General features: G+C 38.5%; 2 protein-coding genes and 1 pseudogene across 17 annotated transcripts; 2 read left to right on the forward strand and 1 right to left on the reverse strand.

Annotated features, from left to right (window-relative positions):
- The first annotated feature begins 20,074 nt into the window (after window positions 1-20,074).
- On the forward strand, window positions 20,075-349,315 carry cacna1g (calcium channel, voltage-dependent, T type, alpha 1G subunit). Of its 14 annotated transcripts, none has more exons than XM_028475730.1 (40): window positions 20,075-20,772; window positions 21,210-21,608; window positions 124,159-124,270; window positions 144,495-144,628; window positions 166,670-166,767; window positions 191,483-191,642; window positions 196,584-196,878; window positions 197,554-197,646; window positions 197,771-198,659; window positions 200,271-200,671; window positions 220,472-220,623; window positions 224,377-224,562; window positions 225,784-225,898; window positions 228,472-228,627; window positions 232,693-232,758; window positions 241,377-241,470; window positions 247,364-247,542; window positions 248,529-248,867; window positions 249,164-249,343; window positions 251,083-251,183; window positions 262,524-262,647; window positions 271,905-271,973; window positions 276,653-276,837; window positions 290,166-290,292; window positions 292,879-293,004; window positions 293,078-293,167; window positions 293,303-293,495; window positions 295,034-295,084; window positions 308,737-308,888; window positions 311,151-311,260; window positions 314,496-314,629; window positions 317,727-317,797; window positions 323,993-324,071; window positions 324,395-324,516; window positions 326,218-326,640; window positions 330,767-330,919; window positions 335,353-335,475; window positions 338,098-338,296; window positions 340,696-340,865; window positions 347,634-349,315. In XM_028475730.1, the coding sequence occupies exons 2-40, from the start codon at window positions 21,217-21,219 to the stop codon at window positions 348,630-348,632; spliced, it is 7,842 nt and encodes a 2,613-aa protein (XP_028331531.1). In that variant the 5' UTR covers window positions 20,075-20,772; window positions 21,210-21,216; the 3' UTR covers window positions 348,633-349,315. The 14 variants fall into 14 exon arrangements, with proteins under 14 accessions (XP_028331531.1, XP_028331534.1, XP_028331532.1 ...); XM_028475733.1 differs by having other exon boundaries at window positions 330,815-330,919; XM_028475731.1 differs by having other exon boundaries at window positions 308,740-308,888.
- Window positions 349,316-403,225: 53,910 nt separating this feature from the next.
- Window positions 403,226-480,186, forward strand: uts2r (urotensin 2 receptor). Of its 3 annotated transcripts, XM_028476213.1 has the most exons (5): window positions 403,226-403,800; window positions 409,617-410,188; window positions 410,261-410,329; window positions 416,294-416,672; window positions 479,150-480,186. In XM_028476213.1, the coding sequence occupies exons 1-4, from the start codon at window positions 403,785-403,787 to the stop codon at window positions 416,669-416,671; spliced, it is 1,035 nt and encodes a 344-aa protein (XP_028332014.1). In that variant the 5' UTR covers window positions 403,226-403,784; the 3' UTR covers window position 416,672; window positions 479,150-480,186. The 3 variants fall into 3 exon arrangements, with proteins under 3 accessions (XP_028332014.1, XP_028332012.1, XP_028332013.1); XM_028476211.1 differs by having other exon boundaries at window positions 409,617-410,329; XM_028476212.1 differs by having other exon boundaries at window positions 403,242-403,337; window positions 409,617-410,329.
- Window positions 420,122-420,239, reverse strand: LOC114482057 (uncharacterized; annotated as a pseudogene).
- Window positions 480,187-576,716: the final 96,530 nt, after the last annotated feature.

Genomic DNA, 576,716 nt, shown 5'->3' on the forward strand with positions numbered 1-576,716 from the left:
TGTGGCCTTTGCACTCGGGGAACGCTCCTCATTGGTCGATGCACCGCGATATGCCCCAAAAGTTCAACAATCCAGCGTCGGCCGCATTGGAGGCGCTGGATTGTTGAACGCTTCTGCCTCACAATGAGCTTCATACACGAGGCTCGGGATGCGTAGCGGGACCTCCGACGCTCCCTAGAAGCGCGCCCGCCTTGTATTGTGAATGCACACCTGACGCTTTTGACGCGTTTGGTGTGAATGCGTTATTATGGAAACCAGTTCAATAAATGTGTTTTGACCAAACAAGTTGCACAAATATGAATCACGATTTCCTTTAGAAATCGAGTCATTGCAAACTTTTCACTCATGATGATTACGCATGTTTGTTTAGAATAAAAATCCAAACCCAAAACACTTGACCCTTTCCTCACTACTCAATTCCAACTTAAGTTAAAAAAAAAAAAAAAAAAAAAAAAACTGCATTCATATAAAAAATGATTCTAAAAAACATACAAAATAAATATGCACATGAGGAAAGCAAGATTTTACAGAAAAACAACAAAATACACAATAATACTCCAAAACTGTTTACAAAAACACACATATAGAAAAATGACAACACAAATGCACAAAAAGCCTATAAAATGTATAAAAGGAAAACAAAAATGCACTTTTGTTTTTAACTGTTTCACATACATAGTGCAATTACTTTTAATTGTGCATTTATCTTTAATCTTAATTTAATTACTGTACTTTTCGAAGTATTGTTTCTTGCGCTGCTGTGACATACAGATGTGCATTCCTGGTGATCAATAAAGTTTTATATTATTTTATCTCACATAGTGAGAGAGAGAAAAAAAAAAAAAAAAAAGACCAAAACCAAGTAACAACAAAACCACACTAAACTCTTTGTTCTTTTCAAATAAAAGTTTCATTGTTCATTCATTTTCTAAGGATTTAAAACAAACACACTCACACTAACACTCGTGCATATCCGCTGAGCTGAAACCAGTTTGTATATTTGGTGGCACCAGTACACTGCGCTTGGGTTTCTAGTGGTTTATGGAAATCGTCGTCCCACCTACGATAGCACATCTGTCCCTGTGGTCCCGCTCCTTCCCTCTGATGAGAGTCCAGATGACATTCCTCTATCGCAGCCTCATCACTGCCCTCTGATCAATGACACGCCCTCATTTACATAATGAAACATCAGAAATATGAACTGGAAAAAAAACCTGCTGGAATTCTGTTGTATAAAGGTGGGAAACTACATCGCTAATGCAAAGAGCACACTGAGGTCTATACCTATGACACGTGTGTCAAACTCAAGGTCCGGGGGCCCCCGGGGATCCCCAAGTACCCCTTTGTCCGACTACCACATTTTCATCAGAATACAGTGGAAAAACCCACTATAGAGCATCGTGATGGACTGAATGAGTGATGAAACAGTTTAAATAATCTCATTTTGTAAATAAGTGAATGAAACAGTATTTAGTGCCTATTTCTACAGTTTTTATCATTTCCTCTCACTCTCTCCTGATGTGGGACCAAGACTGACCCTTGTATTTTCAGTTCATGTTCTAATCAAAATTATTTCTATCGTTTTGTGTGTTTTTTTTTGTCATTTTGTGTTTGTTCTTTTCATTATTCAATATGATTTTCTCAGATTTTGTGCCTTTTTGTCATTTCTTTTTATGTAGTTTTGTATGTTTCACTGCTTTTTGTGTGTATTTTATAGTGATCTTGTGTATTTTTCTCTTATTTAGTGTGTGTTTTGTGTGTTAAGTTTTTTTTCTCTCTTTCTCTCTCTCCCCCGTAGTGCCATCGCGTACCCCTAGGGGTACGCACACCCCCATTTGAGAATCACTGATTTAGAGCGTCCATTTCAGATGATAATAAAAAACATTCATGAAAAACATGAATTATTGGGTAAATGACCAACAAATTCATTGACACTCCACAATATTGGCAGGGCTCACAGTTTTATCACCTGGCTGCATTTTATATCTCAATTTGTTCAAAATTTCTGCAATTTTCCTGACATTTTTTTTTAAACATAATTTTAAATTTAAGTAAAAATTGGTCAAATAAAAAAATCTATGAAATTTAAAAGAGAAGAAAGACCGTGCAGGGACTGATATGTCACGTATTGATGCCTTACATACTTTATATATAATTTATGCGTAGAAGTTAAAACTAGGGCACATTAATGTTGAAATTGCGCGTTTTTTTGCCTAAAATCTGCACCCCACTTGTGATGAAACTGCTTTTTATTTGATCCCTGGGTGAAAATGAGTTTGACACCACTGACTTATGACAACTCTCCATGTAAAGCCCCCAATTAAATCCACAGTAAAAAAAAAAAATAAAAAAAAATGCTCTTCTATAAATTATTGCTAAACGTACAAAATCTAGTGCTGATTCTGGAGTCTGACTGTTTGAATGCAGATAACCAATTCATTCAGGTGCCAATAATGCAGGTAATGAGTTGAGGATAGAAGAGCTTCTTAAAGAAAAAGCAACATAATTCATGCTTGTTTGTAGGTGCAAAATACTTGTTTTACACAGTAATTTACAAATGAATTCTTGAAAAATCATACAATGTTATTAATTAATTTTTTCCTCACATTCTGTCTCTCACATTTGAGGTACACTTGTGATGAAAATGACAGGCCTCTCATTTCTTTCAACTTGCACAATCAGTGACTGCCAAATACTTGTTTTTGCCACACCATAGTGTAAATAGTATGTGACTGTATATGTCCAATAAAGGTGTTTTGAACCTTTTTTTTTCTCCATACAAAACTGTTGGTGCAGCATTATCTAAATATTTCATGCAAAACCTCCTGATATATCACGTCTGTTTATACACTCATTATACGCTTTATATGTATGTATCTTTGCTCTCGTTTTATGGTATACCAACTTTACAGATACTAAAGGATATTACATGCTAACGTCAATGCTAACTGCTAATAAAATACAATGAAAATAAAACTATGTAATACAAAAAAATACAGTTTAATGTATAGTGAATATAGATATTTAATAGATTCTTTCACAATTATGGAAAAACTAAATTACATTGAAAAAGGCACACTGTGTAACTTTTGGCCACTAGGGGCGCTAGACCTGTAACATTCACGTCAAGCACCCCTAGTGGCCACAAGCGATGCAGCACTGTAGCAAAAATCAACAGACACTTGCCTCACTTGTCTTTTGATTGTGTATGCAGACAGTAGCTGACCTGTAACTACGGGATAAGGATTGGCTCTAAGGGCTGGGTCGGTTGGGTCTCCCCGCCGCTGGAGGCCCGGTACTCGGCCCTGGCGCCTTGGCCCCTCCTACTCTCTGGCCTCGGCGCCGTCGTCGGCACGCTTTGCCGCGGGTTGGCACGGCAATCGGGGTAGGGGTGGTTGGGGTTGTGGCGGACTGGCAACCCGGCGTGCACGGGGCGTTGTCCGGCGGAAGGCGGGTCGGCGGAGGGGGCAGGGTCTTGGCGGCGGCCGGGTCTTGGCAGCGTCTTTTTAGCTTCCGCAGAAGCAGTTTTAAACTTTTTGCTTGCCTCGGCCATGACCAAGAGTCGAACAGGCGGAAAAATAGCAAAAGCCTTTGCCCAATGAGTATATCAGAGCCTGTGGTCACATGACTGCCACAAAGTGATACGTTCTCCAGACATTCTCCAGGTCACATGACCTGGTCAAAGACGGTCCGTCTCTCCAAACTTACATAGTCGGTGTTTCAAGAGGGAAGCCTCGCTCAGAGCATTGATACTGTCAAGTGCTGTATATTGGGCTGAGGAATCGTTTAAAATAACTCATATGGGTCAACTCTATCAGTCACAAAGTCCACAGTGTGCCTTTAAAGATTTCAAAATAAAACTACTGCCAACAAAATCTTCTGTTATTTCCTAGAAATCTAAAATGTAACAAATCTAATGAAAACCTAACGAACAATCAATTGATACCAACATTTAAAAGCAATAATACTAATAATAATAATAATAATAACAATATATAAGTTAGTAAACAGATAAGTTGACTGAAAACAATCAAAAACACTGCTTTCAATGAAAACCAAGTAAAACACAGTAGTGAAACAGAAGATAAGAAAATTAAAACATGACTGTAAAAATTAGGATTTTTATATCATCCCATAGAAAAAGACAAGAACTAGTCAAAACTAACGAGATAAAATTGAGTCATACACAATAAATACATTTAGCTTTGAAATACATAAACTAAGAATTAAGTACAAAACTTATAAGGTTTTTAAGTGGGGAAAGGTATAAAATATGCCCTTAGAGAGTAGATTCCCAATTAATGTATATACAGTATGATTGCATTTGTTATTTGAATATCAGTTTTATTTGTGAGATTGTGCTGATTGACTTGTATTGTTTAGTAAATTATGATTTGGCCTGTTATTTCATTTGTCTGGTGTCTTAAAGCCATGTCATTTATTCAAGAGCCACTACTTTAAAGGAAATGCCTGAATGGATTAATATTTCCCATCGTCACCACTGGATGCAGAGCTGCATGGAAGGACTTGGCATTACTGGGTTGCTGGTGAACTATACTGGGAAATTCAATCGCTGAGGAATGTTAACACGTCAACATACAGCAAAGTTGTGGTGTGAGTTAAACTGTTGTTTCTTTTTCATTTTCCTAAATGGATCTCTCTCACACAAAGCATCCGACTCCTACGCATTTCCATCATTCAAAAAATTCCAAACGCCCACCAGCACCATCACGCAAATGGAAATATTGATCGCTGCTACGGTGGCTGTGTTTGTGTTTGGGAAGTGATAAATGGCTCGAGACAAACCAACATCGTAGCAAAGGCCAAACAGAAGCATTAAGACTGATTGGTCATTTTTAGATATTTGGGATCCATTTTGGGCAGCAATTTTTGGTAGGGTGCTTTAAAAATCTTTAACACCAAGCAATCTAACTAGATTTAATACATTTCAACATTAAAAAGTATAGAATTTGGCAAAAAAAAATAGTTTAATTCATCATCCAAAGTAACAATTATGGTACTCAACTACCACCTTGGTACATAGGAGCATATTGACATTTGTTGATTCCAATGGGCGCCGCTCGGAATGATAACGCGTATTTTAAACCGTATCTGTAATTCATATGTCAGGGCCAAAATAGTTAGTTATGTTTATTAACATATTTACTCATAGACCTTATTCTTTTATAGGCTTTAAGTTGAGACTTTTCATTTCTGCTGTCTCATGTTTTCTGCTCTCTTCTCGAGGTCAGCTTTCCAAAACACATCACACAGTCACATGTCACACATACACACCCCATACACATCCATTCACACACAAACACATAAACGCACACACCTCCACTCCCATGACAACCAGCAGATACCAGAACTGGTTGTTTTGACCCAAAGAAGAAACTGTCTCTTTTCTCCCTCCTCTATCACCTCCACCCTGTCCTCTTTATCTCCTGGGGGGAGGAGGGAGGGGAACTGAGGGGGAATATACGTGTTGAGTTAGAACTGTGTGTCACTCTGCCTTCGAACGTCCGGCCGGACGGTCACTAATTTTTGTTCCACTTTGTTCCATCTTTGTACTTTTTTTTTACTTAGTTTTATTATAAACCTTTTGAATAAAATCATCAATGCTTCGCCTGGACTCCATCACTCAACCAGAGCAATAAATCATGTCTCCAAATGAGGTCAACCGCAAATTTTGCCGTAACACATATAAAAGTTGTTCTCATCCACAATTTACGCCAGTGTGACCCCTAAAACACCACCTGAGTGAAATCCCTGCTGTTTTCACAGATTCAGTGTTGTTGAGGATTTTGATATTGCAACTTTTTACGCAAAGACAAAAATATGGCAAAAATTTCACCTTCTGCGTAGTGACGTCAAAAAATACGAAGAGAATGAAGACATTTTATCATTACATTTTTCTAATCCCACAATGCAATGTATGGATCTTTTCCAAAGTTCAAGTCACATGACCATTTTTCAACAAACGCACCGTTTACAATGATTCAAAAATAACAATTTCAACATTCAACATTTGTTTGTCAGTAAATTCTCCCAGTTTTTCAGAATAAATATGTTTGATTTATTAATCTATGAGGCCTAAGAAATGTCTTAGTGTGTGTTAGGTGTCATCCCAGCAGCTTTAACATTTCTAGGTATCAGAGAATAACACACAGTTAACGAAGGCTAGTCTCCATAGTGTGAGTCAGATACACCTGACATTTAACGCTGGTTAAAAGCTGGAATGTGCTACGTCTATAGCCTCGATTCCCAAAGTGAGGTATCGGTACCCCCAGGGGTACACAAATCAAAATAAAAAACAAGTTGACAACATTGGAAACTAGAATATAAGTAGAGCAGTAGTCAGGAGCCTCCATGCATTGCCACAAACTACACATCGGCGACTGTAAAACGAACCTCAAGTTACGAGAGAGAAACAGTCTCATCAAAAAAGCATAAATATGACAAGATCGCGGCATTGCTTTGCGTTAGCTAAATGTGCTTGATGCCATTTGCCGCCACAAACTTGTGTGAAAGTGCAATTTCAGCTTTGATAAACATGAAAAAACGAAACAAAAACAAGACTTTGCGTAGAGAACGATTTAAAGGGAAGATATGATGAAAAAAAATCACTTTATAATGGTTTTGCTACAGTGATATACATCCCTTTAGCCTCATTTAGAGGGCCAAAATTGAAAAAGTTCTGTTTCCTCCCTCCCTTGTTATGCCGCATTTTGGAAAAAGTCAGCTCCAAAGGTGCAAGTTGGATTTTGCCCGGCAGGTGACGTCATCTATTGGAAACTCCTCCTCCTGGCAATCCTCTCTCCTCCTACCTACCATAGACATAATACACGCCTCCTAGAATGTGAGCTCCTCCCTCTCCAACTATCTAACAGCTAAAACAAACACTGTTGTTTAATATAGAATACATATTATACTTTATTGCCATATATGTAAATGCAAACTGCACTACTGGACGCCCAAACTACACGACTATTTCTGCTGCCGATCTTGGAGCCACAGACCCATTGTTTACACACATCAGCTGTTAGCGCTCCGTGCTAAATGCTACACGAGCCTATGCAGTGAGACTCGACATCGCTTCTGAACTGAGGAGGAAACGATGGGGATGCTTACGAAATTGTGGCTCACGGCGCTAACAACGGACTCGGTTGTGGAATTGGACGGCTTCCAACTTTTACGCAACGATGGACGACGGAGAGCAAAAAGTTTGGGAACCACTGATCCATTTCAGCAAAATTGTCTCTATTCTCCGGGATCGTTAGCAAACTGTCCGACCTCTATCTGACCTCACAAAGTTTATCATCTCAGTTGTTGACAAAAACATGTTCACCTACTCGGACAAATTAACCTTTAATAATCCTGCTGCAGTGTGCACATGCACTAATTACACTGAAGAGTCTCAATGAACATATGAGACTTTGAACTCTGAATGGAAATGTCTTCATTACATTAAGGAAATTAGGAATGAACATTTATGAACATGTTGACCTGTAAAGTATTTCCAAGAACTGTCTGCAGTTTGTTTTCATTGCATTGACGGAATGATATTTTGATATTATACAATGTCTTAACAGTAGGGATGTAACGATTAATCGTAAGGCAGTTAAAAATCGATTCATAGGTATCACGGTTGATATCAATTTTCTGACAATTAAATCGCAGTACTTTTTTTAACCAGCAGAGGGCGCTATCCGGAAGTGTTGGCGGCGGGCGGAGTCTGCTAATACTTTCTTTCTGGCCGCCTTCTACTCTTAAATATGTTAATAAATGATTTATTACCCCTTTTGCACCGAAAGAATATCTGTAACATTACTTGAATATCTGTAAAAGTCACGTTTTTCTATTAGCTCTCTCTGCTAGCATAGCTTCTCTTCTTCACTGCAAGATATCTGCATGCCAACCAACCACTGGGTTACCAGCACCCTCTGCAGGTCCAAACAAATATGACGTAAATCAGTGCAGTGACGTTTTTTTTTTTTTTTTATAAAGTCCAATTGTTAAGGTACAAAATACATTTTCAGTTGCACTTTTAAAAGAAAAAGAACTATTATGCAGTTTTGCATTGTTTATTATAGAACCAGAATTTAAATTAATAGGCTTCATTTTCATTTTGTATTATTCCTTTATTTATTTCATTCAAGATTTATTTTTAGTTAAATTGCATTGTTTTGAATAGTTGATCAAGGAATTCTTTTGACAATGAAAAATAAAAGGAAAATATTACAGTATTTTCTAGTTTTTTTCCCAAAAAAAAAATTTGTCTACAGTCCCATTTTGTAAATGAAAAAATCGTATCGTGAACCCAGTATCGTGAATCGAATCATATCGGGAGTTGAGTGAATTGTTACATCCCTACTTAACAGGTATGAAATTAACTTCAACTTGCTACTGTGCACTTTTGTGTACTTACGTTGTATATTAGGGTGGTTCACAAAACACATTTTTTACCAAATAGTGCCAGATCGTTTTTTGCCTTGTTCACATTGACAACGTAAGCATCTGTACCAAAGCTGCACACTTTTACACAATGTTGATGTTTTTTTCTACTTTCAGGAATAGTGTTTGAACTGTTCTAATGTTCTTCCTCATTTACTATAAATACAGATATATGTAAAAGTTACGCATTCTTTGGTTGAGCAATAAAAAAATGACATTAAACTGGCTCAATATTTGGTTCAGATGTTCAAAATATCAATTGGAACAAGGCAAAATGCAATCTGGCAAAATTTGGAAAACTTTTTTATACCATTATATTGTACTCTATTGTACAGTATATTTGTAGGTGTTGGTCTTCACTCTTTACACGGTAATCGTAGGGTTTGTTGCTTGTCAGGTAAAATTGGCAGGTCACAGCTGTAGATCATCTCTGAGAGGTCAGAGGTTTGGCAGTATCAAACACGCCCACACATAATGTCATATCACCTTATTAGCTCAGTGTGAAAAACAAGAAAATCCATGGGGACAAACAAACTCAATGTCTGGAAGTTGTCGACAGAAAAAAGTTTGATCTTCTGGAAAGTTGCCAGAAGTTTGCTGCTCGGAAATGACCAACTTCGCCAAAGACTATCGAAGAATACGTTTACCGTCTGTGAGCATGTGAAAGAGGCCACGTTATCCAGTGCTTATTTTCTCCATTTGATGCTGATCGATGGCTTTGATTGTGTTTAGATTCTTGTTCCCACAGGCTCAGCCAGCCAAACCCACGTCAGCAGATTGTGACCATTGCTCAGTGGTTGACACTTGGAGTGCGATTTCTCTCACTTCCTTCCTTCCTGACGCCAACAGCAGTTGGTCGCACAAAGACAAGCTCGATGGAATCTTTCGATCAAAAAGTGACAATGAAAACCAATAGATATGATTCGAGCTGCTTGTGTCCAACGTTATTTTTTGTGGTGTAAATTAATATTTAGTTAGAATAGCATAGAGAGGCCACTAAGAATGGGTTTCTTTGTCGTCACGTAAACACATTTCTTTTAAAACTTTTAAAAGTCTCTTCGTAAGCTATCATTGACACACTTGTGGTGCCAATAAACTGAACTCTCATTCTATTTTCCACTTTTTTCCTTCTTTGAAAACGTTTTTGATTGACCATTACCGTTTTTCCATCTTTTGTTTCAGCTTCAGTAAATTCAGTCCCCCTGATAGTCTGTGTGGGATGTAAACAGGAAAGATGATGGTTTAAAAAAACAAAACAAAAAACTTCCTTTTTGAAGAAGAAGAAGAAGAAGAAGAAGAAGAAGAAGAAGAAGAAGAAGAAGAAGAAGAAGAAGAAGAAGAAGAAGAAGAAGAAGAAGAAGAAGAAGAAGAAGAAGAAGAAGAAGAAGAAGAAGAAGAACCACCACCAATATCAAGTTTACTTGCTACTGATAACACAGAATCAGCAACTTTAATGTCACATCTGGCCGACAATGGCTGCTCCACATTGTTTCGGCCCCAAGGACTGGAATTGTTCAGGAAAGTACTTTCAAGGTGGGTTTGTTTGTATAAATGTGCATTTCTTTTGTTTATTGGTATTACATAAAACACAATTGATGTTTTAAAGCTGCACTACCTGAATCTTGAACCATGACAGAGGGGCTTGGCTGAATTCGAAACGTAAATCAATATATGCAGTAACAGCAAGCGCAGGTATAGCGATCTTTCTTGGTGGGTATATATCGCAGCAGCCAATGAGGAGTCTCCGTCATGGGCTCTGCTCACCCCTCCTTTCTCTAAATCCCGTAATTGGAGCTTGAGGGTGTGACCGCCAAGACTTTGTCTTCCGAGGTTTCATTACCTAAAATACTTAATTATAAGGCACAGACAGCATGTAGACGTACGATTTTTTCAGAAATGATTACTTTTACGATATACTATATGATGCTAATAAGAATCTTTTTTTTAAATAAAGAAAATAATTTGAGTGCCCCAGCTTTAAACAGGTATCAGAGTATAGGTAACTGTTAGACCAGGCTCTGTTTCTGTGGTTGCTTTAATGCGAAGCGTTTGGTATTTTTCAAAGCTCTGTTTTCTATTACCTTCAATTGATTCTTGTGGTTTTCTAGTCTTGCATGCAGGAGCACTAGAGCTGTTTGAAAACAGTGAATATCACTGATCATTTTTGCAGTAAAATAGAGAAATATATTAGATAGTAGTCTATTGTGTTGAGTATAACTTGTTAAAACTGGTTAACTAAGCTTTGGTTAGTCTATTTGTCCTTTGTACCATTATAGTTAAGTTCTTACAAAACATATTACAGAAACACTGCAATATGTTATGCAGTAACACATCCATACCCCAAATTCACTTCTCTTCTCATCTCATGATGTTTTAGGCAGTCTTTTCACATTGGCACAGTGGGAAAGTCGTCCCATATGTGCCCTCAGCTATTAGAGGCTCAGGCTTCAGTGCAAACCTTCCCAACAGATCTTCCTCACTCCGGGGATGGCAGCGCGTCCTGGGTCGACTCCCTGTGAGACCCCCCAGAGGGAGGCAGAGCTCACTGGGAGCTGCAGAATGCTGAACGAGGGGAACAGATGAAAGAAACGCACAGATACTTTCTTCTGCCTCACAGTTTGGGCAAGCCCTACTTTTCAAACCCTTGTTTTGTAACAAATGTCTGTGACGAAAAGACAAAACCGGGCTTGATGATGCTTTGAAAGGGACAATATATTTGACATCATACTAATCTTTGGCTCTGGCTTTGGTTTCTGCTTCTTTTTACTTTATTTCTTCTTCCTCCATGTCACGAGAAGCATATAAATTATGAAGTGTTATAAATCTCTGCTGCACTGCTCTGTAACCAAGGCTACCAGCATGTAAATCAGTATCAGTAAAATCACATAAGATCTGGTGTTTTGGAGGTTTGCAATCAAGTATGGAGAAGCCTCCAAGATCCAGCTTTTGTGTAGTCTGGAGGTTTGTGTTTAACATTTTTCAATTAGTGCTGATTTGTGTTTTGAAATGACTGATATTGTTGTTGACCCTCTCCGGGGCTTCCACAACACACCCACACACACACAAGCACACACAGATGAACACAACACATGAGTCACACTAAAGGCATTGTGTTACTGTCGTGTTTGGATTGCATGTGGGTAAAATAAACCAACATAATTCGTTTTCTTCATACTTATTCTGTTTAAGAGAATCAGCACAGGCAGCCTGGAGGCCATCGTCCCCAACACTGACTTTATTTAAACCAAGTTTCGTCCTGTGTCAGTGTGTGGTTCACGAAGTGTGTTCAGGCTACGTCCAAGATGGAATACCGAACTCCTCACAAACGCTCAATACCCACAGTCGCTGGGTTTCCATTACAGATTTTCACAAAATAAAAGCAATACTTCTAAATGTCAACAAAGTATAATTGCGCTTTGAACGTGCTTCCATTGAAGGTTGTTTTGGGGAGGAGCATCGTAACTCCTGTAAAATCTCATCCCGTGAGACTTTGCTGCAGGAAGATGGACGAAATGTCCCGTCTCCACTTCTGTTTACAAGTACCGTATGTTTTCCCAGAGAAAAGTGGTCATGTGACCAAGTACGTCACATTCTGTGTTTTCATAGCACTTTTGCGACACATTTAAATATCGAAATTCCTCCTCATGAAAGCGAAAAGACCTTTTTGCGATATTTGAGTGTATTTTCGAAATTCAGGTGTTTCCATTACCAGTTTTTATTGCGCTATTTAGATTTTGCACTTTTCCAAGGGTAATGGAAACACAGGCAATGTTTTGAGCATTTTCTACTTGTCTTTGTCCCTACATGCACATAACAAAGGATATATAACCATAGTTTTTATAAAGCTCCATAAGACCTGCGTTTCTTTGCAGAGAAGCAACTTTCCTGATTTTTTTCTTTTGACTTGAATGCTTCACATTCTAACTGCCAAACACTGAGGTTAATCCGACACATTAATTACATCAGGTTTAAAGTTTTTACCAAAGATACCTTGAAGTGTGTTGACAGCTTCCTCTTCCCAGTGTTGCCAACTTAGCGACTATATTTTCAGATCCCTTTCTCGTAACTCTTTCTGGTGTTGTTGGGTACTTTTTGAGATTCCACCATTGCTCTTCTTAAACAGTATTTGGGTTTGAAGTAGTGATGTTGATTGATTCTTGTGTTTCAATTTGGCATATTTTGTTGTAAAAATGCAAGAGTGACTGACCTTTATGGGTTGGAACAGGGCTATCACAATCAAACTTTGGTATTGGTTGGGATGGAAACAATGACATTTTGGAGGTGGCTTTCATCACAAACCACCACTGTTGACCCTGCCCCTCTGATAAAAACTAGCACCTGTCGACTCTGTAATCTGTGGAAAGTAGGTTTGATTGAGATAATTGTGAATAGAGTGTGTGTACAATGAGTGTTGAATAGCTAGTAGGCTGCTGTTAGAGAGTGACTGGGCGTGTCTTCAATGCTCCCGGAGTTGCGCCCAAAATTAAGCCATTTTTTGAAATTTCCAACCTGGACGCACAAGTACCAAATTTTTGAATGGGCTTTAGTGCGATGTTCAGGATGACTGCAATGCTCAATGTAAACAAGTGACTTTAACCCCAGTTAGACTCCCTCTGGGTCTGAAACATAGTTATTGCCTGATTCAGCGCCATGTAGAAAAGAGCGCTCACTTTTAACAGCTTTTAACTCACAGACAAATTGCTTTTTTTTTACTCCGGAAGTGATTATCCATTGCAGGAGGATAATTACTGTGACATTAAAAAATTAAATAAAAATACAAGACACTATATTTTTGGTTCGAAGCATATTTAGAGTGTTTTCATTTATTTATTTTTTTCTCTGCCGCATCCAAGCTCTAATGACGATTCCTTAATTATTTAAATCAGGCAATTACGTCATCTTGCAATCTGATAAATCTTACTCCAGTGGAGGTACTGCTATTTCATTGAAATTGTAATAAGTACAAGTACAAGTAGACGTACATAAAATACTCAAGTACAAGTAAAAATAACTCAATCAAATAGCACTCAAAGTAAAAGCTACTAGTTACTTTTACCCCCCACACCATGTTTTATTTTGGTAATAAATATTGTCACTGTTCCCTTGCATACAGTAAACATCTCATGTATAAACTGATACAAGAAAAGATGAAATCTTACACAGTTGGAACTTAATTTATTTTCCACAAAGGCATCTCTATAAAATAAAAGGTTTGTCAAAATGTAAAATAGTTTTTTAAATAAAATAACCAATAAATTCAATTAAAAATAAAAATAAAAATTCTCAGGCTCTAAGTATAGATACATTTATGAACTCTAAAAATGATGTTTTACGTTTGATCTTAATAATGTGATGCATTTGATTGTTGTCTGGGCATTTCATTTTTTGTAGTTTCCCAATGTCCGTTGATAATTTTAAAACAAAAAAATATATAATTACACTCAGTAAAGGTTGGGTGTAGAAATGCAACAAATTGCTTCTTTTAAAAACGTACTTAAGTACAAGTAAAATGACTAATTTAGAAATATACTCAAAAAAAGTACAAGTACCCATAAAAGCAACTCAATTTTAGTAACATGAGTACTCACCACTGCTTTTCGGATAGCCATTGGCAACTTTTGTTACTGGAGAGTTGGCAACACCCAAAAGCCTGTTTCTGTGACTGCAGAGGTCTTGCCCCAAGTGGAGGAGTTAAGTAACTCTGGATCTTATTCAGGAGTGAGGGTGGGATGGAGGAGCTGGTTGAAGCTGGTCTCTGAGGGTCTTGCCCCCACAATGTGGATAAGCAGTGGACAACAGAATAGAGTTGGCAACACTGCCTGTCCCATCAGCAAAGGGTTATTTGGTAGAACAACGTTGAAACAACAATGTGGAATGATTTAAAGATCAATACAGCAATTACCTTTGTGCACAATTCTCAATGCTGCAGATGGCTCGGCAGAACTAATGAGAGCTCAATAAAGCAGATAGAGGCAATCAGATGATAGCCCCAGAGAGGTCAATCACTACAGGGTGATCAGATCAGTAACTTCAGTCAGGTAAACTATACATGCATTCATCTTTGATCTAAACTAGCTTAAAAGTCTGTGTTTTTCAAGTCCCTAACAAGTCTAGCAGTGGTTTATTTTATCTGTTTGTCACCTGATAATGATTGCAGTCATTATCACCTGGCTTTCTAGGCCAGGTAAGATTCATACTGTTCAGCACTGCGATGCATCTACCTAAACTTTGCTTGATATAGTCTAGGTACATTGCACCACTAAAAGGTGAAAACTTGGATTCATGTTGGAGAACCTTTAGCCAAACGTCACTGGGATCAATAATTCTGGTCACACCATGTCACAACTTCACCTGTACCCAAAAGTTGTTTTTTTCCATATTGAAAGGTAAATGTGTTGAAGAATACCACTGTATTGAACATTATTCAGATAAGTAGAATACTGACATTGCATGTCATCCATTGACTCTTTAAGTACTTCTGCAGCTTCCCGTAATTTATGGACACCATGAGTTTTGCCTGGATACTCTGCCTCGTTTGTGTTTTTATGAACACGCAAAGTCTAGAATGGATCAAACAGGAAAATTTTAGAGCTATTTTTTTGGCGAGACTCTGAGAATCTTCATCAAAGTCGAGAGTGATTCAGGTTCGCTGTGAACACAAACACTGTCAGCTTGGACTAAACACAGGAAGAGTTGAAGATGAGCGCTTGTCATTGTGGGTGGCAAGGAGAACCGCCTTTGGTGTGAAACAAAACCTCAAAACCACCCAAAACACTGCAATTTGTTGCTACTTCATCTGTTGAATATTGTGAAACAACTGACGGAGAAGGCAGAATTTTCTGCACTCTTATGCTGTGTTCACATCGGACTCGGAGCAAAATGTTTGCATGACCAGATTACAAACAAAGTATTTTCCTGTTGGTTGCATGGTTTGATTCGCGCGGCAAGAGTATTGGCCGCGGCATGCGATCTCCTGTTTTTACGTGATATTCGTCATTGAGTTAAAAATATTGAACTCCAGCAAATGTTTTGCATGAAGCGTAGGCACGAAAGCCAATCAGAGTCCTTGTTGTCAATGACGTCAGGCCATCAACTAAGAAACGGGTCTTTTCACCCATTTTAGAATGGAGGAAAAAATAATCGTGGCGGTGTGTGACCACCTGGATCTCTACGACACGGAAAGTTTTTTTTTACCGGGACCGGACCAGGAATGGTTTGGCGCAGCTCCTGAAGAAAACAGTGAAACTCACCGAGTTGGATGCATCACTGGTTAACCTGGTGAATCCAGGAACGGCGGCGTTGAGCGTTTTGACGGCTCTTCAGCTTCCACAGAAAGTAAAGAGCAGCGGTTTTACTGGGGTCCTCCATAGTTGATGGTGAATAGAAAATGAGTCTGGTTGGCGCTTTTTTCTATTCGCTTCAGACGCGCATATGAAGCGAATATGGGGAAAACGATTTTCGATCATGCGGAAGCATTCGCACAGTGCCTGCGTCACGAAAATTTGTGCCGCGTCTGGCTTTGACCAATAGATGACAGCCTCTTCTTCTCATTCCTGCTAATTTGCCAAGATAAGTCTTCCCCAAGTGACTAGGCTCATGCCCCTGCATTAGAGGCAGTTTGGAGTGGTTCATTAAGTCCAAAAACTTTACCTTGAACCCAATTCAATGAGTAGTAAAAACAGTATGAGGCAATAGTGTGTCAAACAGTATCCTCTAATGTTCCGTGGTATCCCTGTAGACGTCTCCCTGTGCTGTTAGTACAAATCACAGTCAAGGCATTGGTTTATGCAACCTTTTTAGCATCAGAACATCTCAGACAGCTTGCTCTGTCCTCTGTCATCTGATGGTATGTATCTGATAAATGATTTGTGTGACTATGCAAACAGAGATGCTGATCAGGAAGCCTGTGGAGAGGGAAATTCGTCTTCGAAGGAAATGCTCTGTTTGATAAATTGGGACGTAAGCTGGAAACGGTCAGCACTAACAAACCTCATTCATCAACACCTCAAATAAAAACTATACCGCCTCTGGAAAGACTCCCAATGCTTGAAATCCAGTGCTTCATTCTACATTATCAATAATAAATGCATCTTTGTATTGCTAATCATTAATGCATGCTCTATTTAAACTATTTGGTTTACTTTCAGCAGAATGTGGACTTTAAAGTGTTGTATTCTAAAACCAATCAGAGCAGAAGCTCGATCAATACAATTAATTTGCTCACACAAGTAATCACAACTAATAAGACAGCATTGACAGATACTGCAGGCAGAATCCTTCCAGGGTGTTTTTAGGTCATGAACATGAGATTGTCGGTCCAATGCTTGCACAGTGGGTTAAGGCCGGGGTTCTCAACCTTGGGGTCGTGAGACACTGGGAAGTGATCCCCAGACGCCTTCAAGAAACTACGAATATTTTTTGAAGAATTTCAGTCAATTTTTGCTCATTTTGACCCTTTTTCGACAACTACACCAAACTTGTCATATTTTAACCTTTTTCCATCACTTTTTCTTACTATATTTTTACTCTGTTGAATGCATTTTTGCTACATTATTCCCATTTCTGCAACTTTTTCCATCAAATTTCAATGCCTTTTCTGCACATTTTTTCCACTTTCAAGACATTTTCGAGACTTGTAAACCCTTTCCACCACTTCGCCCGCCTAATTTTGCATATGTTGACCAAATACTGTCACTTGTATCCTCTTTTCACCATATTTCATCCTAATTTTTGCCAATGTAACCACATTCACGATCTGCCATGCCCGTTATTTGCCGGTTTAAATTAATTCTCCTTACTGTACTTTTCTCTGCTATTTTTAAGCTAATATTGGAACTTTGAAGCCTTTTTTTTTTTTTTTACCACTTTTTCTGTCCGTTCTAATTTGCAACTTTTAACCAATTTCTGTGGTTTTTAAAATTTCATTTCACCATTTTTGGTCACTTTTAACCAATGTTATTTCTGATTTAAACAAGGATTTACACCGGTAATATGACTATATACTATGGCGCAAATAATAAACTTTCTGGATAACAGTGGATATTATTCAGATAAAAAAATAAATAAATGTGGTTATTAATAGAATTAATAGAACAATGGACCATCATTTTGCTGATTTTATGGATGAGCCCCAAAAATCTCTCCCCTTTATTCCCCCTTATAGATGGCCCTGTCTCCACATGACTGTTCTTCAATGTTCATGTCTATGTTCATCCACCTTCAGATACAGTGGGGGTCTCTGGTACTTTTCTTTTTGGGGTCACGGGCTGAAAAGGTTGAGAACCACTGGGTTAAGGTAAACAGCTTCAACTGGTGTCACGTAAATAAACTTGTACACAATATAGATTTAAGGAGCACTGTGCACCTGATGTGTGGTGTTACAATCACAAAATAAATACATAAATAAAAGGAAAAAAAAGTGGAAAACTACCTTGACTGATGCATCTATCAACCTACCCTCAGGCTGTGCTCTGTTCATATGTGAGAGCCGCCCTGGGGAAATAGCTTCCCCTAGTGGCCACTGGCATAAAACATGCATAAACAACCACCTTCAACTGGAAACCTCACCCCTCGTACTCACACATATTAAAAAAACCCAAACCAAAGTTCATTCACTTTTAATTTTTTTTTTTTTTTGAAAGTTTGGGTTACTAACTCATTAAATATTGTAAATAAAAATGGAAAATGTGTTGTCTTTAAGCTTCACATTGAGTTGCTTACCCATCCGTTCCATAGGGAATACTGCCCTGACCCTTCTCGTGCTCACTGTGGGATAGTCTCGGATTCAGCATGACAGTTATATAATCCTCTTCCCCTCAAAGTATTTTAAGTATTTTGAAAAAAACCACTAAAACAAGTTTTTCGTGGTCTTGAAAACATCTTCTTTACTGTAAGGCAGGGGTGTCAAACTCATTTTAGTTCAGGGGCCAAATATGGTGCAGTGTGATCTCAAGTGGGCCACAGATTTTTTTGCGGTAAAAGAAGTAATTTCAACATTATTGTGCCCTAGTTTGCACTTCTACACATTCATCAAACATACAAAATATGTAAGAAACCGACAATATCCAAGCAATAAGTGACATCAGTCCCAACAGGATCTTTACTTTAAATTTCCTATATTTTGTGACCAATTTCTATTTAATAAAGGGAAATATTATGTCATAATTTGAGTAAAATTAAAGGATTTTGTAAATATTTTGAGTTTTTCCAACTGTTTAACATAAAAATGATTGCAATCACATAATATAAGCATCAGGAAAAATGTGAGCCCCTGCAAATATTGCTGAGTTTCATTTATACAACAATTTTTGGATGCTCCAAAGGGCCAAATTTTGGCTCCTGAGCCTGTAGTTTGACACTGTAAGAGCTTGTTTTTGTCACCAGACTGTTAACTTAACTTAAGCACTTGTATATTAATTGTATATATGAAATAAAATTTGATTGATTGATTGAACTAGTGTAATAACTATGATGGTAAAGCTAATGGTTAATGCTAATGTTATTGCTAGGCTGATAATGATGCTAGTTAAATTATTAAACTATCAATAATACATTTAATATTAATAGAAAAAATTGTTACTTGTGGCCAGATCTACAGCAATACTTATTAAATGTGTGATATTTTATTCTCGTAAAAATATAATGTCAATGTTAAATGTTAATGTTAAATCTAAATGTTTAATATTAAATCTAAATCTAAATGTTAAATGTAAATCGAAATGCTAAATGTTGAATGTAAATGCTGAATCTAAATGTAAATTTTAAATCTTAAATCCAAATGCTGAATTTAAATGTCACGGGTGCAACTAAATATGTAGCTAATGTGCTAATTCACCGGAATTAGCTTTCATTTTGGTATTTCCAGTGAATTTGCATATTAGCTAAATATTTAGTATGACCCGTGTCATTTAGATTTAGATTTAACATTTAGATTTAGACTCCATATTTAACATTTGGATTTAGATTTCACATTGATATTATATTTTTACAAGAAAAGAAATATCACAAATTTCACAATAATTGCTGTAAATTTTGTCAATAGTAAAAATTCACACATGTTTTTCAAACGTGGTTTGTTGCTAAATGTTGCAAAAAGTTTCTTTTAGCACGTGCAACTTTACAGTTGGTGCCCCATTGAAAACTGGTCACCAACTACTTAGTCTTAAAGGTCTGAACCAATGTCTCTAATGACATTTTTGTGGCTTCAGCAGGTCTAACAGCAGCCCCCCACCCTGAGGATCCCCAGTTACTTTGCACCATGTGGGAACTTTTGGCCCCGCCCATAAAACGCCCCATAATAAAGATGTGCACCACTCGTACAGCGACGCTACTTCTACGCCATCACTCCCTCACTTCTGATTGGATGAGAGTTGATGTTAAAACTCCAGCTGTTCTATCCCACACCTCCCGCCCCACCTCCTCCTTCCAACATCTGGTTCAATTTTAACAGACGCGCTGTTCGACCAATAAAAGTGTTATATCTGAGTCAGACCGCGTGCTGTGATTGGCCCGGAGTGCGCGCTCGTTGGCGGGAGGGAGGGAGGGAGGGGGGGAGAAGGAGGAGAGGGAAAGGGTGAAATTTCATGGGATTCTTGTCATCCAGCTGTGTGTGCGAAACTGAGAGAGCTCACGGTGATGGACCGAACCCAGTGCGGATAGTCCGAGCAGGAAGCTGTGCGCGCCATGGAGAATTAAGAGAAGTGTTGGAAACATTTAGATAAACACACCCGAAGCTCTTTGATGCGCAACAGCACTCACATATATGGATCTTTAAAACACCCGATGTTGGATTTTCTGCAGAAGACGGAAACCACGTGGATGCATGTGAAAGATCTGGATTTTTTTTTTCTTCTTCTGATTTGAAACAGTGAAACCACCAGCAGCAGCAGCAGCAGGCAAAGGAAAGGAAAGGAAAGGCGTCGTTTTTCCCAACTCTTTTTTTTTTTGGGGAGGATTTGCGCCTCGGTTCTGAGGAGAAGGAGGGAATCACTCACTGAAGTGTGTGCGCGGAGTGTGGAAAAGAAAAACTGTCAGTGCTTTGCTTTGTAACCGTGGATGAGCTGAAGTGCCACCACAGAGAGGATTCTTCTTGGACACCGGAGACCGGAGCGCGCAACATCTGGAAACTATAGGCTCCAGACGCACCAAAGCCCAACATCCATCCCCGTCTTATATATTTATCTCCCCCCCCAGCTTTGGTTTCACTATCCACGGCCTTTTCTTTTACTTAAAGATTACAGGCTGCTGAGGACTTCGCAGGAACTGATCATGCGATGACTGAGCGCGCTTTGGGCGCATCGAGCGAGTCCATTACAGGTATGGAGATGCCTGTACATGCACTTAAAACAGAAAAAAATCTATGTATAGAAATGCTTTATTGATGGAATTATGAGGATGTTCATTCACATCAAAATATGCATCGTTTTTATTAAAAAAAAAAAAAAACTCGATATAACCAACCAAAATGCATTAGATAGAGACAGATTTTTTATTTATTTTATTTTTTTGACTTCCAGTGCGCATTATTTTCCACATGCCCACTTAGATGGAAGACTTTTTTCATACATTTACAATTAGTTATGAATGCAGTGTGATGCAGTTGGTCTTTTCTGTATGTCAGATTTGAAATGTAACATTTTAAAAGCCTAATTAAAATGTGTATGATTTATACTGAGTGTGCTCACAATGCAGCACTCTCCTGGTATATTTCGGGAGCCTGTTTCCAGCCTCTCACCCGTGTGTGGTCCCTGCAGGAGGTGAATGATGGCCGAGGATGGAGAAGATCTCTCCGGGGTCCCTGATTCTGATCCCAGGGACTCGGAGGGTCGCTCGTCTCTGCCTAGGACATTCATCCAACTCAACGACCTGTCCGGGCTCGGGACTGCAGGTGGAGGTGGAGGTGGAGAGGGAGGGGGATTAGGAGGAGGATGCGGGGGCGCACCGGAGCTCGTGGCTGCTGCGTCTGTAGCGGAACCCGCGGCTCCACCTCCTCCTCCTGCGGCGGGGCCCGACGGGGTGTTCACCGGCGGGGAAGACGGGTCTGTGAGCGGCGAGGAGGACCTGCCCTACCCCACCCTGGCCCCGGTGGTCTTCTTCTACCTGAAACAAACCACCCGACCCCGAAACTGGTGTCTTAAAATGGTCTGCAACCCATATCCTTTAAAAACAAAAAACAAAAAAAAAAAACTTTTACCAGTCTGCTCAACTGCGCATGCGTCCACCAGTGGCAGGTAAGAAAAACCCAAGTCTTAAGCACGTGACCTGCTGGTTCTTCCCGCCAATGTGGACAGGTAGCAACTAGCGTAACTAGCTACAGGCCATATTTGTCAAGTTTTGGATTTTAAATTATGGGAAATTTCCTGGCACCCGCTACAATCGTTGCACCACCACAACCAAGCTCCAGTATCCCTTAAATTTTAGGACAGGTGTATAATAAATGTAAAATACACACTTATCAACCACTTACGAAACACAATTAGGTGATTAGAATGTGGTAGGCCTACATTTGTTGACATTGAAAAGATGTGAAAATACTAATTATACAAAGACTTTTTTTATTCAATATACTTACAGTTCATATAAAAGTCAACACATTGCATATTTACTGTTAATTTCACATTGTTTGTCTTTAAGTTAGGCATTTACATTTTATTTTCATTACATATTTTATTTTATATATCTATAATATTTTTCATTTTTTCTCATGCTCACTCATGTGGTTCTCTGGTATTCACTAATGACTTATTATGCACATTTGTTGCAGACTTTACATCCTTTAACACTTTTTTTTTTGGAAAGAGTGTATATTTGTGGCTCTTGTGCTTGGCTAATTTTTCATGCTGACTTATGTCGTTCCTTCCCCCGTGGGAGACGCTAAAATCTCAGTTACAAATCTTACAGAATGCATAACTGTGTCCCATCCTGCTCCTCTTTACGAAGGTAAACTCTCTGAGCCTTTGTTTTTTTTTCACCGGAACGTCTTCTTCACATTCATCCATCTCTCTTCTTAGTTGTTTTCGGGTTTGTTCCCACTGTCGGCACTAATCTAGTCTAATTTAATTTAATCTAATCTAATATAATCTCTAATCTTGCGAGAGCTGCCACCCAGACCATTTCAAGTGGCAGTTCTCGTGAGGCTATCGACAGCTTTCAGTTTAGAAAGGGAGAGGAATGTTTTTATTTATTTATCTTTTAACTCTTATTACATTATAATATAGGATATTTACAGGAGAACACTAATACAGGAGGATGGCGGGAAAAAGGGGTAAAATTTGTTACTGTCCCGGACAAAAAGGGAGACTCAACAGATATGGTTTTAAATCTCTCTTGTTTCTGCCCAATTTACTCGAACCCACTTCGTTGTCTCCGTCTTTGATATGTGGATATAAAAATATGCAAGAATAAAGATTTTCTTTATTAGCCTTTAAAACAACTTCCTGATACAAACAAGGCCTACATCAGAAGTTTTCTTTTATTAGCCTCATCATATTTCCCCATTAGCTTTAGCCCACATTCACTTCCATCACTCTTAGAGATTCGTGGCCAAGACACATTTTTTTAACTAACTTGTTTGTTTCATTCTTTGTTACTATAATTTAACTAGAACTTAACCGCTATAACATTTGTTTGCTTCTTTGCTGCTTGGATCGAGACCAGTGTTTCTCAAATGGGGGTACGTGTACTCCTAGGAGTACGCAATGGCACGACAGTCGGTACTTGAGAGAGAGAAAGACAGATAGGGTGAGAGAGTGGATAACATTTGAAATCTGTTTTATTATATTTGTTTTTAGTTAAAAATGACAATCATAATAATGATGATGGAAATGATCTTGATTCAGAACATGAACTAAAAATATAAGGGTCAGTCTTGACCAGAAATGATCAAAACTACTGAAATAAATCTATTCAGGAGGCGCTAAATACTGTTTCATTCCACTTATTAACAAAATGAGATTATTTAAAATGTGTGTTATTACTTTAAACAGTATTCTGAGCAAAAATGTTGCAGTCGGTGGTACTTGGATTCCGAAATAAAAGAAAAGGGGTACTTGAGCCAAAAAAGTTTGACATTCACTGATGTAGACAATAAGCTGCAATATTGTAAAGAGCATAAACACAAAATTATTTTTTTATCAGAACTGGTGTTTTAAGTTTAACCAATTGTGAAATTATACGTACCAGTAAAACTCAGACAAGTATTTATTTTGTTTTGATTTAAGGTCTTGATCTCGTGTGGAATGGTTATGCTATAATTTCAATTTGCGAGAGGCTGGGATTAATTACGTCGCAGAAAAATCTCTTTGCATGCATGTAACAATGGACAAGTTTGCAGAACCATAATAGCCAGTAATCTGTACCTTTAATATGACTCTGGTTGGAGACCTATATCATAGGCTAGCAGCGGTGATCGCACTTTTCGTATTACTATCCTCAAGTATGTGTAGTTTACTGGCCCATTCATCCATTTTCTGACCCGCGAGGCAGGGAAACACCCTGGACAGGGCGCCAGTTCACCACCTAAAGTTCACTGGCCCCTCTAGAGAAACGTTTAGTTAGCGGTTGATATCAGATATTGGTCCGATATCAGCCAGAAAACGAATATCGGATTTTATCGGACTGCATCTAAAATCTCCGATATATATTATATTATATTACATTTATTCAATTGTAGAATACTGTAGATATTATGTTGAAGGTTAAAATGTATGTAACAATTGGCTAATAATAAATGGGTTAGTTTTTCTCATACCTACTGTTGCTGACTATTGTTCTCTGTTTGAGTAACAGCACTTGATCACGCCTTTTCTAACATTCCACACTAAAAAATAAGTAATAGGAGTATGTATGATTAGTGCTGATATCGTATCGGATCAATATCGGTATCGACCTCAAGGCTGCAATATCGGTATTGCATCGGAAGTGAAAAAGTTGTATTGGGACATCCCTAGTTCCGGTTCTGGTCCAACATTTCCCCCTGGTCAACCATTCATAATGGAAGTGTTTAGATTATTCTTTTCTCCTCCCTAATCATAATGTTTATGCTATTTTTAGGTTATTGATACACACCGTGAGTGCTGCTTATCGAGCCCATCCTATTGGGGCAAAAGGTGGCATAGGGCGGAGTCTATTCATGTCAAAGAGGCTTATTGAATCCTTCGTCTCCAGCGCGTTATTGATTGATTCCTACGAGCACTGGCCTGAACTGATGCAGCGGTTCTACAAGAAGGAAGCAGCAGGGTAAAGCCTCCCTGGGGACAACATTCTTTTCTCAAAGTCTTCTCTTTCATTTAGCGGTTAGCTAACGTGTGTGACAATATGTCAGCGGTAATGTCGTCAGTGCTTTCTTGGCTCCCAGTCTTTGTTTCTTTCCACTAGGTATCTGTCGTCCACAATATGTCTCTTCTGCCCTTTTCTGTTCCACCACATCCCCTCCACTACCCTTCATTTGTTTTCATTTTAACCAGTCCGTCCTCTTTTCTTTAAAAAATGTCGCTCGTCAAGTCTCTCGCACTTGTTACTCTTTTGGTGCTCCCTCGGTTGCAGCTCTCTGTTCTTCCTCTCCTTCCCTCTCCTTGTCTTTTCTGCCGAGCTTTCTCAGCAATCACGGCTAATCTCCATGTCTGTAAATGTCAAATCTTTTAAAGGTCTCACAAATGCTCACTTTGGGCCATGAGGGCACAACAGTTCCCCCCGTGACACCACGGGGATTGAAGCAAATCCTTAATCATTTCATCCACGTTTGAAAATCTCAAACATTTATTTTGCACAGGCTTTCACATTCAGGAGACAGTCGCAAATTAAATAGCAAAGTAAAAAAAAACAGCTTTGTAAACTATGAAAAAAACAAGTTTAAAATGTGCAATATTGCAAAATGAGTAAAAATGATCTTGGGTTACTTGGCAGTGGCCATCTTCATGTTGCTGGGGTTAAAAATGATTAAAATCTAGGAATTAAAAATAAAACCAATAAAAATGATTAATTGAGGAGAATGTCCATCCATCCCTATGATGGAGTGACATCTTGTGTTTTGCTTTAAACTGCAAATTAAAATGACTAATACAGTTGTTCGTGAATGCAAACTTTTGATTAATTTCTGCAAGATGTGTACTCATTTGTTTCATAAGCCATGTATGACTGAAAATTAGGGATGTAACGATTAATCGTAAGGCAGTTAAAAATGGATTCATAGGTATCACGGTTCATATTGATACTGTGAAAATAGAATCGCAGTACTTTTTTTAAACAGCAGAGGGCGCTATCTATTTAGCATGGCCGGCCCAGCCTATATGCAGTCTAAGCGGCTGCTTAGGGCCCCCAACCTGGCAACCCCACTTGCATGTTACTGGTACTGCTGTGCATTGCGCGCATCAAAACTGCAGAGCGCATTTCCAGTAATCTATCCAGCCATGCATTTGTTTGTAATTACAAACTGGCAACCTAGAGAGTGACGTTGGACCTGACCTTGTCACGATTGGTCAGCTCATTGTAAGCAAGTAGCGTGGAAGAAAATACCTGATACAAACAACAGCACTCGTCATCTTGAAGATAATTTATCCGTCCAGAAGTGTAGGCGGCGAGCTACCTACTACTCTTAAACATGTTCGTAAATGATTCCTTACCCCTTTAGCACCAAAGGAATATCTGTAATATTACGTGAATATCTGTAAAAGTCACGTTTTTCCATTAGCTCTGGCTGCTAGCATAGCATCTGTTCTTCACTGCTAGAATAGCGGCATGCCAACCGACCACTGGGTTACCAGCGCCCTCTGCTGGTCGAAACAAATATCTGATGTAAATACAGTACACTAACTGTTTTTTTAAAGTCCAATTGTTGAGGCACAAAATACATTTTCAGTTGCACTTTTAAAAAGAAAAGGAACTATTATGCATTTTTTGCACTGTTTACTGTAGAGCCAGAATTTAAATTAATAGGCCTCGTCTTCACTTGTATTATTCCTTTATTTATTTCATTCAGAATTTAATTTTAGTTAAATTGCATTGTTTTGAACAGTTTATCAAGGGATTCTTTTGACAATGAAAGATAAAGGAAAATAGTACAGTATTTTCAGTATTTTTCAGTCATCATTTATCTACAGTTCCATTTTGTAAAATAAATCATGAGAGAATCATATCGTGAACTCAGTATCGTGAATCGAATCGTATTGGGTGTTGAGTGAATCGTTACATCCCTAGTGAAAATGATTCCATGTCATAGTAGATCTATCTATAAAACAGTTTAAAAAGGTCAACCCATCAGAGGAGTGGAACTAAAGGAATGTGAATAAACGGCCTCCTGATCTGTTTATTGGGTTCACATCAAAAATCATGAAGAAAGGGAGTCATTTGATCATCACTTGATCAAGTCTTTCTTAACATTCCACACGACAATGTAAGTAATGTAAATATGAATGATTCGTGCCGATATCGTATGGACCCAATATCATTATCGATCAAAACACAAGGCAATATTGGTATCGTATCGGAAGTGAAAAGATTTTCTCAGTTTTGCTGTGATCTATTGTGTTATTTTGATGTGTTATAAGATTGTAGGTTTAGTCGAGTCATTGTAAAGCAGAGAGATACACAGAGTTTGTTGACTGCTTTGTAGGAGTGTGACGATATCTCGATATAACGATATATCGCGATATTTTTTGCACGATCGATTATCCATATGCTCGTGCTAAATTTAGATTTTTTTTTCAGAATTTTTTTTTTCATAAACCTTTTCTACTTTTTCACTAAAATGTGCAGGTACGTCTTCACAGAAATTTTGTCACCATTTGTTGAAGGAACCAATATATTGTTTACTGGAATATTGCACTATAATGGTGTCACTGGTAAGAAACACCCTATTTTATGTATACACAAAGCACTATTGGAGATACTTATTTGTTTATATTCATATGTTGACACATATTTACAGAAATGTTGCACTAAAATAGTGTCACTGTTCATAGGACAATTTTTCAATGTATTGTCTTTCAGAGATATAAACTAAAAATGGTATTTTTTCACTTAATCTTTTTTTTTTCTTGTTATGTCATAGATTATGTAGATTGATGTCTGACCAATATATCTGTAATTGCAGTATCGCCATATCGTGAGATGATTGTTACCGTGAGCTATGTATTGCGTATCGTATCGTGAGGTACCCAGAGGTTCCCACCCCTACTGCTTTGTGAGCACATTTTTAAAAAGAAGTGCTCTATTTTTCAGGGTTTTCTAATTTATTTTGTATTTATTTTTATTCAGTTGGAGAATATTGTTACGTTTAAGGTTAAAATGTATATAACCCATTGGTTGGATATAAAAGGGTCAGTTTTTGTTATACGTAGTGTTGTTGACTATTGTTGTTTTGATGTATTATAAGATTGAGCCGTTGTAAAGCAGAGAGATACACAATGTGCTCATTGACAACTCTTCTCTACTGCTTTTTTGTGCGTATTGCTAAAAGAGGTGCTCTAAAATAGATTTTGCAGTTTCCTTTTTGCCAAGTCAACTCTCCCAGTTCAAACCCGACAACATCCTAAAGAGAATTGATTGTTTTCCACCAAGATCTAATGTTTCTCCTGAATGGATCTAGATTACCCATCAGTCCTAGAACCTCTGTGTAATTTCCTATCCAGTGCGTAAGGTCGCTCTCCGTTTTATGCTTTGGCCTTTAAAGTGTATCTGTGCTAATTTCAGAAAAGGTCAGTGATTTTGTAATGCTGTGTAATCCTTGCACGATCGATCCGTGTCTGCCCCCACTGAGCGTGTGTTTGAGCGCGCTCTACACGCTGTGTGTATCCACAGCAGCAGCAGATGTATCTGTATCTTTATTTTTAACTCTTGCACTCTTGATCCGCGGTCCTCCTCTGCTGCTGCCGCCTCTCTGCGCAACAGTCTCTCTCTGGGAGAAATAATCCTGTGGTCGTCGCTCTACCTCCTGCTATAAATATATTCACACATGCAGCAACAGCAGCAGTAGCCAGTTCTCATACAGGAAAAGACTGATTCTACAGCCAAATTCACTCCAACAGGTACAAACTAAATAAGCTCCCGACCTGACGTGGCCCACGAGCCTTTTCCAACAGTCTGAAGTAATCCCGACTCCTGGAAGCCTCGTGGATATATTTAAGGTGTAATTGAGGACCCCTGGGGCAGGGGAGGCCTGTCGTCAGTGATGTTTGGCCCAGCACGCTGCCTGTGTGAAATCCAGTCTAATCATTCCTGTTGGAGTGTTTGAGATTGTGTAACAGTAACACACGCGCGTACACTTTCCTCCGCGACTGTTGTAGGTGTCTGCTCTGCTTAATGCAGTGCCAAGAAAAAAGGAGGAAGATGAGGAGGAGGAGGAGGAGGAAGGGTTTATTGAGAACTTGTCCAGCGCTTTTTGTCTTTTAGCTCACACTGATTTAAAGCAGTGGATTACATAGTCTGTGTGTGTTGGCGTGGTGCTACCTCGCTTCAGTCATCACATTGAGATCATTGGATAGTAGTTTAAAGCTGCAGTATGTAAGTGCCAAGTGGTTCCGAGTTTCCTTTCCTTTCCTTTCTTCCTGACCTCCCCTTCTCCTTCTTGTTGCTGCTGTGGGGTTGGGGGGTTTGTAAGAATGCAAGTTTTTTTTGTCATCATTTCGTCAGAAATCCCTAATCATCCTTGAGCATACAATAGTCCCTCACTATAACGCGGTTCACCTTTCGCGGCCTCTGTTTCGCGTATTTTTTTTACAGTGTAATTTTGCATGCATTTTTTTTTTTACAGCATATGACCGTGCATTGTGTTCTGCATCCTGATATGCTGCTGCGTTGACACCGGATGCGTCACGAAATGTCCGTACGTCCAGATTACATACAAAGTCAATGGATAGATGCGTCCCAGATGCAAAATCTTTCCTGTGCGGCGGTGCGGTCTGATCCGCACGTTAAGAGTGTTGGCCGTGCAGAACATATCATTAGAACATAACCCCCACAATAAACGAGGGACTACTGTATTGTAGTCCAGGAGCGTGACGCTGGACTTCAGCCAATCGGAGATCTTTCTACAAACGTGTGCTCCATGAGCTGTTTTGAGCATTTCTATTGGCTGCTCGAGTGAAGTCAGGCGAGTTCACGCACCGTCGGTAGTAAAAGTGTAAGGCTAAAGTCTCCATCGAGGCGTTAGGAACAACAGTTACACAACAAATCAAGTGGAAATCAGTGAGAGCTTGTGGCGGCAGTAGACGCTGTTCAGGGCAGTAACTACAGAGTGATACGTACATTCATGTTAGAGTCTCTAAAACACCAGTAAACTCTCCAATAACACAATACACTGTAAAGTCCATACATTTGTCACTAGCCTCTTTTGAGAAAAAGGCCCTAAGAGCGTTCACAAAAGATACCGGTATGGGAGGTTCAGTTTCAATTTAGGTTTCAAAAAGGAGTGAAGAGAGTATTATACATACTGCAGCTTTAACCGCTGGCACTCAGAGGAGCGGAGGGATCAGGAGAAATATGCTTCTGATCTGTTTTTTTCCTCCCTCTGCTTCGCTCGCTTCCTGAAAATTAGCAGCGCAGCCTTTCTCATTTGTTGCTCGTTGCGCTGATGCATCCATCAAGTAATACAAGTTGAAGAAATGCCTCTTTCCTCTTTTCCCCAGTGGTTTCTGCTTTCCTTTCCTTTCCTTCCTTCCTTCTTGTTGCTGCTGTGGGGTTTGGGGGGGGGCATGTGTGGCATCCTCCACAGCTGCCAAAGAAGAGGGAAAAATAAGGATTAAGTGAAATTACAAGCGAGGCCTGGTGTGAGAGCGCAGAGCGTTTTAGGAGGTACAAGCATCGGCTCCTCCCCTTCCTCTGCTCCTGGTTTTACAGAGGGAGAGGTTTTGATGCGGGGAGGCTGTAGTAAACAGTTGTAAAAGACATAAACAAAGACATTAGTGTTAGTTTGGCTTTTATTTGTGCCGAGCTCGATGTGATCGTGTTGAGGCGAGTTTGCCTTTCAACCCCTTTTTACTTTTATAGCTTGGCAGATATGTGAAAAATATGTTCACTTCTGGAAGAAAGCATGAACATTTGTACATGGGTTTTTTTTTGAGTATGTGGAATTCATTTTTAATGGGATCCACACTGGCAAACAAATGGTTCCAACTCATAATCGAGCTATCCAAGACGGTCGCCATCTATTTTCAATTTGTACATTTTGTCATAACTTTGGTTCTATTTGACACGTAAGCATGATCTCAGTGGCCAATTGTTTTCATAGTAAAAAAAAAAAAAAAAATCAATAATATATCTTAAAATACCATAAATTGTGCTTGGATATTATGGAATTCCTTGACCCGGATAACCTAGAATTCGCCTATGGTCCGTATTGCCAATTTGGTGGCCATCTGGATTTCTTGATTTTGAGTGTGAACCGTGGGTTTGCAAGCTTGGATCCTATTAAGAATGGATTCGGCATACTTTAATACCCCTGTGTACAAATTTTCATGCTTTCTTCCAGAAGTGAACATCTTAGCCTAATCTTGCTACACATCTGCAGGGCTATTAAATTGACGGAACCTTTATTTGGGTGGAAGTTATCGTTAATGTTTTATCTATAGCATCTTTTTGTAATAGAATGAAAGTCAAGTTCTTTTCTTGTGTGGCTTCACTTATGCAGCAAAAGATTAGACTCGATGAGGTATTCATCTACCTAACCATGCATAGTCATACTATGTGTGTGTGTGTGTGTGTGTGTGTGTGTGTTTGTGGTTCTTTACCCTGGGATTAAAGTGTTTTGCAGAGCATGTGACGTGACTTGCATGTATTTTGCATGTAAAGTGCTTACTATCAGCAGCATGTCTTTGTGTGTTGCGCGAGTCTGCGTGTATTAAGACAGAGCTGCACAATTGTATTAAAATTTAACTCATGAAATGACTTATGCTGAGCGATTAAAGATGCTTATTGTCTAAATGTATTATGTAGGATTCAGATGAGCCTGCTACTCTTTTGCAGTCATGCTACAATCGTCAGTCAGTCAGAATCAGATTTCATATGTCCTCTTTTCTGGGTCGCGGTGGTGTGTGTTTTTTGGAGTCATTTTGTGTCTTTTGGTTTATTTTTCTGTCGTTTTGTGTATTGTTTTTGTTAAATTTCTAGTCATTTTGTATATTTTAACATTGGAGTTTTAATTTTTGGAGTCATTTTGTGTATTTTGGTTCATTTTTGGGTCCTTTTGTGTATTTTGGTATTGGAGTTTTAATTTTTGGAGAATTTTGTGTTTTCTTTGTTAAATTTGGAGTCATGTTATATATCTTCTCATTGGGGTTTGTACGTATATTTAGTTTGTTCGTTTTTTCCTCCTCCTCCTCCATTTTTATAGTTTATTTGGAGATCTACATGGTCTAACATACAAGGTTTGTGACTTGGCTTAGTACACAGAAATGACGCACTTTTACAAAGGGAGTACATGTAATCTCCACACAGAAAGACTACTAGGGTGTAAACTCCTGTGAAAGAGCTGTTCTAATTGATGTCCAACACTTTCTCTTTAAAAACTAAGTGGTGCAGCAAAATCTTGCAAAAACCAAAGAATTCTCCCAAGAAAAACAGCCCGGTGGTTGGTATTCATGTGGGCGTGCACATGTTGGCGTGGTGTTTAGCTTTTATGCCTGAAAATCTGTTACATTTTGTATTTCATGTTTGTTGGTTGAGAATCCGTGCTGTTCGTAACTCCTGGCATCTGTACAAAGGAAACGAGTGAGCGTTGATCATATTCCTGTCCAAATATCAGCAGCAAGAATGTTTTTGACTTCCTTTATCTGTGTGAGGATGTGACACACAGACCTAACACATACTACACACACACACACACACACACACGTTTATGTTAACTGGGAGATCCGTTTACTGGCAGTGACCTACGGTACTCCCGCTGATTGAGCCGTTGCCACACTGAAAGTGGTAATTATCGATGATGAATAACATAATGTATGAAATGGTAGATAAAGAAAGGGTGAAAGAGAGACAGTGGGATGATGGAGAGCGAGGTCGTGCGCAGACTCCAGGAAGGTGTGAGTGGACGACTCAGCATGAGGCCTGTTCCTAATGAGGAGCTTTGTTAAAACTGTTAACACAAAGAAAACCTTTCTCTGCTTCTCATTTTCCTACTCTATGGCTGATTGTTGCAGTGTTTCAACATAATAAATTATGAAGGCTTATGGTTGCACACCTGGAGGTTAGGGTGGGTTTTCCCCTCCTCATAGAATACGTTTCCCTCTGAGGCATTTTAAACATTTCAGCTGAAAAACTGCTTCCACTCTGACTAATAGAGTCCACTTTAAAGAAATCCCACAGATAGCTACTGGTATATGAAGTGAGTGTGTTTAAGATGCTTCAGAATGCTTCTTCTGCTGTGTTCACCATTATGGTAGGGGACCGTTGTCAGCCTCAGCAATCCAAATAAACAAAACAATAAAGTGGGAGAACAACACATGGGTCATCCTTACAGATCTTATCTAGTCTGTTTTACTCAACTTAATCTGCACAAGTGAACTGTGAAGAGCGAAGTATGTTTCTATTTAAATACAATACATTTAAATTCAACACTATAATGGTGGATTTCCACTGGATGCTAAATCTTCACATCTGAGGTGGAGCAAAACAAAGGATTCACTAATGGTTTAGGGGTATTAAAACTAATTAGGTGTACAAACCCCAGGGAATCAGGACTGTGCGCACACAATCCATTTTGCGCGTTTTCCTCTGATGAATATGTAAAGTAGGCGGATCTAATAAGGGCGGCAAAAAAATGGGAGGAGGAAATGTAAATAAATTAATGCAGGGGATGCAGTGCAATTCATCAAATCCGGAGCAGTTTGCAGTGATTGTTTTAGCACAGGAAAATAGTACGACTGACAAGCAGGTGCAAACACACACGCAGAGATCCGCTGCAGTAAACATTTACACAAAACACAGCAGAGATTTAAAAAAAAAAGGCTCCAGTTTACTTTCCTTTAGGCAATAAATATCACAAGAAAATAAATTAATGAGAACCTTAAAAAAAATTTAAATGACTAAATGTTGTCCCTTGACTGTCTTTATTATGCCATTAGTCAATTGCATCTATACAGTTTAAGGTATATGTACGTATATAGTTGATAAATGAGGACCATTGAATTTATTGGAATCGTATCAGCTCTGCAGCCGTCACGCAGCAGATACGCAGCAGTTATGCATCAAGTGGAAATTGGGGGTAATAAGTGCTTGTGCAATAGGCTATGGCAGGTTTATTGTTTAGTATAAAAGATATTGAATATAGTATTATTATTTTATTGCTTAGGAATAACTACGCATAGCAGCTGGCTTCTGGCCGTGTTGCTACCACAATTAAAAGTTCTACTCAAATGATTATTGTCTAATGTTTCTTTTGTAGTGGAAAAAAAGTCTTTATATTATGATAGATAATGATAATAATAAAATAATAATTTATCTATATATATTTATTTATTAATTATATAACAGTCTGGCTTCATTAACGTGTTTGTAACTCTTCATTTATTTGATCGGGATACAGTTACAGTTACACAGTGAACATCACAGCTTCCCCAAAACTCAATATTAAATAAATATAGCACAATAATATTGTTAATAAAACTACAAGGCTCTAGCATTTAATTTTTTATTTAATGTCACACTTCAGGTTTCATAGAATCCTTCTTTATTGTGATAAGTTTTATAGTTATGGATATGGAATATAATACTTTTTATTTGTCATGCTATATCAGGTATACTACTGTAATGTGTCATGTATTGTCATATTTAAATGACAAGTATTGTATATTGTTGAAATCACCTCCTGTTGTTAGTGATGGTGTTTCTATTTTTAGTAGCATCATTTGTAGAACGGTCCTATGTCTGAATACTTGTTACATGTTCATATAGTGTGAAACAGCACAGTGAAAAGAGCAGAGAGATGATAAAATGCTTTCAAATCCTGTTCATTGCAAGCACTTTCACTTTTCTTTTAATTGTCCTTTGTGTATATTTTCCAATCCAGCCAACGGAACAAAATGCTGAAGCTGGATGGAAATTTTCAAGATTGTTCCAAGACCAAGTTACAGCATAGGAAAAAAAAAAAAAAAGCAGTTTCTTCCAAAATTCAGCGTGGACTCTTTTCTGTGGAGGCAGAAGTGGAGTCGATGAGATGAGTGGGAATGTATCTTGGCTAAAGATTTAGAATTATATTCAATTAGAAGTGGGTAGTTTCACCAGTATAAACACAAGCGTTGTTTAGCATTAGCACTTAAATTCAATGAGTTTCTTTCTAAATTAAGCGGATTATTTGTAAAGTTTTTTGCAAATTGTTTATCGTTTAATCGGCAATTCATAACTATTTGGGTTTGATGTTTGTGTATTTTAAAGATTTACAAACCATATTTCAAGTACCTATTTAACTGCATAGTTAAAAAAAATAGCTTAATGTGAAATACAAATAAATGTTCGATAAAAAGCAGTTGATTAAATAGTAGACGAGAACAACATACATTGCTTAAAAATGCCTTGGTTTAAAACTGTTTAAGAATACCTGGGTTTAAAGTATATTAAGTTAAAAGATTTGTTCCTTTGTTAAAACTTGACAAATAAATACTATACACACATGTTAAATACTGTTAAAATTTGGTTATTAAGTAAAATACCAATAATTTGATAGAATTGACTTGAAACGGTAAAATAAAGCACGATACTTAGAAAAAGTTAAAAGATTGATAGGCAAAATTTGATTTCAATGATTTAATGTGGTTGTCTAATTGTCCTTGTATTATTTTAACTACCTACAAATAACAATTTCAATAAAAAGAAGGAAGCACCATAATTGAAGGTCTGGATTTCTGAGTGAAGTCCAGTAAAAACATCCACTGTGTAGTAAAATGTGTGGATTTTTTTTAATTTTTTTTTAATACCCTTAACTGTACATTTTGTGACTGTTTAATAACACATCTTGTTGCACAATATATCATCCCACCTTTATTTTACTTTATCTGTTTTTACTGCCTTTAGTTACCTTGTTTGATTTCCCTTCGTGGATGAATAATAATACTATTCTAATATTAATACTATTCTTCACGAAATCTCTTTTTGCCTATTTTTTGGCCATTTTGCAACTTCCTTTGTACACTTTTCATCCCAGTAAGTAACTTTTGGCAATAAATACCACTTGTTTCCTTACATTTTGCCTCTTTTTGTTTCACATTCTCAGCCTTTTTCACTATTGTTTGCCACATTTGGCCCAGTTAAGTTACCTTTTGCCATTACATTCCACCAGTTTCCTCTTTTTTGCCCATTTTTTTGCATTCTTGACTGCGTTTTGCCCATTTTAGCCACTTTTCACTCTTTTCGTGCCCCGTTTTTGCCACTTTTGGACCACTTTTTGTCACTTTACTGACCATGTTTGCCTCCTCGCTCGTCAAGAAACCCCATAGTGAACAGGACCAGCCCACTTTGGATTGATGGCCCACCGGGACGGTGCCTGCTATGCCTTATGTCCCAGTGTGTGTAAGCTTTCTCCTCACATCAGTCTTTAAGCAGGATTTGTTTTTTTTTTAAAAAAAAAAGTCGAGCAGACCTTTAAACTTTTTTGAACTAAGGTTCCACATGGAATGCAAAATACAGTATCTTATTAATCCTGCTGCCCAAATAATTGTATAGTGAGACTTTTTCAGTAAAACTAAGGTCTGTATGAATAATCAAGAAGTGACTGGAAAATGTGCGTCTGAGGTGTCAAGCGTCTCCATTCAATGAATGATCAGAACTAGGAATATAAACAAGACACCATGAGTTCTGTGTGGACTGAGGCTGTGGTTTGGCCATTATTGGTGAAACCTACACACACACCAATTACCAACCTAACCAGGTTTCCCAGAGTAACCCGGTTATTCATGTGGTGAGCAGCAGGGTTTGTGGGCCAGAACATGGCAGCTGCCGTGAATGTGTGTGTGTGTGTGTTTGGCAGAGGATGGGCAGTAATGCTGATATGCACCCAGTAAGAATCCAACCACAGTGACTCAGGGGCAAAACCACAGCCCACTGTAGGCTGCCAGACAGCAGCAGCAGGACACACTCTCACTGTGTGTGAGAGCAGAGAAAATATACATTTCAGCTTGAATCTCTCTGTATATATGTGACACTTGATTATTTTGTGTGCAAAATTCTTTCAGAGTCAATTTATTCCATTCTTTTATCCTTATCTTGGCACAGCCGCTCTTTACTCATATTTACTCGCTTTAACCCCCGTCATCAAAAAACCTTTTCTCAACCCCCGACATTATGATCAACTTCCGACCCATTTCCAACCTCTCCTTCCTGTTAAAAGTTCTGGAATGTGTTGTTGCCTCACAAATCACATCCTATCTCAACATTAATCACCTATTTGAATAATTTCAATTTGGAAGCCGCACTAAACACAGCACTGAAACCGCTCTCCTCAAATTCACCAACGACCTCCTCCTCTCATCTGACTCCGGCCTACTCTCTATTCTCGTTCTTCTCGATCTCGCTGCTGCTTTTGACGCCATCAACTGCTCCATCCTACTTTCCTGCTTGCAATCCCTCCTCAGTCTCACTGGCTATGCACTCACCTGGTCGCAGTCTCATCTCACAGACAGAAAACCATTCATCTTCATCAACAACTGCTCCTCCTCCACTGCCCCACTGTCCCAAGGAGTCCCCCAGGGCTCTGTGCTTGGTCATCTCCTCTTAACCACTTAACCATCTTCCTCCTCCCCCTCGGTCCTATCATTCAATGTCATGGTTTCCAATTTCACTGCTATGCCGACGACTTACAATTATACATCTCCACCAAATTTATCATCCCTGAAACTCACTCCTCTCTATTAAACAGTCTCTCTGGTATGAAGAGCATGACGCCAAGAAAACTTTGTCATTCTCAACTCTGACAAATCTGACGTATTCCTCATTGGTTCGAACTCTCTCACCCACACAGCCTCAGACCTTCACCTCACCATTGATAACTCCACCCTGTGTCCCGCCTCTTACTGCCGTAACCTTTCACCTCATAAACATTTCTCGTCTCCGCCCCTCACTTTGCTTCCCTGCCGCCGAAACTCTCATTCATGCCTTTATCGCATCCTGACTCGACTACTGCAATGGCATTCTTATTGCTACAACCTCCACACTTCTAAATAAACTCCAGCACATGCAAAATGCAGCCGCCCACCTCCTCACCCACACCCCGTCCCGTGACCACATCACCCCTGTCCATTTTAGACTTCCAATATTTGGCATTTTTTATTCTTATTTTTATTTTTTAACAATTTAATACATGTTCTACCAGTGTAATATCAGTTTTTAATGAAGAAAAACACAAATAAAATCGATATTTTGAGATTTAGTAGGAAAAAAAACTGTGAAAGCTCACATGAATAACAGATTGTTTTTCAACAAATATATACAATTTGGAATGTATAAAACTATTTACAATAAAAAAAAAAAAAAAAAAAAATACACATGTTTTTTTATGTCATTTTATGGCAACTATTACACTTACAAGCCAAAGTGATTAAGTCGCGGGCTTTTTACGAAGGAGGGAACGTGATTACCGTAATGTTTGCCAGTAAAACGCAACATGTTAGCTTTCAGAAAAAGTTGGAATTTTTTTCAATAGAGTGAGTTTTAACAGCGTTACGATGATTTTAATATGTGCATATCAGGATGTGTTGCCATCAACGCGATACGTTTTAAAGGGTTAATATTGCTGTTATCTTCAAACTTTTTTTCCCTTTCTTTTATAACTTGGCTACATTTCTCTCATTCTCGTCCGAGTTAACACATTATTGCGAATCATGTGAAACAAAATTGTCCCCAGAAGCAACAGGAAGGAAACAGAGGACAGTGAAGCTGTCTAGTGACAGGAGACAGTGAAACCCATGGGAGAGAAAAAGCCCTGACACTAAATTACAGATGTGTTGTGTTCAAGAACTAGTTCCCAGACCTTTAAAACCCAGAGTCTCACCCACATGGCACCTTTATTTTTGCCTAATAGCCACGATGCCAACTGTTTCACATTGTCAGTTGGTTGAAAGCAAATTCCTATTAGCAAAATCAAATAATCAAACAATAGACAGCTTTTAATGCGGAATTATTCCAAACATAAACAAATCCATCATCTGCAGGTAATCAACAGAATAATGGTTTGGATATGATGGCTCTGTAATTGTTTAAAAGGGTATTTTTTTGTAAATAATCTGATTAAGCCATTAAAAACACATCACACTAGGCACTAGGTTGTTTCATTTTACTCAAAGTAAGAACTCTCAGTAACATACAGAGCTGAATATAATTCATTACCAAATGGCATTAAACATAATCTTTAAAGTTTTTAAAAATAATCCCATAAAATATATTTACTAAGAAACTGTAGTGCCAAAGACTAATTCTAATACGTCGGAGCATTTACGTCTCTTATTGACTTTGTTTGAGTTGTAGTTGAAATGTTTGTTCTGTTGGTGTCATGTGATTATTTTAATTGTATAGTCATTGTGTAATCTGTGTAGACCTCATGCTTATGCTAATGGAGATCCAAACAAGCAAATAAACAGTAGCACAATGAAAGGAAAATCACACTTCATGTGAAAATGCACTGATTTGTAGTCATTCAAACCAAAAGCATATTTTATTAATCACTGTGCAGTTTTATTTTGGCAGCCTTTTTAGTTTGTTTTTTTTTTATCTTAAACTGTAATTGTATGTTGGTTTCTGGTTTTAGTTTAGTTGGAGTTGACAAAACGTTAAATCCTTGGCAATACATCATTAAAAGATTTTCTGCTTGAACTATGGTTATTTTACTCGTTTATTTATCCTAAGGTGGCTACACTACATCATTGTATTCTATAAATGTTATAACTGCGGCTAATAATTACTGTAAAGCTACCAAAGCCTGAATCTTTCTTCCATCTGGAACAAAATTCTGAGACTCTCATCCTATTTTTATATCTGAGCCTACCCAAGACCAGGTTTTTAAAAGAAAATCTCTAAGTCAGTGGTCCCCCAGCATTCAGCCTGGTACAATTTGGAAATAAATTTTTTTAAAGCGCATATTCTTTCCTGTCTCCGACCTATTTTCATTTAAAAGGTTCTGCATATTTCTTTAAGACTCCTTCCAGGATAATCCCCAGTCCTTTCTCATTCAGCTTTTAAAAAGAAAGACTTACAGTGGCAACAAAAGAAGGGCATGAATACACTATTGTATAAGAATGGATCTTGGTTGGGCTTTGATTCAATTTCATTGAAATTTTAGTCTTACTATTTCTGTATTTGACCCTAGTCTCAGGTAATGAATAACTCTCATATATTTGTTATTTTTGAACCCTTTTCTCTTTCCCAACAGTGCAACATTACACTTCAACAAGAGCACTCAGAGAGCGCAAACCTCAGCAAAGCACCAAATACCCTTTGTCAGATATTGGCAGTTATTTGAATCACGGTACCATGATGATCATTCACTTTTTCAATGCTTGAATGACAGGTATATCCCCATTATTAACCATACAGTGATATGGATTGTCAAGGTTGAGGTGTGTGTTGGAAGACCAAGATGCCAAGAAAAATGCCACAGGAAGGTAGCAGGACACCATATGACAATGACTTTACCACCATTCATTGTCCAAACATTCAACTAAATAGTGATGGAGGCTTGATCTGGAACAAGAAACACCTGAGTGCAAAACATGAGGGAGCCAATCACTCACAATAAAAACACATCAATAAGAGGTGGAGACACAAGCAGGAACACCTTGTGGTGGGAGACACAAGCAGGAACACCTTGTGGTGGGAGACACAAGCAGGAACACCTTGTGGTGGGAGACACAACAGTTAACAAAACAAAACTGGAACCAAGAAAATTAACAAAGGGTTCATTCACACCGATGGATTCTAGAGTGTTTAAAACGCCCTAGGGCTCATTTGCTCGTGTAGTCCGCCTCGTTTTGACGGTGTGCACACGCAAATAAAGTGTAGAGCGGATCAATCAGGTGGATCCTAGAGCGATTGTTTCTGTTGGAGCGTTTCCAATCGAAGCCTAGAGCGGTTTTGAGCATGATGAACACACCCGTTCTTGCCGCAGATCAAACACGGAAGGTATATGCAATGACGTAGAGCGCACCGCATTGTGGGTGGTCAAGAAGAACCAGCGACGGTGCAAAACAGGGCGTTAAAACCACCAAAAGCACGGCAACTTGTTGCTGCTCCATTTTGAATATTGTGAAAGAACAAATCGAGAAGACAGAAGTATCTGGGCACTCTTAAGCGTTTGCTTTGACCCATTGATGAGAGCCTTTTCTTCAGGTTTCTCTTTTTCTACCGAGCAAAGTCTCTACTCAAGTAAAAGCGGTTCAATCATGTAACTGCACCAGAAGCTGTTTGGTGTGGATCAGAAGTTGCGCTCTGAACGCAAACTTGAGCCAAACCAAGGTGATAAAATGATCAGCTGTCCTTTGCCCATGTGGACTGAGTCCGGCATTAAATCAGTGTTAAAGCATCTTAAGGCTGCTTTCCGGAGTTTCTGAGAAATGTCTCGATGTCCCGCCCTAAACAGCTCCACTTCCTCCCACTGCCTCTCCCAATCTACCAGTATCCACGCCTACACTTTTCTGCACACGCATCGCGGAACATAACAAGGTCGCATTGATATAGGTCTATGGGTCAGGTAAGAGTCAAAATCATATTTACTTGTTTGCCGTTGTGACCCGCGGCCTTGTTTCCGTGCACAATTCCGCGTTCACTTTGATTGACAGTCTCTGAAACAGGAAGTCAAAGCCTATTGGCTGGGCACACTTGACGATAGTTTGTATAGAGGTCTATAGGACGAAGGAGGGACTTGAATACATTAATGTATATGAATGACCACCGGTAGTAGACCATAGTTAGGTATTTTTTTCGCATTTCAAAATAATTATACATAAACATAGATTTATCAGAAACTCCGGATATCAGCTTTAAGACTTACTAAAAAAAACACAACCCTGACATTGGCACCCCATTTTTTCCCTAAAAAAACACAATTAAATGCACAATCTGGATTCAATCTGGATGGAACTTGGTAGGGAGATTGAGAAAAACCAGACAGTGGATTTATAGATATTCCAAACTGGTCCAGAATCAGTATATTGATCTGGATCCCCTCCAAAATTAAATGAAATCTTCCGTAGTGTAAGGCCTATCTTTGATTAAAGTTTTGTCAAAAGCCGTTAAGTACCTTTCACGTAATCAATACTGGTGAATATAATACGTCCTTGGTCTTGGTAAAAATGACGTGCACGCTACACACTCAGTAGGGGGAGTTTTGATAACCTTCACCCTCTCTCTCAGACAGTTTCTTTCCCTTCCACTAGTTTGATAAGTTGGTGAGCTGGGTAGCGGCAGGTGCCATGTCTGAGAAACGTGCCCTTTTTAGGGTTTGTTACTAACTAAGGACTCAGGTGGCATTGACACACAACAGGCTTCACCACTGTCCTTATCGCTTTATCAACACATAAACACAAACACACACACACAGAGACAAACGTGGAGCCCCAGATCCGCCGACTGTCAAGTCAACCCTGTGGGAATTAAAAGCCTCGTCCGTACTTCACACATAGGAAGGCAGACACAGAAGTACATCTCTTGTCTCTTTATGTTTCACTATCTTCCTCCTCCTTCCTCTGCATCACTATCTGTCTCACTCAATCACTCTCTGTCAAGTCATCAGAACACTAATCAGGATTTTCCCGCTGCTGGACTAGAGTGTGTGGTGAGGGAGGATGAAAGGAAAGAGATGTCTTATGGTAGATAAGAAACGAGGGGTATAAATACCTCTGGGACAAAGAAGCTTACATAGAAATTATGAAATGTCCACTAGCCACGTTGATATATGTATCATATATGTCTAATATATGTCTGAAAGCTTTTAAACATGATTATGTACAGATTTATTCCCCATGAGCAATATCAACACTTTACAAAATGAATGAAAGCATATCACACATTTGCAAAATGCACTATAGCGTTTCACTTAATGAGAGCAAGGTCCCACTGCATTTTCATTACACAGGAAATCTGCACATTGTTACTCTGCATGATTTTAATCCATTTTAATGCCAGCAACATAAAAATAGCATCAAAACATCAGGATGTTTGACTGTAGCGTTTATCGTCTAACAACAGCTATTGTCAAATAATATTTACTCATTATAATTCAATGAATGAAAAGAGGTGGGAAGTTTTTGAGACACTGACTTAAATATTTTTTTATTAGTTATACATGTTTTTGGACAGACGTTTGGATTGCTTTATTAAAGCGTTTTGTTACTCGCGTCGTCCAATTTTTTACCAACCCGTTTAGATTCATCCTTTGGTGTTTACAGTGAACCCCAGTTTTATTGTGGGGGATATGTTCCAGTAAAATTCGACGATATAGCACCCTAATATAAAAAAGCATTATTTTTATATGTTAAGACTAAAAAACAAAACTTGAATGCCCTTTAAAGACATTAAAACATATTAAAACACAGTTTTAAAACACATTCTGAAAGTATTTGATGTAATATCTCTTTTTTAGTGGAATTTTTTATTCCATCAAATGTACAACTTTTCTGATTTTGTTCTAAAAATTGTGACTACAGTTAAAACCATGACCCGTGTACAGTACAGCCACACTGAGTAAACCAGGTTTATTCCAGCTAAGATGCTAACATACAGTTTATCTTTTTTTTATAGAACAATCAACATTTTTCAATGGCTGTTTCGTAAAAAATATACGTTCTTTGCTCAGTATCTCTTTGCTGCGTATAAACTCCTCTCTGAAAATTACTGTTTCATACAGTAGCTTCAAGGAGGCTCTGTTGCTTCAGGAAGTTTACACTCCAGCACTCCCAGACTAATGTGCTTTCCCCGGCTGCTCAACTTGTTTTTTCGCGTGGTGACCCCTGCTGTTGTGTGTTCAGCTCTAATGTTTATTTCATGCATCGCTCTGCTCTTCAGTGGATCCGTGTTCAGCAGAGACCCCCACAGATAATCTCTCCCCCAGGTCCTATCGCACTAATTTAGGTGTCTGTGCTTTGGTAGCTCTGGTAAATAAATAGCCTGATTTCAAACTCAATATTCATTGTTAGTACATTATTCAAAACTAACAAATAAAACTAAAAGGATTAGACTGAAACACCAGCTTTTGGCTTAAATATAAAAGAGTTATTTAGAATGTTGCATATTGCACACATTCACTGTGGTATCGTTGGCATGAACTTCTGCAATGGCACATCATTTATTTCTGTCCACAGTTGCATTATATCTTGCAACCCCAGATCATAGTCCCGCCCCCAGAGGTTTGCACGGTAGGCATGAAAGCTACCTCTTTCTTACGTTGATGCACCCATCACTGTGACTAGACTAGGTCTAGATACATGTTTTAGTCCAAATTCCTTGAGTTCCCTTTGCATTTAGCGTATGCTACTTTTACTTTCACTATTACACATTTAAACATAGCCCTGAGTGAGTTCAACTGTTTAATGTCTACTAGGGATGTCCCGATACAACTTTTTCATTTCCGATATGATACCGATATTGCAGCCTTGCGTATCGGCCGATACCAACATTGATCTGATACGATACCAGCATGAATCATACATACTTTTATTATTTTTTTATTTTTTAAATAAAAAAATAATAAAGACTTATTTTGTAGTGTGGAATGTTAGAAAAGGCTTGATCAAGTGATGTTACTCAGAGAACAATAGTCAGCAATATTAGGTATGAAAAACTGACCCATTTATTATTAACTAATTTGTTACATAAATTTTAACCTTCAACATAATATCTACAGTATTCTACAATTGAATAAAATTAATAAAAAATGAATGGCAAAAAAAAAAAAAAAATCAAAGGGGACAGCTTTTTTAGAAATCGTTTAAGATAAGATAACCAAATTTGGTGTGTAGCTTCAGGGTATCAATACCTTGATGGAATTCGAAAACGAGAAGTGCGCAATTATTTTTTTACGTAGTTATTGCCCTTGTTCCGTTTTTCTTTCCTCTGTTCCAGGCATCTTCAAAGGGGAAAGCTTTCCTTAGAAACTGTTTAAGATACAATAACCGAAATTGGGGTGTGACTTCAGACTGTCAATACTTTGATAGAGTTTGAAAACAAGAAGCGTGCAATAATTTTTTCCTGAGTTATTGTCCTTGTTTCGTTTTTCTTTCCTCTGTTCCAGGCATCTTCAAAGGGGACAGCTTTTCTTAGAAACTATTTAAGATACAATAACCAAAATTGGGGTGTGGCTTCAGGGTGTCAATACTTTGATGGAGTAAGAAAATGAGAAGCGTGCAATAATTTTTTCCTGAGTTGTTGTTTTTGTTTCGTTTTTCTTTACTCTGTTCCAGGTATATTTAAAGGGGACAGCTTTTCTTAGAAACCATTTAAGACAGTTAGTAATTTTATATTCTGATGTGATAATATTGTCTTATGTATACATCTGAGTTCTTAGATTTCAGACATTTAGGAAAAAGTTGTGAGTTACAGTATAATGACAACCAATCTGGCGGGGGATGTTGATGACTATTGTTTTTTTTTTTTTACTTTATTAGGGCAAAAGGTGTAGAGAGAACATTAGGGGGAAACATCCCAATGCTTAGACACTATGAGGACAAGAGTGAGCAGAGGGAGTGAGTGTGTGCCTACATGTGTGACAGAGCTATTTATTCGAACCAAACATTTCTAAGTTATGTCACAACAGGAGCCTCTCCCGACATCCCTGTGCATCTATGACAGATGTGTTTCTTGGGTCAGAAGCAAATATATTTTCTACGGTTTTTTTTTATGACAGTGATGTACATGAAGTTAATAGTTAGGGACTTGGACATATGGAATTTTGCTTTTCTTTAATTCCACAAGTATGAAAGTATATTTGTGTGCCAGAATGCGTGCGTGTTGTGCTGTCAACGTCAGACTGTAATTACTTGGCTTAACTTGAATGCCCTTTTCTTGCGATCTGTTTTGCCCTAACATGACGATCCATTCACACACACTGTCATGCTGGCTTCCCTCGGTGCATGGCCCAAATCACTGTGACATTTACAGTTTCACAGCCGTTAGAGCTCCGTGTCCCCGGGGTGACCGTGCGATGGTTGCTTGAGAATCAAACCGCAGCCTGTGAGTCTCTGCATCCCTTTAAAGCAACACGTCTGTGCTTGGAACTCAGGTAATAAAACGCTATCACGTCTCATGAGCTTCGCTAAATTTCAAGGCTGGTGAAACAGGTGTGATGTGTTAGTCCGACAAATAGAAAATGTTACAGTTCAGCACTTTAGCAGCTGATGAAGGAAGCTGTGGTTCACTAATGAGCCTTATATGTGCATAAGACATAATGATATGGATTTATTTGGTCACAGTAGCATGCTCTTGTATGCATAGAATCATTTTTTGATGTGATGTAGCTCTGTTATATACAAACCACATAGAGTAAAAGTAGTGTTTACTGTATCTGTACACTTAAATAAAACACCACATTCTATATGCTTCTACTTACGCCTGGACTTTACCAACTGTTACTCTGATTTGTTCAATCTCAGCTCAAAAATAGGAGAAACTTTTGCTATATGTAAAATATTGTTGTTTTTTGTCAAAGATGTAGAGTTCATCTTACTCAATAAAGCAGTGGTTCTCAAACTTGTTTGGCTCAAGTACCGCCTTTATCCTGATACATTTAGCAAACTATACAGTATATAGATGAAATGAATGCATTATAACACACTTTTTAATGAATCTAACTTTGTAAATAAGTGGAATGAAACTGTATTTAGTGGCTGCTGAATGCAGTTTATCCGGTCATCACCAAGACTGACCCTTTTCAGTGCATGTTTTAATCCAAATCATTTTAATCATTGTTATTATAATTTCAACCAAAAATGCACATTTCAAAATCCCCATATTTTTCAATTCAACTTTATTTATATAGCGCAAATATAGCACCTAACAAATAATAGAGTCCATAGTAAGAACCAAAGAACCCAACAAGATCCACACGAACAAGCACATGCTTTTATGTATTAATTTTCCACTCTCACTCTCTCTTAAGTACATCCTGTAGTGCCATTTCATACCCATAGAGGTACACGTATTTGAGAAAACACTGCGATAGAGTATCTTTGGCAGTGTTAGCGCTACAAAGAAGCCCCGTCCCCTCGTTGACTGCGAGCAAGAACGCTGCTGCCCGGGCTTCATAAAGCTGTTTACACAGTAGCATTCACTCCTTCTTGGTAAAGACTGACCAATTAATCTGTGTGGCTGATTATTGGGGCCGATTTTTTTAACTTATTATTTCAATCTGACTCTCAGACATGCACAAGAATTCCGATTTACCTGTTCTTTTTAACTTGTACATATGGCAATACACTCTATTGTACTGTATTGTTTTGTATTGTGTCCTATTCTATTTGATTCGATGCTATGCTATGCTATGCTATGCTATGCTATGCTATGCTATGCTATGCTATGCTATGCTATGCTATGCTATTTAGTTATCACTGATTAATCATTAGTCAATATTTTTATGTGAGCGATGTCTCCTGTGTATATCAATGTTCTTATTTCATGTATTGGCCGATCTATCATCGCGGGCCACCACCCACATAAGCGGACCATGTCGTGCAAGCTGCTGAAACCAATGTTGATGCATATGGCCTGTCCACTGAAAACAGTGGTTTGATACAAGCCTGAGGGTCTAGCTGTGTGGAGCGTTCATTAGTGAGAAAGGTCACCAGTTCAACCAAAACACCATAAACTGCCCATCGTGTTTCACTGCAAAAAATGGCCACAGTTTAAACTAAAGTGTTACCCAATAATTCACTATTCAGGACGTATTTTTCCCCAATACACTTTTTTTTTTGCTTTTCAATGACAGTTTTCTGGGTTAGTTAGTGTGATTTTAATGACAGGATTGCCCAAAACTTACCAAAAACAATAACAATGTAATGATAGAATAGAAAATGGTAAAAGACTCCAGATCTTAAAAGACTCCACTGATCGCATGTAGCCAGACCTGGAGTCATTTCCAGGTTACTCAGTTAGCCAGTCCATCACAGTTTTAAAGTCCAGCTTGAAAACAAATGATGCCTTGACGCAAACATCATCCCCCTCCTCTACTTTTCCATCGCTCACATTATAATCCGGAGTTCATAAAAGTGACAAATCTATTCTTGGAGAAAAACGTGTTTCCTCCTCCCGAGGGTTCACGTCACGCCACGAGCAGAATGAGAACGTAAAGAAAGTAAGCAGGTTCAGGTCTTTGTCTTGATTAATATTTTCTCCCAGTCGCCACTCTACCGCCTCCCCCTTGTTTAACAGTGTTTCCACTGTGGTGCACGCTCTGTAACATCTAATCTTTATTAACAGTCAGACTGACTCATGCAGCGTAGCTGATAATACACACGCGTACAAAGACGCCTGACTTCTGTCACTGTGGGACAGAGAGAAGTGTGCGTGTGTTTGGCAGAAAGTAATAGATTGTAAGTACTCAATTTACTGTAATTGAGTTGCTTTCATAGGTACTTACTTGTACTTTTTGGAGTATGTTTCTAAATCAGTATGTTTAGTTGTACTTAAAAGAAGTAAAGTAATTAATTACATTTCTACACCCAACCGATACCGAGTAAATTCATGTTTTTTGTCTTAAAATGATCAACGGACATTGTGAAACTACAAAAACAACACCAACAAATTCAATAATAAAAAATAAAAAAAATTCTCACACTCTAAGTTTAGCTACATTTATGCTTAATGTACCATGTGGGTATATCATAATAAGTAGAAACCCACAACCTGAACTGAAGAAAGTGTTTGGGCATCGATCAGAAATGGCATGACTAAGAACATATGAATTATGTTCAATGTGTCATTAAAAAGAAATAAAAAAAATAATCACAAAAAAATTGTATTTACTCAGTCACGGTTGGGTGTAGAAATGTAACAAATGACTTTACTTTTTTAAAAAAAAGAGTAATTAAGTACAAGTAAAATGACTGATTTAGAAATATACTCAAGAAAGTACAATTACCCATAAAAGCAACTCAAACACAGTAACGTGAGTAATCAATTGTTTTCGCTTTTGGTTTTAGAGTTCATAAATGTAGCTATATTTAGAGCCTGACAATTTGTTTATTTTGAATTGAAATTATTGGTGTTATTTTATTTGAAAAATAATTGTATATTTTAACAAACCTTTTATGCCTCTGTGGAAAATAAATGAATATCTTCCTTTTAAAGTTTATACATGAGATGTTTACTGTATGTAGGGGAACTATGGCAAGATTTATTACTAAAAATAAACGTGGGGGATTAAGGTAACTAGTAACTTACTATTTAAACAATAACTAAACGCCAAAGCACCTTGATCTGCTGAATACAAATGTATTTGGGTATGAAGTATTGCTTTTGATTGATCCTGGTCCAAATGTCAACATTTTGGTCAAAGTATTTCAATTTGGCATATTTAGTTGTAAAATGTCAGAGTGACTGCCCTCTATGGGTTGAAACCCAGGTATTACAGTTGATTCTTGCTATTTGCTGAGAACACGATCATGTGACATTTTGGGACCATCTTGCGTGACAGACAAGCACTGTTAGCCCCGCCCCTTTTATAAAAAAAAACTAGCACTTGTGGGCTCTACAATCTGTGGTGAGTAGGTTGGATTGAGAGAAGAGTGAATATGGAGGTGTATTGAGTAATGAGTAGCTAGTTAGCATAGCATAGATTGTTCATTGAGACTTTATAGCATAGACTGGGTGTGTCCCAAAGGTGCACTCTGCAACTCTCAGATCCCTCTCTCCCCGTCCCTCCCCGCTGCTCTCTTGCCCTGCCTCCAAACTTTCCAAAGTCCCTCCCTCAGACAACATCACAGTAATATAACATGCTCTGTTAAAAGCATGTTACTGCAGTGCTTCTCTCTCTCAATGTGCACACACCTCAGCCTCAGCAACAACACAGTGTCACTTACAGCAGCCCACACGGAGGCTGCTGCGAACACATGCACTACAGAGTTCTAGTGTAACAATTACAAATCAAACATAATGTAAATCAAGCAGCAGTAATTACCTTTCAAGCAGAAAAGTCATAAAGTCCATCTTCTACTCCTCCAGACCATACACTGTAAAAAAGACGGTGCTCTAGCCCGGGAAAGGGGCGGGGCCTGTGAGCAACAGCATCAAACACAATCCTGGCTCTGTTGCAGCACATGCTGGCAATCTGGCAATGTCAGCAGGAGCAGCAGGGGGGACTCAATGAGCCTGTTTTTTTTTTTTTTTTCTCACACAAACTACTTGTTTGATGTAAAGCTATCCTTACATAGTGACAGCTTTAGCAAATATTACAAAAAGTCACTTTTATAAGAGTTGCAGACTGCACCTTTAAGTGCTCCAGGAGCCCTGCCCATAATCAAGGCAATTTTCGAATTTCCCCCCTTGTGGCAGGTCAGGAATAAGCAGGCGTTTGGTTACTCTTTAATTGAACTACTTTTTACATACTTCATGTATGACTTAGTTCTACTTGTACTTGAGTACAATTTCAATCAAGTAACAGTACTTCTACTTGAGTATATCCGTACTTTTTACTCCTCTGCTCTTGTGTTTGCCACATGTAAACCTGTATGTATGTGTAACTCTGTCTTACTTTGTGTATTTACAACAACAGCTCAGTGGAGTGTGTATTTACTGTGACATACACACTAACGCTCCCAGGGAGGGAAGCCTCGTCTTTTGTGGCGTTTGGCGTCAATACTCTTGCTGTGTTCAGGATTTCCTACAATATGTGGCTTCTAAAGCAGTTCCAGATTCCTCCGTCTTTCTTCCTGCACTTCCTCCTCGAGGGGAAAAAGCAAGAGACGGCAAAATATGTTGAAAAGTCTGCTTCTAATTCAAAGTTGCTACCCCACGCTCGCCCTCCTCTGGGTCCTAACTCCCTCCTCTGTCGATGTTGGCCACCGACTGACACTTTAAGACCAACTGAAATTAAATTCATAAATAAAAGCGTGTGCCTGTGGCTCACAGGGGACCCCCGCTTGGTTCTCTGCCTTCGTTCTTCTTCTGTGCTCTGTATGTGTTGAACAAAGCTCATGCTGGGCTTGCTAAAATAAAGATACTTATTGTTCATTTATCTTTCTAAATGAGGATCGCACAGTTACTTACACATGATTCATTTCAATCCTTATGGTGTGCGTATGACATAAGAAGGCAACTTCTTCAGAAGCTTCCACTCCTGTTTTTGTTGTTGTTGGACATACTATAAAAATTTGCAGTCTTCACAATGAATAAATGAAACACCATATTTGACGAGAACACATCACAAAAAAAAAAAAAAGGGACAAAAAAAAAAAAAAAAAGGGAAGAAACGAGGTTGGATGTAAAATTATCTGTGTTCAAATTAGGGGACGGATCTGGATAAGCATAATGCTTTTTTCCGTCGCCCTTTCCGGCATGAAAAAGGACAAAAAAAGGACAAAAAAAAACCAAAAAAACAATGATGTGATTTTGCTCTGAATGTCAAATGAATTTCTGTGAATGCGACCATGTCGGAAATGAACTGAATAAATAAATAAATAAATAAATAAATAAATATTATCAAATACATGTGATAGTACCATAGTATAAGTATAAAGCTTCACAAAATATGTATTAAATGTAATTGTAAATTATTAAAAAAAAAAAGGAAAAAAGTTTTAAATGAGACTAAGGCTAAATTATGATACGGCTCAAAAAGAATAATCATTTACGATAAATAATAATGATGGCAAAGAACATTAGTATGGTACTATGAGTTGGATCATGTGTATTTCCCCACAATTGCTAGAGTACTATGTTAACCTTTCAGCATAGCTCCTGCCACTCAGCTTTTTTAATTACTTTGATTCTGCAGTTTTCTTTCTTTTTATTGTAATTGTAGCAATTTGGTTTATTGTTGAGCGCACCGTGGCATAGTGGCGGGCACGTCCCCTCGTCCCTCCAAGCATTCTGTTCATGTACCTCGAAAGGATTCTCCAGACACAGACCCAGATCGATGTGGAGAACTCGAGTTAGAGGGAGGGCTAAACATCAGTCTAGCTCTTGCCAGGTTACTCGACTAGTATAGCCAAGAAAATTAATATTTAATTTTTTATTTAATTTAATTAAATTTTTTGAGTCTCTACTCTGCTGGGCTTGTGTTAAAGTTTCGATTCAGCTAATCCAAATTGAGTGTTTTTCCCTTCATTTTACAGGATAGCTTTTCTCATGGGACTACATTTTCCAGAACCGATTGTTCAAAGACTCCCCTGAAGGAGAACTTGTGATACATACTGTAGCTGTGACAATCCACCAACCCAGATAAATGAATATGTAAAGGGAGAATGCGGAACTTGCCGAGTCAGCGACCTTGGCGGTATTACCAGTTTAATGCTGATGTATTTTCCTCATAGATGGGAGTAAAAGGAGGTGTTTGGTTCAGAAGTGTGCAAATCCCACAGCTGCTTATATTGACTTGTTGACTCAATGAGGAAACCAATGAAAGGTCTGGCTTCAAGTAGTGGATGTTGAATCACAATAAAGCCTTTTTCGATCTATTCATCTGTTTGAAAACCTCGTATAGCAAACACTTAATGTGCTGCCTGTGCTATGTACCTGTCCTTTAGATATATGGCCTTTGTTTCCAGCATTGTCCATAGATGGTTTTCATTGATCACACCCTTATTACTTTATATTTCAACCCTGCTCTGCTCTTTGCTCTAATTCTTACCTTTTCAGTCGATCTGATGGAATCAAGAGAGCCTGAACATCATCTGTTCCGCTATCGTTTTCTCACATCTCGGAGGTGAAAAGATTATCTGCTTGTGATGAATTTTGACACTTGGGAAAATGATTTAAGTGCGACAACAGATGGGGTGTTCTGAGAAGACTCGGAGCGAAAACGAAAGTAAAGTTAGTGTTGTCCGTCTAAAGGTCGTTTCCCATAGGTCCGTCAAGATCAGTGGAGCAGCTTATTGGTCATTTCTCTTTATAGCAAAGTTAAGGACTTTATCTTCTGACTTAAAACTAAAAGCTCCAACATGCCCCCAGGCTCTGAGCTCAGCTGGGATCATGTTCGGAGTTAGTGAGCATTAGCACGGCTAATGATACCAGCAGGCGTCCACAGATGTCTCTGTGCATTTGCATTATTGAGGAGCCCAATTTCTTGTAATGAAGATGTAATTGGACACTTTACATCATATCTGTTGCAAATAAAAAAGTCACGGGTACCTCTGACCATGTTTTCTAAGGCCCTAATATGATACTTTAAGCTCAGTTTTCAGAAATGTTCATCTGGCCCCAAAAAAGGTACAAGAACACCTGTGGTTCTCAAAAGATACTTTGATAACTCTCAATGATGGATGTGCATTGCCATGAATCTGACGATCTGATTCATAATTTGCATGTCACGATACAATATATCCTGATAAATCCCAATACTAAACAATATGATATATATCGCAATATCAATAATAACAAATGCCACTTTTACAAGTACAAAATCGCATTAAATTCTTAAAAAAAAAAAAAAAGTAACCACATACATGTATAAAAGTATGTTTTCTAAGTATAAAGTGCAATCAACACCCAGCTAAAATGCATTGAGGAGTGAGGTAGTTTAACAAGGTCTGATGTGGTTCACTGACACCTAGTGACTGGGCATTTACGTACTATGCATGTTAGCGCAATTATATGGTTTTTTGTTAAAAAAAATATCATTAAAAAAATCAATTAGGACATTTTTTGGATCTATACGGTAATCGTGCGGTGAAATATTGCAATATATCACTGTGTTGATTTTTTCTTACACCCTTACTCTCAATATCTTGAGGACACTTTTGTCTTTTTTTTACTGTGCTGCTGGTGACACCACGCGCCTCAAAAATATTACAACCATTAGCAACTATGTTATTTACAATTTTTGTTTTAAGAGTCGTTCTCTGGAAACAGCTTTTACAAAATAGATAGACAGGTTAAAGTAGAAAGGGTTATACTTAATTAGAATTACCATGTTGTTACAGTATAAGCTCTTCATTGGTCGGCCATCATCATCATATTTAAACTAAATATCACCATTTTTCATGTTGATGATAAATGAAAATACACACCCAAAATACTGCTTCTATTAAGTATTTTTAAGTATCATAACAGGAAATGACACAAATGGCCATGAACAGATTGTACTGCATAACGAGGTTCCAGGACATTTGCTAACATTTAAACATAAGTAACTTTTGTTGTGAGGGTGGCTGGGCTTTTCCTTAGAGATAGGGTGAGAAGCTCCGTCATCCGGGAGGGGCTCAGAGTTGAGCCGCTGCTCCTCTGCATTGAGAAGAGCCAGATGAGGTGGCTTGGGCACCTAATTAGGATGCCCCCTGGACGTCTCCTTAGTGAGGCGTTCAGGGCACGTCCCTCCAGAAGGAGACCTCGAGGATGACCCAGGACACGTTGGAGAGACTATGTCTCTTGGCTGACCTGGGAACGCCTCGGGATCCCCCCGGAGGAGCTGAAAAAAGTGGCCAGAGAGAGGGAAGTCTGGGCCTCCCTGCTAAGGATGCTGCTCCCGCGACCCGGCAACAGATAAGCGGACACGGATGGATGGATAACTTGCCTGTTTAGCGTCTTTTCAAACCCAACAGTGACTTTTCTTTTTAAAAATGTCAAATTCAGACCCCGGGGGTAGGGAAATGGGGGGATACATAAGAGCATTTGCTTCCGTCTTGGATTCTCTCCTGAGGATTATTGTCAAGGCTCCTTCAGTAGATGATGTGTGGCCTTGACCTTTTTAACAAATGAGGTCAATAAATATTGGCAGCAATGCTTTAATCATAAAAATGAACAAAATCAAATGTGAAGATCACAATAAAATAAACCACAATATTGTCCCATCTTGGTTAGGCTGATAAAGGAGTCAGGGTTACAATGTGCTGGATAAGCATGTAGAAGATTGATGGATGGATGGATGGATGGATGGATGGATGGTACCAAATTGGTGTTTTAGAATTACAGAAACCTTTTTATGAATGAAAAACTTACAGGACGTTTGCCAATTTTGAAAATAAATAGATTTAAAAAAAAGGCAGGTTATCAAGGAGAAACAATGTGGGAGATTTTTGCCCAACAATCAATGCAATGGGTTAAAAAAACAGCTAAAATTGTCAAATTTTTATGTATGGTCTTGGTATTCTGTTTAAACAGGGTTAATTTAACTATGTAAAACCAATAGGTGACAAAATAAGTAGTTACTAGCCTATAAATACGTGACCTAACCATTCTGATAACAAGTAACAAGTGCATGCCTTGAATTGTCTTCTCTTCTGCTGCACAAGTAACAAATTAAGACATGCCAACTTGTGTTCTAACATTTTTATCAGAACCAGCTTAGTTTTTTACCAATGTTGCCTCTGATCCGACAGCCAATTTATCTTCTTGTTCTCCTTAGATCTCCTCTGACAGGTAATAACCACTGCACATCCCAAAAACTCCCACAACTGTCAAACTCAGTTAAAACTGTCCGCTTGCTTCGAAACGCAGCGGATTTGGGGTCATCATGTTCCCCTGCTGCTTTTTACACCCCACCCACTAACCGGTAGTGTATGTTGTTCACTTTATACCTGAGAGTGATCATAATTCAAAGGTGAAAGTGTTTCAGAATCCCTGGACGCTCTGGTAATTCTTCGGTGGAAGTCCAAACTTAATGAGGTATTGTTTGGTTTTACTGCTCTTTTACTTAACTTGAATTAATGCCCATTATAATTATTAGCTCCCTTCTTAATCGATGCAAAGTCCAGATAGAATTCAGTGCTGCTTATTCCCCATATTATGAAGGATCCAAAATGTCTGTAATGTAGCTATGTCTATTTTGGGTGTGAGTTTGAAGCAGCCATGTGACTGGAACAGTGCATTTTCTGCGACATGGAACAGCTGTGGGAAAAGGCAAAGTGGCGAATGCTATTTCCTCCATGGCTGATGGAGTTCACAGTCGGAATCGTTCACACACAACCGTGACACGCCTTTATCGGTGCCTAAATTGCCAAACCTTCCTTATCCACACGATCACCTCCCCCGACATGTATTTATTTCCACCAAATGTGTCCAGCTGTGTGATTGAGATAACATGCAGTCTTGTAACACCGTGTGCTGATGTGTATTGCACTTCTGTGAATGGCGGAATGCAATTAAAGATAGAGGTACACCGACATATGTATCGGGTCGATATATGGACTTTTTTCAAGATCAACCATCGGCCAATTTTTTTTTTTTTTTATTATTTATTTTATTTCATTTTATTTTTTTATTTAACACTTTAAAGGAAAAAAAGAACATAAAAAACATCCATTTGGATGTATGAATATACAACAAAAAAGTTATAGTAATAATAGCATGTGCATGGGAGAGGTAGAAGCCAATAGGGTTACGAATAAGAAGCCGTTATAATAGGATAATATCCTTATCCTATTATATACTTGTGAACTTAATTACTGGATACTTTAAGTTAAGAAAGAAGCTTGAAATAGTTTAAACCGACTACTTGCACATTGTCCTGTACTTTTTTGTTTTACTTGGTTGTGTACGACTATATTTAAAGTTCAATAAATGTTAAGAGTTCTATTGGTGTATTGGTGTATACATACATTTATATCATATCAGCGTTTCATTTGTCTTTCTTAATCAATGTGCTTTTAAAAAAAGGTATATCGGCCTCAAATATCGGCTTCCAAAATTGGCTTTAGATATCGACTGTCGACTGTTTTTTTTTTTTTTTTCTTTAATCTGCATCGGCCTTTGAAAATCCCATATTGATCAACCTCTAATTAAAGACCCGATCCATAATGAGCTGACAGACTGATGGGCGCTCCTATAAATCTGGCCTTGTTCGGAATGATTCAATACGTCTTTACCCCCACAGAGATGTAAATGTAGGGGAGAAGGGTGGTAGAGTGTGATGTGACCACCAGGGGGGAAATGGATTCAGTGGAGGAAACAGGGTATAGGCTGCAAAGCCAGGCATTGCTGGGAGCTATGGCGAAGGTGAAAGGAAGATAAGTAGGGATGAAAGAAAGTGTTTGGTTTTCACAACACGCCGGCGTTTTCAAGGTGGGTTTGAAGCCAGATGCCCCCTCACTGCTTCAGATTTGGTTTTAAGCCACGCTGGTTTGAGACCTGAGGGGCGGAGCTGTGGTCTGCAGAGAGGATTGATCCTGCTAGCTTTAGTTATCTCTAACGCTAACCATACACAACAACAACAACAACTCTGGCATTGTTTTGAAACCTTGCACAAAAGTGTATGACCTTGAGTGGGATGTTACCTTTATACAACAGTTCTACAAACACATTTTATTAGTTAACAGTAATAAACGCCTAGATTATGATTTATTTGTTCATTTAAACATTTGACTCCGCCAACAAAAAATAGTTCCACAAGTGGAGAGCACTCACTGTACTGCGGCGTGATATGATCCGTAACAAGTCTCAGTGCTGTTGTTGCTCTATATCGGCACTTTTGGAATGTATGTTGTCCAAATTTATTACTTGGTTAGAACTAGGGGTGTCCCGATCCGATATCGGATTCAAATTTCCGGATTTTCCGTTTTTTTTTTCAACAATTCAATTATTTTATTCAATTGTAGAATACTGTAGATATTATGTTGAAGGTTAAAAATTCATGTATCCACTTGGTTAATAATAAATGGGTCAGTTTTTCTCATACCTACTGTAGCTGACTATTGTTCTCTGTTTGATCAAGCCATTTCTAGCATTGAACACTACAAAATAAGTAATTATATTTTTTTATTAAAGAAAAGAGAGAGAGAGAAAAAAAACAAAACACACACAAAAAAAAAAATATGTATGTATGATTCATGCTGATATCAGATCAATATCGGTATTGGCCGATGCGCAAGGCTGCAATATCGGTATCATATCGGAAATGAAAAAGTTGTATCGGGACATCGCCAGTCAGAACTTACTGTTGTATAATATGGCAAAAGAAATATTAGATACAGTTGAAAGATTAATTCTGATTTCATTGTCATTGTCCATCTTTTTTGTGGATTATGTGGAAAATAATCAAAAAGCAATTTAATAAAAAAAAAGAAAAAGCAATGAATTAATTTTGCGTTTTGTGTTGCAGCACTATCTCGTGAGTAAAAACGTGAACAAATGTCTCTTTAATGTATTTTATTGTTTCTTATTTAGTGTTGAATACTGTAGCTGTGAGTGGACGGTAAACTAGTGAAAGCCTGTGCATTTACTAGTAAACAGAGAACACTATAAGGTTTATAATATGAGATATCTTAGCCTTATTTTACTCCCTGAAAAAACTTGTAACCAAAACATCACATTTTTACATCTGTGCAAGCGTATACTGAGGTGGAACAAAAAAGTAGACTGGTTTTTACCCAGTAAAGTAAAGCTGACGGACTGATAGCAGTGAAATTTGATAGGCATCTACTTCAGCCAGTATTATGCTTCATAAAAAAAGAAAAGAAAAAGAAAAAGGCACGTTTGAAAGCAAACTTATTGGCCAAAACAGCATAACTGTAGTTGTTTTACCACGAAAATCATACATTATGTGGAAAGCAACCAATATACTGGTGCGACTTATATACAAATGTCCATCTTTCTGTCCACTCTTACCACATTCAGCTCTTTTTCCAACATTTGTGCCTCTTTTGTTTTTATTTTTCTTTATTAGTCATTCCTTTTTACTTCAGTTTCCCCTTTTATCTCCGTCAAGGAGATTATGTTATTGCCCGCAGTTATTCATTAATTCATTTATTTATTTGTTTGTTTGTTTGTCTAACTGTCTAGACAGACACTGACTGTCGAACTCAAAACCTAATGGACGGTTTATGAGGACATTTTCAGGAAGTATCTGAAATGAGAGGAACAAATGATTACATTTTGAAGGGAATCCGGATCAATAGAAGGATTCTGGCTCAGGGAAACTTTGTTGCTTGAAGCCAAAGAAATAGTTTTACCAGAATGAAATGAAGTCCTTACAGCCTTACTGTAGGAAAGAAGAATAGAGTATTGAATTGCTCTGATTTATAGAATATTAATTACACAATTGAGGACCGATCTTGTTTACTGTTTATACCAGTGTGGGGGGTTTGGCTACGGTCATCACAATAGACAACGTGCACTCCCCAAATCAATGCTAGCATCTTAGGTCTTTTCAAAAGTCAACATTTTTTGAGTAGCTGCTGTAATTAATGTTCCATAACATTGTGACTATTTTAGGCCATAAATTTCACTCATAAATATATACAGTAGCTACAAGTACATACACAAGTTTTGTTCTTGTAATCCATCCCTGAGGAGCAGTGGGCAGCCACAGTGTAGCGCCCAGGAAGCAGTTAAGGGTTAAGGGATTTGTTCAACATCCCATAGTATTGGCACATGTTGGAATGGAACCAGCAACCATCCGGTCACAAGTCCACTTCCTTATTCATATGGCCGCCATCACCCCGGATGTTTCATGTCAACAAATTAGCAAAAAAAAAGCACCAGCTAACATAAAATGCTAACTTGCTAACAATTATTTGCAAGTTAACTAGTACTTGCTATTAGCTAACTTGGGCCTTTGATCAGAATTGTTTCTGTTTTTTTTCTGGTTTTTTGCTTCATATCAAAGATCATGTCTAAGTTCTATGGCCAAACAAAACTAAAAGAAAGAAGCTAGGTCTAGACATCCAAGTTTGAAGGTTAGTGTCCTTGCATGCTAGCTTTAGCATCAGCTTGCATGCTAATACTTGCTATTAGCTAACTTGGGTTTTTGATTGGAATGTTTAATATTTTATTTCATTTTTTTTTTTAGCTCAAAGTTTATATCAAAGATCATGTCTAAGTTCTACGGACAAATCAAGCTAAAAGAAAGAAGCTAGGTCTAGACATCCATGTTTGAAAGATAGCGTCCATGCATGCTAGCTTTAGTATTAGCTTGCATGCTAAAACTAATACTTGTTATTTGCTAATTGGGTCTTTGATTGGAATTTTTTCATGTTTTATTTCTTTTTGTTTTGCTCAAAGTTCATATCAAAGATTAAATATCTAAGTTCTAGGGCCAAATCAAACTAAAGTTAAGGCATACACTGTGCGATTTTTGGCCCATTTTGAGCCGATTCTTGACTCGTGCGTCTATTTTTGGGATTGGGCCCAGTATCTGCTAAATCCTGTGTCATGCATCGTGTAGTATACATGGGGTCACGAGAAGCTCCTGATAGCATTCGTATGGTCGTAAGGAAATCAAACATGTTTGAAATTCAGTCGCTCCTCGTGAGGGTTTCACACTGTTGAAGCAGTGCCATGGGCCGGCTTATCTTAAACTTTTACACTGCTCATGCGCGAACACCATAGGACTGCTGTAAAATTGATGGACCGTACTGCCCACGTCTGTCCAGCTAGTTCCTGGTCCATCACAGAAGCTCTTTTTGCTCAAATTTGCGAGTGTCTGCACTTCCAGGTTCTTCTTCTTCTTTTTCTTTTTCTTTTTCTTTTTCTTTTTCTTCTTCTTCTTCTTCTACTTCTTCTTTGTACGTTGCATTTCCGGAAACAAGACCCCGACGTGTCGTGTATGAAAGTACAGTGTGAGCAGTCAGATCGTGTCAGAGTGTCGGTCCGTACAGTGTGAGAACATGATTCGTGAGCTGTGCACATTCGGGCTCTGCAATTGAGTTGCGCAGTTTGAGCTGGAATTGTGTACACTGATTGAAAAAATTGCACAGTGTATCCCAGCCTTAAAAGAAAGAAGCTAGGTCTATACGTCCATGTTTGTGTCCTTGCATGCTAGTTTTCAAGAAAGGCAGTGGCTATCTGTACGGTTGAAGTATCAACATACTGACATTCTATCCATACGCAGCATCCCTCATTGGCCAGTTTAGGGTTAGGACTAGACTAAACCTAACCGTAAACCTAATCCTAACCCTAAAAATTGTTTGCGATATAGGGTTATAACCTAACCCTAAGACGCTATGTACGTGTACTTCGGTAAACCAATAGCACAGGTGGTTGGCCGTACGGCAAGTGTACAGATAGACACTTTCTTCAAGAAACACCAACAGAAGAATGGTGCTGGTTTCAGTACGTTGGATGGATAGCTCCCACACAGTGCTACACATCACCTTTACAACAAGATCCCATTCAGCCATTTATAGCACGTGAAACGTTTTGACACATGTTTTGTTAACTGGAGCATTACAAAACATAACAGTAACCATATGGTTCCGGTTTAAAGCATGAGTGCAGGTTAAAGACAATCAGCAGTACACAATGAAGGTTGGGATGATGATGATGATGATGATGATGATGATGAAAATGCAGAGAGGAAAGAAAAGAACAGGCTCTCTCATGCCCTGAGGTATTTCTGCAGCACTCGTGCTCATTTAATCAATACAAACATTCAAACTGCACAGTGTCAGATTGACTGGATTCATGTTTTTTCATTGACTTTTTAATTAAATCTAACATTGGATGGTGTGGCTTATGTGTGCATCGAAGTAGTTCTCTAGCTGTGTCCTAAGGTAAGGTAAAACAGGGCAACCCCCACCCAAGGGCGAACTGGCGTACAGGGCCACTGGGTCAGGCCATGAGAAAGAGAAAAAGAAAGGGGAAATAATCATACCTGTCAAGTATCCCGTTTTGGCCGGGAAACTCCCGTATTTTAGCCCTCTCGGGACATCGTCCCGTATTATTATTTTACTGTAAATATCCCTTATTTTAAAGTAATAATAGAAAAATGTCCCGCCCTTAACAGCTTCACTTCCTCCCCCTGCCTCTGCCAATCTACCAGAAGCCACGCTTCTACTTTTCTGCACACGCATCGTGGAACATAATCAGGTCGCATTGATTTACATCTATGGGTCACGTAAGAGCCAAAATCATATTTACCTGTTTGCTGTTGTGACGCGCGGCCTTGTTTCCGTGCACAGTTCTACATTCACTTTGATTGACAGTCTCAAAAACAGGAAGTCAAAGCCTATTGGCTGGGCGCACTCAGCAATCATTTCCATTTGTATAGCGGTCTATAGCAGTGTTTCCCAACCAGGGGTACGCATACCCCTAGGGGTGCGTGAGCACATTGCAGGGGGTACGTGGAAAAATTAAGAATTTATTTTCAAGATAATAAAAAATATTCTCAGTCATTTCACAAGTCCGTTAATAAAATGGTACGTGTGCGCTATGACTTCTTTTTAAAGTGTAAATGCCTGTTTAAAGGGGACATATTCAATGAAGCTCCTTTTGTGGTAAATGTCATAACATTTATATATAACACAGGCAGGTTAATTATTTGTTTTGTATTTATTTGTTTATATTACTTATTATTTCTCTTTAATGACAATATGATCATAATATATTCGTATTAATAATGCAAATGTTTACTATAATATTATTTCTTATATTTATCATTTGTATTGCCTTAAAAGCAACATGATTTTATGTTTAATTTGAGTTGAATAAGAAGACAATGCCTAAATATTAATTGTTCAATCTAAGAAGATGAAATAAAATGACTTAAATATTCAGTTGTGTTATGTTCTACTTTTGGAGAATCATGAACACATATGAGTGAGGGGGTACTCATGGTATGACAAAAAGGCTAAAGGGGTACACAAGACAACAAAGGTTGGGAACCACTGGTCTATAGGACGAAGGAGGGACTTATATACATTAATGTATATGAATGACCACTGGCAGTAGACCATAGTAAAAAACTAGTTTGGTGTTTTTTCGCATTTCAAAAGAATCATACATAAACATAGATTTCTCAGAAACTTCGAATATCAGCTTTATGTCAAAATCTGTCAAATTCTGAAGGATGTTAAACGCGCTAAATCTGTGACTATACTAAACGCTATAATAATAAAATAGGATAACAATTAGAACCATTGTAACCAAAATACGCAAAATTACAATAAAATAGACAACATTCTACCCAAAACTAACAAGACAACTTCCAAAAGACTCATCACACACAAAACACAAAAAACTACTGCAGAAAAACAATTGATGAGATAAAAATGTACACAATAATCACAAAAACACACAAAAAAACCTTTATTCCCTCCTGTATTAATAATCAAATTGGTTATTACCGCAAATATCGACATTAATTTTGATAATGTGGCTTCCTCACTGTGATAAAAGTTGCCCATCTCTGCCCTAAGAAATTTGAGTCAGCATCACATCTGTCAAAGAGAAAAACATCAGAGACCACATGTGGGCTGGGAGTGTGAATAAATACATCTACTGTACATATTAATCCAGCGTTAGAAAGATTGAGTGTGTAGGTTTTCCAGCTGCTGTTTGTCAGAGATGAACCCCCTCTGTGTCTGTGTTATTATTTGCTCTGATTACTTCCACCTCCTACAACAACACAGGCGTGCACGTATGCTCATTTAGACACGCACGCAAAGCACTGCAGTGCAACAGAGGTGGCAGCATCTGTTCTGGCGTAAACCATGGTTTACGCGACACAGAAAAGGTAGAGATGGATGTGAGAAGTGTTAGATGGACGGATACACTGTGAGTTTAACAAATTCTGTCAGGGGAATATTTGTTTCCCTGAAGGGATTCAAATTTTTCTTGCTTTATTGTTGTTATTATATGGAGGTGTAGCACTGTCTGAGGCACGTCTGACATCATGGCAGCATTTGGCTTTGTAACCATTTGGTTTGTACATTTATGAATTAATCTATCTATTTATAAAGCAAGAAATCTATGTCTGTGTTTGTGTGGCTCAGGTATCTCTGTGGTTCAGGGACAGACAGAGCTGAGACTTTCAACATGGCTGCTGCTTGTTTCAAAGATGTGCGTCGTCAGATTTGTTTGGACTGCAATGATACCATTAATTAATTATTTCATAAAATTGTCCATCAGGAGCGGACATTTTTATGGAATTTTAGAATTGATGACATTATCACTGTGGATTGAGCCTTTGGTGGCTTTGGTCACGCAAAACAGTTGATCCCATTCATTTTCCCATCCACAGTGTGGAACTCCTGTTAATGTCAATATGAATGCATACCTCCGACGGGCACTGTACTAGTATAATAAACTACTAAAATGAGACCAACTCAGCCTGATGATTCCACTGATTTTCTCCTTTTGAGGCATGTCCCATTTAATCCTTTTCGCAATTACATTCAGATTGCTTTGGAAGAAATTTGTTTTTTGCTGATTGTTACTCAGTGGGAGTTTATTTTATGGCCCCTGGGCTGCAGGAGATTTTTGTCATCTCCTGATTGCTTCAAGTGGAAACACTTTTTGACCTTCATGGTTTCAGGAACTGAGGTACTTTTAGCATTTATTGCCAAAAGCTTAGCCTAATATACAAACCTTATGGAGCATAGCTGCTGTTGTTAAGCACAGCTTCGGAGCTTGTTTGAAGCTTTGTAAAAGCTGTTTACTTGGCGTGCGTATGTGTGTGTGTACTGTGTGTGTGTGTGTCCTTAGGATGAACAAACTGTCTCAGGCAATTCCTCCATTTACTACCTCTGAAAAACCCAACATGGCTCTGCTGTTCATCCAAACTGGTGCACATGTTTTGTTCATATTTTTCTCATGCACATCATTGTGTTATTGTACATATCTACATTACTCGTGGAATGACGAAGCTCGTCTTCAAGGTGTGTTCATGCGTTGCAAAGCAGCCCTCAGGGATTTACTGTATACACCACGTACAGGCCTTTATCTGACGTTCAACTATATGTGTTAGAGTACGACTCCCCTGACACAGTCATCCATCACACTCCCACAAAAAAGCATACACATTATGGAGGAGCGTAAAGATGTAAATTGAACACATGTGACTCAGACAGCAAAATTATTTCTATGACTGCAACATTCCTGACATCATAAATCTTTTTTTCTTACTCTGCAAGTCAAATTCTGATTCGTATTTTCTTTTTTCAGGAGTTGGAAAATCACTCTATTTTGACTCCAAAAACTCTGCCAAAGTGACTTCCCAACACATCACTGAAAGTTGTGGAGAAACAATGGGGCTAACGCGCAAAGTTCAGAATCATGCCAACATTTAATGTCTGACGAAGACACACTAGAAATCACAGTAAAAACACTTCTATGCATCCGTGCATGAGCTTAATCCCACAATGCAATGCAAAAAACCTTTTCCCACAATGTCAATAAACCAAGAGTTTACAGTGGAGATGAAAACAAACTCTTGAGTGGCAATTTCAACCTTTAACATCTTTTTTTTTTTTTTTTCTCGAGCAAATGATCCTGAGTCCTACACAAAGATTTATCTGTTAAAACATTATCGTTTCCAGCAGTTTAAAGGACCTGCACTGGGTGGGTCGTGGCCAGGTGGTCAAAAATAACTAAATAACTCATGTTGGACTTGTCTTTTATTTTGAAAAAAACTTTTCTTTTGACGGACATGCTGTGAAATGCATCTTGTACAGGAAAATATACAGATTTATGTTTTTGAAATAGATTATATATGTGTTTTCAATAGCTATTTTTGAAAAACTAAATCGCAATTTATTGACTGTGGCAAAATTGGGTCCCAGGGTGAGACCACTTGAGAACTCCTGTGTTCAATCACTCATCTCATTGAGAATCATCATGTGCATACAGTATGTAGAACATACAACTCGTCGATTTAAAATGTATTACCCATTTTACAGTTCATTGGATTCAAATTCATAATCAATTGCTTTGTTTTTCTACAGAAATTGTTCAATTCTTTTATGTTTTCCTTTTCAGATTAATATTGAAAGAGAAAATTAATCTATAGATGTTAAGGTTTCATTTATTCAGACAAGGTTTTTCAGGAAATTTGATCTCTATGCTTTGATGTATCCCGGCGAGTTCTCTCATAAGAAAAGAGCATCTCGTATCAAAGCATATCACCTCTGTGGAAGACTGGCAGTTGACAGTCGAAACGAAATCTTAACATATATTTCAAAAAAAGAAGACAATGAACAATTATGAAAATTAGTCAAATTCAAAAGAGGAAACCCATTTGAAACATGCGTTTGCATCACTATCAACTACTTGGGGTCAGTGGATCAGGGGAAGTCCCATCAAGGAGACGTATAGCAACAAGCATTTTTTATAGCACATTCATTTTTTTGAATTCTCCATCCCTGGTTTTATAGTTCATTGTTATTCCGAATCGAAAAAAAAAAAAGCCTAGTCCTACATCACTCCCAACAAGGTTATCATTGACACCTTGCATTTGTAAGATCTTGCACAGGGGTTATTGTGCTGAACGCAGCATAAAGAGCACTACGCAATAACCTGCAGACAACCTCAAACCATTTTCGATTCCAGGCCCGAGCGATTCGCATAGATGTGACTTTAATAGGTTCATCAGATTATGAGGCACACACTGCTGCTGGTGCAGAGGCATGGAATGCAGAGTAGAGGCTGGGGTTAGGAAAAAAAAAAAACGCTTGAAAGAAGCTGATTTGATCCTTTCTGCTTTTGTTGTTGCCCGCAGCCAAAGAAAGACCAAAATGACTTGTTTTTCTTGCGCCAGAGCCAAAGGCCGCTCCATGTCTCTGATTTTGAACAACAATCTTTTCCTCCAGACGTTCTCAAATTGGATCAAAAACCCGTGCCTCAAACTCGTGAATGATGCGCACGCGAGGAAAAACACTGGAAACGCAACACACGCTTTCATAATCAGAAAGTTTTTATCGGGGGATTAAAGGAATTTCCTCATAATCAGGCCATAATCAGATTATTAGTGCAGATACAACAGAGGAGATGAGAGGAAACATGATGGATCAAGAAGAGTGAGGCAGAAGTGAGACCTGTGGTGGGTAGACCATTGGCAAGAGAGAAGCTTTCTCAAGCAGCAAAGGAATGCAGACGTGAAACTAGTTTAATTGTTTTACAATACCAAAAGCAAATCTAAGGTTATTTTATTTTGGTACATTAGAGATGGGCTGGGCAATATGGACCAAAATTCATATCTTGATATTTTTTACCCCAACCCTGGTGGCAGGTCTGACTTTGAACATTATCTAGTTTCAGTCATTCTGTCATTAGTATTCATTCATATTTGTGTCCCCTTTTCACTCTGTTCTTTGACCAGCATTACATTTCTGTCTGACAAAGCTCCAGTAACCCCCCCTCCCCTCTTTTGCTTCACTTTACTCCTTCCAACCATCTGTATTTTTCTTTGCCATGCTACCTCTTTCAGCTCTTCATCCATTGCTCTTTTCTCACAGCACTTCTGATGAAATTCTCTCCTCGTCCACTTTGCTATCAGATCCCTCCTACATCACTTACTCCCCCCCCCCCCCGATATGCTTCAATTACAAATTTCTTCTGCTTTCATGCCTCTCACTTCATGGCTGTCTTCACTTCAGCTCCCGTATTCATTCTTTTTCTCTCATTATGCTAGCGTTATCTGGTGGTTTTTCGTCCTCCCCATCCTCCCCCTCAACTCTCAGCTGCCTGTATCTTTTATGGGAACTGGTGGGAGGCTGTGGTGGTCCGTGTTGAGTTATAGTTTGTTTTGATGTGCTGGTACAGATAGGGATAGAGGCTCAAGGACCGGGGCACTGGGAGAAGGAGAAGACAGGCGGTCAAAAACAAAAAAAAAAGCACTCCAACACTGAGATAAAGCCAGGAATAGATGCATTTTGCCAGGGGACAAAAGTGAGAGAAGCACAGTGAAGCATTGGATTGATGGTTCACTTTGTAACTGCTTGGTTTTACCTCCTGGTTGACCCCCCAGGACCAGAAATATATCAAATAAAGCTTGGCAGACCTCCATACATGCGTGAGGAAATAGAGCATTGCTAGAGGAAGAGTAGAGAGGCGGTGTCCTATGTTAGGTCCTGGTGTGGCGTGAGAACCATGTTAAAGCTACAGATGGCAGCCTGGAAGAAGTATCCAAAAAATAAAAGAATGAAGAAAAAAAATGGCAGATGAGTGAACAGGCTGAGCACACTTTGTTCCACATCTTCAAAGGGAAGATCTGTGGATACCATCCCTGGTTTCTTTGTTTTAGTGCCAGTGGTTCATTCAGCAGAGGTAGAGCATTGCTGGGGCTGGATGTTGAAATCAGATGATGGGTTAATCTGAAGAACAGACTCTTAGCATGTGATCACAATGAAAGCTCAAAGCTCACTGGCTTCTTCCAAGCCTCTGACACAGAATGTTTGATACTCTAGTACTGTAAGTGTTACAAGAAACCTATGTATAGGGCCCGATAATTTCCATGTTAACGTAATCACGGAATCGACCAGTGAAAACAGAGTGTTGAATGCGGAAATCGACAGAGTCAGGAGGAAACGCTGTCACCGTGAGTTTTTCTATTTGGTGAACTGTTTTTCAGGGGCCACTCAATAGGTGCCCCGCCCACCCCCTCCCATTCTGGCCGCTACAAACACTGTCTAAACCACCGGAAACACCGTCTAAACTGCCAAAAAAAAAAACTATGCAACTCATCACTAGCTAAGTTTTCATTACCCTTGGAAATGCACAAAATCTAAATAGCGCAATAAAAACTGGTAATGGAATCGCCTGAATTTCGGAAAAACACTCAAATGTCGCTCAAAAGTTTTGACGCTTTCATGAGGAGGAATTTCAGGCGTTTCGACATTGAAATGTTTCGCAAAAGCCCTATGGAAACACTTTTTCCGCAAATAGACGTCACAGAACGTGACTTAACTTTCAAAATAAGAGTTAAAAAACTATTATTTTCTGAAATAACGATTCATATTTCTAGAAAAACATGATGTGGAAAACATGGAATTTTGAACAAAATTCGTTTCATCAGCTCTTAAATATAATCCTAATTCCAAAGAGATCTTAGAGAGAGGTAAGGATTAGGAATGGGGTTGGTCTGTTCTCCCCAAGCTAGCATGACCTTGTTCAGGTAGCATTTACTCTATACTATCTTATCTTATTGTACTGTGTAGTATCATTCCATTTTGTACCATATCATGCAATATTTTTCATTGTATCGTAACTTTATGTTTTATATGTTCATGTAACCGAATAGCGAAGTGCTCACATGCATTGTTGACCCCTTTAGACTTCTTCCCAAATATTAAAATTACTTTCCCAAATTTTCTCTCAACTCCTTCTTCTAGCCTCCAATCAGATAATTAATACAAATGTTAATCAGTTGATTCATACAAGTGTTAATTAGGTGTATATAATAAAAGGTACTCCCATTGACTTTTACAGTTCTGGCTGGAGTGAAAGTAGCTTTGGCTCATGTGGAGCTAATCAAGATAAAAATGTCAAATGCACTTTGTCGTGTCAATTTATTATAGAGAGCTTTAACTTTTTCCTTCTTTAAAGGTTTGAAAGAATTATTTGATTTCTCTTTAAATGATCATTTTCCTTGACGCTGATACTTTGCTGTACAAATATCCCCTTCCCCACATTTCTTCTATTCCAATCCTTGGTTTTATCCATGACCCTTCTCCTCTTTTCTTACCCGTTGTTTTGCTCGTATTGCAGGGTTTTGCACCATCTTATGATCATATTCAAATTCCTGAGGGTCAATTGAACCGCTGCCACTGTTACTTTCATCGTGCGGTCCTCCCACCTCTTTTGCACTCTGTCTGGGTGTTTCTTGGCCCACTAAGACGTCTGTGCCACATCCACATTAATACTTAATCATGTTTTGCGTTCAATTGCCAGTTTTGACCTCAGCCCGTCAGCTGAGTCAACAGAAGCATTCAGTCGGGATTTGGGGGATGACGTTAAAAAGCCATCTCAAAACTTTCATCATCTTCCCAAAGGTTGCGGGTCAGCGTTTCTGGTCATCCCCCCTCCCTGAGAGACGTCTGAGAAGAGTCCGGCTTGGATGCCACTGCCCCGATGGGATAACCTCCGCCTACGCAAAAGCTAAAACAGACTATTCTAAAACAAGATCAAGACCGAGTAGCAGCTGAAAGGGCCGAAGCGAGTTGAATATGAACAAACAGGCGACTGATGACATAAATGGTATGAAACAGGCGGTACTTAAGAAACAATAAGTTGTAACATGAAACACAATATAAAATGTGTTTGACCAGAGGCTAACTAAAGTTTTGGAATGTGCCTAATGGATGGAAACGGAGAGCAAGAAGCATTACTGATATAAGTAGAAATACTGTTTCTTGATTGAATTTGTACTCAAGTACGAGTATGTCATGCATAAAATTCTCAAGTACAAGTAAAAAGTAGTTCAATTAAATAGTACTCATAAGTAAAAGATACTTGTTACTTTTATTCCCCACATTTATTGTTGGTAATAAATCTTGCCACAGTTCCTTTGCATACAGTAAACATCTCATGTATAAACTTAAAAGGAAGAGACAAAATCTGAATTTATTATCCACAAAGGCATCTGTATGAAATTAAAGGTTTGTCAAAATTTACAATTGTTTTTTTTAAATAAAATAACACCAATGAATTTGATTCAAAATAAAAAGAAATCTCTCAGTGTAGCTGCATTTATGAACTCTAAAATTAAGAAAATAACCGGCATTCAATGCTGTTTTTGGTGCGTTGCGTTACGTTTAATCTGGTTGGTCAGCTATGTTGTGATGCATTAATTCTTTTAAAAAGTACAAATAAAATTACTGATTGAGAAATATACTCAAAAAAGTACAAGTACTGAATTACAGTACTGTGAGGGCCGGATTCACTAAGATCTGAAATAAAGGGTGGTAATCCAGTTGCTTCCCTAAATCCTTTAGTGACGCAGTTTCCTCACCTGCTGCGCGGAATTCACTAAGATTGCAGCAATCATTAGTGCACGAGTAGAAATGGTGCAGACCGCCCCTATTTAAATGAGCATTTTGCTCGTTTAATGTGGAGACGTCAGTGCGCACAAGCACACAATGACATTTGAGGAAGGTAAATTTAAGGCAGATGGACTTCTCTGTCTGCTGCACAAACATTTAATATTGTAGTAATATTGTAATATTGTTTTTTTTACCAACTTAAAAACCTAATGATATTTTCCCTCCTAATTTAATGTGGCTGCTTCGTCAGGTCCTGTGACTTTGCTCTGATCTGTCCATGAAAATAGGCAGATTTGGACAGAAACCGTCCTGCCATTGATCTGAGTTATTACAGCGAGTCTGTCAATCAGTCTGCATTATTTGAAGATGAACTGCTGACCATCATCCAGCAGGTCTGAGCAGCGCTGTGTCACGCACACTCTCATATGTGAACATTGCGCCATCAGTGACCACCACTGATCTGTTGATTCTGGCCTGACATCAACACGACACGAGACTTTGACGGTCAAAACACGGAGAGAAAGACGCAGTGCGTCCGAAGCTACATCGATCCATGGTCATATCCATATACCCATGTTTTTTGTCAACTGCGTGTGTGTCTGCACCCGCTTCTCAGTTGTACTTTTTTCCATACTAAAACAATCTCCGCAAACAGTTCCAAATTTCATGAATCACATTGCGTCCCGTGCATTCATTTATTTGCATGTCGTCCTCCCATATTTTGGCTCCCCCTGGGAGAACCGCCGACCATGCATATTCATCAAAGGGCAACGCGGAATCCTGATTTTCTGAGCTCTGTACTTCTCATTAGCGCGTGTTTTAATACCGATAAACGCCTTTGAGTATTTGTAATCCATTACTTTCACCTCTGGCAAGAAGTCTAAAAGCAAAGTGTTGCAGAAACTTGAAATAGTCTTTTAAAGCAATGTTACGTTACTGCAAATTAGTTAAAAAAAAAACCAACAACAAAAAAATAGATAACTGAACTACCTTTGTTACAAAGTGTGTCGTGTCTGTACGTGTGCATGATGAGTGAAGTGGGGTTGAAGTCCAGTTCTAATCAGAGGACTCTTTTTTTCTGATGAGCCTCTTCAGCAGAGCCACATCTCCACAACAAACAATGGAGGCCTCGTCACAACAGCCGACACACACACGCGCACACACGCATAATACACTTCACCCAGCATCAACACCTCCTGCATTTCAGATTCTTGTCAGCTAACCACTAAAGAGAGGAATGTAGTAGAGCTCAGACCCACTTCAAATCAACTTGAGTGGCTTTTTAATGAGATACTGTGTGAAAGTTTTCTATTGTTACACCACAGCAGAGCAGGAGAAAGATTACAGCCCAATAGCCATTTGAGTAGCCAACTGCCATTATTTGGTCTTTCAGAATCAATCAGCAGTCAACACATTCAAAGATGTCATAATCTGTATTTATAGCATAAAATAACAGAGGCGAAGAAACAAAATCATAGAACATTTGCTACTCTGTGCTCAAATAAGGAGCTAGCAGAAACTAAACTTTAGAACAATCTTTCCACAAACTTTCCAGTTTGTGGAAAGATTGGGTTTGTCAATTAGTCAAAACTTAATTGCAATATGTGAACATGTGGTTTGTTCTTATGTGTTGTTCAATTCATAGTCATGCACAGAATGCCAATTTCCACTCCTTGCCTTTTACACCAACATTCCTAAATGGAGAATTGCAATAACAATCAACAGGGGACATAAAATGATTTAAAATGTATACATAAAAAAAAAAACAAAAAACATAAGCATAGCCACTAAATGATTTTTACAAAGAAATGTTGTAATTACTAATTGACCACTAGCATACTGCTACACAATCAATAAAGTAACGTGTCCAGAAACCCATGTTGATTTATAGTTTGTTGTATTTCTAAACAGATATTGATTTTGTGATGTTACAATAATATCAATCATCATGACATCGATATGTAATGTGGCCACCAATGGTAATTTAGCATTATTTTGGTCGGCCAATGGTGTTTCCCGCACTCTCATTATATATTGTGACACTATTCTCACTGAATATTGGTGACTTTATGACTTTAGTTTAAAAATATAAAAGCAGGGTTTAATGGGCTTACAAACAATTGGTTTTTCACTCTTACTTTAATGCCCATTTAGCACGTAAACTATTACAATACGCATTCAGTCCACTAAAGGCCAATAGTCTACTTTTTTTTGTCTTAAAGACTTGCTTTATGAGTATTCGAAGGGCCAACTATGTATTCAGTATAGTAATGAGATCGAACGAATGTGGTCAAATAAATTCATTAAAACGTGTTTTGTGTTTGATGTGCTGATGGATTGAATTTTCATCTTCCTAACTCTTTACTGCGCACACACACACACACACACACACACACACACACACACACACACACACACATATACACGCTCACACACAACTTAAAAAGATGGACTTGCATTATCAGCCCATAAACAGTCAAATCATTAGAGGAATGTTTGTGCCAGCACCAAGCACCCTGTGCTGTGTTGATGTTGCGATATCATGGGGTGTTTATGGTTGAAGATGACTCATTTAACACACACACACACACACACACATGCGCGTGCACACACACCACACACACACACACACACACACTGTAATTTAGTTTCAGATCATCACTCACCCTCTCTCGTCTCCCTCTTGTCCTCTGACAATGCTTACAGCTCACCAGGATTTATGTTCACCATTCAACTGGTTTAAACATTTTAATACAAATGATTTAATTAGGACGGGCATTTCTATGAAACCAAAAAAAGAGGCAATTTATTACGATTTGCCAAAGCCAGGATGAATATTTCAAAATAATAGCAAATCAATAAGTTAGAGGTGCTTAACCACATAATTTCCTTTTTTTTTTTTTTTAATTACCAGTACGTCATCCAAAAGTTGTTCTCATCAATGCTCGGATTGGTTTTTATTCACAAACAATGTCGAAGTTATAAATTGCCAAAGTTGGTTCTGTGGTGGCAAAATTGATTAATTATGTATACTCATATATTTGCTTTTTGATCTCATTCAACTTAATACCCCAATTTGTAACTTTCCACTCCTGTCTGATGTCTTTTCCTCTTCCTGCAAAGTCAGTGGACCCATGCTCCCATGATACAGCTTCTCTAAAGGAATGTCAGTTGGCCTCAGTTTAATCTCCAAGGCCAGAGCACGTCCAAACCCACCCCGACATCGGAGGTGTCACCTCCGGCAGACTGACCTTCCCCCCCTGGTCTCTTCTTTGTTGTCTGTGGAAGGGGGGAGGTGGGACAGTGGGGTATAAATGTGTGTGAAAGGAACTTTTGGCCCCTTCTTCGTGTCTCTCCTCTGGCCAGAGGAGACCACTTCTTTGTCTATCCCGCTTTGTACCTTTTTATTTAGTTTAGATTAAATCATTTTTTATTACTTCATCGTCTCTCCTGTCTGGTCTTCATCATTTATCACCACAGAGTGTGTTTTCAAGTCAAAGACGAGGTAACCGTAAATTTCACCGTAACAGTTCCTAAGTTAATTATCCCACCGAGTACCGACTTTTCTCTAACTTTAGAATGCAAGTACTCCATTTGTCTGAATAACACTTTTTGCTCAGAATTCCGTGCAAAACAACTATAGAACATAATGATGGAATAAATGACTGATAACACACATTTTGAATAATCTCATTTTATAAATAAGTAGAATGAAATAGTATTTTGTGTCTCCTGATTAGAATTATTTCTGTAGTTTTTTATCCTTTCCGGTCATCTACCTCCTGATGTGGAACAAAGACTGACCCTTGTATTTTCAGTTGATGTTCTACTCGAAATCATTTTTATCATCATTTTGTGTGTTTTTGTGTTACTTTGTGTGTTTTTGTGTCATTTTGTGTGTTTTTGTGTTACTTTGTGTGTTTTTGTGTCATTTTGTATGTTTTTGTGTTACTTTGTGTGTTTTTGTGTCATTTTGTGTGTTTTTGTGTTACTTTGTGTGTTTTTGTGTCATTTTGTGTTTTTGTGTCATTTTGTATGTTTTTGTGTTACTTTGTGTGTTTTTGTGTCATTTTGTATGTTTTTGTGTTACTTTGTGTGTTTTTGTGTCATTTTGTATGTTTTTGTGTTACTTTGTGTGTTTTGTGTCATTTTGTATGTTTCTGTGTTACTTTGTGTGTTTTTGTGTCATTTTGTGTGTTTTTGTTGTTGTCGTTTTTGTGTGTTGTTGGTATTATTTAAATTATTCTCTCTCAGTGTGTGTGTTTTTGGTGTCGTTTGGTAGTGTCTTATGTTTTGTATGTTTCTCTGTTATTTTTGTGTATTTTGTAGTAATCTTGCGTGTTTTTGACTCATTTAGTGTCTGTGTTGCTGTTTTGTGTGTTGCTGGCAATAGTGAGTATTTTACTCTTTTAATGTGTGTGCTTTTGGTGTCATTTTGTTGTTGTCTGTCTCTTCTTTTTATTACTCAGTATATTTTTCTCTTATTTTGTGTGTTTTTGTTGTCGTTTGGTGAGTTGCGGGTAATATTTAATATGATTATCATTTTTATTTAAAATAAACATTATAAAACACCATATTTTCGTTTGTTAAGTTTCCTCGCTATCACAAGTGCCGTTACGTACGCCTGGGGTACACGTACCCCCAATTGAGAAACGCTGGCATATTTCATTGTGGAAAAAAAATTACGGTGCCAATATATTTGGAAATCTTGTCCATCCATGTTCCTACCAGCTCAACCCTTTTTTAGGATGGCAGGCTCTGGTGGAGTCCATCTCCAGCTGTCATTGGGCGCTAGGTACAACCTGGACATGGCGCCAGTTCATCGCCATTTTAACTAACTGCATCATTATAAATCTGGATAGAAAGTTCTTGCAAATGTGGTACCATGATCATGATCCCTGATCCAGACAACTGCCAATATCTCTTGGCTCTTGATGTTTTTGGTGGAAGTTTTTGCGCTCTGAATGCTCTTGTTGTCTTTGATTTAGAACGTGTTTAAGCACAAACCATATAAAGTTAATCCAGCGTCTGTATTAAACACTGAATAAATCACTTGCTCCATGGCAACAACTTGCTTTTGGAGGCATCGGATGAAAAATGATAGACAACACGGTGGATATATGGAGGGAGTGTGGAACCGAGTCCTAAACAGTGCAGAAAGATTTGTTCCGCACACTTCTGCTACTCTTTACCATCACTCGTCTTCACTGTTTTGGCGTTGGCTTTTTATCCATCCTCACTCCTTTGTTTAACTTCCTTCAGTGGTCTATGATTTGTTTTGTCCCCTCGATGCTAACTGTTGCTATTCTCCAAGGCTTTACAGAGATGGATTGTGTGTATACACAAACCTTGAGTGTGGCATCAACACTGCCTGGCCAACTTTGTGTTTGTGCGTTACGTGGGGGTCCTCGACAGAAAAAAAGGCAAGGCGGCAGAAGACTGAAAGCTTGCCCCTCTTTATATTAACATGACTAATTCACTCAATACTTGTCAAGAGGATGAATTCAAGCACGTTCGGTATAAAAGTTCAGAGTTTTTACAAAACAACTTCTTACAAACTCATATCATACCGTAAAAGGCAATGAGGTTTTTAGTTGTTCATAGACATACTGTAAATAGGAAAAGTGAGGTAATTTTGCCTAAGCAGAATGACGTTGTAGAAGTTAAATGTCCCTTTTAACCTGGCCAATATCTCTAAAAATGATCAAGGTTACCTATTAAATGTAAAAAAAAAAACAATAAATTCTTGCCATTGTTTTTTATGTCTTCTGCTGTCCATCCCCCCAAAAGAATATAAATTTAATTTACAACACCAGCCTTTTTTGTTTCTGGTGACATTGTGGTGTAGTTGAAGTTGATTAACATGTTGACAGTAGCTGTGGCTGTGTCTCTCCGCTCTGGTAGCTGCTGTGCAAAAGACAAGACACAAAATTATGTAATATATGACCTCAGGGACCTGTGATTGGTTAGGACTCTGTGCTTTATTACTTGTTGTGAATGCAGGGCATATGTTTTTAATTTGAGCAGTTTCTTCTTCTTTTTTTTCTGTATGCAGACATCTAGCCACACACATTCAGAAACACACAATCAAAAACTGAAAATGCTGAATACTCTTAAGTATAATAATGTGACTACATTCACTGATCCCTGCCCCTTGCCATTCTGACCTCACGAGAATAGTTTTCCTGAAAGCTGCTCTTGCAGTTAATTGCCAGTCATGGACAGTGTGCCCCTATTGAGCTGCCTTGAAAATATATCCCGTGGTGGTCATGGGCTCATTACTTTAATAGGCCTGCACCGACAACCATACATCACCAGTAAGGAATCTGAGGCCTGATACAGTCATTAATGGCCGGCATGTCTTTGTTACATTAATACAGAACCAATATAATGAATCATATGCTGGGCCGGCTTTAGGTCAAATGAATAAATGAATAAAAATTAAGTTGTTTTTTTTTCCTTTTTTTTTTTCCTAAAGTATATACAAAGTGTGTAACATTATTATTCATTCTAGTTTCTGCAATACAACACACAATTAAAAAATACTGAAAGAAAAAAATATATATAATTATAATAATACATTTTAATATAATATATGCAATTTAGTGTCTCTCCAGCAGATGGCAGCCGCCTGGGTTGCCTGGTGGCAAGGCCGGCCCTGATCTTATGCTTCTTTAAATGAGATTTCAGAGGTTTGGGGCCCAGGCAAAAGAAAAAAATACAAGAGAGTCGATTTCTCATTTATTTGCGAGTCAGATATTACGACGGTTGGTCGTACAGAAAAATTGGCACGTACCAATATATAAATGGGGCCCATTACCTCGTACGTGTCACGGGGGCTTCAGGGGGACCCCATTCTTCAAATGACTACTCCAACGTTAGTTCTTGTTAGTTTGGAATGCAATTTGGTATGAATACTCTTATGAATGAATATGATGAGACGCTCGGAGCCCTTTTTTGAAATGGGGCCCGGGGGCCCACCTCCCATTTTTGTTAATTTCCAAATTTATGGAAACATAAACGATATATCGTTTCAAAGGTAATTCAATGTAGATTACGATTATGCCTTGCACAATTCAATTAGGGGCCCAAGGGCCAATCCCTTTTTTTAGGCAATTTCCATTAAAGTCGTTTTCTCATTTATTTGTGAGTCAAATATTGCAACAGTTAGTAGTACCGAATCATTGACACATACCAATATATGAATGGGGCCCATCACTCTGTAAGTGCCAGGGGGCCCCCGGGAGCCCCATTTTTCAAGTGACTACTCCTCCATTAATGCTCGTTGAATATTGAGCAGATGTCAAGAGCCTCTCGGAACATAGTTGTGTGATATATCGTTTCAAATAAATTTCAACGTAGATTTTGCTGCAGTGTGTGTTAATGTTACTAACCCATTCCGACTTGGGCTAGGGCAATATGGACCAAAACTCATATCTCAATATTTTTTCTCTATATGGCAATATATGATATAAATCATGCTAATTTTAGGTCAAAGGAAGTCTTACTAGATTGGTTAGAATACTCTCAGGAATCCATCTAACTGAGCTTTTAATGATATTCTGAGTAATAGTGAAAGCAACAAATCCTAAAACAGGTATTTTGATACAAAATAAGCAATAAAATGTGTAAATATTGTATTTTCTATATCGCCAAAATACAAAACTCAATATATCTTATTTTGAATCTCGATTTATCACACAGTTCTAGCTTATCCAGTTGTCTACAAATCTAAATAAGAACCCCGTAGCTAATCATGCATTCAGCAAATGGCATTTTCACATTATATAGAGATGCGTTGGCCTGGGCCACAATACTTCACTCTTTTGCTTTTCCCTTTGGAGAAAATACCTTTTAAGACATATTTTTTGTCACCTGCTGTCCTGGAATTCCAAATGGCAGAATGATGTTGCTCAAGTCGGTGCCAGAAACTTTGAAAGCGCCATGAGTGAGAGGCACACTTGCTTCCAGTGGCTCAGTTTTGAATGATAAAGCATATTTATTGGATTAATCGCCAACTTTGATACCAATTTCTGATCAAACATTCTCAGATTTGACAGAAAAAGCCAGTGATGAGGCACGAACTGGGGGAAAAAAAAAAAGAATTTCTTGAGTTTTTGCATGGATTATGTCATTCTTCAATGAGGGAAAAGGCTGTAATACAGTTGAGGTGAGCCTGGATATACAGACACACTGCCCACCCAAGCTGCAGAGAGATGGTTTTAAGGTAATGACAAAAACACAAGCATTCTCAGCATGTAATGCCAGGCCACAAACACTTCACACAAAACAAAATCCTCAACTTGTACGGCAGCTGGTGTGAGAAAAGGGAGCAAATGGCATACACACAAAACACGCACAGGCATACACAAAACACACACACACGCAGTATGCATCAGCTTGAGACAGTAACTTTCAATAAAAAAACCCTCTAAACCTTGAGCAACATTGTAACCCATAACATAATACAACATCATGTATGTAATATGTATATAAATTAAACCTCACATATCAAATGACTTGGTTTAGTTTGGGTGCAACCAGTAACGTTTCAATGCTCAGATCGATGGGGTGCACTTCATTTACAGCCCAGCGCAGCCCGGTGACAGATGCATTAAAGAAACAATCAAGAAACCATTTGTATTACCAAGAACCAGTACCAAGTCTAAAATAATGTAATTTAAACTGGATAACAAAACTAGGTCCTTAATAACACTTATTGTTTATCTCTGAGGCATTTTTTTTTTTAATTTTACACAAGCATTTTTGAACAGTGTTTGATTTGAAGCACTCATTTCCCCGTTTTATACTTTTGTGCCTTTAACTCAAGTTAAAGTTTAACCTAAACCTTGTATGAGTGCATATGCTAAATTCTTAGTAGTCGTTATTCGTAGCATTTCATCTATGGTCACAGTTGTTCTAATACCTGGCTGATTAGAGACCAGAATAGACATTTGGTCAGCAAAAACTAGTTGTAAATTACTTTGACAAACCATGAGATGATAAAAAAAAGCTGACGAGTAAGTAAGATGTTACCATATAATGGAATTCTGTCGCAATGAATTCCCCTTTGTATACAAATTGAGAACAGTCTACTCTCCACAAAAGATGCACATATTCATCAAAAAGGTTAAAGTTCTTTAGAAATGCTGAAGACCTGACCAGCACTGAATCAAGGGAATTCTTAGAGTGTTTTATTCTACGTCTGTAAACAACAAAGGCAGGTAACTGGGTCAACAATACCCACACATGCCTACACCTTCTCTTATGAATAATTCATATTTACATCTCATGCTTAGGAGGAAAGTTGCCGTTTACTCACAACTTGATTATCCACAGTCAGGCTGAATTATGGGAAGAGAAAACTGTAAATGTGCCCAATTATTAAGATCCCCATCCTCAATATCTTCTGTTAATGACGGATTTTCTGTCAAAAGTCGAGCCTCATTCTCTGCAAAAGGGGATGCAATTAAACCTGCATATAGATAACATTTTAAACTGCTCTGATTATGAATATTGTTCAATTAAAGATCATTCTTGACCATTTATTGTAATCTCCAAAATAAACATCTGCCATTGTTTTGTCACAACTTTGAGTACATGAAAACACCAAAAACGTGTTGGGAAGTCACTTTGGCAGAGTTCTTGTTTGCAAACTCAATAATTTACAGCAACAATGAAGTAAAAAATCACTTCTATGCATCCATCTACGGGACTTTACATCCCACAATGCAATGCGCAAAACTTTCCAAACCAATTTGAACAAACCAAGTGTTTATGGTGGAGATCAAAACAAACCTTTGAGAAGCAAATGATTGTTGGTATATGGATCTATGAAATGACTTACTACGTACTATGCACTTCAATCTTAATGAGCATACTACTATATACTACACGTATGGTTAGGAGGATTAGGATGATGACGGATGTTGACCATTCACACTGAAATATACTTCCAAGTTTCCCGAGATGCATTTAGAGCCTATAATGACCTGAAGCACACTGAGGCTAAATATCTCTGTTCATTCTCCACCTTTAAAAGTTCTAAAACATTTTGTAAGCCAGAAAGTGACCAAGTAGAATAACAACATGTGGTCATTTGATCCATAAAACCCACGGAAACACGTTTAATGATGACATTTCAGGGATTTTCGCAGACCCGCCGTTGTGCTACTAACCAAACTCCTGTTAACTTCAAAACAAGAGCCCTATTTACAAAAGTGTTAAAAACTAATGGCAGACAAGAAAAGATGCTTTTGTTTTGAAAAGGGAATATTTTTAATTTTGGCTTGAAGCCGGTCCCAGGACGATTTTACGTTCTGCTCGCAATTGGCAATACATCATGGGGCGGTTGAGTATGACTCGTGTGCCCACCGTGCATTCTTTAAAAATGTCCAGTATAGTATAAATCTGGGTATTTCTCAGGTACTCAATCTTTTTACATTATATAATGTGAACGGACTATATACTAATGTTGACGTCAGACTTGGTATGTAATTTCGAACACAGCCTTTGTCTTTATCTTGCAACTTTAACAAACTGTTTCCTAAATTTTCCAATGCTTAGAGTAGCTCCCTAAGATCTGAGAATGAGTTGACCATGGTCAGAATAAGGACATAAAACTTATTTTACAGTTTTTAAACAATTGCCAAAGTTGGCCTTTAGACTGAGAGAATACTAAATGCACTGTTTCATGCCTTGAAGATTAATGAAGTATTTCCTTTGTTGTTAGGCTGTTAGAAGTTCATTAGAGGAACTATTTATGTTTCAGTGCAATAGACCACAGAGGGAGAAGGGCAGAGAGTTGCTATCCCTACCTGCCCCATTACGCTAACTAAAGCTACAGTACATGCAAGCTTTAATCTTTACAAGCATCACACGGTTGTGTTTTTTTTTTTTTTTCTTTTCCTTATCTCTTTTTTGTTTACCCTTTAACTTTTTCCTTTGGTCTTCTTCTACAACAGTCTTATTCTCCAACTAAACGCCATGCAGTATTATAGAAACACGGCACCAGATTTGACGAGGACACCAGATAAAAAGTCGTTGTTATACTTGAGCAGATAGATAGATAGATACATAGATAGATAGATAGATAGATAGATAGATAGATAGATAGATAGATAGATAGTTACATAGATAGATAGTGGTTAAGGAGCCGTCAGTCACCATCTCCTTGGTCTTTGCCATGTTCCAGATCACGTAATTTCTACTAGAGTACTGAGAGCCAAAGATGAGGAGTCGTTGGCCAGATGCACACATGGTTTATTTTCAGATTTACGGAGGCAGCAATAAACAGGCATGTGACTCTGGTAAAGCCCAATGAAATTATTGTTTCTGTACAGATTCTTCTTCTTCTTCTTCTTCTTCTTCTTCTTCTTCTTCTTCTTCTTCTTCTTCTTCTTCTTCTTCTTCTTCTTCTTCTTCTTCTTCAAAATTTAACATGTTCTTCAATTTCAATTTTAAATTCAATTTCGGGACTCATTACCGCCTCACTGGCTTGAACTAGCATGATGGCATTCGGTAGGTACAGGTATATGCAGTGGACCGTGACAAGCAAAAATGTAATTTAGACCTATAACCTAATTTCAACAGGAAGTATGCAATTTTGAATTCAGCGGGCCAAATTTGGCAATTTTTCTAAATTTTTGGCCAAACCCCACTGTCTTTAAAAGCAAACTTCCCCGAGAGTGTTGATAATTGTCTTTGTAATGCATGGGAGGCAGAAAGAGAGATAGATTTAATTAGTTTTAGCTTTAGCGATACCGGACATTTGTCCACACCAACATTTGAAAAAGGGACAATTGCCCACTCCTAAATTATACTAAATTAATTACTAACCCTAATCAGATTTGACTTTCTACAACATTGTACAATATTTGTGCTAGGTATATAACCATTTTTTTAATTTTTAATTTTTGAGTCAACAAATATCAAAGGGGCAGATGAAATGTCCTACCACCCACTAGCGAAAGTAGCAATCTTGCCTCTTCTAAATGGTATATTTTATTGTTCTGATACTACTTTTCGCAGCCTTGAGTATTTTGCCGATACCGATGTCGAATCATACAACTATGTTACTTATTTTGTAGTGTGGAATGTTAGAAAAGGCTTGATCAAGTGATTGTCAGCAACAGTAGGTATGAGAAAAACTGACCTATTTATTATTAACCAATTGGTTACATACATTTTAACCTTCACTATAATATCTACAGTATTCTACAATTGAATAAATATAATATGATATGAATACCGGAGATTTTAGATGCAGTCTGATAAAATACAATATTTGTTTTCTGGCTGATATCGGACCAATATCCGATATCAATATCGGATCGGGACACTCTTAGTATATTTGTCCTCATAGTAAAAATGTAAATATAGGGTCCCACTTTATATCACTATGCCATAACTCATAATTTCTTCTCGGAGTTTGTATCCCTTCACATATTCACATGATTTCAACCCCTTTAAACATGAGATCACTCCAATAGTAGAGAAGCGTACAAAGCCTCTGCCTATATTCATTTTTTTGTTACGCGTGTGTGTATGTGATGTGTCAGTGTGTAGCGCAGGTGTGAAATTGGAACTGAGACCATTCGCTTGGTTACACCATCAAAGCATTTCTTCCCTTCAGGGCTAAAAGAGCGCTACGTCTTAGTCGATGCAAAAGTAAAAGGATTTATGGAAAAAAAAAAAAGCAGAAAACAACCTTGATCTTGATATGAAACTGATTCACACACATGGAGCGAGTCTGTGTGAATCAATGAGTCACGTCTACAGAGTGCTCACGAAACAAGTGTTGTAATGGCTGCCATGACATCGCTGATGAATTTCTTAATGGTTTAACTCTCCCTTTAGATTCACCTTCAGTGTTTCAGCATGAAACCTCTGAATTATTATTATTCATCTGGACTCTCTAGGTCGTTATGTGTCCTTTTACTCTCCGTTGACTTTGTGTCCAACTCGTGAGAAATCAATAGTCGATCTTTCTTGGAAAACGTGCCGGATGCTGGTAGCAGAACAGTGCTTTCTAGTCTGTGTTAGACCCTCCTGACCCCTCTCTGTTAACCATTTGAAAACGTACCCTTTGGATTGGGGTCATTGAAGCGGGATTTGTGTCAAACACAAGGTTATGCAGGCAGTCTATATGTTAGAATATAGGGGCAGAGTGATGGGTCACGTTGCATCTCAGCTATGGTTATGTATAATGGAGAGGGAACGTGTGGGCGGGGAGCCGTGACTCCTGCATGAAGGAAAGGTATAACCTCACACACTCTCATATGCTCGGCTGTAAAGCAAATCTCATTTGCACGCACACGTGTTGGCGTTTGCATGTAGAAAACATTATATGTGCCGGAGCATTGCCGTACATACGTGACATCTGCTTCCTGAACTTGTCATTCCTGGAGTTTTCCTGCTGTGGTTTTTATCTTCAGCTGGGTGGTACACGGATCCTCAGCGAGTCGATTCTGCATGGATCCAAAATGGAGAAGACAGTTTTTGAGATCGTGTCTGCTGGAAAACACTCAAGACGCCTTCTCTTTTTGCTTTTAATTGCTGCCTCCCCTACACACTCTCTCTGACAGTTTTACACCGGGTTTGACAGAAGCAGCAGGAAGAGGAAAGGAAGTGAGGTGTTAAGAGGGTGAGGAGGGAAAAAGAGAGAGAATGTGTAGGAATGAAATAGGTGAGGCTGTCAGCATTGTTTGTTTTTCTTTTGTTACCATGGAATTGCTGCTGGCGACAGTTTTCCCAACACACCTCTATAAGTGTCTTTGCCACATTTCCTTCCCTAAGAAGTAATTAGCTTTTTTTCCCTTTTGGTTTTAATTATTATTATAATAAAACTTATTCAAAACAGAGATTAACAGACTTGAGATTTACTATTTCAGTAGTAAAACTGTACGGGTCCAATTCTACTGAACAATTGTTCGAACCTGCTCTCTTGATATCCCGCAATGTCCAATTTTATTGACTCGAATAACTTTTTTTTCTTGAAGTGAGCCTCAGTTTGTCGATGTACCTTAGGAGGTAGGAGGTTGTTTCTAACACTTTTCTAAAAATGTCCCTTTGTCGCCTTGGTCTTCACAGAGGTAGGATCCAATAAAACGTTTCGCAAAAACATTGTGTCTTTAATATTTTGTCTTGAAAAGACCAGCAATCGATAGACGCAAAGTCTATAGAGAGATTAACAGCAATGCCAGGGCTATATCAGATATATTTTGGGTCTATACGCAATCTTTTTTTTTTTTTAATGACTTTACCCCACTAGAGTAAAAGCCAGTGGTACAATAATGGAAGCTTGTATGAGGTGTAGTAAACAGAAATTACTCTTCACATTTGAACCAAGGGGTTATTAATCAGTCATTAGACGTAATAACTTGACTGGTTAAAAATTCAATCCAAAGTTATCATTTACTATCTAACAAGTTTAGAAAAACCTTTAAATTTACAGGAATTGAAGGGACAAAATTACCTATGAATATCCATGATAACGACTGTGATTACGATATGTAGCAATATGTAAGTATGTGTTATGTCTCACTGCCAAAAGTGTATTCCCAATTTGGCCCTGAGACTAACAAACTTTTTAATGGTTCACTGAAGTTTATGTCACAGCAGGTTTAGTTTGAATACAAAGCATAGTTTATATAGCTTACAAAGTAATGCTCTGGTTTAAATTCGGTTCAGTTGGAGCCAGTGTGTAACACATTCTAATGCAGACATGGGCTACTGGCACCCCCGGGGGCCAAATGCAAACATATACACAATAGTAACAACAGAAAATGAAATAAAACGACAACAAACACCAAAATAGAAAAGAATAAAAAAAATACATAGAATATACAGAGATAAGTACACAAAATGAAAAACACACAAAATGACTTCAAAAACACATAATGCCAAAAACACAAAAACATGAAAAAACGACAACAAAAACAGACTAAATTGTTGTTTATTCCTCTGTCTATGCTGATATGAATATTGGCTTTCTAATCAGACAATCACATTTTTGCCCCGCCCCCGTGCCCCCCATGTGATAAAAGTTTCCCATTCCTCTTCTAGACTGTACTTCCTGGTTCGACATAGGGACACTATTTAACCGTATTTATTTTTATTGCTCAATAAGCAATGTTACTGTTTCCCGTGTTCACTCAATAATTTTCCCACTTGCACATTGGTATTGTTTTGTTTGTTTGATCCTAAATTATCATCATTATTTCTTAACAATCTTGTTGATTTAAGATTCTAGTTCTTCTACTAGCTATCCTAATAGCTTCCTCATGTGGCTTTTGTCCACATTTAGAGGTCAAATGGGTTTTTTTTTTTTTTGTTTTATTAAATATTGGTTTGCACTCTTGGTTGTACAGTATTTTCATACTGTATAACAGTCAATAGATTCCATGTAACAAATAGGAATTGAATATATTTACTGTAATTGGTTGATTCTTCAAAGCGTAACCACACATAAATCAAGAAGTGGTTTAGTGTGAATTAACCTGTAATGAGGCGTTGAAACACCAATGGACAATTCAACGTTTGAACGCACCATTACACCTAAAGCTCCTGAGTTAATGCCTTGCCTTCCACATATAAAACAACCAGTGTTATGTAATACTCTGAACAATCCAAATGTTTTTATCTGTTGGTAGTCTGAGACATAACTACGCTGTCACTTTCTTGGCTTTGTGCGGTGTGAAGCGAAATGACATTTGTCTCTATATTTACACAGCAGTGAGATATGAATGCTTATATTAATCTTCTCATTTGGCTCACGGAATGAGAGCGGCGTTTTTCTTCCCCTGTTTATCCTCCACTGTTCTTGGTAACACCCAAACGCAGTAAACTTTCCCTGGTGAACAACACGTGTTCTTCATTATTGTTTTCTCCTCTGGTAATATTGTAGATTTCAAAAGACGTTGTGATCGGCTTACGGAAACAAGACTTAGAGAGTTCTTTTGTCTTGTGAAAACATAACGAATACCATTATACTTGTGTTGTGCAGGGATTAAAAAACCTTCAAAAATATATATCATAGTTCAGTGTTTCTCAAATGTGGGTACTTGTACCCCTAGGGGTACGCAATGGCACTACAGGGGGTACTTGAGAGAGAAAAATTGGAAAATAAACAAAAGAAAGCATTACAAATATGGGGTTTTATAATGTTTATTTTTAGTTAAAAATGATAATGATGACTGTTACAAGGCAAAAGGGTTGTGTCATGGCAGAAGCTTAGGACAAAAACACAGGGAGCAATTCAGGTTAAAAAAAAACTTAGTCCATTTATTTGCTGTTCTTCCAACAACAGGGAAAAAAAGAGAATCTTCAAAAAAACATTATATATATATATATATATATATATATATATATATATATATATATATACTAAAACAAAGTGGTTGGTTAAAAACTGCTCAAATATAACCATTGTTCAGGTGTGCTGCAGGTGTTTGTGGCATTCTTCAGCAGACATTTTTTTTTTTTTTTTTTTGCTCCCCACCTTCATTTCCTGCTTAGTCTTGAGGCTCCGCCTCCTCAATCTCGGCTTCTCATGGTAAACCAAAACTGAACCCTTTATAATTACAATAAAACAATAATTTAACAAATTATATTAAACACAATGTTCTCTTACAAAACAAATGAAATACATGTTTGATTTCTACATGCACAAGATACATACTGTACATCCACTTCACCGCTTTTAATTGTGAGGGAGCTTTTGCTTCCTGACAATGATAATGGAAATGATTTGATTAGAACATGAACTGAAAATGTAAAAGTCAGTCTTGATCCTACACCAGGTAGGAGATGACCAGAAATGATAACAATAGAAACAAATCCATTCAAGAGGCACGGCATAATATTTTAATCCATTTATTTACAAAATGAGATTAAGTAAAGTGTGTTATTACTCATTTATGATTATCGTTGTGCTCTATAGTTGTTGTATTCTGAGCAAAATGTTGTATGGGAGAACTTGGATTCAGAAGTTAGAGAAAGTTTTAGAACCATTGTCATAGTTGGTATATTCCCCTTCGGTACTGGCTTGAACATACTGGGTGACAAGGGTCTACTGGTACCTGAGCTCATTCTTGGTTGAAAAGCACGGTACACCCTGGACACGACTCCAATCCGTCTTAGACCTAACACCTAAAGACAGATGCATTCACACTTATTGATTCCCATGTAGCGACTCTAATGAACATGGAGACTCTTAACACAGCAATAATTGACCTTCTCCTGTGAACCCACCTCTGCAAAAACTCTCTGATTAAACACCCTGCACAGAGTAAGTCAGTAATAGTGTTTATGAGTCGTTTACTTGCCAAATATATTTCTATGCATATTTCTGCTGAAAGTACAAGAAGTTCTAGGAAGGAATTTATTATTGTGGTTTGGTTTATTAATCATATACTTAAGCTTATTTAGAGCCTCAGTAACTAAAGACTTTTATTACACTCCGACTGCATTTTTTTTTCAAACAGAGCAGTGCTCTAAATCCTGCAGCCAGATGTTGGGTATTGATAGTTGTTTTCCTGTCAAGCAGTTTATGAACAAATGATGTCATTACAACACATTTGGAGATTGCCTTTGCCTTCCACTCGCGTTCTGCACCGAGTCTGTGACCAGTTGGTCAAAGATGGCATGGTGTTTAGTTTCCTTAGTATGGGTGATGAAGGTGCTTGTCCGCCATTGCATTGCTCACTGTTGCATTACGTGAAACAAGGGCAATGATGACATTTTTACAAGCTCACCTGGTAAATGGAACTACAAGGAGAAGTCTGCAGAAGATAAACAAGGGACTGGTAAAACCTAAAACAACAGCCCTGTTGTGGATAGACTGGTGCTTTTTCTGCAGTAGTCCGTGCCTGAGGAGCTCAATTATCTCCATCCCCTTGAGAGACATGAGACTATGTAAACAGCAGCTCAGGGAACCACGAACTACGTCTGAAGCCTTCTTCAAATCCTCACCTCCTTCTACCTCCAGCATATATGCTTGTTTAATAGGCTTTTTATGCCTTTGTTTCTTCCCAACTGACCTCATTGTGACTGAGCATGTTTGCTAATGTCCTGAAGCACAAGGACCAGTTTGATCAAAGTGGACATGGATAAATGCATCATTTAGTTCAACCAGATATCCAATGGAGTTGCCTAAAGTTAGCAGAGATAGACACTTTTTAATCAATACCAACAATACGACTGTTTTCAGTCTTTTTTCAGATTGATATTTCTTCAAACATTTCAAGGAGCATGTTCAAAGCACTTCTTTACATGCCTTTTGATGTTTCAATTCAATTCAACTTTATTTGTATAGTGCAAATTACAACAGTCATCTTAATGCGCTTATGAAAATATAAAATTCATTATAAGAAATAAAAAACCCAACAAGATCCACATGAACAAGCATTTCGCGACAGTGGGAATAAACAACTCACTTTTAACAGGAAGAAATCTGGTACAAGGAAGTGCCAAACCTTCGAGTTTGGCACTGGAAGGTTTCTTACCTACTTGCAAAGCATGTGTGCAGTTTGCTGTGATCAACTAGAGACTGTCATGATGTTTCTTGGTAAATAAAGAAAATCCTAACAAGATAACTCAGAGAGCGCAAACCTTCACCATCGGCCGAATATTCTCTTTGCCAGATATTTGCAGTTATCTGGATCAGTGATCCTGATCATGGTACTTTAAAAGCCGGTAATACATTTCCATCCCCATTAATAACAGTACAGTAGGTCCAAATCTATGGGCACCCCCATTTTTCAAAAAAATCATGATGCATTGTGCAATCTCGACTTGATCCAGATGATATGGTGGTTTAAAGATAGGTCAATTGCGAAACAAGATAAGAATTTTTAAAATTTTTTTGAGAGTTTTCAAACTGATCCAGAATCAGTATATTGATCCAGATCCCGTCCAAAAAGCAATTAAATCTTCCATACCCTAAGGTCTATCTTTGGTTAGAATCTGTTTAACACTTTAGACGTAAACCTGCTAACAGACAAACAAATAGGTAAATAAAGATCAGTGAAATTCTTACTTCCTTGGCAGATGTAATAAGAAGGGTTCCTAAGACTCTAAATTTTTAGATGTTATATCATCTCCACATAACGATGACATTGCAGGTTCAGAGTGTTCCAGTAGACCTCAAATTAAAAAAAAAAAAACCAGCTGACTTTAAGCAATTTAAATTGTCTTGAATACTTCTAAAAAGTTTACCTTGAGCCATGAAGTAATCTGGTGTTGATAAAATATTGAATTTCATGTGTTTTAAGCGAATAGCCATCTGGTTAGCGACAAATCAGATCAGCCCGTTTTGCGGAGTAAATGTATTCCTGAAGTTTTATGGTCTGCTTTTTTATGAATAAAAACTTGGAACTTTTTCCTGGGATGTATGATTGTCATACTTTCCATCTTTTTTTCACATCTATACTATTGGCTCTGACCATATGATGATTTTGTATACGTTTGCCAAGTTTGTGGGCGCAGCTTGTGCGATCGTATGCGAGCATGTCTATCAGTGTTTTCTTTCTTCCTGAAGTTTGATTGCCCATAATTGTGGCTTTTTTCGATGATCTCAGTGTTGCATGCATTTTGTGGGCTCGCACTGATGTTGAGTCTATGTGTGTACTTCTTCGCTGTGTGGGTGTTTGGAGGAGGCGTGTTGTGGTGTGGTATGGGCCTTCCTCCAAAGCCTCATGGCTGTTGAATTTTTATGGAGAGTCAAGCGCCGCACGACCCTTCAGTCCAAGCAACTCACATCACAAATGCTCACATACACACAACAGCTACTGAGCCTTCATTAGAAGAGTAACCAGTAGCCAAGAATTCAGTTTGATGCTTCTAAGAGCTTTTTCTCCACCGTTTGGGTCATAGTCTCTACCCTGTCCTAGTTTCCTTTTTTTTGGGGGGGGGCTTGTTTTCTTCCTTTATTACTCGATGATTACTTTTCTTCATTTTGCACTAATAAACGTTAAGAAAAAAACGTCTAATTTACTTTTTGTCATTTTTGAAAGTAGTACTCAAATGAAAAGTTGAAAATACACATCTGAATCTGTTGGTCGTGTAAGTGTGATTATTTTCTCTAAAAATTGAACAGTTTGTTGTACGTTGAATGCAAGCTCAACAGGCAAGGTTGCTAATTAGCATAAGTTGCTAATGGTTAGCATACTGTAGGTTCAAGTCGCGCAAGTAGCTTCTTGTCGTCTCTCTGTGATTGACCAGGAATGAATTGGTTACTTTGTTGGTTGAATCCAACCTTGCACAATAATTAGGTACAAAATACATAATAAAGCTAAAGCAGTCCTGTGTTTAAGCAGTTTTATTTTTATTTTCGGTTTTCCAACGTTGGCTGGCAGAAGTTTGAGAGCAACAAGGCCCAACAGTTTTTATTTCTTTTTTTTTTACCAACGCTTAGAGATTTGTTCAAGACTGGCCAAGTTTTTTTATTGTCTTAGGTGAGAAAACTGAGAGAAAAGTGTGTTTTTCAAACATTTGTCTTCATAATCTCAGACGTCGTTTTGTCGTTTCGTTATTTTACTTTCACTGTGCTCAGAAAGTCTCTTTCACAGCTCACATAATTCATTCTGAAAGATGCACTGCCACAGACCTGCGCTGCTACAGAGCAGTTCTCAGGTGTTTATTGATCCAGCACCAATTTAATCCTGAGAAATACAGCCATACAGAAGTCATATGTTGAGCAGTATATGATGTCCAAAGTGATATTTACCTGAGTTTAGTAAGAGGTGAAAATTGTACATTCCATTTTTCATGGATATGGACTGTGAAATGATCTTACTCTTACAGAGTTTTGTTTCTGCCATGCCATAAAAAAACAAATAAAAAGGGTACATTTTTATTATATTCTGTAAGTAAGTAGTAAGTAATGTTTATTTATATACAGTAGCACCTTTCACAGACAGAGGTCACAAAGTGCTTTACATATCCACTCATTCACACTCACATTCACACACCAATGGGACAGAGCTGCTATGCAAGGTGCTAGTCAACCACTGGGGTTCAGTGTCTTGCCCAAGGACACTTCGACACATAAACCGGACAACTCCCTCTATTACCTGAGCCACAGTCGCCCACATATTCTGTATTGTTCTGATACTATTTACAATGTACTTTTTCAAAATATATTATACCTGTGTCACTCTAACTCAGTTTAATTATATTAAAATCAAATATTTTGATAAAATTGCTATGTATTGTGAATCAGTCTGACTTTAGACACAACATTTTTATTAATTTAATATTTTCTTGAACATTTTGAGCTTGTTGAGTATTTTCCTTTATGTGCACGTTCACGCTCAATTTATGGTGATAAATACATTTTTGTGTGAGTATCACACCACTTCATTGACGTTAAACGTCTAGTAGACTTCATTAAGTTATGGATAATAGAGATAAAAATTCACCCCCAGCTTTATTGAGTGCACACAATAAACACACAAACAATAAACATAAAGTTAAATAACAACAGAACATCTGCAGTGTTGGGTTTAGCCTGGGTTTGATTTATGGGTGAGGAGCGCGTTTGTTTTTAGAGATTCACAAATAATTTTAGATCCTTCCTTTGGATTTTGCATTCTCTAAGGCAGATTCTTCCATTTGCCACGTGTTCTCCTAAGGCCAATAATGCTGCAGATGTCAATAACTTTTAGTTGTTTTCCCTAATTTACCGGTACTATCTCCCTCTTCATCACACACACTCATTAATAGTTGCACTGATGGTCCACAATATTTAGTAAACTGCATCAGTGTGAGGAAAAAGTAGGCAAAAAAAAGCTCCCAATAAGCTTGACTTGGCTAACTTTTTCCTCGAGAAATCTCCCCTTGCAACCCCCTAGCTGAGGGTGTGCATATGAGGTTTTGTGTGTGTGCCATAAGCTCGAGGGCCTGGCACAAAACCAGCCAATTAAAACCAATGCCACCAGAAAAGGACCAATAGGAACCGGGCGCCAATGCTCACCCCCACCGTTGATGTGCTAACGCAAACCAGATGCATTCGGCTAGACTTCGTCGGGGTGTATTTTTTGCAAAAACTTTTGTATGCTAAAGGTTTACTGTATGTGTTTGTTCAAAATCCTTTTTGCTGACACACACACTTTCTGCTTGTGTATGTAGTTAAATATTAACATTTCTGGAAGAAGAGTTGTAACAATTAAAATAATGAAACAAACAGGGTACAGCACAGTATTCTTGTTGTTGCTTTAGTATTTAGTTTGGTGGAGTGAGATTATGTATTTTTTATCAGGTTATTTAGTATTCAATCTTGAAAAAGTTTTTCACACTTCCAGTATTTCTTCAAACGTGAATTCTTTAAGAGTGGATGATTGCCGAAAATCGATATCGCAAGAGGTACAGTTTTAATGAAATGCAAATTACAGATAAGTCCTGGGAAATAAATATGTTCACCTTGTCGTGGACTGCATCTTACTACGTCTTTGCTTCAGTTTAAAGGAAAATGTCCAAAAGAGGCCTTTATTGGCGAGGTTTACGCTGTCAGTCATGAGTCATGGCGAAGTCAAAATAAGACCATATGGGACATTATTATTCTCAATGAGTGCAATGTGTTCTTTCGAACTAATGCTCGCTAAGCACAGTTCTGTTAAGGATTACTTTAGCTTAATCTATTTATCAATCACACACTTCAAATGCTCCTTGTTCAACTGATTCCATTGCATGGTAACATATTGTAATGGCTGTGACAAATTAAACTTTAAATTTATTTTAGTGACCAAAGATAAATATACGGTCTGTTGCTCCACTTAGCTTATAATAATAATAATAATAATTATAATAATAATAATAATAATTAAAAAAAAAAAATAAATAATAATAATAATAATAATAATAATAATAATAATAATAATAATAATAATAAAAGACACTTTACAGTTGTTAAAACAAGTACACACAAGTAAAAAAATGCAGAAACTACATACCAATCACAAGTTAAAAGCTTGTTTAAAAAGGTGAGTTTTGATGAGTGATTTGAAAATTGGAGGGTTGGTGCAGTGTTAAATGTGTGCAGGGAGTTTGTTCCAGAAGGAGGGGGTAGCTATGGAGAACCGGTCCCCCCAGCTTCAGTGCTTGGTTCTTGGAGGGGGAGATAGGAGGTTGGCTTTTGAAGAACGTAGGCTGCGTGCAGGGTTGATATGTTTAGGTGTGGGTGAGAAAGCGTTCAGCAGAGTTTTGAATGTATTGAAGTTTATTAAGGATTTTGGATGACGTGCCGAACAGAATGCTATTGCAATAGTCAAGTCTGGATGTGATGAATGCATGGAGGTTTCAGCAGCAGAAAATGAGAGTAGCGGACGGAGACGGGCTATGTTTTTGAGGTGAAAGAAGGCGGTTCTAGTGATCTGGATGACGTGGTGGTCAAAGGAGAGCTGGCTGTCAAAGATGACTCCAACATTTCAGATATGAGGGGAAGGAGAGAGAGTGGAGTTTTCTATTGCAAATGAGAAGCTGTGAAAGGAACTGGTAAGGGATTTGGGGCCGATGATTATGATGTCTAATTTGGCATAGTTGAGAGAGAGGAAGTTGGTGTTCATCCATTTCTTTATTTTATTGAAGCAGTTTGTCAGGGTAGAGCGGGTTTCAGTTGATGTCATCTGCATAGCAGTGGAAATGGAGACCATGCTGGAAAATAATGTTACCAAAGGGGAGGAAGTATATGATGAACAGGAGGGGACCAAGCACCAAACCCAGGGGGATGCCTTGAGACAAAGGAGCTAGGGAGGGGGAGCAGTTATTGATGTTGATCAATTGTTGTCTGTCAGTGAGGTATGATTTTAACCAGGAGAGAGCAGTGCCAGTTATGTTGACTGAGTGTTCTAAGCGGGATAGAAGAATACTGAGGCTGATTGTGTAAAAGGCTGCAGTGAGATTGAGGAAGACGGAGATGTTGAGGAGGGCAGAGTCTGAGGAAAGGAGGAGGTCATTGGTGAGTTTAAGTTGAGCTGTTTGTGTGCTGTGGTGAGAATGGAAGCCGGATTGGAATAGTTCATAAAAGTTATTGGAGGAGAGGTGTGATTTGATCTGACAGGAGACAACACGTTTCAGTATTTTTGACAGAAAAGGTAGGTTGGGGATGAGGTGGAAGTTGCACATGCTGTCTGTATTGAATCCAGGTTTCTCAAGGATGGGAGTGATGGCTGCCAGATTGAGAGTAGTGGGTACCGTACCAGAGCAGAGGGAGATCAAGGTTATGAGTGGTTATAGCCTGTGCAGTTGGAATTATTTGTAATTTTCTATCTTATGCAATCAAAGATGAGACTCACATACAGTAAGAGTTGTAGATTACATTTGATTTTCAATCAAAAATGTTAATGTTAGCTGAAGCTTTTTTGAGCTTAAACGTTTTCAATACAAAACAACTGGACGAAGAAACCAAGAATGCAAGAGGACACATGGGGATCAAATAGAATAAAACATTTATATAACATACGATCTGAAACACAAGCAAAGGCTATAGTTTAGTATTAGTGACCCAAAGTCTTTAGTCAAGCAGCCATTAGTATATCACTATCACTAGTATATCACTCCTGAAATAGCCAAAAATTGAGCTGATATGGCCAAGTATTTTGATACAGTACGTAGTGTATTACGAGACAGGAGACAATCTTTGTTGTATTTTTCTTTGTGTTGTTTGGAAAAGTTTGGAAAAGGTTCAGGGAAAACACGACTTAGCTTTTACACCTGTAATTTATACCAAGATGGTGTCGAGAGATGCTTTCACCACTTTAGAAATGATTGAAACACTCACCATTGTAACAAACACAGAGGGGTGAATAATATTTGCATCAAGATACAAACTGATTGAAATGCACTGGCTCCAAAACTTTTTTGCTCTAACCTGCTTGGTTGGCACATCCTTTGTTTGTTGATCTATTGTTTTAGGATCTTTAGATGATTTTAAGTGAGTTAAGACTGTGTAACCTCGAACTTCTGTCTGGCGGATGATGCAGAGGATGGTGGACAGGAAGAGACAGGTGTTGAAAACCAGAGGGGGATGAATGGAGGCTGAGGCAGAAAGTGACAGGAAGACAAACAGGCAAAGGCACTTCAGACCTCGTCATCCATCTGCAGCGGCTCTTGATAAATGTCGGACCAGACCTGACAACGAACTGGAAAACCGTATTTATTGTTATCGCACCGCTTTTTACATCTGCCTCTTTGGGCAATAATGTCCATTTGATGTGGTGCAAGCTGGTATAGCTCACTCTTCAGTACCCGTCTGCATCTTGACCTTTTCTACACGACAGCATTTTGGCTCTCACGGGAATAATGTTCTCCAATGTTTCACGCTACGGTAGATTACATATTGATTTCTGTGTGCTATAACTCCATCCGGGTCTATAGTGTAATATTGACTTGGTATGAGGATACCTCCTGGTCCCCAGTTGCATGTGCATTTGTTAGCAAATTCTACTCAGTGTAAATGAGCCTTTTTGGTCTGTGAGCAAAGTTGCTGTGGCTTTTTTTTTTTTTTTTTTTTTTTTTTATTGATGCTAGTCTACAATGAGCATCCATTCCTCAATCCATCCATTTTCTGACCTGCTTGCTCCTTTTCACAAAGGCAGGGTCTGCTGGTGCCTATTCCAGCTGTAATCTGGCGCTAGGCATGGGTACACCCTGGACGGGGCACCATTCCATCACAGATGAGCTATCATATAGAGTATAGTTCCTTTAATAATGAATGAAAGAAATATACGTTGCCTTTTGGTACTATGGTTATCAGCCCATTCAAACACCAACGGGACAGGGCTGTCACGCAAGGCGCTAGTTAAACCTTTGGTGGCAATTTAAGGTTCAGTTTCTTGCCCAAAGACATTTGGACACATAAGCTGGGTATCCATTACAGATTTTCACACAAAATTAAAGCGATGTAAAATGTCGACAAAGTATAATTGCGCATTAGTGTTTCCATTGAAGGTTGTTTTGAGTGGGTGCCTCGTAAATCCCGTGAAATCTCATTGCGCGAGATTTTGACACATTTCAACATCGGAACATCTGAAATTTTTTCATCATAACAATGTAAAAACTTTTTAGCAATATTTGAGTGTTTTCTCAAAATTCAGGCGTTTCCATTACCAGTTTTCATCACGCTATTTAGATTTTGCATCTTTACAAGGGTAATGGAATCCCAGTTATAGACAGATATAGCACTGGGAACAAATCCCCAACCTCTTGGTTCGAAGACGACCCCTTTCCCACCAGATCCATTAATTAGTAATTTTGTTTTTACCTATCCTAACTATTTTTTATGGTATAAATCACCTCAATCAAAATAATACAGGTCAGGTGTCCATCACCTATTCAGTAAGGGCTCTGTTCTCTCACGTGCGTAAGTTAAAAAAGCTGCGCAGCCGCGCTGTTTACGGCTACGTGGTATTCTCCCCCTGTTCTTAAGGAAGTCGCCGCACGCCTTCATCCCAGTTATGCACTGTGGGTGGAGTAGCCCTGAAATGTGGGTGTTCCCATTCAAACCTGGCTTTACGCGCATTATCCGGTGTGCGTAAGTCATTTTCCTCTTACGCGCTTCTAACCGTGGAATAAGTGCAGCGCCCCGATAAGGTGAAACATTATATTGCACTAGAAATATGGACTTAGTTACATTTGAAGCCACACGGACTCGTGCGTTGCGCAGCAGCAGCTGTGATCACTCAGCTGCTGCTGCGCTATTAATTAAAACTCTTGACAGACGCAGACTTCTGTCCACGTTGGTCACAACTATGATTCAACTATTTTCATACTGAATGGACCAGAAACTGTTCCCAGACATATTTTAATGAGGCTCAGCTCAGGTTGCTTTAAGCAATTTACTATATATTTAAAACTGCGTATTATGGAAATCAATAGTTCTGTTTCACTGCAAACATCCCTTAGTATTAAAGCAGGACGCTTTGCAGCCGAGTTATTTCCTCATATCTCCATCTAATGCTGATGAAGCGCTGATCGAGGAGAGAGATTTTAACTGTGACTCAGTCATACTGCAATAAACTGATCAAATCAACCTGTTACATTGTTTATCACCGAAGGCATTTCAAATTAAAAGTGAACTTTATCATTTTCACGGATTTCAATGACATTTACAAGCGTTGGGAAAACTCCATGTTCTGTGATTTCTAGACAGCCCAAAAAAATTACATCATCGCCTCCTTTCCTTCAGCCCGCCTTTATTCACACATACGCGCTTTTTGGCTCCTTAAGCGCGGTGGGTGTGTCAGCAGCCTGGACCGGAGAATACGCGTAGGAGAGAAGTGTGTAACTGCAAGTCCAGATGGGAGATTAGACCCCTAAATTAGTAAGTACTTTTCAAGATGGCTACAAGCAAGTTTTAAAGTCATTCCCAAAGCCTGAATAAAATCTTTTATTTTTTTACAATTTCCCTTTTGCCTAGGAAATATATTTCTAAATGTGGTGGGGCTCTGTGGAAACCAAACTCTTGTTGAGCCGATGCAACAGAAAATGTTCACATCTAAATACCTTTTCTCCCTACAGTAAAATGAGCAGTGATTGCCTCGGGGCCCACGCAGCTTTATACTGTACCTGCTGCCTCTACATCAGCACCAAAGAGCCGCTCACATACACTTCCTTTTGTCGTCGAAAAGGCACAAGACTGATTGCAGCGGCGTATAAATGGCACTGGGCGAACGCTGCAGGCTTTTTTTTTTAGTTTTGGTTTGCTGCTCTGTGGAAGCTCGTCTTGTGTGACGGGGAAGAGTTATTGATCAAAAATGGAAGGGTATGTTCATGCAATATGTATGCGTGCGCAGTAGTAGGAGATGATGTGTTGGGGCTCAAGCACAGGAAAGTAACCTAGGCACAAGGATTACATCCTGAAATAACTAAGCAGCTTTTTGGTATCATTGTGTCGAGGCAAAGTAATTAAGGAATTAAAGCTTTTCTTTCTTTTTCAAACCGAATGAGGAAAGGAATTAGTTTATAGATAAGGTTGCCTGTGGTCCCAAAAAGACAATATAAGTTGACTGACAGTCTAATGAGAAGTTTGGCTCCAATTCAAATGGGAATTGATTGTTTCTGCCAACAGGTTGAGAGATACTTAACTCTGACAAAACAAAGGTGTGCGTGTTGATGTTTGGTCTTTTTGCCTGCCAAGACACCATTTCGTTTTTTTTTTTTTTACTACTTTATGAGCAATTAAGTATTATGATGATGTTCGAGTTATAAGGGTTTTTGTTCTTGATTTATTCCAGGTAATTTAGTTTCGCTGCTTGCAGCATATTCCTTAGAATATGCTATGTGTTACTTCAGAAAAGTCAATAAATCCTGGCCCGTGTTACTCTAAATCCTTTAATGATTCTGCAACAGACATTTCTTCTCCCAAGGCCAAGACAGCTGGGATGACTCTTTAAGAGCATATGGAAGCCAAAAAGCATTTCTTCTATTAAATGTTCAGAAAACCAAACATGTACAGGACAAAAAAGATGGAATTCAAGGAAAATAAAACTAAAAAACTTCTACTTAAACTCAAGTTTTTTTTCTATTTCTAATTCGAAAAAGGTGTCTTTTATGCGACACAACTTTCTCATTGATTAACTAAAAGCCTTTCTTCTGTTTATTTTCTCATTTTAAAACCGAGAGCGTCTTCAAAATGAACAATGTGGCCTTCTGCTTTCATTTGTGATCTGATCACTCATTAGGAGCTCCATTAGAGGCCTGCGTTGTGATCCCACTGAATTAGCTGCAATCAAGTCTTCTTGCTAATGCTAATCTAAATCGATTTAATTATGTTAGCATAGGTGCTGCTGACACTCCAATTAAGAGCTGTGTGAATCACTGTACCTGCATACACTTAAAGAATATGTCATTTAGAAGACAATTGTTTTAATACAAAGGCTACATAGAAGTCGGATGCTTGTGTGTAGGTTTATTGCTTTTTTGAAACTGTAAAGGTCGTTTTTTTGATTTTTAGGTACTTCCAGTAGATTTATCCTTGCTTTTTTTTTATGTGCTCCTTTAACTCTCTTGGAATCGCCACAGCACACGGTACAGGGAGTACATTTAATAGTTTTTGTTTGTTTTTTTTTATCTAATGAAATGAGTTACAGTTATTGGTGACACACCATACATTTGTGTAGAGTGAACTCAATATTTTATATATTTATTAATTCAATTTATGCATCAAAATAATATAAATAAATGAGCTTATCAAAGAACATTTGGATATTCTGAAGGGCTACTAATTTGAAAACCACTTCTTAAATACTAAATGTTAATGGTTTCACTTTAATTAGAGGTTAAAATAATGAAGGACAAGTAGTAACTTAAAAAGGAAGGAAATGTGTAAGTTTCAACATTTAACACTTTTTTTGCACCTTTTTTGTTTCATGTTCATTACATTTCATAGAAAATCAACATGTTACTAATCGTAAAACATAGTAATTTATTTATGAAAGTCCACTTTAAAAAAACAAAGCAACAAAAAAAAAAAACAACCCATACACCAAACATACAACACTTAAAAACAGTGTTTTAGTGAAAATAAACATTTAAAGATGATTAATTTAATACAACAACTTGTCAAATGTGGTAGATCATTAGGGCTTGGTAAGCTAACATTAGGGCCAGGTATGCTAACATTAGGTCCAGGTAAGCTAATGTTTGGAGCAGGTAAGCTAACATTAGGGCCAGGTATGCTAACATTAGGGCCAGAAAAGCTAATGCTAGGGGCAGGTAAGCTAACATTAGGGCCAGGTATGCTAATGTTAGGGGCATTAAGCTAATGTTAGGGGCATGTAAGCTAACATTAGGGCCAGGTATGCTAACATTAGGACCAGGTAAGCTAATGTTCGGGGCAGGTAAGCTAACATTAGGGCCAGGTATGCTAATGTTAGGGGCAGGTAAGCTAACATTAGGGCCAGGTATGCTAACATTAGGTCCAGGTAAGCTAATGTTAGGGGCAGGTAAGCTAACATTAGGGCCAGGTATGCTATTAGGGCCAGGAAAGCTAATGTTAGGGGCAGGTAAGCTAACATTAGGGCCAGGTATGCTAATGTTAGGGGTAGGTAAGCTAATGTTAGAGACATGTAAGCTAACATTAGGGCCAGGTATGCTAATGTTAGGGGCAGGTAAGCTGACATTAGGGCCAGGTATGCTAACATTATGGCCAGGTAAGCTAATGTTAGGGGCAGGTAGGCTAACATTAGGGCCAGGTATGCTAATGTTAGGGGCATGTAAGCTAACATTAGGGCCAGGTAAGCTAATGTTAGGGGCAGGTAAGCTAACATTAGGGCCAGGTATGCTAATGTTAGGGGCAGGTAAGCTAATGTTAGGGGCATGTAAGCTAACATTAGGGCCAGGTAAGCTAATGTTAGGGGCAGGTAAGCTAACATTAGGGCCAGGCATAATAAATAAACAAATAAAAAATACAATAATCTCATTCTGATGTTTTTGTGTCAGGACCATGCTCACTCACCTGACTCCTAACCTTCTAAATAACAAGGTGCTATGTTTTTTTTGTACTGCTGTGCTGTAGGACAGTTGTGGTTGTTAGCCAACTCCTGGGATTTACACAAAGCCCATTGTAGCTAATTGTTCGTCTATGTGGCTAATTAGTATTTGTTAGCTTCCTGACTCACTCTGTGACCTATCCAGCAGCTGGTCTATATCTATAATGTGGAATTTAATCTAGCCAACTTTAAAGTTTGTCTAAATTACAGCACTAATGCCTTTTTTTTTCTATCAATATTGAAACTTTGTAATGCTTGCAATTATAGACTTTTAGTATCAGACCAAACCACCCTAATGAAACATCAATCATTTTTCTGCACAGCATAGGCTTGAAATGCATCAATGGTTAGATTAACATGAACAGAAAAGCCTTAAATAAACTTCTGATGTTGGTCACACACCATCACATGTTTTAGAACCTCATATTACTAAATAGATCAAACCAATGCAAATCAAACAGGTGGCAGACCATTTAATAATAGTAGCCAAACACAAAAAGGGATGCAATGGAAAACACCTGTATCAAAGGGGTTGCTTCCTTTCTTTTCTCTTTTATATGTTTATGTAGAAATCCACATTGAGCTAAACTTTGACCACTGGGGTGCCTAGTAGAATAAGGTACCAACTTGTTCTAACACCTGCTATGGTTATGTTAGACTACCTCATCAAAACTATAGTGTCATCATCAATGGTGGACTGTGTTGAAACTGGTTTTTCCTTGTAACTGGGCTGCGTGTAGTCCTGAGGCAAAAGTGGAACCCAAACAACTTGTGTAGATCTACCGCCAAGATCACAGATCTTACCCCACCACCAGTTTCAATAGTTCTCACAGCAGAGCTTTTGTGTTGTATCTTAATAAAAAAAGAAAAGAAGGTGTAAGAAATTGTGATTTGAATGCTGCAGATTAATAACCAGTGAGTGACTCTTTAAATCAGTGGTTGTCAAGCCAAGTACCCCCTTTGTCTAACTACAATATTTTGCTCAGAAAACTATTTTAAAAACAACCATAGAGCATAATGATGGAATGAATGAGTGACAACGCACATTTTAAAGAATCTCATTTTGTAAATAAGTGACCCCATTTTGATATCAACAATTTGTGGTGACCCCAAGTACATATCTTTCTAGAATTCATTTTTGATCATGTTTAAGCTCAGATTTTTTTTTTTTTTTTTTTTTTTTTTTTACTGCATTTTAGTTGAACTCGATTTTTATTTCACAAAGTTAAACTATATGAATGCAGTTGTTTAATATTTTGTGTTTTGATTTAAAAAAAAAAAAAAAAAAAGAATAATCAATTACTTTTTCAGAAATTTCAGGCAACCCCATATAAACATCAGGCAACCCAAGGTTGAAAAAAATTATTTAATGGCTACTTTTTTTTATCATTTCAGGTCATCTCACACCTGGGGTGGGACCAAGGCTGACACTTGGTTAATGCCATTGCGTATCCCTAGGCGTAGACCTCCATTTGAGAAACACTGCTTCAGATGATAACAGAAGCAAGACTATCTCTGACTAAATGCTTATTATTACTTGTTTTTTAACCAATTCATGGCTTGTATGTACATCTAGATTGTTCACCCAGACAGTGACTAAAACTACCCTCACCAAAAATATTTCCCTAAACAGAATTGTAAAACATCTATGCAATTGCTATTTATATATATATATATATGTCTCAAATGCCTCTGCTTGAAATTCAGTGTACCAGCTTCCCTGGGATTCCACAGAGTAACAGAGAAGCACATCTCTGCAGAGCTCTATTTTTCTATTCATTTCACTCTCAGTTGTGTTTTCCTCTCCTTCTTATGTCGGCCTCTTTGTTTCGCTTTGAAAGGCACATTGTTTGTGCCTCATGCACCTGTGAAGGCATCGGCCCCTTTGCTCCAACAGATTTCTCTCCATGGGCACTGAATTGTTTCCCCCCTTCGCCTTCCTTTATTGATGGCTCCAATATTTAGGCTGAGGTACCGGACTTATAACGCCACTCGCTTTGTTCTTCTTCTTCTTCTTCTTCTTCTTCTTCTTCTTCTTGTTTTTGTGTACACAAGATACTGTACATTCGCTACTCTGTTATTTGTGAATGGATCGGGCTGACATTTGGTAGGTATAATCTAAGAATGTGTACACATCAACGCTCGGAGCCTGATTTTTTATTTGGGGCCCAGGGGGTCCCAAGAGGCCTAAAAAAAACGAAGAAAAAAAAAAAGAAACTCTGATTTATTTGCAAGTCAAATATTACAACGGTTGGTGGTACCGAATCATTGGCACATACCAATATATGTGTCACGGGGGCGCATTTTTCAAATGACTACTCCTCCGTTAGTTCTCATTAGATTGGAATGTAGTTTGAGCCTTTTTTTTTAAATGGGGCCCGGGGACCCACCTCCCATTTCCGGTAATTTTCAAATTGATGGGAACATAGTTGTGTGATATATCATTTCAAAGGTAATTCGACGTAGATTATGATTATGCCTCGCGCAATTCCATTCGGTGCACGGGGGCCTACCTCCTTTTCCGGTAATTTCTACATTTATCGGAACATAGTCGTGTTTCAAAGGCAATTCAGCGTAGATTATGATTTTACGTCGCACAATTTGATTTGTTATACTCAGTGAAAATGAGTCATTTGACACAATTCTCGTGATCGTGGTACGTGCTATTTGGCGTGGAGACATTCCGCGGGCCCGGCCGTAGTTAATCCCAACTTGTTGTATTTCCTTCAGCTCCTTTCATAAGTGTAGAAATCAAATTTAGCTATATCTAGATTATGTATTATTCTATTTAAATGTTAAGCTCTGAGTCTATCTATCTATCTATCTATCTATCTATCTATCTATCTATCTATCTATCTATCTATCTATCTATCTATCTATCTATCTATCTATCTATCTATCGACCTCATTGATTTAAATGAAAGAAAAAAAAACACTGACCACTCAGTTCTATGAATGTTAAATGACATCTCGTGTGAATGGGCTCAACCGTTGAGTGATAAATTGAAAGAATTGATTCAAACTGTTTTTGAAATTCAAAATCCAGATCTACTGATAACAGACTTGGTCAAAATACAGTTCTGGCTGAAAACTGGAACCACCTTCTTAGACTTGAGCCCAGCTGATATTATCTTCCAATACACTGTTCCAAACCAAGCGTATCTGCAATGTGCAGCTCATTTGGTGTTTTGTCTTATTGTTAAATACTCACAAATACAGGTTTTCTCAAAGACACTCTTGTGGTTGTTGTACTTAGACAGAAACCTGACAAAAATTCAATTTCTTTCTTTTTTTTCTGTTAATGTTGTCTTTGATTTGCTTATACTCCTTAAGGATCACGAGCTCCAAATTTATTGCAAGTGCAAAAAAAAGGCCCCAGTGACCATTGTTTTGGATTTGTTTTCTCCAAAAAGCTGCTTTACATTTTAGCACTTGATCCTTTGCATCTGGCTTGGCTTCGTTTTGTCCATTTCTCAGCAATGCTGGTGTGTTTTAAGTGTCCCTTCTCTTTTGTTTCCTATCATTTGGATTTCCGTTAAATGGTTCTTTCCTTTGCCCTGTCCCTATTCGTCTCCGTACTCCGAGTTTTTCCTCTGGCACTTGCCAATGTTTGTCAGTGTTTGTCCCATTGAGTTTGTATTCAAATTTTTGGTATCTTAGCTGCCTGAAAAATATGCCAAATATTGAAGTGCCTGGATACGTAGATGATTTTTTGGTGGTTTTTTTATTTATTTATTTTATTTTATTTTAAATCGTTCGGAAGTAGAATCACGGCACTCACGACCAAATCTGCCATGATGCTAGAGCTTAAAGTACCCTGATGAATGTCCTCTGACCAAAAGCTTGACAAATTAATTTTTTTTACTTGCATTGATCCAAGTGTGCAGATCTTTTTTTCACACAATCATTTTAAATTGTTAAAACATGGGCACACGTAGTTCCTTACCAACAACAACATAATCTAGGCCTGGTGCGGCTTTTAATAAATCCAATCCTATTAACTAAATTAGGAAGGAAAAGAGCCAATCAAATCACTGAGTGCTTCCTTAAAGTCAAGCACTTGGCTGAATATCCAACTTCGACACATTGCTTGCTGTTGTACATTTGCGTCAGTCTGTGTGATGCTGTAATCACAGCCATATGTGTACACATTCCTGGACTACACATAACATTAACACAGTAACAGACTCACAATGCCCCAAAGACAAATATGTCTGCCTTCTACCAATTGCCATAGAAAAGGGATCCCATGGCTGATATTAAGGGGATGGCTTTGCTGGATTACAAATACTTTACTTGTTGCCATGGGAAAAACCAAAACAATTCAAAAGGCCTGCATTTCTGGTCCCAGAGATTTCTCGTTATTGTGTGAACAGTCTTAGTTGGGTTGCTTATGGGTAGAAATAGGGAAGTTCTAGGGTTTATGTACTGTATTAACACAGGCAACAATCTTTCGTTTGCTCTAAAAATTCCCAGAATGCTGTGATTGTGGGCTGAAGTATGTCTGATCATACCCTTTAATCAGACTAAGTCTGGGGTCGAGGTTATTTCGGGCTTCCGTCCTGCAACTTTTTTTTGCTTTTAACTTCATAAGTTATTACCAGCACAGTGGGTGTCACAAGGAGCTTATGAGCTTGAAGATTTAAGTTTGCTGCTGTTGCAGACCTTCTTAGAAAACTCCTTTTTTCTCTCCCACCCCTTCTTTCTTTCCCTTTCTAATGTTGGATGGAGGCCAACAACAATGCAGCCCTGGGATTATTATTATTTATTTTTTTTTAATGCTACAAAGTTTTAAGTCATCCTTAGGACCCGAAATACATTCTTTGACATTGGCTAGACTTTGCAGTCACTGGTGTATATGGTTCCCTTATGTCGCTCTTGCTCTGCTTTATTCCTGCCTCGTTCTGCTTTCCACAGAAACAGTTTTATACAATTTTTGCTTTGTATAATAGGCTGAGCACTGCCAAGGGATTGGCTTGTCTCAACTAGGGCACCAGAGAAGACAAAAAAAAAGTCGAGTCATGGAAGTAATATAAGAAGTCGGAATTTTTACCCTGTGAGGAAAGTCGTGTGGCTGTGAATGGCAATAGCTGTAATAATATCAGAATATACCTTAATGATCCCATGGGTGAATTATTCTGGCACAGAGGCTCAAAAGAAGTCATTACAATGTGAAAAGGAGAAACACTAACATAGGAAACATACATTATTAAAGTAAAAGTCTGTTGATTCGATAAGGATTAAATAGCCTCAATCCCCAAATATTCTTCAATTTACATCTTCAAATCCATTTCAAAATTCAAATCAAATGAGTTGTTATAAGCCTCTTATAAACTATTTAAATACAACGTTTATGTAGCACAACAACAGTCATCTTATGCTAAATTATATTTAGAATTTAACGATACACTAATAAACTTACTTTAGCTAGCATTAGCAACGACCAACAGAAAAGAGTGGTTTTCCATGAGAGAAAATATAGTGTCAGCTGTTCAGATGTGTGTTGTGAGGTCCTTTAAATCAGTGTTTCTCAAATGGGGGTACGCAATGACACTACAGGGGGTACTTGAAAGAGAGAGAGAGAGTGGAAAATGAACATTATAATAACAATAAAATATCAACAAGACACAAAAACAACAACAAAAACACAAAATAAGAGAAAAATATACTGAATAACAAACAAACATGAAATGAAAATACATAGAGTTAGTCTTGCTCTCACATCGGGACGAAAATGACCGAAATTGATAAAAACTATAGACATTAATCTATTCAGGAAACACTAAATACTGTTTCGTTCCACTTATGTACAAAAGAGATTTTTTTAAAATGTTGTGTTCTCACTCATTAATTCGATCACTATGCTCTAAAGTTGTTTTTTCACAGAATTGCGAGCAAAATGTTGTAGTTGGACAAATGGGGTACTTGCATTTAAAAGTGAGAGAAAGGGGGTACTTTAGCCAAAAAAATGTTTGAGAACCACCGCTCTAAATAGATCAAAAACATGGATGGACGAGTGAACTTGGTGTCTGGCTTGATGGTGCAACAATATTAAATGCTCCAGGGACGGTTCGAGGCAACACGACCACACAATATTGCTTTGAAGAACGAGTTTACATGCAACTCCCAAAGTAAACTGACCTACCACGAAAAAATCTACCACTTGCCGTTGTGTCCAGTGTATGCAGATAATCATTGATTGAACAGCCTACCAGCATCCGCCCTATCGCCATGACGCTGACAGCAATGCCGAAAAGAAAAAGTTTGCTGTGACACTTTTATCTCTTCCTCAGTTTAAATATGAGATTGGAAGACAGCCAGAACACGCTGCTCTGTGCCTCTAATGAGAAAAAGGCACAGATAGGAAAATTAGAGCAAGACATCAAATACTTAGCTGGTATGAGAGATGCTTCAAGCTTGTCATGAAAACATAATTAAGTATCAGACACGAACTTGGTTGCAGAAAAAGTTGAGTAAATCTTTATAGTACTTGATTTGTAGGGCAGAGGCTTACTCAAAGCTAACGACTCCAACCAGACAATGATCAGTCTCATTCACTTCCCCTGAAATTCCTAAATTCTCAATTCTGGTTTGACTTCTCAAGAAAAGGCAGTACAGTCAAATAGCAACCCGCACCAGCACTTAGCCATCTCAAAAGCTTATCACACCCTTTGTCTGAACTGTTGATACAGAACCAGAATTATCCTTTCATCTAACATCAACCACATATTTAAAGGCAAACTCAAGGCTCAGTATAACTTTTTATTAGCTGCCTCTTTTGGCATTTCCTCATTGAACAGGCTTTTTTTCCCCATTGTTAGCACTGATTGCTAATTAGCTTTTCCGAGTCCAGATATTTGAACCAGATGTCTACTCGTGAATAAGCAGTGTATATATGAAAGTAATGTTTGCACTCGTTTGTATAGCGTGTGTGAGTTCGTGCAGACGATGGTAGCGTGCCTCGTCATACTTCCCTTCTGGTAGCCCATGTTCCGTTCCCTGGCCAGATTAGCTGCATTGATAGAGCTGACCTCATGGAAATCTTGCTGATTCTGGCGCCACACCACAGTTTTCTCAAACAATAATGCCCCTCTTTGATATATTTTCAGCATAAATGTTATTTTTTTTACAATTTTCTTAAATCATTTCTCCATTTCCTTGCTTAGTTGACCTTTTACTTCCCTACTGCTTTTTTCAGAAAGTACCCTTTATGTTTTAGACTCTATTTGTTTTCTGTAACATTAAAATGAACTTCCTCTTAATGTGGTGAATTTGTTTTTCTTGTATTTTAGCCTTTGAATTCAAAAAGGGCTTTAAGTAGCTTAGCCATAGTTTCTCGCAAAGATGATGGACAGAGATTAATAAAGTGGTTTGACCAACCAATGCATCTTGTCAAAGTAATGATCATTGCACCGCTTTTATATCATTGGTTGGCCATTGACTTGACTACTATATGACAAAGTCAATGACTTTCTGCCAGTGGACTATAAAACAATGCTGCTTTTGAAGGTAAAATAGGATAGTATGACACTAAAACTGTCAGTTAGATTTTTGAAAGTCTGTCAAACTGCATTTTTTCACATAATATGAACAAGATTGAAGTTGATTTTATTTTTCAATAGTGCTTTTCATGTACTGTCAAAGTAATTATGGTCAGCTGGCAGCCTCTTTAAGTGTCAACAGGAAGGTAAACACTACCTTGGATAGCTGTAGTTGCTGAAATGCTTTAGGGATTTCTTTCCCATTACATAAGTGGGATGTCAGTGGTTCCCTACGCTTTCTGAAAGCTGCTGAGTCCACAGACTTCGAAGCATGTACACAGGCTTAAACTGAGTAAATAATGTACATCGTAAAACAGCACTGCAAAAATTAGCATATTTGAAGCAGAAGCATGAGCATCTTCGTCGTTAGGGAAGCATCATGGCATTGCCTCAACGTTAAAAAGAAAGCAATATTTTGACCACACACAAAATAAAAGCTTTGTGCTTCTTTTGGTCTTTACTTCTTTTCCTTCTCTCCTCCTATGATAGTCATTTGTGCCTAATCTATGACCCTAACTATTTCCGTCCATGGTATTGTTAAAATAAGTACTTCACACTTTTAAACCCCCGCCTTGAAAGTTTGAGTCCAAAAGCTGATGCCACATATTCCTAGTCCTTCATCACTTTGGCTGCAGATAACTCAGCAATTGAGATGTGATTCCATGATACTTAATAAAAGCCTGTGTTGCTAAGCAACTCTCAGACTTTAGTGGAGAAATACCGGGGTGTTTCCTTGCTGAGGATATGAGTGTATGTGTGTGTGTGTGTGTGTGTGTGTGTGTGTGTACGTGTGTGTTGGGAAGCTGCTGGTGTGTCTATCTTATCAGGGAATCCTCCAACGTTCCAACCTGCTGCCCTCCTTGCATAAACTTTATATTAGAAATGCATGAGTTAGCAGTTCTATGGGCGGATGGCATGTACATCCACGTTGCTATATTTAAGGAAAACTAGAAACATTTATTTGTTAGGGAGAAGTTATTAAGATTGTGAAATCAGTATTTCGTTTTTCTGCTTGTACATAAATAATAGATCTACTCCTAGACAGAATTTCATTCTGCAAACTCTCTAAAGAAGAGTTTATTATGTGAGAACAATGGTGGGTTTCTGCAATGCACTCATATTTCTGAGCAGGGGGGCTTAAAGCAGAGTTGTGTGGACTGTTGAATCAGCAGCATATTGTGCTAGGGAGGAAAGCATCAAGAAAATAAATATGTTCAGCCTTAGAATCGTCCAACCCATGTGGGTGTAGTTTGAGTGTGACACTTTTTTCTTCTTCATAATTTCCCTGTCATTTCTTGTTTCTCTCCCTATACGTTTCCTACCACATAATCTCTTTTGCCCTCCTTTCCATCCTTCGCTTTACCCTCATTACTCCCTCTTATCCACCCCTGTTTGGCTCATCTCTGCTTTGGCTTTCTGCCCCATCCTCTCATATGGTTGGCACTGATATAGTCAGTGCAACAATATCATGCTATTTCCCTCGACCTCCTAACTCCCCAGCTCCTGACTCAGAATGTTGGTAGGCCATGTCAGCAACTAGTTGGAGTATACAGCTTGAACCCAGCAGGATTTACTCCTTTGATAGTCAGGATGCTTTTCCCAACATTGATGGGCATTGGTGTTCTGCTTTAGAAGCATTTACAAGCTCAGGCCTTTTTGTGTCAGGGTCAAAAACACATTGTAACTATTCTTGATGTGTAACTTTTTGGCCTATTATTGATTTATTATTGTATTTTACATAGAAATACTGAGTAAATATAACGCGTAAACCTTGTGTTTTTGTCATAGACTAGAGCTGGACATTCTGATTTAACCAGTATGAATGGGGCATACTAGTGTTTATGCTATAATGAACATTTATGCTATATGAATAATGAATGTTTGGAGCTTAAAGCTGCTATCCAGGGTTTCTGAGAAACGTCTGGATGTCCCGCCCTAAACAGCCTCACTTCCTGCCCCTGCCAATCTTCCAGAATCCACGCCTCTGCTTTTCTGCATGCGTCTCGCGAAACATAACAAGGTCGCATCGCGTCGCATTGATATAGGTCTATGGGTCAGGTAAGAGCCAAAATCATATTTACCTGTTTGCTGTTGTGACGCGTGGCCTTGTTTCCGTGCACAGTTCCACATTCACTTTAATTGACAGTCTCGAAAACAGGAAGTCGAAGTCTATTGGCTTGGCGCACTCGGCAATCGTTTCCATTTGAATAGGAGTCTATAGGACAAAAGAAGGACTTATATACATTAATGTATATGAATGACCGCTGGCACTAGACCATAGTAAAAGACTAGTTAGCCATTTTTATGAATATCAAAAGAATCATACATAAACATAGATTTTTGAGAAACTCCAGATATCAGCTTTAAAGAGTAACTAAACCCCAAAAACACTTTTTCTGCTGAATACAAATGTATATGGGTATGAAGTAGTGCTGTTGATTGATCCTGGTCCAACGCTCAACATTTTAGTCAAAGTATTTCAATTAGGTATATTTAGTTGTAAAACGTCACAGTGACTGCCCTCTATGGGTTGAAACTTGGCTATTACAATTGATTTTGGCTATTGGCTGAGAACAAGATCATGTGAAGTTTTGGGACCATCAGGCACTTTAGGCCCCGCCCCTTTTATAAAAACTAGCACCTTTGGGCTCTACAATCTGTGGTGAGTAGGTTGGATTGAGAGAAGAGTGAATAGAAATGTATATTGAGTAATGAGTATAGCAGAGATTATACAATGGAGATTTTATAGTATAGACTGGGCGTGTCTTAACTGCTCAAGGAGCCCCGCCCATAATCAAAGCATGTTTTTAATTTCCCTCCTAGTGGAAGGTGAGGAGAAAGCAAGGGTTTAGTTACTCTTTAACCTCTTTGCGAATACTGATTGCGTGTTTCACGAAGGTTTGTAAGATTATTAGATGTTTTTGACACATTAAGAAATCAATGCACAGGAACTTTTTTTAACCTACTTTTCAGTTATTTTATTGGAACAAACCATGAAGAATGGACAAGTAACCATGTCTTCATAAGAAATGACAGCTCAGATTTCAGCTGGACAGACACTTGTTGTATACATCAGTTAAGGACTGCAACGTTTCAAGTTATGGCTAATGTTTCCAACTCTAGTCTTTGAAGGCTGCTATTCATCAAATGTCCTAATGCTGCTGCTCTGCAAAGAGGTCTACCTTTTAGAATCAGGTGTAGTAGAATGATAAATAAAAAGATAGAGCTGAAATTTCTGCAGAGGTAATCGGGGCTAGGATTGAATTTTATTTTACAGTGAATAACAAAGAAAAATAGATATTGACTGCAAAATTTTGTAAAGTTTGTTTTTCACTAGACCAGGTCTCCATTGGGTATTAATGTTGGAAGTAAATGTGGGGTGATATGTTGGGTGTATAGATATTTAACATAGAATACCACAATTGCTTTTATAGGTTTTATTTTTCACAGTTTTCTCACAGAAAAACAGCTTGGGTTTGATGATGCAGACTGAAAAGTGAAAAAGGAAGTGAACAAATGGGCTAAAAAAAAAAAAGGTTTTGAAGAGTTTGCGAAATCCTGCAATGGACTGGCGCCCTGTCCAGGGTGTACCCCCGCCCAGAGCCCAATGAGAGCTGGAGATTGGCACCGGCAGGCCCCTGCAACCCTGAAAAAACAGGAACGAGTGGGTCTGAAAATGGATGGATGGATGGAGTTTGCGAAAAAGGGATTGATAGGAGATGAGGTTTAGAGGTGAAACTTCAGAGGCATCTTCTTTCTTTTCTGTTTAGTCCTTCTTCTTAAATTATCTTTTATTTCTTTTGGTTCATGAAGTTTTCTTACAGTTGAGTTCAGAATTGTGTTTTCTTGACCACAGTTTACTTTTTCTTTGAATACCCTTTCTTTACTGGCATCCCTACTTTTCCCTCTTTCCACCTATTTCAGATTTATTCTAAAGAAGCGAGTTTACCTAGTTTTACAGAAACACTGTTTGTTGTCTATGCCAGCAAATTAAAGTCTAGAATAATTGTCATTGACACAATCTAAACAAAGTCTTTGAGTCAATATTGCCTTGGCGTTCACCATAAGTAATACTGTTTCGGCTCTGTCCTGTACTTCTAGTCCAAATTATCAACCATAACTTGCTTGAATGCCACTGCCCTGGATGTGTTTCCTGCAGGAAACTCAGATTTAATTTCTATCCACACAACTCGATTTTCGTCTTGTTTGAACTTTATAGAAGAGTAAGATTTAATCAAGAGGATATTCTTTCGCACACACTGTTGGAATCCTTTGTGCTTTGATTTCATTGTCTTTCATGGCGATAATTGAAACTTGTAAAGCCAGAATTTCACCAAGTTGCATCATGCTGACGGCCTCGGTTATCTACTGTTCAAAGTGTGCAATATTTGTAGTTTTAACTTGGACAAAGGCAGATTTTGAGGGTAATTGTAATGAGTTATTGCTCCAAAACTACCTACTATTCTTTTTTGGGTAAAGTTAAACTGAGTACCCTCACTATAGAGCAACTTTCTTAAAGACGTCACTACAAACAAATACCCGACACATGGTGAGATCAGTGGCATACCATGGTAGAAGAACTAGTACAGAGTTACAGTTACTTCTGGTTTTCTGTTCAAGGATTGATGTCTCCTGATTCTCATTTGGCAACTGGCTTAAATTAGGGATAATCAAAATCTAGCACTTGTTCAGTTCTGGAATCCACTTTATTGTTGGAGAGAACCTTCCTTAGATTGAGTTATTGCAGTAGACGGAGGGGAAAATGGAACCATTGCCAATGATTGTGTCCTCTTGACCATGCGACGAGTTTAAACAGGGTATTGAGGTGCTTATTTGTCAGTGTCCATCCCTACCCTGACCTTTGGCCATAGCTATAGTCTGGAGACTGGCAATTAGGATAAACTGGTAGTAGAACAAGATGAGGGTCAAGTTTCGGGTTAAATTGCTCTCTGCTTTTATGGTTCTTCATGATTCAGCAAAAAATTAGCTCCTGTGACCTATTGGACAACAGCCCCGTAAGCCAAATCAGAAGAATACATGTTTTATCTCATCCCTTGAATGTAGATATTCTGCTCAGCTTCTTACTTACTGAAATTATATTCAAGTACAAGTACAAGCAAGTCATACATAAAATACTCAAGTACAAGTATAAAGTAGCTCAATTAAATAGTACTCAAAGTATAAGTAAAATTACTGATTTAGAAATATACTCAAAAAAGTACACATAAAAGCAACTCAATTACAGTAATGTGAGTACTTGCAATCCGTTACTTTCATCGCTGTTAAATAGGTGGTGGCATCTTATTTTCAGTGTTTAGGGAATGATTTATGTTCTTTGTGTAAACTCATTGTCATGTTGGGTTTTCAGTGGTGGATTTATTAGAAAAGTGCTGAGTAAATGTCTCTAATCATTGATGTTGTTTTTTTTCGAATATAATATCTGTTTTGTTTTTACTGGGTGATAGGGGAATGCATATTTCTAAAATGTAATAGTGGTACAAGTCTTGGAAGACTAATGGTAAAACCACCCCAAGAAAATCACAACCCTGCAGTAAAGCCAATGAGTAATACCTTTTCAAAGAGATTTGTCAATATTTATTGTTCCTCGACTGTGTGTGCCATCACATAGTGCCATGGTTTCATTTCCCAGCTGTCAAGAAATTAATGAGGTGCATCGAACTCAAGGAGATAACATAAAACTTTCTTATTCAATCTTTTTTTCCCCCATTTAAACCTGTCTTGGTTATTCTTGCTACTTTAGAACCTAACAGTTACAACTGTAGGTGTTTACCCATTGGTCTTTGTTTTTGTGTCCTCATGTCAGATAATTAGCGGTGTGAATCAGCAATGCACTGCATGGGAAGACACATTATACAAGAAGAAAAGTACTGTAAATGTGCGTTTTTACTTAGGGACGAGGGAAGAAAGACTGACAGGAACCCATGTGAGAGCAGAGCGCGGTACTTTTTTAGGTGTTGATGAGTTTGAGAAGTGTTGCTGTGTGTTGACACGTGTGCGGTGCCGAGCATTGAGGCTTCTGGTTTCAAAGCTTTGACAGAGCATATCCCTGTGTATCTGCCTCTAATTGAATCCATCCCTCGGGGCGTCAGTGCTTGTTTTATGTGCTGACACCATGGAGAAGTGTGCACGTAGGTGTATGTGTGTGTGTGTCTGTCTGTCTGTGTGTGTGTGTGTGTTGGCACTGAAGGCAAATACTCAGTGCTTATAGTTTAATTATAGCCCACCAGCTGGTGAAGCAGAGGAAAGGAATGAGGGCAAAGAAAAGGTTATTGATTAGATTAAAGAAATAACTCGTGTTTTCACTCCACTTTCCCTTTTATGTCATTATTCTCCTATTTTCAAACTATTCATTTTCTTCCCGTGCAAACGCATGTTACCCATTCATCTTGAGGATTTTTTTCCCCCTTCTGTCATCAGTGAGAAAACAATGCAAATTTATATTGTATGTCTACTGGTGGGTAAATTACACACACAATAAAAGTCAATTGTAAGTGTGCATTATTAGAATTAGCATTATTTACCATTGCAGCACCCCGCGACCCTGTTAAATGGGAATAAGCGGGTATGAAAATGGATGGATGGATTACCATTGCAGCAAGCACTAGGAAAAGCATTCAACCATGGCCAAGAATAAATTAATTTAGTGTGTTTCAATTGTTAAGTTGGCTAAAACTCAAAAGCCATAACCTGACTAATATTGGCAGTCTTATGCTGCGTTCACACCGGACGCAGCAGGAATTTTTGAGACGCAGGCACAGCGCAAAAGCTTCCGCAGGATCGAAAAACAATTACCCCATATTCGCTTCATATGCGCAAATATAAAAAAGGTGCCAACCAGACTCCCTTTCTTTTCACCATTAACTATGGAGGACCCCAGTAAAAATCAATGCTCTTTACCTTCGGTGGAAGCTGAAGAGCCATCAAAATGTTCGATGCTGGCATTCTTGGATTCAACAGGTTAACTAGCAACACATTGACTCGGTGAGTTTCACTGTTTTCTGCACTAGTCCTTTCTGGTCCGGTCCTGGTAAAAAAAAAAAACTTGCCGTGTCGTAGAGCTCCGCCACGATTATTTTCTCCTCCATGCTGAAATGGGTGAAAAGACCGGTGCCCGTGTTGACGGCCTCACGTCATTGACAACAAGGACTCTGATTGGTTTTCGCGTCTGCGCGTCACATGAAACATATTTTCAACTCAAGCGAATGACGAATGTCACGGAAAAATGGGAGCGCGCATGCCGCGGCCAATGCTCTTGCCACGCGGATGAAACCGCGCCGCCCAACAGTAGAATAATTCACCTCTTACCGAGTCTATCCCATTGACTTTGTATCTCATCTAACCACGCAAACATTTCGCGAACATTGATCTCAACATCTACAATTCCATTCTGTTTTACTTGAGTCAATCCAGTTACACAGTCAAGTCTACGCCAGAGATCAATCATTAGAGCCTAACACTAACCACTATTATGGTTTATTTACCTTACTTTTGTGAGTTTGGAAAGATTCCAACAATGCATACAATCAGATTACGATTATCTAAAATTAATATGTAGTTTCAAACTCAAGTTGGTCTACTGCAAAAGTAATTGTTTTCTAACCAAATGCTACTAGGCAAAAAATGTATTTTGGTGTGTTGTGCGCTAATCACCCAACAGGAGCCTCATTTATAAACGCTGCGTACGTAAAAAAAGAAATCGTACGCCACTTATAAGCAATGTTTGGTACTTGCCGAAATAATGTGTGCACCTCCACGGCAGCTCTGACCCTGCCGTATGCACAAAATCAAGAGAAACAGGGAGCTCCGCCCCCAACAGGAGAAAGTTTAAATTAAAGACAGCTCTGTGAAATAGATACATTTGTGTAAAATAATCAAACATTGCACATTTCACAGTACATCATGCATGAAGGATATATCTTGTTTATAAGTCGATAAAAAAAAGATGTGTACGCACTTCCTGGTTTTTAGCGTACGCCAGCTGAAGTGTGCTCACCTAGACACACTTTTACAAATGAGGCCCCCGTTCTCTCACTTCACCCCCCCCCCCCCCCAATCAGTTACTGGAGCTCTAGGAAGAATTGAAAACTGCTGATGAAATATACTTAAGAAAAGACAGAAGCTACGAGAAGAAAAATGCTGACAGGGTGAAAGTAGAAGAATTCAACAGGAAACGTGTAGGTTCTGCTACATGAAGTCATTAGTGATGCCTTCAAAAACAGACGACGACTAAACCCACTGCACATTCTGCAAAATAAACATATTTATGGAATTTAAAAGAGCGAGCTGAGACCAAGATGTACTGGCAGCTACTGTATGTGTTGGGGTGAACCTTTATACGAGCATTAGGCACACAGAAAACCCCTATGTTTAGACTTCCATTCAAAGACGTTTCTTGCCTTTTTTTTTAGGCTTTCCCTCTTTCTCTAAACTTAAGCCTTGCTTGGAGCAGAGAGAATGTAGTGCACGGTAATTAGCTTTATGCTTAGCTATTCTATAGTTAAATATGTATTTACAAGCATTACTCTGAGTTACTCAACCTTTTTGAAACACCAGTTAATGTGGCCAGTTAACTTTAAAAAGTACCATCCCATAAAAATGTAATTTTTGTTTATGGGGAATAAAAAAGCAGAATGTGAGTGAAATAATGCATTCAGTTATACGTGTTTAATGTTTCTCCATTTATACACAAGTAAATAGAAAATACTGTAATTTATTTACAGAATCCCTCCCATAAAACGTACTGTATATGTAAAGTGAAGTTTTTAACAGTTGTTTCAACATTTTATTAAATATCCTCTATATAAGGAGATTTTAGCAAATATAAGAAAAAACAGCTTCAAGGTTATGACAAAAAAATTTAATAAATAAATAAATGATGCGCTAACATAAAGTGCAATACTTCGATTTAGCTGCAGGTGCCACTTCAGGTTTGTTGTTGCCAGTAATGGTGGTGCCTCAAAATGTTCGTATCCTCTTGCCTTTATTTATATCAAATATAAACTTTGTCCACACAGCTGTTTTCTTTCTGGTCCAGCGGCTGACATCTTTGCCGTACAGTAAATATTCTGTCTCAATTCATAGTCTTCCATGTGATCGGTGCTAGACCAGTCAACCTTTGTTTTTATTTGTTAAAGGGGCAGTATTATTTGTTTCCTCCCTCCCTTGTTATTAAACATTTTGTAAAAATTCAGCTCCAAACAGGAGAGTTGGATTTTTCCCCAATATTACATCATAAGAGGGAAACTCCTCCTCCTGACAATCCTGGCTCCTCCTACCCTACATAAGTAAGTAAGTAGTTTATTTATAAAGCGCTTTTTGCAGATAAAATCACAAAGTGCTGTACAGAGTTGTGGTAAGAGTACAAGTGCAACACAATAGAATAATAAAACAAGAGTGCATAAATATCATAAGAACAGCAACATTAAAGGACGAATAAAAATTAAAATCCAGTTAACTAAAAGCTTTACTGTAAAGTGTAGTCTTGTAATGTGAGCTCCTCACTCTCAAACTACCTCACAGGTAAACCAAACATAGTGAAGGCAGGTTGCTATTACAGTTAATATCTTTACGTTCAGTTTAAAGATAATCCAAAGAGCAGCGTGGGTGCTCACAGTCAGTTTAATTTTTAGCAGCTGTTAAATCACCTCGTATCGCGTTTATGGGATGCAGTGGTTGGACAAAACAATGGAATATCAACTTAAATTGATTATTCATGTGGTCAGACGAGGTGAGGATGACAAGAAAGTGACAAAGCAGCTCATGGAAGTGTTTGAAACAGCTGACAGTTGAGAGTTTACTTCCCTGCGGTGTAGAGTGAGCGCTCACTAGCAGTTTCATTTTTAGCAGCCGTTACGGTTACGTCGCCTCGTATCACCCTTTATGGGATGATCTGACGTGTTTGTGACACAATGTCACACAGCGGTAGGACAAAACAATGGACTATCACCTTAAATGCACTATTTCAGGGGTCCAAGGAGGTGAGAAGGAGAAGACTCAAATACTATGTATTTGGGGTTCTTAGAACAATAGGAGATGGGTGAAAAATAGCACAATACTGGACCTTTAACAAAAGTTTCTATACATTTTTGACAGTTTTTGTTCACTTGCTTTTAAAAAAGAAAAAAAAAAATCAGTCATTGTCTAGTTTTCGTCACGTCAAAAAATGTTCCTCTGAATACTATGACGTCACCCGGTACACCCGCACAACTAACGTTTAAAGAGACAATACCATCAACATTTTTTATAAATAAAACCTTATTTGTTTCTAGTTAGAGGCATGCAACTATCTAAATAGAAAACAGTCAATTCACTTTTTCTAGATGGCACTTCTGGCCTTGACATTGATATATAAAGCTGCGTTTCCTCCGAAGACACAAGATTATAATCATTGGTAGAAAATAAGGTTTTTATTTTTCACTTGAAGTCCGCCGTTTCACCTAATTAATTATTATCCCGATTATTTCCCCAGATAGCTTCTAGCATTGTACGCTTTTAAATCTGTCACTGGGTATATAATGTTTCAACTGAACCCAGTTTTGAAAGCTTCAAAAATAATTGGCCCGTCTTCTCTAAAGTTGACAGATGATGGCAACCACCACAGCTTCTTCATGCTGTAACCCTAAGGTGCAGCGAGAGAAGCTTCATTAGATTTACCCCAACATGCTGACTTTGCAGAGAACTTTGGTTGACATGCCGCGTATTGGGTCATTCTGCACATGAGGCCATAATCCCACTGCTTTGTTCTGTTTTAGAAGTTCGTTTGTTTGTTCTGAAAGTATTCTTGCTGACCTGTTCAAAGTCTTCTAATTTCCTTAATGAGGAGACCGTTGGTTTCATTATGGTTCAGAAATGTTGACTCAACAGGTTTTAGTATTTTTTTTTTTTATTGCAACGTGTTTAGCTTTGTTCGATTTGAAAAAAGAAAGGCTAATTATCCAGAATTTTTGGATTTACATTTGAAAACTTCAGTTCTTGAAGAAAATGTCTTAAAAATGTGTTTGTAGTCGATAATTTATGCTTTTTCCTCTTCTCATTATTCACTATTTACGTTCACACAGTGCTAAATCTGTTGCTTTGACCCTGTGAGGACACCCAAAGTTCACTAAAGCTTTCTCTCTTAAAGTTCAGAAAAAACAACTTGCAAGTGAAGCTCTTTTGGGAGTCGAGACTTAATTAAGACCAAGATTGAGACAAGACGAGACTGAAGCCATAAAAAAACTATTTAAAAAAAATATATATATATATATACATGACAAGGTTGAACAGTTAAAGTACATTCCCTTTTTAGTTTTAGTTTCTTTTAAATGCATTTGACAGACAAAAAAGGTGTCTACATCTCATTTAAAACAGAAAAATGTAAAATCTCATCTCTTAACAAATTGGTTTAACTAAATTATTGGGGAAAAAACTATGTTTTAAAAATGATTTTTTTGGGGAAAAATGTTTTAAAAAGCTGCTGATGTGTGCATAATTGTTTTAAATATCTGAAAACAAGATTTTTTACTCGTCAGGTGAATGTACAGTAAGTGTTTATAGGTATTTCTGAACTGGAAATAGGATGGATGATTCTCAACCCAAGGGATTTCCACCTAGCCTCCCACTTTTCACCCCTGCTTGTGCGCAGTGGTGTGTTTCACTCAGTCACACCATTGGGTAGGTTGCAGTCATCATTAAAGCTGCAGTATGTAAGTTTTTTTTGGTGTCATTTAGTCAAAAATCCATAATCACCTTTAAGAATATTGTAATTCAAAGTGTTCTGAGTGGACTCTGGACCTCTTCTCCTTCTCTTGGCTTTATATTTAGGAACGGGATGCTAGATTTCAGCTAATCAGAGATCTTTCTACAGAGTGCTCCATGAGCTGTTTTAGCCATTACTATTGACTGCTCGACTAACGTCAATTTGTGTTCACGTACCTTCGATAGTAAAATTACAATGGCTGACATCCCAGCAGAAGTCCCGATTGCAGCGTAAAGCACAACGGTTACACGGCAAAGCAAGCAGAAAAAGGAAGACCGATGTAGAGAAGCAACATTTTAAAAGCATAAACATACTCGGAAGGGAACGGACTCATAGAGGTCCCTCGAACTCAGTTTGTGGGGGTGGTATGTGGGGCAGACTGAGCGTGGACTGAAAGCGAACCGCGCACAGTCTGCCCTACATACCGAGTCAGAGGGAGAATGATAACCAATGGATAAGTTGCTTGTAAAACTAAGAGAAGCATATCCAAGGTAGAGAGAACATGTACAGTTGATTTGCAGTCTGGACGTGGAGTAGACTGTCAGCTCCTCTAGTTAGTGTCCTCACAGCAGCAAGTGATACATGCTTTCATGTCTCTAAAACATCAGAAAACTCTCCAATAACACGAGATAATGTCCCTACATTTGTCACTAGTCTGACCTGAGAAAAAAAAGTCACAAAGAGCTACACAGTTGTGCGCATTCATAAGGATAGCTGTAAGGGGCGATAGGTTTCGAAACAGGGAGAGGACAGGGGAGCTTGGTTGACTCACAATTCTACATACTGCAGCTTTAATACATGAATTGAAGATATTGATCATTTTTCTCCTTATTATCACATTAATAAAGTTAAAGAATAGCAAAATCTGTGCAACTCTTGACCAGTCTTGACAGAAAATCCAGAGCCTGGGAGAGAAAAGACCAAGTGAAATGCTTTTGAGTCCGAGACAAGACCGAGAACTTTAAAATGTAGTCTCGAGACCGGTACTTCAACACTATAATTAAGGTATTTGATATGGCTGAATGAAGTGAGAGCAGTCTGGAACTCTCATTCAGGGAGAACGCAAATTCTGACCAAACCTTCAATTATTAACAAATGCCATTCTGCATGAGCCATGCACCAAAATAAGGTTCCAGGTCTCACAGGTTTGTGATTAGTCAGGTATAGAGAAATTGCAGTGACAATCTTTTTTTTTTCTTCACCCTAGTTGAGGCTGATGGTGCCAACACATTGACAAACCATGCAGATCATTATTTTTAATCAGCCCCCGCCTCCTCTGTTCAGCATTCATCAACACCACCGATGAGATCCAAAACCAGTTTTTGCTTAAAACTTTAGGGCCCTCCATTCTGAGACTTTCGCACCCCATTCCTGTTTAATGATCCCACTTTCTGTACTGACTGATCTTTTTTAATTGCGTCCCATTGGACTTGCATCACTTTTTGTGCATCGTCCTATGAGCAGTCTAATCATTACACAGCTGATGATCACTTCAGGTCACTGACTTTTTATTCCCTCCTAGGGATTTAAAAATGTCCAATCTAATATTTATCACTAAGTACTGAATGATTCTACTGAGACCAGATGAGAATGTTACGTGGAAAATGTATCTAGCTGTAAAAGTCACTTTGGACATTTTGGTTTTCATACTAATGGTATAGACTTTTGATTAAGTAACAAGTCAATGCTCGCAAGATATTTCACAGTTAGTTAACAATGTCAGTCTCAGTGTCAAAACTAATTTTGGTTTTTCTGTGTGAATTATCGCCCAGTTTACAACTTTGTTGCATGCAATGGGAAAAAACTTTGTTCGGGGCACTACATTCTGTTGACCGTTTTGCTTCTTGTATTTTACCCTTGTCATCTATTTTGAAATGTAGAGTTTTTGGAGATGAAACTATCTGACTTTTTTACCATTTGTTGTTTTTAAGCAAAGAAAGATTTAAATTGTTTTCTTTTGACCATTTTTTGTTGGATATCAGGCTGAAATCTAATAATTGTGTGCTGCTGGTATATTTCAAAGTGTTTGGGGTTTACAATTGCTGCATGAATATCAGTTGGCTCTCGCTTTAACAAACACAACAAAGATATTGAGTTTTTACTTGTTTACTGGTAGGGAAAAACTTGTTTTTGTTCATTTTTCTTTTACAGGAAGGCAAGTAAGTAACTAAATTTTATTTATAAAGTGCTTTTCACAGGTAAAAACCACAAAGTGCTGTACAAACATTTCAGTTACATCCCGTCCAAAGAAACATAAATCACATATACAGTAACATGGGAGGACAAGAACGGAAGAAACTGTGGGTCGCCATGGGCATGGGAGGCGCCCCGTATTTAGATGAAAAATGGGAAAACAACAGGAGGAGAGGTGATTGGAAAAAGCAGGCTTTGAATTGAAAGTATAAAGCTATGAAAAAAACCTCTCAGCGTACGCGCACCAAAAGCTGAACACAGTCAAAACAGTCACAGTCACAAAACATAGCATGTGGGCAGGTGTGGGTGGGTGGTGGGTCCGGGGGCGGGGTGTAAGGAACGAGGGCTAGGTGAAGAAAGGGAGAGGATGTCCATGCGGTGAAGGCATAGACAAAATAAAACCTTTGCTCTCTTCTCTGAAACAGTCAGATGTTATGTGGCCTTGATAGGCCTGGTTCAGAAGACAAGAGTCCAGATGGCAAATGGGGAGGTGAGGGGGGGAGGGGGAGGGACGGAGCGTCAAATCTGTAAACATCCATGGTGGGATTGAGACACAATATTGGGCGGCGTGTGGTGGTGAGACCGATTTGTTTTCGTTTCAGGCTAGCACTCTTTCAGTAGCCTTGTAGTCTCCGGTCTCAGTGATAAATCTTCTCCATCCTCTCCAAGATCGATATGATTCCATGCAAACGTTCCATTGTAGCCTCTTGCTCACTTTTGAGTTTGTTCTGAGAGTTCAGTGCTCTGCCTCATCCTTCAGAGGTGACTGGCAGCCTTCCCAAAACATACATACTTTACGATAGATCAGAAAACTGCCAGCTCCAATCAACAGCATCCCTGCTACCATGATTCCAATCATGTACTGTATATATCCTCCACGTCCTCCACTGAGAGTAAAGACAGGCACATGACCTTCCATTTGTTCCAGGAATCCATTGTGTATCTGGCTGCAAACGTTCCGTTCTTACACGCAGGCTCACCTCGGCCTGGTCTTCTCATTGAGAAAATCTGATCAATAGCATTAAGGGACCAGCTGACCAATTCCATAATTTCTGTTTTTGGATGAACGCACAGAGAATCTCCTAGATCCACAAGACAGCAGACAAAACAAGCAGCTGGGGTAGAAAAGGAGGAGAGTGGGAGCAGAGAAAAAATGCGACCGCCTTTGAAGAGAAGTAGAAGAGAATGTGACGCAACCTTTTATGAATTCCAATTAGCCAATCTTATCAACAAAAGCCTTTGCAACTGAGACGTTTCTCCTTTTGTCCGAATAGCTGCTCTTTTGTTTGAAAGCTTGAACATTTGATGGATGCTTTTATCAACTTATCAAAACTACAAAACGGTTAGTGAATTGAATTTGCGTAAAATCTGACATAGCATGATGCAATATGACTTCATTTTCTGAAAGAGACATGGCTATGTAACACGTACTAAACCCTTACCAACATATTCTGGGACGATATCACACATTTCCATGATATCGGAAATGGTCTAATGTCTAGCAAGAGTAGCAAAAGTGCGGGACTTCAATTCTCGTGCGATTGTTTCGTCTCATGGGTAAAATTATGAAAGTAATGACAATAGTCAACTCTGTTTACCATATTAATGAATTACTGTATCTTAGGCATGATTTCAGGAGGTTTAATTGCCTGTAATGACATCAGATTAGGGAAAGTCTGTGACATGGAAATACTGTATAGCCTACAAGCCCTACATCCTTCACCCTTTACTCTTTATCTTAATCTCCCTATCTAACATGAATTGTTACAAATATTTTCAAGACTTCACTTTAATAGCTACAGATGACCACACTTTTGTTCTTCGTTAGTTTTCCTATGTTTCTAACCAATTTTATAACAGGATTGAACTGACTGAGATCAACTTGAACATGTTAAGTTAATTACTTTTGCTATTTCTGTTGACTGTCATATGTATGTAGAGTGTGACTGTGTATTCCTTAACTCTGTTCCTCTCACGTGGTTCGAGCGAGCGTCGATGCTGGTGATTCTGCTAAACTGTGTGACACTGGGAATGTTTCATCCCTGCGAAGACATGAAATGTGACTCAGAAAGATGCAGGATCCTTCAGGTAAGGCTGTTAATTTGTTTCTTTACTGCTGGGTTCCTGTTTTATCTGTTGATAAATTGATAAATCAGGGCAAAGTACTTGTACGTTTGCAAATGTTATATTTTATATATATATTTTTTGTCCCATGTACCCTGTATCAGGGCCGTCTCCAGTCATTTTGGTGCCCTAGGTAAGGTATTTTGGAGCCGCAAATAATTTTTTTTGTTATTGAATTTTCTTATTATTTATTTATTTTTTTTTGTCTGCACATGCTGTCAAAGGTCAACACCACAGGAAGTGCAATCATTATGAGACAGCAATGCATATTTTGTTATTGCAATAAAATACATTGATTTATTTTATTGCTTGATTGTGACCATCACCAGCCCTCCCTAAGGAAGGGTAAGAAATCTTTTATTATAGGGAGGATATAAAAAGGGAGAGCAGTGTTACACCTAAGTGGAGGGGGAGGGGGAAGGGGAGGGGATTTTCTTATTAATAAATAGATATGAAATGCAAACTTTGTCGGTAATGAAAACTGTTCAAATAGCTTTTAACTTTTTAAATAGAAATTAGCATAAACATTAATTTTACTATTATCGGTTGGACAGAGGAATAAAGAAGTATAAAGAAATATTCAGTTAGACACAAAAAAACGGAAGAAAAACTAAATAAATAGTAACAATAAAAATGCAAAGACAAAAAAAATGTAATAATTCAAATATAGACTAGACAAAAGAATTGGTTATTTTCTTCAACAAATTCTTTCACAAATAGAATACTGAATTCTGTTTGTTTCACAATCAGGGCCGGCTTTAGGTCATTCGACCCTCATGAATAAATAAAAATAGATAAAGTTGCTTTTTTTGTTTTTTTTAAGTCTATACACAGTGTGTACACATTATTATTTATTTTAAATATGAAGAAAAAAAACAATGCAATTATGCGACACAACAAACCATTGAAAAAAATACAATCTATTTTCAAATGTAGAATGATGCACTATAATACAACATAACACCTACAGGTATAGTGCCAATAACAAAAATGGTGCAAAATCCAAAAAGCAATGCAAAACTGGAATCAAAAGTTAAAAAAAATAAAATATAAAAGTTTCAGTACAAGGACATTTCTACTTTCCTGTTTGGTTTTACTAGTCAGTAACATACATCTTAAAACCAAAGAACACAATGTCCAAACAACACAATAGAATTATTAGCAAGAATTAAAATAAAATAAATATAAATATGGTCAGAAGATTAGCAGGTATAGTTATTTATTATACCTTTTTAAATTATTATTAAAAAAATTAAAAAAAACAAAAATAATTGGGGGGTGGGGCAATTTGGCGCCCCTCCACCAGATAACACACTATGCAGCCGCCTGTGTTGCCTGTCGGGAAGGCCGGTCCTGTCCATAATAACACTATTACTGATAAGCCTCATAACTGACACACAAGGGCGACCGTGGTTCAGGTGGTAGAGGGTCGTCTTCTGATTGAGAGGTTGGGGGTTCGATCCCAGTACCTGACTATGTGTCGAAGTGTCCTTGGGCAAGACACTGAACCCTAAGCTGCTCCCAGTGGTCAACTAGCGCCTTGCATGGCAGTCCTGTCCCACTGGTGTGTGAATGTGAGAGCGATTGGGTGAATGAGCTGATATGTACAGCGCTTTGAGACTGCTTCAGTGTGGTGATAAAGTGCTATATAAAATCAAGTCCATTTACCATTTACAAGCTATCTTTGGTAATAGAGAAAAACTCAGGAAACGCTTGGGTTCAACTTTTTAATTTGACGTGTTTCAGCCCACATGATGTTGTTCATCACACGGCTTCATGTCCTGTAATGATGCAGAGGAGTTAGTGAATGTTTTATACACCAGTAGCACTTGTTTTATTGCGATGAAAACAGACTGAAATTAGCTAACACATGAAAAAAAGGTTCTGCTTGACACCATCCGCCTTTAATTCTGGCTGTTAAGAGCACACATTAAGTTGGATGGAAAAGCTTTATTTTAAGCTTGTTGTTGAGTTGTGCGTAGGATTATTTAACCAGGTTGCCATGAACACTTTATCATTAAAGAAAGACAGTGTGGAGGAATAGAACGGGAAAGAGAAGATAGAACAAAGTGAGAAAGTAGAGTCGATGAGGACGAGGGTGAAGATAGATAGTTAGAGAAAAAAGATGAGTTGTTAATAATAAAAAGAGGCGCGACGTTGCTAGTTGAATGCAAATCAAAGTATTCAGTGAGATGAAAACACGGAGCAGGACGAGTGGAGCTTTGGAGTTTGCTGTTGCCGTGGCAGCACGATCCCACCGAGTCTCTCCATCAGCTCAGATCCAAGATATGAGATGTAATTTAATTCAGCGGGTCCTCTCTCAGGAGTGCATACCGATGTAGAGCATGGAGGTTAAAGGCATTCTTAATAAAGGCATTCTTAATAACCTCTGCATCGCGTGCACAGATTGTTAAGGCACATGAACTACACGGCACGTACGCTCCAGTCCGTCTTTGATCTGTCTCCAACACGCAGACTTCCTGTTTTTTTCCTTCTCGCATGCATTTCATTTCTCATACTTGAACATATTTGGCATGTTTCTGTTTCATGTTTCTATGATCCTAACCTAAGGCAGGGTTTAAGTCACGCATGCTTTTCACATCACCTTTAGTTCCATATTTCATTCAAACATTACAATTCGAAATGTCTTTTTTTTTCCACAGTTTGTCTAACTGTCACAATAATGACTTCATGTAATTATTCATGCAAGGCAACATGATTTCCTCACTTTTTTTGTGCTGCTTGGCAAGAATTTGTGTGGAGCTGCTGGGAATTAATTGTGTATCGATGTATGTCAATGGGTCTTATCACCTTAACCATAACCTGATTTTTTTTTTAAAAACATATAACTACACACAATAACTTTCAATAAAAATATACGACTAAATAAATTAATCGATTTTTTTGTTATTTTATAGTCCTTAAAGGTGCAGTCCACGACTCTCAGATCCCTCTCTCCCCCGGCCTCTAAACTTCCCAAAGTCCCTCCCTCAGAGGAGCTAACAAGCTAACGTGAGTTCAACAGCAACATCACAGTAATATAACATGCTCTGTTAAAAGCATATTACCGCAGCGCTTCTCTCTCTATGTGCACACACCTCAGCAGCAGCAACAACACAGTGTCACTTACAGCAGCCCAAACGGAGGCTGCTGCGCACACATTAACAACACATGCACTACAGAGTTCTAGTGTAACAGTTAATAATCAAGCATCATATAAATCAAGCAGCAGTAATTACCTTTCAAGCAGAAAAGTCACCAATTCCATTTTCTACTCCTCCAGACCAGACACTGTAAAAAAGACGGCACTCCAGCCCGGGAAAGGGCCGGGTTCTGTCAGCAACAGCTGTCAGACAGTCCATCAAACACAATCCTGGCTCTGATTGGTTCTTTTTGCTCAGTCGCGGTGCATTCTGGCAATCTGCCAAAGGCTGCAGGAGCAGCAGGGGGGCGGGGCTCAATGAGCCTGTTTTTTCACACAAACTACTAGTTTGATGTAAAGCTGTCCTTACATAGTGACAGCTTTAGCAAATATGACAAAAAAGTCACTTTTATAAGAGCTGCAGACTGCACCTTTAATGAAATAATTCACACACACACGTCCCTGGCCCAAACATGGATGTGAGTATTAGTAACTTCCACTACAAAATGAACCATCAACAACTCTATAGAAGAAGAAGATTTACACCTTACACACCTTTCTGTCCACTTATTTTCTTTATTTCCTGTTTCCCTGATATTAGATTAACAAAGTCTAAAGAAACAAGAATAGTGGTGATCTCGGATGTAACTGAAGAAATGCTACTTTGATCATTTTCTGCTGCCCTTGTTTCTTGAAATGCTTTTCCCTAAATATGAAACCAATTCTAAATGCTGCAAAACTCTCTTAGCATTATTATTACGTTTGTGCTTCACACCAGCACATGTCAAGTACTCAACTCTAATATCGGAGCTGTAATGCTAACAGTCGCACTAGCATCAGGACTAATGAGAAAGCTTAACCCAGCTTTTTTGCTACTTTGCTCACAGATGCTGAGGGTGAATGAACTCTCATTTTTTGACAAAGCTAATGTCTGCTGTAATGATCACAAACTGCTGTGTAGCTGGTGGGAGCAAAGACTTATGACCCCCCGTTCATGATGTCAGTTGTTGAAAAGATCCTCTTATTTATAGTGTGTTTAATGAAGCTAGAAGGTCGAGTCGGATCCACTGGTTATCAGCTTTAGACGCGTAGGATCAATAATCAAATCAACGTCTTCGTGAGCAAGAATGCTGCTCTTCTGTGAATGACCTGGCTGCTGTCTGGTCTGCAGGTTACTCAATAAATCACCCATCCTTCTTCTCCTGCTGTCCAACATCATCATCATCGGACGTTGGTGTTGATCTGAGTCGACAAGACATCAGTCCTTCCCCAAGGAAGCATACAGAGACTGACAATCATATTCACTCACCACATAACTTCAAACTTCGGCTGGTGCATCCAAGGCTACTAGAATGAAACGTTTGTAGTGAGAAGAACAAACACCAAGAGAAAAGCAATCATCAAAATGTATACTTTAGTTTTTATTGCATGGATTTCTGCTGTGAAAGTACACTGATTGAGTTTTTTAGTTTTTCCTTTTAGACCAAATATTTAAATGTCACTGTTCCAACACTTAGGTATTGATTCTACTGACACAGAGACACTCTCATCAGAGTTGGAAATATTTAGAGTTAGAAATGAAGAGATGTCCACAAAAGGCTGAAAAAAAAAACAGTAGAAGGCTAAAACTCGCAGAAAGTTGCCGCCGCTGCGCGACACCTAGAGGGGTTGGGGGCAAAGAAAAAATAGTAGCCTTTGCGAATAGAAAATTGCATTTTATTGCAAATGAAATTAATCGTTCAGCCCTAATGGAAACACGTTCAAAGCGCAATCATTCCCGAGTGGTGACGTCTGGAGGAATGCTAACAACGTCTGGCAGGGAACAAGGCCGACACGAACAACAATAGAGAGGAGGAGGAATAAAAAAAATAAAATAAAAAAAAGACAACATTGACTACAGATGAGAATAAATCCTACACAAAAAAGGACTGTTCAGAACAACCTAAGAATGTTTGACCAGAGAGACATGTAAACCCATGTAAATTTTCGGTGTACAAAACAGGGGACGGGACCTAGATAAGCAAACCATGTCTGAAATAAACTAAATAAATAAATAAATACATAAATAAATAAACTACTTTGTCAATATTTAGAAATATCGCTTTTATTTTGCGAAACTTTGTAATGGAAGCCCATTATGTGATAGCATTTGTGGGTCTGTTTCATGCTAATCGAAAACAAATCACCTGACCGTTCATTTACCGCTCGGCTTTCGAATCCGGCTCGTGCATGTGGTATAACGATCGAAATGAAAAGAATTCAATCTTCATCCCAGTCTGCCTTCTCTTGTCTCTCCCCAAACTCAGCTCAACTACACCCCACAGTCTCTCTATACTTTTTAAAAAAAACAGAACAATTTGTGCCTGTTGTTGGTGGATAACAAATGTTTAATGAATAAAAGCTTTTAGGGAATATGTGACACGTTACTAGTTCAGTTCAGTTTCAGTTCAGTGTATTTGTTTGCTTCAGTCTAACAAAATATTCAAACATGAATCACAATTATGTATGTATGTATGTATGTATGTAACAAGACTGAAACAGGCAGAAGCAAAAACGCTTATATGCCCAACATAAATAACATTCAAGTAAGTTACATACAAAACATTAAAAAAAAATGCAAGCATTTTACAATTACATTTGAGGTGCCTTTTTTTAAATAATGCAAAATCTATAAATACATATATATACACATGTACCTTCTTTTATATACAACATTTAACAAATGCCAAAAAAACTCAAACATAAATTCACTGCTTCACATAATTCTCGAAGCTGGGTGGTCCCTGCTTGGGCGGCGCCCTGCGAGGCCATTTTCTGCGGCTCTGTCGCCTTGGGGCTGTGCAGGTGCGCCTTTGGGGGGGCGGGATGTTGGTGGGGAGCCTTGGGGTTGTGGGTTGGGGTCAGTGGCGGGATGCGCTGGGTGCTCGTCTCCTTGGGGCTTTCTCGGATGTGTATGCGGGGGGCGGTGGCTGCTTCTCAGCCTGGGATCTCGGGGGCGTCTGAGGGGCTGCTCGGCCGTGGGGGGAATGGCCTGGTGCTCCTTGGCCCCCACTCTTTCTGCTGGCCTGGCTGCATCTGCAGGCCCGGGGCGGGGCCTGGGTTTGCAGTAGCGGTTTTTGCACATACACTGGTCTACGATGCACTGGCACGCCTTGGGATGTGGGATAAAACTCGTACTGGGCTTAACCTTAGACACGTTGATCCCAAATACCTGCTCTATGTATTCCCACTCACTCTTTCCCTCTGTCCACAGCCACCACCATTATAGCTAAGCTTCACACTTGTCACCAGACTGGCTTGATTACGCAACATAATAAGCACAATATGTTCTACTACAACTTCACACCTCACTCTCACTTTAAAATAATAAATTCTTCCCCACCCTTTCTATTTCCTGCCTTGAGTCTCTCCTCCCAGCAACTGATTCAGTTATTTTAGAAATAAAAGTACTTGATTGTGTGCCCCAGCTGCTGTAAAATAACCCCCAGGACTTTTCCTTACAATATTATCTGCTTTCACCTATGACGAGTGAATCTCAGCTAAACTGGCCTGCTCCAATGTCCTCAAGATACAAGGTGGACACCACTGTCGTACAAGCTTTAGCCTCAGTCTGACTGTCAGAGTGGATTTGCTTATGATGGAATCACCTGACCTGAGGGATAATGGCATTCAGAATTGTGACAAGCTAAAATTTGCATACATAGTGGCTAAAATTCATTTCCAAGGCTGTGCATAGGCCAAATGTTTTTAAATCACATTGAAAGGATGATATTCACTGTATACATTTGTTTTCCTACTCTGCCTCTTTTAGTTTAGCGAAGGTAAAAACATTCAGCTCTGCTAGGAGGCGAGGAATTCCTCTAGAAATAGTGAATGCTTTGTTGTTTGAGTTTTGATCAGCATTATGTTTGTCGGTTTTATGCACAAGTCCCCTATTTTGGGAACCTGTTTCATGCCACTATAAAGGCTCACATGAAAAAAAGTAGTTTTCAGTTTCAAAGCAGTGGAAATCCCTCTCCATGTGCATTGATGTGATGGGTCTTTCCTGCCACTGTGTTGGCAGCAACAAGAGAGAAACATAAATCCTATGTTTACCTCAAGCTTTAGCCATGAAACGCATCCAAGCTGAGGAGACAATAGTGAAAGTATCCAATCAAAGTTTCACTGTCGTGAGGTCGATTCTTTAAATATTGATCTGCGGTATTTCCAAATACAGCTCTATTGTGCCAGCTTTGTACTTTATCCTCTATCCTTCTTTCCCATAATTCCTCTACCTTTTCTGCCACAACTTCAACTTTAAAGGTCCGGTATTTTTTTTCACCCAGAACCCCCAAAACATAGTATTTGAAGTTTATTTTCCCAAACTCGCCTGTTTTCTAGAGTTTTTATCCCTCTGAAAAGTCACTTTCATGACGCTTTTAAAAACAGGCTGTGTTGGGACCTTCATGCATATGTCTGTAGATGCAGACTTCATGCCTCGCTCTAGGAGAGAGTGACCCATAGTGATTTTCTTTAGCTATCCACACACTCTTATTATTGTTTTCAGCCAAAAAACTGCACATTACAGTAAAACACATGGCTATTTAAGCGGCTATTGTGATTGTGAGTCCAACAAATGCTGCTTCAGTGTGTGTGTGTGTGTATGTGTATAGTCCATTTAAGGTGATAATCATTTGTTATTTTCCGACTGCTACGTCGCATTGGGTCCCAACCACGTCAGATCATGTCAAAGCACGGCTACTAAAAGTAGAACTGCTCCCTGGGCTCTACACCGTTCCTGCCCATTGCTCCTCAGGGAGGGGCTAAATGCAGAGAACACATTTTGTGTATGTAGCTTTACATACATGACAATAACGTATAATGTATATCCTATATTACACCGCAGTGTTCGTTTTATCTCTGAGGTAGTTTGAGAGGGAGGAGCTCTCATTCTTATGTAGAGTAGGAGGAGCCAGGATTGTCAAACACCCATTTGGAGCTGACTTTTTACAAAATGCGGAATAACAAGGGAGGGAGGAAACATAATTTTTTCAACTTTGGCCTTCTGAATAAGGCTATAGGGATGTATATCACTGTAGCAAAACCATTATAAAGTGAGTTTTCATAATACTGCCCCTTTAAGAAAATTTGCACATTTTTAGTCCTTCCATTAATCTGCCTAACTAAGGCTTACGACTGTATATTTGTGTCCTATTTTTGTTTCTGCTGCAATTCCTAATGCAATGCTCACCATTTCCCTAATACTAGGATCTAGTCACGTCTTCTATACCTGCTATATATAAGGCAGTGTAACCCCCCCCCCAAACGCTTGTCTATTGCAGAGCTTCAGAGACAAGTTGGGGGTCACCAGCAGGACTTGAACCCACATCCCAGCATTAAGAGGCAGCAATGCTCACCAGTGCACCACAGTGTGACCCCAGTTGAAAGATGAACTCCACTAATGAAGCGCAGTTTATATTCTTGGAAAATTCTCAATTGATCAGTAATAAATATACATAATATATACATATATATAACAAATAATAACACATTATTTTATTAATAATAATGAAAATAATGGCTTGGATTTATGTAAGATTTTTTCAAGTTGACTCAAAGCACGTTTCAGAAACCATTATTCATTCACATCAGTTATACAGGTGGTGGTAAGCTACATTTTAGCCACAGCTGCCCTGCGTGGCAGCCATTTTGCGCACTGCGGCCCCTCTGACCACCACCAACATTCATACACAATTCATACCCATCCATACAAGGCAATGTGGGTAAAGTGCCTTGCCCAAGGACACAATGATAATGACTTGACTAGTCAGTAAAAGCACACTACAGTTGTTTTTCCACCTTTTGAGTCAAGTTGTCCTCCAATTATGAATGAATGTGTGTACAGTATGTATATCATGTAGTATCACAAGACTCTTTATAGTTTTCTCCATTTATAACACCTCTAACATTCCTTCATATACCATTTCTTGCAAACAAATGCTTATGCTCCTAAAATTACAATATATGCACTTTATGAATTAAAAATGTTTTAATAAATGTTGCCATTTGGAAAATATTTGCCAACGCAGCATTTGTTACTGCACTTTTTGTGTTATAGTTGGTGATGTGATTTTCATCTACAGTCCTACGACGTATAGATTTGATGGATATAATGTGTGAGGGTTTGTCAGGGAATGGCTGACAAGTCTTTGTAGTAATCTGAGCTTTTTCCTGTGTAAACAAGGTCAGTTTTAATCCCGCCACAGTCAAGCATATATAGAGAATGCATGGACAGGACATCTCCATGCTGAATATTACGTTCTGGTATTACATAACCTCCAACTTGGTATAGGCAGGGATTAAGGTCAATACAGTGAGGTCATGCATGCAGGGTGAGCCTGGGGACATTTATCAAGGTGCTGGTTTGCTGCTGTCATGTAGCGTTCACTTAGCTACACTATGATCCTCCAATTATTCACTCATTCAGTTTCCCATGTAAAGTAAAACATCCACGTGTTTATGGCTAGGCACAAATGTGAGTGACTTTTTACCTGTACTTGAGTATATATATATGTATGACTTACTTGTATTTGTACAAGACTACAATTTCAATCAAGTAGAACTTCTACTTGAGAAGACTATATTAGTACCCTTTACACCTCTGATCATAAGGCTATCTGTGGAGCCACTTTAAATCTGATGACTGCTTCTTTGACACTTGTGGATTTGTGAGGAAGCCACACTAAGTCATTAGTGCCGTAAGAGCACTCAGTGATAGTGATCAAGTGCACTTACACTGTATAAGACCCTGTTTTGAAGGTGATGAGGTGTGATGCTGGTGTTACCTTGACATTAAGGCCCCGTCTCCATACCCACACTGCACCCTACGCTCCTCTACGAAGTGTGCACTTCTTAGAAGTGCACATAAAAGAGGGTGCAGGTTACAAGTGTGCAAAAGTTGCAGAATTGGGCCAATGTCAACTTGCGGAGCCGCGTCATATCTGCGACATGCAAAATGGCATGAACTGCTATTTTCACAATATTGCTGCTGAAAATGCTACTAACCCTAACCTTGATTGTATTTACACACATATAAGAAAAGTTAAATTATTTCAATACTTACACTTAAAAGCACATTTTTTGGCACAGGATCTGCAGACGCTGCCATTTTTCCGCCTTTGAAAAATATTAATGTCTACTATGCTTAGGCGAAGTCCGCTTGGATGCAGGCTTCGGCGAAGTGTGGATCAGGGGGCGTAAAGGGGACGGGCCGAAAGACCACTCTGGAGAATTAGGACACCCTACGCATCATCCTGAATGCGCAAATGAGGGGCGCGAGGGTGGAAGTGTGAGTTTTGGGACAGGGCCTAACATAGCACGAAACTCAGCTAGCTGTTAGCTGCCCAGTGGGTACTACATGTGGGGCACCACTGGTGGACGGGATGGTTCACACTGAGAATACAGGAGAAAAGGAGGAGTGCTGTTTGTACTTCTTCCGTGCAGGAGATACCGTAGATGCATATCATCTAGCTGCACTCGTGGGTCCGGTGGGAACTCATTATGAGGAGGCGCATGAAAAATGACACCTTCAGAGAAAGAACCATTACACACACGTACCAAAGTGACACACACAGCAAGACACGGTGGTGGATATAATCATGGTAATGGGGAGCTATATGATGTCCCCATGAGACATGCTGAGGCAGTGGAAGGAGAGACAAGATGAGGACCACAATGAGAAAGATGAAAGTTGCCAAATGATGGAAGAAGTAGAATTGCATAACTTTCCACTGAGTGTGTCTTTTAAACTGCTGGAGACAGAGTCAATGTCCGAAGATATGCTAATATCGTTGAAAAAGAACACGTCAATATCTTAAATCTGGGCTGTAGACTGTTGTAATTTGATGTTTTTAAAAAAAAACAGAGAGGAATATTATTTGAAGAATATCATGATGATTACATAATATAGTTATTTCTCAAACTTTTCTGGCTCAAGTACCTCCTTTCTCCTCTTCTGAATCCATGTACCCCTTTGTCCGACGACAACATTTTGCTTAGAAAACTATTAAAAAACAACTATAGAGCATAATGATGGAATTAATGAGTGATAACACACATTTTAAAGAATCTAATTTTGTAAATAAGTGGAAAGAAACACTATTTAGGGCTGTGGTTCCCAACGTTTTTTAGATCGTGACACCATTTTGATACATAGAATTCCTGACGACCCAAAAGACATTTTTGTCTGGAATAAGTTTTTGATCATCATCATTTATATATATAAGTTTTGTTTTTAACTGCATTTTTGTAAAATTACAGTATATTTCACAAAGCAAAAGTATAGAAATACAGTTGTTTAAGATTGTGTTGTTTTAAAATTATTTTTTTTTCAGGAATAACTACAAATTTTAAAAAATCTGTTTTAATTTTTCAGAAATTTCAGGCGACCCCATTTAAATTCCAGGCAAACCCACATGGGGTCCCGACCCCAAGGTTGAAAAACACTGATTTAGTAGCTCCTGAATAGATTTATTTCTATAGTTTTTTTCATTTTCGGTCATCTCACGCCTGGGGTGGGACCAAAACTCACACTTTATTTGTTAATTTTCCACACACTCTCTCTCAAGTATTCTCTGTAGTGCCATCTACCTCCAGTTCAGAAACACTGGTTTAATGAGTTGTCAGTCTGTTTTTGGTTCTGTTTTATATACTTGTATGAATTTTTTACCTTTCCAAACATCTCGTCTCATATTGTGAACTTTCTATATCGTCCCATCCCTATTCAGCACAGATCACGGCTGTCCTTTCCCTCTGAGGCACTCTGTGTCTGCATGTTTGGTCCCTCACAAGGCCACTGAAGTGTATAACAGAAATCCCACGAGGCATCACAGGCGTTTAGTAAACACACTGCCGACAGGGAACCAAAGGGACTTTCACCTGTGTAGACACCATTGACGGTGGTTGTGGGCTGGAGCATCAAATTTAATCTTTGTTCTGATTCTGATTGTCCTGATTCTGTGACATGTCGATGATATGTGGCATGAATTCCAGGAAATCAATAACCCCATTACGGAGCCTGTGTCACCATGTGTTTCTCCACCATTACTATCCACTGGTAGGGCCCCAGGCCAGTCTGTCCTGTTGTCTAGGATTTATTCCTAGTTAGACAGCATGTACCTAGTTTTTATTATGCCCTGCTACAAAGTGTTGAAGGGGGATATAGGTTTGAGCTCCATCTGTACATCCGTGCGTCCGTGCGTCCGTCCGTTCATTCGAGTTAAAATGGACAGCTTTTCTCAGCAACTGTTTGAGATACAATAACCAAATTCGGGTGTGTGGCTTCAGGGTATCAATGCCTTGATGGAGTTCGAAAAAAGACAATTATTTTTCCTGGAGTTATTGCCCTTGTTTCATTTTCTTTTTGACTGGGGATGTTGATAACTATGTCTTCTTGTTAATTCTTGATTCCTTTACCTTTCAATAAAAGCAAAAATGGAATTCATTTATTTTTACCTGTTAAGGGAGGTTCTGCATGTTTTCTGGCTAGCAGGGTTTGTTGGTTATGTACCTTGGTTGGTTGTTTGGTTGGTTGGTTGGTTGGTTGGTTGGTTGGTTATGTACCTTGGTTGCTTGGTTATGTGCCTTGGTTGGTTGGTTGGTTGGTTAGTTATGTACCTTGGTTGCTTGGTTATGTACCTTGGTTGGTTGCTTGGTTGGTTATGTACCTTGGTTGGTTGGTTGGTTGGTTGGTTGGTTGGTTGGTTATGTACCTTGGTTGCTTGGTTATGTGCCTTGGTTGGTTGGTTGGTTGGTTGCTTGGTTATGTACCTTGGTTGCTTGGTTGGTTGGTTGGTTGGTTGGTTGTTTATGTACCTTGGTTGGTTGGTTGGTTGGTTGGTTGGCTATGCCCAGGGTTTAATTAAGAGTGCTTTCACTCTGAAGAATGCTAAAGCATATAAAACTCTTTAGGATTTGTTCTGAAATGGATCAAACAAGCAAATTCGAGAGCGATTGTTTGGGCCGGACTCGGTGCACTTCCAACTGAAGTCAAGATCAAATCAGGTGCACTTTGACCACAAAAGCTCTCTGCTCGGACCAAAACAGGAAGTGTCAAAGATCGCATAGAGCAGCACGGTACCCACGGGCACGAGGTATCCCGCATGGGCCGTGAGCTCCATCTAAAATCTGATTTACTTTCCAGCATTCAAACAGAATATGACATAATTGTTAAATTTTACAAATGGTACATGTTTTATGATTAGTTACGTTTTTTGTTAGTAGCTAGTAAAATAGGAAGTAGATCATTTTATATGAATGTAATGAAAATGCAAAAACAGAGAAATAAAGTGTTTCATGTTGAAACTTAAACATGTCCTACCTTTTAAAGTTACTGCTAGCCTTCCTTATCATCTTACACTTTAATTAAAGTGAAACTGTGAAGTTTTAGTATTTAAGAAGTACTTTTCTCACTGGTAGCCCTTTGGACTATACAGTACCTATGAAGTAGCTCACAGTTTCAGAAATGGTAGTGTCCTGTGATGTAGAGCGCAAGGCATTGTGGGTGGGCAGGATACCAGCTATGGCACAAAACAAAACCTTGAAACCATCAAAAGTTTGGCAACTTCTTGCTGCTCCATTGTTGAATGTTGTGAAAGAACTGACAGTATTTGTTGTGTGCTTTGACCAATAGATGAGAACCTCTTCTTCTCATTTCTGTTTGACTGCCAGGAGAAGTCTTTGCTCAAAAAATGGTGCCCCCAAGCAACTTACTCATAGAACTACATCAGAGGTTGTTTGGAGCAGATCAAAAAAGTTGGTTGTTTAATTATCAACTCTTCTCTACACAAGTCAGCCCAAGTCGGGAACTATACCAATATGAAAGCTTCCTATGTATAGATCTAGGGGTGGGGATGTCGTCAACATATTCGCTGACACATGAATGCTGGAGGGTTTTTTTGTGTCCAAAAGGAGCTTCTATGTAGAAATGTTGATATGCTTTGAGATTTGGGTTATAATTGACATATTTAGGCAAAAAAAAGACCAGAGAACTGGCTAAGAGCTAAGTCCTATATCACTTGAGGACACTGAAGTCTTTAACTTGGTCCTTGAACCCTCCCTAAACAGTTATTGATGCGCAGGCTGCCAACTGGTACTATTGCTTATTCTCTTGTCAGAATTAGCATGTTTTGAAGCGATGTTAGGAGATTGTAAGCCACGCGTGCCAAAGTAGCATCAACAGGAATGTCGGGGCTTGCCTTTTCCCACGGAAACATTGAACGTCACACAACCAGTGCATTTATTCAGCCATCCATCTCACTGCCAAGTCTTTACTTAAAGGATACTGTAGTTGCCTCGTACACACCGGATACACACAGATTTGTTCCAAGAAATCGTATCTCATTGAAGTTAGTTATTCTTCGACTACTGTGCAATGCAATTTTTGCCAAATGTTGAAGGTTGAATTTTTTGGAAAGACATTTCTTTCCAATACATTTTCCAGCAGAGTGGATTGTATCTGGCTATAGATCAATAATCTGTGGATACTTTGGACCACAAGGGCTTGTGCCACTTCCATTAAATCAATCATAGCAAGTCTGTGAATTTGCATTCCAGTTCATTTTGACACTGATCCAAAAAAAGGCTTGTTGTCTCTACTTGATGAATTATAATCTAATAATTTTGGGGTTACATGCATCAACTGTCTTTTTAAGTGCAAGTACGTGTACGTTTATTTGTGTGTTTGTCAGACTGTTCTCCCTCATCCTGTGAGACTCGCCCGTTTTATGGTCGTTTTATGGTCTTTCCCCTTATACAAAGTAGATGAGTAATTACGCCCCAGCAGAGACAGAACAGTGGACCTTTTCACAAAATAAAACAAACGGTAAACAAGCATCGAGAGGAAAATATTGCCTTCCTTTCAGGCTCAGCATGGCCATAAAGATCTCTCAGTAATTGTATCGTAGTTCATAACATCTGTCAATACTGTTATTTTTTTGCTGCTATTTAAAAGCATGGCACAATGGGAAAATTATTTTCAAAAGATCAAGCAACAGTAACAAAGTATTAATTTTATTAGCGGCTTCTTCATATCCTAATGACATTCCCTAATGCATCGAGCAAAGTTTGTCTCATTTAATAGTTTAAAAAAGATATACCCTGAATCTACAATTTGCCTATTTATAGTCTTAATATTGTTGAAAATAAGACTTTATTGTCTCAATAGGACTACCTGCACAGATAACGGTTTTAAATCAAGCAATAAAAAAATAGTTTCTTAATAGCACGCATAAATAATTGTTGATTTCATTAGAAGCACTCAAGCATATATATATATATATATATATATATATATATATATATATATATATATATTTTAGTTAAAGATTGAATCCTAATAACTCGCTCATTTGTTATACCACGATTCAGTCTTCATTTTTAATTATAGTAGTACTACAGTGCTTTAAATGATGGAAAGCCTATATATGGATATAATTCAGAATCAGAAGCAGATATACCTTTTTTTTTTACCTCAGGGGAATTTTCTTTTTTTTTTTTTTTTTTTTTTTTACAGATACTCCAAAAATATTTCAAATTAAAATCAGAAAAACTCAAACTTATAAAAGAAGACATACATAATTAGATAAAACACTGTTAATTAAATAGGGATTAAATACAAGTGCAAACTACCAGGAAAATATACATGTAATACAAATGTGCAACTATACAAATATAATACAGACTAATACATATTAATTCTCAGATAAATCTACTAACTACACTGTAAAATCAAAAAGCTTGCCAGCGTGATTAGGAGTTAAAGGTTTTTTTTTGTTGATTGAATCTTTTTAAGAGCCAATATTTCACAGAATTACACACGTGAAATTTAAGATTATTGCCCAGAGTTTAACGTTTGAGTTTTTAAAATTCATTCAGTTTCTGTTCTCAGCATTAAATAAACCCAATGGCTCTCCCAATGACCAGTTTGATTTACATTATGATCAAACATGGAAGCTACAGCTGTTATCAACTGCTTTTTTTACGTCAATTTATCCACACAACTATGCAGACAATACGCACATTTACATAACTGTATCCAACTCAATGGAATTCAACCCAAACAAAATATATCCCTGAAAACTGTAGATGAGTGAAGTATTGTTGTTATTGGGCATGAACCCTGAGTATCTTATCTCATAGCTCTCAGAAATACTGCTACTGTTAAATGAGCCCTTTTAACTTGTCTTCTTACATAAACTGTTCTGACCAGAGAGACTATATACTGTAAGATGAGAATCGTAGCTTGTAAACACTCTCATATTTATTATATATTTCCCAGAGAACTGCATTTTCTTTCTTCTTCTTAACTTTATAGCTACAAGCTAGCTTTTCTCCAAGCTAACAGGGTTTGATTTATTTATACAGCTCTGTGTTCATGTTTGGATGACTCATATATCAGTGGGTGTCCTTGATCTCCTTCCATTTTTTTTTCATTTGTTTTTTTTTTAATTGTGCCTTTGAACTGTATTTCTTTCTTAATCATTTTTTATTATTATCATTTTAAGATTTGAGGTTAGCTTACTATATTTCTCCAACTTTTGTTCTACTTCTTGCCCTTTTTCTTTTTTTCTTGGCGTGACTTAAGAGGAGTATTAAAAAGAGGAAAAGATATTAGAAATACTGTCTATCATTGTTCTGTAAATTATGGATTATTTGTATTTTCATTGTCAGGACAGTAAGATGGATAAACCACTACTATGCTAAGGCCATTTAGCTTTTTTGTTGCCAAATTTTCCTCATGTGTATTAACCATTGGAAGGTTTGACATTCAAATGGAGTATAAAAAATGAATGGGGAAATTTTGGAAAATAATGTAATTGCGATTTTTTTTTTCCTCAATATTGTGATTGCGATTTAAACGTGATTATTTTTTCAAGAGCCTCTTGTCATGTATTTTTCAATGAACACCAGCAATGAATAAATCTGTTTCGTAAATATACAATTTCAGATTTATTGCTACTTTAAATCAATATAAAATATACATTTCAAAGCACAGATTACCACAATAAAGCAAACAAATGTGTATCTCTTCAACATATCTAACTAACTTCACGTTTCATGAAACATGTAAACATGTGGACTGCACTTCTTAAACACTCTCTGAACTTAACAGGACAGTACAAGACAGGACAATAATTATTATTATTATTAATTTTTTTAAATTAAAAATAATTTCGAAAATTGAGTTTTATGTTATCGCGATGATATCGCAAATGCAATTAATCGTTCAGCCTTAGGAAATAGTAAATAACACCACTGTCAAGGGTATTCTCAAACCCTTGGTCACTCTTTGAGTGACCAAAATAAGGTGCTATAAAAATTCATTATTATTATTATTATTATTATTATTATTATTATTATTATTATTATTATTATTATTATTATTATTATTATTATTATTATTATTTTGGGCAGTGTGTTTACACCATGGGTCACCAACCTTTCTGAAACTGTGAGCTAAGCTACTTCATAGGTACTCTATAGACCAGGGGTCACCAACGCGGTGCCCGCGGGCACCAGGTCGCCCGTAAGGACCAGATGAGTCGCCCGCTGGCCTGTTCTAAAAATAGCTCAAATAGCAGCACTTACCAGTGAGCTTTTATATATATAGATTTATTTATTTAGCTATTCTTGTTTAAATCACACTTACATGTAACTTAGAAATGACAATACATATATATAAACACTTAAAATGTAAAGTGTTTTTTGTGTTTAATACATACTTGCCAACCCTCCCGATTTTCTCCTGATTTCTGCCCGACATTGTCCGGGCGGACCATCCTTCACTGAGCGTCGTTTCCAGCCGGACAATAATAACGATTACACCGCATAAGAAGAGGAAGAAGACTCTTCTTCCTCTTCTTATGCGGTGTAATTATATTATTGTAATAATAATATTGTTGTAATAATAATAACGATTACACCGCATAAGAAGAGGTGTAATCGTTATTATTGTCCGGCCGGAAACGAAGCTCAGTGAAGGATGGTCGGCCCGGACAATGTCAGTGAGGAAATCGGGAGAAAATCAAATCCAACCATGTGTAGGGAAGTGTTTCTGTTATGGTTGTAGCCGTTGTTGTATAGGCTATGTTTAATTTTCCTTTTGTTGATTATTTTTATTTCAAGCATACATTGCATAGATTGATAGATAATTTAAATCGGGGCTTTTCGCCTTTAATTGGCCATGTAATGTTAGTACATTAATGGAATTCGTCCTCTGCATTTAACCCATCCCTGAGGAGCAGTGGGCAGCCATTTTTGCGGCGCCTGGGGAGCAGTTTGGGGTTAAGGGACTTGCTCAACATCCCACAGTGATGGCCCAGGTGAGGCTTGAATCGGCAACCCTCCGATTACAAGCCCAGCGTTATGCAATGTATGCCTTTTTTGTTTAATTTTATGTTATTTATTTTATTAATTCTACTACTACCACCATTTACCATTTGCACGGGTACTGTGGAATTTGTTCTTTACTTTATATGTGTTTTTCAAATAAAAGAACACTGTGAAATTGAATTATTTCATTTTCTCTTTAAAAAGCAAACTACCCCCCCCCCCCCCCTCCCGCTCTTTTGAAAATCTCCCTAATTATTATTTAAGTGTGTATCAAACTGGTAGCCCTTCGCATTAATCAGTACCCAAGAAGTAGCTCTTGGTTTCAAAAAGGTTGGCGACCCCTGCTATAGACCCTTTGATTGTTTGTAAACATTGTGACGTATTTTGTTGGGCGGGGCTTAGCCTGGAGGCAAACCACCATAGATATATATATATATATATATAAACACTAGATGACATACCCACGCTGTTAGACAATGGGGAGCAACGTGGCGGCCATCTTACCTCAGACATCTGGCCTCTCTCATTACGTCGATGTCAATGATGCATGTATTATTTAAATAACCATAACTTGCTCAACTCTCAACCAATTTTCAAATGGCAAGCGACAATTTCAACATGTACAACAATCCTGTCATACCTACGTAGAAAGGTTTTTGTAATAAGGCGGTCGTTTGTGAATCCGTTAATATTTCATCGAGTTAAGGGTATTTTTGTTTAAGTTGATCGCTCACCTTCCAACAGTGACCGTAGAGCGCGTCAGAACGTCAGTTGTCTGAGGTAAGATGGCCGCCGTTGAGCTACGCTGGCGAATCCCGCTTGCGTCATCTAGTGTTAATACAGTATATAGTTATAGTTATACAGTATATATCTATGCTTCAGCCAGCGGCGTTTCCTGTTTTTGCCTCGACATGAAACACTTTATTTCATTGTTTCATTTTCATTAAATTTCATAGAAAATCCACCATATGTTTTTGAAAATCTCATATTATATAATAACATACCACTGACCACACATGTGTTACAATGTTTCAGTGAAAGTAAACATTCAAATATGGTAATTTAATGCTAAATCTTTATCAGCAGTATTTAACTTTATTAACGACTAACTACTGTACATCTTTCATCTGTATTTATCTTTGTGAGTTTAAATCCTTGGAAAGTAAATCATATTTTAGATCTTTAGAGCTCCTGAGGGCACCTCACATGATCCATGCGGGCTACCTGGGGCCCGCGGGCACCGTGTTGGTGACCCCTGGTCTACACTATAGATACACTAAGTTATGTGTGTGAAAATCAATTTACAAATACAATTTCATATTGGAAAATGTTTTTTTTTTTTAGTGTTTTCTATGTTCTTCATTGAACATCTCTGATGTATTACACATGTTTAAACATGTATAAATGGATTGTGTTGAGTGCTGAAAAGTTATTGACCCATTATTATTGCTCTTTTTGTATATATTGTATATTGTTTGACAAACCTTTGTTCGTTCATTCTTTCTCAATAGGTAATTATAGCATTATAACAATAATTACACAATGTATATGGATCTGCCAACAACAACAAAAAGTCTCACTGGGGGTTTTTTACTCTGAGGGAATAGATGTTTGCTCTTTTCCAGATTAGACCTCCCCAAAGAACTTATTGTCTTCATCTTATCGCTCTCGTTGCAGGACTTTGATGACTTCATATTTGCATTCTTCGCTATTGAAATGGTGATCAAGATGATCGCTCTAGGGATTTTTGGAAAGAGGTGCTACCTCGGAGACACGTGGAACCGCTTGGATTTCTTCATCGTACTGGCCGGGTGAGTGAGCACAAGTTATACTCTACCTTTAAAGGATTGTAAACACACGATAATATGTTTGGTTGTAACAACAAACATGTACTTTATCACAGTGGTTCTCAGACTTTTTTGGTGCAATACCCACTTTCTCTTATTGCTGAATCCAAGAACCCCCTTTGTCTGTTTACAACTTTTTGCTTAGAAAACTATTTTAAAAACGACTATAGAGCATAAGGATGGAATGGACGAGTGATAACACATAAATTAAATTATCTCATTTTGTAAATAAGTGGAAAGAAACAGTATTTAGTTCAATGGTTCCCGACCCCAAGGTTGAAAAACACTGATTTAGTGGCTCCTGAATAGATTTATTTCTATAGTTTTTATCCTTTCCGGGGTAGGACCAAGACTGTTCCACTCTCTCTCTCTCTAGTACCCGTTGTAGTGCCATCGCCTACCCCTAGGGGTACGCATACCCCCATTTGAGAAACACTGCTCTATAATACACATCATGTTGCTGGTATAAATACATTTCGATGGAAGCTGTAGAAGTTAACAGTGTACATGCGCACAGCAGGGCACACTCACTGTGATTTGATTAAACACGGTAGAGATCATAGCCTGCTGATTCTGGTCTGGCATTTTCATCATACTAAGTCTCCCACTGCTTTTTAATGTCATCCTACTGCGTCTGCTGTCCATCATCAAGAACAGGGGTAGGGGTTTAATCGTCTTTAAGAAAAAAGAGACACAATAAAAGTATTCCACCCGTTGTAGTGAAATGAGATGAAAGAGAATATTATTTTTAGGGAAAAGTCTGTTTCTGATCAGGCAAAACTAGTCTTAATTCATGTATTGTATCTATGCTAGGCTAAACACTTACAATCTCACACCATATCAAAGGTGGACTGGGACCAAAATTCAGCTCTGGCATTTTCTGTCCAGACCAACCCATTATCTACATTATCAGCGACACCATGATAAAGCTGTTATTAAGTCAGTAATGCTCAACATGTGGCTTTTTAATGTCTTAATTTTAATTATTATTCCCCCAGAAAACCTTAAAAGGGTTTACTTATTTCTCTTGGCCAATTTTCAACGTCCTTTGTGCCATTTTTGCCCCTTTTTAAAAAGTTTGGACACTTTTTTCAGACTTTAGCTACCTTTTGCCAGAAAATATTCCTTTTTTTTTCCAATTTTTTGTCAGTTTTTGCAAGTTATTTTTGACACATTTATCCAATTTTTGTCATTTCTTGAATTCTTTTGGCCACTTTTCATCCAAATAAGCTAACGTTTGCCCAATAAACACCACTTGCTTCCATTTTTTCCTACATTTTGCCTCTTTTTGTTCCACATTTTCACTCTTTTTCACTATTGTCTGCCACATTTTGCCCATTTAAGATATCCTTGACGTTTGCCATTAATCAGAATTCCTTTATTAATGCCAGGGGGAAATTGCCTAAAATTACATAACACCTGGTTCCTCTTTTTTGCTCATTTTTTGGCCACTCTTGGCTGCTTTTGGCCCATTTTGGTCACTTTTCACTCTTTTCTTGCCACATTTGTACCATTTTTGACCACCTGTTAACATGTCTGCCGCCACTCACTCAAAAAAAAAAAAGACTGGCCCACTTTGAGTTCACGACCCACTGGGACAATGCCCGATATGCCAGATGGCCAGTCTAAGACTTGCATTCCCACTGTGACTCACCTTTCTAGCCTATATACACAACAAAATCCACCAAAATAAGCGACGGAACTCACCAGCAAACATTTTAACTTTGTTTTAAGCAGAACTTACACAGATGCCACAGATGTCCAGGCCTTCTATTTGTGCAGCCAATAATGAACAAACCTGAGCAAACGTGAACACACAAAGCTGAACAAACATTTATAGGGAAGAGAAAGTCCACTCCTATCCATCACACTCAATTGGCCGTGCACACACACACACACACACACACACACACACACACACACACACACACACACACACGCACTGAAGTAGTTTGCAAAAATGTAAGCTGTACTTATGAGCACCTTAATATGACCTTTCTTTGTTTCTCTCTCATTTATTAGGTTTATAAAATGGGTTTGACATTCCTTTTCATTGAATAGCAAGTAAAACAAAAGCATGTGATGTGATGTGATGTAATGTAATGTAATGCGAGGGAATAACAGAACTCAACCTTGTCTTAAATGTTAGCTTTAAATTAGAGCACGTAGATTCTGATCTCACGGTATACATTTTGGGTGGTGCTATTTTTGAACAAATTAAAACACCCCCTCTGAAAGGAGAAGGAAATGGTAACCAAGGTAACAAGGGGTTGTGTTTCATTTGATGTACCCTGGCAAACAGTTGTTGAGCCTGCGGAGGAAAACGCTGATGAAGCGTTTGTTTCTGAGATGATCGTTACAACAAAGCTGCGTTTTGTCTGAAAGCTGTTCTCCTCAACTTGTCTTAGTCAGGAGGGAAAGATGGACGGAGAGGTGGACGAAAAGGGCTAGAATTTGGTACATAGGTTGGAGAAGAAGTCCTATACTAAAATAATATCCATTGGATTTTAGCTTTCATATCACTTTTGGTGTCCAAATGTGTCATGTGACTGTAGCTCAGTGGTAGAGTGGGTCGTCCAGTAACCGAGGGGTTGAGGGTTCCAATCCCGCGCTATCCAAGTCATTGTATGAATGGGTATGAATTGTGCATGAATGTTGGTGGTGGTCAGAGGGGCCGTAGGCAAAACATGGCAGCCATGCTTCTGTCAATAGGGCAGCTGTGGCTATAATGTAGCTTACTGTCACCGATATGACTGATGTCAGTGACTGGTGTGAATGAATAATGATTTCTGTACGCGCTTTGAGTCTCCTCGAAAAAAAGTTCTATCTAAGCCATTATTAATGTCAATTTGTTGATGGTGCACTCTGTTAAGTTTGATGAACTTTTGTTTTCTTTAATATATCCTATTTTGGTATTTCATTATTTTATTTTTATTTTATTTATTCAGTTTATTTCCGACATGGTTACATTCACTTTTTTTTTTTTTTTTTTTTTTTTTACATTTTTTGTACATGCCGAAAAAGGAGACGAGAGAAGCAGTTTGCTTATCCGGGTCCCGTCCCCTGTTTTACCATCGCAGATTTACATGGGTTTACATGTCTCTCTGGTCAAAACATTCTTGATTTCTTCTTTTTTGTGTATTCTCATCTGTTGGCCTTGTTCCCTGCCAGACGTTGTTAGCATTCCTCCAGTTCAAGAATAGTTCCTCTTTCGAAGGTGTTTGGAAGATTCTTCCCTTTTCATCCACAATGTCACCTTGTTTTGTCTCTACATCAAGGGTAATCCAGCTGTTGTTAGTTCTATTGGCAGTGTTGTATTTTCCACTGTCTGATGATGGGATCAGATCCAACTTGTATAAACACATCACTACATCCCAGTTCACAAGCAAAGTAGTATTTTAATGTAATATATCTTAGTTCATAAGCGTGTTTCTAACTGCTGTTGTTAGTTTTATTGGCAGTGTTGTATTTTCCACTGTTAGATTTAACTTGTATAAACACATTATTATATCTTAGTTCAAGGCAGTAATTTCATTGTATATAAAAAAAAAATCGTGTTTCTAACTGCACATATGACAATAAACACTTTGAATTTAAATTTAATGTAATCCTTACTCACCCCACCACCTAGCAATTAAAATGAATAAATGACAGACCTTTTTTACTCTTGGTTTCCACATTTAATTCGGTCTCCGTAAAATAATCACAGTCTGAGTTTTGTTTCCAGTGTTTATATAGATCTGGGTCCATATCCATGATTACCATCAGTAATGTTGTTGTTTAGGTGGATCCTTCGTATTTTCCCAAGTTGTCCATCGTCTTGATAAGAACTGGTTTTCCGTCCTCTTCTTCCAGGATGTAAATCCTGCAGTTTTTTGACCACGTCTTCCAGATAGGTTTTGTAGACCCTCGCGTATCATCTCCTTGACCTCTTCCAAACCCGAATTGGGTTCTGAAGGGCCTCCCTGCGGTTTTTTCACCATTTTCCTTCAGTCTTGGGCCCAGTTTTTCAGGCTGTTCAGGCTGTTCAGCTGTAGCCAGCTGTAGCCAAGGTCGTGTTATCGGAGCAAAGAAAAACACGTCTGCTCTCACCAAAGACCAGAGATTATATTTTGCCGGTTCTTATGGGTGTAGTTTATTTGGTGTCAAGGATTTGTTTGTTTCGACACACTCTAGGGCAGATTCACTAAAGGTTTAGCTATTAAAATGCGCCCTCAATCCATTTTGCGCATTTCCCTCTGATGAATATGTATAGTAGGCGGAGCTCACAAGGGGAGCAAAAAAAATGGGAGGAGGACATAAATTAATGCAGTGGGCACAATGTGCAATTCATCAAATCTGGAACTGTTTGTGGTGATTGTTTTAGCACCGGAAAATGGTACGACTGACAAGCAGGTGCAAACGCACACGCAGAGATCCGCTGCAGTAAATGTTGACACAAAACACAGCGGAGATGGAGAAAAAGGCTCCAGTTAACTTTTCTAGTATAAGAAAATAATTTCAATAAAACAATGGTCAATATTAACCAGCCATTGAATGAGAAAATAAAGTGTGTGTAAAGTGTGTGTGGGGGAGAGAAAAAGCGACGGTGCGTGTCTCATGCGCATTAATCATTGCTGCAATCTTAGTGAATTCCACGCAGCAGATTAGGAAACACCAAAGGATTTAGGGACGCAGCTGGTTTACCACCCTTTATTTCAGATCTTAGTGAGTTCGGCCCTCTGTTAGAGAAGAGTGTGTAGACTCCTTACCCCTGTCTGCATTCAGGTGTTTCTCATTTCCTGATTACCCTCCTGCACTTCTTAAAGAGTGTTTTTCTGCTTTACTGTATTTTATCCAGTTCCTTTGGAAAATCATTTATTTTGATGTGGTGTTTACCTTTGAGACTACTTTTTTAGATTTTGGAGTTTTGTTTGATCACTGTTTTTGTATTTTTAGTTTTCAATATAACAATTATTTCAACAAAATACATGATTTTCCCTAGTGTGCAGAGTGAAAATTTCACAGCCTTTTGTTTTCATTATAAAATTAAATGCATACATTTATAGTCAAGTGTACATTATTGTAATTTGTAAATTAGCTGTGTAAAGTGTAACCGTATATCCAAAATCTTGTTATAATTTTTAGCAGTAACAATAGAAAAAAAAAAAGAATAGTAGGTTTTTATTTCCAAATGATCAGTACTTAACAAAATGGTTACCAATTTAAAAACATCATCAAGATAAGCTAAATTACACAAACTTTTCATCTGAAAACTCAGGTAGAGATTAAATAACCTCATTTATTTATGCATTCATTTATTGACCTGCGCAATGGAGCCCCAATCAATATCCAAAGGAGTCTAAATAGCTAAAGCACTTAGCGGGGCAGACACTCTATCCTATCTACAAAACATCAATGGCTCACAACATCAATGCAGCTGTGTGGTTTCTCCCAGTGAGAGGCAGAGAGAGAACCAAAGAGAAAGATCTCACTGCTCCCCAGAACAAGATACAAAGTGTTCTAATTCTGTGCCGGTGAATCAAAGCTGGATCAATACTGGGTCGAGCTTTAAAATGTAAGAAGAATCCGGAGTAGAAGACAAAAGGAAGAGTGGGGGGCAATTAATTGACTGGAGGGCATGAACTGGGAGGAAACCATTGTCAGACATGTTGGTTTTGCCCTACTGATGATGGTGTTGTTGCAGTAATAATCCAAACACAAGCAGGCTATTCATCAGATGATCTATTAGAAAATTAATTACGCCACTCAATTACCAACGTGTTTCTTTATTCTATCTTAAGAATCAAACTAAGGAAATGTTTTGAGTTTAAATAGAGACTTACTGGCAGGGTTGGGGTCAGTTATAATTGCGTAATTGGTAATGAATTACAATTATGATATAATTATAACTGTAATCATAATTGAAAACATACAGTAAGTTGCGGTCGTAACCGTAATTGAATTGTAATTTAGTATAGATAATTGACTTTGTAATTGTAATGATCATTTTATAAAAAAAACTGTCAATTACAATTTAATTGAATTCAAAACTGGGGAACCATTTTTACATTTCTATGGCTTATACATAAAGTTAACTGTTATTAATAAACGTTTTATATTAAGTTTTCCCACTACCTGTCATTAAAAAAAAAAATAAAGAAAAAATAAATCTTGGAACTTTAGTAATTGAGAACGTAATTGAACATGAATAATTGAAGACGTAATTGTAATTGCAAAATGTACGTGACCCCAACCCAGCTTACTGGTTATAGCCCCTAAATGAACTTGTGGCCCAGTCCTTACAGCAATTAGTCTCATGGTTGATCAATAAATTAGAAACAGCCATTTTAAATGCAAGTTAAGGCCTTTTGAATAGAATCAAATATTTAGTGCACCCTTTTAGATTTTAGACTGGTAACCGAGACTGAGAATATAAGAGCAGGGAGAAAGACCAGAGCCATCGTCCTTAATGCCGTCTGCCATCTTCACTCTATAATTTATTAATGACACTTTGGCTCATCTCCACCACGGAGACAGAATGCAAGAAAAAAGAAGAATGAGTAATTTAGGTGACTGAAGACAACCTAAAGTAGATGAATGCAAAATGATGGAGGCAGATAGAGGGCATGTCGAGGTAGACGCTATTAAAGATCTGAATGAAAGACAAATGGGTGAACGACAAAATGGGATATTTCTAATTAAAATGTGTCCTGATTTCAAATGTCTCCAAACACGTGGACAATGTGCTGTGAGTTAAACCTACATTTAATGGCTTTCTTAAATGTGCGTGTTACATATTATTTTATGGACTTGGACTTGGACTTGATTTTATATAGCACTTTATCACCACACTGAAGCAGTCTCAAAGCGCTTTACACATCAGCTCATTCACCCATTCACTCTCACATTCACACACCAGTGGGACAGGACTGCCATGCAAGGCGCTAGTCGACCACTGGGAGCAACTTAGGGTTCAGTGTCTTGCCCAAGGACACTTCGACACATAGTCAGGTACTGGGATCGAACCCCCAACCTCTCGATCAGAAGACGACCCACTACCACCTGAGCCACGGTGGCTCAGGTGGCATTCTTTTATAAACAAAAGAATGCTAGAATACTAACTTAGTGCTATAAAGGTGCTTGAATTCAGCCAGTCAGATGTTTGCATGCTCGAACTGTTATCATAATTTTTGCTCGAAAGTCCAGCGTTTAAGTGACTTTCTGGGATTACTTGACTACTAGATGCATGCTAACGACAAGTTATTGCGTTGGAAAGTCATGGTCTGAGTCTTACCTGAGAGAATTCAATGCACACATTCTTCTTAAAAAGGAAATTGATCAGTGTGGTTTCATTCCAGGTAGGTTATTGGCAGATAACTATAGATTTTATTGACTATGCTCAAAAACAAGATGCTGATCGACTGCTATTAACTCTAGATGCGGAGAAAGCTTTTGTTTTAGTGAGTTGGCCTTTTATGTTTAAAATAATTGACGACTTTGGAATGGAATAGAAATTTATCTCATGGTTGCAGGCAATCTATAGTCATCCATATGCAAAGGTTAAAATAAATGGTACACTGTCAAGAAGATCGAATATACAAAGAGGAACTAGACAGGGAGACCCTCTTTCCCCTCTATTATTCACTATATATACCAAAGTGTTTTCAGAGGCAATAAGACAGAATGAAAATAATATTAAAGGACTACAGGTAGGAAAGGAAATGCATAATCTTGCACTTTATGCAGATGACATAATTGTCTATCTTATTCACCAGAAGACTCTGTAAATGAATGAATGGAAATCATTGATGAATATATTGCGGTCTCAGGGTTTAAATTGAATGAAAATAAGTGTGAATCATTAGTAATAGAAAAAAACAAACTAGTCAAGATCTTAAAGATAAATATAAGCTTAGGTGGGATGTGCAGAAAATAAAATATTTGGGTATTAACATGAGTAAGAACTTCAAAGAGCTGTTTAATAGTAAGTATGGTGTGTTAGAAAACGAAAGGCACTTGATGTTTATGCATTATGCATGCATTTAATGAAATATATTTGACCCCAAACACCAATTGATAAGGGTATCCCAAAGGACAAACTGGGACTGCACCAGTGTCCTTCAAAGTTTATGGAGTTACAGGATCAGACAGAAATGCAAACTGCTGACAGAGCACTAAAATGGACTGAATAGATCAAAGTTCTGTGACAACATGAGTTTGAAAAGCATTGATCAGTGGTGGTTTTAGAAGCAGAGGTCGGGCAGGCTCAGATGACTGAAGGACTCCTTTTTTTTTTTACTCTTCAGTGTGGCTATTGTTGCTCTGCGGGTCACGCTAACCTTGTTCTCTACACCTCTGTTGTTCTCTTACCCTGATAGAAATCAGAGTGTAGGGACAACACACTATGTTTCAAACTATGTAAAACATACTGTAGAACAATTGTTCAATATGAAAATCACGTTAATGAAATGGCTCACTAACCAGCCCATATCTGAGAGGGAAAATCATACAGATTCATATAAAAAGAGACATGAAATTAGATCAAATCTGTATTTTAATGTAAACTAGTGAGAGATGTGAGGCTGAGGAGATGAAATCACTTATGTCGGAGAGAAAATCACTATGTAGGGAAGAGGACAGCCAGTGTGGATGTTGATAGATACAGTGAGGGAGGGAGGACAGGAGACAGACAGGATGGGAGGACGATAAAGGGAAAATGCACACAAAGAATCAAAAGACATTAAAATAGACAATGGTTGTAAATAGCTTTTATGGTGGTTTGAATTCGTAAAAACAAACTGTCCACTAGCAGATGTCTACACGTGTATAAAGTCCAGACTTTGTTTTATTGTCTAAGCAGCACAGATGATCATCTTAGTCTCCATTAACTGGTGTGTGTCTGTAGCTAATCATTGGAAACGAGAAACAAGATGATCCTTAGCAGCATGCATGTTCTCCACGGGACATGAGCAGTTGGTTTTGGACCTTAAATGTAAAAGTGATGTTTCGGAAAAAGGGAATGTGACTTAAAGTCAGAGTAAAGCAGAAATAAATGCGTGTGATGAGTTTGTCACGTCACAGAAATATGTCTCATTGACCACTGAGCCAAATTTGAAAGATCATGGAAAAAGTATTCACTTCTCTCTGCTCTGAGATGCTGGGGGCGTGTCAGTTAGAGGCTCTGGAACCACGCCCACGCGTGGGAAGGGCACCGCCTCCTTACTGTGTCTAAGTGAGAGAGCAGTGTGAAAGCGGCTCCAGCGTCATTAGTGCTTCCAAAAGTGCTTGGATCGGGCCAAACGAGGTGTCAGCGGAAAGGTCTGCTCTACCCGAGTCTAAACATGTGCATCCCTCCCAGGTAGAGTCAAAACACTGCCCGAAAAACAAAATTGCGGCGTATAAACGTGCTAATGGAAAATGTGGCACCAGTGGACGTGTTTTATTCCCCTGAGTCCGGATATGTGATCTGTTTTTGGCTAGGGGCCGAATTGCGCCCACTGGAGGCCACAGAAGTTTGGTGTGCTTCAGCAGCAGGGTCGAGTTTATGCTAATGATGGCTCCGTTACGTAACGCGGCTATGTTAAGTCCCAAATAATTTTGGGATGTAAGTAAATTTCGCGATATAAAAAAAAAAATGTTGGTTTAAAATTCAAAGATTCCCAAAATAATACCAAGTAAAAAAGTTTTAAAAGAGCGCAGTAGCTTCTACTTCCCGTAGCAGCTCAGAGACCACATTGTTTACACCATGGAGAACACCACGGATGCTCCGGAGACTCATAAATCAGATGTGTGTAGTGAGTGATGCACCGGGTGATACGGCGAACGAGCAAAGTCCGTGGTCAGCGCGCGCTTGTCTGGATACAAGCCAACGTGTCTATCAGGGTTGGGGTCAATTACATTTTTCAGTTACAATTACGTTTTCAATTCCCAATGTTCAATTGCAACTACAATTATGATAACAAAATTGCAATTACTAAAGTTTATTTACAACTAAGCACAATTACTGAGCCTGAAATAAATAAGCACATAAAACTTAACCTTCCTCTTGAGTTAGCTTTCTGTTAGCATCTCTTATAATAACGGGTCCTAACTGAATACACTAAAAACAAATATCTATCATCTAATTTCTTTCCTATCTATTGGTTACCATATTAGGCTTCCTAATCAATGAAAATATAGGTTTAATAATATTTTTAGTGTGGGTATCTGAGTCTTTTTTGTGTCAGTATACCCCTTGATTTAAATTCATGTTTTAAAACGTAAATGTGGTAAAGCTTGATATGAAATACATTTTAATAATTGTTAACTACATATGTGTAGAACTGTACGTAGAACCGTGAAGAAGAAATAAATAATAACACTGCTTAATTTGAGCAACTTTAATCTCTCTTAAAGTTTAAGTTACAAGAGGGTGCTGAACATACTCAGTATTTTGGATTTATTTGCATCTTGAAATTTTCAGTATCTGTAACTTAAAGGGTACCTGTAATGGAAATGTATATAACAAAAAAATGTTATATACATTGTGAATTTGTTTTCTTTTTTTATTTGTGAAGCAAACACTGCCACACACTGTCGCCAACTGTTAGAGTCAAATTGTTTTTCATAAACAAAGATTTCTTACACATTTGTTTCTCTTCACTGGGATTTTTTTGGTCATTTTTAGTATCGTATTGTGAGTATTTTGTATCGTGAGCCCGATATCGAATCCCATGTCTTATAATGAGTTAACTATTAGCAAAAGGAAGGGTTCCTTTGTGGACTGCTTGTTTATTTTGTTTTTCAGATGGCTAGTGTATAAAATATAGTCAACTCAGTCAGTATTGTTTCTTTTGTTTTGGGTTGAAAGTTTAACTAAATGTAAAAGCGACAGAAAACGTTGTTTTTGTACTCATCACAAGGCTCAGACTCTTTATCACTCAATGGTCTTTCATCAGAATTTACACTTTAAACATTTGGTTTCCACAATAAACTATTTTCACATGAAAACATAACAAGTTCTGCAAACCCTAACCTTCAATGACTCGTGACCTACTAACCTCAGTTTTATAATTAAACCTAATTATCATTACGACTGAAATAATGCACTACACAATCTATCTATCAAAGCAAGAAAGGTCTGTATGCGTGTGTGTGTGTGTGCGTTTGTAGAGCGAATATCTCACCGACGCGGTGTCTTTTCGACCTGAAACTTTGTCAACGGCTTCCACATACCCCAAGTGTGTGCATCCGTTATTTTGGAGTAATTTGGTGTTGCAAAACGTTCATAACTTTCATTTTCATTTTAAGATTACGGGTCCTTGAGCGCGGTACTTCCAGGTTTCGCTTCACCGGTTCATGACGTCACTGTGTCGCAGTTTGTTTGGGTTTAAAAATCAAGGTCAATACGTTAAAACGTCAAAAGTCTTTTATTTTCTCGATGAAAGCTGCTTGGAAGTGGGTATCTGGTAAACCAAGCTCTGCTGCTCTCAGAAATACAGTGGGTACGGAAAGTATTCAGACCCCTTTACATTTTTCACTCTTTGTTTCATTGCAGCCATTTGCTAAAATCAAAAAAAGTTCATTTTAAAAAAACAGAAATGTAGAAATTTTAGCAAATTTATTAAAGAAGAAAAACTGAAATATCACATGGTCTCTTTTTTTTTTTTTTTACCACATATTAACCTTTTTTTGATTATAGCAAATGGCTGCAATGAAACAGCACTTTCCGTACCCATTGTAAATCATGCTTGTATTTCAGTGATAACAAAGATAAAAGCCCTGTAGCTTTAAATATTTTATATTTAACTGTGAATGCTAGTTTCTACTATTGTCTTACCAGTTAAATGTTTCCCCCTCCATTGTGTTATTATTAAAAGAAAAGTTATTTATCCATTGGATTACTTTAGACATTCCTGGTCCTAAAACCTTCTGATCTCCATCCTAAGTTTAAGGACAGGGAGAAATAACTGTTTGGAAACGGGAGGTAGTCATTGAACTGTGACAACCATGAGGGAAACGTTGTTTAACATTTAGGCTGGATAAGCAGCAGCTGAGTGGGTTGATGGCCTGAAGTGTCACTGATGATGAACGGATATTCAGTCGGATTCTGGATTACGACCCATCTGTGCTCTCACTGTAGCTTTTCCTTTCTTCATTTTTACCTCATATTACCCTTGAAATGTAGCATTATGGATGTTTGATGGATGGATGGGGAATGCAGTATAAGCATGCACACACACACACACACACACACGTCCCATCATCCCTAATCCCTCCACAGTGAGGGATATGTAGTGTGACGGCTCATATGGAGGTGAAGAGCAGGCTACAAAATTCAATCAAAGAACTACAATAACAGAAGCGTGGCTACATTAAAATATACACATCATTTATTCACATACCACAGACAAACACTAATTACTTAAAGTGCAGGTAATTCAGTAGATAATGTAGTCATGACTCTATTATGACTATTATGACCTTCACTCTCTTGTTGTCATTGCTTTGCGTAAGAATGACCAATAACTAAGTAAATAAATATCAATATTCAGGTCAGCATTTGGAAAATAAATGGTCAATCTGAGCATTAATACAGGGTTTTTGTGGTTTTAATTATTTTTCTTTGATTTTTATATATGCTTATTCTTGTTTTGCGTGTGTGTGTGTTTTTTAAGTTATTTTGTGTATTTGTATTGTCATTTTGTGTATTTGTATTGTCATTTTGTGTATTTTCATTGCAGTTGTGTGTGTTATTTGGGTAATTTTGTGTGTTTCTGTTGCCATTTTGTGTGTTTTCAGCATTTGTATTGTCATTTTGTGTATTTTTCTGTCATTCATGTTATTTGTGTGTTGTTATGTGTATTTTCATTGCAGTTGTGTGTGTGTTATTAGGGTAATGTTGTGTGTTTCTGTTGTCATTTTGTGTATTGTCATTGTAGTGTGTGTGTGTGTTATTGGGGTAATTTTGAGCATTTCCATTGTCATTTTGTGTGTTTTCAGCATTTTTAATCATGTTGGATCTTCATGTGTATTTGTATTGTCATTTTGTGTATTTTCATTGCAGTGTGTGTGTGTTATTGGGGTAATTTTGTGTGTTTTCAGCATTTTTCATCATGTTGAGTCTTTATGTGTATTTGCATTGTCATTTTGTGTATTTTCATTGCAGTGTGTGTGTGTTATTTGGGTAATTTTGTGTGTTTCTGTTGCCATTTTGTGTGTTTTCAGCATTTTCCATCATGTTGAGTCTTTATGTGTATTTGCATTGTCATTTTGTGTATTTTCATTGCAGTGTGTGTGTGTTATTTGGGTAATTTTGTGTGTTTCTGTTGCCATTTTGTGTGTTTTCAGCATTTTCCGTCATGTTGAGTCTCAATGTGTATTTTTATTGCCATTTTGTGTATTTTCTCTGTCATTCTGGATGTTTTCTGCATTTATTCTGTATTTGTCAACTGAAGCACAGGCATCTCATTGTGCTTACTCATACAGTATGTAAAGCTATATCTGTAAAGTATATGTTTTCATTTATAATGCATCAGAACTGATGATGAATGATTTGAAGCTCTTTTATTTCCTTTTGAGTTAGATCCATTTGTAGCTTTTCCATTAGAAATGGCATAAAGCATCAGTGTGAGGAAACTGTATAATGTTGCTTTGGTATCATTGAATCAGGATGAAAAAGCCGTTTCATCCTGGTATCATTCTTCTATTCAACCTTTTATTCCTCTGATATGAGAGTGGTGTCTGAGGGACTAATGGAGGTTAGCTGAGGACAGCATGGTTTCAGCGTTTACAATAGTTCAACATTCCTCAGCTGTCGTGCATACTTTACTTTCCCTACTGTAGATCTGTGTGTACGCTCAGTGTAGCTTTAGTGGAAACGTCCCATTGGCCTCTACAGTAAGAGCTGGCAAGAAACCAAATCCCACTTACCAGAGGTGAAAGTAATGGATTACAAGTTACAAGTATTCCAGTATATTTCTAAATCTGTAATTTTACTTGTATTTAAGTACGTTTTAAAAGAAGTAAAGTAATTAGTTATTTTAAGGGGGCTTTAATCCAGTTTGCACTTCTATGTCGAAATAAATGATAAGATATGTTTGGCACTGATCATATCAATGCAATAAGTGACATATCAGTCTCTGCAGGAGCTTCACTTTATTTTTTGTGTGCAACCTTTATGTAATTTGGGGAAATCTTTTGGAATAATTTGAAGGAAATTGCAGTATTTTTTATTTTTTTTACAAATTGAGATGAAAAAAAAAACTACAACTGAATTAGTTGGTAATTTACACAAAGATTCATGGTTTCTCTGACTTTTTTACATTCTGCTGCCGAATTGGATACTCTTAAAGGGCCAGATTTGGCCCCCGGGTCACGAGTTTGACACATGTGCGTTTAATAAGTTATAATTATTATTATTTTTTGTTTTAAAATGATCAACGGACATTGTGAAACTACCAAAAATGAAATGACCAGACAACAATCAAATGCATCACATCACTAGATTACACGAAAACATCAGTTTTAGAGTTCATAAATGAAGTTCAACTTAGAGCCCGAGAATATATATATATATTTTTATTTATTTTAATTGGTGTTGTTATGTTTAAAAAATAATTGTATATTTTGACAAAGATTTTATACCATACAGGGAACCGTGGCTAGAGGTGTAAAGAGTATTGATATATCCTACTCATGTACAAGTACAGATGCTTTTTTGAATTTATACTCAAGTACAAGTTACTAGTTACTTTCACGCCCACGTTTATTGTTGGTAATAAATCGTTGCCACGGTTCCCTTGCATACAGTAAACATCTCATGTATAAACTTAAAAAAAAAAGAGACCAAATCGTGCACAGTTGGAACTTAATTTATTTTCCACAAAGGCATCTGTATAAAATAAAGGATTTGTCAAAATCTACAATTATGTTTTAAATAAAATAAAACCAATAATGGGTTACATTGTGCGTCTATAATCTTCTGGCCTTGTTGATTGTTGTCCATTTTCAAACAAAAATAATAATTTACTCAGTAACGGTTGTAGAAATGTAACTAATTATTTTACTTCTTTTAAAATGTACTTAAGAACAATTCAAATCACTGATTCATAAATACACTCAAAAAAGTACAAGTACCCATAAAAGCAACTTAATTACAGTAATGTCAGTGCTTGTAATCCGTTACTTTCACCTCTGATTTATTACCAAAAATTATTTTGCGGGTGAAAGTACAATAGACTCATTTCAGAAACCATGTTGTTTACGTATATACAAAAATTGAAAAAATGTCAATGAATCGCAAATAGTTGATAGTATGTAGAAAGCTGAGGACGCGGCCGCTTATTTAAGGAAACTCATTTTAAGTACAGGTGAACGATTGTGGGACCCATGCAGCATTCCCTAAAACGAGTGGTCATCCGATGTACGTTCCTGGCCCTATGTTCAATGGCCAGACATTTACACATATCTGATAGAAAAACCCAGTGTATATACATGAGAGAAAACCCAAAAGCATTAGGTCTCTAGATGCTTAGAACTACTAATTTCTGTGTATTTCTGATCACTTTCAACAGATGAGTCTCTATGTCTACATTACGTCTCCTCCTCACTGTCCCTCTTCTGCATATCAGTCTTTACAGCTTTTTATGGTCACTTTTTACTGGATCCAGACTGAGATCGCGCTCCGTCCGCCCCCCGTGCGCCATCGCCTCAGCAGCGATTACAGCTTCTGAACAAACGTAACGTGGTTATTTGGCCACTTTGTGCTGCGTATTTCTATCATAAACCGTCTGATTTTGACTTTATCCGGAATGTTTCACGCAACCATAAGTCTAGACACGCAACGCGATCTGGCATTGTGTTGTTTTTATATGAAAACAAAAGTGTTTCAATCGCATGCACCTACTTTAGTATGCAGACGTCACACGAAATGGGTCTATTTAATTGAGCTACTTTTTTTTTTTTTTTTTTTTTATCTTGTCTGCACATGCTGTCAAAGGTCAACACCACAGGAAGTGCAATCATTATGAGACAGCAATGCATATTTTGTTATTGCAATAAAATACATTGATTTATTTAATAAAGGGGAGGGGAAAGGGAGCAGGGAGGAGAGACTCAAGACAGGAAATAGAAAAGGTGGGGAAGAATATAGAAGAATAGCCGCTACCGCTACTGCAAGCCCAGGAACTGCCCTGGGCCCGCAGATGCAGCCAGGCCAGCAGAAAGAGCGGAGGCCAGGGAGCCCCAGGCAACCCCCCCGCGGCCGAGCAACCCCCCAGATGCCCCCAAGATCCCAGGCCGAGAGGCAGCCACCGCCCCCCACACACACATCCGAGGAAGCCCCAAGCAGCCGAGCACCCAGCGCATCCCCCCACCGACCCCAACCCCCAAACCCAAGGCCCCCTGCCAGCATCATAATTGAGCTACTTTTTACTTGTACTTGACTATTTTATGTACGACTTACTTGCACTTGTAAGTAAGTCGTACAATTTCAATCAAGTAACAGTATTTGTATTCGAGTAGGAAATATCAGTCCTCTGTTTCATCACGTGTGTCCTTTAGAGGATACGTGTAGTGTTGAACACTATAGTGCGTTTGCCAGCATGTAAAACTGTCCTGATAAATCTGCATTTGTTTGGGAATTCTCCACACGCAAACGCTCCTCCAAGGTCGGGCCTTCCCTCCCCTCCTGCTTTTCATTTCATTCCCTCCCCCCTTTGTCCTTCTCAGCCTCCCCGCCACCCCCCGTCCCAAGTATCGCCATCACATACGTTGGCACGGTCTCTGACGAAGCGCATGACTTCCTGCCGTTTCCATGGGTTTGTTTGACTCGCTCCATTTCTCCTCAGCTGTTGCTTCATTCCAGATGAGGAGAGATGGGTCAGTGAATGCACCAAAAACTCATCTGGCTCCCATCAGAGGCAACAAGTGTCTTTTTTTTGTTTTTGTTTTTTTTTGCATGGATGGTTTTTCAGCAGACATCATTTATCATTCGCTTTTATGTTTGTTTATGTAACTCAGTCTGGCAAAAAAAAAAAAAAAAGATGCTCTAATGTTTGTGTTCTAATGCTCTGGAGATGCGTAGTTTGTCTGTGCTGCTCCGAATTTTCCCATTGATGTTTGATTCAGTCCATTTTCTGCATTGCTCAACATTTTCTTCCGATGAAAGCATTATTTGATCTTTTGACTCGTGCTATGTCAAATTCATAGTAGCAGTTACAGGGCGGCCTACCGTTAGAGCAGGCTGTTCCTCCAAAGCACGACTCCCCCTCCTCTTATTTCCATCGCTGGCTCATACTCAAACTACCCTCTGTCAAAGCATACTGTACATAGGCACGCAACATCATCAGCTACATATATGACATACACAACGCACAACGTCAAGTTGGATACTGTCCCCTGCCCAATTTAGAAACATTTCAAATCGTGACGCGCAATATTATCTGCACGTTATCGGTATTAGCTGATATAGTAGGGCTGGGCGGTATGACCAAAAATGTATATCACAGTGTTTTTCAAATTTCTAACGGTTTCATGGTATATGACGGTATTTTTTTGTTTTTCATACATAATCAGGTGTTCACAGCATTTTCTACTGGTTGAGAGATGAATTACTGCAGTAGATTGACTTAGGATGGTCTATTTTACTGTCATGATGAGTGACTATTGTAGAATAATTCCACACTAGTAGTCATGCAAGTTTGCAACAGCAGCCCAATGGCTCTTTGTCACGCTAGCTTAGCTTTAGCATTAGCTTGATGTCTAGCTTTAAATGCTGCATACTCAGTGGTGTGGTGGTTTCTTATGGTGAATAAGGTATAGCGCTTTGTTTGCAGCTCCACCAGGACTTTTTTATGCATTATAGGAATTACAAATTGCAATGGTTTGCTCTTTTTTTTTTGTGTATTATTGCCGACATGCTACCGGTACAGCGGTATATTAGAAATTAATATAATGGTATTCGGTATGAACCGGTATGCCGCCCAGTCCTACAATATAGTTATGTATCATACATCGGCCATTTTGCCAATCATTTTGATCATACTGTATATGTTGGCATCTCGCCGCCCGTGGAGAGGCATGGCTAAGCGTTGCCATCTTGTGTGTGGGGATCAGACTGTAGGAGTGTTTGTAAATCAATCTTAAAGTACAATTATTCACTGAATTTACTGATTGCATAACAGATCGATTTTTTTGCCATATTAATTTATTAATTTCGTCATATAGACTTAATATACATATATATATATACTGTATATAGAGTTAACTTGTTCACACCGAACATGACTTCAGCGACTATGGCGACTAGATTCCATTTAAAATCAATGTAAATGACGCGACTTAAAACGACCTCCCTTCAAGCAACGCGATTCTCGCCATTCCAGCGACTCGGTTGGGTGTCCTGGATTGCTGGAAGTCGCTCAAAGTCGAAAATGTTAAACTTTTCATTCGACTTAGAGTGACGCTGTGTCGTGTCATCCAATCCACGTCCATCCAAGATTTGGTCGTCACTGTCTGTAGAGCCGGAGGCTTCACTGAGAGGGCTGTACAATGTCAAATGAAAGTGGCATACTCCTTGAATAAGCCTAACTCATCCTTTAGTAACTCCGTCAGTAGAGCATTTAAACCGTAAGTAAAAGTCTGTGATAAGTGTTGTTGACGTATGAACGGAGACGAAGTGATCAGCCCTCTCAGTGATGCCTCCCACTCTGCAAACACGTACTATTCCTGGGTCGTCACGATGAAACGATCAAAAAGCGCGACTATGTTCAAGCGACTCATCGAGGGCAATTTAAGCGACTATAGACTATATAGAATGAAATTTTGTCACACGGCTCAAGAATAATATAGGAGCAATAAAAAACAGTGCCATTGCGCCCATTTGAGAAACACTGTTAATTGTAAAGGAAGTGGCTAGATTCAAGAATTTTAATAGTTTGAGGAACACAACGATTACCACCAAGAGGACATCCGTAATATAAGGATGGGGATTATTTGCCTGCTCCCACGTTCAAAGGGAGACCTTCACATAATTGGTGGCTTGTTCTCATGAAATTTTTCAGGATAATTAACATTTAGATAATAATGCAGCTTGGAACCAATCACGCCTTCTTCTTTTACCCAGACTGAAGTCCAAATGGCTCCTAATGACATCAATAAGTTTTGAGGAGTGTTGTATGATTGAGTGCTTTTCTCACTCTGAGTGACTGGAGTGGAAGGCAGCTCGCACTGTGCTTTGACAAATGTCAACAAGCAGGACACATTTAAAGAGATTTTCGTTCCAAGTCTTTAAAAATCCAACTTTTGTTGTCTCGCTCGTGTTTTTATTTTTCTCTGTCTGTTTCAACATACGTTCAAAGCAACTTAAATATAGCTCCTCAAGAGTGACAGAAACCATCAGACTGAGTTACAGAGAGTGAAGATGACTTTGTTTCTTTTGATCATGAAAAAAATAAATAAATAAAAAATCTCAGTATTCATTATTTTTCTTGTTTTGATGTATTGGGTGGGATTAAAAAAAAAACCTCTGGTAACACTTTTCTTGAAGTTTTATACACTAGGCTGTCATTAGCATGAATAAGGTGTCATCAAGGCTGTCAATAAGTGTCGTTCGCTAAATTATGACACCTTTGAAGCTATGTTGGCATTTTTTGGGTTAGGTGGAGGGATCTAGTGGGGTTAGGGTTAGTTATTATAGTTCAGAGGTATAAATGTGATATATCCTACTCCAGTAGAAGTACTATTACTAGATACAAATTGTACTCAAGTACAAGTAAGTCATACATAAAATACTCAAGTACAAGTAACAAGTAGCTAAAATAAATTGTACTCAAAGTCAAAGTTACTAGTTACTTTCACCCCCCAGGTTTATTTTTTGATAATAAATCGTTGCCATGGTTCCCTTGCATACATCTCATGTATAAACGTATAAAGGGACCAAATCTCTTTATTTTCCACAAAGGCATTTGTAGTAGGGCTGAACGATTTTGGAAAATAATCTAAGAGCGATTTTTTTCGTCAATATTGCGATTGCAATTTAATATGTAATTATGTTTACAAAGGCCTCTTGTCATGTATTTTTCAGTGAACACAAGCAATAAATTAATCTTTTTCATAATAAACAATTTCAGATTTATTTAAACTTTAAATAAATATAACATATTGGACTTCACTTCTTAAACACTCTCTGAACTTAACAGGACAGTACAAGACAAGAAAATAAAATAAAAAATTAAATGAAATTTAATGAAATTAAATGAAATTAAATGAAATTAAAAAAATTGTAGCCTTTGCGATTACAAATCTGAGTTTTATGATATTGCGATCAGTAGAAAATAAAATGTTTGTCAAAATGTACAATTATATTTTAAATGAAATAACACCAATGAGTTCAATTTAAAATAAACAAAATTCTCAGGCTCTAAGTATAGCAACATTTATGAACTCTAGAAATTAGAAGATAATGAGCATTAGGGGTGGGAACCTCTGGGTACCTCCCGATACGATACACGATACAAAGCTCAATGATTATCTCACGATATTACAATACTGCGATAATCGATATATTGGTCAGAAATCAATCTACAATAATCTATGACATAACAAGAACAAAAAAGATTAAGTGAAAAAATACATATTTATTTGAAAAAGTGTCCTATGAACAGTGACACTATTTTAGTGCAACATTTCTGTAAATAAGTGTCAACATATCAATGTAAACAAATAAGTATCTCCAATAATGCTTTCTGTAAACAAAAATCAGGGTCTTTCTTATACCAGTGACACCATTATAGTGCAATATTCCAGTAAACAATATATTAGTTCCTTCAACAAACAGTGACAAAATTTCTGTGAAGACGTACCTGCACATTTTAGTGAAAAAGCAGAAAACGTTTTGAAAATATAATTAAATCAATCTTAAATAAAAATTAAAAAAAAACATATACACATAATTTTTTAAATCGATACTTAGCGTGAGCATATCGATAATCGATCGTGCGAAAAAATATTGTGATATATTGCCGTATTGAGATATTGTCACATTCCTAACCAGCATTCATTGTTGTTTTGGCGTTACGTTTAAATCTGGTTATGATGTGATGCATTTGATTGTTGTTTTTTTTTTTTTTGTTGTTTCATAATAATGATTTACTCAGTAACTGTTAGGTGTAGAAATGTAACACATTACGTCTTTCAAAGAAAGAGTACAAGTACCCATAAAATCAACTCAATTACAGTAACATGAGTACTTGTTATCCATTACTTTCACCTCTGGTAGTTAGTATAGTTAATATAAACTGTCAATCATTTTTACTATGGGAGTTTCTGTCTCCTGAGGTTACACACACACACACGCACACACACGCACACAAACACGCATACTGACTGACTTAGAACCGGCACGAGGAGGGAATTCCTTCATTTGCACGCTCAGGCACCCACACACGTGCTCAGCATATGTCAGTCGCACACTTTGAACACGTAACGGTAATCATTCGATAAAGAATGAAAGGTTTCCTACTAACCACAGTCTGAAAGAGCCTTTAAAGAGCTGAAGGTTACTAGACACACACTGATCCTGGTCCTGTCTGTGTGCATGTGCCACATACGTCTGATTCAGCATCTCTTCACCCGTTTCCAGGCTGCTTATGGTGCATGTTTGTCAGATGTACAAACATTGCATGCATGCTAAGTAGAAGCCCAACCAGCCGTATAAGCAGTGTGTGTGTGTGTGTGTGTGTGTGTGGTGCTTTTTGAACTCTCTCCGCTTCTTATTGTGCACTCCATTGAACAAAGGAATGTTTGCCAGGACACATGCAATGCAGTCTTTTCTCATGGCAAGAAAATAACCTATGCTCCACAACACCAGATTAATTACTATTTGTTCAGTTAGCATGTATTACACGGGGTGTATAATTAGCCTTCACAGTTTCTGTTTGTATTCCCAGATGAGTGAGCGGCTTCTATAGAAGCTGTAGGGCTAATGCGTGTGTGCGTATGCATTATTTACACACGTGTCTGTGTGTGTCTCTGTCTATCCAGGATGTTGGAGTACTCACTAAACCTGCAGAGCGTCAGCTTTTCAGCGGTGCGGACGGTTCGCGTGCTGAGACCTCTGAGGGCCATCAACCGAGTGCCAAGTGAGTGCGGCCCCAGCGGCCTTTTGCTCCTCAGCTTTCCAACCGCTGAGCGGATCCTTCGGGACCGTCCGACCTCTGAGGCTGTGATGATTTACGTCTCATCTCAAGATAACAAGAAACTTTGATCAAATAACTAAAGACTGCTCCATGCTTTATTTAGTTTGATGTTTGCACATAGAAAGTAGATATATATCATAGATAACATAGGTAACACAACTCATTATGCAAACACAAAACTTCTCTGTGTGCTACTTGTCATTTGTCATTTTCCGACTGAAGCGCAGTTATATTTTCATTTTAATGGTTATTTTATTTATTCGTTTTATCTTTATTCATTCCGTACTCAGTGACATTGAGTTTAATATTTTTTTTTTACAAGAAAGACCTGGGAACAACTAACATTTACAAATAGTAGACAACAAAAATAACAAACAGAAAATTAGACCAACATGCTACATTTGATGATCCATATTGAACAAACAACAAACCATAGTTTTTTTTTTATAGGTTTCTATTAAAAATCACTAACTACTGTGGCCTAAATGTGGGTTCAGACCACATGAGTCAGACTTTGCTCCCTGGATGAATGAAACAGCTTAGAGTGATTGTCATTGGTTCATCATTAGTGCATGAAAACATGAGCTATAGCTTTGGACAAAGCAAATGTCTATGTTTTTGGTTAAACTCAACACATGTTTTCCTGCCTGTATGGGTTTAGATATTTTCATTTCATATAGTTATTTATTTGAATTAGGACATTACATATTAATCAATGTGTCAATATACTGTAAATATGACGGTGGTAGCAGAATAGCTAAATTTCATGTGAAGGTTGGGTAACTGGCACAGTTTCTGATGTTTTCTGGAAGTTGATTCTAATTTTGTGCTTCTGATAGACACCATTTGGAGTTTTCATTCAGAATAACAGTTAATTCCTCTTTAAACTGACCTTGTAAACACTTATTTCCGAATGCAAATGTAATCCCGAATCAAACTTAAATCAAAATTAGGTGGCTGGTTTATTCCGATTTTAATTCTGAATTAAATAAGCACATAATTCCGCTTTGAATTAATTCGGGTCGTTCTGCGCATGCTCGGCCAGTCGCGATGACGTGCTGGTGACGACGTCATAATCCAAGATGGCAGCCCGGACTAGAGCCTAGACTATTTATTTAATAAGATCCTTAAAAGACATGGATATGATGAAAAGAGTGGGTGGACAGAAGCATCAACATGCGAACATTCACACAGACACACAGACTTATTACACACAAACGGACATCGACAAACGAAATAGGCTTTATTGGACGGGTTATACTAAAACCAGGAGACGGAGTAAATGGGTCCCTGTACTGTATGCACAGGCTGTAATATCACCAAGCAAATAATTATTCCTGGTTATTGTTTTGCGGAGTTTTACTGGGCTTTGCCAATGATTAGTTCTTATCTCCTTCTCCTGCTCAGCGGACCAAAGTGAAACTGTGTGTTATTGTCGAGCTGCTGCTTCAAAACCACAATCAAAATAAAGTGAAAATAGTTCTTATTATGTGGTCTTCTGGTCTTCTGTGTTGGAGCCAACAATAAAAGGTTTGTTTTGTGTTTTTTCCAATAGAAATGAATAAGTCACGTTTGCCCCCTGTCCAATCTGAGCTTTCCCAACCTCCAGGCCTAAAGCGGAATTGAATAAAGCCGATAAACCTGTTTTCCATGTAAACCTCAATTCGGAATGACTATTTTTATGTATAAACATGAAGCAGAATACTTTAATTACAAATAATTTAATCATTAAAAAATGTAACCATGGCCATTCTTCTCTAGTTAAAGCTGTGGTCCGTATTTCAGTGTTTTTTTTTTTACATATAAAATTGATTAAAGGTGGAGGGGCAAGCCCATTTAGAACTTTGAAAATTAAGCATGGATCCAGGAACACCTATGTTGTATTTCGTTAGAATATTTCAATAATGATACTGTAGAGGCTTCTTGTTAACCTTGCCTGCAAGATGGGTTCTCCTGGTGTTCACAAACACCAGAATCCATCTTGTGCTGCTCCAGCCCTTACCCTTCGTAAGCGAACCGAAGCGGTTCGGACTAATCATGAGGCAGTGTTGCGGTTAAGGGCGTGATATCCGGGTGTGATTAAGGCACAAGCGCCAAGGCCAAACTGGCGCATGCGCAGTTGCAAGGAGAGGAACTAGCTAGGCTACCGCTATTAGCATAGCTTTGAATCAAAATAGAAAGATGTCAATACAGGAGAATGGTTAACGTGCCCGTAACTCGCATACTCATGTTGCAAAAACGGCAAAAGTCACTCAACAACACATAGAAACTTGTTGTAACAGCATCTCTGCGGCACATTCCGATGACATTATCATTTGTTACCGTGTGATTGGCTATAACAAATTATGGGGGACAGGCACTTCGCCCAATCAGCTACAAGCATTCTGTTCATGTCTGTCCCGCCCTGGTTCCGAAAGGATTTGCTAGACACAGATTCAGATTGATGTGGAGAACTCGAGTTAGAGGGAGGGGCTACACATCAATCTGGTTCTTGCCAGGTTAACATTCATATCAGCATTTAGAATAATGACCTGAGCATTAATATAAGAAAGAATAAATGTTTTTTTTGGTTTTATTTGAGCCATTTTTTGTGGTTTTTGTTGTTTTGTGTGTTTTTATTATTGTGTTTTTGGAGCCAATTTGTGTGTTTCGGTTGTCAATCATCTTTGTCGTTTTGTGTGTTTTTCGAGTCATTTTTTGTATTTTTCTAGTCATTTTGTGTATTTTTTTGCCCATGTTTGACCTAGTTTAGTGTTTACCAAATAAAAATAATAGTAATGCATTTGATTTCCGGGGTGTGATGAAGGCAGAAGCGCTGAAGCAAAACTGGCACGTGCGCAGTTGGGAGAGGAACTAGCTGGGCTACCGCTATTAGCATAGCTCCGAATGTAAACAGAAAGATGATGATGCAGGAGGATGAACATGTGAAAGCTGCTATGAACTCAGTTTTAGAAGAATCCAGCATTTCCTTTAGAAAGAGCAACAACGAGAGGCACTCTCATTTTAGGACGGTAAAGACGCATGTTTTCACCTGCGGAGCCTTGTTGTTGTTGTAGCCATAGCTACTCAACAGCGTCTCTGCCTTTGATTGGCTAAAACAAATCATGGGTGACAGGCGCTTCACCCAATCAGCTTCAAGCATTGTGTTCATGTTCCTCCCTGGTTCTGAAAGGAGTTGCCAGACACAGACCCAGATCGATGTGGAGAACTCTAGTTAGAGGGAGGGGCTACACATCCATCTGGTTCTTGCCAGGTTAGCTTCTTGTCAAGAGTTTTCAAAGTTTTCTTAAACAGAGACTTAAAAGACTTCAAAGTTTCTCTCAGTTGTCTGGGACCATGTTATGTCTTCCATTAGGTTATGTTATTACAGTTCATAAGTAATGCAATATGGAACTATTCCCTTAGCTCCACGTGTAGAGTGACATTACATTTAAACAGCTAGTTTAAATGTAATGTCACTCTACACGTGGAGTACCATGCTGTACAAGTACCTGCATCACATACAGGCAGTGAATACAGCAAACATACATCAAATATGACAGCTGATCAGCTGTTCCCTATAAGCTTTTACATCACATATCCGATTCTAAGCATTTATTGTATATTTAAACTATCAGCGGGTTTACAGCTGCTATTTTATCAAAAGGATGGGTATATTTCCAGTGTTGGGAACGTTACTTTAAAAACGTGTATGTGTGTATGTGTGTGTGTGTGTGTGTGTGTGTGTAGCGGGTGCTGGCACGTCGCCTTAGCCAATCATAATCGCTCACCTTGTTTCGAACCCGCCTCCTCACAACAGTTGAGTCAGAAGCCGGGGATGCTTTCGGATAACATTTTATTCAATCAATACATGTAACGCACCGCATTGAACGTTTAGTAACGATAATGGCTTTGTAACGGCGTAAAAAGTAATTAGTTAGATTACCCCGTTACTGAAAAACAAACACCGTTATTATAAACGCCGTTATTCCAAACACTGTGTATTTCTGTCTGTCCAATCCAAGCCTTCTATATTTGCTGATGTAGTCCAGCTCAGGAAAGCTAGTTAAATGTGTCTTGACTCATGAAATAAAGCACCAGCTAATATCTTCTCCCATATGATTAATTGAACTTTGCATGAGGAATTACAAGCAGTATAACTTCATTCTCTTATACTGGTCTGACACTTGATATAATTATCCATTGTGCAGATGGATTAAGTTGCTCCTCTGTGGCAGAATGTAGGTCACAGATGAGTCTTTTGTTGCTTACTTTGCTACCTGGGCTGTGCTGTGTGTCTTTGTTTTGGCTTCCCTCAGCTTTTGGACTCAGACAAAATTAAGTGTAATTTTCCAACTGAGCGATTTTTATGAAACTCGCTCGTAGCTATTCAAACTATTACGATGCAAGCACACAAATCCATCATCCTCCCATAGCCAGAATTAATTTCCACTCTACTTCTTCAAAGGAGCATCAATTTTTAGGCAAATTACAGCAACTGAATAGCCTTGATCCGACATTGAAACGATGGTTTTTCAGTGTTATCTGAATTTCTATCCCAAATCTGTCATCGCCCTTTTAAAGTCAGCAATTCAAGTGAGATATGCATGTTTCTGTCAGCGTGTGAACAAGTTTATCAGCGCATAAAAGAGACATCAGCGCTCTTTCTAACCCTCCGCTGACAACTCCGCCCAAGTTCCCTCCAATAATTGCGACGCCTTGTCGATCAGCCGCTGCCTCTCATTACAGCAGCAGCAACTCGGAGAGGAGGGAATTTGTGCACTGTGATTGGCTCATTAGGCAACCAACCATCGCTCATCACGAGATGTTGATTTAATATCCCTCAATGTCAATCAATCTATTGAATTGTGGATCAATGGGCTTCACATATACTGCATGTGCTTATGTGATTGGCAAATCTTTAAAAACGATAAAAAGGTTTAGAGAATAATGCACACAGAAGTAATTTAATGAAATAATTAAAAAAGATGAATAAATAAGAGAGTCAGAAATAAAAGCAAAACAAGTTTTAAAATATAAAACAATAAAATTAGCATAAAAAACATGTAATAACATACATTAACATGTATTTTTAAACATATTTAAAACCATTAATATATATATATATATATATATATATATATATATATATATATATATTTTTTTTTTTTTTTTTTTGGGCCCCAATAGTTTACACATTGTTTTGAGGGTTTTACTGTAGATTTTATAGGAAAATTCACGGTGTATTTCAGGATCATACTACTTAAAGAACACATTACCAAGTTAAGTTTTAAAAGTATTACACTCCAATTGCCCTGAAACAGACTCCACTTCATACATCTGCCATGTGTGAGCGCACAGTGATCAAAGCCTGTCTGGCATAGGAAGCGATTTAAAAGCTGAGTCAAGCTGTGTCAGCATAAATACTAATGGTCCGAAGCATTCTGAGCTCAGGTGTAGAGCAGCTGAATCCTTTAACAGTGGACGGTGGTCCAGCTGGTACTACGGCATCATCTATTATCGTGCAGGAAGAATTATAGCCATGTGATGCATGATTTGAGTGAAGAAAAAATACATTTCAGATGGCAAACAGTCCTAATAATGTGAAATGACAGGGTAAGAAAGCTGAGCTAAAGTGAAGTAACACTGATACAGCTCAGCTCACACATTTCATGTACCGCAGTCAGAAACGATGCTTTGGTAGAAACTTGTGTTGTCATCAAGAGCTGTTTCTCAATCTGTGTACTTGTGCGGACTTGTGTGCTCGTAGACTCGTGAAACGTCATCACGCGCGGCCCAAGCCCTGTTCCGATTCAAAGTCCACTTCTCAGCAAGTCCCCGGATGAGAACTTGCTCCGCCCCTTTACTTAGCATGCATCAGAGGAGACTTGTGCGTACTCCTCCAGCTTTATTTCCCAGCATGCACTTCGAACAAGTGTAAGTTACAAAAAATACATTGACCTGCATATCGAACATCATAATAATAATAATAATAATAATAATAATAATAATAATAATAATAATAATAATAATAATGCATTAGATTAGGAGTTTAATTTCATACCTGAAGTGGTGCAGATTCTGTTTTGTCCTAAAGAAAATATTTTCAGGACAGAATTGTGTTTTTCTGTAAAAATGTAATACCTAAAACATGTAATTTTTGAGAATTAAAATACCTTATTCAAAAAGGAGAATTACTTTTATTTATTTTTTTTATTATCATTATTATAATCAATATTATTAATAAAGTATTTCCAAAATCTATCTGGAATTATTTATTTATTAGTTTTTTTAGCTTATTTTTATGATTATTTTTTTTTTACAATTATTATGAATTTCATACCAAAAAAATGTAATTATTGAATAAGAATTCAAACACCTAATTTCAATTGTTGTTTTCATAAAATGTGTTCAGAATTTTTGAATTCATCACCAAATGTTTTATTGGTTTACAAAATAATTAATATTTAAAACAATGACATTTACTCAAGGATACATATTGTTTTCTTTGATGTTTACAGTGGAGCGCACATACTATACACACTGTTGCACACAACGATGTCAGGAAGCTTGCTTTGTCCCAAAACAACGAGTATATGAAGTCTGCGCTTGCGCACTCCGCAAATTGGTTCTCCAAGTCTGCTCCCACGAGTCCGTACCCAGGAGCTCACAAGTATGCATACTTCGAATTGAGAAACGGCCAAGCTCTCCAGAAGCATGATGACGAGCCATTCATTTGATTCAGGTGTGCTTGAGCGGGGACACATCTAAAAGTCTCAGGAATCTGGCCCTCGAGGACTGTAGTTGAATACCCCTGCACAATAGCATGATGAGGCTGCATTTCAATGATATTGAACCTTTTTTTTCCACCATCAGTGGTATCTAAAATGTGGATCCAAATAAGAGAAAGTAACAGAAATCACTGCAGTGTCGGTGTTTGACCTAAAGGGGGCGCACAGTAAGATCAGAAGTCCTAAGTCGAGACCATTCAAGTCCATGGCTACATCCGAATAGTCCCTCCTATCTCCTTTCCTATCCATTTTTCTATAACTCCGTGGATGATGTCACAGGGTTAAGTAAAGGCGTTAAGAGAGGAGTAAGGAAAAGGCCATCACGTTTATTTTGACAATCAGACGCAATTATACTTGGTGACGTAATAATTTGACGGCTGCGAAGGTTAGTGACATCTGCCGTGGTGAAAAAAACTACACATTTCCAAAAATGCGCGACTAAAAGCACATTTATAACACTTTCCACTGCTATAATGTTAAAAATCAAAGAGTTTCAATGTAAATCAAAGGAAAATAGGCTACGAGGAACAAAAGTGAAACTAAAAGAAAGTCACAATGAGAATGGTTGCTCACACTCACCTTCCACTCACAAATATGAATTATGTTGAATAAAATATAATGTGGCTAAAAATGTCTCTGATCCCTTTTTCTGGAACCACAGTGTCTGCTTTATGTCAGTTATAATCTGATAATATGTCTTACATATAACATATGGGTTTTAGATTATTTATTTAAAGTTGTTCAAGACGTATTATTGCATTGCTAACTTACATGAGCTCCGTTACTTGCTACAGCGCTCGGGTGTGCCTTTAAATGTTGTTGCCGCTAGGAATTGTGGGTCAGCGTTATCTTGTCTCCTTTGGTAAAGGATGCATCAGTGTTTCCTACGATAAAGGAGGTAAAAAAGGAAGCATTGAGAGTTTTAGTCTCTGACAAGTCACTTTCTGTCGTGTCTATAGGCGGGACACTGACTTCCCCCTCCCCACACGGTGACGTATGGCCAGAGGACGGCCCGCCCTCCTCCCACCCACTCCGTAGCCGAGCTCATGCTGCTTTATAAACACGAGACAGAGTGTCGGGGCGGGGCGTTCACTGGTACATACAGTACATGGACTGTAGAAAACACATACATAGCACTGCGTGAAGGACGCTGAAATGCTCACCTTCGTGGGCGTGTCTGTTTACATGTCAGTCACGTCAGAGAGCTTCCTGGAGGCGCGGCTTCTCCAGCTCAGTGCCGCGTCAAATTCGTCATCAAAGTGGGAACGCGTCATCAAATTGGAGCGAAGTGTTTGGGCTCAACCTGCAGTAAGAAAGGAGCAAATCACCCTCTAACTAATGATTGAGGGAATCAATGAAAAAAAACACTTTTATCATGTTTAAAGCACAGAAAAGTAGATTTAGCTTCACATGGGCCTTTTAACTAAACAAACAATAATCAAACTGGGAAATAGAACAAGGTATAATTTTTCCAAATCAAGTGTTATTGATGGTATAATATATAAATCCAAAGAATATCAGTCTTGGAATAATTTTCTTGGCTGTCAGTTTGTTTAAAGGTGGACCTGTCAGTTGAAGTACCGCCTGACCTATTGATCATTAGACATCAAATTTGTGATTCGAGTTGAGACCAAGTCACATAACTCGCATCCACACCTCTGGTAAGAGTAGCAGGTACAACACAATTTATTTTACAACACAAGTGTTGCGGAGATAGGGGTAAACACAACATATTTGTTGTGAATACGTTTTTGTTGTTAATTTTCCATTGAAGTAAAAATCCTGTGGTAAGTTTAATTTTCATGCTATGTGAGCTACAAAGATCCCCTGATTGTCATTGCAAACATGCACTTTGTCACTGCTGTGGTATAAAGTTTATCAGCCCTCAGGGATGCACTGGTGGCCTACGGCAACAAGCAGTCGCTGCCGTGCCTGTCAATCCCAACTTAAACTTATTCCCTGAAAGCATTATTTACTTTGACTCTGAAATTTGTCAGAGTTTGCAAAGAAAGCAAACAAACGTTTGTTCTGCATTATTTCCCATGTGAACCCTTTTTCAGACTTTATACAAAGTTATCAACACTAAACAACTCTCACCTATTTAAACTTGTTGTGGAATGCTTGGCTAGAATAGAGTGGATAGTAATATAGAAGCAGGTGCCTGATGGCTTTATCCAGAATAGTGTACGTCAACCAGGTCTGCAGAAGATAAACATTCATCACTCATTTATGTTGCCGTTATTTGCCTGTAAATAATGCAATGGTGAGATTTTTTAACAATGTGCATGCCTGAAAACATTCATTGAATAGAAAAATATTCAAACTGCATTGTATTAACACCCTTTTATTTTACTTTGTCTTTGGCAGTATTTACAGTATTAGGCTGCGTTGTATTGATCAGGCTTGAACAAACCCATTTAGTGCCAGTTTGTGCGAGTCATCTGTTCTAAATTCAAGAAAATAAGATAGTGAAATACTCAAAGGTTGCATGCAAGAAAGCATTTGCATAATCAGTGTCGATCTTCTTTATTATTGTGAAACAGCTTTCTATTAGTATGCAGTTTGCTGCCAAGATGCATTATTATAGCAAAGGAATAATAATCTACCAAACACACGTTCTCACTTTTTGTGCTAAATTTAGTTGCCATGTTTACTTAAATGAATTACGTTTCTGTAATTTGCATATATAAGAATAATGGAGAAAATAATGTGATTTTGAATGTTTGTCACTTGGAGAGGTTAAAGCTGCAGTATTTAAGTTTATTTTGACATCAATAGGTAAAAAATACATACTAACCTTTGATTATATTGCAATTCAACGTGTTCTCTGTGTTTGAGCTTTAGAAATCCAGGTGTGTGACGTTACTTTTCTTCCAATCAGAGATCTTTTAACAAACAGAGTGCTCAATGAGCTGTTTCAGGGGCGTTACTATCGGCTGCCCTACTAAAGTCCATGCGCGTTCTGTTGTAGTAAAAGTCCCCATCGTGGCGTTACGGTTACACGGCTAAGCAGGTGGAAAAAGATAGACCGACATGGTGAAGAAACAATCTAAAGCACTTGCTGTTGATAACTTTGGGGGATGTGATAGAGACCTTGAGCTGAAAGAGACCTCCCAATCTACCCTTGATACAAACAGCCACTTGTTTACTTTTATCCTTTTAATGCAATACTTTGAACCATTTGATTAGTCAGAAATGATCAAAGTCTTAGCTGAGCATGTCGATAGATAAAGTAAGACGGCAAATATAAAGGATGCATGAATAGTTTGTAAATATCAATAAACCAAGGAGACAATGAACCTTTAAAACTTTGCAGGGAACCCTGGTCGACGTCCAAAGGCGTTAAAAACACTGTCGCACATTTGGAATATAATTACACTTTTATGACTCTATCAGATGATCAATCAGTGTGGATAAATATTTATTTGGAAATCTTTGCATCAGTGTAAAAGGTGAGGTAAATGTAACACAACATAATATAAATCATGGTTACCATTGGTGAACTGATAACCAGTGGTATCCATCAGTAGGTGGCAGTACATGGACACACATTCATTCTGATGTGCATCATTAACCTTTGTTAGCATGTTAGTTATCTGCATCCTCACATCTTTTAAAGTGCCTCACACACTTACACAATCGTCTCTCTCCATGCATCGTCGAAAATGTAATTTTGTGCTCGTGCATCAATATCACGCTTCGTTTCATGAGTCGCGATACGCTTTATCAGGTTCAGTGTTGGAGCAGTGTGCACTCCACTCATTGTCTTACATTTCCTCCCAGATACGACGTCAATGCACAAGCATCACAACAGCATCATAGGGGCTGATTTTCTCTGGCACACTTGTTCCCAACTATAGGCATTGTGTTTGTCTTCCCGTGTCAGTGTATTTAAATCGAATCAAGAATGCCAACGTTTCCATTATTCTCTAAGCTGCCGGCGGTTGAGGATAGTGTTAGTGTATTTTGTAAGGTAAATCCATTAAACAGGTTACACTGTAATAATGAAGTTCAACTAAACTATATTTTTTGTAGCACCAAATACAACAAGTCATCTCAAAGCACAAGTTGCATATTATATAATTGTGTTTTAACAAAAGTGGGGCGATATTTCGTTAAACAAGTTATTGTGATACTAAAACGCCGGAAAACGTATCGTCGAGCGTACGAGTGGTGTCGCGAGGTGGGGTGTATCAGTATCAGATTTAAAAAATCCACACGTTCTACTAGACACCAGATGCTTATGGTTTGTTTTCAATTGTTTTTTGCTATTAAGGTGATATACCCGGACAAAATATATCACTAAGTACGGACTTAAAGTCAAAATTATTTTTCCTACTGAAATTATTTTGTCTTTTTTTCTCTTACCAAAAATATTGCATCATTATCGTGTCTATTGTATCGCATCGTGCAACGCCCCGACACATAGACTGAGTTTGAGATTCTTGCCAGGGAGGGCAGAAGAAAAAAATAGAATATATATATAGACAGATAGAAAAATGATTAATAACATAATTGATAATTTGACTACAAAATTTAGCTTTCTGCTTCATTTTTATGAACTGCTGGGTGCAGTGTTGTTTCACTATTTACATTGAGAAGAAGAATTGTGCAACAGAAGAAGACGATGATCACATGACTCAAGTGCCAAAAAACGAACTTGTAGTTTTAAACGAACAACAAATGAATTTGCACAGCCACTGTGTTCATTGGCACTGAAAATAGTTGTATATTATGTACATTATATTAAGAATTGTTTTCTTTTTCCATTGAATTTGGGAAAACTCTAATGAAAACTTTTGACCACCATGGGGGGGCAATGCCCCCCTGCCCCCCGCAAACTCTGCCTATTGCCCGACCTAGTTTTCATAACGGTAATTTTACAAAAAAATAAAGATTCCACATGAGAAAGCATCACAGACAATGAAGAGGAAACCTCCAGCAGAACCAGACTCAGAGGTGACAGTTATTGGCCAGACTGGTTGGGGTTAACGCCAAGATACCTTGACAGAAAGACATGTTACATGGATCGGTATGAAGTCATATTCAATCTATTTTGGTCTGCCAGATATTGAAAATATGGAACGGTAACCTAAAGTGGAAAAAGAGAGAAAGAGAACCTGGACAGTGAGATTGTGGAGAAATAACTTAAAGTGAGGGAGTCAGTGAAAAGGAGAAGAAGTGGGCAGTCAACACAACTCGCCAATATTATGAGTTGAGATGAAGATTCAAATGTCACAAGATAATCTTGTGCAGTTTATTTTTTTATTTTTTTCCCAGCTCAGAGAACATGATCTCCTATTTGTCAAGCTTTAGAATGAGAAACACACCCGTAGCAGCTGCTGGAGTGCAAGTCATATTTTGTTGCTTAAAAAGAGAAGAGATGCCATTTTCCCTCAGGTTATTTTCACATCAAAGAGGTCGAGGTTCCCTTTGTTTTACAGTTCCCTGTGGTTGTCTTTGGGGCCTTAACTTTGATCAGTGTGCAGGTAAACGGGAGACAGGTATAGGAACACCTTACCACGCAGTCCAGAGATGAATGAAAACTGTCTGCTTTTAATTTGACAATTGATAAATGGAGAAGTAGTCAAGGTTTTTTGTAAAATAAGATTTTTTTAGGTTGAGAAACTCTCTTGTAGTCAGGCAACTTATACTCTCATTTGAACGATTATTGATTAGGAATAGGACGATGTATCAAGTGACACGTTCTCACCACATTACCACAGATTTTGTGTGGGTGGCGTTAAGCATTTTTCCCTTCACATTCTGACATGCTGAATTTCTCTAACCTTCTTTTTTCACTTTAGGAACTAAAGTCTTATCTTTTTTATTGTTTATTTAATGTTTTTATATTCAGTTTGAAACTTGCGACGCTCTTACAGACTTCAAAGTGAAGCTAATTTTAATGTAATAAATTATGAATGACTAAAAGCATTTATTAATAAATGAAATAACGGATTAATCGTTTTTAATTAAACTTTTGTTTTTATTCAAACTATCACGTATTGATCACATGGGACATGATCAGTACACTGTGACTTCAGTGTATTGTACCAACCGTTAATTGAGCCTTTAGACCAGGCTCAATTTCATTATAGTTCAGCGACCAAATACAACACGTACCAAAAAAAAATCATTTCAAAATTTCATTCATTTATTTATTTTTTAAAGGAAAAACTTCATCATTATTGCTCACCGTTACAAAAATGAGTTCCTCCAGCAGGTGAATTAAAAACGTCTTTGATTCTGTGGCGTATTTTCAAAAAAATATTTTGTTGAGTTATTTGCAAGGTATTCTAGGGTATTTGTGCGATGACTTGGGGATTTAAAAAGGCTACAATTATGCAATGTAAGACGTGATATTAACGTGCGAGTGTTCTCACTAGTCAAATATTAAAATATCTGGAAGACCTGCGAGGGTCGAGCTGGTATAGTCACTAGTAGCAGGCAGTGTATCAGAGTGAAACAGGAAAATAAATGGTAAAATGGTTGTAAACATAACATATTATAGATTATTCATCTTTTTAATGCCCTGATCTTATTAATGTAATTTAGTTGTTATGCTTTAGCTTCAATGGAAACCCAAGCAATATCTTCTGCACTGTCTATGTGTGAGTCACAGTTTGTGTTGCATCTGGATATGAAAAAGAAATTGATGAAAGACAAAAAAAAATGCGATGACTCATATACAGAGAGAGTTTTGGTTCTGAAATCATTAATGACTCTGCACAACCAGGTCTTAGTGGTTTGTGAGGCTGTGGACAGTAAGGAATGAGTGGGCACAAAAGTATTGTTAGAATCAAGTAACTTTGACTCTTCCAGGCTAAGGGCTCGTATTGGTTTATGTACAGAATGTGAGACTTGGGCTGCGTCTGAATAGTCCCTCCTATCTCTTTTACTATCCACTGTTCCCCTGGAACTGTTTAAGTGGTGGCCGTGATAAAGAGCGTCCGAGTTCTCTTTAAACTGAAAAAAAGCGGCTCAATGCTTCCTTTTTTTACCTCCTTTAGCCTGGGAAACACTGATGCATCCTTTACCAAAGGAGACAAGATAATGCTGACCCACAATTCGTTGCGGCGACAACATTTAAAGGGAAACGCACACCCCAGTGTTCACGGAAACTCACGACAAGTAATGGAGATCATGTAAGTTACCAATGCAAAAATATGCCTTGAACAATTTTAAATAAAGATTCTAAAACCCATATTTTATGATAAGTAAGACATATTATCAGATTGTAACTGACATAAAACAGACACTCAAGTGGTTCAAGAAAAAGTGATCAGAGACATTTTTATCCACATTATGTTTTATTCAACATAATTCATATTTCTGAGTGGAAGGTGAGCAACCTTTCTCAATGTGACATTCTTTTAGTTTCACTTTTGTTCCTCGTCGGCTGAGTACTACGTCACCTAGAGCAGGGGTTCTCAACTGGTCTCACCCTGGGACCCACATTTTTCAACGGTTATTACATCGCGACCCACTATTTTTTTTTCTTTTTTTTTGTTTAAGAATTCAGCTAACCAAATTTAGTTTTTCAAAAATTGCCATTGACAACACACATATACAATCTTTTTTAAAAACATAAATCTACATATTTTCCTGGTCAACATGTATTTCACAGCATGCCAGTCAAAAGAAAAGTTTATTCCAAAATAAAAGACAAGCAAAACATTAGAGAAATTTAGTATTTATTCATTTTTGACCAGCTGTCACCGACCCGCCCAGTACTGGTCCGCGACCCACTTTTGGGTCCCGACCCACCAGTTGAGAATTGCTGACCTAGAGGAAGTGTGTCTGATTGTCAAAACAAATGATCGCCTTTCCCTAACACCTTTCCTAACACCTTTCCTTAACCCCGTGACGTCATCTACGGGATTATGGAAAAGTGCATAGGAAAGGACCTAGGAGCTGGGACTATTTGGACGCAGCCCCGGTGTTTTTAGAACATTTTTGAATAGAAATATTTTTAGATTACAATTTTAGAATAGATACATAAATCAAATAGGATCTTTGTTAAACTGTACTTGTATTTTAAATAGCATTTTATTTTATTTATATGAAAATATTTGGAATTTATGCATGTACATTATACATGTACATGACTTCATACTGCATGTACTATACCTGGATTTACAGTGTTCCATATAAAACCCTGTTTCTACTCTCTCGTAGAGAAAACACTGTAAATCCAGGTCCTGTACTGGGTTCTTCAGCTATGCTCCTCTCTAGTCCTGATCTGCATTATGAACCCACAGCTCTTTCACTTTCTCCTCCAGCCTCAGAATATCCTTCTAGGTAGCTGTTAGCCCATTAGCTGTTTGCCTGCTAGCATAGCTTTGCAGCTGGTTCGTTTGTCTCAAAAAGTACAGACATCCTGTACGTTGAAACTGCATATGACTGAAGACCAGTTTTTTTTTATTACACTTGTTGAAACCAGGATGTTGCACAGATCAATGTCCTCCCACACACAAAATAGAGGAAATAGTGGATTGCATGCATTGTGTTCATTAGAACTAAGAACGACACATCGATGCTTCAGTTAAAAAAAAAAAAAAAAAAAAAAAAAATATATATATATATATATATATATATATATATATATGTTCCAATTCTGGGTTGTTGCAGCATTTCTTACATGCTGCGTGTTACCGCACACACGCAGAATAGCAAGCGACGCAGGTGTACCAGGAAAGCCCATTAGTTCACTGTACATAGATTACAAAGCTAGTCGGACCAGAGTTGCTCCTGGACAGCAGAGCAGAAAAAACAGACCTAATCTTCCTGCTAACAGATGGCTCTCCTATCACACAGCAACACGCCTGCCAGCCGTGCTAGAACGGTGGGGCCACCCACGGCGAGGTTGGAGAGGGCATGCAGGCGGAGGAGGAGATGATTGTTATTGAATATGAAATGTCGATTGCTTGGAATGGGCATGCTATTCAGGTCGAGAAGAGGCTCAGAGGATAGACTCTCTTATCCGAGAGACATAAAAAAATGATCTTTCTAAGATATCCGCGAGTCTCCGTCAGTCAAAAACGACTTTTTCTTGTACGGTTATTGCGGAACTTCCTGATGAATCAAATAATAACTAGATCCACCTAAAATATATTTAGAAAGTTACACAATGATTGCTTGTCACAGTCCCATTAGACACAGAGATTGCACAGGGCTCAGTTTTGTTTGCCTGCATGGTCTCCGTGAGTGCTAATCACAGTTTCAGGTTCATTGTGGTTTATTACGTGTTTGCCTCTGTCATCGACTGGTCTTCTGCCAGCATGTTTCTCACACTGAACCCTTAGTCAGCTCGAATTGGTTCCAGCAAATCTTAACTCCTCCAAACATCAGTGATCAGCAACATCAAGTGAGGAGTACACCCTCATGTATGCCCTCAAATGAGTTTTTGAATATGTCAGTTGTGCTAGTTTATCTTCATCATCAGTAGTTGCAGTTCGACCCGTATCATCAGGAGTTTGGCGATTAGGTGATGAAGCACAAGGTTTCACCGTTTTACTCTGGTACAAGAATTGGTTTCTATCAGGGTCATTGAAGTCTACGCACAGGTTTATTATGGTTGGCATGATGGAGCAAGAATGGTCATGGTTGGATCCTTTCCACGCGACGTTCTTTCCGTCGTTCTTCTTGATTCTCGTCTGCAGTCTCAGAACATGATTGGACCACATTAATTGTTCAAAACCTGGAATTTCTGTGAAGATTGGTCTTTGTTTAAAATGAGATGGACTGAGTTTGAGTAGGGCGTTGATAACCAAATGTGTATGTTTTTGTGTTATACTAAATGGTATTACAGTTTTACCAGTTATGTGAATATACTGGTTTTAAAATACTGGGTTATGGATAGGGCTGTGAAAAAAAAATTTTTCAATTAAAAAATCATTTTTTTATTTTAATTTATGTATTTATTTATTTATTTTTTGATACTTAATATTTTTGTGTATTTGTGCAATATTTCAGTGGTGGTTACGATGCTGTCAATGGTTATTTGATGCACTTGATTTTGTGATGGCAGTGTGTAATGCCTGCAATATTTACTCTATGTATGCACAGGCATTTTATTTTCATATAATCTGTTGAGATTATGTGAAAATAAAACACAATAGGAGAAATGATTTTTTTGTGCATTGTCAGTAACTCAGGGTGATTTATCCTTAATGTTCTCACTTGCAGTTGTTACAATGCCGTCATTATGTTGTCATGGTTACTTTGAGACTTCTACGCAGTAGTTTCAGTGAGAAGAAACTTGTTGCACTTTATTTTATGATGGCAGTGTGTAACACTGCATCTTTTTTTTTATTTTCAGTGAAAATGTGCAAAAACACGAATAATAAAAAATAAATAGGTTGTTTTGAAGACTCAATTTGTCCTCTGAATGATCAATATCTTCTGATGAACATATACAGCAACTTGATTTTTCATCTCTACGATTAATTTTGATATTATCTGGGTAGAATATTGCGATATATTGTGATAATATATCGTGACCCACGTATCGCAATATGTATCGTATTGCAACAAATATGTATCGTATTGCAACATCCTTGCCAATACTCATCCCTAGTTATGTTCACCTTAATATCTCTAATAATCCACATTCAAATCACTTCAACTGTATTTATATAGCGCAAATTACAATAAAGTCACCTCAAAGTGCGTAACACAAAAATAGAGTCCATAGTAAGAAAGAAAGAACCCAACAAGATCATATGATAGTTTGGCCAGTTGACGGTTGGATGGGTTGTGTGGTTCTCTACCTAACCAGTGTTTTATTTTTGCCTGAGTTATTTTCGTGATTTATTACTGAATCCTTTTTTGCTTCAGTCATTTGATACTAGCATTCATGTATCTACTTTTGTTTCAAACCTGTGGTTATGGTTTGGATATTGTTTGGTTTGTTTTACTTGAAGAAAAGAAAAGCACACACAAGTTATTTCAAATACTGCCTGAAAATGATCTAATAAAAACATATGATACCTTGATAATCCGAAAACTAGTTAAAAATCACTTCTTTACCAGTTTTCCTTTGCAACGTATCCTAACATTCCATATGTACTCAACAATAAACGTGTCATACGAGTCAAGCACTATTTACATATTCTTATGGGTGGTTTTTTTGTGTAGAATTTGGTAGTACTATACAAAAGAAGTGTAACGTTTAAGGTGGCTGACTGCGGTGCTGGGGCTAATCACAGACTCGGCTACTGTTTGCCAGCGTCCTCACATCCTGTCACATCACATTAAGGTTTAATACCTTTGAAGAGCCTCTGCTCGGAATCTGCTGTGACCAAAAGACTAAGGACCATTTGTTTGTTGGATATAGCAAATAAATCTTGGTTTGAAATTACAATACCAGTCAAAACAATGGCATGGTGTGTCCAAACCTTTGACTGGTAGTGTATATAACGTTTTGCTGGTGTTATCGACTTGAGTTTTCTGCTGCATTTGGAAACAAAGTTTTTTTCTATCATGTCAATGTCATTCAAAAGTTGTTTTTCCTCCCTGGAAAGGATAGTTGCTGAAAACACACAAAATCCCTCCACATGCCCCTCATCATCGTTCATCTTCCAGTCTTTCAGTAGCACTTTTTCTTCGTCTCCTGTCTGCCTCTCTCAGCTGTCTTTGCCTCATTTGTTCTCCAGATCTAAACATGCCAGCACACTCCACCTAACTTATCCTTCCATCTGCCAACAGAAAACATCTCTGTCTGTCTCACTTTGTTCCCACACGACGAGAGAAAATCTGTTCCTTATGCAGTTTGGTTTGGTTTTCCGCGATCAGAAGGCAAAGTATACATAGAAATGAGATCTCTGTGCATCATTTCAAGTAACTTCCCTTGCAGTATTACACATGATAATACATGATTACATGATACAGCGCCGTTATTAACTCATAATGTAGAAACCATCATAAGGTAATTAGAATCTGTGATAGCAGGGATTGGATTTGTCTTGAAAAGGTCACAGTTGTAGACGTGTGTGTGAGCGTTTAGTTTGTAGTGGTCTGAATCCATCCAAAGTCATTCATTAATTGAAAAGTGACAAGCAGTCGTGACTGGAGAAGGCTAATAAATGCATGGAAGGTGCAAAAGCTGATTTGTTTGGTCCAGTCCGACATTTTCTTTTTTTCTTATTTTCTACTTGTCTGAACATGCTGTCAAAGGTCAACACCACAGGAAGTGCAATCATTATGAGACAGCAATGCATATTTTGTTATCGCAATAAAATACATTGATTTATTTTATTGCTTAATTGTGACCATCACCAGCCCTCCCTAAGGAAGGGTAAGGAATATTTTATTATAGGGAGGATATAAAAAGGGAGAGCAGTGTTACACCTAAGTGGAGGGGGAGGGGTAGGGGAGGGGAAAGGGAGCAGGGAGGAGAGACTCAAGGCAGGAAATAGAAAAGGTGGGGAAGAATAGACTGTTTTGCAGTGAGGGTGAGATGTGAGGTTGAGATCTGACATTTTCAAATCCGAAGCGGTAAAGAAGCCACACATCTGCAGTGGAATTAGACACCCTGGAGGATTCTGGACAGCTGTTTTTGTGACGAACTTAATTCGGAATTAGTTATTCCCAAATGTATTTATTCGGAATTAAAGTGTTCTACTTCATGTTTAAAAAAAATTAGGTTTACATGGAAAAAAGGTTTATTCAGTTTTATTCAATTCCGCTTTAGGTTTGGGGGTTGGGAAAGCTCAAATTGGACAGGGGATGAACTTAACGTATAGCGATGGGAATCAAAAACCGGTTCTTTCTGAGAACCGGTTCCCAGTAATCCAATTCCTAGGAATCGTTTGTTTGCTTGCCTGTCAATTCTGCTTATCTAATAATAATAAGTAATACTAATTGCACTACTTGCACTACCAACCTAAGATGACAAATGCAGGTATGGGAAAAGATGGTGCATTTCAAAATTTATGTTGAATCTGGTAGCTTAGTTGAGACAACACATTAAAGTCCTCTCCAATTAGCTTAAAATTTGTATCTGTGTCATTGCATTTCAATTGGGAGAGATAGGAATGGCGTGACAGTAACTATCTTGATTTAAACGCCGGATATTGATTTTAGATGCACCACAGCGCCCTCTCTGGGCGGCAATATCATTCACGGTGAAGTGGTTGAAGTGGTAGAGAAGTACAAATGTCTTGGTTCTTGGATTGACAACAAGTTGCGGTTTGACGCAAATACAGGCTCCATTTTTAAACGCGGTCAGCAGAGAATCTATCTTTTAAGGAAACTGAACTCTTCTAATTTAAATGAAAGGATCCTCTGCAATGTTTACTGCTGTTTCATAAAGAGTCTCTTAACTTTTTTATTTGTTTGCTGGTTCAACGGTTTTTATGTGAAAGATACTTAAAGAAACTTAGTTTCTACGGGAGGAGCAGGCGCTAAAGAAGGCTAAAAGTATCTTAGGTCAGCCTCTCCACGTCGGGCCCTATAAAATCCGCGTTAACGGAATCACGGAATCTACCAATGAAAACAGTTAAAAGCGGAAATTGACAGAATCGACATGAAACGGCGTCACCGTGGGGCAAGGAACGTTTTTTTTTATGGGGAAATGTTTCTAGGCAGAGCTCATTAGGTGCACTGCCCTCCCCCTTCCTGTCCTGGCTGCATTTAACTCCACCCAAACCACCAAAACACTGTCTAAAAACAACGTAAATCATCACTGACTCCTAAATACAGAGCCGCCAGTGCCCGTTTAACTTTGCTGTGCCTGTAAAGCTCCGCCTGTTTTTCATGTAGTGCAGCGGTGCTCTGTGAGAATGCGATCTGCTTTAATCATCTTCCCCTGCTCAGTGTTTGAACTATTATGCCTAGCTAACTCAGAATAACTCAGTCCGTGTTGTCCTTTAGTTCTTTTTGTTTCAGCCTTTTGTCCGTGCCTCGTAGGTACACATTCACAGTCAGCAAGCTACCTCAAGTACAGCCGTTTCAGTGGGAACTTTTGGTTTACAAAATAAAAGTCAGTTGGAGCAACGTTATTAGAATGTTACATTCTAACAACATCTCATCAGAGCTACAGAAGATAGGATAATTTAAATTAGGTTAATTTAAACTAAGTTGATCAAAAGTTAATCAATAAACCTGCTCAGATTCAGTAAATCATTGATCCCTGAGAGGAAATTGGGTGACATTAATGCTGTTCTCATACATCTTTATATGACATATAAATAAATAAAAAAGAAGCAGTCAGAATAATCCATGTCACTACAACTTATATCTACCTTTTAATTGTATCTTACTTTATTTTTGACATACATTTTTGTTCAATTATGAGTTTTTTATTTATTAGTGTTTATTTTGTTTTCTGACAACTAATAAAAACTAATATTTTCTATAAAAAACGATAAATATTTCTTTTAAAAAAAAAATTAATTTAAAAAATTAAAGTGGATAAAACGGAATTTGGAAAAAAAATTAATGGACTTTGGGAAAAAAAAACATTAGAGTTTTCACTCATGCCTTCTGGATATCGTTTTATGTACCTTTTCAGAAAACAAATCATTTCTCCAACTCTTTCGCCCCCTCTGTCACTGAACTGTGGAAAGGAAATGTGTTTATTAAGTAACATAGACCATTTGCTTTATTTCTATTGTTATGGACTACTGTTATCTTGAGCCTCTTCTCTTGTCTGAACTGTTGGGAGTGACACAAAATGACTGTTTGTGATGTGTTTGTTTGTGTAAATGTTCTGAGGTTTACTACAAATTAACTGCCCTTTGGGATCAATAAAGTTTTGTGAATCTGAATAAGCAAGGGAAGAATATTTGACTCAAAGTCTAATAAAGGATGAATGGATGATGATCAAATTGTTCCAAAATCTGAGTGATATCAGTGAAAGAACAGCTTTGGTAAACATGAGGAGTGTGTAGGTGGCAGGAAGTGTGTGTGTGTGTGTTCGTGTATGTGTGTGTTATCAAAAACTGGAGGGTACAGAGTGATGAGTCAGTTATGGATTGTGGAAAAGGCCAAATCACTAAATCTCTGAGCGTGTACAGTATTTGACTGAGGACTCGTGTGTTGTTCTCTCATCATCTCTTCAATCAGGTCCTAAAGGATAACTGGTAATCAGGTTCATTTAAAGCACTGGGATATTTTAAAGATGAGTTTATAACCATTGCACTGTATACCGATGTTGGCGATGACTAACAGTAATAACATTTTAGATTGAAAAACAGAAATCATCCATTACTATATGGTATGATTGTAGGTTTTTCTAGAGAAAGATGAACAAGTCAACATTTAAAGAGTAACTCCAACCCCACTTTTTTCTGCTGAATACATATGTGTTTGGGTGTTAGGTAGCGCTGTTGATTGATCATAGTCCCACTCTTCACATTTTAGTAAAAGTATTTTAATTTTGCTTATTTAGCTGTAAAATGTCCATCATACTGGCCACTAAGGGGTGAACGCCGGCTATTACAACTGAATTTTGCTATTGGCTGAAAGGGATTCTTCCAGAGGAGGTAAAGGGTTTCCTCCAATCACAGCCCTCAATGAGCATCGATTGACAGGCAATGAGGAAGTGTCACTGTGTGCCTTGTACGGTGATGTTTTTGACTCGGTACTTGTATAAAGAGCAGATTGTGCGCTAATCAGAGAGTTCACCAAGCTATGTGTGTATTTATAGACACATCATGCTATGAGTGTATTCCCGCCTGTTTTGTGTGTGCGCGGACTCGTGAGTCCGTCTTATCTCTATGTGTGCAAGAGCAGGGTTGTTTGTCCCTGAGTGGTGTCTGTAAGGTTGTGTGTGAGGTTCACGTCATGATTGTGTGTGCCTGTGGTAGTAGTGACATATTTCAGCTCATGAACTCGCTATGTGTGTGCGCACAGGCACATCATTGTGTGTAGTACTGTCTGTCTCTGCGAACAGCGGTATGGGCTGACAGAGTGGGTGTGTCTTACTGCTACAGCAGTAATAAAGAAATAATGAAGGCATTTTTTGAATTTCCCTCCTAGTGGCAAGTCAGCAGAATGCAGGGGTTTAGTTACTCTTGGTTAGGAGTAATCTCTGAACGTTTAAAGTATCCACTAACCTTTTAAAACCCTCGTTGTCAACAACATAAAACAGACGTAACTGCGCAACATCTGTCACATGATATTGCTTGAGCTGTTCTGAGGGAGTTTGGTTGTAAATGCTTCCTTTAGAGTTTTTTTGACCAAACTGGGTTGTTTTTTTGACACAGTGGCTTCTCATGTTGTTCGTATTTCCAGAAGAATAGCACATGGTATACTTGTAATGTTTACATGTTGTCCACTTTTTCTCCTTTATGGTTTGTTGATGCGGTGAAACCACAATGTTTCCGCACCGCTGACTTGTAGCCGCTGCATCATGCACATTTTCTACAAACTCCTCCGTTTCTACCTCGCTCTGCTGGCTGACACCATCCGCCATGTTTCCTTCCCATTGGCTCAACCGGATGTAACCTATGAAAAAGCCCCAAAGCATTATGCTACTTGTAGTTTACTCTGAAACGGTCCGCTACAGCTAACCCAAAAAATCATTATTTTATACCGTGACAAAACCACGATGATATCGAGGCACTTGTAATACCGCGGTATTGCAATATTGTCAAAACCGTCAAATCCTACAAATGGGCGACGTGTGATTGTGGCTCAAGCAATGCATTTTTCTCTGCAAACTGTACTGAACTTAAGGTTATTAGTGAGTGGAAGTTATGCCACAGTTGATAACACTAATTTTACAGGTTCTGAATCCATTAAAACACCCGTTTTAATTTAAGTTAGTTACATAGTTAAAAAAGAAAAGAAATAAAAAGAATACTTAAATAATACATCCAAGATCTTAATGAATTAAACATTACAGTTGAAAATCTTTATTCATTATACTGAAGAAAAAAACTATTACAATGCTCGATGGAAATCAACATTTTTATCCCAAGGACTACGTAGGTGGTTTTGCTTTTATAATGTATGATCAGCCTATGAGGGCACACGTGGTGATTCATGCCACCAAGTCCAAGCATATGCCTGCAGACATTGTATATATTGATGACCTTATTAGTTGGTTTGCAACAAGGGGTTCATTGTAACGTGTGTTTTTTTCATGATTTACTTTGCAGTATTATTGACACACAAAAGTGTTCATTCTCCTCACTCGACACCAGTGGTTTCCACACTTTTCACAGTCACGTACCCCTTCAGACCTTTAACCTGAAGCCATGTAACCCCTGCACACTCAAATTCATGATCATGTGTACAGCATAGCCACGCATGCTGATGAATAGTTGACTTAACTGGTGTACTGTAGTTTTGTATGAAGTAAAGATTGACAATGACTTGAGATATTTGCTAAATGTTTTCAGGTTTTAGTGTCAATATTAAGTTTTTTTTGCAACAAGCAGTGGCTGAAATAACAGGTCATTTCTTATTTCTTTTATATAATTTTAAAAGAAGATGTAACAATTAAAATGAATAAATAAAATTACAGCAAAGCATAACAACAGGTTACATGTATTTTGTTTTGTTTTTTATTTTGCAGAAATGCTGTACTTGAATTAAGTTAACAGTAGCATAACCAACTTAGCATCTGCATTACCCCCTGTGACAATTTGCTTACCCCTGGGGGTATGCGTACCCCACTTTGGGGTGTTAGAATGTATAATGCACGTGTCAAACTCAAGACCCGGGGGCCCTTTAGACCATCCAATTGGGCCCACAGGAGTAAGTAAAAAGAGACCGAAAAAACATAAATTATTGTGTAAATTACCAAATAACTCAGTTGCATGTATGCATATCATCTCCAAAACAATTACTTCCTCCAGTGCTAAAAGAGGTTTGATGCTTGAACACGATGCCGGTGGTTTTATGGCTTTGACCTTGTCCTCCTGTCCTCCTCACAGGCATGCGTATCCTGGTGACACTGCTGTTAGACACGCTGCCCATGCTGGGTAATGTACTGCTGCTCTGCTTCTTCGTCTTCTTCATATTCGGAATCGTGGGCGTCCAGCTGTGGGCCGGGCTGCTCAGAAATCGCTGCTTCGTCGAGGATAACTTCTCCTTGTAAGTATCACACTCAATTCACACAATAAACGAGCTGATGTTTTTACTGCTACAATACAAGCTTCCCTTTCATGGTAATACATTAAATGAATCTTCTAATACATAAACAAGGGAAAAAAGCATATTTCATTAAAAGTGTTGCGACTATGTGAAAAAGATACACCCTGAAACAAAATACAATAATGAAACAATTCAAATTAGGCTTAAAAAGCAGGAAAGACTTTAATTCAGAGCAGATGAAAACAATCTGTCAATTGGATTTGGCGTGGAGGAGAATCGGCGAGGAGGTGGTAGTAGCAGGTAAAAGTTCTCTCTGTAGATTTCATCTTTGAAAGTCGGCACTGAGCATTAGCCGCTAATCACACCGGCTTTTTTCACTGGTGGTTTATGTAAGGAGAAAAAGGAGCGCAGCTCCTCGCTTCAGCAGGCAGTGAAACTCATCGAGTTGGATGTGTCGCTGGTGGGCTGTGCTTCGCTTCAGACATGCGTATGAAGCGAATGGGAACATTTTTTGATCCTGCGGACCCTGCGGTACGTTTCGTGCGACAGATGCGTCCGGTATCGCAGAAGACGCATTTGGTGTGAACGCAGCATCATAATGGCATTTGTTGTGGACTTTGATGGAATCACGTCTTTCGCCTCAACCGACGTAAACAAGCACGGCAAAATGGAAAAGCCATGACCATATCCAACTTTTTGAGCCCAACCTTTTTGAGGTCTTTGTTGGTTTGACAACAGCTCACAAATAACAACTGTATCTTCCTCATGTCTAACCTTCACATTCTCAACATAAAATCAGAACCATCCATTTATTCACCTCCTATACCGGCTCATTCATGCATTCTGAGCTGATGTCCATCTTACATCAGTGACCGTGGCTCTGGTGGTTGAGGGGTCGTCTTCTGTGAAAGAGGTTTGGGGATTCTATTTCAAAGCTATAACTATCCAAAGTGCCTTTGGGCAAGACACTGAACCAAAAGCTTCTGTCACATTGATGTGTGAAAGTCAGTCGCAATGTGTGAATGTAGTGGATATTGTGAAGTGCTTTGGGACTACTTTAGTGGTGGGTTTACAGGGCCAACATGGACAGAAAAGAAATGCATGCACTTATTCATTATTATAAGCAATTTCAGAAACTTTAATTGGCATTATTTCATGTTTTTGGATTGTGGGAGAACCCAAAGAGAACCTATGAAGAAAACACAGATGGTTCCCTGCTATGGAATTGAACCCAGGCCTTCTTGCTGTCTAAGTTTGCTTGAACCATCTCATTATCTTTACCTGCATCTGTTAGCAGGATTATACATAAAAAGTAGTTAACAAATGCTTCATGCCATGGAATCTTCTATCAAATTTTTTATGGAGGTATGGATCAATAGTGATCTTTCTCATCATTGGTGAAATTTCAAAAAATAACATTGGTTCGTAATTGACCGAGAAATTCATTGATAGATCAAGATATATTAAAAAAAATATTGAGTAAGTTATGTTGAGTTGGTTCCGAAATTACCCATTGAATTTCATCCCAATCATATATGGATTGCACATTTCATCCCAATTATTAAAAAGATAAAATGGGGGTGTCTATAAATTTGTACCTATTGTTTCATTATTAAAGGGGATAGACATTTCTTACAAGTCTTTAAAGTGTGGATGCCATGGTAAATTGATCAGGTCACGGATCCAGATAACTGCCAATATCTGGTAAAGAGGATATTTGGCACTGGGTTTGCGCTCTCTGACGGCTCTCGTTGCTTTTAATTCTGCCTTGTAATCATCGAGTAGGTTCTTAAAATGTACAACTTGCAATGTTGTTAGATATTTCTCAATATCAGAAGGCACGTTTTCATTTGATTGAGGGAAACAAGAATGGGGTAAATATTTGCTGAGTTAACTGGTAATCACTATACCAGTACAATAACAACACATTTTCAGTTTGTAACAACATCTGCAAGTCAAAAACTAGCCACAAAATAACACGACAATAGTCAAATCATAACCCAAACTCATATGACCACTTGAAGCAATCAAACTTGATAATTTTAACAGTCCAAAAGCTACAGACGACCTATGAGGAGATGCGTTTTAGCTATTTTAGAACATCCGCCAGTCTTTTTTTGATGAACTTGAGTCGAAGTCCAATAAAATGCAAGCTAACCAACAGTAGCTGTAGTATGACAACACAAAGCATGTGTTTCTGACCTGGTACACAACCGTTTTTGCTGAGAAAAGTTTGGCTCTGAAGTTGTATCAAGATCAAGAAGCAAAATGTCCAAAACTGGGGCAAGAACAAGTTGATGTCAGTGGAGTGTGTGAAAGTCTTTAGTCCTCCTGTTTTAAAAGACTGACACCTAATTAAGGGACATCCTCTTAGTATTGGAAAAGGAGAGGAAACACAATAGTTTAGTGGAGCGTTGGACAATAGTGAGGTTATTGTAGCAGAAAGTAGCGTCTTGGCTCAAGCAGGATCATGCAAGACCATCAGTGCCATCATTCCGTCTCTCACGTGCCAAATGTTCCCTCTTGAGATCTCAGGATGCTAAGGACCGACTGGCTTCTCAGTTCATCACCCAGAAAATGCTGTTGATTATGTGTTTGCTCTTGGCTGCTAAAAACACCATCCCGTCTCGGTGGGGCTGAAACATTAAAGCGATCGCAAGCTGCAAAGTCTGCTGGGATCTCTAGCCGTTTACCCACTTATGTTTCCTCTTGATAATTGGGTTAGGATCACAGACTGTACCGCTGCATGACCCATGTGTACAATGTTTAGTTGAATTAAACTGTTTTTGGTGAAATTGTTTTTCCTGGAAGGGTGTAAACAGATTCATTATAAAAAAAATAAAAATAACCTTATGAATGTAGAAGAAACAAAAATAAAATGTAAAATACAAAGTAAATTCAAGGTATCGTCAACTACATCTTGAGTTTTGACTAGGGTGAAATGAAGTTAGAGATACGCTTTCATACACTCAGCGAAATTGTCATTGAAAGTCGTAAATAAAAGCATAAAAAAGAAAAATGACATGAATTAAAGGAAAATTACATTAATAAATGAAAAAAGCGGCACAAATAGAGGAAAGCAGAGGAACAATGTTGTTGCAGGTATTTGCAAATTTCATTTTGACTATAGGCGGAATTAAATTGCAGACTGTACACATGTACACACTTATAATTCTGATTGCTTGTATGAAGAAGGTCGCAATAAAGTTCTTTTTGTACTGTTCTGTAAAATTAAAGTTACCAAAACTACCAGAGTGACAAGATGTTTCATACATAAGACGGAAAAGAGACAGATCATAATTTACATTAATATAGACTCATTTCATCGGTTTTGTTCACTGCATAGTTCATCTGGTCACTTGCAAAAGTAGCCAAATTCCATTTTTTTCCCCTCGTTCTGCGGGAACTATCTGAGTTTGTTAAAACAAATCAACAAGACAATTTGAAAAATCAATTTGTTGGTTGGTCTTTAAGTCCCTTATTTTCAACACTGTAAATATCTACATTAAATCCAACAAAAAATGAATGTAGTCAGTTTAACGGTACCTTTGGGTTTTACAGAAATTCAAATTTGTAATAATTAGGTCTTCACAATAGAAATCTATCTGTCAAACCAATAGAAACGCGCAAAGTCATGGTTTTACTCTAAAGGTCCCATGGTGACATTGGTGCATGACAAGAATGACTGAAAACCCCCATGGTTCCATCTTCTTCAGACTTCAATACAACACACAATGACAGGATTTATTATTGTTCCATCACGGCTCTGACAAATGACACCAGTGAGGTTGCAAACTTGGGAGCAGGAAGTCAGAAAAAAATCCAAGAAGTGAACCTTGAACCTCCCCCAACTCACAGAAATCAATGAGGTCAGTGGTTATTGAGTTTCATCATGATGATAAATGGCGAAGGGACATGCTGTGCTGGAATAATGAGAAAGACCCTCCACGAACTACAGTATACGGAACATGGGCACCCATGACTTATTCATGTTCCCAGTTGTCATACTGACTTCATTGCTCCCTATAGGATTTATGACCCCTCACAGCTGTAATTCAACTTCATGCATAATGACTTCTGTGAACAGACATATTTTTATCACACTAGTTCATTTTTCCACACTCCCTGTGATTCTTGGAAGGTCTGAACCTTGAGACTGAAAAGAAGCAGTCGAAAACCGCAATCAAACCTGCTTCAGAGTGTGATGTCATTTCTCTTCAACTCATTACACTGACACATATTTGAAGACCACTTTATCAAATATCTTGAGCATACTTGACAGCAATCGGCAAGAGCCAAATTCTAGACGCTATACTGAAGTATTCCAGTAGTTCTTTCATAACCAAAAAACTGCATCAAGGATTGTATAATTAGAAGGGAGAGAAAGTGCAGAACTGTTTTTATCTGGTTTTATTCATGAAATTGAAAGCACAAATGTTAACCCAAAATATCATTGTGGAACTTAAACAGGAATTCTTTAGCAGTTAAAAATGATACCAATTAGCTTAAAACTGGATTTTTGCAATATGGATATGGTTTTGAATACAAAATGATCAAAATATATACTACTAACAGCTAATTTCCTAAGTTTGCATCATCAGTACATGTATTTGGAGTATATTTGACATTTATAAATTACATTTAAAGGCTCATTAATTGGTTGAATATAATTTTTCTCACTGGGTCTATTCAAATTCAGAATAAATATTTTTTTTTTTTTTAATTTTTTGTGGTTTGTATATATTGTCTGTCTTATAATATGGACTACAATTCTATCTATATAACATGGACCAATGCCTTGTTATGGTAGAAAATCAGTGAATAGTCCCCCTTTTTTGAAGGTGAAGGGTTCACATTTGCAGGCCATTTCTTTATTAGTGTTCTGTAGTCTAAAATCTTCCAAACCATTAATTTCTGCCATATTTTCTACTTTCTCCCAAGTCCCTTGTCTGTGGAGCTGGGAAAATACTACCACACTGAAAACGATGACGAGAACCCCTTTATCTGCTCCCAACCACGGGAAAATGGCATGAGAGATTGTGGCTCGATTCCAAAAGTGTACGAGGAAGGTGGACTGCAGTGCAACCTGGACATGTACTCCTACAATAGCACCGACAACACCACCTGTGTTAACTGGAACCAGTACTACACCAACTGTTCTGCTGGTCTGATCAATCCTTTCAAGGGTGCCATCAACTTTGACAACATATGCTACGCCTGGATTGCCATCTTTCAGGCAAGACTTTGTAATGTGTTCAGAACCATAACAGAAATTGATATATTTAGCATGATTGTTCCAGTGGTTTGGTGTGCTTTAGGGAGCTTTTCACCTCCTACACCATATGTCTACTATCTACATTATCATAATAGTCATCAAGCTTTCAGCTGAGGGTGGTATCTTTGCAGAAGAAGGATGGAGTGATTTCCAACCTTTTTTCGGAGCGTGACCCTATTATTCTTCATTTATTACATGTTATTTATTCTTTAAGGGCTTAACGGTTAACTCGGGGGTTGTAATTTAATCTTGTGCATGTTCATGCACATTATGACAAATCAAAACCCTTGACTGCTTGAATTTTGATATCAAGGATCTCTGAAAACCCCAAAGACAGAAAGAATTCTTGAATTACTGCTTGATCATGTTTACTACAGAGTAGTAGGACAAGTTGTACCTGCTCAGATTTATATTTAAGAAAGTGAAGGTATTTTTTCCCATTGGGGTCACAACCCCAAGGTTAAAAAAAACAATGCTGTATTCCTTGTATTGACAACTAGCTTAGATTTTAAATATTTGGAACACATTTGTATACTTTGTTTAGCTTTAATTTTTTACAGAAGAATGTCAAGAATATGTGCATTTGTATTGTTAGGTTTTGTGCTTTACTGTGTGTATGTGTGTGTTGTGTTTTAGGTTATCACTCTGGAGGGCTGGGTGGACATCATGTACTTCGTGATGGATGCTCACTCCTTCTACAACTTCATCTACTTCATCCTACTCATTATAGTAAGTGCATATCTGTGCCATCGTTACCTAATGTAGGATGTTGTTTGTACAAGTGGGTCAAACGGCAGAACTGGGTGTGCCGTCATCTGTGAATGACAGTGATACATTTGCTTTTTGTGTTTAGATTGGCTCCTTTTTCATGATCAATCTGTGCCTGGTGGTCATTGCCACTCAGTTCTCAGAGACAAAGCAGAGGGAGAGCCAACTAATGAAGGAACAGCGGGTGCGCTTCATGTCCAATGCCAGCACTCTGGCGTCCCTCTCCGAACCAGGATCTTGCTACGACGAGCTGCTTAAGTACCTGGTCCACGTCATTCGGAAGGGTGTGAGGCAAGTGGCTCATGTTTGTAGGTTCTTGGCTCGACAAGCTGGGCTCAACATTGCTGCTTCACCACCGGCAACAGAGCCCCAACGTAGCCAAAGTCAAAGAAGGAGGAGGAAGTCCTCCAGGCAAGGGTCTGTATCTGTTCACCACATGCTCCACCATCACTATCATCATCACCAACACTATCATCTAGGAAATGGTAGTGTGAGAGGAGCAGGAAGCATCAGGGCCTTTGAGTGTCGGGATGTCGAGGCAGGAGCTCATAACAACAACGGCGGGGTCCTTGTGGCAAACACAGAAGGTGGACATTCTACATTGGCACTTCAGCTTTCTGGGACAGCTGCAATTTCTGATATTAACCTCGATCTTCTGTCCAAACCTGATGCTACTACGGTTGATTCAGCTTCAGCTCACAGTGTTTTCAGAACAGAAATCCTTGATTGCACTGCTTCACCATCCAACGCCGCCACATTCTCAATGGCTCCATCTGCTAAGTCAAGGATCATGAAAAGAAACTCAGTACCTTTTGCTGCTCCGGGACCTAAGAATTACCCAACTCTACAGGCCCGAGCATTTGTAGAGTCCAGACGAGGGAGCGTTGCAACAAGCACCTTCATGCACCTCAACATTCCTCCCACAGCCTTCGACAGACGGCCATCCAACCTGGTGGATGCACACAAACCAACAGGTAAGACACACTGCAAAACAGCAAAGCAGACAGAGGAACCATATTGTACAAATAATGACAATATCTATCTTCAGTTATGAAGAAGCTTACTTTTGTAATGTTTTGATGTAATGACGAAACCATTCATTAAACGTAACAATCTCCAGAGAGATAGATTATACATTAGAGGTGAAAAGTAGGGATGTAACGATTAATCGTAAGGCAGTTAAAAATCGATTCATAGCTATAACGATTCACATCGATGCTGTGAAAATTGAATCGGAGTGCTTTTTTTAACCAGCAGAGGGCGCTACCCAGAAGTGTTGGCGGCGAGCGAAATCTGCTAATACTTTCTTTCTGGCCATCTTCTACTCTTAAACATATTCATAAATAATTCCTTACCCCTTTAGCACCGAAAGAATATCTGTAATATTACGTGAATATCTGTAAAAGTCACGTTTTTCTATTAGCTCTGTCTGCTAGCATAGCATCTCTTCTTCACTGCAAAATATCTGTATGCCAACCGACCACTGGGTTACCATCGCCCTCTGCTGGTTCAAACAAATATCTGACCTAAATACAGTAAAATGACACAAAATGGCACAAAATACATTTTCAATTGCACTTTTAAAAAGAAAAAAAAAATTATTATGCAGTTTTGTATTGTTTACTATAGAACCAGAATTTAAATAAGCGTCTTCTTCATTTGTATTATTCCTTTATTTATTTCATTCAAGATTTATTTTTAGTTAAATTGCATTGTTTTGAATAGTTTATCAAGGAATTTTTTTGACCATGAAAAATAGTATAGTATTTTCCCAAAAAAAATAAAGGAATATTTTTCAGTCATTTATATACAGTCCCATTTTGTAAAATAAATCGTGAGAGAATCGTATCGTGAACCCAGTATCGTGAATCGAATCGTATTGGGAGTTGAGTGAATCGTTACATCCCTAGTGAAAAGAGAGCTCATTACCTTGAAAGTTGTTAATTCCTTAAAGAGTAACTAAACCCATGCTTTCTCCTGGCCTGCCACTTGGAGTGAAATTTAAAAAACGCCTTGATTATGGGCGGGGTTAAGACACGCCTAGTCTGTACTATAAAATCTCCAATGAACAATCTATGCTATGTTAACTAACTACTCATTACACAATATACCTCTCTATTCACCTTTCTCTCAATCCAACCTACGCACCACAGATTGTAGAGCCCACAGGTGACTAGTCTTTATAAAAGGGGCGGAGCAAACAGAGTTTTTTTGTGATGCAAGATGGTCCCAAAACATCACATGATCTTGTTCTCAGCCAATAGCAAAAATCAATTGTAATAAGAAAATATTCCAAATTAAAATTATTTGACTAAAATGTTGAGAGTTGGACCAGGATCAATCAACAGCACTACTTTATACCTAAATACATTTGTATTCAGCAGGGTTTGGTTACCCTTTAATGTCTGAGATCACAGCCAACTTTGCTTGCTTTCGGCCAAGTTGGTATAGGCATTTAAAAAAGTGGGAAACAAGTTGGGTGAAAGTGAATTTCAGTAACAATCTGATTCCTTCGGCAGAGCAGTCATGGACTGTATATTTCATATATGTAGATTTCTCATTTGAATCTTCTTGTTTGGCTACAGCCCAGCTTTCACGCCAACTGTCGGCCCGCAACCTCAGCACCACCAGCAATGCTGTGGATCCAGCGGCCATTACCCTGGAACCTGAAAGCTGCCCTTATTGTGCTAAGGCCTTGGCTGGTGAAGCAGAGGGTGGGACAGAACGTGCAGAGACACCTGGAGACTCGGACAGCGAAGGGATGTACGAGTTTACCCAGGACCTCCACCACAGGGACAGGAGGGACAGCCGTCAGCCCAGGAAAAATCATCGAAGACTGGGCAAAACTGCTGCCAAAGTGGTTCACTTTTGGAGGCTGGTGTGCGACACTTTCAGGAAGATTGTCGACAGCAAGTACTTTGGCCGAGGGATTATGATCGCCATTCTGATCAACACTATGAGCATGGGAATCGAGTACCACGAGCAGGTCAGTGCTTGTCTACCTAATAGTGGCTAACCCTCACCACTGACATTAACCTTACACCTCCACACTTTTCTTTTAGGATAGTCTTTCATACACTCATACCGCCTAGCACCACGTCTGTTTTGGAAGGAACTGAATTCCTGATATTTGTTCCTCATATTAAATGTGCCAGATAAAGCACAATGGGACAAAGGAAGAGGGAGTGAACATGTATAAAATAGGTTATATACATACAGGATATAACGTCTTTTAACAGATTTTATTATCCATTAATTAATTGAAGATCCTTCTCACGTTTTCACACTTGATAACATATTATTGATTTGTTTTTAAAGCTTGCATATCTAGCTTTTTCAAATTGCATCAATATATCAAAATCTACTGGGATAAGATGTTTCCATCATCATAAGTAGGAGACTATTGTAGAGTAACACTTAGCTTCTGCAGCTTTTAATCCTAACTTTAGCACTGCAAATTCTTTTTTGCCCATTTTCAAACACTATTTAGGTTTTAAATTATGTACCAAAATAGGTAGGTGATCTGTTCAAGTAAGGAGAAGAGGACATCAAAGCAGGAAGTTTGTGTCCAGCTTTAATGGGTACCTGTACTGAACTTTGATTGCATGTTCTATCTAAAGATAGTGGATAATACTCGATGTCCAGTCAGATAATGTTCATTTTACTGATCCCGGGAATGCATTGTCAGTGCAATGTAGCTTCCTTCAATATCTAGTAGTGACACACCGCTGTTTTGTCTGATTAACAGTGTTTGATCTAGAAGTATGCACCATGCTCTGTAAGTACTTAAGTCTTGACTGAAAATGAGAACTTGCTCGTCAGGTCACTGGCACTGTGTGATAAAAGCCACTTTGGATCTGCCATTAAGCCAATCTCTAGTGGTATATTTCTCCTTGGAATCCTTAGAATGTGATGAATGACTATTTTCACAATATCCCTCTCTTGTTCAAACAGAACAGTTTCCATTTCATCACAGTTGCTGCCAATGTATTACTTCAGAAACAGCTTGGAACATTGGGCTTGCTTTTTTGGGGGCTTGACTGCTGTCCCTGGGGCATGGTGGGGTGGCTCACTCTTTTTGCCTTTTCTGGATGGTTTGCTGCCAGAGCTTATTTGGCATGGAATCTCCTTTGAGCTGGGGCCTGGTGTCTAGTCCTGGGTTTTGTCAATGGTAGTTGCCTGCTGGCTTTCCTAACCAGATGTCTCTGTGGCACATCGGGGGGGACTGTGCGGCCCCTGAGGGGTGGTGTTCAGGCTTCCCCTGAGTGGTCACCTGCCTGGCCAGTCTTTTTGGTCCGGTTCCCATGCAATGGTATCTAAATGCGGCTCTTACATGCACATCTGTTGTAGATGCTCAAACATGCCTGGGGCTTTAAGACAGTTCTTGACATCTTGATGTGTGCTTTCAACAAATAGCTCAAATAGCAGCAATTGCTCACACTTGTAAGCACTCCCTCTGTTCACTTTTATGTGTGTAGTGTAATTTCCCGCAACCCCTTCACACCCTTATGCTCTCTACACGTCGTCTCACTCCTCTGCACAATAATACCAAAAAATTATACCAAAATGGCCTTGCTCTCATCCTCCTTTTAACTGTCCTCCCCAAACCCTTAGCCCTTTTATTTCCTCCCTCACTCAGGTGCAACACTGCCCTCCTATTTACATCTTTCCCTTGAATAAAGTTGAACTTTCCCTTGCTTGGGGAGGGTTTGTGATGGTCAAATTGATATAATTTTATTCATTTACTATTTTGTTTTTTTGCAAGAAAAAAAAGGTATAGAAAAGACCGCAGTTCATGTAGTGTTACTGACTTGCTGAGTCATGCTGCTTAAATGCCCTCTTGAACAAACACCCATATTTCATTGCCATGTTCCCAACAGCCTTCTAAAGAATTTCCTTGTGCAGCATTCTAGAAAATCACACGTAATTGCCATACGTGTGATTTGATGTAGACTACCGTGGCGTATATAAAGTTAGTGTTAACTTTGTGTGCACAAGTGTGGAATAAGTAGTTTACGACCCAAACCTGACATTTGAGCCATATCTGTCTTTAATTCTATACATGACTCTTTCATTTTTTTTCCACTTCAACTTTGAAACCTTGTCTTTCCTTCCTGTTGAGCAACTCCTCCATCTTTCTGGGGTACTCTTCCCAAGTTCTGTAAACCCTCCTTTAGTCCTTCAGTTTTTATCCACCAGACTACTAAAAAACCTGCAGAGGCATCAGTGATTCCAGGCTCATTGATATCTAATAAAACACAAGCACATAGCATCTGATATTTCTCTAACGCTGGCCATATGGTTTGGAGGTTTGGATTTCATTTCTGTATTTTCTCCAGCAAATCTTCCAGAATTTTCCAAACAGCATGTCCCCACATGGCTACCACTTGGGAAGTACAGTACTCTGCTGGCTATGAAGTTACACTGACTGTGTTACAGTGGATGGACTTAATCAAATGGGATCATTCAATTTTCATAATTTAGTTTTGTTTTTGCAGTTGAATAGTTTAATTGGAAGCTTTTAAAAGTTTAAAAAAAATAGTGGCCAAAATCTAGTAACTTTGAAAGCTGTTAAAACGTTAAACACAATCTTTAATGTTCTCAAAACTTTCTAGAAAAAGAACAATCAGACTCTGCAATAAGATTGGAAATCTTGCCCACACTGGTCTACATTTAGGAAATCTCGTAATTTCTCATTGCAGTAAATCTCCGTTCTAAACCCATTGATCAACCTATATTTCCTGATAACCACATCTAATTTGCCGTTGCTAATGTTAACTTTGCTCATAATTTGACTTCAGCCATTCCCAAAATGAATGCTGTCTGATGTTTAACACATTTGTGAGGCCTAATCAACATCTCTGCTGAAATAATAATTACACCTAATGTGGTGTTTAATCTTAATTGATGGTGGTGCATAAAGAGAGTGTGTCTACCAGAACAATGAGCAGCTGTTTGTTATGCATTAGTAAATCTAGGCATGCTGTTAAAACACAAAGCTATTTATTACCAAACGGATCCATTTCATAACCCAACAAAACATGAAAAAAGTTGGTGGGTCACAAAATATGCGAAAGAATGGTTAAAATGAATGATGTCAGACTAGCTAAAATGCGGGAAGGGGCGGCACACTGTTGTGGGGTGAGTCTTTATACCTCTTTATGCATTGTTATGTATTATTTATTGAGAATGCAGTGTCAAGTTTATTAAAAATGTATGCAAATTGTAAGCGTTTAATAAATAACAATACACTATAGCAACAGGTGCCTTCAAACAAGGTCAGGGCCTCTTTAACAGGTTAAAAGAAGTGATGGTGTCATTTAAAGGTGCAATATGTGAGATTTAAAGCAATTTCTGCTGCCACCAGGTGGCATATTACTGAGTAAAACCGACACTTCCACCATATCCGGTCCTGACCACTAAATGTACAGGTGACAATGTTCTCTGCTACACCCCGCAAATGTTTTCCGCAGGCCTATGCGGGCCGATGTATATTGTCAGCTTTACATGTGTGATGCGTTCATGAGTGAAGATGTTTAAGCAGTTGTTTGCTAGTTGTACACCTCACGTGTAGCGCACCGTTTATCTGTTTGATGGATGTTTGTTACCAGAGATGGCCTAGTTCAGGGATGACTCTGCTGTAAATAGGCTTATACTCACCCAACTAGTGGATAATAGGTACTACAGGTTGGTCGGGCCGGCAATATTTATTAATGTATATATAACTATGTAGTCTAAAAAAAAAATCACATATGGCACGACAGCTAAGGACATGTTTCTTAACACTCATATTTTATAATTTATTTTAGGTATTTAAGACATATTTAAAAGTTGAAAATTTTACATACCGCACCTTTAAAGAAAATACATTTAAATTAAATAAAGTGTACGAAACATTTATATAGATAAGTTGAGTATCAAATGATTGGGTTTCTCTCACATATTCTACATTGTACTAAAGGAATTAGCGATACAGTAATTAATACTTTAGCTCAAAGGGTTCAGTTTACTCAATATGTTAGTTTTCAAATTAAGATGATGCAATTTGTGTCAAATCTTCCTTTTCTACCCAATTATATTAAGAAACTACCAAAACTTTAAAAAAAAAAAAGGAGTAAACTACTTTTTGCAACATCCGAAGTGCATCTTTCCTAGTATTTTTAGTTAAAAAATGATCATCATAAAAATGATGATAAAAATGATCTTGATTAGAACATTAACTGAAAATACAGGGGTCAATCTTGGTCCTACACCGGGCAGGAGATGACCAGAAGAATTAAAAAAAAAAAATGTTAGGAAAAATTATATTCAGGAGGCACTAAATTCTGTTTCATTTCGCTATTTATAAAATGACATTATTTAAAATGTGTGTTCTCACTCATTCCAGGGGGTACATGGATTCAGAAATAAGAGAAAGGGTGAACTTGAGCCATAAAAGTTTGAGAACCACTGCTTTAGCATATTAATATTAAATAAATTAGGGTTACACTTAAAGCAACACTGTGTAACTTTTAGCCAATAGGGGCGCTAGATCTGTAACTTTCACGTCAAGCACCCGTAGTGGCCACAAGCGCCGCAGCACTGTCGCAAAAATGAACAAACAGTCAGTCGGGCCAGCCTTTGTGCCTTTTGATTGTGTATGCAGACAGAAGTTGACCTGTTGGTTGAAGAGAGCTCATTGATTCACTATTAAAGAAAAGTAAAGTTAGTTTAATGTAAGTAGGAATCTGTCGCTTGCGCGAAATGCCTGAAGGTGCGTTCACACCGAACACGACTGAAGTCACTGAAGTGATTACATTCAAATCAATGTAAATGACTTGACCTCAAGTTATCCCCCCTCAAGCGACGTGACTTGCGTGATTTGAGTGACGAGATCAAACGCGACCTTGCTGCTCAAAGTTAAAAAACGTGAACTTTTTAAACGACTTCAAGCGACAACTCTCCCGTCCTTCACTGTCTGTAGAGCTGAGGCAGCAGCCCCTCCCTTCCGCTGCAGTGAGACGGCTACAGCAGAGGGCTGTACTACACTTCCTCAATTTATTGGGTCAAAATTAAAGCGAGTCACTTCTTGAATAGGTCTACATTCTGAGTGAACTCATCCTTTAGTAACTCCATAAGTTGATCATTTAAACCGTAAAAGCGGAGCAGTCTATGATAAGTGCTGTAAACGTACCATAAGAAGGAAAAGAAGTGATCAGACCTCTCTCTCTCTCCTCTGTCACCACTTCTACACACACACACACACACACACACACACACACACACACACACACACACACACACACACACACACACACACACACACACACACACACACACACACACACACACACAGTTCCCTGGTCATCGCGTCAGTGGAACGATAAAGTGACCAAAAAGCACCACTTAGCGAAAAATAGTAGCAAAAACCTTAGCTCCATGAGTATATCAGAGCCTGTGGTCACGTGACTGCCGTAAAGTGAAACATTATACAGGCATTTTCCAGGTCACATGACCTGGCCAACAACGGCCCGTCTTCTCCAAACTTACATAGTCGGTATTTCACGAGGGAAGCACCTCTCGGAGCATTGATACTGTCAAACTCTGTATATTGGCCTGAGGAATCGTTTAAAATAACTCGTATGCATCACAAAGTCTGTGGTGTGGCTTTATCTAAAAATCCCTAACCCATTATACGCATTGTTTTATCAGACATTGTGGGAAATGTGAGTAGTTGTGATGTAAAAAAAATATACTGGTAATATCTATTCCAAAACACTGAGTGCAAATTGTTATCTCCATTTTATTAAGTGGTTTCTATAGTTTTTTTCTGCATGCACTCACTCACACACACACGCTAGAGTGCTTGTGCATTAGTGTGCAGGAGCACATTTCTTACTTTAGGAAACATAAATGTCATTTCATTTCATTACTGTACAAATGAAATTATGGTGTGTATAAATGTTTTATTTGTTAATTATACAGCATGTACTCTGTACTTTGATTAAAAGGTGGCTGTAATTCATTTTTTTGTCTGCGACACTTGCACATTGAATTCTGCTCTGCGAGTAATTAGTATTGATTCCCGCGTTCAATACACGTTCCTTAGTTTCTGTTCAATTTAACTTTTTTTCATATAGCACCAAATGCAATAAGTCCCCCCTAGGCACTAATTACGAATAATAAAGTTATGTTTTAATGAGAAAACCTAACATTTCCGCATCAGCAACGATGGAGTGGAAAAACTCACTTAAACAGGACGAAACCTGCAGCAAAAACCGGACTCAGAGGTGGCAGTCGTCTGCTAAACTGGTTAAACTAAAGTTAGTGGCCAGGAAGATTAGAACAGGACATGATAGAGAGAAGTATCACAAGCTGGGAACCACAGATTAGGAACCATCAGCTCCAGGAAAGGATAGAGAGCTTTAAAGTAGACATATGCTAAATGCACTTTTTTAGCCCTTAAATGCATTTTGTTGTATATTTAGAGTGTTTAGAAGTACAGAAAAGTTCAAATTAGTCTCTTCAGGTGCTCCGTTGATATCTTTATATTCTGTTTTGGTCATATTTTTCAATTGTTTAAATTTTTTGATTCTCTATTACATTTTTTGAACAATAACGTCACAGTATTTGCAGCGGAACTGCCAAATTAGGACATCGACTCCAGGCCCAAGACTTCGAGCAATCCGCCATTTTTATTTTTCGCTTTTAATTTGTAGTTCAAGCCAAAGTTACGAGAGGATAAGTCAAAATGTTCGGTTGTTGGATGTAGTAACCCACACGCTTCATTACACCGTCTCCCAGCATCAGAACCTTTTCAAAGTGCCTGGTTGCGTTTTATTTTTCACGGAAATGTACCCACATCTGTGGGTAAGGTCATTTTTGTGCGCGCTAAGCACTTCAAGGATGACTGCTTCAGCAACCTCCGCCAGTATAAAGAAGGATTTGCCGAAAGACTTTGTCTGATTGAGGGTTCAATTCCTTCTATCTTTGGAGACGACGAACAGAGCACTTCGGTAAGCTGTAAATAACGCTAAAAAGTGTGATGATAAGACGTCCCTGTCATTGTTTTGTTAGCATTAGCAGTTGCACCGTCTTCATATGTTAGCGCTGTGTGCTCGCTTTAGATCCTTGATGATATGGCCTACGTGATTTAATTTAAGTCTAAAGTTTTCATTAGTCATTTCATTTTGCCGTTTTTGTCTCTGAAAAGACTGTATTGAAATGCATTTCGTGACGTTAGCTTGCCGCTAGCGTTAGCTCACTTGTTAACATCCATATGAAGACGTTCTGCAGATTCATCATCATCATTTTCATCTCGCTCCGCCGGGTCCGACTCTGGCTCGAACATGTAAAGCTGGAAGGACAAGTCTTCTGTTGTTGACATTTTGTAAATAACGTGTGAATGAAAAGTTTCTGCGCCGCTAGACAATCGTATCTCTTCTATCAAACTACAAAAATGGCCGAACAGGGTGGAGTTGAACCGAGTGTCACCTCTGCATCCTGGAGAGGGGGCGGGGTATGAAGTGTCTCATTTGCATTTAAAGAGACCGCACCAAAACGAGTTGCTCTCAGAAGCACATCAGAAAAGGGGCCTGTGGAGCTATAATAATGAGGAATTCAGACCCAAGCATTGCAGTTCCGCTTTATATAGACCACAATTGTATGATTTATATGTAAAAAGGAAGGATTTAAAGGCAGTTTTATACATAATTATGACACCTTTGGAGCTATGTTGGCATTTTTTGGGTCAGGTGGAGGAACCTAGTGGGGTTCAGGGTTGGGGTCAATTACAACTCAATTACGATTATGGTGATTATGGTCATTTTTTCCAATTATAATAAAAATTCTGATTATTATTATCATTATTTTTTTAATTGTATTGCCTTTATTGATGATATGGACATAATTACATTAATTAATAATAATAATAATAATAATAATAATAATAATAATAATAATAATAATAATAATAATAATAATAATAATAATAATAATAATAGGCTTGGATTAATATACCCTAGTACTTTTTTCGAGGAGACTCAAAGCGCGTTACAGAAACCATTATTCATTCACACCAGTCACTCACACAGTCATACCGGTGGTGGTAAGCTACAATGTAGCCACAACTGCCCTGGGGCATACTGACAGAAGCGTGGCTGCCATTTTGCAACTACGGCCCCTCTGACCAGCACCAACACTCATGCACAATTCAAATCCATTCAAACAATGGCAATGTGGGTAAAGTGCAAGGACACCACAATGACTCCGATCGGGATTCGAACCCCCAACCCTTTGGTTGCTTTTAAAAAGGTTAAAAGTAACAGAAATAATTAAAAAGTTAAGAGGACGTGCGCTGCACAAAACATTACAAAAAGAAAAGCAAAAATATTTCATTTTATCCCTGAAAGCCAATTACAATTATGTTCTCAATTACTCAATTACAATTCATCACAATTACTGAGCCTGATTTAATTAAACAACCTAACAAAACGTAACCTTCCTCTTGTGTTAGCTTTATGTTAGCATCTCTTATGATAACGTGTCAGTTTTGATCCATGTCTTAAATCAGCTGTAAAATACACAGAAAAATATTTCATCTCTTGTTTTTGTTGTTATAGGCTTCCTTTTCCATGAACATATTGGTTTTAATATTTTTGGTGGCTAGAAAAAAAAACGTCAAACGTTCCAATGAGAACTGAAATGAATGGGAAAAAGTTGATTTGACACACATTTGAATGATTGTTGGCTGCGTATGTGTGAGCCATACAACGGAACAGATTTCCACAGGTTTGCGTAATTGTAATTGACAATTTTTATATCATTTCCATACCAATTACAATTGCAAAGTCAATTATCTGAACTCAATTACAAGTCAATTACGATTACAACAGCAATGTAATTCTTTATTTACAATTACTATGATAATTACTCCATAATAATAGTAATTGACTATCAAACTACGTGATTACAATGATAATTGACCCCAACTCTGGTGGGGTCCGGTAGGGGGTTAGGGTAACGAATGTCAGCCTTATGTATAAAACGTCAAGTAAAGTGTTTTTTTGTTTTTCAAAGCCCTTGATTATGACAGCCATTATTGACACTAGTGTACATTCGTACACACGCACACACACACACACACACACACACACACACACACACACACTTGTTGCTACCCAGTCATTGTGTTTTGGACTGCAGAGCGTCATGTCTGTGATATTTAACAGACCCCCAAAGTCTGCTTCCTATCTCTTAAACGCGCACTCACAATAGCAGACACACAAACACTTGAGACCATGTCCAACCTCTCTGTGAGGGCAGTGAACTGAGCACACTGACTGATTGTGGGGCAGAGATGGAGGGATAAAAAGATGATTAAATAGAGTGTCGGATAGGCATAAGACAAGGGTAAGGTCTTGGAGGCGTTGAGAGGTGGGCTTTTGGAGGAGGTGGAGGTGGAGGTGGATGGATTGGGCAAGTTAGAAGAGTGTCTCTGTTTTATCTCCTGGTGCAGTTTAAGAGTGTTACCATTTATGGTGCAGCTGATGGAATAGTTGCGTGTCTGCCAACTATGTGACGCAGCTCATCGTCTATTTACACTGGAAGGTCAACCTCTCTCTGTTCCTCCTGCTTTGTGCAGGAAGGTTCATTTTGTCAATGTACGGCCAAAAAAAAAAAAAAGTGTCGCTCACTTTTCCCTTCATCATCTTTCTTTGGCGTTTCCTGTCAGTGTGACGTAAGTTTGAGGAGGAGTTAAAAGTCAAGTTTGAAGCTGGTGGGGACGATTTTTAAGTGTTTTGGTTTTCCTCAGATAAAGTGTAGATCTCATGAAATGATCTCAAAAAAAGAAATAAAGCTTGAAAATTGCCGATTCACTGTATTCACATTGTTGGAAAAGTTTCGCGCTTTGCATTGTGGGATGTAGAGTCTCGTAGACGGATGCATAGAAGTCTTCGGTGATACTTTATTTGATGTTTTATACATAAGGCTGATATTATGCTGTCATTGTGTGCCATTAGCATGAATAAGGTGTCATGAAGGCTGTCATTAAGTGTCATTCGCTAAATTATGACACCACAAAATTATTATTATTATTATTATTATTTTCTTCTCCTTTTGTCTGCACATGCTGTCAAAGGTCAACACCACAAGAAGTGCAATATTTTTAAGACAGCAATGCATGTTTTGATACTGCAGTTAAATAAATTAATTTATTTTATTGCAAAATGGTGACCATCACCAGCCCCCCCCCTAAGGAAAGGTAAGAAATACTTTATTAAAGGGAGGATGTAAAAAGAGAGGGCAGTGTTACATCTAGGTGAGGGGGTGGGTGGGGGGGTGGGGGGTGGATAGGTAGGAGAGACTCAAGGTAGGACACCGCAAAATTACGATAAACATGCTTTCAGACGTACACACAGACCTAATAAAACCTATTATTAATTAATACCTATTTGAATCACAGACTGTCGGCTAAAAAACACATTTGCATGTGATGAGAAATGAAAGATTGGGGAAATATCAGCGGTACAGTGATGTCACTCCTCTCCACTGTGGTTCTGTTTAGGGGGTCCCTCCCTCCCCCCCTCCCTCTGTGTATGTCCGACGTGCTATAATGATTGATAGCTGAACTTCAGAGTTTATACTTTTCCTTTGTTTTCAGTGAAAAGTTCTGAAGAAACACACAATGTGATACAGTTGTCATTAAGGTCACTTAGTAAGTTAATATCTATTTCCTCAAGTGTTTTACTTTTACTTTGAAAGATGCCCCCCCCACCACCCTCACCCTAAAAATAGACCTCAGAGCTGCTGCATGAAGTTCTGAAGGCTCAGAAATGCTTGTACATGTTGGCTTTTTCACACTTTTAATGTGTATGATCGGTTTTTCTCACTTTAATATGTGTGAAAAGGGAAGGAATATTCACTGGGAGGAGGAGAAAAGACCTTTTTTTTGGGGGGGGGGGTCAAGAGCTGTAAGCTGTAGCAAAATGTAGTTCCATTTGCAAAGAGTGTATATTTAAAGTCTAAATGATTTGATTCAAAAGTGAAGCTTTGCTTTGAAATCCAAGTGGAATTGAGTAATGGCTGATTGTTTGGACATGCACGTTAGAGATGGCCGTCAGCCATTGGTCCTTCTTTTTCCAGCTCTGACAGCTTACACTCTTCTTGGAAGGCTTTCTAGTTTCTGTTAGATGTTGAAGTGTCTCTGTGGGAATGTGTGTTTATGTTAATAGTAGGCCTATACTATATAATATAAGATATTAATTGGGGTAATGTTTCCTTCTTTTTAAAGACTTTTGATGCAAAAGAAAACACATGTAACTCGAGCTTAAAGAGTAAATTATTGGACGATGCTTTCGTTTCACAAGTAAATAATTTGTCTCTTACTGCACAAGCACATTAGATATTCTCAAAGAAAGATACAAGATCATTCTTGGCTTTATATTTCCACACCAAAGAATGCATGGCCGTTCAATGTACAGTCTACATCAGAGTTAAGCAACTTCTATCACAGCAGGGGCCACAAAAAATTGTTAGTTTGAACATGCTTTTCTGTCATTCTGTGCATTTTGTGTATTTCTGTTGTTGTTTTGCTTGTTTGTTAGTACTGTGCTTTTGCAGAGTCATTTTTTTTTGTGTTTTTCTTGTCTTTTTGTGCACTTTTTTTGTCATTTTCTGTAATTTTGTATTTTTTTTAGTAATTTTTTAGTGCATTTATGTTGTTATTTTGTGTTATTTGGAGTAATTTTGTGTATTACTGTTGTCTTTTTGTGTGTTTTTCTGCAATGTTGTAATTTGTCGTATGTTTTAATGCATTTTTGCATTAGTTTTGTCATTTTTATGTAATTTTGTACTTTTGGCGCCGCATAAAATTCGACCGAGGGCCACATGTGGCCCCTGGGCCGACAGTTGCCGATGTCTGTTCTGCACTGTTACCCATTAATCTGTACGTTTTGACAGAAAACAGCCAGTTGGATGTTTGTATCAGAGTCTATATTGTGTTTCTGTCATATACGCAACAGTTCTTATCAAGCTGCTTAATGGCAGTATTAGGTTCCATGTTTCCATTACAGTCTGAAAAATAAAATATATTGTGTTCTTTAGATATGTGATGGATTTTGGTACTGTCTGTGGAAGTGTTTCTTTTAAAGTTTTAAAGTCATTTTCAGTGTTATGGCTCCAAACGTCCACTAAATCTCACTTTACATTCGTGTAAAAACATCACTTGGTTCTTTTCCCTGGATTCACATTTGCCAATAGGGTTTTGCAACGTCAACACAAGCACAAAAACATTCAATCTTTGGAAAACATCAGCACAGCATTCAGAAAAGGGTTTTGCTAAATTGTACACATGTCGATGAGACAGGTTAATCCTGGTTTATAGGAGATGGGCTTTTCTAGACCCTAAAACCATTAAATCAAGAAGAAAAAGGAACCAATGAGGTGATCAAATGATGGATCCAGTTATTTCCTGGTTCACTGAGATGTCAAATAACATTCTGCTTGTATTTAGCCATTTCTCTGCTCTGGCTGTTGCTCTGCATCAGCTATTTCATTCCTTTTCTCTTGTTCTTTTAAGCTCCTTTTTTGCCTCAAGGAGCAGTTTGTTTATTCCATCTGGGTGTTGAATGACTTGGCTGTCGGGCTTACTGAAACTTTTGTTTGCCTGATATAAAAAAAAAAGGGATATATAATGTAAAAAGAGAGGGCAAGGGGTTAAAGAAGAAGGATTGAAGCTGACAATAACGGCAGATGTGCAGACACAGGCGAAATGCCAAGACGCCTGTGATGTAGCTCATCCTTGGAAGACAACAGTCTGCAATCATAACCCGAACAGGGAGCCGTCTGGCAAGAAGGAAAAGGAAAACATTTTATTTTTCTGCCTGGGGAGCGAATGGTGAATGAAAGCAGGCTAATGATTATACATCCATTGTTTATTGTTGCTCTCCTTGCTAAACCAGGAGAAGTTGTCTGTCTGGAGCAGAGTGGAATGAACTCAATCGCAAACAAGAAACTCAAACAAGTTGCTGGAAGCGTTTCAATGTCAAGTTTTCAACCCAATTATTGATTACTAGTTGCCTATTCTGCTCTGGTTCCGAGTCGTAGGAGATGGCAGCGTGACACAAAGTCTCGCGACCACAGCAGACACATTTAAAACAAGCCATCAAATTCAAGGCCAAAGACGGCATCAAACGGAAACAAAGTATTCAACGAGCCTGACATGCAAAGATTCAGATGAATCCCCAAGCCAAACCAAGAACTATCGACTCAGGAGGCTTTCCGTTGCCTGACTGTGGTGGCGGCAAATCTGAGAAGGATACGATACCTTGCCAGGATACTTGAAGCGGTACGGGACTTTAGAAAAGTTATACAACGCAAATGCAGGACTTTCTAAGATCAATGTGAGGCTGAATGAGGCCGATGCTAGACGTTCTGCTAATGAGGGAAAGTTACACGACATCGTAATATTATCAACAATGTTAAAAACACAGGAGCTCCTCTAGACCAGTGTTTCTCAAATGGGGGTACGCAATGGCACTACAGGGGGTACTTGAGAGAGAGAGAGTGTCAGTCTTTGTCCCATCCCAGGTGGGAGATGACCGGAAATGAAAAAAACTATAGCACACAAAGGCGAACATTAGTGATTTTCTCTAAATGTAGCATTCAAGAGCAAGGCTTGGGGTGTGGTCGTCCTCCCTGGGCGGGCTGCTCCTGGTGCTGCATCCGTTCCGGGTCCTTCTGGCCTGGGGTCGGGCCCCTGCTGGCTCTGGGCTCGCCGGCGGGTGCCCACTGGCTGCCTGTTCGGCGCGGTTCTGGTCGTCTGCTGGGTGTGGGCTTCGGCTCCTCCGCTGGGGCCTCGGGCGGGGAGTTCTCGGGGCCCTCCCCTCGGGGGGTTGGGCGCGGGGGTGGGGTGGGGGGGTGGGGGGGTGGATGGGGTGGGGGGTCTGGGGGTTGGGGGTGGGATCGGTGGCGTGGTGCGCTGGGTCCTTGGCTCCTTGGGGCTTTCTCGGGTGTGTATGGGGGGGCGATGGCTGCCTCTCGGCTTGGGATCTTGGGGGCGTTCGGGGGACTGCTTGGCCGTGGGGTGGTCGCCGGGGGCCCTTAGGCTGCCTGCTCTTGCTGCTGGCCTGACTGCTTCTTCGGGCCCGGGGGTGGCTCTTGGGTTTTGCAGTGGCGGTACTTGGAAATACATTTGTCATGGATGCACTGGCCTTGGGCTGTGGGATAACACTCATACTGGGCTCAACCTTATACACGTTGTTCCCAAATACCTGTTTTATGGAATTTCCACTCACCTCTTCCTCTGTTCACAGCCACCACCATTATTCCTAAACCACACACTGGTCACCAAACTGGCTTGACAACACAACAATAAACACAATATACACAACCACAATTTCACATCGCATCACTTAAAACTATTCCTCACCCATTCCATATCCTATCTAGTATCCCTCTTCCCTGCTAACTTCCCCACCCCCCTCCAACCCCTCACCTTGGTGTAACACTGCCCTCTCTTTTTTACATCCTCCCTTTAATAAAGTATTTCTTACCCTTCCCTAGGGAGGGCTGGTGACGGTCACAATTATGCAATGAAATAAATAAATTTATTTAATTGCAATAATAAAATATGCATTGCTGTCAAAAGATTGCACTTCTTGTAGTGTTAACCCTCGAAAGCATGTGCAGACAAGGAAAAAAAAAAAAAAAAAAAAAAAAAAAAAAAAAAATAAATGTAGCATTCAAAAGAGATGCATTCGATTAAACATCACTGACACTCTGGAACACACCATCCTATTTAGATTAGATCACATCAGATTAGGTGACAATACATTAGCTTTAATGAGATTAAGCTATTCCTCATCTAACATTCTTTACCTCCTAATGCTGCCTCATTACCCACACACAGCCATAAATGGACGCAATTAGACAATAGATACCCCAGTACACACTCATCCATGTGGTCAAATCCATCTTCCTCATTGATGTACCTATTACCAGACCTCCCTTCTCAAAGGCTACTGTATGTATTAGTGTGTTTGCATGCATTGTTTGAGGTTTTTAAGGGGAAAAGGTAAACATGTTTTTAAATTTAAAACTTTTAACATATATGACCATAACTCTGCTCATATCTGAGAAATTTCACCAGTTTCTGAAAGCTAAGGAGTTTCTCTTTACAGTACGGTAATCTTACTCACACACGTGACGGAATCATTAAAGATACTGCTTTGTTTTGACAAAATCGTCAGACATACAGTAGAGAGAAGAGAAAGGTTGAAAGAGACCAAATACCTTTGGATTTAATTTAAAAATGTCCGTGGGAAAAACATCCATGGAGGCTTAGAGATAAATTATCCTATATGAAGTTATCACAGTTATTTATTGAAGTGTATATTTAATATTTATTTCTTGTTCTGTAAGCCTTGAGGTTTTTTGTTATAGTTTTATTTTCTAGGATGAGATGTTTCTCGTTGTTTCCAATGATTGAGAGACTTAAAGGAGATTTATATGAGGTTTTTCAAGGAGAAATTATTATATTGCCTAATAAAGGTGATTGACTTCAGTCACATTTGTTATAAAGAGAGAAATGAATGTTTAAACCTTATGGACAATAACAACTTATTTATCTACTGTATTGTATTTTGCTATTATATAGTAAATTCAATTAAACGTTGAGTACTTTGGGTATGAAGTGGTTGGCCCAAGTGTATTCTTCAAAGCACATGCAACAAAGTATATTAATGTTTAGAGGTGTCCCGATCCGATATCGGTCCAATATCGGATTCAAATTTCAGATTTTTTTTTTATTTTTTTATTCAATTGTAGAATACTGTAGATATTATGTTGAAGGTTAAAACGTATGTAACCAATTGCTTAATAATAAATGGGTCAGTTTTTCTCATACCCACTGTTGTTGACTATTGTTCATCACTTGATCAAGCCTTTTCTAACATTCCACACTACATAATAAGTAATTAGTATTTTTTTTTATTAAAGAAAAAAAAAAACACTAATAAAGGTATGTATGATTCATGCTGATATCGGATCAATATCGGTATCGGCCGATATGCAAGGCTGAAATAAAAGTTGTATCGGGACGTTTCTATTAATGTTATAGTGATATTATTGATGTTCAATGATTGTTTAATATTTTAAATAAAAAAATAAAAAAAAAAGAGAGAGAGGGAGAAGTCTAAAAGCCCTGTGTGGTCCCTTATTAGAGAAAAAAGAAAAAGCCATGTGGTGCAACATGCTGATATTGTGCAGCTGGTTTTTAATATAAAAAAAAATGCCTGTGCGGCATTTTTATTGGAACACTTTTTGGAAAAAAAAAACAAATAAATAAATGTCATTTTGTCTCTGATAATATAAGTTTAGAATGTATTTGTACAGGTGTGTTTCCAGCAGTGAGTGAGGAGATTCCCCCCCACTCTCACCCTCTGCGCTCTTTTTAATTCCACGATCACTGTTTGTGCGTGTGATGGATTAGCAGCCACGTTGCTCTTTAGCATACAAATGGGGAAACTGTAGAAAGCAACGGCATCAAACCAACGTGTTCATCCGACTGCGAACCCACAGAGACAAAGGAGACACTTAGAAGTGAGATCAAACGGGGAAAGCCCATTTCTCACGAGGAAATAATTGCTCCGTGGCTAAAACCCCATATTTCTACACTGTAACTATAGAAACATAGCATTTAAATACAGTATTTATGTATTGAACTTAATTAATGACACAAACAGAAACAAAATAAAGCTGATGTTGTTATACCACTGTGTGCCTTGTGATCTTTACACAACGTGTACTGTATGTGTTTATTGCTGGAAGATCCATTTAATAATCCAACATTGGGTCAAATTGAAGATGTATTTCATTATTTGAATGGTGCTTCCATAGATACTGCCCCACATACAGATTCACACAGCGAGCCATGCGTAGAGAACTGCAGGTCCATAGGGGCCCCGTGTTCCTGTCTGCCCAGAGGCTCTGAGCATCTTAATCCCAGCCTGTCTGATGGGAGCGCTTCAGGCACTGAGTTATGGTGCAATATTCTGCTTTGGTGTTGTAGTGTAGTAGTCTTATTTTCACCTTTATCTCCAGTACTGAATTCAAGTCTTGTGGGAATAATGACTTAATAGCGGTTAAGAACTTACACGAATGAACTTTCTCATCCTGTGTTGCTAATCCACATGGACCTTGTTAGGGATTTTTTAAGAAGTTTGGAAAAGTGTCATTTTTTTCTTTTTTTACACTTAGATTTGATAAGATAGCAAGTGTTCATTAATGTGATTCTTTAGCGTTTTTTTTTTTTTTTTGTTTTTCAGACCTTTGTATAGTGTTTATTGTTCCAGAATCCAAATTTATGAAAAGATTATGGTTTTAAATAATCCCAACAGCACCAGGCTGTCTGTTTACAATTGACATGTTCTCCTCGAGCATGTGTGGATTAAATCCTGCCAAAATCTATAAACTTTTATGGTAGTTTAACTGCACCAGTGGCCGATTCAGGCTGTATCCTGCATTCTGTTCAACAGGACGGGTATTAAAAATACTGTTGCTGCATCAGCGCAAAGCTACGGAAGCTTATTGAATTCACTGAAGAAAAGGAAGTTTAGTGTTTTCTGAAATGATGAGATATAAATATGTAAATTAAAAAAAAATTGGCCCTGTTTTTCTGTTTTGTAACAGGAAATATGTTTTGGTTTTTCTGAATTGATGAGATACATTTTTAAAGGAAATTGAGAAAAACCAAAAAGTATTTCCTATAAAAACAGAAAAACAGGGCACATTTTTTTTTTAATTTTACATTTCTTTAAAGTTCAATTACAATTATTTTCTCAATAAATAAAGTTCAATTACAATTATTCACAATTACTGAGCCTTTAATAAATAACCCCATTAAACTCTTGTGTTAGCTTTCGGTTTGCATCACTTGTGATAATGGGTCAATTTTGACCCATGTCTTCAATCAGCTGTAAAATACACAAAAGAAATATTGTACAGTCTCCTCCAAAAGTATTGGAACGGCAAGGTCAATTCTTTGTTTTTGTTGTACACTGAAGACCTTTGGGTTTCAGGTCAAAACATGAATATGAGACAAAAGTTCAGAATTCCAGCTTTTATTTCATGATATTTACATCGAGATGTGTTAAACAACTCAGGACAGAGCACCTTTTGTTTGAACCCACTCACTTTTCAAGTCGAGACTTCTGGTAACTCTTTTCGTCTCGTCCAGGCCAGATTTTATAAACTCATGAGGATGTCTGGGTTTCCCAGGGACCCTGAACGCATCTAGGGGAACATGTTCATTTAAAGGCAGTGGCTATTCGTATCGTAGCCGTATCAATATACCAACATTCTATCCATACGTAGTGCCCCTCATTAACCAGTTTAGGTGACGTGATCGATCACTTGATTAAGATGCCACGTACTTTTACTACTGTTTGCTATTAATACGTAGATTCCTAAACTACGTTACGGACTAACTAATCCTAACCCTAACCATAACCCTAACCCTAAACTTCGTTACGGACTCACTAACACTAACCGTAACCCTAACCCTAAACTACGTTTTGGACTCACTAACCCTAACCGTACTCGATCTGACCACCAGAGGGAACCAAAGTACAACTCGATCTGACCACCAGAGGGAACCAAAGTACAACTCGATCTGACCACCAGAGGGAACCAAAGTACAACTCGATCTGACCACCAGAGGGAACCAAAGTACACTCGATCTGACCACCAGAGGGAACCAAAGTACTTTAATAACCCTAACCTAAACTACGTTTTGGACTCACTAACCCTAACCGTAACCCTAACCCTAAACTTCGTTACGGACTCACTAACCCTAACCGTAACCCTAACCCTAAACTATGTTATGGACTAACTAACCCTAACCGTAACCCTAACCCTAAACTTCGTTACGGACTCACTAACCCTAACCGTAACCCTAACCCTAAACTATGTTATGGACTCACTAACCCTAACCGTAACCCTAACCCTAAACTTCGTTACGGACTCACTAACCCTAACCCTAACCTTTTGAAGTGGATTTATTTTTTCTTGCCACCATAAATCTGTACGTGTATCGCTTGCCATTTTTTCTTCTGATTTGAATGTATGGAATGGTCACATGACTTCCGGTAACGTCATAGGCCACGTACGAATAGCACCGGGGGTTGTCTGTACGGATAGCCAAATGACTGTAACTCTGCTAATATTTGCTCTATCTGAGACATTTCAGCAGTTTTTGAAAGCTAAGGAGTCACTCCTTAGAGCCAGGTATGGTATTTTAACTCACACGTGACGGAATTATTCAAGATGCCGCTTTGTTTTGACGAAATGGTCAAACACGCAGCATAGAGAACAGAAAGACTACAGTCCAAGATTGATAGAAAGAGACCAAATAGTGGTGGATTTAATGCAAAAAGACCGTCCTGAATGATGAAACCTCCATGAAGGGTCAGAGAGGGATTTGAAAACAAAGGAGCCACTGGGAGAGACTTGGAATGTAGAAAGTAACTGGTAAAATAATAAATAAAATAAAAAATTCTGGATGAATTAATGTTGTTCTGCTTTTCTGTAGCTAATCTTTATGTGTGTTCATAATTTTTTAGGCTTTTTAAATGTTATGGAGAATAACAACTTATTTATCTGCTGCATCGTATTTTGCCGCTACAAGGTAGATTCAAGAAATTGCAGTATTATTTTTGAGTATGCCAAGGTCGGCCCAAGTGTCCTCTTTTTTGGAAATCAATTTATGGTGATCCTATTCTACAACCTTCTTTCTGTGTGTCTGCAGCCTGAGGAGCTGACCAATGCCCTGGAAATCAGTAATATTGTGTTCACCAGCCTCTTCTCTCTGGAGATGCTGCTGAAGGTTTTGGTCTACGGGCCCTTCGGCTACATCAAGAACCCCTACAACATCTTTGATGGAATAATTGTGGTCATCAGGTAAGCACGTTTGTTTTTTTTCAGTTCAAATCAACACATAATGCATATTATGAAAATATAAGCCATTGTTGTAAAAGAGCGTCCCCCTATTGCCTTCTTCTTCTTCTTCTTCTTCTTCTTCTTCTTCTTCTTCTTCTTCTTCTTCTTCTTCTTCTTCTTCTTCTTCTTCTTCTTCTTCTTCTTCTTCTTCTTCTTCTTCTTCTTCTTCTTCTTCTTCTTCTTCACTTCTACAACCTATAGCAGTGATACTGTAGGCAACTGTTATCACAGCGGGGGCCACAGATTTGCCTGCAAGATGGATTTTCCTGGTGTTCACAAACACCAGAATCCATCTTGTGCTGTTCCCGCCTTTGCCTTTTGAAACTGAACCAAAATGGTTTGAACCAATCATGAGACAGTGTTGTGGTTTAAGGCGGGATATCCTAGTGTGACGAAAGCAGAAGCGCCAAAGCCAAACTGGCGCATGCGCAGTTGCGGGGAGATAAACTAGCTAGGCTACCGCTATTAGCAAAGCTCTGAATCAAAATAGAAAGATGTCAATGCAGGAGGATGTTAACGTGTCCTTAGCTCAAATACTCGTGTTGCAAAAACGGCAAAAGTCACTCAACGATATAATGACCGCAGCATTACTATCCCAAAAGAAACTTCTTGTTGTTGTAGCAGTGTCTCTACGGCGCATGCCAAAAACATTATCATTTGTTACCATGTGATTGGCTAAAACAAATCATGGTGGACAGGCACTTCGCCCAATCAGCTTCAAGCATTCTGTTCATGTCCCTCCCTGGTTCTGATAGGATTTGCCAGACACCTCCCCAGATCGATGTGGGTACTCGAGTTAGAGGGAGTGTATTTTTCTAGTCATTTTAGGTATTTTGTTGCCCATGTTTGACCTAGTTTAGTGTTTACCAAATAATAATAATAATAGTAATGCATTTGATTTTATATAGTGCTTTATCATAGACACTCAAAGCGCTTTACAGAATTAAGGCATTATTCTTTCACGCCACACTTAGTGGTGATAAGCTACTATTGTAGCCGCAGCTGCCATACTAGGCAATGTGGGTGAAGTGTCTTGCCCAAGCACACAATGACAGATACCACTGGAGTGACTGTCCCCCACTGTGGCACCTGGAATATTCAGTGGTCTCCCTTCCAACTACTAACCAGGCCCAGATCTGCTTAGCCTCCGAGAACTAATGAGATTTGGCAATGACAGGTTGTTATGGTCAATTTATGGTACTAGAACCTCTCTGTGTCCAAGAGCCCACATGCATTAAAGATCCCCAACTTTGGGGAGTCTGTAAAATGTGTTTTTTATTCTAAATGGGACATCCTTAAAAACTCAACTTGGCTGTTGGTGATTAAAAAGTTGTTAATCCTAGTTTTTTATGTTTAGGTGAACTTTCTAAATGTATTCCTGTACTCAGGGTGGTGGGTTTTTTTTTTAGTGCCAATTGGGCCCAAGACGGGTAAACACCAGACAAGATGCCAGTCTGTCACAGAGCCAACAAATATTCACAAAAAAACAAATATTCTGACATTCACCCCAATGCAAAATGTCTACAACTCCAAAATATTTGACGTGCATGTTTTTGAATAGTGGGAGGAAGACAGTGTACCAGTAGAGAACATGCACAGGCACAGGGAAAAAACATGCACATTCACACAGAGAAGAAGGGCTAACTACTCGCGACTATGCACTTTATCACTTTAAAATCTACCAACAGAATAAGTTTTCAATCTAGTTATTATTTCAAGTCAGACAAAGCCGCAATTTGGGATTTTAAAACATATTTTAACTTTCCAGATGAGCTATTTCAATTCAATTTGCTATTCCACATGTAACATATTTAATACAAATTGCCATCTGCAAATACTGTGGAGTTCCATTGCATTTGACTGAACATCAACTGAATTATTTGGTCATTTACACAATGAATAATGTTTTCTCAGTCATTTTGAATTCTTCCTACAGGCCACATTTATTTACTTATTATTTTATTTTAGAGGGACAGAACAGAGAGTATTGTTACATTTAAAAAATAGCAACCAATGTCATGTCCATTGGCCATCTTGCCAAATACTCATTTGCAGACCTGATCTCCAACATAAAACAGACAAAGACAAACAGTGATACATAGTTACACATAAAACATGCTAAAATATTAATAATTGACAAACTTTTTAAATTAATTTAGTGTTCGTAGGCTTGGTTTATCTTTAACCAGCGCTACACTTTGCTGTTGAACAAGTTAAGAATTGAACGTTCTGAGCGGCCGGATTTGGCCCCCGGCCTTGAGTTTGACACGTGCCCTATTATAGAGATATTTGAAAGTTCAATAATATTCATCCAGTAATGCTGTCAACTAGGGGTGTTGGAAAAAATCAATTTGGCGATATATTGCGATATTACATTGCGCGATTCTCGGATCGATTCAAAAGGCATCTATATCTATTTTATTTCTTCTTTCTTTTCTTTTTTTTTTTTTTACTTTTATTTAAAAGCGCGCTGTGTAACTTTTGTCCACTAGGGGCACTAGACTGCTAACTTTCATGCAAGCGCCATTAGTGGCCACAAGCGCCGCAGCACTGTCGCAAAAATCAATGAACAGTCAGTCAGGCCAGCCTCCCTTGTCTTTTGATTGTATACGCAGACAGTAGTTGGCCTGTAACTTCGAGATAAGGATTGGCTCTAAGGGCTGGGGTGCGAAGCGGGGCGGGACTGGGCTGGGAGCCAATCCTTATCTCGAAGTTACGGATCTGACTTGCCGACTTCCCTTACTAAATAATCCACGTTTAACTGAACTATCGCGGCGATTAGTGCACCATTAACCCAACACAAAACTACCGTATTGTTCTTTTGGCTGTACACAGAGGCTAAACTCGTTTCAGCTGCACACACCAGTGGCGCCGCGTCGGGAAATGCCCGTATGTTGTGACGTCACGTGGGAACTATATATACTAGCTTGTGGTCAAGTGACTGCTGTAAAGTGAAACGTTCTCCAGGCATTCCCTAGGTCACATGACCTGGCCAAAGACGGTCCGTTTCCTTCTCCTCCAAACTTACATAGACGGTATTTCAAGAGGGGCTTCCCGCTGCTGTCCATCAATGTCTAATAGCCTGAGGAATCGTTTAAAATAACTCATATGGGTCAACTGTTTAGGCCAAAAAGTCCACAGTGTGGCTTAAACCAGAAAAGTCTTCTCCACTGCAGGAGACATTGTAACTACACAAAGAAGTACGCTGAAACCTGGACATGTTGACCAGCTTGTGTTTTTTCAATAAAATCTAAAAGGAAAGTAATAATGTTCTGCATTTATTTGTTGTTCTAGGCATATACAGTATCTCAGTTAAGTTGCACGAAATAAATGTTGCACTAAAGTCAAAATTGGTTTAAAAGTCACAGGCAGATTGTATGTTATTTTTTATTTTAAGTTGTTGGCACATGGCATGTTAGCGCCAATGTTTTGAGTGTAAAATATGCCAATAAAATATATTTCATACGTAATGTTCTCATGAAGGTGTACACATTTACAGATTAGTTGTTTCTTAAGTCATATGCAAAAAAAAGAAATCGCAATAATCGCCTTATACTTTAATATCGGGATGTGTAGTATTGTGACCTATGTATCGGGATATGAATCATATTGCCAGATGCCAGGCAATACACACCCCTACTGTCAACCAATGAATCCAGTTTTGCTTGAGTTGTAATCTTCGATTTTGTGTGTGTGCATGTGTTTTCGGAACAGTGTGTGGGAGATTGTGGGTCAGCAGGGCGGGGGCCTGTCGGTGCTGAGGACTTTCCGGCTGATGCGGGTGCTGAAGCTGGTCCGCTTCATGCCGGCGTTACAGAGGCAGTTGGTGGTTCTCATGAAAACTATGGACAACGTTGCCACCTTCTGCATGCTGCTCATGCTCTTCATCTTCATCTTCAGGTAAAACTGGCAGAAAACACCTCCTATATCTAGTACTTGAATCACTTCATTAAAGTTCCAAAAAGTTTGGAAGTGGATGTGACCTTTTTTTGCTCGTCAAAATGGGCACGTTCCATCGCTTCTGATGGAGTTGTTTGTTTCGACGCGCGCTTGTCACAAGTCACTCCAAGGTTTGATTGATCGTGCTGTTTATTGTCTATTGTTCCTGCTCTAATAGTCCATTGTCAGCCAACTCTAAATCAAACTGAAATAGCCTGCTCTCCAATGCAGCATAAAAGTGTTCCAAAATAAAAAATAAAAAATATCCATATCCAGCACGGTCTGAAACGCCTAACACGAAGGTTTTCAACAGATGGGTCAAGGCTAAAAAGTGGGTCGTTGACTTGATTTTATTGAGTGCTTGAACGTATAATATTTATTTATAAAAAAATAAATGCAAATATTATTATTTTCTTCAGGGAAGAATATTTTATACGGTTTAAAGTTTATAATAAAAAGCCAGCTAAAAAAAAAAATCAGCTTGCAAAAAAAAAATCAAAAAACATTATGTAATAGGGCTGGGCGATATGGACCAAATCTCATATCTCAATATTTCTTTTCTCAAAATGGCAATATAAGACATTAATATCCACGTTTTTAACTTAATAGTCTTACCAGAAAGACAATTCCCGGGTTAAATGTAATGATTTAAAATGCCACACAGGCATTTATTAACAAACAGCTGATCAATATGTTCCACTTTTGGCTTTTTCTCCTTTAAGGGACAGCACGTGTGAGTGAGTTCTGTGGTGTGGCTTGTTTAGGTGAAAGTCTGCATTAGGATTCACTCAGAAATCCATCTAACTGAGCTTTTCATGCTGTTCTGAGAAGTATCGAAAGCAGCGACTCCTAAAATCTGTATTATATTACAAAATAATCTATTAAATATATATCACAGAAATATGGACACTGTTTGACTGTGCTCTATGAATAATATTAAATACCTGTATGATGTGATTTGTACTCTGTGATTGTTTCAATCAAAACAAGTAAAAAAAAATAAAAAAAATAAGATATATCTCATTATAGGCGATATTGTCATTTTCTATAACGTCACAATAGAAAACTTGATATATCTTGAATCTCGATATATTGCCCAGCCCTAGTATGTAATGATTTTCACTGATATAGATAATAAATTGGCTTTTCCTATATACTTCTCTTTCCTCTATCCTATTATAGTATCCTGGGGATGCATCTGTTTGGTTGTAAGTTTGGGTCAGAGAGGGATGGAGACACTCTGCCTGACAGGAAGAACTTTGACTCTCTACTGTGGGCCATAGTAACCGTCTTTCAGGTAAGCCACACAACATCTCTACCTCTTACCTATAAATCTTAACATCTTAATGCTTCATTGATTGCTGACTGAGTTGGACGACCATCAGTTATAGGTTTCTTTGTCTAGCTATTGGAACATTTAGCCCAGCTGTGATTAAAGTAATGTAGATGTCTTTAAATAATGATTTTCAAATCTTTAATAACTGTTTGTTCCCATATCAAAAACAGCTTGGCAGGAATATGTGTACCGTTACACTCCTCTTAAGTAAAGACTGTCAGCTCATTTTAAAGTTTGTCTACTCAAAAAAAAAGAGGGGTGGATTTACTAAAGCTTTATGGGTATTAAAATGTGTGCAAGGGAATCAGGAGTGTGCCGTCACAGCACTTCCCAATGCGCCCTCAATCCATTTATCGCGTTTCCCCCTAATAAATATGCATAGTAGGCGGATCTCCCAGGGGCAGCAAAAATATGGGAGGAGGAAATGCAAATACTTTTATGCAGGGGGAGCAATGTGATTCAGGAAATCTGGAATTGTTTGCGACGATAGTTTTAGTAGCAGAAAATTGTATGACTGAAAAGCAGGTGCAAACACAAACGCAGAGATCATTGCTACAGTAAATGTGGACAGATAACACAGCGGAGATTAAAAAAAGGCTCCAGTCGTGTGTGTCTGTGTGTGTGTGAGAAAGAGACAGAGAGAGAAAAAAAAAGCTCCCCGCACATATGCACCCATTTGTCACTCACAGTCGCATCAACGTACATTTCTCCACTGCGAGATGAAATAAAGAATATCTATCTATATGCTGTAATTCATCATTTTTTTAAATTTGTTTCCTCTACTAACGCCTCCAATTCTGCTGCTTCACATTTTCATTTTTGCTTTCGCGCACTCGTGTTCACCCTCCATGTTCAACACAACACATACAAAACGCTCATTTAAATAAGGGCGGTCTGCACCAGCTCTGCATGTGCACTAATCATTGCTGCAATGTTAGTGAATTCTGCGCAGCAGGTGAGGAAACTGTGTTACTAAAGGATTTAGGGAAGCAACTGGTTTACCACCCTTTATTTTTTATTTCAGATCTTAGTGAATCCGCCCCAGAGAGTTATTGCACATTTACCAATTCAAATTTGTTTTCTCCCTTATTTTTGGTAATGTTTGGTGCAAAAGTCTTGATCCTCACATCACCAAATGCACAAAGACAGGTTGTCATTAAGAAAATCCGCAAAAACACAAAAATATTTTATTTGGATTCAACCAACTAGAATGAAGAGACGTACTGAAGAAATACTGTTCTTTGCACTGCTTTGCACATTTTAATCACAGGTTTTTGAAACAGGTTTTGTGGTAAAACGCATTCCAATTCATCAAAACAAAAGCATGAAAAAGCCATTGTAAATACATTTACGTTTGCATGACAACAGTGTTTTCTGTCCATGTATTTTAAGATGTGCAGCTTCTTTACCTGTAGCACCACAGATTAGTTTTTTCTTATCCATCCAAAAGTTCCTCCATGATAAATCTTCTTCTTCGGGCGGACGGTAGTGGTTGTTAGTTTCTTATTTAATAGCGTTAGATGACTAAAGGGCATAAATAAGATCCATTAAAGGGCTTCTAATTTTAAAAGCGGCTGCCAGTTCGAAACACTAAACCATCAGCTGGAGGGAGATGAACGACATAAATTTACTGTACATACCGCTGCAACGCAATAGGCCAAATTGCAATTTGCATTGAAAGTACAACTACTAATTATACATGCAAAGCAATGTACAAAAACTGTTATTTAGGGGCCGTCATTCCACAGATTCAAAGAGTGCTAGGAAATAATACGAGTGCAACACTGAATTTAGTAACCTTAATATCACCCCATTGTTGCGCAGTGGTCAGGGCCTCTGCCTTTACTCCCAATGTGGTTCATTTTAAACTCTTTATTTATTGCCCTATACAAGTCAATGGGCTTATGCAGTGTGAGGGGTGACGTCCTGTTGCCTGTGCCTTTTTAGTGTAAAGTCCCCTAACCTATCACGATGTGTGTTTCTATTACTATTTCTATGACGCAAAATAAAAGCAATATTTATAAACGTCGACAAAGTATAATTGCGCTTTGAACTCGTTTCCATTGGAAGCTTGTTTAGACAGGAGCTTCATAACTTCTGTGAAATTTCATCCCACGAAACTTCGCTGCAGGAAGACGGACGCTCCAAACCTCCTAATGACACTCCATATTCCTTTGTTGTTTGCTGTATATCATGGTGTCATGGAAGTGATAATTTCTAAGTATAATATGAAGAAATATCTCTGTCTCCTCTGCTGTCCACACGTACCACGCCATGTTTTCTCAGAGAGAAGTGGTCGTGTGGCCAGGTACGTCACGTTATGTGACGTGTAATTGTGGAAAAAAGTGTTTCCATTGCGCTTTTGCGATATGTTACAATATTGACACCTCATGGGAGCATAAAAACTTTTGTGTTTTTCGAAATTCAAGTGTTTCCATTACCAGTTTTTATTCTGCTATTTAGATTTTGCGCATTTCCAAGGGTAATTGAAACACAGCTACTGACTAAGAACATTCTCTTCTTCTCCTCCTCAGATATTAACCCAAGAGGACTGGAACAAGGTGTTATATAACGGCATGGCCTCCACTTCTCCGGTAGCTGCTCTTTACTTCATCGCACTCATGACATTTGGCAACTATGTCCTCTTCAACTTGTTGGTGGCCATCTTGGTTGAGGGATTCCAAACAGAGGTACCATGTTGGGAAAAGAGAAAATAATTGTCAAGATAGACTTAATTTATCATAATTTGAGCTCTTTCTTACATTTTATTCAGTGTTTAATCAGGTGAATGTATTCAGGACAGGCTCTCGTTTGATAGATTAATACAAATGTGAAGGCTTGACCTTTACCTGTTCTTGTGCTCTTTGCAGTGGATTTCATCAGGGTATGACTTTCCATTCAAAACAATTCATTCTTCTTTTTTTTCTTCTAAATATTCATCTTCTGTTGAATTCTCCACTCAATCCCTCAACCTCAGCAATCATCCTCCTTGTTGTTTCTGTTTATCTGCCAAGACTGAAAAGTACATCAAGGGAAAACTATGCACACAAGGCTAGACTGTGCATTAGCCTAATCCACTGTTTTTTTTTTTAATTCTAAACTCTGTTATTGACTACTTCCTCCTCTTAGAGACCTTTTTTAGGATAAAAATTGGAATAATTGCTGATTTGATGCTGTAAAGAATTATCTACTAGGTGAAAGACTTTACTCCACCACATTGTGACTGAGAAAGACGAGCATAAGGTTAGAGGAGATGAACCAAGTAAATCACAAAGACATTCAGTCTTTCTCCATTTGTTTGCTCGACTCCTCCACTTTTGTTTTTTTGGGGTTTTGACAGCGCCAAGGCTTTGATCATTGGGAGGACAGAGAATAAATGAGAATTAGTGAAGAGAAAATATGACAGGCTCATAAATGATGTATTAATAGGAATGGCTCTCTCCTGCTATTTCAGTTATCCCTTGCCCAAATATTAAGCACTCGAGTAGTTTGAATGGACTAGCATGCAGATTTAGAAGCATATTTCTACACATCTGGATATTCCTGAGATTGTTTTCCGTGGAAACATTGATTCGCTGAACTCTTCTATGTTGAGTATTCAGGCGGGAATGCCATGGAAGAGATATTCATTCTTACGAGAAACCAACATCTTCATTGGTTTCCGATCTTTGAGCCCCAGGCCATCCCATGCTTTGAGAAAAAGCCCACACCAGACCAAACATTTTACAAAATACCACCATGACACTTGTGTGCCTCGACACAGTTGTGGAAAATCACTGAAGTACAGCATTCAGACCAGGGCTCTCAAATTAAATTAGTCGAGGGCCACAGACCAGCCTTTTTCCAATGTCACTGTGTAACAACACGTCTACATTTGAAGGATAGCCATCATCCAGCTCTACAGAAAGAAAAAAACTATCCATTTGTGAAAAATATATTTTTTATAACATTCAGTCACTCAAGCTAACATTGTTGTTAGTCAAAGAGAAAAAAATGACCTGTATTATAACCAGAGTCGGCGCCAGCCAGTAATAAATGTTCTGTGCGCTTTTTTACAATTCTCACCTTTGTGAACGACCACGATCTTCGGTACTCTATAAAATCTCTTTTCCTTTCCTCGATTAGAACGATTGGAGCAGCCGTAAACTACACATAGCATGGGTATTTTGATGATTTCAGAGGGTAGATTCTCAACCTACTTCACTTCCTGCCCTCCATCTGAATTTAGCGCTCTATATCTATATCGCTATATGGCTCTCGCGATGCAGCAATGTGAGTGACGTCAACAGAGCAGGCACCGTCCGCGCTGTCAGTGTGCGTAGTCAGTTGGAGATAGCCAATCAGATCTCTTGACTTTGAGTAATAATAAGCTCCCCATGTAGCGTGGGAAGAGTGGGGTGGGGGGCACAGTAGGTCAGCAGGGGGGGCACGGCCCACGAATGCCCCCCCATGATACCGACACTGATTATAACTACTGGTGGGACAACACATTGTGCGAAAAGTTATTGCGATATTAAAACTTCACAAGATATCATTGATGGTACAAGTGTTATTGGTTCACGACTACTAGCATATGTTTTTTTTTTCTTTTTTAAATAGGGGAAAATTGTCTCATTTATTGTATTTTATATTCACTTGAGTTGTAAAAGTTATACCTGTAAGTATGTCCAAGGTTTTCCAAAAAAAATTGCCCTGTATCATTATCGTGAGCCCAGTACAGTATATTGTATTGTCTTGTGAACTTTGGATATCGCCCCACCCCTAATTATAACCATCCTTCCTGAAAAGGGGTTTGACCACAGTTTTTATGGGTAAAACCACTTAACATCATTCCCACTTAACAAACCCCAAATTACCAACATCAGAGCCATACACGGACTAAATGCCCTACAAACAAAAGCAATGTAAAAGGTATTAGTTTTAGTCTATTTTTGTGCATTTTTTGTATTAGTATTTTATTTCAAATATAAATATATCATTATGAAAAAAAAACAAAACACTAGACTCTTTTGCTCCAAATTCTAAATGTATTTTCAGTTCGACAAACTCTTCCCTCCATCAGGGTTGCTAGGTAACAAGGACTTTGAAAGTTGTGTCAGCCTACCCTGGATACATGCTCGCTGTATTATTCCAAATAACTTCATATCACTCCTTCTGGGAAATATTGATCTTGTTTGTTTTTTTGTTATTTTCTTCATTCAATATTTTGTCTTATGCATTGCTTTTCACACACACATTTTTATTTTTTTTATTGAATATTTCTTCCTGTTGCATTTGTTTGTCAAGTTGCGTCTATGTGACAGAATCCAATATCTGCTGCAGAGAGCTCAACCAGACCAATGCGTCTCTTTCTAGGGACCTTAAACAACAAAGAAGACAGAAGTTGGCACTTCTTTTCATTGCACCTTTGACCATTGACAATACACACACATTTGACACTTACTGTATACTTAACAATATTTATGAGTAATACTTTACCTGGAGTTTTATACATAAAGGCTGACATTACGCTGTCATTACTATGACATGACACCTGTCAATAGCATCAATAAGGTGTCTTGAAGGCTGTCAATAAATGTCGTTTGTTACCCTCACCTTTTGTTATCCTAACCCCTAACCCTAAACCTAAAAGAGGGAAAACTCAACAACTATGCAAACTCAGACTTTTTCAGTCCTCTGCTTCACAAAATAAACACAGAGCTCCATAACAAGAGCCTACGTGAAACTACAGGCTGAGCAGAATCCACTGATATACGTACCAAAACAACGCCACAAACTCAGAAAATACACCGCAATGATGACAAATGGTGTCTTGTTTCCAAACTTGTGGAAAACTTTGGCACAGTTGTGGTAAAGTGGGCTTCCTCCTGAACGTTTTTGTACAAAACATGTGTATCTTTGGCCTAACGTTTATTATTATCACCAAACTTGCTGCAGTTGATGTCCATACATTAATTCAATTATTTCTGATTTTACAGCCTTTGCTAACGAGAATTGGCTTTATATTTGATCTCTAGGTTTTTTGGGGCAGACAACAGATTTTTTTAATTTAAAACATAATTTTTTGTCACTCAGCATCATACATTTCCAAAATTTCACGTTATCTGTAACCACTAAGGGTGCTACTATAATCTGAACAAATGTAGAAGCTTAGAAATACCATGTTATGGGTATGTGATTGTCAGAGAACAGTGGCTGGGGCTTAAGCATGACACCTTATTCATGCTGATGACAGATAGTGTCAGCAGAATGTCAGCCTTGTGTATAAAACTTCAGGTAAAGTGCTACCAATGTATAAGTTAAATGCAGAGTGATGCACCCATGTCCTGAACAATGCACAGCTCCACTGCACTGTCATGAATTATAAATGCCAAACTCATTTTTTACATCTGCTTTCTGGGGGGAAAAAAAAAAAAAAAAAAAAAAAACTTCCAACGGGAGGGTAAAACATGGCTGTGCTGCACTTCTACTTCTATACTGCCCTGACAACTGTATGCCTTCTGCACATGTGCAGCATGTGACTGCACACTGTGGTCCAGGACAGTTGCTTTGAACATGTTTGTGTTGCATGGGGATGGGGTGGGGGGGGATGGACCTTTAAAAAGTCGTATGTTTCAACAGGCTGAATCTCCTTTAACTCTCTCCTTTCTTGCTCCTGCCTACTGTCGTCGGTTCCACCTTTCTCCTCCCGTGCCTCCTTTTTCCACCTGCGCATCCCTCCCCTGTCCGGCTGCACTCATCACTTCCTCTAATAGGAAGTAACCAAGCGGGAGGACTTGCATGCCCATCTGAGCCTAATTCAGCTGCCTGTAGAGTCAGGGGTATGTACAGCATTGCAGCTCTGCCTATCCTTCCTCTGTTTAAAACACCTCTGCCCCCCCCATCCTTCATCCCACCTCTACCCAGTCATAGATCTCTCAACAGCCACCATTGAAACTTCAACAGCACACATGTTGACGCTGTTTTTTTCATGCTAAAAGAATATGCTTAAAATTTTCTACACACTTTGAATCCATTTATTTCTCCCATATTGGTACAAATTAACTTGTTTTATTATTTAATCCTGTGGCAATGAGTCATGCAGGATGCAAAGCACAGTGATATCAGGCTTTTTGTTGCTGCCAATCCAATCCATTAGAGTGGAGCAAATCCAAACCCCGAATGTGTCTGGAATGAGTTATGAGTACATGTAAAACATCAACATCGGCAAAGGAAAACAGTGGGCTTAGAAGTGGGATCAGAGAGAAAAAGTACTTTTAGCAAAGATCTGGAAGGCAAGCAGTGGTATAAATCCATCTTTTCTCCAAATGATACCCAATGTCATTTGTTTGTTTTTTGAGCAACTTCTGAGCTTACTTCTAAGATTTAGGACAGAGTAACTTGATACATACTAGTAATCGTAAAGAATAATCTGCTCCGTTTGTTAAAATAGACACTATTTCACTTTCTATTACCTTATAAAAACATTTTGTTTTCTTTTGAAAACATAAATATATCTTTTGAGGCTTATGTCAAATAATTTGCACTTAATTCCTTAAGTTTACCATCTCAAAACGCGGTTTTTACCACATAATACAGTTTCTGGTAGTGACTACACAACTTTGCATTAGATCTGCCGTCACACACATCTTTGATTGAACTTTTCCTCTCTGGCACGCAGAGCAAAGCACCAGCATATTCTTTATGTAACGTAAATAATAGAGGCTAACTGCAGGCTGTAGCTCCTCTGATGCACAACAAAAATTGCAACAATAGCAGTAGTAATAAATGTAAACTTTCTTAAAGAAAATGTGGAGAAAAGTTTTCCAAAAACAAATAGAAAATCAAGTTAAAGTAAGCAATACATCACGTCTGGGTTATTGTTAAGTGTTATTTTTACCTTTTGAATCAATGTGTGTGTGTTTTTTTTTTATTGAATTTAGATGATGTTTTAAACATTAATAGTAGAGTTAGCCTTTAATCAGTCACAATTCATGCTCTTATGCTTCAAGAATCAGAAAAATTTATATATATATATATTAAAGATATCAAAAACTGAATAAATTCCAATCTCAACTAATTTCCATAAGATCTTAAGAATACTCTAATAAAGTAAAACATATTTTTTTTATAGCGACTTATCATCTTCAGAGCTAAAAACAATTAGATTTTAGAATTTAGGTTAAAACAGATAAATACTTTGGAAAAGCTTAAAATGCACTCTTGTCATTCGGTCGACAGCCCACAAACCAGGGTCATAACAAATATAGGTTATTATTATGTTTTTAATGTCATTCAAAAGTTTAGTTTTCCCAATTTAAATGCTGAAAGTACAAACCAAGCTCTTACATTGTTAAAAAAAAAACAAAAAAAAAAAATGGTGAAAAAGTGAGTTAAAGAACTTCTATCTGGCTGAAATATGATATTTAGCCTTGACTGAAAGTCCTGCATTATGCCTCTATAAAAAAGTCAAGCTATGTGTATTTTTTATTTTTATTTTTTTTTTATCTTTGAAGCTGGGACTCTATACCAGATTTAATGTGGTCTCCTCAAATCCATCCACTGATGCTGCTGAAAGATAAACAAAAAAAAAAAAAAAAAAAAAACATCATAGGATGTAGGGTATTTAAAAAAAAAAAAAAACCTTTGAAACGTAAATAATTTTGTCACACGGGATGTTACAGAACTGTGCTCAGCCCTTTAATTCTGCCTGAGATAAAACTGTCCCCCTTGGAGTCAGCCTTGGCCCTCAGTGGAGTCTCTGTGTGTGTGTAAAAATGTAAATAATAGGTCAGCATAAAAAGCCATCGAGGAAAAACACCAATTAGTTTGAATGGGATTATAAAATCTCTGCAAAATGATCACGACAGATTCATCGAGGCAAAAACGTTAAACAATTTAACGATTATGTCTACTTTAACTGTCCATGAGTTGAACTCACACACAGTGTGGAACTACAAAGGTAGTAAAAATGTTCACTTTCAGTTCAATTAAATACAGCAGGCTTTAGGGAGCTCCAAAACAACAGTGTGCTGATTATCAACATTATTAAGCCTCTAATTCTACTGTAATATCTTCATTAGTTTGGTATTTTGAAGAGCATCTTTAAAGCCTAGAACTACTTATGCTTATGGACATTAGCAAAACAAGTTTAGCATAATCATTAACCATTTTGCTTCACAAACAATCCTGTATAAAAACAGATAAATTACCGATCGTCACTTAGCTTGGAAATTATTCACCAATACTGTGCAAGAAAATTTAGTATGTACGTTTGCTAGCCCCAGCATTGCCATTGATTTGTATATATATATATATATATATATATTATTTTTTTTTTATTATGACTATTTTCCTGCCAATAAAGAATAGTTAATAAACACACATTGGCCCTCATTTATCAACCTTGCGTGAAAACGGGTGCAAATTTAAGTGTATAAGTGGTTGTACGACAGGACCAACGTGTGATTTATGAAACATTCGAAACTGACCAATCCCAGCATAAAAATGATTAGGTGTTGATAAATGCGGCGGCTGAATTTTATGTTATGCCCTTAAATTGTCTTGGTTCGGAAGCCCCACCCACTGAGACCAACTAAACGCTGGCGAGAAAAGAAAGGAAATCCTCACATCTGAGGTGGAGCAAAACAAAGATGTGCTTTTTGACAGTGTAAAAACTGGACTTAAATGTATATAGTTTTGCAACATTCCTGTGTTTGAAGCGTTTTGCTGCGTATTTGTCCCTGTCGGACAAAGAGGCGCTCGTCGTTGAAGTCTGCCCCCCTGTGCGTGCTGCGTACAACTTAACAGCAGAGATCCTGGAGAGGCACATGGAAAAATAACATTTATACCAGCCTTAAAATGAATAAATGTTGTTTTTGTCTGTGTTTATTATGCCTTTATCCAATTTCACCAATACTTTATTATTTTACTGATTAAGTTTAAGATATATTTTTTACATTTTTAAAGCATGAATGATTTACAGCAGTATTCCCTCGGGCCAATACAGAGCAGAATCAGTGCTGCACTCCTGTGTGTGCACCATTGAACTGCTCCTCCTCAGACGTTAGCAGAGTTCCCCTGTGGGGTTATACGGCATTCCGTGTAAGGAAAACCAAAAAAGTGGTATCAGTAATAAAGTAATAAAAGTGGGCTTTTTGGAACTTCATTTTATTTAGTTTAATTAGTTTTAATAATCTGTTCTGAATGTGTCTGCTTATGCCTAAATGACAGTTGAGGTTAGTTTAATACTTTATTTTCAGTCTCAGTCAGATTTGGCTGTTCCGCACTGGAAATCCACACACTCGATTAGCGTACACGAGCTCAGACCTGACGTGAGATCTGATCGTAGCGTACGCTCACGTCACAATGGATGAATGCCTAAGTTTGCGTGAATTTGGTGGAATGCATGTCGTACTCTCAGATCTGAACGTACAATCGGTTCTATGATAAATGAGGGCCATTAGCTCTACACACAAACTGAAATAAATCCCTATTAAGTAGGGCTGGGCGGTATGATGAAAAATTTAGTTTTTTTTGTTTTCATGCATATTCAGGTGTTCACAGCATTTTCTACTGGTTGAGAATCAGAATGGTTTATTTTGTCAAGCACAGTTTAAAAAAAAAAAAAAAAAACAGCACATGGAATTTCACTTGGTAGTCGGTGCGCGGAACAATAAAACATAAACACAAGCTAGCAGCAATAATAATAATAATAATAATAATAATAATAATAATAATAATAGTGATAAATATAATGATAAGGGATCAATAAAGGATAGAGGATAAAGATTATAGTATGTAGAATAATTCCACACTAGTAGTAATACAAGTTTGCAACAGCAGCCCAATGGCTCTTTGCCACGCTAGCTTAGCTTTAGCATTAGCTTGATTTCTAGCTTTAAATGCTGCATACTCAGTTGTGTGGTGGCTTCTTATGGTGAATAAGGTAGCGTTTTCTTTGCAGCTCCACCGGGACTTATTTACGCATTATAGGAATTATAAATTGCGATCCTTTGCTCTCTTTTTTTGTGTATTACTGCCGACATGCTAAGCTAACCATACCTCAGTGTCCGTGAGTGTTGTTTTCCTGTAGCAGAGGCGTGCGCACGTAGGCACATGCTCACATGCAGCTTCAGAGCTTTTAATTGTGTCTTTCTTAACCATTTACACGCATGATTTACGCCACAACTAACACCAGAGCGCTACTGTTTACCTTCCTGTTTAGAAGTGCAACGTTGAAAAGGATCCACTCTGAAACGCGGCGTAGCGTTCCGAAAGTTGCGTAATCAAATACACCGGTACGGCGGTATATTAAAAATTCACATCATAACGAAAATACAGTATATACTGGTATTCGGTATGAACTGGTATACTGCCCGGTCCTACTATTAAGCCAGAATGTTGCTACACTAGGGTGTTCTTTGGTTTTAGAATTGCCATTATGACACTTGGTGCTAGCTTAGAGGCGAGGGCAAGAAAATGTAATTGTGGCCTCATGAGTCTCTGTCGCTGACACACACACACACACACACACACTCACGCACACACACACACACTCAATTATGTTATTTCCTCTTATCAACACCCTTCCTCCGTCCCCCATTTGCACCCTATTTCGAGCGCTGTAATTGAGATCTCCCCTGTGTGCTGCTCGTGTCTATTACCGTCTGGCTATCAGCGGTAGGCCTCGTCTGGCCAATCTCCTGCTCCTGGCCACCGTCTCCAAATTGGGGTGGCGGCGTGTAAACAAGCTATCCAAACAACTATTTCAAAACCGGGGATTTCCCTCGATGCCAGCGTTTCCCTCTTGTTTAGAAAGTATTAAATGTTAATACTCTTTATCGAATCAATTCTTTATGAGATAGCACTAGACCACTAAACCAACTGTTTGTTCCACACATTTTTTTGGGAATATGGAGTACAACCAAATAGAAAATAAAAACATCCTTATGTTAGGTTTTTAAAAAATTGAAATAATGTTATGTAGTGTGATGTAAGGTATAGTAGCAGAGGTGTAAAAGAGTACCGAAATATCCGACTCAAGTAGAAGTACTGTTACTTGATTGAAATTGTACACAAGTAAGTCATACATAAAACACTCGAGTACAAGTAAAAATTGCTCAAATAAATAGTACTCAAAGTAAAAGTTACTAGTTACTTTCACCCCCAATGTTTATTTTTGGTAATAAATTGTTGCCATGGTTCCCTTGCATACAATAAACACCTCATGTATACATTTAAAAAGGAAGAGACCAAATCTTGCACAATAGTAACTTCATATATTTTCCACAAAGGCATCTGTATAAAATAAAGGTTTTGTCAAAATAAAACAACACCAATTAATTTAATTCAAAATAAAAAGATTTACATCTATGAACTCTAAAACTGATGTTTTACGTTTAATCTGATTGGTCGGCTATGATGTGATGCATTTTATCGTTGACTGGTCATTACATTTTTGTAGTTTCACAATATCCTTTGATCATTTTAAAAGAAAAAATATATAATAATTTACCCATTAACGGTTGGTGAAATGTAACTAATCACTTTACTTCTTTTAACATTAACATAGGTACAAGTACAATTACTGATTCAGAAATATACTCAAAAAAGTACAAGTACCCATAAAAATGTGAATAATCCATTACTTTCACCTCTGCATAGTAGCCTATACCTTAGAAAGTGGTCATACACAGTAATTGTAAATAATGTTGCTATGAACAGTCAGAACAAAACTACACAAAGACAAAACAGATTAAGATAAGCACACAGGATAATAATCCCTCTGTGGCTGCTTGATGATGCTTCTCTAGCTTTGGCTGGAATCACTTCATTAGCTATCTGATGGTGAGTGGCCAGACTCCCAATATCAGGGGATTTGGAATGGATAGAGGGTAGGCTAGGTTGATCTTTTGAGGTAGTTCCAATTTAGTTAAAGAAACAGGGCTAAAGTACAAAATATACCTTACATCAGCGGTTCCCAAACAGGGGTACGCATACCCCGAGGGGTACATGTTCACGTTGCAGGGGGTACTCGGAAACAATTTAACAATTAATTAGGAAATGTTCCAAGCTCTTTTTTAGGCTATTTTTGTACAAATTCACCACAAACTAACAGTACTATTCCCCAATAAATTATTATATAGTCTTGTATTTTATTGAAACAGGATTATTTGATGCCGTAGAGGCCATTTTATCACATTTCTGACAATAGGAGAGAACAATTAGCTGCATTTTACATAGGAGACCATATTAACTCAGTATTAAAGTAATCACAAAATTTGCAATATAAATTACGCTTATTGTTTAGAATTTGTAGATTAAGCTTTAGGGAACCAATGTTCGAGACAAAAAAAAAAAAAATGGAAACCACTGCCTTACATTCACATCTGATCTCTTTGATCCCTTTGTATGTATTTTTTTCTTTAATGTTATAAGTGCTATCGTCCCCATAAACTCTAATCTGCTTTCCATTATTACTACAACATTTGCAACATGCATCTGGAGGCTGCTTGGAGTGAAATTACTCCTTTGTCAGTTCAATGACTTTGATGTCAATGTCAATGATGAAAGCAGTTGTTGATGATCGGGTAGAAAAAGGAAAAGGTTCATTATTTCTTCAGACTTTCCATATTTAAAAAATAAAATATCACACCCTCATAAATATGCGGAGACAGAAAACTGATGGGTGATAACAGAAAAAGCCCCGGAGTAGCTCTTGAGTTGATTGGTGTGCTTAGTTCATTAGCAACCACTTTCCTTTGATCATTTCTCCACGCTCGACTAGGTCGGGGGTAATCCATCAGGGGCTCAAAAGCAGTGGTGTTAACTTTTCGGCCCACTGTTAGCCCACTTTGCTATCAGTGATGTATGATTCACTGTAACTGGTATTCTACTAATCCAACCTCCACCTACTGTATAGCACTGTTGCACACATTAATGGTGTCTGCAGGCCGGGGCTCAATGCACAAAAAAACAAGCAGCAGCTAAGTGCATTAGCGAAAAGAAAAAAAAAAAAAAACTGATCAGTGGAGTGATTAGGAGCCTGTGAAATGTCTGTGAAGTGTTTTGAGGACAAGTGGAAAATGTGAAATAGTGTCACATTTTGACACGGCTGTCTGGAGAGTTGATGGAAAGCAAAACAAAAGCATGAAGCATTGTACTTTCCTGACATCCTTTCAAAGCAGATAAGTCATTTACACACTACCAAATGAAATCAAAATGCCTTAATTTACTCTTTGTGTGCGAGTTTGAACATTTTGAAAGTGGAAAAAAAGCACTCAAGCTTAATCTATATACCCTTGGTTCTTTATTTTTTTTGGTTATTCCATTTGAAAACCAAATCACAATAACAAATGGTATGGTTATTTTGTTTGACTGACTTAAAAGTGAAATATTATACCAAATTTCATCAATTTTACACAGCTGTCAACGGTCCAACAACACTGTATTTGATATACATTGCCCCAAACCCCCAATCCGTGGTACTACATTTCAGTTGTCTAAAAGTTGCTCAAATGAGCTCTGCTGAGAACAGGCTGTTTCTTTACCTGCATAAAAAATGCGTGTTATGAAAATCACACACACGATACGGTATGTGATTAAAGGAACCAGAGGTGGTGTAATGAATCTTCTGGTGCTCCTCATTTCTTGTGATCATCTTTCATCTGTGTTGACGGCTGCCGTTAGTGGCTAGCGGTATTATAACGTGCAAAATGAATATTTTTACAACCCTCAAAAAAGCTGTAATTGTTTTTGCAAAAGTGTTTAATCGTAGAAGTTCGAACATCTATTGTTCCTCACACCAGCCTCAGAGTCGATAGCTAGTCGCCAGTTTATTTTGATACTATTTGGACCATCCGGTTTGCTCTGATAGATTGAGACGTGCTTACGCTGTCGCTTTAATTTACCTTTAAATATCCAAATATCTCACAAAAATATTCTAATTTGAAAACAAAAAAAATGCTGTATTTCTGTTTTGGTTTTAGGTCAGTAAAACAAAATAACCACACGTTTATTTGTTGTTTTGTTTAGTTTTAAAACGGAATAACCAAAAAACAAAGGGTACATGGACTAAGCTTTTCTGCAATTAAAAATATGAATTAATTGAATATGTAGCATATGCTTAGCATGAGAATCTTAGATCAAGAATGGCTTCTTTTGTTTCTCTTTGCATGGCAACACATTACATTTGTTTTTTTTTTTTTTTTCTCTCTCTCTTTTTCTGTTAGATTCAGGAAACACAACCTTACCTTAGTTACTTCCAAAGGGATGGGTTGCCTCTAGTTACAGATTCATGCTCACATCGGAAACAAATCAATCCTGAGTGTAGCTGAAGCTAAGAATGGATCTGTGTTTAGAGGCAACTCCAGCTGACGTGCTTTGTTTTAAGGTCAATTATGGAATGAGATATTATCCTGGTACTAATGCAACTTTTTGGTTATTTGTGCATGTTAAGGGTGACGCTTCTAAATCAGGCTCTGAGGTTGATTCCGTTGCACGGAGTATGGAGGATGTTAACGGCAGCAAGAAGGACTTGTCGGTATCTGCAGGTAAGAAACGTCCATCTAGAAATGTCATGCAATCACCAAGGAACAGGGCCAGTTCATCTCATGCATGTGAGAGAGGCAAGGAACATACTGTATACACATGGAGTAAAACCATTTAACTCTGTGAAACCTGAATCATTGAATAAATGACAGAAAATTACAATGTTTTGAAACTGGAGCCTTTATTGGTCCATATGAAAAATGAAAAAAAAAAATCAAATATCAATATCGGTCTTGATATAAATATAGTTTTTTTTTACCAACAAAAACATAATAAATATTTGTATTTCCTGAAGAAAATGCAAGTGAGGATGCAGGTGCTGGCTCGCATCACTGCGAGTAGCCTAGCATTAGCCTAGCATTATCCTAGCATTAGCCTAGCATTAGCCTAGCATTATCCTAGCATTAACCTAGCACTAAGATTAGCATTAACATTAGCATTAACATTCACTAGCATAAACATTAAATAGCATTAGCATTAGCATAGCATTCAAATTTTAAGGAGCAGCCTGGCAAATCTCCAAAAGAGCCTGCAGATTTGTGGGATTACGTCCATTTAAGGCTTGACATTTCAAAAACCAATTAACCCGTCATTGTTGGGGGTGTCATTTTAACGCGAAACGTGTCCGTCTGTAACACATCCGTTGCGGAAACCCGGTGGCTGGGAAGTGGCCACAACGGGAGTGTTTCCGACGGACCGGTATTACAGACGAACACGTTTCTGGCGGATGTTTTTAACCCACCAGAACACAGAAGAACAAGAAGAAGACATCGAAACGCATATCAAACTAAGTGAAAGTTGATTAGGATACTCTTATATTTTTCTTATCAGGCTATCATATCATAATACCCGTCCGACTGTAATACCGGTCCGTCGGAAACACTTCCGTTGTGGCCGGTTTGCATTCGTGTTGTGACCTGTTTGCATTTGTGTTCGTTTCTGTAAATGCATTCACCTGACACTTCCCAGCCACCGTAGGAAAGGCCTCTGCTGAACTAATTACTGCCGTATGGTGGAATATCCTTGCATTGCATGTATATAATCATATGCAGTAGTCCCTCGCTATATAGCGGTTCACCTTTCGCGGCCTCGGTGTTTCGCGGATTTTTTTTACAGTGCAATTTTGGATGCATTTTTTACAGCGTATGAACACGCATTGTGTTCTGCGTCCTGATTGGCTAATGCTGCATTCACCCACCAGCGACACATCCAACTCGGTGAGTTTCACTGCCTCCTGAAGCGAGGAGCTGCGCTCCTTTTTCTCCTCTCATGAACATAAACCGCCAGTGAAGAAAGCCGGTGTGATTAGCGGCCAATGCTATCCTAGCTCAGTGCTACAGCGAAAACTTTTACCTGCTACTACCACCTTCTCACTGATTCTCCTCCACTCCAAATTCTTCTTCGTCCGGGAAAAGTTATAAAGGGCGTGTCATACAGCACCAGGTGGTCACACACAGCTACTACTCCATGATTGAATGGGTGAACAGACCGGTGTTCGTGTTGACGTGACATCATCGTCAACAAAGACCCTGAATTCGTTCAGCATTCAGGGTAAGCTGACTACTTTGCGGATTTCGCCTATTGCGGGTTGTTTTTAGAACATAACCCCAGTGATAAATAAGGGACTACTGTACATTGGGTTTTCAAAAAGAAAAAAAAAAAAACATCGCACTGATCATGTGGAGAGATCCAAAACTCAAATATCAAATATGCGTTATAAGGTTTTAAGACTATGGCATGCACAGGCCACTCATCAAAACAATGACATAGCATTCCACGGTTGAAAATCATATTGATGCAATATTTGTGTTTTTTCTTTGTTGTTAATTAATAATTAAGTATCTCATGACATGAATCGCTATGATGAATTTAAGGGAGCTTCAACGCTTTCTTAAAGTTTTACTGCTTCAGCGGATCCTGCCTCAGTAACACAGTCAGGCTACTTCTAAGCTAATTTGCATCCTAAATGATGATTTGGTATTTACTAAGAGAGGATCTCTGCTGATTGCAGACGGTAGATTACATACAGCCGGCGCAAAGAGATGGAAAAGCTTGTGCCTTTTTTCAGCAGATTTGATTTGAAGAGGCAAGGCATTTGTTTGAAGACGGCCATGCTCCCTCTTGTTTATAACCTGCCTCACAAAGGACTCTTCTTCTGCTTGTTCATTCTAACATGTGCTGAATGCTAAAACTCCTGCTTGGTTGGGATTTTCACCAGCAACCATGTGTCTGATTTAAAGAGAATGATCCAAAAAATTGAAAATATACAGGAGATGGGGTGAAATGCCTTGACAGGGGTCAAGGAGAAGGAGAATGACTAGTTAGAGAAGATGGAAAGTCATTAGTAACACACTTGATAACTGGTTTCGATGATTTGCAGACGCCACCTCTGATCGACATGTTGTATTTTACTATGGTTGAGCATCAGATAATGAAGACTCCACGGGGTAGCATTTGTATCAGCTATAAAGAGAAAAACTGAAGCTGAACTTCACACAATAGGGCCAAAAATGGACAATCAAGGATAAAGAAATGTTACAATTCCTCCGATTCACTCCCAGAGCCATGAATCCATTGATCCATCTAGCCTTGTATCAAAGCATCAGTGGATGAGCACAAGCAGTTATCTCCCAAGCCAGTTCCACCAGCTGCTCTGGGAGCATCCCAATGTGTTACCAGGCCAGCTGAGAAACATATCCCCACCAGTGTGTCCCAGGTTGGCCCCTGAGTGTCCTCCTAGCTGGACATGTCCAGTACGCCTCCAGAAAAAGGTGTCCTGGAGGGATCCTTGACATTTTTGGAACCACCTCTACTGGCTCTCCAAATGTTCAAGCTTTTAACGACATCTTTAAGACTGATCCAGCCACCCAGCAGTGACACTTTTCAGCTGCTTGTGCGTGCAATGTTATTATTTCAGTGATTACCCAAAGCGAATGACCAGATATGGATATATATATATATATATATATTTTGGTAACACTTTACTTAAAGTTGTATACATAAGGCTGACATTACGCTGTCATCATCATTAGCATGAATAAGGTGCCATGAAGGCTGTCATTAAGTGTTGTTCGCTAAATTATGACACCTTTGGAGCTATGTTGGCATTTTTTGGGTTTGGTGGAGGGATCTAGAGGGGTTATTGTTAAGGTTAAGGTTAGGAAAGACCCACGGTTTGTGTCCTGCTCCTGGTGCAGACGGCTCCTTGTGATATCTCCTTACCTAGATCTTCTTTAGCCAGCCATGTGCTATTGTCCTTATTTTAACTTGTGTGTCTGTGTGTGGTGGATGGGTTTGTACTGGGTAAGTGTATTTTTAACTATGTAAAAGCACTTTGAGCTGCATTTTCTATGTATGAAAAGCACTTTTTTTTTTTAAATAAAGATTGATTGATTGAAAGACACAATGACAACCTTGATGACACCTTATTCATGCTAATGACAGATGCCATGTCATAATAATGACGGTGTAATGTCAGCCTTATGTATAAAAGTTCAAGTAAAGAGATACTAATATTGTTATTTACGTGTCATGTACAAAAAGTGCCAACACCCACATGGGTTTATAAGACACCAGTGATACAATTGCAGTGTTTTTCAGATAAAAAACAAAGCGAAATTCTTACAGAAACAAAGTTACATGATCTATTCACAGCTCAATAGTGAAGGTTCCTTTTCTAAAACAGAACTCAAGTTTTTCGTAATCATGAAACCGTAAGTGAGGATTGGGACATAGATGGACAGGTAAACTTGAGTTTTGTTTTTATCACAACAAAGCGGTTAAGTATTTGCATTAATGCAGAAGTCGCCCAATCCGCCTGGTCGATCTCCCGCTCTTTCCTTCCTTGGTAGTTACACAGCACTTATTTTCTAAAAGGCGTTTGTAGTTTGTGTAACGCCTCAAAATGCCGTTTGGAATCCGCGTATCATTCGTTCATTCATTTTTCATTATGTAACAAAAACATGAAAAATGAAAAAAAAAACCCTCATTATTTGATATTTGTTTCCAAAACCAAAATGAAAAAACAGAAAACGCCTTGTTTTTCAAATTCAAGCTCTTTTGCTTCAATACAGCAAACGGAAAACAAACACCTTCATTCGTTTTCTCCATTACCGATTTGCCAAAGTACGTGACCCCGAAGTGAAGCGCTACACATTCCGTGATATCGTTAGCTCTGCAACACTTAGGAGTCTCTAAATCCTCCGAAATGAGGAGGTTCTGTGCCCAACACCAGCTAAAGCGAAAAGGACACGTTTCGGATGCACAGTTGGAATCTTGTCATGCCGAACTTCCATTACATAGCCGTAAGCGTTGGATGAGAGTGCACTTCCGGGTCACGTACTTTGGCAAATCGTAATGGAGAAAGCGAATAAAGCTGTTCGTTTTCCGTACCAAAGCAAAAGAGCTTGAATTTGAAAAACAAGGCGTTTTCCGTTTTTTTCATTTTGGTTTTGGAAACAAATTTTTTTTTTTCGTTTTTCATGTTTTTGTTACATAATGAAAAACGAATGAACGAATGATACACGGATTCCAAAGGGAATATATTCCCACTTGTGTTTCAACTGTGGTCTCCACTTCTCCTACCCTCCTCTTATTCCTTGGTTAAAGCCCATATTCAGTAAGCGTGTGTCTTGCCGTCTCCTCGTGCAACATCAAACCAGTACAGAAAGCTCATCCATAATAACTAGCATGCCAGTTTCCATCCCCTCTAATTATCACTTGTGTAGAACAACTAGTGTATGGGCTACAACTCCCATATGCACTGTATCATGTCCCCTACAGCTTCTTTCAGATGTACAGCATAAAACTGCTTACTTAGCTGGAACAGTCAGTATACTGTACATTTTCTGAGCCCTGGGTTAAGATGGAAAGATGGGAGGATTAGCATTATTAAAGTTGCATAGACAGCCATATGTCATGTATTTGTGTTTCTGCCAAACCTAATATTCTCTACTACGCATCCCTTAAGATTATTGCCTCACTGAAATATTTATGTGTGGGACATCCATTTTTAACATTACATTATACAGAGCGTACAGTACTAATACCCATCCTTACTCTTATTATTTCATCATCTATCAGGTGTTTTTTAAATCAATTCCCAATTTTCTATTTGTCTTGTACATCATCTTTTAAACTTGACCGTTTTCCAATCCTCAATGGCACTGGTGAGACTTTTGACTGTAAATATGTTTTGGTCAATACACTTTCACAGAAAAACACAGTTGATTTGAATTAAAATTTTAGGCTTTACCTTAGCTGAAATATAAAAGATGTTGGTTAAGCCTGAAGAACATATCTCAAAAAGTTAAGATTTAAGTTCTGATGCTGCACAAAATTTTTTTGTTGTTTTGTTTTTTGTTTTTTTTGTGAAGTGAAGTTAAATGTTTAAGTTACTTTAATATCTTTTTTTTTTTTTTTTTTAATAAAAATAAATAAATAATGAAAATATTTATAAATAAATAATAAAATATGATTCAATAAAAATAGAAATGTAATTAAATTAAATACAAAAATACAACAACAAAATAAAAATAAATAAATAAAAAGTACATTTATTATCTAATGACTACTTAATGTTTTGCATTAAGTATTTTGCATGTCTTATCAATCAATCAATCAATCTTTATTTTTATAGTGCAGATTAAAACAGAGGTCATCTCATAGCGCTATCAAAATATAAAAATTCACAATAATAAGGAAAAACCAAACAAAATCCACATGAACAAGCATTTAACGACAGTGGGGAGAAAAAACTTCTTTGGAAGTTCACGCCATGCAGTAGATAAATCACTATACACTTTTATTGGACCATAACTTAGTAGCTGCAGTAGGCACTAGCGAATTACGTCTATTGCAGAAACATCTTACCTAATCTCTCTGTTTTGCCTGTAGTGCCTGTAAATGGTCACGTGGACTTGAAGACCAGCCTTACTCCCCCACTGATCACCCACACCGCTGCCACTCCAATGCCTGTGCCAAAGCTACCCGTGGGAGGTGAGCCCATCCTGGGCCTGGAATCTCGAAGAAGCAGCAATGTCTCCATAGACCCAGCCTACTATGACAAGTCTCCGGTTAGTGTTTGTTACCGTTCCCATCCCAGTTACAGTGTTCTGCTTCGTGTTTACATGGAAATGGTAATTCCCAATAGAGGTTTACATGGAAAACCGGTTTGTTCGGCTTTAGTTAATTCCGCTTTAGGTCTGGGGGTTGGGAAGGTTCTGATTGGACATGGGGAGAACGTGACGTATCATGTCTATCAGGAAAAACAAACAACAAACCTTTTATTGTGAGCTATAACACAGAACACCACACACGAGAACTGTTTTCACTTTAATTTTGATTGTAGTTTTGAAGCAGCAGCTCGACAATAACACACAGTTTCAGTTTGGACCACGGAGCGGAAGAGAGATAGGAACTAATCACCAGTAAAAAGCCCAGTAAAACTCTGGAAAACAGTCACCAGGAATAAATAGTTGCTCCCTGGTAAATATAGTAGCTCTAACAACAGGTAAAATGATAACTTAGTGATATTACAGCCTGTGAATGCAGTACGTGGACGCATTTACTTGTTTATCCCTCCGTCATCCACTCTTTTCATGATATCCATGTCTTTTAAGGTTCTTATTAAATAGTCTCGGCTAGAGTCCAGGCCGCCGCCACCTTGGATTATGTCGTCACCGGTGCGCCATCGCCGCAAGTCGCACAAGCGCAGAATGACAAGAATGAATTGAAAGCGGAATTCGGCAAGTGAAGTGTTTACAAAAAAGAATGATCTAATTCGGAATTAAAAACGGAATAAACCAGCCACCTATTTCGGAATTAACTTGAATTCAAAATTAAATTAGCATTAGGAATTATGTGTTTACAAGGTCAGGTTAAAGAGGAATTAACGTTTATTCCACTTTAAAGAGGAATTAAAGCTCCCATGTAATCGTGGCCAATGCCACTATGTATTTACAATGTTTGTGAGTAAAACAGCAGACTTTCCTTTATCTTGTTTTTTTGTATTGCCCTTGCTTTGAAGTTGTGTGTCATGCTTGCCACTCTTGAACACCAGACCAGTGCCCGGAGTTGTTCCTCCTATGCCCCGTGGAGTTCTGGTAGCGGCTGGACCAGCCGTAGATCGAGCAGGAACAGCTTGGGTCGGGTTCCGTCCCACAAACGCCCAAGGCACCAGTCTGGGGAGCGGCGGTCGCTCCTGTCTGGAGAAGGCGGGACTAGCTCAGATGATGGGGAGGTTGGTGGAGAAGAGGGAAATGGTCCGATAGAGGACGACGATGCTTCCCTGGCAAGAACTGACGGAATCTCACAATCACAAAGTGGGACTCGACACAGGAGGATGGAATCTGTTGAAACTCGGAGCTCAATGGATTTGCCTCCTGATGCACTACTGCAGGTAAAAATACTCTGCTTATTTCTTCATGAGCATACAGTATATAACAATGTGTATAGTGTAGAACAGTGGTTCTCAAACTTTTTTGACTTAAGTACCCCCTTTCTCTTATTTCTGAATCTAAGTACCCCCTTTGTCTGACTTTTTCAAAACAACTATAGAGCATAATGATGGAATGAACGAGTGATAACACACATTTTAAAGAGCTTTTTTTTGTAAATAAGTGAAAGAAACAGTTGGGAATCCCAATTTTTTGGGATCGTAATTTTTTTTACATTGTTGACTTATCCCTTCCGTAGGTGCCCTACTTGTACCGCTCAGCTAGCATGCACAGCTCCAGGCCGCCGTCACTCAGCCAGCTACGTTCCCCCGAGCACAGTGACTGCAACGGAAAGGGATCTCCATCAGCACTGGGCCCGACACACGTCTCACTGGAGGACAACACTGAAGATGAAAACGCAGAAGAGGAAGTGCTCTTGGTCAGTGTTGGTCAACTTCAATCAGTTTTTCTCACTCATGCTTTTAAAACATGTTTTAGATATATAATTAATACTTTTTTATTTATATACTTTTATAATAACATCCAAATAATGGTACTAGATGCTTCATAAAACATTTATAAACCATTAACAATAACAATGAATCGTTGCCACAGTTTCCTTGTATACAGTAAACATCTCATGTATAACCTTAAAAAGGAAGAGACCAAATTTTGCCCGAATGGAACTTAACTTATTTTGCACAAAGGCATCTGTATAAAAAAAAGGTTTGTCAAAATGTACAATTAATATTTAAGTAAAGTAACACCAATGAATTCAATTCCACATTTAAAAAAAATAAAATAAAATCACGCTCTATGTATAGATATTTTTATGAACTCTAAAACTAAGAAAATTACCTCCATTCAATGCTGTTTTGGCGCATTACACTATGTTTAATCTGATTGGTCGGCTATGATGTGATGCATTTGATTGTTGTCTGGTTATTTCATCTGTCTGTTGATAATTTAAAAACAAAAAAATGACTTACTTATTAACAGTTAGGTGTAGAAATGTAATGAATTACTTATTTTAAAACCTACTTAACGCATTCACTGCCAGCCATTTTCACAGCAGCCAACCCCATATTGCCAGGCGTTTTAAAAGATTTTTACTGATTTTTCAAGACTCACAGAATATTTTGCACTATATGAAGAATCTGAAATTCAGATTCTGAAAGATTAGACTTTCTTCTTTCATCAGAAAAAATAATTGTGTTTCTAGCTTGTTTCGTTCTTCCGTAATCAGCAGTAAAAATAGAGGCAAGTTTCACACAAATCGCCAGTTTGACAAAAAGCTGAGAAAAATGGCTTTTTCTGAAAAAATCTATTAGTGACTTTGAAGCAATTTTTTTTTTTTGCTTTAGGGACACCTCAACATTGGTTTCCTTCTATAGAACTACAAAAACAACACTGAGACTGGGCTTTTGATGACAACATTATTAATATTCTGCTATCTGGGTCAGAGTTGAATGGATTTCTTACTGTATTTTGGATGTTCCTCCAAGTCTCTCCCCCGTCATTCTCCACACACGCAACTTCCTCCTCCTCCCGGACATGCCGAGTGTCACCGCTTGCCCCTTTTTCTTATCTTTTTCTCTCACCATTGCGACACTCTCAATAGTTCACTTAGGTTCCACACATGCTCTGGTTGAGAGTGAGCTGCTGTGAGCTGCTTAGAACTTCAGCATCAACTCTCGTAGTGCCATTTTCTGCCTCGTAAACTCCTTTCCTCTCCCTCTGAGCTCTGCACATCACGGGTCATCTCTTATTTAATGGTGCACTGCTGCCACCTACATGTCACCAGTTGGTCGCTACATCATGGTACAAGCTTGATAGTGACGGGAGACCTTAGTCACACTGTCTCCTAGCAACCCCAGCCGAAAAACACAATTGACGTCTTTAGACGTCTTTGGCAGTCAATGAGTTAAGTACAAGTAAAATTACTGGTTTAGAAATATACTAAAAAAAGATACAAGCACCCAAAAAAGCAACTCAAATAAAGAAACGTGAGTATTGGTATTCTGTTACTTTCACATCTGGTATTCTATTTAATAGATGCACCCCATGTTAAAAGAGCAAACAGCATGCATCCTTTGGAGTTAATGATAGAAACCAAAAACATAGGCGTGTGTGTGTGTGTGTGTTTGATGACTTTAATCTTCGTTTTACTGTTTTCAGGGTCGGTTTGCCAGACTTTTCCACTGGCTGGAGAAGAAACAGCCTGAATGGTGTCGACAGAGAGACACATGGTCACTCTACCTCTTCCCTGCAGACTCCAGGTAAGATTCAATACTAACCTGACCAGCTTTCTGCTCTCACCCTTTATCGCTCAATATTTTGTTTGGTAGCTCTGAGATATAACCTGCTGCACTTTAACAAAAATGGTTGCACGGGGTTTTCTGCCATGTAGGTAAAAGATAATTCTTGACAAGCAGCGGAACTTTACTTTTGCTGACTGTAATGGCAAAGTGGTTTTTTTTTTTCACTTTAGAGTAGCATCTCGACTGTATCAAATCTTTTCTACCTCACGTTCACTCGAAGTGAACACAGGGTTCCTGCGGATCCTTAAAAGTCATTAAATTCATGAATCTGAAAATCGAGCCTTAATCATTGTTTCAAAAATATCTTACATTTGAACACATACTGTCAGTATGATTTTATGATTGTAATTAGGCTCACATTTCAAATTAAATTGTAATATATAATTTACTGCAACATTGTGCAATCACGACAGTGGAACCGACTACGAAACAACTTGTAGCACTTTTCAACAACATGGGGAAATGTAAATTAAAAAAATATGGCCTGGAAGATTTTTCTTAATGGTTTTTATTTTTTGTATTTTTGTTGTTGTTTTATAGATTTATGGCTAATTTTGTAGTCATCTTGTGTGTTTTTGGACCGATATTGATTGTTTCAGTCTGGTTCTTTTTGTTTATTTTAGGGGCCGCCAGTTGCATATCTGCACTAGACACTGGAAAAAATGTAATATATATACACACATATATATTTAAACCAAGTAAAAAGTCTTCCACGCTTTTGCAACTCGATGCTGATTGGTCGATGGCATTGACAATATTACCCGTTCGCTTTCTCTCCTTCAACATGCCAAAAAAAGATTATTGATTATTTTTGATTATTCACAACAACTTTATGTTAACCAGGGGAGTAGCACCACATTTTGGGCCTTGGGTACAAACCATCTTGTTGGGACCTTACTGTAAGTTATGTAAACTATATTAGTATAGTATACCTTTCTTTTTTCTTCACATTAACCCAGAAGTTCCCAAAATACAATTTTTACCTCTGTTTTTTTTTTTTTTTTACAATTACTAGGCATTATAGGTGACCCCATTTTAATTCCAGGTGACCCCAGATGGGATTCTGACCCTTTTTGCTACAATTTATTTATTTTTCTTTGTGGGGGGAGGGGGAATAACTAACACACACACAAAGCAAACATGTACAAAGGTTAATAAATGGTAAAGTTAGAATAATTAGAATTATAGGGGACACTCTGGTCACCTACTTAAGACTTGGTGGCAGCAAAAATGAGTCTTCAGTAGGGATGTAACGATTAATCGTAAGGCAGTTAAAAATCGATTCATAGGTATCACGGTTGATATTGATTTTCTGAAAATGGAATCGCAGTACTTTTTTTAACCAGAAGTGTAGGCGGCGGGCGGATTCTGCTGCTACTTTCTTTCTGGCCGCCTTCTACTCTTAAATATGTTAATAAATGATTCATTACCCCTTTAGCACCGAAAGAATATCTGTAATATTACCTGAATATCTGTAAAAGTCACGTTTTTCTATTAGCTCTGTCTGCTAGCATATCTTCTCTTCTTCACTGCAAGATATCTGCATGCCAACCGACCACTGTGTTACCAGCGCCCTCTGCTGGTCCAAACAAATATGACGTAAATCAGTGCAAATACGTTTTTTTTTTGTTTTTTTTTAAAGTCCAATTGTTAAGGCACAAAATACATTTTCAGTTGCACTTTTAAAAGAAAAAGAACTATTATGCAGTTTTGCATTGTTTATTATAGAACCAGAATTTAAATTAATAGGCTTCATTTTCATTTGTATTATTCCTTTATTTATTTCATTCAAGATTTATTTTTAGTTAAATTGCATTGTTTTGAATAGTTTATCAAGGAAATCTTTTGACAATGAAAAATAAAAGGAAAATAGTACAGTATTTTCTAGTTTTTTTTCCCAAAAAAAAAAATTGTCTATAGTCCCATTTTGTAAAGTAGATCGTGAGAGAATCGTATCGTGAACTCAGTATCGTGAATCGAATCGTATCGGGAGTTGAGTGAATCGTTACATCCCTAGTCTTAATTAATAATTTCATTTCCAATTAAGATTTGCTAAGCAAAACGAGTGTTCCATTTAAATGCACAAGAGTACACGTAGTTCATTTCAAACAAAATAATATATTGCCTAAAAAAAGCTCACCTCTGAAGAATTGAGTAAGCAACAGATTGCCCTCATTTCACCTTCTCTCCCTCTTTTTTCTTTCTTTCTTTCTTTGCGTTTTTGACCTGGTTTTCCTTTCTTGAGGAAAAACATGATGCTGCTGTGTATCTGTCTATCTCCTCTCCTTGTTACATCCACAGCAGCAGCAGAAGCACATGTGGGTCGTACCGTTTGCACTGTTTTAAAGGGGGGTGGTAATAAGTCCTGACGCAGCATGAATAATTGTTTTTAGTGCAAAACTGTGCTTAGCAACTAGCTTATTTTAACACACGGCCCTTTTCATTCCAATATAAATAATCTAAAAATGTTTAAAATGCATTTTCATACATATATATATAAAACAGACTTCTGTGGATCCTCCCGACCCTGCCTTGGGCCCCCCCAGTCCAACGCCCCTGATGTTAACTTAAAATGTTGCAATTATACTGTTCATCCAAAAGGAAGATAAAATAAACATCATTTACGTGACCTTTCTTCATTACAAATAAAACATATGCAAATTGTTTCATCTTTGGTTCAATTACTGTCCCGGTGTCACGGACTGAGTTTACCTCATACTGAGATCAATTATGAGCATATATGCACATGCACGCACATGCAACCCTGACCCTAACCTAATCCAATAAACTAATAAAACACGTGTCCGTTCACTTTGAAAAAAAAAATAAACAAAACTGAATTATCATTTTTTCAGCGAAAATTCATTTAACACAGTAGTGCGCATACACGCGCATATATGCTCATAATCGAGGTAAACTCAGTCCGTGACACCGGTTTTGAGTTTAAAAAATCTGGTTACCCTACCCTAATAATTAATGTGGCCTTTTTTCCCCCTCTAATTATGTTTACTGTAAAGTTAGTCTTAAATTTAATTCCAAATTGCAATAAAAAGTCTTAACGTGTTTTGCTGACGCTGCAGAAACCCTGGAACAGTGCAAGGAGGAAGGATGAGAACTCCTCCCGCTGAGTGCTGCATGTTATCTCAGCCACGTGACTAACCCCCCCACCCCCCCCCCAAAAAAAAAAAACCTCATCTGGGCCTGTCTCTGCTGTGGGTAAAAGATACTGATGCAGCGTCCAAGCGCCTGGACATGCTGAGTGAACAGAAGCCTATTGTCAGTCTTAAACAGTGTTTTTTTTTTTTATTCTTTGACGGTAAATCCTTTACATATGAGGAACTCTGGTACAGTAGTTACAGTACAGCTGATGGGTCGGGGCTTGAGAAATATAGCCTATTCACCTCAAACTTGTTCAACGTCGTGTCCAAGAGGCTTTTCTCATCCTTCTTCAATAAGTGGCCTTCACAATTACTAATGTATTCAGATATGCCATCACCTAATAGGAAACTTTTGTGAGAATTTAGGAGTCGAATGTCAGTGTCTGTCATCGCAAAGGAAAAAAAAAAAAAAAACAGATGTAAAAGTAATTTGCAAGCACATGGTTATGCAGTTGAGATGTTATATGATGGTTTTAAACACTACAATTTATACATTTGGAGTGGATATATTTTTTTTCCATTAATCTAATGTTCTATATAAATATATGGGGTTTTATTGTTTATTTTTAGTTAAAAAGAATCATCATACTAAATATTATACCAGCAACTCACAAAATATGAGAAAAATATACTTTATAATAAAAAGAACAGACAATTACCAACAACATACATGCACCAGGAGAGAAAAATACTTATTATTACCAGCAACACACAAAACGACAACAAAGACACACTAAATGAGAGAAAAACAGAAAAGATGACTACAAAATACACAAAAATAACAGAGAAACAAACAAAATGACATAAGAAACCAAAGACACACACACTGAGATAGAATCATTTAAATCATAAATTATTATTTAAATTCTACGAGAAAAACGGGAACTAAAGCACACTAAATAAAAGAAAAATATACTGAATAATAAAAATAACAGACAAACAACAACAAAATACACAAAAACCATACAAAATGAAGATAGAAATTAACTTGATTCGAACATGAACTGGAAATACAAAAAGTCAGTCTTGGTCCCACATAAGGAGGGGGAGATGACCATGGCATAGACCAGGGGTCTGTAACCTGCGGCTCTGGAGCCTCATGTGGCTCTTTGACTCTTTTGCAATGGCACTCTATAGTTATTAAAACATATTAAACTAATGAATTGTTATTTCTAACAGAGGGTATTAATAATAAATGACATTGACACCATATAAAATCACAATTTAACCATTTGTCAAACTAAAAACAAATCGTATTATGCATTAACTCAGCCACCTCCTGACTTCATCTCTTAAAACCTCTACAGTTTTAAAACCCTGGCAAGATAACTAAACCTACAATTATTATTATTTTTTTTTTTTGCGACGGAAGGACTTTAATCTAGGTGAGATGAGGCAAAATGGCTCCTTTGAGAGTAAAGGTTGCAGACCCCTGACTTAAACGATAAAAACTATAGAAATAAATCTATTCAGGAGGCAATAAATACTGTTTCATTCCAATCCATGTATCAGTCGTTCATTCGTTTTTCATTATGTAACAAAAACAAGAAAAACAAAAAAAAAACTCATTATTTGATATTTGTTTCCAAAACCAAAATGAAAAAACGGAAAACGCCAAAATACGTGACCCAACGCTAACGGCTATGCTAACGGCAGTTCGGCATGACAAGATCGCTGCTTCCAACTGTGCATCCGAAACGTGTCCTTTTCGCTTTAGCTGGTGTTGGGCACAGAACCTCCTCACGGACATTTCAGAGGATTTAGAGACTCCTAAGTGTTGCAGAGCTAAAGATATCACGGAATGTGTAACGCTTCACTTCCGGGTCACGTAGTTTGGCAAATCGGTAATGGAGAAAACTAATAAAGGTGTTTGTTTTCTGTTTGACAACAATTATCAAATAAAAGGGTTTTTTTTAATCGTTTTTCATGTTTTTGTTACATAATGAAAAACAAATGGACGAATGATACACGGATTCATTCCACTCATTTACAAATTGAGATTCTTTAAAATGTGTGTTATCACTCATTCATTCCATTATTATGATCTATAGAACGGGGGATAAACAGTCAGAGAAAGGGAGTTCTAGAGCCAAAACTGTTTGAGAACCACTGTTCTATATTATGATCATCATGACTAATAACCACTTCCTAATTGCCTCCATTGTAAAGTTTCTGCTCGCTAAGGGACTATGATGAATATACTGCTAATGCGTTACAAACTTTAGCTAGCAGTGGTTAGTGTCCATCACTGTGCAAAAGTAGGAAAAAGCCTTTGGATTAAATTCCTTATTTCCAAAGCGTTCCCCAATTAAAAATGTCAACAATCTGAAGAGGCTTGGCATGAAAACGTCCTTTTCAGCTCTGAAACTGAATAATGTGAGAGTCTGTGACAGACGTTCATCCTGTCCGTGGTGTAATCTGCCTTTACTAATGTCAGCTGGGATTGGCTCCAGAAGTCCTCTTTGACCCTGTTCAAGGGAGAAGAACGACTGTACCTTGCATTAGTTTATTAGTTTCAGTTGTAATCAAGGGAAAAGACCATTTATTTTATTGTATTGATTCGACAGTTGTTCATTCAAAGGGCAAGGTGCCTTTGAATGAACCTCGTCAACAGAAAATGTGTGTTGATGAGAATCAGAATTGTTGTCTGTACTTTCTATGGGGTATTGTGAATTATTTACTCAGCAATATACATGTAATGTCAAGTTTTAGAAGCTCTAATATAAGCATGGTAAACCTGTGAGACTCACAGGTGAATGTTTCGGTAATTTATAAAATGATTTTTTTACTTTCTCCTGCGGGCTGAATTGGATGCTCTAAAGCAGGGGTTCTCAAACTTTTCAACCTGCAACCCCCAAAATAAAGGTTCCAGACACCGGGGACCCCCACTGTAACTGAAGGTGGTTGAACACATACACGAACATTGAAGAACAGTCATGTAAAGACAGGGTCAGCTATAAGGGGAAATAAAGGGGAAATGGGAGTAATGTAGCAAAAATGCATTAAAAGAAGCAAAAATATGGCAAGATAAAGTGATGAAAATAAGTTAAAATATGGCAAGTTTGGAGTAGTTGCAGAAAAAAGGGTGAAAATATGCAAAAATGGGCTCAAATTGTTCAGAGAATAATCTTAGTTTCTGGCGACCCCCTCCCAGTGTCTCGCTCTCGCGACCCTAAATGGGGTGCTGACCCAAAGGTTGAGAACCTCTGCTCTGAAGATCCAGGCCTTGCGTTTGAGATGTGTGCTTTTCCGAGTTTAAAATTCCAATCTCCGAGTTCTGTGGCCAAAATTCAAAATATCTCAAACGAGGCTGAAGAGTGCGTTGAAATAAACAACGTAATATGGGATCATTTGTGTATATTTTTATGTTTTAAACAAAATACAAAAAAAGTGAAGAAGTGTGAATCCTTTCTGGTGGCACTATGTTTCAGAATTGAATCCTCTGGCTACATTTTGATCTTATTAAGCGCTTGTACACATCGGCGTTATGTTTTTAAATGTGGCCAAGTTTTTTGTATAAAATGAGGGATGAAAAACAAAAATCTAAAGATTATGTTGTTGGTACATAAAGTGCTGTTGTTTTCTTTCAATATTTTGACCAAAAAACTAACAATTATCGTTTAAGATACTATAACCAAATTTGGTGTGTGGCTTCAGGGTATCAACACCTTGATGGAGTTCGAAAATGAGAAGCACGTAATTATTTTTTCCAGAGTTATTGCCCTTTTTCCATTTTTTGGACTCTGTTCGAGTTATCTTCAAGGGGGACAGCTTTTCTCAGAAACGGTTTAAGATAGGATAACCAAATTTGATGTGTGGCTTCAGGGTATCAATATGATGGAGTTCGAAAATGAGAGTGCACAGTTGTTTTTTTTTTTGTTGGAGTTATTGCTCTTTTTCCATTTTTTGGACTCTGTTCGAGTCGGTATCTTCAAAGGGGACAGCTTTTCATAGAAACTGTTGAAGATAGTTAGTAATTTTATATTCTGATGTGATAATATTTTCTTATGTATACGTCTATGTTCTTAGATTTAGAACGTTTAGGAAAAGGTTGTGAGTTATAATGACAACCAATCTGGTGGGGTATGTTGATGACCATGTGTTCTTGTTTTCTTTACAAATATATAAAAACTGCCCTGGGATGTTTTCGACATTAATTATTTTTTTTTTTTTTTTTTTTTTGAACATTAAAAAAAAAGATCTGGTAAATTAAGGAGTCATCCTCTGTAGGTTTAAGCTTCTTTAAAGCCTTCTGCTCTTAGAAGTTATATCCCAGCGCGCCTGCAAACTTCTGAAACGTTTTCAGTCAACGCGCCATGCCGTGCTGCTGCTGCCAACGTTTTTGGAATAATAAAAGATTCCTGTCAAGTGCAAAATGAGCATAAAAAGGAATTTTTTCAATGACATAAATGACAAGACGACTGACAAAGTTGAAAGAAGAAAGAAATGCCAGGAAACAGGTCGAAAGCACTTTGCATATCGTTTGAATATGAGTTTAAAAAGCATGCTGAGGCAGCTACACGTTACCCCTTTAATCTGACATGTTGTTTTTATTACATTGACTTTTTTTCCCTGAACACGTTAGGAATGCCTTTGCAACAACATGATCACTATATTCTAATCATGCTGAATGATTGGATCAAATCTGTAGTATAATAGATTTCTTTTTCAGCTCAAAGCTCTAAACATGATTAGATGAATAAACTACTAGTATGGAACGACTAATTCCATCTTTTCCAACCTATGAGTTTAAAAATGTTCAGGTCAGGCTAACTACTGCACTATAAAAATGCACACACAAATACTACTGTATTTATTTCAATTTTTTTTAAATAATATCTTATTAAAAGTCTCAAGGGAGACTTCAATTTCTTGATATTTTGGGAAACAGCAGTGTTTGGTTATAGGAACTATTAACTGGAACCTAAAAATGTTGAAACTAAGGGATTTACATATAGGACAAGACCTCTTTTCCCCCCTTTTGCAGCTATAACTCTTTTCTTCTTAAAAGGCTTTATATAACATGTTGGAGTGTTTCTGTGGGAATGTGTGCAGTTTTTGTTTTGTAAAGCATTTATGAGGTCAGGCACCAATGTTGGACCAGAAGGCTTGGAAGGTCCGTAATCTCATGTCTTTATGCTCCTGGTTGTGGCAAAGTTATGTTGAGATGTTGAAAAAAAAAAAAAAATGGGACTTTCCTAAACTGTTCCCACTAAGTAGGAAGAATAGCAAAATGTCTTTGTATGCTGAAGCATAAATCCTGAAAAGCAGCTGTGGCCAAATAGTTTTGTTCATATCATGTCAAATCTGTGCTACATGTACAGATGGAACCCATGGTGTATTAAAAAGGCTCAGGGGTACATACAAGTATCCCAAAGAGCAAAACGTATGTTTAAAATGTTCATTGTCAAACTCATTTTACTTCAGGGGCCACAAATGGACCCACCCATCCTCTTCCGCTTTATCCGGGGCCGGGTCGCGGAGGCAGCAGTCTCAGCAGAGACGCCCAGACCTCCCGATCCACGCACAGCTCCTCCAGCTGTTCTGGGGGAACCCCGAGGCGACACCAGGCCAGCTCAGAGACACATGGACCAGTTTTGGAAAACATTAATTTGCTTTGGGTGGCACGTTCATGTAAAAATGATATATAAATGATAAAGTATGTCATTATATCAGTCCCTGCAGGATCTTCACTTACATTACCCTGATTTTGGGAATCTGGGGAACTTATGTGGAATAATTTGAAGAAAATTTGCCAGATTTTGGAAAAAAAAAAAAAAAAATTGAGCTCTGCTAATGGGTTTTATTTGCATTTTTGAATTTGGAGGCGCTGAGATATCTACAACTGAATTAGTTGGTAATTTACAAATATACATTTTTTTTTTTTTACGTTCTTGAGAGGGAATTTGATGGTCTAAAGGTCTGGCTTTGGCCCCCGGGCCTTCAGTTCCTATGTACAGTGCGTTGGGTCTTTAATCATCAAACATTAACATTTATTAAAAATAATTAATTATAGTAAAAGAAAGGGTTTTGAATGCAGCCTACGGAAAACTGACAAGAATAGCATAGTTTCTATTAGAGATCCACCGATATGGGATTTTCAAAGGCCGATGTAGATACCAATTTATTTTATTTTTTTATTAATTTCAGCCGATGGCTGATATCTAAAGCCGATACACTTTTTATTAAAGCACATTTATTATAAAAGACAATTGAAACACTCATATGATATAAATGTATATATTAGAAATTAAATGAAATACACCAATAGAACTCCTAACATTTATTGAACTTTAAATATACCCATACACAACCTAGTAAAACAATAATTTTTATCCCATTGAGGATATAATAGGTTCATGATATTTAATCAGGCACTATTATATTATAACCATATCCTATTATATCAGCTTTTTATTTGTAAGCCTATTGGCTTCTACATCTCCCATGCACATGCTATTATTATTCTAACTTTTTTTGTTGTTGTTGTATATTCATACATCAGAATGGATGTTTTTATATTTTAGTTTTTTTTTACTTTAATGGATATTCGAAAATGTTAAAAGAATAAATAAATAAAAATAATAATAATAATAATAATCGGTCAATAGCTGATAATGAAAAATGTCCAAATACCCAAATAACCTCTAGTTTTTATTGTCCATTACTGCCATGAGTCCTTAAAAGTGTCACTTTTTGACCTCCTAAGTGTGAATCATCCCACTTTACTTTCCACATCCAGGATTATCCTCTGAGTCAGTCCTGAGAGATAAACTATTGTCTATCTATCCAGGTTTACAACTAAATGAACAAACAAACCCATCCCACTGGACTCCCGGTACGCCACGGATCGTCACCAGCTGATGGCAACATTTAGTGACGTTCAAAAAACTAAACACTGACAGTATTTGAGTCACATTGTGGTGTGAAAACCTCCTAAAAGTTCATTCAATGTCTCCAAAGAGGAAATGTTCAAAACACCTGTCAAAATCTTTTCTCACAGACGTGTGCGTCGGGATGTCAGAGAGTTCTTTAAGCCCTGTTCGTGTGTGTTCACTTCCAGTCACTAGCCCTTCAGATCTCAGAGGGGGGGAGAACTGGTGCCAGCGTGTCCTCCAGTTCACCCACTGTGTATAAAGTTATGGTTGGAAGCATCCGTGTGGAATCAATGCACTGTGATGTCTTCATTACCCAGTAAAGCAACGAAATCCACACGTGAACCTGAGCACGGTGTCGCCTGCTGTGGCCTCACACCAACAACAGCCATCATCAAACTGATGTGAACAGTTTAACATTGTTTTTCCTCTTCTTTGTCCTCAAAAAACACTTTACAAGCCCTGAAATAATATTAAGGCATTATTAAGTCAAGTAAATTTTATTGATAGAGCATATTTAAAAACAACATACCAGTTAACACATTATTAAGCAGTTAATTATTGCTTAGTAATTCAAGTATTACTAAGCATTAATATATGTTATATATTATAATTAGCTATCCTTATATAACATAATTAACAGTTTAATATTGTTATAATAATCATTATAATGTATTAACATACCAGTTATAGCAGTTAATTAATGCTTAGTAATTCAAACATTACTAAGCATTAATAAGTATTACATTTAATGCAATTACCATACCTATTATTATATAACATTAATTAACAGTTTAATAATGTTATAATAATCATTCTAATGTATTTACTAACATACCAGTTGACGCATTATTAAGCAGTTAATTAACGCTTAGTGATTCAAACATTACTAAGCATGAATAAATGTTATATAATGTAATTAGCTATCCTTATATAACATTAATTAACAGTTTAATAATGTTATAATAATCATTATAATATATTAACTAACATTAACTAACATACCAGTTCATGCATTATTAAGCAGTTCATTAACGCTTAGTCATTCAAATATTACTAAGCAATAATGAAAGTTATATTTAATGTAATTACCTATCCTTATATAACATTAATGTTATTGTTGAAGGCAATTGCAGATCCAACTGTAACGTTTTAGCACTAATGAATGAATGAGACGTTAAGTTTAGTCTCAGTCTGAACCGTGCATTTAAGACTTCATGTCATGTCATGTCTAACAGGAATGTGTATCTCTCATTCCTCTCCAGGTTTCGGATCATTTGCAATAAGATCATCACCCACAAGATGTTTGATCACATCGTGCTGGTCATCATCTTCCTGAACTGCATCACTATTGCAATGGAGAGGCCTCGCATCGATCCCAGCAGTGCGGTGAGTTTTAACAAAGCACACCGTGGAACCAGATGGAAATCAGTGGACCCTGTGTAGCCACTGGGTATAAAACAGTAGTATAGTCATGGAGTAGTTACCCATTTGGCCTGATTAAACATTGATAAAACCATTGACGTGCCGTGAGCACTAGGGTTGGGTAGGCAGGGCGTTGCAAATCGAGAGCACCAATGTGGACACCAATGACACTTTCATATGTTTCTGCTGGCAAGTGTTCTATCTAACAAAATCAACATCGTACAACACCATTAAAGCTGCTTTCTGGAGTTTCTGAGAAACCTCTCCATGTCCCGCCCTAAACAGCCTCACTTCCTCCCACTCCCACTGCCTCTCCCAATCTTCCAGAAGCCACGCCTCTACTTTTCTGCACGCGCATCGCGGAACATAACAAGGTTGCATTGGGTCACAATGATATAGGTTTATGGGTCAGGTCAAAATCATATTTACCTGTTTGCTGTTGTGACACGCGGCCTTGTTTCTGTGCACAGTTCCACATTCACTTTGATTGACAGTCTCAGAAACAGGAAGTCGAAGCCTATTGGCTGGGAACACTCGACGATTGTTTCCATTTGTATAGGGGTCTATAGGACGAAGGAGGGACTTATATACATTAATGTATATAAATGACCACCGGCAGTAGACCATAGTAAAAGACTAGTTAGGTATTTTTTCACATTTCAAAAGAATCATACATGAACATAGATATCTCAGAAATTCCGGATATTAGCTTTAAAGAAACTTAAAAAATTATTCAATAGCAGCCGCCATACTCTCCTAATAAGATATATCTCGTGACACGGCAGCGCATCCGTTGTTTGTGTTGGAAACACAGAAACATGGAGAAAACAACAACAACTCAGAACAGCCTCAGTGAGGTGCATCCACAAAGCCAATCCTTCCTTTCGTACCATTCACTGTGGAAAATACCAACAATTTTCTGATCTTACCTTTGCTGAAAGTCTGGTAACTCAGGTGTTGGTCTCCCATCTTTTAAAAGCTGTCGTTTTTTCCTCAAAAAAGTTGCTCTATCGTCTATGTCATCCTTCCTGTGGTGTTATCCCGCAGCAGCCACGCTGTATCAATTCACTAATGCACTGTGAACGTACGAATAGCATTTAGCATAGCACAGTTACGTCTAAAGGCAGCTGCCTTTTTACGTAAATGGTTTTCATCTTGGGGAACTGACTGTACATATAACACATATTAACACAAACTATGGGAACAGAGGCAGAGCAGCAATGTCGTTTTGGGAGGGGGGTGGGGCCTCCTCCAGCCTTACAGCGGAGTGAGACTGTGCAGTGTCTCTGCCGTACCAGGAAATAGCGATGTTGAGTCATTTGGGCTATGAAACGCACAAAATGCGAAATGGAAATTGAAGAAAATTAATTATAATTGTATTATAATTAAAACAAATAATCCAAATATCAATTGGAGATATGGATATGCTGCAGAAGTGTGTCTTTGTGGCTAAAGAAAAAAAAGGATATGCTATAGTGGGTGGTCTAAGCATCCTATTTTACACAACCTTTATCCATTTATTTTCATCTGATTTGCATATAAACCCATAACATGTAGGCATAGCATGTTGGGAAGAAAACCTAAAGTACTCCCAGGAAGAAAGAAAAAAAGAAACCAAAATGTTCTTTGAGATAAACCTGATCATAGAGTTCTTCCTTTTGGCAATGCTCAGCTGGAAAATGTTGGATCCTGCAATGTTTGGATGATATTGTTACAAATACTATCAATTTACACAAATACTGTGGGAATGTAGCGAAATTTCATGAAATTTAAAAACAATGGCGGTATAAAATATAAGTAATTAATTTTTTTAAAGTTGCGGTAGCAGGTAGGCTGCAGTGTTTACAAGATGGACGACAACATGCATCCTCCATCGACTCAACAAGTCGGTTGTTTGTAGTGATGCACTAAAAAAAAAACAACCAGGCTGAAACTGCAAACAAACAAACAAGCGCGCACTTGTCCGGATACGGGTTAATGTCTCCACTGAGCGGCTATATTTCAACACATCTGAGCACTAAAGCCCCTCCTAAGCAGAGGATGAGACGGATCATGGAGTGAAAACAGGGAAAAGTTTACTCTCATCTGCTACATAACAGTTAGAGCCCACACCATTGACACGATGATTGGGAAATGAAAAGCTTTGTGTTCCAAACACGAGCAATGTTTGAATCTCACACGGGCCAAAACATTGGTGCAGAACAAATGCTTTTGTTTTAGCCCTTTTAGCCATTGTCCAACAGCTGTAACTAGCTGCTCCGGTAACCCGCATTCTGATCGCTGGTGAACTTAAGTTTCGCGTCAGACATCGGTCAATCACTTTAAAGATGAAGTTTGTTTTTGTTTCCGGTCCCAGGCGTGGCAACCACAATAACAAAAAGATTAAATCTGTAAAATAAAGGCAGAGTCTCAGAGGAAGAAACACACGAGCAGTCATATCCTTCTCCACGTTGTGTCTCTTATTTCCTTTAGAACACATTTACAGTTGAACTTCTTTTCAAACACATTTACAATTTACATTTTGTCGATAAATCCAGCTCAAATATATTCAAAACATGTATATACATTCATTAGCTTAGTTTACTCAGTAAGACAACATTATTAAATAATGAAGCAACACATTCTCTCATTTTGACTTTTAAAGTCAAAGTGTTTTTCATCAACAAAGATCTGTTACACATTCGTTACACTTCATTTGGAATTTTTTGTATCATGAGCCCTATATTGTATTTCATATCGTGTCGTGAGTTGACTGTTTTGTTAAACCCCTAAACTACTGTATTAAATATAGTGCTGGGCGATCAATATTTATATTTATTTATTTATTCATATTTATTATCAATATTTGCTCTATAAATGGTGATATACGGTATAAATCTTGATATTTTTAACTCAATAAAGTCTTACCAGAAAGACAATTTGGGGTTAAATTTGCTGATTAAAAACACCACGCAGGCACATTTATGAACAAAAAGCTGTACGATATGTGTCACTTTGGGCTTTTCCTCCTCTCAGGGACAGCACGTGTGAGTGAGTTCAGTAGTGTGGCTTGTTTGGGGCAAGGTCTGGGTTAGGATGCGCTCAGTAATCCATTTAACTGTGATATTCATGATGTTCTGAAAAGTAGTGAAGGCGGGGACTCCTTAATTAAGTATTGAAATCCAAAATAAGCTATAAATTGCAATTGTATTGTAATTTTCTGTATCACCAAAATTGTAAAGTCAATATATCTTGAATTTTGATATATTGCCCATGCTTAATTATGTATGGAATAAGGATGAAAAAAGCATCAAAGAGCCTGAATTAAATACTTTTAAAGGAGTTAAATTGTGTGAAAACGTTGGTCAGTTGAGTGTTCTTTGTATCGGCTTCTGCTCGAGTCTCTGTCAACCCAAAAGAATGTGAAGTGAAGCACATAAAAGGGGATTAGGTGCTGCACAGAGTTATGGTGAATAACTCTATAAAGTGAATGACTTGTTTAGTTTGGCTCTCTACAGAGGAGTGAAGGGACTGGAGAAGCACACCTATTTGACAGTGTGCCAGTGGTTTTGGTGATGTGTGCTGCCCCCCGCCCCCACCCACCCCCATCCCCTGTATCTGCTGCACTGCATCATCCGAGACATCCCCTCCTCAGCTTAATGCGGCATCCCTTTGAATAGTGAAGGGCTGGCAGGACACCTCGCAGCAACAACAACAGCACACACATCTGTCTCTGTATCCGTTACCGCTTCAGGCTGCACAGCTACGCTACACAAACACAATAATTACCACTGTTTAAGGTTTGCTTTGACTTTTTCCTGATCTCAGAGAGAGAGAGAGAGAGAGAGAGAGCTCTTCTAACGGATGCAGTTTGGTCTCGTTTGAACCCTCGCTGCTTGTTTTGTGACCTAAAAACAGGGAAGAAATGGCACGGTCATTTGTGATTCCAGTGTTTGTTTTACCTGCTTGTTTAATTGGGAATTTCCCATAAAATACCTACACACGAATTCACACACTTACACTTGAGGACATTTTGTATTTATTCAGTCATTCATTCTCAGACACACTTATTCCTGTTCAGTTCGCGGGGGTCTGCCAGTGCCAATCTCCGGCTTTCATTGGGCGCTGGGCGGGGGTACACCCTGGACAGGGCGCCAGTCCATCGCAGTATTTTGCATTTAACGCATTCAATTTCCTTTTGTATGTTTATGTCCAGAAAGAAAAAATACGGTCATCCCCCTTGACCCCCAAAAATAAAAGTGAGGGCTATGTATAATGATATTATTTATTATATATTTTTGAGACTATTGGACTGTATTTTGTTTTTTTTTTTCCGTTAGGTGTACCAAAAACGTGCATTTGTCCATCTAGTAGGATTTACGGAAAGATAGAATATGAAGGACGGAAGTCGGCTCCTGATTAGGAGCTGATTAGCAACAGGTGAGTGGTTCTATAGACCCCTTAATGGCCCCCGTCACGAGTGACGTAGCTGGTGGCAAAAACAGGAAACGCCGCTGGCTAAAGCATAGATATATACTGTATAACACTAGATGACGCAAGCGGGATTCGCCAGCGTAGCTCAACGGCGGCCATCTTACCTCAGACAACTGACGTTCTGACATTCTGACGTGCTCTACGGTCACTGTTGGAAGGTGAGTGAAATACCCGTAACTCGATGAAATATTAACGGATTTACAAACCTTATTATACGTAGGTATGACATAGGATGCTTGTACATGTTGAAATTGCCTCTTGCTGTAGGAAATTGGTTGAAAATTGAGCAAGTTATGGTTAATTAAATAGTACATGCACCATTGACATCGATGTAATGAGAGAGGACAGTTGTCTGAGGTAAGATGGCCGCCACGTTGCTATCGTGGTTTACCTCCAGGCTAAGCCCCGCCCAACAAAATACGTTGCAATGTTTACAAACAATCAAAGGGTCTATACATGTCTTTACAATGAGAGGGGAGGGGCTACAGACAATTATTTAACAATTTATTTATTTATTAGCTTTATTTTGTAGCTTTCTCCTAAATGATTTCATATAATTTAGACTTTTTTTATTAGAAATTCATGATTTTTTTTTTTCATTAGATCATTTACTAATATTTATTGTCATATAATGATTTATTTAACTAGTTTATTAAAAGATAAATGATGATTATGTTAAATTGAAACTTTAAATATTTATGAACATTTTAGTGTTTCGAACAAAGCAAAAACTAGCGCAGGCTTGATGTGTATGTGTCCGATTAAAATATATAGCTATGTTTTGAAGGAATCATATTTAATTTGGGTAATGCACTGATGAAGCATTAAGAGTTCAGTACCTCCAATCAGGATATGAACAACTGCTCTAGGTGTTTCAGAAAAGGCTCGATCGATTGGTATAAAATGGAGAACAAAAGTCAGCAACAGTAGGTATGAGAAAAACTGACCCATTTACAGTATTATCAACCAATGGGCTACGTACATTTCAACCCTAAACAAAGAATATTCTACAATTGAATGAAATAACCTCAATAAATCCAATCAAATAATGTTTATTGTATGAACGATTTTAGATGCAGGCCGACATAATCCGATACACATTTTGTTTTTCTGCAAGTATTGATGTAGGTGTTTCAGTGCTTTATTAGGTGACAGAAACTTATGGTTATTTGTCGAAAAAAGGATAAAAATGGCCTTTTTTTATTTCAAAATACTACCAAAAATTACAACATTACATTCACTTTGGACAAATGTATCTGGAAAAAAACATTTAAGTGTTTTACATACACTTTTATATGGAGGTGGACACCCTCTAACAACCCCCAGTCTTCTATCAAGACTTTGGAGTGTTTCTGTGGGAATTAGTTTCATAGAGCATTCATGAGGTCAGGCACTGATTTTGGACGATAAGGCCAGACCGACGATCACCACTCCAGCTCATCACAAACTTGCCCACTGGCATTAAGGTCAGGACTCTGTGTATTCTAGTCTACACTAATGAAAGCATATCCATTAATGGACCCATGACCAGCTTTAGTAAGAAATGACTCTCCAACAAATGGAAAAGGAAGCAGTATACACAAATACTGTATGACTTGTTAAACTGCATTAGTAGAAGTAGTCCCAGGGTAAAACATAATCACACTTGAGTGCGGAATGTTAAGCTGAAGAATATAGCTTATGGTCCTGGAAATGATTTCAGACGTTTTCCAATTGGCTCGTAGTTCAAAGCTGTTTTGGTTCAGTGCAGGAGGTTGCCTGGATACGGCCTATCTGGAAGTGCAGTGGAAATGGTGGACGGTCATTATTCCACCTATTATGATTTATTGTCTCTAATTGGGCCAGACGACATTAAATCATCGTTCTAAAGCCTGGGGTTGAATTATACCAACATAAACAGTCGGAAATACATTCAAATTGAGTGTTTGCCCTTGATAAGAAAGTGCCACTAAAGACAAGACTCGGTAAAACATTACATACAAAAATATAGAGTTTATTGCGCTTTATGTCAGGAATAATTTGATAATAACAAGTATTATGCTGGAGGACTGGTTAAGGTCAGAACAGTGTTACATAAAACCACATGGGCTCATCAGGCTGCTCTGTTTGAGGTTTCCGGGTTGGTGGTCAGGGAAAGCGATGCTAAGTGATCAACTGGGAGGAAAAATGTTGTTTTTATTACATTAACAGCATAACTGAGGATGAAGCTGAGGCAGCGGGGAAAGTAATTTAACAGGAAGGTGTTTTTTCCTGATATAAAAATAGATAGAAGGAAATTAGGTATTACACACAAATGGAGAATTGGCATTAAATCATGTAGTGACAAGTGGGAACCACATGCACTGAAGTAAAATTTATTTAAACATGCTTTTCACACATTCAACTGCAATGTTAGAGATAGAAGCAGCAACATATGGTCGAGGGCAGCGGTGTCGCTCCTGTTAGTTTAAAGTAAAAGATGAAAACTATAAAATTACATAAATGTACTTTTTTTGATGCACTAAAATGTCCAATGTTGTATGTTCTGAGCAGTTAGAAATTCATCAGTGTGCTCCTATACTGGACAAAATGGACTGAAAGGCTAAATATATTCTCTGCTTTGTCGCTCTTTGGCCTCTGTCAAGGTATTTCATTTCCACTAATTACATTATTGTTAGAATGCGTTCTCAACGACGGATCCTAGAGTGGTTAAAACTCTCTCGGATTTGTTTGCTCGGATAGTCCGCCTCGTTTGGGCGGTGTGAACATGCAAACGAAGTCTAGAGCGGATCAAACAGGAGAATTCTATTTTTTTTATATATATATATATATATATATATATATATATATATATATTTTTTTTTTTTCTACTTTGTCTGCACATGCTGTCAAAGGTCAACACTATGAGAAGTACAATCTTTTTAAGACAGCAATTCATGTTTCGTTATTGCTAATACAGTTTTTATTTTATTTTATTGCATAATTGTGACCATCACCAGCCCTCCCTAAGGAAGGGTAAGAATCACTTTATTAAAGGGATAAAAATATGGATTTGTTTATTTATTTTTATTGTTTAACTAATTTTGAATGACTCCTAAAGTAAATATAACTCAGGCCAAATATGAAGCTTCAATTCAGTGTGTGCATTTAAAGGTGTGAATCCTTCAGTTCTGCAGAGGTACTCGTGACCAGGGGTGAACTGGCCATCTGGCATACCGGGCATTGTTTTGGTGGGCCATCGACCCAAAGTGGGCTGGTTCGGTCCGGTGTTTTTTTTTTTTTTTTGTTGAGTGGAGGCAGACATGTTAAAAGGTGGCCATAACTGGTCCAAAAGTGTCAAAAACCTGGCAAGAAAAGAGTGAAAAGTGACTAAAATGGGCCAAAAGCAGTCAAGAGTGGCCAAGAAATTGACAAATAAAGAGGAACCAGGTGGTATGTAAGGGTAATTTAAATGGGCAACATGTGGCACACAATAGTGAGAAAGGACAAAATACGGCAAACAATAATGAAAAAGGGCAAAATGAACACAAAGAATCAAAATGTAGGGAAAAAGGAAACAAGTGGTATTTATTGGGCAAAAGGTAGCTTATTGGGATGAAAAGTGGCCAAAAAAATTCAAGAAGTGTCAAAAAGAACTTGCAAAAATGGACAAAAAAGAGGTAGAAAAATGATATTTATTGGCAAACGGCAGCTAAAGTCTGAAAAAACCTTTGAAAAGGGGCAAAAAAGGGACAAAGAAAGTTGCAAAATGGCCAAAGGAAATAGTTCCCCCTTTTTAAGATTTTCTGGGAGAATAATAATTCAAATTAAGACAAAAAGAGCCACATGTTGACCAAATAGTAGCTTCTATGTGGTGTGATTACGTAGTGAACTGGTCTGGACACAAGTTGCCAGGACTGAATTTTGGTCCCAGTCCACCCCTGGTCTCAACATTTAGGTTTTCAGAGCAGGGCAACAAACAAGCAGGACTGACACTCTTTGGGAACAGGAATGTACTAAATAGTATTGATTTTGTTCACTTTGAGGTTGGAACAGTTTTCATTGGGCCTGGAATGTATAAACCGCTGCAGGACGGCCATGTCTGTTTAGGTTTTGCGCGTCTGTCTAATTTAGTGTTTTGTATTTATTTTTGTATTTATTTTTTGTGAGCATGTCGCAGGCCGTGGGAAAAGCAACCACCTACACTCACACACATTCACTCAAACGTCCAGCGGCAGGACAGGGTCACGTCTCCTCAGGCGGAGGAGGAGGAGATTAAATAAGCAGTCAGTGGAGCATTTTTTGTCTTCTTAACTTGATAATTTTCTCTTATTGGTACTTGTTTAGCTCTTATCCCTAACTACAGTATGTGAGGCACATGTAGCTGCACGCTCACTTTGAATAAGTTCAGTCGCGTCAAATCATTCATGTTTCTCTTTCTATCAGATGTACTTGTTATTGTTTTGCAGCCTTTATGACAAAAAATGTATTTCAAGCCAAAACTACAAATTAGAAGCAGTGTTTGAATATTTCATGCGGTGCTAATAAAGAGCAAACCTCATTATTTCCCCCCCAGTTGACAATGGTAAAAGCAATAGGGCTGTTTGTACAAAATGTACCAGTAGCTTCTGGTGGAAACACAATCCTTATACATTATTCAGACCTGCACCAAATCGATTTAGGTGCCAACAACAAACTGTGAAGGAAATTAACTTTCATTATTAAAGTGGGAGTTTTGGATCATCGGAACTTCCTCAAGCCTGCGGTTTATGTCTTTGTTCGTTTTGCAGGAGAGGATCTTCCTGACGTTGTCCAATTACATCTTCACTGCGATCTTTGTGGCAGAAATGACTGTAAAGGTAAGATATTCTGCATTTCTACTAATGCATTGGATAGCAACTGTTATCTGAATGACTTATTATTCATGTTTTAAGGCTGTAAAAGCCCTCACCACACACTTTATACACTTTTCTCAGACAGGAGCTAACATTTCTCTCTTGTTTAAACACTCTCAAAGTTCTCTCTGTCGCATTGAGCTAGGATAGCATTAGCCGCTAATCACACCGGCTTTTTTCACTGGTGGTTTATGTTTATGAGAGGAGAAAAAGGAGCGCAGCTCCTCGCTTCAGCAGGCAGTGAAACTCACCGAGTTGGATGTGTCGCTGGTGGGTGAACGCAGCATTAGCCAATCCGGACGCAGAACACAATGCGTCTGGATTGGCTAATGCTGTAAAAAAAATGCATCTAAAATTGCACTGTAAAAAAATTCTGCGAAACACCGAGACCGCGAAAGGTGAACCACGATATGGCGAGGGACTACTGTATATATGTAAGTTTGAATACTTTGACTAACATGTCAAGAGTTGGACAAGAATCAAACAACAACAACACTATTTCACACCAAATACATTTGTTTTCAGGTTTTGGGGTTTAGTTATTCTTTGAATAAAAATAAATAGATAACGACTTCATGTTTTCCATTGCTGTTACTGGTTTTTTATAAGTACTACAGAATATTTACAATATTATGCTGAAGCTTGCCATACTTTGTGAAAAAGACGTCCTTTGTAATCACTTATGGCAGTTTGTCACCAGTGTGTGACCCCACAGTCCACCATTATTCTTTCAATAAACTCTTGTTGCACACAAAAAAAAAACCCATTTGCAGCCCTGTTTGGCACACTGTTCATCTACTCTGTGTGCGAGTGCTTAAAGCACTGAGAGCAGACCAAGAACACTGTGTTTTATGCCGCCCACCTGATGATCTCAGGTGATGAAAATATTGCGTTATTGCCTTTGGTGTTGCAAAACAACTTTTTAATAATATCTCACCTGGAAAATGACTCTTTCAGTTACATTTGGATAGAGAAGGTATAATTCCTCTGAAAAAGGATTGTTATAAGTGAAAAGAGTAAAAGGTTAACATAGAGATGTGTTTAAAAGTGGACATAGTGTTGTGTTTGCTAAATTCCTGCACTTAAGTAATGCCGGGTGGTGCGAGAGATGATTCAAACATGTTGTTAAGAAGCTTAAAACTTGGGAGGCATAAAGAAACCAACTCAGACTGTTACCATGTAGCATTAGGAAAAAATAGTCCAATAAAAAAGAAACAAGGCTCCTTTGTATTCTCCGTGTGTTTTCATGCCTCAGTTAATGTTTTTAAAGGCAGCGTTTGAACGCTTAGCCTACTCGGCGGTCCCACAACAAGTTCCCCCTGACTTCTGTTCTTACTTGGTTGACATTAGCTTCTAACATTTGACAGGTCTTTTATTTTAACGGGCTCCACAAAAACTCTTGCTTGCCTTGAATCCAGACCTCTTGTGTCTCAACTTTAAAATAAAACAAGATGTGACACATCTCTGTTTGTGCACGAAAATAAAAAGAAAAGAAAAAAGGAAGAAAGAAAAAAAAAAAAAAAACAAGCTTAAGAGGCTCAAACCCAAACCAGACTCCAAAAACCGCTCAGCTCCAGAGCTGCCAAGGAAATAAAGTCTACCTGATACCGGCTAAAGCATAAGCTGCGCAAGAATACCATAAAAACAGAGCATTAGAATGAGGAGAGGGCGAGGGGATCAGAATGAGAGACGAGCGCTCTCTCTCTCTCTCTCTCTCTCTCTCTCTCTCTCTGAAGGCTGCTTCATGATTCTTAGAGGATTGTCTCGTCAGTATTCAAATGACCGGAGTTTGAATGAAGGCCTGAGCAGACGAGCGGAGACAGAGGGGAGGAAAGTTCATGAGTGTCAGTCATTCAAACCCTTTATCTCTAATTTTAGTATATACACACACAACCACACACACACACACACACACACACATGCACATAACCAAGAGAAGCACTTTCCAAGGATAGTTTAAAAGTGTTGCACTCGATCAGTGGTTCTCAAACTTTTTTTGGCCTTTGTGCGACTCGAACATTTTGCTCAGAATTCTGTGAAAAAAAAAAAACAACTGTAGAGGATAATGATGTAATGAAGGAGTGATAACACACATTTTATAATTACCACCGCCAAACGCGAAGCGCAGAGCGGAAGGTTGTGTTTTATGTCTGTTTGTCTGTTAGCAAAATAACTTGAAAGGTTCTGAACGAATTTGGATGAAATTTTCAGGAAATGATGATCATTGGACTTGGAGCAGGTGATTACGTTTTGGTGATGTTCTGGATTACCAAAAGTGAGAAAATACCAAAAAAATAGGAAAATAGAAGCTGTGCCTGAGCCTGTACCTTTAAGCACGGTGCCTTATGGGTAATGTAGTAGTGGTAGGGAGGTGTGCATTGTGTGTATGCCACGCCCGGTGGCATACACACTGCTCTAGTTCAGTGTATTTTTCTCTTATTTTGTGTGTGTTTGTATTATTTAGATGATTCTCTCTGTGTGTGTGTTTTGGTGTCATTTGTTTGTTTCTCTGTTATTTGTGTGTAGTTTGTAGTGATCTTGTGTATTTTTCTTACTTATTGTGTCTGTTTTTTTTTTTTTTTTTCTCTCAGTGCATCGTGTGTTTTTGGTGTCATTTTGTGTGGTTTGTTAATGTTTGTTCTTTTCATTATTCAGTTTATTTTTCTCATATTTTGTGTGAGTTGCAGGTAATATTTAGTATGATTATCATTTTTAACTAAAAATAAACATTATCAAATGCATATTTTTAATGCATTAATTGGTTCATTTTCTTACACGTTCCCCCATTTGAGAAACAATGCACTAGTTAATGCAAATCGTCAAGCATAATCCTAAAATCTAAAATCGATTCGTATCGAATCGATCTGTAAAAAAAGGATATTGTTTTTTTAATGGAATCGTAACCTGTGTATCTCGATGCATATCACATTGTTTATCACAGGAAGATGTGCAATCCTAGCTGCTATAGAAGTCTTTTTTATCTGAAGTCGACTACTCTCAGGATGGAACGACATTTCAGCCAGAATAACAAAAAAGCCTTTCTGATCAGGATTGCGGATTCTCCCTTTAAAGTTAAGCTTTAACCAAGAACAAATTCCAGGGATACATGAACAACTTCATCTGAGGGTGAGGATCTGGATAAGAATATAACGGCTGCTCCTTCACAATAAAAGCAGCCAGTTAAGGTGGTTCGGGCCTTCGGTATAAGAATGCCTCCAATGCCTCCTGTTGCGGAACGCTCCTGACTGACAGAGTGGTTACGCAGCAGTGACGAAGGCAAGGCAATGCAAATGTATTTGTATAGCGCATTTCATACACAAGGCAACTCAACTTGCTTTACAATATCAAAAAGTGCAACAGAAAACATTTAACAGCTTAAAATATCTAAGAACATTAAAGTCGGCAAAAAACAAACAAAAAAGAAATCATTTAAAATAATCAACAACATGACATGAAAAAAAAACTTTGATTTTAAAATGTTTTCCATTCCACTTCTTTGCAGCATAGCAACTAAACACAGCATCACCATGTTTACTGTGAGCTCTGGGCGCCACTATCTGACCTGTGTCCATAGATCTGAGAGACCTGCTGGGGTCATACCTAACTAACATCTCACGAACCTGACAAACCGTATACGCTGGCGGTGGAAATTGACGTATTGACTTTAGTGGAAACGTATCAGCTCCATTGCTGTATGCAGCAGTTACGCATCCAGTGGAAATTGGGAGTAAGACCTTGTAATTAAATTTCAGCCTCACTTACCAACTACTGCTGCTGGGCCTGCAATAACACAGTGTGAAGTTGGTTGGGCAAACTAAGTGATTAAATCTGAATTTATTTATTCTTAAATCAAGCTGTCAGCCTCATTATTAGACGCTAAACAAGCTGCAATAGTAAACAGAATGGTAAAAGCCACATTTAACTTTAACCGACTGAGACTTTCTGTGCATCGAAACTTGAGAAAAGTATTCCTACTTCTCCTACACGAACGATGCACTATTGATCTGTGTATAGCATTCAAAGTGAATCTGTCATAACGTCCATTAAAAAAAATGAAAAAATAAATAAAGAAATGTGCAGCCTGTCTTTGTTCACAATATGATCCATAAACAGTGCTTAGACAGAAGGTAGAATTAATTAGAAACTCATTTGCATCTTCCCTCCATCCATCTCTGCCTTATACGATAAGCCTTCATTGCAGGGGAGCATCAGAAGCTGTCTCTGCTGGGTTCAATAAGTTTGTGCAAAAAATAAATAAATAAATAAAACAGTCAGCCCTTCTTGGTCTTGTTGTGAAATGCAAATTGTTTTACTTGCTGCATAAATGATGAGAGGAACATATAGAATAAGAAATGAGGCTTGGAAAGCTGGCTGCTTTTATGAGCTCTGCTGCCAAGTGAACAATCACTAGAGTAAGTCAATAAGCTGCCTATAAGGTACGTTATGCACCCACTCATAATAAATACGCAAAGGACTTGACGACAACTAATGAAAATAAAGATGGAAACACTGATGTACATATAATGTCATGCCATTTATACTAATAAGGAATCTTTCATTCACATATTGAGCAGAAATCTGTGCCGTGGCAGAATATACTACCACATGACAGCACAATAACCCTTCTCTTCTCCTGTGTACAGATTGTGGCTCTGGGCTGGTGTTTTGGGGAGAACTCCTACCTACGGAGCAGCTGGAACATTCTGGATGGGATGCTGGTGATGATTTCAGTTATTGACATCCTAGTTTCGCTCATCTCCAACTCAGGAACAAAAATCCTGGGCATGCTCAGAGTGCTGAGGCTGCTGCGGACGCTGAGGCCGCTACGGTGAGTTCCAACCCTGGAGAACACAAGCCATAGTCAGACAGCCACCACTGAAGAAGCTGACAGTGTAGGACCGGGTGAACCAAGAATTATATCCCAACATTGCCAAGAGAACTTCTGCAAAGTTCAGTTGACAAAAGATTTTAAAGAGCTATCTAAGGGTGCGTTCACACCGACGGAACCAAGAGCGGATAAAATACTGCAGGATTTGTTTGCTTTGATAGTCCCCATGGTTTGGGTGGTGTGAACATGCAAATGAAGTCCAGAGCAGATCAAACAAATTCTCGAGCGATTGTTTCTGCCGGTCTCGTATCGATTCCAATTGAAGCCTAGAGCGGCGTGAACTAAAAACAGTAAGTAGTGTTGTGGTGGTCAAGACCGGTCTTGGTCTCGGATAGTGTGGTCTTGAACACAACACTAACAGGAAGCATCAGAGATGAACAGGCGAACAGGCAAAACAGGGCATTAAAACCAACTGTTTTTCTGCCTAGAGAAGTCTCTACTCCAGTAATAGCCCCCCCAATCGGTTAGCTCATGTAAATGCACCAGAGGCTGTTTGGAGCGGATCAAAATTGGCGCTCTGAACACAAATGGAGCCAAAACAAGGTTCTGTCCTCCGCCCATTCGTACCTTGTGCCCCCAATCTCTCTGGCAAGAAATTTGAGCTAAAATATTTCCAGGATTTTTACGATAGTTTTTTTTCCGAAATATTGACAAAGTTGTACCAACTGAAAACAACACATATGAATGCACACTGATGGCTCTTTCAACTATAAAACTGGCCTTTGATGTGAATGTGACATCGTGGACCAATGACAAAGCACACATGGACATGAATTGGAGAGATTCACATAGAAAGTCTCAATACAGAAACTGGCAACTTGGCATTAAAACAACAAAGTGTCTATAGTTCCGGACCCGGATCTCAGACAAACTTAACTATAGTTTCGGCACTTCCTTTGCGCATGTGCAGTTCCATCACTGCCGGACCTTTTCAACATAAGCGTAATGTGCCTGTGTTACCATTGTGTTAGGATGGCCGAGTGGTCTAAGGCGCTAGACTCAAGGATTTTTCCTTCCACTGGTGTTGATTCAAATCCCACTTCTGACGTTTTTTTTTTTTTTTTTCATTTTAACATATTTAACACGGCAAATTCCACCTTTAAAAATACATATACGGAAAAAAAAAAGAAACATTTTAGGGTATTTCCTGGGTTAGGGATAGAGTTAGGGTTAGGGCTAAAACAACACTGACGGAACTATAGCTAGAAGAACACGGGTTCGGCAGTAACAGGGACGAGTTCGGCAGTGACTGAACTACCGGCATACTTCCTGTGCGCATGCGTCAATAGCAACAGCCTTAAAACAATGATCTACCCAAAGACTCATCTTGCTAACTATGAAGTCAAATGTTACGCTTGTTGAGTTTTTTTCTGGTCGGCTCAGTGACCTCAGAATTCCAGCGTCCAATACGTGCCACCTTGTGCTGCCTTCGGGGCAGGTCTGTGTATTCACGTTAGCATGCAGTGATGTTTATTTTAGCATTAATTTGTACACGACTTGCTGTGGGCCACCACATAATTGCACAGTCAAGTTCACTTGACTGGAAATAAGGTGGAAACCAACAATGTGAGGGCAGTTTTTGCTCTCACATCTTAAACCGTATCTGTGTGTGTGTGTGTGTGTGTGTGTGTGAGTGTGTGTGAGAGAGAGGAGCTTCTGGGTGGCGTACAGATGCAGATGTATATCTTCTATAGTGTCACTATGTATGTGTGTTCATGTGAAATCATTTGCATTTGTGTGATTTCGCAGTTGTCTTGGCTCAGAGCCACATGCTGGAGAAGGGGAGCCCCCCGTGCTCTGCCCTGTTGTGAATATTCATCATGGTTTTCTGAGACGGAGCGCGGGAAATGAAATATTCATCTTCCTCCTGCCAAATTTACCCACTAAACACTGGCTGTCCGCCTTTGTGCATATGAAACTTTTACCTTTGTCATAAAAGTAAAAGTCTTCTGCCAACATTGTTTTTGTGCTCACTATTTTCAAGGACTCCTTTTAAGTTGAAAGCAGAATATATTTTGAATTGTTGTCAAAATTAAGGTCCGTTATGTTTTTCTGATTGTCGATGCTAATTGTTGCAAAAACTCTGTATGTGCGACGGCCCTGTATAGGGTTGGCCCAATGTCCTCCCGACCAGGATCTCCAGTCCCTTTTGTTTGGTTGAGCTATTTTTGATTCTGTTGCTACTTTTTTGAGAACTTTGCTTTAAGAAATCATTTTATGTTATTTGGGTGTGGCATTTTTTATGTTTTGGCCCTTCAAGTCTTTTGATAAAACATCCTAGAGGGGGCTGTAACAACCGGGGAAGTGACGTAGAGAGAAAGTCATTGACAATTGGATGTCGCGACACAGCGTCACTCAAAGTTGCTTGAAAAGTTGAAGATATTCATCTTTGAGTGACTTCCAGCTACACAGATCGCGCGATTGAGTTGTTGAAATTGCGTCATTGAGTGACGTTGCTTGAAGGGAGGTCGCTTGACGTTGCGTCTAGATGCTAGTCGCTGAAAACACCTTAATACATCAGGTCCATTGCATCCAATACAATTTTTGCACTGAATAGCATTGGTTTTTCAGTAAAACAAGATCAATTGGCTATACGCACAGTGAGACGTGACGTATTTCCGCTTGAAAATAAGACTGATGAAGTATTTCCTGTTACCGCTTTCGGACAGTCAAAACAATGGAGAAGTGAGCCGTCACACTTTTGAAACGTGTTTTTCACAGTTTTGTTTTATTGTGCCTGTTTGCGTGGTTGTGTTTCTACACAATAACATCCAAAAGGAGGAAGTTTACCTTTCAAACGAGAGAAAATAGCACATCAAGATACCACTGTTGCGTCCCTAGGTGTACAGCTTCAACTAGACGTAGTTCTGCTTTGAGTTTTTTTACGTTCCCACAAAAGGATGAGCTGCAAAAAAAAAGTGGATCATCAACATCCGGAGAGATGAACCCTAACCTCTAACCCTGACATGAAGGAGCGATCAAATGCACAAGGGCCATCAGCAACAAGTTTGTCTTGGAGCGGTTTACTGCTTCAGATGAGAACATTAGGTTTTATACAAGGTAAGAAATGCTATCAAAACATAGCTGTAGCTATTAAAGTAGCATTAGCGCCTAGCTAAACATAAAACAATTGGAGCAACTCTGAATAAACGGGAAAAACTGTTTGTTAGTGAAAGGCCAATAGAAAATGCAAATGTATAAGATGTCCGCTGCTATTTACTACTGTTGTTGAGTTGCATGAGATTAATATGAAAACTATAGCCATTTGCCATAATACAGTAGGGTTAGGAACCAGAAGTTCTTTCACGGTCTTCACTCAAACGTGGAAGTGAAGCGTGCATATAGCCCATAACCTGTCGGGAGCGTCAGTTGTGAAACTTTGTGACTGTATGATTTTGGAGAAACAGGTAACGCCTCGAACATATTAATTAAGTATGGATTGTTCATTGCAGTTGATTGTGAAAACGACACGTCTATTTAATTTAAATGCAATAAATTACCCTATGGCGCCACAGACCCCATTTTCATATAAAGATAATACTTATTTAATCCTAATGGATATTGACACATAAGTAATGTTGCATTTAAGAGATGAAGTCTGTAGAGTGGAGGAAACACTGTGATGCCTCAATAATTAGAATCAGGGAATCAGAGCGCTGAATAGTGAAATGTTAATGTGGCATTAAAGTATGAATATCATTATCAACGTGAAGATTCCCAATTAGAGCCGGTTAAAGTGGTACGTGTTAAACTTTCTTAGAGTAATTGACCCTATTTACTCGGATCTTAAAACTTCAGATCTTTCTTTCATTGGTTGAATTTCACAAAGAGCAGCAACGCTGAGGCTTGTTTTCATGTCAAATATCAGAGGTTTTAAAGCCAGATTTTAGTTCACTGTTACAGACTTCGACTAAAATATAACGCTTTTTTTTTTTTTTTAAGCTTCAATTGCACTGATTAACTTGGTATGGGATGATGTTGATGCTTGTCTCGCCATTTATGCAACAAAAATAATTCTGATTGGATACCTTCCAAAAAAACATATATAGTTAGATTTTTACTCGTCAACAAAAAATATCAATATATTTTCATACATAGTTTTGGTTCACATGTATTGTCGGCAAAATTAACTGTTTGGTATTAATCTTGGATTACAAACAGATTAAGAACATTTTTGTGACAAATCCTAAATAGCCACAAAACAAAGTTAAAACAAAATTGATCACAGTTCATCATGGTTTTCCTCTCAGGTTGGAGTTTGATTCCTCCTGCGGTTGTTTCTCCCAGCGTTGATTTTGAGCTGGAGGTTTGTCTGTGACCTGTTGCGTAGCAACAAGCTTATTGTAGAGCTGGGCGATATATCGAGTTTTTAATAAATATCGATATATTTATTTGGGACATATGGATAGGACTATATTGTAATATCGATATAATTCACGTAACAAAGTTTCTTCCGTAGAGCCGCCAGTATGCCTTTTTTCTACTATTACTGTCTATCTTAACCCCGCCCCTCCTCTCTCCCGCTCTGTCCTTGAGTGACGCTCAACACACACGCGCTGACGAAACACCCCTCCCCCCCCCCCATCACCTCTGCAGCAACAACATTGAGACAGAGTCCGCTAACGAAGAGTTGGTTAGTAAAAAATAAATAAATAATGGTTAAATCATGTGGAAATGGCTTCAGACTGTCACTGTGAGCGTCTGAATGAGTGTGTGTGTGTGTGCGCGCTGTAGAGATCCAGAGGTCTCCGCCGCGGGTCGATAACGTAATAAACAGGACTCAAAACAACTCATGAGCGTTACACTGCACATTTACTGTACGCAGCTCTAACACTGCTTATACGTCATTTCAGATGGGAAAAAGTAACAAAAATCCGTCCATGCGCTTCATACAATTCAGGAAGAAATCAGGTCTGACTCAACTCTGACCTTACGTTACAATGGCTCCCTTAAAGGGACAGTCCTCAGAAGGCCATCATTACAGTGCACGTGTGTGTGTCTGCGTGTGCGTGTTAGTAGAGGCAACTGTTTATATTTTCTGGATCTGATATATTCACAATTGTCAGTAATAATAAATAAATAATTATAATTATAATAATAATTTTTAAAAATGTGCATAATTGTGCATAATTTGTTTCATAAATGATGATATTGTTCTCTACACCTCTGTTATTAAAGGTCTCTGTGTGACATTTGGCATGTGGCTTTAACTGACCTTATATTAAAGGTTTGCCCCTGATTATAGCATAGCGTACCTGTTAGTTTCTTTTTTCAGAGATAAAACATTAATACACGTTGAGTATTATTATTATTATTTTTATTATTATAGTATTGCCATTCTGGTTCGATTGTCTGCATCAAAGCATCATCTCAAGGCAAGGGCAAAGTATTGAGATATATATCGCACATCGTAATATACCTTGAAAATATTTTGCTCGAGATATTTTAAAAAAAAAAAAAAATGGCTACATCACCCATCCCTAGCTTATTGTGACTTTTACCAAATAGTGTGGAATCTGATGCAGTTTGTTCCTCATTACAGATACTAATGTGAGCACTATGTTACACAAGAAAAGAGGAGGGTGTGCAGGGTGCAGGCGGTGGTGTTTTTGTGTCAGGATGATGCATCAGCATTGTGTTGCACACACCTGCACACACACACACACACACTCTGTAGTCATTCATCAAGGCTGCACAGAGAGCTACAGGCTGGCCTCAGGGAACGTCCACAAGTTCCCACCTGTGCCATTAAATGTCATTTCATGTCACACAACCAACACCTACACCTCGTCCACTTTTCAGCTGTATCTATATATAATGTAGAAAGCCGACGCGATGTGTGCATTCATTACAGCTGCTCCACTTCCTGTGCCCCAGTGAACGTGGACGGGATGCTAAGTCAGCAATACTGGATAACAGTGGATTATTGGTCTGGCTAAAGAGGGAGACTTTTCCAACGTGTTATTACATCATTTTAGAGCAGTGGTTCTCAAACTTTTCACAGTCCCGTACCCTTTCAGACATTTAACCTGAAGCCATGTACCCCCTACTCCTGCACTTAAAAAACATAATAATGTAATGTCATATACGATGTAGCAGTGAATTTTACCTATCCTGTTGAGCACTAATATTTGTTAATAATAACTAGAATATTTGCATTTCCTGTCACATTAGCTTATCATTGGCATTAGCTAGCATTAGCATTAACCTATCAATAATAATCTAGCAATAGCATTAACCTAGCATCAATACTGACATTAGCATAGCAATATCATTATTCTAGCATTAGCCTGGACATTAATATTGACCTAGTATTAGCTTTAACCTAGCATTATCATTAGCCTAGCAATAGCATTAACCTAGCATTAACATTAACCAAGCATTAATCAGGAATAGCAATAACTTAGCAATAGTATTAACATTGCAATAGCATTAGCCTAGCATTAACATTAACCTAGCAATAGCAATATCCTAGCATCAACAGTGACATAGCAATAGCATTAGCCTAGCATTAACATTGACCTGGCATTAGCTTTAACCTGGCATTAGCCTAGCAATAGCAATAACCTAGCATTAACATTCACTTAGTATTGGCTTTAACCTAGCATTAACCTAGCAATAACATTAGCATGAACCTAGCATTATCATTAACTGCTCTATTTATATTTTCTAGTTTCCAATGTTGCCTGTGTTTTTAATTTTCATTCATGTATCCACTATGATCATTTGCGTACCCCTGGGGTACCCGTACCCCACTTTGGGAACCTATGTTTTAGATTAAGCTGCAAAACCAAGCTTTTTTATTTTTGTTTTTGAGTTTGTCCAAAACGTTTTCTGATCATTCAGCTTTGGAAAGTTTTTTTTTTTTTTTTTCCATCACAGACTTGTTTTATGAAATAATTGGAAGTTTTTTAGGGGTGTTTTCACTGTTGCCGATGCGAATCAAGGACGATATTAATTCATTTAGAATGATTCGATCTGAATCAATTCAGTCACTTGAAATCAATTCATTTTTTTTTTTTTTTTTATAAAACCCAAAATGTGATAATTGGTCTATAATGTAAAAAGATGCTGAGCCCAAAACGTAAAAACCTTTTGGGTTTGTTATTACTTGACCGGGGCTGGCAACACATTGTTTCCCTAATATTTTAATCATTCTATTACTGGTACATCATAGAATGAATCAATGATTAATGGATTAAAAGGCTTATTGCTGATGTGCACAGTAGTATGCTGATGCCCAAATACAGTATGGGATTTTTTTATGTTTTGGGCTTTGCATTTTTTTACATTATTGAGTAACATTTTTTTAAATAGCAAATTGGGTCTTGTTACATTTCAGGTCGTTCAATTCAATTCAATTCAACTTTGTTGTAAATTGCACTATACAAATAAAGTCCTCTCAATGCGCTTATCAAAAATATAAAACTCATAATAAGAAAGAAAAAACCCAACAATATGTTGTTGTTACATAACGGACTAACAAGTTTACACTTTAAGATGCTTTCTTTTCTCTTCTTCATTTTTATTAGTTTTTCTCAATCAGTCGTGTCTTTTTTCCCCTGTCAAGTTAAATATAGTACAACACAGTTTTTTGTTTTTCTTAGTTAAGAAGCACAGACATTAGTATAAAAATGTGGGAAGCAAAAGTAAAATACACATGTAAGTACAGTACAGATTAGGGATGTAACGATTCACTCAACTCCCGATACGATTCGATTCACGATACTGAGTTCACGATACAATTCTCTCATGATTTTTTTCATTTACAAAATGGGACTGTAGACAAATTTTTTTTTTTTGGGAAAAAAAAAACTTGATAAACTATTCAAAACAATGCAATTTAACTAAAAATAAATCTTGAATTTAATAAATAAAGGAATAATACAAATGAAAATGAAGCCTATTAATTTAAATTCTGGTTCTATAATAAACAATGCAAAACTGCATAGTATTTCTTTTTCTTTTAAAAGTGCAAATGAAAATGTATTTTGTGCCTTAACAATTGGACTAAAAAAAAAAAAAAAAAAAACGTCATTACACTGATTTACGTCATATTTGTTTGGACCAGCAGAGGGCGGTGGTACCCCAGTGGTCGGTTGGCATGCAGATATCTTGCAGTGAAGAAGAGATGCTACGCTAGCAGACAGAGCTAATAGAAAAACGTGACTTTTACAGATATTCAAGTAATATTACAGATATTCTTTCGGTGCTAAAGGGGTAATAAATCATTTATTAACATATTTAAGAGTAGAAGGCGGCCAGAAAGAAAGTATTAGCAGACTCCGCCCACCGCCAACACTTCCGGATAGTTAAAAAAAGTACTGCGATTCAATTGTCAGAAAATCGATATCAACCGTGATACCTATGAATCGATTTTTAACTGCCTTACAATTAATCGTTACATCCCTATATAGATACTTGAAAACCCCAATAGTTTGGCTTGCAAACAAAAGCAGAAGCGAAGAGAAGAAGAAGAAGAGAGAAGAAGAAGAAGAAGAAGAAGAAGAAGAAGAAGAAGAAAGAAGAGAGAAGAAGAAGAAGAAGAAGAAGAAGAAGAAGAAGAGAAGAAGAAGAAGAAGAAGAAGAGAAGAAAGAAAAACTGCAGAACAAGTTGAAGCAAAAGCCTAAAGTTTTTACAACAAAAGTTGTGAAAAATCTTTGTTTTTCCATCCATCCTCTCCTCAGCAACACTCCTCCCTCCCTTACGTCCCCCTTGCGATCATTTATCTCCTCTAATTATAATGTTTCACTGCGGGAACACTCCTGCCCTACTTGTTGTTCCTCTCCCAGAGTGAAGAACATGACTTTGATTCATCCGTGCAGGTGTGGCGCGTCACCGTGCACTCCTTTTGTAAAGCACACAAAATAAGGACACGCTGTGAGATGGTGTGTGGAATGATGCAGGTAGATTAGGAACGAGCACAAAGCACCGACGCTCTCCCTCCCTGTGGCGCCTTCTGCGCAACCCCTGCATATATTTCTCTTTTGTTTTATGTGAATGGTCATTCCATGAGAGGAACTTTGTCTTTAAATAGTCAGAGGCTCGACTCCAGACTTCATACCTCAGCACAAAAATGTCAGCGAAAACATGACTCATCACCAACTAATTCAGCGGTAGATATCGTAGTACCTCCAAATACACAAATTCAATGGAACTGCACATTTTTTTCCCCCGTGCTCATTGTTTTCTCGCGCTTACGTCACATGATGGCAGTCATTTTTAACTTTTTCCAAAATCCTACAATTTTCCTCAAATTATTACCCCAAATTTCCAAAAATGCATTTTAAAATTGATCACAAAATCAAAGAAGTTTAAAACCCTGCAATGACTGAAATCTATGACTTATTGCTAGGATATTGTCGGTGCCTTACATACTTTTATAGGTGGAAGTGCGAACTAGGACACATGAATGCTATAATTCCTCATTTTACTGCCTATAATCTGTGGCCCATTTGAGATTAAACTGGTCTGTATTTGGCAGTTATGGGCTGAGATTTGTGCCACCAGGAACTCAATTTGAATAGTTGGTATTTGAATTTGAAAGTAACAACTTGAAATTGAATTTACTGTTTTGAAACTGAATTAGTAACTTGAAATTGTATTTTTTCCTGTCGAAAAAAGTTCGTTTTAATACATTCCAAAAATTCAATAAAATTCAGATTCACTGCACGTAGTTCAATTTCACTACACAGAGATACACTTACGGTCCGCGAGGTTGAGCAATCAATCACTGATTCATGGAACTGTTGTTTACGTCTACAAACGCCAACGCGTTTCTTCTTCGTTGGTGTTCGGCTGCTTCTTCTTCCGTTTAGCGGACTATCGAAAGTAGTTTTAAGAAGAGTTTGATGCTGTAAATGGTATCGGCGTGTTAATAGTTAGTACTTGCCAATAACGATGCCAGCTCGTATCGGTATCCACACAACATTAATTATTAGTATCGGTGCTATTGACCGCGTATCTACTCGGTATCGAATCGATATCAAATCTAACTGTATCGCCCACCTCTACTACATACTCCTTTTTGCACTGTGTAAACAGGTCAGCAATAGTTGTCAAACCATATAGCTATTACTGTATTAGAGTATGACTTTGATGTTTATGATATTCTGATTGATTTTGTTAGTTATTGACTGAACAGGGATGAGTCCCAGTATTGCCCGATACGCAGCTTGTGTCTCCATCCCAATGTTTCTGCAAAGAATATAAAGCTGTTAACACTGATAAGGTCATGGATAGACAGAGTACAGCGATGCAGAGAATACAGATTATTTTCATGTCCAAGACGAAAGAAGCTCATTGGAAACGAATTTTGGACGCAGTGACATTTCACATTCCAAAATAAGAAGTCTGATATATATATATACATATATAGTAAGTGATTTTGCCATAGTTTTACAACAAAGTTTTGATCGAAACGTTTGTTTTGGTCAAATGATCAGCAGAAGCGTTGACGTCAATTACTATTATGTCTTCAATTATCCATGTTCAATTACAACTGAAATACGATTACAGTACCCAGCATGTTTTCCAAATTCAATTAAAATTTGAATGATTATTTTCCCCCTGAAAGTCATTTACAATTACGTTTTCAATTACTAAAGTTAGATTACAATTAATCACAATTATTAAGCCTTTAATAAATAACCCTGTAAAATGTAATCTTCCACTCTTATGATAACGGGTCATTTTTGACCAATGTTTCAAATCAGCTGTAAAATACACTAAAAATATTATCTATTATCTAATTTATTTCTCATTCCTTGGTTACATTGTTAGGCATCCTAATTAATGAAAATATTGGTATTAAAATTTTTGGTATGGGCATCTGAGCCTTTTTTCAGTCAGTATATTTACATTTTTTTATTTGTAAAATTAGTATAGCAATTACAGGTTGTGGGAAAAGTTTATATGACACACATTTTAATAATTGTTAACTACGTATGTGTGTATAGAACTGTAACATAGTTCAATAGTTTTTTTTGTTTTATTTAATTGTAATTGACAGTTTTTTATAGAATTACAATTACAAAGTCGATTATCTGAACTCTATTACAGTTCAATAATTGATTATCAATTACACAATTACAATTATAATTGATCCCAACCCTAATCAGCAGTTTGTTTTAAAAGGACCTATGTGTTTTAACTGGCCCTACACATTGATCAGCTCTTGTTTCTTTATTGGATCTTCTTTGAAAATAGCGTTATTGTTTCCAAATAGACTCACAAACGTCTGATATATTATGAATGGTTTACTCTAAAGCAGTGGTTCCCAAACAGGGGTACAGGAGCACATTGCAGGGGGTACTAGGAAAGATTTAACAATGAATTTAAAAGTAATCAGGATATGTTCCCAGTTAGTTTTTAGGCAAATTCAACACAAGCTAAGGCAAGGCAAATGTATTTGTGTAGTGCATTTCATACACAAGGCAACTCAATGTGCTTTACATGATGAAAAAGTGCAACAGAAAACATTTAACAGCATGAAAATCAATAAGAAACATTAAAATCGGCAACAAAACACATTTCAACTCATCAGTAAAAACATTTAAAATCATCAACAAACACATTACATCAACAACATGACCAAAAATCTCTCTCTCAATCATACGCAGTAGAGAAAAAAGTGCCTTTAACTTGGATTTAAAAATGTTCACATTAGGTGCTGACTTCAGCTCTGCTGGCAGTTTGTTCCACTTCTTTGCAGCATAACAACTAAACACAGCATCATCATGTTTACTGTGAGCTCTGGGCTCCACTATCTGACCTGTGTCCATAGATCTGAGAGACCTGCTGGGTTCATACCTGACTAACATCTCACTGATGTATTCTGGACCAAACCCATTCACAGATTTATACACCAGCAGCAGAACTTTAAAGTCTATTCTGAGGCTGACTGGGAGCCAGTGTAAAGACTTTAAAACTGGACTAATGTGCTCTGACCTCTTTGTTCTGGTTGGTGTCATTGCTATGGCTTCGATAAACTATACACGTATTGTCATTTGTGTACCTTTTCTTAAAACACACAGAAGTCAGGGGAACCGATGTTAGTCTCTAAAAAAAAAAAAAAAAAAAAACACACAGATGATCTTATAGATCAGTACTATTGCTCAATAAAATACTAAATTTTGCTGTAATATATAGAAACAGGATTATTATATGCTGTAGATGCCATTTTATCACACTTGCAACAACAGGAGATTATAATTAGCTACATTTTACACAGGAGACCGCATTTACTTACTATTGAAATAATGACATACAAGTTGCATCAGTATTTAAAAAAAAATAAATAAAATAAATTACATTAAATTTTACTTTTATTGTTTTAAATTTAAATTTGTAAGCCTTAGGGAACTAATGTTCCAGACATAGTTAGGGGTCAATGAAAAAGCGTATGAAACTAGAAAATTTGAGTTAGAGTGAGACAGAATTATAATAGTAAAAATAAAAATAAAGATAAAGATGCAAAGGGGGTACACGGGACAAAAAAGATTGGGAACCACTGATCTAAAGCTTTTTAATTATTGGACATAAACTCACAGATGCAGTTCCTGAACCACACTGCCCCCTATAGACTAGAAACTGTATTCTAGCCCAACCTTATTCTGATAAAGAGGACAAAAAAAATCCCAGAAAGAACTGTTAGGTTGTTGCCACTGGCGCTGGACTTTCCGATCAGGCTTATTGATCGGCTCAGCCCTGGTCTGCCCTGGATCTCTATTATCTCAATTCTTCACTTAATGTGCTATCGATTCTTCCCGCACTCAGCTGTCTACTCAAAGGGAAAACATAGGGAACACAAAAGACCGACGCAAACAGATAGCTCCTGCACCTGCCTCGTATTTTATTAAAAATCCATGTGCATTAGAAGCTCCCATTGCAGGTGTGCAACTTGAACATCTTTAGTTTTCTGTAGTATAGGTGAAGTATTTCACACAGCTGCAGCATTGCACCGGATGCCATGCTGCTACTAATTAAACACCCTCATCAGTCCAACGGTTTAATTAGAAGCACAGTTTTTTTTTTCGACTGCAGAAGTGAAAATAGCTGAAAGAGGTGTGAATAAGAGACTTTCTCAAGAATAGCATCGCGTAGAGGAAGCTAGATTGTTGCAAATTCAATGTTTTTGATGTCAAAAGTTCCAACATTAGCTTGAAGAAAAAGGCATAATCTGTACTATCTGTATCTTTGTCTACTCAAACACACACACACAGTGAAACAGTATAAAGTGATATTCTACTGTCTGTTTTTACTCCAGGGTGATCAGCAGAGCCCCGGGGTTGAAGCTGGTGGTTGAGACCCTCATGTCATCACTGAAGCCCATCGGCAACATCGTGGTCATCTGCTGTGCCTTCTTCATTATCTTCGGCATCTTGGGGGTACAGGTAAGGTCAAAGAGTCTTATGCTGCGTTCACATCGGAGGCTGCACGAATTTTCGAGATGCGGGCACCGCGCAAATGCTTCCGCAGGATCGAAAAACATTTCACCCATATTCGCTTCATATGCGCGTCTGAAGCGAATTTTAAAAAGGCGCCAACCAGACTCCCTTTAATTTTCACCATCAACTATGGAGGGCCCCAGTAAAATCGATGCTCTTTACCTTCTGTGGAAGCTGAAGTGCCATCGTTCCTGGATTCACCAGGTTAATCATTCCAACTCGGTGAGTTTCACTGTTTTCTTCAGGAGCTGCGCCAAATCCTTCCTGGTCCGGTCCCGGTAAAAAAAAAAACTGGCCGTGTCGTAGAGTTCCGGGTGGTCACACACCGCCACGATTATTTTCTCCTCCATGCTAAAATGGGTGAAAAGACCTGTTTCCCCCGTCAACGTTGAAATGGTTTGCGCAAAATACAACAGTCATCTCAATACGCTTAACAAAATATAAAGTCCATAGTAAGAAAGAAAGAACCCAACAATATCCACATGAACAAGCATTTAGCAACAATGGGAAGAAAAAACCTCAGGGTTTTTTTTTAAACAGGAAGAAATCTCCAGCAGATTCAGGTTCAGAGGTGGCAGCTATCCGCTTCGACTGGTTCAATATTTTCAACTCAAGCGAATGAAAAACGGGAGCGCGCATGCCACGGTCAACGCTTTTGCTGCGCGGATCAATCCGCACCACCCAACAGGAGAAGAATTTGCCTCTTCTTTCTACCGCCTCTATCCCATTGACTTTGTATGTAATCTGAACGACAGGAAGGAAAGATCTTCAGACTGATAACTTTTTTGGCTGAAGTATCCAATTTCTCTTATTTCTGAATCAAAGTACCCACCTGACTAAAAAAATTTGCTTAGAAAACTATTTAAAAACATCTATAGAGCATAAAGAATCTCATTTTGTAGTTTCATTTCATTTTGATCATGACCTCATATCAAGAATTTCTGGCAACCTCAAATAAATTTTTTTTGGTAGAATTAGTTTTTGATTATGTTTTTACTGCATTTTATTTGAACTAGAGATAAAACTAGAAGAACTTAAACTAGAGATAAAGGAAGTATAGAAATACAGTTTAATATTGTGTGTTGTTTAAATAATAATAAAAAAAAATAAAAAAAAAAACACACACAAATGGGGTCCCAACCCCAAGGTTGAAAAACACTGATTTAGTGGCTCATGAATACATTAATTTCTATATTTTTCATCACTTCTGGTCAGTTCACGCCTAGGGTAGGACCAAAACTGACACTTTATTTGTTAATTTTCCACTCACTCTGTCCCAAGTAAACCCCTGTAGTGTCATTGTGTACCCCCATTTGAAAACCACTGCCATAAAGTGTACATAAGCACACAATACACTCTAAAGTCTGTTTTTCCATTGGTCATGTATCTGGGGACACTTGTGCTTATTTGTCATGTAGTTATGTAGTTATGGCCAACAGCCAAAGGACCAATCAATGCCAATGAGCTTTCTGTGCCCTTGATGCCAATCCAACTCATGTTTATCTGCCATCATCATGCTGATGTCCATAAAGCATCTGCCTGACAGCAGCTTTGTCACAAAGACACCTTCACTGTTAATAATGCATTTGTTTTTATGGTAACGTATTACTGTAGATAAATGCTACATGTATCTATCCATCTATCTAATCTAAACATTTTTCAAAATAAAGTAAGCTAAAAACTTACATTCCAAAGCACTTTAGTGTCAAAGGCGTATTTTTGGTTTTTCGTTGTCGTTTGTTTTGGCCTTCTTTATGCATTCTCCAGTTATATTGAACACATTTTAGACATCAGCTGGCAGCAGCTGCACAACTTTTATCATTTAAAGAAGCTTATAGATCAAGCACTCAAGATGCTTCATCCTACACTATGCTTGAGGCATTATATTCACATATGTTTTATTCAGAGTTTCACATTACTTGTCTCATCCTCACTCTGTTTCTGTCTCATCTGTTAAATCGCTTGGAGGAAGTCGACGCTGCTGTTGTCCCTGATGGGTGTTTTTTGTCTTATCCCTTTTGATATCAGCGTCACGACCTGATTTCCTATTCAACTTCCAGTAACTTTTAAAAGCTTTATTTTAGTTCAGGATCTTTGTACATGAACCCTTCGCCCTTCTTTAACAACAATGAATAGGGTATCTATTTATCTATCCATCTATGCGAGAGTCCACTTTTAAGATTGCAACATGGTTAAAGGTTAAAGTTCATACTCATTCTAAAATGACTGGAAACTTTACCAGTAAAGCTTTACTGGTTTATTCAGAATTCATCCTAAAATTAAATGCTTTGTTAAAATCAAAGGGGATATGATAAAAGAAAACAAATAAACAAGCAGATCGTTACGGCCAATGAAAACCTTTGTTAATAGAGCTAAATCCAAATTAAGTTGATGTCATTTTAAGGTTAAGGATGTCTCGCTAGCAAAATAATTCAAATTTCAACCCTGAAAGCAAAACATGCAGTACAATTTAGTGTAATGGATTCTTTTGAGGTTCCGGATGAACTTCGGACGTGTGTTTTGTCTTCACAGCTTTTCAAAGGAAAGTTCTTCGTGTGTCAAGGAGAAGATGTGAGAAATATCACCAACAAGTCAGACTGTATGCAGGCCAGCAATAAGTGGGTCAGGCACAAGTACAACTTTGACAACCTGGGACAAGTAAGGTTTCTTAATAGCTGAGGTTTTTGATGGATGTCTTAAGGCTTAATCTATTTCCTATCTTTCCTTTAAGGCCTTGATGTCGCTCTTTGTGCTAGCATCAAAAGATGGCTGGGTAGACATTATGTATGATGGACTCGATGCTGTAGGAGTTGACCAACAGGTGAATGAAGTCAATACAAGCCACTACCTAGAGTAATAATTAATGCTCTACCTTTATTAGAGATTGTACTTACACAGGCTCTCTGGATTTTATGTAGTTGTTACATTAATCTGACCCATATGTCTTTAATTCTAGCCCATCATGAACTACAACCCATGGATGCTACTCTACTTCATCTCCTTCCTCCTGATTGTTGCCTTCTTCGTGCTCAACATGTTTGTGGGTGTAGTGGTGGAGAACTTCCACAAGTGCCGGCGCCACCAGGAGGCAGAGGAGGCCAAACGCAGGGAGGAGAAGAGATTAAAACGCATGGAGAAAAAGAGAAGGAGTAAGGAGAAGGAGCTGGCTGGTCGGTAGTCTTTCCACAACTTTCTGAGTCCTGCTTGAGTTGAGCTTGAGTAGTTTTCAGTTCTTTTGGCTTTTTTGCCTTTTTGATTTGGTCTGGCAAAATAGATGGTAAAGAGCTTGAATGTAGTGCTCTGCGGTAGAACCCCTCTTTTCCCTTAGAAAACTATTTTCTTTGACTAGTAAGCCTCTGGTCTGGTTTTTCAGCATCTGGTGGTCACCTGGTTTAACTCTACAAATTCTGTCAAAGATGTGGAAGCTCCTCTTGACATCAGCATTAACTTATTCAAGTAAGGTGTTAGGAAAAGCTCTCACATCCTGAAGGTTTGTAGAGTTAGAACAATTGACCCCCGCTCTCCCCCCCTTATGTTGCTTGGTCTACCGTAGATGCCGTGCCTGGGGTCCCTTGGAGCATGTCCAATGAGTGCGGAGATGTTGGGGCTTGCATGGTAATAGGCACACAGAGCTAGAGGGAGGGGGTATTGCTGATCCGGTAATCGTGATAAATACAAAATTGAAGGCTCCCCCTCCCTTCCTCTCTTCTGCATGTGGTTTACTACAGCCGAGGGGGCGGGGATAGACCAAAACCCTGGAAGGATGGAGAATATCTACCCTCAACCCTGAGTCCTATGGATGGGTCATTAAGTCTTGTCCCACCTTTCCCCTTCGGCTGTTTAGAAGTTGGCGACAAACTGCTTGGTTTTGTTTTTTATTCTTTCCACTGCCTCCTCAATATCCTCAAAAACAGTCTTCTGGAGAACTTGGTGCCAATACCAAAGAGGTTTTGACCCTCTCATTGGAAACCCCCTGCCCCCCTCTTTTTGTAATCTTTTGAACAAGGAGCAGTGGACAATATTGATAGAATAGAAATTCTTTGATTTTCTTCTGTATGACAACTAAATGATGTTTTTCTGTGGAGTTCAGAAATGCAGATGGGGATAAATATTTTCCTTTTCACAGGAGATGTCACCGTCTTCTCCTTGAACCGCTCATGCAGAGTTCACCCTGCATACTAAAGTCCAATTTCTTTTTCACATTCCAATTTATTTCCTTGTTTTTTGCATTTTTTTCTTTTTTGGTTCCGATTTTTGACCTGGTTTGCTTTTTTGGCCACGGGAAACCTTTTTTCACAACTTGTGTAGGCTGTTTGATGATGGATGGGTTTTTTGGTAGGAAAAGGACAACTGATGGTGCAAGGTCGCTTGTAAATATACAAACTACTGCTTTATACGTAATAATAAATAGGTTTTCAATTAAACCACGGTTTTATGATGAAAAAAAAACTACTGGATAGTTACATACTAAATAAGTGCAAGTGCTAAATAAAAGAACTGGACTCAGAATCACTGGAAAGACAAATATAGGAACACAAAACCAGCTTATTCTTTCATCGCTTCCTTCTAGCCTTACTCCATCCCTCTTTCCCTCTTATTTTCTCTTCAACTCTCTTTTATCTCAGCTACTCTTCCCTTTCTTGCTTTCTTCTGCTTCTTGCTGACTAACACAGTCTCGTTCCTCTAGATTTAATGGTTCCAGGGGTGAGTTGGGCCTTCTCAGACGGCACATTGAAAGGTACAGAGTTTCCAGCATGTTCCTTATGTCCCTAAAAAAAAAAAAGAATTCACCGCCACTACCACCGACCACAACCACCGACTATGGTGGTTAGGGTTCTCTAAGTTCAGTGATCATGGGAGGTAGGGCCCCATCCAGCGTGCCCCGCCCCTCTGCCTCTCTCCCATCAGCCTTCAGTCCGCTGGACATGCTGTTGCCTGTTTTCTCTGTCATGGCTTTGTCTTTCACGGCTCCTTCACTTTGTTCGCGCTCCATCCACTGTCCACTGCACTGCCGCACCAACACCTCAGGGAAGGAAGACTTGGCAAGTATACAGAGAAGATGGGGTGAGACAAATGGTGCTCATGTGTTGCTCTGATGATGTCTTGTGGTCGACGCCAAGTACTTGGAAGTCCAATGCTAATACTCAACCACCAAATTTTGGATGACAATCCTTTTTTTTGTTGGCTTTTGTGAAAGTTGCACATCATATTTCCTATCAGGTAATTCTGAGTGCAATCATTTAATATTTCAATTTACTCATCAACCCATGCATTATGTTCCACAGCCCGGTTTGTGACCTCTTGTAGAAATCCAGTAAAAAGCATTCACAACAGAACTAATTTATCACACTGTGTGCATTAAAGGGAAAGTGAAAAACACCAAAAAAAAGCCCTTGATTAAACCCATTGGGTTGTTTTTTTTTTTTTGTTCATACATTAAGGACGTATAAATTCCACTCATATGAAACTATCCATAATTTATTTTTTTCATGTACTTTATATAAATTGTACTGTACAATTTTGGCTGTATTGCAGTGCCATTGAATGCATTATTAGGCAGCATTCCCCCACATTGTTGACAATGTCTTTTGTTTATTATTCACGTATGAACATGTATATTATAATTCACTGAGCGGATATGCTCGCTCAAGTGGCAATGAGATTCAAAGAGATTCAAAGTGTTTATTCTCATGTGCACAGTAGGGAAACATGTTTCCCTGTACAATGAAATTCTTCCTTTGCTGTCCACACTGAATAAGTATTATGATAATTTAAAAAGTAATTAAAATATTATATATATATATATATGTAGTAAATCTATAGAAAAATCTATCTATAAAGTATGTGTGGCGTCTTTACTGGCGCCCCTGGCCTTTAGTGGTGCAGACGTCAGACCAAGGTCTGTCCGACCCCCATGGCCCCATTTGCCCACCAATAGAGATGCGGTAGTGGAAGCCTGCTCAGTCATAAACACATCTCTTCTGGTAGGTTAGCCTCTTCTTCTTCTTTTCTGCAATCTGCAGCTCTTCCACCTCCTCCACTAGTCTTAGTTTATTGTTTTGCTGCAACTTGACAGCAGAAACCTCCATATCTAGGAAACTGAGGGACATTATATTGTCGTCAACATCCTCTGCAGTAGGGAACTTTTTGTTTGTTTGTTTAAGGCTGGGATACACTGTGCGATTTTGTTGCACTCAGCTCCAGCTCAAACTGTGCGACTCAGACGCAGAGCCCGAATGTGCCCAGCTCACGATGCATGTTCTCACACTGTACGGACACGATCTGACTCCTCACACTCTGCGTTCATACACGACACGTCGGGGTCTTGTTTCCGGAAATGCAACGTACAAATTAGAAGAAGAAGAACACTGAAGCGTCACCGCTCGCAAATCTCAGCAAAAAGCTGTAAAAAAGAAAAGATGGCAACGTGATGGACCAGGAACTGTCTGGACAGACGTGGGCAGTACAGTCTGTCAATATTACAACGGTCCTACGGTGTTCGCGCATGCGCAGTGTTAGCGTTTACGGCAAGCCGGTCTGTGGCACTGCTTCAAATGTGCGATACCCTCACGAGGAGCGACTGGAATTCAAACGTGTTTGAAATCCTTACGACCTACGATTGCTGATCGGGAGCTGCTCGTGAGGTGGTAATCGCTTCTCGTGACGCCATGTATACTACACGATGCACGACACACGAGCTAGCAGAATAGTCGCACAAAATGGGCCAAAAATCGCACAGTGTATGCCAGCCTTTACAGTGCGAATCAGCTGTTAGCCAATCAGTACTTCGCCCCACTATCTTTGCTTAGCAGCTGGTTTGGGTTTCAGATTAAGCCATGCAAATTTAAGTATGGCCAGTATAGTGAATCTGTATATGAGTCTTTAAATCACTCAAGACCAGCTGCTCTTTGCACTTGTAGTAGTGTGCATGTTAGTGGCCATTCTCAGATGCTTTGACACAAAACTAACAATTGCTACCTCCTTCTGCTACTTGTAGCAAAATATTGTGAACTTCATAGAAAACAACCAATATGCCGGTGCAACGTATAGTCTTGATGATATGGTACTCAATATTTCCCAAAAGCCACTTCCGTTTTTGCTTTCTGGTCGCCCGATGCAAAACTAAAAAAGCAGACTAATTCCTCTACTGTCCATGACATTGAATAAGCTATTTTATATAATGGAATTTCTATAGTTTGCCTATATGTGAACAATAACTGTAGTTTAAATTTATTGAACTTTTTCTTAACCTATGTTAGGTGATGTAAAAAGTTATTGGTTGGTGGCATAAAGAATCCCCTACAAAATAAAAAAACATTTTTGTTGATATCAGTGACGGATACAGTGATGGACTTTGAAAAAGTATTTAGTTACAAATTACTCGTCACTTTTCAAAAAGTAACTAGTTACATTATTTAGTTACTGCTTCAAGAAAGTAACTAAGTTAGATTACTTTTGGATTACTTCCTTGTGTTACGCAAAAAAAAATCAAATTTGTATTTTTTATGTTTTATTAAATCCATTTAAATAATGGTCAACTACAAAGAAGTTCTTCAAAACTGTCTCAAATAAGTAAATTATTCAATCAACCAGAACAATTAAATTAAGGCAATGTAGACCTTAAGACTACTGTTACAAATGCAACAGTTACATCTTAAGCCACCTTGGTGTAGTTTTTCAAAGTAATGGTTGTACCTGGTTGTGATGCCCTGTGTGTAAAAAGAGTACAACAGCATAAAAACTAGTGTATTAATTTATTTATTCTTTAAATTAAAGTGAGTACACATTAGAGCTGAAACTAATACTAGAATTATTCGAGGAGGTGGATTACATTTTTTTTTTTGTGCAGACACGCATTCAGCAGAAGTCTGCGTCCTCCTCGGCAGTGCTGCAAGTAACGAACCAAGTATTTAATTAGAAAATGTAATTTAATTAAACGACTACGTTACTCAAGATTGTAATATCGTTATAGTAACGCATTACACATAACTCTGGTTAATATCCACTCAAAGATCTGCAACTCATATCTATACTACAGTATGTTAGCCCACTTTATCAGAGGCTCTCTATTGAGATGCATGGTCCTTAAAGCTGCAGTTTGTACTTTTTTTTTGGCATCATTTGGTCAAAAATCCATAATAATCTTTGAGCATATTGTAATCCAAAGTGTTCCGAGTAGACAGTGTTTCTCTTCTTCTTCTCCTGGCCTTATACATTAAGTTTATTAATTTCAGGAGTGTGACGCTGGACTTCAGCCAATTAGAGATCTTTCTACAAACACGTATGGTCCATGGGCTGTTTTGGGCATTACTATTGGCTGCTCGACTGAAGTCAGGCGCGTTCACGACCAAGTGCAATGACGTACGTCCCAGCAGAAGACTCTATCACAACATTAGGCACAACTGTTACATAGCAAATCAAGCAAAAAAAGGCAGACCAAGGTCGAGAAACGAACCGCTTTGCGTCTTCGGGGATTCCCGTGACTGCGCAGGGTCTGCCGCAACTACTGGTGTAAGAGGGAAAAGGGAGAACAGAAGAAATAAATTGCGTATAAACCTAAGAGAAGCTTATTCAAGGTGAATTCATTTTACAGTCTTGACGCGGAGTGATGGTTGTCACTCTGCTCTGACCGGCAGGCAGCTGAGCTCACAGCCGCTGTTCAGGACAGTAACTACAGAGGTACTTACATTCATGTTAGAGTCTCTAAAACACCAGAAAAATCTCCAATAACACAAGATAAAGTCCATACCATTGTCACGAGTCTCTATTGAGAAAAAAGTCACCAAGAGCGTTCACAAAGACACCAGTAGGGGAGTTTCGGTTTGGTTTCAACATGGAGCAGAGAGAGGATTCTACATACTGCAGCTTTAATAAGCACCCATTCACATACATTTAATCTTGTACATTTTGACTTATTGTGTGACAATAACCAGTTGGTCTTTTGTAGATCTCCATCATTCGGTGTGTTCTAGGGTCAACTGCCTGTCGTACTCAGATGTGCATGAGTGAGTTGGTATTAATAAGTCATGGCCTCCAATAGAGTTCAGACTTTGTCCACTCTATTTCAACACCAAACAGTTAACAAAGGTTAGAGAACAGAGCGTTGTTATCTAGTGAGACTGTGGCAGGTTACATAGCAGTCGGTGCTTGCTGGACGTAAAGGTCATTGTTGTTGTTTCGGTCAAATCTTTTGGTACAACAATAGTATCCACTGAAGGTACTTAAGATCAATGGAACTGCGTGTTTGTTTGCTTGCATCAATTTTGGGTTTACACGGATTTTATCGGGTAAAAACAAGCTTGTTCCTGTAAAGCATACTTTGCTGGTTTTTAGTTGTATTCTTGGGTGCACATGCGCTTATGTCGGTGTGCCAGGGAACAGATGGCTGCAGAGAAGGTTGTGAAAAATTCAGAAGCTGAGCTATCTCGTTCTTAAACCTCCATCTCCTCTCAGCGTGGTTGATTATATGAACATTACTATGTTCAGAGTTGTTTTACAATATATTGACAGTAATGAGCAGAGGTGAAAGTAACTAATTACAAGTAATTGAGTTGCTTTTTTGGGTACTTGGTCATTTTACTTGTACTTGAACATGTTTTAAAAGAAGAAATTCATTAGATTCTACACCCAACCGTTACGGAGTAAAATATTGTTATTTTTTATTTTAAAATCTTCAACAAACTACAAAAAAATGAAATGAAGTCAAATTCATCACATCATAGCCGACCAATCAGATTAAATATAATGCACAGCGCCAAAACAGCATTGAATGCTGGGTATTTTCTCAGTTTTAGAGTTCATAGAGTATAATGTAGCTATACTTAGAGTCTGAGTATTTTTCTTATTTTAAATTAAATTCATTGATGTCAAGACAACGCTAGCTTAGCTTTAGCTTTCATGACAGCTTATAGCAGGGTTGTGGTCAATTATAATTGTAATTGCGTGATTGATAATGAATTACAATTATGGTGTAATTGTAATTTTAAAAAATCTGTTGCTGTTGTAATAGTAATTCAAATTTGACTGACTTTAGATAATTGACTTTGTAATTGTAATTGCCATAAAAATTCTATATATATTGTCGATTATAATTTCACACAAAATTATTGGGGAATCCTGTTACAGTTCTATGTACAATTCTACATAGTTAACAATAATTAAAATAGGTTTCACATCAAGCTTTTCCACAATTTACTATTTTAAAAATTATAAATCGGGGGAAACGGATACAAAAAAGGCTCAGAGGCCCACACCAAAAAATATTAAAACCTATATTTTCATTGCTTATGAAGCCTAACAAGGCAACCAATAAATAGGAAAGAAATTAGATAGATATTTGTTTTTAGTGTATTTTACAGCTGAATTAGGAGCCATTATCATAAGAAATGGTTAACTTGTATTAGTTTATTTATTTCACGCTGAGTAATTGTGATTAATTGTAATTGGACTTTAGTAATTGAGAACGTGATTGTAATTGACTTTCTGAGGATGAAAAAATTATTGTAATTAGGAAAAGATGCTGGTCACTGTATTGTAAGTAAGTAAGTAAGTAAACTTTATTTATTGAACGCTTTTCACAGGTGCTGTATAAACATTTATGTATCATCCCATCCAAAGGAAACATAGAAAGACAGTCACAAATAACCTGGGAGACAAGAACGGAAGAACTGTGGGTAACCATGGGCATTGGAGGCGACCCGAATTTAGATGAAAAATGGAAAAAACATAAGGAGAGGTGAGGGGAAAAGGCAGGTTTTGAACTGATATCCCCATTGGAGAGTAAAGTACAAAACTAGGAAAAAAAATGGTTTTCTATTACTTTTAAACCCTTTAGAAATGTATAGTTTTCCACTAGTTTGACCATGTGAAGTCTACCATTTGTACATTTACGGTCCAGATGATAATACTAAATAGTCATTAGGCTACATCTCTAAGTTAGATTAATTCAATAAAATGGTTGATGACCTTCAAATATTTGTTTGCCAGATAACAAGCTCTCGCTCTGTATATAATTGGGGCAGTAACATATGATGACAGAATGAATGGTGGATGTAGTCATAAATTCCCATCACCTTGAGATAAATCAATTCATTCCATACATTGCTATGTTAATCTTTCTTGTCAACATCAAGACAAATGATCCAAAGATCATTCATTCACATCTAGCTACACACAATTAATATAATCCAAACGTAATGAATATGTCCAAAACACCATGATTTCCCAAAAAGGCAGCTGTAGATCTATTTTGTTAGAATAAACTGCAGGGATCCCAATGAAAGGATAACAATCTTTATAGTGTAATGATGAAGAATATGGATAAAATGGAAATAAAGATTCATACTTTAATTTCATTTAATTTTCCCCCTATGGAAAGGAGTAAAACATCTCTGAGAGGGAGCTAGGAAGTCATAAATGATGACTTTCATTGAAATGAAGTCTCAGAGATGCAGCCGATGGTGTAAAAGTTTGATGTCACATCATGAGTGTTGTTAGAAGTGGTGAATCTTTTAACGGCTTTGGGGTTTGATGGTTTGTAGCAACTGGACGTGACATCAGTGTGGCTGCCTGAGGAACGGCCACTGAGCATCCCATAAGGGTTCCTGATGGGACATTTCCACAAGTGCATTCATAATAAATTGTATATTAAAAAACTCATAAAAGTAAACTAGTAAAAACTTTGAAGATTAAATACTGTATATTCTTATTTATCACCAAACTTGCTGGAGTTGATGTCCATACATTAGTTCAATTATTTCAGCTTTGTTAGCCTTCCCTATTGAGAATTGGCTTTATATTTCATGTAAATCTCCAGGGTTTTTTTTTTGGGCGAACTACAGATTACTGTATTTAACACATGATTTATTGTCACTCAATTTGCAAAATGTCATATCATCTTTAACTACTCTGGGTCTTACTTCAATCTGAACAAAAATTAGCCATGTAGGTCACGTAGAAGCTGAGAAAAACTTTATTTGTTATGGATGTGTGATTTTTGGGGAAAAGTGGTTGGGGCTTAAGAGGTTTAATGCCTCTGCACTAACTCAAAAAACAATCACACCATGTTTGCTTTTCTAAACAATTAAGGCAAAAAATATTTTAGAACCATTAGCATTTCATCAGATCCATTACTGTGGTGCTGTACATGATCGACTGAATGCGGGTATGTGGTGCAATGATGACAAGAGAAGCTGATGTTGGTGAACACACTGGCCAACACAAACTCGATAAAATAAATACCACATCTCAGTAACTTACACTGGTGATGATTTATCTCGGAGCGCTTGAAATGCTGAACTTAAATCCATGATTTCTGAGAAGGCACAACGCTCTCAATGAATGTTTGACGCTGGAAACTCTCTCAATGAATATTTAATCCACTAGAATGTCAAGAAGAAAGCAGGGAGGTGCAGGGTGGCAAAGGCCCTCAGATTCTAGCTCTACTCAGCTGCACATAAAGACATGGGCTCTGAAATGCTCCTTATTTAAGCTAAGGTTGGACCCTAGAAATGTTTCTCTTATTATAGGTGTTTGAATGTGTCCTCTACCCAAAAACAAGTCTGTGGGCTTCCTCATTAATGTCACACAGTGGATTTTCGAGCGTGTGCTGATATTACAGTTCATCACGTTTCTGTCAGTTTGGTCATTTCATTCTTTTATTAAAGTTTCAGGGGTAAATAACTAAGTTGGCATTTGGATTCATTACACAGTATCTCAAAGAGCACAATTCTAACTATGAGTTTAAAATTGGCATAATTGTCATTTTCCCAAAGTTTTTCTATAATACAATGAAAATACCTAGAGAAATACCAGAGAGAAAAAAAAAAAACTGAAAATATGCTGTAAATCGCCAATTTATAGGTTTTCACACTTGATATTTTGTGCTACATCCAGCTGGTCAAATGTTTATTTCCAGTCATCCTTAAAGCTGATATCCGGAGTTTCTGAGAAATCTGTTCATGTATGATTATTTTGAAATGCAAATAAATACCAAACTAGTCTCGACCGTCACGACAGGAAACAGTTGAATATGATTTTGAATCTTACCTGAACTTGTTATGTGCCGCGAAGCGCGTGCAGAAAAGTAGATGCGTGGCTGCTGGTAGATTGGGAGAGGCAGTGGGAGGAAGTGAGGCTGTTTAGGGCGGGACATCCAGACGTCCTCTCAGAAACCCCGGATAGCAGCTTCAAGTGAACAACTATATTTGTGGAATCTTTTTTTGAGAAATTATGAAATGCTAAATCTAGCTCTATCCACTATAGACTTGGTCAGGCCTTGAGCTCTGGCTTTCTTTTAGGATATGTTGAGCTACCTTCTTCTGTAGCGTTCCTTTATTTTGTAGTTGGTCAGTTTGCATGTGTTAAATTTTATATACAGCATGAGAGTAACATTTTAACTTTTTTTCCCCATTGTTAATACAAAAGAAACATCCTGCCTATGCCTGTTAGCCAGTTATCTGGTCCTACTATCCACTATGTACTCTTTGTTACAAGAAACTCACCCACAATGCAACTACAGGGTTATTAAAATGACCATTTATGGGCATTAGTGAATAATAGCAAAGTTTTTCAGGCTCCTATTTTGACTTAGTAAAAAACATCGGTTTTACGGTTAAACATGTCTTTGTGCTTTTAAAAAAGCTTTTCATTGGTCTGCACCTTGCTGTCACTGTTTGTCGCTCTTAATTCGCCCTTCACTCACGCTGTTTGATCACATGCCTCCGCCCATTAAGTCCCTCATTTCAATTGGTCCATCCCGATCAAGTATGACTCAGAAAGGTGTGTCAGTCTACCATGTGAACCAGCATATTGTGTGTGTCGTGCTGGGATGTTGAGAACTTGTCATTGTGAATGATGTTTTCTTGCTTCTTTTGACCCTTTTTTTTCCCTTTGGACTCCTCAACCTGCTCTGCTGTTCTACACTTTGATTAAAACGTCATCTAATCTTGTTGTTATACTTTCCCGCATGTACAATATTAAAGGAACACAGCAGAGCACTCGGGAAATCCAGTTAAATATTTATGTTTGGTTGACTGTAACTGTTTCTGTTGGTGTATTATATGTTTTTTTACCGTTTAAACTCAGTGTTTCCCTGATTTAGGAATAACTCATTTCTTGACTAATGACTAATAACTTTGTCATCAAGGGTTGACAAATTTGCAGGCAAACACTGAGTCTTAAGGTTTTACTACAAAACCATTCACCATGGAGGAAAGGTACATAAAAGCAGCTGCTGCTCTTACTCGAGTAACCAAAGAATTCAAATATTGTCAAATGTCAAATATTGCTTAATTTTTCCAATTTGCATGCATGAGAAATAGGGTTGGCGAGATCTCATGATTAAAAAACATCACAAGATGTCTCGTGGTGGGGTTAGGGTTAGGGTTAGGGTACCAATAGCCCTGGGGGTTGTCCGTACGGCAACCGTACAAATAGACACTTTCTTAAATATATGCATTTTATTTGAATAAACATGATGTTATTAATATATTTTTTTTTTTGAAAAATGTTCCTATCATATTTATTTTTTGAAACCAATAGATGTGTATCGTATTGTGAGTATATCATGCCACCCCTAATCAAAAGTAGCTGTAGCTGCTTGTATGTCCCTCCTTCTGCTGTTCCTTTCACAACCATTCTTCTGGTTACAATCCCTAAATCTGTATTCCACTCGTTCATCATCTCCCCTCAAGGTTTTACTCAAACTAATACCACTAAACTACCACTAAATCTTTGACAGAACTACCACCGCTCAGTCACTTCCAGATGAGGTACTTCCTTTCCAAGGAATAACTGTTTCCATCATTAGAAGTCTCATTTTTTAGCCTACTTAAAAATACCCAAAATGACATCCACTTTATAACCAACTCACTGCATTTTTTGGTCAGCTGTTGGTTTTCTTTCTGTTCTGACCACATTTAGTACAACGCCAATTAGACCTCACCCACGCAGTCACAGTATTTACCTATAGTACTGTGCTGTGGTTTTCATCAATTGCTACTAAAAAGGCCAGTAAATTGTCTGCCTTGGAAATGTAAGCATTATGTTTTTGAGTGTGGCCATGTCTAAAAGCAACTCCCAGGCCAGATCCTAATCTTTGACCACAAGCAATGTTGCATTGGTCCTTTTTCAAGGGATGGGTGTGAGAGAGTGCCAAAGCAAGAATGATCAAAGGTACTTGGGGTTGTTTTGGACAGGGGAAATCTTACATCATCAGGTTCTTTGACAGACTCCCGGGCAGATTTTTAGCTGGTGGTTTTAGATCTTTCTGGAATTGATCAATTATTAATTGGAGCTAAAAGACCCTTATTACTAGGCTCTGGCTGATCTAAGAGCCAAATCTAAGTTTTATATCTGTTGTTGCAAATTGGTGCAAAGATTAAGTTAATGGCTATCTGACAATTCCTAAGACATACAGGAGTACAGATACCATTAAACATGATGTGACAATTGAAATGTTATTCTTTGTTTGAAAACCACTGTAAAGGGTCTGTAAAAAACTTTTGTTGGAAGATCTAATTCATCTTAAAATGACTGCCCAGGAGAATCTGGTAACCGAGTCAAAAAATGGGTGTCAAACTTGAGAATGATGTGGATCTCACACCATTATCATGTTTGACAAAACTTTTTGGCTCAGAATGCCTGGTGGCATTCACTGTTATCCTTTACAAAACCGTCTGAAACCCCATAAAGGAAGCCTTACCTGCCATTTCAGTGAAGGACAAGCAAGAAAACAAGACTTCTCAAGCTAGAAGTAGGAGCCACAGTGTTTTAAACTGATTATTCTATTTCCCTAAATTTAGAAAAAACCTTCAATGCTTGGCCAAAACAGCAGAGGCTGGTCTGTTCTTCATTAAATTAGCTTTGTTCTCCTCTCCTGGGTGAAAGAAAAGAGCAGGAACGTGAGAGTATCCTGATCTTTTACCTTTTCTTACCTCTCTCCTTCACTGTCTGCTCCTCTAGAGACTTGTTGGCTCAAAGCTAAAAGGTTTCCGTCTCTCTTTTTCTCACCACTTCTCCCTAATTCCCTTGCCTTTTGTTTAGTCTTGCCCTCTATGCCCCATCCATAATACCAAGGGCAAGAATTTTCAGATTACTTTTCCTAGGAGTGTGAAGAACTGAGCTGACATTACCTGATTGTTCTGGTTTTTGCTGTGAAGGAATGTTTATCAGATATTGAACACAGCAGCAGCATCTTTTGGAGAGCAAAAAAAATAAAAAAAAATAAAACTGCTATGCTACGAATCTCTTTAGCTTTACAATTTACATTTTCTTAGACTAATCTTAGCCATTACATCTCAAGAAGGTTATGACCAATCAACGAGATTGTCAGTAGATGAATGTGAATGTAGCCAAGACAAAACTCTGCCATTAATATTATATTCTCCGGGATATTTACACATCATCAATCAAAGATATCATATCGTCCCCGTAAAAGGAAAATCATTTAATACCACTTGGCACAATACTGCATCTAATAAAAGATGAAGTACTGATAGAACAAAATCACCAAAAGGCCTCTCAGTGGATAATGAAACGACAGCTGTTCAATCTTCATTCTGATTTATGGGATCAACTTTCTGTATCATACTGGTAGCAGTTCATATGTTGTCAATCAATTACAGTGTAATTTTAGGGTTAGCTCTGTTAGCTCAACTCAGAGAGAGTTAAAGAGTAACTAAACCCCTGCTTTCTCCTGACCAAGGGAAATTAAAAAAAGGCCTTGATTATGGGCGGGGCTCCTGGAGCAGTTAAGACATGCCCAGTCTATACTATAAAACTCCAATGAACAATCTATGCTATGCTAACTAGCCACTCAGTACACCTCTCTATTCACTTTTCTCTCAATCCAACCTACTCACCACAGATTGTAGAGCCTACAGGTGCTTGTTTGTGACACAATATGGTCCCAAAACATCACATGATCTTGTTCTCAGCTAACAGCAAAAATTAATTGTAATAGCCAGGTTTCAACCAATATAGTAACTGACACTTTACAATAAAATGTGCCAAATTGAATTACTTTTACTAAAATGTTGACAGTTGGGTCAGGATCAATGACAGCGCGGCTTCATACCCAAATATATTTGTATTTAGCAGAAAAAAGTAGTTACTCTTTAAGCTACATGAAGCCCATTATTGATTTATTTACTGTACATCATGGGATCTGCACATGTAATCAGGTATCAGCTCCAGGAATAAAAAAAAGCAGAATCAAGTTTCAAGTTCAATCGTTTGAATTATTCCCCCTTGTTAAAAACGGTAAATAACGGAAATGTTGAATTGACTTCAAGGCTCAAAGAACAGTTCTTTCTGTGACTGCCAAAATTCTAAAGCATATTGTGAGTAGTTTTGCCAGATGTCAGCATGAAATACTCCACTTGAGTTGCTTTCAGTTTTTCAACTGTATTAATAATCTTCTCTGACCACATCTTCAATAACTTATTGCATGCTTAGGTTGAATAAAATCTCCAAAGATGCATAAATATTCAGCTGAACACAAACTTGTGTGGATTTAGATGTTTATCAGTTACAGATGAGATTCTACCTACACAGCTATTATTGCTTATTCGGTGATGAGTATACAAATATCAGAAGGAATCCCAAAGCAAACACTGTGAACACGTACACACCCATGGGATCCAACAAGCACACCTGTGCCAATTAGTGACGCCTACAGCACCCAAAGGACTTTTACCTATTGCATATACATGGATCCTCTCCCCTTATCTAACCAGAAAATCTCAATGCTCTCCTTCACTGATAAGGTGATTGATGATACAAGCTTCCGTTCTCATTCTTATCTTTGCTCGTATCCATCCATTGAATGTGCAGCAGGATGATGGATGAGTAAGTAAAACTTTGCACCGCTGTTGCGTTCCTCTCTTGAGAGGAAAGAGAAGAGATAAGGAGAGGCCTGGTGATCAGAACCACAGAGAGAGAGAGAGAAACAACCAAGTTCCCAGACTGAAATATCTTCGACAAGCATTGCATCTCTCACCATGCCGACTCAGAGGAGAGTCGATTTAAATATGTGTTGATCAGTGCAGAGTGTAGTCCCGACTGCGCACCACATCAGTGCTCCAGTCTCTCTCTCGCTCTCTGTTTGCGACTTGACCAGCCTTCTTCTTTTCTTAATCTCTTCACATCTTTCCATCTCTTTGCCCCTGAACCAACTTCAACATTTCATGTTTCACTAACCACATTTATTTTCAGGCTCCTGTGGTTCCAGGTTTCAACACTGCAGGTCTACTGTACCGTGTCGCGGTGTATTACGTCCTATCTCACTTTTTGTACACCTCCTCTTCCTCCAATCAACCCCCCCCCCCCCACCCCCCCCACCCCCACTCCCACCCCCAACCCCCCCCCTTGTACCCCCACTTCCAACAGAAGCTCAGAACAAGCCTTACTACTCGGATTACTCCCCCACACGTCTGCTCATCCACAAGATGTGCACCAGCCACTACCTGGACTTGTTCATCACCATCGTAATAGGGCTCAACGTCATTACCATGTCCATGGAGCACTACCAGCAACCCAAGGTCAGATGTAGGGGTTTTTTGAGCTAAATGTCTCTTCATGGGCGTGATTATGAATCTGCAATGACTCTAACGGTTTTTTTTTTTTTCATCTGAATAATTCATGTCCTTCTATTGTCTGACTCTAAAGGTTTCTTTATTCTATTAATTTTTCCGAGACTTAAAAATAAAAAAATGGTCATTGAAAGCTTTAATGTCGAATTTATTTTGTAGGCTTTTAGCTTCAGCTGAGTTCTAGAGACTGTGTTAGGTTTAGAAACTGTGCCAGCATTTATAAAATACAAATATATGAACAGTGGATCGGTGATAAGAGCATTACTGAATAGGGCTTAATGACAGTCGATATGTGACCACAAATGGCTGACTCACTGCATAAAGAGCTGACCTATGCTTCCGCTATAACCCAGTTGCTGAAACGGAAGACATTATTAGACTATAGCACCAAAAGCATCTTACAATACAAGATTTTATTCACTCAAAGTTTGAAGACTTGCAATCTGAGAACCTGACTAATTTCTCACAAAGTTAAAGTGTTGCTAGAGGAAGTTGGAGCGATTTCCCTCGAGTCCATCACCTTAGAAAAACAAAAGCTGTGTTGAGATGGATCGTGAATAAATAAAACAATTATCAATCAAATTAAAGTTTGGAAGACAGTCGCACTCTGAGTGGTTCTGTAGGACTGAGCAGAAACAAAAATCCTAGAAAGTCCACTGCACCCCCTTTTCAATCAACAACATTGTTGATTTGGTCAGGATTGCTCTGGACTTGTGCTGGGTCCATTAAATTTATCTGCTGACATCGCACACAGAAACAGATTCCATCCTGATCTTCTCTGTGTGCTTTGGCCTTAAGAACCAACAATAACCTATACGATAAATCAAGAATTGGCCAAAGAAAAAATCCAATCCTGAAAGCAGTAGTTCAGAGTGTTGCCTGCTATGGACACAACAATGAGTAGGATTATTGAGTCATCAAAAAAATAATTGCTCTAATAGAAGACAGATCTGTAGAATAGAATGTAAAACACATGGTTTCAGAAACTCAGAATCCGGTCATTCAGATCTAACAGCCCAGAATGCATATTTTTAAACCTAGACTAGTGTTTTGCATTGCTGGCACCTTGAGTAGCTTTAAGTGGTTTGAAATTGGCATTAGATAATTTCATTATAGTTCTCGACAAGTTTCCCCTATTTTATTTTTTTGGAACGTTTGATTAAACTTGGACTAAGTAAACTATGGTGACATCTGCTGCTGAAGTCTTCATTGAAAATCCACTGTGGGTCCAAACTAGACGTGCTTCACAGCCCTGCTACTGTAAATCATAGTAATAAGAAAAATGCCTTTTACACTTCATGGCGTAACTAAGGGTGTTTTAACATATAGTCTCGTGAACTTGGTGCGGTTAAGGCAGTGAATCTGCAACATTGTTGCATTTTAACTTGGTCCAGTCCGCTTTCACACATTCTATGTGCCAAGCGCACCAAACTTTCTGAACAATGTCACACAGGCAAAAAGTCGGTCGCCTATTGGACAGAATACTTCAGCCTCCATAGACCTCTGTCAGAAAAATGCATGTTTAGCTGGGGGTTTGAGCCAAATGTCTCCCGGCAGAATATTTGGCAGTCTATTTGTTTATCGGAGATTTTATTTTCGCAATCACTTTCTACAAAGTGTACCACCATTTTATTTTTCAAATGGGATGATTTAATGAGGTCAAGGGCTACAAATACGAAGTAAAACGGTTAGTTCGATGAATCGTCTCTTGTGAAAATGTTAGGAAATCCCTGTTGTCTTGCTCGAGTATATTTACTAAAGGTCAGTTTTTACGCAGAGATGGGCTCTGCGAGTCCTCCCTTCAGGCAAATACAGACACTTTGATTCCAATGGCCTTTGGGTTTAGAACGTGAGAGTGAGAACATGGAGGGGTGAGTGGGGATCTTCATGAAAGGGTTAAGAGGAAGCGGTTGTAGCGGAGGCATGAAATCAGTTTACTTGGACAATAAAAATACCTTCCGAATGAAGCTGCTAAGTTTACTTTTGCCAAGATGGATGAATTTGCCTCTTAAAATATGAGAAAATAGCTACAAGGTGAGATCGTTTCATTGGGTTTTAAATGCAAGCTCAGCACTTTTCAATAAATGACTGCGGATTAAGGCTACAGCTCATTTTGGAAGATTAAGTGAAAACATGATGTTGGGTTTACAGACTTATTAAAGAGGAATTATTTTTGCTGCAAATGTCTACATTCTCTCATTTCTCTCCCAGGAGTTGGACGAAGCACTAAAGATCTGCAACTATATCTTCACCCTCATCTTTGTTCTGGAGTCGGTCTTCAAGCTGGTAGCTTTTGGATTCCGACGCTTCTTCAAGGACAAGTTAGTATATAGTACACTTAAAGATTGTTTCACCCCCCCCCAACATGATTCAAGAATCTGACAAACTCTTATTCACCACTTAAGGGATGCAATATTCTAATATAGTCATGGTTCATCATGTAAATCCCCAACTCCTGAGTCATGTGGAAAATTTGAGTGGGAGATTTGCTCAGAGTGTGAATGAAGTTTCTGGAAGGTGTTCTAGTGAACAGCCCTCAGTGAGGTCGGTATGAATACATACAGCCTCATTAAGCACTCATAAACCATGACTACCTCAAATGATTTCATAGCTTTTAAATCCCAGGCTTCCTTGTGAAAACCGCACAGAAAAGAACATTTGAACTACACGAGCACACAGTCCGCCCCTCAAAAGTCATTATTGAGACGTCATCACGTTTGGACAAAAGCTGACCACCGACATTTGCCAGGGAAGATTATTACCATCTGCATATGATGGAAAAAAGCAGCATGCTTGACAAGTCAACGTTTGTTGTCCAATTTTAAGATGAGAGCAATATGCACATTTACTACAGGCAGTAGAAATAAATAATAAAGGTATCCTTTATTAATCGCCTTAGTGAAGTGTGTCTCTGCGTTTTCTCCACTTTGGAGGAGCAGCTTTGGCTTAGGGAGCCATAGTGGCCATGTTTAATTACTGCTGGATTTAAACTGGGACTTCCAGGCCTCTTATTTGAGCACGAGGCCACATAGACAGAAATAAAACACACACATATCCATAACAACATATTGTGTCCAACTGTTGACGTTTTAGTCAAACTATTTCAATTTTGAACATTTATTGTAAAAATAAGAGTGACTGCCTTCTGTGGGTTGAAACCCGTTGGATTATGAGAATTGTGAATAGAGAGTTAAAGTGAGTAATGAGTTGCTACTTGCTTGTTCTTTGGAGATTTTATAGTTTGGACTAGGCGTGTCTTAGTCATAATCATAGTCTTAACCAAGGCATGTTTTAATTTCCAGCCTAGACACACATCAGCTAAAACCTCCAAGTTTAGTTACTCTTTAAAGAGTAGTTACTCTTTGAGCTGCCACCAGGAGGGAAATTCAAAAAATGCCTTGATTATGGGCGGGGCTCCTGGAGCAGTTAAGACACGCCCAGTCTATACTATAAAGTCTCTAATAAACAATCTATGCTATGCTCGTGTTTATAAAAGGGGCGGGGCTAACAGTGCTTGTTTGTGACACAAGATGGTCCCAAAGTTTCACATGATCTTGTTCTCAGCCAATAGCAAAAATCACTTGTAATAGCTGGGTTTCAACCCATAGAGGGCAGTCACTCTGACATTTTACAACTACATATACCAAATAGAAAAATTTTGACTAAAATGTTGAGAGTTGCACCAGGATCAATCAACAACACTATTTCATACCCAAATACATTTGTGTTCAGCAGGTTTAGTTGCTCTTTAAGTGGAAAAGACCCAGAAAAGACCCAGAAGACTCAGATTAAGGCATATTATTCAAGTGTCAAACTCAAGGTCTGGGGGCTGAACCTAGCACTTTTAAAAATAAAAAAATTTACAGAAAAACAATGATCATTGTGTAAAATACCAAATAATTCAGTTGTTGTTAATGTCTCAGTCACTCCAAAGTCACAAATTCAACTAAACTCCACAACATTTGCACAGGCTCACTATTTTCCCATGCCTATATCACATGACTCCAGTCATTTTCATTGCAAAAAAAGAACTTTGCCAACCAGCAAACGTGTTAAAACACTCAAACGATGCATCTGGTTTGTCAAATGTAATTGTAATGTCTATATCAAATACACAAAAATAATAAATAGATAATAAAAGAAATAATTATTTTATACATTTACAAGAACAACAATAATTGAACCATTAAAAGTTCTCATTATAGTTTGAATGGTGTGGTGAGTACGCTCAGGATTTCCACAGATATAAAATAGAGGCGTTTACTCGAATCACAAATTTGATGAATTTAGACTCGACTTGACAAAATCACAAAAGACTTCCAGCTCAACTAATTAGACCTGAATACAAATGGCAATGCTTTATGTAATTTTTAAAGCATTACGTCAGATTATATTACTATTATTTGACAAATATGTAGGGGAGAGTGGGGTAAGTAGAGCCACCCATTGTTGCTTGGAAACTGTGAAGGTAAGAACCACATGGGTAAAGTGGTTAGACGTGTATCTCCAAAAGAGTAATTTTCACTCTTGAAAATTAATTTAGTCGATCATAACTTTCATGAGAATTGTGTTTAGACCAAAATAGATCATTTTAAATTTGTTCCATACATCAGTTGTGGTATCTATGAGCTACAACATGAGGTAATAAACCGAGCATAAAAGTGCACCATTTTAGGACTAATGAAGTCAAAATGGTAGCTCTGGGGTAAGTCGAGCCATTTGGCTTGGGATAAGTAGGAGTATGGATATGGCTCAATTTACCCCGCACCTATAGTCAACTTCCCCCATACACAGGGTAAGTTGTGCCACAAGACCAATTTTTTTGGACATGCTATATTTTCCAAACAGTAATGTTTACACTCATCATGTTTGTTTGAAGGCATGCACAAATATATGAAATATATGCTGATATATTAATTAGTGACAAAACTATCATTGCCTTGATGTAGTGATCCTAAATATCCCAACTCTCCTCTACTCTGTTCAAGTACTTGCTCTGTAAAATGCCACTAACTGTAGCACATTATGTACTCATGACTTGTTAAACGTGTAAATTAAAGTTGAGGACTTTTGACTTTACTTGGTCTTGAATAGCCATGACTCGAGACTTGTTCCCACCTCTGGTAAAAAGCTAAAAGTTGTTTCAGTCATACAGTAATGTACTACATTGGTGTTCAATATACCAAAACCTGAATGTTTTGTGTTTTTTCCTTTAAGTTTTACTTTGTGTTTCACAAAAATATGTTTTGTGACTTATTTGCACTTAAACATTGGGAAGTGGGGGCAGAATAGTTGTTCAAATTAAGCTTTAGTAAGTTAATAAACAGCCTATCTCATCTCATCCAACCCTTGTTGGATGAGATGAGATAAAAGCCATTAAAGGCATATTAACTAGGAAACAAGAGGAGCCAAAGTAGTGACACATTCTTAATGTAGTAATGTTTTTGATGTTCTATCTCTAGCTCTGGTTCTTTAATATCAAACCAAGTTTAACTCACTCCTAGTTGTTGTCATAGATTGATGATCTTCTGTGTGTGTGTGTGTGTGTGTGTTTAGATGGAACCAGCTGGATCTGGCCATTGTGCTTCTGTCCATCATGGGCATCACCTTGGAAGAGATTGAGGTCAACGCTTCATTGCCCATCAACCCTACCATCATCCGCATCATGAGGGTGCTGAGGATTGCACGAGGTAGGACACCCACCACCCCCCTCTCCTTGCTCTTTCCTAAACCCACCACGGAGACAAGCTGCCACCTGTTTCACGGTACTGTGCTTTCAACACGTTCTAGTATAACAGCCACAACCCTGGGACTTCCCTCTTTGTCATTTTTGGCAAGACGGCTCTCAGCAGGGTTTGGGTACTTTGTGAGGTGACCAGATGGCACTAGGAAGAAATAAAGAGAGGAAGGGAAGAATGAAGGATTGAAAGACAAAAGGGTTGTGGGGGGAGAGCTGTTCCACCTCTAAACAGTGAGTAAACTCAGCTTGTAAAAACCTGCGACAATGTGTAGAGGAAATTCAATATAAGGGTGACCTCAAGGTGAAGGCATGAACGAGGAATCCCACTTGATCCAAAAATAAATGGAAAATACAGACAGAGGAGAAGGTTGTAAATGTTTGAAAAATAGGGATCGATTTCAGGCAAGCAAGATGGTAAAGCTCGAATGTATAAGTACTCACTATACTGTAATTGAGTAGCTTTTATGGGTACTTGTTCTAAATCAGTCATTTTACCTGTACTTAAGTAAGTTTTAAAATAAGTAAAGTAATTCATTGCATTTCTACACCCAACCGTTATTGAGTAAATTATTATTTTTTTTGTTTTTAAATGATCGACGGACATTGTGAAACTACAAAAAATGAAATGACCAGACAACCATAGATGGAGTTGGAGATTCTTGCCAAGGGGGGCAGCAAAAAAAATAAGTAATTAATTAAATAATAATAATAATTAAAACAAATATATATAGAACGTCTCCAATTTCACTTCACAAATAAATCCAAAATGCAGCTTGAAATATTCAGCAATCTCCATCCATCCATCTTCATACCTGCTTATTCCCGTTTAACAGGGTCGCGGGGGTCTGCCGGTGCCAATATCCGGCTCTCATAGGGCGCTGGGCGGGGGTACACCCTGGACAGGGCGCCAGTCCATCAGCATCTCTTGTAACTTAAAGAATGAGAGTAAAGTTGCTCAAATTAAGCAGTGTATACACTTATATATAAAACATGGAGGGATAGACTTGCTGTCAGTTGTAAATCACTATGTTAAACAAGAGGTAAAATAGAATAAAAGGATCCATATGGATTAAAAGCATTTAAAAGTCCAACAACGTAGATTATGGCATTTAAAGTCTCTAACAACGTAACTCCACCTTCGCTGATTATCTATGTGCTCCCGTGGCCGGTGGATGGTGATTTTGTCGCGGGGGGGGAGAGGAGGTCAAGTAGATCATCACAACAAACGCTCAATCCACCGCTTTATATCCAGACAAGTGCTCGCTGAGCGCGAGGTTTGCTCATTCTCTGTTTTCTCAGTGAATCACTGCAAACAACAGACTTATGAGTCTACCGAGTGCCCGCGGTGTCCGCCATGTTGTAAACAATATTCGGAGCTGCTACGGGAAGCAGGAGGGTCAAATGTCATCGGCTGCTGCTGGTCCTTTAAAACTTTTTAGTTGATTTTATTTTGTAAAACTTTGAAATTTACCACACCATTTTTATCATTTCCTAGTCGCTGTGTTTTTGGCACTTAAAATATTTGAATGTTATGTAAATTATTTTAAGAATTGTATTTTTTCAAATGAATTTTGGAAAACTTAAATGAAAACTTTTGATCACTGGGGGGGCAATGCCCCCCATGCCCCCCTTTTAATTTGAGTACTATTTAATTGAGCTACTTTTTACTTGTACTTGAGTATTTTATGTGTGACTTACTTGAACTTATATTTCAGTACAATGTCAATGAAGCAACAGGACTTCTACTCGAGTAGGATATATCAGTACTCTTTACACCTCTGGTAGTTGTACAAGGTAGGAAAACACTTTTCTCACCAAAACAAACCAAATGAAACAGTACGTTGTGTTGACTACAAGGGCTTCTGTATTGGCTCGATAAGTAATGAGGACCAGGTGTGATTCAGGTGAGTGGCGTGAGATGGAGGGGGAGTGGCTAAAATAACATTAAAAGTGCATGAAAATATGTGGAAAAAGCGATGTTTATTTTGAGGAACCTTGTGCAATGAAGTTATTATTGTTATTATGTAGATTTTCTGTTAGCTAAAGCAGGCTACGTCAACCTGTCTTTTCAATAGCTAAATTCAACTTTCATTTCACAAAACATCTAAGGAAGTTAAAAATCACGCAAAAGTATTTACGGTGTGTGGACTGATACTTAGTCATCATTATGTCAACTTAAAAGTACTTAGCGATACCAACCGAGTAGACTGATAAATCCATTAAATACTGTATTTTAAGGTCCTATATGAACGATATTGCTTATTTACTGTTTATTGAAGAGGAAACGTGAGTTCTCCAGTGACATTGAAATGGCTGAAAGTTTAAACACAAAGTTTACACAAATTTTGTTTTTGTTTGTTTAAAAAAAAAATGTAAAACAAGAAAACACTGCGTTTGTTTCAAGAATTCTTGTGTGCTCTGTTTCCTGATATTTAATGATAACTGATTTTCACCTTGTGCAGTCTTTAATGACCCATTACCTTCTTATCTTCTCCTAGAATTAGACAACAGCGCTCTACACTACACACTCGCTGTCAGATAGATTTAGAAACAGGCTCACGTGGCTGTGATAATGGAGTTTGGCTCACAGTGCTTTCCAGTCATCATGTTTAACCCAGGTTCATTGTTTCCTATTAGGTTCAACAGCCAAATTCATAGAACTTGTAAATTTTTTGTTTTATAATGCCCAGCAACTTTTGAACTGTTGTTACTTCACACTGTGTTCATGTTGTGCTGCTAGTGGACTTGCTCAATTGAGGTATTATAATAAGGACATGCATATACTTCTTGTATTTACCATTGTTTTCTTTTTTTTTTTTTTGCAATATTCTGTCTTTAAAGAAAATTGATATGCCTCCATTTTGGTCACACATTCTAGCAAACCTTAAACCATGGGCTGATAGTAGAAAACGGAGCTAGAAAAATATAATGTGCCTACTACTTTCCACCTGCCCTGCCAGTGCTTGTTTCTGTCTTCTTACGTAAGGCTAAAAATATTTACGACCTGTTGTGTTCATGTCCTTTTCTCTACACTTCTGTCTCCACAGTGCTGAAGCTGTTAAAGATGGCAGTGGGAATGAGAGCTTTGTTGGACACTGTTATGCAAGCCCTGCCCCAGGTAGGCAATTACTTCTGCTGTACTTCTCAAATAATGGTACTCGATGGCACTCGCTGTGCTGCTATGAGAGCTAGCATCCACGAAGGTAGCAACACTGAAGGTGCCGATAGCAAAAAAAATTATCAGTCGTTATCAGTTTGGATTTTTTTTTAGATTGAAGTTTCCTCTACAATAGGATGGTTTTATTAAAAAAATCAAGAACAACACAGAAATCCAACAACTGTCCCATTTTGTTCCTTTATACCAGTGGTGCTCAAACTTTTTAGGCCCAAGTACCCCCTTTTTCTTATTTATGAATCCAAGTACCCCCCTTTGTCCGACGACAACATTTTGCTCAGAATTTTGTGAAAAGCAACGATACAACATGATGATGGAATGAATAAACGATAACACACTTTTTAAAGAATCTCTGGAATAAAACAGTATTTAGTGCCTCCTTTCAAGATTTATTTCTAGAATTTTTTAGAATTTCCTGTCATCTTCTCTCAAATCTGACTGTTGTATTTTCAGTTCTGATTAAGATCATTTTCATTATCAATATAATATCATTTTTAAAGGGGCAGTATTATGAAAAAAAAAAATCACTTTATAATGGTTTTGCTAGAGTGATGTACATTCGTTTAATCTGCTTCTGTTTGTGTGATATTTGGATATTTAAGGGAAACTCGGACGACAGCTTGAATTTTAAATCTCACCACACAGAACGACCGACAGACAGACTTTTATTCTGCTGCGTTTGATAAAAAATGATCGTGTATCATGTTTTCCACCTCGCACTGATGGCAGAGGTGTCATTTGTGTGTCAATGACGTTTCGTTAAAGAGTTATTGATGATGGAAGTCTGAATCTGTGAATATCTGCTAACTTTACCAAACAGTGTTACGGTCCAAATAGTATCGAGATAATCTGGTGACTTTTGCTCACAGTCTGGACAGAAAAAGAAGCAACGCATAAGTCAAATTACTGGTGAATTGAAACGTTATTAATACATAAATAAATCAAAACCAAAGAATGGATGTTACGTAAAACATGCACATGTGGTGTACTAAATCTACTGGTGCATCTCATGATCAACTTCCGTGTGTTGACGGCTGCAAAATATTTTTTTACTACCCTAAAAAAAAGCTGTAATTTTTTTGCAAAAGTGTCAAAAGGTAGAAGTTCTAACATCTATTGTTCCTAACACCAGCCTCAAAGTTAATAGCCAGTCACTAGTTTATCTGGATACTATTTGGACCGTAACACCGCGAAACAAAACTACAGCTTGAGCAGCTTTATACGAGCTAAAACATCCACACACTGAATGAAAACATGAGCAGGACCAGAAAACTGTTGAAATAAATCCTAAACAGTCCTATCGTGTGAGGAGACCTGGTCCAGGACCTGGGGAGGGAAACCAGGTGCAGTGGACTTCAGTTCTCGCTTTAATTTCTCCATAAATATCACACAAACAGAACAAGTAAAAAAAATAAATAAAAAAAAATGCTGTCTGTTTTTTCTGGATTTCTGTTTTGGCTTTAAATCAGAAAAACAAAATAACCACACTGTTTATTTGTTTTTTGATTCCTAATGCTATATAAACACGGCCACAAAAACAAAGTTAGCTCGCTAACATACCTTATGAAGTGGTCGCTACAGCATCAGCAGACTCTGCTCCTCCCTACCACAGACATAGGTTTAAAATCCACTTTTTACGGCTTTGTTCTGTGAGCTTTTTACATTTCTCACCTTTGTGAACGACAACCTTCGGTACTCTATAAAATCTCTTTTCCTTTTCTTGGTTAGAACGATTGGAGCAGCCGTATACACAAAATATGGGCATTTTGATGATTTCAGACGACAGATTCTCAAGTCTCCTGCTCTCCATCTGAATTTAGCGCTCTAGCTTTGTCGCGGTGCAGCAATGCGAGTGACGTCATATGAATCAACAGAGCAGGCCATAGACATATACACATTACAACAGCTCTAGGGTACGTTCAATAGCACAATTGTTCAACAATTACACCACAGTACATTATATCTATGGAGCAGACCCCTGTCTGCTGTCAGTGAATGGACACATTCAGCTGATAGCCAATCAGATATCTTTGATTAATAAAAAAAAGCTCCCCTGTAGTGGCCGGGAAGAGTGTGTATGCGTGTGTGGGGGCACGAATGCCCCCCCCATGACGCCAACACTGAGACTGACACTGCAGAGTTCTGTGCTTGCTCTCAACCTCACTCTTCTCATTAAAGTTGTAGCGAGTTCAATTTAATTAAATTAATTTCAACTTTATTTGTATAGCACAAATTACAATCAAGTTGTCTCAATGCGCTTATCAAAATCTAAAATTCATAATAAGAATTAAAAAACCCAACAAGATCCACATGAACAAGCATTTAGAGACAGTGGGAAGAAAAAAAACTCTTTTTTAACAAGAAGAAATCTCCAGCAGAGTTGTATTTCACAGTTTCAGGGTGATTAATATGTTGTATTACTGCCATATGTTCAATCAACATATGTTTGGTAGATTTCTGAAAATGCCATTACGCTAATTAATTAAAAAAAAAAATGAATAAGCTTTCACAAATTATTATTGTTCTTTTTTTATTATATACTGTATTATTCATCAATAGGCTATATTGTATCTGACATTACATGATTATGCTTTTTAAATGTGCAGGAGTAGGGAGTACAGGGCTTCAGGTTAAACGTCTGAAGGGAGATTCCCAATCCCACATTGCAATGCGTGGAGGTTCACCAAAATTAGAGTCATGTGACCATTTGTCAGCAAACCCATTGTTTGTGATGTAGTCACAAACAATTTTAACCTTCGTTGTTTGTGAGTAATTCTCTAGTTTTTTTGAAAGAAATGCGTTAAATTTTGAGGCCTTCACTTTGTTTTTACCTGTGTATGAAAAATGTTAATTATTGTCCCGAGTGGCTTTAAGAAAATACTACAGTGATGTATCATTGTTGCATCTGTCCTATTTATTTCAAGCTCAGTTACTCGTAGATGAACAAAGTGAGGTTTTTACCTTTAAAAATCACGTTAAACAATTAGTTACTGTTACGTTGACATTAGTGCATCAATTGCTGCCCAAGGAGTAACAAACGCTGGTATTGGACTGACTTACAGTAAAATAAAATTATAGTTGAACGTGATCATGAGGTTGGCGAAGAAGTGCAACAACAACAAGATGCACAGCCGCAGCACGTAATCCTCTGCAGACATTAGAGCTTGACGTGCTCATCTGATGCTGGCCCTAAAATTACATCCCAGGAGGATTTCTTTTTTAAGACAAACCAGCCTCTTTCAGTGGGTCGTCTTTCCTCAGGAGATTTGTGTTCGAAATTCAGAGAGCCATATTTGCATGATCAGAGCCCTTCAGAGACCCACGAGTTTAGCTTCAGGGTTTGAACATTTGAAAAGTGTCGGTGGGTTTGTGAGCGATGAGATTTGCACATTAAAGTTACAGTACGTTTGTCCCGCTTTGTTTCAGTGCTATAGATCAGTGTTTCTCAAGTGGGGAGTACGTGATGGCACTTCAGGGGGTACTTGAGAAAGAGAGAGAGAGAGGAAAATGTACAAATGAAAACATCAGAAATATGGGGTTTTATAATGTTCTAGTTAAAAAAAACAACAAAAAAAAACATACTAAATATTACCAGCAACTCACAAAACGACAGACAAACAACTAAATACATAAAACGACACCAAAAACACATGCACTGAGAGAAAAATGCTATTACCAGCAACACACAAAATGACAAAAAAGACACTAAATGAGTGAAAAACACTCAAGATCACTATAAAATACACACAATAAAACAGAGAAACATACAAAATGACATAAGAAACAACAACAAAAACACACAAAGTAAGAGACAATTATGCTGAGTAATAAAAAGAACAGACAAACAACAACGAAATAAACAAAAAACACAAAACGCATGATAGAAATGATATTGATTAGAACATGGACTGAAAATACAAAAGTCAATCTTGAAGATGACTGGAATTCATAAAAAATATAGAAATAAATCTATTGAGGAACTAAATATTGTTCTAGTCAGACAAAGGGGGTACTTCAATTCAAAAGTTAGAGAAAGGGGGTACTTGAGCAAAAACAATTTGAGAACCACTGCTATAGATTGCCAGTTCTGGAATTTAACTGCCTGGCCTCGCCGCCGTTGTCGGCCCCCTTTGTCGAGGGTCTCCGCTGCGGTTGGCGCGGATGGGGGACGACCAGGCATTCTCCAGGTCACATGACCTGGCCAAAGATGGTCCGTCTCTCCAATCTTACATAGTCGGTATTTCAAGAGAGAAGCCCCGCTCGGGTCAACTCTTAAGGTCACAAAGTCTGTGGTGTGCCTTTAAGATACATTATTTTATACCTATTGAAAATCATGAAGTCCATCACTCTGTTTTCTTTCAAGCACATTTTTGATTTATCATAAACTGAACCTACAGTGCATCAAATAGTTTGACACTAAGTGGTAATGTAAATGTATACTTTAAAAATTCCTGCTAGATAGATTTTTATTTTGGAGATGATAATGAATTTTATCTTAGAAAACTGAATTTTTTACTAAATTATTTTTGAATTTTGCAATCATGCTAACAATTGGTGTCAATGCAAAATGCAATGCATTTTTAAACATCAGTTTTTCACTTATGCTGTCTAGATTTGATGACTTTTTTGCCTTAATAACTGAATTTTCCACAGCCGTTTCAAATATGCCTTTAAATACTAAGTGAAGCTACAGGTGACATTTCCATGTGCTAAAAAGCAGCAACTACTGCAATCAAGCGTTTGCAATAACTTGCAATGAGTCTTTTACAACGCTGTCAAAAAAATTACTTTTTCACACCACTGTATATACCATAGAGTTGTGTCTTGCTAATCAACTCAACGAGATAGAGCCAGAAATTATCTTTGCTGATGCGATCTTTTTTCATCTTCATCCACTCTTCTTGTTGCTCAGAATTGCCTAAAATTGCCTGGCCCCAATCATTGCTGTGCATCAGCTATAATTTAGCTTGACTTTATGGTGTCTCTCTTTTTCATAGTAAGAGTGAACATGTGCACTTCTTGCATGTTTGTTGGGACTCTTTAGAACTTGGGGCGCCGATTGTTGAAAGCTGTGCATGTTAAAATACACAGCAACTTTCCCAATATTTAGAGTGAAACTAAATATTTAGCTAATATGCAAATTCACCAGAAGTACCAAAATAAAATGTCATCGATGCAAACGAGCGCTCACCGTGGTCTATTCAGACGGAATGAATGCACTCCACATTTAGATTTAGCATTTAATATTTACTCTTAACATTTAGATTTAAATTTAACATTTTGATCCAGCATTTAGATTTAATAGTTAACCTTTTGATTAAAATGTAACATTTAGATTTAACATTTAGATTGAATACAGTATTTCGCCATTACATTGAGCATTTAGATTTAGATATAATATTTAACATTTAGATTTAACATTTAGATAGTACATTTAGCATATAGATATATTTAGATATTGCATTTAGAATTAACATTTACATTTAGATATAATATTCAACATTTAGATCTAACATTTAGATTTAAGATTTAACATTTAGATTTAAAAGTACATTTAGATTTAACATTTAGATTTAAACGTAGATTTAGATTTAACATTTAGATTCAAACGTAGATTTAGATTTAACATTTAGATCTAAAAGTTAGATTTATATTTAAAAGTTAGATTTATATTTAAAAGTTAGATTTATATTTAAAAGTTAGATTTAGATTTAAAAGTTAGATTTAGATTTAATATTTAGATTGAACATTTACATATTTTTACAAAAAAGTAAATATCACAAATTTCTCAAACATTGCTGTAAATCTGGTCAGACTCAGGAGTAACATAAAAAAATAACATACATTTTTTTTAATGTGGTTTGTTGCTAAATGTTGCGAAAAGTTGCTGTTTATTTTAGCATGCACAACTTTACAATCGGCACCTTATACTAAGGACTTCATTATTAAACATCTTTCCAAATAGTATTATTTAGAGGTTGTATAATTAGCCAATGATCAGTCCTTCCAGCTTTTACTTTTTTTAAGTTTCTGCACCTTCCTTTGGGTGATCTGTTTGTTGTGCCTGCCAATCCTTTTTTATGCCTGGGATTTCTCCCCTCTGACTAATGCCTTGCTCCTCCTGTTGTCTCTCTGTAGGTGGGCAATCTGGGCCTCCTCTTCATGCTTCTCTTCTTTATCTTCGCGGCCCTGGGAGTAGAGCTTTTTGGCGACTTAAGTAAGGACACCCACTCCACACATACAGCAATGCAGCACTGATTCTCATTTGTAGTCTCACACCATGCATGGTTATGCCCCTGTGTGGGTTTAATCTCTCTCTCTTGTTAATTACTCTCCTGAATCTCTTGTTCCAATGGCGTATTGATTTCTGAAATTGTGTTCTTGAGCTTTTTAATTAATAAAATAGAATTTCACTAATGATTGTTTCATTGCTGAGCCAGAGCAAGGGCAATGAATGTTGCCATCTTTTTCTACGCTGCCGTCTCTCCTTGGCGATTCTCTCCACCATCATCATCCTCACCTTCTTCCTCTTCCTCACAGTTTGTGATGAGCTCCACCCATGTGAGGGTTTGGGTCGCTATGCTACATTTAAAAACTTCGGGATGGCGTTTCTTCTACTCTTCAGAGTTTCCACCGGAGACAACTGGAACGGCATCATGAAGGTGAGAATGACACAAACACGGACACAAAAGACAGGGAGCTTGACAAATTGAAAGGGTTTGCACTCGTAATGCACTCTTTATGGAGTGAAGCAAAGTACGAGTCAGGACATTGGAAAAGATGGAGAATATGACTTGATCTCTTCCCTGTAAAAAACAAGTGGATGCGTCATAAAAGAAGCAGTAGGCTTGAATCCATATTAGGCAATGCTTGGTTCAGGGGATTTGAAGTCTTCTGAACACAGTTAACTTCTACAACTGGTGTCATTTTTCACTTGTTATGGGTATTTTAAACATTTTCTTTAACATTATCAACAAAATGAGGTATTCGTATTGGTAGAAGTTTCTTTTTTGGAAGACTGTGGGTTCAAGTACTTAGGAAACATGTGTGCAATGTTAAATGGCGTGATCGTTTTGTGATCGCCTGGAGATTTGTTCATGATGATGATGGTAGTTGATTTAAAGAGGAAAAGATGTTTCAACCAACCAGAAATTTACATTGCTTTGACTTTGTTCCGCCCCACAACTAGCTGTTGAAAGAGTAATTGGAACACTTATCACAGAGTATTATATATAATTAAATTATACAAGCACTATCAGGATATCAAATTAAATAATTCATCTTCTGTCAGGGTGGCCTATAACAGCTCATATTAGTCACAAGATCAGGGAACACCCGTCAGTTCATTACGGAGCCAACACAGCTATATAGAAAAAAACATTCCCTTCCTTCAGACACTTTGGCCAATAGAAAACCACAGAGGGTTAGTACAGAGAGAACACGTAAACTCCACACAGAAATGTCTAAAATAATCACCCAGGAGGAACTTTACACGCTCCAGTACGGTTTACACCCTCCAGTACAGTAAGTGGCGATATGCACCAATTCAAAGTGGTTGCAACATGCCAATAACCAAGAAAGAAAAAGAAGAAGAACCACCCAGGAGTTAAACCCAGGGATTTCTTGCGGTGAGACAGGACTGCTAACTACTGTACAGCTGTGCAGTGACATCCTCTACATTGGAGCCAAATTGGCCTTCAAAAAAACTGAAGCAGTGGTTAGAATTGTGTGGAGGAAGATGGTTTTTGAGCCTTTTGCGACGACATAGTGATGTCTGGACCGAAAGACGTTCTTTTGGTTGTCAGGATCCATGCGAAATACCAATATATCAATTTTGGCCGATACAGAAAATTGTGGTATGAAGAAAGATGAGTTTCCGGACTTGGCATACCCTGCTGTTTGCAGTTATCTAATTCATAAACAGTCCTACTATACTAAAGTAGCAACTGAAAGCACAATCTTGGAGTCTTATAATCAGCTATTCCAAGGATAGGTAACATACCTGGCAATTTGGAAAGCTTTTTTTCGCAGATGTGCGCATGTTTACCTGGCTCCCAATTTTCAATCCATACACGGTGAAACTGAAATTTTTCTTCTTCTCCTAACAATTTGTACAGCCAAACGACAAACATGATAGTACCTTTATGCTCACGAGAGAAAACAAAACTTGCCTTTTTCTACTGGAGCTTGTAGAAGTCTTGCCATCCAATATGGCGGATAAGCAGAGTTGCATAACGTGTGACGTCAGCTGAAGTCCTCTGTATAGAATTTACTAACTTAAGTCCTGAAAAGTGAAATAGTAAATGGGCTTGATTCATCACGTTCATATTAAATGTTCTGTTTTTGTGGGTTTTGTCTCCAAGGACACACTGAGGGATTGTGCCCATGAAACCACCACCTGCTACAACACTGTGGTATCGCCCATCTACTTCGTCTCCTTCGTGCTGACTGCTCAGTTCGTTCTGGTGAACGTTGTCATTGCGGTCCTCATGAAGCACCTTGAAGAAAGCAACAAAGAGGCTAAAGAGGAGGCAGAGCTGGAGGCGGAGCTAGAACTGGAGCGCCAGTTGGCCGGCGGGGACATGGCAACGCGTTCACCCCAGATAAACTCTCTGGGACTAGGCATGGACCGGTCCAGTTCAGGTGGTTCCCCTTGGAGGTCTGCCATTGGAGGAGATGTGGAGCAGGAATGTGACGGTCCTATGGACTGTCCCACTGCTGATTTAAGCAGAAACTCTGGAAACATCACAGCAGAACCTCCTTTGTGCTCTGAGCCTCAGCTTGAGGTAGGAATTTTTCTGCTTTTATATAGTGATTATCTGGTAACACTTTACTTGAAGTTTTATACATAAGGCTGACATTACCTTTACATGACACCTGTCATCAGCATGAATAAGGTGCCATGAAGGCTGTCATTAAGTGTGGTTCGTTACCCTAACCTTAAACCTACCCTACCTTACCCTAACCTTTAAGCCTAACTTTAACCTTTAACCCTAACCCTAAGTTACCCTAACCTTAACCCAACCATACCTTACCCTAACCCCTAACCCTAACTTTAACCCTAACCCTGAGTTACCCTAACCCCAACCCTTCATTACCTTAACCCCTAACCCTAATCATCTGCACCTTTAATTACGCAGGTTCCTACACCTTACCCATTCTTCTTAAACCCCAACCCATTTACCCTAGACGTTTGATCGGGCCCAAAAAATCCAGCCCGACCCATTAACTTAAATTGTAGGCCCGAGCCCGAAGCAAACCCGACATAAATTATTATTTTATTGAACACATTGCTGCCTGTAGATTAGTAGCGCGGTGCCTCGCATGACGAGGCTTTAATGGAGGTCATAGTAAGACCCCAAAAATAAACAAACAAACGCACAAAGAACCGTCTCACACCGTCATACACTCACACTACCGTGGGAACAGAATTGTTCACTCTCTTTCTCGCTTACGCCCGCCCTTTCCCCAGCCTGCCAGCCAATCAACACTCAGAACACATGTAAACAAAGACGCACATTGGCAGAGAAAGCTGTACGTAACCATGATGCCTTCTGAACCATGGGAAATCTCAGCATCAGTTAACCACTGAATACACACAAGTGGAACATAACCAGAACATAGAACCCAGTCCGTTACAGTATGCAGACCAGACCGGGCGGCCCGTACGTGGAGCGCAGACCTGACTGAGGCACGCAATGAACAACTAAACGCAACACAACGCCGTCAAGAATCTGTCCCATTACTAGCAGAAATCACTTTAAAAATGATACCACAGCAATATAGAAGTGTTTTTGTGTTTATTAAAAATAATATCAATGTATAAGAGATTTTTAAAAATAATCTAAACTCTAATTTACCTTAACCTCCCTTCCCCCACACTTAACAGATTCTTCTTTACCCTCACCTTAACCTCCCCTAAACCCCAGGTTAGGTTAATCAGGTTTTTATTCTCACAGGAAGCTACAGACCTTCTCCTCTTTTATTGAGTCCCTCACCTTTTTATTGGAGGGTTTTTTTTATTTATTTATTTTGTTCCTTTATTTCCTGGTTTAATGTTATTTCTTATTTTTTGATTTTACTATTTTAAATCTGTTGTTATTGGGAGGGGGACGGGGTTCCTGTAGCCCATGCCTTTAAACATGTCTATCTCTACCTAACCCCACTAGATCCCTCCACCTCCAACATAGCTTGAAAGGTGTCATAATTTAGCAAACACTTAATTACAGCTTAATGACACCGTATTCATGCTAAATGCAATATCAGCCTAATGTATAAAACTTCGATTAAAGTGTTTTTTTTTTCAGTTTTGGTTTAATTTTGTGCAAATGAGGAAACACAATGAGTTATACATACAGTGGGTACAGAAAGTATTCAGACCCCTTTCAAAAAATTTTCTTTTTGCTTCATTGCAAAGATGGGGTGCTGAGTGTACGTTAATGAGAAATAAAATTAACTTTTTTGTTTTTATAAAATGGCTGCAATAAAACAAAGAATGAAAAATCTAAAGGGGTTTGAATACTTTCCGTCTCCACTGTACCTCCCATTACCGCCATCATTGTCAGAGAGATTATAGAGCTCAGGACTGATTCTTATAATCACCCCTAAAGGTTTACATCCTCATTACTGCGCACGGATTCAACACTTGCTACTGCACAGGTCACATTTTTCATTTCCCAGGATTCAGCCTGACATGACAGATGCTTTGTGAGACTGCTCCAATGACCCCTGCATCTCTAGAGGCCGTGGCATTATTTAACGACTGGGAGGAATCTGGATACATTGATTTGCAGCTTTTCCTTGTCCTCACGCTACCACTGTAATAACTAGTCCATGTATAAATAAACCATGGCAGATATTTCTATATTAGGCTGTAGTCAAATACACACTTTGGAAGTAGATGACAGGAAGATTCTATTTGTGTGTAAACTGTTTATTGTAGGTTTCCGGGTCTTGATACTAGTATGTGGTTGTGTGTGTGTGTCTGGTCCCTGAAGAGCACATGCCAGTCATAGTAAGGTCACAGTGCCATGGGAAAGTGGGACCGTGAGCTCTTGCGGTCGACTTCCGCATCTTTAATTGCAGACAGTGGGGAACGTTCAGTAGACAGTAAACAGAGATCTTACTGTCTTTATATTATCCATCCTTCAGAATAATAGTGAAGTTCACCTCCCACTCTGCAGAAGAGCAGCTCACTTATAGTGCTGTAGCGCCCCTCAGTGGGCAGACGTAGTAGCACAATGTGGGCTGACAGTGAAGAAGTTCAATAGAATAGAACTTTATTGATCCCCCAGAGGGAAATTCACACATTGCAGCAACACAATAGAAGAGCACACAGTACAGAGTTGGGTTCAATTATAATTGTAATTGCATAATTGATAATTAATTACAATTATGGCGTAATTATAATTGTGATTTCAATAATATGTTGCTATCGTAATTGAATTGTAAATGAGTTTAGATAATTGACTCTAATTGTAGTTGCCACAATTACAAATTGTGAAATTTAATTTAACGCTCGTTGCGGCAAATTTGCGGTTGACGTCATTTGGAGACATGATTGGAGCCCTGGTTTAATGATGGAGTCCAGTCAAAGCATGATGATTTTATAAAAAAGGGTTTATTATAAACTAAATAAAAAAAAAAAAAGAGTATAAAAAAAAAAAAAGGTGTCCCACCCTGTATAGGAAGGAAAGGCGACCAACGCAGGATGGTCAAAAAGCTCAGAGGCCAGAGGAAAAGGCAAGACTGCCTCAATATCACACCTTACACACACATATCTACCCAATTCAACTGTTCTATCCACACCTCGATAGATAAGAAGGAGAAGGCAGGGAGGGGGTCAGGTCGCCCTTGGAAATGGCGCCACCCGGTATCAGAGCGATAGCCAGGTGCGCAGATGAGCGTAGGAATGTGTGCGTGCGTGTGTATGTGTGTGTGTGCGCGCGTCTGGTCTTCAGATAGAGCTATGTTTTGGGATTGTGAGCCACTGACCTCCAAGAGCATGAGACAGCAGAAATGAAAAGTTACAACTTAAAGCATTAAGTTGAATAAGGTCTATGAGCAAATATGAGTAAACATAATTAACCAATTTTGCCATCACACGCTAAACTGGGAAACCATGTTACAGTTCTATGTTCAGTTCTACACATGTAGTTAACAGTTATTAAAATATAAGTTTGCACATCAAGGTTGAACATTTGACAGTTTTAGAAATGTTGAAATCGAGAGTATTTACGGATATGAAAAAGGCTCAGGCGCCCACAGCAAATATATTTTCATTGATTAAGAAACCTAACAAGGTAACCAATAGAGACGAAAGAAATTAGTATTTTACAGCTAACAGAAAGCTAATACAAGAGAAATGTTCACTTTTAATAGTTTATTTCAGGCTCAGCAATTTGAATTGAACTTTAGTAAATGAGGACGTAATTGTATTTCACTTGATGATAAAAAAAAAAAAAAAAAAAATTGTTAATTTAATTGTAATTGGAAAACATGCTGGTTACTGTAATTATAATTGAGCACGGGAAATTTTAATTGTAACTGAAAAATGTAATGTTGACCTCAACCCTGACACAGTAAGAACAAAATAAGCACCAAAATAGGATAATAGTGCAAATATACGACTGTGGGACAGACATAAATTAGAAGAAAATAATAAAAAAAACAAACAAAGGCATAAAAAACCCCACAAGAAAATCTGAGTGGATTTATTTAGTCTCTTATGTTTGTTTATCTGTTTCTTTCTACTTGACAAACTGTAGTTTTCTTCTTTTCCTCCTTGTGATTTTTGTTGTTGTTCTTTATTCTGTGTGCACACCATTCTTCTTCTTTCATTCTCAACCTTTCTTTCCTTTTCTCTGCTTCCTATTTTTCCTTTCTCCCCCCACCCTTCTTTCATTTATCAAGTTTGTCCAGCGGAGAGCGCTGTTTGACTCGGTTTCCCTGGTCATCCAGGGTTCAATGGAAGGCGAGATGAGTTTGATGGACAACCTGTCCGGCTCTATCTGCCACTACTACGCCCTGCCCCCCAAGCCCCACCATCACATCAGCGACAAAAAGGTCAATACCAACCGCAAACATCAACGGGTGGCTTATGTTTTTGCATTTTCATGCTTCCTATTAGGTAGTTTTTCCTACATGTACACATACAATTAGCAAACATCATTAGCTGCAGTTACTGTATTGCATTATTGTTCGATTATCTATGTATTAAAGCAAGGAGTCTCTGTCTGTGCGTCTGTGCCTCATATCTCTGGTGTTTAGGGACAGACAGAGCTCATATTTGCTACATAGCTGCAGCTTGGTTCAAAGCTGTGCAACGTCGCATTTGTTTGTACTGTAATGCTTCAGTTATTGAATAATTTCATAAAATGGTCTACCGCGAGCGAAGCACAGCCACTAAAGTCACGTGTGCGCCCACGGCCAATCACTGTACAGCTCTGCTCCGGTGCATGCCAGAGCCAATCACAGTGTCGAGCTAGAATCACGTGTGTGGCCAGAGCCAATCACAGAAGAGTTTGAGTATCTACGTGAGCACGCACCAGACGTGCGCGCACACAGCCAAGCAGACACGGACCACTGAAATACTGTAGATGCTCCCATTGCATTGTTTTATCATCTCATTTACACCTAAGAGTTGTTTGCTTTACGTGACAGGTTTATTTAACTCGCATCTGTGCACAAATGTGAAAACCTATGTGCGAACGGCAACGATTGGAGCGAAGCGGCTAAGCACCGACTTCTTCCCGAGTCTACTGGCTCAGACAGCGTGTGCTGTTACTGTCTGTGTGTGTTTGTATGTGTGTGCATGCATGCTTTGTTTATTCATCCCTAGCATGTTAAAAGAGAGAGTCCTACATTGGAGCGACGCATTCTCGTTTACTTTCCCTTTCACAGCGGACACTTCTGTCCATTTCAGAAGATTTACCTAAACTGCTGCATTGGCACAAACTTTATTTATCAATTCATCATGTGCATGTTCCATAGAATTAAACCAGGGAAATTGCACACGCTATTTTACTTTGCACCAGCAAATATACCCCTTTACAACACTAAAGAGTATGTACACCTCTTTGTACATCCAACCTTCAAACACACTCATTTGGCCATAATTGACAACTCTACTTAAGCTCCCGCTATTTGAATACATGCTTCTGTCAGGCACTGTACTAGTTTTCTAAACAAGGAATAATTTGTTTTTTAATGTTGAAATAAATAGGCGGTTCAGGTTATTGCAGTTTAAGTTTGGTGTTTTCATGGTTCTCATTTGTTACCTCATATTGACCAGAACGTGTTACACTGTTAAACTCAAACATTGTGCAGAAGGATGACCTTTTTTAAATACCCTGCTGTCCTCCGGGCCAATCCCATTCCAACAAGTTAATTTTGTCTTTTTTTATGAAACAATATGTTATGGTTTCATTTATTCAGACAACTTTTTTTTCAAGAAATTTCATTTCCTGACATGTTTTCAACTGTCAACTATCACCTCTGACGAAGACAGAGTTGCCAGTTGAAACATGTCAGAAGATCAAATTTTCGTGACCCCATTTTGATATCACAATTGTTCAGTAACCCCAGAGACTTTTTTGAGTTTTTGATCATGTTTATAAAAGTGTTACATATACAGAGTAGCTAGGATTAGTGCACAAAGTGAAAAGTGCGCCACCTTAGATATTGCATTTTATTTGATTCATATTTGAGAAAATTTAGGTAAAGGATACAGTTATTTGATATTTGTTGTGTGATGCATATTTGAAAAATAATATATTAAAAAAAATTTAAAACATTTAATTTGAATCAGTTTTTACCCAAGTTTTTTTTTTTTTTTTTTTTTTACAAATTACTATACATTTTAGGCAACCCCACATGGGGTCCTGACCCAAAGGTTGAAATACACTGCCATAACATATCATTCCTATTCAAGTCTTGGCATTACATCTCACCTCAGATATTTCCTTCATTTCACAGCCTCATTGCTCAGCATAGTGAAGTGTATTAATACCTTGTCGATCATGATCTCAGTCTCCATCATTTGAAATCTTCCTGGCGAAGCACGATTCCCTTCAGTTGAACGGAGTCACTGATGAAGTTAGGAGTGGTAGTCAAATCACTCATTAAACCACAGACAATACTGGACTCCTAACTTGTCGAGGTTTGCACAAGTTTATAAATGGAGATGGATGTGTTGCTTCGTGAGCTTTTCACACCTTTTTCCACTGTTAAAAATATTTCCAAACGCAGGCAATTGTGATATCTTAAAGTCCCCAAAAATGCTCTTGAAGTGAATGTTTGAGAAAGCAAGAAGTATGAAAAACTCAAACCAAACAAAATCAAACCTCTAATAGATACACTTTTCTCTGTCTATTAACAAATATCATCTACGTTACATGTTTGGTAAACACATAGGCCCTCATATATCAACCTTGTGTGAGAACAGGTGCACGTTTGGTTTCGTATCTGACCAATGCCAGAGTACAAATGATCAGGTGTTGATAAATGCGGCGGCTGAATTCGATCGTCATTAACATGTTACGCCCTCAAATAATCTAGGTTTGGAGGCTCCGCCCACTGAGGTCAAACAGGCAATGGCAAGGAAATAAACTTTACCAAGATGAAAATCAGCATCCTCACATCTGAAATGAAGAAAACCAAAGATGTGCTTTTCGGTAGTGTGAAAACTAGAATTTATGGTCTCTGGGTCAGTATAGGCTACACAATCATGGGGAAGACTGCTGACTTGACAGAAGACAGTCATTGACACCCTCCATCAGGAGGTCATTGCTAAAGAAGCTTGTTGTTCAGAGTGCTGTATCTAAGCATATTCATAGAAAGTTGAATGGAAGGAAAAAGTGTGGTAGGAAAAGATGCCCCAGCAAAAGGAGGCTTGTCAAGCAAAATACATTCAAGAATTTGGGGGATCTTCACAAGGAGTGGACTGAGGCTGGAGTCAGCGCATCAAGAGCTACTACGTACAGACAAATCCTAGACATGGGGATACAAATGTCGCATTCCTTGTGTCAAGCCACTCCTGAACAAGAGACAACGTCAGAAGCATCTTACCTGGGCTGTGGAGAAAAAGAACTGGACTGTTGCTCAGTGGTCAGAAGTCCTTTTTTCAGGTGAAAGTAAATGTTGCATATCATTTGGAAATCAAGGTCACAGAGTCTGGAAGAAACGTGGAGAGGCTCAGAAGCCACGTTTCTTGAAGTCCAGTATGTGGACATGGCTGCCATGTCATCTGCTGGTGTTGATCCACTGTGTTTTCTGAAGTCCACAGTCAACGCAGCCATCTACCAGGAAATTTTAGAGCACTTTCTTCTGCTGACAAGCTTTATAGAGATGCTGATTTCATTTTCCAGCAGGACTTGGCACCTGCTCACACTGCTAAAGGTACTAAAAGCTGGTTCAATGACCATGGTGTTACTGTGCTTGAATGGCCAGCAAACTGGCCTGACCTGAACCCCATAGAGAATCTATGGGCTATTGTCAAGAGGAAGGTGAAAGACACCAGACCCAACAATGCAGATGACCTGAAAGCTGTTATCAAAGCAACCTGGGCTTCCATTACGCCTGAGCAGCGCCACAGGTTGATCACCTCCATGCCAGTGCATAGAAATGAACATACTTTTCAGAAGCCTTACATTTGTTTAAAATATCCTTTTTTTTATTGATCTTATGTAATATTCTAATTTTCCGCGACACTGAATTTTGGGTTTTCATTCTCTCTAAGCCATAATCATTGAAAATTTCAAGAAATAAAGGCTTGAAACATTTCACTCTATGTGTCATGAGCCTATATCGTATATGACCAAAAATATTAAACTTTGTCATGATATTCACTGAACGGTGTTTCCGTATTGGAGCAGAATCGAGTTGAGGGTGGAAATAAATTCTCAATTACTAACTTAACCAATGCCTAATGATGGTTTAAATGAAATTTTACTCACCCACAGCTTAAAAGCTTAAATCCCTGCTATTAGATCAAGACAATTCTTTTACATTTTGGTGAATTTGGTTGAACACACAACACACACTCTGATCTCAATGTACGAACAGTTGATAAATGAGGGCCATTATGAACTTTCAATCACACAAGTATACCGTTGAAGTGAATTTGGAGATTCAATTGAAAGCATTAGCACAATTGAGTATAAGAAACAGTTTTATTAGTTAAATTTTGCACTGCTTCATGTCGCTGTATGCTGGTTAAATTGTTGTGCTTCTCTCTTTGTGTGTTCGGAATACAATTATTGTTATGGGGAACATTAAACATAACGCAGATCAAATCGAAGATTGCTCTTTGCGCATGAGCAAGCTTGATTTCCAATGCCTTTTTCTTTATGTTGCATAGCTTTGCTGCACACTTTCAGTCCATTCATGTGTTTGTTGCTGTCGGTAGCTGCAGTGCTTTATATCTCTGGCTCTGTGTGCTGCACACACTGCGTCATTGTACCTGCTTTGCTCACCAGTGGTTGTCTCTTCCTGCCTAGATCCCTCTAGCGGAGATGGAGGTTCTGTCTCTGGCCTCTGAGAAATCCTGGTCCCTAGCTCTGACAGACGACTCCGCCCCTGACGATTTTAACTCCTTCTTTCTAAGCAGTCTGGAATGCAATGTACTGATGGCCGCTATCTTTCTTTGTTCATCGTCCTCCCGTCCTTTTTCTGCAGTAGTGTCTACTGTCTTTTTCCAGGGTACTTTCAGAGTTACCCGTCACCTGCTATATCTATCACTTTTTTGTTGGCCTTAATTTTGGATCAAATTTACTGTTGATCAATTAAAAAAGCTGTATTATTCCAAACTAAAAAGCACTTGGGGGAATGCAGATCTCCTCCAAGTCATAGCAGTCTTATATATTGGAAATTCACCTAAATGTCACAAAGATATTGAGGAAAATCCATTTATTCATACCAGTGGTTTTCTTTCAGATCCTGATGAAACTCGATGGTGTGATCGTGGAACATGAACATCAGTCAATTTAACTGATATATAAATTTTTAAAAATAATGACTTTACCAAGGTTTAATGGATTTATATTTGACATTTGTGTTCAGCCCTTTATAAATCTATAAAATAATTAAAAAAAAAAAAAAAAAAACATATACACAAAAGCAGCTTATACCTATCCTTCATTATTCCATTATTTTCTGTAAATTTCATCAAAATCCATCCATCAGTTTTTGAGTTACTGTGGATTGACAAATAAAAAACCGCTGGCAGAAACATAACCTCTTTGGCGGAGGTGATCGTAGCTATTGACCTGAGTTTTTGAAAACCTTTTCATCACTATTCTTAAAGACACATTCAAGCTAATAGCAGTTTTCACAAGACATTACACCACAGTGCCACTGGTTGTCAAAACACAATTTATATTTTCTTAAATTTAGTCCTAGTCGACCTAGTTTAAACTCGCCATCTATAAATACTGCAGTCAAATTTCAACTTTATGTTATGATATTAGGGATGTCCCGATACCCCTCTTTATAGAACGAGCACCCACTACAAATACAGTTGCTATGATTTTCTAGAAAATAAAAGTTTTGGAATATATAGGCAATCATTTTATTAAAACATATTGTACAATACTTGTACAGTGTGTATATTTTGGTAAAAATTAATGCCAATTTTGACTTCTTTATTTAGCTTCCTTTACAACCCGCATGTAGATGTAACAAACGTGTCCATTACCACTGATACTAGCTGCCCCAATGGAAGTTGGTGGCCAACTAAAATGGCCGCCACTTAAACTTATCTCCATTTGTTCTAAGAACCCAAAAAACATAGTATTCGAGGTTTATTTTCTCAAACTCGCCTGTTTTCCAGAGTTTTAGCCTCTGAAAAGTCACTTTCTGAGCAACTCTACACAAACAAGCTGATTTGCGGCCTACTTATGCATATTCATGAGTGGGCGTGTCAATAGACGGGACACTGACTTCCTCCTCCCCGCACGGTGACGTAGGGCCAGAGGACGGCCCGCCCTCCTCTCACCCACTCCATAGCTGGACTCATGCTGCTTTATAAACACGAGACAGAGTGTGGGGGCGGGGCAATCACTGTTACATACATAGATTGTAGAAAATACATATATAGCACTGCGGGAAGGACGCTGAAATGCTCGTCTTCGTGGGCGTGTCCGTTTACATGTCAATCAGGGCAGAGAGCTTCCAGGAGACGCGTCAAATTTGTCATCAAAGTGGGAACGCGTCTTTAAATTGGAGCGAGGTGTTTGAGCTCACCCTGCAGTAGGAAAGGAGCAAATCACCCTCTAACTATCGATTGAAGGAATCAATGAAAAAAACTCTTTGGGCATGTGTATGAAGCACTAATAGCACTTTTATCATGTTTAAAGCACAGAAAAGTTGATTTAGCTTAACATGGGCCCATTAACCACTAGCTAGGGTTTCATTCCACGTTCCAGCATCAGAAGAAATCGTTTGAATCTCTGAACGAGTACACAGCGCGTCATCAGCAAATCCATAAATTAAAGTAATAAATACTAATATGGTACTTCAAAATGTGTCTACCATATCCGTTTTTTAGATCTCAGAAGTGTCTTCAAACTGCCCCTGCTTTGACCTGTTTATAGAACCTGTCATTATTCTTAAAATCAACAAAGTAATAAGATACAATGTTGCTAAATTACCAAAAACACAACTACAACAAAAAAGCAAGAGGATGAAGATGCACAGGTGTACAGGTAGAATTGAAAGACCCTGGTAAATCTAACCATGTGCCCACCAAGTTTCTCATTCCACCTTTCCAGCCTGGTGTGTGTTCCTTTCCAGTCCAGTAGAGTAGAGCGCCTCCTCGCCTGCCAGTTTGGGTTTCTTCTTCTTTATTTACAACGCCCTTATCTTGCTTCTCTTCCTCTCAGATTTCTGTCTTTTTTTTCCTTTGTGCTTTCCATGTGAGTCCTCGTCTCTTTCACAGTCGACTCCTATCAAATGTTTTCCTTGAGTTTTTGTACTGTCCTACAGTATGTCTCCCAATGTAGTGACTCCCTGACCTAGCTGACACCCAATCACAGAGCAGGGTGTCGGGGGTTTTTAAAGGGGAAAAATAAATTCATTAAAAATGTCTCTGTGATCTGTGGCAGCTTTGTGCAAGTCAACTCTAATGTGTCAAGATCCCGTTTGTTCTCCGTGTTTGTTGATTACTGCTACCTTTTGTTTGGGTTGTGTGGTTCATAGAGAGCAAACTGGGTGTGTTAGACTGAATCACTGTTCTCTATGTATAGCCGGAGCAAGCCGATGCTGGGGAGCTTCCGGAGGACAACCTTCTGAGCGTCAGAAAGCCAACAGTTGGGCGTACACACTCCCTGCCCAACGACAGCTACATGTTCCTACCCGTGCAGCCGTTCAGCCCTACATGTCCACAGATTCTAACACAGTCTACGGCACCTCAGCACATATTGGGCACCAACGGGAACCATTCAGGTAATCACACACTACATACAGTATTCCAGACTCATTTGATACTTACCACTGCAGAAAGGAAATAACCAACAAAAGGACAAGTTTGATCCTTTTAAATACTTTAAAATCCTCATAATTCCCAAACTCAAAACCAAATGTTAATAAGGAGCATGTACAATTAGAATCAGGGGCCACGGTATGTGTCAAATCAAAGTGGAGTGGCTTTGACCAATGAGAGAACATCACCTCTCAAAAGTAGGGTTGGGCATCGAGCATCATTTGGACCCGGGACTATCTTTTTGATTCTCTCAAAATCGTTAACATTTTTAAATAAATTAATAATTATTAAATAAATAATTCCATTGCTGCTCTAATGAGCAACAATTAATCTTGGTTGCCTGTATTTAATGCACATGGAGCGCTTCTTCTCTCCTTAATGGCGTCTACGAAACAGCAGAGTGAGAACTGTTGCCTCCTGTGGCCACAGATTTTTTTTATTATCTTGGTAAATAAAAGTGGTATACATAGAACTTTTTTTTTTTTTAACTTTTACTGATTTTTAGAGCAACCCAAAGCAGCACAAGTTGTCATTTTGACTGAAAAAGCTGCTAAATGATCCTGAATGTTTCACTCCCACAGAACACAATGAGCTAACAGGGGCTAACCACGTTATCAATCATGTGATTTCAAGATGGCAGTGCACAGGTAGAACGGTAAAGTAGTCCTATTTTTAAAAATTAATAAAACAAATATGGTGCAAAATAATACGTTTCGTTTGGCATAGATCTTCTATTAAGGACATTTCAAAGGTTTTAGGCCACATTTGTAAAAACAGTGGAAGATCCCTTTAAAAGAATTGGAATCGTTATGAATCAGAATCGGAATTGTTCAAATTCAAACGATGCCCAACCCTACTCAAAAGCCACCCAACTTTGATTTGACTCAAATTACCAAAGCTAAATCATGAAAACACTAGTTATCTGCTTTTGTAATGGAGCTTTTCACTTATTGGTCACATATGTACGGTATTCAAGCTTGCTTTTTTTTTTTTTTTTTAACTATTTGGCTAATACTGCTCACTAAATCTTGACTTTTGATACATATTTTGATTTCCCAAAAAAAAAAAGGACACTTGGGGTGACCTCGGCATATTCAAAAAGTACTTACTCATTGTTTTCTTAAATCTACCTTTAAAGGAAAACTATAATATAGGAGATGAATAACTTGTGTCACGGCAAATTTGCAGTTGACCTCATTTGGAGACATGATTTATTGCTCTGGTTGAGTGATGGAGTCCAGGCGAGGCATTGATGATTTTATAAAAAAGGTTTCTTATAAAACTAAATAAAAAAAGAGTACAAAGATGGACAAAATTAGTGACCGCCCGGGCGGACGTCCGATGATCGAGTGGCCCACAGTTCTAACTCATCACATATATTCCCCCTCAGTCCCCCTCCCTCCTCCCCCGAGGAGATAAAGAGGACAGGGTGGAGGTGATAGAAGAGGGTGAAAAGAGACAGTTTCTTCTTTGGGTCAAAACAACCAGTTCTCTGGTATCTCCTGATTGTCGTGAGTGTTGGAGGTGTGTGCGTGTATGGTGTTTGTGTGTATGAATGGATGTGTATTGGGTGTGTATGTGTGACTATGTGAGTGTGTGTAGGCATGTGACTGTGTGATGCCTCCGTGTCTGAGGGATAAGATGTGTTTTGGGAAGCTGACCTCGAGAAGAGAGCAGAAAACATGAGACAGCAGAAATGAAAAGTCTCAACTTAAAGCCTTAAAAAGAATAAGGTCTATGAGTAAATATGTTAATAAACATAACTAACAATTTTGCCCCGACACTTGTTATTGTCCATAAAAAAAATAATGTACACACAAAGACCAACTAAAGAAAAGCTGAACAACATTTATGCCTCCAGAAATCAAACTTTTTGTCAAAACAAATCAGCATCTTTATTGATTTAGTCACATGTGCGTAAAGTTACTGTAATTACATGATACTGGCTATCAGGAGCAACTCCTTGGCTTTCAGAAACTGCTGGAATTTCTCAGATAGAGCAAATATTAGCTGACTTTTAAAATACCGTGTTCCCAAACCCGGACATTTTCACGAGTTTTTAAAATCCGGCCAGACTTATGGTCACCCTAGCCTACGTTGTGTTTTAAGCTAACTTTTGAGATGTTAGCTTAATGCTAGCTGAGCTGTTAGCCATTCAACAGTTTGCAATTCCTTTCTTTGGCTGAACAGAAAATGAATAGCTTGATGTTTTAAACCAAATAAAGCAACTTAATGTTTCACGTGTCATTGTTTTCAGTGCATTTCCCACATTGTTGTGTTGTGTGTGTGTGTGTGTGTGTGTGTGTGTGTGTGTGTGTGTGTGTGTGTGTGTGTGTGTGTGTGTGCTTGTGTGTGTGCGTAGGCTCCATCAGCTCACTGCGTTCCCAGCCTGGGGAGTTTTCCCAACAGCTTCCTGTTCCCTCCGACCTGTTCAGACCCATCAGCCCCCCCAGCCACTCCGACTCTGAGAGCATACCGCGGATACACGCTCCCAGACGCGCGCACACGTTCAGCCGCACACTACGCAGACAGGTGACTAGATCTACACTTTCACCCTGAAACCCTCTTCTTTCACATGTGATGATATATGTGTGTTTTTTAATGTCAGTTGGTGTACGTATTTGTCGTTAAAAGACTGAAGGGGATGAGTTTTACTAATGAAATCTCTTTAAAAAAAAAAAAAAAAACTATTCAAGCAATAAAACAAGGTTTGTATTGTCATTTCCACATGAGAATATGTAAAAACGACATTTTGTTTTTGCACCAGGGCCAGCAGAATACTATAATACATAGATAAATAAATAAAAAGAAAATTTTACATGTATAATACAAAACTGGGATATACACATGTAGCAGCAGCAGAGCTTTTGGAATTAATCACGAACACGAATAGAAATGTGGAGATTAAAAATAAAATTAATTCCCTTCGTATAGTACCTGGAATAGTTTTGGCCTTAGTTTTCATCAACAAATGCAACACAAATACAACATTAATGAACCTGATTTTCATTTTCATCGACTTAAACCTCACTATATTCCTAAACTACGAAATTCTGTTAGAAATAAATAATTTTTCAGAGGTAGGAGTTTAGAACGCTTTAAGGTTAATATCTAAAAGCATGAAGTCAGCAAAACTTGTTGATTCTATATTTCATTTGACTCTAATAATGTATTGACTATAAAAGGATGCGATTTTCAACGTCTGAAATGAACATAAACTTTAAACAAATATTGTTCAAAAAAGATTAAACCACTGATTCTATTTTCATGACAGGATAAAAAGTGATTATGATTCAAAGTGTGTTGTCTATATTAGTGCTGGTGTTGGTATGGGAATCAGTGTACTGTTCGTTTTTTGGTTGTTCCTTTTTAAAACCAAATCAAAATAACAAATAAACGGTGTGGTTATTTTGTTTTACTGACTTAAAACATACATACAGAAACATCAAAAACCAGATATGCAGCGTTTTTCTAGTATTTTATAATTAAAATAATTATGTTGAAATCTTTGTGAGATATTTACGAGGAAATTAGAGCGAGACCTGGTGTCCCTCCACAGGTCTTCACACACACACAGTAGGATTGTTTAAGTCATTTCAGCAGTTTTCTGCGCCTGCTCCTGTTTTCATTTGGTCGGTGGATGTTTTTGGCTCGTAAAAAGCTGCTCACATTTTAAGGTTTGCTCTGTGGTGTTATGGCCCAAATAGTATCCAAATAAACAGGTGACTGACTATTGAGTGTGATGAATAATAGATGTTAGAAGTTCTATGATTCGACACTTTTGCAAAAACAATATCACAGATATTTCACAGCCACTAACGGCAGCCGTCAACACACAGAAGTTGATCACAGGAAACGAGGAGCACCAGTAGATTCATTACACCACCTCTGGTTCCTTTAATTACATATGTGCATGCTTTTCATAAGTTTTTTTTTTCTTTTTTTTAATCTATGTATCAATAATGTCTCAGTTGACCAGTTCATCAGTAATGTGACTTATGCGTTGCTCTTTTTTTTTAGTTTTATTAATTTAAAAACCAGAAACAGGAAAACGGAAAAACCAAAAACCAAACAAGCATTTTCTGTTTTAAAATTAAATCGGGTTCTTTGTGTGATATTTGGATATTTACGGGTAAACTAGGATGAGAGTGTCATGTTTTAACCTCACACAGAGGAGACACACAGACGGACTTTTACTCTGCTGCGTTTCATAAAAAGTTATCTTATATCATGTTGTCCAACTCATGCCGATGGTAAAGAGGTTTAGTTTGTGTGTCGATGACATTTTGTTAAAGAGTTATTGATGCTGGAAGTCTGAATCTGTGAATGTCTGCCAACTTTACTAAACAGTGTTACGGTCCAAATAGTATCCAGATAATCTAGTGACTGGACGGACTTTTGCTCACATTACTGGTTAGGGATGTAACGATTAATCGTAAGGCAGTTAAAAATCGATTCATAGGTATCACGGTTGATATCGATTTTCTGAAAATTTAATCGCAGTACTTTTTTTATCCACAAGTGTAGGCGGCGGGCGGAGTCTGCTAATACTTTCTTTCTGGCTGCCTTCTACTCTTAAATATGTTAATAAATGAGTCATTACCCCTTTAGCACCGAAAGAAAATCTGTAATATTACTTGAATATCTGTAAAAGTCACGTTTTTCTATTAGCTCTGTCCGCTAGCATAGCTTCTCTTCTTCACTGCAAGATATCTGCATTCCAACCGACCACTGGGTTACCGCCCTCTGCTGGTCCAAACAAATATGACGTAAATCAGTGCAATGACGGTTTTTTTTTTTTTTTTTTTAAGTCCAATTGTTAAGGCACAAAATACATTTTCAGTTGCACTTTTAAAAGAAAAAGAACTATTATTCAGTTTTGCATTGTTTATTATAGAACCAGAATTTAAATTAATAGGCTTCATTTTCATTTGTATTATTCCTTTATTTATTTCATTCAAGATTTATTTTTAGTTAAATTGCATTGTTTTGAATTGTTTATCAAGGAATTCTTTTGACAATGAAAATAAAAGGAAAATAGTACAGTATTTTCTAGTTTTTTTTCCCAAAAAAAAAAATTGTCTACAGTCCCATTTTGTAAAATAAATCGTGAGAGAATCGTATCGTGAACCCAGTATCGTGAATCGAATCGTATCGGGAGTTGAGTGAATCGTTACATCCCTATTACTGGTAAATTGAAATGTTATTAATACATAAATAAATCAAAACAAAAAAAGGGATGTTACGTATAAAACATGCACACGTGTGGAACCAGAGGTGGTGCAATGAATCTACTGGTGTTCATCGTTTCCTGTGATCAACTTCCGTGTGTGTTGATGACTGCTGTTAGCGGTATTTAAAACGTGCAAAATAAACATTTTACTGCCCTCAAAAGAGCTGTAATTGTATTTGCAAAATTGTCAAATCGTAGAACTTCTAGCATCTATTGTTCCTCACAGTTGATAGTCACCAATTTATTTGGACCTTAACACCGTGAAACAAAACAAACGTAAGCTGGTTTTTATGAGCTAAAACATCCACAGAATGAATAAAAACATGAGCAGAAAACTGCTGAAATAAATCCTAAATAGTCATATTGTGTGTGGAGACCTGGTCCATGACCTGGGGAGGGAAACCAGGTGCAGTGGACGTCAGTTCTCGCTCTAATTTCCCTGTCACACAAACAGAACAAGTGTAAAAACAAACACAAAAAAACACTGCTTATCTGTTTTTTCTGTGTTTCTGTTTTGGTTTCAAATCAGTAAAACTAAATAATTACACTGTATTTGTTATTTTGATGTGGTTTTAAAACAGAATAACCAAAGAACGAAGGCTACACGGATTCTGCTCTTCCCGTCACATGTCCTGAAACCCTGTTTGTTTCTTTCTTCTCCCTTTTCTCTTTCCCTTTCTTTCTGCAACACTGATCCGGTGACTCATGTTCCTACCTTGTGTCTCTCCGTCTTTAATCACAGCTCAGTTGGGCCCAAAACCCTCCCAACCCTGAGCTCCTGCGCAAACACAGATACTCATGTTTCTGAAGCAGGAGCAACAACCTTCGTTTCAGAAACTTCCACACATCCACCAACCTTCTTTATTTTCTCCCTCATTTGTGGAAAGTCACGTGTCTAAAGCTAACCATCAGCCACAGAGCATCTAGAACTCACTGGACTTTTCAAATTCTCCGACTCATTGCAAAGTTTACAACTCAGGGGATTGCTATGACGCAACAAATGCTGCCCATATGCTTTCAAAGCTATTTTCTACAGTCTTGTTATTAAAAAAGCACCCGACTTTGATATTACTTTGATTAGTGCTTAAAGAGTTGTCAGTTTATTTCTATTATTCTAATTGTACCTCAGCAGGTTTTGCTTCAAACTCCAAATGTAGGGAAGAAACATGCTCCTACGGGATAATTACTTCCTGTGTTCTTCTAGTCATGTGAACGTTGTGAGAGGTTGTCTGACTGTGGCTGCTGATTGGCCCATTCTGCTCGGGATAGTTTCACCACAAGGGGGCCCTGTGGTCCCACCATTCAGGCTAATGCAGGAAAAACCTAACTCCCCCCTCCCCCACCTCCCCCCATCCTCTCAACTAGACCCCTGCATGGTTTGTTTCCTCATCTCCAAGGACACAAGTATTTGGATTGATTCGACACAAACGCCATCAGATGCTAAAGTGGGTTTCTGTGCCATTTTCTGAGAGATGAGAAAAAGTCATGAATACATTGTAGCAGTCACTGTTCCCACTAACCTTCCTCTCCTACAGAAGCTACGGCACATGCAACATTTGCCCTGGTGACCTCACACCTTGTAAACTGTTCTGTGGAGAAAGAGAGCATGAAGGCATGGAAAACACCCAGCATAACAGTTTACAGGCCTGTGTGTGGTGGGGGGAGGGGGGGGGGGGGGGGGGGGGGGTGTGACTGACTCAGAGTTCAGTGTCAGCCAGAAGTTCTTCAATACAGCTAAAGGTTTATTTCAAGGTTGGGGGTCAATTATATTTTTCAATTACAGTCAATGTTCAATTACAACTCAATTATGATGACTCAGACCAGCATTTTCCAATTCCAATTACATTTACAAAGATTATTTTCCCCCTTCATAGAATGTGTTAGCATTCTGTTAGCATCTCTTGTGATAGTGAGTCTCAGCTGTAAAATACACAAACATTTGTTTTTTTTTTGTGTTTCTGTCATCTAATTTGTGTCTCATTTCTTGGTTACCTAATCAATGAAAAATATTGGTATGAATTAGGGGTGTTGGCTTATAATGATTAGTAAAAAAAAAAAAAAGAAAAAATAAAGAAGAAATTGGGACTTTGCCATTTGGTATTTTGTCATGAATTCTCATGAGATATGCACATGAAGGGGTTAGAGTCATAAAAACAAGAAACTTTGGACAAACTTCACTTCATTCTGCTTTTGTAACTCTTTTCATGAGGTTAATGACCTCATCTTTAACACATCTCTATTCAAATGTGTCTAAATGATCCACCAAATACATGAAACTGTACTGAAACATAAGCTGAACGACAGGCTACTGAGAATACAGATCTACATCCCAATGCACCATCAAGAGAAATATTTTCCTTTTTGATGTAGAATTGCAACCAACTGTAGAACTATTCGACCAATCTGATCAAAGCAAGCAGTGGACCAAATCCGTAGTTTTTTTTTTTTTTTTTTTTTTAAATCAACATAGTCTGAAGTCTCAATAGAAACATATCCCTCTTGTTGATCTCCCACAAACTTCTTTTTTAATCATTTTAAGTGGATCTTTTCCATCAGAGGCAACGTTGCTGACGTCGACATCAGTACTTTAGCTTTTATCATCAGATCTACTTGTGTTAAGCTTCAAACATCCTGGCCCTGAGGAACACACTCACTTTGAATCTGTACCTCAGAGAACTTCCATTAAAGTTTAACCTGTCAATCCTTTAAAGGGGAATATTTGACCATTGGCAAGGGATTTGTTGAAAAGAATAACTTTATGAACCCCCAAAGCTCATATTTACAGTACTTTATACTACTCGCTACCTTGACACAATGAAAATAGGTCATTCTTTAACCAAACTGCTACTGACAAACAATCAGGAGTTTACTTTATACTAGGGTTGAACAATTTTGGAAAATAATTTAATTGCAATTATTTTTTTTCAAGTGCCTCTTGTCATGTATTTTTCAGTGAATACGAGGAATAAATAAATCTCTTTCATATAGTAAACAATTTCAGAATAATTGTAAAATTGAAATTTTAAAGCACAGATTACGACAATAAAGCAAACAAATGTGTGGCTTTACCTCTTCAATATATCTCACTAACTTCACGTGTCATGAAACATGTAAACTGCACTTCTTAAACACTCTGAACTTAACAGGTCAGTGCAAGACAGGGCGAAGAAAAAAAATAAATTAAAAAATCGAGTTTTATGATATTGCGATATTATTGCAAATGCAATTAATCGTTCAGCCTGCTCTATACCAGTGTTTCTGAAATGGGGGTATGTGTACCCCTTGGGGTAGGCGACGGCACTACCTCTTCATAGAGAGGAAAATTAACAAATGATGGCAATAAAATTTTTTAAAAGTTTGTTTTTAGTTGAAATGATAATCACAAAGCGACAAAAAGACACTGAAAATACACAGAAATAACAGAGAAACATACAAAACAATATAAGAAAATTATAGAAATGATCTTAATTAGAACATGAACTGAAAATACAAAGGTCAGTCTTGGTGCCACAACTGGAGGGAGATGACTGTAAATAATTAAAAAAAAACTATTCAGGAGGCACTAGATACCATTTCATTCCACTTATTTAACAAAATGAGATCCTTTAAAATGTGCGTTTTCACTCATTCATTCCATCATTATGCTGAGAAAAATGTAGTCGGACAAAGGGGGTACTGAGCCAAACAAGTTTGAGAAACACTGCTCTATACATTTATATTCAGCATCATGTTTTAATTCCTCATTAGAAAATGACAATAAAACATTTGAATCACATTTGGCTCTAGCTTATAACAGGACGCTATAGTCAGACAATAGTGACGAGTCAAAAAGGGAGGCCATTGGATTTTTGATAATGTCTAAATTTAAACAAAAATCAAGCCTACCTATTCTCAACCTTCACTGTAAGAACATGCTGGCTGGATAGTGAACTTTGACCCAAGCTGCTGATTCTCATCACCATCACCTTTCACTAACTGCTACTCTCATCTTCTCTGATCCCCAACCTTGGTCCTCTCCTCCCTCCCTGACATCACTCATTCACTCCATCTCCTCACTCCTCTTCCAGGTCGCCGTGTCCACTGATTCTCAGGAGGCCCTTTGTTCAGATGGAGCCGAGAGCACTGATGGATTTGTGAATGTGGCCTCCTTTGGCCTCCCTCATTCCCCCACCTCCTCCCCCCACCCCTCCAGCTTTGAATACCATCATCATCACTGTCATCAGCAACCTGCACTCTGCCTGGTCTCAGCTATGCCAGGCTCCTCCCCTAATCCGCCGTCGCGCCCTAGCAGCGTGCATATCCAGTATCACAACCAACACTGCCTCGCCTCCCACTCTTCCTCCCCTTCATCCAACGAACCCCCTCTCCTCCTACCAGTCAGTCCTTCCCAAGAGGAGGCGGCTTCAGAGGACCAGGAGGTGTCCATCATCACTCATGCTGGGTTGGCCGGCAGTAAGGACATTGTAGTAGAGGACGACAGCAGCAACAGCAGTGGTAACGGAGGTTACGGTAGCTTCATGGGCCAGGAAAGGCCGAGCCCATGCTTGAGGCAGCTGAAGAGGTTCCATAGCGCAGACACACAACACCGCACCACCCTGTTGTTGCCCCGTCCCCGACCCCACTCCTGGCTAGATGACCCTCGTTGTCACTCGGTGGAGATTTGCTCGTCGGCTGATTCCAGCCCCCAGCGCAGCACTGCCTCCACCGGGTTTGTGTCACGAGCTGACAGCTTGCAGATCCCCAGTCAGACCCACCCCCAGTCCTCACTCCCCTCGCCTCATCGCAAGAAGAAGATGAGCCCTCCCTGCATATCTGTGGAACCCCCCGAAGGACTGGAGCCCCATTCCGGTGTGTATCTGGGCATGGGCGGACTTGTTGGTCTGGGGTTGTCCGGGTTGGGGATGCCCCCTCCTCTGCCCAGCAGGGACACCTGGCTGCGGAGGAGAGCGCCGTCCAGTGACTCCAAGGACTCCTTTGACATGGGAGTTGGAGAAGCTATGGGACAGGATGGAGGCCCACCAAGCCCCAACCCTAAACTGTTGACTCTTCCAAGTTTTGAGCACTGAACACTGATCTTACACTCCAACACACATGCACACACACACACACGCACACAGACACACACACAGAGAGCTGGAAGAACACTCAAACACACGATGCACTCTGTATCGGTGATGGTTGTAGTCCAAGTAAAAATGCTGTAGTGAGTAATAATGGTGAAACTACAACAAACCGTAAAAACAGCCTTGGTTTCAAAGGGATTGCAGTACTGTAGTAGTGTGACCATACCTTGTATTTGTATTGTAACTGCCAAAACAGCCAGAGAAAGAGAGATGAAGCAAAGGAAGGTTAAATTATCCTCTATGAGCACCTGCACACATCTATCTGCAGCTGGAACATCAGCTCTTGGGATCTGCTGCCCCCCTGTGGTCAACATCTGCACAGAGCAGGCGAGACATTTAAGGTACAAAGCAATATGAACGTTTTAGAGACACTATTTTCTTAAATTATTGGGCCGTAGTGGTTGTACAGGTTGTTGTTTTAAAATTCATTTCATTACTTTAACGTCTCTTGTTATTTTTTTTTTTTTTTTTTTTTTTTTTTTCACGTCAAAAATTAGTTGTTTTTTTTAAGATACGTTGAGCTGTTCTGATTTACAGGAAAAAAGGTGAACCATTTTCAAAGTGCTGAAAACCATGTATTTTTAGGAATATTATACAAATATATACATCAGAAAACAAGTGATTAAACTGAGCTTTGGTTTTTAAGCACATACACAAGCCTGTGTTGGTTTGAATACAAAAAGTGCTTCACTGTGTGACTGTTTCGTGTTATTGTCCTCTGTTTTTCTCTTTGCAGTATGCGTAGAGAGACAATTACTTCATTTAAATTTCCAAACTGTCTTCAGTAGACTATATTCTAAAATAGCTTTTTACATGAAAAACTAAAATCAATAATGAAACATTTAGATCTTAGGTAAGGACGTTGTAGTACAGAGATGGGCATCTTCTATCACAGCGGTGCCACAAAAATGTGATTGATCTGAGGGCCACATGATCAACATTTATGTCAGCATTTAGAAGAATGACCAATCTGGGCATTAATACTAGCTCGAAAACACATTGTGTGTTTAAAAATTCATTGTATAGATTTTTTTGTCATTATGGTGCATTTTTGTTGTCTTTGTTTGTTTTTGTGATATTTTTCCGTTCCTGTTATTTTGTGTTTTTGTCATCTTGTGTAATTTCGTTTGTCTTTCTGTATATGTTGTTATTTTTGTATTCATTCTATGTGTTTAAAGTGGTTGTTAGTGTGTTTTTGTTGTCATTTTGTGCATTTTATGAATACTTTCTTCTTTTTTTTTTTATCTTTTTGGGTTTTTGTTACTTTTTGTAATTTTCTTGACATTTTGTGAATTCTGCTATTGCTTTCTGGGTTTCCGGAGTTGTGTGTATTATGTTGTTCTTAATATGACTTCCAACTTCATAAATTACAATTTTGTTTTTGGGCCGCACACAATTAGACTGAGAACCGCATGTGGCCCCTGGGCCACCAGTTTCCTTTGTCTCTTGTAGTAACTAGTGAATTAGCAACTTAATGGTCAGTGATCTACAAATTAAGTCTGAAGACACATATTCTTATGGACCATTTTTCAACAAACCCTTTTACTTGTTTCTTAAAGAACATGAAAACTGTTTTCTATTGTTATTTCACCCACAATGAGCCAATTAAATACTAACGGATTTAATTCAAACATTGCTCTGAGAAGAACACATACTATCGCTCGACCAGAAAATGTTCCAGCAAACATAAACAAAGACGCCTGAGGTAAGACACTCACTAACAATTGCAAATAAACGGTTGGAGACGAGCCAATACATCTGCCGTCCACAGTGTAATGATAATTTACCAGTTCAGTGACTTCAATTATTCAGCACATAACTTTATTTCCCTGTCAATTACAAGGAGAAAATGGGAGTTACCTTATTAAGACTGTTTTCAGAAGTCTTCATCAAGTCCAAGAAAAGGACGGTTCCACAATCAGAAACCCAGTGTAACATACAGTATGTATGTATTAGCAGCGTTATACATCTATGGCATTGTCAACGCACTCACGCAGATATTCAAGCATGTGATAAATCTAAAGTTCAGGAACAACACAGGGTTATTTCTTTGAAAATGAACAGGAAGTCTGACTTGCTGTGACCCATTCAGTAAACAGCCTGTTCAATGGGGTTCACTTGGTGCAGGTATTGGAGACGAGCGACCTTGATTCTTTCACAATCAATTTAGATGTGTGACTCTTGCTGGGCGAGCCATCACCATGACAAAACCTTTTCATTATCACCATTAGCACACGCTACAATGTTCCAGAACTGACTGAACAGCAGCAGTTCTGATACAAATGTCGATGTTTCTATACTGGACAATGAGCAGGTGAAGTTACTTAGAGTTCATGTACTAGTGATGTTTACCAACACCTTAAATGTACTTTTCTGAACAATCGGGGTAGAAGAATTAGGAAGCAGCCATTTTGAGCCAAATATAACCTATCCGCTTCATATACGCGTTTGAAGCGAAGCTCCGCCCACCAGAGACACATCCACCTCAGTGAGTTTCACTGCCTGCTGAAACGAGGAGCTGTGCTCCTTTTTCTCCTCTCATAAACATAAACCACCAGTGAAAAAAGCCGGTGTGATGAGCGGCTAATGCTATCCTAGCTTAAATAAATAAATATAGCATAAATAATGTCACTATTCATTCGTCCCAACTTGTGAAACACAATCATTAATCACTAATGTAACTATTGAGATTATTACACCTAAATATACTAAATGACTAAATCATCAGCTTGATCTGGTTTAATTATAGGAAATCAGAGAGTTTTTTTTAATCAATCATAACTTTATGTAACTATCAAATATGAAATAAACAACATTCATCAGCAGTAAATCCACTATTGGAGTTATTTGTGCTTTTAATTTTTTTTTTTATTATTATTTTAAATAACTTCATTTCAAGTGAGGAATTAAATGAATTGCATACAATAACACTAATAGAGTGATCCACATGCACTAATCCATAAGATATCAGCTCATGAGCAGCTACTGTAGCCTTTTTAATGTGTCTAGTGTTGATGTATTCACATTTCTTTGTGTTTGTAAGGAACCTGTTTACACTAAGTTGTGATTTTTTTTTAATTTATTTTATTTATAGTTTGTATTTATCGTGATTTTTATCGTTATCGTGATAAATATCAGAAATTATCGGCATGAATTTTTTTGTCAATATCGCCTATCCCTTCTACTCCATGGTTAAATGGGTGAACAGACCCGTGTCCGTGTTGACGGCCTGACATTCTCAACAAAGGCTCTGATTGGCTTTCGTCATGCACGAGTTCCGTTTTTTCATCACATTTGCAAGAGATGAAAGTATTGGAGCGCGCGAGTTCAGAAATAACTAACAACCTCTTTCAAACAATCTGAGGGAACAACTTCAGCGCGCTGCCTTTACAGTCCAGAACAATGACTTTGTTTCGGTCCGATGACAATAGATCCAATTCTCCCTTCTGATTGGTCAATCCCCTTCCCACACACGGGACAGTGTTGAGGGCAATTCTTCAGGTACGTCATTGTGTAATAAACATTCATTATCTAATATTAGACATTATTTAACATTCATGTGATTTTTATGATCATACTGAATTTTCAAAAAAGAAATTCTGATAGATTTATTTTCTAAATTAAAAAAAAAAACTCAACGTCAAAGACCCCTATTGGCTCTCGGGCCCTGGGCACATGCCCATTTTACCCATGTGGTAATCCGTCTATGGCTGCAAGTCCATCAAAAGCGTTCACGTTAACTTGTTAACTATGAGAAGGCTGTTCACTTTCAATCACTCAGTCTTTGTCTGTTCATCTCTTTAGCATAAACATATATACACACACACACACACACACACACCTCTTGGGAACATTTACTTTTGCACTTGGATCTAAAAATTAAGTTTTGTTTTTTTCTTTAACCCGTGTCATCAAAGGTCAACTCTGCTCAACGTGCAAACTTACAGAGGCGTACTTTATTTTGACAAATTACGGTTTCCTTGTTCATTTTATTTTCTTAATTGAGGCCATCACCAGCCCTTCCTAGGAAAAGGTAAACCAGAGTTCATGAGTGGGAGGGATTTTAAAAGTGACGGCAGTTTTAAGGCTCAAACGCACTCCTCAGAGCTTACATATTCAAGCAAACTAAAATCCTACATTTCCCACAATTCCTTAGCGCTTTTACACCCGAGATAACGGGGGAAACACAAGGGAAAAGGAGTCAGGGAGAACCTCAAAAAGAAGAGTGGAAGCGAAGCCGTTTTGCTGATGTTATGTAGAGCGCATGTGTCAAAGTCAAGGCCCAGGGGCCAAATCCGGCCCTTTAGAGCATCCGATTCGGCCTGCTGGAGAAAGTGAAAATGACAGAGAAAACATTAGTTATTGTGAAATTACCAAATTGTTCAGTTGTAAATTGTTGTTAAAAGAACTTTTTCTCAGATGTTTCCACAAAATCTCCCCAAATTAAAAATAAATTGGTCAAATCAAAGGACATTTAAGTATCTGTCACTTATTGCGTAGATATTGTTGATACCGTCCATTCTTCATGTCTAATCTATAACTGGAAGTGCAAATTTAGGCACATTAATGTGGAAATTGTTTGTTTTCCCGCCTAGACTCTGTGGCCCACTTGTGATCAAAGTGGTCCGTATTAAAATGAGTTTTACAGTCTTGGTGTAGAGGAGTGGAGTCTCCTGTGTCAGTATAGTGACGTATGGAGAGAATACTAGAGGGAAAACATTATGAAAGCTATAATTTAACACAAACATATCCGTCCACATGACATGTGCGTTTAAGATCCGCTATTGGAAGCCATCGCATCGCCCCAGACTAAGCAGGCAGCCAGTGACAACTTTTTAAAGCAGAAGTTGGTTGTAATTAATTTTCTTACTTGCACTAAAAGACCACATTATGGTCATTTGTACATTCAGTAAAAGATTAAAATTAGAGGACAACGTGTGCGAATGTTGGGTCGATCGATGAGGTTTTCACTTTGAGTTTCTCTCCTGTATGCACTGCTGTGGTAGCTGGCCACACGCACTCACACACGGCGGAGAGAAAGAGCTCCATGTGGCCTATTTTTCAGCCATAGAATTTCAAGACAGGGAGTTGTATGATTTGTAAAAAGCCAGATAAATACATAGAAGCGTAAAGAAAACCATGTGAAAGAAAAGACGGCGCTATAGAAAATAGGAAAGTAATCCACTAATCCTCTCCTCTCATGATTTTGTTCTTTTTGCAAAAAGAAATCTGGAGCCGACAATGTGCGGAGGGAAAAAAAAAAAAAAAAAAAAGTATTATTACTTTTCTATGGTTTCTGAAGTTAATGTTATAATGAATAAAATCTAAAGATAAAGGAAAAGTTTACCTAGATTTGAACTAAGTAATAATCCAAAGGGGAAAAAAAAAAAAAAAAAAAAATCACCAAAATAATGAAAATTCATGACAATGTATCCATATTTTGTAATATGATGATGCATCTCTTAATTATTAAAAACTATTGGTATCAATGACAGTATCACACACCACTGATGTCTGTCGCAGGTGAACGATAGCATTGTGTCTGTATTTATACACTGAACCCTGCCTGTAATGTAAAGCACCTTCTGCTTTGGAGCAAAGTTGGTTTTCTTATCCTTTACCGTAGTGTCAAACTCAAGACCCGGGGGCAAAATCCGTCCCACAGGAGCGTTGAATTCGGCCCGCAGGAGAAAGTAAAAATGACAGAAAACATCTCAGTTTTCCCGGTGCTTATATTGCATGATTGCAGTCATTTTTAATATGAAAGTGTTGGGGAAAAGAAAAAAAAAAAAATCTTTCAAAATCCTTTAATTTTCCTCAAATTATGACATTTCCCTTAATCAAATAGAAATTGGTCACAAAATCTAGAAAATTTAAAGTGAAGATCCTGTTGGGACGGATATCTGTCACTTATTGCTTGGATGTTGTCATTTTCTTACATATTTTGTGTTTTATGTATACATAGAAGTGCAAACTAGGGCACAATAATGTTGAAATTACCCAGGTTTCCTGCATAAAATCTGTAGCTGCTCCGTATTTGGCCCCTGAACTAAAATGTATGACACCCTTGTTGTAGTGCATTGTGCGCCATGTTATCCTATTGAACTGCGTGGCAAAATCTCTAAAAAAAAAAGCCTTGTCAGATTTTTAGGGACATGCTTAACAGTGTGGGGAGCAAAGTGCTGGTCTGAAAAACCAGGCGCAGAGATCAAAATGTAGCGTAAAGCTGCACTTTAGGCAGGGTTGGGGTCAATTATGACTGTAATTGCGTAACTGATAATTAATTACAATTATGGTTTAATTATAATTGAAAAAAATCTATTGCCATTGTAATCATAATTGAATTGTAATTGAATTTGTAATTGGTATGGAATATATATATATATATATATATATATATATACTGTATATATAAAACTACAGTCTAATTAAACACAAAACTGGGGAACCATGTTACAGTTCTATGTCCTACACATACATAGTCAGCAATCAATAAAATACGTTTCATATCAAGTTTTCCCACTACCTGTCAGCTCTCTTGAGTAACATTTTATAATAATAAAATATATATATAGTGTATATTAATATATATGGGTATACTGAGAAGAAAAAGGCTCAGACGCCCACAACAAAAACATTAGTACCAATATTTTCATTGATTAGGAAGCGAGTCAAGGTAACCAAGAGAACAAAAAAATTACATGAGAATATTTGAGTGTATTTTACAGCTGATTTAAGACATGGGTCAAACTGACCCGTAAAGCAAACACAAGAGGAAGGTAACATTTCATGGGATTTATTTGTTTCTGGCTTGGTAATTTGGAACATTGGTAATTGAGAACGTAATTGTAATTGACTTTCAGGGGGAAATAATAGTCATTTCAATAGTAATTGTATTTAAGAGTTGTAATTGAACATAGATAATTGAAGACGTAATTGTGAAAATATAATTGATCCCAACCCTGACTTTAGGCACCAAAAAGGGGGCTTGTGAGTTGATGTCATGGACATTTCTTGGTGCTTGTCCAGTTTCCTACTGTATCACTGCTGTGTGTGTTTGATTGAATGCGGTTTCTGAATATCAAGTGGGAGACATTGTGTCGGCCATGTTTTGGACTTTTTACCCTTTAAATCTGTCCACAGCTTGGCACGCTGAGTCAGCAAATGACACCAAGGGTGACTATAGAGGGTGGATGGATGAAGTCCGAGACTTGGTTCATCTTTTTATTACTCTGTAAGACGATGTGAATGATTGATTGTCCGTGGGGATCTCACTCCTCACTGTTGGATTTGTTTTAAATCATTCTGAGATGTTTTTAAATCTCTTCCAAGGCTTAAAGGTATTCACTAACCTTTCATCTAGAGGCTTTAGAGCTCTCTGCGACCTGGTTTCTAGACAACACATGCAGCTGGATGTGTGGTGTGGAAATGTCAAGATTAAAGAAAGACTGATGCCATCTGTCTGCTCTGCATTCAGATGTTGCAGATGTGTATTAGACTGTCTTAGTTTTTGATATAAGACGATGGCAGATTACGTGTGGTAAGATAAAACTTTTTATTAACAACAAAGCAGCAAGAAAAGCAGAAACAAGTTTCCATCCAGTCACCAGAGCAGTCTCACTTTATTGTGCAACAATATATTTTAAGTTCTATAGAATCATCTGTAGAAGAGAGAAACAAAGTTAAACACTTCATCACACAAACTTTAATCCAGCTTTTGCCCTACCTTTGGTCAACAATGAATCACTAGCCTCAAAACAACCACTCGACTGGGAACACAGAGTTATCATTTGTCATGTTAGAGCTATTTTTGATACCTCCATTTATACTGTAGTTAGGAACAGACCTGAAAGTAAAGCTTTGTAACTTGTTTTAGTGCAGAGAAAAAAATTCAAAAATACCAGAGTTTTTTAAAAGCATATAAAGACCAAACTTTGACTCTAAAAACATTTTTAGGGTAAACGTTTTTTATTTTTGTAAAATGGTATTTTTTTTTTTTTTTTTAAAGGTGGGAGCTACAGTATCTGTATGGTGGCCGTATCAATACACCAACATTCTATCCATATGCAGCGCCCCTATTTGGCCAGTTTAGGTTACGTGACTAAGTCAAAACCTAACCCTAAAAATTGTTGCGTTATTGGGTTATAACATAAACCTAACCCTAAACCTAAAAATTGTTGTGATATAGAAGTGCAATGTTGAAAAGGGTTGTGTAAAGTTCTGTAATCAAATACACCAGTACGACAGTATATTAAAAAATCAAATAACGAAAATATTTATACCGGTATTCGGCATGAAGCGGTATACCGCCCAGCCGGACTGGACAGGATGAGTACCATCACTGTACAGGCACAGATGCCTAACAAAGCACTTAATTGGCTAAATAAATAAGTTCATTGACATTTCCTACAGCACATTAAACAACCTGTGACTGCACGACAGTGGTTGATAAACACTGCTTTAATGCATGAAATGGGGTCAAGCCACAAGCACAAGCTCAAAGAGTAAGAAGTCAACATTTCTTCCATTTATTAGAGGCTTTAAAAAAGCTGTTCACACCATTCTAAACCCTAGGTTTTTCATTGGTTAGACCCTTTTCTGACCCGCCACCCTGAAAAACAGGAACAAGTGGGTCAGAAAACGAATGGATGGATGGACTTTTTTCTGTTCCACAATACATGATAAACTATCTAGACATTCCTTGTCCTGTAACATAGATTAAAAGTCTCTCCAACATAAGCAGACTACCCTTGATTGTGTATGTGGGCTGCACTTCCATTGGTTTTTCCATCGAGAGCTGCATATTACTTATGTTAACAAGACGCTGACATAACCTTGGCTGCTTGAGGGAAAAATTCAAGCAGAATGAGAAATCTTGTTTTCTTTCACAGTGAAGTGACATTATAGATTATACAGGTTTAAAACCTTGCTTTACACAAACTCTTCAAATGCACTCCTTATAAATTAATCGTAAAAACGAATGGAAAATACAAACATTTATTGTATTCTATTAATTTAGAAATATTTGCAGTAATAAAATTTTATATATTATTATTAAATAGTTAAACAGCACATTTTTCAGTTCCAGAATAATTTAGTGTTTGGTGCCGTAGATCCACTGGAATCTTAAAGGTGTGACACACACTTTAAAAATTTTAAATATTTATATTGCATTTTACAAAAGATTTGATCACTAAATGTACTTTTATTTGCAAGCAGTTAATTCAGATTTTTAGTGTGATTTTCTTTGGTTCAAGAAATGGTTTTATTTAAATGACTTAAAGTAGAACGTAGTAACTTGCGCTTAGCGCCCCCCCTAAAGGTCCCTTTTGGTTATGTCACCGTCTGCCCCACCCCACAGCTACAAGCGCACCTTTGCTCTCCCAAGACAGTAGCAACCGATCACTGAAAAATCCTAATACAACAGTGACACTAAGGGTGCTTTCACACATAGTCCCATGTGACCATGTGAACAGTGTGAGGAAGACAGACAAGTAAAATAAATGAATGATGTGGGGGTAATACAGAAGGGAGTGTGGAAATGTGTGTGATGTGTTTGTTTGCTGACAAAGCAGCTCTGAAAATGGATAGATGGATGGATATTTGTGTGTGTGCTGCCTGAGGGAGCGCTGATAATAATCTATAATAATATAGCATTAGTTTGTATTGGGCTGCTGTTAAGCAGTACATCTTGCCACTGGGTCCGAGGCAGGGAAATCTGCAAGCGTGGTTTTCTGGCCAGAGACAGCAGGGGGATATGAAAGACCCCCAATCACCCCATGAACACATGCATTACCCTCACAGGGCTACGAGAAGGGTTTATTAAGGTGAAAAGTTACTTAGTTCTGCTTTAATGCACTGCTGCTGATCCAGTCATGTAACAAGCACGTTACCTATAATGGGATTTTATGGAGAAAAACTGAGAGATAAAGATGACGAAATTTTATTTTAAATAAACGAATGGTGTGAACAAAAGGTTTAATCTTTCAAAGAGGAGAGGAGGGGTACCTTTGTGCACCTCATTCAGCTGGATCAAACGTCCTCATTATTCAGGGACGTAAGTCAGTCAGATAAACTTGTCTGACTGAAGAAGTAGAAAGAAGGCAATGTTCCTCACTAAGAGCTCATTCAGCGATCTCCTAAAGACACTGTCAATCATACAGAAGACTAAATGACTAGGTAAAGGAAGAAAATGTCTTTAAAAATGTACTTTTAGGCCCAAATACCCACAAACCATTGAAAACATGTTTGCCAACAACTTTAGGGTTCTGACATGTCAGAGTGGTCAGTGTAATGCATGTTGGTTTAAATCTATAAAATATTTTAGGCTATTCATAATATGCAGGACGCGTTTATCAAAATATTTTTGTCCTCAGATGTTTTCCATTGTGTAATTCTTGACAAAGTCAAATTTCGTGTTCAGACTATTCTACAGTCTGTACAGTCTATGTGTCTACAGCAGGCATAGGCAACGGACGGCCCCCGGGGCCACGGCCCCCGGGGCCACGGCCCTCAATCAAATTTTTTGCGGCCCCCAAAGCCAATCCATAAAAATTGTAATTTAAGAAGGTGGAAGGAATATGAAGTTCAACACAACACACAAAATAACTCCCAAAACACAAAACACGTTTTTAAAAAGTACAGATAAAATGACAAAGGCAGACAACAACCACTTAAACACAATGACAACAAAATCACACAAAACACCACATTACAGAGTAGCTCCAAAGCCTTACAAACTGTTAATAATACTACACAAAATGACAAGAAAATGAGGAAAACAACAAAAATACAAGTGGCACCAAAAAAATGAGGAAATCGACGACAAAAATGTAGAAAATTACAGAAAATTACACAAAACTAAAACAAGAGCACAAAAAAAATAAAAACAATGACCCATAAAACAAGTGAGAAAACATCAAAGGCAAAACCATTTTTCCCTCTGTGATTATAATGAATAACTAACCCAAAAAATAATAACAAGGCTGAGGTCTGGCACATGACACTATTAATGTTAAGTAAAGCTCTCGTCAACTGTCAGTGGTCCTACTGTAACTAATCATCAAATAGAATTATCTGACATAGCTGTAGCTGTAAAGATAATGTTTGCAAATGTCAATGAATTAATGAGATGAGATGTCCTTTTATTCATTCTACAAGGTGACATTTTTAGAGTTTCAGCAGCAGATAAACAGGAATATATATACACATACACGTGGGCCTGTACACAGTATGGATAGAAAGAGGGAAACATGAAAAGGAAAGTAAATTGCACAATAAAAACAATAAACACAATGTATACATATACAAATATACGAGAACTAATAAAGCAATGAAAAACAGAATGTATACATTTACATTTATCCTTCACAAAGCATCAACTCCTACATGCTATTATAATCGTCGACCCAATGACAGATCAATGACAGATCTAACACACACAGGCTCTTTGCAATCTGTCCTGATAATAGGATGGTTCTTTAAACATGATGATTATAATTATACATGTGCTAATGGTGTGTACGACTTTGTAAAGCGGCTGTGGGTTCAAAGATCTGGGTTTGCTAAAAAGCTCCAGTCTTTCACATCACATTTGTGTGTGTGTGTGTGTGTGTGTACGCAGGTTTTCTTTTTCCTTTACAGCCATGTATGTTTGTTAAGTGTTAATCAGTGGCTCTAATCTAGTCGTACATATGATTGCCTCTCTAAATGTCAGCCTTTATCAGGAGATACTCTGCATTTGTTTGCATGGAGGTGGATAATTGCTCTTTAATCGTGACTTTTAGGGACACTTGCAGGGTTTTGTAAGCACATCAGGCAAAAAAGGTTTTTTTTTTTTTTTTTTTTTTTTTTTTTTTTTTTTTTTTTTTTTAATTTATTAACATTTCATTCAAAGCTATTCAATGATTGCACCTCACTTTAATGAAATTCGATCCCACTGAAGTGAAAAAAAAGCCTAATCTCATTTCTTCCTATACAGCTTTCCTGACTGATAGTTATCATTGATAAACTGTTCTGTGCTTTCTACCCACGCACACAATTTAGACATTTGATGCAGTTTACAAAGAAGTACCTTTCAATGAGCTTGCTCTAAAGCAGTGGTTCCTAAACTCCTCTGTGCTCCCCTTTGAAGAATGAAATATTCTAGGCAAAAACCTAACCAAAAAAAAAAAAAAAAAGGGTAAAAAAATGTTTTTAAAAAATGATAAAATAATAATTCTGACTTTTTTTTCATCTCATAAAAAAAAACATTTTAGAACAGTAATAATAATGCTTTTTATCAAAGTGCAAAATGTTTTTTTTTTTCTATTTTTCATGCTCAAGGTTAAGGCCATTCTAGTGGGAACATTTGGAGAAAAGCAATACAAAATAATAATTAAAGAGGACAATTTAGAAAAGATGACGTCACATCCACCCAACAATAGCTATTGTATTTTTTAATTTTACTTATTTTGGTCATTGTATTATACTATTGACTATGACTTCAAAGTACATAATACGCATGTGATTATTAGGAAAAACAAGACAAGTCGAAAAGTAGCTTAAGTATTTTAAGGCTTCAAACTCACCTTTAGTTTGTATTGAAGAATATGGTACAGTATTTAGCAATACAAACGTACTATTTTCAAATAAACCTGGCTGCAAATGAGTTCATGGTTAATCTTGCCATGAATATGGATAATCTGCCAAGCTTGTATTTGGTAGTCCTTCAAATGGTCTCAAGGACGATCCAAAATACCAAATGTTTGAGCCAATGCAACAGAAAGCACAGTAGAGCAGCATAATAAAGGACAAAACAACAACAGGGAATCACGTCCTGCAAAGCCATAAAAATAGTCAGAGAAGAAGTGTACAAACAGAATTTTATATTCTGTCAACATTATAATGGAAACCAGTTTGCTCTTTTGAGCCAGTGTTTTACCAACAGTAGTAACCAATAGTGGATTGAAAGATAAGAAAAATATCATAAATTTTTATTGCAGACTCTTAGTCCACAATTGAAAAGAAAAGCACCACAATTCACAACAAACAGCTGTACCAATGTCTCCACAGTCCAGACTGGCACCGTATGACACCGAGTTTAACCTCAGTCAGGCTCATCTTTCTATAAAAGCAAGGAAGTTCTGCATATGCGTGTGTGTGTGTTTGTGGAGCGAATTTCTGCTCGACGCGTTGTCTATTGAACCTTAACAGCTTCCACGTCGCCCGAGTGTGTGCATCTGTTATTTTGAACTTATTTGGTGTTGCAAAACATTTATTTAAATTTTTATTTCACCCGGATGACACATTCATGTTTACCCAGAAGTGAAACCTATTCAGCTTTTAACCTCAGTGTGTGGGGGCTCGAGCGCACCAATCTGTTCACTTACAGACCTTTAATAATCAGAAGAAGATCACATTGCCCCATGGTGTGCATCCCTTATTTTGGACTTATTTGGTGTTGCAAAACGTTCATCTTAGTACTTCCGGGTCAGTTTTTTTTCTCTCTCAAGTCTCACGCATTGGGCGTGAGACACGCGCATTTTAACAACCTGTGGCGGAGTATGTGCATGCGTGCAGCTGATGCGTGTGTGTGAGAGAACCCACGGAGATGGAGAGAGTCCCACACGGCAACTAACAGGTAGCCACACACACACACACACACACACACACACACACACACACACACACACACACACACACACACACACACACACACACACACACACACACACACACACACACACACACACACACACACACACACACACACACACACACACACACACACACACACACACACACACACACACACACACACACACACACAGTATTTATAATAAAAATATACTAAATGAGTAAAATAAAACAACAAAACTAAACAATATTCATACAAAAATACACCAAACGACAAAACAAATAAACGAAAATGACTCAAAATACACAAAACTAAATATTTATAGAAAAAATGTCAACAGAAATGCACAAAACTACACCAAAAAGATACAAAAATACACAGAATAACTCCAGATTTACACTACAATGGCAACAAAAAATAACTATACAAAAAATGCACAAAAACACAACACAAAGATACAAATGACTCCAAAAAACATACATTACAGAAAAATCCAAACAAAAAAAATACATAAAAATGAGTAAAAACAAACATTTATCATGCACATGTCCTGTAGAATTAAACCAGGGAAATTGCACACACTATTTTACTTTGCACCCATAAATACACACCTTTATTGTGCTACAGAGTAGAGTATGTACACCTCTTTGTACATCCAACCTTCAAACACATACTCATTTGGCCATAATTAACAACACTATTTAAACTAATAAATACACACTTCCGACAGGCACTGTACTAGTGATGATGTTCCTACTCTCAACAAGGCAACAAATGAATCTGTGGATCAAAAAAATGCAAGGTTGACTGAAATGTTTTGATCCCTGTGGACACATACCGATGACTTGCACTTTCCCACGTTGGTCTTTTCAGTAAAACTCTTAAACAGTCACTAATATGTTACTATAAAGCAGGGATGGACAACTGCTACCACAGCAGGGCCACGCAAATGTGATTGTCTGATTTGAGGGCCACATTATCAACATTCATGTCAGTATTAAGAATAACAACGAATCCGAGCATTAACACAGGAGGGTTTGTTGTCGGTGTTTGTTGCCTTTTTGTGTTGTTTTTGGAGTCATTCTGTTTATGTATCTGTCATTTTGGGAATTTCTGCTAGCATTTGTGTATTTTATGAGTTATTATATGGTTTTGTCATATTTTTGTGTTATATTTGCATTTGTTTATTGTTTCTGTGCCTTTTTTTGTTTTTTCAGTATTTTTCATTTTGTGTAATTATTGTTTTGTGAATTTAAGCGGTTGTTTTGTGTGTATGTCTTTTTGTGTGTATTATGAGTCTTTTGTGCATTTTTTGGACTCTTTTTTGCATTTTCGTTGTTGTGACTTTGTATATTTGTTGACATTCTGTGGATTTTGCTGTTTTGTGTGTTTTTGGAGTTAGTTTGCGTATTATGTTGACATACATTTAAATTTCTTTATTTACAATTTTTGATTGATTTGTATGCTATAAAGTCCTTATTCGATTTTGAAACTGGGTCATAGGCAGTAGTGGCACCTTCATACAGGAACATCCAGGTTCTATTGAGTTAGTGACAAAGACTTTCAAGAAGCCGGCTAGTGTTTGAAGAGTTGCTGGTTAAATCCTAGGACTAATGGGTGTGATAGGGAAGGGCATTACTTGCTATCGTGAGTGTTTTAAGCGAGGCTGGGATTAAGCAGATAATAAAGTTTATGTATGTGCTTGTATATGAAATATACAATAATTATCTAGTAATTGCAATATGCAAGTGTTTATTCAGGATGATATTTGATTCAACTTTGATATTGTCAAGTCCTCCTTAATTTTGTGCTGTTCCTGACTTGATGGAACCTCTCTTTACTGGATGTTTGCCCCGGATTTCACTCAAGAACCAGACGTTCATTTACTTCTTTCTTTTTTATTTTGAAGTAATGGCTTTAGGTTTGCACATCAGTTTAGCCTCAGCTTTAACTTCAGCCTTAGGTGAAAAACCTCGAAAGAAAAATACACAGTGCAATAATAAGACAACCATTCATTCAAAGAAATAAACTTTAGCTTTCCAACTTTAACTCTTTTCACATAATTCATGCAGTTATCCAATTTTTAAACAAGTAGCACTTTCTAGACAGGGTTTCAACCTTCAATATAAGTCCATTATATTTAATCATTTTAACTTCCACACTTTTAAATATTTAACCTGTACCATAAACTTAGTGTTTATTTTATTTATTTCACAAAGAAACAAATCATCTCTTTATAATCATTATTCTTTTTTACCACCTATTTAGCAAACCCAGATTGTTGAAAGAAAGTTAACTTAATAACTCATGTCTCTTTTTCAACAGCTTTAATATTTCTACTGAATATAAATCATTTTAAACTACTTGTTTAATAAACTATTTTTAACCATTTAATCTTATCTTATTTATACTTATATGTATATAGTTTTACCAACGCAGTTAACTTTGCACCAGACATAAATTTAATAACCCCTTAAACTAAACAAGTATCAAACTCAAACATTTTTTCACTGCCTGTTAAACAAACACTTTTATAGAAATGAACAATAAATGGATTCAACTCAATTTTCCATTTTAGCAGTGTTTACGTCTTAAGTCTATAAATTGTCCGATAAACAGAAGTTATCTCTGTTTATATCTTTTGCATCTCACAGTAAGTTCAGTCCCAGGTGAGGGGACAGAACACTTTCCCACTGGAGCGAAGCACTGCTACTGTCTCAGCATCACCCACAGTCACTGGTTTGTGCCATTATCACCCTCAGGTGTGCTCACTCACAGGTGGGAAGGACTTCTACCTGGCCCCTCCCCTGCCTAGCAGGAGGGTGAGAGGCAGCTCACATGCAGTTTAGCAGAACAGATATAGTTAAAGAGTGTTTTAAAAGGAATATTTCTGTGCCATTGTAGAAAATGTTAACCGTGTCATCTTCTGAACCAACAAAGCACAGACAAGACAGAGGCTTGTAATGCATATTTCCAGAGGAGTGAGATTCCTGGTGCACCAGAAAAACAAACAAAACAGTTCTCCTGAAATAATGTGCTATGAGATCCAGAGCAACCACTCCTCAAGATTGATTGAAGCAGAGTTGGTGCAGCTTTGGCTGCAGGCTGTTCACATTCTGCCCACCACCAGATGCCTGCAAACAAAATCATTTCTGTACTTGAAGATTTTTTTCTAAAAGTTCAAACTAAGAATGTGTGCATTGTCCTCAAGTGTTGCTTTTTTGCAAGCTGCATTTTAATGGGCGGTCCCACTTGCCACTTTTAATAAAGTGAGGCTGTCACTGGTGACACATACGGGAAGTGACACATTTTTGATGTTACACATTAAAACAAACAGATTCATTTCAGTCAAAATAAGTTGCTCCAAGACCACAAACCCACAGGGTGAGGGATAAAAGAGCCAAATGTGTCTCCAGAACCTTTTTTCTAGATGGAACCTTGCAAGAATGATCAGAATAATGCTTTAGGAATGATTCAAATTAGCAGATTTTTTAGGCATCATTTGATCAAAAATCCATAGTCATAATAATCATTGTACATATTGTAATCAAAGTGTTTTGAGTGGACAGTGAATCTATTGTCCTTCTCTTGGCTCTGTAAAATGACATTTACAAATCCTGGAGCGTGAAGCTCCTAGAATCTGGATGTCAGCCAATCAGATCTTTCTACAAAGTGTTCCAAGAGCTGTTTTTGGCATTACTATTGGCCACTCGACTGAAGTCAAGTGCGTTCAGGTACCCTCGGTAGTAAAAGTGTAATGATGGACTTACCAGCAAAACACTCCATAAAAGCAATAAACAGTTAAACAGCAAACCAAGAGGAAAAAGGCAGACCGAGGTGGAGAAGCAACAGTTTAAAGTCAAACATACTGTAACTTACGAGTATCTTACAAATCACCAGATTGGTCAGGTCGAACTTTATTTGGCTTGCAGGGTTAAACACAACTGCATACAGGACTACTGTTATGGCAGTAACCCATGCCAACTTGTTGTCCTATCGGTAGCAGTGACTAGACTGGCCTCTTAAAGGTGCAGTCCGCGACTTTGAGATCCATCTCTCCCTCCCTGCTGCTCTCTTGCCCTGCCTCCAAACTTTCCAAAGTCCCTCCCTCAGAGGAGCCAACAAGCTGTTAGTCCAACAGCAACATCACAGTAATATAACATGCTCTGTTAAAAGCATATTACTGCAGCGCTTCTCTCTCTCTCTCTCAATGTGCACACAGTACGCCAACCTAGCAGCAGCAACAGTGTCACTTACAGCAGCTCAAACGGAGGCTGCTGCGCACATACAAACACATGCACTACAGAGTTCAAGTGTAACAATTACAAATCAAACATAATTTAAATCAAGCAGCAGTAATTACCATTCAAGCAGAAAAGTCACCAATTCCATCTTTTACATCTAACACAAGATAAAGTTCATACATTTGTCAAAAGTCGCTAAGAGCATTCACAAAAAAACAATTATATTGGATATTGAGTTTCAGTTTCAAAACGGAGCAGAGAGAGGATTCTGAAAACTGCAGCATTAACATATAAAGATGTGAGGGTTTAGCTTGCTAGTCGGCACAACTTTCACTTTAGCGACAGACAGGTAAAGAGGATAACAGAGTTTGGAATCCTGGTTGAATTTGTTACCACTGGAGCTACGTTTTTGCGAGAGCTAGAGAAACATTTGCTGCACAGAGTTACTCATACATTCCATTCTTATTGCCCCAACAAAATACGATCAGTATATATAGATTTATTATTGAATATCTTTTTAATTGGTATTCGCGATTAAAAATTTTAATCATTTGACACCAGTTATTTCTTTTTCTTTTTAGCACAGGTTTCCCCCTCCTGTTGGACACTCAAGCCTAAAAAAATGACCCAACACCATGTTTAACAGCAAAGAAAACACCCCAATTAATTTTTTTTCAAACTTGAAATTTTATGACTTTTCCTTAAGTGACCCCAACATTAGAACATTCACCTTAGTTCATATTTCCATGAAAGTGTTACATCAAAGGGTACAAAGACTGTCTTATTTATTCTTATTTATCATATTAGTGGATCTCCTTCCAAATACCATCATCTGTCCTTTTTTGTAATTTCTCTGTATATTGCACCACAAAGGTTGTTGCACCTTGTGTATAATGACAATAAAAAGATTATATTCTACCCTGTTCTATTACAGATGTTTTATTTATTTTAATATTACAGGTAATTTTTTTTACTGTGGTGTAATAAAAGGACAAAAGACGCGCACACACCAAATTTTTAGTGATGACCATAAGTAGGGTTTTGTTGGTTTTGTTGAGTTATAAACAACTGAATTGATCTGATCTATATCTTACGTTTTCATTGATCACTAAGTAGTAAAGATGGGACAATATAACATGCAACAAGATATCGCAATATTAAATCGTCGCAATATTAAATCGTCGCAATATTAAATCGTCACAAGATATATCGTCGATGGTACAAGGGGTACGATTGGACATTAGTACTCGGAGAAAAAATATATATATATAGATAGATAAATGAATATACTATTGATTTTAAATACGGGGGGATATATAAATCAGCTGTGATCCAAACCTAATTAAGTTTCAAAAAGGTAGTTAATCCTAATTTAAAACAACAAAACACTCCAGAATTTCTTTTCCCATTTCAAATACTTTAAGCCAACCAACTCAGCATGCTTAACTATTTAAATAAGTCCATAAGCTTTCTGAATCCTGCTTCTCTCTTCATCAACTCTGTGTTGCCAGGTAGAACATGTCAATGCAACTATAAACTGCTTACTTTTGAAAACTCTACACCCGACCTGGCAACGCAGCTTCTGCAGACGTCGACTTTCCTCTCTCCAGTCTTCGTAACTGTATGTACTTGTACGGTGCTTGGCATTAACAGGAGTTCCACAGTGTGGATGTGAAAATGAATAAGATATATATCACTGCATTAGCTTAGCATCGAACACTGATGAAGTCACTGTTGATGACATCATCAGTGTTCCACAGTGTGGATTGTTTCAAATCGGTTTTGAAATGACCAAATGAATGTATTATAGATAGATGTAGTTTACCTTTTATTCTTGTTTGTATATAGTATTTTTAATATATAGGCCAATTGTTTCATTATTTACAATTCAAGAAATCAGACTTATTAATAAATAAAATTAGGCTGTAAAATAGGCTGTAATACATGCAATTACTCACAGTTCAGAGAATTATTTTCCAGAAACCTTTGTCTCATTCACTTCTGAGCAGGTTTAGTGAAATCACAGTATACATAAGGTTGTCAAAGTACCAAAGTTATGAGCCAAAGAAGGAGTTTACACTAAGTAAGGCTCTTAAGACTAAAGTACCCATTTGCCTGACTTGAGTGAATGTACCCAAGGGGTTTTAGAGATGGGATCTGTATGACCCTTTGACTTATGCAAGAAAAGTTGAAGAAATCTTGGCCTTCTGGGACAAGACCTCAGGGTTAGACCTGTTGGATGGATCATGTTATGTAATCTGGCTCACTTGAAAGAGGTTGGGATCCCCCAGGGATTAACTTAGTCTGCAAAGAATAGTTGTGGTTTCTGTATTTCTGCCATACGTACAACTGTATGGCCAAAGCAAGGCAGGATTAATGAATTATTTATAAAATAGAAATTGTGACTGCAATCAAAGTCATGACTTTGATCAGAATACCAATGTCTTTTGATCCATTCTCGGCATCTGAAATACTACTAAAAGCATTGCTAATAATTTCAAAAGCGTTATTGATACACCTATTTTTATTTGAATAAAGGGAAATGCTAATGAAGAGTGGTGGGTAATTGGCTATCATTCAAAAGGTTGGCCTGGTTTTTATAAATGAACATCAATCAATGCTGACAGATTTATTAAGTGCTCTAATGAACATGTCATTCAAGTATGAAGATGAATAAAATTAACTAATTGATGGTTTCCTCCCTTACAAGGATAAAGTCATTGAGCCAAAGGTAGCTTTTAATGCCATCTTGCCATTAAAATTGTAAATGAAATGTCAATTGAAAACTTTGAAGTGAAAGTATTATGAAGTTGGCCAAAGCATCTGGAGAGAGTACATATAGAAAGAAACATGAGGGATTTTTAGACACAAACACACCCTGGAGGTCCTGTTTACACAAACTTAATAAGGTAAAACATAAAAAATTAAGAAAATAATTACTGAATAAAAACCAAGTTATTCACTGGTTTCTTCTTTTTTTTAAGTCTTGTCTGCATAATTTATTTATTATTTATTGCATAATTGTAACCGTCACCAGCCCTCCACAAGGAAGGGTAAAACACTTTATTAAAAGGAGAACATAAAAACAGAGGGCAGTGTTAAACTTTTGAGTCCAGGTAGGACAATGGAAGGGGTGGGGAAGAGTCCACTGTTGTGCATACTGGGCTCATTATCTGATTTCTAAAACTTAAAAAAATACCCGAGATAAACATGATATAACGAACATATTAAAAACATAAATCTTACAGTTTTAAAATGAACCATGTTCAGAGGTGTAACGAGTACTGATATATTCTACTCAAGTAGGCGGGGCCAGCATTCGGCTTATCCTGGATCTACGGAACTTTGAACAGATTTCTCAGGAAATATCAGTTCAGGATGCTCACCCAGGCCTCCCTTTTATGCCTGGTGTGTCAGGGAGATTGGTTCATGTCTGTCGACCTGAAGGATGCGTATTTCCACATTCAGATATATCCCCCTCACAGAAAGTACCTGAGATGTCCTTTCCGGGGGATATATTATGAATATCATGTGCTCCTCTTCGGCCTCTCTTTAAGCCTGAAGGTGTTCATGTGATAGCCCCACTGAGGAAGTTGGGCCTCTGCTTGGTCACCTATTTGGACGATTGGCTGCGTTTGGCACAATCTGAATTGGAGGCCACAGCGCATTTTGTTACGTCACCAATCTCACCTAGGATTCGTGATGAACGCGGAAAAGAGTGTGTTGTCCCCTACACTGGAAACTGTCTTTCTGTGCTCGGTGCCTCTGACTGCGCACCTGTTGGCGCAGCGGGTGGAGACGTTCAGGGCATGCCTCGCGCTGTTTCGACCGGGCAAATCTGTTTAGTTCAGATTATGTCTCATTGATTACTTGGATTGATGGCTTTGGCCATGCACGTCATCCGCCTCGGCCGCCTCCACACTGTGGTTGGCCTCTCATGGGCTCAGCCCTGTGCACCATGGCAAACGGAGGGTTCTGGTTATGCCGGAGTGCAGTGCAGCTCTATGCCGCTGGCGGGCCTCAGATTTCCTGACGCACGGTGTCTACATGGGGACCGTTACGTCCTGGAAGATGATCTCCACAATCTCCAGCCTGATGGGCTGGAGTGTTCAAAAGCAGGTCGGTGAGAGGCTACTGGGATGCAGACTTCTGACGTTGTCACTTACATTATTTCGAAATGTCAGAGGTGTTCCTCTCGCTGATCAACTTCCACCCGTCTCTCAGGGGACATCATGTCTTGGTGAGGATGGACAGTACGGTGCTGGCACGTAGTTTGACCCTGAGGAGTTGCGATTATCACCTCTCTTTGAGAGCCATGCACGTTCCGGGGGTCCTGAACGTAGGCGCAGACCTGGGTCCAGGGGCATGCCGGTGGACGGGGAATGGAGGTTACACTCACTAGTGGTGCAACAGTTGTGGGCATATTATGGACAGGCCGACGTGAATCTGTTTGCCGCGGAGAAAAACATGCAGTGCGCATTGTTTTTCTCCCTGCATGGCACAGATGCTGCCCTCGGCATAAACGCACTGGCGCACATCTGGTTGCGCACACTGCTTTACGCGTTTTACCCACCATTCTCTGCACAGGGTGAGGGAGCAAGGTCATGCACTGATCCTGGTGGCCCCTCACTGGTCAGCCATGCACTGGCTGGCAGAGCTTTACCAGCTGCTGTGTACTCCTCCTTGGCAGCTCCCGCTGCGGAGGTAGTGAACTTCTACAGCTCCATCATCCAGTCCATCCTCTGCTCCTCCATCACCATTTGGTACGCTGCAGCTACGGCCAAGGACAAGGCCAGACTGCAGCGTATCATCCACTCTGCAGAGAAGGTCATCGGCTGCAATCTGCCCTCCCTCCAGGACCTGTACGCCTCCAGGATTTTGAGGCGTGCAGGAAAGATTGTGGCCGACCCCTCCCACCCCGGTCATAAACTGTTTCAATCTCTCCCTTCTGGTAGGAGGTTTCGGTCCATTAGGACCAGAACCTCCAGACACAAAAACAGCTTCTTTCCCTCTGCCACCATCCACATGAACACACCCCAAGTCACCCACTGAACCCCCCCCCCCGATCACCACCTCCACCAGCTTGATATCTGCTGCACTGTATATATATATTTATATTTATCCTATTTATCCTTTATTCTCTATCTATCCTTTATTTATCCCTCATCCTTTATATTTATCATTATTATTATTATTATTGTTGCTGGGTTGTTCTTTGTTGTTTTGTTTTTATTTCTTTTTGTTGTTTGTTTTGTGCACCAACCACCAAGTCAAATTCCTTGTACTGTCCTTAAAACTGTACATGGCCAATAAAACATTTCTGATTCTGATCCTGAACCTATAGTTTCTTACCCTTCTTTAGGGAGGTTTGGTGATGGTCACAATTATGCAATAAAATAATTTAATTTATTCAATTGCAATAACAAAACATGCATTGCCGTCTATAAAAGATTGCACTTCTTGTAGTGTTGACCTTTGACAGCATATGCAAAATAAAAATGATAAAATTAAAAAAAAACACCACCAATGAATACATTAAAAATTTTAAAAAAAAAATTCAGACTGAGTATAGTTACATTTATTAACTCAAACTGAGAAAATATCAGAGTAGTCAATGTCACTCAACGTTTAATGTGGTTGGATGGCTATGATGTGATGCATTTGATTGACGTCTGGTCATTTCAATTTTTGTAGTTTCACAATGTCCGGTGATCATTTTAAAAACAAAAACAAAACACAATTTACTCAGTCATGACTGGGTGTAGAAACGTAACAAATGACTTTACTTGTTTTAATACATACTTATGTACAAGCAAAATTACTGATTTAGTAATATACTCAAAAAAGTACACATAAATGCAACTCAATTACAGCACTTATAATGCTTTATTTTCACCTCTGACCTTGTTACATGTCACTATTGTGACGCTGCCATGTAGACTTGCACCCATTGAACAATTGTCTTCTTTTCTTTGCTCTACTTTAAAGTTTGAGCCAAGCCTTATCAGGATCTACAAAGAACTTCAATCATACTGTAAAAAACAGGAAAATAGACCTCAGTGAAAACCAATCTCTCTTCAGTGTCTCTGCTATGTGGTCTGTCCTTTGATTAGACCGCTCCGCTCTCTATAGTTGTAGAACTATTTCAGCTCACTAAACATAACGCCCGTGTAGCTGATACGCTCTGATGCATTTCATCCAGCGATTCCACCGTGGGGGGATAGAGTTAGCTAAGAGGTTCCTGTGAGCCCTCTCAGAGGTGAACTGTTCCGCTACACTGACCAAAGCTCATCTCCCAACCTCTCCTTCCTTTCATAATGTCTAACAAGTCTGACGCTTTTTGATGGAACTCCCACACACAACCTGATGAATTTATGCATACGTGGGGTAGAAAACTCTTTGGTGTTGCCTGTAAAGAACTGGTGGAGGACGGATCAAAAATGTTGTCTATCAAAAACCTGACTGTATCATCAAACATCGTTTGGTATATATCGATATACTTTCACATGTAGGTATTTAATAAATCCTACTGTGTCAAGTTTCTGCAATTTGATTAATTACTAAAGGTGGGACAATATATTGTGTAATGAAATACAAGGGTACGAATGGTTCCGATTTATTAATTTAAAAAAACTTGATCAGTAAAATTGGAAAGGATGACGTATTGTTGTCAATTTAAGTATTTTCCAATAAATATATTTTGAAAAAAATATAATCAGTAAAACTTTACTAGAATATTTTATACATAAAGCTGACATTACACTGTCATTAAGACATGACACCTGTCATTATTATGAATAAGGTGTGATGAAAGCTGTCATTAAATGTCATTCACTAATTATGACACCTTTGGAGCTATATTGGCATTTGTGTTTTCTGTGCTGGTTCAATGACCATGGTGTCACTGTGCTTGATTGGCCAGCAAACTGGCCTGACGTGAACCTCAGAATCTATGGGCTATTGTGAAGAAGTAGGTGAGAGACACCAGACCCAACAATGCAGATGACCTGAAAGCTGTAATCAAAGCGTCCTGGGCTTCCATTAGGCCTGAGCACTGCCACAGGTTGTTCACCTCCATGCCACGCCGCATTGATACAGTAATTCATGCAAAAGGAGGCCCAACCAAGTATTGAGTGCATAGAAATGAACACACTTTTCAGAAGCCTTACATTTTTGTTTAAAATAAACTTTTTTTTTTTTTTTTTAAATTGATCATATGTAATCAAGTTTTCATTATCTGTAAGCCACAATCATCAAAATTTCAAGAAATAAAGGCTTGAAATTTTTCACTCAATATGTCAGGAGCCTATATCATATATGGGTTTGTCTTTCTGAAATGAGTGACCAAAAATATTAAAACTTGTTCATGATATTCAAATTTTTTTAGATGAACTCGTATTGTATGTTTTTGCTGTCCGAGGTAAAATTGTTGCCCTCATACTTACTAACAGGGGTGGAAATTTCTCACAGTTTAATTAAATTGTCTGTTTTAGGGTGGCCATACATCTGGCCGTATACTGGGTTAGGGTCCGGTTTTTTAAAGATCCGTTAGTGTTTCAGCGTAGACAGGGCCGGCCTTCTCGACAGGCAACAGAGGCCACGGCCATCTGCTGGAGGGGCAAAATAAAAAATAAAAAATCTGTAACTATACTTGCTAGTCTTCTGACCATATAGTGTAGTTTGCACATTATGTTCTTTGATTTTAAGATTTATGTTACTTAAAACCAAACAGGAAAGTATAAAGTTCCTTGTACTGAAAACCTTGTACTGTTCCCTCTAAACAGCACGATACCTGTAGGTGTATTTTATTATGGTGCATTATTCTAAATTTTAAAATACATTGTATTTTTTTTTCAATGGTTTGTTGTGTTGCAGAATTGCATTGTTTTGTCTTCATATTTAAAATAAATAATGTGTACACACTGTGTATAGACTTGGAAAAAAACCCAACTATTCTATCCACTCTTGCATAGGGCACCGAATGGCCTAAGGCTAGCCCTGGGTGCAGCCTTGCAGTTCGTGCCCATTTTTATTTAAAAAAAAAAAAAAAAATGGATCTAACTAAAATTAAATCAGTAAATGCTTCTTTTTAGCTAATTAGCAGACAGAGTGATCCATAAGTTAGAGCTTCATAGATCATTGTTAAAGGAGACGGCCCAACCTTGGGACAATTTTTTTAAAGCATGAAACAATTAGCCATCTAGCTCAGAGGTTCACAATCCCAGAGTACTAGTGACCAGTAGTGACCACACCTAGAAATGATGGCATTGGCTTTTAGTTTTGGGGGTTTAGTTTTTTTCTCCACAGCAATTCTTAATTTAACCTGCCCCAATGCTGAATCAAAGCCGTTAGTGATTCTCTAAACCTCAGCGAGTTCTTTGAATGAATGCTGTAATCCACTCTACTAATCGTGTGAAAAACTTTAGGTTATGTATATAACCCCGGTGCTATGAATAATATGAGTGAGATGTCTCACTATGGGATGCAACCTTTGTCTGCATACTTCAGAAGCATTTATTTCAATCTGCCAATCCTCATTGGCCGGTAAAGCTAGCTCTTTTCCCCGTTCACTACAAATCCCAGATTTGACAAATGTTCCAGAAGAAAACACATGCGCACCCTGGCCTCCACCTCCGATTGTGCCAAAATCAGCCAAATATCCCGGTACGTAGCCAGGCGAATGCCCCGCTTCCTCAGCATCCATATGGTACTTTTTGTGAGGGGGATATATTGGAATGTGGCAATACGCGTCTTTGAGGCTGACAAAGGTGAACCAATCACCGTAGGAAGGAATGAGTGAGCATCCTGAAGAAGTTTTTCCTGAGGTACTTGTTCATGGCCCGCATGTCCAAGATGAGACGGATCCTGGACCCTCCTAGTTTGGGGACCAGAAAGTACCTGGAGTAGAACCCCTCCCGAGACCAAGCGGGAAGGACCACTGAGATCACCCCCCTGCAAAGCAGGGATGTGATCTCCTCCTGTAACACACGGGCTGACTCTCCATGGACCCGACAGTGATTCACGCCAGCGAAACGAGGAGGGACAGATGCAAACTGCAGCCTGTAACCCTTTGATATTGTCCTTAACACCCAAGGCAGAGCCGTGAGCGCTCTCCATCCCTCCATCCTCAGGGGGAGAGAGTTCAAGCGCTCTGGTGTACACACAGAGGAGCCATACACGGAGCGATGGCACCCTCTCCCGGTGGCAGACCGTAAGCAACCGGAGAGGCCAAAAGTGGCGTGATGGTGTTTCGACCTCCTCGTTCACACCCAAGCAAAAAGGGTCAGAGGGGTCCCCATCAAACTCTCTACAGTCAATCACGAGGACATCTTCATGAAGTGGGGAGGGGTTTGTCAGGTCAAGCTGGGAGCCCCAGCTGAAACCCTGAGCAGCCGCAGCTTCCATCAGCCGATTCTCTACTTCACCCGCCTCCACGGGGACACCATGCGGGAGAATGAGTCCTGCTCAGACAGGCGAGCCAGTCTCCTGTGGAGGCTCCATGCGTTAAACACGGCGCAGTGCTTACACGAGCCCGGAATTTCAACCACCATGCAGGCATGTTCAGGCAGACTTTGGGGCAGACTTTGTGCCTGTTCGTTGTGGGGATTTTACCCCCACGCGAACAGAGGCAAGCCCCAGAGCATCCCACCCCCTTGATTAGAGAAGACATAGCTTCAATCACCGTGTGACGCAGTTAGAAGAGCAGGTGGATAGCTAGCGCTACCACAAGGTAGCTAGCACAGATGCTAGCAGGGATGCTTGGCCAATGCGTGCTGGACTGTTTGAGACGTCGAGGACAGCGTTGGTTTTCAAGACGGCAGCTTTCGCTTTCGTCCGAAGCTCGGATACCGTAGTATCTGGAGCTGGAGTCGGGCTACACACTTTTGTGAGAGCCCAGAGGGAGGACCGACGTGCGCACAGGCCTGTAGGCACGAAGGGCAGTGGGACCGAGACAACAGCAAAATGTGCTGAGGTCAACGCAGGAACGTGCAACAGGGCTAACACCGGAGTGAAAGAGCCACTGGGGACCAACGTGTGCCGGAGCAACAGCGTTGGAAGGAGCCGTCAGCCGGAGATGTGGCCCGGAGGTTCACTACCTTTTGGTAGTGAAGGACAGCGCCTATCAAGTGAAGCAAGGTATGTGCTGTGTTTTTACCCACTTCTCGAGCTGTTGTGGTCCAGAGCAGGTGCTAGTTCTGCCAGCGTCCTTCGACTGGATTAAAAAGAATCCGCCTGTGGACAGATAAGCTGGCAAATAAAAAAAAAAGTGAGATAGCTGAGAGGAAAAGAGTTTTGAATGGTGCACATCTGTCCGTGTCCTCCTTTTATAGGAAGTGGGTGACCCCCTAGCGGATGGACGTGCTTCACCGGCCAATCAGTATTGGCAGATTGAAATAAATGCTTCTAAGGAACGCCGACAGAGGTTGCATCGCGAAGTTAGATATCTCACGAAAATATTATGAAATGGAACAAAAAGATTATAAAGAACACTCGCATTGCGAAAAGGATTCTGAAAACAGGATATATATAAATTAATTTGTCACAGATAGTTACAGGTAAATCCTACAGCCAATATTTTTGTCATCAGAAAAGAGTGGTTCCTTTATTCTCAGTTAGTATAGCCAGATAAGTGAAATCCCTCAGCCAATTTCAGGGACTGATGTAAACCTTTAGAATGAGAACACAGTGTGGATAGAATCCATCATGTTTCTAAGCTGGTATCATATCTGCAGAGAGAGATTGTTGGTTTCTTTATTTTATTTTTTACTTTGGCCGCCGTCCATAAATACACAACACTACTAGGTATATCCACAGGTCATGTGTTTGTGTGGTTCTGAATAATACTGAAGGTCAATGACTTCAATGTCATCAAAAACAGAAAAATAATTAGTCAAGTGTTTTCTCTACGATTAGATTTATTCACCACTGTTTCATCTTCATAAGACACCCTCAGAGAAAAACAAAAAAACTACATGTATAGTATCTTAAACTACATAAGGAAAACATTGTGGTGTCCAACCTAGTTGATACTTCAATACTAAATATGGGGAAACTTACCGGTGATATGGTTAAAGAGGAAAAAGGGTGTATTGAAATTAGATAATGTCTCAATTAATTGGATAAACACTTCCTGAAAACCGGCAGAAAACCGGTTTGATTCAAGGTCTCATAATAAAAACTAGAATTGATAACCAGAGCTCTGTAGAGCAATCATTTTCCATCAAAATCCTTCCTCACTTAACACCCTCCCCTTCCTCCTCATGCTATATAATACATTTGCTCTTTTTTTTTTTATTAAATATGTTTTTTTACATCCCGTCTCAGCGCGGATTTCATCAATACAGAGCAACTGTTGTGGGTTTAAATCAGAGGACAGCTGAAACTTTGCCTTTTCATAACTAAGTGTAATATCCAGTGCTCAGTTACAGTATATATAAATATTTGGTAGTGAAGGTTAGCATGTTCACGTGAGAGGAGTTATAATGTTCTGTAGTCATGCACAATATGTAACCACATTTGCAAATTGTACGTACAGTAGCATGAGGGCGGGGCCAGAGGCCGGCTGGTCTGTAACCAAAAGAAACTGAAGCTATGCCAACCAATGCCACCTCAAAATGAGGAAAAGGAAAACAAGGCTAACTAAACAGACTGTACACTATTAATGAATGCCAGGTAAGCCCCACAGTGAACATGAAATAGTACAATTATAACACTCTTTATTCACAAGTCTTAATATAAAATCACTTCATGATTATTTCTAAATGTTTTTTTTTTAAACCACAACACAAACACTGTCTTAACCAAATAATTAACTTTTTTTTTTTTTTTTTTTTTTCAGCCGATGGCCGATATCTGAAGCAGATTTTCTTTATTTTTAAAGCATATTGATTATGAAAGACAATTGAAACACTCACATGATATAAATGTGTATATTAGAAGTGTAATAAAATAGAACTCTTGACATTTAATGGACAGTAAATATACCCGTACAGAATCAAGTAAAACAAAAATCCTTATTTTATTAAGGACATAATAGGATAAGGATATTTAATCAGGCACTATTATATTAAATCCTTATCCTATTATATCAGATTTTTTTTATTTGTATGCCTATTGGCTTACCTCTCCCATGCACATGCCATTACTTTTTTTTGTTGTATATTCATACAACCGAATGGATGTTTTTTATGTTTTTTTTTTCCTTTAATGCTACTTTAAAGTGTTAAAAATTTCTTTTTTTAATAAAAAAAAAAAAAAAAAAAAAAAAGAAAACAAATAAAAATAAAAAACTGCTGATGGCCGATATTGAAAAAAGTCCATATATCGGCCGGCCGATATATCAGTCCACCTCTATAAAAAACTAACAAGATGCTTAATGGTTTAGTGGGAGGAGCCAAAAAATAAACACTTAACTACAGAGCATAACTGCAGTGGCAAAGCTGTAACATAAATAAATGAATAGGCTTTAATAGTGACTGTTTACTGCTACATTAGATTAGAAACAGTTACCTGGGCTCACTCTGTTCCAGAACCACAACACTGTCAGGGTCGTCTCTTCAAAAGAATTGGACACAGGCCTAAAACAGGAGCCAACATTAATATTTGTCATAATAAAAAAAAGATATTTAAATAAAAGAAAGAGCTACTTACATCCCTGCAACACCAACACAAGCCAACGGTTCAAGCATGGCCAAACCAAAAGGGGCACAGGTGGTCTAGATGAACTAATTAAGGCCCAGCGAGGGGCAGGGAGTGGCACGTGCAGCGATGGTGCATTCAAGGACACTAGGAAATGTGCAACACACCTCACTGCAAATAAACAAAACATCATGACACAGATTCACACATTTTGAGTCCTGAGATCCAAAGTCCTGCTCAGCCAAAGACAAGGACTCGAGACTGCCATGTATGAGACATGGGTCATTCTAAGAACTCATAGTATTTTTGTTATTTATACATTACATTTTTTCTTCTTAGCTAAACCTAACATTCGACCCCTGGACATCAAACATATCATATATATTGGATAATTCACTGTGTTTAATTCTGTCGTTTTCACATTTCACAGCCATTACAGAATCACCTTCCACAAACCAAAGAGGCTAGGCAGGCTGTTCCCAGCAGAGACATGTCATAATTAACAGAGGCTTGATAAGTTTTCTCGTGTGCATTTAATTCATTTTCCTGCCTCTTGTAACACCTTAAACTACATTGAAAAACCAGCTTATTATAAGACAGATATATAACTATAAATACATATAGACTGATTCATTTCAATGTATTTGTTTAACTTTTACCTTCATATTATTCATTCTGTAAATCTCATTGTCTATTTTCCATGGTGTGATGTTTCTATTTTAATGCTGTGCTTCATGACTTTAGTAATATTTGAATCAATCAGAATGATTGTCTTCTCGTCGCCCTGTCATCAAAGTTGACTGACGGTGACAAACTGCGGGTTGTGGACCAGATGCAGCAGTGTTGACAAGTTGGGCAACCAGGGACACAGAAACATCACCTGACACTGATGCAGAGGAACAATCGACACAATCAGAAAAAAAAAAAAAAAAAAAATCAAGGATAAGGATAAACCGGTGATAAATCAACTTTTTTTGCCATTTTTTGCCATGTCTTCATGTTGCCAGAACTACTGACATAAAGATATGACCCTGTCTTGTCCTGCAAATCCTTTGGAAGACCTAATTTTGGTAAATGAATGTACTGTGTCAAATGCAACAGCCACTTTCACTACTGCTGTGTGCGGATCAGGATGAAGCCAGCAGCATGTTGTTGTGACTCGCGAGGAATGTGACGAGGCCTAAAAGCCTTCGTGGACAATGTTTAAAACTTTTTATTGTCCATTATTATTGCTGTGTGTACGTAGATGCTCCTTGTGCGTCCCCCTGGTATCCTGGACGGCAGGGAATGCGGCCGGCCTGGGGTCCGGCGCTGTGCTGGTTGCCTCCTGGGCGTGGGCCTCTGCCAATCCGCTGGGGTCTCGGGCGTGGCGCACCCCATGCTATTCCCCACCCTTTCCATTGTTCTACCCTGACTCTCTCTTCCCTGTTCCCTTCCCCCTCACCAAGGTGTAGCACTGCCCTCTTTTTTTTATATCCTCCCTTTGATAAAGTTTTTCTTATCCTTCCTTAGGGAGGCCTAGTGATGGTCACAATTATGCAGTAAAATACATTATTTTAATTAACTGCAATAATATAACATGCAGTGCTGTTGCAAAAAGATTGCACTACATATAGCGTTGACCTTTGACAGCATGTGCAGACAAGGTAAAAAAAAAAAAACATAGTATGAGCTTGAAGAGCAACAACTGTTTCATAAAGCAATGCAATGGACAAAATGGCTTCAACAGTAAACATTGATATTGGTTTAATATTACGAACATGATATGAACGGCTTAAGTCTGCAGTGCATTTGCAAACGTGAATTGTTGGTGTGAAGTCACACACTTCCCCACCCATGTCGTGTGTATTTATTTATTTTTTCTTACCATATACTGTGAATAATGGAACGAAATGGTTCAAACAAATGAAATAAGACAAAAAACGTCTTTGATTACTTTTTCAAATACAAATTCAATTAAAATGTGTTCAAATAGCACAAATTACAACAACAGTCATCTCGAAGAGCTAACAAAATATACATTTTTACATTGCAGTAACACAACTTAGTACAGCCACTGTGTCATGTTTGTGTATTGATGAGCTGATTGGTAGATAATAACAGTCTGTAGCATGAGCAACATATTTTTACAGGAAAATACCTACAATTTACCTTTTACAATATAAAAGCTAATTATGCACAATTATCAACACAGTTTTTAACCATTACAATAATGAGTGACTAAATCATTTGAGGCATTAAAGAATATTTGAGGAGGATTTTCCTCCAGACCAGCAGGTGGTGATAAAGCATGTTAAATTATTTAGCAATACAAAAAACTGGAGAGAAGTAGCTGCAGCCATGATATTTATTTTGTGTTTATTTAAAATGTTATTAAAATTAAGGCTTCTTTGCTTTTTACAAGTTTTAGGCCAAAGCATCATCCCTCCGCTCTGTGTTTTTAGAAGAAACCTTTGAGTAGGATTATAAAGCTCCATGCCTGTTGCTTTGTTTTTCTTTCATCTACAGGATGCTCTCAACTTCCTGTATTTCACTTTGTTACTATTTAAACTGAACAGCAAATAAACTGCAAATAAACAAGGGCTTCAACACTCACTCAATCTCACAGCGACGACTGTTTATTATTTCAATCCAGACACAATGATGCCCAGCAGATGGTCAGAAACCACGGTGCCTGTGGTCTGATGGTATAATGTGTGATATAAACTGATTTAGATGGAAGACAGAATTCGATGCGTCTTCGCGTTAGTCAAACTTCTTATGCAGTTTCTACTCTGCAGTTGTGGATATCAGGCTGATGTTTAGGGAAATCACCTTCTGATGCTTTATTTCTTTCTCTTCAGTTCTTCATCTACCGTCTCGGACTCACACAGTTAGTAAAGTATGTATTTATTCTAGTGAGCCATACCTCCGGATGGTGCAAAAAAACATTTGCTATATGCATTATTCACAACCCCCTTAAGCCTTTCATTTGCTCTCTGATCACAGGAGTTTGTTGTCCTAGCGCTATAATAGCTTTTTGGAAACATGGACACATTCCCTCAGGATAAAGATGATCATTTCTTGAAGGGGATTCTCACACGTCAAACAAACTTGTTTAATCGTAACTAGGCAGACCTTAGATGACTCTACTTTCCTAAGATCAATTAATGAGTTCTTTAACTTTCCTATTGAACAAGTCTCAAAGACAACCTTCTTCCACTTCAGAGTGACGATGAAAAACTAATGTGAAGGAGACATTGTTATCTGGGTGTCCATTACAGATTTTTGCAAATTAAAAGTTATATTTCTGAATGTCGACAAAGTATAATTGCGCTTTGACGGATTAAGACGGAAGACTCTGTATTCCTTTGTTGTTTCACGATTAGTCGAATAAGTAATCATTTTTAAAGTTCCCATATCATGCTATTTTTCACCCATCTCCATTTGTTCTAAGAACCCCAAAAACGTAGTATTTGAGGTTTATTTTCCCAAAGTCGCCTGTTTTCCAGAGTTTTAGCCACTGAAAAGTCACTTTCTGAGCAACTCCACACAAAAAGGCTGATTTGCGGCCTACTTATACATATTCATGAGTGGGCGTGTCTATAGACGGGACACTGACTTCGTACTCCCCGCACGATGACGTAGGGCCAGAGGACGGCCCGCCCTCCTCCCACCCACTTCGTAGCTGGACTCATGCTGGTTTATAAACACGAGACAGAGCGTGGGGGCGGGGCGTTCACCGGTACATACATAGACTGTAGAAAATACATACATAGCACTGTGGGAAGGACGCTGAAATGCTCACCTTCGTGGGCGTGTCTGTTTACATGTCAATCATGGCAGAGAGCTTCCTGGAGGCACGGCTTCTTCAGCTCAGTGCTGCGTCAAATTTGTCATCAAAGTGGGAACGCGTCATCAAATTGGAGCGAGGTGTTTGGGCTCACCCTGCAGTAAGAAAGGAGCAAATCACCCTCTAACTAACGATTGAGGGAATCAATGAAAAAACACTTTGGGCATGTGTATGAAGCACTAATAGCAATTTGATTGAGCTAACATGGGCCCTTTAAGTATAATGCTAAGAAATGTTCTCTTCTGTTTACACATGCCGCACCAAGTTCTCTCGGAAAGCAGTGGTCATGTGACCAGGTACGTCACATCCTGTGATGTGTATTTGCAGAAAAAGTGTTTCCATAGTGCTTTTGCAACACATTTCAATTTCAAAACGTCTGAAATTCCTCCTCATGAAAGCCTCATGTACATTTCCAAGGGTAATGGAAATGCATCTATTGTTAAAAGATAAATAACACCACTCATAATGGTTTAATAGATTGTATATATTAGATGATTATAGATTTAGTTTAATCCTGCTAAAAAAAAAAAAAAAAAGTGGATAAAATCACCCAGGCTATTAGACAGGCTGTGACATTTAAAGAATGCTCTTTTAATAATAAACCCAAAGGAGATACAAAAACACATCTTTACACCAGCAACACAATGAGCAGCTGATGAAGTGGGATTTTTCTTTTGCGGCTTTAATTTCTTTGGAAAATGTTTGATTTGTCGAGTGCACAATTTATTGTATTTGTGAGTGCTGTTCATACCATTTCTTTTAAATAGTGAGCTACCCCTGATTATCAATCAAAAAATATCCACCACTAGCGAAAGCCAATAGGAACATTGGAAAATAAGATGAAACGACTCCTAAATACGATATATATTTTTTTTTATTTCAGGAATGCATTTTCTCTCTGCTTCTCATCACAGAGTCATAATTTACACTGAGCTACAGATGTGCATTCAAATGCACCAGGAAAACAAAACAATCAGTTGTGTTTTAAATGACATCCTGCGCAGCTGAAGGAATGCTGTGCACATTGTTGGATGACGGCGCTGCTTTTGGACTGTTTGTGAAGAACAGTCTTCATTGACACAGATGTGGGAGGACTCACTGCTGGTGTAATTAATGAACTGTGATGCCTGTCTTTCCTGGCAATTCGTAACCCTTACATAACTACACGGCCTTCGTTTCTTTTCTTTGTACTTGCCTCCACTGTATTCTCTGCTGAAATCAGCTTTGATGTGGCCAATAAGTCCAAATCCATTAATGAAGTGGTTGGCTGGGGTTTTCTGTCTCGTAGAAAGTCTCATTTGGCTCATACAGAAACCCACTGATAAGAGAAGAGAACTGGCGTGTACAGCGGGGAGGCTCTCCACACTCTGAAACATTATGTAAAATATTACCAGATGTATAACTATTGAGCTGTTGCCTGAACCACTGCTGATAATGAGAAAAAATGGAGTCATAGAGCCCCAACATGAATGCTTTAAAGTCAAAAAGCATAAATCATTGGTAAATGGATGACTCTTCAAAGCGTTTAAAGTACATATACTGTATATATGTAAATACAGGCATGGAATAATTTATGTTTGATAAAAATAAGCTTGTTTTTTCATGTTTTTTTCCCCTGGTGTCTGTCATGTATAGTATAGTATCTAAGGAATTGGATTGGCCCAATGCTTCATGGTTAGCTTTCATGTTTGTGTCATAGGGAATTGCTTTCTAAACCTAAATCTTATGGTGGGAAAAAGTTAAAAAAAAAAAAAAAAACAATAACCTATATATATAGATATAAATAAAATATAATAATATTTTTTTTATAAATAAACTGCACTAGCAAAAATATATAGCGATATACACAGTGGTGTGATTTCTTACTTTTTTGCATGTTTTCCACACATGATTCAGATCATCAAACATGTTTAAACATTAGTCAAAGATAACACAAGTAAACACAAAATGCAGTTTTTAAATGAAGCTTTTATTAATGAGGAAGAAAAAAAAATCCAAAGCGACCTGGCCCTGTGTGATAAAGTGTTTGCCCCCTAAACCTAATAACTGGTTGGGCCACCCTCAGCTCAGCAGCAACTACTGCAATCAAGCATATGTGATAACTTGCAATAAGTCTTTTACAACGCTGTGATGGAACTTTGGTCCATCTTTGCAGAATTGTAGTAATTCAGCCACATTGGAGGGTTTTTGAGCATGAACCGCCTTTTTAAGGTCATGCCACAGCATCTCAATAGGATTAAGGTCAGGACTTTGACTTGGCCACTCCAAAGTCTTCATTTTGTTTTTCTTTAGCCATTCAGAGGTGAACTTGCTGGTGTGTTTTGGATCACTGTCCTGCAGTAGAACACAAGTTTGCTTCAGCTTAAGATCACGAACAGATGGCCAACATTCTCCTTCAGGATTTTTTGGTAGACAGCAGAATTCATGCTTCCATTTATCACAGCAAGTCTTCCAGGTCCTGAAGCAGCAAAACAGCCCCAGACCATCACACTGCCGCCACCATATTTTACTGTTGTATGATGCTCTTTTTCTGAAATGCGGTGTTACTTTTACGGCAGATGTAATGGGACACAGACCTTTCAAAAAGTTCAACTTTTGTCTCGTCAGTCCACAGAATATTTTACCAAAAGTCTTGGGGATCATCAAGATGTTTTCTGGCAAAATTGAGACGTGCCTTAAAGCTGATATCCGGAGTTTCTGAGAAACCTATGTTTGTGTGTGATTTGCTTGAGATGCAAAAAAATACCTAACTAGTCTTTTACTATGGTCTACTGCCAGTGGTCATAAGTTCCTCCTACGGCCCAAAATAAACTCCTATACAAATGGAAATGATCGCCGTGTGCGCCCAGCCAATAGGCTTCGACTCCTTGTTTTTGAGACTGTCAATCAAAGTGAATGCGGAACTGTGCACGAAAACAAGGCCGCGCATCACAACAGCAAACAGGTAAATATGATTTTGGCTCTTTGTGACCTGATGCAACCTTGTTATGTTCCGCGATTCGCATGCAGAAAAGTAGAGGCGTGGCTTCTGGAAGTTTGCAGAGGCAGTGGGAGGAAGTGAGGCTGTTTAGGGCGGGACATTGAGGGACATCTCTTTGTTATGGTGGAGTCATGAACACTGACCTAAACTGAGGCAAGTGATGCCTGCAGTTCTTTAGATGTTGTTGTGGGGTCTTTTGTCACCTCTTGGATGAGTCGTAGCTGTGCTCTTGGGGTAATTTTGGTCGGCCGGCCACTCCTGGGAAAGTTCACCACTGTTTGCCATTTGTGGATAATGGCTCTCACTGTGATTCGCTGGAAATCCCAAAGTTTTAGAAATGGCTTTATAACCTTTTCCAGGCTGATAGATTTTAATTTTTTTTTTTTCTCATTTGTTGCTGAATGTCTTTGGATCTCGGCATGATGTCTATAGCTTTTGAGGATCTTTTGGTTTACTTCACTTTATCATGTAGGTCCTATTTAAGTGATTTCTAGATTGACAACAGGCGTGCAGTAATCAGGCCTGGGCGTGGCTACAGAAATTTTACTCAGTTGTATTCAACCACAGTTATGTTTTAATAGGAGCTGGGGGCAAACACTTTTTCATACTGGGCCATGTTGTTTTGGATTTTTTTCTTCTTCATTTATAAAGCCCTTCTTTTATGAACTGCATTTTGTGTTTACTTGTGTTATCTTTGACTAATTTTTAAATTTGTTTGATGATCTGAAACATTTAAGTGTAGAAAACATGCAAAAAAGTAAGAAATCAGGAATGGGGCAAAGACTTTTCACACCACTGTGTATATATATATACATACTGTATATATATATACTGTTTTATTTTGAACAAAGGCAATAATACAAAAAAATATTACAATAAACACAAGATTTGAAAAAACAAAACAATTTCATATATTACTGCATACATATACTTTTTTTGTTCGAAGGGGGGGGGGGGGGTATAAACTTATTAGTCCCACTCCTTACATTGCAGTTATATTTTCTTTTACATTTCTTGTTATTTGTACACTCTTTAATGTCCATTAGCATACTGTTCCAGAATCGTATTCACTGCTATACAAAAGCTTTCCATTAGTGTTGTCCGCACACTCACAGACCAAATTAATTTTACTCACTTCGGTATATATAGTTTAATTAAACTCGAAGTGCAATTTTATCATTTTAATTTGCCTGTCTTATAATTGAATTCTATATTCCATAGCAGACATGTCAAACTAAAGGCCTTTAGGCCAGAGCATCCAATTCAATTTGTGGCAGGGTTTTTACTTCACTGAAAACATGGATCAGTATGTAAATCACCATTTACTTCCGAATATCTCAGTCCCACCCATTTTACAAATGTAATGGAAGTAAAAAACACCCTGTTGTTTTTTTTCTAAAAATCTAAAATCAATATTGCTACATAATTCCTGCACATCCTTGAAGTAATGTTTTCATTTTAAGTTTTAATTTTGGAAAACACATGTAAGTCCAAATTAATCTTTTTACCTTTGCCATGAAGATTATTTATAAGTTTGTTTAAATCTTATAGCAGGATTATGTCAAAAAGCTTAATGCAGGGGTTTTCAACCGTGGGGTCATGACCCCATGTGGGTTTGCCAGGGGGAAAAAAATGGGGTCACCTGAAATGTCTAGTAATAACAAAATTTAAGAAATACTGATTACAATGATATTTTATTATGTATATGCTATATATATATATATATATATAATTTAAAAATAATCATATTTTAAATTTAATTCAATTGTTTATTTTATTTATCTGTTTTTTTACGATGAAAGAAACAATACATAATATCACATAAATAGATATACAGTGCAGGAAGAGGCAGAAAGCTCAAAAAGCTTGAATATTTATCATTCTTTAAAACAACTTTAATTACTTAAATTGGGATTTACACGTTTATGATATGGCTTAGCTTTACAGCTAATGATTTTGATTTAAAGGGGGCATATCATGCTAAATTCACTTTTTTAGCCCTTAACTGCATTTTGCTGTGTATTTAGAGTGTTTAGAAGTACACAAAAGTTCAAATTAGTCTCTTCAGGTGCTCCGTTGATATCTTTATATTCTGTTTTGGTAATATTTTTCAATCTGTTTTGATTTTTCGATTCTCTATTACATTTTTTGAACAATAACATCACAGTATTTGCAGCTGAACTGCCAAATTAGTACATCAACTCCAGGCCCAACACTTCGAGCAATCCGCCATTTTTATTTCTTGCTTTTATTTTGTAGTCCAAGCTCAAGTCGTACTATTTTCTGGTGCTAAAACATTCACCACAAACAGTTCCAGATTTGATGAATTGCATTGTGCCCACTGCATTAATTTATTTGCATTTCCTCCTCCCACTTTTTTGCGCCCCTTATGTTATGATTGTGGGGACGCACAGTCCTGATTACCTGGGGTTTGTACCTCTTATTAGCGCGTGGAGTGACGTTTGCACACGTTTTAATACCCCTAAACCTTTAGTGAATTCGCCCCAAAGACTTTTGATTCAATGACTGCTTTACCTTGTGGGAAACAGCCATAATTTTGGATATTTCAACTTTTGTGTAATCTATATGCGATTTTCATGATAATTTATCACCTATCATAACACCCAAAAACTTAATTGAATTTGTTCTTTATATTTTAATTCCATAAATGAATAATGAATCCTCAATATCTAATGCTTTTGGATAAAAAAAATCAGAAATTTAGTTTTACCAATATTTTAGGACAAACCTTCAAACCAATTTTCTTTTTTTTCTTTTTTTAATTCCTAATTTCATTCTTTACAATTTCCAAGACATGTTGTATTGATTTTCTTAAGTAAAATAATTAGTAGTAGTATCATCTGCAAATAATATACGCTTAAGTAAATGTTGTATATTTTGTAATGGTGAGAGATATGTTTAAGGTTCATTGTCTGATTCACAGCATTGGGTTTGGAGATGAAAGATCATCTTTTGTCTCACTGAAGTTCTTATCACCATGGTAACTGTAAGGAGCAAGCCAAGAACGAGTGATAGCAGTCTTGTTCCTAAACAGCTGATTTAGTCTGAAAAGAAAAGCAGAATTAAGCAAGCTGGTTTTACGACGCAGTGTTTCGCGTTAACTGGTGAGGCATCGCAACAGGACATTTAATTATATATATATATATATATATATATATATATATATATATATATACAGAGGTAGCAAAAGTACTAGTTTTTAGTACTCAAGTAAAAGTATAGATACTTAAATAAAAAATAAACTAAAAGTAATGAAGTTGCTCCCTTACTTAAAGTAAGTAAAAGTAAAAAAGTACATGTTCCTAAATGTACTTAAGTAAAAAAGTAAAACAAATGTCCCTTTAATAATAACTTAAATAAAAACTTTTGAGAACTTATAGAATACTGGTACATGGAAACAAGATAAATCTGTTACATTTGAACACCAGGAGAATTTAGCACTCATAATTAATCAAATGTGTAGGTTAAAAAAAAAAAAAAAAAAAAAAGCAAATGTTCAATTAAGCCCAGAGCAACATTTTTAAAAACTTGACAATGGTAACTATAAAACTAAGGGACCTGCCAAACAGAAAAAAGATCAAACTACCAACTTTTTTTCATTTAGCCTCAAGAGAATCATGTTCTCCAGGTTTTGGGAAGGGTTACGTGCCCTTTTTGGCCTGAAAATCAGTCGAGCTGAAAAGCCTTTCACAAGCAGCAGAAGCGGGTAGTGGCGTGTATAGTTTGAGTGACAAGGTCTTTAAAGTAACGAGCTCATTTCTAAAAAGTAAGGAGTAAAAAGTACAGAAAAGTCGCCAAAAAAGTTATGACTCAAGTAAAATACAAAAAAAAATACTTGTCACCTCTGTATATACTGTTTTTTTTCTGGATTATAAGCAACTACTTTATTCCTATGCTTTGGCCGTACTTAAACAATGGCTAATTTGAATTGAATCATTCTGATCAGTCATTTTGTCATGACTCGTGATGCACACTCCCTCATCATGGCAATGACATGAAGAAATGTTATCAGAGAGACAGAGAGAAAGAGACAGCTCTGCAGCAGCCTGGATGAAGTAAAAGTCAGCCAGTTTGTAATAGAATGAAACAATAAACAGCATGAAGTTATTAAATTACTGCGTTACCCTGGATTTCCACTGGATGCATATTTGCTCCGAAACTGCTCTACTGTGTAGCTGCAGCTCAATCTGCTGTCCTATAATTCCCACCGCCTCCAGTTTTGCTGCATATCTGTTGCAACAACGACTCAACGCAAATTCACCACACAATATAAAAATGTGATTCAACCATGGATAAGTGCTGCCCTCAGGGAAGAGGTACAGGTCCATCAGGGCCCGCACTTGCAGATTCACTAACACTTTTTATTGAAGTGCAATCAGGGTACTGAACACTCAGTAATCACATCCTGTTCCATTGTTTCAGTCACTCTTCAACGTGCAATATATACAGTATATTTATTCCCATTGCTGCTGTAATGCTCTCCTATTGTACATTTTATTTATTTTATTTCATTTTATTGTTTTTATTTCATATTTTTACTAGCTTATTGTGTTTTTATTTTATTATATACTCTTTTTTTTCTTCATACCTGTACTCTTGCACAACCAGAGTTGTCCTTTAACAACAGAACTCTTCTATTCTATTAAATTCTTTTTATATGTGTTATACAATTTTAAAAGTGCTCGGATCGGGCCAAAGGCAGTAACAATGGAAAGGTCTGTTTCCCCCTCATCTGAATATGGGCTCGGTTTTGGGATAGAGTCCGAAGTGGGCCTGCTGGAGGCCCCGGAAGGTTGGTGTTTTCCTCTACCCGGGTAACCTCAATCAATAATGGAATTACGATCCACCTTGAACATGGAGTATTTTATTTTGAAATAATATGAACTACTTCCTGTCCCACAAGGGCGTGTATTTGATTACACAGCTTTTGGATTGCTACGCTGCGCCGCGTTTCAGACCGGACCCTTTTCAACGTTGCACTTCTAAATATGAAGGTAAACAGTAGCGCTCTGGTGTTAGATACGGTGTAAATCATACGTGTAAATGGATCTGCAGTAATACACAAAAAAAAGAGAGCAAAGGATCGCAATTTGTAATTCCTATAACCAAACGCTACCTTATTCACCAGAAGAAACCACCACACCACTGGGTATGCAGCATTTAAAGCTAGAAATCAAGCTAGCGTGGCAAAGGGCCATTGGGCTGCTGTTGCAAACTTGTATTACAACCAGTGTGGAATTATTCTACAATAGTCACTCATCATTGACAGTAAAATAGACCATCCTAAGTCCATCTACTGCAGTAATTCATCTCTCAACCAGTAGAAAATGCTGTGAACACCTGATTATGCATGAAAAAAAAATACCATCATATGTCGTGAAGCCGTTGTCGTGACCCAGCCCTAGTTTATGGTAGAAGAACTGACGTAACGTTGTATTAGTCTGATTACAGTAAAAAGTGACCATAAAAAGCTGTAAATTGACCGATATGTAGACGTGGAGCAGTGAGGAGGAGACCATGTGGAGATGAAAACTTATCAGTTAAAACACGGAAATCTCATTTAAAGCGAACAAGAGTAGAGCAGCCTGTTCTGATTGGCCGAGTCGTTTGCAGGGCACCCTCATCAGCCAATAGAGTGCGGCCTAAGTGACGATGCAGCGTTTGTGTGCATTTTTCATGGAAAATTGCTAAATTATTGGAATGCGGCCAACACAGTGGTGTGCTTTAAATTCCTGAAATTACGGTAGTTGACATCTGAAGACCCACGAGCACAAGTACCGAACATCCACTAGGATTAGATTCAGTGGTCAATAAATAAGAACTCTTGTTTGCCATTTCCCATTTAAATGTTCACACACTCTGCGCCAGAAAAGGGTATTGCTTTACAGCTGCTAATTTGTTTTCAATTGTCCCCGGAGTCCACTGGAGAGGCTCGCTTGCATTTGACTGACGTGTTTATGCCCAAGTCCACCTGCTCCACACAGATAGGAATTGTTTCTGACATCATAAAACTCAGCCGCACACTGTCTGAAAGATTTGTGTCCCTGGCGTGCATTTAGAGGGTCTTTATTCTCGCATCGTTTATCATTTCTGCTCAGCCATGATTATACAATGTGCTTTCACAACCTGTGCAGCGCACACTGAAAACAGTTTATCAGTTAGCTAAGTGGCTGAGATTATTGCTTCGAGTCAGAAAAAAAAAGGCTCCGTTGGGATAAATGGAATTTCAACCTGTGAGGTTAAAAAGATGCAGCTATAAATATGGGGTACAGATGACTCCCATATGAATGTCTCTCTGCTTAGAGACAGCTCTGCATAAATCAATAGCCATTGACAAACAGAGTAAGGTAAAGGCTGTATTTATGAAAAGATAATTATACTATCATTACATACTGGTGAACACTATGCACAGTATAAATACACTGGTACATGGCATGCATGCATTCAATGGTCCTCCCACTACATTAACAGCTTTGGCGTAGGTTATATAGCGATATCAAAAAAAGAAAAAATTTTGGATCTTATGTAAGGTACCATGAATTGAGGAAAAGAAAGCATGTAAGCTCCCTTTGTAACCAAACCGCAACCACTCCAAGTACATCAAAGAATCATTTCTAGCACACAATAGACCTTAGCTCACAGCTTTTTAAAAAATAAAAAATAACAGCCAAGTCAAGGTGCTGTTTGAAGCCACAGGCAATGTTATGAAATCAGGGTTAGGGTTTTTTTTAACTTGTAAATTAAACTCCCCATGGTGGTGAATTCACTCTAACAATAGTTCTGTAGAGACTGGATTCTGGCCATGAAAAGGGGTTTTTTTTTTTTTAAATGTTTTTTCACTTTGAGGGTAACCAGTTGTTAGAAATACTGGGCAAGCAGTAAATGCATCCGTTAAAATGATTTATTACTGTTGTGCAAAGTAGTAAGTAACAATTATTATTGCGTTTTGAACTTGTTTCCATTGAACGTTGATTTGGGCAGGAGCCTCGTAACACCCATAAAATCTCATCCCGCGAGAGTTTGCTGCAGAAAGCCTCCTTAAAACACTCTGTGTTTTAAGGAGTAATGATTTTAAAGAATAATGCTTAGAAATGTCCCGGTCTCCTCTTCTGTCTCCACGTACTGCGCCATGTTTTCTATGAGAGAAGTGGTCATGTAACCAGGCACGTCACATCATGTAACCAGTTCCGTAACATGTAATTGCGAGAAAAGTGTTTCCATGACACTTTTGTGACATACTTTAATATAGAAACTTCTGAAAAACCTCCTCATGAAAATGTAAAAAGTTTGTAGCGATATTGCCATCACCAGTTTTTATTGCGCTGTTGAGATTTTGCGCAATTCCAAGGGTAATCGAAATGCAGCTAGTGAAACAAAGGAATTTTGTCTTTTCAATTGGTATATTGTATATTGATTAGGGCTGTCGCTTTAACGCATTCATTGCGATTAATTATTTACTGGAATAAATAACGCGCTAAAAAAATTCACTCAAAATTCAACAGCGGAACCTTTCTCTACAGTTGTAATGCTCAGAAAAGTGTTCTATGCGCTAACTGCACTTCATATGGACCTGGTGTTTTATTTATTTTCTATTATGTGGACATAAGTACACATCAATATTTTCCCATGATGATCACAACTGAAGGTGGCGGCAGCCTTTGGGACGAGTCTCAAATACAGAGGAAATGTAAACAGCTATGCCTGCATCTGTTCAAGTCTGTTAAAAACAATAAATGACTTTATAAAACCACTTTATTATATATATCAATCATCTGATCTGCCATAAGAATGTGATTTAAATGGAAATACCTCAAGTTGAGGGCTTTTCTCAGCATTTTTTTTGTAATTCAGATGAATGAATGATGTTCCAAACATTTCCCTTTCTCAAAAAACCATATAGATTGCCATTCAGCAATCAGTGGAACAGAGAAACCACCGCGCTGCACAAGGAGGGGCGAGGAACAGCACACCTGCTACATTAGGTTAACAGAAAGTTTGTATTTTAATGATCAGGATTATTTCCAGCTTCATTTGAGTTTTTTTTTCAACAACATTCACAAAATTAAAGAAAATTGTTTACACTAACTTGCTCTCACCATGGAGAGGTAGAAATGAATTTAGTTGTTGTTTACAGTATGAAGTCTTTCTTGTGTGTGGAAGAGAGAGCTCGATGTTCTCAAGACCACTATCCAAGACTTTTGGGAGTCGAGACCGAGTCAAGACTAAGACCATAAAAAAATCCATTAAAAAAAACCACAACATGGTTGAGCAGTTAAAGAGCATTCTCTCTAAATTTTAATTTTCTTTTTAAATCCATTAGACGGATAAAAACAAATTCATTCCACAAAGTTCTTGTAAGAAAAAATGACATCCTTGTATTTATCTAAAAGCCACGGATAAGTCCAAAATTATTATAAATATCCAAAATTAAGAAGTTTACTTGTCAGGTGAATGACAAGTGTTTCTGACTAGAAATAAGATGGACTGATGCTCGAGTTTTAGCACGTTTCTAACTTATAAGGTACTGGAAAAGATTTTCATGGTTGCTTAAAAACCAGTGAGCCAATGGTAAATGTTTGGGAAGAAGAAAACACCTTTACCATGCCCAGAGGAGAGATTCACTTGTTGGAGCATCTGAAGTCAAAGTACAACACAAATTAATACAGAAACAGTTCCATGTGCTTCTACTTATTGTCGCTTTATGAAAGTACAAGAATAGCAGGTCAGTGCTGGTCTTGACTGGTATTGAGACAATACTGAGTAAGTGGACCATGACCAAGATGCCAAAATGTGGTCTCGAGACCAGAGCTGGGCGATATATATCGAGATTCAAGATACATGGAGTTTTCTATTTTGGCGACGCATGTTTAAAAAATCTTTAAAATTATATTTTACCAATCTTTAATGTATATATCTTGTATTTTTTTAATGTATTTGTTGGTGTAATGAAAATGATTTTTTTTTTTTTTCCTTGTCTGCACATGCTGTCAAAGGTCAACACTACAAGAAGTGCAATCATTATGAGACAGCAAATCATGTTTTGTTATTGCAATAAAATAAATTGATTTATTTTATTGCTTAATTGTGACCATCACCAGCCCTACCTAAGGAAGGGTAAGAAATATTTTATTATAGGGAGGATATAAAAAGGGAGAGCAGTGTTACACCTAAGTGGAGGGGGAGGGGGAGGGGAAAGGGAGCAGGGAGGAGAGACTCAAGATAGGAAATAAAAAGGGTGGGGAAGAATAGATTGTTATACAGTGAGGGTGAGATGTGAAGTTGTAGAATATATTGTGCTTATTATGTTGTGTAATCAAGCCAGTATAGAGACAAGTGTGAAGCTTAGCTATAATGGTGGTGGCTGTGGACAGGGGGAATGAGTGAGTGGTAGTACCTAAAGCCGGTATTTGGGAACGTGTCTAAGGTTAAGCCCAGTATGAGTTTTATCCCAGATCCCAAGGCGTGCCAGTGCATCGTAGACCAGTGTATGTGCAAAAACCGTTACCGCAAACCCAGGAACTGCCGCGGGCCCGCAGATGCAGCCAGGCCAGCAGAAAGAGTGGGGGCCAGGGAGCCCCAGGCCACCCCCCAGACGCCCCCAAGATCACAGGCCGAGAGGCAGCCAACGCCCCCCACACATACATCCGAGGAAGCCCCAAGCAGCCGAGCACCCAGCGCATCCCGCCACCGACCCCAAACCCGGCGCCGCACCCGCAGGCATGGCAGGGCGCGGCCCACACCACCCGCCCCGGAAGACCCCCGCCAGGACCGGCACCACCACCGCAGAACAGGGAACCACCAAGGGCGAGCCCCCGGGCCAAACCACCGTGGGGGCACCCAGCAATGAAAATGTGTCTTGATGTACCTTCTTAAGTAATGCTTCTGTATATTTTTAACTGTTTTTAATGTTTCTATTCTTATATTGTATAGAATCTTTTTTTTAATAGACCCCAGGAAGATTAGCAACCACCACAGTGGAAGGGATCCAATGAACAGATAAAAAATATTGCTTATGTCAAGATATTCTCTTTCTGGTACGACTTTATTTGAATTAAAATGCTCGATATTTACATTGTATATCGCCATTTTGAGAAAAAATGCTGAGATATGAGTTTTGATCCATAATGCCCAGCCGTACTTGAGACCAAGGCTGGTATTGAGTGCTACAACACCATCTGAACCCCGAAACTTGCTTCCGAGACACCTCCAAGTGGCAGCCCACTGCTACCCCTCGAGGAAAATAGTTAAAAATGCAGAAAAAATGTCACTACTGTGAATAACCAAGGATAACATTGATATTATTATTTGATTCACTTACATCTTCTTTATGTAATCAATGAATCTGTGACATATTGGCTGAATGTTGCTAATTGTAAACTAACGTGTTGAAGTCCAAAACACAGCACCGTCCTCAGTACTGGATGAAACAGAGCCCGGTGATAGAGATTCTAATTGGGGCCGCTTTGCTCTGTAACAATCACGGCAGACGGACTTGAATAAGTAAAGAATTACAGATGGAGTCTAGTCTTCTTGCATTCTTGCAAATTCATCCCAAGATGTATCATAAATAATGTTTTCAGCCTTAGCAATGTAAGGGACACAGGCCTGGAACTTCAAAGAACGGTGATAAACCATTGAGAGGTAGGAGGACACGACCTCAGCCTCACAGCCATGTAGAGACACCCGTCTCCAGCCCCCCGCCACCACCCTCCTCAAGAAATAAACATTTTCTCTCTTTGATGTACTGACAGCTTCTGGTCGAAGACAGGATTTGTTGTTATCTCACATAAACGACAGCCACAAATCTGCTCAGATATTTTGTTCAAAGGAACTCTAACCTCTGCCTGACCCAAACACCCAAGCCAGAAAGTGACAACTCCCGAACTCCTCATCATCTTACGAGGTATAGACAGTAGAGCTTGGTGAATACTTTGCTTGATCGTCAGGGAACCTGCCTTAAAGGGGAAGTATTGTGAAAAAAATCACTTTATAATGGTTTTGCTACAGTTATATACATTCCTTTGGCCTGATTCAGAGGGTCTGATGTGTCTGTCCCACCCTAACTCCCTATCCCGTGTTCCATACCCCCTGACCAAGGTGTAACACTGCCCTCTCCTTTTATATTCTCCCTCTAATAAAGTTTTTTTTTACCGGTCCTAAGGGAGGGCTGGTGATGGTCACAATTATATTATTTTTATATAATAACAAGTATAGCTTAAAAAAAAAAAAAAAAAAAAAAAAAAAAAAAACATCTGGTCTTGTCAGCCATATTTAATACGGATATACATCTTTTTCCCTCCACTAATAATTGTTTTACTGATTGTGCATTTGCATACCACTTTATAGGCACACCTCCTGAATTACTCATTAACGCAGATAACCAATGAGCCACTCACAAACGAGCATTTTAAACTAACGATGCACGCGTAAGTGCTACCTGAAGCTAAAACTGAGCATCAGAAAGGCAATAAAGTTAAGTGTATTTGTTGTTGGAGATTGGGTCAATTTTCACTTGTGGGCAGCTTTACCTCATTCATTCATATATTGATCTTCTCACCCGCTTATCATTTAGGGTCGTAGCGGTTTGCTACTAGGAGGAGCATAACCTGGACAGAGCAAAAGTCATTTGCAAAACATTAAGTATTTACCTTGTTTAAAAAATAAATAAATCAATAAATAAATTTAAAAAAACAAAAAGAAAAGAAAAGAAAAAAAAAACAACCCTAGTTTGTTGATTAGGATGCTCAATGGGGGATTGGCTGAGAATATTGGCAGTAGTTCACACACAAACAATGAATGCTTTAGAGAGAATAAGCAAGTGCAACAGATATCGTATTGCCACCTTTCTGATGTCGTGTTTGACCTGTTTAGACTGGTGCCAAAATACAGAATTGCAACACCCTCAAGCATTTTTTAGACAACATTGGCAACCAGTCTTATTTTGTCAATTTGGGTGTGCTGAATTCAAATCTGCCACATGCCAAACAGATCTGACCTCTGGTGACCTCTAGAGGTCATTGAACTTTGGTACGTAAGCGTCCCAGCTAAACCCAGTTTCTCAGCTTCATAAACAATGAAATGCACTGAAGTGATGAATTAAGTTAACAAATGGCTTATTCAGTTAATATTGGGGTGCTGAATTCACTTTTATCATTTGCAAAACCAAATATGACATCTGATGACCTCAAGGTCATTAAACTTTCATTTTACTGTCTTTATAAACAATAAAAAAGACAGGGCCAAACAAGACAAAACAAAATATTTACAGCCACAATGAAAATGGCTAGGCTATGACATTAGTTTGCTTAGTGTGCTTTGTTTTGGCAAACATCACCAGAAGTGTGGCAACGACATGCAGCAGTACACTGCAGCTTATATTTTTTGCAGTTACAGTTCTTCCTTTTACACTGTGTGGTGCAATGGCATGTAACAAGATTGATAACATTCTGGAAGGGAAGTGAGAACTGGCAAAAGAGCATCTTTCTCAATTCGCCAAACCATAGTTTTCGGTTGAGGCAGTGCAGGTCTTTGTTGATTACCAAGCAGCTGTATGGCTCCAAGCTAGTGTGCTCTCTTGATATGGGATGATAAGGCATCACGGCTTGGAGGCAATCTCTCCAAAGAAACAGCCTGATCAAATAGATCGGCCCTGGCACTGTTTAATGACGAACATGAGCCAGCTTTGAAAACCTTGCAAATGAAGGCTTCCACATCACCACAGCACTGCTTAAGTCACCTCTGCCAAGTTCTTTCAGAAGACTATGGTGCTCCATGAAAACTTGAGTGTCCAGCCAAGAAAGAAGTAGTATCGCATCCTGTGATAGCATGACAGGCTGACAGGGCACCTAGCAGGGCATCTCCAAGCTTTGCGGCAACTGCGTGAATTGGGATGAATTTCTGCTTCTTTGAGATGCCTGCCTTCATCCATACTTTATCACAGTCGATGCTGGCAAAATGGGCCAAAAGGAGAACCAAGACATCTGTGTCTCTTGAAGCCTCTTCATGTCTCGCCTCAAGCTCTTCTATATTAACGTCAGATGTTGAAGCCTCCACCTGCTCTTCATCAGTGAATCCACTAGCAACAACAACAGTTTTGTGGAGCCTAAAGCAACAACTGGTGAGAGAGATATCTAGCAAGGTCTGCCTTGTTTTCCTCACTTTCCATAAAGTTCTCCCACTGCAGTGGCAACGGCGCATCCCTGTTTTTGATATCTCACCTAACTGGGACTGTCTTCGTGCCACATTTAGTCTGAGTACCAGACTTTGACAGGTTGTAGTATTTATCAAATGCACTTGAAATGTATCTCAGCTTGAATGATAATTGTTGCAAATGAATCTGCCAGATCTCCAAAAGTTCTGGCTTTCAAAGGCTTGCCAAACGCAACCACACGTGCCTGACGTGCCTGGCCATCAATGATCAAGGTTGCATTGCTGCCTAATTTAGCTCTTGTAAGTGTTAGAGGGCAAGATAGGTCGCTAAGCAATGACTCCATCAAGATAGACTTTCCTTCACTTTTCAGTAGTGTCATGTAATTTCAACTTTCCCCTTTCACCCATTGTTTGTGTTTTTTGATGTTTAGCAGCTTGGCAAAGATAACAAAGCTCCAAGGATAGAGGCAAATCTCTTTTGAGATTACAAACTCGATCCTTTTCCAATGCTGCAGATTGTGAATGTGATGTATAGTAAAATGTAAAACAATAATAAAAACACCAATACTAATTGCAAATTCTTCTGAGTATCTTAAAACCTAAACACTATGAACACACATTATCTAATATCTATATAGCTGTATCTACTTAACTGTACTGACAGAAACACACACATATGAAAGGTGATTGAAACTAGCAGTCACAAATGCATAAGACTAATCGTATGATAGAGGATATTACCACTACAAAAAGACTATAGTATATGGAATGTTGCTACTTTGACAATTAATATTTTGTAATGAATGAAAATAAAATTATATACTGCACAGATATGTATGTCTACCTACATACTCTTTCAAAAAAAACAACTTTATGCAAAATGACTATGTGATTGAACAGAGTACCATATACAACAAGCCAGACAAGCACCATGGTGATCACAGACCCATGTGGACTAGGTAATTTCTCACTTCCTACAAATTATTGACTACCAGTTCTGATGCTAAACTTGTAGTCTCTAGAGCAGGGGTCCCCAATCCTGGTCCTCAAGGGCCACTATCCAGCATGTTTTAGATGTTTCCCTCTTCCAACACACCTGATTGAAATGAACAGGATTGTTATCAGGCTTCTGCAGAGCTTGATGATGAGTTAATCATTTGAATCAGGTGTGTTGGAAGAGGGAAACATCTAAAACATGCTGGATAGTGGCCCTTGAGGACCAGGATTGGGGACCACTGCTCTAGAGGAATATAACAATCACAACCCAATGTATAACAACACTATTTCACATCTCTGTTGAGAAACTGTGTTGAGAGCAAATCTTCTGCGTATCTTCGAGCATGAATGGGGTCTCTCTGTTGCAGAATCTACCATAGCATTGTCTGGCCCCGCCTTCTGGATCAACTTAAATTAGGTCAAACTAAGCCACATTACAGGGTGCTGCCTGCCCAGTCTCCAGAGGTTACCAGAGGTCATACTAAATGACCTTCAGAGGTCAGATGGAGTTTTTCAAATGAGAGATTTGAATTCAGCACCCGAAAATTAACAAAAAACAAAGCCATCTGTTAACTCATCAGTTTAGTGCATTTCATTGCTTATGAAACTGGGACGCATACAGCCCCAAAGTTCAATGATCTCTAGAGGTCAACAGAGGTCAAATAGAGTGTGGCACGTGGCAGATTTGAATTCAGCACACCCAAATTGACAACTGGTTGCCAACTTTGTCTCAAAAATGCCTCAGGCTTTCTAAACATGCACATTTTTCAATTTTGGCACCAGTTTAGTTACAGTGATACAAATCTGCGGTGTTGTTCTTGTGAGCTTAATTCATCATAGAAATGGATGTTCATGCAACTGATAAAATAACCAGATGGCAATAGATCAATTTCTGCTCCAAGATACTGTATGTCTCCTGATGGTAGAAAAAAAACTACCAAAATGTATCATTTGAAGCGTTTTATTCAAATGGATAAAAACAAATGTAGGTCTGTGAACGTTCTCGGTCATCCAGGTCATGTTAATTATAATAGCATGATTAAGGCAAAGGGACATACAATACGTTCTGCTGGAAGTAAAACTAAATATTTAACTATTATGCAAATTCACCGGAAGTACCAAGATGACATTTGCATATTACCTAAATATTTAGTTTCACCCGTGACATTTTGATTTAACATTTTGATTTAACATTTTGACTTACATTTCGATTTAACATTTTGATTTAACATTTCGACGAGAAAAAAAATCACAAATTTCACAAGCATGTGTGACTTTTTGTGACTTTTCCTCAATAGAAACAAATGACAAATCTAGGGACATTATCTAGTGCTATTGGAGAGTTTTCTGATGTTTTAGAGACTCTGACATGAAAACACGCATCACTCTCTGCTGTGAGGACAGTAACTACAGGCTCAAAGCCTCTCCTCTGCCATAAAACTCACACACAAGCAGCCACAGCGATCCCAGCAGAGCAGACAGACACTCCACGTCCAGACTCCAAACGAATTGCGCATGTTTCCTCCACTTTGGATATGTTTTTCTTAGATTTACAAGCAATGTATCCCTTCTGTTCTTGCTCTCTCTCTGACTTGGTATGTGGGGCAGACTGCACAAGGACTCAAAGCAGACCGCACGCAGTCTACCCCATATACCGAGTCAGAGGGACCTCCGCAGAGTCCGTTCCTCCCGAACACGTTTGTGCCTTTAGAGTGTTTCTTTTCCACATCCGTCTTCCTTTTTCTACTTGCTTTGTCATGTGTTTACACTGCAATGAAGACTTCTGCTGGAACGTCCGCCATTGTACTTTTACTATCGATAGTACATAAACGTGCATTGACTCCTGTCAAGCTGCCAATAATAACACCCATAACAGCTCATGGAGAAAGATCTCTGATTGGCTGATATCTAGCATCTCGCTCCTGGATTCCTAAAGCCTAAATATAAAGCCAAGAGAAGGAGAAGAGATTCACCGTCCACTCAAAACACTTTAGATTACAATATGCTCAAAGATGATTATGGATTTTTGACCAAATGACGCCAAAAAAACTTACATACTGCAGCTTTAATGCATTATCAAGCATTATGATGTCATACCTAACATTAATCATTTACTTACTGTATAGTGTTTAGCAACCTGACATAAACCTTGATAAATGTATAGGAGCACTTCATAAGCATTAATTTACCATGGTTAACTATTAGTCAATGCTTTTTGATGTATACAACTCTTTATTTATTTTGCTTTAACTACATTTTAATTAGTATATATATATATGAATTAATGGAAACTTAATAAAATTAGTTTGTCAGACTTTGAAAATTGGTTCTAGAGCAATGAAATGAGGACTATTAATTTTATAGTGAGCAGACGTATGGTTCATTGATATGAAATAAACAATGGTAATGTTATAAAATGGCAGAGAGTTGTATGAAAGCAACTGATGCATGTCCAAATGGATTTGTAATTTGTTCGAAGGAATGAGAAACTGCTGCTATGGTGTGCATAAATGTTGTGCAAACGTTAATTCTGATTAACATTTGCACAAGATGGTAATTTAGAATATAATAATATCAGAATGTTTTCCTGATAATTTCATCAAAATCCATAATAATAAGTTATCAAACACCGGCAAAAACCTAACCTCCTTGGTGGAGGACGTAGTACAATTATTTTTCCACACCACTATTTAAATGGAATCAGCGTCTGTGGCTGTAAATGATGTTTGATTGCGGTGCTCAGGAGTAGTGTATAGGTGACATTGACCTTGGTACTAAACCCCAGGTATGGGACATGCTGAGCTTGCATTGGGACAAATGGCTATTGTTGTCTTTTTACCTGTAGATTTATTTAGTGCTGGTGTGTACTGCGTCTGAAGTCACAGTGTTTCATATCAGCTCCTGTGGGATGGAAATAGATGACGTGTAACCCCTGATTGTTCTGTGTGTGAGTGAGTGAGAGAGAGAGAGAGAGAGAGAGAGAGAGAGAGAGAGCACATTTCCTGCATGCCTCCCTGGTGCCCATTCCCTCCGTCTTGTCCTTCCTCCCTCTTCAGGCTTTGGCGTGTGCCTTCCTCCCTCTCGCTCGCCCTCCCACTCCTGCTCTCTCCCCTCTCTACCTCTGCCACTCTCATTCAGAAGGGATCTTCCACAACAGCTACAACCTAATGTGAGACTCACTTCTCCTCATCCTTTCTTTCACCGATGCTCTCTTTTTCTTTTTACCTTTCCTCTTCAAAATCAATTTTCTTGATTTCACAGCTCCCATTCAGAGTATTTGGTCCTTCCACGGGAGCACACCTCAGAAAGGCAAATGAAAGAAAACTTTTCACTCCAACTTATGCACCTTGTCCTTGTTTTGCCGTTGCTTGACGAACTGATGATGTAAAACACTTAAATTGTTGTGGATGACTGGTGTGGGCAGGCTCCAGCTGCAGTGATTTTTTTAAATTTTTTTTATTCTTTGCGTTCAACCTGCGCATTGCACCTCGGTTGGAACCGCGGGGAGTTTTATGGAGTGTGAAATTTGTGCACCAAGTGCGAAGTTTGGAGGAGCAAAGTGAGACAAAGCATGGCTGATGGCAAAGCAGCTGAAGAGTGCTGAACGTTTGGGAACATGGAGATGGCACAAGGTAAGAGCTCCTGAATTCTAATACATCGTTATTCATTTTGAATGCAATCAATGTGCATAGGGATTGGAGGTATTCATTAAAATCAGTCATCTTTGGCTTAACACATGCCAAGAGTTCTTTTACCTACATAGGTTGCACTATGACATTCTGTGAACACTCTTCTAAACTTTCTTATGCTTGCTTTGTCCTAAACTCTAAAACTGAACATGTTGTATCTGGAAAGGTAGATGATATCCAACTAAATCTATAGTTTATAATCATCTGTGCTGAGAACTAACCTGTAAAGAGGAAAACACCATTATATTTCACTTTGTTCCAAGGACCTTAAGTTCATATAATGGGTTTTTCTGAAATATTTTTGGTATGGTACATTAATCACATCAAACCCCATTGTTGACATAATTAAAAATAGAAAGTGTGTGGAGGTATGTTAAACGTAGCCATAGCCCCCGGGGCTATAGATACATTTCCGGAGCTTTTCTACATAAGCACAATGTGCCGGTGTCACCACCGTGCCAGGATAGTTGAGTGGTCTAAGGCGCCGCACTCACCGCTAATGTGGGTTTGAATCCCACATTTGAGAATTTTTTTTTCTTTCATTTTAACATATTTAACACGGCAAGATCCACCTTTAAAAATACATTTCCGACAAAAATAGAGCTAGGGTTAGGGATAGAGGTACAATAGGGTTTATTGTTTATGGGACTCAATGAAACCCCTTGAACAGTCCTCGGACCATTCAGTTTGGAATAGGGAATCAAACGCAAGGCACGGGCCAATGTTTGTCGTCCGCATTCCACCGAACCGTGCACATTCATAGAGTTAGGGTTAGGGATAGAGTTACAGTTAGGGTTGGGGTTAGGGCTAAATTAAAAGGGTTAGCGGGGTAGCTAAAAATAATAATGAGCTAAAAAGCAAATGACGGAACTTTAAGTCATGTGGTGCACCTATCACGTGACCTAAACTGGCCAATAAGGGGCGCTGCGTATCCATAGAGTGGCATACGAATAAGTTTCATGTACCCGTACCACGGCCTTAAAAATATTCAAATAGATACAGTGCCTTGCGATAGTATTCAGCCCCCTTGAACTTTTCGACCTTTTGCCACATTTCAGGCTTCAAACTTAAAGATAGAAAACTGTAATTTTTTGTGAAGAATCAACAACAAGTGGGACACAATCATGAAGTGAAACGAAATTTATTGGATATTTCAAACATTTTTAACAAATAAAAAACTGAAAAATTGGGCGTGCAAAATTATTCAGCCCCCTCAAGTTAATACTTTGTACCGCCACCTTTTGCTGCGATAACTGCTGTAAGTCGCTTGGGGTATGTCTCTATCAGTTTTGCACATTGAGAGACTGTAATATTTGCCCATTCCTCCTTGCAAAACAGCTTGAGCTCAGTGACGTTGGATGGACAGCGTTTGTGAACAGCAGTTTTCAGTTGTTTCCACAGATTCTGGATTGGATTCAGGTCTGGACTTTGACTTGGCCATTCTAACACCTGGATATGTTTATTTGTGAACCACTCCATTGTAGATTTTGCTTTATGTTTTGGATCATTGTCTTGTTGGAAGACAAATCTCCGTCCCAGTATCAGCTCTTTTGCAGACTCCATCAGGTTTTCTTCCAGAATGGTCCTGTATTTGGCTCCATCCATCTTCCGATCACTTTTAACCATCTTCCCTGTCCCTGCTGAAGAAAAGCAGGCCCAAACCATGATGCTGCCACCACCATGTTTGACAGTGGGGATGGTGTGTTCAGGGTGATGAGCTGTGTTGTGTTTACGCCAAACATAACGTTTTGCATTGTTGCCAAAAAGTTCTATTTTGGTTTCGTCCGACCAGAGCACCTTCTTCCACATGTTTGGTGTGTCTCCCAGGTGGCTTGTGGCAAACTTTAAACGACACCTTTTATGGATATCTTTAAGAAATGGCTTTCTTCTTGCCACTCTTCCATAAAGGCCAGAGTTGTGCAGTATACGACTGATTGTTGTCCTGTGGACAGAGTCTCCCACCTCAGCTGTACATTTCTGCAGTTCATCCAGAGTGATCATGGGCCTCTTGGCAGCATCTCTGATCAGTTTTCTCCTTGTATGAGCTGAAAGTTTAGAGGGACAGCTGGGTCTTTGTAGATTTGCAGTGGTCTGATACTCCTTCCATTTCAATATTATTGCTTGCACAGTGCTCCTTGGGATGTTTAAAGCATTAGAAATATTTTTGTACCCAAATCCGGCTTTAAACTTCTCGACAACAGTATCTCGGACCTGCCTGGTGTGTTCCTTGGTCTTCATGATGCTCTCTGCGCTTTAAACTGACCTCTGAGACTATCACAGAGCAGGTGCATTTATACAGAGACTTGATTACACACAAATGGATTCTGTTCATCATCATTAGTCATTTAGGTCAACATTGGATCATTCAGAGATCCTCACTGAACTTTTGGAGAGAGTTTGCTGCACTGAAAGTAAAGGGGCTGAATAATTTTGCACGCCCAATTTTTCAGTTTTTTATTTGTTAAAGATTTTTGAAATATCCAATAAATTTCGTTTCACTTCATGATTGTGTCCCACTTGTTGTTGATTCTTCACAGAAAATTACAGTTTTATATCTTTATGTTTGAAGGCTGAAATGTGGCAAAAGGTCGAAAAGTTCAAGGGGGCCGAATACTTTCGCAAGGCACTGTATATAGGCTAAGCTATAGCTTGATATGAATTTCTCGTGAAAAGTTTGGTTTCATTTCATTAAGCAAAGGTTTTGGATAAGATACTGATTCTCCTTCTTTTCATTTTTTGAATGCCCTGTATAAATGATTTATTGCGGCACAATGCATTTGGGACAAACTTGTATGAGCTCACAAATATACATATCACGGTACTGTATACATTTCAGAATAAAAGTTAATTGACTTGGAACCAATCTAAGATGCTTTCTCTGAGCCACGTTCAGGATCGCATTAGTGGAATGAGATTTTCTTCTTTTGAAAACTAGCGTGTCGGTCATGGTTCTACTTCTGCTTCCATGCCAGCAAGCTCAAGTACTTTGGAGAGCGAGGTACAGTTTTTGCCAATGACGAAAGATGAAGCCTGAAAGGAGGCTTTGCATGGATAGCTGTCTCATTAAACCAGTTTCAGATTGACTCCTCAAAAAAGAATGCTGGTAACCATAGGATTGAATGCTATAAATATTCACATTTGTTTCATACAACACTGCTTTTCTCTCTATACTCAATACCTGAAACATGTGTCTAAAGCTTACGTACTCTGTTCATGGACAAAACACTGACTTAGAATACAGGTTCACAAGTTTTAAACAGAAACAGTCGGTTAAAAACTGGGTTTTATTGATTCAAAAACATATTTTACAACCATTGGAATTTCAGCCTCACCAACCTTAAGATAAAAGATAAACAGTACTTTCCAGTCACACAATAGCAAAGGTGAAAGTAACTGATTACAAGTACTCACGTTACTGTAATTCAGTTGTTTTATGGGTATATTTATAAATAAGTAATTTTACTTGTACTTTAGTACATTTTAAATGAAGTAAAGTATTTTGTTACATTTCTACACCCAACCATTACTGAGTAAATTATATATTTTTTTGCTTACAAAAAGTGAAATGACCAGACAACAATCAAATGCATCACATCATAGCCGACCAATCAGAATAAACATAACGCATGGCACCAAAACAGCATTGAATTCCGGTTATTGAAACACTTTCTTGAGTTCAGGTTGTTACGTTACGTTGTTACCCACATGGCACATTCAGTTATTTTCTCAGTTTTAGAGTTCATAAATGTAGCTATACTTAGAGCCTGAGAATGTTCTTATTTTGAATTGAATTCATTGGTGTTATTTTAGTTTAAAAAAGAACTGTACATTTTGATAAACCTTTTATTTTATACAGATGCCTTAAAATAAGCTTCAATTGTGCAAGATTTGGTCTCTTCCTTTATAAGTTTATATATGAGATGTTTACTGTATGCAAGGGAACCGTGGCAACGATTTATTACCGAAAAATAAACGGGGGTGGGTGGGGGGATGGGTAAAGTAACTAGAGTAACTTTTACATTCAGTACCATTTAATTGAGCTACTTTTTACTTGTACTTAAGGAATTCATGTACAGTATGACTTACTTGTACTTATACTAATGGGCGGGGCCAACGGGGTGGCCCAGGTTGGCATGTGCCACCCATAAAATTTGATTGGCCACCCTAAGTGCCACCCTATCCATATACACAAAAGACAAATTAAATTGTAGCTTATACATTGTTTTTTTTGTTGAAACAGTGATAAATCTTGACTAATATATACATGTTTGGCAGAATAAACTATTTTATGCTTTTAAAATAAGTAGTCATATCTTCGCACAGATTTAAACCATTACACTGGGTAGGAACTTTTGTCCTGTAATAAATTTCCAGGGGAAAACAGACCACAGTCACCAGGTGGAAATACAAGTGCGTGAGTAAAGAGTTGTGTTTGTTCTGTTAGTCAAACATTTGTTTGGTATGTAAACTGTTGCAATGAAGAGCTGGCATTTGATCCACACACAGATATGACAACTTATTTTATTGCATTAACTACATATCACATGTATTTTTTTTCTTTAGATGTTTAACAGGTTTTGTTGCTTCAACATATAAAGGTAATGGCCATGTTGCAAATAATTATATCATTTAGGGCAGTGGTTCCCAACCTTTTCACAGTCAGACATTTAACCTGAAGCCATGTACCCCCTACTCCTGCACACTTAAAAAACCTAATAATGTAATGTTATATACAATGTAGCAGTACAGTGAAAGTTGTATCTGAAATGTACCTATACTGTTGAGGAATAATATATAACTAGAATATTTGCATTTCCTGAAGAAAAAGCAAGTGAGGATGAAGGCGGTGGCCCACGTCATTGAACACTGCATTAGCATTAACGTAGCATTACCGTTAGCATTAGCTAGCATTAACCTGCCATTAGCATTAGCTAGCATTAAATAACATTAGCATTAACCAATCATTGGCATTTGCTAGCATTAACATTGGCCTAGCATTAACATTAGCATTAGCTAGCATTAACATTAACATCAAAATAGCATTAGCTAGCATTAACATTAACATCAAAATAGCATTAGCTAGCATTAATATTAGCATTAGCTAGCATTAATATCAGCATTAGCATCAACATAGCATTAGCCTGATATTGGTATTAGCTACCATTATCTTAGCATTAACATCAACATAGCATTACCTAGCATTACCATTAGAAATAGCTAGCATTAGCATATACATAGCATTAACCTGATATTGGTATTAGCTACCATTAATTCAGCATTAGCATAAACATAGCATTAACCTGATATTGGTATTAGCTACATTTAACTCAGCATTAGCATCAACATAGCATTAACCTGATATTGGTATTAGCTACATTTAACTCAGCATTAGCATCAGCATAGCATTAGTGTAGCATTTGCATTAGCTTAATATTAGCATTAAGACTAGTACCCCATGACAATTTGCGTGCACCACTTTGGGAACCTAGGATTTTGGGTAAACAGTATTAATAACTGGAATTTTAAGTGGTTGTTTTATTATTTGAAATTTTGGGTGCCACCTTTATCCGAGTCAGTATCCCTGCGGTGCCCCCCTAACCAAAATGTTCTAGACCCGCCCCTGTAAGTTGTACTTGAGTACAGTTTGAATGAAGTAACAGTACTTGTTCTTGAGTAAAGTATATCAGTGTTCTTTACACCTTTACACAATAGTCAGGTTATCATGCATACACTCAATACATTTTGTTCTCTTCTTTTAGAAATGACGACGGTGACCATGGAGCCTATGGGAGTTCTGGTGGAAAGGGCCAATGCCACTGACCCACCTGTGAGCTCTCATGAAGACACCGCAGCTACCTTCACCATCGGTACCATCCTCTCCATGATGTGCCTCGTTGGCGTCTCCGGTAACATCTACACCCTGGTGGTCATGTGCCATTCCATGAGGACGGCAGCATCCATGTACATCTACATTATAAACTTAGCCTTGGCCGACCTGCTGTATCTTCTTACCATCCCTTTCGTCGTCTGCACACACTTTCTCAAGGGATGGTACTTTGGAGATGTAGGCTGTCGGATTCTGATCAGCATGGACTTTTTGACCATGCACGCCAGCATCTTCACTTTGACGATCATGAGCTCGGAACGCTACTTTGCAGTCCTTAAGCCACTCGACACGGTCAAGCGGTCCAAAAGTTACAGGAAAGCTATTGCTCTGCTGGTGTGGGCGGCGTCTCTAATTCTCACGTTGCCCATGATTATGAGAATTCAGCTCATGACAGTTGGCAACAAGGCTATGTGTCAGCCCACCTTGTCAGCACACTCCTACAAGGTATACATCACCTTCCTGTTTTGCACCAGCATTATCGCTCCTGGATTAATCATTGGCTATCTCTACATTCAGCTTGCAAGAACTTATTGGGTTTCCCAAACAGAGACTTTCAAACAGACCAAGAAACTACCCAATCAAAAGGTGAGTGAACAAAGATACGAGATAAGGCCTTCATCAAATGTCCTGAAATTAAGATAAAAAGTCAATAGTAAATTAACAAGGTGACTGACCAGTGACCACATGTGCTTCTTTTGATATTACAAACCAAATGAACATGGTCAACAATGTGTTTTAAATGATCTTTTAAGGACCTTTATAGTTTGTTAGAGGTTAACTGTATCGACAATAGAGCTGGGCAATATATCGAGATTCAAGATATATCGAGTTTTCTATTTTGGCGATACAATTAGTCACCAATCGTCCTAATACCAACCGTTTACTTTTTTTTCTAGAGCTTTTAACTTATGGAACAAATTACCTAGGGACCTGAAAAAAAATCTTTAAAATCATATTTTTTACCAATCTTAATGTATATATCATGTATTTTTTTCTTGATGTACCTTTTTACGTAATGTTTCTGTATATTTTTAACTGAATGTCATTAATTTTTCTTTTCCTATATGTACGAGCAGATTACCAACCATCACAGTGGAAGGGATTCAATAACCAAATAAACAAATACGCAATATTGATGTATATACAATATATCCTAACCATGACCTTCCCCTAAACAAGCCACACCACAGAAGTCACTCACACGTGGTGTCCCTTATAAGAAAAAAAAAGCCAAAATTGACACACATTGTGCATCTATTTGTTAATTAATGTGCCTGTGTGGAATTTTGTATCAGCAAGTTTAACCCAGAATTGTCTTTCTGGTAAAACTTCATTTTCATTAAAATAATGATTTATATCATATATCGCCATTTTGAGAAAATTAATTTTGGTCCAGCACTAATTGACATATGACCAATTTCAATGTAGCATGTCTTTTTTGACAGAATACATGCTTTCACCTGATGGCCATAGAGGAGGAGTATAATACATTGCAGTAGATGTTCTTGGCTTATTGATCAGCAACAGAAGTCATGTTTTATTGGGTTACAAACATTCGGATAAGCAAATGAATTATTCTAACGTTCCTGAAGATGTTATTTAGGTAGATAATCAGATTTACTGTCTTTTCCCAGTAGCATCAACACCAGCAAGACATGCAGCTTTGTCACTGAACTTCTTGTGCGTGGTTTCCAAAGCATGACCAATGCAATGAGATCCTGCAGTGGAGCGTCACTATCAGTCTCGCGAGAGTCGAAGTTTCATGATTTGGAATTGTATTTATTCAAGCTGTGCATGGATGGGTTGGGCATAAAAAAAATTAAAAAAACTTTAGCAAAATATCCCTCAAGCTAAAAGTTAAAAGTTTTCACAAAAACTTCAAACCAAGTTCCCCATTGGTGAATAAACAATTGTAGTAAAAATATTTAAAAGGAATCAATCAAAAAAATACAAATATACTTTTGACATCCTCTAAATGAATAGTATAAAAACATTCAACTTGGCTACAATGTATTCTAGTGTTACTGCTGTGTTAGTCCTCTGTGGGGTCTGTGCCCAACACTTACCACCTTCACTTGACTTTAAACAAAGCACTTCATGACAAATCAAACCAGAATAAACATGTTATCATTCCAAACACAATCTACAAGCTTGAATTGGACACGCTTAAAGGTCTAGTATGACGCTATTTTTCACCCATCTCCATTTGTTCCAAGAACCCCAACAACATAGTATTTAAGGCTTATTTTCCCAAACCTGCCTGTTTTCTGGAGTTTACCTCAGCGTTTACTTCAGCATGTGTGTTTATCGCAGCGACAGCAGCAGTAAATCATTGACAGTGTTCCTTCTCCTCCTCACCTCACAGGAATAGTCCATTTTAGAAGATAGTTCATTATTTTGTCCGACTGCTGCGTCGCATTGGGTCACAAACACGACATCATCCCATAAAGGCAATACGAGGCTGTGTAACGGCTACTAAAAATGGAACTGATTGTCCCCGCTCGCTTTGCGCTGCAGGGAAGTAAACTCTCAACCATCAGCTGAGTCAGCTGTTTCAAACACTCACATGAGCTGCTACGTCGCTTTTTTGTCATCCTCACCTCTTCTAACCACAGAAATAGACCATTTAAAACAATAGTCCATTGTTATGTCCAACCGCTGCCTCACATTGGATCACAAACACGTCAGATCATCCCATAAATGCCATACCAGGTGGTATAACGGCTACTAAAAATGGAACTGATTGTGAGCGCTCTTTGGTTTATCTATATACTGGATTATGTATATACTGTACTGAACGTGAAGACATTAACTGTAATATCAACCTGCCGTTGCTATGTTAGTGTTACCTGTGAGGTAGTTTGAGAGGGAGGAGCTCACATTCTTATGTCTGGTAAGAGGAGTCAGGATTGTCAGGAGGAGGAGTTTCTGCATTGTGACATCACAACATAAGAAAAATCCAACTCACCCATTTGGAGCTGACTTTTTACTAAATGTGAAATAACAAGGGAGGGAGGAAACAGAACCTTTTCCACTTTGGCCCTCTGAATGAGGCTAAAGGAATGTATATAACTCTGGGAAAACCATTATAAAGTGAATTTTTCATAATAATTTGTCTTCTTTTCCTTCATTCACAAACTTGAGAAAAGAAAGTCAGGTATTTTTGTGCTGGCATAACTGTGACCGCCTGTGTTTGAGTGGCAACCCAGGGTCAGGTGACAATATACGTTATGAAAATTTGATGATGATCTTAATAAATCAGTATCAAAAGTAATGAGCTACATTAAGTAAATGTGCTTCACCCTTCGATGGACAAAGTGGACGGATTAAAGAGGTATAAATGACGGTTAATGGAAATTAAATTAGAAGCAAAGTATAATAGCTTGTTGCTTTGCACCTCAGGTTTGGACAAGGTTGTTGACAAGGACGTCAGTTTTTCAAATGAGCTCATGTGTGTCAAAAGTAGGAATTGTTCTCCAACCAATTCTCGATGTTCACAGATATGTAATCGTAAGATTAGTGAAATTTGACTTGCGAGTGTGGATATTATGTTTGATATTTATGCTAGCTGTCCATTAAGTTCGTCCCACAAAGCCATTTTTACCAACTTTACAGTAAAGAAAATCTCCATTGGCACTCCCAGATGTTACTAGAATTCCCTTTGATGACATCATTGCCTAATTTAAAGAATTTATCAAATAATTTATCACTGCGAGGGAGAAAACTTACACAAGCTCAGAGAGAACATGCAAGCCCCATACCGAGAGGACCCAAGTGTCCACCCCAAGGGTACAACCATTGACCTTCTTGCCGTGAGTCGGACGTGCTAACCTAGGGTGACCATACGTCTGGTTTTACTTGGATATGTCCTCAAATAGCGGTGGATTTAATTGAAAAAGCTATATATTGAAGCATATTTTTAATGATTATTTAACTTTCTGTAAGCAATGCGTTTTAATTGGCAATGTTTCTCATATTGTTTCAATGATTGAGAGATTTTAAGGTCTATAAGAGATTTTTATAATGCATAATAAAGGTGATTGACTCGTCACCACTGATTTAACTTTTTTTAAATTTTTGTTTTAAAGAGAGAAATTAATTAATGTCCATAAGGTTTAAAAACAAATGTTTGAACTCTCTCATCTCTTTATTATATTGTATTTTGACATTACATGGTAGAGTCAAATAAACGTTAAGTACTTTGAGGTCGGCTCAAGCGTATTCTTTTATATGGTGACCCTAGTTAAGCACTACGCCACGTTTTGTTTTTTTCTCCCCATGGGTTAAAGCTGCCAAGTGAGCGTTCCTTTTCTTCATGGCTCTGAATTAGGTGATTACTACTGTATGTCCAAACACAGAGTGAGACTAATTTTGTCTATTTTCTCTTTAGCTCACACATTTATTCCATGGTGTATGCCTAGTCTCTGGTTTTTATTTGATATATCGAGTTTCTTGACTTTCAAGATACAGCCAAGGCAAAAGATAACGGTACTGACAGCTCTGATAAGTACCTGTAGGGTTTTTTTTTTTTTTTAACAAAATTTGTTTAATTTTTTTCCAATTTTTTTTTTTGAAATTTTGAAATTTCATTTTTTTTCTAGAAATGTTTATCATTCTTTAAAGAAAATTTTTGTTTTTAACTCCTGTGAGGAAACAAAATAATTACTACTAAATACAAAAAAACCCTCATAATTAAACAAAAATGTATGTTAAAAATAAAGATACAAATAAAAGGTAGATATAAGTTGTAGTGACATGGAATATTCTGACTGCTCCTTTTTAATTATTTATATGTCATATAAATATGTATGAGAACAGCATTAATGTCACCCACTTTCCTCTCAGGGATCAATGATTTACTGAAACTGGGCAGGTTTATTGATTAAGTTTTGATCAACTTAGTTTAAATTAACCTAATTTAAATTATCCTATCTTCTGTAGCTCTGATGAGATGTTGTTAGAATGTAACATTCTAATAACGTTGCTCCAACTGACTTTTATTTTGTAAACCAAAAGTTCCCACTGAAACGGTTGTACTTGAGGTAGCTTGCTGACTGTGAATGTGTACCTACGAGGCACGGACAAAAGGCTGGAATAAAAAGAACTAAAGGACAACACGGACCGAGTTATTCTTAGTTTGCCAGGCATAATAGTTCGAACACAGAGCAGGAGAAGATGATTAAAGCTAAACACATTTTCACAGGGCACCGCTGCACTACACAAAAAAAAGGACGGAGCTTTACAGGCACAGCAAAGTTAAACGGGCACTGGTGGCTCTGCATTTAGGAGTCAGTGATGATTTGCGTTGTTTTTAGATGGTGTTTGTGGTGGTTTAAGATGAGTTTAATGCAACCAGGACAGGAGGGGGGAGGGCGGGGCACCTAATAAGCGGTCCCCGAAAACATTACCCCATTTAAAAAAAACATCCTTGCCCCACGGTGACGCCGTTTCATGCCGATTCTGTCCATTTCCACGTTAAACCGTTTTCATAGGTGATTCCATCCACGATTCCGTTAACGCAGTTTTCATAGGGCCCAATATAAGTCACTGTATTTTTTAGCAACTTTTACAAATCTAACTAAACTTGTCGGTAGTAGCTTTAAACAAAATAAGTCGCTACAGGTGTCTGATAAGTCACTAAATGTAGCAATAAAGTCATTCAGTTGGCAACACTGCACTGTAGTACTGTAGCATAGCAAAACAATTGTTCAACTTTTCATAAAAGCATTAAAATATTGTAACACATTTTCACTTAAGTATTCTGAACAATTCAGGACAGGAAGCCCCTCAAGATTTTGCCTTGGTCACCTTTGGTGGCCATTATCCTTGTGAAGGAGAATGCCAGTAGATAGAATACTAGAACACACAAACTGAGATATCGGCCTAGCTTAGAATGAGCAAATGCAAAATAGCATTGCCTGTAAAAGTGTTGACTTCTTGACCCAGAGACAGTGCACTTGAGCTCGGAGACTCGTATTGTACTAAACTGATGTATGTGTGTACCACGAGTCCTTGTAACATGGTAGTACAAAAATAAACCACTTCTGAGTTTGTCATTATTACAAATATTAGTTCTCTTTTCAAAATACAGCAGGATAAATAATCTATAATGGAATTATTGTTGTGATCAATATATCATTTCACTCATGTTCTCTATGCAACAATGGGTACTTTTGTACTTCAAGGGAGAGCAGCAATTTACAAATCAAATAATTGATTTTTTCATTGAAAATACTGACTCACAACTTTTCAAGGTCAATTACTGAATTGTACACTTTCCTTATATCTAACATTACTACAATGAGGAATAAAAGAGAATATAGCCCTTTTCACGAAAATAGGATAGTGGCCATTTTTTAAAAATGGCCGCCAAAAGTGACCAACTCAAAATCTGGAGGGGTCCCTATCCAACATTTTTGAGGATACACTACTCTACATGTGTACCAATTTTGGTGCTTTTTTGCAAATTTCAACAATTGATCTGAAATATCAGTCTATGCTGCTGCCCTACTGAGACTATTTTCTCTTTGTGGCTTTCTACTCTCTAAGGTGCTCTACCTGATATTCACCATCGTGCTCCTCTTCTGGGCATGCTTCCTACCATTCTGGATCTGGCAACTGCTGTGTCAGTTTCACCCATCTCTGGCTCTGTCCGCCAAAGCCAAGCGAAACATCAACTACCTGACCACATGTCTGACGTACTCCAACAGCTGCATCAACCCGTTCCTCTACACGCTGCTCACCAAGAACTACAAGGAGTACTTACGGAAGCACAAGCGGTCGTGGACGGCGGGGAACTATTTCAACCGGCGGAGTCGTTTTCAGCGCTCGCCACGCAGGTCGCCTTCTGCCAGCAGTCAACAGTGTACTGAGAGCTTCATGCTCACGCACACAGCATCATTACGAGTGCACAACAACAGTTTGTGAGGTAGGAAATGCAATTTGCCAGTAAGTGCTACTAAGTTCATAACTTCTTTAAGCAGGACTAATCTCACTTCTCATGTTGTGTTGACATTTCCACTCAGTGGACTCAGTGGGTGCTGTACACTCTCTGGCTTTGTGGGAGGGTTTTTATCACCGGAAAGCTTGGATCTGATGTGTTATGTGACAGCAGATGGCATTTATTGTAGTCCTTTGAAAACATGTTCCTATCCATGCGTAAGCAGAGTATTCAGTGCAAACATTTGGGATTATGTGAGGATTCAGAAGGGCTGGTTAGGTGGGTTTAGCGCCAATGAATATTCATTTGTATGTGATTAAAAGAATGCCTTTGAGTTAGATTCAAATAGAGAAAGTTGACACATGCATTGGGTCAAGGATTTAACAAGCTGAGTTTCTGTCTGTCTCGATATGGTCTTGTTTACCCCTTGAGTTCTGTCCATATTTGGTAAACAGTTTTTAAGCCAATTAGCAGCAGCAACCTGGTGTACCATGGGTAAACCATAGAAAATATAACTTTTCTATGCAGTACATTGGTTTTCCACTTTTGCTGCACAGCAAGAAGATCCTGAGTGCGAGGATAGCTTTTTTTATATGTGGAGTTTGATGGTTCTCCCATTGCGTGATTGCAGTTTTTACTCTGCTTCAGCTTCCTCCCACAGTCTAAATGATGTAAAAGTTGTCAGTAAGTGTGAATCTTATGTCTAACTCCATGTAAAAAACACATTAAACAACAATAGACATTTTTTTAAATGTTTAATTCTAAGAGTAAGTGTTATGTTGCCTTCTCAAAAGCAGCGACAGCGACGAAAATTGAGTTATAACCCAAGAAGCCATGTGACCCAACCACCTCAGTGTTATTTTCTGATCAATAAAACCCTAAAAAAGGGGTCGTTAATAAGAAAGGTTTGTCATGTGCAAGTCTGGAGTATGTTTGCATCACATTTAGCAATTTCTAAAAGCTTTCAGCCAGTAAAACATGCTTTTAATTCGTTTTTAGAAGTACTGGCTATCCATATATTTTGTCCTTGTAATTTTATCACCCCATTAATCATTATCCCTCTTTTTGTTACCCTCCCAAACTCGCTTTCCCTTGTATTTCTCCTAATGAAGTCTGGTTTACTATTGCCTAGGGCAGGGTGGTGGCAGTTACAATTGACCAAAATAATATGCATGAACATGCATGTGTGTCGCAAAAAGTTTCCACTTCTCATAGTGTTAATCTTTGTCGACATATGCAAACATGGTGAAAATATACAACAAATATGTCATTAAATGAGCAAGAAAAACTAAAATCCTGATCACGATGATTATTTGCTTTTACCACCCGTTTCTTTTAAAAGTTTTTCAACTTTTGGACACAATAATGAGTCCCACAGGCAACGTTGATTGATTGCATAGACAACTGTGTCCTCTAAAATGCCAATACGTTCAAACTAAACAACCACTTTAATTAATCTGAGAAAGATCAATGCTCACTATATCACAAATTCCTCGAGAGAGCTTTATTTGATCGAGCTTGATCAACTGACTTGTTCCTTTTGAGACCAATAACACGTTGACCAATAATTTTAAATGTTTAACATTATAAAGTAACACTTCTTACCATAAAATAATATTTATTGTATCATATTGCGTTCCAGTCTACCTGAATTGAAAGGTCTTAAGATTTTGTCATGCTCACATACAGAGGCATTGTGTCAAGTTCGTACACACAAAGATTGCAAGTATGCCACTGTATGTACTATAGTTTCTTCCAGGGACTCACCAGGGCATAGTATTGGGTCTCATTGAGTTAGAAAGCAAAACTCTGCAGGCATTTGTCAAAGCTTTTTACCCAGGGCAAGCTAGGACTAGACCCTAGGTTTAAAATGGGGTATAGGAAATTGTCATAGGGGGAACATGAATGAAAAATAAAAATCGGAAACTAGAATATAAGTCGACCAGCAGTCAGGAGCCTCCATGCATTGCCACAAATTACACATTAGCCGATGTAAGACTACCCATGGTGACGGAGGAACACTCTCATCAAAAAAGGCGCAAATATGACTTTACTGATTTATATTCCTTATTGATAATTATTCTTTTTCTTGTTCTTCTTCTTCTTCTTCAGTGGTTCCATTTTAATATCACACATTTCTAGAATTCGCTTTTGATAATGTTTGTTGTTGGATTAGTGCATAGTGCAGCTCAGATATTTTTATACTGCATTTTATTTGAACTAGATTCATATTTAAGAAAATGAAAGTAAAGAATACAGTTATTTATACATGTTTGGTATTGTGTTATAATTTGTAAAAAAAAAAAAATAGACAATTGTAAAAATACAATTTTAATCAATATTTTCTTTATTATTATAAATTACTAGACATTTCAGGGAACCTCATTTGAATTCCAGGTGTCCCCAAGGTTGGAAAAACACAGCATGACATTTTTAAGTTTTTAAGTGTGCAGCGGTAGGGGGTACAGGGCTTCAGGTTTAATGTCTGAAGTGAAAAGTTTGGGAACCACTGGACTTAGACTAATACTGATACCAATGACACTTGTGATGGTGAACTCTCTGAAGCTCCTGGTCATGCAGAGACTGGCATGTGGGGTCCTGGAAGAGAATCTTTTTATGTTTGCAAGGCCTGCAGCGTTGACACATTTCCAGCATTAGAGAATTTTCTAAAAGCTGTGAAGGAAAATGTCCCTCGGCCCTCAGAACAAGAAGACTCTATAAGCAAGTGGCTACAATCTGCATCTGACAGGAGCAGAGATGGACCAACTGGCATACGGCTTTGGTCTTGACATCTGAGTCCACAGTGAGTACTGTGTCAGCTTCCAGAAAAGAGAAGACACGAAAAGTGAACGCATACGGTGTCTGGAAACCGAGGACTGGAAAGCCGTCAAATTCTATGTGTACAACCACATCAAAGCATTAAAGCAGAACTAAGTAACTTGCGCTTAGCGCTCCCCTTAAAGGTCCCTTTGGTTATGTCACTGTCGTAAAAACTCCACACCCCTCGCCGCCTGCCCCACCCCACAGCTACATGCACCTTTGCTCTCCCAAGACGGCAGCAAGGGTGCTTTCACACATTTAGTCCCATGTGACCGTGTGAACAGTATGAGGAAGAGAGACAAGTAAAATAAATACATAATGTGGGAGTTATACGGAAGGGAGTGTGGAAATGTAAATAATAATGCATCAGTTTTATATAGCGCTTTATCATAGACACTCAAAGTGGCTTTACAGAATTAAGGCATTATTCTTTCACTCCACACTTAGTGGTGGTAAACTACTATTGTAGCCACAGCTGCCCTGGGGCAGACTGATGGAAGCGAGGCTGCCATAGTGCGCCATCGGCCCCTCCGACCACCACCAACACTCACTCACACACTACATTCATACTAGGCAATGTAGGTGAAGTGCCTTGCCCAAGGGCACAATGACAGATACCACTGTGGCACCTGGAATTCTCAGTGGTCTCCCATCCAACTACTAACCAGGCCCAGACCTGCTTAGCTTCCGAGATCTAACGGGATCGGGCAATGACAGGCTGGTATGGCGACAATGTGTTTGTTTGTGTGCTGACAAAAGCGGCTCTGAAAATGGATGGATGGATATGTGTGTGTGCTGCCTGACCATACCTGTCAAGTATCCCGTTTTGGCCAGGAAACTCCCGTATTTTACCCCTTTTTCCCACCATCGTCCTGTATTATATTGTCCCGTAAATATCCCGTATTTTAATGTATTGATAATTAAAAGATGCCTTACTAAACTGAACGCCGTCACTAGCCTTGCGAGAACTACCACCTAAAATGGCCTGAGTGACAGTCCTTGCGAGATTAGTGCCGACAGCGGCAACAAACCCGGAAACAACTCAGAAGATAGATGGATGAATGAAAACGTTGTGACAACCTGCAAAATGACTTTGCAGCCTCAGTCACTTATTTTTCTCATTTTTTCCCACACCACCGGTTCACTCCCCTGTTCAGCCTCTTACTCTGACCTCACACTAACGCCCATCTCTGTCTCCTCGCCTATTCGCTTATCCCCGGTTCCTCCGCTGGGCATACCTCCTGCCTGCGGTAGTTAAATGGCATACCTCAGCGAGCCGTGGAGGAGCAGCATCGGTTTCTGGGTCGGAGCGGAGCGTGTCCGTGGAGACTGCATACCGGATTGTTCGAGGCCCTCACAAATTGTGTCCTTACTGGAGGAAGTCCATCCACTCACGGTGCCAGTCATTGCCGCAAATAGTTTTTAGAGCTGGAAACAGTCAGCCGCAGACCCAGACATTACCGCTTCCTGGTAGCTGCAAAGCGTCGGTGACGTCAGACGCACACCGCACGTACACGTCTGACCAGACACTGGACTGTCCGTGAGTTTCTTTTGTTTTGTGTTTCCTTTATTTCATATATTATTATTTACTGCTGTTATGATATTGAAGGAAGTATGTTAAAATAATATTGAATATGTTTATTCTAGCCTGCTTTGTGCAGTCAACTCACACTTCCGCCTGCCGTCTGTGTGACGTCATTGACTTTTTTTTCAGTACGTAAAAACGTTATGTTTAAGATTTTTATATCTCATGTTGAAAGAAAGAATATGATTTCAAACACAGTTCTGTTTATTTAGATACGCTGTGGAGCAAGGAAATTGGGGGGAGTGAGAACTTCTGACTCCTCTGGACCTTTGTGGATGTATTTGAGTTGTAGCTGTATGATGTGTGTTGGAGAGCAAAGGACTCACTCACATGTCTGTGTGTATATTTATTTGGTGTGGACAACTTCAATATACTTGTAAAGAATTACATTTCCTGAGTGTGTTGTTTTTTTTCAGTCTATATGTCATATGTAACAGGGTGTATGTCTAGGAGCATATGTCCTAGTGAGGTTTGACATTTTAAAGGAAACTCATCGACTGTACAGACAAAACAAAATTCATACTAATACAAATATCCTATACGTCAGGAGGGAAACCTGGCTGGCACCCATAAAAACAGAACCTAACATTCATAGCAACAATAACCATTCACAAACTGCCAAACCGTCACAATGTTTCGGAGAAATAATCAAAGAAGTCGTGTAAATACGTTGTAAAATCTTCCTAAAGAGCAGCAGAATGTGACACAGTTACAAGTTCTGTTAGATTAATAACTGAGATTTTAACGTCTCCCACAGCAGAAGGAACAACGTACGTCACCATGACAAATCAGCCAATCACAAGCACCACAAATATACACTGCTTTAAAAAGTGTTAAAGGATGTAAAGTCTGCAACAATAAATGTGTCTAATAAGTCATTAGTGAATACCAGAGAACCACATGAGTGAGCATGAAAAATTATAATAAAATATGTAATAAAATAAAATGTAAATGTCCAACTTAAAGACAAGCAATGTGAAATTAACAGTAAATATGCAACGTGTTGACTTGTATATAAACTGTAAGTATATTAAATAAACACGTGCTTCATATACTCATTTATGTTTTCATTTAGGCTGTTTTATAATTTAGGAATTAGAGCTGGGCGATGTATCGAGTTTTCTATTTTGGCGATATAGAAAACTACAGTATTATATCATAACTTCATTTGTATCAAAATACTAGTTTTAGGAGTTACTGCTTTTACTTCTCAGAACACAATGCAAGGCTCAGTTTGATGGATTTCTGAGTGCGTCCTAACCCAGACCTTCCCCATAACAAGCTACACTACAGAACTCACTCACACGTGCTGTCCCTTGCAGGTGAAAAAGCCAAAAGTGGCACATATTGTGCAGCTGTTTGTTAATAAATGAGCCTGTGTAGCATTTTGTTCCAGCAAATTTAACCCAGAACTGTCTTTCTTGGTTGAGGTGGTAGGACTGCTCGTAGCTTAAAATTTCCCTTATTTTCAAATCCAAAACTTGACAGGTATGTGCCTGACGGAGCGCTGGGTTGCGAGTGTGTGCGCATTCCTGTTGCTGTGACGACAGTGTGTTTGTATTGGGCTGCCATTAAAGCAGTACGTCTTGACACCAGGTCGGACGCAGGAAAGTTGCAAGTGCTGTTTTCTGGACAGCAGGGGGTGATGAAACCCCCCCAATCACTCCATAAACACTTGTATTACCCTCACGGGGACTACGAGAACACTTTGAAAATAAAGTACCAAAACTAAAATGTCTATTTTACTTTTTTTTTTAATTACCTCAACCAATGATCTTGATAGAGTCCCCACAAAAACTTCCACAAGTATCAGTGTGTGTCCTGCTGAGAATCATTAGAAACAGCCTGCTTTGTGTTAATTGACAACTGTCATACTATATAACAATGGGAAAGTCTATATCCATACTTCTCCCGCTACAACAGGGGTCTGCAACCTTTACTCTCAAAGGAACCATTTAACCTCATCTCACCTGGATTAAAGTCCTCCTGGAGCCAAAAATACCTTCTCATGGAAGACAATACAGTGTATTAAATTCTATAAAGTTCAAATTAAATAGAATGTTTGATTTTATTTGATTTCATTTATGTAAATGGCAACTTAAAAACGGTTTAAAATAAATTGACATCAAGAAATAAAACAGTATGTTGCATCTTCAAATTCTTACACATCTCAGTTTACATGAACACAATGTTATATAAAGAATATTTTATTTTTTAGTTAATGTATTTGAAAGGCCGCAAAAAGTAACTTGAATTTGATAACACATGATTATGTGGTCAACACATTACTCATTTCTTGCCACACATAAAACATGCATATTTAACCGGCACATTGGTGCTTAAATGAATCTGTCCCCACACAATTAAAATCTCTATTTTCTTCCAGAATAGTGTTTTTGTTGGTTTAATTATCTTACCAGGGAAATAAAACTTAAGGTTAGTCACAGGTGCAGAAAAGTGTCATTGCACAACGTAATTTATTTTAGGTGAACAAATTGTTATATCTTGTTTTTATTTGTCATTATTCATTAATAGTCTCTTTAAAAAATTGTTTTTTTTTTTTTTTTTTTAAAGCTACAGGGAGCCATTGCAAAAGAGTCAAAGAGCCACATGAGGCTCCGGAGCCGCATGTTGCAGACCCCTGCACTACACATACACACACTTTCTCTCACTCCCAGTCCACCTTTAAAGGCATGATCCATCCATCCATCCATCTTCTCCCGCTTAGCCGTTTCCGGGTCGCGGGGGCAGCATCCTCAGTAGGGAGGCCCAGACTTCCCTCTCCCCGGCCACTTCCTCCAGCTCTTCCGGGGGGACCCCGAGACGTTCCCAGGCCAGCCGAGAGACATAGTCTGTCCAGCGTGTCCTGGGTCTTCCCCGGGGCCTCCTTCCGGAGGGGCGTGCCCTGAACGCCTCACTAGGGAGGCGTGCAGGGGACATCCTAATTAGGTGCCCGAGCCACCTCATCTGGCTCTTCTCGATGCGGAGGAGCAGCGACTCTACTTTGAGCCCCTCCCGAATGACTGAGCTTCTCACCCTATCTCTAAGGGAGAGCCCAGCCACCCTACGGAGGAAACTCATTTCGGTCGCTTGTACCGGTGATCTTGTTCTTTCGGTCATGACCCAAAGTTCATGACCATAGGTGAGGGTTGGAACGTAGACCGACCTGTAAATCGAGAGCTTCGCTTTTTGGCTCAGCTCCCTCTTTACAATGACGGACTGGTGCAGACTCCGCATCACTGCAGACGCCGCACCAATCCGCCTGTCGATCTCTCGCTCCATTCTTCCCTCACTCGTGAACAAGACCCCGAGGTACTTGAACTCCTCCACCTGGGGCAGAACCTCATCTCCAACCCGGAGAAGGCACTCCACCTTTTTCCGGTCGAGAACCATGGACTCGGATTTGGAGGTGCTGATTCTCATTCCGGCCGCTTCACACTCGGCTGCGAACCGATCCAGTGAGAGTTGAAGGTCACGGTATGTTGGAGCCAACAGGACCACATCATCTGCAAAAAGCAGTGATGCAATACTGAGGCCCCCGAACCGGACCCCCTCAACGCCCTGACTGCACCTAGAAATTCTGTCCATAAAAGTTATGAACAGAATCGGTGACAAAGGGCAGCCCTGGCGGAGTCCAACCCTCTCCAGAAACGATTTCGACTTACTGCCGGCAATGCGGACCAGACTCTGACTCCGGTCATACAGGGAACGAACAGCTCCTATCAGGAGGTTCGATACCCCATACTCCCGGAGGACCCCCCACAGGAATCCCCGAGGGACATGGTCAAATGCCTTTTCCAGGTCCACAAAACACATGTGGACTGGTTGGGCAAATTCCCATGACCCCTCAAGGACCCTGCTGAGGGTGTAGAGCTGGTCCACAGTTCCACGGCCAGGACGAAAACCACATTGCTCCTCCTGAATCCGAGGTTCAACTATCCGGTGGACCCTCCTCTCCAGTACCCCTGAATAGACCTTACCGGGGAGGCTGAGAAGTGTGATCCCTCTATAATTGGAACACACCCTCCGGTCCCCCTTCTTAAAAAGGGGGACCACCACCCCGGTCTGCCAATCCAGAGACACTGCCCCCGATGTCCACGCAATGTTGCAGAGTCGTGTCAGCCATGACAGCCCTCAACATCCAGGGCCTTGAGGAACTCCGGGCGGATCTCATCCACCCCCGGAGCCCTGCCACCGAGGAGCTTTTTAACCACCTCGGCAACCTCAGCCCCAGAGATAGGAGAGCCCACTCTCGGGTCCCTGGGCCCTGCTTCCTGATTGGAAGGCGTGTCGGTGGGATTGAGGAGGTCTTCGAAGTAATCCCCCCACCGATCCACAACGTCTCGAGTCGAAGTCAGCAGCGCACCATCCTCACCATACATAGTGTTGACGGTGCACTGCTTCCCCCTCCTGAGACGCCGGATAGTGGTCCAGAATCTCTTCGAAGCCGTCCGGAAGTCGTTCTCCATGGCCTCACCAAACTCCTCCCATGTCCGGGCTTTTGCCTCGGCGACCGCCATGGCTGCACTTCGCTTGGCCCGTCGGTACCTGTCTGCTGCCTCCGGAGTCCCACAGGCCAAAAAGGCCCGGTGGGATTCCTTCTTCAGCTTGACGGCATCCCTCACCCCCGGTGTCCACCAACGGGTTCGGGTATTGCCGCCACGACAGGCACCGACTACCTTGCGACCACAGCACCGATCAGCCGCCTAAGCAACAGAGGCACAGAACATGGCCCACTCGGACTCAATGTCCCCCGCCTCCTCCGAGACATGGTTGAAGTTTTCCCGGAGGTGGGAGTTGAAGCTCTTTCTGACGGGAGACTCTGCCAGGCGTTCCCAGCAGACCCTCACTATACGTTTGGGTCTGCCAGGTCTAACCGGCATCCTCCCCCGCCATCGGAGCCAACTCACCACCAGGTGGTGATCAGTTGACAGCTCCACCCCTCTCTTTACCCGAGTGTCCAAGACATGCGGCCACAAGTCCGATGACACGACTACGAAGTCGATCATCGAACTGCGGCCTAGGGTGTCCTGGTGCCAAGTGCACATATGGACACCCTTATGCTTGAACATGGTGTTTGTTATGGACAATCTGTGACGAGCACAGAAGTCCAACAACAAAACATCGCTCGGGTTCCGATCAGGGGGGCCGTTCCTCCCAATCACGCCCCTCCAGGTCTCACTGTCGCTGCCAACGTGAGCGTTGAAGTCCCCCAGCAGAACGAGGGAATTCCCAGAAGGAGCACTCTAAAGGCATGATTCTCCTGTTAATTTCCATATATTGGTGTAAATAAAGCCTCATGACAATTTTTAGAAGTAACATCTTCTCTATGCAGTTCTTGCAGTAAATCAATCACTTACTGTTGATTTGCAAAATTGGAAAATACTTTGAACTAACTTAGCACTACACTGATGGAACCTCTAAAGATCTGGTTTTTAATATCTCTCTGCTCGAAAACATCTGAAAGAGAGAAGTTCAATCGAAGGTTATATAAGATTAAAAATTCATCAGATTTAGGTGTGTTAGTGCATAGCCACATATAAAACACACAGGGATGTGGATTAGAAGGAATAGAATAAGTTCTTATAGAATCGTTTTTTCTTCATCTGTCAGAAGTTCCCTTTACGTGTCCCCATAGTGAGGCATCTGCTTCTAACTAAACTCCTATAAGAGTTTGAGGCAGAAGACTAAGATATATCTGATCTACTGTCAACAGAAACTTTAAGCATTCTTCTTCTTCTTCTTCTTCAATACATCTTTTTAATGTGGGTTCCCTCTTTACAATCTGCAAAATTTGTTGTGAGATGGGTTAATGTTACCTTACTGAAATCATTTTTTTATCTACATCTTCAACCTACCTTAAGGTGGTTTTTGTTCATTAAAATTCCTATCTTCAATATCATTTTTCCACCTCTGTCCCATGACAGCATAAGTAAAAAACCATCAAAATGCCAATAGGCAAGGCAAGGCAAATGTATATGTGTAGGGCATTTCATACACATCGCAGTTCAATGTGCTTTTAATGATTAAAAAGTGCAACAGAAAACATTTTAAACAGTTCAAAAATCAATAAGTACATTCAAATCAATCAACAATAATGTGATTAAAAATCATATTATTTTTCATTAGTAATTAAACTACACTATATGTGTCTTCTTTTAAGTAACATTATCATCATCCTTCATTGGTGCTTGTGTCAAAGGTGGTGATATATGATTCCCCACCCATCCATCAATCCATTTTCAAAATACACGTTTTTACTTGCACTTGATCTTCTGGCCTCATTCACTCATTTGGGCAAATCAGCCTGAAAATGAAAATGAAATACTGTCTCTTTTTAAATTGGTCTCTTTTCTAATATTTTATACTCATGCACTTTTATACGGATGAACTTTTTATTTTGATAGACTTTTAGCATACATTATGTTGTTTTTATGAGTACTGTGTCCGTTTGGCGTGAATCTTTTAAGCGTACTTGAATGTTGTTGAGTGGGCAATGAGCAATTTTGTTATACTTTGTGCATTGACAGTGAAAAGGATTCTATTCTAACATCAATGTTTTATGGATTGTGTGAGGAAGCTGGTTTATCAGGAGAGATCCCACTATGTTCTCCCACACGGGGAGAACATAGAAACTTCACACAGAAAGGTCCTTGACAGGCTTCCCTGCTGTGAATCAGAAGTGCTAACTGATACCCCACAGGCAGTCTCTAAAATGACCTATTGAAGTGACTGTAGCCTATTATGTCAAAGTTCTAATAATACCAGATGCACAAAGTGCTCAATAAACCAGGTTAATACATCAAGTTTGTTTCATTTTCTTAGCTTTGGTTAAACATGCTGGGGAATGCTAAGCTAGATGTTCTGAAACCAGTCTCTATTCTTATTTCCTGTTTAATACCACCACGCTTTGAGCAAAGCATTACCCCCTGAGAGTCATTATACTCTGGGCTTTTTCTCACGAAAGCCATGATACCTTTGTTTGATGGGTTTGGATTTAAGCTAACATGTCCCAATGCTAATGTGCGGTTTACCACAAAGAGCAGGATTAAGGGTGGAGTAATTACACAATGTGGTGAATGCTCTTAATAATAGCTGCATATGTTACGGTTACTGCTACAAGGATTTGACCACATTGCAATTACATTTATTTCATTCTTTAAAAAGAACAACACAAAAACAAGCACTCTTAATATTTGTTCATAACAAATACAGATGAGGAGGAGGATGGTTTGATCAATATATCATTCACTTATCTTCCATATTCAGCTACAGTCTTGACCTTCTGACATTAGGAAGATTATGTAGTCGATTTTCCTACCAGGTTTTACATATTCGCTGGAGCTGACAGATGGACATTTTTTACTTTTTTTTTTTCAGTCTTGTAAAAAGTATGAAAGCCTGTTTCTGCCACTAAGAAAATAAATAACCATAATGGTAATAATGAGATAGAAATCCATAATTATGGGAAAGAAAGTCATAATTATGGGAAAGAAAGTCATAACAATGGGAAAGAAAGTCATATTTATGAGATATAGTCATAATTGTGAGAAAGAAAGTCATACTTATGAGATAGAAAGTCATAATTACAAAAAAATAATTTTTATGTAAAGTTGCAAAGAAACATACCAAAAATGTGACAGAATTATTTTGCAATACAGACTTATTCATGTTATTCAACTATTTTCTACACTATATTTTGTTGCACAGATTGCAAACATGGGTTGGACCAAATGGAAAAGTAATGCAATGGTTTAAGTCCTACTTGGAAGAGCAAAGTTATTTTGTAAGCATTGGAAACTTTGAATCTGACAGATTACCAATGTCCTGTGGGGTTCCTCAGGGCTCTGTTCTTGGACCCCTTCTGTTTAGCCTTTATATGCTTCCTTTAGGACAAATTTTACAGAGCCGTAAAGTTGATTATCAGAGCTACGCAGATGACACACAACTATATCTATCACTGAACCCAGATGACTATGGTCCCATTGAGGTGTTGTGTGACTGTTTAGAAAAAGTAAACTACTGGATGAGTGAAAACTTCCTTCAACTAAACCATGACAAGATGGAGGTGATTGTCTTTGGTAACAAGGAAAAGAGGACTGCTGTCAGCACTTATCTTGAGTCTCGATCTTTAAAAGCTAAAGACCAAGTCAAAAACCTTGGTGTTCTGATTGACTCAGATCTAACCTGCTGACCTTCAGCAGTCAGATCAAATCGATCAAAAACAGCCTTCTACTACCTAAAGAACATCTCCAGAGTGAAAGACTAATGACTCAGAAAGATCAGGAGAAACTGGTCTATGGTTTCATCTCCAGCAAACTGGACTATTCTAATGGTCTTCTGACCTATCAGGTCAGATAGTGGAGCCCAGAGTTCACAGTAAACATGGTGATGCTGTGTTTAGTTGTTATGCTGCAAAGAAGTGGAACAAACTGCCAGCAGAGCTGAAGTCAGCACCTAATGTGAACATTTTTAAATCAAAGTTAAAGGCACTGTTTTTCTCTACTGCATATGATTGAGAGAGAGATTTTTGGTCATGTTGTTGATGTCATGTGTTTGTTGATGATTTTAAATGTTTTTTCTGCTAATTGTAATGTTCTTATTGATTTTAAGCTGTTGAATGTTTTCTGTTGCACTTTTTGATCATGTAAAACACATTGAGTTGCCTTGTGTATGAAATGCTCTATAGAAATACATTTGCCTTGCCTATCTAACATTTGTTAAATTCTAACTGAACAACCAGACAAAATGTGTGTCTTGATTGAATTATTATCCAAAGTGTAAGTAAAAATGGTAACGGTCAGTGTTTGTAGACAGCAGCAGTTGCTCAGTTTGTATCTCATAATTATGACTTTACTAACTCATAATTAGGACTTCCTGTGGTGATTTCTTTTTTTTTTTTTTTGTGGCGGAATCTGGCTTCTTATGAAAGAGGTTTTTAAATCTCAATGGTTTTTTTACCTGGTTAAATAAAGGATATTGATGAATTGATTGATTGGTTGATTTTGAACGCCTGCTACAGTAATTATTTAATAAAACATCAGTGTGTTTTTGCATTAATAGGCCCTTTCCAAAAATTTTGGGGGGAATATATATATAATATTTTGCTTAGCTTTTACATACTAAAGATAGACTGGGTATGCACGCTATGTTGGGTGTGTGGTTGTGATTAGCATAATCCAAACTGGAAAAAGGAGGCAATGAATGAAGCAGGGCTTGTAGGCCTGTGGGATCATTGGAAATTCTATTTCATCATACAGGGACTATTAAAAATCTCAGCATGCCTCTTACAATCATTTTAAACTGCCAGGTTGTCATTATTTTTATTGCTTTCCACACAGAGTTCAGGTCTCAGCGGAACACTTTTTGGTAACATGAGCTTATAGACTTTGCTAACCATTACAGAAGGCATCGAGTTCTTTCCTATATAAAAGGTGTGCTGACAGCTGGCTGGCAATCTTCATGTAGGTGCACAAACTCATAATGCATGCTGATAAAGATCATACATTCAGAGCATAGCCTGCCTTGCATTAAAGATGGCGGAAAATTGCAGGGAAATCCAATAATGAGGGCATGTTGAAGCAGGGATTTTTTTTTTAAATATATATATATATATATATATATATATATATTAACATTTTAAAAGCCTGTTCTGCAAAACCTAATCAAAAAGAGCTAGGGTTTATTATTAACCTCAGACGCAAGAGCATGAAATCTGTACTTCAACATTTGTAATTATTCTATCATTATTCCCTTCACACTCGGATTGGAAATATAATACACTTGAAAAGTGTCTCAGGAAATGACCAGAGATAAGGGCTATGCCATGAAGCCATTGATTTGTTTTTATCGGTACATGCCATGTTGCATAGTTGTTGTCTCAAACAAAAGCAGGCTTATGAGAAAGGCTCTGAATATAAGAACAAAGTCTCACAATAAGCCTTCATGTAATGTTGACTCTCGAGTTCCTATTTTAAACTGTATTTTCTACCAACAAAGTCACATATCTTGCATTGTCATTATTAAAGTGGCAGGTGAAAGTGCTTTCCCTTTTCCTTATAGATAAGAGGAGGATATATTAGTCATACAAAGGACGTTTCATTTTTCAAACAAAACAACCCAAAATATATTTTCAATAAACGTCTCTCTGCGATGGTTCCGCCTGAGCAGCAAAAGTGAATAATTCATGTGCTGGAAAAAAACAAACTATACCAAACCCGATGTCCAGGAAACTTCTGTACCTTTAAAGCTTTGTATCAAGAGTATTTATTTGAGTGATTCTTTTTTTTTTTTTTTTTTTTTGTGTTTATTCATTGAAAGAATCTTTAGATGCGTATACATTTTAAGAAGAAAAAGAAGAAGAAGTGGAGTTTCTGAAGGTCAAAGTATGATACTTGAGTGTTGTGGTCAGGGATCCAGCTGCACCACGAATAGAGAGTATACTTTATGTTCACAACATAAAGGAAGTAAATTAATGAGTTGGCTCAAGATCAGGTTTAAAAAGAAATTGCCCATCTTGACGTCTGCTATACTGGATTTGAATAATAACAATACTAATAATAGACTTTGAAATAATACATTTAATTTATAATTTTGTTACCCAAAAAAAAACTCAAAGAAGCATTACAGAGCATAAAAACAGAGAACATGGAAATCATAAACAGATAGATTTGAACATGGGAAAGTACTTGTTGAAGTTTTCAGTGACAAGCTTTTAATGTTAAGATAATTGAATTACCTTGGAGCCAGTGAAGGTTCTGGAGTAGTGATGTGAATAACAAATTGTAGTGTAATGATGAGAATGGATGGTGGATCATAAAGCCTTTATGTGAAAATATTATTATTTTTTAATTTAAAACACAACACACGGTTTAAACAGTTGTGATCTGTATCTTCACTTTCTGAAATATAAATCTATTTTAAATAAAGTGTAGTATAAAGAAAAGAAGAAAAAAACAATTATGTAAATTAATAAATATAATACAGTATAAAAAAAATATTTGAGCTGGCATATCTCGTCACTCTGGCTACTCTGTATTTGTAACACAGAATATAACAAACATGATTAATAACCTATTCTAGAAAAAAAAAAAAATATTTGGAGTCGCTAGAAATTTGTGATATAAAAATGAGGTCACGTTCCAAAAATGGTTGGGAGCCACAGTTATGATGTGTAATAAATGTGATTGACTTGAGTAACCATTGATTCTAGATGTTTTTGTTTTAAAGAGAGAAATTAATTTTTAAACCTTATTGACAATAACAAGAAAACGTCGAGTATGACGAGTATGCCGAAGTCAGCCCAAGTCAGCCCAAGTGTCTTCTTTTTCGAAAGTCAAAATATGGTCACCCTAATAAAGGAGATTATTGAAGTTGCCAAGTTTGGATGTAATAATGAAGGTAATGAGGAATTCAGCAGCAGGCGGGTAAGGCTGTTTGACAAAGGATTTTGTCAAGAGACAACAAGTACAAAAAAGCAGGGGAGGACCAAGCACTGAACCCTGGGGGACACCTTGGTTTAGCGTAGCAGAAGAGGAGGTGCGATCTCAAATGCTGATGAATTGCCTTCTGTCTAATAAACAAGACATAAGCCAGGAAAGGGTGCCGTTAGTGATAATACAGCTGGACAAGAGTCAGGAAAGTCCGATTGAGTGGTTGATTGAGTTGAAAGCGACGGTCCAATCATTGGAGGTTGAGAAGTGACCAGAGTTGGTGACTTTGTGAAGAACCTTTTCAATGCAGTGGTGTAATTGGAAACAGTTCAAACCAATTAAGAGTGGAGTAGTGGGCCTTAAGCTGGAGGTCATAATGTCGATGAAATTCAATCATAGTGATGGGGGGCTATTGAGCCAGGCACTGCTAAGTGAAAGGGAGTAGTGTGGGTGTAAAGCTTAGGGGTGCAAGGGGGGTTAACAATATTGACTTTGGTTGCAAGATGTCAGTTGACTTTATGGGTTTATTTACTGTGGAAAACAGTGTCAGAATTGGCAATGATTAGATTGTTTTGTAGCTTCATTTTTAATCAATTCCTTTGATTAAGTGTCTCATTCCAGGTTAGTCATAACAGAGAAGTTACTTAAAGTTTGCAGCAATAAGGGCTGCAGTAAATTATTATTTTAGTCATTTTAAACAAGTGTAAACATTTTGAAAAAAAACAACTCAATCATTTCAAGCATCAACTTAAACTATTTTACTACAAATCATGGCTTCTCACTGCACAGTCTAAGCTCACTGCACGCTCCTCACTTGAAAACAAACCAACATGGCAACCAAACTCCACAGCTGCTGAATGATTGGCTGTTTGCCTGTTACTGGTGACGTCCGGAGATATGATAGGCTGTTTCTGGCCGCTGGGTCCGCCCGTCTGTTAGCTGATTGGCTGTTCGTGTTTACTACACCGGCAAGAACGAACTCCATGAAGACAGCTCCGCTTCGACAGAAACTCGCTTCAAAACAAGCAAACAAGCTAAAGTTCTGTCTTGCCTGGACGCGTGCACGGCTTACAGTCACACAAGACAACACATGGCAGAAGCACCGGGCCAGAGCAGCGAGTCTGCCGCTGCGGTGTCGGCGTCAGCAGCGCCACTAATTTTGCTCAAAAAACCAAACTCCAAAATTCCTATTTTGGCTTTAAACGAGGCAGAGACAGTAAAAAAATAGGAGATCTACTGTGCAGGCGCTGTCACCAGCTATAGGAGCCAAAGGAGGGAACACTTATCGTTTGTTTTTCTGCACTCAGAGAGATCTTTTTTTTTATTCACAGAGATATTTACAATGTTCAAACAATATTTACAAATTTTATACATACAAAGGAGGGATCACATCCAGTCTCATAAAACACCAGTGACGTCACCCAGAAAATGCTACAAATACAGTTTTCTCAGGGAATCAGTTCCTGTTTTTTGTATTTTATCCTCTATGGTTTATTATATTGGAGAAGAAGCATTATTGTCAAATAGTTTTATTTATTTATTTATTTTAAAGACAGATGATTTGTTATTCTAAGTTGATTATTTATATTACTTAAACATAAATTGATGTGCAAAGGAAACTGGATATTTTTTGCAATTTTTTTTTATTGCTTATATGCTTTTGTTCATTAAGTCTTATCATGCACCAAACAACACAATACGTAATTAATACGTATTTATAACTTGTACAAATACATTGCAGATCATAATAATAATAACAAAAAAGCTTCAGTATCGTGATATTACCCGGAACCGTGATACTTTGTCTGGTATAGTATCGTGTTTACTCATTTTGGTATCGTGACAACTCTAAATCACACATAAATCTGTCATACACTTTGGTCCAAGTGTCCAAAGCCATGCCTGTGAGAATTAGTAAGTTTCAAAGTCTTATATCAGTGATAGCATTTTAATGGTACTGCTGTACCCATTAAAAATCAGTGAAGAGAAACCTTATTGTCATAAAATAATCATTACCTCACTGACCAGACATGCTCATGCTTGGATTATAACAGTTTAAATCCTGTCTCAATATGCACTCACTTTAAAGCCACCCCAACTGTCTGAGCCTGGAACAAAGCATGTTATAGAAATATTGATATATGCGTCATTAACCCCGTTATATGTGTGAGGGCTTATTATCATCTTGAGCGTTGTGTTGCTGCGTAGGCGTTGGGTCCAGAGGTCGTCATTTGGCAGAATCAGTGAAGTCACCTCTGCGGAGTTTGAGCTGGAATGTCCATGCTAATTTTCTCTCCTCCATCCATGATGGTGAAATGGCTTATTGATCCCACATCTGTGCATCTCAGAGCTGCTATTTTGGAAAATTGGAAATGGAGAATGGCTGCTCTTCTGCTAGCATAGGTGACAGGAAGGTTTAATCGTAATTGCTACAGGCCACGCTGTCTGCTGTGATCAATATGTTTCGACTCACCCTTTTCTGCAGTTCAACATGATTATATGGCGACCAGGATTGATCGAGCTGGTCCTGATCTTTCCAGGGTTCCTGTAAATGTTGCAACCGTCACTTAGATCTTAGGATGATGAAGCAGGGACTCTGCTGATAATTTAATGCTCAAAAATGTATTATTTCTACATATTTTTACATTATCGGGTATACTTTGCAGTTAGAATGCCTCAATGTAAGCATTTATTATTTGTAAGACGTCAGTAATGCAGGAAGCACAGCAACTGAGTCGACTGCTTTCGATGACTTTTATTCGTGTCCCTGCGTGTCCTCGAACTCACAGTGTGATTTATCGCTGCTTGCCACAAGACTGATAGAATCTCCATCAGACTTCTTCTTATGCTTGAGTCAATGTAGTTCACTTGTGTAACCTGGGTTATTTACTGCAGAAACACGTGAAATGTGATGGTTGTGATACAGTCGATTGGTTTTCTGAAGTCAACAAGCTTTTTAGCAACTAATATTAATGCAAAGTCATGTAATATGTTATTGTACTAAATCAGAATCAGAATAGCCAATCAGGTGGCTCCTTTTAGCACCCTTTGATCTTTATATAACCTATATATTTAAGAAGCTTTTTGTTGACAATGGGAAAGTAATGAAATAAAACTGTAGCAGGTGATATGCACCTATTCAAATTGGTTGCAATACACCAATAACCAGGAAAGAAGATAAAAAAGAAGCTTTTCGTAGGGACCTCTGATGTTGAGTTTACACACTCCAGTACAATATGTGGTGATATGCACCTTTTCAAGATGGTTGCAATACACCAATAACCAATTAAGAAGTTGTTGACCTTGACGTGTTGGCGTTATGCTTATACATCTATTCAAGTTGGTTACAACACGCCAATAACCAAGAAAGAAGAAGAAGACCTTGGATGTTGAGAGGCCAAAGGAAAAATTAATGAAATAAAACATGTACAGTAGCTAACAATATGCACATATTCCAGTTGAATGTCAGAAGAGTAAAATAACATCTCGACTGTCCCTAGTCTGCAGTCATAGGAAGCAGAAGTGAAGTGATCTCACACATATCCATAAGCAGTTTAGCGTACTTTTCCACCTCCCTTCCATAATGCAAAGACATCCTTGAGCCTTTTAGAAAGCTTTCCATCCAACTGCTAGATTACCCATCGTCTGGAGGCAAAATGAAGCCTGATAAGGGCCGAGGCTAGGAGCAGGAAGATGGAGAGCATGAACGACAGGTTACGTTTTAATGATTCATGTGTAACGGTGAGCTTAAAAAAAGAATCATTCTGCCTTTCTTGTATCATGAGATTGAAGTGATGGGAAAGAAATGGAGCAAGAAGGGGAAAAAAAAAAACATACATTGAGCGAAAAGATGAGAAAATAAATGGAATTTCTGTGTCAGTGAAGAACAGAAGTTTATAGTCCTCAGGTCCTAGGCTACACGCATGCCGGTTAATACTTATCCTCTGACCTTGGGCAAAAGCGGCTGGCATCTGCACACAATTTGCCATTGTGGTCTAAAGGGACCATAAAGCACTTTCACAAGCAACAGTCAGACGTTTAAGAAAATCAGGCTCTCACTCATTCCTCTTAATGCATGTCCTGCTGTATTAAGCAGCTCCAAATCCCTTTACCTACTTCTAGTTCTCCTTCTCTGTCAGGGACAGCAAGTGTTTTCTTTTTTTAGTGCAACGGATTTGCCATCTAAACCCAGTTGCTTCCTTTTTTTTCCCCACTTTACCACATCTGTTATGGAATTTAAGCCCTGAACCGTGAAGTATCTAGCTGCGGAAGCGTCAATCAGTGTGAAATATTGTTGCAGTAGTGAACGCAACTGCAGATTTGTCCGTTTTTCAGGCCCAAGCTACTCTCTCAGGAGTCGGACAGATGCTGACCTTGTAAAATGAGTGATATGCCTTTTAAAATAACTGGAATTGATTGATTTGAGTAGGGAAGCATCCCTCTGGCAGTAGCTAAACAATGTCTGAGCTTCCATCAATCCCATAACAAAATAAATACAGGTTTCTGAGTGGCTCTGCAGAGGCTCTAACATTCTTGCATTCTGTGTCTTATTCACATTCTTACAATGTGCTAAACAAACAAAAGGTATTTTATTAAATAAAGCTGGACTTTTGTCTAAAGGTATTAGATATACTGTACCTGTTGCCATTACCAAACAGAAGATACTGTTACCACTTCCCTGACACATGCATGAACATTCACACATATAAAATATTATTTATACACTGTAACTACTGAAGAAACACTGTCCCACAACTGACACAACATATTTATATGAAATAAAATAACTTTCAGTTTTCATTTTAAAGTGCAAGATGAAATCATTAGTTTTTTTTTTAAGCAAAATCCATATATCCAATAAAAAAATAAAGAAAGGAATAAAATTATTTGCAAATAATTTAACATAATAAATACATAATGTTTGATTAACCTGTACCAGCTTTTTAAAACGTTACAATTGTAATGACAAAATTATTCCTTACAAAGCATTTAGTTCAAAACTTCATACAGAGCTAAAACGTTGGTGCCTAAGGACCTGAACATCTAATGGGCTCATTTAATATTAACTGTAGTAGAGCAAAAGAGCAGAAAGAATGTCAGTTATTAATTATGCAGGTTATGAAACTGTGGATTACTGCCCTGGTGTTGGCTTGGGATAAAATTTGTAATATTCTCAAGATGATGAAACCCACTACTTACTGTATTTTTGGATGTGAGCATTACAATTTACTGTAGAATTTAAAATAACCCAAGATTTTTCACTGCTCAGAAATGTGAATAGCGGGAGCATTCGTTATCTGAAGGCTCTTGGAGTGATAACAAGTCGTTTTTACGACTTTACGAAATTATTTGTCAAGTATAAATGTATAAAATACATTCCACAAATGTATCTAGGGGCCAATGTCATCAGCTGATAGGACAATGTAAAGTAGTGTATCATCAGCATATCTATCAATATTAATCTGGTTTCTTTTGATGAATTATTATTTTGAAAAATGCAGGATGCAAGACAAAACCTTGGTATATACAACAGCAAAACATACACACAAGGACACAAAGGATTATAGTTAACAGATGTGTTTTCTGTTTTAGACATATGGCATCCTTGATCTCACTTTTAAACCATCTGATTTATCTTGCCAGGATCTGTACATTGCTGTCCTCATAATAAATATCTATTCATCATAACTTTACCACAGAGCAGTGAAAAAAGATGCTTTCTTCACTTCCACGTAATCAGTCCAGCAAGATTCTTTTTGAATACTACGTAAAGGTTTCATTTATTCACACAACTGTTCAAAAGGAAAGCCACCTTGTCTTTTTCAAGAAGTCGAGAAAACTTCAAAGGACACATCAAAGCAATCAGCAGCCGCCCCTGACGATGACTGGCAGTTGACAGTCGAAACATGTCAAGAGATCAAAATGGATTTCCTGAAGTACAGTTGTCTGAATAAAGTAAAGCTTAACATATTAAACAAGAGGTTTATTTAGATTCATTATGTATTCTTTTACATAATATTTGCGATTATGTTCTTAACAGGATGAATTATAAGAGGAGGACAAGCCTATTGAAGCAAGGCAACGCTAGTTATCTCAGAGTTTTACTGGGGAACTGTTGGTCTTGCATTCCATATGCATTTCACTCCAGCACAATCTGTTCGTACTGTTTGTGAAAACATACACTCTTTAATAGGGATTTCCCGATGGCACCTGTTCCCATAAACATGACAATGACTGAGAGGTGTTCACTCACCCTGCATATTCCCAATGTCTCAATCCAATCACGCACCTGAGGCATTTGCCAGACACATGCGCCGCAACCTACAGGAGTTATTGGATCTGATACTGACATGTTGGAACCTGATACCACAACACATTTATTTATAATCTTTATTTATAAAGGTAAGTCCCACTGAACAAAACAAGGTCTCATTTACAAAGTAGACCTGTTTTGGACATTATAATTATTTTAAAACAGAACATTTAAGCGTTACAGACAGAAGTTAAGTGCAGCAAGAACAGAAAACTAAAAATACAGACATGTTGACAAGGAATTTTTTAAAAGTTCTTAACAGTTGATTGATTGGGATAAAAAATGGCCAACCTTAGATCTGGTTGTTGGGTGTTTGAAGTATAAGTAAGAGAATGACTTCTTGTCAAGCTCTGTATGTACACTTGTTTTGGTCTCGGGGATTCTATCCTGTTTTAAGTCCAAATGGTTTTTGCAAATTGACAGAACCATGATATTTATTTTTTGACTGTGCGACATGTATTTCAGAAAATTCTAGATTGTACACTTTCAGGGCCTGACAAACAACAGAGCTAAATATGTGTATGAATCACTTCCTGACAGAATTTGTGTGCAGATACAAACACTAAAAGAAATACATGTCTGAAACCTTATTTTGACATTCCTCCCCATTTTTCATTTTGAGTTCCTAACCATCCATTCTAGTTGCTGTTGCTTTAGGCCATAGATCATATACAGTATAGATATAGCTTGACTGATTGGCTGAGACCTAAAAAAAAATCAGGAAATGGTGGGTGATCTGCTAAGCTGGTCTGCCATTTTTGGAAAGTAATTACTTCATGGGATAAGGGGCAGACTTCTTGGTCCCTTTGACACAGAGAAGTTAAATTTCACAATTACACAAAAACACACTGAAGATTCCTTGACTTACTGCCCCTTAAGTGCCTCAAAACCCTTGTAGAACCCATGAATCAACTCACCTTCATATAACTAATTATCTATTTAATTTATTTCCCTTTTGCTTTTTCTGCTGTCAGGAAGAGTTTGATGTTTCATTTATAGCAAAATTTGCTGCTGGGTCGTCTCACTAGAACAATTCCCAATGACTTGTCTTTAAGAGATTGCTAAACTGTACCATATTGGAATTAAATGCTTTATTTAACAACAATTTCCCAATGGTTGCATTATTTATCAAAGGAAACGCATTTGTGGGAATCAACTTTAATTGGGTAGGGGAATAGCATCCCACAGGCCAGGCAGGGTTAGGACCTGAAACCCACAGCATGTTCCCTTTAGTATTGTATGAGAATGTTTGATGAATTAGCTGAACAGAGAGACTTTACATAATGAGGATTTATTATTAAGTTTCCTTTCCTGTTTCATTCTTTTAGGGCCTGTACTACGAAGCTATTAGTGCGCTAGATTTATTCTATGTGTGCTGCACTACAATGCTGGTTAACCTCTTACCGGGTTAAATCACCATGGGACCTTATGCTGAAAGGCAAACCTGGTCAGTACCAGGTTAAGATGTGGATCAAATCCTGATCAATCGGTTCTCTTGGTAGACGACCTGCCCAACAGTACTCTTGGACTGACCTACATTAGTCAGCTGATAAAGCCTGCTATGTGCGTCGGGCGCTTTCAGACTGATAAATTCATTCATTCATTCATTTGCGCTGAGTCGCCAGAGAGCCTCAGCCCTGTAAAATAATCCAGGCTGTATAAAATACAAATATTGTCCACCTTATGATGTAGGCTGAGCTGTATGAACGCAGCATCAGAGTGACAAACAAGGTCTGTGCCTTAGTAAAGTGAAACTGATCAGAGTGTCTGTTTATGGTCCCATGAATTACTATTGTATAAGCTCACAAATTTAAGCATTAACAGTCATCAATTATCTGCCTGCATTCATTCCTTCCTGCAGTTTAGTTTTTGATCTTAATTATAGATTTTAATTATTCATATTTCTGAAAGAACTATTCCTGAATTGTTTGTGATTGGTCAGAAGATGCAAACTCTACCTGTTTCATGTGAGAACACACGTAACGTAGCCAGGCTGAAATCACCTAGATTAAGTGAACGTGTTGATAACCTGCTTCATAGTGCAGCTGCCCTGTGACGGAGAGAGTTTGGTTAGGTGAAGCCCGCTAACGGAGAGATATCCAGGATATACTGTACTTATCCAGCTTCATAGTACAGGCTCTGTAGGTCTTCTTAACCTGCTTCAAAACACTTTAAATACGTTTTCAACATCTGCTGATTTCTTCTGTCTATAGCTCCTAACCCAAACACAGAAAATCAACCTTCGATGGACCACATCGGTAAACAGCATGACTAAAACCTATAGGAGCAGTATCCATGGTAACAAAGGGCCCTGCAATCGCTGTTTACAGACATCTGTGTACATTTGTTTGCGTGTGGCTGTTTGCTAAAAGAGGCACACTCTGCTAAGGCTAATCCAGAGCAATAAATCACAGTCATGTAGAAGGCACGAAAAGCTAATACGATCAATAACATGTCTGGCTGTTTGTTCACAGAACAGGCTTCAAAGTTGATGTATTTCGACATCGCTCTTGCGCTCAGTTACTGAGGCTCACGGTCAGATGGTTATAGACACGATTCAACATCTTATGCTGGGCCCTTCGATTAGAAATTAAAGCTTTGGGAATGAAACGGGTGGATTTAACTGTAAATCAAATGTTTGTATGGCCTAAAAAAGGGTGATGAAAATGGACAGTTTATTTAACATCAGACACTCTGTCAGTGGTTCTTAAAACTTTTTAGGCTCAAGTACCCCTTTCTCTTATTTCTGAATCCAAGTACCCCCTTTGTCCGACCACAACATTTTTAAATTTATATATTTAAAAACATCTATAGAGCATAATGACGGAATGAACAAATGTCATATTGTAAATAAGTGGAAATAAACAGTATTTAGTGCAGTGGTTCACAACCATTTTTCCGATTGTGACCCCATTTTTATATCAAGATTTAGTTTTAGATCCTTTTTGAGCTTTTTACTGCATTTTAGTTGAACTACATTTATATTTCACAAAGTGAACACACAGAAATACAGGAGTTTATGATTGTGTGTTGTTTTCATTTTAAAAAAAAGAAAAATAATTGAAGAAATGTAAAAATCTATTTAAGTTCTTCCGATATTTAAGCCGACCCAAGGGTCCCGACCCCAAGGTTGAAAAACACTGATGTAGCGTGTCTATAGTTTTTATCATTTCTGGTTATATCACGCCTGGGGTGGGACTGTCTCTCTCTCTCTCTCTTACTCTCAAGTACCCCCTGTTGTGCCATTGCGTACCCCTAGGGGTACCCCCATTTGAGAAACACTGCTGCTATATGTGACATTATGTCCTTTTATAGTTTTGAGGAAGTAAAAACATTTGACCTATTTGTTTGTTTGCTTTTTTGAACAAAGTCCATGTCTTTATAATGTCAATGTATAAGCTCGTCTAAAAACGTAGCCACTGAGATGCGAAACTGAAAAAGTTTTCAGGTAAATTTGCGACTTGAAGCTGCTTTTGTTGCTTTGAATAAGAGATCATATCTGGTTATTTCATTTATTATTTCAATAGTACAGACCCAAAAACATTTCACCAAAGCAGGCAAAATTACAAAATCCAATTCAATTCAATTTTATTTATATGGCGCAAATTACAACAAAGTCATCTCAATACAAAATATGAAGTCCATAGTCAGAAAGAATGAAAGAATCCAATAAGATCCACATGAACAAGCATTTAGCGACAGTGGGAAGAAAAAAACTCAATTTTTTTTTTTTTTTTAACAGGAAAAAATCTCCAGCAGAACGAGGTCCAGAGGTGGTAACCATCCGTCTCTAATGTACTGTGCAAAGATTTTAATAAAAGCAAGAACAAAACATTTTAACACTTTTCGTGACATTGCAGTGCCAAAGTTCTAAATTGAGTCTCCATTAAAAATTTGAACCTAGCTTACCACCACTAAGGGTGGAGTGAAAGAATAATGCGAGTAAAGTGCTTTGAGTGACCAAAAAAAGATGCTGTATAAATCCAATGCATTATGTTATTATTAAATCTCTTAACATTTCCAATCACATATTTATAACAGTAATACAACTCTTTATTATGGTAATAAAGTGCAAAAAAAAAAAAAAAACATTTTAGATTTTTCATGCACAAAGTTCAGCAAGGCCATTCCAATTAGATCGCTGTCCTTTAGTTTTTCAATATTTGAAGAACGTTTTTAATAAACATATTGAAGCATTGAATAGAAATGATAAATATCAAATATTATTTCTGTAATAAGTTTGTATGTGACCACTTTGGAGTGAACAACACAGGGAATGTATCCATGTACTCTGTGTTCTTTAGTTTGCAGACTGACATGCTTTTGTATTAACACTATTGTTCTCATTGTTCAGCCCAAATCTCAGGATCAGATTCATTCATTACAGGATTTTCATAGATACGTAATGGCATCAACGTTTTTTATAGCATTAGATTTCCCATCGTTTATAACTAACAATAGGATCTGATCTAATAAAATTATTCCATTCAGCTTTTCATAAAGCACAAATTACAACAATAAGTCATCTCATAGCACTCACCACAAAATATAATATAAAATAATGAAATTAAAAAGTACTACTACTCCACTTGTAACTTATATTAATTCACAATACAGTAGTCCCTCGTTTATTGAGGAGGTTACATTCTAAAAATAACCCACAATAGGCAAAATCTGCGAAGTAGTCAGCTTTACTTTTAAGGCTGTAAAACCCCTCCCCACACACTTTATACACTTTTCTCAGACAGACGTCAACATTGTGGGGTTTTTTTGGGGAAAAAACTTACAGCAAAACATACAGCACTTTAGAGTCCGCAGGATTAAAAAAAAATGTCCCCAGTCGCTTCATATGCGCGTCTGAAGCAAAGCACCGCCCACCAGCGACACATCCAACTCGGTGAGTTTCACTGCCTGCTAAAGCCAGGAGCTGCGCTCCTTTTTCTCCTTTCATAAACATAAACCAACAGTGAAAAAAGCCGGTGGGATTAGTGGCTAATGCTATCCTAGCTCACTGCTGACTTTCAAAGATGAAAACGACAGAGAGAACTTATACCTGCTACTACCACCTCCTCGCTGATTCTCCTCCACACCTAATCCTTCCTAGTCCGGTCCAGGTTATAAAGGTCGTGTCATACAGCTCCAGGTGATCACACACAGCTTCTACTCCATGGTTGAATGGATGAACAGACCGGTATCCCTGTTGACGGCCTGACGTCATCGTCAACAAAGACTCTGATTGGCTTTCGTCATGCGAAACAGTCGCAGGAGTTCAATATTTTCAACTCCTGCAAATGTGCGAATGCACGGCCAACACTCTTAACGTGCGGATCGGACCGCACCGCCGCACAGGAACGATTTTGCATCTGGGACGCATCTATCCAATCAGGACTCAGAACACAATGCACGTTCAAAAAAAAATCAGCAAAACACAGAGGCCGCGAAAGGTGAACTGTATTATAGTGAGGGACAACTGTAGATATTGTGGGTTTTTTTCTCTCTTTCTTTTGTTGTCAGTAAGCCAATAACACTGGTCACACATTGTGACCCAAAGTTAAATTTAAATCATTTTCATATTTAACCATTTGGAAAATATGTCACTTTACAAGCTTTAAATACGACACTATTGCTTCCATAAATACATTTAAAATCATAGAAACTCATTAAAAAAAATGAGTAAAAAAAAAGGTGTTTGACAGTGGCCTGTTAGTCCAAGTTTAAACTAATCATAAGGGATAACATTTGAAACTACGCTAACTTCCCCATAGCAATCTGTTTCCATTACTCCTCCATATCTATTGTATCCATGCTAGGTTCCATCATGCTGCTATCTAAAGTAGCCGACTGCGATGTAATCCCCTGGTTAAGTGTTATGTTTACCCCTGCAGGGGTAGAATACAAATATAGCATTGCCCTTCTTGTGTCCCCTTAGGTCAGCAAATAAAGGGATTACACTCCTTCACATGGAGACGTTTGATACGTTCCAAGTCATTTAATTGTTTAATTTAGCATGTCTGAATAACCTGTGTGAAGCTTAGAGCAATTATTTAACTGAAAGGACAAGCCCTGTGTGTATATGTACAGCAGCTCTCTGTGTATATCTACATGGAGTCATTTACACACTTTTTTAAGCCAAGAGTGTGAATAAGATCGTGTTTTTCGTGTGACGAATGTCAGATATCACATATAACACAGCCTAGGAACCTTGAGCAGTGCTGAGGACATTGGAGTAGTGGGACCTTGAGACCTGCTGACTGAAAAGCATTAAAGAGCATTTGCTGATAGTGCACTCTGGTTCTCTTCATCTGAAAGGTTGAGGGATGTTACCAACACATTTCCCAGTCACCCCTTTAGGTCCTCTGAGGGGGCCACATCCGGCTGCAGCTGTGTGATTTGTAGATGTTGTGTCTCACACCACTGGGGATCAATTGTCAGAAGGCAAAGGGTTTTGATTTCTTCCATATGTTTTTTTTTTAATTAGCTTTTTATTAGTCTATTTTCTGCTGTACAACTTCAAATTCCTAAAGCTTCTGTGCCTATACCAGGGGTCTGCAACCTGCAGCTCTGGGGCCTCATGTGGCTCTTTGAAACTTTGCAGTGGTTCCTTAGAGCTTTAAAAAAATATTAAAATAAATATTATTTTCTTATAGAGGGTATTGGATATTAATGGCATTGCACCAAATAAAATAGAACGTGTCTATTTGTACGGTTGCCGTACGGAGAACCCCCAGTGCTATTGGTACGGTTACCGAAGTACACTTACGTAGCGTTTTAGGGTTAGGGTTAGGTTATAACCCAATATCGCAACAATTTTTAGGGTTAGGGTTGGGTTTAGGGTAAGGTTTAGTCTTATTCCCGGAACCTAAACTGACCTATCATGTGACCTAAACTGGCCAAATAGGGTCGCTGCGTACAGATAGATTGTCGATATATTGATACAGCAACCGTATGGATAGCCACTGCCAATGAAATAACAATATAACAATTTGTTAATCTAAAAATAAATCACGTTGTGCAAAACTGTCACCTTCATACTTATCCTATTAACAAATCCCTGGTAAAATAACTAAACAAACAAAAGAAAAGACTATTCGCCAAGAAAATAGAGATTTGGGGAATTTTGTGGGAACAGATGAATTAAACTGCCAACGTGCTAACTTAGTATACAGTATATGCTCGATATATGGCTAAAAATGAGCAATTAGCATGTGTTGACCAACATGATCATGTGTTATCAAGTTGAGGTATTTTTTTGTAATTCATTAACTAAAAAATAAATAAATAAAAATATTCAGTCAATTTCATTTTTATGGAGCCCCTAAAGTGACACAGGTATTTTTTTTGTTATTGCGTGCTCACGTAAAGGTTCCACGCGAGCACCTGTTACTAATACTTCTTCACGTAAGTCGCAAGGATGTTCATTTACTTTTTTTTATTTTTATTGCGTGCTCGCGTAAAAGTTACACGCGAACACTCGATACTAGTATTGAGTAAGCAAGCTCGTAAAGGTAATTGTTAACCCGAACCCTAAGGCTGAAATAAAGCTTTACCAGATCCTCTAACATGATTAACTCCTTACGAGCAGAGCATCCAGCCCGATGACTGACGTTTATAAGCGCGCATGCAAAACATTTTACGTGCACGTTTAAAACTATTACATTCTCTCTTAGAACTACTTTTACGCGCTCCCGTATTAGTTTTACGCACCTTTACGCGAGCACACAATAAATAAATAAAAAATATCTGTGTCCTTTTAGGGGCTCAGTACATTTTAACTATGTATAGAAATGTATACACTGTATTGTCTTCGTTGAAAACGTATTTTTTTGGCTCCGGTAGGACTTTAATACAGGTGAGATGAGGCAAATGGCTCCTTTGGGTGTAAGAGTTGCAGTCCGCTGACCTATACCGATCCTTCGATGTCGTCTCTTCCTATCATTGTGAAGCAGAATTCACCAAGCGTAGGGATCGTAAGCCAGGTTTAGTCATGAGACAGGTTAGTTTTACCATACTGATGATGTTTGCTGTTGATAGCGCTGTGGTGGCTCACAGCTCCGCTGATAAAATGATTGTTGACAGATTTGCTAAAGCTGCTGTTCATTTCAGGCTAAAGATCAACATAAAGAAGACAGAGTGCCTTTACCAGCCAGTGAAACTGCTCAACCCCCACCTGCACCTGAAATCATAACAATAAACCAAGTGCCACACGTACAGACTTCAAGTATATTTGATGCCAAAATGGACAAAGAGATAAATTCAAACTGTATTTATATAGCGCAGAATACAACAAAGTCATCTCGAAGAGCTTAACAATATAAAATTCATAGTAAGAAAGAAAAGAACCCAACAAGATCCACATGAATAAGCATTTAGCGACAGTGGGAAGAAAAAAAACTCCGTTATTTTGTTTTCATAACAGGAAGAAATCTCCGACAGAAGCAGGTTCAGTGGTGGCAGCCATCTGCGGTGACTGGTTGGGGTTTAGTGAATAGAAGGACGATCAGAACAGGATCGAGGGATAAACCATCAGAGTGTTCCAGACTAGTGGAGCCATGAACCATCGACCAGGAACCACCAGCTCCAGCATCAAGACACCTGAAACAGAAAAGAGAGCGGAAGGCGAGGAGAAGGCACAGACTGCAGAAAAAACATGATACAGTATGATACACTCATTCCTAGTGGTTAGGTTAATATTAGGATTAGATTAGCAACGCGAGTGCTGCCTTTGCGTTTGGGTTAAATAAAATTTTTCAATTACAATTACATTTTCAATTATTCATCTTCAAATACAATTCAATTACGACTACAACGACCAGCATTTTTTACAATTGTTTTTTATCCTCAGAAAGTCAATTACAATTCCGTTCTCAATTACTTAGGTTCAATTACAATTAATCACGATTACTGAGAACTGAAATAAATAACCTAATAAAATGTAACCTTCTTCTTGTGTTAGCTTTCTGTTAGCATCTCTCATTATAATGGCTCCCAAATCAGCTGTAAAATACACTTCAACAAACATCTATCATCTAATTTATTTCCTATGCCTAATTAATGAAAATATAGGTATTAATAGTTTTGGTGTGGGCATGTGAGCCTTTTTTGTTCCAGTATACCCCGAGATTTACTTTTTTCTTTTAAATGGTAAAATGTGGGAAAGCTTGACATGAAACTCGGTAGGTAGTAAACAGTAGGTATGAGAAAAACTGACCCTTTTATTATTAAGCAATTGGTTACATACATTTTAACCTTCAATATAATATCTACAATATTCTACAATGTATTCAAAATTAAAACAAATATTTAAAAAAAAAAAATCAAAAAATCCGGAAATTTGAATCCGATATCTGATATCGATATCGGATCGGCTCGGGACACCCCTAATTGATAGGAAGGGACTTGTTTTTGAGATTTTTTGAAGGTAGTTTTGAAGGAAAGCCCAAAAATCATTTAAAACTAACATGATTTTGAAAAATAAAACTCAATCTCATTACTTCAGCACGGAAAAATTAGGCTATATGTAGAAAAATATATTAGGTTTCTTCTTCTTTAATTTTCTTAAACTAATGATGGATCTGGCTTGACTAATTGAACTGGATTATCTCATAACATAACTCATATTTAGTGGTTCTTTTAAACAAAGTACCAAACTGCCTTTTTAATTATGACATAGGTCAAGAAGAACTTTAAATAAGACTGACCTTATTTGGTAAAGAGGTCCACTTCAGTGCGTGTGTCTTCAAGTGGACTTTGCAGGACACTAAAACATAATTCCCTCCCAATGGTTTGTTAGTGCTTTGCAGAGCAGCTCTCTCACCATTGGTGTGTGAACGTGAGTGTGAATGGGACTACTTTAGACATCCCGAGAGACAGACCCAGGTCATAAAGTCAGTGTAAGCCTGTGATTGGCCTCTTTCCCCTCGAATGTGTGGTTTCATCAGGAGTCTGTAGAGTGTGTAGTCTGTCTAGCAACACAACTCCATCAAACAAGATATGGCCAGTTAGCATGTCTGCTACTTTGGTTGTGCAAATTTAGGGACATTAGCCCTCACTTATCAACCTTGCGTGAAAATGGTTGCAAATCTGAGTGCACGTTGTGTTGCACGACAGGACCAAACATTTGATTCATAAAACATTCATATCTGACCAATCCCAGGGTACCAATGATCGGGTGTTGATAAATGCGGAGGCTGAATTTGATTAAAATGAACATGTTACGCCCCCTCAAATATCCCTGGTTAAGAGGTCCCGCCCACTGGGGTCAAACAAACACTGTCAAGGAAATAAACGTTTCCGAGATCCCGAGATGCTGAGATGAAGAAAAACAAAGATGTGCTTTCAATATGAAAACTGGAATTTGAAGAGCCCATGTTACACTAAATTAACTTTTCTGTGCTTTAAACATGATAAAAGTGTTATATGGGCTTCATACACATGCCTAAAGTGTTTTTCATTGATTCCCTCAATCGTTAATCACTGCAGGGTGAGCCCAAACACCTCGCTCCAATTTGATGACGCGTTCCCACTTTGATGACGAATTTGACACTGCACTGAGCTGGAGAAGCCACGCCTCCAGTAAGCTCTCTGCCGTGATTGACGTGTAAACAGACACGCCCACGAAGGTGAGCATTTCAGCGTCCTTCGCGCATATAGTGCTATGTATGTATTTTCTACAGTCTATGTATGTACTGGTGAACGCCCCGCCCCCACGCTCTGTCTCATGTTTATAAAGCAGCATGAGCTCGGCTCCGGAGTGGGTGGGGGGAGGGCGGGCCGTCCTCTGGACAGCGTTTCCATATTGGAACGGACTCGGGCTAGGGGTTGAATTACATTCTCAATAACGGCAAATGATGGTTTAAATGAACAGCCTCAAACATAAATCTCTGCTATTTGATCAAGACAATTCTTTACATTTTGGGCGACCGTGGCTCAGGTGGAAGAGGGTCGTCTTCTGATCGAGAGGTTGGGGGTTCGATCCCAGTACCTGACTATGTGTCGAAGTGTCCTTGGGCAAGACATTGAACCCTAAGTTGCTCCCAGTGGTCGACTAGCGCCTTGCGTGGCAGTCCTGTCCCATTGGTGTGTGAATGTGAGAGTGATTGGGTGAATGAGCTGATATGTAAAGCGCTTTGAGACTGCTTCAGTGTGGTGATAAAGCACTATATAAAATCAAGTCCATTTACCATTTACCATTTACATTTACATGAGTCAGGCTGGCGAGCGCGAGCCCGTGCACCTAAACCAAGGAAAACCAAAGAAGTGCAGGCATCAGTAATAACGTGGACTTTTTTTAAAATCGTTTTATTTTGTTTTAATAATCCATTTTGATCTGTTCTGAATGTGTGTCTGCTTATGCTTAAATGACAGCTGAGGCTTGTTTAATATTTTATCTTCAGATTCAGTCCCGTTTTGCTGTGCTGTGTAACACAAATCCACACACTCAGGTTTGCGTACGCGAGGTCAGACTTGACGTCACAATCGATAATTGACAATTGATAAATTTAACATATGTAAAATGATTGACATCTGAAACAAACAAAATATATTTTTTTTGTTACAAACAAAATTAATTTAATAACGTTGTACTGTTATAATGTAAAAAAAATAAAAAATAAAAATCAGAATTGATCAGCAACCATCCACTTGGACATTCTTTTGTTTAACAAAAAGGGGCATGTACTGTATAATAAGACTCGGTCTTCAACGTGCTCCTATTCTGACATGTGAAAAGTACTGAATGTCAATTATAATGCTGATATTGTGAATAGGATTACATGTAAGAATACATTTGATTTGATAATTACTGGAGCTTGCGTGAATTTGGTCGAATGCACGTCGTACGCACAAATCTGAACGTACGAACGGTTGATAAATGAGGGCAAGTGTTGCTATGTTTAGTCACTTTTTTAGAACTCCTAACATCATTTATTCTCAACAAAGTTACAATAAAGAAATGTTGCTACTTTTTCTGGTAATACATCCGCGTTTCATCCACCATAACCAGTGTTTGGAATAACGGCGTTAGGTAACGGCGTTAGGTAACGGCGTTTTTTTTTTCAGTAACAGAGTAATCTAACCAATTCCTTGTTACACCGTTACATAGGGATGTAACGATTAATCGTAAGGCAGTTAAAAATCAATTCATAGGTATCACGGTTGATATCGATTTTCTGAAAATTGAATCGCAGTACTTTTCTTAACCAGCAGAGGGCGCTATCCACAAGTGTAGGCGGCGGGCGGAGTCTGCTAATAATTTCTTTCTGGCCGCTTTCTACTCTTAAATATGTTAATAAATGATTCTTTACCCCTTTAGCACCGAAAGAATATCTGTAATATTACTTGAATATCTGTAAAAGTCACGTTTTTCTATTATCTCTGTCTGCTAGCATAGCTTCTCTTCTTCACTGCAAGAATTTCTGCATGCCAACCGACCACTGTGTTACCAGCGCCCTCTGCTGGTCCAAACAAATATGACGTAAATCAGTGTAATCACGGTTTTTTTTTTTTTAAAGTCCAATTGTTAAGGCACAAAATACATTTTCAGTTGCACTTTTAAAAAGAAAAAGAACTATTATGCAGTTTTGCATTGTTTATTATAGAACCAGAATTTAAATTAATAGGCTTCATTTTCATTTCTATTATTCCTTTATTTATTTCATTCAAGATTTATTTTTAGTTAAATTGCATTGTTTTGAATAGTTTATCAAGGGATTCTTTTGACAATTAAATATAAAAGGAAAATAATACAGTATTTTCTTCTCAAATTGTCTACAGTCCCATTTTGTAAAATAAATCGTGAGAGAATTGTATCGTGAACCCAGTATCGTGAATCAAATCGTATCGGGAGTTGAGTGAATTGTTACATCCCTACCGTTACAACACCGTTAATGTTACTGAATATTAAATGCTGTGCATTACATGCAGTGATTGTGAATAAACTGTGATCCGAAAGCACCCCTGGCTTCATACGCAGTTGTAGTGAGGATTAAAAACAAGGTGAGCGATTATGATTGGCTAAGGCGGCGTCATGTTTCACGGTAGCCAATCAGAGCCAGTGTTTCTACACATGTCCCAGCACACGCATCACACCCACACCCACACACAACCACTACAGATTTGATCAAGCAGCAGAGATGGCGAGTGTGGAGCAGAACGATGATGAAAAGTTGGCATTTTTAAGGTGACGAAACAAACACTACTTTAAATGAATTGTGGTCAAAGGCAAGAACGTGCATGTGAAGTGTTCATTATATCCAGGAGTGAAGACTTTGTTGACATCCGTTGTAAGCAACTCTAATTTAATGAAACACCTCACGACACACGCATCTAAAAAAACTGAATTCTTTGACATATAGCAACTTTTTTAGTTACTTTTATTATAGAATAAATCAATTACTAACTCTAAAAGTAAAAAGTAGTGAGTAACTATAACTAATTACTTTTTTAAAGTAACTTTCCCAACACTGGCCATAACTAACCATCCACCTTTTTTCAATGGGCCTAATAAACACACACAAAAAAAAAAAAAACAGTTAAAAGCAACAGTATTGGTCATTAACTTTGTGTCTAAAATAGATGTCTAATTTAAATGTTCTCATTTTGGGTACATCGAGTTTTCAAAAAAAATCCACAGATCATTTGTTTACCCATGAAATGGTCTTCACAGCCAATTATATTTCAGCTAAAAAACGAATTACCTTTTTCCGTTATGGCTTTTTTTTTTTATATTGCTAAATGGGTTTCTTTCATTTTGTTGATGGAACAAGTGGCTTCCTTATTATCAAGAACAAGCCAATCCGTTGTTGCCGCAGGGCATGTTCTGACCTCACACAGCCCTACTTTAAAAATCAGAAGTATTCCAATAAGACCATCAAGGCACTTTTCTTCCTATTGCTGCCTGAACGGTCTGCAGAACGACTCTCAAATAGCGAGGGGATGAGGTCTGAGTTTGAGTAGGAAAAGACCTTGTTGATAAGAACTGAATTTGAACATAAGTGGTGGAATATGACCAGTGTTGCTGTGTTTCTTACTCTGATGTTTGTTTCACCACTGCATTTTTTCAGAAATAAAAATACACAAAAATCTGATGTAGTTACACAATTAGAAAGATATCAGTAAAACATAACATATGACTCATCAAAAAAAAATATCAAAACACTTTTATTGTAATACTTTTTGAAATACTGTTTATCATGATTATGATGAAATTACGTTACTCTATATCTAGACGTCACCCGAGCACAAGTGAAATGATGAACACTGTGATTGGCTACAGAGCAAGAGGGCAAACGATTTCTCAACCGCATTTCGAAACTCAATATGAAGAGAAAAAAAAAAAAAGTAATCAAAGTTTGGAAATAAGTTTAATCCATGTTGCTGTGGCTGTTATACTGAATAAAAGAGACCAAGCTGTGACACTATGAAAGCATGTGCATTGATTTACTGATCGCTCCTGCATGAATTTTTGTGACCTTATTTTTCCTTACAAATAAAAGCATCTGCAAATAGTTTCTTTTTGAAAATCTGTCATTTTCCTTGGTTAATTTTCTGTTCCGGTTTTGAGTTTTAAAAATCTGGTCACCCTTAAGCAGACTCATAACTGAGACATCACTTCCAGTTATTTGTTGCAGCGTGAAAAGACTTAAAAGTTGTTTATATAAAAATCGAAGGTAAAGCTGTTACTTTATTGTTTAGCTTTGCAAGGCTTTGGAGCCACTTTAAGGTCAATGTGTAAAAGCGGTGAGCTCTTTGTTTTTTTGTCGTTGGTCCTTTTTCAAGGTAAATCCTCCGGCTAAAGCAATGAAAAGGAGCGTGAGCGTGTGTGAACAAACGCGCACGTTGTCTTACTCTAAGGTCCTTTTTTTACCGTAGGGGGGACCGGAAAGGCAACATTGATAGATGGCGCCTCGAGTTAATCAGAATAAAGACAAATGAAGTCTCAGAAGACTGCAACTCGTGTCCTCAAATGAGAGTTTCAAAGTTGGGGAAAAAATACACGTCTGCAGTTTTTAGAAGCCAAAGGATGGCATCAATGTGATGAGTTCCTAATGATTGATAATGATTAATATTTTAAGTAGGCTTCGACAAAGATTAAATGTCTATTACAGAGGGTTCTCAAAGACTCATTATTGCAGTGAGCCTCTGGCTTTTTAGAAGGCCACAGCTGCAATTAGTATATGTCATTTCTACAAATATAAACAAAGTGCTTTCCAGGGACGCACAACCTTCCTGTGACCAAGTAATTAGTCATTTGGCTCAGTACTGCACAGTATCCAATGGGTCGGGGATATCTGAGACTAAATTTAGAATGGTAGTTTGTTAAGTTGATTATCATCGAAGAGTTGAAAGTTGCAGGAATAAAATGTTTTCATATTGTACATCATTTACGGCAAAGACTGAAAGAAAACAAACTCTGAAAATTCTAAAATATACATAAATGAAAGTTCACACGGGAAATTACTGAATCAAACCAAACTTTATTTATGGAGGGCTTTTCATCGTTGATATTGTACATAGATTAAAAAAAATACCACACGCAAACAATCTAAAAGAATAGCTTTATTCTGAAAATGTATGTTTCCTGTTGTGTTTCTTCGACCGATTTTCTGCATTGTAACCTCTGAAGAGCCTAAATGTTATTTTTGGCCATTTTGAATAGAATAGAATAGAATAGAATATAGTTTCCAGTGAGATTCATGTTGTCTTCTTTTTGAATATAATAATATGTTCAGGTTTTGTTTATTCAGACAAGGTTTTTCAGGAAATGTTTATCTCCTGACATGTTTCGACTGTCAACTTCCAGTCTTCATCAGAGGAGTTCTGCTGATCGCCTTTGATTATTCCTTTGAAGTTTCACTTGATTTTATTGTAATAGTTCCAACGAGATTCATTTTGTCAATTCTTTTTTAATAGTACGATAAGTTGAAACATGTCAGGAGATTAAAATTTCCTGAAAAACCTTGTATGAATAAACGAAACCTCAATTTATCATAGATTAGATTAGAATAGAATATAATACACCTTCATTAATCCCCAGAGGGGAATTACACATTTGCAGCAGCACAGTATGACGCTGCGTTCACACCGGATGCGTCACCAAATGTCCAGATTACATACAAAGTCAATAGATGCGTCCCAGATGCGAAATCTTTCCAGTGCGGCGGTGCGGTCCGATCCGTGTGTTGGCTGTGCGAGCGCGCTCCTGATTTTACGCATATCTGCATATCCGCACATTTGCAAGAGTTGAAAAATATTGAACTCCTGCGACTGTTTCGCATGACGAAAGCCAATCAGAGTCTTTGTGTCAACACGGACGCCGTTTTGTTCACCCATTCAACCATGGAGTAGGAGCATTGTGTGACCACCTGGAGCTGTATGACACAGCCTTTATAACCGGGACCGGACGAGGAAGAATTAGGCGTGGAGGAGAATTAGTGAGAAGGTTCTCTCTGTCGCACTGAGCTAGCATAGCATTAGCCGCTAATCTCACCGGCTTTTTTCACTGGTGGTTTATGTTTATTAGAGGAGAAAAAGGAGTGCAGCTCCTCGCTTCAGCAGGCAGTGAAACCCACCGAGTTGCATGTGTCGCTGGTGGGCGGGGCTTCACTTCAGACGTGCACATGAAGCAAATGAGGAAATGTTTTGATCCTGCGGACCCTGCGATACGTTTCATGCGACAGATGCAGCCAGTGCCGCAAAAGACGCATTCGGTGTGAACACAGCATAAGAGCAGAGAGTAAAACAAAAATAAATACTAACATATGATGTTTATTGAAATACTTAAAAACTGAAATGTAATAACCTTCAAGACAGGCTGTGAACTTCATCTCCAAAAACAATTAAGGTGTTATCACCCACTGAGTTGACAGTGCCCTCAAAGTCCTGTAGAGATTAGAATTTATAGCAATTAGGCCCTGCATCTGTAGACTTGGCATGGAACCTTTGCACGTATGTTGGTGGGAATGTGTTGATGCACAGCATGTTGCGTCTCAATTACAGACATGCAGATGCTTCCTGAGTACACAACATTATAGTTGTCAACCCAGGTGTGCTCGAATTCAGTTACATTCTGTCGATCTTCATTTCCCTCAAATGAACAGATTAACCACCACAACTGAGTTTAAAAAGGAAGCAGTTAGGCATGATGTGGGCTCTTGGGAAACATAGAGCAAGCATTTCACAGCAGGAGAGAGGAAGAGGATGAGAGTGACTTTAGGTGAGAGAAACTGATGGTTGACATGCTGGGCTTATTTCAGTTGGATCACACACGGGGAGAACGATGGGTGGACGGATGTTACAGTTTGGCTTTTGGAAAGTTTGTCCAGCTCCCCACAGAGACAATGTTAACGCTGTATTTGTTTCTGATGATTTCCTGATTCAGAATGTACAGTCATCATGAATGGACCAAAAAACCCTTCCTCACTGACTGCCACAACATCTCTTAGATTAGATATTAGAATCGATTTTTGTTTTTTCTTTTAGTCTTCCTGTTTTGTTTTCAAATGCTGCAGAGAAAACAATGCACGTCAACCTTTGTGAAGTACATTTTACAATGATGACATGATTTTTTGGCTCAGTTTCTACACTATTACCTGATAGGCTGCAATATATATATACATAATAAATATTGTATTTGGTTTGGTTTTAATGCATATTGCTACTGCTGAACACTCTTGAGGTCGGAGACCTTGGAAAGTTGACAACTCCAGGGGCCAGGAGACCCTAAAGTTAGCAGTCAGCTATACAGTATAAACTCACTTAAAGATATGGACAAATATCACTCTTTCAATTACAGTATCAGTCAGTTAAATACAAAGTCAACCCATAACCTTCCTTCAGCATCCAAGCTCTAGCATTTATTGATCTGCACGATGGAGGCTTCTACTAACAAGGAGCTCGATAGACAGACAATGTGGTCCAGGTGGGCCTAGAGATGTTTGGTAAGGACAAAGTGTGCTACATACAGTATCTCCCTCTGTCGATCAGTTACATGTGTATCGTAGTGTTTGACCTAAACAGTGGTTGGCACGTAGACAGCATCTGGCCAAAAAGAATAGATTGTTCTCAGGAGATACTGTAACTACCATGAACTAAAAAGTTGTAAGTAGTCAGTGGAAAAGTTAGTTTAATGACTGAATAAGTAAAATCTCCGGAACTGCAACTCCTTTGGAAAGTTGCAGGTCTACACCACAACACAACACAAAATCCCACAATGTAACACAAAAACTCACCACACAGCATAAAAGTGAAAATTGTGGATTTTTACCGGATCTTGCGCCGACAAGATCTGGCACTTCCCAGATTTTTACCGGCACTTATTTGATTGGATCCAGCAACTTATTCAAAAAAACATAAATAAATTCCAACCCCTTTTTAACTTTTAGGTGTTTGATTAAATGTTTGAATATTTGGACAGCTGTGTCTTTTTTTTTTTTAGTTGAAATCACTGTAAATTTCATTGTAAACACAAAATTGAATGTAGACAGCGCAAATGTGAGGAAGAGAGTGAAAAGTCAAGCCACGCCCCCACGCTACAAGGGTAGAATTTGAGGTAAAATAGTTTTTCTGTCAGCGCTGAAGACGGTAGAGAACAGCTAAAAAAAGAGCTTTTTTAAGCCAATATAAGTGAAGCTAAGCCTGAGGTAAAGGTTGTTTCTGTGGAAATCGCGGAGGAGAGCAGCAGCAGCACAATAGCAGTTAGCTTAGCGACTAGCAGCACCTGTCCAGTGGACATGAGGAGGACTCAGGGTGGACTCAAGATGAGCTGCTACTCTTTGCTTATCAAAGACAAGGCAGTCCTCGGCTGTTAAATATGTGAAAAAGTTCTCCATGGCTGTTTTGTTTGGCTAATTTGACGAATAAAAGGTAAGCACGCATTTTATTTTCATTTTCTGCTGTGCTGCTGATTCATTAGATGAGTTGTGGCCTTATGTTATGAGTGTAAAAGTTTGTAAATATTTTGTATTTGTGGGTTTTTGTGTCCTGAAAGTTTAGTGACCATTGTGGCTAAGTTAGTGGTGATCTTGCGCTGTCCTTGTTGCTGAAACACGGCAGATTTTGACAGCTGTCGCTCAGAGGGTGAGAGACGAATGCAATCCATAACGGGCGATTGTCCGTGCTTCTTACTATTTGTACAGTTGCCAGACGGGCAACCCCCGGTGCTATTGGTACGATTACCGAAGTACAAGTACGTAGCGTCTTAGGGTTAGGGTTAGGTTAAAACCCAATATCGCAACAATTTTTAGGGTTAGGGTTAGGGTTTAGGGTAAGGTTTAGTCTTAGTCACACAACCTAAATTGGCCAAATAGGGGCTCTGCGTACGGATAGAATGTCGTGGCCTGCTACTCTATGCATTTGCAGCGCCCCTCATTGGCCAGTTTAGGTCACGTAATAGGTGACTTAAAGTTTCGTTAGTTATATTTTAGCTCATATTTATTTCGAGCTACCCTGCTAACCATTTTATTTTACCCCTATTCCGAACTCTAACCCGAACCCTAACCCAGGAAATACCGTAAAATGTTTATTTTTGTCGGATATGTATTTTTAAAGGTGGAATTTGCTGTGTTAAGTATGTTAAAATGAAAAAATGTACATGTCAAAAGTGGGATTTGAAACCATGTTAGCAAAAGGAAGAATCCTTGAGTGTGGCGCCACCTTTGGGCTATGGCTACGTTTAACATATCTCTAGACCCTTTATATGTTGATACGGCAACCGTACCGAGTAGTCACTGCCCTTCTTTTTTTTTTTTTTTTTTTTTTTTTTTTTTTTTTCTCTTGTCTGCACATTCTGTCGAAGGTTAACACTACAAGAAGTGCAATCTTTTAACAGCAATGCATATTTTGTTATTGCAATTAAATAAATTTATTTATTTCATTGCATAATTGTGACCATCACCAGCCCTCCCTAGGGAAGGGTAAGAAATACTTTATTAAAGGGAGGATGTAAAAAAAGAGAGGGCAGTGTTACACCAAGGTGAGGGGTTGGAGAGGGGTGGGGAAGTTAACAGGGAAGAGGAATACAAGATAGGAAATGGAATGGGTGGGGAGTAGTCGATAGATTTCAAGTGATGCGATGTGAAATTGTGGTTGTGTATATTGTGCTTATTGTTGAGTTATCAAGCCAGTTTGGTGACCTGTGTGCGGCTTAGGAATAATGGTGGTGGCTGTGAGCAGAGGAAGAAGTGAGTGGAAATTCCATAAAACAGGTATTTGGGAACAACGTGTCTGTGGTTGAGCCCAGTATGAGTGTTATCCCACAGCCCAAGGCCAGTGCATCCATGACAAATGTATTTCCAAGAACCGCCACTGCAAAACCCACGAGCCGCCCCCGGGCCCCGGAAGCAGCCAGGCCAGCAGCAAGAGCGGGCAACCCGGGGGCTCCCGGCGACCACCACACGGCCAAGCAGCCCCCCGAACGCCCCCAAGATCCCAAACCGAGAGGCAACCATCGCCCCCCCCATACACACCCGAGAAAGCCCCAAGGAGCCAAGGACCCAGCGCACCACGCCACCAATCCAACCCCCAACCCCCAGACCCCCCACCCCATCCCCCCCCACCCCCGCGCCCAACCCCCCGAGGGGAGGGCCCAGAGAGCTCCCCGCCCGAGACCCCAGCGGAGGAGCCGAAGCCCACGCCCAGCAGACGACCAGAGCCACGCCGAACGGGCAGCCGGCGGGCACCCGCCGCCGGGCCCAGAGCCAGCAGGGACCCGACCCCAGGCCAGAGGGACCCGGAATGAACGCAGCACCAGGAGCAGCCCGCCCAGGGAGGACGACCACACCCCAAGCCGCATAAGGCACCAGGGGGCCGCCGGGAGTCTCCCCGTCGGCCCCCAGGCACCCCAACCTAGCCCCCCATGGCGCCCCAAATCACCTATTGTTGATGTCGCCCGCGCCACGGGCTTTAGTTTTTTTTTATTTTTTATTTTTTTTTTTTTTAAAAGCCAGGGCCCCCTCCAAGGGCCAAGCCAGACCGCCTTGTGCATCCCCAGCACCCTGCCTCACGGGGCACTGCCCAAGCAGGGGCCGTACCATTAGGTATGCAAGGGCGCGGCACGCGGCACCCGCCCCGAAAGACCCCCGCCAGGACCGGCCCGGCCAGCCAGCCAATCACCCCGGGCCCCAGGAGCACCCCCCGGGACCAGGACCCCCCAAGGGCAAGTCCCCGGGCCAAGCCCCCCGGGACGCACCCCCCACCCCCGCCCAGGACCCGGCCACAGCCCAGCAGGACCGCACAGCCCCGGACAGCCCAAGGCCAGCAGCCCAGGGCCCGCCGCCCCCCGGGCAGCGCCAGCCACGGAGCAGCGCCACCCACCGGCCCGCGAGCAACCGGCGATCCCCACCGCGGGGACGGAGGCACCCCAAAGGCACACATCAAGTGCGGAACCGCAGCCCCGAGCCAAAGATGCCCCGGACCCACCCACCAGTCCGCAGATGGCAGGACAGACCCACCAGGCGGCCGACAGCAACCTCCACCACCGGAACAGCTAGCGCCGCCCCCCAGTAAACAGCATCGCTCCGAGGCACCTAGCAACCCCGCCCCAACCCCGGTGAGGACACCAGCACACCCCCAGCACACCCACCCCCCAAACCGGCGAGGCAGGCCGCCCCAGGCCCGCACACCGCGGGGCCCGCCCCCAAGGCCACCAGCCGACGAAACAAGCACCAAGCCCCACCCAAGGGGAGGAAGCGTCCCCGCGCTCCACCAGGCCGACACCGCCCGGAAAGACCCCGCAAGGAGAGACCCCAGCAAAGCCCCCCCGAGACCCACCGCCACGCCCGACCACACCATCCTGATGTATTTTCACTCTATGTAGTGGCCCAGCCACCAACAGAGGGGCCAGGCCCCCACCGGAGAGGCCCAAATATGTGAGCCAACCCACCACCCTGTTATGGTGCCTCTCCATTCCCCAATGGAGAGGCACTTCCCTATCCCCTGTGTGAGTGTGTGTGTTCAGTGAATGTATGGGGTGTAATTAAAAGAAGGGGGATGGAGGGGAGCGGTGCTCCCCATCCTACCTCTGTGGATATACGTGTATGTGGTGTAATAGGCCGGAGGGTGTAAGTGAGGGTACACCCTCCGGGGGGTGGCATGTTGAGGTGTGATTAAAATTGGAGGGATTAGTAGGGTAACTAGAGGTGGGAGTGCCGCCCCCACGCCACTACATAGTGACACAGGTGGCGGCCCCCTCCACCCCCAGTCCCACCATCCAGCCCCCCAAGGGTTGGGTATGGGTGTGTGGTGCATATTGTGAATGGGCCAGACCAGCTGGGAGTGAGGTGAAGTGTACATGTAGGAGGACTGTCCGGTGCGAGCCGGGCCCGTCCGCGTGGCGGGCCACGCGAGATGGTAGAAGGTGCAGACGGGCAAGCGGCACTGTGGGCCCCGGAGCAGCAAAGCCGGAGACCCCCCCCACGGCACCCCCCAGACTGCGACGGCCCCGCGGAGCACAGCGGCACCCCCCACCCCCGGGCGCAGCCAGGCACCAACCCCGTCCCCCGGTGCCCCAGGGAGCGACCCCCGCCGCACGCCGGCCCAGAGCGACGCCCCTCCGCCGCCAAGGAGAGCGGCCGAGCAGGGGGAGGCCCGTGCCCGCACCAGGGCCAGCACAGGCCCACCCGGCGCCACGACACAACACCCTCCACCAGAAGGCGGCCCCGGCCCCCCCGACGAAAGAGGACACCATCCACCGCCAAGCAGGGCCACCCCGCCAGCCATGGACCGGCAAGCCCGAGTACCGAAGCACCCCCAGCCCGGTACCGCCATCCCACACCAACGGCGCCAGAAGAGCCCCCCCCCCCCCCCACGGAGGGGACCCCCGACGACCCACGCACCGGCACGAGACACCCCCCCGACGCCAGCGCACCCCGGACGACAGCGGGCCCCAGGCCACCAGCCCCGCCCCACCCAAGGCTGCGCAGCGCCGCCACGAGCCGCGGCCGGTCCCCGGGCAGATGACAGGAGAGCACGCCCCCGGACACCCAGACCACGGATCCACCCCCGGGACACCCCCGCCCCGGAATGGCGCCCACGGCGCCCGGTGCGCCCAGCCAGCAGACCAGCCAATCCCGACGCGGATCCACCAGGCCAAGAGCCACGCGCCGCGCCCCCGCACACCCACCCAACACGACCCCCGGGGAGGCCCCATAGCACCCCCCACCCCACACCCCCAGCCGTACTGGCCACACCGGAGGGGGGCCCCGCCCGGCCCGTCACGCAAGCGACATCCCTGGCGAAGGCGCGCGCCCCAGGGAGCCAAGCCGAGGACCCGCAAGGGCCGACGGAGCAACCCACGGCCACACCCCGCCACCCAGCAACCCAGGAGGCAATCGCCGACCCCGGGCAGCAGCCACCCCCAAAGCCGCCCACACCCCGGATCCCCCCGGACCGGAGCCACGGACCCCACCACCCCAGGCCCCCCAACGGGACCACCCCCCAGCCAACCCATCCGGCACGGCACCGCCCGCCCCCCAGGCGGGAGCAACAGCCCCCCCACCAGCCCCCAGGCAAACGGGAGCCCCCCAAACCCAGCCCAACCGGATGGCGGGCACAAGAGCAAAGGAGGAGGGGGGGGAGGACTTCTTTAACACTGATTGGTTGTTTGTGTTCACGTGATATTATTGGCCCATTTAGTTAGCAAAAGGTGTTTTTAAAAATGTATTCCGTGACATTTTTGTCTCTCCCTTAGTGCAGGAACAACACCCGGCTTTTGCTCCGGGACCTGATGATTTCGTCATTCTGTGTTGTGTTGTGAGCTTTTGGGGCATTTTTTTTGTGTTGTGGTGTTCCTAATTTTGTGGTGTGTTGTGTTGTGTTTTTAGCCTTTAGGGCCACTGTACTACCGTGATTTGGATCTATAGAAATTAAGTCATATAAGTAATCAGAGAGCGCAAACCTCTGCCGAGCACCAAATATTCTCTTTGCCAGATATCCACAGTGTTCTGGATCAGTGATTCTGATCATTGCACCAAACATGATCATCATTCATATCTTAAAGGCTTGTAAAAAAAAGAATGTATTTTCCCATTTAAAACAATACAGTACGTCCAAATGTGTGGCCATCCCCAATTTTTCAAAATCCAAATTGGTTGGTGAAATTGAGTAACCAAACCAACATAACTGAGTCAAGATTTGTCAATTACAATCTAAGATGTGACAGTTTGTCAATGATGAGAGATGGAGATTCTTTCATTTTTCAATTTCAATCTTCCCCTACGTCAATAATTACCTCCTTGGTGGAGGTAATTATTGACGTAAAGGAAAACAGTGAACCGTAGAGAGGAACCATTGATTGTTGTTGCACATGAGGAGGGAAGACTTGTCAGAACATATATCTATATTTAGAGCTTCACCAACACAGATGAGTCGGGGAGCCAATGGTTGCCCATTGCCAATGGTCACCTTTAATAAACAGAATAAACAGGCATAGTAGGCGTAGGTCCTGTTTTGTCTATATTCTCATCCACCATCTGGAAGCGCCCATGTTGTTTATCAAGAAAGACTGTACAGATCATCACAGCAGCACATTATGATTACTGTCAGTAGGAGGCGGGTCACTCTGTGCCATTTCACAGGAGAGCAAGGTCATTGCTAGAGAGACGTTAATTATATGGATATCCTGCTATTAAAAGAAAACATATAGGATACACGCTCTGCTCATGTCTCAATATAACTGATTAGAAATGTAATTAGTTCCCGTGAAAATTTGAATAAATTCATATGCATGCAGCGTGCAGATGGGAGAACTCTGCAGCTTTAGCATTTGAGTGGTCTCTCATTAACTCAAACCAATGTGACGGTATTTTTAACTAATGATAGGACCTGTACGCAAAAAACAACCTCACCTGCTGAGACAAACACAGAAGTGTACCCATAACATTCTGCAATCAAGAGACCAAGGCATAATGAAAAGGAGTGCTTTAACACGATACAACAATTACATCCTGTTGCACACCCATAAACAAAAGGCAAACAAGTGGATGCAATTACTTGTGAGCCTTTAGAGCCACATGTGCAACTGAAACTGATCTCAGGTTTTGTTGTTAAGTTGAAGCAGAGTAGATAATGAGCTCAGTAATTACTGGATTCCAGTTGACGTTGATGCCATAATCCTCGGAACATGTTTTTATCCATGCTGTGTTTGCATCAACGAGGATCTTCAGCTCTAGAATTCCAAACTGAATCTTCAAAACTGTACAAACATCATGTATAAATGTCCAAATTTATAGTTAAGGCTCATTTTAGAAGCCAAAAAACGGCACCAACAGTGACCGTAAAAGACATTGTTTTGCACTTTAGTTTAAAGTTAGGCTGGAAACATTGTAGAAATGAGGTGCAATGAATTTTAAAAGGTAAGTAATGAAAATAAGCAGTTTACTGAATGTCACCGAGACTAAACATTACTTTACAACACACATTTTTATGTTCACCACTAAGTTTATATTTTCTGTCCTTTTCAATGTTGCCAATTTAGCGACTTTGTTTCTAGATTTCAACCTGATCTCAAGGGGGATCATGGAACTGCCACGTAATCGATTACTCTGTGTTCCTACATGATTTCCTCATTCTTTGTTGTGTAGTTCTATCTTTTACCAAAGATATGCTTCAGATGTTAAAAAAAAAAAAAAAAACTCATGCTGGGAAATGGTCTCCTGCTGCACATGTAAAAAAATGGCTCAAATGATCCAAAACAATGTTGTGAAGGCAATAATAAGGGATTGGTTCGGAGTAATGGGGGTTCACGTCATCTCCCAATATAAATACATCTGTTAGAAATTCCTCCCATGCAGCACGGAAAAAAATAATTGTTGGCCATACAACAAGTGATAAGATGGAATCCTGTTGGCACGCACAAGACAAGAGATTTGTTTATTTACTGGGGTGACTGAGCTTTATATTTAGCGGCTTTTTATAGACCCTCCTACTGACAAATCAAGTGACCTGTTATCGTGTAAATTTACTCTTCTGCGTGTGGCCATCCCATCCCCTCCACCATAACTATCAGTCTTAACTAACGTCTTCTGTATCTACAGCTCTGAAAACAATGGGTTCCTCCGTGTCCAACCGTCAGGAACTCTGAAGCTCTTTCACAATAAAAGAGCTTTGAAAATCAAGCCCATTTACCATTTATTTGTAAAAACAGGCACCACAAACAGTTCCAAGTTTGATCAAGTCGACTGAGAATGCTGCATTATTATATTTGCATACATGCCCCACATCCTATCTGCCCACACTGCATATGTATTATTATATATTGTCATTGTGTCATATTGTCGGCTCGAAGGATTGTAATACTGATTCTGTGAGGTTAGTGTTGTCTGCACACGTTATTAAAGGCGCAGACCATTAGAAGATCTGCCCCAAAGTGTGGCCTTTGAGGCTAATGGGCCTTAGCTGTTGATAATAAGTGTCTCTTCATATAGAGGATGATGACATTTCTTTTCCCCTTTTCAGCTGTAACTACAGGCGTATGGTCAGAGGTGGACTGGGACAAAAATTCCGCCGTGGCATTTTCTGTCCAGACCAGCCGACTACATTATCAATGACACCATGTTGAAGCTGTTATTAAGTCAGTGATGCTCAATATATGGCTCTTTATGTCTCAGTTTTAATTATCATTCCCACAGAAAACCTTAAAAGGACTTTTTAACCCTCCTTTTGCCAAGAAATATCTCTTTTTTCCTATTTTTTGTCCATTTTTGCAAGTTGTTTTTGACATTTAAATCAAATTTTTGGCACTTTTTATCCAAATAAGCTAACTTTTGCTCAATAAATACCACCTGTTTCCCTTTTTTCCTACATTTTGTTGCACATTTTTGCCCTTTTTCACGATTGTTTGCCATATTTTGCCCATTTAAGCTACCTTTTACCATTACATACCACCTAATTCCTCCTGTTTTGCCCATTTTCCGGCCACTCTTGACCGCTTTTGGCCCATTTTAGTCACTTTTCACTCTTTTCATGCTAAATTTTTGCTACTTATGGACCATTTTTGGCCACCTGTTGCCATGTCTGCCTCCACTCGCTCATCGAAAAAAAATGAAAATAAAAAATTCTGGCAGACCGGCCTGGCCGACTGGGACGATGCCCGGTATGCCAGATGGCCAGTCCACCATGCATGTGGCTATAACTGCTGTACAGCAGCACCACATGTATCCCAGAGAAATTTTATTACCTTGAAATTCTTTTAGTAAAATGACATTAAAGAAACGTGTGCAGAGAAAAACATGCATTAAAGGCATGCTGTGCAACATATTCTAAAACACTCCGTGTGACTTTACCTGATCCACATAAAAGTCATTGGCCTCTATTACATTGGACGGTTAAATTGTTTATTTGTTCTTGATACTGGGCTACACAAACCCAAACAGAAATAATTGAAGTAATGGCAGTAATCATCATTATTACATCTGTAATAAATAAATAGGAGGTGGTGATATTATACATTTTTAGACATTTTCAAATAAAGAGAGGAAAAATATTGCTGTTCATTGATGGACGTTAAGATGACTCAACCTCAAGATGTTGTCAGAGCAAACAACGCAGTGAGATCTAATGAAAGTTAAATCGATGTCGCACAACCTGAGTTGTTATTGAAAATGTAATTCTGAAGTTAGTTTCAATAGATTTCTGTACTACTATTTATTTCCAGATTTACAAAACTCCACATTGCCAAACAAAAACCACCTGTGGTGTCTACTCCTCTCTGTTTTATCGATTGTGCCCAGTTATCTTGCTTTGTGTATTTAATGCTGAAGTATGCAGTGATTCAGCAGAGCTGTAGCTGAACAACTTTGGACTGTTTACAGTCAAAGAAAATCTGCTTGAGGCAACTCCAAACTGGGCTTGTGGTGGAACCCCCTAAAGGAACTTTTACTTTTAAGCAACCAAATGTGGCATGTGGATATAGTGATTTTCATGCTCTATTTTTTTCCAATTCTCATAAATCTCTAAAAGCACAGCAATGAAATGAACACGCACGGGAATAAGAACGAGATGGAAGAAATGATCCAATAAACTCAACCACTGAGCCTCCATTAGAACAGAAGCTTAGGAGCATTTGTCTGTAGCTATGTTTGCTTTTTTTTTTTTAATTACAATTATGTTTATGATATTTGCCTCTTAAACTATCTTGGCAAAAATGTAGTTTTGTAAGAGGAAGTGGCTTTTACAAAGCTGGTGGAAATATGTATTTGTTTAGCTTCTGGATCCATCATCATCCAATCATAACAAGCTACTACCCAAACTGAGTGAATGCTCATTTTCTCACAATTAATCAATAAATAAATGTGGTTCCTTTTGAAACTGAGATAATCAAGTGTAAAGCTTATCCCAGGATAAGCAAGTCCGAAAGTATTCGCTAAATCCGTATGTAAAATTGAACAACACTAGTTATAGGTTATGAAGGTCAATTTTGGTACAACTTGGCTAAGAACTTAGACTCATTATGGAACTTAATTTGTCAAGCAAAATGACTAATATTGGAATGTAGCCTAAAGATAATGCAGCATTTTCAACTAAAGGCTAATAACTTGTTATATCATGTGGTACCTTGTAGCGTTTGAACAATCAGTGTAACTTTATTCGTTAGTCTGATAAAAAAAAAAAAAATAAAGCCTCTGATTGGCTTCGTTTATGAAAAAAATTACTTTTGAGTAATTTGGATCAATGTGAAGTAAACAAATCAATTCAAATAAGATCAACGATGTGACACCTCATCAAATTGGAGAGACAGCGAGAACAAAAAGTGGTTTCCTGCACTTTTTTACTGCCATAAGCCTCTTTTTACTGCCATGGCACTGTGGGACACTCTTGGACAATGTAAGACACCCTGGGACAATGTAGGACAGTCTGGGACAATATAGGACAATGTGGAACACTTTAGGACAATATAGGACACTATGAGACAATGTAGGGTGCTATGGGATACACTGGAACAAAGTAGGACACTGCTACATTTATTCATTAGTCTGATAAAAAAATAATAATAAAAAAAAAATAGCCTCCGATTGGCTTTGTTCATGAAAAAGGTAACTTTTGAGTAATTTCAAGTAAAAAAATCAAATCAAATCAAATAAGACTAACAATGTGACTGGGGCTGGGATAAACGATTAATCTATTTTTTTCGATGTATCAATTAATCTAATGACTCATTTTTTTTAATTTTATGGATTATCTCCCCATTAATTGACTAAAAGTAATTTATACATGTTAATTTACATATCTAAAATGAAACAAAAAAAAAAAAACATGTATTCCATAACGTTGCAATATATGTTTATTGCTCTTCAAATCAAAATTCTAAAATAAAGTAAGAATATAAAAGTACAATATAATGCATTCAGTCAGGGGTAACAATAAAAAATACATTTAAAAAAGCAGTGGGAGCCAGCAGCCTGTCATGATGTCCTTCCTCAACCAACAGAATTTAAGATTTTTGTTTAAAACACATAGGCCTAGCTTACTGAAAAAAGTGCATCTTTTTATTTTTTCATTCACCTGAAAATAACGACAACCTAAGGTAATACACTCTGCCACTCACATTTTTCTTAAACTCAAAATTCCAAATGCTAATACAGAAAGTGCTTTTCCAACAAAAAAACTGAACTTTCCTTTTACCTTAAGAATGGTGTGTGTGGTGTGTGCTGCAGCACACACACGCGCGCGCACACACAGTACACAGTAAAAGGAATACACTTTCTGTATTAGCTCCTGCTGCTGCTGCTGATGTCGCAGCAGGTGTTTTCTCCTTGTCGCGTCGACCCAGTCATACCTGGGATAAAAGACGAGGGTTATGGGGAACAGCTACTGTACCTTTGACGAACGAGTGCTTGCCTTCACTGCCTTGCATTTTTGAAACTCAGAAGAGCCACTCGCCTTAGTTATTCTCCGGCTCCGCCATCTTCGGTTTGGTTGGACGACGCATCGGCGCGCATATTTTGTGTCTCGACGTCATCTATTACATCGTTGGCCCAGCCCTAGATGTGACACCTCATCAAATTGGAGACAGCGAGAACAAAAATTGGTTTCTGCCATGGCACTGCGGGACACTCTGGGACAATGTAGGACAGTCTGGTACAATATAAGACAATCTGGGACATCGTAGGAGACCCTGGGACAATGTAAGATAATATGGGACGATGTAGGACAGTCTGGGACAATGTAGGACAGTCTGGGACAATGTAGGACACTCTTGGACAATGTAGGACAATCTGGGACAATGTACGACAGAATAGGGCAATGTAGGACAGTCTAGGACAATGTACGACAGAATAGGACAATGTAGGACAGTCTGGGACAATGTAGGACAGTATAGGACAATGTAGGACAGTATAGGACAATGTAGGACACTCTTGAACAATGTAGGACAGTCTGGGATATCGTAGGAGACCCTGGGATGATGTAGGACAGTCTGGGACAATGTAGGACAGTATAGGACAATGGAGGACAGTCTGGGATAATATAGGAGACCATGGGACTATGTAGGACAGTATGGGAAAATGTAGGATAGTCTGGAACAATGTAGGACACTCTTGGACAATGTAGGACTGTATAGGACAATGTCGGACAGTCTGGGACAATGTAGGACAGTACAGGACAATATAGGAGACCATGGGACTATGTAGGACAGTATGGGAAAATGTAGGATAGTCTGGAACAATGTCGGAAACTCTGTGCCAATGTTGGACAGTATGGGACAATGTAGGGCACACCGGGACAATGTAGGACACCCTGGACAGTGTAGGAGACCCTGGGACAGTGTACGACAGTATGGGACCATGTAGGACACTCTGGGACAAAGTAGGACTTTCTGAGACAGTGTGGAATACTCTGGGACAATGTGGGACAATGTAGGACACTGTTGGACAATTTAAGACAATGTGGGACACTTTAAGACAATGTGCCATATGTCACAAAAAAGTAGCATTGGCAGAAACCACTTTTGGTTCTTGGCCCTACTGGAAAGTTTAAATACTGGAAAAAAGGCACTGAAATATTACATAATTCACTGTCATTTGGTGAGAGGAAGTTATTGATGATTTGAAATAAATCCTTAGCCTAAATGTCGTGAGGTCTGCCTTCAGATTTTGTAGTGTTAACTATGACATGATGTAAAAGGTGACTTATGCTATGTTTGTGATTACAGGCATGTCTTTACACAAACTCATGTCATAATTAAACCATGAATAATCAACGCTGGTTTTGCTCCGACAACATCTATTCTAGCAGGGTTCGATGAAGTGTCATTTAAGTATGGGGAGAGATCAAAGGGTGACCCTTCGCTGCACTACTGCACGACTGAGCACTCCCCTGCTGTCTACGAGTAAACAATACTCCCCTCTGTCTAACCCTCTGACGCACGCTTCATTACAATCTTCCTTCCATCGTTTTTTTAGAGGGAGCTATTTCAGCGCCCTCTTCTTACCTCTGTTTGTTCTCTTTAAAAAAAAAAAAAAGAAGCCCTCAGGCGGACTGTGACATTCGTTAAAAGCATCTAGGGACATGCAGGCATGTGAGGGACTGCTTCTGATCTATGCTGCTTTTCTAGAAAAAACAAGATGAGTGGAAGAGTAGGCTTTATACTGATTCTTTGTCAGTGACTTGAAGTCTCAAGAGGAAACGACAGTTCATATTTCTCCACAAAGACATAACCTCTGGGTGACATTCTTCAACTGGAAAGAAAATACTGTCCCTCAGAAACCACAACTGTCCCCGGTTTGAATACAAACTAAACTATGCATCCCGTATTGAACTGATAAGGGCACTCGGTCCGATTTCTGTCAAAAACTGTCTGGTAAAAGGCAATAGGATTATAAAAGGATTTTAATAAATCCCATGTCTGGATTTCCCACTTAATGTGTCACGGCGCAAATTAAATTATCATATTGCTGTCACTGTTTGTCATATTGGAGAAGAACAGTTTCTGAAAGCTACAAGGCTGTACGTCACACCCCGTATAGCAGTGGTTCCCAACCTTTTGTGGATCATGACCCCATTTTGACATCACACATTTCTGGTGACCCCAAAGATACCTAGAATTTGTTTTTGGTCACGTTTGTTTCAAATACAGAGTAGCCATTTTTTTTATAGTGCATTTTAATGGAACTAGATTTATATTTGAGAAAGAGCAATCCATCCATTTTCAGACCCGCTTGTTCCTGTTTTCAGGGTTGTGGGGTTTTTGAGAAAGTTAAAGTATGGAATACAGTTGATTAGGATTGTGTGTTGTGTCAAAAATGTTTGTATTTTTCAATTAACTACTCAACATTTTAAGGGACCCATTTAATTTCCAAGCGACCCCATATACAAAACACTGCCTTACAGTTTTGTTGTTATGGTAATTTTACTCAAATGTATGGAAGAAACCTTTGAAAAAGCTCCTTTGTTTGGTGACAGCATTGGAGAAAAACACCAGGGTGAAGAAAAGAGAGCAAATAACAGCGGATTTAAAAATAAATAAATAAATAAATTCATGAAAAATTTTGCATGCTTTTTATGTCGTTTTCCTTAATGTTTGTGTTTGGGTTTCTTTGTTTTGATTAGGCTACCGGACTCAAAAACCGTACTTTCCTCTGTTATATATGAACGGACCGGGCTGAATTTTGGTAGGCATAATATATGGATGTGTACTCATCGATGTTCAGAGCGAATTTTGATTTGGGGCCCAGGGGGCTCTAAGGGGCCCTAAAAAATGTAAAAAAATGAAAGCCAATTTCTCATTTATTTGCGAGTCAAATATTACGACAGGTGGTGGTTCCGAATCATTGCCACATACCAATATATACATGGGGCCATTACCCCGTACGTGGCATTGGGGTGCCAGGGGCCCATTTTTCAAACGACTACTCCTCCTTTAGTTCTTGTTAGATCGGAATGCAGTTTGGTAGGAATTAATATGATAAGACACTTTTTTTTTTTAATGGGGCCCAGGGGCCCACCCCCCATTCCGGTCATTTCCAAATTTATGGGAACATAGTCATGTGATATATCGTTTCAAAGGTAATTCTAGATAGATTATGATTATGCCTCGCACAATTTGGTTAGGGGCCTTTTTTTTAGGCAATTTCCATTAAAGTCGTTTTCTCATTTATTTGTGAGTCAAATATTGCGACAGTTGGTGGTACCGAATCATTGACACATACCAATATATGAATGGGGCCCATTACTTCGTATGTGCTACGAGGGCACCAGGGGGCCCCATTTTTCAAATGACTACTCCTTCATTAATGCTCATTGAATCGGGCTGTAATTTCAAATGGACATTCTATGAGCGGATGTCAACAGCCTCTTGGAGACCTTTTTTATGGGGGGAACGGGGGCCCGGGCGACCACCCCCTTTTTCCGGTAATTTCTAAATTTATCGTAACATAGTTGTGTGATATATCGTTTCAAAGGCAATTCAACGTAGATTACAATTTTACGTCGCACAATTTAATTTGTTTACTCGGTGGAACTGAGTCATTTCACTAAATTCTGAGCAACGTAGTACGTGCTATTCGGCGCAAAGACGTTCCGCAGGTTAAGCAGTTAAGGATTACATTAAATTATAGAAAACTAAAATCAATATTATGCATTACATCTTTTCTGAAATAAATACTTAACTGTCTGTTGAAGGATGACATAGTGTGACATTGGGGACATTTGATTGTTTAACTTGAAATGACCTCATACATAGTAATGTTAAGTAGTATTATTTATGGGTTTTTTTGTTTGTTTTTTTATGTTTAAAGCAAACCTGAGATAATTTTGTGTAACTATTTTTGTGTAAAGTATAGGCTACACTAAACGAAGGAATTTCATTGTTTCAGAAAAATACTCAGACGTTTTTTCCCAAAGAAATGCAAAACACAAAAAAACGCAACAATGAAAATAGTAAAAAAATTTAATAAATACATTATAACTTATATACATTCTATTCTATTTACTGTGGAATGTGAGTTGTTCCTTCCAAAATGACTGTGTATTATGTTCAAATAAAGGGAACATCAACATGTTTAAAAATCTATGTTTTTATCCTGCATTAGAAGATTGGGATGACTTTGTTCTTGGAAATTAGTCTATGTCCATCAACAGCCCATCACAATATTACCTTCATTTTCTTCCTTGGTGTGATTTGTTGCTGGTATTACATCCCAGCACTTTCCCTTTTAGAAGAAGAGCCTTTCAACCAATAATCCACTGCTTTTATCTTGGTTTGTTCAAAAGTTACCAACCGGGACATCAAAGGGTCATTCTGTACACACAGATGTGCTGTAATCCTTTAGTTTATTGTCATGCTTTGGATAAACCTGGACGCAAATTTCTGTGAAAAGATCCATTAATGGTTTTCACAAGAACAAGATCAGCACTTAAGCCTTAATACATCCCTAACATTTCAGTTAGTAGAAGAAAAATAAACAGCTAATATGACCAACAACTCCAGATTACTCAAACATGTGGAATTCTTAACTCTAATAATAATAATAATAATAATAATAATAATAATAATAAGGGGCGACCGTGGCTCAGGTGGTAGTGGGTCGTCTTCTGATCGAGAGGTTGGGGGTTCGATCCCAGTACCTGACTCTGTGTCGAAGTGTCCTTGGGCAAGACACTGAACCCTAAGTTGCTCCCAGTGGTCGACTAGCGCCTTGCATGGCAGTCCTGTCCCACTGGTGTGTGAATGTGAGAGTGATTGGGTGAATGAGCTGATATGTAAAGCGCTTTGAGACTGCTTCAGTGTGGTGATAAAGCGCTATATAAAATCCAGTCCATAGTCCATAATAATCTATTTGGACAAATTTAAGGTACTTGAGTGAAATTGAAATACCCAACAACAAAATGCTTTGCAGAGGTGAAAGCCTGCTGTTTGGTCAGATCAGCCAAATCAGGATAGCAGTACACATGGGTACTTTTGAATACTAAAAAGAAAAGTGAGCTAACTATAGTAGCAGGACAAAAACCGGTAACACTTTACTTGAAGTTTTATGCATAAAGGCTGACATTACGCTGTCATTATTATGACATGACACCCGTCATTAGCATTAATAAGGTGCCATGAAGGCTGCCATTAAGTGTCCTTCCTTACCCTAACCCCACTAGATCCCTCCCCCAACCCAAAAAAGTCAACATAGCTCCAAAGTTGTCAAAACGTTGCGACCAACACCTAATGCTAGCCTTCATGACACCCCAGTCATGCTAATGACAGATAATGACAACATACTGTCAGCCTTGTACATAAAACTTCAAGCAAAGTGTTACACAAAAACTGTATCTGATAAGCTCTGCACTTCATCTCCATCCACCTCAAAACTTTCATCTTTAGAATGTACAGATTCACATGAATGATTCCTTTTAGTCATGTTATCTTTCAGTCATTCTCATATTACCTCGATTATGCACTGTCGACTATCCTAGCACAGTGCATGAATACGGATTTTGGTTAATTTATGCCTTAAAGGTCCAGTATTATGCTATTTTTCACCCATCTCCAATTGTTCTAAGAACCCCAACAATATAGTATTTGAGGTTTATTTTCCCAAACTTACCTGTTTTCTGGAGTTTTAGCCCTTTGAAAAGTCACTTTCAGAGCGATCCTAAAAACAGGCCGTTGTCACGCTTCAGCGTGTGTTCATCACAGCAGTAGCAGCAGTAAATCATTAAGAGTCTTCCTTCAATTGTTAACCTTTTCTGACCACAGAAATAGTCCATTTAAGACGATAGTCAATTGTTTTGTTCAACCGCTGCGTCGCATTGGGTCACAAGACTTACAAACACGTCATATCATCCCATAAAGGCGATACAAGGTGGTATAACAGCTACTAAAAGTGAAACTGATTGTGAACGCTCTTCGATTTATCTACATACTGGATTATCTATATACCGAATGTAAATAATGTATATTAACTGTGATATTAACTGTAATATTAACCTGTCTTTGTTATGTTTATTTTAGCTGTGAGGTAGTTTGAGAGGGAGGAGCTCACGTTCTTATGTAAGGTAGGAGGAGCCAGGATTTTCAGGAGGAGGAGTTTCCTCCTTATGACTCATAAGGGGGCAAAAATCCAACTCACCCGTTTGGAGCTGACTTTTTACAAAATGTGGAATAACAAGGGAGGGAGGAAACAGAACTTTTTCAACTTTGGCCCTCTGAATGAGACTAAAGGAATGTATATCACTGTAGCAAAACCATTATAAAGTGATTCTATTAAACTGATTAGTCACTACTTAAAATAGTGGTTTATTATTTCTGATATCCTACATTTTTTAAAGCATATCAGGGATAAAACTCAGAGGAAGTTTCAGGGGTCCCCTTGGGTCGTGAACCTTCTCAATACGCCTATAGAAAGAAATGCTATTAGAAATACAGCATAAAACACTTTTTAAATCATTCATTTGTGTGGGTCTAATAGCGTGGAATAGAATTTCATTTTCTTACTCATTTTTTTCTAAATGCTCTGACAAAAAGGCTCAGCGTCATCTAGCTTCATTGCGAGATCTCAAGGACAGACATAATCATTTATTGATGAGTGTCCTCAATTAATTCTTACAAACTTCCAAGTTATTTTATTGATCTTTGAGCAAATCTATCTCTAAATTATACAAAAATGTAAAGCTCTTCAGCCACTGGGCAACTTTAAAGCATTACATAAAACTAGGCTTCATTTTGAACTCCATTTGCCCTTGCACAATCTTAAATTACATAATATTTCTGGCTACCACAAGTTCCCAAACTTAAGATCAACACAGCCTGGCTTTAAACCAGAACACCCTCTCCTAAAATCTTTGATTGGAAAAATAGAATATAAATTTATCAGTGTTATCATAAAAGTAGAATATTTGCTAATAACCGGGTACTACAGACAATATATGTTGATAGATGCTTTTAGGGGATTCTAAACTAAGTTGCAAAATCACTGATTTGTTAAGTGTTTATGTCATTGCAAATGACCAGAGGTGAAAGTAACAGATTACAAGTACACACGTTAATGAAATTTAGTTGCTTTAATGGGTATTTAGTATATATCTGAATCAGTAATTTTACTTGTGCTTAAGTACGTTTTAAAAGAAGTAAAGTAATGAATTACATTTCTAAACCCAACCATAACTAAGTAAATTATTGTTTTTTGTTTTAAAATGATCAACGGACATTGTGAAACTATAAAAAGTGAAACAACCAGACAACAATCAAATGCATCACATCACAGTCTACCAATCAGATTAAACGTAGTGCACACGCCAAAACACCATTGAATGCTGGTTATTTTCTCACTTATAGAGTTCATAAATTTAGCAATACTTAGAATTTTTGAATTGTATTCATTAGTGTTATCTTATGTTTTTTTTTTTTTTTTTTTTTTTTTTTTTTTTTTGAAGAATTGTACATTTTGACAAACCTCTTATTTTAAAGGCAGTGGCTATCCGTACGGTTACCGTATCAATATGCTGACATTCTATCCATTACGCAGCGCCCCTATTTGGCCAGTTTAGGTAACGTGACTAAGACTAAAGCTTTCCTTAAACCTAACACTAAACCTAATCCTAACCCTAAAAATTGTTGCGATATTGGGTTATAACCGAACCTAACCTAACCCTAACCCTAAGACGCTATGTACTTGTACTTCGGTAACCGTACCAATAGTTTCGAGGGTTGTCATTTTCTATTTTATACATGATGCTTTTATGGAAAATGAATTAAGATTTGGTCTCTTCCTTTTTAAGTTTATACATGAGATGTTTACTAGATGCAACAGAACCGTGGCAAGATTTTTCTCTTAACCAAAAAGAAACATTGGGGTGAAAGTAACGAGTAACTTTTACTTTGAGTACTAATTAATTGAACCACTTTGTACTTGCACTTAATTATTTTATGTACGACTTACTTGTACATGAGCACAATTTCAATCAAGTAACAGTACTTCTTCTTTTTTTTTTTTTTTTTAACAGTAGCAGTACTTCTAATTGAGTAGGATACATAAGTAGTCTCTACACCTCTGCAAATGACTTATCATGGCCCCATACTGTACCATCATTTTTTTAATATATATATATATATATATATATATATATAATGAAAATGTCATTTTCTGACGAACAGGAACAGGACTAAACAGATGTCTGTGTTCCTGTTCCTCAGTAGTTTAGAACATTGTGTTGGAGAGGCACAGCTCTATCTGTGGGTGACGTCAGGGAGAGCCTCTGGTGGAAAGGCACGGAGCCAAAAGCACCGCAGTCGCACGTCAACAGGTGTTTAAAGTGAACTGTTGGAATGAAAGGTGAAGGAGAGGAGTCACTCAGGGTGCTATTTTCTGCTCCGAGCGCACGCGTCTGTCACTGCCTGGATGAGATTCAGCAGCGTTAAACCCTCAGAGCTTTGCAGCTCGGACAGAATGACGATGTATAATGATGTCAACAGATGTGTTCTATTGTACCAATGTTGTAGCAGTAGAATAATCAAGAGCAAATCTCGTGTTATATGCATGTGTAAAGTATGTAGCATTTTCTTCTTCGCTGAAATAAAACCATTATGCAAATATTTAAATCAAACTCCTTTGTAGGTTTTCTTTTCTAGATAGTTCTCTGTGTCCATGGATGTGGAAAAAAGTGGCATTGACTTTACATTAACAGCCCAACAGTAAGACAGAACAGTTTTTATTCAATTCAGAATTATTTATATGGTTTAAATACAACAATGTCATCTCACAACATTTATTATGGAAATAATAAATGGGGGAAAAACAACATTAGGAGGCCTGTGTTGACCCTGTTTTTCATTTAATCTAGGTTGTTACAAAAGTGGGGTACCGGTACCCACAGGGGTCCGCAAATTATCATATAGGGTACGTGAAAATAATAAAATAAAAACAACATTGGAAACTAGAAATATACCAGCAGTCAGGAGTCACAAATTACACATTAAATCAAGTAAGACTGCCCCCTAGTGGTAACAGAAAAAATAATCTCATTTAAAAAAACAAATATAGCCAAAAGCTACATTGCTTTACGCTGGCCAAATGTGCGATCAATACTTTGATGCCCTTTGCACCACATACTTGTGTGGAAGTGGATTTTCAGTTTTGGCAAACATGAAAATAAAATATAGAACAAAAAGCGTGGAGGACGATTTAAGACTCAGACTTTCTCAAATTAGGCCACTTAATTAAATTATGCATTAAATGATCATGTTTTTTAAGTGTGCAGGAGTAGGGGGTACATGTCATTAGAGGTACAGGACTGTGAAAAGTTTGATCTTCTAGATGAACCATTATAGAGTTATGGCTTGACCAATCAGAGACCAGGGCATTGTCTTTCACCTTTTACATTTTGATGGGAGAGTTTATGCAAGCCTAAACTTAGAACACCAACAATCTTTAAAACATTCATTTTGTGGTCAGATCTAGCCTTGCTCTTTTAACAGAGACGGTAACCTTAAAGTTTGGGTTCTCTTTAGCACAGTTTATTTTATTGCGTGAACTGATCTGATGTATCTATATATAATTGTTTTTTTTTTTTTTTGTTTTTTTTTGTGAAATAACGGTACAGAACACTGAATTACAATATGCTCAAAGGTGATTATGCATTTTTGACCAAATTAAGCCAAAAAAAGTACATACTGCAGCTTTAAGGCAAGCGATTACAGAGTGACTTTAAACATTCACACTGACTAAATATGACAGCTGATAAACTGTTCCCTGCAAATTCTCATAGTCGGAATATTATTCTAATAGTATTACCATTTTAAATGTATCTGGTGCAATTGTTTGTGATAAAAAACCCAACTATATTTATATTACATATACTTTTTGCACTTGTTTCATGTCACTTCCTGTTTTCCACGCTCCGATTAGACCACCTCTTGGCTAGTTGGAAGCACAACTGATTTTTGACACTGACAATCTAAAACATGTGTAAAGTCTGGCTAAATTTGATAGTTTGATTACTCTACATGTAAACACAACTGTCTAAGTGGCAGTTAATACAGGAAACCCAATAAACCTGTTCCTTCCTCTCTAAAGTTACTATAAATTATACTATAAATATAAATGCTTGCTTATTATTAGTCGTGTCACTTTTGTGTGTAATAAGATGCAAAGCTGATTTCACTAAAAACCAAGAATATTATGAAACTGAACAATCTGATGCTATTATCTATAATCTATGAATGTGGATGAATAAAGAAATAAAATGCACTGTTTTTAATCTCTTCAAATGAATCCATTGTCATGAAGGGTCTGGATATTTTACAAGCATACATGTTCTACAAACATTTTCATGAGTGTGTGCATGATGATTTATAACCACTGTATTAATAGCCTTGCTCTGTCTTTTGCCTCTTTTATAGATACGGACAAGCTGACAAGTCAAAGGAGAAAGAAGAAGAAGAAGCTACTGGGAAGACGAGTCTGAACTTTCTGTGACTACAAGAGTGAAAAGACGAGAATATGAAAACAATATGTCGATATATGTGTGGGCATAGCAACAGTGTAGGAGCGCCTGCTGTTAAAGAATGCGAACGACACACGAATGCTTTGATATGTGGCTCCTTAAAGGCATGGAGGAAAAGAGAGGAGTTCTCTATACTTCCATATTCTGTATATGTTTTCATTCCTTTGTGTGAAAGCACCTTTGACTGTTCGAGGTGAAGGTGACAGTGTGTGTGTGTGTGTGTGTGTGTGTGTGTGTGTGTGTGTGTGTGTGTGTGTGTGTGTGTGTGTGTGTGTGTGTAGGTGTGTGTGTGTGTGTGTGTACACAGCAGCAGATAAGGGAATACGCATTGTGTTTTTGTGGCACCAGTGGCCTCCTGCAGGATGGGAAAAATCGAAACAACAGGGTAGTTGCTAAGCTGCAGTGAGAGGAATGTTTTTACTGTAACATATTTGAAAAAAAATTACAGATAATGCTTTATTGTTAAGAAGAAATGTACTGGATGTGAACATGAATATTAAAGCATGACCTGGTTGTATGTCATCGTTAAAATAAGCAATGGGAATACAATACGGCTTGTATGAGGTACTGGGTAATAGTCAGAAACAGGGTTGGGGTCAATTATAAATGTAATTGCATAATTGATAATTCATTACAATTACGGGATAATTATAATTCTTGAGGATGCAGTAAGGCATTCTCACTATTGTTATCCTTAAAGTTTATTCTGGTTATTTATTTTGTCAAACTTTTTAATCCATTTCAACCTTTTCAATCTTATTGCTAATATTCAGCTATTGCTAGGTCAATACTATTGCTAGGCTAATGTTAATGGTAGGCTAATGCTAATGCTCGGTCAGTGCTAATGCCGTTTCCAGGATAATGCTAGGTTAGTGGTATCGCAAGGTTAATGCTATTGCTAAGCTAATGTTAACGCAAGTCTAATGCTAACACTAGGGCTAGGCTAATGCTAACACTAAGGTTAGGCTAATGCTATGCTATGCTATGCTATGCTATGCTATGCTATGCTATGCTATGCTATGCTATGCTATGTTAATGCCAGCTAATGATAATGCTGATGCTAGCTAATGCTAATGTTAATGCTAAGCTAATGCCGTGCGACACGGACCAGTACCTGCATCCTCACTGGCATTTTCTTTAGGAAATGCAAATACTCCAGTTGTAATTGTAATTGAAAAATATGTTTCTGTTGTCATCATAATTTAATTGTAATTCATTTCAGAAAATTGATTGACTTTGTATTTGTAATTGGCATGAACATTCTATAAAAACTGTCAATTAAAATTTGATTAAACACATAACGTAAGTCATAGCAGTCATAGCATGTTACAGTAAGTCATAGCATGTTACAGTGCTATGACTTACACATACGTAGTTAATAATTATTAAAATGTGTTTTATATCAAGTTCATCCGTCACTTCTCTTGAGGATCATTTTTATTATTTTATTTGTTTCATAAATTTAAATCAAGTGGTATAGTGGCCCCATAGACGCCCCCACACCAAAAATATTAATACCAATATTTTTTATAGAAAATGAAGCCTAACAAGAGAACCAAGAGATGAGAAACAAATAATAGATAATATTTGTGTGTATTTCACAGCTGTTTTAAGAAGAGATAGCTCATAGAAAACTAACACAAGAGGAAAGTTAGGGCTTATTTATTAAAGGCTCAGTAATTGTGATTCATTTTCAACTTTATTAATAGAGATGTAAAGAGAATAAAGATAAAAGAGAATAAGATTGTAATAATTGTAATTGACTTTCAGCGGAAAAATAATAATTGTGATTGTAAAAAATGCCATCGTAATCATAATTAATTTGTAATTGAACATGGATAATTGAAGATGTAATTGTAATTGAAAAATGTAATTGACCCCAACCCTGGAGAAAACTATATGGACTTAATTTGCAGATCATTTGTCATATGAAAAGCAAGTAAATTAAATAAACATCAGCGGTATTGTCAAAAGGGAATTATTGACGTGTGGAAAAAACTGCACACAATTAGTATTGACTAATATTTTCTACACTCAGCTGTTATGAGTTTATTGGAACACACTCCTTATCAGTAAGTACCACATACAACCTGAAGTGTAAACTATTTATTTTGTCTCCAAACACTTGTTCACTGAGAAAACTTTATGTCAATGTTTTTTTGTACTTAAAATCTTTTTTGTGAATAGAAAAGAATTTGCTGCCATTTTGTAACACAGGTGATAAAATGTGCTGGCAATGATGAACGATATAACATGAAAGAGAATATGAAATGTCTCGCTGTGGTTGAACATCATGTAGCTTATTATAAATAGGGAAATAGCTTGCAAAAACAGCATGTTCTTTGATTCCTTCATAAATAAAAAAAACTATGGAGATTATTTCACATTGTTTGGCAGCTTGCCAATACAGTATGGAATACTGTAGCTTGGCTTTTAGCATTCAAAAGACCTCAAACTCAACAATGGGGTAAAAGTAGTTTGAAGTTACAGTAAAACTCCGTTAGATCACGGTTCACCTTTCACGCCCTCAAATTATGGTGGACTGTACTATTATTGTTTTGTAAAAATAAAGTGTTGTACAGTATGTACTCACTTGGGGGGCTAAAATACACAGATTTTCTTCTTATGGGGCAAGCTAATGGCTAAAAGTGGGTAATTCAAGCTAATGCAGCTACTCTATCGCAGTACAATATGTAACATTGTGTTTCACAGTATAGGTTTAAATCAGAGGGTTATTCAAGGGTTGAACAGAAGAGTAAATGGCTGCATGAAAAATACGCAAGTTTTGTCGCCATTCACGAATAACTAAGTGGACCTGGAAAGTCACTAAATATAATGACGAAAAAATACTTCATAAGCTGGGTTTCCATTACAGTTTTTCGCAAAATAGAAGCAATTATTTTCAGTTACTTCCCCCTAGGAAGAAGAAAATATTTTGCGCCCCCGTCCGCCACGACTATAAATAGTATCATTTATCTATAAAATTGTTATAAGTACAGCTCTGCATATCATTGTTACCTTATTAAAATTAATAACTTTAATTCACGCCCCGCTTCCTCCGGTGGGGTCCGGGGGTTTGCCGCAAGCGTGCTCGCGGGGGATGCATCGGCGTCTATGGGGATGCGTGGGCACCGCCCCCGGACAGGCTGCAGTCCAGCGTGCTGTCCGTTGCTAGGAAACAAAATCCCACTCTGCGCCGGCGGGCGAGGCACTCTCGCTCTGGCCGTCACCTCATTCGACACCCCCCCCCCACCCAGGTATCCAGCAGGGAGGCGGGTTCAATGTCTCCAGAGCGCACAAATTACCCCTGTCTCGAGGGGAAAGAGAATATATATTGGGTGTCGCGGGCTGAAAAGTTTGGGAACCCCTGCTCTAGGGTCTCTAATAGAGCGCACACACACACACATGAAAGAACCACCGCCCCCTACTGTAGTGGATGTGTAATTACACTTTACTCTAGCACAACAACAAAAAAAAGCATGTTGCTCAGGGTCACTCATTCCCCCACCCTTCGGCATCGCACCACGCCCCCCACTATTTAAGATTGGCTGGTCTACATGTACCCCACCATGTTTTCTCGGAGAGAAGTGGTTATGTGACCATGTACGTCCCACTATGTGACATGTAATTGCTGAAAAAGTGTTTCCATTGCGCATTTCAACTTTTGTTTACATTTCCAGTTTTTATTGCACTATTTAGATTTTTCGCATTTCCAAGGGTAATGGAAACGCAGCTATAGAGATGCTAGATAATGGATTTTCACATATTATTGGAAAGGGGTTGGAACGTTTACCCTGTGAGCTTTACTGTAACTCAAATATAATAATACATATATTGTGCTGCCACATTATCTATTCCTGCCTGCCAACTTAACAACAAATCAGTTATGATAAAGTGCCAAAATAAACCACAAGAGGGTGTATGTAATTTATTATCAATAAGGAGGTAGAAAACATCCACAGTATGTACAGTTATACATGAAGTTTAGGGAAAAACTGCTCCACCCAAAGTAAAAACAGATATATATTTTAACAAATTATAGCAAAAACAATAAGAAGTTGTCATTGCTGGTTGGTTCTTTCTTTTTCCTGTGTTTTTGTGGTGGACATGGATGCTGGTAACAGGGCTGTTATTCACAGAGCAGGCACTGATGTTCACTTTATGTGAAAAAACAGAAACCAGCATTTCCCATCATATTGGAACTATTGCTTCAAAGCGAAAATGTATGAAATATATACTTTTTGAAATATCTGTCACATCATTGGTTGAAATAAACTTTAACAAATCCTTTTGGAAGAGTCTTTTTTAAAGGATGATTGATTTATTATTTTACACAACTTGTACCACAAAAATGTCTATATATAGTGTTTTTGCATTTGCTTTTTTTTTTTATATATACATACATTTCTCCCCGTGAAGCCATTAACCGATCAAACGCACTGTTGACTGAGCAATAATCGATTCTGTATCCATCTATTTTTAATGATTACCACATTATGAGCCAAATAAATACAGTGATGGTGCTAAAGCTGAGCAGCATTAAAAATGTGTCTCATTGTTGCTCTCCAGACAGGACCATGGGGGGAAAAAATGCGTATGCATATATAAACGTTTTTACTGTTGATATTTCTTCAATTTGTCATCTTCTTTCTGCTCAGTGGCTGAAAATGTATATTCCCTGATTGATTGATTATCAGTCTAAAAGAGTAAAGAGAAAAAGTTCAAAGAAAGCTAACAGTAGAAGTAACTGGTGCAATCTGCTGAGTTATTCCTTAGGGTTTCTCTTTTTACAGGTAAAACAAAAAAACACTGGCATAAATGCACGCCTAATGTTTTAAAGCACCCTAAGTTTTAAAATTAGGATTGAAAAAGCAGAAAGTAAGATATGGAAAAGTAATATTGATGCTGCATCCAGGGTTGCCAACCATCCCCTAAAACAATTCAATGGATTACAAAACTACTTTCCCTGATGAACCTGGTAAAAGCATGTGCTTTGTCTTGTATTCCTGTCAAAATCTAAATTGACAATTTTTTTTTTTTTTTGTTGATGGTTTCCCACCAAACTTGCGACAGCGCTCTTTAAATTACCAAATCTTCTTGAATTATGGACTTGGACTTGATTTTTATATAGCGCTTTATCCCCACACTGAAGCAGTCTCAAAGTGCTTTACATATCAGCTCATTCACCCAATCACTCTCACATTCACACACCAGTGGGACAGGACTGCCATGCAAGGCGCTAGTCGACCACTGGGAGCAACTTCGGGTTCAGTGTCTTGCCCAAGGACACTTCGACACATAGTCAGGTACTGCGATCGAACCCCCAACCTCTCGATCAGAAGACGACCCACTACCACCTGAGCCACGGTCGCCCCTTATTATTGCTCTGTAGGAAGAAAATCTAACGGTAACACATCACGACGTTGTCAAAAAATGCAATCTGTTGTTTGGTGTGTTCTGTAACGGTTTTGACATATTTGTTGTACTGCTCGGAACAAAATTGTACTTTGGTTGGACAAAGGCCTATCAGAGATTCAAACCCAGAAAGTCACCTCAACCAAAGGGAGCTCTATCACCAGGTACCTCTATTTAAATCTGATTTACTTTTCAGGATTCAAACTCAAATACAGATGAGAGATGTAGTTATTAATTAGTAACGTTAAATACTGCTGCACGTGATAAAGTTTTAGAATTAAATCCACCAATCCAAAGATCCAAAAAAGCTTCACTCACGCCTCAACTGCGTCTACATGTGACTGATCAATTTATGTTTGTTAGGTGTACATCCAGGTGTGGCGTAGGTGTGCAGATGCTTTAATGTGTATGCACATTTAAGCGTCTGCAAGCACACATGCAGACATGACTTGTGCATTGTGCCCGTGTACCCATTCTAAGTCTATGGGAAATGTAGATCAGACGTTCAGGCGCAGGGTACGTGTTCGTTTACGCGTTCGATAGATTGATGCGCATGAATTTAGAAGCAATCCATCCCCCATACACAAACACGCACACACACATCTCAAAACACGCCCTCACCACACATAAGGTATTTATAATAAAAATATACTAAATGAGTAAAATAAAACAAAAAAAACTAAACAATATTTATAGAAAAAATACACAAAACAACAACAGAATTGCACAAAAATATACAAAAAAATTCCAAAAACACACAAAATGACTCTAAAAAACAAACATTACAGAAAAATACAAACGATAGCAAAAATATGAAAACACATTACTCAATATTACACAAAACGACGACAGAAATGCACAAAACTACACCAAAAAAGATCCAAAATTATACAAAAATACACCAGAATCACACTACAATGGCAACAACAAACAATAATTACACAAAAAATGCACAAAAAGATAACTGAAAAATAAAAAAAATACATGACTCCAAAAAACATACATTAATATAATTAAACCAGGGAAATAGCAGACGCTATTTCACTTTGCACCCGCAAATAAAACCCCTTTATAACACTACAGAGTACAGCGTATGTACACCTCTTTGTACATTCAACCTTCAAACACATACTCATTTGGCCATAATTGACAACTCCTCTTAAGCTCCTCCCACTATATGAATACATACTTCCGACGGGAACTGTACTAGTGACATATATGAAATACTAATAATAATTTTTTTTAAACGCAAGATGGATTTTACAAATTTTACATGTTTTACAATTAGTTAAGTTGTTTGTAGCTAGTAAAATAGCAACATGGGGATTTGCTATGAAATGTAGAAAATGAAACGTCTGAATAAATGAATTAAGAAAAATAAAATGTTGAAACCCAAACATTTTCTACCTTTTTAAGTGCTTGCTTGCCTTCCTTCTTATATTAAAGTAAAACCATGAAAATTTAGTAAGAAGCTCTTCAGACTATACAGTACCTATGAAATACCGTAGCTCATAGTTACAGAAAGGTTGGTGACCTCTGCCTTTAACCCATGCAATAACTCAGCTGACATATGCAGTGTACTACAGGTAATAAAAAGAGGTGCTTAAGTTTCATGGTTAAGTTTTATGTTTAGGGGGAATAACTTATATACTGTATATAAGCTTGAATTTACTTCCAATTAGCACAATAACAATTTGTGTATTTCACCAAACGTGCTGTTCTAATCGGGCAAAAATAAGATTCCTTCAATTTTGTGACACTGTCACATTCTCCTATGAGATCAGGTTGCAGAAACACACTATGGGGTGAAGAAAAGAAAGCAAATAATGGCAGAATTTAATTCCAAATGTCAGCACTTGCTCTTATCAACTTCTCCCATCACACCACTAAAAGCAGAAGTTCAGTTTTAGAATCTAATAATCCAAGTCATTGTTTGTTTTCATATTTCTTTCATCAATATTTTGTTTGGAATTTGTAAAAAAATAAAATAAACACTGCCTTTGAAATAAATTCAGTATAATGTTGACTGTCATTATAATGTGAGTATATCCTATTTCCTTTTGTCCGTCTGTGACATTCTGTAATATTTTAGTTATACACTGCTCCTTATTTTCATTTATTGGTGTAGAATTTGAATTATTTATTCAGTTTGGCTCGTGTGTGTGTGTGTTTCATTATTTGCACAATCCGTTATATTTGAATAAAGCTGCTTTCTAGACACTTTGGGGAGATGTCAACCCTCGCTCTATCCCATGCATGTTATTACCAGCTCCAACAGCACAGATCCTAACTGTTGTGTCTTTACATTATGTGTGTGTTTGCTCTCTTAGGTCACTACTCGTCATCCCAGTCTACTTTGATTATCTTAGAATATCACTTCAGGGCGTAAACCTCACATGAGCTGAGCTTCTGTTCAACACATTTTCATCGATTTAAGTCCCACTGCAACAGGAGACGAGCTGCCAACAATGTCAGAGTGACGCGTATTTATCTGAAGCCCAGACTCTAAACATTTGCACTTTGGCTCGTTAGAAAGCGGCTTTGCATGAAAAGGTTCAAAACGCAAAGAAACTTACATCTATATCTCTGTTGGGTCGTTGGGTCTGGAGAGCATTTTTTAGGATGAAGTCAGATGGATTTTACACACATGCAGTGCATTAAGTTTCATGTCAGGGTGCGTGTCAGCGCTCTGCAAATGAAAGGAATTTTTACACCATGTAATAAGTTAGGTTTCATGCATTAACTCAGTTTGTTACCAGGTAGCCCTCATGGACCATGTGAGGGGCCCTCAGGAGCTCTATCACCAGTTAACTCCATTTAAATCTGATTTACTTTTCAGGATTCAAACTCACAAAGATAAATACAGATGACAGATGAAGTTATTAATTAGTAAAGTTAAATGCTGCTGCACGTGATAAAGTTTTAGAATTAAATCCATCATTTTAAGATGTTTATTTTCACTGAAACATTGTGGAAAATGTTTATAAATGCTGCAGATTTGGTGTATGGGTTGTGGCATGTTATTAATAATAACATCTCTCTTATAAATCAAGGAAGTCGTGTGTGCGTGTGTCCGTGTGGAGCAAAATTCTCCTCGACACGGTGTCTGTTCCACATGAAACTTTTTTAACAGCTTCCACAAAACCTCGAGTGTGTGCATCCATTAGTTTGGACTTATTTGGTGTTGCAAAACTTTTATTTTAATTTTATTTAGCCTGGACAGCACATTCATGTTTACCCAGAAATTAAACCTATTCAGCTTTTAACCTCAGTGTGAGGGGGCACTAGCGCACCAATCTGTTCATTTACAACCTCTAATAATCAGTAGAAGAAGACCCTCCACCAGTTCACAAAGGAAGGTCAATATTAAAAATGTTTTGTACAGCTAAAAGTTATTTCAGTGTGTTGAAAAACTTTTGTTTTTGTTTTGTTTTGAGATTACGACTCCCATTTTTGACCGCGTCGTGGTACTTCCGGGTCCGTTTATTTCCCTCTCAAGTCTCACGCATTGGGCTTGAGACACACATTTCAACAACACGTAATGGTGTATGTGCATGTGCGTGGCTATTGAGTGTGTGTATTTGAGAAAGAGCCCACGGAGGAGATGGAAAGAGTCCCACATGGCAACGGACAGGTAGCGAGTCACACACACACACACGCACACGCACTATGGGGGTGGATCGCTTCTAAATTAATGCGCACTAGACTAACGCACGTGTACCTGCCTGCCTAAATGTCACTAAACTTATCTAATTCAAGTATTAGTTAAGTTGTTTGTAGCTAGTAAAATAGCAACATGGGGATTTTCTATGAAATGTAGAAAATGAAACGTCTGAATAAATTAATTAAGAGAAATAAAATGTTGAAACCTAAACATTTACTACCTTTTTAAGTGCTTGCTTGCCTTCCTTATTATATTAAAGTAAAACCATGAAAATTTAGTAAGAAGCTCTTCAGACTATACAGTACCTATGAAATACCGGCGCTCATAGTTTCAGAAAGGTTGGTGACCTCTGCCTTTAACCCATGCAATAACTCAAGCTGACATATGCAGTGTACTACAGGTAATAAAAAGAGGTGCTTAAGTTTCATGGTTAAGTTTTATGTTTAGCGGGAATAATTTATATACTGTATATAAGCTTGAATTTACTTCCAAATAGCACAATAACAATTTGTGTATTTCACCAAATGGACAAAAATAAGATTCCTTCAATTTTGTGACACTGTCACATTCTCCTATGAGATCAGGTTGCAGAAACACACTATGGGGTGAAGAAAAGAAAGCAAATAATGGCAGAATTTAATTCCAAATGTCAGCACTTGCTCTTATCAACTTCTCCCATCACACCACTAAAAGCAGAAGTTCAGTTTTAGAATCTTTTTTTTTTTTTTTTTTTTTTTTTTTTTTTCTCTTTACCTTGTCTGCACATGCTTTCGAAGGTTAACACTACAAGAAGTGCAATCTTTTGACAGCAATGCATATTTTATTATTGCAATTAAATAAATTTATTTATTTCATTGCATAATTGTGACCGTCACCAGCCCTCCCTAGGGAAGGGTAAGAAATACTTTATTAAAGGGAGGATGTAAAAAAGAGAGGGCAGTGTTACACCAAGGTGAGGGGTTGGAGGGGGGTGGGGAAGTTAGCAGGGAAGAGGGATACAAGATAGGATATGGAATGGGTGAGGAATAGTTTTAAGTGATGCGATGTGAAATTGTGGTTGTGTATATTGTGTTTATTGTTGTGTTGTCAAGCCAGTTTGGTGACCAGTGTGTGGTTTAGGAATAATGGTGGTGGCTGTGAACAGAGGAAGAGGTGAGTGGAAATTCCATAAAACAGGTATTTGGGAACAACGTGTCTAAGGTTGAGCCCAGTATGAGTGTTATCCCACAGCCCAAGGCCAGTGCATCCATGACAAATGTATTTCCAAGTACCGCCACTGCAAAACCCAAGAGCCGCCCCCGGGCCCGAAGAAGCAGTCAGGCCAGCAGCAAGAGCAGGCAGCCTAAGGGCCCCCGGCGACCACCCCACGGCCAAGCAGTCCCCCGAACGCCCCCAAGATCCCAAGCCGAGAGGCAGCCATCGCCCCCCCATACACACCCGAGAAAGCCCCAAGGAGCCAAGGACCCAGCGCACCACGCCACCGATCCCACCCCCAACCCCCAGACCCCCCACCCCATCGACCCCCCCACCCCCCCACCCCACCCCCGCGCCTAACCCCCCGAGGGGAGGGCCCAGAGAACTCCCTGCCCGAGGCCCCAGCGGAGGAGCCGAAGCCCACACCCAGCAGACGACCAGAACCGCGCCGAACAGGCAGCCAGTGGGCACCCGCCGGCGAGCCCAGAGCCAGCAGGGGCCCGACCCCAGGCCAGAAGGACCCGGAACGGATGCAGCACCAGGAGCAGCCCGCCCAGGGAGGACTTTAGAATCTAATAATCCAAGTCATTGTTTGTTTTCATATTTCTTTCATCAATATTTTGTTTGGAATTTGTAAAAAAATAAAATAAACACTGCCTTTGAAATAAATTCAGTATAATGTTGACTGTCATTATAATGTGAATATACTGTATCTTATTATTCTTTTGTCCGTCTGTGACATTCTGTAATATTTTAGTTATACACTGCTCCTTATTTTCATTTATTGGTGTAGAATTTGAATTATTTATTCAGTTTGGCTCGTGTGTGTGTGTGTTTCATTATTTGCACAATCCGTTATATTTGAATAAAGCTCCTTTCTAGACACTTTGGGGAGATGTCAACCCTCGCTCTATCCCATGCATGTTATTACCAGCTCCAACAGCACAGATCCTAAATGTTGTGTCTTTACATTATGTGTGTGTTTGCTCTCTTAGGTCACTCGTCATCCCAGTCTACTTTGATTATCTTAGAATATCACTTCAGGGCGTAAACCTCACATGAGCTGAGCTTCTGTTCAACACATTTTCATCGATTTAAGTCCCACTGCAACAGGAGACGAGCTGCCAACAATGTCAGAGTGACGCGTATTTATCTGAAGCCCAGACTCTAAACCTTTGCACTTTGGCTCGTTAGAAAGCGGCTTTGCATGAAAAGGTTGAAAACGCAAAGAAACTTACATCTATATCTCTGTTGGGTCTGGAGAGCATTTTTGAGGATGAAGTCAGATGGATTTTACACACATGCAGTGCATTAAGTTTTATGTCAGGGTGCGTGTCAGCGCTCTGCAGATGAAAGGAATTTTTACACCATGTAATAAGTTAGGTTTCATGCATTAACTCAGTTTGTTAGAATAGGCCTTTACAACTAAATAAGGCTACATTCTGTTTTTCTTTTATAGAATTATTTACACAATGGTGGTAGATAGACTAGCATTATCCGTACGGTTGCTGCATCAATATACCGACATTCTATTGTTACACAGCGTCCCTATTTGGCCAGTTTAGGTCACGTGATAGGTCGGTCATTGGCCAGTTTAGGTCGGGTTATAACCTAACCCTAACCCTAAAAATTTCTGGATTAATGTCTGTAAAGGTTCTCAGTCAACCAGGTCACGTTGGTTCTGGAGGCTTAGTTGAGGCAACATATTGACACAGTGTACCACTCTGGAGCAACACAATAGCCTTCTTAGACTGCACAATAAGCATTATAGGTGATGGAAGCCTGAGCACAAAACCAACCCACACAGACCAGTATCTTCTGTTCCAGGACACCCAGGATAAATTGGGAAGAAAAGAATGACTTGAGTCATTCAGCTAAGCTACATGATACAGGATTGATCAAAATATACAAACTATAGGGCCAGTGAAAAAGATGTAAATTGAAAAAAAATAATAACAGTTAACTATTTTCGAGAGAATCATCACAGTGGTGAATCAATATTTACTCCAGTCTATACTCACTATCGATATACAGTACACTAGACTGATTACTCGTACGTTTTCTGTAGATGAACACCCCTTATTGATAGGAACATCCAAACTGAGGCATTGAAGAACTGAAGGTCTCACAGAGGGCTTAAAGCTACAGTATGTAGAATAATGAGACTTGTATGGACTCACCCATGCTCCTCCCTCCCCTTCCTGTTTTTAATCCACCTGCATCCTCATGAACGCGCACGACTGTGGAGCGGTTTGTGGTGACTTTTTTTGCTAAATCTGGCGACTTTCCAACTCCTCTTACTGACTTTTTACTAAAAAGCAATTATCGACAAATTTAGCGACTTTTTTTTCTCTTATTAAAGAGTGTTTTTAATGTTTTAGCAACTGAAAGCACGTATCACTCTGCATTTATTGTCCCCACGCAGTCGCGAATATTTGATTTGAATCCATGCAGAACTCCGCGAGTCACTTCTCTAGGTCGTTCTTCCGTGCTTTGCCTTGCAAGCTGTTGCACATAACTCCGCAAAAGGGATTTTTCCAGCCGAAACTGATCACTACTGATGAGACGTGAACGTGCGTCAAGTTTTGTCAAGCAGCCAATAGTAACGCATAAAACAGCTCTTGGAGCCCTTGGTTGGTAAAAAGATTTCTGATCACAATCCTGGTTTTCTAAAGCTTGAATACAGCGCCAAGAGAAGGAGAAGAGGTCCAGTGTCCTCTCAGAACACTTTGAATTTTTGACCAAATGATGGCCAAAAAAAAAACATACATCCTGCAGCTTTAAGAAACGCAACATAATTGGTTTCCTGGTTATCATAAGCACAAAGGATGACATCCAAAGTGAAATGACACAGCTAGCTAATAAAATAATTTATTTCATTTATTAAAACTTTTTTCTTTATACCAATTATATAAAATTTGCTCATCTGGTTTCTTTGGTTTGCAATGATCATCTTTATGTGGTCCCACACCTTTAATTTAATCTTAGTTTTAGCTTAAGTTGACGACAGTTGCAAGGCTGCATGTGTCATAAATAATGCAGGTGAAATATTCAGACTTTAAAAATCTATTAATTTTTAGATACGGTAGCAAAATGAACTGTCACAGGAATACATCCTCAAATGAAAAGAGTTTTGTTATAAACGTCCAATATGTCCTTCTACAAAAGTTCCAAAATGAAAAGGACAACTTATTGGATTAATATTTTCTCGCTGATTAAATGCTAAAGTCTGGCTCGTGCATTAATTTTAAAGTCCGATCTGAATGCGAAATTATTGATGAATGTGCAGAGGCTGAACAGCTGGCCTTGAACTCAAGATCATTTGTCTAAATTAATCTAAATTACAGTAGGATTTGTTTGGCAACAATTTTTGAGTACACTGAGTATATTCTACCAGTTCAACTTAGCTATGTTATAGAAAAATAATTGACAGCTCAGACGTTCAGTCATGGGTCCATCTGCTTATGACTAATTTCTATATTCATATTCTATTGCATTTTCCCAGTGGGCAAAAAACTCCTTTATTCAAAGCTGATGCTGTTATTTTATGAGGCTCATCAGTCATTCAAAGATAAGTTCTTTGTTCATTTTGTCTATGTTTTAGTTGAATTAAGGCCAAGCAATAAAAGTGAAGGTTTTTCACTACTATGAAAATCTAAAATTCTTTAAAACTATATTTATGTGTTATTATAAAAGCAGAGGAAACAGGGTTTATGAATAAAAATTAAAAAAAAAGAAAAGAAAAGACATGATTCCAAACACTGCAGGCCCCTTTTTGTTTCACAATGTTTGTTTATTCACACATTATTATAAGAGAACACGTCAACAAACACTTCGATTGGGGAAATACTCAAACTGTTCACGATGTATAAGGTACTGTTTATTGCAAGATTTGTCATAAATGTGTATGTACCAGCCTTTCTACAATAGGATATTTTTTAGGATTTCCTTACAGGTTTGTTTTGTTGTGTTTAAATACAGTTTTTAACACAATGGAAACCTCATCAATCATAATTTACAGTAGACAAAATAGAATAGATTTAAGTCACTTTTATTCATTTTATTTTGTAGCCTTCATAAATTACCAACTTGAATGTATTCACTAAAATAAATGAGAGTTTGTGCAGTTATCAGGGATGAAATCCAAAATAATGGCAACAATTATGAACTTCATTAATAATTCCACTGTTTCACTTTTCTATTTTTTTCATTGCAAGTCAAACAATACAAGTAGAAAAACTAAACAAAAACAAAAAAACGGACAAAGAACAGGAAGAAAGCAGTTATACAGTTAACAGTATAGTGTTTTTATGTTTTTGTCTGTGTGATCATCAGACCAAAGGGTGCAGAGCAGAACTTCAAAGCATTGATCAATGAATAAATGCTGCAACTAAATGTTGAGTTAGTTCACATGATTGAAAGAGCTGAATAAAAGTATATATAAATATATATATATATATATATATATATATATATATATATATATATATATATATATAAGTGGTAGCAGAACATTTCTGAAGATGTAGAATAGATATTAACAGAGCAGAAGTGAGGAAGACACAGCACACGTGGATCAAAGTAGGAACAAAGAAATCACAGGGAAACATGCCCTGTCATCAAAGTAATCGTTTGACTCTTTGTGAGTGCCTCTACAACTTCCAAACTCATTGGTCTTTATTTATCAACCTTGCATGAAAACGTGCAAATCTGAGTTCACATTGTGTCGTACGAAATGACCAATGTGTGATTTATGAAACATGTGGTTCTGACCAACCCCAGCGTACAAATGATCAGGTGTTGATAAATGCGGCGGCTGAATTCAATAATCATTAACTTGTTACACTCTCCGGTTTCGGAGGCCCCGCCCACTGAGGTCAAACAAGAAAAGAAACATTTACAAGATTGTAGGAGGATGAGTTATTATTAATGGGTTATATAACTAAGAATATTAATTATGATTATTAATATTACTTCAAATTTTGCGGGGTGCCACTCCTTTTAACAGGAGAAATATGTCTAAACTCATCAATGTGAAACCAGGGAAAAGTGAATTCTACAGCAAATCTACACCATAATCACAGCTTTAATGAATCAGAGGAATCAAAGATTATGTTTAACCTTTTATTCAAAAGTCAACAATTAACACAGTCATAATATCAATTGAAATGGGATAATTAAATCATGATAAAATGCATTTCTAGGCTAATAAAAGTGAGGATTATATGTAATAGAGGGAAATCACTAATCTAGGAGAATGCTAGTCTACTAAATATTGAATAAAAATGCAGGATACATATTCGAATAATAAGATCATAAAATTAAAGAATAAAATCATAAAGAGAGGAAGACAGACAGGGAAGACGAACAAACATGAATGAGATGAACTGTGTGTGGAACATGTTGTGAGTGTGTGTAAGTTTGTAGTTATGGAAGTATGTATGTGATCTATTGTGGATGAAGTTTGCTGATGAAAGTTCATTCAGGTACCTTGAAGATGATGTCAGGGTTGGACCTGGAGGTGCTGTTTGAAGCAATGCAGCAGGACGTGCCACCGTTGAGTTCTGTTGCGTTTCAACAGGGTGTAGCCCCTTCAGCCGATCCAGGCGTTTCTGGCCTTCGCAGCTGGGTTAGAGAATGGCTCGTTGCTTACCCCAATGGGTCGCGGGCCGGGCTTCTTTCGGCTGTTACGCACGTCACTAGATGCTGGATTCGTCCGAACCAAGCAGCTGTTGATTCCAAAAATCTAACTGTTTCAACTAAAAATAAAATGAAATAAATGAAAAGGTGGGGAAGGGAAACGCGTTGAGTATGAAACGCCAGCGTCCCAAAACTGAAGTTAGGAGCGGCTTTCTTCCTTTTAAAAGGTTATCTTTGGGACTTGCCTCCCAAGAAGGAAACTTCGTTGATTGGTTTAAAGTTGCCAGGATCTCAGCTGGCTGCCTTTGGGTGTGTCTGGGGTGTGTGTTTATGTGAGACAAAGACAAGTAGGAGGGATGATTCCTAGATTTACACATAAACCATAATAATGAGTTCAGGGCGACCGTGGCTCAGGTGGTAGTGGGTCGTCTTCTGATCGAGAGGTTGGGGGTTCGATCCCAGTACCTGACTCTGTGTCGAAGTGTCCTTGGGCAAGACACTGAACCCTAAGTTGCTCCCAGTGGTCGACTAGTGCCTTGCATGGCAGTCCTGTCCCACTGGTGTGTGAATGTGAGAGTGATTGGGTGAATGAGCTGATATGTAAAGCGCTTCGAGACTGCTTCAGTGTGGTGATAAAGCGCTATATAAAATCAAGTCCATTTACCATATTCAAATAATCTTTTCAACATCATATCTTGAAATATCATGTATTACGAAAGAGTTTGATACCAAACACGACTGGAAAATAGCTTAGGATCACTTTAGGAACCGGTTAAGGAATTTTACTTGTAATTACTCATAAACACAAATGTCAAAAATCATGTTATGCCTCTTCTTTACGATATGGTTGCAGTAGATTCCTCAAACTAACTTTTGTGATGTTTTCTGGTATTTTAAGCACTAAATGTTCCATCATTTAAAATAGCATTCTGTGGGTATTAAATTATCTGAAAAGAGTGGAATAGGACAGACAACATTTGCAATTTCAATTTCTGTAGAAACCATTCCAATAATGTTTTCATTTGTAACTTTTCAAACATAATACAATTTCTTGGTTCTCCCTTCTTCACTGGGACACATCTCAGAGAAGAGGCCTGGAAAGTGTCCTTCTGTGACATCTCACCACAGGGGGTCAAAGTGTCATTGGGACAGTTCTGTGATCTTACAGCATCCCAAAAGTATCTGTTTGTAAAGGAGGGAGAAGACGGCTGTTCTTCCCCCGTGTGGAGTTGTAAAAAGAGTTCGTACTGAATATTTCAAAGAGTTGGGTCAGTCTTTTCGGCTGCGGTATTGGGTTCAAAGGCCGCATAGTGGGGTTAGCTATGCACCTCAAAGTTGCGGGGGCAGTTATTGTGTAAACAGTTTGTGATAAAGAAACAGGCTCCTTGGTTAATTCCTGCTAGGAAGAGGGTCTTTAGGCTTGATGTGGTTTGGTTCCCTACAAGATGAAAATCAGCATCCTAACATCTGAGGTGGAGCAAAACTCATATCTGCTTTCTGAACGTGTTAACATTGGACTCAGGAGCTCATTTAAACGCTCAGCAAAATAGAATCAGAGCAAGTGAAGTCTGCCCCCCTGTGTGCAGTGCGAGCAAATTCACAACAGTGATCCTGGACAGACACACGGAAATATCGTTTATGTAAACCTCAGTCCACACGCTTCAGGCCATTTATATTACATCAAAAGACATGAAGGATTGAAAACCTTAAAAATGACTAAATGTTGTCCCCTCTGTGTTTATTATGTCTTCAGCCATTCATTATCATACTGATTAAATACTGTAGCGCAATTGTAAAAGTTTATGGTATACTTTATATTTTAAAAGCATGAATGAGGTTCTATTTCCTCCATACAGCCGCCACATCAAAGGGCGCTTCATTTACCAATGCGATGTTGTGGGAAAACTGATCAGGCTATAAAATAATGTTACACATCTTTCTGGGGTTAACAGTAGCTTCCCCCGGTCCAAGACAAAGCAAAAGAAGCGCTGCGTCCCGTGTGCGCACTGGGTGAACCCATATGCTCCGAATCTAGGAGGAATCTCTCCTTCACACATGCGTGGGTGTAAAAGTCTGCCACTGAAGGAGCTGTGCAGTGCTGTCAGAGTGTCCTGGAGGGGGACGTCAAAGTTGTCCAGCATGGATGACAGCTTAGCCACCATCCACCTGTTCCCCTCTGAGTCTATGGAGTCCACATACTACATAATAAGTATATAGTGTTGAAATATAGAAGTGAAACTTAACAGAACATGTTAAGTTATCCTAAATGCCATTTTCTTAGAAGAAAGGCCACTGTTACATACAACTTCACAGGTCATGACATCATGGGTGTCACATTGGGGACCATAAATCACTTTTTGACATACGGTACCTCTTTTTGCAGTTGTGCATTTAAATTGCATCCCAAGGACAGTCGAGATATTCAGCACTGACAGTAAATGTATGTTTTTTTAAGAGCAATGGCAAAAAAAAAAAAAAAAAGAGTAAAAGATCAGATCTTTTAGATTCGCAACACAAAGATGCTACAGTATCACTTTCAAAGAGGTCTGAGGTTTTCCCATGAATGTGCAGTTACAGAATTAAGTTCATTGAAATAGGATCCCCATTAGTCTTCACCCTGGTGAAGACAATTATATGAGACTAAGTGCAGTATATGTATATATTATCTTAGGTAAACAGAGCAACACTCAGGGTGACTGCCAAGAATAAACACAATGGCCCTGGACTTGGTAATTTAAGATGTGAGAAAAAGAAGGAAAAGGGGCCTTTTTGCAAAAATCGTCTTTACTTCACAGAAGCTACACTTAAGTGAATGTTGGTCATCATTAACCCTCAGTTATCTACTGCAGTGTTTCTCAAATGGAGGTACGTCTACTCCTAGGGGTAGCACGACAGGGGGCGCTTGACAGAAACAGAGAGTGCAAAATTAATAAATGAAAGCATTAAAAATATTTATACCAGCAACTCACAAAACGACAACAAAAACACACAAAATAAGAGAAAAATATACTGAATAATAAAAAGAACATACAAACAACAACTAAATGACACCAAAAACACACACTAAGAGAGAAAGATACTTACTATTACCAGCAACACACAAAACAACAACTAAATGAGAGAAAAACACACAAGACCACTACAAAATACACAAAAACAACAGAGAAACATGAAAACGACTAGAAAATCAATCAATCAATGCTTATTTATAAAAAAAAAAAAAAAGCGCTTTTCATACAATGAAAATGCAGCTCAAAGTGCTTTTACATAGTTTAAAATACACCCACCCAGAAAAAAAAACCCTGTCCACCGCAGACAGACACACAGGTTAAAATAAGGACAATGGCACATGGCTGGACACAGGGGATCTAGGTAAGGAGACATCAGGGATGGGTTAAATGCAGAGGACAAATTCCATTAATGTAATAACATTACATGGCCAATTAAAGGCGAAAGCCCCGATTTAATCTTAATCTTAATCACAAGGAGCCGTCTGCATCAGGAGCAGGACACAGACCGTGGGCATAGACCGCTGAGACAGAGCCCCCAGTTCAGCAAAGCAGCAAAAGCTTCACCATCACTGGGGGCCACGAGACAGACAGCACCACTGCAGCCACGGCCCATCACAGCCCCCAGTGGAGAGGTCTCCCTCAGAGGAAACACTGGGATAGTAATTCTAAACAACATAAAAGCTAACAATGCTAAAACCATAAAAACAACAAAAGATAAAAATATAAACATAAAAGAAAATCCTAAAACTATAAAAACAACAAATGATAACTATAAAAACATGAAAGATAACAATCCTAAACCTATAAAAACCACATAAAAGATAATAATTCTAAGCTTTAAAAACAACATAAAAATAACAATAGAAACATGAAAGAAAATCCTAAAACTATTAAAAAAAACAACAAAAGATAACAATCCTACAATCAATTAATAATTAGTTAAAAGCTCATTTGAAAAAGTTGGTCTTGAGCCTGTTCTTAAAACTATGAACGTTCTCTGCAGCCCTGAGGTTCTCCAGCAGACTGTTCCACAGACGGGGGCCGTAAACCTGGAACAACGCCTTACTGTGCGTGCGTGACTGCAGGTATTACTAAAAGGCCAGCGGCGGAGGACCTCAGGGCCCGGGAAGGTTCATAAGGTAAAAGTAGTGCTGATAGATATGAAGGCCCAAGACCATTAAGACATTTAAAAACCAGTAAGAGAACTTTAAAATAGATCCTAAAACACGCGTGGAGTCAATGCAGCGATTCTAAAATAGGTGTAATGTGTTCCCACCTCCTGTTCTTCGCCAGGACAACGTGCTGTTGAATGTTGTAGTAATTGTGTACTTGAAATAGTATTTTTGGGAAGACCAGAAAGCAGGACATTAAAGTAGTCAATTCGACTGGTAATAAAAGCATGCATTAGTGTCTCCGTGTTGGCCTGATAGAGAATGGGGCGGACTCTGGCTATGTTCTTCAAATGATAAAAACCTAATTTTGTTATATTTTTTTTGAGGGATAAAAGTGAGCTCAGAGTCTAAAATAACACCCAGGTTTTTAACTTGAATAGAGGGAGTCAAAGATGCTGTTTGGAGGTTAGGTAAAAGTTTCTCTCTCTGGGCCTGGAGGACCAAGAACTAAAACTTCAGTTTTGTCCTGATCGAACTGGAGAAAGTTTTCTGCCATCCAGGATTTGATATCTAAAATACAGTCAAAAAAAGAGCATTTATTGGACTGGTGTCATCCGGAGACACAGAGATATACAGCTGTGTATCGTCAGCGTAAGTATGGAAGTTCACTCCTGATGACATCACCAAGAGGGAGCACATAGAGATGAAATAAAACAGGGCCTAAAATCGATCCTTGAGGCACACAAAATGTTATTTTTATGGACCTTTGAGGAGAACATACCCAAACTTACCTTAAAAGTCCTGTTTGTGAGGAGAAATAAATAAAAAAAAAAAAACATTTGTGAACACCACCAGAGAGGCCCATCAGGTGTTTTAGTCTGTTTAAAAGAATGGCGTGGTCTACGGTGTGGAAAGCGGCACTAAGGTCTAAAAGAACCAACACTGTCAGTATTTTTGTGTCCGGGTTGTATCTAATGTCAGTCTCTGTGCTGTGGTTCACCCTTTAACCAGACTGGTACTGTTCAAAAATTCAAGTTTTTCTAAAACTTTGCTTCAAAATGACAAGTTGAATATAGGTCTGTAGTTGTTCACGTCATTAAAATCTAAATTGCTCTTCTTCAGAAAGGGCCTCACCACTGCTGCTTTAAAGCAGAATTAAGTAACTTTTTCACCTTAATAAATTCTTCTCGTAGTCCCTGTGAGGGTAATACAAGTGTTTATGGGGTGATTGGGGGGTCTTTCATCTCTCCCTGCTGTCTCTGGTCAGAAAACCGCACTTGCAGATTTCCCTGCCTCTGACCCGGTGGCAAGATGTACTGCCATGACCATTACAAACTAACACGAGATAATGACCACACACGGTTGTCTACAAAGTCACTTTTCTCAAACTATATCATGGCAGAGCCAGCAAAGAAAAGGCCTTTGTCAGAGGAACAGAGCAACTCCATGCAGTGACAGCTCAGCACCACACAGCAATCGCATACCGTCGTCACGGCAACAGGCACGCACACACACTCACAACCCAGCGCTCCATCAGGCAGCACACACACAAATATCCATCTATCTATCCATCCATTTTCAGAGCCGCTTTGTCAGCACACAGACAAACACATTTCCACACTCCCTTCCGTATTACTCCCACATCATTCATTTATTTCACTTGTCTCCTCATACTGTTCACATAGGCACCCTTAGTGTCACTGTTGTATTAGGATTTTTCAGTGGTCGGTTGCTACGGTCTTGGGAGAGCAAAGGTGTGCATGGAGCTGCGGGGCGGGGCAGGCGGCGGGGGGTGCAGGGTTTTTACAAGTTACTTCGTTCTGCTTTAAAGGCTGAAGGGAGGGGTCCCGTCTGAAGAGAGCAATTAACGATGGATGTTTAAAAGTTAATACCTGAAAGGTAGGGATGTAACGATTAATCGTAAGGCAGTTAAAAATCGATTCATAGGTATCACGGTTGATATCGATTTTTTGAAAATTGAATCGCAGTACTTTTTTAACCAGCAGAGGGCGCTATCCACAAGTGTAGGCGGCGGGCAAAGTCTGCTAATACTTTCTTTCTGGCCGCCTTCTACTCTTAAATATGTTAATAAATGAGTCATTACCCCTTTAGCACCGAAAGAATATCTGTAATATTACTTGAATACCTGTAAAAGTCATGTTTTTCTATTAGCTCTGTCTGCTAGCATAGCTTCTCTTCTTCACTGCAAGATATCTGCATCCCAACCGACCACTGTGTTACCAGCGCCCTCTGCTGGTCCAAACAAATATGACGTAAATCAGTGCAGTCACGGTTTTTTTTTTTTTGAAGTCCAATTGTTAAGGCACAAAATACATTTTCAGTTGCACTTTTAAAAGAAAAAGAACTATTATGCAGTTTTGCATTGTTTATTATAGAACCAGAATTTAAATTAATAGGCTTCATTTTCATTTCTATTATTCCTTTATTTATTTCATTCAAGATTTATTTTTAGTTAAATTACATTGTTTTGAATAGTTCATCAAGGGATTCTTTTGACAATGAAATATAAAAGGAAAATAATACAGTATTTTCTAGTTTTTTTCCCAAAAAAAAAAAATTGTCTACAGTCCCATTTTGTAAAATAAATCGTGAGAGAATCGTATCGTGAACCCAGTATCGTGAATCGAATCGTATCGGGAGTTGAGTGAATCGTTACATCCCTACTGAAAGGTATTAATGTTTTTAAAAAATGAAGTCGGGATTGAATCTAAAAGACATGTGGTGGGTTTTACTGTGGAGAAAACTTTATCAAGCATCTCAGCACCAACCAGGACAAAACTGTCCAGTGTTTCCCCAGGTAAAGATAGACACTTAGAACTTAGATAGACACTTAGATAGACACTTAGAACCTCCCCTCTGTGCTCACTCCAAAGCCACGCCCCTCTCTCACCGGTGCTCCAATAGCAGACCTAAGCTCACCACTTGTATTGTGTAGAAAATATGTTGTCTCATGCCTTATTCAGCAAGTAAACACTAAATTTTATCATTATATATGTTAAAAAAAAATGTCTCAAAACTCTGTTTTAACTTGTCACCAGTGACGCACTTTGAGTGTAAGCTAGTACATGCGAGGGGCTGAGAACGAGCAGGAGACGTTATTGGTTCATAAAAAACCAGCCGTCTTTTTTCATTGTTCAAAGTTTATACAGGCTTACAGCTGCTACAGATGACAAATTCTCTTTGTTCCTTTTTCAGAGCACATAAGATCTTAATTTCTGTAAGGACATAAAGACAATTTCAACCAAAAACTTGGAAATTACCTACCCTACCTTTAAGAAACAACCAAACGACACCAAAGACACACACTGAGAGAGAATAATTTAAATAATACCAACAACACACAAAACAACAACAAAACACACAAAATGACAGCAAAAACACACAAAATGATCATAGAAATTATTTTGAATTGAACATGAACTGAAAATACAAGGATCAGTCTTGGTCAGGAGGGAAATGACTGTAAATGAAACAAACTTTTGAAATAAATCTATTTTGGAGGTACTGAATACTGTTTCATTCCACTTATTTACAAATATAGATTCTTCAAAATGTGCAGTAACTCTTTCATCGACAAAGACCAAGCACTGCATGGGAGACAGATTTAGTTTGTTTCACACCAACATCAGCTGATGTTTAAACTGCAGAATACAGACTCTGAAGGCAACACTCAATAATGTTAATCACTAGTTCTGTGGTGCAATACTGCAAAGCATGCTGGGATAAATCACTCAGGCTCATCAAGCCTGCTATAGTAATACTTAACCTGTTGTGTGGTGTTTTTCAGCAAAAGAAAAATTACATGAGTAATAGTTGTAGTTTTTTATTTCAAACATGAACACAAACAGCAGTGTATTATTTACCACAATGAGAATGTAATAATAATGATAATAATAATAAAATCAAAATAAAACATCAAACAAAGCAAAGAGAGTAGGAGGAAGTATAACCTTATATAATCCTCCTCCCTGTAATATCTAGTACTACACTTTATTTATTTACATTAATCTTCTTATAATATACACCTATTCACACTATAAAAGTTAATATATATATATATATATATATATATATATATATATATATATACACACACTACATGTAATCCGCTATACATTACTCTGTCCAAATATACACATACATTAGTACAGTAATTCTCAACTGGTGGGTCAGGACCCAAAAGTGGGTCACGGACCTGTACTGGGTGGGTCGCGGACAGCTGGTCAAAAGTGAATAAATAAATACTCAATGTCTCTCATGTTGGCATGTTGTGAAATGCATGTTGCACAGGAAAATATATAGATTTAGAATATATGTGTGTGTTTTTAACAGGTATTTTTGAAAACCTAAATTTGGTTCTTTGAATTCTAAAAAAAAAAAAGTGGGTCACGATTTAATGACCGTGGCAAAACTTGGGTCACAGGATGAGACCAATTTAGAACCCCTGCATTAGTATATACACACCTATTTATAATGTTTTCCATTTAACAAGATACATTTTATGTATTTATGTTTAAATTCAGACACATTTTTGTTGTTGATGTACTTTTAATACTATTTTACTTGTTTAAAAAATCTACAATTTCTGCTAATGGATTTAGTTAAGAGCATATATCCAAAAAAATGTCAATGACCACACGCTGTACACCACCTCTATACATTTCTATTACTTATAGGATGTTTAGGTCCAATGGACCTTGAGCTGGAAACAGTGATGGTCCTGTGTGCATGTGTTTCTGAAGTTTCAGTCAGGCAAATGAATCAAAACTAAGACTACAGTGACTCTGCATGTTCTAGGAGTCCTGAATGTCAGAAACAGTGCAGTGAGACAAAAACAGGCCCAGACTGCCAACTACGTGCCTGTTTTTGTCTCTTCTCTGACATGAAACTAAGAAAAAAAGATGCAATGATATGCAAATGCTCTGAACCTTAAGTGAAAGGATAACCTGTGATATTTAAAAAAATGCTGAGTTCACACTTTGGTGCACACAGTTTAAGAGTGTTGGGTGAGAAGATGTAGTAACTCAGTGCTCATACAGATGTTGCCTTGCATTGTAAATGCTATATGGGTGGAACATTTACCAAAACTAAGAACTATATGAAATTTTTAAACAAGGCTATAACATTGGTCTTTTCTTTTCTTTTCCTCTCACTCCTCTAATCAGTGAAAGCAGTGATTTTAATTTGCTTGACTAAGCATTGCTCACATATCTGTTACACTTCACGCACAATACCAATCCAAACTACACGTACACAGAAATAAATGCACCAGAAAAACCTATATTTCAATCAACCTTAGCATCAGAAACAGACATTGGATTTTGATGAAATGGATCTGCTGGTCTGGGTTACAGTAGTCTGGAATGACTTATTTACAGGCTGGCTTTGAAAAATTACAGTCTTTTTAAATTTCGAGAAAGGCACTGACATGAACTGTATCAATATTATCCAGTAAACACACCAAAAAAAAAAAGGTTGAAGTAGTGGGTTTTCTGCAATGTTGCCAACACTAGCTTGAGGCTACAAGGTGCAATGAGTTTGAAAAGAGTAGGGATGCACCAAATATTCGGCAACCGAATATATTCGGCCGAATATTGCAAAAAAAGCCACATTTGGTCTTCGGTTTGGTGAGTTAAAAGCAAGGGCAAATAGTAGCGTGTGATGCAATGAAGCAATCAAACAACGTGCAGTGATTTTGAGTCGTAAAAGTGTGTGTGCGTTGCTGCAGGAGCACAGCAGCAGCTCCTCCTTTCCACACACAAACACAGCCAGACTCTCTCCTTTCTGCTCTCCGTCGTCCTTCACCTCATAAAAAGTTGGAAGCCGTCCAATTCCACCATCGAATCCGTTGTTTGCGCCGTGAGCCACGAATCTGTAAACATTGTTTCCTCCTTTTGGAATGCATGTTTTGTTTTATTTGAAGGGCTAATATAAATGAAAAACTTTGTGCTTTTTTTGAAAAGCAAAGGCTACTGGAATATTTTAAAAAAATGTCAAAATATTCAATAAACATTTACTTTCTTTAAAAAAAAAACAATAAAAATGTATTATAGGCTATTTATGCACTATTAAAAAAATAGTGAAAAACTTAACAACCGCATTTGATATTCAGTATTCGATATTCGGCCAAGGGTTTATATTTATTTCGGCTTCGGAGTCAGATTTTTATTTAGGTGCATCCTTACATTAGAGTCAGTTTTTGAACCATGGAATGAATTGACCCCATTCAAACAAACTCAGATATATAAAAATAAACAGACTTGTATTTAAAGTCAACTAAAAATGGAAACTGATTTATCTGCATCATTGAGTGCCTCTAACAGTGAGTCTTTGATTCACTGAGGTCAAAATTATGGAATATTAAAGGTCCTATATCATGCAAATCAAGTTTTTTGAGCTTTTAACCTTGTTACAATGTTAATTCCTTGTCAAAAACACCCCCAAAGTATTATTGGAATTCCTTCCTGCATCTCTGAGAAATCCTCAATAATCCTGCTCTCTGAGCGGCTTCTCTGCCCTCTTCTGAAAAACAAGCATTTCAAATTCTAGTGACGTCACTAGAATTCTGAACCGACCCCTCTAGGAAGTGCCTGCTGCTGGTGCTGCCCCTCCACAGTGAACAAGCACGCCCATTTTCTCTGGTGCTCGAGGCTCGAGTCATTGTCCTTTCTAATCCAGTCTGCACAGGGAAAAGAAACAGACTTTGTTTATGTACCAAACGATAATTTTCGACTGAGAAAGTCTTCGGAATTTGTTCCTAAAGAAGTCTCCTCACCAGAAGTGGTTGGAATTTATCTCTGGGAACACGTGACACAACATCCAGCATCCGTTAGTCTGTGACCGTCATTTTACAGAAGACTGCTTGGAATCTGAGTCGTAAACGCAAGTAACTTTGTAAACAGTTCCATCTCTGGAACTGTTTACAAAGTTTTGTGGGTGTCCAAATCAGAGCCGGGCCGGGGGCGGGGCAAATGACCGGGCCATTTAAACCCAAATAATAAAGCTCATGAGAACATCATTTTACAGCATTCACATGCCCGCAACAGCGGCGCTTACAAGCTTCGACACCACGGAGAGCACTGTGTGTCTCAACTTCCAGATTGAAAGAAAATAAGTCATATTTCTTAATAAATTAGTATTTTATTTTGCAAAATGTAAAATATTACCCATATGTGGCTGTAGTTGATTTTGGAAGGTCTTAATATAGCATGAAGCATGATATAGGACCTTTAAAACTTGAATATTTTACAGGTTGAGGTTACTGGACCTTTTTATTACTTTTTTTTATCCTGTCGTATTTTTGATGAACGTCCCACATGGAATAGCTTGAAAACTCTGTGGACTGTGTTGACAGTGGACAAGTCCCAAAGGAATCTGAACATTCTTTGTTTTGTGGCTCTTTTTAAATCAAAAATTCTTTCTCTCTGAAGCTTAGAACCGACAAACAGATCCCACAGTTTCACTATGACTCACACACTGCAGTAGTTACAGTTTCCAGTCATTAACCTTGATATCACACATCAGTTCCCTCATTTACTTAACACTTAAGGTCTTTTAGCCGTCTCAAACTCCATTGTGTTATCACTTCAACTCTGAGTGTGAATGAAGCCGCAGACTCTTTAAGTGCTGTAGTTCACAAAGGTTGAGCACTCAGCACTCATGTGCCCCTTCCTGTGCTCAATGTTCCTGTGACATGTATAAAAATAGCACATATGGCCAATGACTCATGTAGCTTCTCAATTGTATTATTATTATTAGCTTCTATTCTAAAACTGTTACACTGGTCCCAGCAGTTGGAGGTGCACCCTGTGGGGATTAATTAGCTGCATGCTTTAAAGCAGCAGTGACTTAATTCTGTGATTGTGTTAGTGACGGCTCAGTGAAATCCATAGAAAGTCTTTTTTGTTTTGTTTTAGTCTAATGAAATATTATTTTAGAAATAATTGCATCACCTCAAATGTCAAATCAAAATAAATGTCCATAGATTTGTCTGAATTCTAATGTCTATTACCTTACATATCATTTAAATAGATTAAATTACATACATGAAATGATAAATACATTATTAGTATGGGTGAAGAGATACTTTACTGCCCATACTTAATAATGAGGTGGTGATATATATGGTTGTCATGCTAAAATGAAAAAAAAAAAAGTCCTATGAATGAAATGATTTGTAAACTATGATTTGGCTGCTGAAAAATTTCTCCATTAAAAAAAAAAAAAAAAAATACATCAACCTAGAGTTTTGTTTTGGGATCTGCCTCAAAACCATATTCAGATTATTTATGTTCATACTCGCTTCAAGATGTCTAATTATTTTTAGATAAAAGTCCTTTTTACCACTTTTTCTGTTCGTTTTTGCCCACTATAATGCAACTTTTAACCAATTTCCGTGGTTTTTAAAATCCCATTTCGTGTTTTGCCAAACTCATGCCTGGACTGCCTCAGCTTGATCAAGTTTCTTACTGGGTTCAGGTGTTTTGTTGTCTATTTTCTCTCCATCCCTACCCTACAATACCCTATAAACCTTTATACCACAACAGTAGGGTGACCATGTTTTGATTTCCAGAAAAGAGAACACTTGGGCCGACCTCTTCATACTCAACGTACTCCATGTTTTCTTGAATCTACATTATAACGACAAAACATAAATAAATAAGTTGTTGTTCTCCACAAGGTTTAAGTCAATCACCTTTATTGTGCCTTATAATAATCTGTCCTTGAAAAATCTCATCTATACCTTCTTACCATCGCTCAATCATTGAAACAATGAGAAATATCTCCTCCAAGGAATAATAATAACTGAAAAAAAAAAGTTGTGGCGTACAGAACAGTAGAATATACACGTCAAGAAATAGCTGTGAAAGTTTACATCACATCGTTCCATGCTGACTCTGAGCTTTATTCTGTCTGTTGTCTTCGGAGACGGGAGGTGATGAGGTCTAAACCAGATGATGGAAAATGTACCTTAACTTCCTACATTCTAAGTTTGTCCCAGTGGCTCCTTCTTTGTCAAATTCCTCTCTAAACCTCCATGAAGGTTTCATCATCCAGGATGGTCTTCCTGCTCATATTTTAATATGATATCTTTCAACCCATCTCAGACTTTAGTCTCTCTTCTCTTTTTCTTGTGTGTGGCGATTTCGTCAAAACAAAGCGGCATCTAAAAGCATGTTAAAAAAACAACTCCCTAGCTTTCAGAAAGGGCTGAAATTTCTCTGATAGAACAAATACTGTATTCGTAAAGTTACGGTCATTTATTGTAACGTGTTCCTCCAGATGCTTTCTGGGTCCCTGGGATGAGTTTGTAAAATCCGGACGGACGGACCGGAGAAGACATGAAGAGAGAAGATATCTTGGTAAATCCAGACGTATGGTCACTCCTAGACAGCAGGGCTCTCAAGTCCAACAACTAAATCTAACACGCAATTAAATACATTTACACGCCACACATGACATTTCATTATCTGCATTTATTCATACTGTAACTACCAGCAGTGGTTCCATATAACTCGCTATTTTATGTATGACTTCTTTTTACTTGTACTTGAGTACAATTTCAATCAGGTAACAGTACTTCTGCTTGAGTAGGAAATGAGCAGTGGCTATCCGTAAGGTTGCCATATCAATATACCGACATTCAATCCGTACGCAGCGCCCCTCATTGGCCAGTTTAGGTCACGTGACTAAGACTAAACCTACCCTAACCCTAACCCTAAAACGCTACATACTTGTACTTCAATAACCGTACCAATAGCACCGGAGTTGTCTTTACAGCAATCGTACATATAGACACTTTCTAGAATATACCAGTACTCTTTACAACTCTGCAAAGCGCTTTATAAATCAAGTTCATTTATTGACTGATACATTGATCGATTTGTGTCTAATGCCAGCATGACATGCATCACTGCCATTTTACTTTTTAACTTTGCTAAGCACTTCATTTCGTCATTTAGATTTAAAACTGTTCTTTTAGAAGCCAGCCACCAAACTCTCTACAATTAGTCTCTACTTTGAGTTTTCTTGCTCTACCCAACCTCCCACTGTGTGTCTGTCTTCAACATGTTTAAAGAGAGAAGCTCACTGGGGCTCTCATTTTCATTCTTCTCTGAGTGATGAGGAGAGACCACCACCACCACCACCACCACATCCTGTTTGGATAAGCCTATGAGGACCAGAGGCATGATGTTAGGCATGATCTCTGGAATCGTAACACGACTGCTAATTAGAACTGTGTGGCATTGGTTTTCCCTCTATGTCCATGGGACCTTCGACTTCCCTGTAACGGATATGTTAGAGACACAACAACTACGTCTGTTTCTTTCATAGCTTTAGGGGCTCCAAGAGAGGAGGGCTGAGTTGGACCATTTAGCTAGCCCAGAAAAAACAAAGGGAATGTTCTCCATCTGTTATTTTATTGTCTTCTTAAACTACTGAAAAAAATTAAAGAAATAAAAATGTTTTTTTTTTTTTTTTTTTTATTAAAGCTCAAAGGGTCAAAGCTCAGATGAAATTGCAAAGAAATTACACTGTTGTTGTAACATTACCACTAAAATGATCATATATTTATTATTATTATTATTATTATTATTATTATTATTATTATTATTATTAGGAACAAAAGTTCACGAAATGAGACGGTATATGATACTAGGCTCATTATTATAATGAAAAAAATGGTTTTGGAAAGTAAAAAAAAGGAAGTATGTAAAATAATCATGCTTTTAAAAATGTAGCCTAAAATCTTTAAAATGTACTACAGGTAACAGAACACATTATTATGCAACACACTCATTGAATTGCCTTTTAAAAATGGGACTACTTTACAGTTTTAGAGCTCTTCTTCACTGCTTCATTGTCTACTACGAAACCATTGAGTTGTAACTGTCGCCCCCTGCGGTCACAGATTTTTTTTCATGTCACAACTGTTTTTAAATGCAGCATCTTTGTGGATATTTAAATGTAAAGAAGGATAAAAGCTCCTAAAAGTCAAACATTCTTCAAAAATAATAAAGTGCATCATGTGTAACATTTTCAAAAGTCAATGTGTTTTCTTTATCATTTTTCTTTGCTCTTTTCACTGTTCATAATTGCTAACAGCAGCCCACTGGCTCTTTGCCTCGCTAGCCATATGCAGAGTTTGATCACTAAGGGGGGCATTGCCATCCTGCTTCCCGTAGCAGCTCAGTTTTGTTTATTTACAACATGGCGGACACCGCAGGTGATCTGTATACATTTTGGATTTATTTTGGCAGGTCCATATTACAGCAATCTCAAACTCTGCATATGCCGCTAGCTTAGCATTAGCATTAGCATTAACTTGATTGCTAGCATCAAATGCTGCATATTCAGTGGTGTGGTGATTTCTTATGGTGAATAAAGACATACACTGTGCAATTTTTGGCCTATTTTGAGCCTATTCTTGACTTGTGCGTCTATTTTTAGGGATCGGGCCGAATCTCTGCTAAATCGCGTGTGGTTAACACCGCACGACCAGCTCCCGATCAACAATCGTATGGTCGTAAGGAAATCAAACGTGTTTGAAATCCAGTCGCTCCTTGTGAGGGTATCACACTGTGAAGCAGTGCCACGTACCGGCTTACCTCACACTCTCACACTGCGCATGCTCCAACACCGTGGGACCGCTGTAAAATTGACAGACTGTACTGCCCACGTCTGTCCAGCCAGTTCCTGGTCCATCACATTACCGCCTTTTCTTTTTTAAAGCTGTTTTTGCTCTGTTTTGCAAATGTCTCTGCACTTCCGGGTTCTTTTACTTCTTCTGTTTTAATGGTGGCGCTTCAGAGTTCTTCTTTTTCTTCTTCAAATTTGTATGTTGCATTTCCGGAAATCAGACCCTGACGTGTCGTGTATGAACGTACAGTGTGAGGAGTCGGATCATGTCAGAGTGTCGGTCCGTACAATGTGACAACATGAACCGTGAGCTGCGCACATTCAGGCTCTGCATAGTTTGAGCTGGAGCTGAGTACGATTGAAAAAATCACAGTGTATCCCAGCCTTAAGGTAGCGTTTTGTTTTCAGCTCCACCAGCACTTATTTCCACGGTACAGGAATTTCAAATTGTGATCCTTTGCTCTCTTTGTTTTGCGTGTTACTGCCGAACTGCCAACATGCTACGCTAACCATGCCTCCATGACTGTGTTATCCTGTGTAGCAGAGATATGCATTCAATGTCCTTCTTATCCATTTACACCGTAACTAACACCAGAGCGCTACTGTTTAGAAGTACAACCATGCAAAGTGTCTGGTCTGAAACGCGGCGCAGCGTAGCGTTCCGAAAGTTGTGTAATGAAATTCACAGGTACGGCGGTATATTAAAAATTCATATCATAACAAAAAATATTAACCGGTACAGTATTTGGTATGAACCGGTATAATGCCCAGCACTATTGTCTCATCACTCCTGTTTCGATTTATTCAATCTTATAAGCTCCAACACATTCACGCTACTTCTCATGAAATATTAGAAAATGTTCTCCTCCTAAAATGAGTGTTATCCATTCATCACCTGATTTATTCCCCAACACTTGACATAAATCTCCTTTTAAATCTTCTAATAAAAACTACAAGAACTTTCAGTACTTTTCTTTTTCCAACTGGCTGACGACTCCCTATTATAGTCAAAGCTAACATGACCCAATCCTCTGACTCACAACAGGTCAACCTGCCCTCATCGTCCCTTAAAGTGCCAGCCATAAAAATTGTGTTAATAATTCATAGGTTTGATGTGAAGTCAAAATTTTGGTTACACAACAAACATTTGGTAAGTGAATCTACAGCTACAATAAAGCCATAAAACCATATTAATAGCTTCTAGATCACTGGGGAGTAGAAGATTACACACAGAGCCATGAATGTTTCCCAATAAACTATCAAGAGTTTGAATGTTTTCTTTTGAAAGAAATTGGAAAATCATCCCCAGCTCAAAACATGCACTTCTTTAAAGTGAGCCTGATACTTACAAGTATTTCTTTTTACCAGAGGTGTAAAGAGTACTGATATATCCTACTCAAGTAGAAGTAGTTACTTGATTGAAACTGTAGTCAATTAAAAGAACAAGTAAGTCATATATAAAATACTCAAGTGAAGTAAAAAGTAGTTTAATTAAATAGTACTCAAAGTAAAAGTTACTAGTTACTTTAACCCCCACGTTTATTTTTGGTAATAAATCTTGCCACGGTTCCTTTGCATACAGTAAACATCTTAAGTATGAACTTAAAAAGGGAATAACACCAAATATTTCAATTCAAAATAAAAAAAATATTCTCAGGCTTTAAGAATAGATACATTTCTAAACTCTAAAATTGAGAAAATAACCTCCATTCAATGCTGTTTTGGCATGTTTGGTTGGTCAACTATGATGTGATGCATTTGATTGTTGTTTGGTCATTTCATGTTTTGTAGTTTCATAATGTCCGTTGATCATTTTAAAACAAAAACGAATATTTTACTCAGTAACTGTTGGGTTTAGAAATGTGACAAATTACTTCTTTTAAAACATACTACTGATTAAGAAATAAACTTTAAAAAGCACAAGTTGTAGCTGACGCCGTCAGTCTGTTTAAGTTGCCATGACAACACGAGAGGCTGATGTTATTTACGGTTGTCAGACTATTTTATTTTGCACTCAATTATAAAATGTCTGCATTGGTGTGATTTTGATGTCAAGGTATTATTTTATTTATTTTGTCCGTGATATTCGTCCTGTTATTTAAGTTACTGGAAAGGACTCAGCACGGAAAATATACACCCACTAAATATTGTTTATTTAAGGCTCTTGCTATTGGTCCAGACCCAGACCTCAGGCAAACCTGATTATATGTATATATATATGTATATATATATATATATATATATATATATATATATATATATATATATATAGTTCCGATATAGTGTAGAATAAACCTACCGTGAAAGTGCCCTACAGTAGACAGTGGGCATGCGCACCTGGCAAACTGCGCATGCGCATCAGTCATGTTGAAAAAAGGTAATATTTCCGTTGGTTAGGGTTAGAATAAGGGTTTATCATAGTAGGAAAATTTAAGGTATCAACATATTGTATGTATACATGTAAATATTTACTACGCTATTAGGGGTATATTTTCCCATCTGGACTTAAGCACTTTTTTGCGTGCCTGCAGTTACACACTTCTCTCCTACGCATATTCTCCGGTCCAGGCTGCTGACACGCCCACCCCGCGTAAGGTAGATCAAAATCGCGTATATGTGAATGAAAGCGGGTTGAAGGAGGTGGCGATGTCATTTTTTTTTGGGCCGTCTAGAAATCATGGAACCTGGAGTTTTCCCAACGCTTGTAAATGTCATTGAAATCTGTGAAAATGATAAAGTTCACTTTTAATTTGAAACGCCTTCATTGATAAACAAAGTAACAGGTTGATTTGATCAGATCATTGATCATATTATTGCAATGTGACTGAGTCACAGTTAAAATATCTTTCCTTGATCATCATCATCTTCATCATCATCATCATCATCATCATCGCTGTAAAGCGTCCTGCTTAAATACAGAGGGATGTTTGTAGTGAAACAGAACTATTGACTTCCATAATACACAGTTTTATATATAAAAATTTTAAAATGACCTGAGCTGAGCCTCATTAAAATATGTGTGGGAACAGTTTCTGGTCCATCCTCATCGGCATATGACAGCTTGTTTCACTCTGTAGTGGATCAAACTGTGACTTTACGTTGGACATAGTATGAAAATAGTTGAATCACTGTGACCAACGTGGACAGAAGTCTGCCTCTGTCAGAGTTTTAAATTAATCGTGCAGCAGCAGCTGAGTGATCACAGATGCTGCTGCGTGACGTACAAGTCCTTGTGGCTTCAAATGTAATTAAGTCCATAGTTTTAGTGCAATATAATTTTTCACCTCATCGGGGCGCTGCACTTATTCCAGGGTTAGAAGTGCGTAAGAGGAAAAGGACTTACGCACACCGGAGAATGCGCGTAAAGCCAGATTTCAATTGGAACACCCACATTTCAGGGCTGCTCCACCCACAGTGCGTAACTGGGTGAAGGCGTGCAGCGACTGACTTAAGTACAGGGGGAGAATAGCGTGCAGCCAAAAACAGCGCAGCTGTGCAGCTTTTTGGACTTATGCACATGGGAGAATAGAGCCCTTAGTGCGCATTGCCTGTAGGAGGCTTTCACACATAGGATTATTTTTCACTACACCGGCACTTCCAGTAGCATGCGCATTAAGCCGAATGCCTGTAGGTCTGTGACTGCCTGGCCCGTGTCCTTCTAGCTATAGTCAGTTTTATTTTAGCCCTAACCCTAACCCAGGAAATACCCTAAAATGTTTCTTTTTTTCCGTATATGCATTTTTAAATTTGGAATTTGCCGTATTAAATATGTTAAAATAAAATTAAAAAAAATATGTCAGAAGTGAGATTAGAGTCCACACTGGAATTGAACCCACACCAGTGGAAGGAAGAATCACAGTGTTAATACAGGCACATTACGCTTATGTAGAAAAGGTCCGGCAGTGACAGAACTGCGCATTCGCACAGGAAGAGCCGGAACTATAAACACTTTCTTCATTTAATGCTTATGAGTGGTTTAAGATGTATGTGTGACATTTTGTACAGTATTTTGTTATTTCAGCTTTCACAGTGCTCCACCCGTCAATTCTTCTGTGAAGATTAAACCTTTGAGTGGATATCAGTTTGTCTCGTGAACTTTTTGAATGACCAAAAGTTATGCAAGTACCCATAAAAGCAACTCAATGACAGCAATGTGAGCACATGTGATCCATTACTTTCACTTCTGCTTTTTACCCACAAACAGAATTAAAGCTGGCATTTGCTGGTCAGCTCTGTATTTCGGATGAATCTACCAGCAGCACTGATTGGGCCTCAGCAGCTGCCCATTTCCTCCAGCCAGCCCAGAGCTAAATAACATCTGGGAGTTTTAGATTTCAGCGCGCTGTGGTTGAAAACAATAATTATCTCTCTCAGTTTGCTTCAATTATGTTAACAGGTCCTGTTTTTTTTTTTTTTTCTGACAGGTCCAATCAGGTCACTGAATGTTTCATTGCAACACCGAAAAGTGAAATGTACTTGTGCTGCACATTTCATACACAATTAAGGCAGCTTTTTGTGCTTTACATAAATTAAATATTGCAGCCTTGTGGAGTCCAAGTGCAGGAGGATATTTCCAAAACCACTTGCTTAACATACTCCAACCACATCTGCGCCCAAAAAATAGAAATAAAAGAGTAACTAATGTACAATTTAAACAAAAACCACATGTTTCTTCTTTACTGGCATTTATAATGAAAAATGAATCAATGTAGTCTGTTTTTAAATACCGCTGCTTTAAGCCGGTCACAGTAAACAATGTTTTATGTTTTTTAAGCATCTTAAAATGCTATTTATTCCAGGATTATTACTGACCTACATAACCATGTGCGTATTGTTGGAGACGAACATGAAGATAACGATTTCAAAATGTGCACTTTATTCTTCAATATACGCAACATGCAAACAAAATATAAAAGTGTATCGAGCTGTAGAATTTAACCTCAACAATGTGTCTGCTAGAGCTGGGTAACAAATCAGGATTCAGGATATATCAAGTTTTCTATTTTGGCGATATAGAAAATTACAATGGCGCCGATATCGAGATGTATTTTTTATAGAAAGTGTCTATTTATACAGTTGTCGTACGAACAGCCCTCGGTGCTATTGGTACGGTTACCCAAGTACCATTACGTAGCGTCTTAGGGTTAAGTTTAGGTTTAGGGTTAGATTATAACCCAATATCGCAACAATTTTTTGAGTTAGAAGAAGGTTAATGGTAAGGTTTAGTCTTAGTCACGCAACGTAAACTAGCCAATAACTGACCTATCACGTGACGTAAACTGGCCAAATAGGGGCGCTGCGTACGGATAGAATGTCGGTATTTTGATACGGCAATCGTACGGATAGCCACTGTTTATATCTTATTTTGTATTAAAAAAGCACAGTTAGATTTCTGAATGCATCCCAACCCAGACGTTCCCCTAAACATCCACACTAAAGAACTCTCTCACACATGGCGTGTCTTATAGGAAAAAAGGCCAAAAGTGGCACATTTTGTGCAAATCTTTGTTTATAAATGTGCCTGTGGGGCATTTTGCATCAGCAAAATTTAACCCTGAATTGTCTTCCTGGTCAGACTTCTTTTGAATTTAAATTATCAAGATTTATATTGAAAATCGCTATTTTGAGAAAAAATATTGAGCTATGAGTTTTGGACCATATTGCCCAGCCCTAACGTCTGCTCCTCTGGCAGCCTCCACAGCATGTCGCTCATTGTTTGCTGTTAATGAAACACGGAAACAAACACAATGTATGTGTAAGTGAGACTGAAAACACACCCTTTTTGTCTGTGATTGGACTCTGTTTGGCAGTGCTTTACGTTTGGTGAAAAAAAAATCATTAAACACTGGCACTTTTTGTCCATCTCAATTCTCTCTATGACTCAATCCATCATCTCTGGCATCGCTAAAAGTTAAAACATGGTGGTGTTGACTGGAAAAGGCAATGACCGGGGGTCAATCACAGCCCTTAAGGGTGGCCTCGATGATTTTTGCGAGGGTAGGAGTCTATCTCCACGTAGAGGGCTACGTGTAGCTACAGCATCGACCTGAGGTTCATTCTCTAGTTTTTTTGCCCAGTGACAAGAAAAGTGAAAAACCCAATACAAATAAGTTTGGAATTTTCCATCAAACAAGGTAAGTACACAAATACATTTTCAGGTAAGCACATTTAAATAGGTAAAAGCATATTTTAAACTATTATTTTACTAAATCAATGCAATGGTAAGTAATCTGTAAAATTAGGCATTGAACAAACAAAAACCTATTAGAACCATATAACCATTTTACCTTATGTTTTATACCTTGTACAATTTTAATTTAACAATTTCTAAACAAATACAAATACGTTTTTTAATGAATGAATTAAATATTCTGAAATTTTAATTAAAAAAACGTGCTATATTGTAAATACTACCTTATTTGAGCCCTTGAAATAGATAAACAAATTACGTTTTAAGCAAATTTTAAACTATTTTCATCGTCTCATATAAACAGCTCAGTTGACTCAAATAAATGAGTTTACAATGCAGTCATAGATCACATTTTAACAGTCCAGTCATTATTAATATTATTTTATATTTTTCAGAGGTCACATTGTTTAACCAGATATAAAGGCTTTATTTGCACTGTGACAAGAAAGGTGAAACACCTTTGAACACAAAACCTAATGCAAATAAGTTCATAATTTTCCATCAAAAAAATAAGTACACAAATGTATTTTCATGTAAGCACATTTAAATAGGCAAAAGTACATTTTAAACTGATGTTTTACTAAATCAATGCAGGTACAGCTGCTTGGAGCAGCCAGGCAGAAAGTATCGGTGGGGAGAGGTGATTCAGGGATGGACTCTGCTTGTGATTGCTTGCAGGAGTAGTGCATGTTAATAATTACACCTGTTTTTATATATCCAAGGAAGCAGCTGGAACTGGAGAGCTACAAACAGCAGACCGGACTGCACTCCAACAACAATAGGAACGCCAAAGGTGGACTCTTTTGTGTGATAATGAGCCAGAAAACCTGAAATGCATTTGTCTTAAGTTGACCTGCTTTTTCCTTTTCACATAGCTTACATGTACTTTTAATTTCTTCCCACAGGCTTTATTAACTAAAACTTCAACTTACAAAATGTACTCTAAATATTAGGTGCTATATATATATATATATATATACTGTATGTGTGTGTGTGTGTGTCTGTAATCACATCCAATATTATGTTATATTATTTTACTGCTGGTTCTAAGTTTAGAATGAGAAAAAAAAAAACACTTCTTTGTTTACTTACATAATAGACACTTTGAGGCTTTTACCGTCTACTAGTCTCACATGCTGCTTGTCAGGCTCTTTAGCTGTATCACAAATGAAAGTGAAGGAGAAATAACAATTGATACAACTTTGCTTTAAATGTAACGTCAAACACCCACTCCACATTCATACAAGCTTCATCTATAAATCCATGTGTACGTGCACAGATCGTGCATAAGCTACTGCTGTACAACAAAGAGGACAGATATTTGGTCCCTATTCCTGTCTGAAAGGACAACAAATTGTTTATTCTCAGTGGCTGGATCCATTGTTACGGATTAAAGCAGGTAGGCTGACATGCATGAGTTATAGAAAAACCTGTGATGGGCCTCCTGTGGATGCTATTCAATCCTAAACGTTGTATTTTTCTATAAGGACTAAGTTGTTAAATACAGAGGTGAAAGTAATGGATTACAAGTACTCTTTACAGTTTTTTTTTTTTTTTTTTGGGGGGGGTACTTGTACTTTTTGAGTATATTTCTGAATCAATAATTTAACTTGTACTTAAGTATGTTTTTAAATAAGTAAAGTCATTGTTATTTCTACACCCAACCATTGCTATGTAATTATTTTTTGTTTGTTTTATAATGATAAACAGATATTGTGAAACTACGAAAAATGAAATCACCAGACAACAATTGTCAACTAACCAGATTAAAGGTATTACGCACTGTGCCTAAACCGCATTGAATGAATGCTTTAAAGTTCATAAATGTAGCTATACTTGGAGCCTGATAGTTTTTTTTTTTAAATTTTGAATATTATTTTAAAAAGAATTGTACATTTTGACAAACCTTTTATTTTAATCTGATGCCTTTGTGGATTCAAAAGTTTTAATTTAAGTTTTCCCAAATTCATTCGAAAAAATTTAATTCTTAAAGGGGACATATCATGCTAAATCCACTTTTTTAGCCCTTAAATGCATTTTGTTGTATATTTAGAGTGTTTAGAAGTACAGAAAAGTTAAATTAGTCTCTTCAGGTGCTCCGTTGATATCTTTATATTCTGTTTTGGTCATATTTTGCAATCTGTTTCGATTTTTCGATTCTCTATTACGTTTTTTGAACAATGACGTCACAGTATTTGCAGCGGAACTGCCAAATTAGGACATCGACTCCAGGCCCAACACTTCGAGCAATCCGCCATTTTTATTTCTCGCTTTTATTTTGTAGTCCACGCTCCAGGATGCAGAAGTTACGAGAGGATAAGTCAAAATGTTCGGTTGTTGGATGTAGTAACCCACACGCTTCATTACAACGTCTCCCAGCATCAGAACCTTTTCAAAGTGCCTGGTTGAGTTTTATTTTTGATAGAAATTTACCCACATCTGTGGGTAAGGTCATTTTTGTGTGCGCGAAGCACTTCAAGGATGACTGCTTCATCAACCTCCACCAGTATAAAGAAGGATTTACCGAAAGACTTTGTCTGATTGAGGGTTCAATTCCTTCTATCTTTGGAGACAATGAACAGAGCACTTCGGTAAGCTGTAAATAACGCTAAAAAGTGTGATGATAAGACGTCCCCGTCATTGTTTTGTTAGCATTAGCAGTTGCACCGTCTTCATATGTTAGTGCTGTGTGCTCATTTTAGATCCTTGATGATATGGCCTACGTGATTTAATTTAAGTCTAACTTAAGTCTCTTTTCATTAGTCATTTCATTTTGCCGTTTTTGTCTCCGAAAAGACTGTATTAAAATGCATTTCGTGACGTAGCGTTAGCTTGGCGCTTGTATTAGCTCACTTGTTAACAAACTACAAAAATGGCCGAACAGGGTGGAGTTGAACCGAGTGTCACCTCTGCAACCTGGAGAGAGGGCGGGGTATGAAGTGTCTCATTTGCATTTAAAGAGACCAAAACGAGTTGCTCTTCGAAGCACATCAGAAAAGGCCTGTGGAGCTATAATTATGAGGAATTCAGACCCAAGCTTTGCAGTTCTGCTTTATATAAACTACAACTGTATGATTTATATGTAAAAAGGAAGGATTTAAAGGCATGATATGTCCCCTTTAATATAATTTACATAATATACACATATGTTAAGTGCCAAAAACACAGTGACTAGGAAATTATAAAAATAGCAATATAAAATTCAAAAGTTTACAAAATAAAACCAAGTAAAAAAAAGTTTTAAAGGACCAGCAGCCGATGACATTTGATCCTCCTGCTTCCCGTAGCAGCTCAGAGCTTTGTTTGTTGAAAGTGTCTATTCGTACAGTTGCCGTACGGACAACCCCCGATGCTGTTGGTACGTCTACCGAAGTACACGTACGTAGCGTCTTAGGGTTAGGTTTAGTCTTCGTCACGTGACCTAAACCGGCCAATGACTGACCAATCACGTGACCTAAACTGACCAATGAGGGGGCGCTGCGTACGGATAGAATGCCTGTATTTTGGCACGGCAACCGTACGGATAGCCACTGCCTTGTTTGTTTACAACATGGCGGACACCGCGGGTGATCTGTAGACCCATAAGTCTGTTGTTTGTAGTGATATACCCGGAAAACAAGTGGCTGGAACAGAGAATGAGCAAACCCTGCGTTCAGTGTGCGCTTGTCTGGATATAAAGCAGTGGATTGAGCGGTTGTTGTGAAAATCTACTCGCCCGCATCCCCACGATAAAGTCGGCATCCACCGATTATGGAAGTGTATAGACAATCAGCAAAGGTGGAGTTACGTTGTTCAAGACTTTAAATGCTATAATCTATGTTGTTGGACTTTTAAATGCTTATAATCCATATGGATCCTTTTATTCTCTCCTACCTGTTGTTTAACTTAGTGATTTACAACTGACAGCAAGTCTATCCCTCCATGTTAAAGTGTATCTCCCATATTAAAGCACATGTATCAAGTATTGTATGATATATCATGTAGAGCGTAATAAATAATAACACTGCTCACTCTTTAAGTTACAGTGGATGCTGAACATTTCAAGCTGCATTTTGGATTTATTTTGTCAGGTCCATAATACAACTTTAGAAACGTATGTTACAGAAATGAAAAATAATAATAAAACAGTTAGATTGGTACATTTGTTTTCATTCCTTATTTGTGAAGCGAAACTTGAGACGTTCTATATATTAGAGTCCTCGTAGTTTTCACATTAGTCAATCCCTCCATTTAACATTTGTCTTGGTTTCAATTATCACGTGTGGGCTTTTAAATGTAATGTAGTCGCGTCCAGATTGAAAGCGTGCCACTGCGACAACATTCCATATTCACTAATCACACTTGAACAGTAACAATATACAGTTACTCACGTCCCCTAATCATATATTTAGTAACCCATAGCATGAGTCGTGGTTTCACACGTACGAGGGCTACTGAGGACGTTTTCCCTTCAGACAACCGTCTAGAACAGTTCCACTTATTCTATTCCGTCAAACCCAGCATTTGCTCACGTGGAACTGATGCGATTGATTTAGAGAGGAAACAACCAACACCCCAGTCACAGTACTGCAGCATAGAGTCAATGATTTTCATTAAAAACAAACCAAAACAACAGCTTGTTGTTAGAGGGTTTAAGATCATGCTCAACTGAAATAGACAGAAAAGAAAAACAACACACAATCCTGACAAGTTTGACCAGTTTGAAGTATTATCCTGCATTATATTTCTGTTTTTTATCGTTTGTAATGTGAGATCTTACAAAAGAAATCCTTCAACAATCTGATACAAATGTCACACACATTGTTTTGATTTTTTAATATTTTTTCTTTGATTTAATGGGAAGTAGAATTTTAACGGCACACTAACTTTTGGCCACTAGGGGTGCTAGACCAGTAACTTTCACATCAAGCGCCCCTAGTAGTCACAAGCGCTGCAGCACTGTCACAAAAATTAACAAGCTGTCAGTCGGGCCAGCCTCCTTTGTCTTTTGATTGTGTATGCAGACAGTAGTTGACCTGTAACTTTGGGATAAGGATTGGCTTTAAGGGCTGGGTCGGTCGGGCTGGGGTGCAAATCAGGGCTGGGCTTGCGCTGCTGCTGGAGGAGCAGCCAGTGCCGCCCTCCTCTCCCCACCACCGGAGGCCCAGCGCTCCTCGCCGCTTCGGTGGTGCTCCCCCCCACTCCCTGGCGTTGTCGCCATCATAGGTCCCCTTCGCTGGGGGTCAGCTCGGTGGACAGGGGGACCCTGGTGGGCACCGCAGCTGGGGATATGCGCAAAAAGGGCTCGGCGCACGTCCAGAGTCGCCGCCGAGACCCGGGCCCGGCCCCGGACACCACCATTAACATATTTCAGATTTCTTTTTTTTTCAATATAAAAGAAGTCTGAAGTATACTTTTTTTTCTTCTATGATATAGTTTTAATGATTAATTAATTTTTTAATCATTTATGGTTTAATTAATTCCTGATTCATCAAGTAACAAGAGCCAGTTGCCCCAAAATTCAGTTTTCATTGTAAGCATTAAGGACTTGAATTTTAAGCATATGACGGCAATGGATTACATTTTCTGCGTTCCAGTCAACAATTTACAGCAGTTATGTTATGATCATTGGCCATGGGGGTTGAAAAAGCTGTACGAAGTTTCATAAGGACTTGTCTATTGATTTGCTAATTGCTGCATATGCTCTTCCATAGAAGTTGCAGCAGCATGAATATTAATAGCATCAGAATATAGATTAAGTTAATTAGAAAGTTCTCATTTGAGTGCTTAAATATAAGTCTCATCTCCTCCGTAACAAAGCAACAGAATAATTTTGCTATAGCCGTCTGGCAGGAAACCTCAATCCAACAGCTTTTTTTTTATTGTTAGAATCCAGGACAATAACCTGATGTATGGATGTAGCTCCAGTGGATAAAACACCCAGTGACGTGCCGTCTGGGTAGGCAAGGTAGGCAGTGCCTACCCAAAGGTGAATTGATATTTTTATTATTTGTTTTAATTATAATATAATTATAAATTATTTATTTTTCTTTCCATTTCCAATAGCCTGAAGTACCTACAAGTTTGAGTGTAAGTGTCCGCATTTTGTGCGTTTCATAGCCCAGTCTTTTTTTTTTTTTCACTCCGCCATAAGGCAGAGGGAGGCCACGCCCCCTCTCAAAGGCACGTTGCTCTTCTGCCTCCATTCCCATTGTGTGTTTTTACGTGTTTGTGCATGCGCAGTCAGGTCCCCAAGATGACAACCATTTACATCCAAAGGCAGCGTAGAGAGCTGCTAGATGGCTAAATGCTTGTTCATGTGGATCTTGTTGGGTTTTTTCTTTCTTATTATGAATTTTATATTTTGATAAGCGTATTGAGATGATTGTTTGAAATTGCTTTATACAAATAAAATTGATTTGAATTGAATTAACACTTGCCAGCAGAAACCTGTGAGATTGTCATTGGTGGTCTCGATTTGCAACGTGCCTACCCAACCCTACTGGTCACGGCACATCACTGAAAACACCAGTGGACAGAATCCCAACCCATTACTAGAAAAGGCACATTGTCACGTGTATTGATCACGCCAATACCCGAGAACTGTTTCAACACCTTAGTGACCACTGTTCTTTAGAGGTGTTCACTACATCAAAGCAGTGATCAGATTATCAAAGGCTCTGCTGAACATCAAATATCTTATGATATTGAGCTTCTGATTCGTGTTTTATGTTCATTAAAGTGCAATAAATTAAAAGTGTATTGTTATATTTCGCCTGTGCCACATGCCTAAACCAGAAAACATCGTCTTGTTTCTACTGGTCATTTATATGAAGATTTCACGGTTTAATATATATTTACTACAGCTGTATCTAAGAGCTGGTGAGAGCTATCCTTCTCTGGTGGTCAGAACGAGGACAATATGACATTTGAGTCACAATCTTTGCCTTTTAGAGAAAGATCAGCAGGGGCTTTGCTTCAAATCTTCAAGAGGCGTGTCGGTTCCCACCTGTGTCACCAGGTTTAGCCTGAGTAACTGTCAGCAGTGAGGCTTCCTGCTGAGTAATGAGACAGCCTTCTCTGAGCGTTTCCAAGAATAAAGTCTTGATACGCGGTAAGTTTTATCTGCTAAATCTTTATTTTAAAAAGCAGAAACCCACATCAAAGTCACCCAATAGATAATTACTTCCTGACACCTTGTTTTTGTTCTATCATTTCGGTTGTTCTCCATTTAAAGCTTTTACTCTAAACTTGGCTTTCCCCACAAGCTGTTATCACCTCTCTGCTTTGTCTCCTTACCTCCTACGACTTCCACTTTATTACATCTTCACTGCCTGCTCCTCTTGTGGGCTGAAAATCAATGAGGCTTGCCATCACAGATGAGAAAAAAGGTCCTCGGTGGTCTAAAGACACTGCTTTATTGGATATCTGCTGACTGGGTGTTAATTGGTTTGCTCTGAGAAGGTCAGCTGCTCAGCTCAGCGGGAATCCCTGTTCTGGTCACTTCCCAAGATAACCTGAAATCAATGAACCATGCCAATTCATGTTTTATCTCTTTTTTTTAACCTACTTAGAATCGATCATGTGTGACAATATTTTTTAGAAAAAGTATTTTTTACTAAATGTCCAGTATTATGCCATTTTTTCCCCCATTTCAATATGTTCTAAGAACCTCAAAACATAGTATTTGAGGTTTATTTTCCCAAAATTGCCTGTTTTTTGGAGTTTTAGCCCTCAAACCACTCCGAAAAACAGGCATTTTTGGGGTCTTCATGCATATGAATGATTGGGCGTGTCTGTAGAGGCAGACTCTACGCCTCGCACTTACATTATACAGTGTCTGTGTTTGGAGTGTGGGATTCCAACAGCTGGTTACTATAGTGATTGTCTTTGCTAGCCACACACTCCAAAAAACTGCACATTACAGAAAAACACGTGACTATTTAAGCAGCCATTGTGATTGTGAGTCTGACAAACGCTGCTTTAGGGTGTCTCACCAGAGCTGGTTAGTTACCTTCTGCTCATTCTCACCTCTTCTGACCACAGAACTAGTTTATTTAAAACAATAGTCCATTGTTTTGTCCAACCGCTGTGTCGCATTGAGTCACGAGCACGTCAGATCATGTCAAAGGCGATACGAGGCGGTATACAGCTAGTTTGAGAGGGAGGCGCTCACATTCAGTCGTCAGAATTTAGCACTCGTAATAAATAAAATTTGTTAAGAAAAAGAAAGTGCAAATGCTCAAGAAAACCCAGAGCATATTTGAGTTAAACAATTTTAAAAACTTTAATGAAATTGGTACGTGGCTCCTTCAGAATCCGTGTAACCTTTGTTCTTTGGTTATTCCGTTTTAAAACCAAATCAAAATAACAAATAAACAGTGTGGTTATTTTGTTTTACTGATTTAAAACCATAACAGAAAAACCAAAAACCAAACAAGCAGCGTTTTTCTGTTTTCAAATTAAATCTTGTTCTGTTTGTGTGATATTTGCATATGTACGGGGGAATTAGGACGAGAGCTTCATGTTTTAATCTCACCACACTGAGGAGACACACAGATGACTTTTACTCTGCTTCGTTTCATAAATAATGATCTTGTATCATGTTGTCTACCTCATGTCGATGGTAAAGAGGTTTAGTTTGTGTGTCGATGACGTTTCGTTAAAGAGTTATTGATGCTGGAAGTCTGAATCTGTGAATATCTGCCAACTTTACCGAACAGTGTTACGGTCCAAATAGTATCCAGATAATCTGGTGACTGGGCGGACTTTTGCTCCTGGTCCGGACATAAAAAGAAGCAAAACTCAAAACCAAAAAATGGATGTTTTACGTAAAACATGCTCATATGTGGAACCAGAGGTGGTGTAATGAATCTACTGGTACTATTCATTTTTTTGTGATCAACTTCCATGTGTGTTGACGGCTGCTGTTAGTGGTATTTATAACGTGCAAAATAAACATGTTTACTGCCCTCAAAAAAGCTGTAATTGTTTTTGTGAAAGTGTTAAATGGTAGAATTTCTAACATCTATTGCTCCTCACAGTTGATAGTCACCAATTTATTTGGGTACTATTTGGACCATAACATTGTGAAACAAAACATAAATGTGAGCAGCTTTATACGAGCTAAAACATCCACAGACTGAATGAAAACATGAGCAGGACTAGAAAACTGCTGAAATAAATCCTAAACAGTCATATTGTGTGTGGAGACCTGGTCCATGACCTGGGGAGGGAAACCAGGTGCAGTGGACTTCAGTTCTCGCTCTAATTCCCCTGTAAATACAAGAAACTAAGAAAAACCCCACTTATCTGTATTTTCTGTATTTCTGTTTTGGTTTTAAATCAGTAAAACTAAATAACCACACTCTTTGTGTTATTTTGATTTGGTTTTAAAACAGAATAACCAAAAAAAAACAAAGGGTACGCAGATTTCTTCAGCTTTTCAGTTGTTGGTTTGCGTCTTTTTACGTGGTGACTTCGTCTTCAAAGGTCTTAAACACAAGCTCTTTTTTAAGTAGAAAGTACAGATAATTATTGAAAAAAAAGTAAGGAGTAAAAGTAAAAAGTGGCAAAAAAAAACTACTTAATTACAGAAACAAATTATTTATATTTTGTTATTTGTCCCTCTGCCCGAACCCCTAAACTTGACCCCATTAGATCCCTCCACCTAACCCCAAAAAAGACAAGCTCTAAAAGTTTCAGAATTTATCCAACCAGCGTGGAATCTGATGCAAAATGTTGTTGTCAAGCCAATCACGGCAGTCAGGTGATTTAAGGATAACATCATTTTTGTCCAGGCCAGTTTCATATTCATACCAAGTACTCTTCAACAGAGGAGTATTGTCTGTCTGCACACACATGCACACACACACACACACGCACACACGACCAGATTTTTTCTGTGTATAAAGTTGACCTTCGCACAACACATCACACAGCAATGTATTGCACTTAAGAAATGTCTGATACTTTGTCAAAACCGTGCGTGTTTGCTTATATCATTGTATGTGTAATCGGCTCATCATTTTCTGGATTGTTGTGATCTACCTGGTTTGTATTTGGCCCCTGAGCTAAAATGAGTTTAACACACGTCAGAGGCTATACATGGTATACATATAAGTTTCCAACTACTCTTTACTCATTTCTTCTTTCTTACTACCAGATGAATGTGTAGAAATCCAAGTTTATTTTGTACATTGGTTAAGACATGTACAAATATGAATGTTTAAAATAAATAAACACATACTGTACATTAAAAAAAATAAATAAAAATTAGATCACCCGATTCCTGGTTTAAAAGTTAAACTGAAAGCAAAGGGGGCTTTTATGATACCTGGATGTAAGGTGGTTTATGACTGGGTGGATATAAATTATTAGTTCTGACATAAAGAACTCCATACTTCTCTGACATCAAAGCTTATACTTTTTTCATCCATTTGACATGGTTGGCAAGGTTACAGGATAGGTCGGAATCTAATAATGAGTCCAATCTGAACATGAGGTTGTTCTTTCCCTCTATTCCAACACAGAAACCTCCTCATTAGATCCAGTATGTAGTTCGTCTGTCAAAGGTTAGTGTGGATACAATTAAGGTATTCATACTCATGTTTCCTATTTATTCATTAGGGGGTTTTTTCTTGTGGAAAACATTCATTAGGTTTGATACTGAAACTACTTGCATTATATGTCATGCCTATATATGCATTAGTAGTGGGGGGTTTTTTTGTCTCAAATGCAAAAATACGAGTAAAAGTACCTCAGTGAAAATGTCACCTATATGAAAGTATTTAGATATTTTTTTTATGGAAATATCGAAAGTATTGAACGTAATTAAATAAATTAAACATTAGTGTGATTAAGAAAACATGTTTATTCATTCAGCCATGCAACAGGTACCCAACAGTACTAGAGCTAAATAACACTTCCTGGTCTTGAATGAACTTCCATAATGTGCTTAATTGTTCAATGTAATGTTATTTACACATTGAACAAAGAGCTGTGGGCTTTAACTAGCTCTGCTGAAGTCACAATCTCGATGACTTCTGATAACTTCACTTGGAGAAATGTTCCAGGACCAGGAGGAATGTGTGTGTTTTCATGCTAAAGAAGAAAGCTATTTTTAGTGCAATTGTTTAATTTTATGCTTCATAGCTACTGGGGACACAGTCTGTGGATATTTACTGAGGTAAAAAAAAAAAAAAAACATTTCATTAACATTATCAGAGAGAGAGAGAGAAATTAACAAATGAAAGCAATAAAATATGGGATTTAATAATGAATATTTTTTTGTTAAAAATGATAATCAGACTAAATATTACCAGCAACTCACAAAACTACAACGAAAACATACAAATAAAAGAGAAGAATATACAGAATATGAAAAAGAGCAAAGTACACAAAATGACACCAAAAACACACTAAAGGAGAGAAAAATACACACGATCATGACATAATACAGAAAAAATAACAGAAACATACAAAACGATAGAACAACCAAACGACACCAAAAACACACACACTAAGATAGAAAAATCTAAATAATACCAACAACACACAAAATATAATGAATAATAAAAAGAACAGACAACCAACAACAAAGTACACAAAGTGACACCAAAAACACACAACATGAACTGAAAACACAAGAGTCAGTCTTGGTCCCTCATCAGGAGAGAGTGACAGCAAATGATGTAAACTATAGAAATACATCTATTCAGGAGGCAAATACCACACACAAATCACTCATTCATTCCGTCATTATGCTCTATTGTTGCTGTCGGACAAAAGGGGGTACTTGGATTCAGAAAGGAGAGAAAGGGGGTACTTGAGCCAAAAAAGTTTGATAATAATAAATAAATACATTTGATAAAACACATGTGCATTGGTCCCTCCCTGAATCACCTCCCGTAGATCCTATCTGCACCCATCACACACGTTTCCACCTTGCACCTACTCTGGGAGTGTGTGGGTGTTAAATCCCTTATCTGTCAACATTCCAAAAGGGAAGACAGGCTTTGCCGTTCCGGTACCCAAAGGTTACCATGGAGACACCGAGTAACTAAGTGATTATTTTGATACTAATTGCATTTTGATTTGATGGCACACGGTGTTTCTAGAGAGAGATTGCTAGCTTTGCACCGTTGTTGATAGCGTACACACTTCTGATGGGTAAAACTCTGATTATATATGAGAGAGCCAATCATTGCAGAGGGGAAGGGAGAGAGATGAGATCCCACCTGCTGGAAAGAAAAGAGGAAATGTGATACAGATTGGAGCTCTTTGTTCTTTACGTGGCAGAGGTCTGGTGTTGCTCAGAGCCCGCAGACGTGAAGATGAGCATCTCGTTCTCCTGTTTGATTGTTTAATTAATAATTCATACATAAGTCATACATAAGTCATTCATTCAATTGTCTTGCACTCCTTCACTAACCCCCCCCATTTCTGAACATTGCAGAGCCAGCAGTGCTAACAATGAGCAACTAATGCTCTGCTAAAGGCTGGGATACACTGTGCAATTTTTTTCAATCGTTGCACTCAACTCCAGCTCAAACTATGGGCGACTCGCGTGTAGAGCCCGAATGTGCGCAGCTCACGATTCATGTTCTCACACTGTACGGACCCACGATGCGACTGCTCACACTGTGCGTTCATACATGACACGTCGAGGTCTTGCAACATACAAATTAGAAGAAGAACTCTGAAGCGTCGCCATTAAAACAGAAGAAGAAGAAGAAAAAGAACTCTGAAGTGGGACACTCGCAAATCTCAGCAAAAAGAGCATTAAAAAAGAAAAGACAGCAATGTGATGGACCAGGAGCTGTCTGGACAGACGTGGGCAGTACAGTCCGTCAATTTTACAGCGATCCTATGGTGTTGCGCAGTGTGAGAGTTTAAGGTAAACCGGTCTCTGGCACTGCTTCAACTGTGTGATACCCTCACGAGGAACGACTGGATTTCAAACATGTTTGATTTCCTTACGACCATACGATTGCTGATCGGGAGCTGGTCGTGAGGTGTTGCTCGCTCCTCATGACCCCATGTATACTACACGATGCACGGCACACGATCGAGCAGAGACTCGCACAATACCAAATATAGACACACAAGTCAAAAATCGCACAGTGTTCCACAGTGTCCAACAGCTCCCCAGTTTCACTACAGTTTTTCTCAATTGATAACACTAAAGTTCCGTTCATTGCACACAGGCACCATCTGACTGCATACATTTCTCAAAAACAGGACTCTGATGTGAAAACCTTGGACATAATTCATGGTTTGCACATATTGTAGTTTCCAAAACTCAAGCAGTCTTTTTGCAAAAGACTGAACACTTTCTTTTTTTGCCAATATGAACACACTTTTCACTCATAACACACATTTTTCAAAAAGTGAACACAAAGACTTTGTTGTGTACAATAAAGCACTGTAATTTTGCACAAGATTATTTTTATTTAGTAATGTACTACAGTGCACTGCAATGGTCCCCTCTGATTCATCTATATGGGATGCATTTCTGTTGTCTAGACAGTGTTTTGTATTCAGCAGTGCAGTATTCTACTTTTACTCTGTCTGTGCTAATTTTGAAATCAAAGTTCAAATTCTGACAAGAAATTGAACTTCTGACTCAAGTGTGCAGTGCTTTGCGAATGGTGTCCTAATAAAGAAAATAGGGTGCAGTATTTTGGGAAATGTGTGCTATTTTGCAGGAACAGTGTCTTATCAATCAAGAAGAACTGCAAATGGTGGATGAACCATTTGCACATGTAGCGCAAATTATAACAGTAGTCATCTTAAAGCGCTCATCTAAATATTAAATTCTTAAGGAAAAACCAACAAATCCACATGAACATGTGTCAGCTACTGTGGGGAGAAAAATGGTCCTTAGATGCTGCCATCTTGGTTACCAACAGCTACTTTTATTCCACTAGAAATCAAGATAAATAACAGTAAAAAATTAGGAAAAAAATAAAAAGTTAGGATTTTACAAGAGTTTACCAAACTGAACATATCTCCCAGCTCAACAAAGTAATTTAACATCTAAGATCATTCATAGAGGAGCAAAAAGCCATTGCCCTCATTATAGTAAGTGCTACTTCAAAGCTGAACTGAACTTTACACCTTTACGGTTTTAAAGTCGTTTTCTTGTGACATGAACTCAAAAAACCTTAATTTTGAATGCAGCAGAAGGACGTGATAACCCGCCTTGAATCATCCATTAATTTTCTAACCTCCTTGCTCTTTTTCAGCGTGGCAGGGGTCTGCTGGTGCATATCTCCTGCTGTCATTGAGCGCTAGGCTGGGGTACCTCTGGTCAGGGCATCAGTCACCTCGCTTTGAAACACTTAATCCTAAATGAATTCTAAAGCCCCAAACCAGAACATTGAAAGGAAACATAATCACATGAAATGATAAGACTGGCTCACGCTGGTCAGGACTGAAACATTGCAAACCCCTGTGGAATAGCTCTACTACCCTGATAAGGTTTTGTTTTTATGCATTGACTGGTGAGACACAGGGGCCACGTTTACATGTGAGTTTAATTCCTCTTTAAAGCAGAATAAAAGTTAATTCCTCTTTAAACTGATTTTGTAAACACTTAATTCCTAAAGCTAATTTAATTCCAAATTAAACTTAAATTAAATTTTTAACTGGATTATTCTGATTTTAATTCCAAATTCAATAATTCCTCTATCTTGTTAACACTTAATTCCTCTTTAAATTAATACCGGTCGTTCTGTACACAAATTACCGCGATAACAACATAATCCAAGATGGCGGATACATCACATTCACCCCCTGTCCATTCCGAGCCTTCCCAACTTCCAGACCTAAAGCGGAATAGAATAAAGCTGAATAAACTCATTTTCCATGCAAACCTCAATTCGGAATTACTATTACCATATACCATACACAAAGCAGAACACTTTAATTCCGTATAATTTCATTTGGAATAACCAATTCCAAATTAAAAAAAAAACATCATGTATCCATGGCCAGTAACACACTGTTTATACTTACTCTGAACAAATGTGGATGGATTTTTTTGACGAGCGAGTGGAGGCAGACATGGTAACAAGTGGCAAAAAATTGTCCAAAAGTGGCAAAAATGTGGCAAGAAAAGAGTGAAAAGTGACTAAAATGGGCCAAAAGCTTTCAAGAGTGGCCAAAAAATGGGCAAATAAAGAGGAATTAGGTGGTATGTAATGGCAAAGGGTAGCTTAAATGAGCAAAATGTGGCAAATAATGGTGAAAAAGGGCTAAAATGTGGTGCAAAAAGAGGAAAAATGCAGGGGGGAAAAATGTGGTATTTATTAGGCAAAAGGTAGATTATTGGGATGAAAAGTGCCCAAAAATTTAAGAAAATACAAAAATTGGATTAAAGCATAAAAAAAGAATTACCAGAAATTTACAAAGGGGTAAAAGTGGGTCAAAGGAAGTTACAAAATGCAGGAACTAACAGGCCACTCAGGAACTAGACCTCCCTTTAACCAAAAGTTCCAGGAACAATGTATGGAAATAGAGCTAAATAAAAGAAAGAAAAAGAAAATGTATATATTTTTGTGTATACTCTCAGATTAACCCAAGTCAAGACTAGTGAGAGTACAAAGTTTTGAGAAAAGTTTAGATCTGAAATTGAAAAGGGTTGGATAATTTATAACTTTATGGTTTTTCGAGAGTTTTCTTAAAAACATCTCATTGAGATGTGTTTATCCAGCAGATGCTCCTATTCACTCACCAGTTTCCAAGAGATGAGCTCCATTGCCTGAGAAGAACTGATCCGGCTGCTGAGCACTTGACTTTAAATTTCTCACCAAACATTTCAAACTATCTTTGATGTACCTCAGCATGACACGATCCTTACTATGTATGTATAGCGTTGATCGTTCACAGACACACACCCATGTAACACTTTTAACCCTCATATTATCCTTGTGGTCAATTTGACCCTATCTGATGTTTATCATTCAAAAAAAAAAAAATGTTTTTCTTTTTTTTTTTTTGCTTCATATTTTATGACTTTTGCTAATTTAATGGGTACAACTAATTAAGAATAAAATCATCATAATATTTTTTTTTCAATGGGCTGAACACATATTACATACAATTTGACCCCTAGCTGTTTTAGCTGTGTAAAACTTGTCTATGTGTCCTCTCGGAAAAGGTTTACTGTCAATGAGGTTTTGGAACAGCTCTTTCACAGTGAAAGTGACAGAGAAGAATGTGTCTGAGACAAAGGATTTTATAGTGAATAACTCCACATACGTATGTTACATTAAATGATATATAAATATGTTTATGAGAGGAAGGGGAGGGGTTACCAACATCAATCAACATGGTTCATTCTGTGAGAGTCATGAATGTGCACCCCAAAAAAGTTGAATGAAATATTTTAAAGATACACTGACTCTAAAACTGAAAGTTTGACCTAATGGTGGCGCTGCAGGAAAGATCATATTATCACCACAACCAATAAGGTTCATACCTTGTGGTCATTAATGTCAGTAAATTTGAGAAGACGTAGATGAAAACTCTGAACTGAAATCTCTGCCTGATGGTGGCGCTAGACAACAGGTCAAAATTTCATTATCATGTATTCATTATTTATGTATTCAACAAATTAACAAAGTACTTGATGCAAAAACTTGGTCAACAATTTACTGGAAATCATTTTCTGGAGGCAAAAATCCCTGGAGTCAGATTGAACCCAGGGGTAAAATGTTTAAGTGATCTTTGAGGAAAATAGGAAAGATCTCTTCTTGGCGTAAATGTCCATTTATCCATGATGCCACATTTTCTCCTATCTTAAAGCATCAATCCAAGCTGCCATTTGAAGGGCTGTTACTGTAGATGTGTGACAGCTATGTGACTCATTGAATCTCAAGCTGTAAACAGACCTCAGATCATTTCAGATAATGTTACTTTGTCTGTATGAGTTTTTTCCCCATCACCAGCGCGTCTTTTTGACACCTCTCATCTCACCTCTGGGCTGTTATTACAGTATAAACAACAACATACTTGTTTTGCACTCTAGTGTCCATAGTCAGTAAAGTCAATAGAAAGAAAATATCCTAAACACTGGGGAGTATGCCATCACTTCCGACAGAATTATTAAGACTAGCTTGAGTCACAATACGAAGAGAAAAAAAAAGTAATACAGTACATTACACGTTCTGTGCACACATGAAGATATCTGCTTTGCATTGCCAGATAAAACTGATGATTCTACACAGAAAGTATCATAAAACGATATTCCCTAAAATGACCCCAAAACATTCTCCTTCAGACTCAGCCAATCCCAACATAGCAACACGACCTCTACAGAGGTTGTTTTTCCTCTCCATGTTGTTACAGCCACCTTTGATTTTCCCAATAGAGTCAAAGACAAATTGAACATACAGTAGCGGTTATTGTTCAGTGCTCTGTGGAACACACACAGGATATCATGTAGTTGTATACAAGCTTCGTCTGCTGAGACGACCTTTTGGCCACACCATAATACAAAAACTAAGAATTATGCAATTTCGCTTTAGAGCTGCAGCTTTTGATTGTATTAAGACCTTTTTTTGGATCGAGACCCCATTTTGATATCAAGAATTTGATCATCTTTGAGCTAAGATTTGTTTTTTGATTTTAGTTTACCTAGATTTATTTATATTTCAAAAAGTAAAAGTACAGTGGCCCAGTGGTAGAGTGGGTTGTCTAATAACCGAAGGGTTGGGGGTTCGAATCAAAGTCATTGCCATTGTGTCCTTGGGCAAGGCACTTCACCCAGATTGCCTAGTATGAACGTGGTGTGTGACTGAGTGTTGGTGGTGGTCGGTAACTAGTAGTAACTAGTAACCATTACTAGTTACGTCATTAACAAAGTAACTCAGTTGCTATTTTGATTACTTACACCAAAAAGTAATGCGTTACTGAGAAAAGTAACCTTTGAGTTACTTAGAATTAAAGAATTTATTTTGGGTCATTTGTGTCCACACAGCTTCATATCAGTGCTGTAATAATATAATAATCAACTGCTATAAAACAACCATAAATGATGTGCATATAAAGCACAAAACAGCTGCTCCAAAATTAAAACACTAATTTTTCAGCCTTAGCACATTAATGTAAAGTAAGCTGTGCATATTCCAGGTGCACATTCTTCTGTTGAAAATGCTTATAAAAATAAATGTGGAAAAACTAATTCACAGCATTTTTCTCAGCTACACAATGCTAAACATATCAGGTTAATGAGCTGCTGTTAGCAGCGACTCAGCAGTAGCGACAGGCTTCTTATTTACAACAACATACCGTGCAATAGTTTGGCTGACCTATCCCTGGATAACAGTCATAGTCCGTTAAAATCCAGTCTCAGCGTTAGCTTAGCTTCACTGATGCACCTTTTGGAGACAAAAATAATACGTGTATTTCCACTCTAAGAAGCTCGTCCTGCTCTCGCATTGACTCGCCATGATTGACGCACGTGATGTAAACAGAATCATGCTGACAATGCTTCTTCTTCTACTGTTTTACCGTGTTTGGCACAGTGTCCCGCAAAAATATGTAGCGCCACTGTAAACAGGAAGTACACTGCAGCTAGCAAAGTAACGGACAAACGCACCATATTGTAACGGTAACGGTGTTATTTTTTTAGAAATATATTGCGTTACAGTACTAGTTAATGTCAAAAGTGACGGGGCGATAACGCGTTACAAGTAACGCGTTATCGCCCAACACTGGTTTTAGGTCACTTTTTTTGTTTTTTTAATTAGTCTTACTCGTCTAGCTATTGTCACTAAATAAAATCTAAACTATGATGAAAAACCTATCTGGATTATGTACTGTATTGTAAGGATTTGCACTGGAAACGAATACATTCTTCGCTATATTACTTAAGAGCTAAACATATTCAATGTCCAGTTTCCTGTGAGAAATTGAAAAAGTAAGGCGGGACAATGAGCTTGTAGGTCAGGAAAATGTGACTGCAAGCTTCCCCTGTGCAGCAAAGTCATTTCAAAGTTATACAGTGAGTTCTCATATATCAGGAGGGCAAGCAGCCAACAGTAGCCAGCTCATTCAGGACAAGAGCCTTGAAAAAACGACTGAATGAATGAATGAGTCATTTGAAAAGCTCATATTTAGGCGTCGTACTGGAGATAAGCTCATATGAAGCATCCTTTCATAAAATTGGTTTCATTTACTGTTACTGTATAGATATTAGTCACACTGAAAAATCATTCAATGGAGATAGTAATGACTGAATTAGCATCTCTGACCCACACAAGGTTGATATATTATTTTTCATTGAAAATCAAGAATGTCAAAACATTGAAACTAACGCGAGGTAAACCTAGCTTTACATTTGCTTATAGTTCTCCAAGCTTGAGTAAAGAAACAAAATCACCTGAAGTGTCTAGTAATTGGTAAAGAAATAAAGTATTTTTTCAAAATAACATCACACACGATTAATATCCAACAGTTCTAAGGTTAAACTTTCTCAAACATAAATTTAGTTAAAAATGCAGTATAAAAATATTTTGTCACTATGTGCACAAATCCTCTAATTGTACCACACTTTAAGAAACATAATAAAAAAACTAATTCTTCAGCTGTGGCACGCCAAATATCATGAGAAAATGCAAATACAGTAATTTAGCATGCAGAATCTGATTTATCAAACCTAAATTTGTTTGCTTGCCCTAATTTCATCTCGTTTGAGAACTTACTCGTCAGTGCATTATGCAGAGATGGCTGCCGTGAATGTTTCAAAGGGAAGAGGCAGGGGAAAGGCAACGCAAAGCATGGATCTTTATTGCTTGAGTTAACGTATTGAGATGACTAATTCAAAAATGATTTTCAAACTGCCGGTCTTGCCAACTTGTTCCTAGATTTTTCATTGTTTTCTTGCTGACTTGTTCCAGGTCTTCTAGTTGTTTTCTTGCAGACTTGTTCATAGTTTTGTCATTGTTTTCTTGACTTCTTCATAGTTTTCTAGTTGTTTTCCTGTCGACTTGCTCATAGTTTTCTCATTGTTTTCTTGCATACTTGTTCCATGTTTTCTCGTTTTCTTGCAGACTTGTTCCATGTTTTGTCATTTTCTTGCCGACTGGTTGCTAGTTTTCTCATTGTTTTCTTGCCAACTGGTTCCTAGTTTTCTCATTGTTTTCTTGCCAACTTGTTCATAGTTTTCTAGTTGTTTTCTTGCCAACTTGTTCATAGTTTTCTAGTTGTTTTCTTGCCAACTTGTTCATAGTTTTCTAGTTGTTTTCTTGCCAACTTGTTCATAGTTTTCTAGTTGTTTTCTTGCCAACTTGTTCATAGTTTTCTAGTTGTTTTCCTGTCGACTTTCTCAGAGTTTTCTCATTGTTTTCTTGCAGACTTGTTCATATTTTCCTCATTCTTTTCTTGCAGACTTGTTCATAGTTTTCTAGTTGTTTTCTTACCAACTTGTTCATGTTTTCTACCTAGTTTTCTCATTCACATATTAAAAGACACCTTGTGAAAAAGCAGTGTTCCGTAAATTGTATAATAATAATAAAAAAAAATAAAAATAAATAGCCTTTTTTCTTTTAGTCATACTTGGTACTGGTGCTTTTCTTTTTCTTAGGTTGCTTTGTCCTCCTGCACTCATCCTTTTTAGTAAATGTTTGGAAGAGACAATGCTTCAAAACCTGCTTCATAAAATAAGAAGAAAAGCCAATAGAAATCAATAGTTATAAGTTCCATCCAGACAATCTAAAGGCATCTCTGTGCACAGTTCAACAGGAAACTTTTGTGGAGTTTACAGCTTTTAAAAGTTCCATTTGACTTCATTGAACAGATGGAGCGGGGACCATAAAACAGCAGACACCACACGGTCTGGTTTACTGTTCCCCACTTACAATGAGTGACCTAAATAATAGTGAAAGCATTTCGTGTTTAGCAAACAAACTCCCTCTGAAAGATGCATTTTTAAATTACTTTCAGAAATCCAACACGTATTGCCACATTATGTGGACAGTTTCCTTATTTAAAGAGGAAACTGTTTTGTGCCTTTTATATTGCATTCAATTAGGTTTCAGGTGATGGTTACCATTGCAATAAAGCAAGCCTATTTTGGAGCAATCCCTGAGGCAGGAAGACTAAAACAACTTTAATTGAGCTTTTTTCAGTCTTATTTTAACAGACCCTTTTTCTGATTACGGGATATAAACCAGGTAATGTTCTTCATACATTTTCTATCTCCAAATGAGCTCTTCTGGCTTACTATGATACATTTAGATAAAATGAATTTTGGCTATTACATTGCAATACATATGGGTTATCAGTGCAACTTAGCATCAACTACCAATACTTACTGTGAGATGATGTATTTTGTATTTTTTACCAAATTTTATTGGTATGGATGAATGCTCTCTTTAATTGGTTTTGGTTGGCACTGTTTTCTTCAATTACAAACAAGAAAGTATGATTAATAATATAATTTCTTTGTCAGAATCATAATGTAAAATTTTACAGGCGGCGCAAACATTCAGCTGGACATGAAATGAAGAGTATCATTTACAACAGAGAATGAATATGTAAATTCTATTACAAAAACAACAGAAATTCCGGACATTCAGGACATATTAAAACCTTTCTCAATAAACTAAACCTACCACAGCTCACTATAGATCAGAAAACCACCTTAGACTCACCATTAACCTTACAAGAATTACAAAATGCTTTAGATAGCATGTCAACAGGCAAAGCACCAGGTCCAGATGGGTTCCCTGCTGAATTCCTTAAACATTTCTGGTCAATGCTGGCTCCACTATTTTTCAGAGTAGTAACAGAGATCAAAAATAAAGGGCATGTAGGAGGTCACATGAATACAGCGAACATTAAATTGTTACTTAAACCAGACAAAAACCCCATATTACCCTCAAGCTATCGTCCCATCTCACTTATTAACACAGACTTAAAAATTATTTCCAAAGCACTCACATCCAGGTTAGAGAAAGTAGTACAGTCAATTATACACCAAGACCAGACAGGTTTTATTAAAAATAGACACTCCACAGACAATGTGAGAAGACTGTTTAATGTGATCAACATGGCACAGAACTCTAAAAAGAAAAAAATAATCTTGTCACTCGATGCAGAAAAAGCATTTGATAGAGTAAACTGGTCATTCCTCCTAACTGTCCTTGGCAAATTTGGCTTCGGAGAATCATTCATACAATGGATCTCCACCCTGTACAATAAACCTAAGGCCTCAGTAACCACAAACAAAATAACATCCCAAAGCTTCACACTGCAGAGGGGAACCAGACAAGGCTGTCCACTCTCACCTTTGCTTTTTGCAATATTCGTTGAACCTCTCGCAGCAGCTGTACGTCAGAACTCTGTTATTAAAGGAATCCACTCATCCATCTCAGAACACAAAATTAATCTTTACGCGGATGACATTTTACTCTATTTGGAAGAACCGCAATCCTCTTTAGAGGAAGTATTTAATCTAATAAACAGCTTCTCTAAATTATCAGACTATTCCATTAACTGGACAAAATCATCAATCCTCCCTTTGACAAAAAACTCTTGGAATCCTGCACACCAAAATCCACAACACCCCTCCACCACAAATACAATTAAATATCTAGGCTTAAATATATCACCAAACTTAAATGAATTAATTAAACTAAATCATGATCCGATGTTGGACAAAGTCACAGAAGATCTGCGGAGATGGAACAATCTCCCCATCTCACTACTTGGCAGGATAGCCTCAGTTAAAATGAAAATCTTACCAAAAATAAACTACTTGTTCTCAATGATACCACTGAAACCACCAAAACAATGGTTTCAAAGATTAGATTCTACAACTACAAAATTCTATACTAGAAATAAAAAACCTAAAATAAGCCTTTCTACCCTTCAAAAAAACAAAGACGAGGGTGGTTTAGAAGCCCCTAATTTCATGCATTATTACTTAGCAAACCAAATACTATATTTAACAGAATGGCTAAATCCAAAAGATTACTACAACACCTGGCTAGAAATAGAACAGTTAGACTGCAAACACATTAAACTCTCTGATCTCCCTTTTATCACTGCGACCCTCAAACATCACAACTGCTTTAAAAACCCACTAATTGCCTCCACACTGACTGCATGGTGGAAAGCCCTGGACATCACAAATGGCCAATTAAAAACTAGTATACTGTCTCCAATCTGGCACAACCCCGACTTTAAAAATAAAAAAACACCACTCTATCTGAAGACATGGGAAGAGAGTGGAATCACTCATCTCCAAGACCTTTTTGAAAATGACAAGATCAGGTCATACAACAATCTAACCCAAGCATTCGATATAAATAAAAGTAACTTTCTACAGTACTTACAAGTAACAGAGACAATAAAGAAAACCACTCCACTAGACTTAACTACGTTACAACCTCCAGAACTGGCTATATATATGAAAAAAATCTCAACAAAATCAAAAAAACTCTCAAAAATATACAGAGCGCTTTCGAACACTAACTGTAATTACTTACCAATCGCGAAGTGGGAGGCCGAACTCTCAATCACCCCGAGCACTGATTTCTGGGCAGAAATTTGTTGTAATACTTTTAAGATGACAAAAAACACAAACCTTCAGCTAATTCAATACAAGGTCCTCCACAGATCCCACATTACCCAACAGAAAATGCATAAAATGGGCTTCTCAGCAACAGACATCTGCTCTCAGTGCACCCAGAATACAGCGGATTCCTATTTACATGCCTTATGGCTTTGCTCCCCAGTTCAACACTTTTGGATTCTAATCACTGAAAAACTGTCCTCCATTTTGGACTACAGGATTCCTTTATCTCCAAATCTTTGTTTGATTGGAGACCTGACAATGCTTCAACCTCCAGCAAACCAATCACAATCAATCCTTGCGGCACTAGCCATAGCACAAAAAACAATATTACTAAATTGGAAAGACAAAAAATCCTTAAACATAAACCAATGGCAAAATCTCCTCACAGAATTTATTTCCATGGAAAAGATGTCTGCTCTCAGAAAACAAAAAAAAATAACGTGCTTTGAGGAGCGTTGGACTCCTTTTTTAATTGCATTAAATCTAAATTTTTAAAAGCCTGATGATCTAGCCTGCAAGCGACTGCCAGCACCACTCTTTACTAACGCACTAGCCCAACTGTAGGCCGGGGCCGCCTTGGGCCTCTGGGGTGGTCTTGGTCAGGATGGCTGGGGTGGGTTGCCGGGGTGCCTTGTTGCCTCAGCACGGGTGTGCATTCCTTCTGGGTGTTCACGGGGTCCCGGGGCTGTTTGATTTGGCGCCGTTGCCCCTTGCATGCGCATCTGGTTGGTCTCTGGGGCTGGGGCGGGGCTGGTGGCCTCGGGCCCGCTGTTGTTCGGGGTGTGCTGGCGTCGGGGGGTGTCTCGTGCCGGTGCGTGGGTCGTCGGGGATTGCCTCCGTGGGGGGGGGGGGGGGGGGGGGCTCTATTGGCGCCGTTGGTGTGGGGGGGCGGTTCCGGGCTGGGGGTGCTTCGGTACTCTGGCTTGCCGGTCCGTGGCTGGCGGGATGGCCCTGCTTGGCGGTGGATGGCGTCCTCTCTCGTCGGGGGGGCCGGGGCCGCCTCCCGGTGGAGAGTGTTGTATCGTGGCGCCGGGTGGGCCTGTGCTGGCCCTGGTGCGGGCATGGGCCTCCCCCCTGCTTGGCCGCTCCCCTTGGTGGCGGGGTGGCGTTGCTCCGGGCCGGCGGGCGTCGCCCCCTGGGGCGCCGGGGGATGGGGTTGGTGCCTGGCTGTGCCCGGGGGTGGGGGGTGTCGCCGTGCTCCGCGGGGCCGGCGCGGTCTGGGGGGTGCCGTGGGGGGGGGGTCTCCGACTTTGCTGTTCCGGGGCCCGCAGTGCCACTTGCCCGTCTGCGCCATCTACCCTCTCGCGTGGCCCGCCACGCGGACGGGCCCGGCTCACACTGGACAGGCCTCCTACATGTTCACTTCACCCCACTCCCAGCTGGTCTGGCTCACTCACAAAATGCACCACACACCGATACCCAACCCTTGGGGGGCTGGATGGTGGGGCTGGGGGTGGAGGGGGCCGCCACCTGTGTTACTATGTAGTGGCGTGGGGGCGGCCCTCCCACCTCTAGTTGCCCTACTAATCCCTCCAATTTTAATCGCATCTCAACATGCCACCCCCCGGAGGGTGTATCATCATTTACACCCTCCGGCCTATTACACCACATACACATAAATCCACAGAGGCTGGAGGGGGAGCACCGCTCCCCTCCATCCCCCTTCTTTTAATTACACCCCATACATTCACCAAACACACACATTCACACAGGGGATCGGGAAGTGCCTCTCCATTGGGGAATGGAGAGGCACCATAACAGGGTGGTGGGTTGGTACACATATTTGGGCCTCTCCGGTGGGGGCCTGGCCCCTCTGTTGGTGGCTGGGCCACTGCATAGAGTAAAAGTACATCAAGATGGTGCGGTCGGGCGTGGCGGTGGGTCTCGGGGGGGCTTTGCCGGGGTCTCTCCTTGTGGGGTCTTTCCGGGCTGTGTCGGCCGGGTGGGGCGCGGGGGTGCCTCTCCCCCTTGGGTGTGGCTTGGTGCTTGCTTTGTCTCCTGGTGGCCTTGGGGGCGGGCCCCGCGGTGTGCGGGCCCGGGGCGGCCTGCCTCGCCGGTTTGGGGGGTGGGTGTGCTGGGGGGGTGCTGGTGTCCTCACCGGGGTTGGGGCAGGGTTGTTTGGCGCCTCGGGATGATGCTGTTTACTGGGGGGGCGGCGTTAGCTGTTCCGGTGGTTGAGGTTGCTTTCGGCCGCCTGGTGGGTATGTCCTGCCATCTGCGGACTGGTGGGTGGGTCCGGGGCATCTTTGGCTGGGGGCTGCTGTCCCGCGCTGGATGTGTGCCGTTGGGGTGCCTCCGTCCCCGTGGTGGGGGTCGCCGGTTGCTCGCGGGCCGGCGGGGGGCACTGCCCCGTGGCTTGCGCTGTCCAGGGGGCGGTGGGCCCTGGGCTGCTGGCCTTGTGCCGTCTGGGGCTGGGCGGTCCTGCTGGGCTGTGGCCGGGACCTGGGCTGGGGTGGGGGGCGCGTCCCGGGGTGGTTTGGCCCGGGGGCTTGCCCTTGGGGGGTCCTGGTCCTTGGGGTTGCTCCTGGGGCCCGGGGTGCTTGACCGGCTGGCCGGGCCGGTCCTGGCGGGGGTCTTCTGGGGCGGCCCCTGCTTGGGCAATCCCCCGTGAGGCAGGGTGTCGGGGCCAGATTAGGGGGCCACATCCCGGCGGGGCGGTCTGGCTTGGCCTCTGGAGGGGGCCCTGGCTTTAAAGAACTGAAGCTCGTGGCGCGGGCGGCATCAGCATCTGGGGCGCCCGGGGGGGCTAGGTTGGGGTGCCTGGGGACCGGCGGGGGGACCCCCAGCGGCCCCCTGGTGCCTTATGCGGCTTGGGGTGTGGTCGTTCGCCCTGGGCGGGCTGCTCCTGGTGCTGCATCCATTCCGGGTCCTCCTGGCCTGGGGTCGGGTCCCTGCTGGCTCTGGGCTCACCGGCGGGTGCCCGCCGGCTGCCCGTTCGGCGTGGCTCTGGTCGTCTGCTGGGCGTGGGCTTTGGCTCCTCCGCTGGGGTCTCGGGCGGGGGGCTCTCTGGGCCCTCCCCTCGGGGGGCTGGGCGCGGGGGTGTGGGTGGTGTTGGGGGTATGGGGGGCCTGGGGGTTGGGGGTTGGAGTCAGTGGTGTGGTGCGCTGGGTCCTTGGCTCCTTGGGGGCTTTTCGGGTGTGTATGGGGGGGGCAATGGCAGCCTCTCGGCTTGGGACCTTGGGGGCGTTCGGGGGGCTGCTTGGCCGTGGGGTGGTCGCCGGGGGCCCCTAGATCTCTCGCTCTTTCTGCTGGCCCGACTGCTTCTTCGGGCCCGGGGGCGGCTCATGGGTTTTGCAGTAGCGGCTCTTGGAATCACATTTGTCATGGACGCACTGGCCTCGGGCTGTGGGATAACACTCATACTGGGCTCAACCATAGACACGTTGTTCCCAAATACCTGTTTTATGTAACTTCCACTCACTTCCTCCTCTGCTCACAGCCACCACCATTATTCCTAAGCCGCACACTGGTCACCAGACTGGCTTGATAACACAACAATAAGCACAATATACACAACCACAATTTCACATCACATCACTTGAAACTTATTGACTCTTCCCCACCCATTCGTTTTCCTATCTTGTATCCCTCCTCCCTGTTAACTCCCCCCCCCACCCCCCTCACCCTGGTGTAACACTGCCCTCTCTTTTTTACATCCTCCCTTTAATAAAGTATTTACCCTTCCCTAGGGAGGGCTGGTGATGGTCACAATTATGCAATGAAATAAATTCATTTATTTAATTGCAATAATAAAATATGCATTGCTGTTAAAAGATTGCACTTCTTGTAGTGTTAATCTTCAACAGCATGTGCAGACAAGGTGAAAAAAAAAAATCGTACACCAATTGAATGAGTATGTGGGTTAAAGTCCACTCTTGCCTAGGGCACCAAAAGACCTAAAGATTACGTGGGTGTGTGTTTCTGCACAACTTATATATATATATATATATATATATTTTTTTTTTTTTTTTTTTTTTTTTTGATGGGGAGATGCATTGAAATTACAATAAATAATTCTTTTTCTTTTATAGGTGTCCCGTGCCCGCCTGGAGATGAAGCCCAGGAGCAGCAGCAGTTCCAGGAGGAGCTGACTGCAGTTTTATACTTTAAGTTTTATACATTCTAAATATATGAGTTAAATCAGTTATTCATGTGAACTTTCATTGTTTTCTTCCTACTAAATCTAAAAAAAAAAAAAAAAATCTATTTTGTTGTGTTTTTCATTTTACAATGATATTACACTGGTAGAACATGTAATAGATGGTAAAGAAAAATACAATAAAAACTGCCAATTATTGGAAGCGCTTCCTCATAGGACACCTACTGACCATTTTATAGACAAAACAAGCAAAAAAAAAGAAGAAAAAAAACAGGAGTAGATGTTAATAATACAAGTGTTAATAAGTTAATTCAAAGTACTGAAATGCACAGCTTTTGTTATCCCACCACAGCTGGCTGAAAAGCCTGAATTACACTGGTGGGGGTAAGCTATGTCTATCGCCACAGTCTAACACGCTGCCATTTTACCACAACAATGGCTAGGATGGAGTCAAATTTCAACCTCTAACCCTAAGCGGTTCGGTTATAGCGTGAGCTGCTAACACAAAGCAAAATTATTCACTGAGGTAAATATTATTAAGGGTTGATTAGAGGAAAACTCTGGTCTCTTCCCTTCAGATCTATTGACAAGCTGCATGTTAGCAAACATGGCCTTCACGTTGTTCAGCAGATACTCATGAAAATTGATAAGCAGTGATTTCATGGACATTCTCTGTGTTTTTGCTGATGCTCAAATGCAATTCGAGTATAAAAACTTTATTTAACAATACAAAGCATTAAAACTGCAACTCTATTTCAGTTCATACAAATCATTGTACAGTATATATACACACACACTACCGGTCAAAAGTTTTAGAACACAACACTTATTTCTATTTTTTTCACGAATAAATTATTCAGTTTATTGTGTCATTGCACTCTGAAATGAAAGCATACAACAAATAAGCAATTTGAGTTGAAAAAGAAATCATGGAATCAATTTATAGAACAAAATGTATTCTAAACTATTGACTCAAAGTACAGTGTTCCAACCACTCACTACTTGTTTTAAAAAGTAACTGAGTCAGTAATTGAATTACTCTATAATAAAAGTAACACATTACCAAGTAAAATAACTTTTTGCGTTACTGTTAAAAAAAGTTGCTATATGACAAAGAATTCAGATTTTTTTAGATGCGTGTGTTGTTGTGAGGTGCTTCATTAAATTTGAGTTGCTTACAACAGATGTGGACAAAGTCTTCACTCCTGGATATAATGAACACTTCACATGCACGTTCTTGCCTTTGACCACAATTCATTTAAAGTAGTGTTTGTATCGCCACCTTAAAAATGCCTTTTCAGGGGTGGTGTTTAGCTCAGTGGGTAGAGCGCCCACCCCATGTACAGAGGCTATAGCTCCTCACCTGCAGCGGGTCCAGGTTCGATTCCCGGCCTGGGACCCTTTCCTGCGTGTCATTCCCTGCTCTCTCTGACCCCTTTCCTGTCAAGCAACTGTCATATAAAGGCCACTAGAGCCAAAAAAATCCTTTAAAAAAAAAAAAAAAAAAAAAAAAATGCCTTTTCATACTTTTCATCGGACTGCTCCACGCTCGCCATCTTTGCTGCTTCATCAAATCTGTAGTGGTTGTGTGTGTGGCGCGTGTAAAAACACTGGTTCTGATTGGCTACCATGAAACATGACGCGGCCTTAGCCAATCATAATCGCTCACCTTGTTTTTAACCCACGTCCTCACTACAGCTGCGTATGTAGCTAGGGGTGCTTTCAGATAACAGTTTATTCAATCAATACATGTAACGCACCGCATTTAACGTTCAGTAACGTTGACGGTGTTGTAACGGCATAAAAAGTTAGTTAGTTAGATTACTTCGTTACCTGACGCCGTTATTCCAAACACTGGTTGTATCACTGCTTTTATGCAGACAGAGGGGGTTGGAAGTAATGAAGAAAAGTTGGAACACCTGTAGGAACTAATAACACCAGCTTTCAAGGCTGATTCAACCTTCATTGCTGCAGAACAGCTTTAAATTGTTGTTCCCTGAAAAAGGCGTATTTGTATAATTCTGAAATGTACATTATTTTTCAGTTTTGGGTAACCAAACCTTTTTTTTTTTACCTCTGGCTGTTCAGTTCTTACCCTTGTACCATTTCAAGCTATTCATTGGACTTGCACAACTTGAACTGCAATAAAAAACTGGAAAAATTAGGGTATTCTTAACTTTTGGCTGCAGTGTATATATAACAATGAATTTTATTTAGATTTTTTTTCTGTGCACCGTTTGTTTTTCTTGTGTTAAGTTAATTAAATATTTTATTTATCTGTGTTCCAGTTGTAATTTACTGTGTGATAAGTCTGAGAGTTTTAGCCCAGGCTTGGTGATTTGTTTTATCAGTAATTATTTTGTTATTTGTCATAAATGTTCTTTTTTATCATGTTGTATTCTCTCTGTATTTCAATACCTTTTTCATCTGTTTATTAATGTGCATTGTCCTTTTTAAATAAGCAATAAATTCAAATTCAACATCTGGCCCAAAATAAACTTGCTCTGCACCATTTCAAATGCTAACACTTTAAATATTGTTAGTTTTTGTAGTAGCCTGTAAAGCAGACATAGGCAACTGCCGGCCCGGGGGCCACATGCAGCCCTCGGTCTAATTTTGTGTGGACCCCAAAGGTAAATGCAAGTAAAAATAATACCCATTATTTATGGAAAAACTCAAGTATAGAAAACATCAAAAATACACAGAAATGATTCCTACAATACAAATTGACTCCAAAACCACAGAAAATGAGAGAAAATCATACAACAAAAGTACACAGAAAATGATAAAACTATATAAAGCCACAACAAAATACATAAAAATCACAAGGATAACATAAAAAAACATGTTAAACGACATCACAAATAGACAAAATGACTCCAAAAACACACAAGATAAACAAAAATAATCTTGTATTAATGTTCGGATTAGTCATTATTCTAAATGTTGACATGAATGCTTATAACTTCACCCTCAGATCTGACAGTCACATTTTTGTGGCCCCGCTGTGAAAAGTTGCTCATTTCTGCTGTAAAAGTACATCATCCATGTTCCGTGAATCACTCCATGATTAATCAGTATTTTAAATAAACTAAATACATTAAAAATGACCCATACGGCGTGTGTGTGCATGGTGTCAGTCAACATTGGCCTCTGTTTTGATTTTATTAGAAAAATCAAACCCACTGAAATCCTACAGAGGTTTGCGCAGCAGCAGGGGATTTCAACTCATCAGAAACTTGTTTTGACAGGATCAAAAAGGCACATAAATTTTAATACAAATGCAATGTATACATTACTGATCCTGAGGTTTTTTTCTTTTACATCTCTTCCTGTCTCCACAGACTGCAGGTGTGAGCGGCCATCTGTAATTACCCAGAGCTATCGCTGCAGCTGCTCTCTGAGCTACACGTCATCACATTTTCTAACTGTTTTTTTTTTTTGTCTTCATTGAAAACCAGACTTTTCATTACACTGTTGGAACACAACTGGGAGTTTCTATTTGTTCACAATCCTCACATGAGTTTAATAATTATGTTTGCATTTGTTACAGTTCTTGGTCCAACATTGACACAGCTGAAAGTAATGGATCACAAGTTCTCGCGTTGCTGTAATTGAGTTGCTTTTATGGGTACTTGTACTTTTTTGAGTACATTTCTAAATCAGTAATTTTGCTTGTACTTCAAGCAACACTGTAACTTTTGGCCACGAGGGGCGTAGGCCTATAACTTTCACGTCAAGCGCCCCTAGTGGCCACAAGCACCGCAGTACAGTTGTAAAAATCAACAGTCAATCGAGCCTGCCTCCCTTGTTTTTTGATTGTGTATGCAGACAGTAGTTGACCTGTTGGTTGAAGAGAGATCATTGATTCACTATTAAAGAAAAGAAAAGTTATTTTAATGTAAGTAGGAATCTGTCGCTTGCGCGAAATGCCTGAAGGTGCGTTCACACCGAACACGACTGAAGCAATTAGATTGCATTCAAATCAATGTAAATGACTTGACCTCAAGATACCCCCCCCCCAAGCGACGTGACTTGTGTGATTGGAGCGACAAGGTCAAGCGCGACCTTGTCGCTCAAAGTTGAAAAATTTTAACCGTTTAAGCGACAACTCTCCCGTCCTTCACTGTCTGTAGAGCCGAGGCAGCAGCCCCTTCCTGCTCCCTCCTACTACAGTGAGACGGCTGCAGCAGAGGGCTCTACTACACATCCTCAATTTATTGGGTCAAAATTAAAGTGGTTAACATCTTGAATAAGCCTACATTCTGAGTGAACTCATCCTTTAGTAACTGTATAAGTTGATCACTTTAACCGTAAAAGTGGATTCACACACACACACACACACACACACACACACACACACACGCACGCACGACTTGGCCAACAACGGTCCATCTTCTCCAAACTTACATAGTCGGTGTTTCAAGAGGGAAGTCCCGCTCGGAGCATTGATACTGTCAAGCGCTGTATATTGGCCTGAGGAATTGTTTAAAATAACTCATATGAGTCAACTCTTGAGGTCAAAGTCTGTGGTGTGGCTATAAGTACATTTTAAACTAAGTAAAGTAATTAATTACATTTCTCCACCCAACTGTTACTGAGTAAATTATTTTTTTTTGTGTTACAATGATCAACGGACATTGTGACACTACAAAAAATGAAACGACCAGACATCAAATGCATCACATCATAGCCGACCAACCAGTTTTAGAGTTCATAAATGTAGCTATACTTAGAGCCTGAGAATATTTTTTCTACATTTTCAATTGAATTGTTATTTTATTTTGAAAAGAATTGTACATTTTGACAAACCTTTTATTTCATACAGATGCCTTAGAAGTTTCAATTGTGCAAGATTTGGTCTCTTCTTTTTTAAGTTTAAACATGAGATGTTTAATATGCAAGGGAGCCGTGGCAACGATTCATTACCAAAAATAAACATAGGGGGTGAAAGTAAGTTACTTGTACTTGAGTATTTATATATGAATTACTTGTACTTGAGTACAATTTCAATCAACAGTACTCTCTATACCTCTGATCTGACTAATGCTGCCTTACAGTAAGTGCACACAATCCTATGAAAGAAAGTTTTTATTGGTTTAAAACTTTTAAATGGAAAAAGGCTGTGAGATGATGTTTGCAGCAAATGTTTAACAGATTGGTTTCGTGTCAGCAACATCTTGATTTTTATTTGAAAGTTTTTTTGCCTCCATTTTTTTTTTTTTTTTTTTTTTTTTTTTTTTTTTACCCTCCATAAGCAGAAATCTGTGACTGCACTAATGCTCTTATTATTAAAGCTATGGCTCTGATAAATCATAATGCAAAAGCCTTGTACCCTCCCTATGGAAAACACTTTTATTGGCTTTTATTGGTTTCATGAATCTAAAAAAGAAATGCACACCACAGCAGAATCCATTCTTTAAAACTCCATGGGAGCACACTTTCCACTTTGCATTCACTTCATGTATGAACATTAAAGAGCGGTGCAGTCCTAAACCATGCAGCTGATGATGTAACAGGCATGAGATTCTCAGGGCCAAAGGTGTAGGCTGAGACCCTCCTAGCACTGTTAAATTTAATGAGAGACGTCACTGTGACTCATGTCCTCCACCCACGTGTTAAAAATGATTTAAAAGGAGACGATGCACCTGCAGACTGTTGGGAAAATGGCGAGTGGAAAAGCTGGAAATCAGGATCAGCCTATAGTATTGGTGCCAGTAAGATCTTAAGCCATAGACTATTTTCAAATTAAAGGAGCTTTAGCTTTAAATATGTGCTACAAGTTGTTTGTTTTATATATTCTGTTGAAATAAAATATCTTTCAATTTCCATGCCTACAACTTTTGGTATATTTGTGAAACTCACTGATACTGGCCAAGATGCCATGATATGTACCGGTAATATTTGCCCTTTTTTTATTTGAGCACCTGTCCCTTTGGAGGTCTATGCACGGGCCTGGCCTACACTGACTTCTCTGAATAAAACTATTTACCAGAGGTGTAGAGTACTGATATTTCCTACTCAAGTAGGAGTACTGTTACTCGATTGAAACTGTATTCAAGTACTAGTACATTTAAGTCATAAGAATACTCAAGTACAAGTAAAAAGTAGCTCAATTAAATAGTACTCAAAGTAAAAGTTTCTAGGTACTTTCACCCCCCATGATTATTTTTGGTAATATTCGTTGCCACGGTTCCCTTGCATACAGTAAACGTCTCATGTATAAATTTAAAAAGGAAGAGACCAAATCTTGCACAATTGGAACTTCATTTATTTTCCACAAAGGCATCTGAATAAAATAAGGTTTGTGAAAATGTGCAATTCTTTTTAAAATAAAACTGCAATGAATTAAATCAAAAATATATATGTATTAGGCTGTAAGTATAGCTACATTTATGAACGCTAAAACTGTTTTAAAGCATTACATTTAATGTGATTGGTCGGCTATGATGTGATGCATTTGATTGTTGTCTGGTCATTTCATATTTTGTAGTTTTACAATGTCTCAGTCCTACACCCAAAGTGTAGAACTGAGCAATACCACAGGTTATTCCTCCCTACCATGCGCTGTCAGACTGTACAACAAAACAGTCTATGGCATTTCTCCTTGCAATGCCTGTAAATATATAGAATAAGAATATATATATTCTTTATACTTTTTATATATTTTTTCTATTTATATTTATATATAGCCTCTATTATTGTATTGTCGTATTTTATCTCCTTCATTGCACTATTTTTTGGTTGTCTTTTCTTTTGGGTATTCTGTGTGTTTGCCTTCTGTTGTGTAATGACAGTTAATTTTCCCACTGTGGGATGAATAAAGTTACTCTACAACAAAAATAAGAATAATTTACTCAGTGACGGTTGGGTGTAGAAATGTAACAAATTACTTTAAGTCTTTTAAAACACACTGAAATACAAGTAAAATTACTGATTTAGAAATACAAATTACAGTAACTTGAGTACTTGTAATCTGTTACTTTCATCTTTGCTATATACAGTTTAAATTCTGGCAAAACAAACCCCTTATTTTCAAGCTGCCACAATCAGTTTCAATAGATTGTAAACAATCAAGAAATCTGTTTACTTTCTCAAACAATGGGCTGTTAGATTTCATTGGCATCCAGTTTCTTTCTTACACAACAAACCACAACACCGGTGTAGTAAAGAACTGTTACTTTGAAATACATTGACATTGGATTACAGGTACTTAAGTTACTGTAATTAAATTGATAAAATGCTTTGTGTCTACAAAAATCATTTTTATAACCAGATTAAAGCTGCAGTTTGTAGAATCCTCTCTCCACTCTGAGCAACTTTTTTCTCACTAGAGACTAGTGACAAATGTAGGGATGTTATCTTGTGTTATTGGAGAGTTTTCTGGTGTGTTAGAGACTCTGACTGAATGTACGCATCACTCTGTAGTTACTGTCCTGAGTTGGCATCCTTTGACCAAATGAAAAAAACTTATATACTGCCGCTTTAAGTGCAGTGTAGCACTTTTTCTAAGTTCGGAACTCAAAACATCCTCAATAAATACTATATTGGATTTAAACTATATCAAGGTACTAGCATCAACCTGGGCAAACATTTGTCATGAAGTTGTCTTTAAAAAAAATATCTATATCCCATGCTGCAGTCTGCTTTGAAGCTTCCTGAAGTCAAAAACCATAAACAGAAAGAAATACATTTTCCAAAAATGTTTTTCCAACATCGTATAAAAATATGTAGACTATATATAGCTTTTGAGCATGAAGCTCAATGACATCCTGTTAGTAATCCAATTTTAAAGATTAGAGATGTAGATCTAGCGTTACTATTTATCTGACAAGAGGATTTATCTTGACATACTTCCACCGTTTCTCAGCTAATTTCACATATTATCAGGAGTGCAGCCACTGATCCAGTCAAATAGTTGTGATTATTGTTGAATATGAGAGTTAGAAATACTCAACTCAAATAAAAATGACAACTAGAATATTTGCATTTCCTGAACAAAATGCAAGTCAGGCTGCAGGTGCTGGCCCGTGTCACACGGCATTAGCTTAGCATTAGCTACCATTAATTTGCATTAGCGTTAATATTAGCTCGCATTAGCATTAACTAACATTAGCTAGCATTAATTTGCATTAGCGTTAATATTAGCTCGCATTTGAATGAACTAACATTAGCTTTAGCTGCTAGCATTAACATTTGCTGGTTCTGCCAGAGATTTCTTCCTGTTGTAAAAGCAAATTAAGGGATTTTTTCTTCCCACTGTCGTTAAATGCTTGTTAATGTACATCTTGTTGGGTTCTTTCTTTCTTAATATGAATTGTATATTGTTAAGCACTTTGAGATGACTTTGTTGTATTTTGCGCTATATAAATAAAGTTGAGTTGAATTGAGTTTAATAGCATTATCATTTTCATAGCATGGCATTTGCATAGCATTTGTATAGCATTAGCATATATTTAGCATAGCATTAGATTTAGGTAGCATTAGCCTAAAGATAGCATTAACCTAACATAGCAATAACAATAACCTAGCATTGGCACTAACCTAGCATTAGCTAAACATTAACCTAGCAATAGGTTGAAAAAAGTTGGAAAAAGTTAACTCCTCCTACACCGTTTGTCCGATTATGACAAATAAGCTATCGTTATAAAAGGTTGAAAAGGCTCAAATGTGTTGAAGGTAGTAGCTGAACATGTTAAAGGTTGAATGGTCAAAATCAAAGAATGGCTGGAGATGAAGGGCTTGAAAGTTGAAAAAGCTGAAATTTCCAAAAGAAATGAACAGGAAAGAAAAATGTAATAAGTCAAAAAGTTTAAAAGTTACAAATTATAAAAGTACAAGCATAAATATCGGGAACTTTCTAAATATTTGATGGCTTATTTGTCAGAATCGGACAAACAGTGTAGGAGCTGTTAATGCAGGCGGAAAAATAAACGGATAACAATAGTGATGCCTCATTCCTACCATTACTGGTGGGAATGAGAAGCAATTTAGAAGCTTAAAATAGGATTAATGTGGGTTTGACTCACAGGTTTAACCCATAGGACCTTTCTGTTTATGTGTTACATAAGCAAGTGTCAAGTATGCATTATCTCCAGACATTTACATTTTATTTAGTTTATTTTATTTTAGGTGAGACATACTCCATCCCCGTAGTCTAAAATAAATGTAAATTGTGTTCAGTGAAATGTAATATTCTGTCTGTATGTGTTACCCTGGATGAGCACATGCTCACCTGCACAGTTTAAAAGATGAATTTAGTCAATGAATGAGTTTGACATTTAAATAAAAACCTAAAACAGAAAATTGTCAAATATGTCAGATTTATCAAAGACGAGTTGCTGGTTACCCATTGAACCAAGATGTTTCTTAAAACTTTCTAAATATCTGTGTGTAAGTGTCTAACTCCCTTTCACTGTGGTCAAACCATTATTAGGATCCAATTTCATTTGGAGTAAGGTATCTCTGAAAACACTGCAGTAGATAAATAGCTCAAAGAACTCAAAGTAACACTTTGTTCCACAATTAGCAGCAAGGTGTTATGGCATGGAACATAAGGCCATAATCAACAAATGTAATTGAGCGTTTCTCCACAAGTGCTGTTCCCTGCGGAGAGCCCCACCACTGCTGTCACCATGTCAGGCACACGATTAGAATTTATAAATATCTCCTGGTTCATATCAGGTAGGAACATATCCAGTTGTCAAACTTAAAAAAAAAGGTGTGTTTCAATTCACAGCGGCATTATATTAATAAAAATTATAATAAAAACAACAACAAGATAAGGTATCACATCAGTACAACTTCACTAGAGAGTTGGGTTTGGGAACATTGCTCTGAAGCATGAAGGTAATTAGATTTTCACAAAAGTAAAGCCTTGCCCCCAAGGTTTGAGGTCAACTCCATGCACTGGTTTGTATACACAATAAATAGTTAAGCCTAAAGGTGCGTTCACAACTGTAGCACTGCAGTCACTTCCATCGCCCCGATGAGTTGCTTGCACATAGTGGTGCTTTTCGGTCACTCCATCTCTCCAGTGATGCGAACACCAGGGAACATATTGTGTGTGTGTGTGTGTGTGTGTGTGTGTGTGTGTGTGTGTGTGTGTGTGTGTGTGTGTGTGTGTGTGTGTGTGTGTGTGTGTGTGTGTGTGTGTGTTGAGCCACTGACAGGGTACAGAGAGAGAGAGAAGGGGTTGATCACTTCTTTTCCTTCTTGCTCCTCTTTTACGGTTTAAAGGATCAACTTACGGGGATATCAAAGGATGAGTTCACTGTGTTATGATCAGTAGTTACTGTGGTTTTAAATATGTTACCCGCTTTCATTTTTCCCCGATACATTGAGGAAGTTGCACAGCCCTCTGCTGCAGCAGTCTGCACTGAAGCGGGAGGAAGGGGCAGCCGCCTCGGCTCTACAGACAGTGAAGGACGGGGGAGTTGTCGCTTGAAGTCCCTTAAAAAGTTCACATCTCTCAACTTTGAGCGATGAGGTAGCGCTTGACATCGTCGCTCAAATCTCGCAAGTCACGTTGCTTGAGGGGGGATAACTTGAGGTTGCGTCATTTACAATGATTTTAACTCATTCACTGGCAGCAATTTTCAGAATTTCTACCCCTTCAGTGCTGGCCGTTTTTGAGCATTTTGACTGATTTTTCAAAGACCCACAAAATATTTGGTACTATGACAATCTGAAATCTGACACCAGATTCTGAAAAATGAAAATTCTAATTTCATCAGAAAAAAATGTATTTCTAGCTTGTTTTGTTAGTAATCCGCAGTTGAATAGAGGCAAGTTTCACACAAATCGCCAGTTTGTGACAAAAAGCTGAGAAAAACGGCTTTCTCTGAAAAAAATCTATTGGTGACTGAAGCAATTTTTTTTTTAATTATAAAAAATTATAATGCTATCTGGTTCAGAGTTTAATGCTTTCTTACTGTATTTTGACCGTCCTCCAAGTCTCTCCCCCGTCATTCTCCACACATAACTCCCTCCTCCTCCCGGACATGCCGAGTCTCACCGCTTGCCCCATTTTTTGATCATTTTCACCATCGCCACTCTCAATAGTCCACTTAGTTCCACACATGCTCTGGTTGAGAGTGCGCTGCTGTAAGCTGCTGGGAACTTCAGCATCAACACTGTAGCGCCATTTTCTGTCTCGTAAACTCCTTTCCTCTTCCTCTGAGCTCTGCCCATCACGGGTGATCTCTCTATCCAAAGGTGCGTTGCTAGGGTTAGGGTTTGAAATGACGTAATATTACGTCAATGGCACTGAATAAGTTAATAAAAATAATAATACAAAACAACAACAAGATAAGGTATCACATAAGTACAACTTCACTAAAGAGTTGGGTTTGAGAACATTGCTCTGAAGCATGAAGGTAATTAGATTTTTACAAAAGTAAAACCTTGCCCCCTAGGTTTGAGGCCAACTCCATGCTCTGGTTTGTACTACACAGTAATTAGTTAAAGGGGACATATCATGGTTTTAAATCCTTTCTTTTTACATATAAATCATACAGTTGTGGTCTATATAAAGCGGAACTGCAATGCTTGAGTCTGAATTCCTCATTTTTATAGCTCCACAGGCCCCTTATCTACCCCTTTTCTGATGTGCTTCTGAGAACAACTCGTTTTGGTGCGGTCTCTTTAAATGCAAATGAGACACTCCATACCCCGCCCCCTCTTCAGGTGACACTCGGTTCAACTCCACCCTGCTCGGCCATTTTTGTAGTTTGATGGAAGAGATACGGCTATGTAGCGGCGCATAAACTTTTTATTCAGAGGTTATTTACAAAATGTCAACAACGGAAGACTTGTCCATCCAGCTTTACATGTTCCTGCCAGAGTCGGACCCAGCGGAGCGAGATGAAAATGAAGATGATGAACCTGCAGAACCCTAACAAGTGAGCTAACACAAGCACCGAGCTAACGCTAGCGCCGAGCTAACGTCACGAAATACATTTCAATACAGTCTTTTCAAAGACAAAAACGGCAAAATGAAATGACTAATGAAAACTTTAGACTTAAATTAAATCACGTAGGCCATATCATCAAGGATCTAAAATGAGCACACAGCGCAAACATATGAAGTCTGAAGACGGTGCAACTGCTAATGCTAACAAAACAATGACAGGGACGTCTTATCATCACACTTTTTAGCGTTATTTACAGCGTACCGAAGTGCTCTGTTTGTCGTCTCCAAAGATAGAAGGAATTGAACCCTCAATCAGACAAAGTCTTTCGGCAAATCCTTCTTTATACTGGCGAAGCAGTCATCCTTGAAGTGCTTCGCGCACACAAAAATGACCTTACCCACAGATGTGGGTACATTTCTGTGAAAACTAAAACTCAACCAGGCACTTCGAAAAGGTTCTGATGCTGGGAGATGGTGTAATGAAGCGTGTGGGTTACTACATCCAACAACCGAACATTTTGACTTATCCTCTCGTAACTTCGGCATCCTGGAGCTTGGACTACAAAATAAAAGCGAGAAATAAAAATGGCGGATTGCTCGAAGTGTTGGACCTGGAGTTGATGTACTAATTTGGCAGTTCCGCTGCAAATACTGTGATGTAATAGTTCAAAAAACGAAATACAGAATAGAAAAATCGAAACAGATTGAAAAATATGAGCAAAACAGAATATAAAGATATCTACGGAGCACCTGAAGAGACTAATTTGATTTTTTCTGTACTTCTAAGCACTCTAAATATACAACAAAATGCATTTAAGGGCTAAAAAAGTGGATTTAGCATGATATGTCCCCTTTAAAAGCCTAAGAGCAAAGCATAGGTCTGGAAGGGGTTTAGGAAGAATGTGTGGAGCTTTCTTCAAACCCAGAGTAGAAACGGACAGCTATGAAAAGTGTGCAATGCATACAGATTTGACAAAACTGTTGCTCCAAAGATGCAAAAAGAGGTTCTTTGGTGAACATTCAAGGATTGAGATATCAGTTTTTGTTAAAACAGTATGACATACGTAAACAATACATGCTTCTATGCCATTATTGTAAAAATGTTTTACACAAATCTGAAAATAAAATCTCACTGCGTCCAAACTCATTCACGCCCTCTAGCACTCTAAGTAACTATCCAAAAAATTTTCTACCAAACCATGTTTTCTGTAGCAGAATTGTTTAAAGTAGCATTTTAAATCTTACCCAAGGGTTCAAGGCCAGTTTTTCACCCCATTTAAATTGAGTAGCACTTCAAATGTTGGCCATTTTTTAAAACCAAGCCCAGCAGCTATCATGGCAAAGGCCAAATTGCATAAATAGCAAAAAGCACAGCAAGATAGAAAGAAAAAAGAAGTTAAACATTTCAGAGTTACAGTGCAGAGAACACTCCCCAAGTGGAGGCTCATAAAGCACCAGCATCTTGGCTTAACAGACAATTTTAGAAGAGAAATAGTGAGCTCCATATTTTACTACACAAATTGTCTAAAATTACTCAACAGCAGTGTTTCTCAAATGGATGTATGTGTACCTCTAGGGGTACGTGATGGCACTACAAGAGGTACTAGAGGAAGAGAGAGGAATATTAAATGGAAGCATTAAAAATATGGAGTTAACCGTGCTAAATAATTACCAGCAACTCACAAAACAACAACAAAAACACACAAAATAAGAGAAAAACATTCTGAATAATAAAAACAACAGATAAACAACAGCAAAATACACAAAATGGCCGCTCGCGCACACACGCACCTTATTACCAGCAACACACAAATCGACAACAAAGACACACTAAATGAGAAAAACACACAAGATCACTACAAAATTCATAAAAATAACAAACATACAAAACAATGAAACAACCAAACGACAGCAAAACCACACAGAGAATAATTTAAATAATACCAACAACACACAACAATGACTACAAAAAGACAGAAAATAGGAGAAAAATATACTGAATAATAAAAAGAAGAAACAACCACAAAACACAGGTGGAACTTGGATTTAGAAATGAGAGAAAGGGGTACTTGAGAACCACTGCTCTACACTGTTAGTTGCAATTAACCCATTCACACACACTCACAGACTGAGGGGAAGAGAGCTGCCATGTGAGATGCTAATTCTGCATTTGGAGCTATTTGGAGTTCAATCTGTAGATCAAGGACACTCAAATACTTTGCAGGTAGATGTTGGAGACATTTCAGCATAGTAAATGAACCATCACCAAACCCACTGCCTCCCCAAGTCCAGGTCTAATAAGCAATTACGACAGGAGTGTTTTTGGAAGAATTAATGGTAGAATTTGTAGAACATGAAAAAAAAACATGGTGGACACTTGATTAAACTGTTGTGCTCCATCTAAATCAACCAAGAAACACAGGCAGATAAAACCCTGTTTTTAGGTCAGATTTAACAAAGTTTGTGGCATTGGCAACTTTGGTGAAAAGCACCAGCAAATAGTCACCTAACAGTATGGAACAGGTAGAAAGCTTAACAGCATGATATGAGTGTTGTCAACTCTTGAACAGAAAAAGTTGCTATTGGCCATCTAGAAAGTCGGTAGAAGTTTCTAGATGACGCCATCGCGTTTATGACAACCAAGCAAAGGAGAGGGATTGGGAACAGTTGAGGACCTATTCACCAAATAATCACTGGATTTTCCACAAGTTGCCATATTGAAGAAGTTGCATGGGGCATTGAAAACAACGTTCAGCATAATGACAAAGTCAGCCAGTTGGCCAAAGTGGTAAAAATACCATGGCAACGTCTAAGTTCTCATCTTAACTACTGTAGTTGGGGAGACATATCTTCATGAACAAAACAAGGGTCTTTCTGAGGGCCTTCTCCAGTTCTGCACTCCTACAACTAGATTTAGATGCATTCTTTCCCCTTCAAAACTGATATAAACCCACCAGATGTATCACCATTCAATAAAAGACTGGAAGTAAAACAAACAGAATTTTCTCTTACAGAACTTTGGTTTGAGAAAAGACGGCTCTAGTGAATGTCTGTTTGTTCCACATCAAGGAACTGAGGGTCATACACTGCCACTTCATGTGTTATTTGTATCCATTTTCGGAGCTAGTTTTCATTTTGTGTAACGGATTCTAAGATGTAAATTCATCTGTGAAACCCAAAGAGCTGATCCCTGCATGTCTTTGATGTGCTTTGATGTCCATGAAATTATTCAGAATTTATTTGCACTCAAAGCTCTTTATTCCCAAAGTAAATAATTGTCAATGTGTCATGTTTCTTCACTACGCAGAAAGACGGTTGTTCACACACATGGTGGAAACTAAAACGCCACCAATGGCAGTGATTCTGAATCCAATGGAAAGCCATAAGTAAACACTCATGATGAGGGGCCGGTTGTGGTTGGCCTCATCCTTCAAAACATGAGCAGGTCTATAGCGATGAACCCTCATCTCCATTATGGTGTTTCAATGTCTGACATGATTTGACTGTAATAATTATGGAGATGTGTGCAACGGCATGCCAAATACGCATTCTGCTATTTCTGGAGTCAAAGGTTAACTCAAATGGCTTCAAGTGTATGTATCCATCATCCTCTAAAAAGAGAGCAGGCCTTTCAGTCATGAAACCTCATAAGATTAGAAACAGTCATTTCAGGACAAATGCTTAACAATACCATCATCAAAGGTAAAAGACATTTTTCGGATTTACTCCAGACAGAAAACAGTGGAACTGCCAATAGAATAATTGGCTGAGCAGAGTTCAGCCCAGGGCTTCAACATCTGGAGACGTTTATACCAGATCAGTCATTCTTTAACTCCTATTGACAATCTGCGCCTTTTTAATCACCCTTGAGACTGCCTTTAAATCCAGATTCTTTTGTTGCGCTCTCCAGACTTCCACATGATGATAATACATTTATATTGGAGAAAGCAAGATTAAAGTCATACGTGCACCATCAATATTGAATTGCAATTACAACAATTCCTAAAATATGTATTGAGAAAATTTAAACCACACTCGCCAGACATTTGATATTGATCTGTTTTATTGCTTGTTTAGGCAAATATGTGATCTGTCCATCACACAGAACCCGGAATGGTAAAGCTCACCCAATAATGTTTAAAAAAGTGTCAAAAGGAAAGGTAATGGTTTATGGATTCAGACAGGCCTTTATGATTATTTATACTGCTGAAAAAGCCTTGTTATGGCTAAGTCACTGAGGAGAAGGTCAGTCTGACTCAAAGATCGCAATCAAAAGTAACAACATGTTGAAACCTTAACAATCAACCCACAGTGTGGATCACACTCAAAATGCATCCATGGAGCCTGCGTCCACACTGGCCATCAATGCCATGCCAAAAGCAGGAATGTCCCCTTTACCTCTGGACAACTTCTTTCAACCCATCCTTGTTGGCCAAGCTGGTTGTGCTGAAACATTGGACAGTTAAACTCATACTAGCAGCAAAATAGTCCTGATTCTAACCTGTATTGATAAAGTTGCATCATAGCGTACACTCACTGGAGCACAAAGCTAGACTGCAGCAATCCTACATTGGTGACTTGATTGGACAACAGACTTTTCAAGAGTGCTGATATTAGAGCTGAAAAAATTAAAAAAAAATCAATGTAATCGATCTTGAATTGATTTCATTGAAATTTTCCGAAAACAATTCAGAAGTGCCTAAATCTTAATTTTTTTATTTTTTTACTCTAACCCCAGTAGTCTCGCACTATAGTCTTGCTTTAGGAAAGTCGACCACTGCTCCTGTGCAACGCGAGAGTGCAGTCAGTGCAAATACGGCAGATGCAGACGAAGCTCTGGGTAAGACGACCCAACTTAAGACAGAAGTTTGGAACATCTTATTAATATCCAAGTGAAATTTGAAAGATCAATACTGAATAGAAATCAATAATTGCGATAAATCGATTCAAAACCTTATTAATCGAAATCAAATTGGCCTTGATACCCAGATCTAGATTATATAAAGCAACAACAGCAACAGGACTTTTTACAGATTATCACTCTGCTGTTCAGCTGATCCAAAAACTCTTAAAGGCACACTGTGTAACTTTTGGCCACTAGGGGCGCAGGACCGGTAACTTTCACGCAAGTGCCCCTAGTGGCAACAAGTGGCGCAGCATTGTCGCAAAAATCAACAAACAGTTAGTTGGGCCAGCCTCCCTTTGCCTTTTGATTGTGTATGTAGACAGCAGTTGACCTGTAACTTTGGGATAAGAATTGGTTCTCAGAGCTGGGGTGCGAAGCAGGGCTGGGCTCGCGCCATGGCTACAGTCTATGGGCTCCAGCGGCGGGGAGAGGAGGGCGGCTGCTCCTCCATGCCCATAGACTGTAGTGGTGGCGCGGGGCTGGGAGCCAATCCTTATCCTGAAGTTACTGATCTGACTTGCCGACTTCTCTTACTATCCACGTTTAACTGAACTATCGCGGCAATTAATGCACCCTTAATCCAACACAAAACTACCATATTGTGTTCTTTTGGCTGTAAAAGGAGGCTAACTTGGTTCATCTGCCCACAGCAATGGCGCCGGGTCGGGAAATGCCCGTATGTTGTGACATCACGTGGGAACTATGTATATCCGAGGCTGTGGTCATGTGACTGCCGTAAAGTGAAACATTCTCCAGGCATTCTCCAGGTCACATGACCTAGCCAAAGACGGTCCGTCTCTCCAAACTGTATATTGGCTTGAGGAATCATTTAAAATAACTCATATGGGTCAACTATTTAGGTCAAAGAATCCACGGCGTGCCTTTAAGTACCGTTACATCTTAGGCTAATTTTTTTTGTGTGATTGTTCATATTATATATATAAAATGCATCTTCCGTCAGTTTGGAGTATGAACAGAATCAGACATTGGAGTTACGTGCATGCGCAGAAGAGGCACGTACGGTGTTTAGGGAAGTAAACATGGAGGCGTCCTGTGTAGGACTGTGTGTTGTGCTGAGAAATGTTCTTTCCCACAGAAGTCAGCACTTCATAACTTTAAGGAGAGTGAAAAAGAAGAGATCCAGGTTTATCGCTCAAGCTGTTTACTGTGATTGCTGCTCCATCTGTACAACAGACTGTTGAGTCAACAGAGGTGGGATAGGGATGCCAGGGGCTTTAACCATGCGGAGTTCATTAAAATCAGAATTGTGTTGTTCAGACTGTCTTTAACAGATCTGATACAGGTCGCATATGGGCAAAAAGATTGGATTTGGGTCAAATTTCTCCACTTGTGGAACTTTTTGTCGACAGAGCCAAATGATTAAATAAATAAATCCTAATTTCTTGGCACTTATTACTGTTAACTAATAAACTGTGCTTGTAGAATTGTTGTATAAAAGCATTATCACACTTGAATTGTTTACTTAGTTTTGGGAGTTATTCACAAAAATATGTCAAACCGTAAATTTACAGTAGCTAAAGACCACAGCAGGTGCTAACCCAGTCAGCTAATGAAAGGAAGCTAAGGCTGTATTTTGAGTTAGTAAAAACATCCTCTGGCTAAGCCTGTTCCCGCAGCAAATCTATAGGGGTTTGTTCCCCCTAACCTCTTGGTTTCAGCGTTATTTTCTTTGTTTGCTCAAGCCCACATAAATAAACTCCATCTATGCCTGGGTTCCTTCTTTCTTGCCTCTGATAAAATAAACACATTTAAAAAGCTCATCTTTTCTTTTTCAAAATAAGAGAGATAGGATAAGTAGTAATTTTACACTATTTCCTATTCAGAAACCTTCCTTTTTTAATAGAAATAAAGCATTTATAGGTTTGGATTTGACATTTTAACTGTGAAAAGTTTAAAGATTCCTGCATTTTAATAACTAATCAGTTTTTGCTGATTATTGAAATCATTGGTAGAGACTTTTAACATGTAGCAAAACTAATGCTTCAGGCAGAAAAATACTGACTCACTAAAATGCATGACATTATAAATGTGGGAGTGATGAACGCATATGTAAAAATGTCAAAGCATTAAATGACTATTCAGTCTTAAGTCTCTCTATTGTTCTTCAAATGTTACTGAAAATTACCAGTATTTGTGTTAAGTGTTGCTTAATAAATCAGTTTTTCAGTCACGCACTAATTCGTGTCCAATATATTACTTTATTTCCTCATTAATAACTGCCTTTACTCCTTTCAGCCACAGGATTTCTTCTGTTATATTCATTAGTCAAGATTTCTTCTCAATGACGTGGATCCTCAACAGTTATCCAATAACACCTCATTTTATTTCATTAAACTTGGACTCACTTAGTGATAAACAGCAGCTCCTAAGTGTAGCCAGACATCTTCCAGGCTCCTTCACAAAGAGAAATAAGTAAATCAACTCCTGTGGACCTGCATCTTTCTGCAACGTGTCACTTCAAGTCAACAATTAATATAAAGGCCGCCAGCATTTTTGGATCAATAATTTCCAATTGTCTAGACTTGAAGTTTCAAATTGTGACCATAATGTCCTGCTTTCTTTGCCAGATGTGGATCCGTAACAGGCGATGGTCTCCTGGAAGACGAGCAGCATTCCAGTCTAGAGCTGCAATGTTGTTGAAGCTGAGGCATAATTTGTCACGTGTGTGTGTGTGTGTGCGTGCGCGTGTGCGTGTGTGTTTACTCCCACAGCAGGTGTTGGTAGTTCCACCTGCAGTATTGTAATTGCTGTCTTTGCACCCGCATGCTATACATTCATGTAAAAGCTCTGACTGTCTCCCTTTATGAGTCTAATTACACTCTATACAAGTACATTAAATAAATCTGTAACACCTTTGTAAGCATGTTTATGCCTTGATGTACTTCCTCTGACGCAGGTGTGAAGCACATTGAACAGCCACAACATTGCGTGACTCCTCTGCTACAAATTAAAAAAAGCTATGCATTCAAAAGATGTCTCATGCTGCGACAATAAGTAAGGCTGCAATAACGAATCGATAACATTGATAAAAATCAACGATTAACAGGATTGGCAACGAATTTAATCATCTATTTGTTGCGTCGTGCGTAGGGGTGTGTATTGTCTGGTATCTGGCAATACGATTCGTATCCCGATACGATACGATATATCCCAATATTAAAGTATAAGGTGATTTTTGAGATTTTTTTTATTTATATAAATATGACTTAAGAAACAACTAATCTGTAAATGTGTACACCTTCATGAGAAATTATGTATGAAATATATTTTATTGGCATATTTTACACTCAAACATTGGCTTTAACATGCCATGTGCCAACAACTTAAAATAATAAAAAAAAAACACACAATCTGCCTGTGGCTTTTAAACTTGACTTAAGTGCAACTTAACTGAGGTATGTGCCTAAAACAACAAATAAATGCAGAAAATTAGTACCGTACTTTCTTTTTAGATTTTTTTGAAAAAAAAAAAAGATGGCTTAAAAATTATAAGAAAAAAAAAAATCCATATGAATGCATTTTATTTTATTTTTTTTTATCTTGTCTGCACATGCTGTCAAAGGTCAACATGATAAGAAGTGCAATCATTATGAGACAGCAATGCATGTTTTGTTATTGCAATAAAATAAATTGATTTATTTTATTGCTTAATTGTGACCATCACCAGCCCTCCCTAAGGAAGGGAAAGAAATCTTTTATTAGAGGGAGGATATAAAAAGGGAGAGCAGTGTTACACCTAAGTGGACTTTACAGTCCTTACTACAGGTTTAGCAGATTTAAACTTATGCCTGTAGGTCGGGATGAGGTGAATCAGACAGTGATCAGAGAGCCCCAAAGCTGCACGGGGAACAGAGTGATATGAATCCCTTATTGCAGGGATTAAAATTACATTACATTACAATCAAAAGGAAACAATCAGTCAATGTTTACATGCTAAACCCATGCAGAACCCAAACCACTGGTCACACAGGACGTTGGAATAACACTAGCTCTTCTGCTCAAATGAGAACAAAGAACATGCGCTTGTTTGAACAGTCACAAAAGAAAGGATTATTGGTACGGTCCTGCAGAAATTGAAATTACAAACATTGTCTGTCCTATGCCACTCTTTTCATGTAATTCAATAACCAACAGAATGCTATTTTAAAATGTTTATCATTTAAAAGGTGCTTGAAATACTAGAAAACATCACAAAGTTTAGTTCAAGGTCCTGAATGTTAACCATATGATAAAGAAAATTCCTTAACCCGAATTTTGACATTCAGGTTTATTAAGTACTAACTATGCTATTTTTCAGCCGTGTCCAGTATCTGTTTCATAATAGATGATATATTAAGATATGATGTTGAAAAGATGTTTTGAAATATGTGGAATTAATTATTAGACATTCTTCTTGTTTAGGAACTCCCTCTGTTGTCTATGTCATTCCATTTCACACCCACACTTGAGACACACCCACAAGCTGAAAGCAGAGACATTGACCAATCACCGATATGATCTCAGAATGATCAACCAAGACACCTCCTCCAAAAGGCGTCTCCAAATTCTTTTAAAAAAAGACGCGTTGCCCGAAACTTTTTTGGACGTGGGCGTTCATGCTCACATGTGTTCCCTCATGTTTCCAGTCATTTCATTTTTATTTTATTTGTAGTTGCATCAGTTAGACTTTTTAAGAACCTTGCTCGCAGCGAAAGCCAAAGACGCAATAGAGCGTGCCTGAAAGCCGACCTTCCAACATCTGAATCGTGGACCAAACCTTCTCTTAGTCTGAAACCGGCTGCGATCATCCCAGAAGGGGTTGTGGATCGGCCAATAGAAACGCTGCTGTTTAACGAAACAGAACTCAACGGCGGCACGTCAGCACAGCTATACTGCTACACGGACGTTGGTCCTGCAAACCCAGAACGTCTCCAGGTCCAACCAGACCGCATCTCAAGGTATGGACCAGTGAACAATGGACCAGCAGAACTGACTCACTTAAACTACATTACAACCCCATACTTACACTCCACTCACAATCCACCACATATGTTTGTCCGTCCCCCCCCCCGTCTGTCTCCCCTCTCTGTTTTATGATTTCATTCTTTGATTTTACAATAGTTAGTCTAGATTAGTTTAGAATAGTGATCCACTTTACTACATGTAATTATCATGGTTTAATCACCGCATTGTTCTCGTTTCTTACTGGATTATGCAAATAAAAGGTTAAACGTAATCTTTGATTCCTCTGATTCATTAAAGCTGTGATGATGGTGTAGACTTGCTGTTAGAATTCACTTCCCTAATTTAATACTTTGTTTAGTCTAAAAAACTTAGACATTATTCCTCTTTTTAAGAGGTGGCACCCAGTAATTCGTTGAGCTAATATTAATAATCATAATTAATATCCTCATTCATACAACCCATTATTAACTACCCTTATCCTCCTACAAATGCTATGCTATTTTTCCTCATTTCACTAGAAAACAGAAAACAATGACAGGCTCCATGATGACAAACACATCATGTAACCACAGAGAGAAGCTGTGAACATGATTGTCGGTGACATGAGACCAAGGACACATTTTACAAAGCTCATGGAGAGAAAATATTTAGAGACTTTCATGAAAGTGACGACTGAAATGAACACAAACAGCAAACTGTCTTTCACTGCAGATATATGGACACGAGTAGCCAATGAAGACGACCTTGGAGTGACCTGCCACTACATTCACAATTGGACAAATAAAGATGCTGAAATTTGTTGCAGCACTAAAATAAGGACCAGTTTGAGCTCAAGTGGGCTTTAGATTTTGGTAGGAAAAAAAACAACAACGTTGGTGAAAAATTGCAAGATTTGTAGAAAACAGAGTTCTTTCCACAATTTGCAATTAAAAATGACTGCATTCATGTGATATATAACAAAGTAAAAATGCAGGCCCCTAAAAATATTGTGGAGTTGGTGAATTTGAGATATCTACAACAGGATTATTTGGTAATTTACACAATAATGAATGTTTTCTCTGTCGTTTTTACTTTCTCATGCAAAAAGAATTTGGCCGCCGGGCCTCAAGTTTGACACGTGCAATAGAGAATAAGAATAAATGACATCTTCCAAAGTTTGCTAAATTGATCTGAAGCTATTTTGTGATCTTTATGTCAAAAGATTCTGTAGTTTATAAAATATTTAACCTGCAAGTGTGCATGCATATTCATGAGTGGGTGTGTCTATAGAAACTCACTCACGTCATGTCTCGCTCTTTTACAGGGTGATCAGTGATCACCAAAGCAATTTCATTTTGGCTATCCACTCACTGTTATTGTTTTCAGCCAAAAAAAACTGTACATTACAGTGAAACACATGGATATTTAAGCGACTTGTTACTTTGAGTCCGTCTCAGAGCTTCAGGGTGTTAACCAGCAGCAGCAGTCATTCAAACTCTCACCGCAGTGTTAAGCTGCTATGTCACTATCTCCTCCTCCATTGCATTTAAGGTGATCATCATTTGTTTTCTCCATCTGCTATGTTGGATTATGTCAAACACGTAAGATCAGTGATATAACAGGTTCACCAATGGAACGGAGTACAGCTCTGCATGAACAAATAGTGCTTACAGTACAGTGTATGTTCAACATGGAGGCGCGGCCCTGGCAGCAGGAAAGTTCTGTATTTAGTTTTACCGGTAGCCATCACTCCTTCGCTAGCGAGAAAAAACAATGGCGGACTTTCGCAAAAGTTTTTATCGGTTTGGGGGTGGAGTCCATGGGTGGAATTACCAGTGGTGGGGAGGGTATTTTCTTTCCCTATTTGACTTGTGATGTCACAAATCTGGAAAATTTGAAACAGAGCAATTTTCTCTATGATGTAAGACTTACAAAGACACAAAAAAATGACTGAATGGATTTATTTCACATTTTGTGTGCCGGTGGACACTCAAGTTACCTCATATGTAATAAAAAAAAGTGGATTTTTCATAATATGTCCCCTTTAAGATATAACCTTGATTGTTGTTGAGGCCACTGAGCTTATGCTTAAAATGTCAATGCATGAAGACTAATATTGGAAATGTTCTCACCGAAATATCAATGTATTAAAGTTGATATAAGGATGTTTGTTTTGTACGATGTAAAAGAAATAAACTATAACTTTAAGTTCACAAAGTCTCAGGAGTCCCTTTTCAATTTAAATTGATGTTGCTTCACCAAAGAAATGGTTTCGATGAAACTATAAAAGGAAAAACACCTTTTGCTGCACTGTTAAAGTTTGATCCATGTTATGGAGGCAAAAGATTTTTCTAACAACGCTGAAATCAAAGCATATAACAAGTTGGTAATTCAAGTCCATTCTGTGGAACTGGAAATTCACAAGATTCAGTTGTTACTTTACATTACATTATTGATTTTTAGTAAACTGGCTCACTAGTTATTCATCTTTGTATAAATTTAGACATAAAGAAATTAGTATTGAATTAAGGGAGTTTAAGTTTTGGGTTTTTGTTACTGTGCCTTAGGTGCATCGGTTTTTTTCCACGTCATGATTGGTAACATTTAGCAGCAGTTCAGTGGAAATGTTTGATCCTCCTGGGCTCAAAATGGCCTCCCTCCTATGCCAACAGCGGGAACTTGACAAATGGCATGCAAATTAGGATCTACTGTAAGTCATCTTTTCTCCAAACAAATTGAGAAATCTTTGCAGCTTGAAAGTCCTTTCTATAATAACTGGTGAGATCCCTGCACAACCTGGATCTATGTAGTTTCACAATATCTGAAGGGTTAGAAGAGCCGTTGACTTAAAGTGGGCCTGTCTGGTCTGCCACGTTTTTTTTTTGTTTTTTTTGTCAAGCGAGTGGAGGCAGACATGGTAACAGGTGGCCAAAAATGGTCCAAAAGTAGCAAAAATGTGGCAAGAAAAGAGTGTAAAGTGATTAAAATGGGCCAAAAGCAGTCAAGAGTGACCATGAAATGCATGGTAACTAAACGGGTGATGTTTAAAGTCAAAGGGTCAAAAGACAAAATGTGGTAAACAATAGTGAAAAAGGGCAAAAATGTGAAACAAAAAGAGGCAAATGTAGGGGTAATGGAATAAATTGGTATTTAAAGCTTATATGGATAAAAGTGTCAAAAGGAACTTGCAAAAATTGCCAAAAAATAGGGAAAAAGGGATATTTACTGGCAAAAGGAATCTAAAATCTTAAAAAAAGTGGATAGATAAAGAGGAATAAAGTGGTATGTAATTTCAAAGGGTAGGTTAAATGGGCAAAATGTAGCAAAAAAAGAGCAAAAATATGGAACAAAAAGAGAAAATGTAAGGAAAAAAGGAAACAAATGATCTTTATTTGGGGAAAAGGTAGCTTATTAGTATATAAAGTGGCCAAAGAAAATAAAGGGCAAAAATTGAATAAAGTGTCAAAAGAACTTTCAAAAATTGACAAAAATTAAGAAAAACATGATATCTACTGGCAAAAGGAAATTAAAATCTGAAAAAGGTGTCAAAACTTTTTGAACATGGGACAAAGGAAGTTGCCAAATGGTAAAATAGGTAGGTTAAAAAAAAATCCACTTTAAAAGATTTGTGGGAATAATTAAATTTAAGACATAAAGAGCCACATGTTGAGAATCACCGACTTAATAACAGTGGTGTCCTGATGAGCTGGTCTGGACAGAAAATGCCAGGCTGAATTTTGGTCCCAATCCACCCCTGGGCTAGTCAATACAAAACTAGATTTTAAAAAGGTGCTCACGCTGAGGCTTGTGATTATCTGGTTGATGGTATGTGTAGTGTTAAGTGACACTGACATTTCCTGCTCACATGTCATGTCTGACACTAAGACTGAATCAGTGTTCAAAGGCCGTTGAACCGCTTGTCTTCATCGTGTTGCGGCTCCATTTCGCCACGTCAACCAATTGAGGTCACCGTTGAGTGGTAGTTTCGCCTTGTTTCAAAGTGTCTTTTGGAAAGACATTGAACCCTAAGCAGCACTGTCACCATTGGTCTGTGAGTGTGAATAAATGAATGTGGCTGATTATGTAAAGCGCTTTAGGACTACAATGAAGGTAATTAAAGTGCTATATATAAATCAGGTCAATTTATCTTTTCATTTCAGTCAATTATTAGAGACTGTTATGATGCCCAGATCGTTTCAAAGACATTCTTGTTGTGCATTCTTTTTGATAATACCCTTCCGATGGGTACTGGTTTCTTTTACTTTAAAGACAACTATTCAAAAAAAAGAAAAAAGGTTTGGCAGTCCTTTGTAACTTTAAAGCATCCATCTAGTTTCTGACTGATTATCCCCATATGCGTCTGCTACCTGTAACCCTTAACCACTTACCACAACTTTAGCCAGATTTTCCTCAAACTAGTCCCCACACTGACCTGCAGGTGTGCGAAAGTAAAAAGATAGTGTTCTGTTCAGGAATAAATGTGTGAAAGCAGGTTTGGGTTAGAGTTACCTGCCTGATTTCATGTAAATTCTGGAAAGACCTTAGATATTAGCGTTGTCTCAAAATTCCTAATATTCCCACTTTTACCTTTAATCATATAAGATACTTTGTTGACAACGTAGAAAATAATGTGCCTAATACTGTGAATTTTGTGTCTTCCTCTTTAAAACGGTTTAAAGCTGGCCATGCCAACAAAATTAAAATGCATCTTACTTTTGTTTTAAATGTATAAAGTCAAGCTTCTTTTGTTTTTTATTTTTCTCTACCTTACCATGTATGTAATTTGTGTGTGTTGGGGTGTTTTTGTTTTTACTGTTTCTTTGCTTGGTTTGAGATATATTGTAATTCTTCTACTGCTACTAACTATGAGACTTCATATCTTGTCGTTGTTCGAGGTTAGATTTAGCCAAAGTTTATGCCGAATATTTGGGACATCTCCTGAGTGTGAAATGAGGTAAACAGCAGTAGCATTGGATTGATTTGGTACACAGAGCACTTCCAGATATCTTTACTTGACCTCTGTCCAGAAAGCAACACCAAAGGATTGTGTCTACTACTATGGGGACCTTGATAACCATAGTTACTGTATACAACTGTGATCAAGAGGCTTCTGATTGAGTGCACACAAAACGCCACCAAGCAGAGCCGCATTATGACAGGAGTTTGATGAGATAAAGAATTGGCTTTTTGTCAAGGGGAGACTAGGAGTATCTCAAAGCAGCAAAAACTCAACGGTCTTAATGGGAAATTTAAAAGAATTGAAGGAAGGACAGAGGGATGGCTTTTAATTGGTGCTGGACGATATATTGTCCCACGACAGAATTAACCACTGATGTAAAATGTATTATAATATTAAGTACACCCTTTCAAAATAAAAAAAACTGTTATGTATCATGAGTATTAATTGCCAATATCAACTAAAATAAAACAAACAAAAAATAAAATAAAATGGTCTCTCAGTCTTTGGTTGAAAAAAAATCACAGTAAAAAAGAACAAAATTGACCCAGTCACTGTTGAGAAAGAAAGTGTCCAAAACAAAACCACACACAACAAAAATAATAAATAAAATGGCTTATCAAGTCTTGACAAAACAAAAATGCACTTTGATAAATACTGAATATTTAGGCACAGAGGATATAGTTACAGTAAGGTGACCAGATTTTTAAAATTCAAAACCGGTACAGTAATTTAACCAAAAAACTATTTCCATATGCTTTTATTTGTAATGAAAATGGTCATAAGTTACATTTTGATTTTCTTATGGCCATCAGTAAAAAAAAAAAAGTTACATTTTAAGTTAACATATAATTGTTTTTAATAATAATTTAAAAGAAAGCATGCTTTCAGGGTCTTTTGCGTCAGCGGCAACAGACTAGATATCTATTTAAACAGGACAAACGGGATCAAGCTGGTGAAAATCTGGGACAAATAAAACGTTTGCGGGAAATTGACTGGGACACGGGACGTAACTCTGAAAAATGAGGACGTCTGGTCACCCTATGTTACAGTAGAGTAATAGGTTATACTGCCAACCCAGGTTAGAACCTTTTAAATCATATTCACACAATGTTTGTAACTTTGTTTACATTAATACAGTGTTCAAACGGGACAAAAGCGTGCAGAGTTTATCATCTCGGAAGAAATTATTCAGTTGGTTTAAGTGGCAGGGATGTCCAGAAGTGTAGGCGGCAGGCGGAATCGCCTACTACTCTATTTCTGGCCGCCTTCTACTCTTAAACATGTTCACCGAAGCACTGAAAGAATAGCTGTAATATTACATGAGTATCTGTAAGTCACGTTTTTCTATTAGCTCTGGGCAGCATAGCATTCACTGTTCATAAGATTCCTCTATTTAATACTACTTGTTAGCACATTATCTTGTTCTTTGATTGCATATTGCACTATTTGCACCCTCCGATCATACAATATCTCACTATTTGAAGTAGTTCCTGCTTAGGCCTTGACAACAAATACTGTATGTACAAGAAAAGAATGCAAAACATAGTTCGAGGTTTGTGCCACTTCTGCTCAATTTCAGTGCGTGACAGTAACAGGTGGCACAGCTGACATCCCACACTGAGAGTAATGTGCAGTTTGGTACAGGAGAGCAACTAAATGTTTGCACATTGCCTTTCCAGCTACACAAGAGAAGGAACTCCTGGTCAGCACAACTGGTGCAGAATCTCGTAGCGTAAACTGAAACATACAGAATAATATTTTAGAAGATTTTTGAAAGACAATGGTGTATATAGTTTAAGCATTGTGCTTTAAAACAGAGTAAAAGAGGGCTTAATAGGTCCATATGCATCACTCTGTAGGATGGAAATCTAAACTTAGAATATGCATGTTGCACAAAAAATTATTGTTGACACAGGTGTCAAATGGTCCAACTCCTTTTATTATGTCCTACTCAGCATACTTGCCACTGCTTACCGCTGTTTCAGCTTGTTAAGCCTAATTTACTTTATTATGACAGCACTGAATTTGCTTCAAACTGTGCCCAGCTACAAGCTAAGTATTTTTCCAACAAAATGCAATGTGGAACCATTAAATCATAGAAAATGTAAAAAAAGAACTTGGGGTGAACGGCAAGCAGAAAAAGTCCAACAGGACAGAAGACACTACTCTCAGCTGGTGAAGCGCTTTGGATTTCTTCGTGGAGTGGTAACATCATGCCCTTACTGTCACACAGCTTTTACCTGACACTGGAAATTAAAGATATAACCTTTGGAACATTACCCCACATTAGTATGGCAACCTGCTACAACAAAGTTTTCAATTTAAACTGAAAGTTTTGTATATTTCTATCAGAGATGGGAAACTTGGACTCAAGTCCAGATTTTATGACTTGATGACTCGACTTGATGAAATCAAAAAAAGACTAGAACTTGGTCGGACTCTAGGCTCAGTGACGCTAGACGTGGACCTCCCTGATATCAAGTCACGCAATAATGACGAGAGTGATAGATAAATCATATTCATTTTATTGTGTCACAGTGACACCCGCTCTGAGTCACGGCGAGGTTCAGAGCTGGCCGTATGGTTACCATGGCGCAGCGAGTAAGAAGGCGCACTTGGGAGCATAAGGGCACAAACATTGTGAAAATAACCTATTCTACAAGCTTGTCTCACAACAAGCGTATGGATATCTCAGCCAAAAATGTCCTTACCAGTGCCTGAGCAGTTAATTTTTTGTTTAGGACTTGAAGAAAAAAGTTTAGGACTTGGACTCAACTGTATAGACTTGGACTTGAGCACAAAGACTTGCAAAACAAGGACTTGGAGTTGTGATGCTAGTTACAAATTAGCATTAGCATCAGTGACTTACCTTCAAAACTTGTTATATACAAACATAAAATTTGAAGCCTTTCTCCAAAAAACTCTGTAGAGTTGAGCTTGATGAGCGTACAATCCACCGTATGTCGTTAATTGATAGTTTGAGAAGTTCCAGCGCGCAAACTTAAGAAACTCAGTCTAAACACAGCGCTCGGCGATCGCCTTGTTGTTATTTCGCGGTCTTCACTCAAACGCCGAAGTGAAGCGAGGATATAGCCCATTGCTGGCTAAATGCAGACAATACAACTGCATAACGCCCCATAAGCCACTAGGGGACCCCACAGTTATTTCCCACATCTCAAATAAGGAGATTGAAATTTACCATCTATCTGCAAAATATTACGGATAAAGGAAAATGTAAGACATAAGAATCAAATAAAATGCAATCACAAACTGTGGCTTGTGTTTTTCTATTGTTTTCCATTTTACATATTAATTTCATTTATTGACATGTACTGTAGATGATTGTTGTTTTCCTCTTCTTGCTTGTGTATCTCAATTTAAGATGTTTTATTTTAAATAGATGTTGTATTGACTGTAGCCTGTTGTGAATCTCTTCATCTATTTTGGGGAACTTGTCCTTCCCCCCAAAAAAAGCATCTTCCATTGAGAAGCTAGAAATGGTTCTGGTCCTTTGTAATCATTTATAACTGTTCTCATACATACTTTTTAAGGGTTATTTATTCAACCACAAGTACTCCATTAATGCTAAGACCCCCTGTGTTGTGCACCCATTACTGCTAAATCATTATTCCAGGCTTCTGTCGGCTATTGATCAAAGGCAGTCCAATGATTAAGTCATTGATAAAGACCAAGCGGGGTGTCTGGACAGAATAACAGATTGTAGCTTAACAGGTGATTAGCCGCATCGTGATTGAGTAAGATTGAGACAGAATTGCTGGGATCAATGAAAAGGCAGACAGTTGTTCAATTAAGGACGCGAGTATAGAAGGACTGTCACGGGCAAGAATCCATGCAAGGGCGACAGGTGGAACTATTTGCTTCTCAAATTACACACACAAGCCCTTTCATTTTCACCATGAATTGGTCCTTTGAACTAACCTGCACCTTGTTTATGAAACATTGTGCTATGAATGTCACCCTCATTTAGGATTGATAAAGTCCAACTGTGCTGGTGCATCAAAGCACTGAAGGTCTGTTGACTCTGTCTTTGATCAGCATGACCTGATGATAAAATACTTATTAAATCTTACTTTCAGGTCTGAGAAGCCAGTACATCCTCCATTCTTGTACATTTCTGCAAATTTGCCCAGCAGTACCATTCATTTCAACTTTTGCTTGAAACACGTGAATAAAACGAGTAGCTGCTGCTGTCATGGCTCATTACCTCCAGCTAATAGCTACTGTGTAGGCTCAGATTGACACCATGAAGCCCAATTGACAATTCTAATGTTTGAGCTCTCCAGATTTAGAAAAGTGAACACACATTGCCTCAAGAGAGTAAATAAATTATTACACAACCACCAACTAACCCTCAGATTAGTCAAAACATGCATGTCCAGATTAGCAGCTGCTCTCCAAGTAAGTTTGGCTTCAGGTTTTTCTACATTGGCTTCCTATAGTATGACTGAGAAGGAAAGGTTTCTTTTTTGTTGTTCTGATTGATTTACAGCTGTTGAATGTTGTCTTTTGCACTTTTTGATCATGTAAAGCAAATTCAGTTGCCTTGTGTATGAAATGCACTGTACAAATACATTTGCCTTGCGTTGCCTATAGATTTAACCCTAAACCCTCCTTTTCCCTCAAGCTGTAATCATTTCTGGCATAAAGCCCTCCAGGTATGCGTCTCTCAGCAACTGCCCGTCAATCCATTCAGAGTAGAAAATCTATTCAGAAATGATGCAGTAATGGTGAAAGAGGGAATATTACAACAAAGTGAGTACCATAGTAACAAAATACTTGAAGCCACGTGAGCTTCCAAAAAAAAAAAAAACAGCGTGTCGTTGCCAGCTTTTGCGTCAGAAACGTTTTGTCTTCATTTTAATTATTCCCCCAGAAAACCTTAAAAGTGGGAAACTTTTTAACTTCTTTTTACCCATTTCCTTTGGCGATTTTACATTTGTCCAATCTTTGCCCCTTTTCAAAAAGTTCTGACACTCCTTAAAGACTTTTGCCAGTAAATATCCCTTTTTTGTCAATTTTGGCAAGTTCTTTTTTACTCTTATCAATTTTTTCTCCTCTCTTTAATTTTTTTGGCCACTTTTCATCCAAATAAGCTAACTTTTGCCATATAAATACCACTCGTTTCTTTTTTCCCTACATTTTGCCTCTTTTGTTCTACATTTT

Source organism: Gouania willdenowi, chromosome 19 (genome assembly GCF_900634775.1).
Source record: "Gouania willdenowi chromosome 19, fGouWil2.1, whole genome shotgun sequence".
Lineage (NCBI taxonomy): Eukaryota > Metazoa > Chordata > Actinopteri > Blenniiformes > Gobiesocidae > Gouania > Gouania willdenowi.

Coding starts and splice junctions, on each gene's coding strand:
- uts2r (XM_028476211.1), top strand. Junction 410,330..416,293: donor AGAAACTACCCAATCAAAAG/GTGAGTGAACAA, acceptor CTACTCTCTAAG/GTGCTCTACCTGATATTCAC.
- cacna1g (XM_028475730.1), top strand. CDS start 21,217: ATGATGGCCGAGGATGGAGAAGATCTCTCCGGGGTCCCTGATTCTGAT. Junction 293,496..295,033: donor CATGGAGAAAAAGAGAAGGA/GTAAGGAGAAGG, acceptor TCGTTCCTCTAG/ATTTAATGGTTCCAGGGGTG. Junction 340,866..347,633: donor GCCGCACACTACGCAGACAG/GTGACTAGATCT, acceptor CTCCTCTTCCAG/GTCGCCGTGTCCACTGATTC.